Raw genomic sequence first — 511,170 nt, forward strand, 5'->3', positions numbered from 1 at the left:
TAGCAGGAGGAAGAATAGCCAATGTCTTTAACAACAGAGACTGAAAGAGAGTCTCCGAAGAGATGTCTAACAAACCGGTGAGGACACCTGACTGTACGCTGCATGGAAGGCCCAAGGAGAAGATTGTAGCAGTCTCTCCATTGATGAGTCTGCACGGTTATAAAGAAATCACAGCTGCTGTGACCATTTCTCTAGCTGAACCGCTGAATTCTCTGCAAGCTGACCTTGTTGGAGCATGTGAGTTCAAGTAACTGTGAGTAGCTACCTCTGGGATTCCAAATATGTCTGTCCCTGTAGCATTAAAGTGAAAGAGAAATTCTGGTATTTAACGATCAGAAGATATGTTTGTTTTGGGTGCCGGAGAAGTATATAAAGGAGTAAGTCTAAAGGAGTTAATCAATCTAATCTAATCAATGTTTTCATTGTCTTTTTTCTTGTATTAAAACAATGAAGGGGGATCTCACAAACCATGCAGATAAATTGGGGGGGAATTTGCAGAGGCATGAACTGGAGGCACAACGTAATGTCAGGATCCCAGCCTGCTGTTGAGAGGCAGGAACTAGATATTTCTTTGTAGGAGGAAGTTTACGGGGAGAGGGACCTGCAGCAGTGCTGCTCTGGGGATGGGGGCAGGAGAGTAGATGAGATCAGTATAGTGTGTAGAGGGACCAGACAATGCACAGGCTGTGCTAAGTTTCAAGCCAGATCTGACACACCTCTGCTGAGTTTGGGCACTTCCTCCAGTTCTAGCTGATTTAGGTCCCTGCTGAGACTTCATATATCTAGGGAGCTGCTGACTCACCTGGATGTGCCGGTAAATGCCAGATTCTGCGTTTACTCAAATAGTAAGGGGGTGCAAGCCCAGAGAGCTATAAACTTATGCAAATTTTTGCTTCTTCTCATTCAGACTTTGTCGTTTGATAGAGCACAACAGGAAAAACATCAAAGGGATTAGCAGAAAGAAGAAGAAGAAAAGAAAAAAAACCAAGTACAGCAATGCTTAGGAGAGGGAGATAAACAAATGTTCATTCTTACTAGACCCTCTGAACTGCATGTGCTAAACCAGGAATCCCTGTGCTAAGGAGAAAATGGTGACAGGCAGTGTGCTTCCCAGCACCCTGGGAAAAGGGAAGAACAGAGGATCCTAACAGCACATTTGTGAACATTATTGCCTCCAGAGTAGGGAATGAGAAGGAGAGCTCAAACTGTCTTAACTTTGCCACGTTGTTCATCCGTGGAGCACACGGCTGCTCATAATATCTCAATACTGAGGCAAAAGAGCTCAGCAGAGTTCAGAAATTGCTTATTTTCAGGACTGTTTCAGACAAGCGATGGAGTTTGCATGCAGGGCGCTCTTCAAGAGGCAGGTGGTTCTGGCTATGTTTCACCTCTCAGGTAAGAGTGAACGTGAGCAGGCTGAATTTCGCAAGGTGCTTTTCCCCAGGTTGCTCAAAAGTCTGTTCTGCGTTGGGGAGAGCTTCCGCTGCATCCCTTCTGGGATATGGCATGGTACCAAGAAAGGAAGCAACAGTGAATAAAAAATGCCTGATATTTTAGTTCTATGGCCTTATGTTCTGCACCCCAACCAGGAGCTGCTGCTGGTCCTTTCATCTGACCGCCAACACCCAGGCATTAGGCTGGTGCCTAACGGCACACCAGCTTCTTTCTCGGACACTCTGTGGTGTTAAATCTTTCAGAGAAATCCACCTTCTTCTGAAGTACTTAATAAAAGCTGCTATTGGAGGTAAGACCCTGAACTTCATGGATTTCTGGTAGTCATTCCTAAAATCTCCTAAAAAGAAAGAAAAAGGTATTGGTTGTTAGTGTAAGGGACTTCAAACCTGGAAACCTGGGGGGGGGAGGGGGGCTCTTTGGCATCAATGCATGTTATGACTTTGAAGAAGCTTTTTGACCTTGTCTGTGCTATTTCTGTCCTGCAAATGTGGCACGTTCGGTGGAGAGGTGGAGAAGGCTAACAGTGCAGCACACCAGCTGGGGCCGTTATGCATCCTAGGCTGCTTTTCAATGGATGTGTTAGGACCAAAACTCTAATCTTGGTTTCCTGACCATTCAAATTGTTGCTGTAGCTTCTCATGTCACAAAGCTATCTAATGCACAAAGAAAAGGTTAGTGATTGCGGTGTGAGCTGGAGAGAGAAAAAGATTCTGCCTTCAACAACTGAAGTTTCATTGTTGTCTGCTTCCCAGATCCCAGTCTCCTGCACGGGTGAGAGATGTGGGCCCCTGACAGCCTGTTGTTGTTGTGGTGGTGGTGGCTGACGCTTGCTTTTCCCTGCCACAGGCTCTGTAGATGGATATTCCAGACGGCACGTGTCAGTGATTCCCCTGAGGAGCAAGTTTTATCCCTGGCCAGTTTAGAATTACTTAAATTTGGGCTAGACTCAAGTTGAAAGAAAATGTCCCAATTGAAGTACTGTATCTTAGTGGATTTGGAAACCACAACTTAAGAGAAAGAAACTGCACCTGCTTTGTAATTGCAGAGTAGCATTTAATGCTTTCCAGTTGGTTGATAACAATTCAGTTACATATAAACCAAGAAGGACTAATATTTTTGTTTGGTTCTATCATGTGCATCGGACAAGCCCCAGAATAGTATACTCGGATAGTGAATGCTTAAAGCGCATCCAGTTTCACTGCTGAGACAGGCCACTTCCCCCTCTGCAGAAACCCTTACGCAGGGGTCACTGAATTGAACGCAGAGTTATGACAAAGTTTTCTTATATAGAGTACATTTTGACCTCAGTTGTAAAGACAACATATTCTTTATGGCGGTTCATTCAGCTCCTTAAATAACTGCAACAGTGCTGCAGAGTGCGTTTCCTTGGCAGAAGGTCAGAGAGGTCCCAGGGAAATTCTGCCAGGCCTTTGCTTCTCCTGCTCGCCTTCACCTGGCTCGCTCTCCCTTTCTTCCCTCCTTGAAAGTCCTCTCCTGCTCCCACACCATTGACTGGGCTTTATCTTCCTAAAGACTCCAGGGTTAGGCAGAGCAGGGTGGCCGAGCAGGCAAGCTAAAGAGAAGGCTTTTTCCCAGGAAATCTCTGGGCAGTGACTGAGGCTAAGAAGAGGCAATGAAGGGAAGGAGCTGAACAGAGTGGGGAGGCCTGTGGCAATGTGCAGGGAGGAGACCACCTGTGGTGAGCCAGCTGGCACGAACCCTGCAACTCACGTGCCAGACAGGCGAGCATGGCTCCTGTCTGCTGAACTGACCAAAGCCCAGGGATTTGCATATGAAAGGCAAGGACATTTTCATACACAACCCACTGGGTCCTCAGCTTCCAGCTGTGGCCGAGGCAGGTGATGGCACAGCTACCACACGCCACGTGCTGGCCCTCCTCCTGCCTGCTGGTGCTCCACCAAACTCAAGGTGTCCCACTGGGAACGCATCTCCTTCTTCTTCCCAGGAGCAGGTGTTCCTGAGCAGAGAAGGTGACCTGAATGTCTGAAACCAGGGCTGGGCTGGCCTGAGCTGTGCAGCACTGGGACAGCAGCTCCAGGCAAGCAGAGGTCTCCAGTGAAGGTAAGGATGCTTCTTCCAGTTCATCATCCCGAGTCCTCCTCAAGATCTGAGGTGTAGCATTGCTTGGGGCAGCAACACAGAAACGCTGATTCTCTGCTTGTCACTGTATTTATAGCTCCCTTATTTCCCAGAGCCATGTTAGTTTGTGCCCATTTCTACCTGGGTTCATATCTGTGTATTTAATATTTGCACTTTTCCTAACCCAGGGTGGTCATTGACAATCTGGATTTGGGAAGAGTATTTTTCAGCAAATATTTCTCCCTGGGGAAGGGGTAGGGAGTCTGGCAGAAGCTATGCTTTCTTGTAGCCATCCTTCCGTGCTCAAGACAAAAGATCATAGGCTGCTTTGGCTCAGCTGAATTAGCCAAATGAAACATCGGGCCCAGCAACCACGTTGGACCCCCGGCAAGAGGATAGCTGACTTGCCTGCCCGTGTGATGTGCTCCTCATCATCACAGCTCGGTGCTCAGGTAGCAGCCTGGCAACTTTGAGGCCTTCCAGTCAATGTTTGGTGCGGCGTATTTTTCCCTAGAAAAGATGAGGCGTTGGAGCCGTCCCTGACCCTGTTCCAAAAACATGGAGCACTCTCATAATATCAAAGGCTTTCCAAGAGGAGTGCATGGCTCTTTTTGCTGTTTGAGTTGTCCCTGTCAGCTCCTCTCATAAGTAAATGTAGCAGACCTATTGCTTTGAGTAAGGTAGCAACCCTTAGTTTTAAGCCATTCTATTAATGCCAAGTATTTGCGCAGTAGCTGTAATAGCTAACACACTCCTTCATCTGCTAGTGCTCCCAGATGATCCCTGTCTCAGGTGCTTTAGTCATTCTCCCGTTGAAAGCCCCAAAGCTGAGCATGATGGCAGTTTAGGACTGTTGCCCAAAAAAACCCGACCAACCAACCAAAACTATTCATTTTATCATCATTATCCTGGATGTTTCATATTCAAAATGCAGTCAGGCCTGTGCTACATCTAAGATGTAGTTAATAAAAATTTATTTGTATTATTTTTTTAATTTTACATGTATTATATTATGAACTATAATATATATTTTATAATATATAATATATATTTATATAATTAATGTAACTATTTTATAATTTATGAAGTTAACAAAAAAGGCTGCAGTTCATAACAATTCTGGGAGAAGAGGTGTGTTTGTGTAGCAGTGAACCTCTAGTAAACCTGGCTGCAGTTAGCATGGCCTCTAACCATGGTAGACATTAAGACTACGGGAGCCAGGCAGCCAAGATTTGATTTACTTCTTTGACAGAAACAAAGAGTTATTTACTTTGTTAAATTTGAACCAAATCCCCTGAAGCCTTTCCCTACTGATGATAGACTTTGTGAATCAGCTCTGCATGGCACAGTTAGAATGGTCTCAGCCCAAAGACAGATGGGGCATCCCGGTCCTTGGCAGCAGAACAACTCTCTTGGAAATTTCCTTGCAAAGAAGTAGTCTTCTCTCAGGAGAACTGAAAAATGTTGTCCTGATTGTGAGCATCTGGCTACACTTTGCAGCTCCCTGGTAGGTTGGAGCATGCGCTGTAAGATTTTACAAGTTTTCTTTAATTAAAATAAAAATGAGAGGTAGTTGTCACCGTGACAACAACAACATTTAAAACTTGGCAAATGACAAAACTGCACAAAGCGTTGGAGGTGTTAGAGACTCTGAAGTGGGTTGTTCTTTTCCTAGAAAACCCAAGGAACGTGCTGCAAGCACCTGCTCGCTGAGATGAGAAGCCAGTTCTCAATGTGAATTGCTTGCCTGCAAAACCCCTTCACACTTGATGGGTTAAAAAAAGCAGAAATTTGCACTGCTGCAGCGTCAGGTTTCCTTGCTCTTGTAATCTTTCATCCTTCTAATCTTCTACTAAGGCCTTTCAAAGAGTGCTATATTAACATCTTTCTAACCAGTTTTCAAAACATGTTTGTTCTGACAGGTTTGCTAAAAGTAGGCCATAAACCACAGCTATTTCTGTCTCCTCGGCTAGGAGATTCCCAGTTCTTCCTTTCTACCTCGTACTATCGGTTAGCTGATCTGTGAATGAAAGGGAAGCTTTGTTTTATAGCTGTGCTAGATTTAACAAGCAAAAGATGCCCCATGAAAAATTAAGAGAAATAATATGTTGTGCATCAAATAACCTCCTCTTCGATGGCAGACCCTATGCACACACCATCTCTGCCTTCCGGCTCCAGAACTCCCTGCCCAAAGGGTTTTATTGCTGGAGATGATGAGCAAGGAGCCCAGCCAGCCTGCATAATCCCCAAGTGCGTGTGCAAAGCTGGCAGCGAAGCTAATGGGGAGGAAAAGCAGTCAGCTCCTCCTTCATCAGTGGCTGATCTTAGGCACTTGGGTCCTGCAATTAGGCACCGCATGTCACTCTCCAGAAATTCCAGAGTTAGCTGTTTTGCACAAAACATTGCAGTGCTTTGCATGGGCTATTTTCTCTGATCAGTGCTACCATGATCTTGAAACCATCCTGAAAAGACAAGTGAAGGTTACCTGCTACTTCAGATATGGACATGTTTCACAGGGAATATGTGATGTGATCATTGAGTTCTTCAGTCAGTCCGGAGCTAAAAGCGGGTGCTGCATCTTACTGGAGAACTAGTTACTTGTGTATTCAGATGTTTTAAGCATCTCCTTCCATAGCCTCCTGAGTAAGAGGGATCTGACTTTATCCCTTAAATTGACAGGAGCAATGTTTACTCCTTCCCTAATGTTAGGGAGAAATGCCATAGGAATGAGAGCTGTCAGCCCAAGGTTCCTCCAGTCCCCGTGACCTTGGAGCTTCGTGGAGATGTCCACTGTCAGCAGAGCGTGAAAGGGCAGCGAGTGCAGCAGAGGCTGCTTAACGGCTCCAGCAGTCACTGTCCTCCTCCAGAGCAGGTGAGTACATTTCCAAAACAGAAATGTTTCAGGTGAGGAAAAAGGTTTGTATAGAAGCACTTCTGTGTTCTCTTTGAACCCCTTTTTACCTGACACTGCCAAAAAGTCCTTCCTAACTGTTAGGTTGGCCCTGCTAGCTGTCTTGCTGCCAGCAGTGACCTGGTGGGCCTCCACCTGTCATCTCTCTCCTTGGGAAGGGAGCATCTTTCTGTTCTGCAGGCTGTTGCATCGTGCATGGTCCAGCTCTGGGACAGAGCTGCCAGGCTGCACCACGGCACAAGTAGTGAGTAATAGGAGAGCACTTGTTAGTAAAACATGGGCTGACATTGCTAAATCTTCTGTGTGACTCAGGGGCAGAGGGCTAGTTTTCCTGGGGAAGGTTTCTCCCAGTAGTGTGGAGTCCAGATGTGCTTCTTGGAAGCCTTAAGTGAATGCTAGTGGTGTTACTTGGAGCTCAACTACTTTCTGGCGGTGTCTGAGCTTGTTAGATTTCTCCCTCTCCTTGAAGTACTGTTCTCCACACCACACGCTGGGTCCAGGTAGTCACAGAGACTCTTCTCTCCCAGGGCAACAGTCTCTGCCAAACCGGTGCTTTTGATTCACAAAGACACGGATGGGTCACATGTCCTGACTGTACCTGCGATGTGGTCCATAACACTGGGGCTGTCGTGGTCACACGTGGCAGTGTGGTCACACACGTGTGTAAGCACGTGCGAGGGGCTGTGGGTGTCCCCTGTGCTCTTCTAGTACCTTCTGTGTTGCACTGGGAAAGCCTCCAGTGGGCCCAGGAAGCCTGTGGCACATCTCCTTTTCCTGAGTGCAACCTCTGCTTAGCTGTTTGCCTTTGGTGCTTTGGTGCTTTTGGCTAAAGCCAAGGGGAGGATGGGGGAGTCAGTGCTACTGCTGTCCCTTTGGGAACTGCCTTTCTCCCAGCATCCCAATGCCACTCAGAGCATGTAGTCACTGCGGGCTGGCATCTAGACATTGTGCTGGAAAACAACATGAATGCATGGGGCGAGGAGGGGAAGAGGCCTCTGCAGCCAAAAGCATGTCAGCAAAATCCCTGGGCAGCTCTTGGAGGTCAGACCAAAGGGTCAGCAGCGGCCAAGACAAAGAGGGGGCAGTCCAGGGTGCCAACAGTGGCTCCATCCCGTCCCCTCACCTTGGGCAGAGGGAGCACAGCCAACTTTCCTTCAGTCAGCACTGTGCCACCAGGATGCCCGCACTCCAGGAGGTGGATGCTGAGACTACTTAGCTGTCCTTGCTGGCTAGGAATAACGCTGAGGTTGCACAGGCCAAAGCCCCAGGGGTGGCTCTTGGGGGCCCCCAAGGTGGCGCTGGGCGCCGAAGCCCTGGGGGTGGCTCTCAGGGCCCCCGAGGTGGCACCAGGCACCTCAGATCCAGAGGTTCCCTCTCGCTTGTAGTTGCTGTGGTATCAGCCTCTCTCAGGCTCTCTACTCCCTCGCTCCCTGGCAGGCAGTGTGGAGCAGGGCAGGGGTGGTGGCGAATGGTCCACAGATGCAATGAAAGGAACGGAAAAGTTGGGCAAGTCCTCCCAGCACACATCTCAGCTTGTCCTGGCCCGTCCTGCGGCATGATTTGTTTGCCGCCAGCGCCCTCTGTTGTGGTGTGTGCTGGAGCCAGGCAGACAGCTGCCGAACAGGATGGCCAGACAGGACCATGCTGAGCCCCTCCACCATCACAGCATCCATGGCCAGGATGTCACACACCAGCCTGGCAGAGCAGGGAAGCGGCCCAGTCCAGCCCAGTGTGGCCAGCCCCCACCACGAGATGGTGGGTGCACAGGTTGGGAGGTCTAGGGAAAGGGAAAGGTTTGTGCCAAGCTGGGGCCTTGTAGCACTGCTACAAGTGAAGGGAGGAGGGAGGGATCTTGCTCCATGCCTCTGGATCTGTGTCCATCGCTTGAGATGAAGGCCCCAGGGATGGACCCTGCCCCACAGTGAGGTAAGAATAGCCTCTGGGAATGGAACTAGGGAGGGGAGGAAGGCCTCCGTCACTGTGTCTCAAATCCTCATACACCCTTCCCCTAAGGGATTTGGGGTACTGTGATGTTTGGCAGCATCGTGAGACTTTTTTGCTCTCAGTGGCATGACCTGCTAGGGTGCAGATGAGCATAATTCTGCATCCCCACCTCTTCCCCAAGTGCCTTTGTGGGTCAGTCTTGTGGGTCCTACAGGATCGTGCCTCTTTGTAGTGATTTGCTTCTCTTAGCCCTGCTACCTCTTCTTTGCCTGCAGTAACCCTAACCTGTTGGCCCAGCCTCCCCTCTCTCCTCCATGGCTCTTGCCAGCCTTGGCCCCTCTCGAGGAAGTGCCTTCGGCCCCGTTGGCTGCGCTGGCCCCACTCCTGTGCTCTGTGATAACCTCTTCCTGCAGAGGGTGAGGGTGAAAACTGACCCAGCAGGAGGGGGACAGGAAGAAGGCCAGGGTGGGATGCGAGAGAGCTGGATTCTTCTCCAGATGTTGGACAGCTTCCAGTACGTATGCAATACTTGCGTGTCATCATTCCTGTGCTATAGGGCAGGAGCTGCCTGCACTGGGCTCCCATCCATTTGCGTTGAGGTCTCGGGGACTAAGGGTCTTTGTGCACCCTGCCAAGCAGCCTGTGGAGCACACGTGAGCTCCAAGAGCACTCCCAGCCTCACAGCAGTCGGTTCAGTTACTCCTGCTGTGTGCAAGGTGGCTGGTTTGCTCTGCCTAGGCCCCTTCGTTTTGCCTCCCAAGAGTCAGTAGTAGGGGACAAGCACCAGTGCAACCCCTCCCCCCGCAAATGGGAATAGAGGAGGCCTCCCACAGCGAGCCTAGCCTTATTGGGGCTGCACTAGATTTTTAGCTTCCGAGTCATATTTCTGCTCAGGGAATATACCCCACCATCCATCAGCACAAGCCACCACCACCCCCCAGATAAGGGACCCAGAGGTCCTTCTGGCTGCTTGACGAGACCCACTGTAATGCCAGGCTGCCCCACTCACGTTTCACACTGGAGTTGGGGTGTGTGTTCCCAGCTTGCTGAGTACCACCCGGCTAGCATCCTCCTACTGCCGGGGGGTGTACCTCAGGGGTACCTCAGCTTTCACCAACCTTTAAATATGTTCCTAACTGTGTATGGAAATAGGAAGTAATCCGCTATTATTTGCTGGAACAAAATACAACTATGGATCTGTCTAGTCTGCCAGTCCAGACCAGGCACCACCCCTGCTTGCCTGTGCTCCACAGCCGTTAACACAGGCTGGCCGCTTTGATGGGTTCGGCTCTTTTATTAGCCCAAAACAACCAGGACAGATCTTGGAAACACATAAATCTGTGTGGTCAGTGGGCCTTGTCCAAGCTAGCAAATTCTAATTCAAAACTCCTGTCTGTCATCATGACTCCACCAGCAGCAGCTGCAGGAACAGAGGCCATGGGGAGGTGCAAAACACTGGTGAGTGGTAGCTTATTTAAACACCGATCTTTACTGATGAGGTGAGCAGCTGGCTATGAGTTCTTTTTGTACTTAGGGCTGATGCCACAGGACCTGACCTAGTGTTCCTGAAGGTAACGCATGCAAATGTGCCACTGTTTCTGTGCAAGAGGCTTTATTGGGCAGGGTGTCCAGCTCTTCAGGAGCTATTTCTCAGAAAGTGTCCTTTGTATTGCTTACAGCTGAGGGTCCCTTCTTTCCCCCCTCCCTCATTTTCTCTGAGCTAGGCCTACATGAGGAACCTGGAGAGATCTTCTTTGATCTCAGCCTCGTCCCATGGTCCGTGAATATTGTCCTTGAACAGCTGAAGCCGAATGAGGCAGTAGGGGCAGAGGCAGGAGATAGAGAGCAGCAGCAAGGCGAAGAGAACGGCACCCACACTGGAAATGGTCATCAGCCCTGCCAGTGCTGCCAGCGCGAAGAGCGTGGTGACCACCACGTAGCATCGAGGTGTCTGGGCTTTCAGCTTCTTCTGCAGCATGGGCCAGAGGGCAAAGATCTGCATGGCAAAGGTGACCATAACAAAGGCATGGAGGGAGCGAGGCAGGCGGGATGCCAGGCACACAGAGGCAAAGATGGCCATGTTGAGTGACAGCGTGCTGGATACAATGGCAGCGTTAGCGCCATAGTCGAAGAAAATGAGGTGGCCGAGGAGCATGAACGCTGACATGGCGTAGATGGTGTCTGTGCTGATCGACTCTGTCAGCGTCTTCAGCACTGGTGAAAAGCCATAGGTGAAGGCAATGAACACCAGAGTGCTCTTCAGGTCTGCCCACCACGTCCGCCCGCTCTCCTGCCGCCCGACCCCAGCATCAATGACGTTGAACAAGATGTAGCCGAGTAGGGAAGAAACCAGGCCTGCCCCAAAAAGCCGCTGTGGGCTCAGCATCCCGGCATCCATGTACCACCAGGTAATGACGAAGACACAGACGCTGCACAACTGCTGCGCCACTGCCCCTGACTCGAAGACCACGGCCCAGTACTGGTACTGGCGGGCATGGATGTTCTTCCGTAGCTCCTCCAGGAACCGCTGATCCACATAGTTATCCGGGAAAGGTTGGCGTTCATACAGCACCTTCTGCCAGCGCCGCCTGGGGCTTGTCTCCACCTGGGCACAGACCATTCTGCCGTCAGCGCTTGGTCTGACTGCCTCCACGTGGGCCTGGGAGTGCTGCAAGTGTGAGATGGGGCTCCAAGGAGCACCTGAGGCGGTAGCTTCGTGAGGTCCTGCTCCTCCTCTGGCTGGGGCATCCTCTAGTAAGTAACCTGCAGTGCTGGACTCCTAGGAAGAGCAAGGTAGTGGGTTACCCCATGCTGGGAGGTGCAGGGAAGGGCCCTGCTGCAATCTCTGCAGCTCCCCAATCCTGTCCCGGCTCTGTCTGTGATTTCAAGGGAGCAGAGGAGAGGCCTGGGCTGTGGGACAGGTATTGCACAGCCTCCACGTCTCCTCCCAGCCTGCCCGAGTCGTGCAGGGCCAAATGGGGCCTGGGAGGCGGCTGGCGTGGGGCAGCAACCCAAGCAGCCTTGAGCCAGCCTGGGAGCAGCGCCGTCTGCTGCTGACACAGGGAGGGGGCGACTCTCGGGCCCGGTCTCATCCCCGGGGCAGCCTGTTGGCACCGCGGGCAGCGAAATCCCCACGGGAGGAGGGCAAGGCCGGGCCTCCCCCCCCCGCCGTCCCTGCGTCATGTCAGAGGCGCGCGGCGCTCTGCGGGCGGCTGCGGCACGGACCGCCCCGGAGAGGGGAAGCGAGAGGAAGTGGGATCCTCTCCTCCTCCTCCCTTTTTCATCGGTTTTTAGTTAACCCCTCTGCGTTTCACTAGCCACCGAGGACGGGGTGGATATCTGGATACTAAAGACAGAGAGCGAGGTCGGGCTCCTGCCATCAGAGCCGTGCGGAAACGCGGCTCGTTTCAGCGGCCTCCTCGCCGCTGGCCGGGGCCAAGGCTGGCGGTGGGGCCCCACCGCCCTCCCCGCGTCGGCCCCCAGCCCCGCCGCGCGAACCAGGCCCACCCGCCTGCCCGTCCCCCGCCCCGCGCCTCGACCCCCCACGCACCCAGGGCCCCGCGCCCGGCCGGGCCGCTCGCCCGCCGTCCCCGCAGCCTCCGGCGCTGGGCCCCGCCGGCATGGCGCAAGGGATGCCGGGGCCTCTCCGAGCTGCCATCTGCTGGCTCGGCCGGCGCAGGGCTGGGGCCGGGGCCGGCACGGCCGCCCTGCGGCCAGCACCCATGCGGGACCCTACCCACCGGCCCCGTGCCCCCACCCCGCTGGCCGGCTGCCCGCCCGCATGCACCTCCGGCCCAGCAGGGCTGCCGGCCCCGGTGCTTCTCTCCCTCCGAAAGGCAGCGTCGGTGCGCTCAGGCACAGCGCGGGGAGATGTGTCCTTGTCAGCTGCTTCCTAAAGGCTGGGCTGAGGTGCTGGATCTGGATAAATGCAGCCAAAACCACCTTTTCCTTTCTTTGTTTCCCAACACCCCCCCCCCCCCAAATTGGGGGAACCTGTTTGCGTTGTGCTGCGAGTTCTGCCGTAAATGTTATTGTTTACCCTGCAGTGACCTGTTTACGAAAGTTGTTTTGCGAGAGCTGCTTAAGCATGGGAAGCTTTGCTTTGGGACACGGTGATGACATGTCCCGGGGCTGGTGGCTTCTGCCCTGCTTGGTGCCGACCGGGACCCAGGACCCGTCCAGGAGCCAGCGTGGTCCTCCGCAGAGGTGAACCTGCCCAGCCGGGTGCCCAGAGACCCTGGGGACCAGCAGGGAGAGGCAGTGCCTGTGCTGGGGGATGCTGCTGTGCTCTCCCAAGTCCTTCTTTTCCTCCTTACTCCTTCCTTTCTCTCCCCTCAAACCAGCCCTGGTCTCCTCTTCCCTATTGGGAGCTTGGAGGGCAGCAGGAAGGAGGCAGCCCCAGACTTGCTGGGGCTGTGGGAGCAGGAGGAGAAACTGGGCCAGTCCCAGCGCTGAACACCCTCGTGCTGGTTTGGTCCCCTCCTCCTGCAGAGGACTGTCCAGTCAGAAGTAGAAATGCAGCTCCCTGAGCCACCTGCCTGGCCTCACGAGAGGCCTCCCTAGGCCTGCTGGGCACCCGGTGCGAAGCCAGCTCTCTGCCAGTGTCGCCCCTCGAGATGAACCAGAAGGTAAAAGGACAGTTCAGCTGCATCCATGGTCCCAGGAGGGGGAGAGGGGTGGGAGGTATCAGGGCTGTTCAAAGCCAAGGAGGATCTGGTGTGTTCAGGCTGGTGGAAATGCGTGGATACACTTGCCTGATGTGCTGGACTGTGCACTGGAGGGACCTTCTGGGGCAGACTGGAGATAGGGCTTCTGTGTTGGGCACAGTCATGGCCTGTGATGTCTCTACCATCTCTGGTGCCCACAGGTGTGCTGTTCTTCCTTAGTCTGTTCCTCTGGCGAGGGGGTGATCAGGCTCCCCCCTCCCAGGACCTGCCCTCTGTGCTGGCTCCATACCTCCAGAGGAGCCCCTGGCTGGTTCCTGGAGGGGAGCCAATGCCACAGACAAAGCCCAAGCACGCAAGGGGCTCCTGCAGGCTGCAAGTTGGCACAGGCAGTGCCAATTGTCTGCTGCTCATGGTCTGGGTGTCACATCCGTGGTGTGCTGGGAGGATTCAGCAGTCCCCACTCTGACTCTGAGGAGCAAGTGGGGAGGGCTGGCTGCCTTTTGGCCCTCTGACTGTCTGGGACACAGTGCGGTGGCCCTGCTGGCACCTGCTGCAGGATGGATGAGGGAGGAGAGCAGCGCTGTCCTAGCACCGTGGCTGTTGGAGACTCCTGCATTGCCCTGGGTCCCTAGGGTGTGCTGTGCCCTCTGGCAGGTTGGATCACGGAGCGCATGCCCTGCAGTGAGCCCTGTGCTGGTCCTTGCCCTGCTCCACCCACACTCTGCTGGGACCCCCTTCGAGCTGAGCATGGGGCTGTGCCAGCCTGGGCTGGGCCGTGCAGTCGTTAACGGCTGCGAGGGGAGGAAGGCTCACAGGGATACTGAAGCCTTGGGGTAGCTAGGCTGTGGCGCAGGGCTTCAGGAGATGGAGGGGTCAGGCAGGATAAAAATAATGCAACGCCTGTGGGAAGCATTGCATGTGAATGTCACAGGCTCAGCTCTGAGGAGAGCTCTGCTCCTGCTGAATGAGCCTTGGGTCCAGGCAAATGGTGCTGTGGAGCCTCAGCTCCCCACTCCGTACCTGCTCAGCCTTGGCTGTGCTGGGACTGCAATTTGTGACCTAGGACCTGCGGGTGGGACAGCCTGTGGCAGCAGAGACTCACTTGCAGTGCGTGAAAGTGGCCGCTAGGTCTCAGCCTCCTTCCATCCTAAATCCTGCAGCCCTTGAGCTGAGGACCAGGCTGCCATTGCCCCCTGAGGGGGCTGGGCAGAGCTAGGCAGACCACAGGGCATCAGCAGGACGGAGCCCTGGCAGAGGCTGCACTCACCCACTGGGGTGAAGGGCTGTCCCGGAGGACCCTCCTGCAGCCCCTGCTGAGCCACCCTGGAGTGGGCACTGAAAAGGACACGGCTGGTCAGTGAGACATCAGTTCTGGTCCACCGCTGTGCTTGGAGGGCAGGATCCCTTGGGCCCCAGCCCAGGGTGTTGGCTCACTTGCACCTGCAGGCACTGTGTAGTGTGGAGACCTTTTCCTATGCCCTGCGTGACAGGGGCCTGTTCCTCCCCAGGTAGCCTGGGCTCACCTAGCAGTGCCACTGCACTGACTCCTCCTTCCTAATTCCTCGGCCCAGACCTGGGACCCCAATACCCATTTGTGGCTGGTTTCGCTGCTCGGTGAGTGCCCCCAGCCTCCTGTGTCATAAGCCCCATTCCCTATCCTAACCTGGCGAGCTACCTGCTTTTCTGGCCAAACCAGATTGCTTAGCGCCCACGTCCTGTGAATACACGTCTCGGTGGGTGTGATGCTGCAAGGCTCAAGCCGCCTTTCACCAGCAGGTTGTGGCTGATTGCAGCTTGTTTGGTCCTTCCCAGCCCTCTGTGTCTGCAGACCCAGAGTGCCCTCTGGGTCTATGTGTTGGTGGGGAGAGAAGCAGGCACCAGGGGTATTCTTGCACGATACCTAGATGTGGATTTAGTCTCTGCTAATATTTAGATGATTTACAAACAGCAAGCGGGGTCACCAGAAGCAGCACCGGTCACATGCTCCATGCATGTGTGCTGAGTCTCCTTCCTAGCTCACAGTGAGGTGCTTGTTGCAGAGGAACTGCTTACTTTGGCCTCTGGTAAGGCCATGATCTAGTACCTGAGAGGCCTCAAACCGGGGTAGAGCAGCCCTGAACACTGCCCTGTTTGTACTTCAGGAAAGGTGCATTCATGGCTGTCCTGTTGTGGCTGCTGTGCGAGGAGCAGATGAAAGAGCTGATGGTTGGTTTTTTTTTCCACACCTCGTGCAGTTCATTACCCATGGGTACAAGCCACAGTCAGCCTGTTCCTACCATGGAGGACTCTCTAAACAGGGCAAACGTCAGCGACTATGCTATACCCCCACCTTTCATCCAGAGAAGCGCAGAGCAGCAGGTAACCCATCTACTGCAAATGTGCCTTCCCCGGGGGAGCCTTGGGGTGGGTCACCCCATGATCACATCTAAAAAGTGCCACCTTCTGGCACCAGGCCCAGCCGTGTGTCTTTGCCCTTGCTCTGCAGAGCAGGCTTGAAAGCAGTGTCAAGGCCAGCTCTGCATCCGCCCCAGCAAACCTGACAGAGACCTTCCCCTTGCGCATGGGCGTGCAGTGGTATGCTGCTGACCCCAGCAGGTTGTCCTAGCCTATGGTCTTCCTGCTGAGTCGCATTCCCAGCTTCCTTGGCCGAGGACACAGTGCTGTGCCACGCTGCAGAGAGGCAGCCGCCTGCACGGTGACATGGGGCTATTGCTGAGCTTGGACTGCCCAAATCAGACAACGCAGTTGTGGTTCCTGCTCACCCCAGTACTGCCCCTTCTCCTCTCCCCTGGCTCTTCAAGGGCAGGAGCTGTCACTTGCCCAGTGCTCCAGCAGAACAAAGCTGAACTAATTTTTAACTATGCTGGTAAAAAGCCCCCCAGTTCTCTTGCTTTGTACATGGCCATGCGTGTGTATGCCTCCATACACACAAGCTTGTGCCCCCAGGGAAGGGAAGTGCTACCAGCTGTTGCAATCATTGGCATCACCTTGGAGCCCAGTTCCCAGAGCCCAGGGATTACAGAGGGGGAATTTGATTTTGAAAGAAACTTCTTTCTCCCAGAGTTGCAGAGAAAAGCTGGAGTGTGCGAGAGAGAAGCTCGGAGCCTGGAAGGAGAGGCAGCTCATCCCTCCTCCTTGCAAAACAAACTGCTTTGGTTTTGATCTCAGCTGGCCCATGTTTGTACTGTTTGGAGAAGGCATTACCAAAATCTTACCAGTTGCCTATAATAGGCAGTTTCACTTCCCTGTAAAAAGCAATGTAAAAGTATAAGAAGCACCCAGGCCAGGTCCCAGCCATGTGTAGCTGGAGGGGGGTCATAAGGTCCTCCTCACATGCCAGCTCCCAGCCAGGCCCCCAAGTCTAGCCCAGTCCCACCGTCCTGACACCACTTTCTCCTTGCGTTTCAGGCTTTCGTTTCTCCACCCCAGCATACCTGGGGCCCCTGCCGTTGTCCGCAATGACTGCATTATAGCAGGTTTGGTTTGACTTATTTCTGGGCTCTTATACCTAACCAGGATATTCTGGGGCCTGGGAATAGTGGGGTGGGGCTGGGGAAATTTATGCTGTCGAGACGTGGTCCAATCTGTCTGGAAACCTTGTCCAGTGGAGGGGGTAGAACAGAGGCTAGAGGTGCTTCTTGTGCTCTTTGAAATCCCCTGTGTCTGCTGTTGTGTATTAAAGTCCCACTCAGAGGTAAGGAGATGTGGGAGACAGCTGCTGTTTTGCAGTACACAAGATCCTCAAGCAAGGCTGGGCAATGTGAGCCATGGTGACCGCGTGGCAAAGCTTTTCTGGAAGGTACCTGTGCTGCACGTATAGGTCCCCTGCCTGCATGCACAGCCCCAGCACGGCTGCACAAGGGGATTATCCAGCCCAAGCAGGTCCTGGCTTTGCACACTTGAGGCAGCATGGACCCAATGCTGAGACTTGCTGGGCTTGGCGCCTGCTCAGCACTTTTGGAGAAAACCGAACAGAGAGACTCTGGAGTGGAGCAGCTGCATCTGCAGCTGGGGGATGCTAGTCCAGCTGCTGGCTGAGAGCTGGCTGTGACTCACGTCCCTCTCTGGGGCTGTGTCCATGTAGGACGGGACTGTGTGCGCTCTCCAGTGTGGTGCACACGTACCACCCAAAGTCTAAAGGGCAGCTCAGCCCTTCCCAGGTGGCCCAGACTTTGCCTGCAGGGGAGTGATTCACCTGTCTGCCTGACAGCCCTGTCCCTATCGGGACCAGCCAGGTCACCATCCTTCCCTGCTGCTCAGAGGGAAACATGTGCTGTGGAGTCACCCCTGGACCCTCGTGGTGCCACGTGGGCTGTAGAGCTCTCTTGGCAGGAATGGCAGAGCAGCTGAGAGATTCCCATCGTGCCCCGCTTAGGCCCCTGAGCAGTAGGCTAAGGTCAAGGATGCAAAACCCCCTTGTGAGTGTCTTGAGTCCCGCTCAGTTCCATGCAACAAGGTCTCCCCCACCAGCTGCAGATAAATCAGATGGCAGTAGGGGTGTTTGGACAGCAGACTGGATCAGCCCTCCATGATACAGGAAAATACTTGCCTATTCTGCTGAGGTCTGGGGACTTTCCATAAGTCTTCTGCCCCCACAGGCAGTAGCACCAGCTCCTCTGCATGATAAGGCTGTCAAGAGCAGGCAGGCAGAAAGCAAGCTTGGAGGGTGCTGGCCTGGGTGGTGTCGGAGGTGCCTGTGTGTATGGGATATCTAAAGGGCGGAAATCAGGACCACATGCATGAAGGGGCAAATGCACGCAGAATGCTATGCAGACTCGGTGGGAATGTCTGGGGTGCCTGTCCAAGCTCAGAAAGAGGAGGAGCAAAGACATGTGTGTCCTGGGCCCTTTTCTCCCCCATGCTGACCCTCTCCCCCTGCTCTGGTGCCCGAAGCAGCGGATAATTTGTGCTTCCCTTTCCCAGAGGGTTTTTGCATCAGGCAGCCAGCGCTTCCCAGCACCACTGGTTGTTCCCACACCTTGAACCTGGTGAGAGTCCTCCACCTTACTCTACACCCTGGAGAATGATGGGGGCCAGGAGGCCCTGCCACAGGAAAAGTGTACCAGAAAACACCATTTCCAGGGCCACATGCTGTACCCAACCTGGGACACTCGGCCTGCAGGCACCTTCTGCACCACTCCCCACTGTGCGGGTGATGTTTCCTTATTATAGCACCAAGTGGGCTGAGCTGCTGTCTGACCTTAACCCCAGACTCCCGTTTCTCTACAGTGTCTGGATTCTCCCCCCACAGTCCTATGGGGCCTGTGGCTCCCTCTTTTTGCCCTCTTGCTGCCTTGATAACCTTCATGCCCAGGCTAGGGGCCCTCTCCTTTTGCTGCCAGGACCCTGGGTAGATGGTTATTAGCACCATGTGGAGCAATCATAGTGTTGCCTAAACCCACAGCTCGGAGTGAGGAACCCAGGGCCAGACCACTTCCCCGCTCAGCCCACCAGCCTGTGGTTCAACTCCCTTTTGAGCTAGTCGGCTGTCTTGGGAACTCACTGCGGGGTTGCACTAGAGAGCTGCGGCTGAGCTGTTTGCCCCACGGGAGCCAGGAACCCCAGCAAGGAAGTGCTGTTCCCCCTTTGCTGGGCCTCAAGCCTGGAGTCCCTCTTCTAGCCGTGGACATGCTGGTGATTTGGGGCATGTCACTGTCCCAGGCCTCATTTTCTCTTTCCAGAAAAGGAGAGTCCCTGTTCCCACCTTCCCGTGAAGCTGCAGGGATCTGCAGGTACAGCACTTTGTATGGGGCAGTGCTGGTCCAGGTAGAGTGGCTGAGGCCTTACTGCATGTGGACTCTCCCACACTGGGGTGTCAGGGTCTCTCCTGTTTACTGGAGCTTCCTGGGAAGAAAGGAGGAATCTCAGGATTCCTCCCAGCCAGCAATCGTACGGTCACTGAGCACGGCAGCTGTGCCGTATGACTGGGAATTTGTTGACCAAAGAGGGCATTGTCTCAGCAGGTTTTTCTTACCTCCGCCACGGTTGCTGCAGGCAGCTGGCTGGAGCATTTGCTGGAGGATGTCCTGTCCCAAGTGTCTGCTCGAACCGTCAGGCTTCGGCTGTTTTGGCTGGGACCCATTCAGGATATCCTGTTTGAACAGCTCCGCTTTGCACCCGCGTTCAGCCGTTCCCTGGGCCAGTCTTTGCATCAGGGAACGGCTGGGATGGCAGAGTGGGGCCTTGAAGGAGGGACTTTGCCACGAATTGGCAGCCATGTCCTGCATGAACGTGCTGCCTCGGCCAAATGCCTGTGGGCATCTCTGGTTTCCCTTTTATGCTTCTGTTTATAAAATGGGGGTTTTGAGGCTGACCTACCTCACAGAGTGCTTTGCGATTCACTGCTGAAATGCAGATCCTGGGAGCTATTGCACACCCTGTATGCTTTGATGACCTCTTGTTTGCTTGGTGGACCCCTGTCTTTTGCAAAAGACTCCACTGTGGATCTGTTTAATTTTTGTGGGTCTGTAAAGTTTAATATGCTGCTAAACCTGTTTGGAAGTAACACGGGAAGTGGTGACAGGCTGAGATTTAAATAGCTGTGACTGATCTAGGCCTCAGTTGGAGAAATTTGAATTTCAAAGTATTCAGGGCACTGCACCCCCCCTTCTGCCAGTGCACGCAAACCACGGTCTCGTGGGTCGCTTCAAAGTATATCTGCTTGTTCTCTCACTGGGACGATTGGGTATGAACTGACATTTGTGCCACAAAGAACTAGGCTTCAAGATCACTAAAGAATCCACCCTGCTTAGGGTATTTGCGCTGCCCGTTCTCCGAAGGACATCCAAATTGGTCCCACCGTGCAAGGTGCTGCACAAGGGAAAAGGACAGTGGCTGCCCTGAAGAATAATGACGCAGAACTTGTAAAATGATACAGTTCACATCTGTTTCGACCCAAAACGCTGCTGTGAAGCCTCCTGAGTGGCTCTCAGCAGAAAGGGAATTCCCTCAGTCTGGGCGCGTAACGGGCGCTGGTGTGCACCACCGTAACGGACAGCAGGAAACTGCGTGGTCCTGGGAAGCCATCAGGCCCTGTGTGCACGCCACGCTGGCTTGTGGTTTGTGCAAGAGTGGTTGTGTAATGTAGCGTTGCTGGCTGGCACAAACCGCCCACGAGAAACTGGGGCCTTGCTAGAACCTGGGGGGATCATTAGGGCCTGGAGATTCGTGCCATTGCTCTGATGCACCTCCGCGTTTCTCCTGTATCCCACCTGTGTCAGCCTGCAGGGGAGCAGGCTGCCCTGGGCAGGAGGGGATGCACAGAGGCCGTCCCTGGTGCGTGCTGGGCCTGGGGCACCGACCCATAAGCAACTTGTCCGCAGCATGCCTTTGAGGGAGGGAGTACAACCTCCCTCCAGCTTGATGGTAGCTTGAATGGTGAAGGTGATGAAGGTGACAGGGAGGAGAACTGGGAGCCTTGGAGAGTGTGGGGTCAGCTGAGCCCTTGGCAGGGTCCTTGGCTGGGGCACCGTGATGGAGGGAGGACCGAGTCCTGGCACACAGCCCCTGGTTTTGCCCTCTCCTCCCTCCCACGCACGATCACATTGTCCTTAGCACCTCCCTGGCACCTGGCCTGCACCCCAGCGCACACCACCCCTGCCCTTACTGGGGTGTCTTCAGCTAACGCAGCAAGCCAAGGGGCTCACAGCGTCCTCTGCTTCTCTTCCAGCCGCCCCGTGTGGCAGCCCCGGCCTTACCCTCATCTGCTCCCGCACCCTGCGCCCGGATCCTGCTCCCGCTGCTGAGGAGCAGGGAGCACCCGGCAGCTCCGTGCCCCCAAAACCAGACCTGAAGTTCATGGACCCAAGCGATCCCCAGCGCAAGTGACACCCAGGGCTGTAGGCTCAGCCCCAAAAGGATTAAGGAAGTAAATCTTGCCTGTGCTGTGCGTGTTCCCAGCGGTGCCCCTCTCCAGCACTAGTCACCTCCATCGCCAGGGTGCCACGTCCCCAGTCTCTCTTATCAGGCACGCTGAGTGTTACCTTTAGTGCTGTACTAGGGTGTCTGAGCCGCAGTGGCCTTAGCAGCACCGCTTGGCCTCATCGAACCCTGCTACCTTTAGGGGCCAGACCGCCCCCCAGGTCTAGACAAAAATGCAAGTCTGAAATGCTGAGAGGAGCTTTGCGGTTGTCCTGTGGTGCAGGCTCGTTCCTTCCCACTGTTGATTTGCAACGAGAGGCAGGTGTGCTTGTGCAGGTGAGGGTCACTCCCGCATTTCTGGGTTGCCCTGAGCTCTGTCTCGGAGCTGGGTCAGTCCACGGGCAGGTTTTGCTGGCTGTGGGGGCCGGGGACAGTGGGAGTGACAGGGCTGCCTGTGAGCGCTTGGGCTTCGTTTCTGTGACAACTGATCCCTGAGCTTTTCCCTTTGACCCTGAAGCTGCAACCTCCCTTTGCAGGAATGTTTTTGGGGAGGGGAAGAGGTTGGCGGGGCTCCAGCTGCCAAATTTTTCCATAAGCAGAGAGTGTCTCCTGCCTTAAATGGCCCCATAACATTTGCTGCTTCTGCTCTCCTACAGCCTGAGCAGCCCAGCCCTTTAACACCTTCAGGTGAGCTCCTAATTTCCTCCACGCTTGCCCTCCTGAATTTGCTTCTCGTCGAACGAACAGACAGACCTGATCAGCACTGGTCCAGCTGTCCTATTAGCTCCCTTCCCCATGCTGGCGGGCTGAGTTTCCTGGATCCATCTCCACATCCCAGTCCCAGCATTACCTGGGCCACTGCGAGCATGTGAAGCCTGTGGTGGCATCCCCTGTGCAGAGGTGTCCTCACCATGGCAAGCCCGTGCCAAGGAGGGGTGCACACTCCTGGGCTCACTCATGTACATGTATTGTGTAGGTGAGCCAGCCTCAATGGCTAGACCCAGCTGAAGTCACCCCAACCTCCGTGCCCTCCTGCCCCTCCGCAGCATTTTCTACCACCTGGAAAAACTCTCTGGATGCTTAGCTGAGGGATTCTCTGTCTCAATATTGGATCAGTGGTGGCCCTGCTGGCCCCAGACACGTGCTGCAGTGCTGGTTTGCACTGGGGGTGCACCCACGGCAGGCAGCATGCTGTGATCCTCGTGGATCTCCACCCTGAGGCCTGAATGTGGGAGTGCTGGGTGGCAAGGATGTCACCTGTTTCAGCGCCTGAGCTTGCTACCGAAGGAGGTTGTCTCCAGAGGATGAGAGAGCCCACAGGGAGGTCGTTGCCTACTGCCATAACTCTGAGTGGGGGCTGTGCCAGTTTTGGACCCTCACTGCACACAGTGTCACCTGATCCACCATACGGAGAGGAGCCTGCCCAAGGATGCGAGTTGGGACCTTGCTGGGGTCTTCTTGGAGGCATTCCTGGGTGAACAGCCCCTGCCCAGGGCAAGACCTGACTGCTGGTGAGTCAAAATTTTCCATCAGAGCAATATCCTAGAGGTACTTCATGACATGGGAGACAGACTGGGCAAGACATGGGGGCTTGCAGGAGGAGAAGCGGAGTGGATAGGGAAGCAGGGGCAGAGCAACCGGGTCAAGGGGAAAACTGGTATCCACCAGGCAAGAAGACTGAGCCAAGATGCTACTGAGGTTGTGGGGAAACCCAGCAATGCCGCTCAGGGCTGGTGCTGAGAGGCACTGGACTGGGCAGCTGGAAATTTAGGACCTGCTGAGCCTGTTGCAGGGGGGAGAAGGATGGAAAACAGGACTGCTATAGAGAGGGGTTGAGGAGCTGGGGTAGGAGAGACATGACATGGAAAGGCACACGCTTGCAGGGGGATGACCTCTGGAAGACGCTGCCTCCATGGCTTGGCTGGGAAACTGAGCTCCCTCAGTCCTGGCATTCCCCGGAGGTCAGCTCGTATCTGTGAAACCGGTAGCAAAATGCCCTCCCCATTGCCTGCGCTAGTCTCCAGGGAGAGGGACGACCCGCCCCTGCTGGGGTCCCCTGTCAGGTCGAGGGCAGTGGGTCAGTAGCATCCCTTTTGGTAGGGGAGCTCTCTGAAGGTGAAGCTGTCACCCAGGGAAGGTGCTTTTGTTTTAATCTGCTCAAAAAAGGAAATGGCCGCCAAAAGCATGATATCAAAGATGCGTTCTGCCAGCCACAGGACAAGCGCTCCAAGGTAGGAAGAGTCCAAATTTCAGCTGCGCAGGTAACCTTAGCGCAAACCGCATGTCCTTAATGCACAGTCACAGGGAGCAAACCAGGCCGAGGGAGTAAAAAGCTAAAAACTGTCTGCAGGACCCAAGCATTTGTTGTTACTGAAGTTGGAAGGTGAAAAATACCTGAGACTTGGGACTGAGGAGGGTCTTATGCTTCATATGGCTGCCGGTGGCCCGAGACCCAGAGCATGTCCCAGGCAGTGCCTGTGTTGGTGCTGGGCTGGCCAGGTGCTTTGCTGGACCCGGGGCAGATTTGTTGGATGAAGAAGGGGTCTCCACTCAGCTCTCCCACGACTGCCAGCTGTGGTGGCGCACATTTGCCTCTCTCGGCAGACCAAGGCTGGGTCTCTCCTGCATGAAGCTTTTGTCGCGCTCTTAATGATTGTACGTTCCTCTGTCTAGCCTGGAATTTGAGACGTGGGGATCAGATATGAAGTGCTGACCCAGTTCTGCTGCAGTTGGTGAAAATGCATAAAGAGCTGCAGACTGCAAAACACTGAAGAAGTCAAGTCCTTGGAGGCCAAAAGCAGGCGCGTGCTATTTTGGAGTGCCTGTAAACGAGGGGTGGTGTCTGTGGGGTGCTCCCCAGCCCAGAGGCATGGCTGGAGACACGCTCCAGCTCTCCAGCACTATCTCATCACCCCTGGGCTTGTCCAAGATCCGCTTCCCTTCTTTCAGAGGGATCCAGAGTGAAACTCATGAAGGGACACAGTGTTTCCTAACTAGGTTTTTATCATCTGCCTAGGGGATATTTTTGTTCTTTAGCTGCTTAAGGGCAGAAGTAGACAGGGGGACATTTGAGGAAGCGGAGTATGCAGACGGCATGGCTTTTATAGGAAGCGTGAATGGAGCTGTTTCAGAAATGTGAGTTTTAAGTGATCGTCCCAGGAGAGAAGGAAGAAAGCTGCTCTTCCTAGCAGGGTGTGCGTGTCGTGTGTGCTCTGCAAAGCTGGCTGCAAAGTGCAGTGAGCTTGTCACTACGGCATCGTCACGCACATCTCCCCTGGTTCCCAGCAGGTTTCCACGGACTCTGCAAATCCCTCATGCTATAGGGATATTAAAGCCTGCAGCGAGTCCAGTGAAACTCAGATCAGCTGGTGGACAAGGGGGGAGAGGCGGCTCCCTTAGCTGAGCCAGAGCACTCATTTCTGTAACACGTGCTCGCATCTCTTTTTTCTCCGTTGTTATTCCCTGTAACCGCAGTAGGGTGAAAAGAGGCACGTCGAGGTGAACCGGATCTGTAACATTTCTCCTCGACTGCACCAGCATGGATTTTGTGCCTGCTCTCTTAGATCCATCGGCTTCAGCCTGCACGTGGGGACCCCTCAGGCTTTGTGGACTATTTTACAGTGATGTCCAAAAGGTAAAAGTGGGAACAGGACCCTCACAAGCTTGAATTCCCTATAGAGAGATCTGGAAAAAATCTGGAATGCACAAGCTGAAAGAGGGTCGTAAATCACTGCTTTAGCCTGATGCGCTTCCTCCTCTCCTCCCACCTTCCCATTTTACCAGTAAGGAAGCATGTGTTAAAACACACCGTGGCCTCCCAATCTGGAAACGCAGCAGCGTCAGAGGAGATATTAGCCCCAGGAATCCTTCCTTCCATCTTCCCCCTTCCTACCAACATTTACCTCTAAAGAGGAGCCTGCAAGCTTGGGAAGAGTGGTGCAACGCCACTTAGACATGCCAGCTGAGACAGCGCTTTTCCCTGCATGTCCTACCCCTGGAGCCGTGCGGGTCCCCTTGGCGTGGGCAGAGCTGGGGCCATGCTGGACGTGCCTGTTCCCTCGTGAGCACGTGCATGGCGAGGAGCGCGGCTCCCTCGGGATCGGCCACGGGGCACTCAGTCATCTGGCTCCCTATTTTTAAATATCTTCTGGAGCGGGGAGGGGATGGAGTCAGGTGGGAATTTGGTTAATTTTAGTGCTTGTAAAAACAGGAAAGGAAGCAGCTGATCCCGAGGTGTTGTCCCGTGTGTGACCTGCTGCGCTTGCCCCAGCTCTGCCATGTCCCCGTGTCGTGCCCGCAGCGCCCTCTGCAACCGGCCCCTGGGGGCTCCACGAGGCCATCAGAAATGCAGCGACTGGCCAACTGATGGAGCAGCAACTCCTCTGCTCCGGATACTCAGCATCTAGCCTATCTCTGGTAAGACCCAGCTGGGAGGCACCCGCAGCCTCTGCTCCCCTCCATCCCTTCTGGGCACAGTGCGGTACACGGCAGCCTGCGTTCTTGCGGGCGCCGTGCGCTCAGCACTCGCTGCAACGGCTGGTTTCAGCTGGCCCTGGCCAGAGGCCCTTAAAGGTCAGCTCCTTGCAGCTCCCTTCTCCGGCCGAAACGAATGCCAGGTAAAACTCAGTACGAGGCATATGGGCACACACCTCTGCGCTCCTGGTCCCTGATGGCTTCCCCCTAGTCCCTGGGGTGCCTGCGCTGCTGGGCACGTCTCCCTAAGCACGTTTGCCTGGGCCCGTTCGACCTGCTGTGGCTGTCACTGGGACAACGCGGGCGATTTCGTGGCCCTTGCCACCTCTCCCTCCAGCCACCAAGCCTTGCTGGAGCGAGCAGGGCCAACTCTGCTGTCCCCGGACCGCCTTCACCGGCTGGGCCCCGGGGGGCTCGGACAGCCGCCCGAGCCCTGGGGCATTTGGGGTTTCGGTTTTCTGTTGACGGAGCGACAGCAGATGTCAAGTCATGCCAGATCATGTGCCTGCAACTTTGCCCAGCTTTGGCCTCTATTTGCATAGTGCCGCGGGAAGAAAATCACCGGCGTGTTGTTTAGGGTGCTTTCCGGGCCCCTCTGCTTTCCCTTGGGGGGGCTATGGGCGGCTTCAGCCCACGCTGCCCTCCTAGAAATAAAGGCAAAAAAAGGTTGACACCTGTGGGCTAAGGCCAACGTGCCCTTTTCTGTCTGCGTGCCCCGACGCTTTGTGCCCTTGACACACAAGGCACGCAGCTCCCGCTGTGGGTGGGCGCCAGACGCTCCCGGGAGACGCGGCGCGCCGCCGAGTTAGGCGCTTTGACGTGGTTCCCAGGGCAGCCGCCTCCATCGTTAACTTTTACCGTTTCTCAGTTTCTGTAGTGAGATTCGCGTTCTTTTTTTCCGCAGGATGTCTCAGCCCATGGGCTGCCGGGAAGCACCGACAGAGTTAGCACGTGCCTGCCACGGATGCAGCACAGATCCACAGCCTGACACGGGCTGCGAGGCACCTCTGGAGGTCCTTGGCCAACACCAAATTGCCTGCTCACAGAGCGCAGCTGCAGTGAGCTCATGCCTGCAATGAGCTGGCACAAACAGCGGCCTCTGCCCCAGGGTCGCCTCAGCTGACAGCGGCCAGGGCAGTGGCCTCTGGCTGCGTCGCAGCTGGGAGATGGCCAGCCAGGGCTGCCACAGGCAATGGCAGCAGTCCAGGCGCTCTCACGCTTGCCGCTCGACTCTTGTGTTGATGCAGTGTCCTGAGATGCGGGAATGTGCCCAGGGACCATCCTTTGGCGGGAGCGTGGCTCAGGGGCTGTCCAAGCAGGCACCGAGATTTCTTCCCCCGGGGTAGGTCTAACCGGTTCAGTTATTTCTCTTCGCTTCTCCAGGTGGTTGCACTCTCCTCTTCTGCAGATCAGGCTCTGCTCCCCAGGGCTGCCCTCCCGTGTAGCACCCAAAACACGCGGCCCAGGAAGGAGGCGAATGGATGCAGCCAGGTTTATCTGGGCTCTCCTGGAAGGCAAGTGCTGTTGGTGGTAGGAGACCCCGGCTGAGCTAGCACGGACTCGAGCGTGCCCCCTTTCACCCACAGCCGAACCCCTTCGTTAGAAACAAGCAACCCAGGTCCCTCCCAGCTGCTTTCCCCTGCTGGAGTTTGACAGGCTGCTTGCCACAGCGCCGAGGTCAGCTGCCACCGCCGCAGTCCTCCAGACTCGGTGACTTGCCAACGTGAGTGCCAAAGTCCCTCGGTGCAGCACGTGGGAAGGCACCTGACTGCACCGGCAGGGCTGGGTCGGCCCCACCGAGCACGCTGCTCCCAGCCAGCGATTAACAGAGCTGCAAATTACTGGTGGTGCTTCAACTAGGCTCACCCCTTGCCGGCTGCTGCTTTACCCACTCATTTGCCTTTTGACTGGTGGTGATAAGCAAGAGGCTTTGAAAAGCCACTTGCCTCTTCAGTTCCCGGACCCTGTGGCTAAATTCATCTTCCGGGGTGGCTTTGCACATTTGGCCTTGCCGGGCTTTCCCACGGCGCAGGCTGGTGCAAACAGCAAGTCGTGCGGCTCCTGAGCCGGGGGTGGTTTTGCTGAGCTGGGAAACCTGGTGCTGTTGGGCGGTGACCCCTCTCCCCGGGCACAGAGGCTCACCTCCTGCTAGCCAGGACACGGAGGTTCGTCTCTTGGGGCTCTGGGCTCGGCTGCTCGAGGTTGTTTGGGTTTGCAGAAAGCAGCGCTTGAACCAAGCTGCACCTGGCGGGTGCGTGTGTACCGGGGAGGCAGCTTCGCCCTGGCAGCGTCGGTGTGGGAATCGCTTTGATCCCGCTCCTTCCTTCCCTTTGGGATAAGTTTTGATCATTAGGGAGCGGAGGTGCGCAGCCGGCGGACGCAGAGCTGGGACACGTGCCTTGGTCCAGCCCCTCGGCATTCGGCCCTTTCCCGTGCTAGGGCAGCGAGTCCGTGTACAATTGGGATCATGCTCAGTGTCTCGGGAGCGTTTCGCAAGCAGAAGGCAGGGCAGGATTTAGCTAAAACGATGCTGAAAGATTTGTCAAGGCCTTATCCCTGCTGACCGGTCTAAAAGAAGCTGGTAGGTGCCATCTCCTTGAAGAGAAACCACCCGTTTCTAAGCACCGTCTGGATGAATCAATGGTCTCTGTGGTGGAGGCTCCCTGGTCCTGGGATGGGGTTAGGAAACGGCCCAGCTTTCCACAGCGCTTCATCTGGGGGCTCCCTTTGGGGAAATCGCTTCATTTTCTATTTCTAGTCAGAGTTAAAATTCAGATGAATCACATTAAATGATCAAAACAAATTCAAATTTGCTCATAATTTATTTTACTGTGTGACAGAAAATCCCCTTGCTGGTCAGCTTTCTGGACCCTCAGTGCCACAAAAAGATGGGCAGCCAGAGTTTTTGAGCCAGGACTCAGAGCTGCCCAAGCAGGGAGTTAGCATTTGGCCATGCTCGCGGAGGCAGAGCTCAGGAAGAGGGGGATCACATCCGAGCGGAGCGCGTATTTCCCCTCATACGCCTGTGCTCCCCGAGAGGCTCTCGAAGCAACACCTGGAGCGTCTCAGCCTGCTGCACCTCTGCCTGGAGGCCCCGGACGCGCGGTTGTCGGTGTTTCTGGGAGCCGTGGGCCCCTGCCACCCTTTCCCTGTGCCAGATACCAAGGCCCTGTCAGCCCAGATTGGGGTCAGCTGGCTGGAAACGAAAGCAGTGTCTCCGACGTCAGGTCACGTAGCCCCAGCCAAATGTCGCTGTTTGCCGTAATCGTCCACCTGCCAAGCGGGAGGGCTGCTGCTCTGTCGCTGTTTGGCGTTTCGTTGCCCTGAGACCTTCGTGCCAGCTGAGTTTAAGGTACAGCCCGACCACTGGGGTGGCTTTGGCCCAAGCCCGTGGCCAGGGTAGGGTGCAGGTGAAGCACTGGGCTGCGAGTGCCGGGCTGGTCCCAGAGGGGCTGGGGCACTGGGAGGTCGCAGCCTTGCTGGGAGCCCTGCAAGGAGGGGGAGCAGCAGGAGCAGCCTGTCCGTCCGCTGCCACCCTGGTGTTTGGAGCAAGGGAATGGCTCTTTGCCTGTTGTTTCAGCTGCGCGGGGGAAAGGGCTCCGTGAACTCCCTTTAGGATCAAACAAGACCGCCTCAAGAAATGACTGGCCTCAAGTCACTGATGGAAACAGCTGGCAGGACTGGGAGCACTGAGCCACAACCTGCAGATCCCGGATGGCGCCGGGACTGGGGCCGTTATTACGCTTGGCAGGTCCCTGTCTGCCCTGGCTCCAGGGAGGGGAGGCCAAAGAGACCAGAGCAGTGCAAGGGCTTTCAGAAAAACTGGATGCAAAAGTTCTAGTTATAACTGTGGAAAGCAACGGACTGGTTGGGCAGGGTCCCCAGGAGAAGGGCACGAGCACGCTCATCGGACAGGAGGGCTGGGAAACTGTCAAAACCGATTTACAGTGATGTTCCTTCTCTGTAGCTCAGTGCAGTCTCACGTTAAGCAAACATAAGGAGGCTCTATGCAGAGGAAGCATTTCGGTGACCTGAACCAGCTCTATTTGCAGTTTAACCAGCTGGTCACTGTGACTGTTGTCTCCAATCCAGAAGGCTGACATCCCAGCGATGCTACTTGGCATGCTACAGGTTTTCCGTAAATGCACAAGATGGACACATGAGAGGAAATCAGCACACGTGCACGAGGAATTTCAAGGACACGCATCTGCCCAGAAACACAGGCATCTCTCCAAGGGACAGCGAGGGGCAGCCCACGTTTGGCAGGGATGTGACACAGGCAGAATCGCTGGTACAAACTCAACCGATAGCCTCCCTGCTGCTTGCTTAACCACCGGGGGGAAATCTTTCAGAAACCCTCAGAAAATAACCCCATACTTGAGAAAGAGATTATTTAGCAGTGAAAGAGCAATTGTCAAATATGCTGTAGGCGGAAGTTCTCCTGTTTGGTTTTGCAAGTAGAACGATTCCAACCCCATTTTCTGCACAGCTCATTCCCCCTCAGTGTGAACCACAGAAGAGTTTCTGGCTATCTGGAAATCTCAGGATGTTTTTGAAGTTTTACACTCTTTTGCTGGGTTTTCTCCTGCAAATGGTTAATGGTTCATCTAAAGAAAGAGGAAGTTATCTGGACCAAACTTGCAATTTATAGCTTTTCCTGTACCAACTAAGAAATGGTCAGGAAATTGGACAGGAAATTGTAGCTGGAAAGAAAACTCAATCAAAAGCTGCGTTGTCAGAACATGCTTAGGAAAGAATTATTTTATTTTAAGCAATAAGGAGCCAAGATCAGTAGTTAGAAAAGGACTGAGTTTGTGTGAGTTAAATCACACATGAGAAAAAAAAACACTTCAAAAAAAAGAAGCCTCTGAAAATATCTTTATCAGTAGATCAGAGATAAGGCTTAACGTTTTCAGCAAACAAATACTTGAAAGTGCTGAAACGCAAAGGCCCCAGCTGAGAGTTTTATTTCAGCCCATATCCTCTTAGTTCTTGCCACTGCCGCACACAGCGACCGAAAGGTGACAGCCCAGCCCTGCCTTTCACATTTCGATAATCTTCTCTCTATATGCGAAGCAGAAGCTAACGTGCACCCGGCAAGATGCAGCAGCAGTGGTGTTTCCAGGCCGCACTCCTCTAGCAAATCCATCAGGGCGCTCCTTGCTGTGGGTCTCTGATTTTCTGCAGAGCGGGCCAACCGAGAGAGCGCGAAGGCACGACGAGTCCTAGCCAGCCAAATCCCAGCTAGAAATGAGACACGCTTCTTTGTTATTGCTAGACGATAATTCAGTCTATGACTTGGGCTGCGGTAACGTCTCTGGGTTTAACTCAGGAGCGGCTGTCTCTCTGGAAGAAGTCAGACCCTGGTCTTTGGCCTCAGTGCAGAAATCACTGGGTGATATTCAATGGCCGGAAAAATACTCCCAGTGCGTTTCAGTGTTAAAATGAAAAGGACAAGGTTTAGCCCATCACTGCGCCTGGTTTGCAGGTTCTCTAGTAAACCAGCGACACCTTTTCTTACCTCCCTCTCAGAAACACAACCCAGAGCGGCACCTCAGCCATCTCCCGTTCTCCCTGCTCAGCATACTCAACACCGTGCGCTTTCTATTATTGCAGGTCACCAGACCGACACTCATACTGCCGCCAACCATATTCCTCGTGCTTTGCATATCCACGTTGTTCTGCAACTGCATTATAAAGCCTGTGATCAGCTTGTCTGATGGTTCATGCACTCCCAGTGATTGCCTTTGAAAATACAGTTTCCAAACCTGCTGCTGAGTGTCAGGTTCAGAAAGACATGACTCTTCCTCACCTATCAGAGCTCCCTTCTGGGTTAACTTAACACAGCAAGCCTGACTCAGATGATCTGGTATCCTCTCTCAAAACATGGAACATTTTTTGCTTATGCAGTTGCTGATACAAATCTATCTTGCAACATTTTCTTAGCAAATTGTCCTGGTAAGGGAACGCTGGACTGGCTCTTCCAGAAGAAACAAGATAGCTGAACCCTGTATCTATAGGAAAGGAGATTCCTCTCCCCCCAGATAATATACATGCACAATTGTGTAATGTGGTGGTTAAAGTTCAGCCGTGAGGCAGGACTCACCCTCCCTGAGAATTGCACTGACTTACTTCATCTCTAAATTTGGCCACGAGAAATTTGTTCTTGATCTCCAACTGCCGATCAAATTATTCTATTGATGAACAGGACTTTTGAGGAGAAAACACAGCTGCAGGCGCTGATCTTCCTTCTACAATGTGTAATGCTTTTAAGAATCTCATTCAAATATGTGCTTCCTAGGTAACCTCTGGTACATTGTTCTGTGGGTTAATTATAGGCTGTAGTTGGGAGATTGGGTAACCTCTAATATTTTTACCATTATATATCTCGTCAGAGTTTGAGAAACAAGCATAGCAAGTACTAAGCCACTCTGATATGCTACAGATGATCAACCACAGCCTCTGTCTGTCGGATGGCACGGTGCCTCTTCAGGTGTATGTCGGCCTGCCGTCCCAGGCAGGTGCATGGGACGCTGATCCCCTGCCACGCTGAGGTGGTGCCAAGATGGCACGGAGCTCTCCTGGTGGGCTACCCAGCTCCGTGGCTTCATTCAGCTTGCACGTGGTGGGCATCAGCGTTGTTTTAGGGGATCTCACCCAACACAAGGACCGGAAACCTCCTGACAGTCCCAGCGGTGAGGATGAGCTCTACAGACTTACACCCGATGGGGACAGACAGAGAGGCTGGGCAGGAGGTGAATTTGGCTGGGGGCACACAGAAGGTTTTTTCTCCAGGGTCCTGCCTGCTGATTGTAATGGTTTCCCTGAAATGATCTCTCATCTCTGCCAGCTCTTTGATTATGCACGGTGTGAGTTGTATGTGATTAATCCCTGGATGACAACAGGACTATAGTGTGTGGGAGCTGTGCTCTTCTAGAGCAGTCACGTGGGCTGAGCAAACGCAGCTTCAAAGTCTTTTCTCCCCTCCTCAGAAGAAGGGTCGCTGGCATGAAATCCCCGCTCAGTTCGCTAGCAGAGACTGATGCTGGCTGTGGGTCCCTTGGTCCTGCTCTTCTACCCTCTCACCCAGGCTCTTGGTGAGGAGACTGGAGGAATAACTATCCTGGGAGCAAGAGAGAGAGGCTCGCGGTGGAGATGATCCCACCTGTAGCTGTGGCATAGCCCTGAGCAAAGCATGCCCTGCCAGTGCCGAGGGAAGGGCTCTGGCTGGAAATACTTAGCAATGGGTTAATAAATATTTAACAGCTCTTCTAGCAGACAGCTCAGCAATTGTTTAAATTTCCACTGCCTGGTGGGTGAATTTCTCTATTGCTCTGGTCCTGGCCAGCCACAACACACAGTTTGTGCCCGTAACAGGCTTGTAACCTCAGCTAGGAAGGCTCTGCTGGTGGGGCCTGACTACAGCATGTGCCCCGGCTATATTGCTTGTTAGCACCAGTACAACGAAGCCATTCAGCCACCAAAGCCTGCCTGCTGCCCTTACACGAAGGAAGCTGCTCTCCCTTCCGTGCGGGATCGGTGGCGGGAGCTCAGCGGGGCACTTCCCGTAAAACCTTCGCTGGCGACGAAGGGCTGGCTCACGGGAAGGGGCGCCCAATCATCATACGTGCTGCTGTGCACACCACCGCTGGCACTTGTGTGAGCAGATAAGGCTGGCCTGCTCTAAGGTGGCCCTCGGGGACATGATCCAGTCTCGTGTGGCACATGCATGGCTATGGCAAGGACCAGGCCGGGACTCATGTCCAGGAACCAGCATATTGCGTCGGACGCAGCCAACCTTCCTCCGCATGTTCAGCAAGAGCCTGAACATTGCGCTGTGCTCCAGAGCTGCCCACCTCCTCCCGGCCTTTTGCTTTTCAGCAATGAAACCAACCAGTGAGTCGGTTTTCTGTGAGCATCAAGCCCTGGGAGCAGAACAGGTCCTGGGAAATGGGCTAGAGGTGGCCTGCGGTGGATCTTCCTGCTAAGAGCCAGGTAAGACCGAGGACGCCGCATACGTGTGCGAATGCCTTGCCTGGCATTTCCCTGTGCGGACATGCAGCTCTGACTCAAAAGGGAAGGTGCCATAACTGACGCCAAAGCGTTTCCTGCATGAAGGAGACAAACCTTACGGGCCGTGGGGAGGAGGGGGAGATGGCCAGGAGGAGATGTCCGTGCCTCCCACGGTGTGGCAGGAGGCGAAGACAACTGCAGCCAAAGCTCATGTTGCACTGCATCTTGCAGCACCGTCTTCTCTCTGGGAGAAGATTTTGGGCACCCCCTGACATGGTTAAAATAGCTGCGGGCGTAATGTGTGCTTTTGCCCCACCAGCTCTCTGACGGCACTGAGGAAGTTTAGGGGAACTTCCCGCTGCTGAGGCAGCTGTCCTGGGGCGGACGGGGAAGTGCGCTGCCCGGCACAGAGGCTTTCAGCACCGGCTCTGCTCCAAGCTGGGTGATGCTGTGGTGGGTCCCCTGGGGCCTGAGTGTGTCCTCTGGGCCACATCTCCGCTCAGGAGATACTCAGGGAGGGCTAGACGCCCACACAACAGCAGCTCCACGTGGCCGCAGTGCTGCATCTTAGCACTGGTCCTCCCTAAAAGGGCACCGAAACCCTCAAAATATGTCAGTGTGACAAAGGTGGCGGCTCACACCCAGCAGGTGCCTTGAAGCAGTTTCTCTGCGGCACACATAGGACTTCACCGTGCTGCTGTAACCTGTTGGGCCAGTCCTTGTGTCCTCCCCATTCCTGGGGTGACAGGACCTGCCTGGGGATTTGTTAGCGGCTCTCGGAGCCGTGTGTCCCGGGCACCCAGGGCTACCACAGACCTGCTGGGAGAGCTGCCCACGGGCTTTGCAGAGGGCACGGGCACAGGGACGTAAAGCAAACCCACTCGCTGTTAGAGCCACTGCGAGGCAGGTCCCAGCTGGCAGCAAGCTTTGAGCTTCTCATCCAAAAGGTCCTGCAGCCACTGGAGACCTGTTCAGTCAAATAAAGGAATAACTTGGAGCCCTCTACTTATTTCCAGAGGGGCTTTTTAATTACCTCCTTTATCCTCCTGAAAAATGCTCCACTGCCGGTGCCTCTGCCCTTTGTAGGCTTAGGTTGCGTGGTTTGGCTGCAGTTCACTCCACAATGAGTCCATCACCACTTTATCTTTTGTCCCTGCAGGAAGTTATTAGAGCAGTGTTAGAAAAAGGCAGAAATTAGCACAGCAACAAACCAGGCACGTGTGGAGATGCTTTCAGACACTCTGTGCCCTTGGCTCGCTGGGCCACGCGGGACGCGGCAGGCTTGTGAGCTGGAGCAGGGATCCGTTGCCCCAGGATGGAAGGAACGTGGTCACCGAGCAGCTCTCCCCACTGTGGGTGACGTGGCTTAGAGGTGGATTCAGACACAGCTGTGTACTCAGCTCCAGCACAGTGCCCTTTAGGGCAGCTGTGCACACACAGAGGAGCTAGTAGTAGAAGTCCAGGTCCAAAAAGACTTTCTTTGTTTGGGGTATGACATTTTTGACAAGAAAAAAGCAACCTGTGTGTGATTGTCCTGGAAACGCATTTTGGTGGAACATTTTTTTTTTTTAGGAAGAAAATCGTTTCTCAGAGTACTAAGGCAATGTCTTTGATGGGAAGCAGAACTGTTTGATGGGAAGCAGATCCATAGGGCCTGGATATCTCTGTACAGAAAGCTGGCCACAAAGGACAAGAACATGGCTATTTCCTGGCCGCTTTCGCATCATTATAATCTGTTCTTTAGTTTAAGAAGTCCATTTTTTTCTGCTGAAAGTTTGCATTAAAGCCTGTGGGGTTCTTCCAAAACCTATCAGTGACTTTCAAAGAAACCTCTCCATTTTCAACCTGAGCCACAGCCTCGTTCAGCAGCTCTAAGCCAGGCTCCTAGCTAAGCTGCAACGTGCTGGCGCAGCGTGAGCACTCTCGCACCCCAGCTTTCTGCCCTCTGTGCTGTTATCCCCTGTCTCCTGCAGAGACCCAGCAGGGATTCACCTGGCCCTGTGTAGCTGTATTTACTGCTATCGGAGCCCTCCGTACCGGAGAAGGGAAATAGCTGTGCTAATCGCAGAGCTCACCAGCCTAGCAGCGCAGCCTTTCAACCTCAGGGTTCGCTCTTCTCGCACTAAGGCTCAGGTGAAACGGAATTTGGAGGGTATTGTGGAAATTTGGCAGGGGATTGGGCCAAGTGACTGTGTGATGAGAGAATGATTTCGGGGTGTGCCATGGGAGAGGTCTTCCCTTGCTTGTACCAAGAGGAGGTGGGGAGGGCGCTTGATGTCAATGGGAAACCTAACTCATGTGATACCCGTGGAGAAAGACATTTCTATGGGAAGCAGACGGTGCAGGGAGTGTCCAGGCTCCTGCCTCTCCGTGGGATACTCCCACGACAGTGTGGAGCACCACACTGCAGGGCTGACATGCTGCCAGTAACAGACTTAGCCGCAAGGCGCTCGAGCCCAGTGCTCGGCTAGCATTGCTCATGCTGTTGCTGAGCTGTGGTCCGAGAGCTAAAACATCTGGTGGCTGCAGGTCCCTCGGGAACAGAGAGAGCGCAAGGCAGGACAAGGGTGTGAGGCCTGGGTGCTCTCTGATCTCCAAAGGCCATCTGCCTGCAGCAAGCCCGGGATGCTCCAGAGCTGCATGGAGAAGAGTAAAGACGCAAAAGCAGTCTCCCTCCCACAAACACTGCCTCATGCTGGCCAGATCTCCCCTCCTCTGGCATAGCAGAACATGCTTTTTCTGTCATGGGGGCAGCCCTTGCTTTGCTGCCCAGGAGAGTTTAAACTGCACGCCATGTGCAGATATGGCACAAATCTGGATTGTCTCCGTTTTCCCCTCTCCTCGATGTGTTTCCAGGTAGGCTCTAAGGTTCCCTTCTACTGCCTGTGGCACACAGAGCTGTCAGAAGGGCTGGCGATGTCAAATGTTAATGAAAACATGAAATTACAGGGTGAAAAGGTGGAAAAGGAACAGACAAAAAGATTCTGCTGAGGTTTTCGCTGCCGGCTGGGAGCATTTACCCGCATGGTCACACGAGCCTGCACCCCAAGTCTCAGGAGGAGCTCCGCACGCGACTGCAGTGATTCATACCCATTCTGCATCCCCCTCGAGGCAAAGCTGTCCTTCCTTATTCAGAGCCCTGACATGTGTACATGTTTCCATTGCAGAGCACTCATGACTAATTCACCTGTGAGTTTCAGGCCTTTTGTAACATCCTGCAGGCTGGGAGAGCGTGGGGGGTTGCTGCCTACTGTGGCTCTGATTACACTGCAGCAGGAGCCCCTGTCCTGAGCTGAGCCATCTGCGACGTCTCTCAGGGAGACGTCTGTTTTGGCCCTCTTTTCTGCATGGCTGTGTTTAAACCCAGAATGAGTTTTGTGATCGTGTTGATCACACGTACCTGAACTTAGTCCGCCTAGCAGCTCAAAGGCTGTTCATTAAAACAGCAGCCCTCCCCCCAACCGCGACGTCCTGTTCCAAATCAGATATATTTTGTTAAGAAGAAGCTGCTCTGACGGTTTCCTTGGCTACTGTAGATAGCAGCTAATCATGTCATCAGACCGTTTTACAATGCCATGCTTCAGATGGTGCAAATTTAAGCCTGGCTATCAGCAAAATCACTAACATGCTGATAACAACGAGCGCACTTTTACACCAGTCTGCCCAAATATACCAGTGCCAGGGAAAGCAAGTCCCTTCTCTCCTGCATCAGGGCCAGATGCACACAGCTGCTGAGATCTATGCTTACCACTGCGTGACCTGTATTACCTTGGGAAAGACAAAAAACAAAAAATCTCCCCCAGGTACCTTCCGGAGCGAAGGCAGAGCTGGGAGGGGGGTGGCGGGGTGTGCGGCGAAGCTCTGCGCACACCAGCTGCAGGGATGGGGAGAGGCGCTGACCCAGCAGCGCCCGGCCGGGACGTCAGGTCCCAGGGCCTGGCTGCAAGGAGAGCTGTCCCTGCGCGAGTGCCCCGAGGCGCCGGCGTGCCCCCGGGCTGTCAGCAGGCTGCCAGCGGAAGAGGCCTCGGCAGTCGCGAAGGAGGCGGCTGCCAGGACTCGCTTGGTGTCTCTGCAACTCAGGTTTCAGCCGGGCCCGGCCGTCAGCGCCTGCTATCGCACGCACGAAGGGTGCTTCCCTCAGCAAATATTTAATGGCGCAGCGATGCGTGGCAGAGGGCACGGGCACGCTACGGTACGAACAAGCGGGACCTCGGCGGCCGCTGTCGTTGGCGGTGCTCAGGGAGCCCCGACTCTGCCCTCCCCCCACTCCTCCCCTAACACGCCGCAAGCCCCTAAAGGCACCGACTGCAGGGCCCAGGGGTGGCGGGCTCGGGGCGGGGGTGGGGGGCGGGCAGCACCGCTCGCACGGCGGCCACCGACCGCAGCCTCCATCGCCTCGCGGAGGCCGGTGCAAAATGGCGGCGGGCAGGTGGCCCCGGTAGGTGGACCCTTCCCCCCCCCCACCAGGGCTCCCGGAACTACAACTCCCAGCAGCCTCCGCGCGGCCGCACCGCGCAGCCTGCTGGGAGATGGAGTTCCCCTGCACCCGGATCCGTTTTTCCGCTTGAGGGCCTCCGCCGCCACCAATCGGCGCTCGCCTGCCTGGGGCAGGCCGAGCAGAAGCCTGACCAAAAAACATCTGTCATGTCGGAGCGCCGCTCTTGAAAATGTCCCCCTCGCGGAGGTGATGGCGCCCTCTCGTTCCTGGCGTGCGCCGCGGCCACCACGGTTTGCCGTTAGCCCTTATTTATTGTTATGGCGATTTTGCCTTTAACGGATCGTTTCATGCGGGCGCCCGACAGAGGTCCTTGGGGGGGCGGGGAAAGGGGGGACCGCTCTCTGATTCGCGGCGGCGGCGGCGGAGAGGAGCCAATGGGCGCCAGCAACAGCCGAGAGGGGGCGAGGCCACCCCCAATGCGCAAGCCTATTGGCCCCGATGGGGCGAGGAGGTGGGGTTTGTGGGGGGGGGGAGGGTGACGCGTATCCTTCCAGCTCAGCGCGTGAAGGGATAAGGGGCGGGGGGGAGGGAGGGGGCTCGGCTCGCTGGGCAGTAACGGCCGCGCTCGCGCCGCGCCAACGGCTGTGCCGCCGCCGCCGCCTTCCCTCGGCCAGGGAGGATGCGCCGCCTTTTCGCGGCCGCGGGAGGTAGACGGAGGAGACGATGAAGGAGCCGCCCCGCCGGCTCCTGGCCCTGGGCTCCTGCCTCTTCCTCTGCGCCGTGCTGTGGTGAGTGCCGGCCGCGCCGGGGGGCCCCGCACCTGGCGGGCCCCTGTCCGTCGTGGGTGGGGGGGCGGGGGGTCCTGCTGCTCGGGGCTGTCGGGGGAGCGGTGCGGTCGCCGTGCCGGGTTTCGCCCTGAGCGGTGCCCGCTGGAGCCGTGCCGCGGGCCGGGAGCCTGTCGCTGCCCTGGCCCCGTCGCGGCGAGTGCCGTGGTGGGGATCCTGAGAGCTGGTGCTGGGGAGCACGCGGAGCGGGAGGTGGAAGTGGGAAGAAGTGCCGTTCGGGGAAGGGAGATGCTGGCTTTGGGGAAGAGAAGGTGTCAGTGTGCTGGCAGCATGCCGTGCCGTGTTACGGGAAAGGGGGTAGCAGCTATTGGGAGGGTAATGTGTCTTAAAAAGAAAATCTCATTGTGTGGCTAGCAGTAGATCTAAGTCATTTGTTGCGCTCGTGAAAGTAAGGGGTGTTGCGTTTAGGGTTGCTTTTGAAGTATCGGGTTCAAAGTTGCACTATGTATTTCTTTCTATGTTGTGTTGTCAGTCTGAGCTTTTGGTAGGAAGGTGCTTTCTTGACTGAGCTTTGGTTGTGTTCTCTGAAAGATCATTGTGCCTGAAACTGTGTGTGTGGTTTTTTTCCCCCCCCTCCTATGAATGGCTTGCATCTTGGTAGGGTAAAGCAAACAGGCCTTTTCACTTTTGCCTAGATAACATCTTTTATGTGTTCGAAGTGTTCTCTGTAGTGATTCTCTTGATTGTGCTCTGTCCCTACATCATCTTCTTACTTTGTTTTCAAGCTTCCTTAAAGTGTGACTTTTATCAGAACCCAAATGTTAGAATATATTTCTGCATGATAATTTTTTAAGTTTCTTCTAAAACTTTGACCTACTTTGAACTTTGTGACTCACTATTTGAGAAATCCTAGCAAACTACAGACACTAAACCCTGAACAGTAGCAGTAGTTATAGCTGTGTATCCAAAGTGTTATTTTAATACATTTCCTGAAAAACGTTTAAAGAGCCTAGTTTAGAAGTATTTAAAGAGATCTAAGTTATGGGTTTTTTCTTGCAGTTGATTCTGATTGGATGAACAAGGGGAAGCCCCTTTAAAACTGTTCTGTTAGGCTGTAGAGATCTGTCTATACAGAATCAATTGCATAACTGACACTGAAACCTGTTTAAATAGGTTCAGGCAGTCCTGGATCTGATTTGGTTCACTTCATCACCGTTTGTTTTTTGGGAGAGAGCGCAGCGAGTCTGAGAAGTACTTCAAAGCTCAGTTGCAATGTTTATGCTTTAGGAAGACTTAGAAAATCTGTTTCTAGCTATATGTATTTGATTAACTGAGCTGTGAACCTGATGTAGCTCTCTCCAGACAGTGTATGTGGGGTGTGTAATTTTTTTAAAACAATTAAGCTTCTTCCTTAAGATTCTTATTAGGAAAGCAATTTTTGTTTTCTTACTTGCTGTGCATTGAAGGCTGATGGTCCGTTTCTGCCTTGGAGTACTTTGTAAGTGGAAGTATTCTTAGTTTAATGATATAGACATGGTCACAGTAATTTGTTGTGGTTGTGTTCTTAATCTATTGTTTTAATAGGTAACTTTATTCTAATAAAAAAAAGGCATCTACTCCACATTGTTCAGGTAGCATCATGTTCAACCACCTTGTCTGAATGTTACAAGGAAAGCATATCTTTTCAACAGCTTTTGCTTTCATCTCGTATGTTTGGAGGAAAAATTGATCTGAGTCTCTTCTTGCTTTTAAGAAGAGGTTGTTCTTTCAACAGTGTCTTGTCTGATCTCAGAGCTTGCACTAGACTGTCTCTGAACTTTTTGCTCCCGAGAGATTGCTTGGGCTGTATACTCATGCTGCTCTCTGACTGCTTTTGGCTAAAGAACCAGTAGGTTAATTTAGATGGAGGGAGGGATACAACTCTAATTCTTTAGTTCGTTGTGCAAATACTAATTCACATTAGAGTTTTAAAAGCCTCTGTTTACAGGATGGCATTGAGGCCCTATTTAATTTCAGTAGCCATGTCAGATTTGTAATTGAGAAGTGTCTGAGTCTATTAATCCTTGTCTTGTTGCTGAGCTATGTAACACGATAAGTTGTGATGTATCTCTCTTTTATTTCCTAAGAGAATCACCAACTTTTTTAATTGCCATTAAAAAGCTTTAAATAGTAAGTGGAAGACTTTGACTTGCTTCTTAAAACTGTGTTACAAATGTTGGCATTTCCCCATAACTGAGTCTGCCAAGTTTTTTAAATTTAGTTATCTTGAAATGTATTCTTCAAAGGATTCAGTGCTAGTAAGAGAAGCTCCTCTAGTAAGAGAAGCTCTTCTCTTGCAGACAAAAGTAATGATTGATTACAACAGAGGATCAAAATACAAACGAAAAACAGGAGAATAACTAAGAGAAAGGCACAATAGAACTGCTGAAAGAATATATTAAGCTACTTGGACTCTGTGTGTGGTGTTTTTTTTTTTTTCCTTTAACTTGGACTTTTTTAATTCCTGGATAGGTGGTTACATCCTTTGTTTTGGTGAAATTAAAGTGGTGATGGTGGTGGTGGGGTTGTCTCCCAAGCATATATTACAAAACTTCCTAAATAAGTTGGTGCAATAGAAAAATATCTAGTGGTAAAAATTGACTTTAAAACATTTGATAGTTTTCTTACCAGAAACTGTTTTTAAAAAATCTCATCCTGTAACTTAATGTGACTGTTGGGCATTAGGAAAGCTACAGAAGAACACAAGTTTACTTTTTGTATCAGGGTGATTGGTGATCATCACCATCAGTGATTGGTGATTTATTAGCTGGTACATTTTCAGAAAAGCAAAATGATGCTCTTTGGGAGTGTAAAAATCACATAGTTGATGTGCAATGTTGTTTCAAGCAATGTTGTTCCAAGTAGTGTTAAAAAAAAAAAATGGAGTGGCTACCTGGTTTTAGAGAAATAAGTACCTTTGACTTAGGAATATACTGCTCTAAAAATAATACACGCCTGTGCAGATTGGAGCTCTGACTGTTCATAAGTGACTCCTGTTTTGAACCCGTACAAAGGTTTTTTAGGCTTTTTGTTAATCCCTTTTGTGTGGATGATCATTATAAAAAAAAACACTCTTCAGACTTGTAGTGCTTCATAGTTTGACAATATACAGTGCTAAATAAGTGGAGTACATTTAGAAGCTTATAGGGGTTCTAGTACTGTCTGAATTGAGACCAGCTGTGACAGTAGTTTAACCAGTAACCTGGATAAATTCTTCTGACATCACCTTTTTGCCTACCAAAAGCTGCACTTTCAAAGTGGTAGATACAAGTTTAATACAGAAATCGTGTATGCCCTGATTTGTGCTTCTGTGATTCATTCTGTCCCGGAATCTCAAAGGGCTTTGTGCATCCTGATTTACTTAGCTTTATGAGCTATTTTGTCATTCTCAGTTTTACAATTGTAGATAAAAGGAAGAGGTGGATTAAGTGCGTGCGCGCATTAGGATCCTTTAGTTGTAGCTGGGTTGTGAATATGCTGCATCAGTAAAGTAAGACTTGTATCAAAGTGACTCAGTAGTAAGATGCGCTACTTCTGATGGAAAACCCCTCCTGTAGTAGCTCTACTGACTCAGAAATCCAAACTGGGAATGTACCCTGAAAATTTTAAAGGTCAAAATGGGTCAGTGGCATAGCCAGGACTAACATCTAAATACAAGTACATTGGAGAGGGTAGATTTTGATTTATACTTTGTATTCTTCCCTATAACAGCTTAAACAATAGGACTTACATATATTTTAATGAGATAGAAAAACTAGGAATATTTTATCTTTGGTTTACATTACAGCCTCTTACATAGTTGAAGGTGTGCTTGTTGAAAGGTTCTGCAATGCAAGAGCTGCTTTTAAAAAACAAGGCTATATTGATGGCGTGATAATGTCACTGGTGGACATGAGTTGATTTTGCTATTTTGTTTTATGCAGGCAAAAACTATGCTAGCTGGTTTAGAAGTCACAGGAGTAGATGTTTAGGTAACTGAGCCAACAAACTGTGTTTGTTGGCTGACTTTCGGCTTAAGATTTGAGCTTGCCATCGTTAGTAACGGGAAGATGATGAATGGCAGAGCTGGGGAGTGAGATGGATTGGAGGCAGTACCATGAGCTTGGGTTCTGCAGTGTAACAGACTGCTTATCACAGAAATTCTCTTTGCAGCAGAGTAATGTTTACAGGAGGCTGCCCTAATGTTCTGGGTAGAGGTGTTAGTGTAACTTGTACTGGGGTTCACACTTTTGTCTGCTGATTCCCCTCTTGTGCTTTTACTTTAATGTGTTTAAAAGACTTGATACTAAAATAAGCACTGTGTGTGTATTTTATGGCAGGAAGAAGTGAAGTGACTCGAGCGCTGTTTGTATAACCAAAACTTGTTTCAGGTATCTGATTTCAAAATGAAAAGTATGTTCCTAGTTAAAGTACCATGTCTGAAAAGTGTCTTTACCCTGTAGTTAAGGCTGGGACAAAAACTGTGTTGTAACTCTTAGACTCCTTAAATCAAATTTGAATGTGCCTAGCTTGCAATGCCTTTAACTTGAGCAGGTTATGGGCAAGCAGAGCCTCTGCTATCTTTTCTTAAATACAAGTCCTTGGCTCAATCAGTTCTTGAATATTTAACTTTTAAAATTGTCTTTGAAAATCAATGAAGTGCTTTCATGTCATATCTTCTAAAAGGTTTGTCCTAGAAACTTCAAATTTGTTTTTGTTATGCAAGTGGTATACTAAAATGACATTCACCTCTTCATGAGGTTGCTGTATTCCTTTAAGACCCTGGCTTGTTGCTAGTCAGGCACATCTCTCTGCACTTTATTTCATCTTTTTCTGAAATGCCTTTCTCTAAGCTGTTATTTCTGCTTCACTTTAATATTTTTCTTCACTAAGTAGTTTTACAGAATAATCTTTTTGTTTTTAATTTTTGTTGTCTTTTGTTTCTGTTACTAATCTAACTTTTAGCAGAATCCATGCCTCTTTCAAGAGCGGGATGCGTAGCTTCCTTTAAAACCTTAATATTAGACTTGCTAGCAGGCCCTCTGCTTGCGGGATGTAACTTTTAAGTACGAAAGCCAGAATACCTTATATGTGAAAAGAGGGTAACATAGAACTGCAAGTCACTTAAAAAAAAAATTTCTCTTTGTTCTTGGTGAAAATATTGAGCCGCATGGTGGCATACCAGGCAGACTGATCCCAAAACTAGTGTAGAGAACTTTTCTGAGGTGACTGGAAAAAATTGGTGTAAATAACTTGTTTTGATCAGAATATCAGTAAAAGATTCCAGCTACTCAAAATAAGCAAGCATAGATGCTCAAAGGAACCCTATTGATCTGAAATATTTTTTGGAATTGTAATCAGTCTATTGTTGAAGTCATTTGAAGATAAGAAATCTGTTATGAATACATCATACAATGTCTGGGAGTTAGGTGATAGCAGCTTTGCAATATTCTAGGGCAAAATTCATATTAGTATTGCTGAAATTCCTCAACTTGGTACTGTTAAGCTGTATTGCATTTGTAATGAATTCTAAGCATGGGGAGTTGGTGCAGAGCAGCTGATGAGGACTTTCAGCCTGCTTTTGCAGTATTATGCTTGTGCAGGCAAGCTTATGAGTTTAAGCAGTGAGGGAAATCTTCAAAGATATATAAAAACAGACGTTACTACAGACCCTAAAAGCCTTAAAGTTTAAGCACGGGTAATTAGTTTAAGCATTTAGTTCATGCCTGTTTCACTGTTTTCCTGTTGTCTTTATGGTTGGTATTTATAGTTTTTTTCTAGAATGTATTGTTTTCCAAAAACTCTAGCATGAAAGAGTAACCAGAGCGCTCCACAATGCAGAAAGACTCCTAAGTTATAGCCTTCAGCGCAGTGTTAGTGTTCTGTATTATCAAGAACGACTAGGAGCTGCATGTCCCTTTAAGAACTTCCAGGCATACGTATTTTGTGGGCTGGGGTTTGTAACTTTTGGAAATCTGTCCTGCTTTGGGTGACTTAAATGCATACCCAGATACTCCTTCCAAGAATGAAGAGGTGTTTTTTTTAATGCTCCTTTACAGTATGCATCTAACATAGTGCCCATAATAATCCAAATCCTAGCTCAAAACAATAAACAAATATAGGGCTGTAAAGTGGACTTACATAAACCTTCTGTAGATAAGGAGGAGACTAATATTGCTAGTGCTGTAAGAAAGGAAGGAAAAGGTTTTCCACTGTTAGTCCTCAGCTTTGCTTTTTATTATTGAACTTACTGCACCTGTGGATTGTCACTAACAAATTTTATATTTTGCTCTGCCTTCTCACATATTTACTATGTGAGTATACAGTAGCTAAAAGCTAACTTTCTCCCTCAGAATTAATTGGCATGTGCCCACACAACCACTAGATTGGATCAGAGGAAGCAGGAGAAATGTGCGGCTAAAGGTGGCAAGACTGCCCTTCCAGGCCGTGAATCACAGTTAAACGTGATGAAGTATATGATGCAAGTGTAGCCTTGTTTTATGGTCTTTGTGTGCATTTTGAAGTGATGAAAGCCATATTAAACTGAAGGTTGAAATTTCACTGTCTTAAGGTATTAAATTTGGCTTTCAGAAGCATCTTTGTACTGTTCTCTTCTGAATGAATGGAATAACTGTATTTTTTGTATAGCTCCAATTAGGAGATAGACTAGAGAGCACATTCTTTGCAAAGAGTGGGTAAGGCTTTTTTCTTTTTCTGTGTGTGCATGAATATGGAATGTAGGAACATTAAGGCAAAGTAGTTAAAAAAAAAAAAAAAAAGAAGTGATACCACTTCAGGTGATAACAGTCCCTTTCCGGCAGCACCCTTGCTTAGTCTGGATCTATAGATCTAGACTTCAGGGTTTTTTCACCCTCAAAGAACCGTGATTTTTTTTAAATTATCTTGATAATTCATGCTGCTCTTCTGTGGTAATAAGTGGCTTCTAAATTCTCTTTTCTCCAAAACACTGAGAAAGGTTAACTGTTCTCCGTTAAATTTATCAACATTTATTTCCACATCAAATGGTGAAATGAGTATTGTATCCAGGGACGATTGCAAGTCACTGACTACTTTAGGAATAGCTTTCTTCTGAGTGGTTGAAATAATGTAGCCATCCTAAAAGCAGAGTCTCCTCTCTGAGAGACTTAGTACTTTCTGGAGACCCTTTTGCTGAACTAGTCTGATAGCAATATTGACTCCAGTAAGTTAGTGGAGAGGGGTTGAAGATTTCCCACTTTTCACTGTTTTATTTTTTTGTGTGACCAGCGGCTGAAAGACAGACTGCTGCTGAGTTAAGAGCCTGGTTTGGGATCTGTTTAGCTCCTCATTCTTACAGACATCTTCTTTCTTTGACAGAGATGCTAGTGATAGTAGTAAGAGACTGTAATATTTGTTCAATGCAGAACACTTTTCCCCCTCTTTCCTCACCCTTTTACAACTTTTCTGGCTTTTAAACTAATTTAATCCAAAATAAGCTATTCTGTATAATCAAGAAGGTAAACTTTAAAACCAAAAAGCATGCACCTCTCCTTTTCATAGGCTTTCCCTCCCACCCCCAGCCTTCCTCTTTTGCTTTATCTAGCACTGCCTGTTCTGAATTGATGCTGTGAAAGTTTCTAGCAGAGGAATGTCACGTGGCAGACGGTGACATCTTCATTCTCCCTTTTGGCTATCTGACTGAGTTTGGTGCATTTGCACCTGTTGGTAATACAATCCTCTTTGAGAGATGTAGCAAATATCAGTGATCATCCTAGAGAGAGTCTGTTTCCTTTGCATGCAGTACACTTCTGATGACTTTATTTTCCCTTTGCTTAAAATTATCCTGTCTCAAAGGTGATAACTTTAAACTGTGTTGAACTGCTTTACTCTCTGCTCTCTGAAAGTAAGTCTTATTTGGGGAGAATTTAAGAAAACTATTGAATTATGTAGTGGACAGATGTTTGAACAGAATATCATATGAATGTCAGTGATTGAAAAGAAAAACTTGGACTGTTTTCCTCTAGGAATACCAAATTGAGCACAAACTGCTGCTTACAGTCAGATTTTGCCAATTCAGATTTTTATTTTATTCTGGTCATCTGTAGCTTGTATGATGCCTTTTTTTTTTTTTTTTTACTGGCAGTTTACTTTTTGCTTGATTTTTTGTGCTTATCAAAGCACTTATTTATAGCTGTGCTATCTCTGATTGTCTTCTGCAGCCTATTTAACGTTTGCTTCAAGAGTTTGAACCCAGTTAAAAGCTGGGGCAGTCTTTCAGATTAAACCTATACTGCAATTTCAAAACAACCTGCGCTTTGAGTTTTAATTAGGTCAGTTTAGAAGCCCTAACAGCCATCAGTAGACCATAGATACTTCCTATAGCAGTCAACAAATGCACTATACCATTCAGACAGGATGAGCAGACTTGGCTTCCCCTAGAGAAGCTCAGTGTATGCCTGCCATGTGAAGAGTGAACATCTTGGGGGGGGGGGGGGGGAAGTTATTTTTATTTTTTTTAATTTTGGGCTTGCAGCTTTTGCATTTGTACGAAGCTGAAAATTTCATGGAGTACTTGAGAAAATAGCTTTTAAAATACACTAATGATGATACTAAAAGGTTTTTGCTTAAATTTTTGTTCTATATGACATGAAATAGCATCTGCTCAGAGTCTTACAAAAATGGCACTATTGGAAACGTCTGCATCCACAGAAGTCACTAAATGTTAGTTACATTTTTGGAACAGTCTCTGAAATATTTCTGCACTGTCCCATTGGTTGAAAATGTACCTTGTACCCAAGACAATATATCTAGTGATTAATATCTGAAACTATTTGGCCACTAAATCTGCTTACTTACTAGTCAGCAGCAGGCTATTCCTCTTTCCTTTTGAGGAACAGAAGGCTGTATGAATACATACAGATGTAGGAAGCTGCTCTGCTTTCATTGGAGAAATTGAATGGCTTAACTAAACTCAGGGAGAATACCGTACTCAGTAAATAAACACTTTGCTTTTCATGTTTGTATGCCTTTCTGGATGTACTAGAAGACTTGACAGAGGTGCTTTGCCATTTGGCAAGGTTTTTATTAAAGGCTGTGTCACTTATTAATCTGTTACTAGTATAAGAAGCCTGTTGAATGTGCAGAACGCTGAAATACAGAGGAAAAACGCAGAAAGAGTAATGGTAGTCATGATAAGGTGATTGATTGGACTTTTCACAGAATGGCTGGTTTTGTGTGGCCTTGCTTTCTGTGAATTTGCATCCCTGATGCTCTGTCAGAGCTTAATGGCAGCAACCAAGTGATATATCCTTTCCTCTGTATCTTCCGTTCCAGTACGGGGCCGCTTTCTGCGTGGGTGAGTGCATGCATGCGTGTACAAAAATTCTCATCCCCTCCCATGCTTAGAGGGCTTTAAGCGTACTTGAGGCATCATGTTTGATTCAGGTCATTAGACTGAGGAGAATTTCTGAAAATAAGTAAATCGGGTATGGGATACAGCTTATGTCAGACTAGCTTAAATCTGTTAGCTGTCAAACTGCATTTTCCCAAAATCTCCAGTTATCCTAATGAATTATGTCTTGTTGCATTAAAAGCATCAATACATAAGAAGCATGTGCCATGCTTTCATGCCAAGCACGTCTCATAACTACAGGTGCTAGAGTAGTTATTAATGCTATTGTGAAAGTATACCTCGCATTTTAAAAGGCTGATTAACAGCCAACGACTAATTATATCTTCCCTTTCCTACATTAAGGGACTTAGTGGCATTCTGCATAGCTCAGTGAAGATCTCGGCTTAGAGTAAGCAAAATAGAAAATAGCGTCTATGTGTATGTATCAAAAAGGGGTGAAGTGAGCAACAGTATGTTCTGTGTAATGTTTGATCTCGTATTTTTACGAAGAAATAGGGATTCATTATAGCTGGAAGGGGAGTTCAGAGAGCTGCTGAAATTAAGAGCATGAGAACTTCTTTATGAAGTGACTAAAATCACTTTTCAGAAAAATAAGGGAACTGAAGTTTCAGGATAACTAGTTTTTCCAGATGTGAGCTAAGAGTTGAATAGACCTTAAAGGTCTGGTAACATTCAATGCTGTCCTTTAAGTGTGTATTGATGCTTAGGATAAGGCAGAGGTTCAATGGAAACCTTAATATGAAGAAGTAACTACATAATGAGATGCGTATTTAAGATATATGGGAGTCCACACCTCTTATTTTCAACTTCATTGAGATGTGAAACTGTGTAGCTGCCTTATACCCTTAATGTTCAGTGCATAGTTTTCACTCATTGCAGCTGCTCGTGTTTGTCTTAAGGCTTTCCGTTTTGTTTGGAGGAAAGCTGTTACCTCAAAGGAAGAATTGCTGAGGCCCAGTGGTGGGTGGGACAGAAGTGGGCCACAGTATTTGCCTCACCACATCTCCAGAATAGCATGTCAGATCCCACAAGCAGATTCCTAGCTTGCTGTCTTCTGCTCTTCTAGTGGTAAGAGATCTGGCTTTAGAGTGGCTAGTACCTTGCTAGTGCTTTTCCTCCTGATGCAGGTGGAAGAAGAGCAGCAAGTTTATATCCTAACAGCAAATGCCCGGTTTTGTGGTTGCTTTCAGCCTGGAGAAGTTGTGCTCTCCTTCCTTCCCTGTATATAAACACACACACACATATATATGTTTGTGTATATACATGTGTCTATATATATGTGAAAATAAATAGTTGGTTTGAAATAATGGCTGTGCTAGTGCTTCACATCAAGTGCCTCTTACACCCCAAATAAGTGCTGCTGGCTGTTATGAATGGTAGAGGAATTTGCATGAGAGCTACGGTTCTTCCTGTCTCTGCCCAAGAGTCATGTGGCATCCATTGAAAAGCACTGAATGTAAAACAAAGGCATGACGTGGAAAAATGATACAATTTAAATGTTTAACTCCAGCATATTCTAATGAATGTGTTCTGCCAGGTTGTGGGATGCTCCTGCTAGGGTATGAGATCCTAGCACGCAGGCTTAGCTCTGTGTGCTCTGCTTTCCATGTGCTTGCTGTTGAGACATTGTTCAGTTCTGAATACATCTTGATGTGTTGGCAGCTAGTGGCTGCAAAACTGACTGAGCTATATTGTAGGCTGGATTTGGTATGGGGGTTTCTGTATGATGGAAGTTAAACTTCCATTTACACCTACTGGAAACTGATGAAACAGTGGTTTTTAAAATATAATATGTGACTATGGTCTGTTGCAGCCTATGAGGCTGCAATGGACTGAGGAGGTCTGCTCCTCCTCAGTGGAGGAAGCTATGCTGCAATATGCTTTTCAGTTAAGGTGATCTTCAAGTTTTTAAGACAGGTGGTAATTCAAGTCTAATTGCAAAACTGTTCCCAACTGTGTAAGTGAAACTTAACCTATTAATATTGTCATGAATGACTGTTAAGGCTGTGCTTTTGTTTGTCAGACCTTTTAGCATCAAAAAGTTGCTGGATCCAGCAATTCTACTTGGGGAAAACTGCTCGAGGATGAAAATGCGAAACAAATCTCTATGGAAGATATAGCGAAAAGCAGCATGTGGTTTGCCACTTTTCCCCAGGTTTTATTAGTTTCTCCGTGGGCCTCCTGTCTAATATACTTACTTTTGCTAGTTCTCGTAAATGTGTTTGATACTTCTGACAATACAGAATTTTCTCAGTTATTCTGCGCATGGTGGTGGGGGGTGGAAAGGGACTTTCATCTGTTGCTTTAGTTTTTCCCTGGTAATAAACGTTACTAAAAATATCTTCTTCCTGTGTGGCAAAGCATAAAGTCAACTGAAGTTCATTCTAACTTACAGTAAATAACTAATTTGTTAGCTTTTGCTTTGTGTGAGATGATATTGCCCAGCAACTATTTGGTTGATGCTTTCTTTCGGAAGTAATAAATATGTAGTGTGTTCCCTGTTTCTAATATCTTTAAATTTAAACTTAAATCCTCTAATAGTTTTGATAAGGAGTGTCTGTGAACTATACATGGGTGTCTTTATTTTTAGGCATCTCATGCAAATAACTGAAAAAAGGCTGTAGGAGACAATATCGAGGAAGCTGAGAATATTTTATTTATTTATTTTTATTTTATTATATTCATTTTAGATTAAGGCTTTGATTTTTATTATTATTATTTTTTTGTATTCCTGTTTTTTAACAGGCTTCCCATTTGGCATGTCTTTTGTAAGGAGAGTCTTTCATCTGCAGTGCAGTATGCTCCAGGTGATGTTTCTGCTCTGGCAAATGATGATGAAAATGTCCAGGAAAAGGTATGTTAAATGATATTAAATAGATACTTAATCTGACCTGATATTAAAAAATTAAAAAATACATATATCAATTCATTTAGTATTCTTTGTTAGTTTAATGCAGTCAGTAGTTCTGTGAACTCTTCTTGTTTTCTACTTCAAGGTTGTTGCTATTATGAGACAGTACCTCTGGACAATTTTTACAAAAAAAGCTAGTAATGATAACCCGATTTTTTCTCATGTGGGTGCCAGATGTTACAAGAAATGGATGTTAGGGATAGTATGTGGATCTGCTGAGGCCATGATAGAGGTGATGGCCTGCATGTATCTCAAGCCACAGTATACCATTTGCATCTGTGTTGTTAGCAACCTAGTGCATTAATGACTGCTATCCTAAATAGGAGATTTAAGATGGGTTGTTTAAGTCCATTGTTATCTATCTCTTCCTTTTGCTTAAAACTTAACAAAAATGTTAAGACATGGGAAATATCAGTAATTAAGATCTGATCCCTTTCTTATGTATGTTATTCATCACTTTAGGCTAAAATCAGTGTAATGGTTCCACCCTGAGTAACTCCTTATGAGTTTCTGCGTATTTCAATTTCATAGTGAGCTCCCAAGGGGTTGAATCATATTATAATGTCATAGTAGTTTCCATTAATTGATTTACATAGGTAAGGAATTGATCCTATGATAAGCTTGGAGAATATTGCTTTTATTAGGCTTCCCATTTCCTCTTTCATCAGCTGTAGTGCTAATGTGTGTTGAAAAGTCTAGATGACTCAAGTGCAGAGCTGCCCAGCTAGAAAAAAATTAAATTTAACAATTTACACATTGTCTATTCTTACACTTTTCAACATCTTGGGTGGCTGTAGGTGTTTTGCCAGCAAAAAAGTCCTGTGCTAGTTTGCTAGTTTAATAGCTGATGCAACAAATTTTGAAAGGTCAAATGAACTTGTATACGTGGCTTCCAAGCCTCAGTGTTCCTTTCCTTTTTGCACCATTCTTCCCCTCGCTCCATTAGTAAGACTGTATTATGAAGCAGATTTCACATCTTTAGGTTTAAGTTGAGAAACCTCATACATTACACTACATTCTTACCAGTTAGAGAAAAATCTCTTGGGTCTCTGAGAAGTCATGTGCCTATTACTCTTGGCTAGGCTTATGGAGATGTCCTGCTCACTCTTGCAGCCCTTGATCAGTTTTTCTTAGATCAATTGTTTCTTGAAGGCATTGATGTGGTTTAGTCTTTAGGATGTGAGCTAATAATATTTGGGGAAAAATATTACTTACCTGTTGTCTTTAAGATTTGCCTGCACAGAATCATACCTACTTCCTGCTCTTCAGTGTGTGCCTTAACCCTCTCAAATTAAGGTTACGCACGGTTATGAACATATAATCTTGTATAGTGTAGCTGCCCATAGTGGATTTGAACGCTAGCACTACCAGTCTTTGATAACAGGGTTTTAGATTGCCCTAAAACAAGGGGCATATAAACTTCTGTTAGGTTTATTGCTAACGTTTTTAAAATATCGCAGCAGGAAGAACGTTTTAAAAAGTAAGTTGTAGAATGTTGTAGTCGCTCTTGGAATTTCAGAGAGGCAAGTGCAACTGTTGTTAATTCTACAGTCTGGTATTTTTAAAACATTACTTCCTCAAGTGTGTGCTCATTTTTAGTCTCTGAATTCATTGCACTTGATTGTAAAACTTTAAAGCAAGTTTGCAACTCTAACAAGTAAAAGGTTGCAACAGACTTGTGAAATTATTCCAGTTTTCCTGATAAGATTGCTGTAACTGAAATGTGCCAAAGTGTTGTTTTGCATTTCTCTTTTAAATGGTTCTGTTTAAAATCATCTAAGGGTCAATTTTTTTTCCTATTTTGGGCAGCACGAGGACAGAGAGGGTTTGCCCACATGGGAACCTGTGGGAAGGTAGCACAGAGTGATTAACTTCTCTGAGCGCATAAACGGAAGGACTTAAGACGATGTTAAGACAGTCTTGAATTTGCCTGTGAAGACTTACCTGAATTGTTGTAACTTTAGGCTTTGTGCAGATGAGGATTATATATACATGGACTGTGGCTCTGAAGGTTCATGTGGCTTAATTTTCTATTGAAGTTTTAGTGCTTGTAAAGGTATTAATATTGAGATTAGTCTCTACCAAAGTCAAGTCCTTGTCAGAATAGAAGGCTTATGTTACTGCATTTTTACTATTGTTTTACCTTTTAATATATCAGGGGGAAGTGGCTAGTCCTACTGGAATGCAGCCTTCAGAACATGCAGACCCAAGTAAACGGAGCTACTCCACTGAAGAGATACTTGATGACTGTGCAAAATCTGACCAGGCAAGCCTTTATTTCATTACTCTCGCCATACAGTCTTCAAATGCCTCTTGGATTTCAGAGCCTTTCATTTTGGTTGTCTGAAGCTCTTGGTAACTATCTATTGCGTTTCACTTGCATATAGTGTTGCTGTGAGACTCTCATCTTTCCAGTGAAAGAAAACACCCATGAGCTAACAGACCTTGCAATTTCGATGTGCGCAAGTAATAGAATAATATAGTATTCAAAGGTACTTACTAAATAAATCTTTCCAAGCTTAATTAAAATTGGATGTTGTAGGTAGGGATGTCTTCATTTTAAAAAAAGTGTGTGCTTGCACACACCCACACCCCTCTACCCCTTTACTGATGTACAAAGATGTCATACTGGTCCTTTACCTAAAGATCTTCTACATAGGTTAAACAAGATGATTATGGGATTCCTTTTTGGCCTTGATCCGTAATGGATTTTGTCACTGCAATTTCCTTTGTATGTTAAAATGGAAGCACTTTCTAAAGAGCTGTGTTTCAGTAAAATATGCTGCTGGTAATACTAAGTCATTGCTCTGAGTGAAGTGTTACAAAGCTTATTGTTATAGATATCAATATTTATCAAATGTTTATCAATATAGTTAACTGATAAATATTTTTGTATTCTGCAGATTACAAGCCAACGTATATAATCCAGTTATTGACAAGTGGTTCTTGTTTAATTCTTGAAGGAGTATAAAATTAATATTAATCTGGTCTCTGGTCTGTTTCAGTGGTTTTGCACTTTTCCAGGTTCAGGAAGATTTATTTTGATTATGTTGTGTGACAGCTTGAAAACTGAAGATCTAAAATAAGTATAACTCAAGACTACTCGACTCTCAAAAGTGACAAACTATTTCTTTGCTTCAGTTACTACATGGAGCAGAGTTCTAAATCATTTGATGCCTCCCTAGTGTGATAAAATCAAAAGCCTTCACAAAAAATAAGTTGAGGATGTAAGCACTAAATATAAGTGGTATTGTAAGAGAACATGCAAGTATAACCATTTATGTCACTTGCTGAACTATTCAGGCCTGTTTTCTCTTGGCTGCCACTTTATAGAGATGCATGGTTGAAGTTGTTGCATATGCTTTTTCCAGTTAATGTTTTATGCTATTATTGGAGGCTACAAAGGCATGTTACAGCTGCCCCAAGGTAGCACTAAATACCAGCTAGTTTTATGAAGAAAGAAAATTTCTTTCTCAACTGTCCGATTTCTTGCGGTCTGGTGTCCAGGTTCATTGATATTGGAAGTCTGAGTTACTGAACTATTAGAACTCTGTTCTAGGAATTATTCTATGAATACCTGTCCTATTGAAACTTTGAAAAATTTACATTCCTCTCCAATGTTTTCAGACTGCAGAAATGGATGAAGCAAGCCAGCCTGAAACTGAGACTTCACCTTTAGTAGATTTAAATGAAGCTTCATCTAGCATAGCTGCAAGCACTGAAAACATTTCCAGTTCAGCTACCTCAGAGATATCTCCAGTCTCGCAGCCTGAGTAAGCTTTTTATTTTTATTGTTTTGGTCTTTGAGAGTGTACCATTTATTCTGATGTTGTCAGAAGGCTTACTTATTCAGGTTCATTAGGGATAAGGAACTGTTCTTTTGCAGACTATTGCACTCCACTCTTTTGCTATGCTTTGGTTGATGGTGTCAGAGCTAGTGGAACATGCCGTCGTTCTACTCAGTGCCTGGATTGAAAGTTGTAGACTTGCCTGAAGTGTCATGCTGTTGCCATTATTGGTTCTAAGTGACTGCTTTGAAAGGGGGAAAAAAATCCAGTATCTTTATATGCTGGATAATTGGCACTATGAAAGCCCTCAGGTCTGCAATGTTAGGATTTCTGCCCTTGCAAATGTGCTTTCATATCAATGATAAGTGACAGATGCATCAAGGCTGTTTCAGTGATGACTTGTGCTTTTCAGTTAAGGATGAGCTCTGTAGGATTTTACTGTTGCAACAGAGCAGTCTTAAATAAGTTCTGATATCAAGAGACTTTTTTGATAGAACTATAAATTTTTACTATAAATGCGACCAAAGCAGTTTGTGCTTCTGGTATTTTGTAGTGTATTGCACAGCTATCTGCTGCACACAGCCTTAGAGTGCTTTGCTCCTTCAAGGTATGGTGTGCTTAACTCTGTTTCCCTTCTTTTGTGGTGTTATGGACTATGGTGCAATCAAATGTGAACAGTAGTATAGAAATTCATGTGCATATACTGTTAGGCACTTTCACAATATTCTCCTGGGTGTGTTAGCTTGTGCTAAGTTAAGATATTCTTCTGCTCATTTGCTGATACTCTAAACGCATTAAATTTTTATCTGCCAAAATATTAAAGAAGTAGACTTCTTTTGTTGCTCAAGACTACTAGATTTTCAAAAGTCTGCCTACTACTTTGTCTCAGTTACTACATGGAATAGAGTTTTAAATCATTTCAGGCCTCCCCGGGTGTGTGTGTTAAGAGTTCAGTGTTGCTGGTTTAACAAATGTAGTCCCATTACAATAGAAATGGTCTGAAAATGATGTCTGCTGACTAATCTTTGCTGGTCTGTCAGGGCTATGACCTAAGCACCTTTTGGTGCTGAAATGTATGTCTTTAATTGAAAGTCTTGGAAGATCAAGTTCCCAAAATATGATTTTTTTTTTTTGGAAAGCAAAACTGCTTTTTATAGCTTTTCTGGTTACTGTACTGATCTGTTTGTGTGCTCTGATGCAGTTCCTACTGTTGTCAGCTCTTGAAAGGAATTTCATTATCTTGCATTCTTTTAAATATTCAGCTTGGTATCTTGTAATTGTTGAAAATAGTCTTGCTATCATAATTGAGGAAAGCTAGAATGATGAAATCTGAAGATTCAAGCTAGGAAGCAAATGGAAATTTTTGTTTGAAAACTTGTTTGCGGGACCTAATTGATTAGTTAATGCTTGGCAATAGTATTCTGACACTAGTACCACTTACAGGAAGAAAAGGCAGGATGAACATACGGGTATGCACATTTTTATATTCTTTCAAAATTCAGTTTGGTTTTAAATAGTAATGGTGGCCTTTTTCTATACAAGTTTAGCATCCAGAGTCTTATATTTTGTAGCTGAATGCCAGTTCTAATTTAACATTTTTAAAGTTTTGAACGCCTGCATTTCACTAGACTGCGTTCTTTCTGTTTTGGAAGGTAATTCCTATCAGTGTAACAAATTTCAGCTCTGTTAAGTGTCATGGGCCTGATGCTCCAGAAGGACCTCTTAGTCACAATACTTGGGAAGGAATTTTATTTTGAGCTATTTTTATTTGATAATGCATCTCTTCTAGGACAGCACTGATTGTAGCTTAGCTGTGCAGACCCTAGTTCTGGGAAACCTTTTTGAAAAAATAATTCAAGCTCCTCTTCTGGCAGTAAGTGAAGACAGCTGCTGTGCCTAGTGAGCTCAGTAACGGCTTTTAAAAATGAAGACGAAGCTACTAACAACTGAAAGTACTCAGAGGAGAGAGGGAGCTACAGCTTTTAGACTTGTGCTAATCATCACCTGCCAGAGTGAGTTCCTTGGAGCCAGTCAGGTGTACCCTATCTGCTAAGATAAAGAATGTGGGGCCCTTTAAATATATGTCAACCCCTGGTCATTAAAGGGTTGAGTGCAGAGCTAAAATGTGCATCTCAGATGTGTGCTGCGCAGGGTTTTGCAGAAACTATTCCCTGTTCATTGCTAATAAATTCTTTACTGGCATTTGTAGGGCTTGTTAGATGTTGTTACGTAGCAGAAAGGTAATACCTGTGAGTGGTTTTTCTGCCCCCCGCCCCCAACCATGATATGAAAGGTACTAAAACTGGCTCTTGATGTTTGTTACTGCTGCTTCTGTTGATCATAGCAGTCAGAACATCAAGACTGACTTTTAAGTTGCTGACATGCTGTTGGGCTTGTGAGGAGAGGAAAGCATTTTGCAACACTGTCAGGGTATTGGATTAACCTGGACTGAATGCTTCTGTTGAAATTCAGAAGGCAGAGTAAGGGCTTTTATTTAGGTCTGGTTTATGACTTTCACACTGATCTAGAAGGTTATCTGCAGTGCACTGGAGAAGGCAGGAAGCTAATCAAGTCAAAATCATTATTTGTCCAGCTTCCCTTACCCCCCACCCACTCCACTTGCTAAAGAATATCTAGGCAGACTTTCTTTTCATTTTTATCTTAGCAAGTTTCATTCCTGGAGGTGAAGTAATTAAAGTGGTGGGCATGTTATCCTGTTCAGGCCTTTTATATAGCTCAGATAATGATCTACTGGATTACCCCGTTGTTATTGCAGCAGCAGAAAAATGTAGTGGAAAGGAGGTCAGGCTGACTCACCTGCACATTGTTACTTTCCTGGGATAGGTTTAGCCAAGTTCTGTCCTGTCTGCTGTCCACTGACTTGAGAACATTAGGAATTTTGGGCGAAAGGGGAATGAATGTTCCTTGCGGTCATGTAGCTGTGAAGCTGTTCTTAGTTGGTGGTGACAATGAAAAAAGTTATCTATTGCAATGTTTGTAAGATGTTGGATGAGAGATCTGGGAGATGAGAAGCCGGCTTTGAATTCCTTTGCGGAGACTAATAAGCTGACAAGGGGAATACACTTTTTGCATTGGTACAGCTCAGTATGCAGTTCCACAAGCCTAGCGTAGTGCATTCCTCTTCTGTTCACAGAATCACAGAATGGGAAGGGTGGGGGTAGGAGGGACCTCTGGAGGTCATCTGGTCCAACCTTCTTGCTCAAGCAGGGTCTGCTAGAGCGGGTTGCCTAGGACCATATGCAGTCAGAGTTTGAATATCTCCAAGGATGGAGACTCCACAGCCTCCCTGGGCAAACTGTTCCAGTGTTCAACCACCCTCACAGTAAAGTGTTTTCTTGTGTTCAGATGGAATTTCTTGTTTTGCTTTCTGCCTATTGCCTCTCATCCTGTCACTGGGCACCACTGAGAAGAGTCTGGCTCAGTCATCTTTATGCTTTCCCTTCGCATATTTATGCGCACTGAGGTCCCCCCCAAGCCATCTCTTCCCCATGCTTAACAGTGCCAGCTCTCTCAGCCTCCCCTCATATGGGAGAAGTTTCAGTCCCTTAATCTTGTTTGTGGTCCTTTACCGGACTTGCTCCGGTAGTTCCATGTCTCTCTTGTGCTGGGGAGCCCAGCGCTCCAGACGTGGCCTCGCTAATGCTTAGTAGAGACGGAGGAACACCTCACTCGACCTGCTGGCAATATTCTTCATAATGCAGCCCGGGATACCATTGGCCGCCTTTGCCACAAGGGCGCGTTGCTGGCTCATGGTCAATGTGTTGTCCGTCAGGACCTCCGTGTCCTTGTCTGTGAAGCTGTTCTCCTGCCAGTTGGCCCCAAGCATGTAGCAGTGCATGGGGTTATTCCTCCCTACGTGCAGGACTTTGCACTTCCCTTTACTGAACTTCACGGGGTTCTTCTCTGCCTGTTTCTCCAGCTTGTCAAGGACCCTTTGAATGGCAGCACAACTGTCTCGTGTGCTGGTTGCTCCGCTCAGTTTTGTATCTGTTTGTGTTCTGTTGGCTTAATTATTTCTGTGGGACTGTTAGATATTTGAAAGTCAAAAAAAAAAAATTAATTTCTGTAGTTGATTGCAGGGCTACTTGTATTATGAGAAGGGTAAAAAGCATATTATTTCTTTCCCTTCAGTGCAATAGAAAATTCCCGTGCTGATATCCCTGTAGTCAGCTCTAGTGAAGCTGAGCAGTCAGAACCTGACTGTGATATTGGTGGGACACTTGAGGCTGACCCTCAGAGTGAGCCTTCCTCTTTTGTCAGTCCAGCAGAGAGGTGAGTATTGAAGTAGGTTGTAAGACTGAATAATTTAAAGGTAACTGTTCTTTTCTGTCCTAGCCTTGCAATTAAAATTTGCATGTGCTTGCTTATCTTCCTTTGTGTGTTTCACATTACATATGACCGAAAAATACGTGATCATTTCATAGGCCCTAATACTTGTAAATTTTCAGCCTTGCAACAGGTCAACATATAGAGAACATATCATCCTCGCATGGCAAGGGAAAGAAGACACAATCTGAGTTTGAGTCAAAAGCCTCACCAGCGGAAGAGGGGGCAAATGAACAAAAATCTGCCTTGAATGCTTCAGAGAACTTAAAAAGAGAGGTAAGCGGTCACTGGCATTGTCCTCTGAGTACGCATGGGAGCATGATGACCTGTTAGGTGGTCACCAGTGTTAAAAATGAGTCATCTCCATTGCTTTTCTGTTGCCACTGTATAAATTCAAAGTTCTCACGTCATGAGCACTAAGCATGATTCTGGTGCTGTCTTCTTGAGGAGAGTTTAATCAAACTGGAAGGGCAGCTGGGTTGATCTGTTGATCTGTCATGTACATGTTTTGCTTAACTATGGGTTTTTTGGGGGCTCCTTTTTTGAGGGTTTTAAATTACAGAATATATGAAATAACTCTTCTAAGTACAGAAGAAATGTCAGCCTACAAAATAGTTATTCTGGCCATTGCCTGTAAAATGTTGTCTACAAAGTAAGAAATCTACTACACTAGAAACGTGTAGCAAAAGCTGATTGCACCTTTCACTGTTCTGGTGATGTGCCAAGGCCTGGAAATGTGTTTGCACAAAGCAAAAGTGGAGGCTTGAAATGGCATAGCCTATGGTTAACTTGAAAAGGTTGCTGTTTTGTTTGGCAAGTCCAAAACACGAGCTCTTTGATCATTAAAAAGTGAATAAAACGTTAGAGAATATCTCATTCTGCCGTTGAGCTTTTATGAAGTGTTCAGGAATTCTGGAGGACCTATAGAATTGCCATGCCCAGCACTTATATTAAGATTTCTGCAGTGTGGAACCTTTTTCCTCCTTGTGAGGAGTAAAAGCAAAACACTTGTAGAAAAAGCAGATGGTTTATGAACTTGCATTGTACTTGAAACGTTTTAATTTAGTTAAAGTTACCTGCACCTCAGTGAAAGAATCTGTAATTCTTGGAGTAAATCATCATGTCTCTTGCTTGTGAACTAACTTATTCTGGAGCAGTTTTCAACATGGATTTAAATGGATTAACATTGACTTAATGTGAATTTGAGCATGCATATTTTTAAGAGCATCGAAGTTCATCTTTGTTTTCAGTGTTGGTATTGAGAAATATTCCCAAGGGGTGGCTCTTTATTTTGCAGAAAGACTATAAAAAAACGGGAGAAATAGACCCTACATCTGTGATAACCCCGAAGGACCCAGGAGACATTCCAACGTTTGATGAATGGAAGAAGAAGGTTATGGAAGTAGAGAAAGAAAAGAGTAAGTTCAGGATTCATTCCTTTGGTCTAAATATGAACCGTTTCCCTATTAACCTTGTCTAGAATGTAAATAGTAAAATTATCTGAATTCAGAATGCAGCCCAGCAGTTCATTTCTCTACTAAAACCACATATTTGATAGTATGTATTGTACAAAAGCACTGAGTACCAGTTCTGTGGAAGTGAAAAGACTGTTTATAGTAGGTTATGTTATAGTAACAAGATTTTCTTGTTTCATAGGTCAGTCAATGCATCCGTCTGCTAATGGTGGACAGCATTCCACAAAAAAGGTCCAGAAAAATAGAAATAACTATGCCTCTGTAGAATGTGGTGCCAAAATTTTGGCAGCTAATCCAGAGGCAAAGGTACGTGTTCACTATTAGCGTGCACTATTCTACTCTTGGACAAGAACAATACAAAGTATTCTTAGAGCAGTATTTCTGAAGTAATCCTTTATTTTTATATTTGGTTTTATTATTATTTTGGATTTATGTATATATACAAAAACATTTAGAAGGGGAGGTAGAATCTACTCAGTGCAGAAGTTGAACCAAGTTGTATTAAATGGCTAGCCATAGTAAATAAGCTGTGATTGTCTGAAAATGGTATATGATATACTGTCTCCTGTATATTCTCATTTAGAGTCTTACATGAACTAATACCAAGTTTCATAATTAATATCAAACTTATTTTTAAAGGGAGGGGAACTGTTGATGCTGCATTATCTGCCAAACAATTTAAAATAGTAATCCTGTTTTTGTTTGTTCAGAGCACTTCAGCTATTTTGATGGAAAACATGGACCTTTATATGCTAAATCCATGCAGTACTAAAATCTGGTATGTTACAGTGGTTTGCTTGCGTGGTGGGAGTCAATCTAGTTTTCCATCCTGATGGGAGTCTGTATATCCTGTGGGACTGACTTGACCTTGGTGTGTCTCTGCCTGAAATGTGTACATATGAAACTGAAGGATTTACCAGAAGACACTTTAATGTGTCCCCCATAGAACTGTTTCTCTGATCTTGAGAAGTAAGATTAAGGGGATAACTTTATTCACTTAAGTTGTATTGTTGCATGTTTTTACATAGGAAAACGCTCATTTAATTCTGACCGAAGTACGTGAAATGAGGAATAGCCTTATGTATCGGAGCAGCGTGGGCATGTTAGAGCACTTCCTGAATTGAGTAGAATAAATTCTCTTGAAGCAGAGTGAATACCATGCAGTGGTTCTGGATCTCAGGCTGACCACCTTAGTTTGCTGCTAGCCTGGAGATAGACTGCAATAGCTGCTTTTTGTCACTCCTCTGCTATGTCACTTCTGATTAATCTGACTGCTATGATAAAACTGTCGTAACTGTCTTGTATTTGATATAAAACCTTGAAGTAAAGTAGAAGAAACTTACCTTGGAATCTGTGTGGCCAGTATAGATCTGATCTAGAGGTTCCTAGTTGCAAGCTAGGAATTCTCAGTATTCTCTGATTCTTGGTTTGGAGAAAGCTGCTGCTTTATTCTATCAAAGAATGAAGGTAGACTTCTAGTTCAGAAGGGGGTGTGTGTGTGTGTGTTTGTGTGCAAGTATGTGTGAGTTTTTTTGGTTTTATTGTTTTTTTTTGTAATGGCAACATGTGCAAGACAGCTTCTTCTAACTAAGCATCTGAATATTTTCACCTTTGGTAGGTTGGCTAGTTGAGTCAAGTTAGAGTTTGAACTTCAGTTGTTTCTGTTTTATATAATGTATCTTCTAGGCTGTCTCGACCACAGGAGGAACTCTGTTAAATCCTCAAGGTCTTAGTTTGTTATTGCTGAGCAAGACGTAAAGAGGAATATAGCAGCTGTATGTAGGGCTGGAAAGGCAACAAGATACACTAGTTGTTCTTGCAGATAAATGCAAGTCTGTCACTTCTGTTTCTTTTCCCATGACTTGCTGACTTTCCTCTAAAGCAGAAGGCAAACCTGCCTGCCTAGTGGCCATATCTGGATTTGTATTTGTGCATTTGTACCATTTTGTACAGCTGTTAAGTAAATGAGCAGTCAGCATTCTGAAATGCGATGTGGACAGACAAGCATATTGCCCACCTTGCTCAGCTGAGCTGTTACATTTAGTTTGCAGCCTATCGTGTTTGTGTTTACTTCATTGAATTGTTCAGAATTTATGGCATATTGTTAAGCAGTAACTGACAACATGTCCTTGGCTGAATTGATAAATGATTGAATTGGAGTAATTTGGCTGCTGCCCAAGGAGGCTGTAATAGACGGTGTCTAGGCTAGTTAATCCAGGGTTAGACAGAGTTCTCTCTCTCCTTTTTTAGGAGCGTGCTGTTTGTCCTACTGACTTCATTGTCAGTGTCTTGAGCTGTTTTGGAGGCAGAAGCTAGTTTTTTCCCCCCCCCCCTCCCCCAGCCACCCCTTAGTGGTAACAGTAGTGAATAATATTGTGTTGCAGGGGGAAAGGGGTTGTAGCATTTAGGAACAGGTTACATAAACTTATATCAGGAATGATGCAAGTAGTTGATTTTGCTGTGGGACACAGGGCTCACTAGACTAGTCTGGTGGATCATAAGCAGCCTGTATGATATCTAATGTTGTTTATTAATGTATAGCAAGAAGTCCTACCCTCTTCAAATGCATTGTGTAGTCAGTCTGCTCCTTGTTAGCAAGGGGTATATCTACCAGCAGGCATTGTCAGCATCATATCACATCATAATTGTATTTTAACTATCATTTCAGTATATTGTTCATTATAACCTTGCAGAAGAAAGTGCTGAGTGTTCAAGTAAAAATTTGTTCCTCTCCCAGGTGTCAAATAGCTGTAGGGCATGTCACTGGAATTTACCATATGCCAACTGGTCTTTCAGGTGTTCAAATGCTTGCTACTCCTAACTTCCAGTTCTGTGACATGTTACATTTGAGGGTAGGATGAAGCTCTTGTAGCTGTAGGTGCTATCTAGAGTTATTACGCAAGATACGCTGGTAATATTGGTAATGATTTTTGAAGGGAAAAACAAGTGATGTCTCCTTATCGTGCTGGATTTTTGTAGTATGCTTTATACCCAGTAAAGGGTACAGTAAGGCACTGAGGAATGTATAGGGTAAAGTGCTTTTTTTAATGTCTTTGTTTCATCTTCAAGGTTTGTTATTGAGCTCTGTGAACCAATCCAAGTAAAGCAGCTTGACATTGCGAATCATGAATTATTCTCCTCCACTCCTAAAGACTTTCTGGTGTCCATCAGTGACAGGTATGTTGTCATAACTTTTATTTGTTGTTATCCTGACCTTCTGAATGAAAATTAGATGAGAATAATTACCAAATGGATGACTTCACAAAACATGAGCTGTGTACGCTTGTAATTTTGCAAAATGTAATGCATTATGGAATGACATGGATTTTCTTTGTGTGTATGTTATCAGCTGCTAGCCATTTCTTTCCCAGAAAAGGCAACACTGAAGTCCTGGAATACATGGTTTGAGCTCTTTTCATACTTTATGTATTTTCTTCTTTGTCGTCTTAAAAATGAAAAGGAAAAACGTATTGGAAAGTAGCAGTAAAGCTATGGAAATGAAACACGAGCTAGCTAGTGGATGCCAGATTATTAAATGGCCGTTCACTAATAGGATGAACCCACTAAGGTTGTGGGCTGTCTCCTGCTCTTTTACTGTTCAGACTCTTTTCATGTGGCTTAAGCTGTTTTCAGTGTTAGACTCTGTCAAAATAAGCACACCAAGAGAATACTTCTGGTCAGCTGAATCACTGGTTGAAGGCTTTGTTTTGGGCAGTGTGTATGCCCAATACTTTCTGAAATGAGAAGGTAATTCAGGCATGTGAAAGAGGAGACACTCGCACAGTGCATCAAAAACCTCACTCTTTCTTCGGTACTCAAAGCTTGTGGATCCAGATTTACATGCACGGTCCACTAACTAATTCTAGCTCTACCTCTCCCTTACTTAACGTATTTAAAACTTAGTTATATTGACAGTTTCATATCCTGAAGTGTTTGTGGTGTCTTTTTTCTGTTCCAAAAACTTTACAGTGGGCAGGCTGGCTAAATTTCAGTAACTAAATAAAATGTAGGATTTCATCCTTTAAAGACTTCAGAGCTGAACTACATATGTGAAAGGGTACTGTTAAAGCTTTGTGTGGGACTAGCCTTATCTGGCATTGCTTTTTACCATTAAAAAAGACATTGCAGCTATCATGCCACTGAAAAAAATATGGGTGAAGTAATTCTTCCAAAATATTTCTCTGAAAGACTCAGCAGATGTCTGTGAGCAGTGCAGTCTATGGAGTCTTGAATTTTGTTAGCTGACTCTATTGTATGTTTTCCAGGTATCCAACAAACAAATGGGTTAAATTGGGTACTTTCCATGCCAGAGATGAGAGGAATGTCCAAAGCTTTCCTCTAGATGAACAGATGTATGCAAAATATGTTAAGGTAACTTTTTACTGCAAAAGCATCCATGGTTTTTGGGAAGGGAGGTGTGTGTTGGGCTGTACCCCACAGAGCATCCAGAGAATTGTATATCAGAATATGCTTTACCATGACTTGCACTAGTGTATGTGTGTGTGTTTTTTTGTTTTGTTTTTTTTTAAGATGGCTTTAACGTGATTGCACTAAACCCCTGTGCCACAGTCACAAATTTATTAACTTCCTCTCACAGTAGCTGACAGGATGCTGGAAAGCGTGCATTTACCCTGTGTCCAAGTACTTAGATACTATCTGAATTAAGAAAAATCTAGATAATGACAATATCAAATACAATAAGCTGTATTTGAATTAATCATCTAGTCAGGGACAGTTGGTTAAAACTATTAACCTATTTTGTCTCTTGGCTATACCTGCCTATATACATTCACACACATGTATCTATTTTTATAGAAGTAAAAATAAAATCTGAGGACTCTGTATCTATTTTGATGCATAAGTTTCATGAATGTACCTGTTCTGATTTATTGAATGCACAATATATGACTCTTCAAATCACTGTTAATCTATTTGAACTCTTACTCCCTGGAGCGTAGATTACAGTATGTCTGTTTCTTGGTACTTCTGTGCTGTATTCTGCTGTATATAAGTGTGTCTGAAAGGGTAGGCATTTGAATTCTAGTCCTCATTGATAGACTCAAAGTGCAGTTCTTCAAACAGCTGCTACTCATGAAAATAAATTAGGCTTACTGCTACTGGAACTAGACATCTCAAATTACAATTTCAGAGTTTTTCTCTTTCCGTTCTTTCAAGTCAGATTTTGGGAATTTCAGTGTGAGTGTTAATTTAAGGGGGGGAGAGGGAAGCACCTAACTTCATATGCAAATCTGGAGGTAAAATTGCCCCCCCAAATACTGCTCTGCTTCCTAAAGCAACCCTGTTGTATGGGGAAAGCCATAACACCTTTTCTGGAGTATTCAGTTATTTGTTAAAATAAGTATCAGTGCAGCATACAACTCAATCTCAAATTTGAGATTGCAGTCCAGTAAAGTAGTATGATTTGGTCCCTTTCTGCATTTTTAGGGCAGTTAGAACTGAAACGGGAAGCAACCCTGCTTCAGTGTGGTAGTCACTGAACTGAGGTTTGCCTGACTGGAAAGATTACTGTCTTGTACTTGCTGTGACCTCTTCCCCTTTGAAATAGCTTGCAGCAAACTAGCTTGACTCACAGAGAATACAACTCCATAAATAACGTGGTACTTGGACTGGGTTAAAGCTTTTGTGAAAATATCGGGATACAGTAGAGCTTTAAATTCAAATAAAATACAGACTTTTAAAGCCCTCTCCAGTAAGATGTTATCTTGCAGTTGTGGTGCTGTAAAAATGTGGCTTCTACTACTAAATTAAAGTTTGTGCTTTCTTCAAGAGATGGCTGTGGATAACAGTTATGTTTAACTTCTGTACCCAGAAATCCTGCATGATGCTGCAAATCACAAGATAAATATTTCATGTATTTACTTTCAATTCTGCTTTCTGGCTGAATTAATGCTTCAAGGTAGCTAGAATCTTGACTGTCACTGAAGCTTCAGAAGTATGCTAGATACTTCAGCACTTAATTCCTTTGAGGATGTAATGTTCTGCCTTCAATACAGCATGGTAAAAAATTTTGGAGGATTGTTATCGTAGTGCTTTGGCTTTATAGCATGAAAGTAAGCAAGCTGTAATTGTACCTAGTCTATAGAAGAACAGTCCAAAATAATTTCCCCGAAAGTTTGAGTTTGAAGTGGCTTAATGAAATTCTATTAAAAATAGACTTTTTTGTATGGGTATTTTATGGAAGTTAGTTTAATCTTGCTTGCAAATTAGTGCAGTCCTTCATTTTGAGTGTCCACATAGCAGTTTAATAAATGCATTCTATACTTGCATATTTAATTTGGGTTAAATGTGTAGACAGGTTCTCACTAGAAATATACTGATGAATGGAACTTCCACATGTATTTTAGGATGCTCTGTACAACTTCTTCCAGAAGTGCTTCTGTAACCTGGAGCATGCTTAATTGAGCTTGAAGCAGTAGCAGTCCACAGAATGCATTCTATGAAGTTCTGGGTTTTTTTCCTCAGGAGTCACTCTAGCCTGGGTGCTCTTTTTGGAGGTGGGGAGGGAACTGCTCTTGGTGAATTTAACACACTGCAATACTCTGTCTTGCATCAGGCTGCCTAGAAAGATTGAATAACTTGACAGAGTTCATAAATAAAATATTTGCGTTGCGTTTACCTTCTATCTGCAAGATATGAGGGCTAAATGAAATCTTGGTTATCTAAGGCAGATGAAGTAGTGTTGCAACTTTATCCTTCATAACATGTCATCTTAGGCATTTATAGTACTGAGATAAAAACAACAAAACTCTTGTAGTTGCCTGTGGCATGTGTTCAGCCTTTGTACTGACATCTTTTTTTCTTTTCCTTTCTCTCGCTTCAGATGTTCATCAAGTACATAAAGGTTAGAAACCTCTTCTTTTGGAATGCTGAATGCTTAGGGCTTGGGGTGTTCTCTGCTGCGGCTCAGCACGTTAATGCATGGCAAGAATAAAGCTTTCAGATGTTTTCTGTTACGGGCATTCTATAAATCCCTTAAGTAAACACAACTTGCAAATTCACGATTGGATGCACATGTTAAATGGACGCTTAATTCTGGGTCTTTGATCTTTTATTTTAAGTACCTTTTATTCTTTAGGTGGAGTTGATATCACATTTTGGATCGGAACATTTTTGTCCTTTAAGTCTTATAAGGTAATAACTTAAGCGTTTTGCTTTGTATTTCTACCTCCTTGTAGTGAGGATTAGTATATTCTGGTAATAGTTGGAAAACAAACTCTAATTTTTGGTATCTCTAAGTTAGTTGAAAATACTGTGGAAAAAGTGGTGAGTCTTGATTTGATTTTTCCAATGTTTAAGGGATAGTTTGTATTTGCTGAGCAGGGGCGGTGGCGGGGGGGGGAGGGGGAGTGGAGTGGAGTTGCAGGAACATGAGCAGCCTCACAGGAGAACAAAAGCATCTCAAGGCTGACCAAGCAAAAGAAGGAACATGTGATGCACTAAAAGGAACAGGCGTGGTGAGTGCTCTTGGCAAACTACCATGTTGCATGACACCCCAGGTACACATTGTCAGTAACATTTGGAGTATTTAAATCAGAACAACAACATTCGCAGAATAATTGGCCTCTCTACTGTTCCAAAAAAAAAAAAAAAAACAAAAAAACAAAAAACCCCAAAATTTTCAATTCTGTTATCAAAGCTCTGGTGGGATTTGAACATGAGTAGTCTAGCATTATAAACCAAACCATATTTTTGGTTGGCAAGACCGCTTTGAATTTGAGCGATTCGATTGCGAGAGAGCAGGTGAAAGAGAAAATAGTATGCGCAGTCAGGTAATCGTGAGGATTTTTTTAAATGTTTTGTCTAAAGCAGAGCTGAGGTGGAGCTGTAAGAACTCGCAGGGGGCTTGAGAAATGGAGATCCAGACATGAGTTCAGGTTAAAAAGGAAGAAAAGTCTGTTTGGGAGTATTAGAATTTAAAAATGGGGTCTTGTTTTAGAGCAGCACTTGACAATGTGCAACAGACTTTCTGGAAGTTAGAGAAAAGGATCTATCAGAACATATGAATAAAATATGAGCTGCTTGGTCTAGGTTAACAGAAGGCAAATATTGTCCATGTAATTATCTGTTGCTCATCTTGTTAGTTATGTCAGAAATTGGATGACTAATAGATGAGTGTTCAGTTTTTTTATTTTAAAACCTTTTTTGTAGGGTATTTGGTACTAGCATGGTGGAAGAGTATGAAGAAATAGCTGATTCTCAATATCAGTCAGAACGACAAGAACTCTTTGATGAAGATTATGGTAAGCAGATTTCTGGTTTTTAACACTGCAGACATACTTTTTGCAAGTCTGACTGATTCTTTCCTGCATACGCTGAATGATTTGACTGCCAAGCTTACTTTTAGCCTTGTTGACAGTATTTCAGGGCTTATTCACAGATTCTTAAGTTTTAAACTAATGTTATCTGTGTTACAACTATTTGGAGAAATATTTTTTTAAATGCTAGTATTAGGTCTGAACTTCAGTTGGCTGGCTAGGCAAAAACATCTTCCTGCGCTTATGGTAACAAATAATCCCAGTAGCTTGTGCCTTTTGTTTGTAGTGGGGGGGGGGGGGGGGAATCCTATACTAACCCTTGTGAGCTGTTTACTGCACCTTTGTCTGGAATCTGGAGGAAACAGAAGCTTGGACCTGAATCTCTTCTGATTTCTCATTGCCTAAAGCTTGATATGTCACCTCTGACCTATAACTATTTCTGTAGTCTTACTTTTACACTGTCAACCTGACATAGTTGGATAAGAAGTTAAATCTTGAGGTTTATTTTCTTTGTTTGTGATGCGTCTAATTCTGATAGTCATAAGTGTTTTTCTTTGAATAGATTATCTATTGGATTACAATACAGGGGAAGAAAAATCTTCAAAAAATCTCCTTGGTTCTGCTACAAGTGAGTATGATTTATTAGAAATCTTGATGCTGTGCTGAAATAAAATGAGCAGTGGAATGACATCTTGCCATGCAGCAGTTACAACTTTCAGATTTTCTGCTGAAACAGTTTATTGTGATTTCTATTTAATTGCACAGAAATAAATACTAACAGCTTGAAGTTAGGGTATCATTCTTAAAATGACTCAAAAGTAGAACTTTCTAGGTCTAAGGATCTCACTTTATTTTTGGAAACGTTGATCTTTTTGTACTTAATACAATAGAATCTCAAGCACTTAATTCATTTTTTCATAGGGCTGTAAGTAATGAGTAGTAATGTAGTGCAGTAGAACCTTAATTATTCTGAACTTGGAAATCCATGCATTTGTTTTTAATTAAGCTACCTTATTTATAGGAGTCAATATAAAGATGTACTTACTACAGCTTAGAGGGAAGGGATGGAGAAGTGCTTTGCTTCTGAGAAGGCTTTTTGTAAATATTGTGGCTTCTCTATTCCTCCTAAGAACTGTATTTTTGGCAGAGCTAGTGGTTCTTCAGACTACCTCTTGGCACTTTTCCCATTGGAAGGCTACCAGGTGTGGGTTTTGTTTAGCTAAGGAGGCTTGAGGAGAATATTTAGTTTTAATGGTATTAACTTCTGGATTATTTAGAGTAATATCAGCTGCCACAGAACTTATTCTAAAGAATGCTTCTGTTACCACTCTTCCTTCTCTCTCGGCGAAATTCGCCGTACGTTTGCATGCAGATGATTGTTGTTCAGACTAAAACTACAAGTTTAAGTGCTCAGGCTTTCCTTTCATCCCATCATGTAGCAAAGCTGCAGGATTTTTTTTGCTACCAGTGCATAGTTTTCACTTAAGAACAACAAATCTGTGGCTCAGGATAGTGCACAATTTAATACAGTTTTCGAAGGGGCAGTAGAGTGGCAGAAGACAGTTTTATTTCTAAATGTTAGCCTTTCGCAGATGAGAGAAAGCACTGCATCAGCTTTTATCTGGGGCTTTCAAAGTTTCTGTCTTCGAGTTGTTCTGAAGTGTATTCACATGTTCTATCCACAGATGCAGTATGGCAAGTTTGTTTGCTGTCTGAAAAAATGCAATGGCTTTTCTTGGGAGCATACAGTTTGCTACGGACTACTGAAAATGGGATGAAAAGACTTACCACCTGTTATCATCAGTAACTGCACTTTTAAAGCACTGATGATAACAGGTGTTATTATCAGTAATTCATCACTTAATTCTGGCTAGTGGATCTTGTTATTGGATTTTTCTTGTTAGTGAATCTTTCATCTCTAGCAGAGTAATCTATGGGTTTTGTGCTTGGACAAGTGGGAGGCTTCCATTTTGAGACTTCTGCCTTAGATAGTGACTGATGTGCAGTGAGGGAGATGGACCTCTGAAGAGAGGATAGTGGACTTCTCGGACAATTTTATTCCCTAAGATATATTTTGCAGTCTTCTGTTATGGTGGCCTGTGTTTCCTCCTCCCAGTTCTTAAGACTGGCAAGCTGCTTTACCAGCTCTTCATCCCTCCTCCTTTTCCTGCTTGCCCATCAATTATAGCAAGCCAATTAATGCTTCAAACTTAACATCTTCTGCTTGTCCTTACTTCTCAAAGGGATGGTTAAGTCAAAGAATAAAGAGCTTACATAAGTAACGCAATTCAGGAATGTGGTTTTTGAGGCATTTTTGGAGGAAAGACAGCACTCGGTTTCTTAACTGAGCTTCCTAGAGTTAAGAACTTTGTCGATACTGTTAAAATGTGTCTTCCTGTAACTTTATGAACTTATCCCCTGATGTATGGTGAGTGTGTGTGTTGACAGGTGGCAGAAGAATGGGCAAAGTTGGGTCATTAATGCATGTTTACAGTAAGGTGCTCTTTCCCTGTTCCTCGTCTTATTTCTGAATAAGCCTGATGTTGATGTTTGATTGTTTTCAGTATCATCAAGGCCAAAGTTAGCTGTGTCTATTATATATATGCACGCCTACATAGGCAGGTCCCCTCTGCCTTTACCTGTGAAATTTTTAAAGCAAAATAATTGTTATACTTTACAGGTCCTTTAAAAAGTCTAATCCAGATATGTGGATGTTCATTATGGTTTTCTTGCAGTTGCCTTGATTGATCTAGGCTGCCTTCATGGAACTGATTATAAAGTCTAGATTTTCTAAATGTTTTAAGAGTTGAATTGTAATGTTGCAGCAATGTCAGAATAGAAAGTAAGGTTCAGGATTAAGGAGGTATGAAACAATGGCAAAGAGCCGGTTCGTCTTAATTCTGTTGAAACTTTATATTCCTGTGTCTCTCCTGCTGTATGCATCCTGTGGTCAGGGACAGAATGCTGTCTCATTTAGCAAATTCCTCACTCATTTCTTGGGAGCTATTATGACAAATGATCCAAGGTGTCTTTGTCAGAGCTCCTCAAGTTCAAGCTGGAAGTTTGTCTTGGGACCCTGCCTTGGTGGGTTCACTCTGCTAGACGGCTCAGTGCCTACATATTCTTCTTTTTTACTTATTCCTTGGTTTCTGTGGTCTAAGGATCAGTGAGTACTTCCCACCGCTTCCTGTCTTGGTGTTGGAAAGTGTAGTTGGATGATACAGGCTTACCCTAATGTTGATACACTATGGAAATTGTTGCAGACTTTTCCTGTGAGGGAGTTTTGAATGGGAAGGGCAGACGTCTCCTTTGTACAGCGATTGCCAAAGCTAATGTAGGCAAGCTACAGAACGTCTCGGGCAGTGTTTTAGAGATGGATACTGAGGTGTGCGTATGCAGCTGTTTGAAGTTACTGGGGAAACTTTGGTTAGCAGCTACAGCCAGCTTTAGTTGAGTACTGCCATAAAGAGGGATATTAAGTATTAAATTTTTTTCAACACTTACATTTGAAACAGGATGCGTAAACTTTATTTTAGCTGTCTGGAAACCAGCTAAAGGCTTCAACAGATTGTGACTGGTAAAAATTAGATAGGAGTCTTCAAACACAGGTTTCTAGGCTATCCAGAAGCAGAAAATCAGTAATCCTTTAAGAGACAGATGCGTTCAGTGTAATAGAATGATTGGATTCTTTTTGTCCTTATTCTTTGATTTGTTTAAAGGAAATGTTGCATATTAGCAGGTGGCTGGTGGTGCTAATCCCTGAGATCTGACTAGATCCTCTTTGATTAGTTGTTTTCTATTTCAGATGCTATTTTAAATATGGTGAATATTGCTGCTAATATCCTTGGAGCCAAAACTGAACAGACTTCTGAAGCTGAAGGTATTTTTTTCTTACTTGAAAAGCTTTCTAGAAAGTCTTATTTCTTTTTATTATGTTGTTTACATGCTTTAATTTTCTGTGAAGAGTTGGATGATGTAAGTTTAAGTGTTTTTTACTTCACTCTTTCATGGCATGAATGTCTGTGATTAGTGCCATAGAATTTTTACCCTATTAGCCGCAAAACATAAAGCAAAGATGTTGAATTCAATGAGAAGGGGAACAAATGTAAAAAAAAAAAAAAGTTTTTCCAGCTATATTCTGATGAGATCTTTACACTCTATCTAAAACATCTCATACATAAACCACCCCAGCAGATAATTGGAACTTTAATGAGACCTGCAGTTGTTACTTTGGTAGTACAATTAATCTTTTTTAAAAAGGGGGGAGGGGGCGGTGAGAATGCCACAAATGTGGGAGGAAACTTGAATTTTACCTAAGTGTTCTGGTCAGTGCTTTCTGAATGTTTATGTCCAAATTTTTCTGTTTTACATTTTACAGCAGGGAACAAAAGTATGTCTGAAAATGTCACTGTCAACCCTGCAACTTCAACATCTGCCCCAAGACTGCCTGAACCAACTCCTGTCCCTTCACTAGAGTAAGTGATTGTGTTTTTTAAATGTAATCCTAGCAGAGGCTAATAAACACCAGTCTGGAATTTTTGCTAGTGGAATGCTTTTATAGTACTTCTCATTATGGTATGTTTTCACACTTGGTTAAATAGCAAAACACAACACTAACATTTTCAGATGCTTGTATTTTGTTTAGAAGATGTAGTGGGAGTATTTGGCTCTTGTTCACTACTTCAGATATTTTTGGGGTGGAGGTTGAGTTACTGTTCTTCCAGGTTTTGCAGGTTGTCCCCTCCAAGGGAAAATAACCAGGAATATAAGCTGTATTGCTGAAACTTCAATTTCACTATACTGACAAAAAAATCTGATTTAGCTTGTATTTTTTTTAAGTTGATGAAAGTGCATATGCAAAGATATGGAGTTAGGTGAAAGGTGGAGTCGTATCTAGACAATCTTTGCTTTTTTTCAGTTGGTTACATTTTTTTTTAAGATTAGACTTGGTTATTTAGGGTCAAGGCTATAGTTGTTAGATGTCAAGATTTGACTTGTGTTGTACCTAGCGGTTTTCATGGCTTCTTAGCTCCGACTGTGGAAAGACTGAGGAAAGTCAGTTGGAAGATTGTAGTTCTTGTGATTGGATTTGAAGATTAAAGTGGAAGAATGAAAAGGTTGCCTCTTATGTAAGAGCTTAGTGATATTTGAACTGGCAACTCTTTTTTTCCTGGGGGGTAGGAGAAGGAAGATTATCTGATTCAAAAGGCTTGCTGTTTCAGAAGCCATGGCTAGAGTAACTGGATGGCAAATCAGGATTGAAATATACTAGCAAAAATAATAACTTAAAGAATTTCCAATATGTCTGAACTGGCATTTGGTCACTGGTATAAGCTTTGCTAACTGTAAATTATCCTATTTTTGCATACTTCCAGAGCAGGCATGTAAAACTGTCCGAGTAACGACCTGTCTTGAACTCTTTCCCTATAGACGTGTTCCTACAGATATTCCACAAATAGATAAAGAGCAGTTAACTGTCGATTTGACAAAAAGTCCTATTGTTCAGCTAGTGCAAGAGTACGAAGAAGATGCAAGCCAGTCAACGGTGACCCTGCTGCCCAGCGATGATCAAGACGAAGAAGCGTCAGCATGGTTTGAACTTGAGACGCAAATATATTGCTACGATATGGCAACAATATGTTGTATTTCTACCTTTTCAGAGTATGTATATAAATGGTGTTCAGTTATAATAGCCCTCCATCGGCAACGTAGCAAAACTGAAGGTAAACAGGAGCAAGGTGACTCTGCTGCTGTTCATCAGCCGAAGGCTGTTCTGACCGAGTCTGTAAATACTCTAGCAGATGAGTCTCTACCTGAGGAATTGGACAGCAAAGTTACTGAGAGACCCTCTGGATCTACTGTTGCAAGTGACTTTAGCAGTGTGGTCTATGAGGAGATGAGTAATGAGACCACAGATGCTATTGAACTGGAGCCAAGCCATCCTCAAACTGTCTCTCAGTCTCTCCTCTTAGAAGTTACTTCTGAAGTTAAGCCATTGCCAACAACAGAAATATCATTGGAACCTGCAGAAGAAGCAGGAGGCCAGGTGGCACCAAGTGCGACCCCTCGGGTGGATGTAACTGAGATTAGTGCAGAAACAGAAAAAGCAGTGAGCTCTATCATTGCAGAAAAACCTTTAGCTTCTGAGACCAGCGTTGTCAGTGAAGTAAAGGAGATGAGCACAAGAGAGACTGTTGCTATTCCAGTGATTTCGAAGCCTACAGAGACTGTTCTGCAGCCTGAATATACAACGGGCACGTTAGCCAGTGATGCTGGGGAAGGAAAGGAAAGCACTCTGGAAGTGCAGAAACCTGTCTCGTCTGCTGCTGAGTCTCCTGTATCTGCTGATATAAAGGAGGATGATCAGGCAACTGAAGAAGCTTTCATGGCGATTCCGGTTTCTGGGGGACAACAGAGAACAGCTACAGACTTCTATGCTGAACTGCAAAATTCAACAGATCTAGGTTATGCCAATGGAAATCTTGTGCATGGGTCTAATCAAAAGGAGTCTGTCTTTATGCGACTTAATAATCGCATTAAAGCCCTGGAAGTAAATATGTCTCTCAGCAGCCGTTATTTAGAAGAACTTAGTCAGAGGTAAGTCTGAGAAAGACTAGGAAAAGTCTACTATATGTAGAAAACTGAGAGAAGTATATATTCCTAAGAACCTGCCAGAGGCCAAGATGCCTGCAGGTGACAAGAGTTTTCTTCCTGTGTTCCCAGCTACCATCAAATTTATTTTTCCCTTGAGGAACACTGCTGTGGGTTTTTGTGTGTGGTGGGGTTCTTGTTTTTGTGTATGTGGTTTTTAAATTGTGTTGCCAGGATGCAAGCACTAATTCTGCCCATAATTCTTCCAACAAAAGGTCACATCCTGTTGCTGTTAAGTTGAATGACAGTTCTATAATGCCTTCTCTACAGAACTGTCCAAATTCCTTGTATCTGCTTAAAACTATTTTGTCATCTGTAATACTGCTCTTGGGAGCATGGAGAGGGAAACCAGAACTTTGTGAGGAATGTATGTTTGTTAATATTTGCCTGTTATGCTCACTCTCCGCAGGAGAACTGAGAAATTGTACCAGTTTCAGAACTGGTTCCAAGGAAAGGCATAAATTATAACATAAGTTATACTAACTTATGTCTTGTCTTTCTTGACAGTGAAATGGTTTGCGGTGAATTCTCTCCACAGTGAATTCCAGTATATTAGAGCTCAGCTCTTAGTATTGAAATAGAGGTTTACTTTGACCTTGGGGCAGGGGAACACAAAGAAGTTGGGCATGGACTTGTCCCCGTTTTATATAAGAAACTTGAAAAGAAATACTACTTGAAGTTTAAATAAGGCTGCTTTGTGCAAAGAGATTTTTCTCTATGTAGTGGTATTTTTTGAAGACAAGTCTAGTGCAGAGGAGTTTTATGATGAGTCTAGCATTTCTGACCTTTATGTGCTGCTTGTTTTAGGTATCGAAAGCAAATGGAAGAAATGCAGAAGGCTTTCAATAAAACTATAATAAAACTTCAGAACACCTCAAGAATAGCAGAAGAGCAGGTATGACTTGTTGGAGTACTTAAAGTAATTTTTCCTGAGTAGCAAAACACTTAAGATTAGAAGGACGTACAAAAATTCCCTTTCAGTTAGTTTTTATTAGCTGTATGTAGAAGCATTTTAAAGCACTTCCATTCCATATTTTCCCAACTTGTTTGTTCATAACAGAATTTTGCAGACGTGTTCCTAGTCAATTTTAGAGACATTCAGCTATGTCTCAAGTTTACATTAGGAGAAAAATTCAGTTGTCAGCTGGTGGTGGCTAAAACTCTTAAACATCTTTGTCAATGGGAAAACTTTCAAAGTCATTTCTAACCTTTCTCTCTTGATTGTAACTGCATTCAGAACCATTTTTACACTTCATTTGTTTTGCAGCTCTGCTTTAAAGTACAGCCAGATGAGTACTTAACCTGGTATAACTGAAGAGACCTAATATCTAGCAAGAGAGCAGTACAGTAATGGCTTATGCCAGATTTGCGGTTGGAAGTGTAGTTCATGTAATGAAAGTTTTTGTCCTGTGTTTTTAAAATATGATTTAAGGATGTGGGAGCTGTAGGAGAGTGGTGTGTGTTCTACCCTACCCCACCCCGCTCGCCTAACAGGACCTTGCTCCTCAGAGCAGCTGCCAAATAGCTGCAGTGTTGAATAATCATTAAAGCAAGTGTGCATGTGGCATACTCTCTGGAAGCTTCTGAAGTACAGTCCATCGTGTAGTTTATTTCCTCAAAGTAAAGAAGATGGGAACTTTCCTGAGATCACATGCATTCTATTGTCTGCTTGTTTTGAACACCACTAAACTGTGGTCAGTCTGAGGTGCTCCTCTTAGTTCACCTCCTAGATAGTATCTTTACTCTCCTCAGTTTCTCATAGGATGTTACGGATCCGGGGACAGATCCTAGAACATTCGTTGCCCATTGCATAAGTTATGGTTTTTCATCTGCTAGCGTTGATATAACTGCACTGGCTCTCTCCAGGAAATGATTGCTAGAGAAGACTCATTCCTAGCTGGTCTGGGCTCCTGTTAATAAGTGATTGCCCTCTGACCCCAGAACAAAAGCTGTGCTTCAGCCTTTAACTCTGCCAGACCATCTGTACAAGTACTTTGTAACAAGAGTGTACTCAAAACTTCCTGATAATAGTTGCGTAGAGTTGGCTACTTATTCTACCTCTAGAGAAGATAGTAGAAGTTACTGTGATGAAATACACTTGGCATAATGTTACAAAGATTGTTCAGTGAAGTAGAACTGTTGAGGCTTTTAATGGTATAGTTTAATCTTTATGCACAACACAGATTAAACAGTTTCAAATGCTGTTGTATGAAATTGTGTTGAAGACTATGCTGAATTGTGATACTGCTTGTGCATCTAATTGAACTGTAAATAGGTCATGTGGCTACATCCTATCTGACTGTGTCAGACAATGCTAACTTCATATGTGTAGGAGTAGATAATAGTGGAATCATGACAACTAAACAGCATGGTCATGACTGTTTTAATACAGGATCAGCGACAAACAGACGCAATCCAGCTGTTACAAACTCAGCTGACCAACATGACGCAGCTAGTTTCCAATCTGTCAACAACGGTGGCGGAATTAAAACGTGAGGTAATTACAATTCTGCAATATGGCATGAGAACTCAAGCAGAAGAAATGGATGCGTAAATATGTCTTAATTCAAAGAGACCAGGCATTTTGAAATAAAACTTAACGTTTAGGAAGATGTCAATGATGTTGCTTTCAGCCTCTTTTGGTAGCTGGCCGAGGGAGGGAGAAAAGGCAAAGTGACTTGAGCTGTCTTGTTCTCAGCAAGATTGCTAATAACTTATACGGTCCTGCTAGCCCAATTATTGAGTCTTTTGTAGTATAAAAGATCATAACTTAATCAGAGTAACGTAATATTTCAGCCTTTCCTTACTGCACTGAAGTTGATGGTATTGTTCTGTGAAATAATTCTTAATTAAACACAGGCAAGAAGAAATTAAAGACTAACCACTGACTTTAAAATGGCAGTAATGGAATTTGTTTATAAATACAAAGTGTTTAAAATGTGAGGGGCAGGGGGAAATGGTAAATGTCTTGCTTCAAGAATTTTTCTGGCATTTGATATGTTATATCAAATTATCTGGAGTGGTTTTATCTGTTATACGGCTTAGACACTGTAAAGCAGTCCTATTCTAACACTCGTACTGTCCACCCAGACTCTTGCTGTAGGGAGTTTAGTGTGTGAGAGTGTGCTCAGCTCTGTAACTGGGCTGTAATAACAGGTGAGAGTGGTGGATTACATTCTTGTCATGACTGAGTGACAGGCTGATGCGGCTAAGACACCTTTCTATTTTCCCTCTAGTTATTTTGATCTTTAGAGATTAAAGCAGTCTTGGCAACAACGTTAGGAACATGTTCTCAAATGTTTACATTCTCCCTCCTGGATTTCAAGTAGTACCCTAAACACTACTCTTCTTGTGCATGCTGCCAAAGACATCTCTTAAGCGTTTTTCTAACACCTTATGGGGACTCCCTCATTGATGCCTGGCTGGCTAACCTCCTGTTGTAATGCCTGTTGTAATTTTAACTAGGATTTGACAGTAGTGAATACATCAGAGCATGTTAGATAATATCTCTGATGTGGGTACATTGCTTTCCCTGAACTCAGCTCTGGTAATCTGATTCTATTAATCTGCCCATTACAAAAGGGAAAGTAGTGTTCCTTGGATGTGTGTGTTGTGGTGGTGGGGCTTTCTGTCCCTGTATATGGCTCCTAAGATCTCAGTGTGTCTAAAATAGTTTTTCTTAAGAAACTGATTGTGAAATTCATTTTTGAAACAGTTTGCAAATATTTTTGGATTTCAGCATGAGTGGAATTCTAGTAAACTTCATAAGTTAGTCTTCAGAAATGAACATGCTTCTAGACAGAAGTCCTTCTGCTAGGTTGTAGAATGGGAAGGTGGTCAGAACAATGAAACTCATTGAATCAAAAGAAGATAGTGCTTTATGGAATAATCACATTAACATAAACTGATGAAAAGCATTATATAAAAGAGTTGGTATTACATGCATGTCAACTGTAAAGCAGAGAAGTTACTTTCTCGGTATGTTTTCTTACGAAAACTATATTAATTCTGGATGAGCTTGTATGGTCTTCACAATGTGAGGCATCCCTTCAAATCAGGGTAGTATCTCAGTCAGCGGAATTTTGTCCTGTGTTACCAGCTGGTGGTTTTCAGACTTTAGTCCTTGAATGCTATATAACCAATGTATTAAATCAAACCTCTGGAAAAAGAGTTCAAAGATCAGTGAAAAAAGAGTTCAAAGATCAGTATTAAGTAAGATTCAAGGAAGTTGGCCTGAAAACATCTGTTACGTTCTTCTAAAAAATTTAACTTTAAAATGAGTACTAGTACCATTAAATTATTTTTTTAGTCTTTAATAACTGTGTGAAATTCTTTCAGGTTTCTGATAGACAAACCTACCTTGTGATTTCTCTGGTTCTCTGTGTCATCCTGGGCCTGGTACTGTGCGTGCAACGCTGCAGAAACACATCTCAATTCTGTGAAGATTACCTCTCGAAAATTCCCAAAAGTAATCATTATCCTAGCCCAAAAAGGTAATGTATTTGTATTTGAAACTTAATAGTTCTTGCAGCTTTTATTGATGATTCCTAAATCCCCTGGGACTGGCATACCTGCTTTAGTTCTAAGAGTCGTCTTTCTGCAAGCTCAAACACTGGGACCTATAGCCAAAACCAGCTACTGCTCTGTTGTAATGCTCACCTTTCACAAAGTGATGGTAGCATTTTGGGAGTACTAAACGTAACGTGCCTTTATAGCTTTTTGCAAAGATTGTATTATCTGTTTTCCAGGCTTTCTTGGGTACCTTAGTGAATGACTGATTCTGTTAGCTGTCCTTGTGCCAAAGATGCTTCTTAATGGAAAAATGTATATGACAAAGCTTTAACACATTTTTTCTTAGGACTTTATGGGTTTTGTTCCATAGATGTTTTTCCTCCTATGATGATATGAATTTGAAAAGAAGGACTTCTCTTCCATTGGTCAGATCGCAGTCCTTTCAGCTATCTGGTAAAGAAGGTATTATTCCATATATCTAGTCTCTAGCGTTACTCCGTTAGCTCTATACGTGGCGTATGTTATTGTGGGTATATGGATCACAGGTTAATGTCAAAGAACCCTGGAGCGTTACTCCGTTTCACTTTTGCATTGGGTAAGCCAAAGTGGTTTAAGGCCAAGTTATCAGACACTCCCAGAACTGTACCAGTGTCCATGCAGGTGTTTGGTCTCCAGTAAACACAAGCTATACATGCAATAGTTTAAACATGGCAATTTTCTAGCTATGTTGTGCTAAAACTTTGTTAAATCCAATATTAGTGCCCATAGAGTATAACATGCAGCGTTCTTGGGGTTAGTAGCAGTGCATGTAGGCATTCAGGTTTACAAAGCCATAAAGTTTGCAAAAAGTGGCCTTTTTTGGATGTCAAGCTTGAGAAGTCAATGTCCTACTACTTCTGAAGTCTTGATCATCTGTCTTAAAGCTCAGCGGATATTAAGAGATCCCAGGTTTACTAGCTGTAGCAAGGAAGTTTAGACCAGTTGGTTTGCTTTGGGTGTAGGGAGTGATTTAATCTTTTCAATGTTCATATTATACACAGGACAACTGAGTTTTTTGATTTCTTAAGCCTTCACCACCCAAAAGAAAATTTGGTGCTGATTCTAGTTATTACCAAGTATGCAGCTAACGTTGGATTTCTAGATGCAGCAAGCTTACTTCACAGTTTTTGTACTACGAATGAAAATTGTTGTGTTGCAGCATAGACTAGCTAAAGCTTAGGTTGTTTTGTGCAGAACATGCCTTTTCAGAATTCTCTGCTGCTTAGGCTGGTAAGAATGATTTACAAAGCACTGACACGGGAAAGCCAGATTGGTCTCGCGTCAGTCTGAAAGCCTCAGTGTCCTTGATTGGTACACGTGTTTCTAATCTGTCCTGTTGTGGACAGGGTGCTTTTAAGCACCATTATATTGGTAATATTTCTCTAAGAAAAATAAGTTAATTTTTGCAGAACACTCTTTCTTTCCAGAAAGGATGTTCTCTGCACCTGTCTATGGCCTAACCTATCAGGAGATCAGTTGTTTTCCAGTATGTATCATTGACAGCTGCTATGACTGCACAAGGAAGTTCCTCAGTGTTGAGTTCGTTTTCAGTGTGCATATGTTATACCCCGTGCTTTTATAACAGGAGCTCAAATGTGTGCGACAAGCACTTTGTCATGATTTTGCTTATTTAGAATTGCATTTTTCTAGAGCCAAGAAGTGGCAGTTAAGACTGTTAAATTTGTCACCTCTCTTACAGTGGATCCAGAGGACCTGTACATTGTGGAACCCCTGAAGTTTTCCCCAGAGAAGAAGGTAAAGTAGTGAGAAAGGCAAGCTGAGCCTGAGCATGTTTCTGCCAGCAGGTGGTGCATGTTTCAGCCTCCTACCAGCTGTGCCAGTTTCTTAGTTTGGTTTTTACCCTTTGCTTGTCTTCCAGAAGCTAACAGTTTTTCTTTTGACTTGTGCTTTCAGAAAAAGCGTTGTAAATACAAAAGTGAAAAGATAGAGACTATCAAGCCAACAGCAGAGCCTCTGCATCCAATAGCCAATGGGGAAATTAAAGGAAGGAAGCCGTTTACAAACCAGAGGGACTTCTCTAACATCGGGGAAGTTTATCACTCTTCATATAAGGGTCCTCCATCTGAAGGAAGCTCAGAAACTTCGTCACAGTCTGAGGAGTCCTATTTTTGTGGCATTTCAGCTTGTACGAGTCTGTGCAATGGACAGACCCAAAAGACAAAAACTGAAAAGAGGGCTATAAAGCGAAGACGGTCTAAAGTTTCAGACCAAGGGAAGCTCATAAAAACTCTAATACAGACTAAGTCGGGGTCAATGCCAAGCCTGCATGACATAATCAAAGGAAACAAAGATATAACAGTGGGAGCACTTGGTGTCACGGCTGTTTCTGGACACATCTAAAACTAGCTGAACTTCTCAAACAGGAGAGTTTGTTCATTTGAGAACAGTCTGTGGTATTCTGTGGGAGGCTAGTGGGAGACAAAGAGCTCAAGTAATTGGAAAGTATTCAGAAATTTGGTTTCTGCTTTTTTAATTAGATGGGATTGTGTCAATCTTGGCTCTCAGCTGCAGCTTTACAAGGCTGATAATTTCCTATGAGAACAGCTTGGGGGGAGGGAGGGCAGGGTTCATTTTATAAAGGTTTTTTTCACAGTTCCTGGGGCAGAGATTTTTTTGAAACCCAGTTTGTTGGGTGGAATAGGGATAAAAGCCTAATCCTCTTCCTTTAGCTTTGTTCCTATTTCTTGCACCTTCCCATATTTATGTGCCTTTTGTCTATTTATAATGCCACTGGAAGAGGGGAGATACAATTGTTTGTCATTTGATTTATTTTGTAATTTCTCTAGCTTTTTTTGAAGATGCAACACTACAGTGCTGTAAAGGGACATGTGTTGGCCTTCAGCTGGACTCAGTAATGTGGGCTGGATACTGTAAAAATACTAATAGATGGACTTGCCTGACTAGATTCAGGTTTTGCAAACTCAGTTGAGGAAGAAAACTCGTTTGGAGTTGTAATTATATTTATTTCCACCTTCAGTTACAAATCAGGGCTCTAGTCTGTACTAAATGAATTACAGTTGCTCTTCAGGATTTCTTTTATATGATAGGATCTGATGCTTATGAATGTGCATTTGTTACCTGGACTGACTGCTGTAGCTCTCAAAAAGAGATGAATTGGGATTGCTCACTCTTTCTGTGCTAAGAGCTCAGATAAAGGCTCAGCCTAAGAATGTGAGGGTGTGCAGCTGGGTAGTTTTCCAAGCCAGCTCTGGATGTGTAGAGTTTGCAAAGCTTTGAAGTCTAACCAGTCAGGTCTGTTTAAAGTGGGTATTCTCATAATGTTTGCTTTTGTATTGGCTAACAAATGTGCAGTGTTTGTATGGCTGGTATTTTCCTATCTGAGTTTTTTATTTTGATTGTGACTGTATATTTGGATACTATAGAGTGAGTGGTTAAAATGGTGAATGTGTATCAGAGTGAGTGGAACAAAAGGTTATTTCTTTTGAGAGATTTTACAGGTTCACGTTGTAAAAATAAGTTAACTTATTGAGCACTTTTAGTGGTACCCTTTTTAACAGATCTAATGCCTTTCCTGGGTATTGTATGTAATGTGACTTATTTAAAGCCTTTATTTTTTTTGCTGCTTTCTTGTTAGTTTATGAATACTTTAAGGTGATGTACTTTTCGAGTTGATCCTGCACAATTAGCCAGTCAGAGCACACGAACCAGATTTGTCGAACTTGAAATCGAAAGGGCTTCAAACCCGAATGAGGAAAAGATATACCACCCGAGTGCAGCATACCATGTTGTGGAACAAGAGTGTGTAACTACAGAGCTGTAGTGCCATTAGAAACTGTGAATTTCCAAATAAATCTGAACACTCTGTCTTTAATTTAGTGGCTTTTTTCCTTTGAAAATCAAACTTGTGGCTTAAATTCATCTCTGAGAAGAGCTAGCTTTCAAATTCTAATATAAAACCATGACTGGGGGTCATTTGGTGGTTCACAAAGCTTAATTTATCACCCTAGATGTGTATGACTGTGGAAAATGCTCAAGGTTGAGTGGTACTTTGTCTGAAAGTTTAGCAATCCTTGCCATGTAAAACTGCTAGAAAAGTTTCAAGCAGCTATTGCTTAAGGCCCCATCAGGTCAAGAAGTTAGAAGTGGTAGCTTTGTAAAGAGATGTCTGCATGAAGTTATCTGTCAGTACTCAAAGCTAAGGTTTGTGGAGGATATAAAAGGCATTTTCTTCTAATAAGAAAATGCTTAGGTGCAATCACACATCTCAAACTAGTGTTTTCGGTTGGCAGTTTGCCCCTTACCAATCCCTTCTTCCTTCTAACTTATTTCTAGCAAGTGTAGCAATACTGTGCAGTCAGATGCCAAACTCACTGGCTGCCCAAAAATCTACTTCTGCTCTCAAATGAGACCCCCGCAGCACTTATCTCTCACTGGAGTCTCTCCAGCTTCTCTGGCTCATCAAAGGGAATTTTATGATGGGGAGGAAAAAATCTTTCTCTTACTCATTCAGAACTAACAAAGTTGAATGTGATGTTTGGCTTCCCCTCTCTTGGTGCATCACTTGTAGGAAGTTTGATTTCCTTTACTGCCTGGCAGTTTTGAACTGTTCTTCTCGTTAATCGATAAGAATCAGCTGAAGCAGGACACAACTGGAAACAGCCTATTTCTGCTATCTTGGTATAAACCAATGACTGACAGATGTTGGGAATGCTTCATATGTATAGAGCGAGGCCAACTCAGTTGACTGCAATATGCAGGAGACAAGTGTCCTTAATAGGAGTTTCTAACCTTCCTTGGTTGTAGGTGGCCTGTAAGTATTCGATGAAAGTGAACTTGATAATAGAGCTGAGTTGAAGTTGAATCAAAAAAAGATAATGCTCATTTATTTATCAACTATACAGAGCAACATAGAGGTCTGGGGAAATGAGGACTGCCTTTCCTGGAACCAGTTACCTGAAGGCTTTGTGAATCCCTTGCTTCTCTTGGTGTTGCATAGAAGGCCAGAAGCAACTTCTTCCTCATCCTTATTTCTTTTACTGAGAGGGACAACTTTTTACTTTGTCCCACTTTTTGTCTTTTGTAGGCTGGATTTTCCCACAGCACTCACGAGTTATCCTTGAAGTATATCTCTTGGAAATGACAGCTGAGCATGCAGCAGCACTTTTCTGTGCTTCCTCATCTGAGAAGGGTGTATTGCTTGCCAAAAAGCTTTTCTGTATACGTCTCCACTGTCTCTTGAGGAAGTAAGCAAGGTGATATTTAGCCTTGGGTTGAAATCTGTTTTTTGTCTGACCCTCTTCTGATAAGATTTTTACATACGTTATTTGTTAGTGAATCTGAGTAGGTTGTATAAGTTTAAATTCCAAGTTAATAATTTCAGGTGGTGAAAATAAATGGCTTCTAAAATAGTCACTGATTCCCTGATATACATATTATAATTGGAAAGAATTTAGAGGAGTTGCTGCATATATGGAAAAATATCTGCCATAAAGGTGGTTGTGTAATGAACGCATAGGGAACATACTGTGGGAATGATGCACATCCATAATAGCAGGAGCAGAGCTCTAAGTTTGGATTATGTCTTGAGGCTATATGACTTGCAGTCCGCATTGGAGATGTGTGGAGGTGTGGAAGATACTAGAAGTGATAGATAATATAGGGCCAGAAACACTTCTCACCCAGCCTCATATACTTAAACCCTGAAAAGTCCTGATAGCGTTCACACTTCTGAAAGTGTCCACCAAAATGAGTGTAAAGAACAAATGTCCTGAGCTGGGTAGATTCACTTTTCTGTAAGCTGCTTCCTGTTGCTAAAAAATGCTGCTCTAAGCAAGTCTATCGGAGCTTATGTGAATTCAGCTGGTGTGATGGGGGGAGCAAAGCCATTGCCTGTACTACAGGCATTTTTCCAGTATGTTAAGGTATGACCACAAGTCTGGCTAACAGACCTGGGTCATTATGGTGAAGAATATCAGCCAAGTCTTTGTGCTGGGTCAGCAGAGAGAGCTATTAGCAACAATAACTCCTGTGAACATAGTGTGTCTATCATAGATAGGGGTCACTGCTAGTGCATGTCAGTCATGGAGTGACTTTACATATTGTTGTAAATATGCTACCTAAACCTTTTAACTGTGTCCAGGTCTAAACTCTTTAGTCAATGCATAGGTTATACCTTAATCACTGGAAAAAAACAGTGTTTGAAGGAACCTACTGAGCTGCTTATGCTAATACAGGCTTATGTGTTTGTTCTAGCAGTAGACTGGAGACTGAACCACAGCTTCCTCATGCTGTACTTGTTGCCTTTAATTATTTGTAACCACTTTTTTCCCTTAAAGTCAAGTTCTTATTGCTTAGTGTTACCCTTTCATGTGGGCTTTTGAATCACTTTTCACTTCCTATTTCAGTTTTATTAATGTCATGCTGACTCTAGCTTTCAAAACTTGATTCTTTACTCTGGTAAAATCAAGTCTCTCCTGAACTGATCATAATCTTCTTATACAGACAAGTTTTTCAGGTGGACAGTTTATAAAGCTTGACTAACTTTGACTGTGTGGATATTTTAAAAGGAGGGTGTAGTTCATCTTGTGATACTTCATAAGCAAGGTCAGGCAGTCCTTGGAGTAAAATATCAAGGAACATGCACATGAAGTAAAGGACTACATCCTTTTTCTGTCTTTGCCAATTCTTTTCTCCAGTTGTTTCTTCAAATACCTGGTTTGCAGGCTGGGAACTGCCTTATTTTGTAGATGCCCCACACTAGTGGATATATCTGGCCGTTTTCCTGAGAGCAACAATGGCTAAAGCTCGGGTAGCAGGCAGAAGGTCAGAAGTACTGTGGTTTTTCATAGCTTTGTACTAGGTAACAGCTTGTTCAAGGCCTGACTCGCTCAGCACTTTTTAGAAGCATGGTGGGGTGGGAAGGGTGTTATGTTCTCTTGGGATCTCCCAGGGGAGCGAGGGCCCTGGTCCAGGAGCTTTCCAAGCCTTCTGGGCTGCTGTGCTTGGTCCCTGGCAAGGGAGACTGCTTGCTGCTGTCAGGGTTTCAGGCCAGCAGAGTGGAAACAAGAGCCCGGCAACTGGAGATTCCGTGTCTAAGACTTTTTTAACTTTTTTAAATGTTCTAAAATTAGGTGCCCTGCTTTTTAAAAAAAAAAAAAAAAAAAAAAAAAAAAACGAAAAAAAAAACCCCAACTGCTTACTCATTAGAATTGACCTCCTGGTCTTTGTGGATTTCTGAGTGCTTTGAGTTAGATTGTGCCAAGTTTTTTCAGTGTAATGCTTGACCTCAAAAAGCCACACTGGAATAGCTATGACAAATTTCTTTTGCATTAGCGCACATATCACTCAAAATAACTATTAATCTGTAGGTGTTGGCTTTGCTGCTACCTTTTTTGGAAGCAGCCTGTATGGTATGATGTTGTGCTATTGAGGGCCTTAGAAATCAAACTCAGTGGATATGAAAAAAGTAGTACTATCAACTCATTAATTTCTTTGCTCTGTAGAAGGGCTCAGTCACTTAATTGTTTAACATAATCGTTGCCTCTCTCCATTTCAGGATATGTCTCTATGTTCACCCATTTTTTCAAAAAATCTTGAATTTGGGAGTCCCAAAGCCTCTCTGTAAAGGAAGTAGCTAAACACGCAAATTGCACTGTTTACGTGGGTAATTCTTCAGTTCCAGGAAATGAATAGACTAAGGGAGGGAATGGTCAGAACTGACAAAATGGCGCTGAAAACTGATGGATCCTGTCAGCCTTTGGCATAAGGGAACAATAGCACAGCTGACTACTTTCAATGTGCTGGAATTCAATTTCATTTCACACTGCATATAGGAAATACCCAGAAATGATGACTGAAGGTGTTCATAAGCACCTTTGGGGACTAGACTAGAGAGGGATGAGTGTTAGTGTGAATATCAGCATTTCCTATTCAAGTGGAAATAGGGATGCAGAGTCTTGTCTTTCAGGGTATTGTCCTGTTAAACTCCTAAGGCACAGATGTACTGCATTAAAGGTGGTGGTGATGGCATCTTTAAATCAGGAGTCCATTTCTGCCAGTGGGAGGTTATAAGAAGCTGTTGCTTCCACCTGAGCCTTGCTACAGCCTCTGCTAACATTTCCTATACAAACTGATTAGGGGATCACTTACAGCCAGCCTGTGACAGCTGAGACAGGGAGCTGTTTCCTGTTGTGAAAGTTGCTGCACACAAGTGCTTCAAGCACTTTGATCTCTTCATGCTTGCCTGTGGTCAGAAAGTATTTAGGCAACACAAATGTTTGTATTGGAGGATGGAATGTACCAATGTATCACTAGCTGTGTTTGGTTAAAATATAATATTTAGTGTCTATCTTAAGCACCAGAGTGCTTATTTTAAAAACGCTGGATTTCTAAACTCCACTAGCTATGTGGTGTTGCTAGGAACAAAGCTAAAATATAAAGTGCCTTTGGGTGGCTTTTGCTTTTGCCATCTTGCAGTGAAAGATGAGACAAGATGGAACAGCTTAACATGCTTCACTTAATTTGGTACAAACATGTTCCACTTCATCTGGAACAATTAAAGTGTTGAGCTCTGACCACAAAGTGGTGTGGGCAGGCCATCAGGCAGTGTGTCTCATCTGGAAACCCTGAGTGTCAAACTGTATCAGGTATTGGTGAAGAAATTACTGGGGTTTGTTACCAGCTTGAGAAAAATCAATGTTCCCAGAGCTTGTCTAGATAAAATGTGCTAGCCATGACTTACCTTAGCAGAGGATAGTGAAAATCATGAATTCTTCATTTAATTAAAAAAAGCTACGAAAGACTTTTTCTGATGAATGCCTTGGTCACAGCTACGTAATTAAGGGTTTTGAAGCTTTCTGCCTTCTTAATGCTGTCTCACATACTGGACATGCGGCCTAGGAGCTGCAACTGGTCTTGCCCATGCTGCTTTTGATTAGAGCCACTAATGAAGTCACTGATTAGAGTTATAGTTTTTGACAGAGAAAGGAGGTGAAGTTAACTCTGCATTTCACCTGGTGGGTCTAGTAATGCAAAATAAATGCTTCCTAGTTGAGGCTCTTTTCCTTTGTTACATGTGGTGACTGGAGCCAACATCGAGCTGCTGGGCCCTTTGAATTCACAGCAACCAAGAATTCTGTGATCTTTCAAAAACTGCCTTGAAGCAGCAAATCAGTATCCTCATTAATAATAACTTGGCATGGTTTGGAACTTCAAGGCTGTGTGCATTGCCCATGAAAACACCTGTTGCTAAAAGCTAAATCCCAGGAACAGCAGCTGCCAAACCCCTCAGCATTTTGGGCAGTCAGCTGATCCAGGGCACTATGTGCTTGTGTAGTGAATCGAGTGTTTGTGGGCTCACTATATGCAGCACTAATCGTGGAGGGCCTCAACCTGTTGAGGAGTGATCCTAGTGACATTTTTTTTCTTAAATGGGCTGGGAATGGCTGCTCCCACTATAGAGTGTAAAATTGTCAAATACTGCCTAGGAGTTGACCTATCCTGTAGGCCAGCAGTACCAGCTGGCATTTTTTCAGGCAAGACTGGCTTTGCGCTAGCAGCCTGTGGTAGGGTGTACATTTCTACCAAAGAGCTTGTGACTGCAGTTCCTGGCTGTCAAAGGAGAAGATAGCAAATCAACCTCTGCACCTTCATTGTGGTCTTCCATGCAGCCTTTGCGCAGCCCTAACAGCTTGTTCCATTTTCTTCCACAACTAAGCTGTTCTATGTTATTAAATGACCTGCTTTTCTCCTTCTCATACATTCAAGTACTGTTTATAAAAACTGATTGCCTCATTACTTCATTGTCCCTCTATCTCATTTCCATGTTTCTATTACAAATACAAGCAAAATAAAATCTCCTACTGCTGTTTTCTTCTCAGCTGCCTTGGTTCCTTCCCCTGCTCAATTCTCTCCTGCCTCAAGTTCCACACTAAAGGGCCCTGCAGGGCTGCTGCTTGCTTGGTGAGGAACACGGCACAGTTTACATATGCTAAATAATGGAGAGTACAAAGTGTCTTGCTCACTGGAAGGGGGCATGTTAAGCACTGTCTTGCCAGACCTGGGCCTTTAGAAATGGATTTAAGTCTGCTCTAGAGTATGAATACAGGAATGACTCCCTCATGAGCTGCTGATGCAGAACTGTGTCTCTATATGTGCCTCAAATGTTTCAAGGAGTGGTAGTTGAGGAAATGAAAAGCATCACCCTTGCCTGGGCAAACTGAAGTGTTACAAAACATAATAAAGAAACAACACTAGGATGTCAGTGCTCACCGCAACATTGCGTAGAGCTGTGGGGGTGCTGCATGTCGCTGGGCCACAAACAGCATTGGGCCTCTAAGCTTTGAGTTTCTACTACTGCTTTCCCCAGGGGCTCCCCCCGAGCAGGAGCTGGGCAGAGAGAAGAGCAGAGAGCATGATGAGTGTCTTCCTATCCAAATTCTATGGGGGAGCTGGTGGGTAGCCCTGTAGGGCTGTTGCAGGACCCTTGAGCCTAACACAGCTTGTTTATGTCCCACGTGTGCTGTAAAATCCAACGGATGTTTTTCCCTGGAGTTCAGGCAGCACAGGACTGATGGGCCCTTTGGTCAGGGTTCCCGTGCTGTGTGGCGCAGTGAGCTCCTGGCAGTGCTGGGTGAGTTCTGGTGTAGCTTGAAGCCTTTCACCCTCCTTGAAGGCCTCAATCAGTGGAGCTATAGTTGGAGGCAGTTTTTTCCCCAAGAGTCTGTTTAAGCATTCAGTCAAACATCCTTGTCTTGCTTTTAGCATAAACTTCAGCTTTACCTTCCAGTTAGCAGTTTTCTGGGAAGGCTTTATTCGTGAGATTGAAGAGCCATCTGCTGTTGGAAATCTTGTCCCTTTTTATGTGTTTTCACATGTTGTCCATCCCTCTTAAACTTCTCTTGAGTTAACCAGACTGAGTGCCTTTGCTCTGAGGCAGTTTTTTAGCTTCTTCCTGAGCCCCTCTGAAGTTGAATAGGATCTCGCAATGTGGGTTCTGCAACTGTCTGCGTCTTCCTGTTTGTCAGGCTCGTGCTTTGCGAGCTTACGCTCTGGGGATCCCGCACCCTTTCCCCGTGGGAAGCCAACGTGCGATTGGGCAGCCTCTGTATCAATTTCAGAACGATTTTTCCTGCGTTGTTGTTTTCTCCTACAGGGTTTGATCTGCAGTGTTCTAGACTGTTTGTTTTTGACCAAAGTCTCTGTCCTCACGATTACCAGCTATTTTAATCTGCAAATATTACTTGTGTAGCATTTTGTTTTCTTTCACTTTTTCCCAGGTCAGTGCTAAAGATGTTCAAATGGTGTCGTGTGGAGGACAATCCCCAGGGGAAATTCGGAAGCTTTGCCCTATATGGTGCTCTCAGTTATTTTTTCCAATGTAACCATTAGTGAGTGTTAATAGGTTGCATCTGTTCTGCAGCTTTAGCTGATATTTACTGTTTGCCAAAACCCATTGCCTCTTTTGACTCTGCTTGCAGGTTTTAGCCTGGGACAAGAAAAGGTTGATCAGGCTGTAATTTCTTGAGTTAATGCCGTGAAATGAACACAGCGTTGCCTTTTAAGCCTGTCTTTTTGACAGAAAATGCTTCTTCATTCGTTCTAGGGTGTAATTTATGCAGCACTATAGACTTTCAGTAGTTGTTTTCTAGCGTTTCTGCTAGTCACTATTGTAATGGGATATTTGTTGACACGTTTTTCTTCGTCCAGAACCCGATGAGAGTCTCCCTCTTACACTTAGCTTTTTAAATTACTATTTTCTATTTATTTTTTGGTAATTATTAGATCCAGATCATTGTTTAAGTTCCATTTTCCTTGCTACGCATCAGGAATAATTCCATCCTGTTGTCCTTAAACCTGCTGGATACAAACTTTTAGCTGTATTTCTTAGACACTGGCTGGTTCTCATCGCTGTCAGAATCTAGGTTTTGCTAATACTGAGTACTATTAATAAGAGCTCTCATCTTTCCTGGGGGTGGGGGGGTGGTCTTTTGAGCAAATCCTCCTTTTGTGTCTGCGTAGCTGTGGCTTACCTTCCGTTGTTTGTTTGTTTGTGGGCAAAGGAGATTCTCTGGTAAAGAGCACATGAAGTGTTTCCATTTGAAAATGCTTCCTCCTGTTCAAATGAGGGAGTATGGCTGCAGAAGACAGGGTGGGCCTCCTACAAACTGTGCAAAGAGAAAGATAGGGAGGCAGAAAGCCGTATCTGACTCCCATCTTGTCCCTTTGTGTCCGTCCTTTTTTCCTGCTCTTGGCCTTTTAGTGAAAGAGACTCATGTGACTCAGGTGTCTATGTTCAGCAAATTGTCCTGCTATTATTTCAAAAGCCCTGTTTATTAATACCATGTGGCATGTGAGCAACAGGAAGCCAGCAGAGCGCAGAGCCTGTAGGCATCATGACATCCTGCCCAGAAGCAGCCCTCCTTACTGCTCTTTTCCAGGATGTATCATCTCGGTGGTCTCTGAAGGTGGTCGTAAAGGAATCGGAGAGTGTGACAACAGAATCAGCATGGCAGGGTGTGCTGGGAAAGCAGAGGTCTCTGAAAACATGCTGGGCACCAAAAATCACCCTTTGATGGTAAAATAAGCCAAGCTTTGGTTTGCCGCAACATGCGGTATTAGCAGGCTCTTGATCTGAACATCCGAAGATGCAGCATGGCTGAAATGCTTTTCATTGACTTTGTTGTCTCTGCCCTGTCATCCGCTCATAGAAAAGCGTCTCAGTGAAAAAAGGAAGCAGTGGGTGACAAATAAGTACATTTGTGACATTTAAGAGAGGCTCCTAATGTGCCCGCAATCCCACCAAGATGAGCTGTCTGCATTGAATATAGACAGCATCAGAAAAATCCTGAGAGTGGATCCTCTCTGGGCCAGGCTGCGTGCTTGGTGGCTTTTGGCCATCCCTCCAGCTCTATATAATTGTGTGGGGCCATCCAGCCCCATCCTTCAGGGCAGGACAGGTGTGTAATTTTGAGAGCTGTTGATGAGATATGTGCCATATAGCAAGGGTGAAATCTGCTTGTCTGGACAGCCAAAGTGAGGTACCTATGCAGAGCTGACTGTCCCAGGGCCCACGTGTAGGATCTAGAGCTGGGAAGAGCTCTGTAAGGTCGTAGTCCTTAGCTCCTGCCTCTTGCACCCAGTTCCTGTATAAACGCTCCGTTGGTCTCTGTCACAGCTCTGACTCCTAGTCACGGTACTGATCATAAAATTGAAAACTAAATGTGTGGATGGCTGTACAAAGTCCAGGCAGCAGCACTGGCATGGCTTACTTTGAGTTTTTGAGGGTCAGTCAGTCCCTGAACCAGCACCCCAAAAGTACAGGGGAGCTCCCTTGCTCTGTTCTGTGCTCTTCAGACAGTCTCCTTCCCTCCTTAGTAATTGGATGTTGCCTGTGTTGCCGGAGGAGGCTCTTTCCAACAGCCGAGCGCTCTGATGTCCTCTGTTATGCCGTAGATGTCAAGCCTTTTCTTTAAAAAGCGGTGAGAGGAAGTAAGTTTTGGAGCTGATGTGCTTGTTCCCTCTTCTCTGAGCTAGTCAAAGCTGGAAGCCCACCTTGTAGGGGGACCTGGCTTCTGGGCCCACCTCAGGCAGGGGTCTCACCCTGATGGGGAAGAACCCCAAATACATGGCTGGAGGAGAGGCAGGGGTAACCCTATCTGAAGAGAGGGTTTGGGGCCCAAGGAAGTCCCAGGCTTTGGTTCCTGCTCCCCAGCCCATCCGTGTATTTTACAGCAGCTGAAGGGGATACAGAGGGCTGTAGAAGAAATGGGGACTCCCTGCCCTGCTCAGCGTCCATGTTGCAAAGAGCCACAGGTGTGCTGCACTCACTGCTCTGAGTGAGGCAGTGCTGGTGCTGACCGCTGGGACTGTGTTGAGCAAAAAGCCTGAGTGGGTGGTGCATCCCCTGCGTGTGGCTCAGGTGCTGCATAGGCAGTGTGGGGAGCATGTTGATGGGAGACACTTGCCCAAGCAGCCTGCTGTTTCTCTCAGCTCCTGGCTAGAGGTTGTGCTCGCTCGCTCTCTCCAGCACTGGCTAACAGGGTGGACCAAACTCCACATCGGGTGCAGGAGGTGAGGAGCTGAGCCCAGCCCTTTGTGTGACCCAAAGGGTAATCCCACTTTTGTAATGATCCCACTAGCAGGTGACTTTGCCTGGCTAGTAGGCACCATTTCAGATGCAGAGAGGAGAATTGCATGTTGAGGGGAGGTGTGACCAGGCTTGAACTGCTGGAGCTGGATTCATGTTGCTTTTGTGTCTTTTATGTCAGAAACCTAGAGGTATAAGGAGGAAGGAGGACCCGCATAAGTTTCTGAAATCTCTCACGCTGCAGATCACTGCTTCAGCAAGCAGCTGTGGTGAATAGCTTCAAAACACAGTGGGGTGGCTGGTGGTGCAGGCAAGGCTTTGAGGACACATCAGAGTGTTATCGGTGTGGTTGGAGGTAGAGCTGAGCCCTTGCTCTGGAGAAGCTTGCATGCAGCTTTTGGTAAAGCATGCTGTCCTGAGATTCCAGTTTTTGATGTTCAAGATAAAAACCCGTGTGTTGGGGCTGCTTTGCTTGGCCACGTAGGAGACAAAACTCCAGTTTCCTCTTGCGTTAGGCAATTGCTTTTTTAAACATTGCCCCTATGCAAACACATACGCTGCCGTGCAGGCCTGTGAAATGGAAGAACAGATTGCTGCGGACAGTGTTTTTTGTGTGCCTGTAAATTGGTGGGACGATCTCATTGCCATCACTTAGAAATCTGTGGCCACTGAAGCCTTACATTGAAGGATGGAAACATTCCTGTCCCTGTCCTTCCTCATTATGATTTTGTAATGAGCCTTCATCTGAGTGCTGGTCCTTGAAGCATAGCTTAAACTCTGGATCCTTTCTAGGAAGGCAGAGAAATTCTACTGAGAGATGAGTAGCGCAGTGTCTATTCTAGGCTTTAATCATGAGATATACAGACTGGTTAGGTCCTGCTGCAGTTCTCAGCATTGTCCTAAAAAGAAAAAAAAAAACCAACCTTCCCAGCTCCAATGCTTGTTCAGTTCAGAACAGGACTGTGTGTTTAGTGATACTGTTTGCAGAAGTAAACAGGGAAGCAGAAGCTGCCAGAAGAAGCCTGATTTTGCTCTGACACGATGTGTGTTTCCTGCGTTACAGCCCACTGCTTGTTCAGCTTGGTCAGTGCCATGCAGTGATTTGGTGTGGGTGCAGACAGCCCACTGAGCCGGCTGTGCTTGGGCTGTCAATCCTGGGGCAGCTCTGCTGAGGCTGCAGCACTGACGTTGCCTTCCTCTTTTTCGTTACGTTGGTTTATTATACCACAGCATCTGTGACCAGGGCTCTGCTGTGTCAGGGATTATACAAAACTGTACACACAATCCCTGCCCTAGGGAGCAGGCAAAGGAAAGGTGGGATGTGCAACAGACTGCCCTAAGTAATTTGTCCTGCGCAAAATGAACTAATTCCCCAGTGCCCACAGTGACACTTGGGATCAGATCTTTATCCTTCCAAGGAGAAGCGTCCTCAGCTCTGCCTCCTCCCTCTTAGGCAGGCGGCCAGAAGCAGGACAGGCTTTGTTGTTCCCCTCTGCTCTTGGTCCTGGGCACCACAGGGCGAGTGGGCTGCGGAGAGCGGGCTGCTGGAAAGGGTCGTTGGCTGGCGTGCGTGCTGGGCTGATTGCTTAGCCCCTGGCTGGCAGCGCAGCACTCTCATGCCCTGCCAGTGCTTTACTACTCAGTGCACCCGTTCCTGAGCCTAGCCTTTGGGCACAGTTTTGTAGGAGAGCAGCCTGCCACTGGGTTTGTCCTGGTGTGTGTGCGTGCTGCCTCAGTGTGGGAGGAGCAGGCAGGCAACCCTGAACTTGCAGCTGAGGGCGGAAGCTCTTTGAGGTTTGCTGCTGATGCTTGAGGCTTTCATAGAGGCACAGCATCTGAGCTGGGTGTTCACTGCTGGAGCGATGAAGGCGTATAAAGGCAGAGGTGGGTCTTCCCCCAGGACTCAGTCTGGGTCAGCCCTGGCAGCTTTTGGCTGCCACATGGAAGATCACGCACAGCACGTCCAGCCCATCCCTCTCCCAGCCATGCAGCAGAACCTGAACTACCTGTACCCTCAGATCTTCTGGGTGGATGGCTGTACCAATCCCAGCACTTCCTGTCCTCCAACACCCCCCGTTGCCCCCTTCCCACCACCAGTACCTGATCGGAGGACAAAGCCAAGGGGCAATAGGGAAGGGAAGAACGTCGGCTTCCTGGTGGTCTCCTTGCTGATCCTGCTGTCTCTCACTGGAGTTGGACTGAGCATGTTTCAGATTTTTCGCCTGGAGAAGGAACTGGCTGAACTCAGAGAGGTAAAGTCTGTTTGGCTTGTCATAGAGGCTCTGGGGGGAAAAAAAAGAAAGGACAAAAACCGAAAAATGCATCTGAGGTGCTCAGGGGGTGCAGAACTCTCCATGGGGCAGACATTTGAATGTCTGCTCTCCTAGTGTGAGTAGGGTTGTTTTACATGGTAGAGGACTGCTCTGTTGGTGGCTATGATATGCCTGGATGTCTCTGTGTTTCTAAGTGCCGCAGGGTCTCTGTCCCTGTACATAGTGTTTCTTACCACTCCGCAGTTCTCCTTGAGTGTCCAGAACTAGTCACTGTCAAAGAGAGTCCTTGGCTGTTCCAGGTAATGCCGTTATGCTCTTCCCATGCTAAGAGACTTTGTCATCTTTTCTTTTGACAGTCTGCCAGCACTGAACGCATCCCTCCAGCTCTGGAAAAGCTCATAGGTGAGTTGATGTAGGTAGAGGAGCTCCCTCTTTGTAGCTTCTCTGAAATCTCCCATTTCACTCTTCCCTCCCCATGTCGGCGGGGGGGGGCAAAGGCAGGATTGCAGCTCTGATGTTCTGAAAGTGCTGATTTCACTCCTTTGGTTGGAATGAGAAATGTATCTCCAGAATGCGGGTAGGGCTCCCATACCCTGCCTGTTGGGAGGAAAACTGCCCTGGTATCACCCGTGGGTATGGGGACAATCTGCCCCCAGGCTGGACCTCCCAGTCCCCAATGGGGCGATGGTACTAGAGGGGCTCTAGAGTAAGTGAGTTTCTAGCTGCCCTAATATACAGCAACAATATGGATAGAAGAAGGAGAACAGAGATCCCAGACAGGCATCATTCGTGTTACTTCTTTGTTTCCTTACTTGTCAAGATTTTGGGAGGATGCGGAGGGTTTCATTTTCTTTGGGGGTGGACCATTCACTTCCTCCCTTGAGAGGACAACTTATATTTTCCTAAATTCTTTTGGTACAAAGTCTCACTGCAGCCAAAGCTAATTGAGAAAAGCCTGATGATATATATATATATATTTTTTTTTTTTTCTTTTAGAAATGTCTTTTCAGTGAAATTGAAACTTTCCACAAGAACCTGCCAATTTTTCTGAAATTTCATTTAGGAAAAAAAAGTAGAGTTTCTATTAGAATGGAACAATATTAAAATTATACTTGAAACTTTCAGACTTTTTTTTTTACTTTTACATAGCACGATAATGTTATCAGTGATAATATCCCTTTGCAAAGAAGGTTAAAGCAGAAAGAATTGTTCAGTTTTTTTGATAGATCTGAAAATATATTTTTTTCTTGAGGATTTGTTTAGTAGGAGAGTTCATTTCTTTTCAACTCTGTTCTGATACAGAATGAAAGTGAAGTTGGAAACAGCATAACTCCCTGGAAAGGGCAGCTCCTGTTTCAATTAACTTTGTAATCTGTTGCTTAGCTCTCCTTCCTCTGTCATTTTAACCAGCTCCTCAGTGCTCTGATCACAGGCTATTTTAGCAGCACCTGAATGTGAGGCATAAATACTAACCCCAAAATTCTTGAAGGTAGTAAATAAATAAAGCCAGGGAAATAGTGTAACAGAGAAGGCAGAGAGGAAAATGGAATTTGCCTGGCATGAGAAAAGAAGAGGCTTCTTTTAAAATCTGGGAACCTAGTGCTTGGAAGTGGGTGCTGAATGGAGGGGAAGGACAGGGTGGCATGGGCTCCAAGCACCCACCTGTTTTCACTGTCACTGGCCTCTCTCTCCAAGGGGACACAAGCCCTCTGCAGGAGGCCAGGATTTCCTAGCTATGTTCTGCCTCTCACAGGGTAAGGTCTGCACGGCCAGCAGGATGGTTTGCAGGCAGTCTCAAGTATTTTTTCTGGTCTAGTTGTAAGGAGGGTTGGCACTAAGCAGCTACCTGTCTGCTGTCACAGGGACGTGTGCCCCTGGCAGTGCTGGACTGGAAGAGGGCAGTAAAGCAGGCTCATCTTTGGCAGGACATGAGCAGTCACCTTGGCATGGGCCAGAGATGCCAGTTAATGGGGCAGGACAGCCCTCTCCTGCACCTTGAGGGAGACACCTCTGCTTGAGCTTATTGACTGAGCCATTTTCAATGAAAGCTGTCCTTGCTCTTTTGTTCTTCCCCTTGCTTTTGATTAATCTGGATCCTTTGCTGCAGTGCTTCCTTGCTGTGAAGCCTTTGCTTGAGCACCAATCTGCCTTGCTGCACCAGGCCGTGTTGCCCATGCACCTTGTGCTGCCCTGAAGCTGCCCCATTTCAGCATCACAGAGGGCTCCCTTCTGGTCTCTGGGCTGGCTTCTCCATGGAGCATGTGGTTAAAGTCTTCTCCGTTTTCATGTAGGGGAGAAGAGCGCGTCAGCGAAAAAGGAAGAGAGGAAGGCAGCACACTTAACAGGTATGTGCTGAGGGGTCAGCGAGAAGGGAGAGCGGGACAGGGCAGATGTGGCTGGGGCAGAAGGGCAGCCTGGTTAGAGCTGCGAGGATCCTGCTTCATGTAGGCCTTCTCAGTTTCCTTTGGTAACATGCATGCCCTGAGAGTTCAATGTCACTCCCGCAGCTAAAATCTTCTCCTTCATTTAGGCTTTTCAGTGAGGGCTCTGGTTTTTGGTTTGGTTTTTGTTTTGCCTTGGGGGTTTGCGGGACCAAAAACTTTGAGAAGTGACTGGTGTTGAACAAGCAGCCGGCGAGAGCTCCTACATCTGTGAGGCCTGGGGCAGATGTCCCATGCTGAAAAGAGCATGTGGGGAAGAGGTGACTTGTCTTGACGCTGGCTGTGACTTGAGAAAACCAGAAAATGCCTGTCCTTCTCACACTGCCACTCTGGTTTTGGCTTCCAGGGAACCCGACGCAGCAGGACCTCCCTTTGGAGTGGGAACCGATCTCTGGGCATGCCTTCACCGCCGGCATTCAGTACCGCAATCGGGGCTTGGTGATCAATGAAACTGGCCTCTACTTCGTATACTCCAACGTGCTCTTCCGAGGAAGCACCTGCAACAGCCAGGTGTTAACCCACATTGTCTACAAGAAAAACCCAACCTCCCCGGGCAGCCAGGTGTTGATGGAGGACAAAAAGATCAATTACTGCGCAAATCAGAAGATGTGGGCCCGGAAAAGCTACCTGGGGGCTCTGTTCAAGCTCAGAGAAATGGACAGTCTGCACGTCAATGTTTCCAAAATCACTCTGGTTAATTTTGAGGAATCCAAGACATTTTTTGGCTTATTTAAGCTCTAAACAGTGCTGTCGGAGTCCGGCTGGCAGCCCCGCACACACTAGGACGCGCGAGGGTGGGCTGAGCAGCAGCCGCCAACCTCCTCGAGTGGGCAAGCTGGAGTCCTGCACCCAGGAAGCCCACCAAGAAACCATGTGTTGGCCTTTGGCGTGAGAGGGCGTGAGAGAACAAGTAAGGCTCTCCGGGGTTGGACACCTGGGCTCTGGGAAGCACCTGGTTTGTCCTGGGGCAACCTGAATAAACAGCATGTTTCCCCTCACCCCGAAAAACCCAGGATGTGCCAAAGACCTCCTTGACATTCACTACTTGCTGCAGAAGAGATTTTGCTATGTGAGAAGATGACGGTGCTGGTGTGGCACCTGGAGGGAGACTCTGGGCCAGCGGGTACGCGTGGGGGCCGGCCGGAGGCAGAGAAGGGCCTCTAGGGTGAGCGCGCGGGGGCCGCAGTGCCGAGGAGTCTCCTCCGGCTTGGCGCCTGGAGATGGCTGCCCCGCCTGTGCTGCCCGGGCCTGCCGCACTTTCGCTCTGCCGTCCTGCAGGCGCCCCCCCGCTACTAGCTGGCTCGTGAAGCGTGGTAGGTTCATTTTGTGTTAAGTTATCGACCATTCTCAACCCAGAAAACGTGTTCCCCCCCTTCCCCCTCTCCCCCACCCCTTATTTAACTCGCCCCCACGGCTTCGTGCTGAGGAACGTTCCGGAAGCAGCGCGTGCCTGGCTCCTCTCCACACGGCGGTGACGGCCCAGCGGGGCAGGGGCTGGCGGGGAGGCCGTGCGCCCCGGGCTCGGCCGCGCTGGCGCAGCCGCCCTCCGCTGACAGGGCCCGAGCGGCGGGGGGCAGCGGGACAACCCACGGCTCCGCTGCCCACCCCGTCTCAGCCCCCCGTGGAAAACCTGCCCTGCTGCCCCTTTCGAAGGGGCTCCACAGCGCCCGGCACCCTCCGGGGCAGCGCGGCACGGGAGTGCGCCGGCCGCCATCCGTAGCGAGGCCTCGAGCGGGCCCCCCCCCTCCCCCCCTTGTAACGAGCCCTCAGCCAAAACCAGATGGTGAATAAAAGTATATTTTTCTAGTAAGCGGCACTGTTCTCGCCTCATTCGGGGGAGCTGGCTTCTGCGACAGCCACAGCCCTGAAGGCGCCTGCCGCCGCTGTGGCGTTCAAGCTGAGGGACCAGGTCCGACCCCTCCGTGGGTCGGGGGCTGCTCTGGCAGCGCGGTGGAAATCGGGGAGCCAAGCCCAGCCTGGCTCCTGCGGACAGAGAGGGATCCTGCGGGGGGGGGGTAGGGGTGGGGGGCTGCGGCACCGAAACGTTGGGGATTTGGGGACCGAGGAGGCGCAAGGCGGCCGTGGGCGCAGTCTGTGGCGAGGGCAGCGTGGGGTTTGCGAGGAGGCCCACGCAGGCGTTTGGTGTTGGCACCGCCTGGGGCAGGGAGGCGAAGGCCCCTCACGAATCACCCCCCCCCAGCAGCGCTGCTCTTTCACGGTGCGAAGGGGACACGTTTGGCAGCTCGCACTGGGCAGCCTGAGCGCTGCTCGGCTCTCGGGAAGGAGACTCGTCTCGAAACGCAGGCTTGAGCTTGGGTGGAGAGAAACGTGGGTGGGCGGCTTTGGAAAGACCCCCCCCCTTCCCTTCCCTTCCCCATCCTTGCTCTGGACCTGGTTTTTGAGCCCTAGTTTGGAAATGAGCGGGGCAGAGGTGGCAGAGCAGTTGAGAGCGCTTCCCTGCAAGCTGCAAGGAGACAGCGTGCTCCCGTGCTTAGTGCCTGGACGCATGCCTTCCCCCTCTCCCCCGCTCAGCTTTCCTCCCGGTGTCTGGTTGGCCTGGACATGCTTTGGGAGCAGGGTGCTTCTTGCTCGGCGTAAGCGCAGCCGTCCCCAAAGCGGCCGTGCCACCCGGTTTGCTCGCTGCCCCCTCGCTGGCCTGGCCTGCTGGGAGTTTCCCACACGGCAATCTGAAGGTCAAGGAGAGGAAGTGGCACTCGCTGTTAAATAAAGTTCACTCGCTCCGGCGGCCAGCCCACGAAGCGCTTCCCTTGCATTGCTTTGCTCGGGAGCCGTCCGCCGTGCTGCCGCGGGGCGGTACGCAGCGGCTGTGGCTGCGACGCGTCGTTTTGCTGTGGTCCTGGCTTCCAGCAGCTCTGGTGTTGGCCACAGCTAGCAGTAACCCTTCAGCAGCATGCAGCGTTTATTTCCTTTTCCGTGATCTGCTCTTGGCTCAGTGGTGTGTGACCTGTGGTTCCCTGGTGCTTGCTTCAGAGAAACGTATTTCTCTGAAACCTAAAAGTGGACTGGCTATTGGTGTGGCCAGAGTAAGCTGAACACTCTCTGCTCACGCAGCTGCTGCCGCAAAACTCGGAGCTCTCCACTGTTTCTCAGGAAGGAAGGTGCCTCGAAAGGTCAAAGTTTCAGAAGCTTTTTGCTAGCTTGCTGCTCTCTCACTGCCCTCACCTCCCTCCTCGTTTCAAGGGGCAAACCACACAGCACAGGACCGGGGGTAGATCCAGACCCAGCCAGGAAGGGCTGGAAGTTGTTGGGGTGGATCCAGACCCAGGCAGGAAGGGCTGGAAGTTGTTGTCACCTTCTCATTGCTGTTTGCCTTGTGCTGCTTTCCTAGTGAACAGACGTCCGGCTGAGGAGTGTGCGTTTGTATGCGTACATCTGTAAGCTTGCAGCTATTTCTCAGCAAAGCTAGCAGCATATGCTGAGGCATGTCTCCTTTCTTTAGGGGAGAGCAGCTTGGACAGACATGGAGTGTTCAGCAGAGCAGACGTTCTTAGGTTATAACTAGCGCTGGGATCTCTTCAGCTGGACAGAGCTGGCGTTTCCTTGCAGGACAAAGCCAAGTGCTGCTAGGCTTGCTGCTGAATCAGAGCGCAGGCTGCTACCGTGTTGAGTCAGTGGCACTGCTGCCAGCACCACGTGCAGTGCTGCTTTGTGATCCCTTTCTCAAATATTGCTCTAACCTGCCCAGAGCTTCGCTTGCGGACGCACACTGAAGATTCGTAGTAAAGCCATAGCAGGTTCACGTAATTTCCAACGACACAGGGTCAATTTGTATGCTGCTTGTGCCACAGCAGCTTTTTTGAAGTTGACTATTTAATTGTCTAGCTAATGATCTATTCATTTAATGAAATACCTGCTTGATCTTAACATTAAAAACTTGATGGATATTTAACACTGCCGTTAATAGCTCTGTAAAATTACTTATTTAATTAAAATACTAAAATTATTCCAATTTATTTTAAAATTATCAAGTATTTTGTGCCCTTTCTGGGGGGAAGGATATCTGCACCAGAAAGGATATCCTGGCTCCTTCTGCAGGGCTAGCCATTGCGATTTTTTTTTACCTCCTGTGGTGAGGAAAAGAAAAATCCCTCCTGCCATGTCTGTGCATTTGTCAGCTAATCTTGTCCCAGTGGCTTTTGGTGGTTGGCAGGGCCTCTGGAAAGGCCACCCCCAGGAGTGCCGTGGTTGCGTATGGGGCAGGCTGGCCTGCTGCTGGTGCAAATGGGCCAACGCTTCTTCTTCAAGAAGATATTTCCATCCTCCTGCTCTTCAGAGGACAGAGCAGGAGTCTGTGGATGTGGTGGCCATCTGAGGTGCTTCCTGGGAAGTAGGTCCCCCAATCCAGCAAGCACCTCTGCCTGAGGTGCTTCCAGCCTGCCCCACCATGAGACAGTTGCGGGACAGCGGACCCTGCCCACCTCTGCCGGCACTGAGCACCCTCACCCAGTGACGCACAGGGGACGGTCCCTGCGGGAACGCAAGCGCTGGGGCTGCCGTGGCTGGGGCTGGGCGCTGGCTGCGTAGCCTCCTGTGGGCACCTACCCCACTGAGCGCCCAGAGCCGGCGGCAGTGTTTCCAGATTGCACTAGGCCTGAGCTGAGCTCCTCTGTCCTGCTTGGATGGGGCTGTCCAGGCCCTGCGCTGAGGTACACCAGGATTTGGTTTAACGCTTAGTGGGGCTCCAGAGAGGCTCTCTCCCTGCAGATGATGGGGCCAACGAGAAGTGACAAGCTCAGATCATTTGGCAACAGGTTTCTGGCCTGCTCCTGGTGTGGAGGCTCGCATACTTTCTTCCTAGGCTGGATCAGTCTTTCCTACTGAGGAACCCAGTACGAGCCACACCAGCGGGTCGGCTGCGGGCACACAGACGCTCGCTCTCAGCTGAACCCTTCCCAGGTAACGTCTACGTGTTTGGGGTGTGCAGGCAGCCAACTCAGGGCTCTGCGTGACCTACAAACAGTGGTGTTGCTGTGCGACCAAGCACAGTGAGCTGCTTTACAGCACTATGGGCTCTTCTGTGATTGATGTCTGAGATGCTGCATCCTATTTACCTATCTCCCTTGAGGAACAGGGAGGGCAGTGTACCAGTGTTTTAGAAACCTTGGACGGGCTCTGTATATGCACAGTACCTGAAGTGGCAGGAAGGGCTGCTTTATAGAAAGGACTGTAGAGATAGGGTCATTGCTTCTTCTACGGCAAAAGCGCAGTGGAAGCGAAGAAAGGAAAGAGGATGAGCAGAGAGGGGAGAGCCAAGCAATGAACAGGGCTGGGGGGTATCTGTCACCGAGAAACACCCACTGGGCCGCCAAGGTGACGGGAAGGGTTGCCGTGCTTTGGGGGCCGCTCCTTGGACATGGTGGTGGCTGCCTGTTGCCACCAGGGGAGCAGTGTGCTGGGGAGCAGCCCTGCCGGCTCCTGCGGCCGCTCTGCTTTCCCCAACAGAGAATCCCCCTTCAGAGAGGCAGGAATATCCCCTGGGCAGCTGCGACCGGCTGCGCTCAGCCACACCAAGGGAGGCTTTTCACTCCCCATCAGCCATGCGTGCTGCAATCCTTGGTCCCAACCTGCTGTTGCTTATTGTGTCCCTGGGGCCTGATGTTTCGCCAGCCCGTGACCACTCGCGATGGGCGCTGGTGCACGGCGAAGGCCTGAAGGGCACCCGTGATGCAAAAGCAGAGGGGGCAGTTGGTTGCTTGTTTCCAGCTTGTCTCCTGGCATGTGCCGAGGTAGCAGAGCTGCGGAGACAAGAAATGGAGCCACAATGTGGACTGGCTCTTGGCAGGCTAACTCAGATACACAGCTTGGCTCAAAAAACTCACAGTGTATTTTTTGAAGTTTGCTGGAACTGGCATTGTTGAGGTGTGTTATACCAGCGACTGTTTCTGTAGCCTTCCGAGGGAGAGAGCGGGCATGAGTAAGAATGGAAGAACTGGTATTTCTGAGGCCACTCGTGTCCTGTGAGTTTAGGCAGCCACCTTCTACTTGATCTGACAAGTTTCATTGTTGCTTTGGTTTTATGCTTATTCACTTACCTGAAGCCAGCCCTAGACTTTCTAAGTTTCTATTATGAAGTCTCCTGGGGTTACTTCTTCCAGCCTGTACGGCTGTAAAGAATCTATGCAAGCCAGATTTTTTACCAGGTTGTGAAGGAGTATTGTCTAGTGGTCACAGCAGGGAGAAAAAAGGGAGGGAGGAAAACTTAAATATTAAGATTATTTTTCTAGTATTCAGAAGTGTGGGCATGTTACATCACGGTTTCAAAAGTCTAATTTTAGGCATGACTAAGTGGCTGAGGTTTAACGCAAGAGAGAGGATGAGGTGAGTAAGGAGAAGGGGTTTGGATGAGACAAATTGCACATTAATTTCTTGTTGATTTAAAAAAAAAAAAGGGAAAAAAAGCTTGACAAGCTCTTGCTGATTCACTTCTTGGGGTAACACGGAGAGTCAGATGTTCCTTTCCTTGCACATTACCAAAGCAGTGACATGGGAGAAGTGGGACTGCGTGGTCTGCTGCTGGATAGTGGGGTGCTTGCTGTTCACTAGCTGGCAGTGTGTGTGACCATATCTTCTGACAGACTGAGATGTGAAGAGATGTAGAGTTCCCTGGTTCATGCCTGGATGCTGACCAGCAAAACTGCTTTTGGATCCCACCAGCAGGTTACCCCTGTAGGGACACTGACAGTCACGCAAACAAGTACATAGGCTGTCTATTGTGAAGTCTCATGAGTTTTGGAAAATAAGCTGCTGTTTAGTTTGGGAAGCAAAGAGACAAAAAGCTCTCTGCAAAATAGTGAGCACCCACATGCATTCCTCTGCCTTGCTTGCCCCACCGTTCTTCAGCACTCTCTGTCTGGTTCAGCTCTCTCTAAGGAGATTTAGCTTCTCTCCCCCGCTTGAAAATAATTTCCCTTCCAAATCATAGAGAATATTCATCCCTCTCTCTCTTTTACCCTTTCTCCTCAGCTAGTTTTATTCAACAATTGTTGAAAAAGCCCCCAGTTCCTCCCAATTTAAACTATCTACAAGCTACCTAATCATGCTGGAGGTAGTCAGCTGGATTCCCTTGGAAGTCAGTGGAGAGAGCTGGCAGTTCTGAGATTTTTCCCATCCTAACAGATGTGTTGACGCATGGAGTGACAGAGGGACTACCAACCTCTCCCCTCCTGTTTGTTAGGTCAAACAGGACCAACATGGTGTATGTTCCTCAGGCTGTTCCCCTGAGGCTTTGATGCATGCATGTTAAGCAGTTATGACTTGAAAGTATAAATGAAAACCTGTCACTTTTTCATGCTATTTCAAATATTGCTCAAGAAATTCAAGTTGTCTTTAGCACTTGATTTTTGTAACTGCCATGAACGGACAGTTCCTACATCTGATACCTCGTCAGCACTTAAGGCGGATCAACACAACCGTATCCACTTGGGAAATGCTGACATTCCCAAGTCATGCAAATTCACTGAAATCAGCTGTCCTTGTAATCTCAGAAGGGAAGTGGGACTGTTCTTGCAGGGCTGAATCTAGCTTGCTGCAGATCTGTTAGGAAAGCCTCCTTTCTGCTGCTGCCAGCCCCTGAGATACCAAGTGCTGATATTTTTCACACTGCATCAGCTAATCCTGCTGATCTTCAGTTGTGCACGGGCTGAAAGATGGACGTGAAATTCCCTGGTGCAATCTGTTTATGGCTGACACAGTTCTTGGCTACCAGGGGGTCAAACAAAACAATGGTATGAGCTGCCCCATCTCAGCACAGGCTCTGAAGGCTATGCAGACAGAGGGACACACTACTATTCTGTTTATCTGTGCTCCCTGCTAAGCCACCCTCATGGAGAGCAAGTATCCAAGATTTGGCCTTCCTTACAGCCCTGACAGAGGAATCCAAACTACAGATCAGAAATGCTCTGGCAGCAAAAGAGGACATACTTTGTTGTAATTCTCTGCTTGGTTTCAAAAGGACCATTTTCCTGTTCCTTCAGAAGAATTCCAGCATATTCAGGAGATAAATCCCACTGCTGCCTTTGATTTGAGTGAGAGTAGGTTGGCTGGCTTGTTTTTAAATAAGCAGAAGTGTGTGGAGGCAGCCTTTGTAATAGTGTTCCTTGCTCCTGTGCTCTGAAATCAGTATTTGCATGTCCTTGCCTCTGAGCAGTGCTGCCAGGCTGTGCTCAGCTTTGAGTGTGTACACCTCTTTGCTACTCCTGTCGAGAGCTGATTTAGGGCTCAGCCATGGCAGGGAGTTATTGTGTCTGAGAAAGTCACTGTTTGTTAGCAGAGGTGGGGCCATTGCAAACATGAAAGAGTTGAAAAAGTCCTTGAGGTTTTGGGGGAGGGGGGGGCATTTCTGCCTCCTGCTTGCAGCTGCTGCTTACTTGTTTGACTAAGCCACCAAAGACTTGGGTGAGGAACTTTGCTGGGGCTCTTGTGCGTCTCTGCTTTGTAAGTTTGCAGCGAGGGTAGGGAATGAGTTTCATAGGTTTGCTCAAAGCTCCTTCCTTGCATCCTGTGGAGACCCTGCTTGCTGGGCTGGAGGACGTGAGCCAGCTGAGGCTGTTGTAGGAGAGAAGGGGATGGTACTTGTTTGAACATCCGGAACCACCCTTAGGTATAGCCAGGTCTGCATGTGGAGCTTGTGTTTCCCTTTCCTTTCTCCCTGCCTTTGAAGTGTTTGTTTTGTTTTCAAGTACAATCTCTTCTGCACAGTGGGGAGTTCAGTGGCAAAACAAATCCATCCATCCATCCACCCATCCGTGTAGTGGCTATATCTAGTGTGTTTTCAGTCCTAGAATAAAGGTGCCTCAGAGCTGACAAGATCATCCAGATAACTGCTGAAACAGAAGTACGAGAGCTGTGTGCTGGGCACTGAGATGCACAACTTGCATTCTGATGCTAACACAACCTCCTGGTCTGAGTGGTCCTCACTCTCAGAGTGCATATGGAGTGGAAAAGATACAGAAATGGTCTTCCAGCCTGGAACAAAGAGCCTGGGGAAATCTATCCTCAGTGTCCCACCGTGTGTATCAGTGCAATGAGGGCTATGGCCAGTGGCATTGTGCTTGCTTAGGAGGCCCTGGGAAATCATGCCACACAACTCCCCCCTTCCTCTTGTGCTGAGCTATGTCATTAGAAAGATTTCTAGGTACAGGCTATAGCAGAGGGCATCCTGTGGGTCTTTTTTAGGTTTTGTAATTTCCACTTTGTTAGCTTATCAGCCAGGCTGGAAGGAGAGAAACAGAAAGCATAGCAGAACTTGCGAGTGGGCTTGGGACCGCTTGCTGAGGGGCAGGAGCATGCCTCTCCTGCCAGGAAATGGGGCACCAGCAGCACCCACCCCTGCTGGCACTGGGCTCTCTGCTGAGGCTGGCAGCGAGCCACAGGCTGCATTGGGTGCTGCAAGCTGCTGCCTCCATGAGCAGCAGCATCCCTCCTGCGGGACACTGCTCTGAAAGGTCTAACAGACATTTCAATCAAAATTATCCCCCACCCTTTGGCTTCATGGAGAGCTAAGTGAATAGAAATCCAGCCTGACCAGTCAGTAGGAGCTGGAAGATCTGTTGGGAGGGCAAATTAAGAGAACGTGGAGGGCACGAGGCAAAGCTGGGTCCCAGAGGGGTGCCATACTCAAGGCTGTTGTTTAAGACTATTGGAGCTAACTGCAGAGCATACAAAGAGCTATAAACCACTGAATTCTCTGAGAAATCCTAAAATTGGCACTTGCCATCATTGCTTTCGTTTCTCTGTGTTTCAGCTCATTGCCTGTAAACCATGCTTATCGCCTAGCTTTATGGGACACTCTGAAAAAAAAAAACTTGCTAAGTTTTCCGCAGTGCTCGTATTGGGGTTATGACCAGCGTCAAAAGTGCATAAGGAAATGGTAACAGTGGTGAGTCTCCCCGCCACCAATCCACAACAGGCCAAATCTGCACACCCAGGTCTCCGGAGATAGAAAATGAGGTTGTGTGAATGAGGGACGTGGCTTAGAATAGAGACTAACATTTGTTGCCTTAAATCATTGACTCTCCAGGAACCTCACCTAGACAGCAAACGTTCTTGTCAGTATGACCTTCTGGGAAGTTGTACGCATCTTACTTGTGACCAAATTATTCTGCCTTGCTCTTTGAGCGGTTTTCTAATGGTTTGTACCCACTGCAAGTCTAGTACCATTGCTGAACACGCTTACTTTTGCTCCTAGGGTGTGAAAACCTCTTGCAGAACCGTTTAATTGACTGTTAGCAGTGTGCTTTGCATAACTAGTTTGGATATGTGGTCTTTTTTAAACCCCTTTGACTCCACTCATTCTTTACCTCTTATTTCCTCTGTGCAAAAAAAAAAAAAAAAAAAAAGTCATCCTGCCCACCGTAGCCCTACTTTCTGAAGGTGCTATTTCCTGTGGTCTTGAAGTGCACGTTGAATACAGAGACGGGAATCTAAAGTACCTTCCCGTTCTCTTGCTGAGTGTAAAATGGAGCAGGTAGGCGGTGGAGACCCGTGCTGACTTCCAGTAACGCTCAGGCTCACGCAGAACAGCTGAGTCGGCAATGCAGCATGTCTGTCCAGAATCCCCCCTGCTCCACGCCACTGAATGGGTGGTGTAGTCTCCCACGGCCCTGTCATCGCTGCGAACTGGAGAAGAAGAAGAAAAGTCTGCTTTTCATTTCAGTGGCCCTGTCTCCCAAATGGGGACTGTTGCTTACCTGTGTAGTGGGAAAGCAGGACGAGCCATGTTTAAAGTACTGAGATTCTCAGCTGGAGTATGCTATAGAAATGAAACTTATTCTAATCCTACTAGATGTTTACTCCACACATCTCTGAATACTTAAGCATTTTGTACTTTAAATAACATTCAAAAAGTTTGAGAAGCAGTGATATGGCTCTGGAAACTTGTTGAACACCAAGAATGATGCATCAGTGTAACATGCTTGAGCTCTGGGAACTTATCTGGGGTTGTGACTTCTCATTTGATGAAATGATACTCTCTCTCTATATATATATATGTATATATGCATGTATGTATATCAGTTTGGGGAGCATGTATAGCAAAGAGAAGGATCTTGAAATGACTGTAATGGGAAGAAATGTGATCTCACAGGTACAGCTGAAGATTTATGAAAATGTTCCTTTAATATTCTAGGATATTAAAAAATCACTAGTTAAAAACGCTGTAGGAAGGATGGAGTCCCAAGAAGTGGGGAGGTCTGTGAAAATCATGTGAGGTCTCTGAAAACGTTGCAATTACAGGCTCTGGAGTACTTGGACATCTGCTTTCAAGCTGAAAGCACCTGCATACACTGCAGACTGTCAAATCTTATTCCACCGAAAGAGAGGACTCCATAAACCATGACCTGTTACACACAGAAAGAAAACTGTGTTCGGGGGGGATTTGAGCTGTGGGACTATCAGTAAAAACATGTCTGGCATTTCTAAAAACTGTAATTCCTAATTATTAGTAGTGCACTACATTGCCTTATACAAGGCGATGCCCAATTAGACCTTACCTATATACATTGCTGATTTAGGATTATAATGAATTTAAAACTATTTTGTCTGAGAGGAAACGCTGAAAGCTTCCGTGAAGAAATAAGGATAAAATGTAACAAAAAACAAAAAAAGGACTGAGCCTATGGTATCACATCAAAAGTTAAGAGATTCGAGCTTTTGATAATGGAAGTTAGAGTTATTAGTTAATCAGTGCTACATATGATTTCAGACAGATTTTTTTTCTTTAATGTAGAAAACCAAAAGTATTACTATCTGCAGTTAGCTATGGAGTAGATGAAACTGTCAATGGTTAAGGCAGGACACTTCAGACATGTTTTGGAATTATATTTAGAAAGAAATGGAATATAATCATAACATAACCGTGATGTAATACTTTTATTTCCAATGGTAATTAATCTGCTGAAACTGAAATTCTTAACATCAGAAGGCCTGGATGAACTGTCCTGAGAACTTCTATTAGTCTTGTGTTTCTAACTGGAGCTGTTTGAGCTATTGATGTTGGTTTTAACCAAATCTTAGAGAGCACAGTGAGAACAGGCCAGTAGTCTGATGTCTGTTGAAAATGAAATTGCTAGTGTGGTCCCAGAGCTATTGCCTGGAAAGGAAAGCCTGAATAGAAACTAAGAAACACCTCTTTTTAGTAAGAGACAACTCAGCCCTGCCCTGGGCTGCTCAGCCCACACAGCTGGGGCCTTGCTTCCCGCCACCGACTCACACTACCTCAGTGAAGTCTCCATCCACCCTGGGTCGATGGACCCAACTTCTCCTTGGGACTCCTTTCCCTGCTCTCTCCCCGAAGTCTTGGGGACCCCTTTTCCCCAGACAGGATCAGTACCTCCCTGAGGTACGTCCCTGAGGACGGGGCAGATTCCCTCCTGACTGGATACACAAACCCAAGTGCAGCCAGCTAGCCATTGCCTTGGTGTGGGTACCCAGCTTTGGTTTCACTGCTTGGCTGACAATTGTGAAATCATCACTGCACAGAGGTACGGGGGAAAAGTTTTGCAGGGAAAGCTGCTATGTTTTCATTTGGCCACCTGGAGAGAAGCATGGTTGCCTGAAAATTGGCTTGTCGACCCAGCGCTTACTCTAATAAAAGAACAAACTTTGTTTCAGTGTGGATGTCTGTAGGGAATGCCACTCCTGTAGTGACCCTCTTTAACAGAAAATGAGCAGAATTAGAAATTCTATTACTTATTGTAGAAATTGCATATTACTCTATTTATTATGCACTATAGAAGACAAAGTCATTTACATTGAGCTCTGTAGAGTATTTGAGGTCTGGTCTATAGAAGTCTAGTCTAACAGCTGTAGTCTAGTCTAACAGAGTAGCCAGTGAGTGGTTGGTGAGGTCCATCTCTCCAAAGGACAGGGAGGGGCCTTTGGATGTGCTTCCTCCCTGACAAGAGCGAGGCAGAGCTATCAGTGGCGCAGGGAGCAAGCGACTCTCAGGGGTGTCTTCTTCTCATGTGCCTGGCTGGTGTCACGCACCTGCAGCACTGCAGCGCAGAGCTATGCCCCTGCCTGCTGAGCAGCCCCATGGACACTTGTTCAGTGTGACACCTGACGGTTGCAGCAGCCACGCGAGCTTGCAGGGTGGGAAGACGGCTGTGATGCAGCGCTGTAGCCAGGTGGGCTGCTGCCTCATGGAGCCCTGCTAGAAAGTGCATGTCCCTCTCACTGCATAGGGTCTTGAAGTCCATTTTTGTGGGTTGATGTTCCAGGAATGCTTTGTCACACCTCTGAAGACCAAGCTCTTTCACGCCAAGGACATACAGAGTCTTGAGAGCTTGACTGCAGGTGGGAAAGCATGAGAGGACTGTTCCCTTGTGCTTTACCTGGGCTTTGCTTGCTGGGCCTTCTTCATCACAGCCAGTTTCCTATTTGAAATTAGAAAGCTTTGGTGTCTGGGGTGGTTGCTCCTGTTTCACCCGGAGTGACTTGATGTTTGATCTCCAGGCAGCTTTTTCCCACGCAGCCTTTGCTAGTGGCTGAAATCTGTAGCCGTGATGTGCGCTCTGCGTTGTATTGGTCTTTGGTCTTTCTTTCTGCTTGCATTTTTTGATGCGTTTCCAGATGACGTATGATTCTTATTGTTATCCTGTTTGATGATTTATATGCTGCTTGTCAGCATTTAGTGTGCTTTGATGTACAGTGGCATTATGGGGTGTGTGTGTGTGTGTGTTCATCTCCAAGTGTCACTGAGGTCCTCTTAGCAGTCTGTAATGACTTGCATTTTTCATTGTATTTTTTTTCGTTTTTTTCCTTCACCTTTGTTAACGTTTGTATGAGTTCAAGTCCACGTGTGCTCTGTTTTAAAGTCCCCTCCAAGCACAGACTCACTTCATGGTAAGACGCTGGAATGAGTAGCTGGCAATGCTAAGGATGAGGGGAGCGAGAACTTGACTGGAGATGCAACGCCTGTGGTATGTGAAAAATAGCTTAAATTTTGAACACTAGCAGGTAGCAGATAATTGTACGTGTATGTGTGTGAGTGGATGCCTGAAAAATCAACTATTTTCTGCTTACACAGTGTCTAAACCTCTAAAGGCAGCTTCTCTCCTCGTAGCTTGTGCCTGGGCTCTGTGCCCAGGCAGAAGAAGGTACCTGCCTAGTGGTGGAGGGGGGAGGAAGATGTTGCGGTTAGGAGCAGTTGCTTTCTCAGGAAAGGCTGGGGCAGCAGCTGGGGAAGCTGAAGGGCTGAGGCAGGACAGAAGGCTGCAGGCTGTGGTGGAGAGCAGCTTCTTGTGTTTGGGACAGTCTCCTGTTAATGCACCCCAGTCCTCCTTCTGCTGCAGCAGGGAAGCATGTGTAAATAGTTGCAAATGCCCCAAAAGAAGCACTGCTGATGAAGAGAGGGTGAGGCAGAGCAGCTAACAGTGTACAGGCTGTTTTCCCCTCCGAGAGGTGGCTACGCTCCAGGGCTGGGGAAGGGAAGAGATGGCTTGAAAAATACTTCAGATGCCTCATAAGCAAGGTTATAGAGTCTTTCTCCTTTGCCACACAGCTTTGCTTTGCCAGCTTAAGGTGGGACCTGGAAGCTGAGACATGTGATCACCATTAACAGCTGGGTCTGTGAAATTTCCAGACCTGGTGGAGGAATGACTTGGGTAAGCAACCATGAGACCTGTTTGGGAGGTTAGGCCACACAGAGCATGTGGCAAGTGCTGGGGAGACAGAATTGCCTGAACTTTGCTAAGCACAGTTCAGCTGAACAGGCACTCTGGGGAGTCACCTTTCCTGGAGGGGTGAGCTGGGCGAGGGAGGCTACAGCGGCTGACCGCGCAGGAGGCAGGAACTATATGGAGGTGCCTCAAGCTCAGCTTGGATGGGCAGGGAGCTCATGAGAATGCTGTGACTCTCGGGTGGGGGCACACATGCAGTTGTGTGAGATGCACCACAGGCTGCAAACGGATATGTTTGCCTTTCACTTCATAAAGATATTAGATTCACAGATAAAATCATCTTTGTCTCAGAGCCTGATGTCTGGAGGACACTGGTCTTTAGTTGATTCTCATCTCAGTGTGCAGTTCATGGCTGAGATCATGGTTACAGGGACATTTTCAGCTGAAGGGGAGGAAGGATGGTTAACAGTGTGGCCACATAGGCATTAATTTTGCAGTAAGAGAGGTAATGGAAACAAGGGGCTGGGGCCAAGGGATTTGGAGGGACATTGGGTGGGGTCTCCCATGCTGAATGATGCCACAGGTCTTCCAGCCATAGGAGAAAAATTCTTTGGTAGACTCCTGAATTCCTGAGGATCTATCTATACACCTGGAAAGGTGGCATGAAGAATGGTATGGCCATATGGTATGGCAGCTCCAGGCTCTAGCATGTGGCAGATGCACCCTAACCTTTAACCCAGGCTGTCAGTGTCTCTGGGTCCTGCCTGTACTCCTTGGCCCTGCCACACAGTGCTGCCTGGAGGACTTGAGGTCTGAGATGTTAGCACTCTTGTCCACAAGGGCATCATGGCACTGTGCGATGAGTGATGTGATACTTCCAAAACAGTCCTGGAGACAGCAAGGCCCACCAGTGATTCATAAATATTTGCATTCTGCAAATGACTCTTCTGCTGGGACGGGTGAATCACATCTGGTGGTGGCAAGAGGTTGGGGGGAGATAAGGCCATTCTTTCCATGAAGGGTAGCGGAGTTGTCCCTGGCCAGGGGGCCCTGGCAGCATGGCACATACTGAGCCTGAGCAGCTTTCGGAAACACTTTCCTCCACACTGTTTAGCAAAGTGCCTGCCTGATCCGGCAGGTTAAGATCAGAGCACTGCTGAAGGAGTGCAGTGGTGCCACCCACAGCCTGGGCCTCACTCATCCCTGCTGCAGGCTAGTCATGGAGAGAGCCTGCATCTCCTGCAGGGCTGCTGTGACTGCCCATGCCACCTTCACTGCAGGGGAAGGGGGGCAACTGTGACACATTTCCATGATGCGCAGTGGCATCCGGGGGCAGGAAGCGCTGATTATTTAAACTGTACCAAAACCTTTTTCCTTGGACCTGTTGTTTCTAGTCTTGGGTGAGGCTGCGGGTCCTGGGGGACCTGAGCAGGGTGAGCATTGCTGTTTGGCTGTCTCGCAGCTTTGCCTTGGGTTTATCTTAATCCCAGAAGTTAGGCTTGCCCTGTGGTAGAGGCTGGGAGACAGAGGTGGTGGCCTGTGGCTACAGGGTGAGTTTGTGCCCTCCGCAAAACTTGCAGCCTCCATTGGAGAGCCCTGGGTGTGGCAGAACCTCCCTTAGGAAGTGATGCTGGCTCCAAGCAGTCCAGGTTCTCAGGGATTGTGAACTACACGGTGGGCTGACTCATACCAGCACTATGCCCTAGCTCTGGTGTCAGCCCTGCATGGAGCAGGAGGCTGGACAGGAGCCCTCGAGAGAGAGCCCTTCTCACTTCTCCTGTGATTCGATGCCAGGTCCTGGCTCTGCCCCATGCTAGAATTGCCCTTCATCCATGTGGTGTCTCAATGCTAGCCAATGCTAGGGGTGATAGTCTGACTCAGGGAAACTCTCCTCCGGCAGCCAGAGAGGAGGAGGATGTGCAGGAGGGGCTGAACAGCTCCTCCCAGTTCTAGACACCTTTGGGTGACAGGCTTGTTCCACCCATAGGTGCTCGCAGTGGGCCATCTCCCCATGACGGCTCTGCACTGCCTGGGAAGGAACGTAACAATAGCAGTCATGATAAACAGCTTGGGGCTCATTTAAACAGCAGATACAAACAGAAAATGTTTCCTCTTTATTTCATGTAAACACAACTACAGGAAATTGAGCTGCCATGGGCAGGAAACAGAGGTTACCGAGGACAGGGACAGGACAGGCAGAGGGTTTTACACACTTCTGGCAGAGCTCTCGATCCACCGCTGCTCTGAAGATTTGTCAACATCTTAATTTTGTGAGGGCATCTCAGAAGCCTCAAAGAGCTTTGGTGGGGGAGGGGGTGCAGGGAAGTCAGGCCTCTAGACTGAGGAGGTAGTCCACTTTGCTGTGCATGTGCATCCTGCACATCCCGGCCATAGCTGGATGAGAGCTCCTAGGAAATGCTCTGCAAGGAAGGAGCTGGAGCCAGCACGGCTCACTAAGCAGAGGTGGATTTATACTCTCTGGGAGCTGGCACTAATCTCTTTTCACAAGGCCTTCATTGGGAAAGTGGCTGCTCCAGAGGAGGGCTGGTCTCCTTTGGACAGTGTGTGAGCCCCAGCAATAATTTTTACTGCCAGCCCTGGGGTGGAAGGCGCAGGGGCCGAGGGAGGAAGAGGAGGGCAAAGGGGCTGTGTGAGCTTTTTAAAAACATTTGTACTCTGGGGAGGACATATTCAAGACAAGTGCCTCTTGCAACTGGGTAATGGGAGCCTACAAGCAGGGATCACCCCTGTGCCAGGTCTGCCACTGTTCTTGGAGGCAGGATTCCTTACAGCTGGGAAACAAGTTTGTTGCAGCATGGACTAAAGCATTTTCCTCCTGTCAATGTGTGCTCCAGAGCAGATGGTGACACCCTCTTATTTGCTGTTCTCCGTCAATGAAACAATAGCAGTGACTGACTGCACCAAAAACTGTTGCAAATGAGCGTGCATCAACAGTGCCGTGCCTGAGATTACCTTAGATACCAGCTCTTGCTCTGCACTCTGTGGTTATGATCAGTGGGGGTCCGAACTTAACAGAGCTCGACGTGGTTCTCTGAGCTGGAAGCTGTTCAGCCTAGGCACAGCTCCGTCCTCTGTTGAGGACTCCCTGCTCTCAAGTCAAACACAGCCCCAGGCTTTTTGTCTGTAGGTCAAGATACATTTTGCAGCAAAAGCTTACCCTTTTTTTGCTGCTTCCTTCCTCTAAGCAGGTTTGATTGCATTCTTGAATAACAGTTTTCTCCTTGAGCTTCTTGCTAACCGTAACACTGCAAATTATCAACTGCTGTAATGAAATATGTGGAGGCCTTTGGTGACTGAGGAAGAAGACTTAAAGGGCATGATTTAAATGAAAGCCCTGCTTTTCACATGCAAATCTGCTCTTATTGATGTGTGACTTCTGAATACAGATACCAAATGTGATCGTGTCAAAATGGGTTTTGGCAAAACCATACCTAGATTGCTTTGTGCATGTTAAATGGGAAGCTGAGTTCAGAGAAATCTTAAAAATAAAATCCTCAGGAGACTCAAAAGTTGATTAAGATCCAAATAAGCACCTAAATCTCTGAGTCCAAAGATGTTAAGAGATGTCTATTGCCAGGATTGCATTATCGAGACTATTCAGCAGCTAGCCACAATAATGTTTCCAACTATATTCTTACAGAGCTTCAGGCAAACGTGGCAGTTTTAAACCTCTTCGGGACTGAAACTTTCCAAGTTCTTCTGAAGATTTGTCCCTTAGGCCTCTTGGCTAGGCAGCGTGGGCTGACTGGGCTGTGAACTATATCAAATTGCAAGGTTTATGTTGGCTCATCAATGAAATGCTTGGTACTGATGTGAGAACAAGGTCCTGAGTGCACAGGAAAGGTATCTTATGATGCTACAGTGTAGTTCACAGCCTTCCACAACTCTTCATCAGCTCTTGGTAACCTAACTGAGATGTCCAACCAACAGATGGGTCACTGTTGTCTTACTTGCTAAAATGCCCTGATCAAAGTCAAGCATTTGTAACAAGACTGTCATAGGTTTGGGAAAGGCTAAATCACATGGGTAAGCAGGATCTGCTCTGAGAAGTGGAAAGAGGTGAAAGGAACATTCAGCTCTCTTAGTAACAATAAGTTGTTAAATGATTTATGAATGATTTATGACCTGGCTTAGGTAACTCATATCTAAGAGTCTGAAAGAGGTGCCTAAGGAAACTTGTGCTAACTTTGAATCCTTGGAAAAGCAGAGAAATTCCAGAGACTGGAAACGTACCAGTGACATGTGATGGTAGGTGTAACAGTGGGCGAAGGTGCTAACGTCTCGCCTGAGCAAAGAATGGGACACTCGACAGGGTTAAAACCTAACCAAGTTGAAGAGGAAGACTAGAGCTGAAGCTGTCTCCATGACTTGAATGCCACAGGCGTTCTCTGAAACTGCTTTGTTCTCTGCTGTCTGGGCTATCAGGTGCAGGTGCTTTTAGTTTTCAACCTGGTCTGCAGTCCTTAAGGGGTCTTGACTACTTTTAGATGGACAACAAAAGATACCTGAAAGAAGTTCACATTCCTTAGAGGGCCTCCAGGTCATTGATGTGACTGATCAAATCCTCATTGAGAAAAGGAGGGACTGGGCAGTGACAACAGAATAGAGACCCAGGGGGACCCGGAAGGTGGCCTACACCTTGGTGTGCAAGCACTACTGAGTCATTTGCTAGTGCAAATGCCAGCTCATGGCTTACACATGTATGATATAAAAGCACTTTCTAGGATGGAGTGACTCTGGAGAGCAGTTAGGATTGTCCTGGGTGAGCACAGCTCATCTGTGGGAGGCAGCAAAAAAAAGTGTTTGAGGTGGAACAAGCAAAGAAAGGAGCAGAGACCAAAGATGACAGCAGGTGACTCCTCCACTTCTGCAGCAACCACCTTATAGTGAGACTACAGCTCAAACCATAGTGTCTAAGGTCTCTGAGAAGCAGTTCGGTTTTGGGTCATAGCTAACTTCTTGGGAAAAATATAAAAGGCTCTTTCTCTTACTGGAGAAAGACCTGAGATCCACTGGTGAAAAGCAGCCTAATTTGGGTGATAAATGAAGCACCTGGTTTGCACAGGGAGGGATGATTAACTCAAGGAACAGACTATGAAGGAGAACAGGGAACTCTGATTTGAGGTGTCCTTACACCTGTGTGGAGGACAAGGTTCAGCCAAAGGTTAATTGCCCTAATTGTGCTAATTATATAAAGATCAGGTAAAGCTGAGTAGGAGCTAGCTCAGTCATCCTGGAGGGCTTGTCCTGGGCAGGTGATGAGGCTGTATGATCTTGTCCTAGCTTCATGTTTTAAATTCTACTGCTGAATAGTCCTGTCTTGGCTTGGGGCATTATCCCTGGCTTGAGTTTTGCTGTGTGTATTTGAAAACAGCCTGGCTGTGTGCTGACTAATCTCTGGAAGCTGGGAAAGTGTCCCAAATGAAGGAGCCTAGTTCCTATCTGTTAGAGGGCAGTGCTCAGAGATCAGACTGTGGGGCCCTTTGGTCTGACCCAGACAGCTGGTACAGCGTTATGGGGTCATTGCATCCTCGCTGCAACTTCTCAGAACCACGTCTCTGGATTTTGGGACGGCTGGTGGTAGAGAGGCCAGACAAATCCCAAAGGCAGCTGAGTCCTATCCCCACAAGAGTGGTTCTACCTTCCTTCTTGGCAACTGATACGTGGACTGCAGAGAGATTTGTGCATCTTGGCTCTTGTAGTCTGAAGTCTTGTCTACACTGCCTAGCTACAAATGTGGTGAAAGCTGTGACCTTGGCTAAAATGTGGCTCCACATCATCCTGTCTGCAGGTGTCCTCACCTTTCCCGTAGAAGTGGGCATTTTTGAAGCCTTTGGGATGGCAGTTGTGGAGATGTTCTAAGGTCATAAAGCAAAATCTGAACCTTAAATCCTGCCTGCGTTTGTCACACAGGAAAAAGCCGTCAAAGGAGAGAGTGAAACTCAGCTAACCGGCGGTCGCCTAAGGATCAAAAAGTGTTTACAAGAAAGGAAACCATCTGTGAAATCAGCCTTGGTGATTTTACCTGACCGGATCTGTGCTCCCTTTCTGCTTATCTGAGTGCTGGTTCTCCCTCACGTTGCTGTTTGCAAGATCTGCTTGGTGTGCAAGGGCCTGAGTGACTAAACGGGAGTGCGTGGGGCTGCCTCCCGCCATGGGCAGCTCAACCTGACTGTTCCCAGCATTCCTGGCATAAACCTGCCAGTGCAGACTGGGATGTGCTGGACTGGAGTGGAGCAAGGACAAGCGTTGGACAGGGCTGGCAGCGGGGCCTGCAGTGCAAGGTAAGGGGGAGAGAGGGAGTTTGCAGCCTTAGGGTGTGGAGGGGGGCCCTGCTCCGGGGATGGGTCTCATTTGTTGCCTGGCATGGGTTTGGGTCTGGGAGCAATGCTGCGGGACACCTAGGCAGTTTCTCTCAGATTCTCTAAGGCACTGTTTGATCAGAAGCAACTCACTGCAAACCCCCCTTAAAACTGATTTGATGAGATAAGGTGTTCTCAGTCCCAGTGTCAGTAGATATTTCCATTAGACATAAAAAAACCCAACAAAAAATGTTTTCCTCCACCACCACACTGGTTCCGTGCCCTGGTGGAGAGAGAGCAGCTCTACCCACTCTGCCCCGCCTCTGGAGGCTGATGTCTGGCAGCAAGGCGGCATTTGGCTGTCCCATGCTCAAGTGGCCTGCACAGATTGTGGAGCAGCAGTGGACTTGTGAAGAAATGGATGTATATTAGTGCTCCAGTGCTAGTTCACAGCAGCACCTGAATATAGGGATCTTGTAACTTCAGTCCCCATCTTTTCTTCCTGCCCTGTTGCGTATCAACTGAGTGTGCTTCCAGCTTTCTCCTCTCTGTCACGGGGCTGGAAAATGGCAAAGAAACAGTATTTTGGATTAGCTTGTGTGGGGAGTTGAAATGAAAACCCTTCCATCTTTATTTCAATTTTGTTTGCAGCCAGCATGTTCTCCCCTTTCCCTTGGTTTGTTTGAATGTCAAATGTTGAGCATCTCCCTGCCAGGGACCTCAAAGCTTTGCCTAGGGTGAGGCTCTCTTGCTGTAGTGCCTGTGTAAAAAGCAGTTGTCCAGGTTGTTGGGTGAGGTAGAGAGGCTGGGAGGATGGGATCCCTCCTTCCGGGAGCCCCCGTGCAGGTATTTGAATGCTTTGGCGTGAGGTAGGCTTCACCTCTCCTTCCTTGCGGCATTCTCTCCATCCTGTAATGCCTCAAGTTCTCATCCATGCTTAAGTGATTTATGCCACTTCTGAGATGTGGCTGTAGCAACCGGACTGTTTTGTCTCAGAGGTGGTATTGTCATTTATGGGTTGAGCTTCTTTTAAGGAAGTGGGAGTAATACTATCTCTTAGTGGCACTGTGGCTCATGCCTCTAGCTCCTACCTGTTCCATCATGATGAGGCCTTTTGGTCTTGCTGACAGTAATGGTGTAAGACAATGTCTGGTTCTGGATTAGCCTCAAGCCTTGGGTCTTCCAGAGAAAGCAGTAGTGCAGTGAGCATGGAGAACCACATTCCCAGAAGAACTGAGCTGATTCCCCTTTCCAAAGCCATATTGTCCTGCTTTAAACCCCCAGCAAAGACAATGGACTACAACTGCATGTGCTTACTCGTTTGGCTTTTTGCATATTCTGGGCATGCATATTTGTCACCAGACTTGGTATAACATGATGTTCCCTATTTTCCTGCTAACACAGGACTTATTTCCCTTAAATATCTGTTTGAACACAAAGTTGGTGGCTTGCTTTTCCATGCTGGCTAACAAGGGGCACTGGCGTTTACAAACGCTTTCCAAAATCATCCCCAAAGATACAAGATCTTTGTCCCAGCTGGAACTCTGTTGTTCGGACAAGAATATTCCCGTGATGCTCTTTCCTCTCAGTTTTTATACTGTATTTGTGATTTTTAGCATGTTTGTTAGTAGAATAGTGAATGTCACTCTTGGTTCTGCCCCTCAGCCTGGGTACGTATGCAGTGGGTGTGCAAAGGAGTGGTGTAGGTAGCTGGTGCAATGGAGCACAACCCTCATTAGCTCTCATGTGCCTTGAGCTTTATTACTGTGCCAATCATTTTCTTCTGGGTGGGGTGAGAGGTGCATAGGTGCCTTGGGTAGCGTTGAGGGTTGTGCTTAGCCTGGGCCGTGCTGGGAAGGATCTTCTGCCCTTCCTACCCTCTCCCCCTCCAGCAGCCACAGAGAGCGGGGAAGGCCTGATAACAGAGGTCCTTGTCTGTGGCTGTGTGGAGAAACAAGTCAGAAAGCTATGGCGAGAAGGATATGTGGTTCTTTTCTCTCCCCATCTGGTGACCTTATCTCAGGTGTGTGGGCAGGCCCAGCAGGATCCCTGCAGTGAGCAGGACAGTGCCCTGAGGGGGGCAAGGACATGGAGAAGGGTTGTGTTAACAGAGATGCATTGGCTCCTGCGGCTGTATCTCACCCTGCTCTCTGAAGGGGCTGGAGTGCGTATGTAGGGTGGAGATGGTCCCTCTGCTGTGCATCCTAAGGACTGGCACTGAGAATGTGATCCTGTCCCAGCAAGCAGGCGGCTCGCCTGGATGGCATCGTGTACCCCTCCAGAGCTTGCTTTGTCCTTGCTGCCCAAGGTTGGCACCTGGCATAGGAAACCTCCCTGACTCATCCCACTCTGGGCTGTAGACTGCAAAGAGGGAAGCGCTAGTGTAAGATGAAGTCCCCAGAGGAACATCTACAGAGGGTTGTACTGGGTGGTAGGCAGAGAGAAAGGGCAATGAAACCATGTGGAGGCAGAGCAGAAATGCTGGTGGTAGGACATTGGCATGGGGGAATGAAGGGCTGCTGAATACCCTGCGGTGAGGGCACCATGCTTGTTTATCAGCTCTGGCGCTGGGCAGGGGAGAGGTGCAAACAGCTCTGCATGCTGAATGTGATGGATGTTGCATGTATCTGAACAAGTAGGAAAAATACTATTCCTCTAGTGATTCTGCCTGCCCCCATAATCGCTTGCATCTGCATTGTTTTTACCCTGCCCACGCATTTTGGCTGCTCCAATAAGCACGCGAGGAAACCACCCTCCCACTGCTGAGTGACTCAGAATGTCACCCCTCCAGGAAACCAAGAGATAATCTTGTTAGGCTGATAACAGCGGCTCCTCCTTAGCTTCACAGGTGGTGGGATACCTCACAAATGGCTTCTTGCAACGGGCATCCCCACCTCCTCAAATTCAAATGAGCGCTAGAGATCAAAGACCCTAGCTCCTCGGCTGCAGCCTGGGACTGGGTCACCTTTGCATGGTGCAGGCGGGGACTCCTCCTGGGGACTCCACCTCCTCCTGGAGGTGGCTTTTCTCTTTCCTGCTCTGCGCTCGACTGCCCTTTCAAGCTGCTTTTCTGCCTGCTCTGTCTTTTACTCCAGCCCATCACTCCCCCGGCAGCTGCATGTAGCACGCTGTTGCACGTAGGACGGGGTAACAGTGCTCCTGCACAGAACAAGGCAAGGAGGCCCTGGCATGACCCTGGTGAGAGAGAGTACCAGAGCAGTGTGGGAGGAGCGGTGACCACAGGAGCAATGAGAAGGTCATTTCTGATGCCTGTAGGACTCCTGCACTGCCTTAGTTGCATTTCACCCCACCAAGGCCCAGCACGTGTCTTCAGTGTTGGGTTAAGCTTGTGGGAGTTTCCCATGAGCGTTTTCCCGTGACGATAATCTTAAGATTTTAGGACACCAGTGGCTTTCGTGCTCAAGCATGAAGGACAAGAAGCCCTAGGGAAGAGGGAACGGAAGGGTGCCCTGTGACTTGACTGTTCTCCAGAGCCTGCAGTTGGGCTCAGGAAGGCCGAATCCTGCTGGCAGAGGGCGAGTTGTCCCCCGTTCCATGCAGGGTCTGCTTTCTCAACCACTTGGATGCTGGAGCCTGCGGGGTGGACAGCAGTGGCTGAGTGGGGCCCTGCACTTAGCCGCACCCTGGACCCAAGATGAACCTATCTCTCTCTCTCCTGTTGGGGATTATATTTGCTTTAAATTACAGCTTCAGAAAAACAAAATGATGAACTGAGGGAGTAGCGTGCAGCACTGCCAAGAGAGTCCTGATGTGTTATGACTGTCTCTGCTTTTTCCCATAGAACTTCTGTTTTGTTCAGCAAAGAGGCTTTTTTTTAATTTTTTTTTTATTTTTTAGGATTTCTCTTGTCATTCCTGGATGTCTGGATGGTGACCCAGGACTATCTGATTGCAAACTGTCCAAACCTTGAAGGGTGTGAACCCTCAGTCACTCCTATCTACTACCCTCACCATCCTAAGTGGCTTTGAAATATGGTTGAGTTTATTATTGTTATGGTGTCCTGGGGGTGATTAGATTATCCTCCTTTCATGGAGGAGTGACAGACAGACAAATACGTTAAGACTGAAATTGCCTGCTTTGGGTACTCCAAAGCATCTGACAGGGTGATGTGCGTATTACGTTTAAACAAGATCTGTCATTATGCCGCACTCAAAAGACATCTATTCAAAAGACATCCAGCACCATGCAAATTCGGTGCTGCCTCTCTGGCATTACAGGATTGCTGCCAAAAGGCCCAGGGGTGGCACGCGGTGCGGTCGCAGAGTCTGCACGCGCTCATGGTGCTGGGAGCTTGGCTGAGGCCAGCGGGCTGTGCTGGCTGAAAGTCCGCTTTGTAGTTCCAGCAGTGGGTTTCCTGTCTCCCCCAGGGCTTTTTCTTATGGGTTTGAAGGCTTGCATTGGCAAGACACTGCTTTGCAGCACCTGCCTCTGTTATCTTTTCTGGTGTGAAGAGATTCACAGATATTTTACCAGACTCTCATGATACAGGTAGATGTGTATGTGGTCTCTTCTCTTACCGTAGGGTCTGACCTCTAATAAATTTTTAGGGCACTGGACTGGTCCTCACAGGTATTTGATTCATGGCATGAAGCCCTTAAAATACCTTCTTTAATGACAGCTCTTTGGGCCATACTTATGTGTTATGGGTGTGCTCAGGGTCTTGGTTTTGGGTCAGATGCCTTGGTTTTGCTTTGACAGTACAAAGAAACGATGGGGCTGGCATGCCTGCATCGTGCGGCCAGTGGAGTTTGAGCAGAGACCGCTAGGTGTCTATATAAACCATAGTTTGATGTGCAGCGGTCCCAGCTCCTGTTTGTGGGCTTAATGGCTTAAAAATAGCAGAGAGAGACAGGGCACAGGTTTATAAGCTGCAATCGTGTACAGAGAGCACGGAAGAGGGGCAGCAAGGGAGGTGGGTCAGAGGAAGGATCCCCACTCTCAGTGCGGGAATGGTGCACAAGCAGGAGGTGGTTTACGGGAGCCTGAGACCAGGTTTTTGCTGCCAGCTTCTGGTGCTCCAGAGGGACATACGTCCCTCCAGAGCTGCAGTTGCAGCCAGGGCTCCCAGCAGAAAGCTCCCGTTTCCCCACTGAAATCGGTCTCCTTGCAAAGACGGTTTATTTTGTTTAACGGCAGAAGAGCGGGTTTTACTCGTTGCCTGCAGGAGGGAGATGAGAGGTTTACTCCTCCTGTGAATCTTTCCAGCTGTAGGCTTGATGCTGCCTCTGTGGCATGGTTCATACTTTGCAGCATGAGAGGCCAGTGCAGCTGCATTTCTACTGGGAAGAAAATGCCTTCTCAGCTCACAATTTCCCTATGAGATGGGCATTAAGCTGGATAGCAGGGTCCTTTCAAGTATGCTGTGCCACAAAGGGAAATACAAGCTGTTCAGAAGCTGCTCTTCTCAGAAAGTCTGCAAAGATTGTGCTGGACTTGTATCCAAGATGCGAGATGTGATCTCTCTCCGCTACGATCGTGGCAGGCCCATGTCCCTGTGCGCAGCGGCCACTTCAAACACGGCAACCCAGCCCTCTGCAGAAGGAGAGGGCAGTCTGGCGTTGGAGGAGCCCTGCTCCCTCTTTGCTTGCTGCAGGCAGAGCAGCCTGCGTCTCCACTCCCCGCATCCCCAGGTGCTTGTTGAACCCACGACCCACCCCAGAGAGCTGCGTCTGAGCTGCTGCAGGAACAGCTCGTTTTGCTCTCCTGCTCCAAGAAAGGGTGCTGCCAATGCTAGCGAGAGGTTGCCCACCTGCCTGCTGGTGGGATTGGGGAGTGTGAGGAAGAGGAGGAGGCAGCTCTGCCAGTGCCTGCCCTCGCGCACAAGTCTCCTAAAGCCACTAGAGGGCAGGGAAGGTCTATGAAAGGGCTGGGTGGCCTCAAAGCCTTCTGGAAAGAGCTGAGCAGCCGTTGGGGTGAGATCCTGCCCCTGAGGAAGGGGAAGGAGAAGGATCCTGCTTGCTGCCTCCTGGAGAAAGGGTCCTGGGGCAGGCCAGGCTCGCTGCAGCTGGCCTGATGCAGGAGTGGGCCCTTGTTCCCCAGCTGTCCACCCTTCCTACTCTGCTCTCCTGCAGCCTCTCTGTGTCTTTGAGACCCTTCCCACTCCGCTCCCCTTCTCCTACCCTTGTCCCAGCTCCCCCAGTTCAGGCTGGGGCATCGCCTTAGCCTGCCAGCGATGCGCAGCCCTGCTGTTGGGGTCTGGGAGACCTCTGCTCCAAGGGGTTGGCAGTCTCCCTGCGTGGCAGGTCTGGTTTTTGACCTCTGACGTGTAAGGAAGCCGAGGGCTTGGTGGCTGGGCTTGAGGTGAGCCCAAGCCCCTGGACTGCAAAACGTATGAGCGTTACGCAAGTTAGAAATGGCCTCAGGGTGGGCCTGGAGGGAGCAGCATGTGTCCACATCGCGCTGGCTATGCGTAGGTGTGATGGGAAGTGTCAACCTGCAAAGGGACTGTAGCCCCTTACAGCGGCTCATGGGTTAGTCCAATGCAGGGGACACCCTTAACAGAGGGGAGACTGGCCTATAAACTTCCCATGGCTGTGCTTGAGCCTGCCAGGGGAGCAGTGGAGCTCCGGGAGCGCAACAGAGCTGAAGGCGAGGCACAGCAATCGAAAAATAGCTATTGCGTAGTGTGTTCCTTGTGTCTATCACCTCAGGCCTATCTATGCTGCTTTATCAGGATGAGGTTGGAGGCTCTATCTGGCAAGGAGTGTGACCTACCAGGGCTCTGCGTGTCGTTGCAATTCCCAGGAATAGGGTTGCACCCTCTCAAGATGCACATCAGACCTGTGCTCTGTCCCCCATGGAGATCAGCTCCACCTGGGACTAGCTATGCCCAAGCTAGAGGAGGTGGAAGGAGAGGGGGAGAGCAGAGGAGGGTCAGGCATCAGTGCTGGCAGGATTTCTGTGCTGCAAAGCCAGCTGTTTGGTGCAAGTAAGTAGCAGCTAAGCTACTTGATGCCACAGGGCCAGTGGCTACAGGTTTGCCTGGAAAGTAGAAAGCAGATAAGCAGAGGGAGGTTGAGATGCTTAGTGAAGAGGAACAGACCTCCAAACACGTGTGATCTGGGTTGATCAGCCGTGGCCCCAGAACACCCAGAAGAGAGAGGGAAAGCTTGTCAGTCCATGAGTTCCCTTTAGGGCTCTGTGGTCTTTCCCCTCTGGAAGTGGTGCAGCCTCTGATTTACCTGCTAACTGGTTCTGGTGTGGGCAGAAGGACTGCAGATGCTGTTTTGGTGGGGCTCAGTTTTTTCCCAGTCTCAGGAGGTTATCAGTTGTGTTGTGCCACTGATTTAACTGGGGCGGGGGGGAGTATTTACTTCCTCCTGCAGGCTCTGTGTTGAGGGAAAGAAAGGGGCTGCTTTTCGGCTGGGTGACAGAGTGGGTAAAGCACAGGTATTAATGGTACAAGTAATTACTTGCTGATTCTTTCTGCCTCCTGCCATGGCTGATGGAAATAGTTTCCTGACCATGTGTCACAGGAAAGAGCTGTTTGATGGCCATCTGAGCACCTGCGGGTGGGCAGCATGGGGTGCTTCTAGGGATAGAAAGGCAGGTGGGCATGAGCAGCTGAAGAGTGCCTGCCTCAAACAGCTGCTGTGCACTGCATGTCATGGGGGAAGTCTGGCCACGAGCTGGGGAGGCTGTGGCACAGCTGTGACATGTTACAGCCTATGGGACATCCTTTTCTCTGCGACTGCCTCACTCCGAGGGCAGGTGGTTGGGATGGGACCTTGTCTGGGGTAGGTGCAGTGTGACGTGAACTGGGGGAGGCTGGAGGCACTGCGGAGCAGTGGCTGCTCCCTGGCTCTGTGCAGCTGCACAGCTTCTCTCCTCCCTACAGCTGGTGGCTGGCAGTTGAGGAGCCGCTGGGAAGCCAGGTTGCTGCCCAGGGCTTCAGAGCCACAGCACAGGGAGTAAATGAGGAAAGGGGGTAACAGGGTAAAGCTGCCCCTATCCCCTGCCCTTCCTTTGAGGAGAGGACACAGAGTGCCTCTCATTGCTGGGTTATGGTTTGCTAGAGCCGATGCACAGGGCCCTGTTTATGTCTCTGCTGCAATTGCAACAAGGAGATGGGACCTTTTCCCTGGGAACCTGCCATGTGAGAACAGGCGCAGGCTATACCAACTCCTTCATTATTTCTCTATCCCTCAGAGCACAGGGAACTTAATGTGCCGTAAGACACTTCTGCCTGTGAGCCAAATCACAAAAACATAGTGATGCTAAGGAGCTTGGCCAGCAGTGAAAGACAGCCTGGCTAAATCGTGCTTAGCTCAGCAGCACTGGGGCCCAGGAGTACGTCCAGGAGGTGTTTGCTTTGGAGCACGTGCCATGCTGCAAGTTGCTGTGCTGTGGTTGCTCATGTGCAATGGGAAGAAGGACTCTTATTCCCAGGCCCAACAGTAGCAAAGTTTTGGCTTGAGTAACCAGCTGTGTTGAGGGAAGGAGCTGCACTATGAAAACATAGGTTTTTACTGTGGAGACAAACTCTCTGAAAGGAGCTGTGCAGATTTCCTGTTCTTGAGGGCAGCCTGCTCTGTGCAGGGCTTCGGGGGCAGGTTGGTCCATGTAAACTGGATCTCTGCACAGGGTCCATCCCCCAGCAGCAGAGAGAGGCTGTGCAGTTTCCCCTGCCTGAGTTAGTCTGGGTATCTCCAAGCTACATTGCTCAGTGCCTGTGAGCTGGGACCAGGCTGCAGTGCCTGATGGTAGCAATCGTGTGGCACTCAGCATTCAGCACCCTGTCTGTCTGTAGAACCAGTGAACCCATAGTCCTTTTTAGTGTTCTTATTTATGTACTGGAACGAAGGACTGAGGGAGATCAAGGTTTTACAAATAGAAGTGTCTCATTTTGCCATAAGGGATTTTTTTGTTGTTTTTGTTTCTTTGTTTGGTGGGGTTTTTTTTGTTTGTTTGTTTGTTTTTTTTTTTTTTAGAACTAGAAGAGCAGGACCATTGTATGCCTTTTGAGTACTGAGAAAGTTTTGGAACTCAGCTGGACGTGGTTTACTGCTAAAAGAGCATTTGTCTCTAGCTTTTCTAGAAGGAAGTTGGGGCTTTCAGGGAGATCTTGCCTGTGGCTCTCTGTGTCCAATTAGGATATTGCTCAATGTTTATTCCAGGGCTTGCATTTGTGAAGTCTTGAACAGACCATTGAAACATTTCTTGTTTCTTGAAGAAATTATTTGGGACAGTTCCTCTCCAAATTAACTGTTGAAGTCATGGTATTGGACGGGCTCTAATGTTCCCTTTGAGAAACTCAAGTACCTGCATTTTGGGGAAGGCATCGCTGTTTGTTCTTACATACTCTTCATTATCACACATTGAATCTAGCTTGTGTGGGGGAAAGGAAGGGAGAAGGAATGAATTTCTTTCCTGGGAAAGAAAATGTGAACACTTGCATTTCTGGCACAGCCAGGAGCAGAACTTGAGGCCCTGCTAGGGCAGAGTTAAGCCTCAGCTGGCTGCTTTGCGGCTGGGCTGTGTCAAACCGGGATCTTGTATGTTACCACTGCGGTGTGGATCCATTTATCCTCTGGCAGCTTGGTTGCGTAAAGTTTTTCTGACTTTGCTTCAAAGCTCTGTGTATTCAGTGGTGACTAGCAGTAAGTCAAACTTTTAAATCTAGCAGCCCTGTGTTTATTTCCAAGCCAAACTGATGTATTGTTAACAGTGTCTGAGCTGTCTGGAAGCACGAGTCCACCTTCTGTGTCCAGAGTGAACAGCAAGAAACATGGCACCTTCCACTGTAGCTCCTAACTACTTCCTGTCTGGTTAGAGGAAGGAATAGGACACAGCCAGATGCAGAGCAAGTGTGTGAGATTGAAAGCTGGGAATGGGAGAAGTTGCTTCTCTGAGGAGTTGCAGCCTCGAACCAGCCTTTGGGAAGGTGTGACCTGAGATCTACTCAGCTCTGAATCTCTAAGCAGAGGGACTGACAGCAGAACATCATAAAAGCACTGATAGTCTGCTATACGACTTTCCTCTCTGGGAGCAGCCAGTCTGAGGCCTCCTCAGAGCAGCAAGGATAAAAAATTGCTTCCGTCTTGCTTCTGGGACAGGACACCCTCTTCCAGCATGGAAATCAATAGAAATCTGTGTTTCGGAGTCAGCTGGGCAGCTGGAAAGCTGGGATTTGTTTCTTATTGCTGTTCCAGGAGGTGCTGTGAGCTGCTTGCCAGTGTAGTCCTCCAGCTCCTGCAGAGCAGGAACCTTGACATAATGACATTCCCTAGTTTGTTTAGTTTTTTGTGTGTGGTCAGCCAGATGAGTCCTGAAGCATTCAGCCCTTCTGGTGAATGCTGCCTTCTTTTTCAGATTTGCACCCTTCCTTCCTTTTGAACTTCCTTCTGTGTTGAAACATCTGTGTCCAAGGCAACATTAGCCTCTGTTCCCATGTGACTCAGCTGGATGCACTTGCAGCTTGCAAAGGAGGTAAAGCCGGTGAGGAAGAGAGAACATGGAGAGGAAAGAGGGGGTAGCTTAGAGCACAGTAAAGAGCCAAGAAAGGGAAATAAGTATGCAGTGCTCTGCCAGATATATTTTGCTGCTTCCAGGGGAGGAATTTTTGCAGTAACTTCTGAATGAGCAATGTATGGCCACGGTAATCACAAGCACATTCGACAGCAACAGTATCTGCAGTCCCAATAGCTGATTGGCACCTATGGTTATTGCTCCCAGCCCTGGCTCTTGGCTTCTGATTCATGATGATTTCCTGTCTTTGGCTCAGAATCCTCTCTCAGTACACTCTGCTTCGTGATGTTGCTCCAACTTTTGGGCTGCAGCATCCGTGGCCAAGTTCTCTGAGGTTGGCTTTGGCCAGTTTCTCACCAACAAGCACATTCTTGGAGGATAGCATACCTGTAGCAGCCAGGTGAAACCGGTTTCTGTGGCAGAGCATCACTGCCACGGTGAGAGTCTCTGTGGAGACGTTGGGAGAAGAGACTCCAGGAGATCACTCAGACTCACGTAGACTTGCTGTAAGCCCTGTCCTGTTCTGCCATATGCGAGCGAGGCGGCCACCATCTGGAGGTGAAGGTGACAAGGGAAAATACTCCTTGGAGGGTTAAGATGAGATAAAGAGCTGGAGATGGGAGAACTTGCACATACCACCTGACCCTATGAAGCCTTCCCAACCATGTTAATAGAGACAGGGCAACTCCAGCTCCCAACCTCAGGGCAGCACCCAGCTGTGAAGAGGCCTTGTTCTGCATCACTGAAATTAGAGGGTTGGAGCCAGCCATGGGTGTGAAAATCTTACTGGTCTTACTTGAGTAAGATGAGTCAAAGCTTCCAGTGCCCAGCACTGGGTGGCATTGATGTTTCTGAAACATGCCGCTGAGCGAGTCTGGATGTTCTCTATCCAAAAACAGCTCCTATTCAGGTGACAGCTCTGTGATGGTTCTTCTATTGATGAGCATGGAAATTTATTCTTCATCCCAGGAAAGTCTTGCTCTAAGTGAGAGCCAGCTGAAATTCCCTGTTAGCCAAAGCATATAGTTGTTTCTTAGCCAGTTTGATGGATTCACTCCTTTTTGCTGTCCAAACAGTTCTTACAGTGCCTAATACACCTGATATGGGTGTAGGAATTTCTCTGCACATCCTTTTCAAGCCAGCTCAGAGCTGTAGCCTTCTCCCACCATATGAGCTGGTTGACTGGCTCTGATGTGGTTTGTGGTTACATGTAACACTGCTCATGTGGCCCTCATATACTTTTGATTTTCTGAATCACCAGTGAGTGCATTTTCAAGTATAAGTGTGAGCCTTGCTCAGGAGAAGTGTGTAAATACAAAGGAGAGGCACTAAGAGAGACTGTGGAGCCCAGCATACCTATGCAGCTGCAGGAGGCACTTCACCAGGTGCAGTGCTTGTACTGAGCCGCTGGAGGACTCCAGCTACTTGCCAGTATGGGACAAATAAGATCCCCAGGCAGTAGGAAGTTAGGGGGCCCTTCCCTGCTCCCTAGATTATAACCTCTGCATTGACAGCTCGATACAATATTTGGGGTGTTAGTGTCTTAAAAGATTCAAATAGTCCTGTGCTCTACCACTGTGTGTGGGCTTTAAAGACATTTACTCTGCTGGTGCCCACACGGGCACCATTTGCCACGCTTAGGCAAATAAAGAGCGGAGACTGGTGTCCCAGGCTGTCGAGCCAGCGGCAACATGCAGATGTCAAAGAGGGCGGGCATGCTGCTGTGGTTGGAACACGGTGTTGAGTCAATGCGTTTCCTGCTAAAAGGTGGCAAAGCAAAGAGCAGCAAGTAATCTTTGCAGAAGCCCTGCTCTCTCTAACTTTCAAATCAGACGTGGGTCTGCATAAGAGCCTGGTTCCAAGCGGATGCTGGTGTCGTTTGGAGCCATCACACTGTTGCTGGACTGGACCCTGTGATGTCTAAGGCAGATGCAGAACGTGCTGTTATGTTGGGCTGTGCTGAAGGGAAAGTAATCCAGAGACAGAAGGGTCTGTTAGCAGCAAGACTAGCTTGGTTTCTGCAAAGTCCTTATTAACTACAGCTCAAGTTGCAGATTTATCTTGACTCCTTGAAGGAGAGAGGAAGCAGGTAGATGGAATTTTTTGGACTGTGTTCCTGCCTTTCTGGACTTTGGGGGGATTTGGTAGCAGGCAAAGGTGGAGCAGCTGTTTAGACCTGTGCAAACTGGGTGGAGCAATGAAAAGGGCAGAGAGAGCATGGCATTCCCTTGAGTGAAGGGTTGCCAGCCCTTGTGCTCTGCAAAAAAGCCATCACAGTATGTCCTACAGGGCAATGCTCCTCTACCTCTGCTGGCTAGGAACTACAGGAAGCTCAGTTCAGCACATGAACCATGCGGGCCCAGGAATGGCACCTCTTTTGACTTAGGAGGATGACAACAAAAAATTTGGCACAGCTGATGAACTGAGGGTGCTGTTTCAGGGAATAAAATACTTAAGAATAGAAACAGCAGGGACCTGTTAGCACATTTACAGTAACTTGCAGGTTATCTGAATCTTTCTGGTATATACATGCCCTTGTAAATGCATCTCCACCTCTCTGCTTAAACACTGGTGGGCTTGGTGCAATAACTTAGCAAGCTAGCTAAACCACAAAGAAAAATCTTATGAAGCCTGACCCCATTAATCAGCAAAGCAAAGACTCCCCGCTTCCTCTGCTGAGCCATTTTGTAGCCAGGGAGGGCGCCTGGTGTTGGTAATGCTAATATTAGTGTAGGATGCTTGTGCGGTAGTGGGAGGGTTATAGGAAAGAGGGTGCCCTAGATGAGAAGGTGACTGGAACTGTGCTCCAAAACGGCACCCGAGGAAACAAAGCTGCCCGGAGAGAGGCGCAAGCAGAAGGAATTGTGCAACTGAAGATAAGAAATAGAAACTGGTGGTTGAAGTCACCCAGAATGGAGACTCAGTCTGAGAACAACTCTATTATGAAAACAGGAATGCAATTAAAACTCTCATTAAAAAGGTGAATTTTCTACTCTGTGAAGAGCCTGAGAGATTTCCCATAAAACCTCCTGCTTTGTTGTTTTTTCTTTTCTCTCCCCTCTTTCTCTTTCCCCCCTCTCCCTCTCTCCAAGCTACTTCCCCTTCCTCCCCTCTCCCCCAGGTTTCAGCCTTTCTCTCCTCTGAGTTATGGTGTTCGAAAATGTCAGCCTTGAATGATGTGAGGCAATACCCTCTCTTGGAGAGGAGGTAGGACTAGCAGGGAAACCCAGTTTCTGATCCTGCCTTCATAGCTGCAAAACAAAGCAGAGGGTACTGGAGCCTTGCATTGTTATGAGAGTCTTAGATTGACAGCCCTTCTGCGAAGGAGGTGACATCTTTCCATGCTCTTTTTCCTCCTGCCATTGAGTTCATCGTTCTTAGCTGTCTCCTTTAAAGAGAAAGAGAGAGAGAGAGAAAAGCCACGCTAAGCAAATTAGCCAAATCTTTTGTGGCAGATGAACAGTCTCCTGATAGATGCGACTTAGCTCGCTGAGATTTTTCTGCAGTGTTTTCTTGTCGTTCACTTTGGGTATGTCATGCACGTGCGAGGCCCTTAGAAACTGAAATTTTGGTATTGTATTTACTTATACTTTTTGCCACACGGGTGCCTTACACTCCGACTGGCAGACTTAATTTGGAAGTGCGGACACTCAGCTTGCCTCCTGATCGCATTTTGGGTCTGACCAAGTTTTCTGAGGCACAGGCCTGAGCGCCATTTAGATCCACCTCTCAGACAGGACCCGGCCCATTTCCTTTCATTGTGTTGTGCAGTGATGCGTTTAACTTCCAATATCAAAGGCTGGCAGCTGTCTGAGAAAGGTCACCGAAAACCAGAAGAGTTTCACAAAAAACAGAGATGAAAAGTTGACTCAGATTCGCTGAAGAGAACAAAACCCTTCTCTTTTTCTTTTAGAATTATCTGTTTTTTGTGAAACTCGCTGGTTTTGCTGTGACCTTTATCTTTTACCCAGATGCAAGAGGCATTGTTTTTGCATGCACGTGGGGAAGCACTTTAATACAGACAATGTTCACATCCTGTGCATGATGCTGCAGGATGCATTGAGACTCACTGTGGCAATGCTTTCACCAGCGACTCCCCATTGCGAGGCTCAGCCTCTGCCAGGGTTGGTGCCACTGAGCGGCAGGGTTACAACTGCTAGTGAAGGGTGATGCCTTGACTCGCCACGTGACTGGCAACCTGCAGTATTAGCGTCTGCCTGGATTGTCTCGGGCCACGCTAAACTGTGACTGGGCCCCTGGCAGGCAGGGAACTGTCCTGTGATTTGATGGTGTCACACCAATGTCTTTCTCGCCCACAGCTGGCAAATAAAGGTTGTGTGAGTGACAGTGTCCAAGGCTGTTTATCTGCCACAGGCTGAATTTAGAGGAGGATTTTGCTGGCATCCCTGACTTCCAGCTACAGTGCCAGCGGGATGTGCTCCACTAGTGTGGCTCCTGCTTCCTTTTCTTTTAGCCTAGTTTATTCTTTCTGCATGTGTAATCAAGTAGGTAAAATAGATGTGCAATATCTGAATTTCCAAGCCTTCAGCTAAATCATTCAATGTTCACAAAGGTGCCTGGGTAGAGCACAGAGCAAAATGAGGTCCTACATATCTGCAAGGGGTGATATTTGAGGTAAGAGGTCACAGTGTCAGGTGACTTTAGGTTGCTATGAGTAGCCTGTCAAGCATAATGTCTTGCTTTGAAACCAGCAGCTATTAACTGACAGTTGATGGCCCTGATGTGGGCTGGTGATTCCCGCAGACACCACTGAAACCAGTGCTCTTGTCTTGCCACTGCCAGCTCAAGAGAGAGGCTGCGGAGCAGCATGGATCCCCAATGTCGCTGCACTGCAGTTCAGAGGGAATGAGCTGTTTTAGCTGGTTTCTCTGGATTCTTTTCCTAATACATCTGCTTTCCCTTAGAGAAATCACAAATGTAAATGTGAATCACATATGACTAGGTTCATAACAAAGGAAGAATTTTTCTCAGGTTGGGATTCCCTGGCCCCAGTGAGTAATGACCAAGTGCCAGTCACTGACTACCTGGCGGTCCTTGGTTCTGCCTAACCAGTGTGGTTGGTAAAGAGAAGTGGATTTAAGTGCTGACTGCAGAACAGGCTATCCACAGCCTTGCCTCTCGCTGCAAAGTGATCAGGAGGTGCCTGTCTTTTTAGTAGTGTCCTGGGTGTTTCACGGGCTGGTGGTGGCTGCAAATGAGGGAGTTCCCCAGCAGCAGCTCTCCTAGCCCAAGAGGCTTGTGTCCATGGGGCTTGCTTGCTTTTTGCCTCTGCAGTGTGGCTGTCTAGCACTCCAAGCTGCCAAGCCTCTTGTGTGTTATAACCGTTTCCATCTTTCCAAGGTGACAGGCTAGCCTCGCCAAACACCTCTCCTTTGTCCCCTCCAGTGGGGAGTGGGGGAGACTCCCTGCCTCACTGTAGACAAGCTTCCTTCCTTTTACCTGGCTAAGGCATGTGGTCACTTCACCATCAGCAGAGAGAAATATCTCACTAGCCTGAGCACAACCTAATCAATCCATGTGGCATGATGAGGCAGATCAAGTCTAAATGCATGAGAACATGCAACTTTTATTCCTGTGACTTAGAAACCAGAGGGGGAGCTAGGAAGATCTTGGTAAAAATGTGGGTTTGGGAGCCTCTTGTAACATTTTCAGAAAACTATAGGAAGTAGGGCCTAAATTCCTAAACAAATCCAACACCTTGAAACATTTTAAATTGCTTTCTGTCTCATTTGCAATTACAGGAACTGCAGCTGGGCTCCTGAATCATATTCCTGAGTATCTAGAATGCTTATTCAGAGATTTTTCTAGTCCCATACTGCCTGTGTCTTATCTTTCCCATCTGTAAAAGTGGAGAAATAATTCTCTGGGCACATTCTTATTGTAATAATACCCTTGGCACTGTTTGGTCAGTTCATTAGCTGATGCAGATAAGCTGATGCAAACTCTGATTTAATGAAAGTTGTGATTAGAAACGTTGTCTGTCAAACTGGGGCAGATCCTGTGGAGGAAGTCTCAGAACTTGGGTAGGTGATTGGGTTAAGGCATCTTTAGGTAAAGTTGCCACTCACCAGCTAAGCAGCAGACAAGAGAGTGTGTGTGAATGTACGTATTAGCCCTCCTTGACTGTGGGTCAGCTGTGTCTGAATTCAGGCAAGTCGCACAGTCTTTGCATAAACATACGCCTGTGACAATTTACAAATCTTTCCAGAGGCTTGGCTGGTAGGCAGTAGCTCATGAAGCCTGTTGGCTTCATCTGATTAGGAGTCAGTTGGAGCAGCTCCTTAAACAAGTGTCTGCATGAGTGTTTGCACCTATCCTGCTTAAGTGGTTTAAGTTCACAATTTAAATCTAACCAGCCCAACTTTCTCTGCTCCTTCATCTAGCTAGACATTGTTTAATATATAAGCACTCCACAGGAAATTATTAGCTGTTAGAAAAGATGAGGATTGCTAAAAGAATCGTAAGGTACATTAGGAGCTGGTCCATAGGAGACAACCAGCAATGCCAAGATTAGAGATATTGGGATGGCTGGAGGAGAGGAGCATTTCTCAGGGCTCAGCCTTATCTAGTATTTTCATTATTTCCCCTGGATCAAAAGGTTGGGACTGGTTAACAAAATGTGCTCTGGACAAAAATTAGGGGGCAACTTCAGCATTGGGAATGATCAGAATATCATACTAGGAACGCTGAGACCAAAGTAATGGAAATGGGCTGAAACTTAACAGTACAGCGTGCAAAGGTGCTCAGTGACTAATAGCAAAAATCTGTTCTGTAAGCTGGGGACTCATCAGTTGGAAAATACTGAGAAGGAGAAAGATGGTGGTGTACTGGCTTATCGCAGGATGACTATAAGCCATTAATGTGATATTCTCATGAAAAAGGCAAATTTAGTGTGAGGATGCACCAGGTGAGCCGTGATGAGCAGATGCCTGGTCCCCTGTGTGGCCCAGAGATTGGAGCAGATGTGAAGACTGACCAAATAGGTGTTCAAGCATGCTCGGTGTTTGTTACGCAAGAGCACCACAAAAGGAAGCCCAGCAAAAAGCCTACAGGAAAGCTAAACAAAATGACATGGGTTGAATACTTGGAAGGGAAAAGAACCTAAACTGAAGGACAGTGTTGTTGGAAGAAGAAAAATATAAGAAGTGGTGATGAAGATATCTGGGCTGCAAATTAGGGCGTTTCTAACCAGGGTCTAGAATATCTTCCTCCTAGAAAGAGAAGGGTCAAGAAATCTAGCTTTTCCCCTAAAATGATGTGCCACAAGGAACTATGATAGCACAAGGTTGGCTCTGATGGTCTGTAAACCTGCCTCCAATTCAATTCTCCCAGACAAGGTGCTGGTTAAACTGCTGCAAGTTTTGTAGACAATTTGCAAGCAAAAAGTTAATCAATAGAAGCCAGTTTGCTGAAAATGTGTGCAAGCAGACATTTGTCACTGGTTTAACTACAGAATTTTGCAGATACTTAAAGCTGTTGCAAGCAGTGCCCCAAATTTGCTGAGACAAGTTAAGCCAACATAGATCAAGGGAACACTGATTTCAGGAAGGTGCTCATGCATATGTTCACACTGATCAATTAGCCAGTTAGTAGATGACAGAGCTGTGATTTCTCTGTGTTGGTAAGGCCTATGATGGAAGGCGCTAGGGATGTTCATAGAACTCTTGCCCAGGTGTGGTAATGAACAGCAATTAGAGAGAGGTTTGGAAAACGAATGTGGTGCTGGATCATTTGTGTTGGCTTGGAGCGGTTTGTGGTTGTTGACTTGATGCCCCTGTAGGCATGCTCCGAGACAAACCCTATGACCTTTCCCTGAGATATGAAGTAATTGCTCTTATACACAGTAGATGTCCACTGATTTTAATTTATCAGTACAGATTTAAGGTACTTTTTGCTTGTAACGTGTTGCTAGCCCCCATTCAGCAGGCACTGGTTTCATTTCTGTATTTGAGCAGTGGTATAATTTAATAGGAAGAGTCATATCTGCTGGAGGAAAAAACCTATTCGCCTTATAGTCAAAAGGGGCTTGGGTGGTTTTGTTTGGCTCAGCTTTGCAGGATCAAAAAGAGCAGGCAGCCCTAGATAAGCGAATTTTAGTAATGCTTCTTTGCAAGGTCTGTTCTGCCATGGTACTGTGTGGGGCTTGGAGACACTGCTTCCTCCCAGTGCCGTGCTCCAGCAGGCAGCAGGCTGAGCCGTGCAGGATACCCTGCACCATGGGAGGCAGGGAGCACGCAGCTCATCTACCTGCAGCCAGAGGACAGCACCCTCTTGCACCTGCCCCGGTTCCCATCCATGCAGGATTGCACCCAATCTAGAGATTTGTTCCTTCTCTCCTAAAATCCTAGGCATCTCCATGGTCTATTCTGCTAAACTGTGAGCAGAAGGAGGGCCGTATTGGGTTAGAGGGTGGCCAGAAGCAGTTGACTGGTAGAGCGTAAGGACGGAGTGAGCATGTGGTAGATGTCCCCCAGCCTGCAGTTCCCCTCTGTGATCTATTCCATTAAGTCATCTTCTACTTTCTCTGCTACTTTGTGGCTTTTACTTTGGGCTTTGAATGTTAGTTATGTCCATGCTGGTCCAGCCTGGACCAAACTAAATGTATTCCTATTAAGGACATATCTCTTCTTACCCTTTCGGTACCTGCCATAGTACTGATCTGAGGGGTCTCCGGTTAATGGCTTTTTCAGGAGTTGGACTAGGAGTTTGCTCCATTTGTGCAGCTCCTAAAACTGCTCCTGATGGTTTTTGGGCTTCAGAACCAGAGACCTTGGTGCTTTTCCACCAAACAGTTCCAAGCAGTGCAGTACCCAGATCACTAATGCTTCCTTCAGCAACAACAGGACCCCTCATGGAGATAAACATCTAGTTCCTGCTGCTCCTCTCAGCATCGTACCATCTAAATTCTGCCACAAGCCCGTCTACTGCGCTTGATCCTAGAAATGGATACTAGAAGCTTAAATTATCTTCTCTAAGGCTCCTGATATCACTGACCGTGTTGCAGCTCAGATGGAATTAGAAATGGTGGGAATTTTCTATTAAAAATGTCTAGTAACATGAATTGAGAAAGACAGATTGTTCACCCCTGCTCTTGAACTTAAGTTTGCAACCCAAAGTACTTATCTCCTGGTATTAGTTGATGTCTAGCAGGCTGTTCCTTAGCAAGCCCTGCATTTCTTTTGAACATCACCTTTCCCTGCATTTCCTGCTTCTTCTGAGAAGAGAATGCTCTGGATTCCCTGGTAGTTGCTTGTTCTCATATTGCAGCTTTCTTCTGAGTTTATTTTCCATGGAAGGCTATTCTGCCCCATGTGGTCCCATCATGGTGCTCTCTAGAAACTGTACAGTTTAGATCAAAAAGCTGGGGAGTCTTGATGAGGCAAGACTGTTGTCCCCACCTTCCTGTTTGCCAGGAGTGCTTTGGGCTGCAGATGGTGGCCGGAGAAGCCAAGGTGCTCTGGCAGTTCCCCGGGGCTGGAATTCCCTTGGTTCAGTTCCTCCTGCACTTGTGTAGAGCCAGATGAAACAAGAGTGAAGCCACTGGAGCAGGCTGGGAGCAGCTTATCCCTGTCCTTACTTTTAATTGAATTGCAAATCAGTTGGTATCTAGACCTGGCTTCACTTGTGGTAAGTGGTACAGTTGTCTGAAGAGGCCGGATACTACTATACTGGAAGGAAATGAGCTGTTCTCACGTGTTTTAGCATCAGGGGATATTTCTTGCCTGGAGTGCTATGTCAAGGCGTATGTCAGGGTCTCAGTGGTGGATAAGTCACCCTGAGATGTCTTTATGCAGAAATCCCCACTTGGAGAAGTTAAACTTCATGGACTGATTCTTCTCTAATTTGCACCCTCCTTTCTACAATGTAACTTTGCTTAGTTCAGTGGAGTTATTCTAATGCTCCTTGATGTGAGTAAGATCAGGAGGAACTCTTGTATTTTTAAATGCAGCTCTGCTCATGTAGCAACTGTCAGATATCAAGCTTACACCTAAAGCCACTGGTTTTAAAAGAACCACTGGAAAGTTTAGGATTTCACTTTGACTCATGCTAATTTTCTTTTTATGGGAACATCGCTAAGACTCGCCTTTCTTGATACAGTTTTGACCCAACAGGACCTGGGATAGCCCCTTTGGTGGGGCAGTGCGTTTGTGCTTCATAGGAACTTAAAAGAGATGCCAAGATGAGATAGTTAACTCGATAGCACTTGTTTGTTTGTTTTTTGCCTCAGGAGAACGTTTATGAAGCCAAAGTAAACATTAGACCTCAGGTTTTCCCCATCCAGGTACTCAAATGATCCAGACACCTGGCTTATAATATAAAGAGTGAAATTCTGGGTGAGAAATCATATGTTGTTAAAGTTCATCTGAAATTTGCTTGGGCAAGTCTTTGGGTCATGCTTAGAAAAGGCTGATTTTTCTACAGTAAAGTCTAAACAGGTCAGATTTCCTTTAGTGAAAGAGTATGCATGCTCAGGATTTCACTCATTCAGTAAAGCAAAGGATATTTTTGTCACTGCCAGTCAAACAGCAACAACTTACAGATAAATTGGCAGTGCAACAGGATAAACTCATCATAGTATGAAACCAAGGCTCTGCTCAAACAGCAGTGCTAATAGATTCCTTGTGACTTGATTCTAATGATGTGGTCTAGCTATTAGAGTTAAAGAAATTAGAGTAGGTACAACTTTAATATTAAACCAAGAAACATATTGAAACTTAGACTTTATCAGAAGATAATTAAACAGTCATCTTTTTTTACGGTAAGGCTACTGCATTTTCTCTCCTGGCAAGGAGGAAGCCCGCTCGGAGTACTAGTGCTTGTTTGTATAAGCGGAGGGTAGATGGGTATCTTATCTGGAAATTAAAACTGCCAACTTCATTTTGGTACTTCTGATAAAGGAAGTAGTTTGGGCTGGTAATACCAAGGCCTTTGACAGATGAGTCTGACTAGCTGCAGCACTTTCAGGGGTTGCCACCCCAAGCTCTCAGAGCTTTATTAGCTTGAACAAGCACTACAGAAGTCCTTTTGAGCCATGCCCTGTGTTGAGAAGTGCCTTCCTGAGGCCCAGGTGCCTCCTCGTACCTGCCTCTCCTGTGCAGGAAGGGGTTCCTTCAGCTGCCCCAGCATCTTGCTCAGCACATGAGAGCTGGAACTAGTTACCTGCACTCAGGTGAGCTCTGCAGGGTGGCTCATCTTCAGCCTTGTACTAAGAGGCTGCAGTGCTTGTAGGAGAGAAAGCTGACTGGGAGGTCAGCAAGTCCAACGTAAATTTAACACCACCTCCATGCCTCAGTTTCCTAAGAGACAGGGACAGTAAAGCTAACCCTCCTATTTGCAGTTACACGAGGGTGAATATGGAAACAAATAATGAGAAATATTTGCCAGTTCTGCAAGTTACGCTTCATGCAAATACATGCACTGCTTATTTGCAGTGGGTTTCATATAACTCCCAGCTTGGAAACTTGCTGGCTGAACTGACAGCCCTGGTAGATGAAGTCAGCTTTTTTGCCCTAAGGAAACTGCAGGATGAATTTCCATCATCCTCCTCTTTGCCAGCATGCAAACCTGACTGAGGGGGAGCTTGCAGTGGTAGTTAGCAAGGCTGGCTCCTAGCACAGGCTAAGTAAGGACATACGTCAGGTGATAGACCAGTGGGGTTAGTACAGTCATGACGCGGCAAAGTTGCTCTCTCAACCAGCGCCATCCTCAAGTGTCCTGGTGTGAGGACCAAGCACACCACCCTGCCCCAGGGACACAGCTGTTACTGTGCCAGCAAGAAAGGCTGTGCAAGGAGGGCAAGGAGAGCCAGGTGCTTGCCATGCTCCCTGCCTCCTCCTCCTCTGCACTTCCCCCAGGCTGACTGTGCTGTGCTGGCTTTCAAGGTAGGGAGCTGGTGCTCGGGTATGGCAGAGTAGGGTGATGCAGATGCAAGGTGATTGTGGCTGTCCGCGGACACAGGGAGCTCGTTGGGTCTTGGCCTCTGTGATGGCCTGGCCTGCACAGAAGGTGCAAAAACCATTTGGCCTTTATATGCGGTGCAGGTTCTTGGTGCAGCTGCAGCCAGCAGTCAAAGGCACCCCAATGAATGTGTCATGTGGGAGGACGGGAGGCCTGTCCTCAAGTGTCCTGCCTGGTATGGGGATACTGAGTTGCGGAGCAGCTTGTAGCATGCAGGAGTCAGACTTGAGCTCCACACAAAGGTACTGAAAAGGTCATCAAGCTGCCAGTGGCTGAGAAGCGCTATCCCTGAGAAAAGTGGCTTGTGGCTGAGGAAAGACGTGTGTACTGCCAAGGCCTGCCCTGGGCAGAGCTGATTTGGGATAGCTCTCACTGGCCTTGGCACAGAGGTAAATTCTTCTTCGCTCATTCCCAGTCCTTCAAAACTAGTCTTGCAATCGTGATGCCCCCGTCCTTACAGGGCAGCTCCCACTAAGCCAAAAGACGTACTTGAGAAATCCAAACAAAAATGATAAGCCTTAGCACACAGCCTCGACTGATGTCCAAACCCAATGTTCAGTTTACAAATGTTTGTGGTAGATTAGTCATTCCAGGGCATGTGCTGGTGTTTGCTTTCTTCCCCTAAGGACCACGGATGGTTTTTGCAGATTTCATCTGTCTCTTAGGCTTCTTTTCTAGGAATCGCTGTTGGCAGAGCCAGCTTACCTAGCTGCTTGTGGCCTGGTTCACAGCATTACTGGCACCTCTGCTTTTAGCGTGTTGCACAGCTCCTCAAGGGGTGGTACTGGAGCATCGGTGCTGGGATCCCCTGCTTTCTTTTGTGGCTCTGAGAACAGAGCACTGGAGGATGGTGGCAAAGCTGGTGCCAACCAAGAAACCACTTTGTGAGAACGTTCCCAGGCTGCAGTCAATCTGGGCTTGCAGTGGGTGAGGTGCAGAGACTGATGTTCAGAGGATAGTGGCAAAGCAGCAAACAGAAAAAGGGACATGGTGGTTGTGCCAGGGAAAAGGTGTCTAGTCCCTCTCCTGATGGATGCAAAGGACTTTCTTTGACTCCTTGCCCAGGAAAATACATGACTGGCAATTTCTGTGGTTTATCCACTACTGCTTAATAAGGATGTGAAGTGCTTACTGCATAGTGGGAAAGCTTGGCTCAGGTTTCCCAGGCTGTGGGATATTTTGTGGGGAAGACTTGCTTTCTCCAAGTTGCTCCTGGTGGGTGCACTACCTACCGTTCCACCCTGTAAAGGACACGAGACCTGGCAGCTCTGCCTCCAGCTGGGTAGCTTGGAGAGAGTCCAGCAGCCATTTCAGTTTTAACTAGAGTTTTGTCATTTAAATTTACCCATATCTGCACAGATGTATCTACATTTACCTATATGTATTAATTTAACTGTAAATGAGAGGGAGGCTGCTCATGTTCTGTTAGATACAGACCCATTGCCCCCTCCAGGCCTCTGGCAGAAGGACAGACTGTTGCTGCTGCAGTTCCACTGGGAGCTGAGCAGCTGATTTATGCCGCCTCGTCCTCTCCAGCCGGCCAGAGCCACAGCCTGGGCACACTCCCAGTGACCCGCTGGAGGAGCTTGGGGGCAGACGCTGCCACTCTACACAGAAGAACTGTGGGTGCCTCCCACCACAGCCCTGCTTCTGGCTCCTCCTGCAAACCGCCAAGCGGAGAAGGGTGCTAATGTGCAGAGACACTTCTGACACGGCTCGCAGGGTTTCTGGGGCAGCTCAGAGTTTTATGGGTGTTTGATTTGTGCGTGAACTTGTCCATGGTTTATTCCTCCCTCCATGCCTCTCTTGCAGAGAGGGACGTGGCATCTAGCCTTTTTAATTTTCTATTTGTTGTTTTAGGGACTCCCAAGGGCTGTGGGAAATGTAAGAACAGAACCCGGATTTTCTGGATTTGAGGCTGTCCTTGATTTAGATGTCTGTAGGTACATTCTACCTTTACCAAATAGCTTTCATTAAGGATGGCCTGTGAAGATTGTTTTATCTAACTCTATTGGCTATTGCAGGGTGCTCGGAGGCTATGATTAGAGTAAATTTCCAGGGGGAGCCCCAGTGAGAACTCCTCTGCAGAGTATGACTCTGAGATTTTCACATCCCTGGTGTTTGGTCTGTGTAGATGAGCTCTTCCCCTCTTGGTACGTCGCTGGTGAAGTCGCACAGTGTACATGGTGTTGCAGCTCAGGACCTGCTGGCCTTTGCTCTCTAGACAGTCAGAGCTCTTCTCCTCTGTATCCAGAGCAGCCATTTGATGCGTTGATCTCCTCTGTCCTAACCAGCAGAGAGGCTGGGGCTCTTCGTGTGATTGTTTTTGATGACAGTCTCATTCCTGGAGGAGATGGAGGGTGGCATGCGAGTCGGGCAGAGCTTAGCTGAAACCAGTACCTTGAAAATCATAGTAACCACAAGCAAAACACTGTGATGTCTTTGCCAAAAAAGCACACAAGTCACTTCTAAAGCTAAATTAGCTGCTGAGTTTAATCTCTGGCAAGGTGTAAATAAGCCAAATGACTTTCAGTGTTTACAGCTGCCTTCTGGCTTCTTCTGGTTTATTGCATTTGGTAAGACATTTATGACTTAGCTGCTTGGTAGAACCCATCTTGCATCCTCTCGGCAATTACAATCCAGAAATAACTGTGGTAATTTTATTGCTATTCTACTGCAATTTCCTGACTGATTCCCAAAACAGTACAGATGGGGGTGTAACACCATCTTGGACTGTATTATATGGAACAGAGAATATTATTTATGAATAAAATCTAAAGTATTGCCATCTTCTTTCGATATTTTCAGGAAAGGGAGTGCTTTTTATTTATTTTTTTATTTTTTTAATAGGACTTAAACTCTTGCATTCACTTCCCGTGTACCTATTCCCTAGGCAAGCCAGGTTGTTGTGTGGTGATTGTGTTTTTAATTTTTCAGTGCCCTTCAAATATGCTCTACTGCTAAAGTGCCATGCTGTATATTAGGGTGCTGGACTTGCTGGCTGTTCTGCAGCCTAAGCTTACAAGAGGACTAGTAAAGTCAGTAAAGTGTGCTTGCTGGAAGTGGGGAGGTAAAGCAGGGGTACACATACACTTCTTAAATATTCATCCTGATGAAGAATCCACATCTACTTTTTGCCACTATCAGAAATAGGGTATTGAGCTAGATGGAATAGCTGTCCTGGATGAAGAACACTGCAAGTGTGTTTATGTAAAAGTTGAATACTGTGTTGGACAGTGACATTGTGTAGACAGCTTTGAAGGAAAGTCCTGGTTTCTTGGGAGCAGACATTTGACCACCGTGTCCTGCTACCTCCTTTCCTCTGCAGGAGCTTTGTACTGCAACCGAGGAAATACTAGGGAGGTTGTATAAGCCTTACTTGTAAAAGTTGGTGAAAAATCAGGACAACTGTCTTCCGCATGCATTAACAGGTAGAGGCCTCCAGGGAACTTTGAAAAAGCAAACATCTCCACACCCCCCGTTCTCCTTCATGTCTTGAAGGATGGAGGAGATGGCATGAGCACTGAGATCCAGAGGTAGAAGTTCTCGGAGGAACTGAGTAGAGATGAGCGTGTGTTCAGACTAAAGCATGAGATCTTTATTAACAAGGTAATGACAGCTGCTAATGTTAGTAGGAATTATTGACTCAGCCTGAAACTTTCTTCATATCTCAGGTTTTGCAGAGACTACTCTCAACATTAATCTAAGAGGATCCCTAGCAATGCTCAGATATTTTTCCATGTCTTGGCATCGTGCTTGGATTGCACAAGATATATGTGGGCAGAGTGAGAGGAGGAGGAAGGAAGGAAAAGGAAGCCTCATGAAGTTTTTGTGGTTTCACCCACAACAGAAGCCAGATTTCTCCTATTTGCCTGCCATCCCCCTCTCCGGGATAGTATCTGCTCTTCCCAGGAAGAGATGGTGGGTAATCCCTGGACCTGTGAGCCTTCCTCTCTAGGCTGAGCTGTGGATTTGTCATCAGGTCTTGGAAGGTAAGTTCAGTGTGTCCATTAACTCTTCATCTGTTTATGGCTTGTGTCGTGGGAGCTTCCTGAGAAAAGGTTGAAGGTCTGTCAAGAATGCATGATTAAACTGAGGATCTCGTTGCTCCAGCATGTCAAAGACCATAAATACATCAAGGAAAGGATCTGACACATTTACGGAGCTTCAGAAGTTCTTAACCTAATGATACTAATTTAACTTCCAGTTAGGATCACCCTTAAACCACAGTTGGTTACTTGAACTTCGAAGATAAGCGAAAGGATGACACATACAAGCACCCAGATTCTGGTATTCCTTCTAAAACACTCAGTACTTCCCGCTGGTGGAGGCACCTCAATTGCCCGTTACTGTCTGATCTTTGCAGCTGTTCTTACACGCGTATATACTGCAATCGACAGTGTATAGTAGTTTGCAAATGCACTTAATTCTCTCCCCTTCCTTTTCGGAGACTGTTACGCAGAAAGATGAATGCTGTAGCTAGTGGGATGGTTAAGACAACAGTGTAGTTCTTTGCAATAGCACCTGTGCAAAGGAGGAACACACCTGCACGTGCCATTCCCAACTACAGCCTTGAAATACCAGTGTGAGGTGCTTCACGCAGTTCTGCACTTCTCAGAGATATATTTGATGTTTGATTCCACTACCCTGTTTGAAGGTAGCTTCTGGGAGTTCCTGACCCTCAAAGTGGATTCATGTTACTTGGACTACATGGACCAAAGTGAAATGGGGATGCTGGCATGCTCTTCCAGCCAGCTAGCCACACAGAAATTATAGGGTCTAGCTGTCTCGGGGAGCTGGATGGAGCAGTATAGGCAGTTAAGAAGGCTACATGGGAGATGAAAAGTTATATTCCAGGCTGAAGTCTCTAAATTGGCAAGTGGCTTCTGCTGCAAAGGTTGGGGAGGAAAGCTGTTTAGATTTCAGCCAAATGATCTGTGTTTGCTACCTCTGCAGGGGGTGGAGGGTGGCACGTAGTTTTATGTGCTCTAGAGCATCGTGTGGTTGGTTAGCAGAGAGTCTGTTGCCTTCCAGATGTTTGCAAGAGCTTCAGACATGGCTAATGATGTTGCTTGCATAGACCTGTTTGCTACATGCGTGATTTCTGCTATAATCTTGAAGAGTACAGGAGCAAGCCCTGGCTCGTTCATCTCACCTGGTTTTGAAGTCAGGATAGCTGACCTGCTGTTTCTGTCCTTTCCCATTTGCCCATACATTGTGATTGCACAGACTACAGGCCTAGAAGGTGGTATTGAATATGAAATCCAAAGTTGGTTTCAATGTTGACATCTTTGCTGTTCAGCTTATTGCCTAGCCTTTCCGCCTGACCAAGTAGGCCTACAGTTGTCAAGTTAAAGCTGAAACAAGGTATCTAGGCAACCAGTTGGTGACAATGAAGTTGCTGTTGAACTACACAAAGCTGTGCTGATTCGCATCACAGAGAATCTGACCTTTTATTTGTGGATTTCTGATGATATGACCCTGTACTTCTTTGCTAAGTCTTCCCCCACTTTTGCGGTGCAGAAAATAGGTCTGACTCAAATTCTTCTGTGATGAGTGTCTGTTTCTGACCCCCTCCATGTAGAAATGCTGTGGTTTTGACTTTGCAGTGGTGAACTGGAGAATCAGGAGCTGTGAAATCTTTGTTCTATCCACCACTGAACTGAAGGATTTGGGACACATCACTTAGTTACAGCTCTCTGAGAGCATCACAACTGTCTGCTTTATATGCGTGCAAGTGCTTACTTCTGCAAACAGCTAGATGCTGCCACCAGCTCAAACTTTTGCAGCATCAGTGATTTCCTTGTTTGACATTTCTCTCTCAAATATAAGTATTTAATTTCCTCTGGAATTGCATGATGACTGGAATTTTCGTTAGCCTGGGAAGTTTTGCTTTAAGAGAGTACTGTCGCTGCTGTGTTGTGACCATTGTGTAACTGTCATTCAAAGTGTCCTTTATAAGTAGTGCATGTAAATGTCACTGATCTAAAGCAGAAAGCACAAGTTGATGCACTTCACATCAGGAACAAGCAGATGGTATTAGAATAGGAAAAAAGAAGGGGTGGGGAAAAGTAAGAAAGCATGAGAGAAGTTGAGTGGACCTAATTCTTTGTCCTTTTGCTCTGGTACAAATCAGGAACGTCCAGTGAAGTCAGCGAAGCAACATCAAAGTAATGTTATTGCTATGAGAGAATTAACTGCAGTATATAAGCAGGTAGGGTCAGATTTATCTTGAAGCTGTTCTGCAATAAATGTACTTGTTAACATCTGGCTGGCATGTGATCCATGTGTTCCCTCCACCCCAATAACAGCTCACTAGTGCACAGCATTACCTCTGAGGTTGGCTCCTGTGATTTTTTTATAGAGGGTTATTGTGGCCGGGAAAGTGTTGTCCCAAGAGATTCTCATTTTAGAGCTGCCAGCCAAAACTTTTTCCCTACTGCCTGTTGTCACTTTGTAGCCTGGTTGTCCTCCTTTATTTTTACAACTTTGTAGTTTTATTTTCCATTTCAGGAATACTGCTCCTTATTTACTGGAGGAAGGAATTCACAGTTACTTCTCTATCTCGCTTGTTCTTTTCATCAGTGTTGCCAGTACAAATATTTTCAAAGATCTGTGCTCATGCACATGCAGTAGCTGTCATAAGATCCTGATGCTTCTTTCAGAACCATCCAAATCTTTCACTGTTCGTCTCTTTTCTGCTTTCTGATGCTAACAAGCAATCATGTGTTGATTTTGAGCTGGATTTAACCTCTTGGCTTACTGTTCAGACCTTTGTTGTTCCTGAGTTTTGAAACACTGGGTTGTCCTGTTGCACCTAACCAAGAACTGCTTGCTTCCAGACACGTGGACCAACTGTTCTGTAATGCTGCTTTTTGTCGTTGTGTTCCTTTGGTCCTTCCTTAGAGCTATGCTGCTGTTTATATTTCAGGGAAATGAAGGGTAACTGCGTAACAGCTGTGACAGCTTCTAAAAAGGTCTTTGGTGGAACTCAAAATCTAATGCTAGCAAAAGGCATTGACACACATGATTCCTTGCAAAGAGATGTGTTAAAGCATCACTCTATGGCCATATAAGATGTCGAACAGAAAACGGGAAAAACACAGCAGCCTTGTAACGCAGAACTGTCATATTGCTGTAGGTATTTTTGTTACTGTGACGGCGTTTGCTTTCTGCTGTGTCTTTCACCTCTTTATTTCAGCATTTCCTTTCTCCTTTGTATGTTCCTACCCAACAGTCTATTATTTATAGCGTTTGAAAGGAAGCAGTTTTCTGCTTTTCTGGTGTAATATCCTTCCACTGCTGAGGTGTAATGTCTATTGGCGTTTGCAGTGCATTCCTTTGCTACCTGAATTTCCAGTAGCTGTCTGATGAAGTATTTCAGAGCAGTCCATATAAGCAGGACTTGAATAGTAGATATGGTTTTATTTTCTCTGTTTGGCACCTTCAAATTTCAAAGAAGTTTTCATGACAAAAAGGTGCAGTCCTTTTGTAAGACGGGTGAGATGGCACAAAGCACATAGGGAAGACACCGTAAGGTCTCTTAGGCACAGAATACCTTAGCTGTTTTCCTTAATCTGAGATAAGTCAATGCTCTCTATTGAAAAGCATATTTACTAGGAGGCCTTTGGATTACTAACTATATGCTCCCAGAGACTGGCCCTGCTGGTCTCTTTGCTTGCTGGAGACTGCAGTCTTTCACTAGGCAGGGATATGTCTCACGCCATAAAAACAGGATGCTCTGGAGAGACCATAAAAATCTACTCTTGTCCCATGGGACAAAAGTGAATGTTTAAAGATTTTGGTTTTATCCTGGACTGAGAACAACGCAAAAACTCAAAGAGTTTGTGGAAAAGAGAGTTCAACAGAGTTGCTTGAAAATTTAGCTTGCCTTGTCCTCAGTGGGAATGTCAGCATATTTTGACCTGCCAGCTTGTTCCTTCTCTTTTAACTTGGTTTGACATACTCAAAGAGACACGGAGTACAGGAATCCGGGTTTGGGATCCTCACAATTCCCATGATGTCTTATGCTAGTGCTGCTGAAGAGGAAGCTGTGATGAATGCTGGAGCTATTGATCTGATACAAAACCATGCTCATAAAGGAGAACAGGGGAGTAAGGCACTTGGAAGACAGCTCTAATGTTTCACCAAGGCAATTCAAGTTAATGCAGCTGAATGGCAAATTGACCTAGAATAAGAATGCTTCAAGAAAGTGTCATATTTCTGTCACAGAGAACCTAACCTAAAATGTGCCATTTTGGTGTTCTATGAGGAAAAATCATGAAGCCAAAAATTCTGCAAAAGCAACAGTTTTCTCTGTGTTTTACGTTTCTCCTGGGGAAAAATGATCTCTATGTAATTTTCTAACATATTTTACTTGAGGTTGTAGAAGGGCTGAGCCTGCTTAGTCAGACGGAGAAGCAAGAGAAAGAGCCTGAACAGCAGATGTTCACATGGAATAATATTGCCTATTCCCATGGAATCTGAAAAAAAAAAAAAAAAAGAAAAGAAAAAAAAAAACCTGGGTGGTTCAGAGCCCCTGCGTGAATCATCCCTACCTCCTCTGGGTGGTCCACACTGGCTCTGATTAACAGGTGGCAGGGAAACATGAAACCTTTGCTTGCCTTGTGTGGGAGGAGCAATTTCCTGCTCCGGAAAACTCGGAGCTTTAGCAGAAGGATTGCAGTGACACAGCAGCTCATGACTCAAAACAGGCTAAATTTTGGAAGGTAGCCTTATGATCGTTAGAGCCATTTAGGATGGCAGGCTATCTGAGGGGGAGACAGCATACCTACTGGCCTCAGGGAGCTATTGATATGTTGAAATAACTTGCTGTTTTTCCAGGGACTTATAATTTAGATCCTGCCACAAGCAGGGAGGCCAGGGAGCAAGAAGTTCAGCTGGTGGCAAATTCCTTTCCCCACTGCACAAACACTGGAAAACTGCATACGTTTTCTAGTTCTATCTCTGCTAGTCCAATTTCTTGTACTGATGCAATTAAGAGAGAAATTTCCAATTAAGAGAGAAATCAGCCACAGTAGAAATTGGTATCATGTTTTAGCTTCCGTCCTTTCTGGACGGTAAGAGACACGTCCCAGTTGCAGTTTTTCATTCAGCTCATCAAACTCTCACAAGAAAGTGCAGCAGAGCATGCTCCAACGTACTCGCACCAGGTACTCTTGACCCTGCTCGGGTGCCCTTGCACCCGCGTGAATGGGCTCACAACCGCGACCGTTAATTGCAAACAGGCAAGAAGTTGTCTTGAAAAGGCGGCAAATATTTGTTACACTGCTGGCTCTCTTCTCTTCAAAGCACTCTAGGATTCATCAGCTAAGGCAGCTGCCATATGAGCTCGGTTTTGTATTAGCTTGTCCAGATCGTAGTCAGGGTGAGCGAGGGTGTGAAGGGAAGCATTCAGCGTTTATGCCTTGTTGAATCCCCTCCTGAATAGGGAGTCCATGTCTTCTAAAAACAAAATCCTGCGGTAACGAGAAAGAAATGATGCTTAAGAGGTAACTGTGTATCCTCTTCAGAGCGCTGACATCCTTGGGCCGTGTCAGAGACCCTGTACCACCACTCGCACACACAACATGACAGTTTGTCAGGCTGAAGGAATAAGAGAGGCAGAGATGGGGATGGAGGGAAATCCCCTCTCCCTGCAGCATGACCCAGCATTATCTGTATGGTTGTGTGAACTGTGCCTGAGATCAATGTCAGCCCCTGCTGAGTAATATACAGAGTGTCATTCAGGTTTCTAGAGCTAGTAGTCAAGGACCAGAGTGGGGACCACACTACACATATTCATCTAAACTTGTCATGGGACGTGGAGACTGGAATTTCCCCTCGTGCACTTTGCTCAGAGGGTGAGGGAGACGTGGCAGGGCTAAAGCGAGAGCGCTGACCCACTTCGTTCTAGCACATGTACTTCCTGCAAAGCCAGCCCCGGTGCAGTGTGTCTGCAGAATACAGCAGGGCTATGAAGTGGTGACAGTGAAGTCAGAATCCTATGGGGGCATTTGCATGAGCTCTCTGCAGCGAGGCTGCAGGCATATTCGGCTACACAGAGTGCCCTTCCTGTCAGTGCCCTCATTTCAAAAGACCCATATGTGGAGAACAAATACGTGTAATGACGTTGTTGGATCATGGCGCCGTGACCACTTTACAATCCATTTTCCACGTGGGCTGTTACAATATAGCCATTTGAAAACTAAGCTTTCCCCTGCTCCTTATGTTTGAATACCTCAGCAGCAAGGTGTAGAGACACTACATGTCCTGAAAAGAAATGGAAAAACTGCATAGCATTCTCCCAGCTCAGCACTGACATCCTTCCTTCCCAAGCTGACCTATCTGTCGGCACTTACTCTGACAGCTTCCTGGGAAATAACAAGAGTGAGCAGGAGTTCAGGGCACAGGGAGAGCAGAGCAGAGTTTTTTCTTTAAGGTTTATGGTTATGAGAGTGCTAATAGGAAAAGAGTCTTCCGGTCTAATAAATGGAAATCAAGTCAGGAAATCAGAGAGCTTTATTTCTAGACAAGTATGATGGTCAGCAGGGTTGCCACCAGTGTTTTGTAATTTTTTGCTCCTGCTCATTGAGCAGATTTTGACCAAAACTTTTCTTCATTTCTCAACCTATTGGTCTAATTCATCCTGCTAATGTCATTAAAGGAGTCCTCTCTGGAAGTGAACCTTGATTTGCCATGAAAAGATGGCTTCATTGCACACAAACTATGAGAGCTTTGGGTCAGACTTATTTTTGCTAACAATGCATTTGCTTTAATAGTTTTGAATTGGGGTAAATGTGGTTTAACTTCTTTGTTGTCAGTGATATACGTTTTCTGCCTTTGGTGTGACTAAAATCACAGACCAGTCTGTAAGCTATGAAAACTACTGTAGGTGACGTTTACCCTCAGTGAAAAGGTAGCTAACTCAACCCTCAAGCGTATCAGTGATCAATCCCAGGGAAAGTTGGTGCTCTTGGCCCGTGGAAGGTGAGAAGTCAGTAGCAGTAGCTTTATAGCTACCCTCTGCTCACTCAGAAATAGACTTCTGATGCAATGAGTTGTTGTTCCTATTTGGTTTTCTTAGCTGGAGTGAGCAGAACTATTTGATTTCTTTTTTGTATGTGGTGCCGATGCCTGCAGATCAGTCCGAAAGCAAAGGAGGCTGTAAGACTTGATCAGGACTTTGGAATGTGTTTTTAAGTTGGAAGCAATGGGGAATAAACAATATGATTGACATCTCCCACCTTCCATGCTGGGTTGATCTTGAGTAGTTGACTATCTCACTGCTTCTGGGAAGATAAAGTTGCTACAAGTTAAAGAGAACAAGAAAAATTGCCTTTTCTCTGTGGGAGCCCGTTACTTCATCTGACAAATGCCCAGCCAATTCTCTGAATCAAACCTTAAGGTAGGACCAAACTGGTGCACCTTTGCCAGGTATTTTGAAGGCAACATGAAGGAGAGAGTGATATACCATGCAGCAGAACTGCTTCAAGTTTGAAGGGTATCCACCATTGCTTGTTGAGAGTCCGTTCTTCATAAAAATAGGAACAAATGTTCTTTCACTATTGTTTTGACTTCCTGGAACATGGTGGAGGTTACTATTAATACCAGCTGAGGCTTTAGCTGAGAAACCCTATCTTCAGCTTTTTAAAATTTGGCCCACCTTAACCATGTGAGCTGAAGTTTAGCAGCTTAAGTTGTCCTTCAGCCGAACTTTCCCAGGAAATTGAGACCCAACAACCAAGTGCTGCCTGGCGATGAAGCGAGGAGAACAACGTCCATTTTCAGTCTTGTATTCTGGTGGCTCTTCCACGTTCTGTTCAGGTTGCAAGGGTTTGAAATGCCACGCTACATACATGCTCAGAGGAGATAGACTGTAGTCCAGCAGGAGGGCCCAAAGAGTCTGTCTGTACTGAGCATGTGTGAACTTTCAGAGCCCTTGGCCTGGGCCTGAGATGCACCTTGTAGACTTGGCCTTGGCTGGGCTGACCATACGCTAGAAATAAGATGAGAGATCCTGTGCTCAGGTCACCTCATGGCTGCCCTGTTGCTGCCTGGGTAGTGTGGAAAGGCAAGCTGCCTGTCTGAAAGGTAGTAAGGGCAAGAGCAGATGGGGCCAAAGATTTTCTGAGCCTGGGGTGAGTTGTGCAAGGGAGGCTGGGACAGTGCAGGTGGGTAGCTGGCAGAGGCAGGACATGGGAGGCGGATAGGGCAAAGAAGCTTGTAGGTTGAAGAGGTGAAGAGCGGGAGAGGGGAAGAGGACAGACTGGGACTCTCAAAGGTGAAAAGGCAGATGGCAAGAGGTTCTCCACTGTCAACGTGTGCTTCATCGTTCATTTGTGATGATGCTCACGTAGAGGATGGCTTCACTTGGGGGAAAGCTCATGGGGTGCAGGGAACTTATAGGACCTCTTCCCCATTTGTTGCAGGAATTAGAGCAGTAGACCTGTGCTGCATGTACAAGCAGGCTTACATACAACTAGGTTTAACTTGTTGGTAGAGATAAGCTGGGAGGCCAAGGCTCAACTGAATTTTGGGAATAGCAAATACCAAAGCAGAGGGGTCCGAAGGCTAAAAGGAAAGTTATGGGACGGGATTGCAAGCAGAGGGGCTCCTGAACTCTTGCATTATAACTGAGGGATTGTGTGGCCTTGAGACCAGCTCAGTCTGTTCGGTGTAGCCCATTCGTTCTGTCAGATCAGCACTGTTCCCAGAAACATATTTTCTGAATGTTTTGGGCACCCCACCTGTGTTGACAGCCTGCCACCCAGCCTGTCCACCTCCAAACTGTCCTGTTCCTCCCCCCACATTATCTCTGCATGCACTTCACAGGGTCATGATGCTTGTGAAGTTCTCTGCCCTTGTATAGTTATATACAGTTATATAACAGCATAATAAATAATTTATATCAAGTATAACAATATAATTTATAACAATATAACATATACAGGTATAGGTATAGGCATCCTGTAGAGAGAATAGTATTTATCTCTCTTTAGTGCAAGATTTAGTGTGTGGTAGTAAGACCTGGGTCATATACTAAACAATGGGAAAGAAAACATGCCAATTGATGCTCATTTAATGATCATTTGGCTGTCCTGTTTAGGGAGCGAAACAATGATGTTTAGGAGAAAACAGCAGTTTTATCAGGTAATTGAGAGTTATATCATGAGTGCACAAAAGGAAGCCAAACTAAAGTTGCAGAGGCAAACTCTTCAGGCATTTCCTGACTCTGGCACCATCAATAACAATCTTTCCATGTGGTTTTATTTTTGTTGTGCATTTCATAAATGGAACCAACAATTTTTTCATAGCCTTTTATATAAGGTGAGAAAACTGTTCTGGTTGTGGGAACAGTTCCTGTACTTCAGGCTACTTTATCTGATTCACTGGAAAAAAATTGATATTCTAAATATGCATCATGATTCTGGAATGGGGCCTTTTCTAGTCTGCATCTAAGTGGAAGAAAAAGCTTTTAGGAGCTGGCTTACTCAGACGTATTGTCCAACAGTCTTCCTCCTGCTGCTCCCAGAAGTTCATGTGACCTCTGTGCTTAGCTCTGTCCAGCAGAGAAGGAATTCTCTGACTGAGGTATCCGGAGCTTTTCCTCTTGGACTGGTGCTGCCTGAATCCCTGAGGGGCGGTGCTGCCAGACTGGAATAGCAGTGGCAATAATAGGAGTGTTTTTTTGTGGAAAGTCCCTTTTTCCAATTTAGCAGCGTAAAGAAATCTCATTTCCCTTCTGAGGTTGGAGAATTCTTGGACTGCACTTTCTCCAGCTTTCCTGCGATGTCTGCCGTTAGGTTAGCTCAGATCTTTGGTACAATGGGCCAGAACATCACAACTGATGAAGGAAGGTTTCTATTGAAACCTTCAGCAAGACGTGGTAGGAGAGGGGAGGGTTCAGATGCTTTTGCTAACTTTGTCTGCAAGTTCTGAGGCTGTTCACATCTGAACGCACATCAGAAAGTCAACTGCTGCTGTGAAAGGCTTTTGTGTTTTGACTGTCTTGTCAACCAGAGGCAAATCCTCCATACACAAGGGCAATGTACAAAATAAGCTTGAGGAGGAGAAGAATCTGCTCTGGCATTTAGGCACATTTAACAACCCCCAGCCCCACAAGTCACAGCCCTCTTCTACTTGAGGAGGGCATCCACCCCTCTCCTGAGGCTGTATAGTCAAGGCAAGTGGATTGGAATGTCCAGTTGGCTCCGTGAATGAATCCTCTCTCATTCTGCATGATTAGAGTAAAGCATTTCAAAATTACTTTACAGATTAGCCTAGATCATTGCAAGGAGCAGAGGGACTGCCTTAGGATCGAGATCAGCCCACATGCACCCTCCAGAGACAAAGTTCAGAAGCCTGGACACCCACAATGGCCACGTAATTTCCTCTGGTCCACTGCTTCTGACCACTTTTTGATTCACAAATAGTGATTGTTATGGTCACTAATCATTATTTTCAACTGTGAATAGTGTTACTTATGATAATGGCCCAACCAAAGTTATTTTAGCTATTATGTGTGTGGGAGTTGTTGCAGATCTGTGTTGCAATTGTTTTAGTCTCTGGCAATGTTCATCTTCTAAATATAAGAAAAAACAGACCATATGGCAATGGTTTTTTTTAGAATAAGGTTACAGGGAAGTTTAAGGGAGCAAAGATGGATTAAATACTTTGAATAAAATAAGAAAGCTTGGAAACAAGCCTTTTTGTCTAACTGGAAAAGTTTGCATAAATACACTTTTTAAAAAATTTTTGGCTTCATGTTGCTCTTCGATTAGTTTGAATGGGAGCAGTTACAGCAGGAAGTAAACTTATGTGATGTGTTAGCAGCAGAGATGAATCAGTTCTGGACTTCATTACTTACGTGAGCACTGGGAACACCTGAGCTTTGAGTGGTGTTTGCAGTGGGCTGGCTAAGTGTGGTCTGCAGTACCACGAAGGGCCGGGTGACCGTGCTTTCCAGCCCCGCTTCCCCTGCTCTCACAGCATGCGTGAACAGATCTGCAGTTATGGGCACTGTTAAATTTATACTGTGACCTAAACTGGCTGGGAACTGTCTTCCTACCCCATAGGTCTGTTCACTTCTGTCATTCCATCTTGCACTGGTTTTTGCCTTTTCACATGGGCTGAGAGAGATGTGAATCTCCTTGTAGGCTCTGCCATCTGGAGCAATCTCCCTTTATTTCTGTACTTTTCTGTTCTCTAAATTACTTCTAATCACAGCTGCTAACTCAGCTGTGCTTCTTTGGAAGCTATGGTACTTTTGCTTTCCTTTAGCTACTCATTATGTGCCTCTAAAATCATATTATTGGGATTAATAAATAAACCAGTGAAAGAAATTCCATCTTGGATGGATTCCCCTGTTCAGAGTACAAGCAGAATGAGAGAAGCAAACACCTTCTTGTTATTTTCAGGGTGTGGAAAAGGTTTCCTGTAAAAACTTTGCTGTCCTCCTCCAACTCCTTTGACTCATGTGAGCCCTTACAGCCAGTAGGAATCAGGTCCACAGGGACTACTGTATACAGCATTTACAGAAGAAGCAGCAGTGGGGTGGAGGAGGTGGGAAAGAGACTCACTAATCCTTTCTGGCCTGCCCATCAAAAATGTTGCAAAAATTAAGAGCTAATCCCATCAAATGTTGGCTCAGGTTATGCCATGCCTGTTTTGGGAATTTAATACATCCTCCCATGGAATTTCTATACTACTTTTAGCCATTTTTCATCTGGTAGCCCATTGATAAATAGCACGATGCAGAATTCTGACACTTTTTTTTCTTTTTTTCATATTATGGTACTTTTTTTTTTTTTACTCAGCTGCTTTTGATGTAGCTTCTTCTGTGATTCATTTGTGGAAATATGTTTCCCACACATTTTGTTTGGAGCACTGACTCTTGGTATGCACTTGATGTACTAGTGCTAAGAAGGACAATTCATACTGTAATGAGCTCAGCAAGGCCCCGATTGCGTGCTGATTGGAGTGAAAGTCTGATGGGAAGTGACTGTGTGCCACAGATATTGGGAGGCCTCGGCTATTATTCTCCTTTACAACTATCTGCTGTTTTGAGGCCTGCATTGGAGAGAGAATTACAGGTGGTGGAAAAAATTTTTTGAAAATTCTTGGAGTGCATTTGTTTAGCAAAACTCTGAAGGATATGGTCTTGGTGCGTGGGGCTTTTTCTAATTCTCCCAAACTCTTCCAAATGCAAGTTTTTAACATTTCAAATATTCACTTCCTCACCTCTACCGTTTTCTACCTTTGGCCATTGAATATGAGAAAGAGAATATGGTCCTGGTTTACTCCTCCAGAGCCTCGTTGCACAGGTTCAAATGGGGAAGTGCATGGAAAAGGAATTCCCTGAGGGTCACTAAGTCCCTAGAAATTATTTCTGGTTCAGGAAGACCTTGAGCCTGAAACGGCTGGTGGTTGCGGCAGTAGCCAGAAAAAAACGTGATACGCATTTGTGTTGTTCCCATACGCCTCTGCTTTTTGGCTGCAGAATGCTAGCCAGAGGATGCACCTGTGGTCTGGCCCAGTACCGGTCCTCTGGGATTTTGTCAAGCAAAATAAATAGTCTTCCAAGTATTTTGCTCGTTTTCTACAGTACTTGAAGCTGTCTCCTTTTTTTTTTTTTTTTCCCCCCCCCCCTTCTCCACTTTTCAGGGTAAATACTGGCATAGAGATTATAGAGATTTTTAACCGCAATTTACAGCCAAAAGTTAAGGGATGGTAATTGTATTTGTCTGAGGTCTGAAAGAAACAGTCTGACTAGAAAGGCCTAAAACTCTGGCCATGTCCTCAATTTATCCGAAAGAAAACAAAGAAGTTAGTCAATCACAATTTCTAAGCAGTCACATGGGGAAAAAACAATTTACTAGCTTCAAGTTCAAAAGATAAAAATAAATTTTGTTTGGAGAAAAAAATAGGCACAAAATCAGTTCCTGCTGGAGTTAAGAGACGTTATATTTTATTGGAGAGCAGCTGCTCATTGAGGTAAATAGCATGGAAATGAGCTGCTTCTATTATTACTTTAAGACTTTAAACTAAAGCAGAATGTCTTTCTAGAAGAAAACTTTTGATTAACCCACAAAACCATAGCTTAATGAAGGAACCAGCTGCCCTGTGCGAGTGAGTCAAAATAAATGGAGATAATGTCCCTTCTGCTCTTAGAATCTAGTCATCTGACTGTAAATTAAAACAAGAAAACCCTGTTCTTCTAATAATAACACGCTAATGCACCCAATATTTCCCAGTCATAATGGTTTGGTAGCGTTATGTATAGTAACCTGTGAATTCCCGTTGCCTGAGTGTGTTTTGGCCTCTCATCCTTTTGTGCGCCTTTCAGGCACTACTCGTTTAGCCCGGTACCGGGGCTGATGCTACTCGCTTGCGTTCCTCGCGAGAGTGCCTTTGAGCCCTGTGGTTTAGCATTTGGCAAGGGCCACGCTGGCAGGCCGTGGTGTAACTGCGAGCTACAGTCATTCTGAGAATTGTGTACTTTCTCCTCCCCGAGGCAAGGAGATATTTCTTCTCATCTTGTGTGAGGCTTGATGGGGAGGAATTCTCCTGTCACTGCCCGTGAGCGGGCTATACATTGACTTCTGCTCTGGTGAGCTGTCTTATGGGTGGCTTTCAAGGCGAAGCCACAGAAAGCAGGGCGTCCAGTATCTAGCTGGCTTCCTTAGCAATCGGTGTTTAGGAGATAGGACGGTTTGAGCAATTCAGACTCATACCAGCCTTGTCACAGCTCAGGCACCGCAGTGCGTGGGTAGCCCGCTGAGCCCAGCATAGCCAGCTCAATCTGGTGGAGGGTTGATCTGGCTGAGTGCTCAGCATTTGCATTTCCGAATCACCTGCCTTTGCCACAATATGTGCTGTTCCTTAGATCAGCGTAGGGACTTCCTAGGAAATACAACCAAAACTGTTATACCATGCACTGTTTAAAAAAAAAAAAGCGGTTGTACAGTTTTCATTCGTGACTACAGCATTTGTCTTGCATGCAGCCACATGAGTGAGATCATTTAAAACTGCACGCCTGAGAATAAGGGTAGATGTAGGATAACGTTTCCATCATTATAATCTTTTTTTTTTTTTTTTAATACTTCAGAAGGATCCCAGGACATTCATATCATTCTGGGACTCATTTTCAGTTTTACATTAGCAAGATCTAATTATCTCCTCAAACCTGAAGCACTACCCTCTTTAATTTTTGCATATTACTTTAACATCCACATTTACGTACATCCCTGCTTATGCCTTTTCCTAGTGCTGCTTTTGGTTTTAGCAGCAGTAAATCTGGCGCAGAATCTTTCACTGCCATCTACCAACGCAGAAGGCAGCAAATACATTTTTAATCTGTTACCTAGACTCGTTTTGTTGGCTGGGGCGCTGCATGGGGGAGGAGAGGAAGGAAGTGGGGTGGGAGGGAGATGGGACAGGGGGAGTGGGGAAAAATCTGTAAAGTAGTAATATTTGACCTTTGTCATGGTAATTTTCCTTTTAATTGAGTAGCTCATTTACCGAACTTCCTTTCTTCTTTGTGGCTGTGCAAAATCCCCGTGCTGTGCCCCCAGTGGCAACACTCATCCTTCAGCTGCATCTATGATATCGAGAGGCACGTACGCTGCTTGAACTGGAGGGATTCTTCCTAGCCATGATATGAGATGCTGTGATTCATCAGGGAGGCTGGTGCAGTTAAATTGACTCTGCATGTGGCAAGTCTGGGAATGTAAAGAGTATCTTGGTTTTATCAGCCCTGTGGGGAAACGGCATCACCTGGCTGTGTCAGCAGCACTGAAGCTGGCAGCAAGCCTTCAGCAGTGCCTGAGCTGGGGAGCTATTTTACTTTGCCCCTTCGTAATTTGTTGTAATATAAGGAGGTGCAAGTCCCACCATCACCCAGGGTGATAGACTTATTCACAGGCAGGCTTGGCCCAAGCTGTGCAATGCACTATGTGGGGCAGCCTCCCATGCCTGCTCGTTGAACTCGTGACTGCTTTGCTTCGAAGCCGTAGCCTCCATCACCCAGGGCAAACAGCTTTTCCGCTGCGGGAGTGGGCTTGGTACCGGGTAGGGATCACACCGACTGAGGGGTACGTGTGCAGGGGCAGATGTCCAGCGCCAGGCAACGAGGACGTGGCGCGTACGTTCTTGCCTCTGATCTGCAGGGACCTGCGTGGCCTGTGTGTTGTGTGAGAGTATCAAGTCAAACTCGGCGATTGTGGATGAGGCCATGTGTGCTACCTGCTATTCTGAAGATCTTAGGCTGCTGGACTAGGGACAGATGAAGTTACATTTGCAACTCGCTTCTCTGCATTTTTGCTATGGGGTCTGGTCCAAGTCTCTTTCTTTCTTTCTTTCTATTTCAGTTTCTGGGGTGTTGCAGTCTATTCAGTTCTCTGCAGGGAGGTTGTGGAGGTTTAGTTAAAGCTCGTAATGAGTTTTCAGATCCTTAGCTGGAAGGTGTGAGGGCAACACAAAGTCTTTTGGCTATTGTTTCACTGTGAAAGTAGAAGAGAATCCCTGGAAAAGGGCTGGGTGAACGACCTCTGTGTGTATCCTAGTATATGTGTCTCTGGACCAAATCTCACACCTGCTCCATCTACGCCAGGATGTTGTCTTCGTCATTGGCCTGTGCAAATTGCCTCAGGGAAAAGTGAAAGACACCCTAGGAAAAATGTGGAGTTGTTTTGAGGAGATTCCTTTTCTTCTTAGTTAGGCATGCGGGGCCTAGCTAGCAAGTGGAAATCTTATCTGCTTGGATTTCCACCCTCCTCTTTTTGTATAGCCCGCAAACCTGCTTTTCTGACACCTCCTGTCTGGTATAGCCACCTACATCCACGCAAAAGGGATTGTGCTTAATGCGTTGGGGTGCTGTCTGTTTTAGGTCCCTGTGAATCCATACCAGAATCATCTGGCCGTTTGGTGATGCGTTCTTACATAATTTTTCCTATGGTCTGCTGATGGGTAAAAGTGCAAAACAGTTATCAGTCCCTCTTCTCAGGCTCTTTCAAGTTAGAATAAAATTTCCAGGAACTCAAGAATTGCCTAGGAGTGCTGTGGAGTGAGTACAGACCAAGGCTGAGAAGGCCTCCTCCTTTCTGTTCCTCACTCTGCCACGAGCTTCTCTAGGTCCTCTGACCTCAGTTTTCACCCTGGTAAGGCAGAAGAAATGGCCTTGGAACGGGGAGCTGTTGTTTGACATTTGTCAGGTGGGTTGAGAAGGGAGACCTGGGGTGCTGAAGTGGCAAGTACGTAAGGTTTGTGTTTGCAAGATAATAGTTTCAACTAACCCACTCAACAATTTGCTGTGGACTGCATGCTGACATCGCCTTTGCAGTCACAGGGAAATTCCCGGGGACTTGCCATAGGCATGTGGTGGTACAGTCCTCTCTGCTGTGGAGGTCTTCTGCTGTGTGTAATAGGAAACTTCCCCAGTTTGCGCTGATAATGCAGTGGCAGCTTTTAAGCAGTTCTTCTTCAAGCATCACAAAGTGAGTAAGAAAAACACCCAAAAAGAAAGTGATAGCTGCTGCAGCACTGGATCTTGGGGACAACCTTCTGTTGACATTTTGCAGAACATGAATCAGGAAATCTACCCTTCCTCCCCTGCCCCCACTGCACCCTCTCTCATGGCACACACCTCTGTGTGATCTCTGCCCCAGACAGGCCTGCAGCACATTGATGTTTGACCCTTGTTATGCCTTTCCTGCAAGCTGGACTTACCGTGAGCCACTGATACACTGATTTGCCACTGATACAGATGCATGAAGCATCGTGCATTTTAGTGGTGCCTGTTTGACATAAAGCAGCTAGGGATCTGGCCAGCAGCTCCCGCTGCGTTTGGTTTTGTGTGGAAGTGCTGCAGGTTATCTGTCACCTTGGAACATGGCTTGGTGCTTCTTAACCTGGGGAGAGCTAGTCTTACCGAGGAGGAGGAACAAAAGAAGCACTAAGAACATTTCTCCTGGTGTCTGTGTCCTCCTTGGCCCCACAGAGGCTCTCTCCTTTCTGATGGCCATGAGAAGAGGGTGGAAGGTTGTGGGCCATGACTTTCCCATCTTCTCCTGTTCAGCAGAGCCGGAAGATGTGCCATACCAGCTCTAATGCCATGGGCAGGATGGGCAAGGGCCCAGGGCTGTGATTAGGGGAAAAGAGAAGGGTCTTGTGTAGGGAGCCTGCTAAGCAGAGAGGTGGTGAGGGAAAGATCAGGGGACCCTGCTAAATGCTGGGGGTTTAGTATAGAAAGAGGCAGGAGCAGCTTAGCTGGATCATGATATATAAGAATTTTTTTGTTTGTATTTTTGGGGGAGACAGGCAAGCCTGTTACACCTAGGAAGGACTGGGAGCCTGGAGATAAGGATATGGTGGTTGAGATAGGCCAGAGAGGGAGAATGAATACAGATATTCCTGTTACTTGAGATGGGAGACAAGGAGCAATAAGCAGGGCCAGCACTGCTACAGAGAGGAAAAAACGGAATCCAATGCAAACCAGAAAACTGCTGTTCAAAACTGCTCTACTGTGGCAATGTATCAGGCTATGTATCTCACCTCATTCAGGGAGCTGCCAGATTTATGCTGCCCAGATGTCAGAATTTGGCCATGATTTGGAAATAAGAAGGAGCAAGAGAGAAGAAAGGGAAAGGGGACAGCAATGGGTAAGAAGGAAATATGGTAGGAGAAAAGGCAGGGAGAGAGCAGTACAATCCTGGTGCCTTTCCCGACAGCTGGTTTGCTCTCCATCTAGTGCATATATCTGCTCAGTTCCCCATCACCTCTAGCTACCTACAGGTAGCAAACAGCTCGGGGCAGGAGGATCGGGCCAGTAAGGTGATGCAAGTGTTTTGCCGCAGGCTTAACCTTTAAAATGTAGTCACTGATAGTACCAAACCTCTTCCCAGAAGGGGAAGTCTTTTTGGTGGTGATGACTCTGGGGCAGGAAGATGTTACTCTCGGGTTGGATCGGGACGCCGGCAGTTGGGGGCCTGTGGATTCTTCTGATATTTGCAAGGAGCCTGGCAAGCACATTACACTGCAACTTTGCTTTGGATGATGCTGCAGTTTCCTGTTGTCTTGAGAAAGGGCCCAAGGAGTCCTTAGTAGACAAGTAAGCTAGCAAATAGCAGAAGGAAGTGCTTCCTTTTTCAAGCTGCTCATGCCAAGGGGCAACAAGAATCATCCAGGAGTTTTGTATTCCAGCCTCAGTCAGTTAACCTTATTTTTATCACACTTTTGTCAGACTCCCTGTGATTATTCCCTATAATTTCTTTTGAAGTATCTCCTCAGAGGTAATTGCAGGGCCCCGTATTGATATCTGTGTGCTTATTTCCACCAGAAGCTAAGCAGTATATGGACGCTGTCTTTACCAAAGTCCTTGTAGTCATTCCTTGCTTTCTTCCCCTTATAACACAGACCTCCTTCAGCATTAACTGTGGCAAAAGCCCCAGTTGTTTAAAACAGGACTGGACATGGCATGAATCTAGAAACTGTAGAGAATGGGGCTAAATTTAGACTACCAAGCCAGGGTCCAGATTTTGAATATTCATTAAATTGAATGCCCTCAGATCTTATCTTGACAGTGGAGCGCTCTATTAGTTTTTCTTTGCTTGATTTCTAGACTCTTTGAATTCTGGACATTTCAGTTGAGGAGAGATTGATGGAGGAGATCAAACAGCTGGCCCATATCTCAAAGTAGGGCAAACTGCATAACCCCACTGCCTTTGCTGGACCTTAGGCAGCCAGGGTTGTCAGAGGCTCTGGCACTGCTGTCTTCTCTTTCAATTCACAAGTTCTCACTGCTCCAGAAGGTCCTCACCAATCTCTCATTTTCTCTTACCCTGAAAGCTTGCCTTGTGCTGTCTTACCTTTTTTTCTAAAAGGTTCTTTCGTAAAAGTTTCTCTTTATTAATAGCAATGACTGTCATTTCCGCAGGCTGCAAGATAGATGGAAAAGGTGCCAGCGTGACGGCACGCAGCTGGAATGGTGAAGGGACTTTCCTCCCAGCAGCAGCAAAAGAGAACACAGGCGGGTTGAACTCTGGATGTCCTAAGCCAGGCACAGTCAGCACACACAGGGCTAAGGCACAGCCCATATGGCTACCTGTGTGCCGGGGCAGAAATCCTCCCTGTTGGGGTGGTGCTGGGGCCACGTGCATCAGGCACCCTCAAGCTCACCGTGGCTTGGGGAGGGGGGCGCACGTCTCTGCAAGAGGTGTCGTGCTGCTTTTCTGCCTACTCTGTCCCTGCCTGTCCGTGCAGGGGACGCTGAGCCACCGCTCTTCCGCTGTCAGGTTAGGAAAGGGGGTAGTTTCAGCCCCAGCAGGCTGCAGATGCTGCAAGAGTATATGTGTGCGTGTGTGTGTGCACGCGTCTGTGTCTGACACACTGAACTGTGGAAAGTGGAGAGCAGGTTTCTAATTCCTTTCTGTGACACTGCACCTGCCTGCTCTTCTGGTTGCAGCCTAGATACCGTCCTACTGAGATCAGCAAGAACTTTAGCATACATGGCAAGGCTTCACTGCAGTATTTTCACTGCTAGCAGCAACAGAATTTCATTTCTTCTCTGTGCTTTTGATCCTGTAGAAGGATGAAGTGAGCATAGAGGTTTTCTCCTCTTAAGGCAGGTATCGTTTTGTGGCATTCACGTTCCGGTGGGACGAATCACTAGCGAACAGGAGGGATGATTCCTGTGGAGAAGCTGTAATGCAGGGAACACCTGGTGCAACTCACTGGCTGTGTTATGTAGGACACAGCACTAACATATTAGAATGATTCTTTTTGGATGTAATCCCTATTGCATTGGGCTGTAAGGCACCAGGCAAGGAAAACGGTAACTCTAGATGTGCATAAGTTCCCTTTGAATTTAGAGACTTTGTAGTGTTGTCCTTCTTGTGGCTGTTTTCCCTGGGTCTGTGCTATTACCTAATCTTTAGCGTAGTGATAGAAGGATGGCTTTTTAGAAACGTTTCATGATGGGCACCCATGTGAGGATACTTGAAACGAGGCTCATTTCCAGTGAATGCCGAGTGGGGAACCTTTACAAATTCAGGTTCGCTGTGATGTCTCCAGCAGGGACAAGTGAAATTTGAGGTATTTATAAATGCTATTTACTTCTTTAAATGGTGCTGAAAGCTTTTGGGGAGATGTGGTAGTGAAGGGTAATTCCAAGGGGAATCCTAAGGAAACAGGTAAATCCCTTCCAGAGGGATGAGGGACATGCTGGTACTTGCCCCCTGTTAGCCAGTTCATTTTGCAGACAGATAATTGGAATATTGGCTGACGTAAAATCCAATTTGGTACAAGCTGTGTTATAGCCAGTCCCTCCCTCCTGAATAACAACATTAATTTTTATTCGTTTTTATCTCTGACGAACCTGGCAGCTCTCACATGGCTACATGGCTCCAAAGCAGAATATCATCATGGCTTCAAGTTTCAGGGCAAGGTTTCATGGTTACCAGTGCTACCAAACTTCCCCATCTGGGCTATTTTTACCTTTGGTAAAGGGAAGATGAGGAAGATGGCCGTTCTGCTGTGTGGCAGGAGCAGACAGGGATGCATCGTCCTTCCTCCCCTTCCTGTGGCAGATGATAAATGAGTGGCCTCCATTCCTCTTCCTTGAAAGCGAGGGAATGCTCTGAGCAGAAGTCCAGGTTACTTTAAGGGACAACCCTCCCTCTCTAATGATGAGATATTAATTGCATGCTATCACATGTGGTTAGTATGGTTTAGGAGAGGGAGTCCTCTCATCCTCACCACATCTCCTCCTCCTCCTCCTCCTCACATGGATTCTCAGAAAAAAAAAAAAAAACAAACCCTAACCTTGGAAACTCCCTTTACTGAACCTCTTTTCTCCCTCTCAGGACCTGTCCCAATTCTGCGAACTAACAAAACTATCCACCTGAGAGTTGCATGTCCCTTAGTCAGACTGCGAAACCGCCTGTGGTTTGCAGTATTACTCTAAATGAGCAAATCCTTATTCTTGAAATCAACCTCCATTTTGTTGCCCCGTCAGGTTTCCTGCAGAGGAGAACTGAATGTTCTTAATGTGGAGAACAGATTGATATCATCTCTCTGCTTTCTTTTTTCCTGTAGTTTCACAGTTCATATGCCCTCTTTGAAACCTCACTTCTGCTCAGGTGGGCACAAATTACTGCAGTCTAGCTCTGCTCTTAGTTAAGTGCTCAGCTCAACTTCTGGTTTTTTGCTACACGTTACTTCTACTCATCCCGCTCTGCTTGCTTGGCCAGGGAATGCATTTGCTGTTATTTGCACTGCAGTGTCTTCGGGTCAAGCACGGGTATTTTCTGCTTGCAGTTTCTGTGCTGGCACCTCATTGCATTTGTTCTGCCACTGTTGCTTCCTGTCTGTTGACATTTGTGACATGGAATTGATGACCAGTCTGTGCCTCATTGCTGGTGGCAGAACTTCTTGTTGCTTCTGCCCTTTTGCTAAAGGGAAAGACAAAAGAGATGCCCTCCTCCGTCATGCTTCTCTGCCATGGGGGCAGAGAGGCAGGGAGGGGAGCTGTTTGGTTTGGCAGGGAAGTGCAAGGGTGCCAACAGGCAGAAGCGGCAATGGAAGGTTAGCTTGCAGCGCATCAGGTTCTGAAGAGTAGTGTGCTAATAACTACCTTTTGTTGTCATTTAAAGTCCTTCTCTCTCCCCAGCCACCACAGTGTGATTAAAAACCCAGGGAAGACTAAGCCCTTCCTTCTAAGGTGGACTCCTTCCCACCACTTCATTTTCAGTACATGCTCTGTCTCCTTCCTGGAACATGCTCTTGGTGGGGCTTTTCAGTCCCCCAGCAGCCCCATTTCCAGTCTTCCCTGCTTTCCTTTCAGGTACAGCTTCCAGAGAGCTGTCTATGCTTTCTTTCGCATGTCTGAATCTCATTGTTACTAGCCGTTCTCCACAAGTGATCTTACCCATTGTGGTATTTATGCTCTGCTACACATAGATGTTGTGGGAGAGAGGGCTGAGAGATAAAACTTGAGATGCAGGGATGATCTCCAAGCCCGTGAACACTAATATGTAAAGAATATAATGGCTTGCTCAAAACAGGGTAGGCCAGGCTACTCTGCCAGCCCTGAGGAGTTTCCACTGTGGTAGAGTACTGTTTAAAAATGACTGAGAGCTGAGTTGGCACCAGAGTCACAATGAAGTCTGTGTTTTCTATTTCCTTAAAGCCTGCTACTCTTTTGATTTCATCCCCTTGGCGTTCACATTGTCAGTCCCTGCGCAAATGCTACCCTTGAGGAGGTGGGAAAAGCAGCTGCCGTTGCTGGGTCGAGAAGGGTTTTGGTGAATCTAATCATGAGAAATCCCTGGGGGTACCTAGTGCTTGCTCTTCCCTGCTGTGCTGACTCACTGCAGTGGGATAGCATGGTTGGTCGGGCAGATGGGAGCTCCCCAGGGTGATCTATCCAGGGCACCTGTAAGTGAGGAACTGCTGGCAACACTTCATCTCTTCAAGTCGATTCAGCAAACTGGGCTTTGTCCAGCTTGTCTAGTAACTAAAGATGCGTTTGACTTGAGCTGTGTTGTTGGATTTGAGCGTGTTTGGCCTTACTAGTGCATTTTTGAGATCAGAGCCTAGTGTGGTGTTAAAAAGACTTGCCCAGAGTAAGGAAAGTCACTTCAGAGATCATTGCACAGATGGATCCTCTCATCAGGGCCCAGCAAGAAAAAGGAAATCTTTGGCTTTCCCGCAGCAATCAAAGGAAAACAGAGCCAGTGCTTCTAAACTCACATTTCCCTGAGAAACTGCAGGCGTAGCAAAAATAATTGACAGAACTTAATAAACTGATCCAAAATGATCTGCTTGTGTTTGCCTCTGATCAGACAGTAGGAAAACTGTCTATTCAAGGGAAACGTTATTAAATATAACCTAACATATATATTTGTAACCTAACAAATACCTGATTTTTTTCCAGTTAATTGGATTAAATGCTTTTAGGTCAGGGTTTGGGACAAAAGAAAAATTATTTTCAAAGAAAAATTTCATAATAAGAAATAATACATCCGAGCAGTCTGTCATCACTGTTTGAAAAAGGTGACCCTCTTATTATTCCAAATTGCTTATTATTTTCCAAAGCATGCAACTTGTCTGTGGATCAAGGAAATAATTCTGCAATTCAGCTCTAAATGTACATAACAGTAAAATGAAATATCTTAAACTGAGCCTAAATTTGAAACCAGGAATGCAGAGATTGGGTCTGTAAAGTCTTGGATAAAGTTTTAACTTCAGCTCTTTTTTCTTGGTTGTCAATGTAGTTTCAAAGTTGGTAGCAGAGGTCTGATGTTTGAGCTGAAGGATAAGTGGGGACTTCACTTTGCTTATATTCCTTTATGCAAGCCCTTTTCATTTACAGAGCTTCTGTGTGCTGTCTTTGGGTGCAAGTCTTAGCCTTAAATATTGGAGAGCAGAAGTGGCTCTTGCAAGCACAAGCCAAGCAAAGAGGCACCTGGATAGACCTTAGGGCTCTCCTCTGGTGTCCCTGAAAAACAGTTGTTTTATCACCATCAGAAAAATAAGTGCTCAGATAAGAAAGGGGAGTTGATCTTACAGCACTACCATATGAAAATGGCCGTTTCTACAGCTGTGGCCACTGAGGTAAAAAGCTTTGGGGCTGGAAGGCTTGAATTGCCACAGGCAGTTTGGCCATATCAGGCTTTGATCTAACATGGAGGTCACTCCTAGATTGCTCCCAAGCAGAAGTCACATCAGCAGGATCAAAGGAAACCACAGGATGTGTTACAGAATGATGTCATCTTGGAAAAGTAAACCTAGTAGTCTGAAAGTAGGTTTGAAACTGATTCTAGTTTGTAAATATCTATTTACATGGCAGCATATTTAAGTGATTGCGTTAAAGGTCTGGAGTCAAATACCACAGGTTTGCCCAAGTCAGAGCATTAAGCATTTTCTGTTCTGGGATTAATGCTAACAGCCCATCTCCCCACCATCTTCTGTGTGAATAATGAACTATTGGCACAACCTGCAGATAGATTTCTAAAAGTAGAAGAGAGCAAAAATGCACAAATTTTAAAAAATGGAAAGCCTTGAATTAGCCTGCAGCATTGCTGCAGAATATTGAATACATCTGTGGGGTTCAGTCAATAGGAAACTAGTTCTTCTGTAGACACTTTCATTCAGAGGCTATCTCAGCTCAAGGTGGGAGATCATCTTTGCAAGCATTTTAGCACAACTGTGTGTGCTGGTCCCAGGCTCTTGGAGGAAGAGAGGAATGCTATTTGCAGGCTGATAGATGAATGGCTTTCTTACGGGAAAGAGAATCATGGTAGCTGTTTACCTACCTGGCCTAATGCTGCATAAGCAAACCATGATTAGGAGATGTTGCTGTTCAGGACTCAGCTTCTGACTTTCTTTGATGGCCATATGGGGTGTCAGGGCTCTGCTTCTGCAGACTCAATGCTCCCAGAGGGCCAGGGCCCTAGAAACCTTTGCAAGCAGAATGCGCTCCATTTTTATGTCCTGTTTTATGCAGTTTGAGAGCAGGTTGAAAAGGTTGTGTCAGGAGACCTGTGAGTCTGTGTGATGGTTTTGGCCAGAGTTCTCAGATCCTATAAGGTAGAAACAATAAGCAGAGTCCAAGCTGGGATCATTGTCTTGGGGGGGGGGGGATGGATGGGCAGGACTGGAAAGCACTGCCCTAATGGTGGCCTGAGGCCAGGGAGAGAGCTCACCTGTGAGGATACCTGAAGGAGCAGGGAGTATGGGGCCCGAGGCACGTGAGCTCTGCATCTCACTTTGCTTTATAGGTAGATGAGACTGGGCGGGGAGCTGGCATGACGTTGTAGGAGTTACGTTTAAGTCTGAGACTGGAGTTTAAAGATATTGGATATAAATATAGATGGTTTCCCCTCTTCCTCCCATCTTTGGCAAAAGGAAGCAAAATCACGCATACTTGGCAAACATTCAGCAGCTCTGCGCTGCGGGAGGAACTGCTGGAGCCTCAGGGCAGCAGGAATATTACTGGGCTGACTCATGTTGCCAGGATATTGCTCTAACCGCTGTATGCATCCCTGGGGAAGGCAGGAGGAAATGATGCCATAACCACACGTTATCCTAGTTTTAGACCCAGCACCTTTTTCATCCCTCTCTTATTTCTCTACTGGTTGGCTGTTGATTGGCTCAGCCATGTGGTATTGGACAACAGGTTGCTGAAGAGATGCGAGTGGCCTGTAAAGCATGTTTGACAGACCCTGTTGAGAGTCCCCCACCTCCCTTGCCTGGGCCCTTGCCGCTTGCTAGGGGGTCCTAGCATGGTTGTGCTGCCTGCGTGCATGTGGGCGTTTTACTGATTGCGAGGTGGGGTGGTGAAAATCTGGCCAAGAGGGCACAGTATAGCCAAACTTCCTACCACCTGTAAATACTCAGGAATCGAGCTGTTCTCCTCGGGGACAGGCAGCGCTTCTGGAAAGCCATCTATTGCCTCTCTAAATCCGTGGCAAGAGAGAGTGAAACCATAGCCTTGAATTCAGCAAATGAGAATGGAAAGGGCAGAAGTGAGAATATCACTGCTTTCCTTATTTCAGTAAAGTAGAAAGATACAAAGATCCTGACCGCACTGAATAATTAGTGTTAAAACTAACTAGCTTTGGTAGGAGACAGACAACAAGCCCTGCAAGAAGGAGATGGCATGCCTGTTGAAAACAAGGGCTGCAGTACCGTGGCAGCTCTAGCAGCTTTGTCTGTGGTTGTAGAAAAGGCAGGGGGAACTGTTGGGGAGGGACCGGTTGATCCCTGGAGTCACTTGGCTGAAGGCGCAGCTGAGAAGGTCACAGCAGGGAGGGCACTGGAGCTGATAATCAAGCTCCCAAAGGAGAAAACCATGGCAAATGCCTTTAGTGTAAGGTTTTGTTAACAAAGGCCAGATATAAACTGAGGCTGCGGCACATCCCCTTGCTGCACTAGAGAGGACTGCCGTGTTTTCCTCAGATATGCCCAAGGCAGAAATGAGAGGAGGACTCGGAAGTGAGGGGACTGCTTTGTGTGCCTTCAGGAGGTGCAGAGAAGTTGATGGTTCTAGATGACACTTCTGGGCAGAGAAAGAGGTGGTGTCCTTGGAAACACAGGTGCATGGTCACCCTGAAACTAAACATTTCTGCTTTGAAAGTTGAAGATGGATAAGGTGCATTTGGAAGCAGGGGGCTGATATAATAACCAGTGCACAATCAGTCCTTGTGCTGTAATTTTTCTATTCCTTTTTTCAGTCAACTCTGCAGTAAGTTTTCCTTGCCAAAACTTGCAGGTATCTGGACTCTACTCTCTTCTAACAAGGAGTCTTATTTTCTCCTTTGTTTTGACCTCTTTATGCCTAGCTGTACTCCCCTCACTGCATCATTCCTCTTGCAGCAGAAGTGCTGCTCTGTGCCCTGCCAGTGCTTGACTTTTCTGATCCCACCTCACAGCTCTGTCCCTTATCCAAACTCCACCCTGTTGTGCTGCAAAGAGGGGTAATGCCATGAATGTCTTTAAGCTGCTGTACTGTTCAGTGCATGTGGCAGAAGAAGACAGGAGCTTTCGGTGGTGGGTGCAGTGAGGTGGCATCCTCTGTGGAGGGGGACACAGAGAGACCTTCCAGTCTCCAGGACTTCAGCTGCAGCTATTGATGTGTATTCAGGCTTGGTGCTGGTCCAAGTGCTAGGAGTCATGAGAACGCAAAGTATTCAAATCACACTAAGTTTCCTGTCAGTTGATATTTATCCAGCCTTTTTCAGTTAATTCCCTGTAAGACTACTCTCCCTGCCTAACCGGGAACATCAGCTGGCAAAGGATTTCTTCTGCAGCCCCTAGTGAATGTTAGAATATGAAGGGCCTGGCTGAAAAAGCCAAACCAGAGTTTGCTGTAGTCACGTTTGTGCAGCCATGCTGGGAACCAGCAGACAGCCCCAGCTGGAGCCCTGAACCAAGCTGGCCGCAGCAGCCCTGGCTGAACAGGTCTAGAAGGATGCGACACCCATCTGATCCAGCTCCTGAGGTTCGCAGATGTGTTGTGGACCCTGGCATCCTCTGCACTTTGGAAATGGGTGTGATTGGCCCACTAGAGGGCAGTTTTACCATACATGTGTGGGTTGCTTACCTGACTCAACATTGTTCTCCTTTAAGGCTAACAAAAAATCAAGCAAATATTAAGCGATTTTTTGATTGTGGATGTGGCTTTGGGAACAAACCTGCAGCAGAAGTGTCAGAGCTGCAAGGAAATAAGGGAGCGCAAGTGGGATGCACGTTCTGTACTGAGATCAGGCATGCAGCTCCTGCCGGCGGCAGGATTGCTTTTGCTGGTAAGAGATATAGCAGTTTTATATCATGGAAGTTGAATATAGGATCAAATTTGGGGCATATTTTGAAGCTTTACAAAAAAAGAACAAAACCCCCAAAGCCCCTAGTTGTCAATGGAAAAAGACAAGTGCTCCTTACTAGGATATTAGGAGTCCTGGAAGTTTATTTTTTCAGAAGGATAATGATGTATCGTAAATATTAATATTTCAAAAAGCCAAGTGAGAAGGAACCATAATTTCAGATGCTCTTAATAATCCAGAGTTCAGAGGTGTAGCCTCCAGCAGTTTCTGTACTATGAGGCTTGGTTGTCTGGGAATATCACACCTGGTTCTGCCAATGAGATATACTCACCTGGCTCATAAGAAACACAATGGTCAGTCATGACCTTGTCCTGTAACTCAGTCAGTCACAGTTGGCTGTGCTGTACCCCACGGCACAAGTTGCTCCTAAGTGCTGAAGTTGGGCTTGTCTGGCTCTGCTCTCTCCAGCTGTCTGTGTATAGCACAGAAGGCATGTGCTCCTCTGCTTCTTCTAGGTGCCTGGAAACACCCAGAGGGTTTGCCTTCCTGTGATCTGAGCTAATGTCCAGAGGAATGACAGATGGTGAACTTGCTGGGAAGTTTAGCAGACAACACTTCTTGCCTATTTTTTCCTTGTCCAGTTATACTCAGCCAGGTCGTTTGTACCTGAGCCAGGCACAGCATCTGGAAAAAGCAGCTGAAGACAGGCCTCCTGTATCCTTGTCTCTAAAATAGGTGTTTCCATGACTTCCTGTTGGAAGTCTGCCAGCAAAGCTGAGCTCTGATTTAGCTGCTGTGATAATGATGGGCTTGTAAGTCAGTGCTGCCTTTTCACTCACCTCGTGGGAAGCAAGTTCTCCAGTAGACAAGATAAATGGTGGGCTCCATTCCCTTCAGTGCCTGGTCTAGACCTGCACCTCCACTCCTATTTTTTGGTGGTGCCTTTTGGGTCGCAGGTTTCTTCACAGCCCTCATGGAAGCTGCCTGTTCCCACCTGAAATGAAGCCAATACAGCCACTGTGCTGGGGATCTAGTGGTCACCACCACAGGGGAGCACTGCTAGGGCCCCAGCCCTAGGTGTGGGACAACTGCAGAGCCAGGAATAGTGTACAGAGCAGTTACAACCTGAGCAGGTAAAACTTGTTTTCCTTGTATATACCTAGTATATCAAACATAAACATCTATGTAAACTCACAGCAGAAGTTATGCTGGCTGGTCTCTGCAGACGCCCTGCCCAAGCTGTATGGCCCGCAAGGCCATGCTCTCTCTTATGTGCCTGAGTTTTGTCTGCTTGTATCGGGAATTCTGGCTGGGATGCTCCTTTCTCGTGCTGCTTGCTAGCATTTCCCTCTGCATGATTCAACTCTCTGGGACAGCACTAGCCAGCTTACGGTTATCTGAGGCAGAGGCAAAACGGTGTCATTAGGCAGGATGCGCTGGGCTTAACCCACACTTTGCTGAATGGAGCTGCTGTCCTCAGACTGTCTGACAAGGTTAGACTCCCCTTCTATCACATCTTCAGGGCTATCCTCTCCTGGCAGCGTGGGCACAATTCCTCCTTTAGTAACTCTGGAAGTCATGAAAAAAAAAAAAAAAAGAGAGAGAGAACAGATCTGTGTTAAAGATTGTCACAACTGGTCCAGGTGTGCAGCCCGTCTCTTTGGTGGGAGTCCCTCTCCTATTCAAGGGGGATTTCCAAAGAACCTATCCCCCTCCTCGAGCAGAAACAGCCTCCTCTCTCTGAAGGAACATAGTTCTGTCTTTATCCTTTTCACCCTCATGGATTTCATCTTGGATGGTCAACCAGGCTTCGGTGGTGGGCTTAGCTCTCATGTTGTTTTGAGATCTTGTGCAGCGTATTTGTTTTTCTCATTGTCTCATCTTCTAAGTGTTTCCAGACAAACTGTAGGCTGATTCCTGTTACTTGTCCACCCTCTGTCCACCCTCCTCTCATTTGCCTCTCCTCTTTCTCAAGTTTCCCATGAGAAATGATATTGCTGTTGGCAATCTTGTTCTTCTCTAATCTCTTTTCGTCAAAGAAGTTTTCTCTGTGCAAGCCTCTGGCTACGGTTCTCTCCTTCTCCAAAACAGTAATGCTGCACACTCTGCCCCAAACCATGCAAGAGAAATATGTTAACAGCTTTCTGCATTATTCAACAACTAGGAGCAAAATCTGCTTCTTTTTTGTTTTCTGTGGGGTGTGAATAGAAATGTATGGGCTAAATTATATTTAAATACCATTTTGTGGACCCCAATCCAGTGGGCTTTCTTTGAAAATTGTGTCTTTTTTTGTTTTTTAATGATGCGTTTGGGCTCTTTTGGTTTGGTGTCTGGTCTTTTAGAGTGCATTTCCTTCGTGTTTTCTATGTTCTTGCTGTATCATGATGGTATCTCCTGATTCTAGCACCTGGGACTTATATATTTCAAATATAGTGAAATCTGTGATCAGATCACTGGTGTTAGTAATAAAGATCCTTCTCTACCTATTCTGCAAAAAAACCCCACAGTTGTTGGAAATAAGCTTTCCATCTTGCACCACTTCCTGCCCCACTAAAAGTAGTACCTTGTTTGTGTTCAGTTCCAATTCTCTGCTTATTAGTGTATGTCTTTCCAGGTTTAACTTGTCCTCCTCTCAGCATTCACAACCTGTGTTCTCTCTCTCTGCAGTTTCCTGCTCAAGTGGTGCAGATGTTCCTAAGTAATGTTTTCTGTTTGCTCTGGTCGGCAGTGGGCTCTAATGCTAACCTCTCTTAGCTACTTGCTTTCTGGGCCCTAACACACTCTGCTTCTGCTAAAAACCAGTCTTAAATAATATAGATTGCTCAGTTATTCTGCTTGTCTGTACAGTGCATGCTGATGTTGTCCGTTTCTGCCGTGGTCCGCAGAGTAGAGCTCCTGATAACTGTAATTACTGCTGCTCATCTTGCTCTCCTGATGGAGAGAACAGTTAGGACTATATCCCTTCGATTCTGTGGGGCACTGCTGCACAGTAGGTATTTGAGGTGATTTTTGTAGGTAGGATGGTTTCTTCAGGAGTATCCTTAGTATGGCTGACTTACAGGTTACAGGCTGTCTCCAAAACAAGCTGCTGCTGCCCTGGATTAGTACTTTCTGCAGGACTGGCTATTCTTTCAGTTCAGGTTTTGGCCTTCATCACTGTGTGTTTTGGGAGCAGAGTGTGCTTGTCAGGGTCATTGGTGCCCCAGTTGGGAAACAAGGTCTGACTCCTTTTCCCCATAGCCGTAAAGGCCTGTCCTCCAGATCACCCCTAACATTCTGCGGCAATTTGGAGGATCTGTCTGTGCAGAGCATATTGCATCTCATTCCATGTGTCCATGTTGAACCTCAAACCTCATTTTGAGTGTGAGACTAGATCACCTTCTCTGCTATCTTTGGGGCTTTGCAGGGGGCAATCTTGGAACATGCCAGTCGGACTAGCATTGGCAGAAGGAGCTCCATAGGGTTGTACAACCTGCTCTTCAGTGCAATGCTCTTATTCTAGCATTTAGTTTTTATTATTTGATGCTTTTTATCCTGTTTCCTCAGAACCTGAACCTATTGTATTGTACTTTATCTCTACTCAGTACAGAATCATATTTGTCAATAGTTTTCTTTTTTTTTTTTAACATATGAGCAGGCAGAGACACAGTGAGTCATTCTGACTCACTGAGGTTTTTCAGAAGGTGTGAGGCAAAATGAGGGCTGAAACCTGTATCACCTTCGCATTGGTTTGTGTGGAGGATCAAAGGACCGTATTGCTGGGCCTTGCAAATTCAGTGTGAACCTCAGCATCCCAAAGCATTGAGGGTAGCCTCAAACTCCCTTCTGAGGCTCCCTTTATCTCCTACCGATCTGTTTCTCTGGAACGAGTAGGTACAGTGAGCCGTGTCCCCCTGCGCTCTCACATCAGAGGTGGGAGTTCCCTGTGGTGTGAGTTCAGGGTCTGTGTCCTAGCTGGCTGTTCTGCATTTGACCAAATAATCAACCACATGACTAGCATTCATTTCCTCCTCTTTCAATTCTAGTCACAGTATCCTCGTTCACTTCAACGGGGGAGTGAATTAACTTGAATGTGACAATCTGTCAGGCTTGTTGATTTTGGCATTCATTTGCCAGCAAATGCCAGGTATTGCTTTAGCCAGCTGTGTGTCCTAGCATGAACAAGCCAAGTTCTCAGCTTGGGCTAATTAGTGCGGTTGGAAGTCACAAGTGTGAGGTTAGACCCTGAACTCCTATGAACATATAAATGAATCTGCACTAATATTCAGGCTCGAGCGTGTTTAGAGATCAGATCTATCATTTTGTCAGCAAGTGACCTAGCCGCTAAGTTGATGTTCAGAAGAAGATGGGCATCACTGCTATTTGGGTCTCCCTTTAGTCTTACGCCATGCCTCTGGCTAGAGCAAAGCCACCCACAGATGAACCTTAATGACTGTTAATTTTTTGTGGGGAAAAATGAAAGAAGGAAAGTCAGAAGTCTTGGCAATCCTTAATGATGTAGCCCCGCAGTCTGTAGATTTTTATCTAAGTAAGACTGAAGGGCTAAGTGCCGACTGAAAACATGCCCTGTGACTTATTGGAAGAGGAGCAGGAAGTTGCGCAGTCAGGTGGACTATCAGCAAAGAAGGTTTTTGTCTGCTTGTGAGCCATCTGAGTAGCTACTCTTAAGCACAGTGCTCCTGTCTGGACCGGCAATCATTTCACTTCAACAGATTCTTGTGGTGACAGGAATAAATACATCCCGGAACTGTTTCTATTAAAGAACAAAATCTGTCAACTGGCTTGAATTAATTAGTACGCTAACCTCGTGACAGATTTCTTGTTCTTTTCCCAACAGAAAGGTCAGACAGGTTCAGATGGGCACAGACAGGCCATGTTCTGTTTCTATTTGATTTCCCCTGAGAAATGACTTGCGACATCACAGCATAAGCTGAATGAAATTCTGAATTCCTGCATCAAAACAAAGCGCTGGAATGTTCTTGTTGGATTGAAGTCTGACAGGGCGGCGGGGGGAGGAGTGCATTTGAAAATGTCGAGATATTTTGACATTTCACCAGATCGTAACAGTTTAGTTTAAAAAACTGAGTTAGACACGTGCCTGGCCTCCTAGCTCACTCCTAAATACAAGTTTACAAGAGATCATGAGACTTCCAACTTCTGAGCATGCTCCTGCCATTTTTATCTCTGAGACAGACTCTCTTGTGAGCCAGTAGCTCCCAACAGTGATTTTGGCTCCTGCTGCACACAACACAGCTTGATTCAATTAGAAATTTCTGTAATGTTACAAGAAATGCAGTTCTCCAAAGAGGCTAGTAAGAGCAACATTTTCCAGACTGCGAGGGGAGTGTAGTCTTGCATTTTGTGATACTGTCTGGAAATGAAACAGTTGTAGCTCAGTTCAGCAAAGTGATTAGAAGTGTATTCTGATTAGAAGTGAGTGACCTGACCAAAAATTGCTTTATAATTTTCTTGATAGAAAGTTGAAGTTTTTGCAAAAGAAAAAAAGGCGCTCGATTGTGTGGAAACTCTATTTCCCATTTGAAAATAATAGTGGCATTATGTTCTATCCAAACATAACAAGGAGCAAATCTTTTCTCCTTTAAAGAAAGCAAAGCAAAACTGGAAAAGAAAATCTTACAACGCTCAATACAGCCCTGATTCAGTACAACTAATGCTATACCTCCTGAACATCATCTGCCGCTTGCCTGCTTGTCTGTATCTTTCTCTGTCCGTCTAAGTGTTTGGATTGACATCCTGCTCCTGTTAATGTCAAAACTTCCATTGATTTCAGTAAGGGCTGGATTTTAACCTACCTATCTTTTCTACCTATCTTTAGGTAGAGTGACAGGTATACTTAAATATATCTTAACTGTCATAAAATTACAATACAGTGCTTTTAAGTTCCTGTATAACTCTAGGTTCAGTCTTCCTTTGTTTCATTGGTTCTGAGAGAGAAAGACTAGCTGTCTGTGGAGACCTGCAACTAAATTTGAGACTGTATTTCATACTGCAAATTCTGAATATTCCTGTTCAAGTTTTGTGAAGGAACTAGTCATCTCATGGGGAGCTGTTGTAGCAATAGACAAAAGAACTGAACACGAAAACGTACAGCAAACGATTTTTAACAAGTAGCACTTCTCTTTTCTGTTGCCGGTAGGTGTCCTGGAGATTTGGCATTTAGGAAATGGTGCAAGTTTATGCAAATATGATTTCAAGGTCATCTGTGAAAGGGCCCCTCTGCTCTCCCTCTTTGTCCATTGATCACCAGTGGGTGAATGTCAGGAAATAAGTTACCATGTGGGCAGTGGGGACTGGGAATTTGGAAACAGGCCCTGCTCCACTGGGGTGGTAGGAGGCACTATCTACGTCCACAGGCACAAAACCAGCAACTTGGATTCTTCCTGCTCCCACTGCTCCCTACAGTCTATCCTAAAGCCAGAGCCCAGGAGGTCCTACCTGCACAAACAAAGCTTAACCTGCTGTCGGCCAGGCAGTGGGAACACAGTGTCCCCTGTGGAGGGAAGAACTGGGCAAGATTTCTAATATTTGCACACACGCTTTACATGCTTATGGTTTTCTGACATCTTTCTCCCACAGCAAGAAACTCCTTGCTGTGTAATTTGACGTTATTTGGCCAAATCCTGTGTAGCTGGAAAATCCCATCTGCCTATGCGTCTCTCACAGCAGCCCCTGGGACATGGGCTGTGGGAACCGGGTACTCCCAGGCTGGACTGGTGCTGAGATTGATTAATTTTGTAAAACTCAAACCCTGAAAAGTACTTCAGCTTAATTCAGAGGGAATTAGCCATTCTCACAGCTGTTCAGCTGCTTGTGTCGAGATTAACCTCTTTGCAGACAGCTGCGTTTGCAGCATACTCAAATAGGTATGTTGAGCTTCCTAAGAGTTGCTAGATGTTTCTGTGACCTCCCCTTGTTTTTTCCTTTCAGCTCTGATGGCCTTTCTGAGTTACAGAAAACTGAATGCCCGTCAATGCACGCTCTTCTCCCAGGTAAGAGGCTGGGTCACGCTAACTCTCCAGTAGGAACTGTGAAAGTTCATGTTCAAATATCATCTGGAGCTTTCAAAATTCCCAAAGGTGTTTTCTAGTGAAAGTTGCTGTTTTCTGGAAAATAAGTATAGGGTGTGTGTCTGAATCTGTATAAGAGGAGAGACAAGCAAGTGCAAGACTGTTTCTCACCCTCCCATCTTCTCCGGGAGGTGAATGCTTTTTCTTGTGATATTGGAGTGATGAGGAAGTGAAAATTCAAGCTGGGTGAAGAATTGTGTTTAACAGGGGAAAAGCAAAAATATGTACCAAATATTTGCCAATTGCAGAAAAAATGAAAATGTACCACCTAAAGAAAGAGGGCTCTTCTGCGAGCCCACAGACTATCAGAGCAAACTCCACGTGGTCCCAGGCTCTGCCCCTGATAACAGCTAACAGGGAATACTTTAGGGAGAGAACAGCGTAAACACTGTTTATTTCCCGCAATCTCTGGTTCGGGGAGGTTGTATCACGTCTATGGACATAATCTTTGCAGATTTTGGGAGGCTATATTATGTTGTCCGACTCCTTTTTGAACCTGCTAGCATTTTTTACCTTTGCAGTTTCTCATGGGAATGAGTTTCTACAGTTTGTTTAGTTGTTTCCTGTAAGGTGAAGCATTTCTTTTGACTTCTTTTATATCTGCTGCCTGAAAGCATCACTGGCTGCTCCTAAATTTTGTGCACTGAGAAATAAAGAATAATCCTCCTCTACTGAACGTCCTCTTATCCCTTGTAGTTAGTTGTATGTCTGCCCACTGCATGCTCCTCCTCAGGGAACGTTTTCCAAACTGAGAAGTCTGTCTTTGCCTAATCTCTGCTCAGCTTCTAAGCCACCTTGCCCCTCTATCTTTCTAATTCTAGTGTATCTTCCCTAAGACAAGGTTAACAGATCTGCAAACAGTATACAGACTGTGGCTGCACTGTGACTAGCGTACTAATGTGGTGTATTTTTCTGAAAGGTCCTAATACTCTGCCTTCTTTCATGAGTATTGATCTTGTGTCTTCAGAGTCCTCCATGAGGACATTGAGGTCTCCTTCCCAAGAAATTTAGTAATTATTAGCATGTGTGTATATTGGCAGATTTTCTTCCCCAGGAGTATTATATGGCATTTATTGATATTGACTTTCATCTGCTAATTTTTTATCCACTTACTTCTGGACCATGAGAGCCCTCCGTGGCTCTTCAGAGCCACCTTCAAATCTGACTATTGTGACTTTATCAGCAAACTTTATCATCTCACCCTTCACCCTGAATTTCGTTTATCTGTAATGTGAGGAGCACCTGTCTCACCTGTCAAAGTTAGCACAAGCAAATATCTTGAAAATATTTGAAAGTATTTGAAAATATCTGGGGAAAGACAGCTATTTTTAAACTTCAGTCTCTGCTGTTTTATTTTGTGGCTGGAGTCTTTTAGGAAGTGTACACACTGAAATCCCAAACTAAGGTTTTGCTGTGGATAGGTCTATCTCAAACATTTGCAAATACTTCTGTTTATTTTTCAGTTATAAAGAGTCTTGAAAGCTTTTCTTCTTTCTCCTAACAGACACAAATTTCCAGTATTAGGAGGTGGTTAGTAATTGCTAGACTTTTTCACAGTCTTTCCTCTTTTGTGGGAAATGATGTAAAATGAGAATACTTTCCATTTAAATGTTGCCAAATTTAGTTACATGGATTTTTTCCACTTCCTATCAGAAGAAACTTTATTTACAGATTTTATTTGAAGCCGTAGCTACAACAGTTCAGTTCATTTCTTATTTGGAGATGGAGGGAGCACTCTTTGCCCATTGCATATCTCATTCGTCAGCTACTTTGCTGATCAGGGTTTTCTCTCTGCCTCTGGAGAGCACGTTTGAACTTGGCAGAGAAATTATGGAGGTTTCAGGAACACGTAGTTTTGCAATTAAAGCAAAAATGAACCCAAAGCCAGACAGATTATGAAGATCTAAAAAAATCTGTCTGTCTCCTTAGCAGAAACACTTATTCCCATATGGCAGCCAAGTACTGCAATTCTGTCTGTGTTTGAGGTGAGTCTGTCTCCATGTCTGAGCTGTGGATTTTCCGTGTAATTTCTCCTCTGCAGCCAAGCAATCTTAATTTTACTTAGAACTGAGAGGCAAGAGGTTGCCTTGGGCTCTCAACGCTCTTTTGGGGGCTGCTAGTTTCTAAGTAACACAAGAAAGTAGTACGGGGAGAAACAGGACAGACTGTGCAGCTGTGTTGGTGTAAAAAGAGGTGGAGGTGTCCATGGGTCTGGTGGTGGGAGGCAGCACTGGCAGGAGGTTGGAGGGGAGCAAAGGGCCAGGTGATGGGCAGGGGCCAGGATGAGGAGAGCATGGGGACCAGGCAGGAGCAAACCTGGAGAAAGGAAAACCAAGTGGGATGGGAGGCACAGCAGTGAAGTCCCACACAACCATTGGGATGTGCAGGTAATGCACTGTCAGTGTTTTCTGCTTTCTCATCTTCCTGGTCTTCCTCAGCCTACAGCTGCCTCCTGAACAGCTGTTTTCTTTACATTGTCCCAAACAGCCTATCTGCGATCTTCCTGAGTGGTGTAACCAGTTGAGATCCTGAAAAAATTTGCAAGAAACATAAATTAATTCCTTCTAGTGCTTCATTCAGTGTTTGTCAACAACACCTTTCCTTTGTCTAAACTTGCCTTGTGTAGATCCTGCAGAGAGGAACGAGAATGTGCAGTCCCACCTTTAGTTTGTCTTTGACATCAGATCAAATATGTTTAATTTTAAATTAAGGACTTCCTGGCTGCTAGTTTCATTCCAACGTCGGGAGGCTGAGCTCCTGTCACAGCTCGTGTCATCACTAGAAATAAAGACTGTGGCCAATAGTCAACAGCTCAAGGGTGTTGCCTCTAACATGGAGTAGGAACATGCTTGGTCTTCAAGGGGTCTTAAATACATGCTTTTATAGAGAGCTCAAATAAACTGAGGCTGGTTAGCATAAGAAGAGAAGAAGAAGGAAGATCGTAATAGTCTTCAAATAAGCGCAAGCAGGAAGGAAGATAAACTGTTCTCCACATCCCTGGTGGATACGGCAAAAAGTTATGAGCTGTCATCATAGAGGAAGGTTCAAGTTAGACCTTAGAAATCCCTTTTAGTGGGAAGGATGGCGAGGTGTCGGAAGCAGCCATCCATGGCAGCTGCCAAATCTCCATTACCAGAGCTCTCCAAGGCAAGGCGAGTGTCGTGGCTGTTGCGAGAGAGCTAGGCACAGCATCAGGGCTGGGGCAGGTTTCAGGGCTCCCCAAAATACCTAGCTGCCAAAGTACCTGCAGCTCAGATACACACAGGGTAAATATTCTCAGTAGCAAGGCCTTGTCCTTAAAAATGCACTCCTGGTCCCATCCCCTTCCCCTTCCTTCTGTCGAAGGAAGAGTGCTGTTTCGGCACTGATGCTTGCGGAAGTAGTGAGCTGCTAGGTTTTTCTCAAACAAGAACTTTTCCTATGTGATAAACTCCGCTGTATTCGCATCCTTGTATGTAAGCGTGTCTGTGTGAAAGCATGGTGCTGTAGGGATCTCCTCCAAGTTTTCTTGCTATTCCAGCATAGAAAACAGACACTGTGCCAACAGAATGTGTCCCCACCTACTGCCGCGTTGGGCAGATACATACACGCCCTCACAAACTAGTTCTGTGGACAATTTCCAAAGAAACTGAGCAGTGAAGAAGCGCAGAAGAGAGCAGTGAAAGATCTTTGTATGAATGAGACACGGTTGGAATAGCTAGCATGGTCTTTGGGCAGGTATCCTGCTTTCCTTATCTCTGTGTTGTAGTTAAATACTTCAAGGGGGAAAAGTGAGAGCGCAGGAAGGAAAGAGTTAATGACTCATGTTGTGCATAGAAAGCGGAACTGCCACAATGCAAGCTAGCAGTCACCTCAAAGTGAAATCTTCTGAGATACCAGAGGATAGGTGCTCAGCCCCTTAAAAAAATTTTTTTAGTAAGTTGTATTGCAATACACAGGCGGCTGTGAGCAGTGCTGTTTGTATGCAAAGGCTGCATGATGAAATGAGCAGAAAAGTCCCTTGTGTGTCTGTAAATTTAGAATTCATTCAGGCTTTGGCAGCAGCACCAAAAGACGGGTCTGGAAAGGTACATTTCCGACTTTCAGTCTAATCACCCAGCAGCTTCTGCAACCAAAACTGTGGCACAGACCACAAGAATGGCCATGAAGCACCATGACTCCTGAGCAGATTTCTTACTCTCTCAATATTGCTCTTCTTACCACTTCTACCATGGAAAATATCGTTCCAGTCTTCTGCTCATCAACAGCTTGACGTTTTCATGTCACAAGAATCAGATAATGCCCCAGCTGTTAAATGACAAAATTGGGAGTTTGCTCCTCAGTAACTTACCTGATTTCCAATGAGCTGGGTTACTGATGGTTTTTACGCTATTGGAACCAATAATTTATGTAACCTCAGTGCAACTGATGTGCCTCAACACTGGCGATAAAGCACCAGGTGATTACCCTGGCTTTAATAGTAAAGATAAGATTGTATTGACCCTACAATGATAAGATTTATAGTTTTGAATACAGATCCAGTTTTCCCAGGGATTCAAGCTCTGTCCTGACATTTTAAACAAGCTAGACTTGTGTGTAAATGACCTGTGATTGAGACATGTTTTGGAGCTCAGAAACATGCTGTGTAGACATAGCTGCTACCACAAGAAGTACAAAACTAAGTTATCTGTGAATACCTCTGAGGCAGAACTGTTCTTTACAGTGGTACGGTCAAAGCCTGGAGGGTAGTAGTTCAGGCATCAAAAGTGCCAATGAAAACTAGCTGTCAGTGTGCTTAGCTAAAGAAGCTGAGATTGTGTGTGATTTTCCAGTTTTTATTTATAGGAGGCTTTTATTAGCCAAATAATGGAATGCTCTGCTACTCTCAAAGGGTCTTCTGACATCTGTGAAATAGAGATCTTTTTCAGCTTCAAACGTACAATTTGAAAATGGATTGAAAATATGCGAGAGATTTCCCACCTGCTGCTGCTCTCACTGGCTGCAGTGCTCAACAAATAGGCAGCTAAGCTGTGTCTCCGGGCCAGCACTGAGTGTGGTTGAATGCTTTGGCATTTTTTGGCTTTTAAGTCTTCCTGCTCTTAAATAATATGTGAATATGAGGATGGGAAGAAATGCTGCAGTATGAGAGGAGGCAGGATGCAATTAAGGCTGTTGATGCAGCCTCATGGTCCTCTAAACTGTCTATTCAGGGGCTCCCAATCTTGAATCTTCTTTAGTTTGAAGATACGAGAGGGACCTGGAGAGGAGAAATAGATGCTAGAGAGGCAAGCTGTCCTGCAGGGGAAGAGTACTGATATCCCCAAAGGATCAGATCAGCCAGGAGAAAAGAAACATTAGTTGAGGAGCAGACAAAGAGCCCTCCAAGCACACCCCTGAAACCAAATTCTCCTCTTCCTCCTGACACCTCACCGACTCCTCCTAGCCCTTCTGCAACACCCTGACCCTCTTACCCTCATGCTCTATCCTCGCTCATTTTTCCCTGCCTCTGCTGAGTATGTGTATTTAGTAGACTGGAATTCGTGCTGTATAACTGTTACTGTTAAGGCTTCTTCTTATTCTTGATTGTTAAATAGTGTTTCGAACCTGGGTAAAGTCACGGCCTCAAAGATCCTCAAGTCCGGTAGCTCTGTACTCAGTTCTGCACTATGTGATGGAATATTTCCTTTTATTGGCTTTGCATATTAGTTATTCCTCCTCAGTTTCCTTCTGGTATGGCTTACAGTTGTCTGTGTATGAAGGAGCACTGTGTCTGCGGCTTCTCCTATTTTATACTGATGTAGAAATCATCTGTTTCAGTTTCTTCTGTGTCAGTAACAATAATTACATAATAGGTCTTCTTCAGATTTCTACATACTTAGTGTCTCAGTTTCTGCTTTCAGTTTGTTTCTGGGTTTGATATATCTCATCATTTTTCATATTGACTGCAGAGAGGCTGATGGCAAACGCAAAGCATCCGTGCTGGAATCTGTGGATAAGTCTTAAAAATGTTCTTGTTTTGTTTTTGCAATTAGTGTAACGCTGTCTGTTTTGTGGTACCTCAGTCTTTGGCTTTCAGCATTGCTTATATTTAAAAATCAGTTTGAATGCATCTTGGGGTTTTTAATATAATCAGCCATTTACTCCACAAATGCTTGAGCTGGGATTTCAAAACACCACGCGTGACAAAATATTCAGGGAATTACAAAAAGCAAGGTTCTGGAGTTAGGAGGGATCATTACAAACCTGTAGCTTATGCTTCAATTGACCAAGTATTTGTAAAGAGGATGAGTCTTGGATGAAGAAGCAGCTGATGCACAGTTCACCATGTTCCCCAATAAATTGTTCCAGGGTTAATTTACTCTCAAATCAGAAACTCGCTCAATTTTGTCAAAGGCAGGGAATGGAGAGGAAGTGGGTGGCTCGTGGTTGGTTGGTAGCTATTCCCAGACAGTGTACCAGGCAGTTCCTCTGCCCGCGTTAGAGACTAAGCATGCCAGTAGGACCTCTGTGAGGGTGCTAGCTCTGAAAGAGCTGTAATGCTGCTGACCTGCTAGTTGCTGCTGTCTTGCACCTACCCAAGGTCGGTGCTCCCAACTGTAGTTGCAAGCTGTTGAATGTTGCCTCTCTCCAGATTTTCTAGCTCTCAGCTTCATCTGAGCCCTAGCCTGGCACCTCTGTTCCAAATGTGTCTGCAGTTGCCTGCAGCATCTGTGCTGAGGGCTGCTGGCCTCCAAAACAAATGACTTTGCAGTGGTCACCAAAAGAGCCAGTGGTCAAGGTAGAAAATGAATGCAAATCTTCTCGTTCCATTCAGTGTAGGCCAGTGGTTTTCAAACTTTCTGACACTCATCCCACGAGTTTTCCTGTGGAACTAGGTTGCATTGTCATATGAAACTGACATGTTTGTAAAAGTAAAGTTTTAAAATCTGCAAAGACCAGCTGCAGATCTTCTTTGATAGACCTTCCTACAGCTATGCCACTGTCCTTGTCAAAATGGATATTAATTCTTAGCTGCAGCATTGATCAGTGACAGGTATGCTGGCAGAGACTCCTAGGAGGGCAATTCTTCACAGCTGCCTTCAGGCTTCTAGACACTGACTGCCTAGTCATCTAGGCTTCATCTGCAGTCCGTAAGGAAAGAAAGTCACTTCCAGAGGATTGTTTCTCTCACCCTAAACTAGGTGATGGATAGTCAGTTCTCTCTGGATACTTGGCTATCTCCATTGTTTAGCAAGAGCTTAGGTGACTAATTAAGCTGGACAGCTATTGGATGTCAAAAAGTGGGGGGAGACTAATTCCATTTGAAGCAGTCCGGTGCATCATGGAAGTCATCTCTTGAATAAGATGGTCATCTCTTGTGAAGGCAATGATTTGTGAGGGAGATATTTGTGAGGGTGGTGTGTGGTTTAACACATTGGATATGCTGCTCTCTTTAGTGGTTGCTGGTGGAACAAGTACCAGCAGCCTTGCTCCGGGGTTGCTGCTGTTGCCTAGAATTCAGTCCAGGTTACAGAGCAGGTCTGAACTTTATACCTGTCTCTCTATTAAATAACAGCCATTAGAGAATAAATGTGCCTAGCTGACTTTTGTCCCATCGTGTGCAGAGTGCAGTGAGAGAGGTAATGGTAGGAAGTTGCTGAAGCTGAGGTGAAGGTGAAGCTGAGTTAGGTGTGTTTTCTGTTTGATGGTAGAACTGTGTCTGAGTGTGTGTGTGTATGTGGTTCATCCCAGATCTGCAGGTTCTCCAGATGTCCACTTTCCAGACGAGGCATTGCTCATGCAATAAGAAAGGAAGTCTGGAAACTGCTTTCAGCAGTTTTCTTTTGTATTTGTGCCTTGGCTGTTCCTAAGCTGAGCTTTGGAGCAGCTCTGTGCTGCTGAGTGTTCAGAGGCCAGATCACGCTCTCTGGGTACAATTCTGGGCAGAAATGCTGGGGCATGGAGGATAATGCCTCAGAGGAGAGCAGTCCTGCCCCAACTCCCTAGCAGCCAAGCTCCTGCCGACAATCTCTAAAAAGAGGGGCTGAGATTTGTCCTGGGGACTTCTGAGTCCCAGCACATAACAGGTATGGGAATTGCAGAGATGCACTGCCCTGCCTACACCTTCTTTCCATCCATCAATCCTCTCTAAGTACAGAGAGAGTTTGCTGCCAGAAGTATTCAGCTGGTGGTTCATGGTTGCACGATGTGCTTCAAATCTGAGGGGAAACAGGAATGGTATCTGGAGCTATGGTCACAGACACCAAGCTCCTGCTGGCTCTGCCAAATATCAGGTGTGTGATGCTTGCCACTACGGTCTTATTACAGCTAGGGAGTATTTATGTTTCATGCTGCTTGTGCTTGGACTGTTCATTCCATTATCTATCTTTCACTGCCTCAAAAGGACCTGAAATCCTTTTGTTACTCAAGCTGAGGAGAGCAATATTTAACTTCCCCGCTGAATGGTACGTGCTTTTGGGAGTGTAGCTGTCTCTGGTTGTGCGCATTAGAATTACAGATGGTGGGAGCGAACTGTGAAGTGAATGGAAAGGAGTAAGAAGATGAGAGAAGTTAGCCTTAGTGTTTTCCTAGTTCTCTGTAAAGGGATTTCCCCAGCACGCTGCTAGGGCATCAAGCCTTGGGGTCATAAGTTGGTGATGTCATCCTGAGTCACTTCTCCAGACAAACCTGCTGACTCAGTCTCCATTTACCCTGAGAAGTTTCCCAGGACTGAAGGGAAGCACAAACCCTTGTCAGAGTCCAGTACTCTCTGACCAGGTTCTTTTAGATTGCACTCTCTGTATGCGTGGACTATGTTTAATATAAAAGTTTATTTGGGGCGGAAATTTGATGTTACATGGGATTTTTGATTTAGCAGAGTGATTCAGCAATATACTGAAATCACAAATGAAGTATATACACTTAACAAAATCTAGCTAGACAGTTCAATCACAATACCAATGTGATTGCCATTACTGGTCTCAAATATGCTCACCATCACGATGCTAGGCGTCCCCAATCGCCAGCAAGGAATACGTGGGTTGATGTCAGCTCAAGCCCGTTGCTTTCTTCAAAGTGTCTTTGTTAGCTGAGGTTTTATACTCTCTATTGGGCTGAGCCACATATACACTTCCCCCATGCTGGTCTGGCTAATCTCAGGGAGACATTCACATCCTTTTAGTCTGCTCAGGAAAAAAAACTTACGCCAGGTCCAGGTAACAGATATGGCTGCTTGTCTAAGACGAAGGCCACCCTTTGGTCCCCTTTGTCTTGAGATAACATCAGTTCTCTGTGCAACAGCTGCAGTTAGCGAGCTGCATCCTAGACTCTCCTTGAGATTTATGGGGCACCTTGCCCTCTGAGCCTTCTCCCATTGTAGGGGTTGTTGATCAGTCACAACCCTATAGTATCAGGCTGAGGTATAGACTTCCTAGGGAAAAAGGGTCTTTCACCTCCTCATCAACATAGCAAACATAGTTTGGGTCACAAAGCACAGCCCCATTGACGTTAGGGACATAGCCAGCCAGAGGAGGGCTCTTCCTCTCCAAAGGGACAGGGCCATTTCCAGCTGCTCCATGCTACCTGCTTATATGCAGTCATTTTTCTTCTGCGATCCTGGTTTCAGTGGCAACATTTATCAGCGGTTAGATCAAAGAAGACGGACATGTCACAGTTGCCCATTGTAAAGAGGGAGGCGAGAGCACAAGAATGAATTGATGTTTCCATAGTACTTTGGAAAAGATTATATAAAAGATAGGTGAGGAAGGGAGGGGACAGAAAGGGGGAGGACAAGTGAAATGAGAAGTGTGAATATCTAAAAGGAGTTGAGAGAACCAGGAGAGTAAGGCAGCAGTTGCAGTCCAAGGAAAAGATGTAGTGAAAGTCCCTGGCAGTACAGGGGAGGGAAAATCATTCCAGGTCAAGGTTCAGAGACGAATATACAGAACATTAGGGTAGGACCCCAGGCTCCATCAGCCCCGTGTGGAGCAGGGCAGCATAGACTTCAACCACGTTGCTTTGCCTCACTGTCTTGCCAGGGCTGCGACACAGGTATTTTGAAGGAAGAATTACCAGTATTATTCAAACTACAGTGGAGCCCACATTGGGTGGGCTGAGATTGGGACCTTGCACAAGATGCTTTACAGGCATGAAGTAAACAAAAGCCTTGCACAGATCCCAGTCCTGATGTGCACCCAGCTGGCATAGAGCAGGGGACTGTTAAAGATTGGTAGCTGAAATACAGACAGACTGAGGGAATCATCAGAGGGACCGTACATCCTCCCAAAGGGTGGACCTCAGGCCTAAAAGGAGGCTGCACAAAACCAGCAAGGTGATTGAAAGAAATAGGGCAGAGATCTCTCTCTTCATGAGGCAATGACACCTCGGAGCCTTGTGAAGCTGCATGCTCCCCAGGAAACTGCTGCTGCTGGGCGAAAGGTAGCGTAGGAAGGCCCAGAGCTGTTTTTGTCCACTTGGGACCCACAGAACGGCAGCGGCCTATTGCAGAGCCGCCTGGAACAACTGCCAGGAGGTGGGAGATCTCCATCTGATCCCCTTCCTGAGGGAGCCATCCTGAGGGGGACAGTTACGTTAATTTTCTTTCTTTGCCCTTGCGAATCGCCACAGCAGCATGAGATGGCTTCAAAGGTAACATTTCCTTGCATTTCTTCCTCATAAACTGCTGCCAAAATTTCTGTTCTTGTGTAGGCAAAGCTGGAATATCATAGACATGATGGAAGTCTTCCCATCCAGGAAGTTTTTCACATCCTCATTTCACTTCAGCCTTGAGGACAAGAGAAAATATCCAGGGTTTTCCCTCCCAGGGCAGGTTTACTTCCAGTACTCTGCATGCATGGTTTCACATTCTCCAGACTGTTTCTGTGAAACATTGTCAATGTTTGAACTCTAGGGAGTCACATCACTATATTGAAAACATGACTGCACATGCCACTGGCCTGTCGTTAAAGTACTGGTTATCCTTCTCTTACCAAGGATGCTGCTGTGAGCTGTGGCCTGCCATGCCCACAGAGGGGTGCGTGGAGGGCTGCATATTGCAGGCGCTCAGAGCCTGGGCTGGTCAGCCTAAGACCTTCCACGGCCTCTGCTGAGATCTGTGATGCAAATGATAAAAATGCAGCTAAACTCCCCCATTTTGCAAATAAAAAGCAGGTGATTCATTGGTTTATCAGGTGAGGCAATGAGAGCTGGGTAACCCATGCACTGACCACAGTCGTACCACTGAACATGGAGAGCTAATCTTGTTCAGGCTGTTCTGGAAGCAGGAGGCAGAAAACAATGCTGCACTGACTTGAGCAGTGTTGTAAAGGAGGGAAAAGAGTGCTTCATCTGTAGAGGGGACTTTTTTTTTTGTTTTATCATCTTGTCAGCTAGATACTAGGACTGCAAAATTATCTAGTTTCTTTATTATCTTACACTCTACCCCTTCTTTTAGAGTAATGTTAGGGAAGAATCTCTAACTCAAGAAAAGCACAAACAAGAGAGTTAAGGATGAGTCCTGATTTAAGAGAGATGTTAGTTTCATGAAACGTTAATTCTAAACTATTTTTGGATCCAGATGTAGCTTCGGACTGTACAATGCAGACTGCATTATTTCTTGCAAATGTCTAGATCAGACATGCTAATTCAGAACTGATAGGCACCACTGTATTTGCTTGCAAGAAAGAGCTGTTTGTCTTAAGCAAAAGAGGTGGCTTGCCGGGAATAACTGTAGTGAGGCTGGTATTGCCTTTGTCTAACTATAACGAATTTAATCTAATCTAGATCTACTGCCCATGCAAACTCTGGAAAGACTCTGAACGCTGGCCAGGGAAAATTCTGGCACAGTAGCAGAGATCAAATTTACCGATGGCACAAATAGGAAGTTATGTCAGTACAAAAGCAGGTTGGGATGCCATGCAGAAAGATCTGGCTGACCTTGAAACTGAAGCGGTAGTGTCTGACAGTGGAAGGAGCTAGGATTTCAGCCAAAGCATGAAAGCTAGGCTTTCATTTCCAGGCAGTGGAAATTGCCATAAAGAATGGTAATAGATGCCTCCAGGTGAGTAAACACCCCAAGCAAGGGTGAATCCAGAAACTACGTCAAATAGGAAGAAAGCATGAATAGCCAGGAAGCCTGTTTCCTTGAGCATCATCATGCATAAAAAGCTGAAATGAAGCATGGAAGGAAAACAAGTAGAGAGGAAAAAGTTCTGCTGAAGCATGGAAGGAAAACAAGTAGAGAGGAAAAAGTTCTGCAGCCTCATAAACAGGAAAAGAGATAATGAGGAAGTGGAGATGCTTACACGAAGGAAGTAGTGTAGGTTAAGGTATGAACTGAATACTGAATTAATGCTTTGCCTCAGTTTTCACTAAGGAGGACAACACGTATAAGGTTAATGCTTGGATCTGTAATAAAAATAGTGATTACTAAATGCTAAAATAGTAATACTAAAGTGGCAAGGGAAATTCAACATCTGGAGCGGAAACAAAATTTAAACTACTCAGTATGAAAATAACATGGTGCTTGAGTAACCTTTTTCCTTGGTTACAGTTGAAAGAATTGGCACATGAAGTTGCAGATTTAGTTGTTAAGAGTTTTGATTAATCTGTTAATTTGGGGACAGAGGAGTAGCAAAAACCGTACGTGCCTTCAAAAACAAGAGGAAAAAAATCCAGAAATGTACGTACCTCCCAGTTTGCCACCAAAAATATGGAGTCTTAAAATGTGAGGGGAAGGGTAGCTAAGGATGGGAAGGCAGTGGAAAGGGGATAAAAAACAGCAGTTTTATCAAAGGCTACTCAGTGCAGGAGAAATTTAATATCTTTTCGTAGAAGGTAACTAGTTTCTAAGACAAGGGCAATGCCATGGACATAATCGAGAATCGAGTAAAACATCAGTCCATAACCTTATAAGAACCTTCTTCTTTAAGGTGGAAATGACAGTGGAAATTATAAGCTAGAGAAGGACTAAGCTGTAAAGAGGAGGTGCCAGGATTATTTTCAAATGGAAAATAGTATCATTCTTATGGCTAACCCTATTTAATGAATTCATTGGTTATATGGATATTTGGTCATGAAGTCTACAGATGGCATAAAGCTTGGATTGATACTGTTAGTGTGGAGGACTGGTTTCTCATATAGGAGAAAAAAATGGATGGTCCTTTGAAATGAGGGTTGAAAGCAGTAGCATGAAGTGCAAAGTAGCTTGTCAAGAGGAAAGGAGCAAGAACTTTTGCAATAGCCTGCAAAGTTGTTCATTAGAGAGGGCAGAGGAGGACAGAAAATGATGCGACTCAACTGTAAGAAAGCCTAATAAGGCTGTAGGCTGTATCAGCCTTTAAAGTGGGGGTCTTAATAATGGCTTCTACAATTGCACTAATGCTTCTTTGTCTCTACTAGGAATTTAGAGTATTGAGTAAGAATTTGATCCCCTATGTTTAAAACAAACAAAAAAATGGGAAAGGGGAAGAAGGTCTTTCAGGATGGCCAGGTTAGCCCTGGGAGATTCTTTTCTTTAAAAAGAGAGGAGAGTGTTGTTTAGCCTAGTAGAGGGGAAGTTTAGAGAAGATACCATATTTCTATATTAATACATGGACAGCTAAGTAAAGAAGAGGGAGATGACTTCAGTTTTAAGGATAATTGAGTCCAAGACTAATTAGTAATGAATAAATTAATCTGAAAATTACAGAAAGCTTTGTAACCATCTGAGCAATAGAGTTCTGAACAGCCTTCTGGATGGCTGGTGGGATTGTTTTTAGATAGAGTTTGAGGAGGAGATTATTTGAGGGTAATCTTAGACTTAGCGATGGGAATTTTAATGGTATGAGTCCTTGGATTACAATTAAGTCCAGGTAAGAAAGTGATGGAAGAGATTTAACAGTTGTTAATCTTTTGTCATATTTATACTCTTTCGCTGCTTTGGGATTCTGTTTCTCATCTACCAAGGTCAGGAATTTTTTTTTTTTCTCCATGGAGCAAGCTGAATTCTGCATTTTGGGTTTTTAATTTTCTCTGAAGCATCAGATATGGGTGACAAGTGGAGTTAGGAGAGCATGTGAGGTGTGCTGGCTCTTCGACTGAGATTGGATCCTCTGGTGCTCAGTGGTCTGCCTTACTCCCACGCTTCTGGCCAAGCAGATGGCCACATTTGGGAACAGGAAGGAAAATTTTCTCTGATGAGGCCGGCAGGGACTATAGCTGGTACCTTCTGCTGTGGTGTAGGGCATAGCCTCCTTCCCACCACCAGCAGGAGTTTCATCTAACGAATTTCCTTCTATTGCTGGGCAAATAGAAAACAATTTTTTTGTTTCTAAACATCTACTTACAAGATTGGGAACTGGACGTGGTGGCTTAGAATGAAGTTCAGTAACAAAAAGTACAAGGCCACTGTTTTGGAACCCCAAAACAGGAGTTGCTGCTGTTGCCTGGAAACTCATCAGCTGGAAATGGTGGAAGGGGGATAGGACTTGGACACACTTCATAATCTTCAGTCTGGTAAAGGTGCGATGCAACTGCACAGGAAGCACATTCGACTCCTGGCTCTGTCAGCTGCCATCTTTCCAGCTGAGATGGGAAAGCATTCTTGTAATTGGATAAAACATCGGTTCAACCTCATCAGCATATAATATACAAGGTTATATAGCCAAATGCAGGGTGGAAGGGAGCAACAGGGCTTACAGACACCCTCTGCAATGAAAATGAGGACTAAAGAGCTGAAAGAATTGACTGAGATAGAGGATGATGCTAGTAAAAGAAGAAATGAGTAGAAATTGAAAATGAGTATGTTCCGTTTGGAAGCATGGGTAAAGAAGTGTAGAATAGTGTAGTTCTGGAACTGCTACCCAACACGGGGGGCAAAGCAACATCTGTTTGGATGGAGCTTAGTTTTAATAACTTCTGCACACATCTTGAACTTTGGAGCTTATGTCCAGAGTGACAAGTTTACATCTAAATTGTCATCTGGATCCAAATTCTATGTTTTGATTTTTTTCTACTCTGCAACTAGGAGAGCTTTTATCAGTTGCTGTTTTTACCATTTTCCCTTTCCTAATCTCCATACCCCAAGAAAGAGATAATATCAGAGGCAGTGTTGTAATGTAATGTGCATTTCTATTTTGTCATTATTTGCAAACTCCTATGCAATTGACTTATTTTACATGGTAGAAATTAAATTAAATTATACTCTGAGGAACTGCATCTCTATCCTAGAGATTTTCAGTTGTCCTCAGCGCTTCCCCAAATGAAGCAAATTGCTAATCTGTTGGTCACAGACTTCAAAAGAAAAGAAACATTTCAGGAAGGGGGCTTCAGCCTCAGTGATCCTAAGCCAATGATTAAGGTTAGCCCTGAATTATTGTCCCTCTGTCTTTGTGTGCATACTTGTGAAGTCTATTTTTGTGTGCCTTCTATGACTAATTCCCTTATTGCCGTATGTGAAATTGTTGGCACAGAGATTAAAAATAGTCATAACAAATTGCGCAGGACTGTTGTGCAATGAGGCATGAACAGACACAGAATAGTCCGACCCCCTCTAGGCTTTTATCAAGATGCTGCTAAATGTTGTTGTTGTTTTTTTTTTTAAAATATTTCTCTTTTGTCCCATTCCCCTTGGATCTAATCTTTCCATACCCTGAAGTGAGAGAGAAGGCTCTCACAGACACAAAGAGAAAAACAAAAACAGAGAGGGCCTAATTTCTCTGTGACTTGAAACATCTCGTTGTTCAGATCAGGGAAAACTCTGCTATTTTGTTTAAGGATTTGTGCTCGTTTTGCTGATTAGGTAAGGTATGACACAACTGAGGATTCAGCCAGGAGAGGTGCAGAGAGATTGTGTCAAGCCCCAAACCACAGAGCAGCTGAAGCAAACCCAGGAATCAAACCAGGACCTGCTAACTCCTACCGTAATGTCTCCACTAAAAAGGATTTACTTTAGACTCTCTTATGCAATGAAAATGTCCGAACTTCAGTAGCTGTTACAGTTTTGATGTTGAGATCTTTGTTATATTATATGCTGCAACTGTAAAAGACTATTAGCCACTCTAAAAGACACGCACTGTGTTAACATTTATTTCTGAAGTCTGGTGTACTATCAACCACAGCATCCTGAGGAAGGCCCTCACCAACCCTGTTCCAGCTGCCTAAGATTTCCCTTCTCTGTTTTAAGAGAAAAAAAAAGCTTCTTCCCTGTTCCCATCCTGAAGAGATGCCCAAATCTACTGCCTATTCCCTCTTACAAGCTATTCCTGGCGCTCTCCTTCCAACATCTCTTCCTCCTGTCGTGAGGCATCCTAAATCACAGGCAGATATGCTTACTGATTTCTGGTCCAGCATCAGATGGTCTCAGCCAGCAAAGCCTGCTAGAAACGTGGGGACACTGCAGCAATAGGCAGGTGTGGGAGAGCTGGGTGAAAGAATGATGAGACTGAAAATGAAATGCATGTGGCTCCCAGATTAATTACTTAGCGCTGCTGGAGAGGTCGCTGAGGGCTTGTCTGTGTGAATGAACGCTGACGGTCCCCCATTTGCTTCATCCTGCAGGCCTGCAGCTGGTCAAACACCACCCTGTGCCATGTCTTGCAGCAGTGGAGACAGTGCTGGGCTGATGTAGACAGCTGCCTTGTTTACAAACTGGAGCTGATTCATGTGGTGGTGGACTGAGGAAAATAAGCAGACATGTAAACATCTGCAACCAGTTGCATAGACATAACCCGTAAGTCCCTCAGTGACCTTCAGCTGCAGGGGAGGACATTTTCCTGCATTCACATGACAGTTTTCTAAATCAACCAGATGTCACCTGGTATAAGTTACTACAGCTCTGCTGAGGCTCTTGTGCGAAGACCTGTTCCTATACATGAAAAGCTTCGATTTTTTTCATCCAAATCTTTCTTGAAGAGTGTCATTGCACTTATCAGCCGGAAATAGGACTTTTCGTATCATCTGGCTGACAGTCTCTAGTCAGGTGTCCTCTCTCTATCTGTGGCCAGCAGTACCACGAGGAAAGCTTTAAGGCACACACAGCACACAGATGCCATAAACTATTCCTGGGACAAGTTTCTTGCTGATTCCCAGAGGTCCAAGAGTAGGGATGAATAAAACCATTGATGTTATATTAGGATCTGCCGTATCTTCTCGAGGATACTTCTATTACTAGCCAAAATTACTTTTCAGGAAGTGGTTTGCTACTACTACTAATACTCTATGCCTAAAACAAAATCTCATCTAAGCTTTAACAGCTTTAAAACTTTATCTTTATCTTAGCTTTTGTAATTTGTATGGGTGGATATGAACCATAAAAGGCAGGGTGGAACTCTAAATTTGGTCATGTTTACTTGGTGTTGCTTCAGGGCCCCCAGCCTTTTTAAAACAATACTAAACCAAACAAATGCTCTGCAAAGATTCAAAGTACAAGGTAATTTCCAGTAGACCCTGTTCACAGGGTTTTTATTCCATCCTTTCTACGTGCTGTCCTGCAGTCATAGCCTTGGTCATTACATAGTGAGGCATGAAGTATCTGAGACATTTTCCAAGTTCATGCTGAGTAAACCTTGACCTGAGCTTTAAATGTAGAAACCTTTCTATTTTAACTAAAGTGCAGTATGTTTTTATCTCTCAGTCCTGTTCTCTTGTCTCACTGGCTCTTGTTACACTGTTTTGATCCTGTTATCTATTTTGGTCACAGATTTTTCATATACAAAAAGTCATTGTGAGATCATTTATGAGGTTTTGGCGGTCACTGATTCTGAAGTATAGTTTCAGAGAAGCCATGTGGTAGTGAAAGGAGGAACATAACAAATCCTTTCTCAACAGGATCTGAAAGGGGATCCACACAGGGCATCTTGCTGAAGTTGCTAATTTTTCTGTGTGCCTTAAACAGTAAAACTGTTCTCAGAACAAGAACTGTGAGATAAATGAAACAGCCAATTGAAAGGTGCTAATGTTCATGCGGACGAGAAGCTACAACATGCAGAAAGCCTTCCAGCAGGAGTAGCTCCTCCGTGCCCTGCACACACCCTTTCCACCAGCACTGGCAGGAATCTCCAAGATCAAAAATCCAGTCCCTGTTACCTTTGGCAGCCATGCTCAAAATGTTATCTCTTTTGGCACTGTAGTACCGTGTTTGTGATTCCTAGTCATCGAGTATTTGACGAGTACATCCACACTCACTCACTACAGTCCTGCTTTACTGCAGAAAATTAATATTAACCCTCAGCTTGTCCTATCGTAAAGAATGATCAGTGAATTATTTTTCAGATTTGTTCCTCTGTGGCAGCATGCTCTGAAATGTTCCTCATAAGCATGGTCCAGGGAAGGAGAGGGAGGTGAAATTTTGATAGCTGGCAGAGAAAATGGTCTAAGGAGGAAGGACCCTACCTGGTCAAAGTGCAGGGGTACTTCTGGACTAGAGGCAGCCTATGCAAAAAGAACAGACTGCATTTAAACCACAAGTGAAACAGGCTGCTGCCACTTCAAATCCAGAAAGAGGTCATCAGCAAGCCTTTCAAACTGAAGAGCAGGGGAAAATTCCCAGGTAGCAAAGCACATGAGTTTCAAGATGATGCAGCCGCTACTGACGAAGCCACAGAAATTCTCCGTTGGTGAGGAAAGGGCAGAGGATGGCAACAGTCAAACAGGAAAAGGTGAACAGGTACAACCAGCTGAGGTCTGTTTAACCAAGGCACTGAAAAGAACATTCAAATAGTTGTACAAACATTTCTATGCTTGCCACAGTCATACTAAGCGTAGTGGAAAGTTGGTAGGAGGAAGATGGTCAGTGGGACACCTTAATACCACAACAGAAAGTAGGGAGGAAAGGTAGGGCAGGATACGCTGCTGAGGAAGAAGTGAGATAGACATGTGTATTATATATCAAAGAATATATATATATATATATATATATATATGTCTTTAAAAAGTATACAAAGGAAAACTTTGAGTCAAGCTAGGTGAATGAGCTAGTGATTTCAGTAGTACCACAGAATCTCATGGATTAAAATTTCAGACCCAGATAGGAAGAGTATCGTTTAGGGTCTGCATTAATGAACATCTAACTAGGATGACAACACCAACTGTGATATACTGAGGGAGGTCAGGGAGGCTGCAAGGGCAGGAAATGCAGTAGTAATGGGAGACTTCCACCACCTCTTTCTGGTGCGCACACCTATCAAGACATGAAGTAGAGAAGAAATTTTGAAATGCAATTAATGATGGTCTCTTAGAGGGGCTGACCAGGGAGCCCACGAGAAGGGGGAGAGTCCCTCCCTTATCCTCAAACATCAGACGTGGTTCTCAAGGCTGTATCTGAAGAGCCGCTCTGAAACAGCAATCACTGCACACTTAAGAGTCAGCATCCTTGCAGGAGTAATGCAAGACAGAAGAAAACCTCATCCATACTTGCAAAAGCTGCCAGCTTCAAAATGGGAAGCTACATCAGAATGAGGAACCTTGTTGGAAAGCAGCTATAAAAGTGGCAGTAAGGGAGTTAACCTTTCCAGGAAGCACGGACATAAGGACCCCAGGACAGACACACTGAGCTGGCATGTGCTGGGCTGCAGCTGGGGAGGGGCAACAGGAAACCAGCCAGCTGAATGGCTAGGCAAGGGCTGTTATTGGCAGAAGCAGGGCAGCCTTTAAAAAGCTGAAGTCAAGTTCAAATGAGGAAAACAGATAGGTTCTTAAGTGTTGTTAAATACAACAAGATAGGTCAAAAAAACATTATGAGGAACAATCATGGGGTTGATTTTTTTAAAATACTTCTGGAGCAGGAAGCCTGCCAGGTCTGCAGGGCTGCTAGATACCAAAGAAGCACACGGATCGATAAGGTCACAGCAGAGAAGCTAAACAAATTGTGTGGCAAAGCTAAGGCAAAGAACAGAATTAGTGGGCAGCAACACAGATACTCTGGGGAAAGTAAACGTGGCTTTTGTAAAGGGAAATTCTGCTTCTCAGACCTACTGGAGCTCTCTGGAAAGAGAGCAATCCTGTGGGTAAAGGAGATGCTGATAATATACCATATATAGCTTTGAAAGAGTCCTTCACCAGCAAGATTTTACGAAACCCAGGCAGGCATGCTCGTCCTGCCGTTCCTCTCCCTTAAGTGGCTGCTTTTCGTCACTGGTGGGCTATATGGGGCTTTGCTCTGACCCAGAACTGCTCTGAGAGCCAGAAAAACATGTGACAGAGCTATTTTGTAACTCTTGAAAAATCATTTATGGCCTGCCAGTCTTCCTTCCTAAACTGCAGGTGATAGTTTCCTCTTGAAAGTCCCCTGTCACTTATGTGGCATTTCAATGCTGCAACAGTGGTGCTGTGCACCATCAGGAATGGTAGGAGATTAGAGATTAGTTCATCTGAAAATCAAAGAGGAGCTGGGGCAGGGGTTTGCTTGTCTTGTTTGTTTGTTTGCTTTTTTTTTTAATCGTTTTGACTTAAAATTTAACCTAGTTTTAGATGCCTGAAATTCACGACTTTAGCAGAAGGTAGGCTCTAAGAGTGGGTCTTTCCTTTGTGTATGATTTAATGTGTGTGTTTAGAGGGGAACAGCTAGGAAGAACACAAGTATGATTATTTTAGAAAGAAACCACCTTAAACACAACTAACAGTCTAGACCTGCAAATGGTCCAAGCATAGTAGCTGGAAGCCCTGGATATGACACAGGACTATACAGGAAACTAGGATTCTGGTGAAACGTCAATCCTTAGCAGACTTAGAGTAACTTACAGCTGATAACAGATGTTTGGCTCAAAGAGAAATATGCACAGAGAGAAATTCTTGGACACAGTAATTAAATTGTTACTCTACCCATCTCCTATAGAAAGTCTCCTTCCCACTCAATATAGGAACACACTATTGAAGAAGAATCAAGACTATTGATTCTTCTCTTATGTATAAATTCTGAGTTATCAGGTTGTCTTTGTCCAGGATACGAGTCTACTTGCAAAATATATGAAATGAATATTCACACCAGCTATTCTGTACTGCAAGAGAAATGAAAATTAAGAGTGTAGCAACAGCTCTATGGTAGTGATAGCCTCCATCCATACACCAAAAGCAAAGCAGAAATCGTTAAAGATTTCAGATTGCACCCACATTGTTAAATTAGTGTAAGGATTGATTAGCTGAGCATTCACAAGGCAGGGGACTCTGCCTTAGAGCTGCTTCTGTACTTTTAGTTTGATCCCCTTTGTCTATAAATCAGAGCAGGCTTTTATTCAGTGATCATATTCTCATTCCACAGCTGCATGCTCCAGGACCCTTATCTTCTTCACGGCAAGGATGGTGATGCTACGAAATATTTTTTAGAGTACTTAGCGTTATAAGCCGGGGACAGGTGCAAAATAACCTATGATTTAACCTACAGCTAGGAATCCTTGTAGTTCTACAGATGAGAGTCTAGTATCTCAAGTCGGACATTCAGAGAATGAGGAATACACAATTAGCAGTCACTTTTAAAAGGTTTGATTTGTGCTATTTGCCTAATATCACACAAATATCGTGTTGGCAGAAGAGGGGACAAATTTTAATTTTTCAAATCCTCTTTAAGTCATCTTATCAGGGAGGCTACTGTCTGTCAGCTTGCAGTCCTCTGTTCTGTGCCCAGTACGCATCCCAGTTTCTACAGCAAATACAACAGAGCTCCAACAGGCTAGATCTTTTTTTACAGAATAAATTCACCCCTAAAGGAAGTGTTCACTGTGCAGAAAATGAGACAGGATGCTGTGGGAGATATTTGGCTGTGCCGTGGTATATCTTTGTGTATACGCACACAAGTAGCTTGAATTATAGTTTATATTTGCAAAATGATTTAAATTCTGGTATTTCCTAACTTTTGAATACTTGAGCTGGTGGCAGGAAAGTGCTGTCTCTTAAAATGATTTTTTGTGCCTATCTGTTGGTGAAGGACAAGAGGCAAAACAGGGCTCAGAGCCTGAAGCGTTACTTACCAAGAAAGTGGGTGTCAGAATCCCAGAGTGGACCCCTGAAACGTTTCTTGCACTGCCATCTGCACTGCAGGCAGGGAGAGTTCGCCCATGCCAGTCTCCAATATCCAAAGTGGAGATGCCCCAAGCTCTGCTTGGGTTCATGCCCAGGGTGGCCTGGTCTGTTCAGCGCTCAGCACACTGCCGCAGAGCTCCCTGGCAGCTCTGGAGAAGAGAAATAGCTGGTTTCTGCATGCCGGGTTGTCAAAAGGACTTCATCCAGTAAATATTTGCAGGATCTTATAGGAAGAAAATTTTGGCCAAATGAAGAGATAGAAGCTAACTCTGCCTGCAGTAAAAGATAGCAGCAGCCCTGTCATGCTGTCACCTACTCCCTGGAAAGGGCACACTGTGACCATCATCGCCCATGGCAAAAGGTGAAGAGGAAGTCCCTATCAAGGCATGTCTCCAGTTCAGTGTGTTTTCCTGATCTGAGGGCATTTTCACTGCCGATGCAGAACAGCCACAGACATTCAGAAGAAATTATTTATCTGCTTTAAATAACTTTTCTAGGAAAAAGTGTGAGGTAGACTTATGTAAGTTCCTGTTTATGTGCTTTGTTCATACAGTTCACCCAACCAGAAATAGGCCCAAATACATCCTTAAGCAGGAGGAAAATCTGGGAAATTAGGACTTCTTTTTGCAAACACATGGCCCCAAGACCATACAGCAGCCAGAACAGCTTCCAAATTGTAACACAAGGATAAAAAAAGGAGATCCAAACACTGCTCCAGAGGGACAAGGGATCTGAGAGCTTTTGTTGCAAGAGATTCTAGTCTTCTCAAAGCAGCTTGAAATTCCTACTCTGCTGGTCTAGAGCGCCACAGCGGGCAGCAGGAATGTCATGCTCCATGGAGGATGTGGCCGATGTTGCTTAGTGCTCATCCAAAAGGCTGAGACTAGGCTAAACGTTCTGCAAGCTCCGCAGCATGATGCTGCAGGGATCACAGCTTCTGCGTATTCTTGGTCACTATTGGAAACTGGACATCCAAGTTCTTTCTCAGTCTCCAAACAAGCAACATAAATGATTGTTTTCTCCAGATCTTTGAGAGAAAGTTGGACAGAAGGTGAAAAACCATCACCGTATCATTTAAGTTCAGGTTCAGCAATCAGTACAGGGGTACCGTAATTCCAGATGTCTCCCAGTCTTGTCTGGCTTTACACCAATCACTTTGCATTTCAGTTCTCTACAAGCTGGAACTGTGAATTCTCCTTTTTCATATTTGAAGCAATTTGGGGCACAAGGTTCATATTTCTGCAGTTCCAGATACCATAGGCCTTTCACTCAAGTTGCGTTAATAAAAAAATTAATGGCAGAATACCCAAGTGGTTTCCTGCATGCTCGGCAGTCTACCAACAAAGCAGGCTCCACAACAACTGTGCACCGGAGGCTGGAAGTGTGACTTAAACTCCAAGTATGTAGCTGAACTCCAGAGAGGAAATAATACTTTTTTGAGAACTTTTTGAAAAAAACCTCTCCTAGGTCTCCATGCTGCTGACATTAAAAACATCTGTCCAAGTTCCTCTGAGCAGAACCCAGGTGGCTCTTTTGTCCTGTGTTTCAGGAGTCCTGCAGGGCTGCAGGACTCCAATGGGATCCTGGTAAATAACATGAAAGTAGTCTGAATTCTTCTTGCATTTCTTTGCTTATCTAATTCACAGTGATATACTAGTAAATGATTAGTCTAGCCCTTGCCCTTAGAGGCCTGTTTAAATCTCTGCTCAGCATAAAAATATTCAAATCAAGTTGTCAACATGGAGTTTAGCCCCCCCTTAGCCCCCACATATTAGCAAGCCAGATGATTAAACAGGACATGCTCTTATGCTGGATTGATGTCCTCAGTCTCCTGCACTGAAGGAAGAGTTATTATAAACAGCTAAACATAAACTGTTTATATGCTTTCCCCTCTAAATAATATCTGAGTGTAACTGGGTTTGTGTTTTGACTGCCGAAGCTCTTGTGCAACTGTCTGAATCTCAGCACGTAAATAATAATATTTAAAAAGCATGCATGATAAGCATGTTAATAGCCAGAAAAATATTTCCTTGATAATAGTCTGATATGTTTTTATCAACAGTGAAAGCAAGTTATCTGAGTTGTGCCAATGACAGGTGATTTTTACAGGCCAGCCTGCAGTAGCTTTCTCCTATCAGTGCATTTGTTACAAGAAGCTGAACGTGCAGGCAACCCTACATGGCTTATTTCAGATTTTTCACAATTCTCTGAAGTATCATGGATAGCAAAATATCCCAAGCTATAAACTTGGAACAACTGTGCAGGTTCAGAAGCGTCTGATTTTGTTGAATGATTGAGCAACATTTTAATGAATGAATAATCTTGATTGTTGTTACGGCAGATAAGATCAGTTTAGTTTCACTTAATCAGATTGCTTCAATCTGGAGGATGTTTTGAATGCATGCTTGTGGAGCAGAAAAAAAGGCTGTACAACAGCCAATATAAGCTATGAACTCCTGAGGGTAGAAAACTCGTTCTGTATTAGTTTAGCAGTTCATTGCTTTCTGGTCTGTGGCTGGGATTCCTGCAGTGCAAGTAATAGTCGTGATCTTCATCCACACATGTCATTTCTTCAGAGGGTGAATGTAAATAGTCTTGGCCTGGAACAATCACATGCGTCGCCCTTAATTTATTACTCCCCCGCTTTTTCCACTCAGGCTGTCTTTGGTGTGAGATCTGGAGTGTGCTTTGTAGTTCATGCCTGCTAACTTCCCTTCACATCCTTAAGTGCTTTCTTTTTGCTTTTTGAGACTTTAAATTAAGATTATTTTAAATAACAGCAGCAACAGTGTAACTAGCATCACATAGGGAAAAAATCTCCTAGTTCATGTAATGAAACATATAGTCTTGTGTTATTTTAGTTTTAAATCTTTTAAACACTTTCATTTTATTATTTATACATAATCGTCTCTTTCCTGCGTTAAAAATAAGTACATAGGGAAAATAATGCAAAATAGATAGGTGTGAATAAGTAGGGGCAGAAACAGATTTTAAAAGCTGGGAGATACTCAGCCTTGGAAAAAAGTGTAAGTAGAAATTTTTTAGTTCAACGTATATGACACTTAAGACTTCTTTACGTTACGAACTAGGAGAACATGTGCATTATCTTTTCCTAATTATTGTATATCGTCCTATTTCCTTGATATCTTCCCTTTCTTTCTCAGTAGCTCGACTGCAAGTTGGAGTTGAGGTCCGTATCTGGCTAGCTCTAGCCCAGCAAGGTTGGTCCTTCCTGTGGCCAGAGACTGAAAGCCTTGCAAGCCCATGGCATCTGGTAGCAGATGTGAATTCATAATGAACAAAAATAATAGACATTTGGATCAAACTCCACTGTAGTCCTGATCCCTGGATATTTCTTCCCAGTACTTTTTTCAAAATGATCTTCTGTTGCTTTTGTGGTCTCTGTTTGCAAGTGGAGCATGTCCTTCCTCAGCTGATCTTGTACAGGCATTGGCCCATCTTGGTGGTAGAAACTTCATTGAAGTGAGCGATAAGCGGGACTGTGGTCCCTTTTGGGTCTCATCAAATGGTTCGTACCTCTGTTGTCTGATGCGATGGCTTTATCTAAGTGTCATACTGAGCCAAAGAGAAAACCTTTGTAGAACGCCCCAAATGAGGGATGAGAACCGAAGCGTGGTTTCTCATCCCTGAACATTGGGTAGGTCCTTCAAGAGAGGACACAAGCCTTTTTACCATGGTCTCCTGGATAATTGCTACCACTGCTAGGCAATACCACAGCATCTTATGTATAGCATTGAAGTCCTGAGGGAGAAACAAGATCTGTTCTTGATCCAGTGGCAGCGAAGGGTCACCAATGGAGGGGTTTCAGTTCTATGTCCCGGTCCAATTTCCAGCCTGAATTCTGTTTTAGGCAATTATTCACAGTGAGAGGAAAGTGACAGTGGCCATTAGCTGGCCTCTCCAGATCCAGTATGTTCGTTGGGGAACAGAGCGGCCCTTCCAAGCCAGAATTGCACCCAGTGGCTCCATAACAAGCAGGGATGGCACACACCAGCTCCGTGGCGTGTGGGTGGGTGTTCACTAGGGTAGGCGGGACACCAACGAATAGACTGGGTTTGGGGAACGTAAGTGTGATGCGAGTGGCTGGGCTGGAGCAGCGTTGCCACAGCTTGCCTGAAGTCTGGCTGGCCTCATGCAGCTGCTGCAGCGGGCTGAGAGAGCAGCTCCTTGCAGGCTTTCTATCACAAACATGGCGCATCGAGGGGTTACTGCTGAAATTGGTGTGAACTTTGTTATTAACAGCTATCAGGCTTCAGATCATAATGCAGTCTTTATTGAGTGTAGTATTTAGCAATGCACAGATATTTTCCTACTCCTACCAGTATGTGACCCTGTGCATTATTCTTAAACATAGGAAAGATTTGATACCTTTCGTCAGTGGATGGAATTTTTCTGCTGTTGTCTTGAGAGATTATTCTGACATACAGTACAGAGATGATTACTTTCCCCTTGGTTTGCCATACACAGTTTTGCTTGAAAAGTAAAACAAAATCCCTCTACCAAAAAACAAAACAGAACAAAGAGAAGAGCCAATTGTAAAGCACGTGGCTGTATCATAGCTTGTAGTAAATATTGTTCTAGACCACCAGATGTTTGATCTTGTGATGTCTTACTTCATGATCAGCCTGAAGACTAAGCTGCTATAAATTGACATCTTTCCAGTATGAAGGGGAACATCAAATCAGGCATATATATGCTGAGAATAAGAAGATTATAAAGTCTCAAGATTCCAGGAAAGATTTCAACACCAGTTATGAGAAAAAGCTGCTGAGGTTAATTCATTATGTTTAGGAAAAACTTATGCAGTAATGCTGTTTCTCTGTATACCTCTTGTTTCTGTATCGTCTGCACTGACACAAACCCCTCCACCCATTTTGCACATCCAGTTTCAGCTAAATATGGAAAGATAATCATTGTCTTAAGTTGTTGCCATTTCCCGAAGGTAGGACAATTGGTAGAGGAGAGAGAACGAGGAATGGTTGTACTCAACCATTTATTGGACATCAGAGAATCAAACAGGGGTGTGCTCTTATGCAAGCTCCAAGTGCTGGAAAGGTTTTTATCAGAGCTGCATCTGTTTTCAGCACTAGATAATCCAAGTACAAAATACAAGTTTATGGAAGAAGCAAGCTTTGTTCATTCAACTGCTTTCTAAGCTACATGGCTATACCCAACCAGTAAGGGCTGAAAATACTGGGAATAAAGGGGAAGAAAGTTCTTTGTAACTATCCCTTCTCCTGAAGAGTAAATATTGAAAGAAAGGGGAGAACCAAGTTGCAGCTGACATAGTCCAAAGGTTCCAGCATATCCCAGATGGAAAGAATTTGGCCATCTCCTGTCCTTCAGGACGCAGTGTGAGATTTTCCAGGTTTTCTCAACAAGGGCCATGCCAAGCAGGATTTAGTGTTATGGATTCACCCCTGCTTCCCATTCCCACTAGAGTTTTTCCATAGTCCCTATGCAGAAAAGCATTCAAACACATGCCTAAATTTAAGTTCTGCTGAAGTCTCCTTGCTAGTTAAAGTTAGGCAGATATTTAAAGCACAGGACTAGCCCATCAGGCTGATATGAACTATGCTTCCACTTACATCCCTGATCCCCTGATCTGGCTAATGAAGGAGGAAAGAAAAAGGTGCAAAAAGGAGTTGAATTAGAGACCTGCAGAAAGGGAGAATTTAAGAGTCACAAGGGACCTCATTGCACCCACTCTCTTTCTAAAGTATTCCAAGAAAGCTGTCTAATTTTTAAAGAAGAGCTACAGGGCCCCATCAGGATTCACTGGTATAAGTTCACTTCCTTGTCCATTCAGATGCCTTTTCCTTTACTCGCAGCTCAGAGGCTGCTCAAGTTTTTGGTCTCCCTCTCCCTCATAATTTGATGTTTCCCTCTCATATCTGAGAGTAGCTTCACATACTCTACACCCATGACAAGTGAAGGGAACATCTAGGAAGGTCCCTACCTTTCCTTTCTTATGGGCATTAATTTCTTGAGAGAAATTTTGCCTTTTATGTTTGGACTAGCCCTCCAGGAGAAGCTGTGCTCAGCATAGTCACAGATACAATTAACTTGACCTGAAACCATTGTTAAAATTTGAATCCAAGGATCATCAAAGGCAGTGATATTAAATATCCTGCTTTTGAGCTGCAATTTTGGGAACCATATTAACATCTTGAGTTCAAAAGCTCTCCCCAGCGTTCAGATCCAGCCACACAGATTTGACTCAAGAATTTGAGAGAAATGCTGGTGATGAACAAGAAATGAGTCCTCTATGAATTCCCGTTTCATAACCCCATAAACGTTGAAAATTGTGACACTATTTTTCCACATTTCTCAAATGACTATATAAGCTTTCCTAAGTTAAGTCTCATAGCACCTTCTAAAGCGCATAATGCTATCTGTTGGATATCCTAAGCAAACTATGGCTAGTTGACAATCCCATAACATTTCCCATACAGTTGTTCCAGTTAGTATTTTTTTAGGATGTTTTGCTTTATCTCACATTATTACTATCTCACATATTCAAAATCATGACTGAGACCTGAAAAACTGTAGAACTGGCTCTAAAATCTGAAGATTAAAAGCAGTAAAATGTTAAGGGTCTGGGATTCTGGAGCTTTTTGGTACCGTTGTTTTCCTTTTTTTTCACCTTTCCTCCAAAGCGTAAATTCTTTAACTGAAATCTGCACTTCTGGTATCTGGCACTGTGGGAAAGCCACTGGCAAGACTCATAATGAAAGCTTCATCTTCAGTTGTGTTGCACTGTTTGAGGAGGGGTAGTAGTGAGCTTTCAGCACTGTGGGAGAGTAAAGAGGGAAGGGAGCACTAGGAGTAAAATCCTTGCATGTGGTAAAGACTGCCTCAGCTAGACCTTGTTTATGGTTGGAAATATTTGAAGGACTTGAGATGATCCAGAGCATTTCACTAGGAAGGGTGAGTACAAGGGGACCTACAAGAGTGGAGCTGGCAGAGCTGGTGCCTGCAATAGCAAGAAGTGGATTTGAGCTCACAGGGTGTAATGGCACCCAGCCCTTGCCTGTTATGCTGTCATATAACAAAATATGCTGTGATGCTATACCCAGAGTGAGTCATACCCCTGTGACTTCCCTTCAGTCGCTCTTCTGGGAATTTGCATAGGCGGGATATGTTGCCTCCAAATTGTTCCCACCACTTCAGCAGTTTACTGGAGGGGCAGGCAGAGTGCTGGACCATGTTCACAAATGTCTTCTGCAGCAGTCAAGCAATCCTGAGAGGTGACTCCCCCATCATGGCTCTATTTCTGAGCCCTTGTACTGTTTACCAAGGGGTCCAAAAGCAGGTGTGTTTTCTATGTTGCATGTAGAACCTATGCTGGCCGTACCCAGTGATAGCTCTGAGGCCATGGAAGCTGAGGTGCTAAGGGGTCTTTCTGCGTAGCTCTGGGATGAAATCAGAATTTCTCTCCCATAGAAAATGCTGTATTTCAAAGAAAAATAAATGCTATTGGGTTCTTTTTTTCTCAAATGAGATGAAAGGTGGGATAGGTCACATTTCTCCTAGGAGGGCCATTCAAATACTGCTTCCCAACTAACTAAAGGCCAGAGAGTCGCAATGCAGCTGATTGCCCAAGGAAACCAGAGGAAGTGGTGAGCGAGCAGTAGTCTGGCCAGCCTCCTGACACTGCCGTACTCTGCGACACAGCTACATTTCTTATTTCTGTTTGTCTGGACTTCTGATGACTTTAGGGAAATCATGTCATCTTGTTGTGCCTTTCTTCCCTATCTGTGAAGTGCTGATAATACATTTTTCCCCTCTAAGATGTATCTTGTTTATCAAGCTAAAATCTGTGTTGACACAGGCTGTATTTTCCTATACGTACAAGTGAGGTGCCCAGAGCAGTGGGCCCCTGATACTGGAATGTATCGGACTGCACCGAAACCTGGGGTGGGGGGAGGCCCCCAAAAGCATACACAAGTGCAGGCCAGGCCAATACCACCTTGCATGGTGGAGCAGCCTCACTCACCAGCATGGATGGTCACAATAGCTTGACTGCCTCTAGGTTTTCATGGTAGGGTGGAAGTCCATTGCATTGTAGCATGCTGGGAAAGTATTTTACATTCAAACAGTCTAGCAGAGGTACAGAAAGGCTTTATAATGATGACTATACAGCCACTGAACATTAATACTTAAGAATATGTAACATTTAAACATTAGTGGAATCCAGTAAAACTGTCCAGTATAACAAATAAAGCTCCATCTTGCTTTTTGGATACAGCTTTTGCAATTTTGAGCGCAGCCACAACTTAAGTCTCACCCACCAGCAACAAGGATTGAGTTGATGTAGATGTAGAGTGATCCCTGGCTGTATCCAACTCTCATATCTGCTCTAATACGCCAGCCATCCAAACAGAGTACCAAGGCTCAACAGTTCTTACTTTTATTAAATACAATGCTTTTCTAGTTCTTATTTTCACCAGTAAAAGACTATTAAATCTCTTCAATTAGTTGTTAGTCAGTATGTACAAGTGCATGCACACACACCTTTCTCCGTACAAGGTGTTTTGCCGTTGCCTGTGTAGCTGTTAATCCCATGATAGAGCCAGTTGCTCAGATGTTGGCCCTCACATAAGTTTTAGTGCAAACCACGTTGGCAAATCCCTGCAGGTTTATTACTCTGATTAAAACTACAAGCACAAAATTGTTTTTTTCTGTCACTTGCACTTTAAAGAAGAGGCAATGATGGCTATGTTCCTCTCAAGTTGGAAGTATGGTTCAGGTGTGGGCCAAGCATGGGGAGTTGTAACCACAAATTATGCAACTAATGGAAACTGCTTAACAGCTGTAACTAATTTTGTGAGCCGCATTTCCTGAGTTTCTCTTCTGTTCCTTTTTTCTGCCAGGCTTGTTCTGGGATGTGATGCTGGATGCAGATAACTAAGAGCAGATTCCCTCTTCTATAGCTGATAAAATTTTGAGATTACTTGAGGTATAAAACAGTTGTGGTCTTCAGCCTTGTAGTGCTCCACTTCATCCCTCCAGCCTCTTCTCTTTCTATCTTCTTGTTCCCTACATCGACCACTACACTGATAAATCATGGAAGATCCACAAACCACAGCCATGCTCTAGAAGACTTCAACAGCTGAACTCATTTTCTTTTGCTCAGCCACAGAACTTTCTCCTTTTCTGGAGGAAATTCTGTGTGTTTCCATGCAGACCAAAAGAGCAGTGCTCTGTTGGGATAGATGCTTCTGCTCTGCTGTGTGACACTTACTATCTCTTTGATCACAGAGACAGCATAGCCCTACTACTGAAGTTTATTCTGATTTGCAGGGTGGATGCCTGCTTTACCAAAGCAGATGGTCACAGAAGGAGTTACATGACCAGAGCTTTACAGCGTGTAGCGTTCTGTATTCCAGTAGGGACCGAGAGACTTCATGTTTTGAAAACATTTCCCAAAACTAGAAATGTAACTTGCAACATGCTGTAAAAAGAGGAAGTTTCCGAGTAAGTTGGGGAGTGGAGAAGTCCAGCTACACCTTAGTGGGGTGAACTGGAGTACAGCTTCTACCCTTTCATCAGTCACCCAGTTACTGCCATGGAAACAGGCTCATGGTAAGCCCTATGCTCCAGGCGCTTGGTGGGGGCTTGCCTCACCGCTCAGAAGTTTTCCTCTTTCAAATTGTGAGTGGAATGAATGAATGTGCTTTCTAGTTTGCTTTGTCATTAAGTCTCTAGAAAGGAGCAAGACTCAATTGTAGCAAGGCAAGCAGAACACATTCAGAGGTACTTGCTTGGGCTGAAAGCCCATAGATGCTTCCTAATGGCTCCTCTGTGCCCAAGCAGCAGAAGGTGGGATTTTCACAAGCAGTTGCATGACTTTAAAAATATGTCTCTGTGGGCTTGAGTGGGGCTTCCACAAGAAAACCACTCAGGGTAGAGATTTCAAAGCACTGAAATAATTTTTGGAACCAGAGTCCTATTTTCAAAAGTAACTCTGGCACTTCAGTACCTGAATCCTGCTGGCTTTTGGGAAGTTCTGGAACAAGTGTTCAAGTTGCACCGAAGGTGAGATTTGACCTTCTGTGTCACTAAGACCTTTCCTACCCAAGGGATTTGCAAGAACACGTGAGTTTTTTTTAGAGTAGCTGCTTTATCCTAACCGACCTGAAAGAGCTGCTCCCATTTGAGCAGCAGGCTCCCACCTCACTGTGAGCTGCTGGTTCCTTGAAGTGAGGTGTTCAGCTTTCTGAGTCATTGTTCCACACTTTCTTTTGCTGCTACTGGCTTTGTGTGTTGTGGGCTTCTTTCAGGGGCAAGGGAAAAATTTAGTAAGAACTGCCTGAAAGCAAGTCACACTCTGAAACTCCCCCAAATAGCACTCTCATCCATGGTGTTGACTGATGGTTTACTGGTTGACTGGAGTAAATGTCACATCCTGAAGGTGTGTGTGGACCTCCCTTGGTGCCTGCCACCGGAAGTGTTCAGCTGGAAGCTCTCAGTGGACGATATGCTTGCTAAACCAGTATGAGCAGATAGCATGTGGGAGCTGTTCTAGTGCAGATTTTGAGGAAATATTGGTGCATGTTATATCACTTGCCCATCCTCAGGGAGCCAGTGATGGCTCTGGATTTAGTGCGTTCTCAACGCATTGGCACGTTAGGCAAAAACTGCCGTGTTTTGAGGCAGTTCAGAAATAGAGCTACTTTGTTGTAAGATCTGCTGGCATACTCCATCTGACTGGCCAGGGTGGCTTTTAGAGCAGCCTGAGAAGCCCGTGTAATGATATTTTCCTAAATGAAGTGCATCCATATTAGAAGCGCCTCTGTGCCTGTCTGCTGGTTTTGATGTGCTGTGTGGTACATGTTGCCTGAAAGGCTACATTAAATTTTCAGATCACACTATAATGAAGAATGTGCAACTCCTATTGACCATAGAGAGAGAGAGAGTATATTGGTGTATGGTAGTAACAGGTGGCTCATGGCTGTTTATTGAACAGAAAAACTGCTGAATATATTATGATTATTTATGTTCAAGCATTTATTTGCAAAAATTTTCATTACCCCTTTTGTAGGAGCACCCAGTGGCTATTTCCTGAAGACAGAACTCTATATATGGCAAGGGCCCTTTCTGTCTTTGGTCTTACTGGGAGCTGTGCAACGCAGTAAGCTTCTGGGAAAGCAGAAATTTAGGGAGAGTCCAGTAATAACAATACATTTCAGAATACATTTTTTCTTCATGGGAGGGCTTGTGACTAACCATCAATCTCATGATACGTTTAATCTCTTTTAAATTGTATTTCCCATAGATTAGAAAGTGTGTATTATTAAAAGGCATTCTACACTATAGAGAAATAGATTACTGTTTCATGACCCAACATCCCGGTGAAAACACACTCTCCAAGTGACAAATGACAATTTTGAACTGTCAAGAAAGTTTTTTTACATGAATGACTTTTTGGCACTACATTGATTTGATAATTACGTGTCAGTGTAGCAGTTTTCTGAGAGGCGGGATTTCCAACCCAAAGAATTTTGGGATCCTTGTCCTTCTGGTCTGCTACGTAATCCCCAATGCTAGGGACAATCCAAGAAGACACTTAAATTTGCACTGAGTCTGAACCACCTGGTCACTGACAGATTGGGGAGGAGGGGCTGGAGCAGTTCTATTATTTCTTGACATTCGTGATGTAGGTCCCATTGAATATGAGTGACATGGTGCTAAGAGCTTTAAATGGCTGTCATGGACAAAGCTCGAGTCAAAGAGAAAAAACCAGAGAACAGGCAGATTTCCCCATCTATTCTCTAAACGAGGAGCAGAGACAGGAGGCCAAACAGCTTGCTTAAGAAGCCATAGAAAGCCTTAGCAGACACAGATAACACACAAGTGTGAAAGCAGTGTTTCAACCATCCTGCTTCTCAGCTCGGGTGGGCATACTGAAATACCCACAAGGCAAGATGCTGGCATTTCAGCATCTGCCTTCTGCTGTCATCTCTGCTTTGGTGGCTGGGTCTAGCCTGTCAGACTTTCAGGCCCAGGGCTTGTAGGGTCCTAGATTTTGCTGGTCTGACATGTGGAACCTGTCATCCCCAATGGACCCTTTTAGACTTGCTTTGTGTCTCAGAAAGTAACCTTGGCGTTGTCTTGACGTGATAGCTTCTGTCAAATGCTGAAGCCTTATTATCACTTGCTTCTCCTGCCTGTCTCTTGCCTGCCTGCCAGCTGAAGCTGGGCTGTGCATCCGACATGCAGTCGAACTGCTCTATCATTTGACTAAGAAGTTAAAAGTTGAATCTTGTGATCTTCCTCATGTATACAGCAGTGGGCTTTTCTCAGCTGTGCCGTTTACTGCAGAGTTTAAGCTACAGCATGCAGAAGGGTCCTGGAACGTAACACTTGCTGCGTCCATCCCTCAGGACTTTCCCACACAGTGAGCGGCCTTCAAAGCAGCGTGTAAGAGGCAGGTAGAAGCAGCGACAAGTCGTCATGATGGGGTTTGTCACTTTTCCTGCCTTGGCTAATTTATTGATCTCCTCTGCAATAAAAACACGTTTCCTGATTGCTGCTGAAGTTGGCAGAGGCTGAAAGATGACAACTATGTGTACTATGTTAGCATTAACTTTCCACAAACAAGCTCAGATGAGCATTAATACGCTTTGACTCTGTTTCTCCGTAGGTGTGTGGGCTCCCGTGGCTATAGACATCCTCCTCTCTCCCTAGCCCGGTAAGGTTAGGCCACATGCAGTTTCCCTGCACACTGGGAAGAGGACCATATTCGGAGTGCCCCCAGGACTATGCAGCTCAAGCTAATCTTACACCATACGAACACTGCCATCCTCTCAGAGCAGAAAATCTAACTTAGGCAGTTCAGTGAAAGCAGATGAACGGTAGAGAGAAGTATCTGTTAGTTATCTTCCCTGTGCATATCAAAGAAGTGAGATACATTTGCAGTTTGTAAAATTTTTATTTTAAACTAAAGGAAATTAACAAAGCAAAGTGAGAACAAGAGTAACATTTCTTTCATCAGTAATGCTTGCATGAAACAAAACACACGACTGCAGACATCTCTGCAAAAAGTTGGCTCTTAGTTCTTTAGAGTTGCAATGCATAGCGTATAAAATTGTAAGAGCCACCAGCACCCCCAGCTGCCCCGACCCACCTTAAATCACTTTATTTCTAGTCAGCTTCTCAGTTGCTTTGCTTTCCCATGCAAAACCACAAGGCTGAGAGACATGTTCTGAGGAATGGTAGAGCAGTTTTCACCCATGAAGGTCCAGGTGGTAGGAAAGCAAGCACATAGCCCCTGGGAGAGCCTGCCCAGTGAGGTGCAGACACCACGCCATGGGGCTTCTGGGTCATCGTGGAGCCACAGCAGACTGGTTTCCTGAGAGCGCTCTGCCTTTGCTGAGTCCTTGACACTTTCATGTGATGTGTAGGTGATTTGACACTCATCCCAGGGAGCACAGCACATGGCCAAGGCCTTGAACCTAGCAGAGTCTCAACACCCATCACTTCCTCCAAACAGGCAAAGGGTATGCTGTTCCACTCTTCGCTCATGCTCCCACCTGCCTGCTGCGATACCAGCACAGCTTGTGTTTTTTTCTGGACACTAAGGTTGTGCTTGCATGGGGCAGGTAGTAGGAGGGATGCTCAACCCTTCCCTGTTTCATGTCGGGACTGTGCCCGCTCTGCCCTGCCCTGCTTGTAACCCAGGCTACACAGAGAAGTATTAAAAAAATAGCCAGTAACAGTGCTCAAAACCTCCATGCTCTGCTCTCTGCTCCATTCCTGCTCTTCCCATACGTGTCTTTCTATCATTTTTTCTTCTCTGCAATATCTGCTTATATATTACACCTATTGCAACATCCATTGAGTTTCTGGGCTACTCAGCCAGCACTGATGCACCCTGTATGGCAACTGGATGCGAGCATCCATATTGACTGGAACGGCGAGGTCAGTGTGTTGTGTGCGTCTGGAACCAGTGAGTGAACCGACTTGAATTCATAGAGGCACATCGCTGCTTGAGCTTAAATGAAAAGGTCCTTGTGCTCTGAACTACCCAAGAAGATGGAGCTTTCCTGGGGCAACTCCAATGTGAAATTTCCCTTGCTGATGGCATAGAGGGCAAAGCTATAGATGGAGGGGAGAAGCTTTCTTTCTGTCACAAACCGTCTCTAAACTGTTTTGTCCCTCTGCATTAGACTCATTGCTTCATGGGCAGGCTGTGCAGGAATGATATAGAATACCTTAGCTTTACATAGCACCTTTCATTAGAAGGGACCCCAACGTACTGACACACACCCAGCTCTGAAATGCAACCAGCTACACAGCAGAGGACAGATTGAATATAACAACTCATTTTTCCAGGATCTTAGGGGCATCCCCTGTAAAGTTTTTAAGTTTTTTTCCTCCCAGAAGTATCTTTCTTTCATACCTCATGACAGTTAGTTGACATCCATTATTACCAAAGTTTTCTGTGCACTTTGTCTTCATCTTACTCTGTCACTGCAGGATATCAGCCTGACTATGATATTTATTCCATCACCTTGAATTTCACACAAAGAAAAATCGCAATGATAAGTGCCCTAAGGTTTCCTGGAGGGAGTAAGGGAGGAGTTAACTCAAAGCAGAATCCTGCTATATTTTATACAGACCCCAGTAAGTCTGATTCTCTGCCAGAATATAGTCATGCTTAAAATTCATCTTACAGCATAGCTTATCTCCCTTGTGCAGGGAGAACGGTCTCCCAAAACTTATTGTAGCCTTGTCAACCCCCACGTTTAGTCCCACAACCTTGTTGAGAAGGATATCTGGCTCTTTGTACAGTACCACTGTAAAAGACTCATTCATGTCTTTTTTGCGGTTGACCTGAGCGTAGATGAAGTAGTTGCCACTCTCCATGATTGTCAGGTGGTTAGGGTCCTTCTCCACAAATCCATCGCAGTGTGTTAAGTTCCACTCCCAGGTCCAGGTAACTTCAGAGGTAGGTGTAGAAGAGACTTTCACTGACGAAAACAGACAGAAAAGTTATGATGATTAACTATATTTAAGGGCAACCTTATTCTCTACATAAGCATGCTTTGTTACTGTTTCCCATTGGCACATCTCTCTCTCTACTACCTTCCTGACGGGTTTTTTTTTTTAGCTTTTTATTATTATTATTATTAGTTGGGATCTTTTTGAACTTCACAAGTGCTAGGAAGGGGTCTGAATCTTCAAGTGCCAGTAAAGGCCTTGGACACATAGGGCCATGGGCAGCTTGGAGGGGCTCGCTGCATGGGCAGGTTAGCTGCTGACAGCACCCAGGGAAAAGGGAGCCTTCAAAGCTGACGATTGGATCGGAGCTAGGCTTTAGTAGAAAACAGCAGAACTCATGAGCCAGATCTGAGGATGATGAAGGTGGCTACAGTAACCCTCTGCTCACTGGCTGCTGTGGCTGTAGCCCTTCATGAGAGCTGAGCCTGTAGGATCTCCCCAGGTTTTTCCCCTCCCTGCACAAGTGAACACATGCCATCAGTATTAAAACTAACAAGGTCGTTACAGCCCTCGCTGCGCGCACAAAGAACTGGGTAAGGATGCAACAACAATACACGGCAATGTTGGACTGCGCATACCTTGAGGGTGGGTGTTTCTGCAGGACCTAATGCAGGGGGGCCTTGCTGCAGGGTGGATTAAATACCATGTGAGGATACTAGGCTCACAGCACAGTGCTGGCTGGCACCTTGAGTTACTGAACACCACTGTGTCTGTCGGATGTGGAGGGGTCCCATCCTGTTAGGGTCTTGCACAGTCAACAGCCATTACCTGAAGTTTTACGCACGTGGAAGTGTTGCATTGATTTAATTAAACTCTGAGGAGCTAAGCTGGCACGTTGGATGTTACCTTAGGACTGCTTTACGCTGGGCTTAGAGAACTAACACTTGGGAGAAGGGATGCCTGTTTTCTGAAAGAATTTGATCCACAGTCACTGAGAGGCAATAAATCTGACCCCTCGCGATGCTGATTGTACTGAGCCTTTTCAGTGAGTTGCACTTGGCTGAGACGGACAGTCGCTGGCTAACAGCCCTAGGTCCAGAGCCGAGGAAATCTTTCTGTCCTAGCCACAGTGCTATATGGGCTATATATTTCTGTGTTCAGAATTTCTGCCTACCTATGGACAAGATGTAGCCAAGCATGAGGACAACACTGCTGCGCTAGTTATCTTTACCATAGTGTGAGTTCAACAAAATCATAAAAGCAGTTCTAGTTATCTCAGTACTTACAAGACGCATGGGCCCAGCACGTCCCTGGTGCCTGTGGGAAGAAGCAGAGCTAGGTCATTATTTTCTGCTGTGACTTCTCAGTCGATCAGGGAGCTCAGCAGAGGAGCTCTGTTATTACAGGCGCACCAAGAGCGTTCTCCCAGGAAGGGCAATAAAGCTTTTATCCCTAATCACAAACAATTGCTGCTTTCAAATATGAGCGATGATTTGTTATGAAAAAGCAATTGGGCTCCAGCAAAGTTTTAAATGTTTAAAATATATCAGCCTTTGTAAAATCTGCTGTGGTGGTATTTTTGCAAAATAAAAAAGACAACCATCAGCATCAGGCAGTGCCTCCACACCGGGAGCTTTAAAGCGTCGCGCTAACTCACCCACATTGAAACCATGAACCTTTCCTGCTGTGCATCATGGTTCAGTATCAGTTAGCCACCAGTTCAGCGTGAGCCAGAGCAGTCTGGGCCAGCACAGACAGCAGCGTTCAAACGTGCCGCTCCTCCGTGGCACTTCCGCGCAGAGAGCGGCTAATGTGTGCTGGCAACAGCCGCTGCTTCTTTGGGGTCGCTCTGGGCGTCTGCACCCACTACACAGAGAGGGAGAAGGATGGGCACGTGGAGGGCTCAAGGGCTTCTCCCACGGCTGCACCTGATATTGTCAGCAGAATTGGGATGACGGCTTCAGACTTTTTAGCCCGCTTCTCTTTAACCGCTAAACCATGCTTAGCACTTTGGGTGCCCAGGGTGACGGGCACAGTGCTTTCTGGTCCCCCTACTGAGCGCTGCTTTCTAGCACCCTTTCAGCCCAGGGAAGGAGGAGGCTTCATGCAAGTGCAGATGATAAATTGTCAGTGGCAACAGATTTTGGTATATTCCTGTGAGTCAAGGCTCAATCTTTGCTTATGGAGATAATGCGCTCCCAGCACAGCAAGCTTGGAGTTATGTTTACTGACTGGTCAGAGCCCCAGAAAATCGGATCTGAGATCAACTTACAGGTATAGGAACCCAATTGCTTCTCACATCCAGTGGGATGCAAGCTCTAGAACGTCTGAATCACTGTGACAAGGTGTCTTGTCTCCTTCTTAGGCAGCTGCTGCCCTGCGCGCTGGGGATGTTGGCAGTCCCCTTGAAGGGACTGGTTTCATTGCCTGGCCTGGCCTGATCTTTCCTAATATGAACCTAAAGGACTAAAGGCAGTTCTTTCACTTACTAAAAAACATGTTTTTCTGCAATATGGAAAAAAAATAAAGAGGAGGAGGAGTGGAATACGTGTGAAGTGCATCTGTGCACTCATTGCCATGTGATCTGCCATCAGAGGAATGCAGTTGTGGTCACAGGTGGCAGAGCTTCTACTTCACAGCTCCAGTATAGCTGGAGAAGGGTGTGGGAGGGGGGCTAAAAGTAGCACAGCAATTAAAAAAAAAAAGTTTTTTAGCTATTTACAATGATGTGATAGTGCTGCAAGGTGCAGAGCAGGCTCCCGTCTGGTGGAAATTTAGCAGTCTTCATATTTCATAAAAACAAACAGTGCCTTATAGGCTCAGTCCTCAGAGGGGTGCATAGTGTCATTATGCCACAAAGAGCTGCCAGCCCATGAGAGCAAGCCATCCTGTCTCTTAACGGAGAGGGACTTTCTCCATGTCCCCTTCTTCCCTTGAATAGGAATTGCAGGGAGCTACATCACAGTGGGATACGTAAACCAGCAACCCAAGCTAGCACTTGGATCCTCCAGGAGACTAATTCACAGTCTGGAAACCAGAAAGTAAAACCCTGGGCCTCAGTGAACCTCTTGGCTCACGGCTGTGTTTCTGGCAGTTAGCGCACATACTGATATAGAAAGGAAAAAAAGAAAACAAACATTGAAATCAGCTAATGAAATGCAGAAGACAACTTAACTCAGTGACCGCTATTTGGGCTACACTGTGCTAACACTTGGTAAAATCAAGAGCGAGAAGGCACTTCATGCCTGCTGACAGACTCCTAAGCCCTGCCTGTCCTTATAGAGCATCACCCGTTCATACTGCGTTGGGACAGCCAGCATCATTGGTACAGGAGAGGAAACAAAAGAGAATGAAATAAAAAACAATTTCTTATTTTATGGAAATGAAACCAAAATACTGAAGACATTTCCCCAAGGGACTGGTGGAAATGCCATCATCTGAAACCTTGGAAAGCAAAAGCATTGGCTGTCACCAAAAGAGAAAGAACGACTATGTTGCAGTTAGCTGACAGTATAAACATGGCAATATAATCATTAGGATTAATGTGTTCTGTATACTCTAGAGTTAGGGATTTTGTTTTGTCCTTACCTGCTTATGATGGAGCACACAGAAGACTATAGGAGCCAGGACAGAAATCAGAGTCAAGAGAAATGCTGATGCATAAAAAGCCACTTGACTGCAGGAGAATTTCCTTTTTTGTGGAATATTTCCATTCTCCAACAAGTTTGGTGCTTCCATGATGCTTATCTCTGGGACAGCTGGAGGTGAGGAAAGAAACAGCAAGAAGGTGAAAAAAGGGCACTGTCAGAATTCCTGAGCTCCTGATTATCAAGACGGAGCATGGAGACGATTATATGCTGGAGGTTTCCCCATGCTAATAAAGCCAAGAGGAGGAGTCACGGGTTGTTTCATCACTAGCTGGGGCAAAAAGGCAATGAAGTAGCATTTCCTCATGAAACCGAGGCAGAGAGCTTTCTTTTGGCTTCCAGCCCAAAATGACCAAAATGAAACTTGGGCAGGAAGCACACTGAAAGAGCTTAGAAAAGTACCCCAGACTTTTTCATGCAAGAAGCCAATTTTACAAGCTCCCCCCCAGTCACAAAGCAAAGGGACAGACAAGGTGCCAAGCATAGATGTTCCTGATTGCTACACGCGATCTGCTTATATCTCCAGAGGTACTTGTGCTCTTCATGGCCAAGGGATTGGCACCCGATTAAATCTATTTCTCATTTTGACACCAGAGATCTAAGCCTTGATGACGGAAGGGCATTTCTGCAGTTCCCTGAGGACATGATTCATGCAGTAAAAGTGAAACTACTTGAGATTCCAAATCACACACACACGAAAATATGACTGCAAGCTAATGCTGCTGTGGGAGCTGCAAACAAGGCTTTGGGGCAACTGGGAACGTGCACACGCAACTACCAGCCTCGACTTCCACGCTGCTACTATATTAGGGGAGAGAAAGGAGGAGGCAAAGTACAAAAATAGTTGGGATTTTGTAAAGGGCTTTCAATTTGCAAAGTTTGAATTGAGCCAGTTTGTTGTCAAAGTCTTCATAAAATAGTTTTGAGTTTTGCCCTTTCCATTTTTTTTTTACTTTTTAAATTCCTTATTATGAGAACAAAATTGTGAGTTAGTATTTGCATGGGGGAGGCAAAAAAAAAAAAAAAAGGTAAATAGGCATGAGGGCATGAGAAGGGGGAAAAAAAAAAAAAGGAAAACCAAACAAAGCCCAAAATGAAAATAGCTTTAATCGTTAACCTTCAAAGTAGTTTCTGTTCTTAGATTTTGCATGATCTTTTGAATCTTATTTCAATAGGAAACAGTAGTCTTGATTGGTGTTTATTTAAAAATGCTCTGATACACAAAGACCTCACCTGTAGATCTCTGCCAGCTCTGCTGCAGTCTCCTGCTAAGGCATGGGGTGCATGGAAAATGTCCTTTATACAGACTACAGATGTATATATAGTCTTTTACTTTTGCTCTTTCCCCTCTTCTTCGCAACTTGCAGAAAAAGCCTTAACTCTCCCACTGACATAAAACAAAACTTAGCTGAATATCTCTATGTTGCATGGAGCTGGAATGGAAATACAGATTTGCAAGGTGTGCAAGAACAAACCTAAAACCCCTCAAACTGTTGTGTTAATACTCTGTTTTGTCTCCTGCAGTCTCACTTAGCAGTATACCAGGTCCTTAACTTGCATTTCATTCAGGATGAGGATGAGGGAAACCTGATGGTGCTGCCTCTAGACAACTGGCTAGGGAGATCCTAGCCCTGATGCTGAATATAGTCACATGCAGCAGAGTGTGTGTATATCTATGTGTGTGGGTGTAAGTGTGTATATATTGAGGTTTTTTTTAATCATTTGAAATACTCTGGGTACAGAGTATAATCCCTGAGGACTATTCTGTTGTTCATCATTATTGCATCAGTAGGTTTGCTGTGTTTTCGTGGAGGAGTCGGAGAGCTCGGGACAGGTTTCAGCCCCCCGCAGGCTGGAGGTGCAGCCTAGGGAAGGGGCCGAGGCACTAAGCCAAGGCACCTCTCCCGACAAAAGGCATGAGGGAGTTGCTCAGGTGTGTCACTGAATCTATCGGTGTTACCTGGCTTTTTCTATATCAAGGAACTTTTGGGGGAAGTGAAGGCATGATTCCTATTGTGACCAGCTTAGCAGCGATGTATTTTTAGCTTGCAGAGTAAATAAAAGCATTCTTCCATTTATTTCCCTGCCCTAGAACCCTTCCTCGGCAAGATCTTCCTGGAGATAAAGTCGCTGTAAGCGGCAACTGATGACTGAGCTCTGAGTTGCAGATGTAAACGAGCAGGTTTTCCCCGCGGGGAGGCCAAGCTTGGAAGGGCGATAGCGTGGAGGTGGCAGGGAGCTGGGCGCGCAGGGCTGGCCCCGGGGCAGGGCCGTTGGCCCCTCCGGGCATGCTTCTGGACAGGCTCGGGGCAATCCCCCGCTTTCCTCCCAGTGACTTTGCTGTGCCCGCCGCAGCCACGCGGCTCCTCTGCATGCCCGAGCAGAGGCACCACATGGGTGATGTCAAGGAGGCAGGGTGGTTTCCGCAGTCCTTTCTAGAAAGAGCAGTTAAGGACTTGATTGACATGCTGGCTGCAGGCTGCAAGGAGAGAGCAGTTCACCTTTAGCTTCTGTAGCATGAGCCTCTTGCTGCTCCAGGGCCGGGCTGAGAGGAGGGGAGCAGGAAAGACCAGCCCTGCACCATACATTTCCTCTCTTAAACAAACAGCTCATGGGAGCCGTGCCCCGGGGAGCGGCGGTTGAGCAGTCCCTCTGAGCCTGACCAAATGCGCCACTCCTGCCAAAAGGTCAGACCAGCAGGGCGGCCAACACATGCCACCAGCTGCAAACAGGGGCCCGTAATCCAGGCGGTATTAGGGCAGAGAGCCTGCATCCTTCAGGCCAGTTTAGAAACTCTGCTTTGACCTGAAAACACTGTCAGCTTGCAGACCCTGCAACCCTGGACACTAAAGTAACCACTTGTTAAACTCCCGGCCTTGACCACCAAAAAAAAAAAAAAAAAAAAGACCTAAACAAGCTTCATTTTAAACCATGCAGATGAGACTTCCTGTGACATCCCTTGTAGTGCAGAGACAGCGAAGGGTCAGGGCTTCATGAGATCAGGAGTTGAGCAACCAGGGCAAACAGGAATCTGCTCTCCACGAGCCAATAGCAGCTTGTGTGCACCATGCATTTGCTTCCTGAATTACTCACGCTACTCACCTCATGCCAGGGTGAAAGATGGTCATGTGTAATAAAAATTAGCTCCAAGGATCTGAAAAGAAGTATATAAAGAAAAATAAAAAGAAGAAAATATCCCAACCAGAGAAGATTTACCAACTTTTTTTGTTTCTTGGAAATCAATTACATGGGGTTTGAGCAAACGAAAAAAAAACTAGTTCCACTGTATATGCAGCTCAAGGGCAGAAAACGTCAGTCCCTGTGCTCAAGATTTGCCAGTTACCCAGTAGAAAACAAGGTTAAAATGGGAAGGATCCTGCAGCTTCAGTAAAGAGGTGAGGGCTGCTCTACTCACTGGCTGCTCCACTGCTGCCTGCCCTGGAGCTGCTCCACTGCTGCCTGCCCTGGAGCTGTAGCTATCCGTACACCATATGTATGCAAACATTGCACTCAGTGGAGGTGGAGTCCAGGTAGCAGTAATATTGGAGTTGTTCTTATCATCCTTTTACTCTTACCGTGCAGAAAGCCAGGCGTGAACGCAGTAGCTTGCGTGTCCCACACGCACGTGGCAGCACTGAGGGGCTGCAGCCAGCGATTATGAATCTGTCTGGGTTACCCCTAAATACGGTGCCTGGTGCACGGCAGGGAGAGCGGTGGCGGTGCCACAGAGATGTGCCCGTATTGCAGGGCTGCCGCTCAGGGGGGTTTACTCCTGACTGAAAACCAAACCAAAACTAAGCCCAGCAGAAGAGAAGACACTGAGCGCCTCACGGTTTGGGCTCATTTTCTTCCTCATTTGTTGACGCTTCTCAAAAGCCGCTTCGGCACTCATAATTTTTGCAACGGGCCCGCTGGGCGGTGTGGCGCCCACTGTAAGCCAGCCTCATTCTTCCCACTCTTTCCTTTTTCTCACATCCTGTTAGGAAGGGATGGGAACAAATTCAGTGGAGAAATGGGCGTCTTCCGTAGAAAGGAGCGGGATGAGCCTCCTGCCTCCTTTCTTCTCTCTGTTCGCCCCCCCTTAATTTCTTTTGGCAACGCTGCAGCTCAAAAGGCACAAAGTTAATCTCCAGCGTTTGAATTTCCAGTGTTTTGGTGTGTGTGGGTGCGGAAGCTTGGCTCTTGGCCAATTTTTGAAAGCGCAATATCAGTTCGGGTGATTAAGGGCGAATGGGAAGTGCATGTGCTTGGCGGTTTCCCCTGCCAGAGCATGGCCCTGCGGCCGCGGCAATCTCCTGGGCCAGGCGCAGAGCGGGACTCGCAGACCTGCCGCCCCGTAGCTGCACGCTGAGCTGGGAGCTTTCCGTCACCCACTCGACGTCGGTCGCGAGCAAAAGAGGGAGCGCACTTTTACGCGTCGCTGCTGACACAGACGGCAGACCGTGCTCCGCAGCCCGGGCAGCCTCAGCAGTCGCAGGAGATGGTATGTTTTTCGTTGTCAAATATGTCACCAGCTAGAATAAGCATGAAGTTTGCTTAACTTAAGAAACACAGAAAAGCCCTAAGAGAAAGATTGGTACATCTGAGAGGTCCTGCATTTCAGATCTGCTCTGTTCCCCTTGCATCTGAGCGTTACTGCTGTCCTCATTTCCCTCAAACTGAGTGCTTTGAAGGGCAAATAAGCAAACTGGCAAAACTGGAAAAATTGGCTGCCAATGGAAAAATGGCAGCACGGAGCTGTGGCCAGATGCCTCACAGGGGCAGCCCGTGGACCCCGTGCCTCGGGGCTGCCTGCGCCGTGGGGCTCTGCAGCCAGCAGGGCGCAGGAGCTGAGACCGCGGTGGTGATTCACCCAGAGGGCATTGCTGGCATGAGGTGCAAAGGAAGCGATACGACCCCACTGGCACCATGCCCTGGCAGCCAGCCCAAACATCCGCCCATGCAGCTCCTGTAGAAGCTCACTGGAAAGCCTGAGTGGCGTGGTGTGCATGTCTTTCTGGTATCTATGATCGCCATATGTAGAAACTGCTCTTTTAAAATGTGAGCAATCTGCAGTGAAACCTCTACTGTTGAAGAGCCACTTCAAATGCCTAATGCCGCTCTTTGAAGCAGGCTTTGTTTGCTCAGTAGCCTAAACATTGGTATGAGTAGGTAATTTCACACTTGACAGGGAAAATGTCTGGTTTTGATTAGGCTACACAGAAGGTTCAGGCCAGTGTCCGTAGGAGTTCGGTGGGGTCCTTGCTACTCTGGACAGCATGTTTCAGACCTGGGCCATACAGAAGACGACCCAAATCTACCCAATCTGGCATTGTGCAGGGCTGCGAGACAGAAGAGCCAAGTGGGAAGTGGGAGCGATTGGTGCAAAAAGTGTTTCGTGTCAGTCTGTGTTGGACAAAGGTCCACACTGGGGTTAAGAGCACAAGAGTAGTTTTCAGAAGAGCCCTGAATGCTTGCGGCCGATGCTTTTCTCATTGCAGTGTTTTTCAAGAGCTGGTTCTTTACCCGAGTAAAACAGATAAATTCTCAGCTTAGCAAAATCTCCCTCCTTAAGCTCTCTTTGTGGTCTCCCTGGGACACAGCCTTCTCCCAGGCTTTGGTAGCTGCTCTGCTTTTGTCCAACACTGTTAGCAAACCAGCAGCACTTCCCAGATTTGCAGTTTGGCTGAACCCTGCGAGGATCGTTACGACAGTGCGGTGCAGCTCCCCGCAGGGCACGGGCAGCAACGTCTGCCTGGGGGATCCTGAAGGGAGCCCAGGCACATGCGCTCCTGCCAGAGCATTGGTCTTAGGAAAATGTCTGCACTTAATTTGAGGGCTGTGCCCGATTCATGACATTCCTGCCTAAGTTTTCCCACGCCAAAGCTCTCACAATGTTCAAGACTTGCATTTTATGCATTGTGTGCCTTCACTTTCCATTCACTGTGTTTCATTCAGCCTCTGGCTGCCAAGTTGGTGAGCAGTACGATATGAATGGTGACTTCTTCAGTGGTGGTTTCAGGGGTGGATAGGCTGAATAATAAATGGGACCCGAAGGGAAAGTTGCCTTGTGTGTAGTTGATGCTGATGACCAGTGACTGGAGCCAGCAAAACTAGCAAAACTTCCTTTAGGGAAGCTGGGTGCAATCCCTGTGCAATGTGGTGACTCGAGGGTACATCTTCCTCCAACCAGGCCTGCAGTGAGTGGGAGGAGTGGGAAGAGGGGACCAACCGATTCCCTCCCAGCATCCACAGCAGCTTCTTGTAACTCTGGGAAACCTACTTACACAAAGGTATGTTGTTTCATTGGAAATGTGTGAAAAAATATTCCATTGCACAAGAGACACTTCTGGTTTTAGTTTTCAAAAAGCCGTGAATCCTTATTTCCACTAAGAGCATTTAGTCTGAGGTCAAAAACCATCGTATCTGATGCATCATATTGTGAGCATAAAGGTTTCAGGGCCTTTAACACTGTAAGAGCTAGATCTGATGCTGGTGCTCCACTTCAGTTAGCCATCTATGCTATCCCTTGATGCAGCTGAGGACATCAGCTCTCCTGATGAGCTACCAGGACAAACTTTTGTGAGATACAGGTAATCCTTTAACATGGAGTTTCTCAGCAGGGCTTTCACCAAGTGGAAAGAAAGTCCATGTTCTGTATTACATCCGCAGCCAGATCAGCCTGCCTGCTCTGAGATGTCAGTGTTGTCTCAGGGCAAGCCTCCCTACCTGTCTTGCCACTTTGGCTCCAAGGTTTCCATCTGGGCCTAGCCAGGTGCCTAGCAGCCCACCAGAGATCTTCAAGGAGCATTAGGGATTTCTTCTGAACAACGTGCCATTTGCAGAGCTGCCCAGAGTCCTCAGCAACCGCGCTCTAGCTCCTTAGACTACGTAGCAGCTTCTCTTTCCCCGCAGAAGATAGCTGTGCCTCTGCTGCAAAGCTGCTTTGCTGGACAAGTAGCATTAAATGGAGCGATCGCAAGAGCTGGTGCATTGTCACAAAGAGGTGAAGTGCAGATAGCATGAGATCTCTTGGAAACCCAACCCCTACTTGAAATCTGGTGGGGGTATAATGGGCAAGTAAAGTGCAGGTTGATAAACCTCAGAAGAGTGCCTGTATATACACTTGATACAGGAAGCCGCAGTCTGGCTATGGTCTTGATTTGGGGATGATATGGCTAACAGGAAAGAAGTAACCTTGGAGATAAAATTTTCCTTCATGTTGTTTTCTGTCCCTGCTTGAAGAGGTGCAAACAGGATGAGGCTGTCTGGTCACCTCTGGGTGCGTTTGTGTGAGTGTGTGTCTGGCCTGTTTTATGAAGCCAGGTTTGCTGGTTGTCACCACTTGTTCTGGTGCAGTGAGGTTGTCTCCAATGCATGCAAAGGTTTTTTTTTTTTTGCTCTGGCAGATGTTTGTACCACCCCTCTGTGTCCACTCCTGCCGCTTCTCCCGAACTCTTACACAGCATGCATTTTGACAGGTCACACACTTTTCCTGGGCCACATGTCTAAGCCACTGTGATTGCTCTTCTAGGCAGAAGTGAACATGCAGCAAAACCCACAAGAGACCTCAGGTCTGCACAGCACAGGGCTGACTTGGGGATTTCTGCAGCAATATATTTAGGACAAACAGCAGGGCTGCAGGCTCGGCCTCCTCCATGCTGCTCTTCCCTGAAGAACAAGGAGAAGCCAGCTTTGCTTTGTCCCTCTGTCTAAGTCTGGTCCAGCACAGAGATTTAGTGGCATCACCCAAATCCGACTGCACAGAATAGCAGCCCTGCAGCTCCTCTCCATCCAGAGGTGGGTTGCTGCCACTGGTGCAATGATAGGGTGTGAGCCTCGGTCCAGGCCTTACGGGGAAGAGTCAGGGCAGGCCACCCCGCTCAGAGCTGCTGTGCCAGGCTCACCTCCCTTCATCGCTAAGGCTTCTTCGTGACCACAGACACGAGGATATCTTTTGCTTTCCCCCCAGTCTAGAGGCTGCAATGACAACGTAAAAGACAGATGCTTGCGAAGCTCCTGTCTCGTCTCTAGCATCCTCACCAGATTCCCTCCAGGCTTAAACCAAGCTCCCTTTGGAAGTGTCCTAGTAGGTCTCCAGGTTTCTTATTTGCTCCTTCTGTTTGCTCCCCTCAAAGCTGTAATAAAAATGGCCTAAATGCTGGTAGCTGACTCTCCTGATACACTGTTTGAGAAGAGATTTTTAAGAAGCGCTTCTGGGGTGATTCTTGTGATCTCTGCAGAGGCCATTCAGGAGCTGAAGCTGCAGAGTTAAATAACCCAGTGCCAGGGATGAGAAACATTCTCTTACTGTGTTTTGTGAAAATACCTTGTTTTCCAAAAAAACTCTCCCCAAAGCCTGTAGGCTGCTGTTGTGCAGCATGAATGTGTCTTTTGCTTAGCCCTTTCTGGGTAGCCTAGAGCTCTCCCTGGGGACTTGCATCCCAGGCTGGAGGCTGAAGAGTGAGGCAAGACCTATCTCCTCTTCCTCACGACCCTCAGCGATGAGCCTTCAGCACACAGCCCTCCTTACGCCCTCCCCGCACAGCGGCTCCATCCAGGAGCAGCGTTTTGCTGGGGAGAGGAGAAGAGCTGTAGCCATAGATGAGGGAGGGAGTGCAACTGCTACCAGCCCTTTTGCCATCCCCTTTGCAGAGCAGGGAGACAGTGCTACACTTGACTGTCCTGGAGTGGAAATATTTCAGGATTTGACTAAGCGTTTTGGAATACGGGGCTTTTTGCTGGAATTTAATACAGAAGTTTTTCCAAAAACTTCTGCAGTGCTGTAGCATTGCATGCAGTACTCCAGAATCACATTGTATGCAAGTACAGAGTCAGTTGGGTTTCTGTGTGAGAGGCATATTGGGCTTAATCGTGTGGTTGTTAACTATAGCGTGCATGTTTTTGAATATTGTGGTTAAAAATTACTGGCTGACAACTTAGAAACTCATCTCAGAATTAGGCCTGTTTTTGATGTCCTGGGTTGAAAAAAATCTAAAAAAGTAAAATAAGGGTAATCCAAGGAACACTGGAAAATCTTGGCTATGATGTGTCTTTCCTGGAATCTTTTTTCCCACAGAAGTTTAGAATCACATTTTTCCTGCTATGTGATGACATTATGCCTTGCATGTTGTGACAAAATGGACACCGTCCAGCTATGATGCTTTTACCGACAGCCTGTGGGCTGTCAAGCCTTTCTCCTAGAGTGACAGTGCTCGGCTATTTTCTCTCCTGCCCCTGTCAGCGCTGGTCTGATACTCCCTGCCCCAGTTGCCGCTTTCCGAGCACTGCAGCGAAGGCAGCTGTGGGGGAGCCAAAACAGGAGCTCACGGTCTATGCTTTAAGGGACAGTCTTGCAGGGCGAACTGGGCAAGTGATGGTTGACACATGTCAAAAAGGGCAGCTTGTACCAGGCCAAAACATCACAGGCTTCTGTGGAAATGGCTGAAGTCAAAAAGAGAGTCACACTGGATATGTATGAAGGGACTTTTTGCAACAGAGTGAGTACAGATGGGTCTGTCCTGGTCCTTGGGCTGAGCTCACCATCTTCCCTGCACTGCAGGAGCAGCTTTCTGGGGTCCTGCCTCCCTCTGCCCGGGCTTATATCCCCTTTCGGTCTTCTGCAGCCCTTGGCAAGTGGGCTGCTATCATGGAATTGGGCAGTAACCAGGAACGTACCCTGACAGCCAGATAAAATATGTATTTTAGGAAGTAGAGGAGAGAGTTCAACCTATAATCCTGACCAATTTCCGTTCAGTAGGAAGAAGAAAAGTGATTGCCTCGTTTTATGCGTTCTTCGTTCTCCTGTTTCTTTCCTGTGAAGGAGGATGTGTCAGACACGACTCAAATGATTGAGTTATATTTAGCCACTTTCTTTTCCACGTTCTCTAGTTAACTCTTCTGTTTCCTTCAGTGGCAATGCCTGTAAACACTAACTGTAAAAGAAGCCCATCTGCAAGCTATCAGAAACCATAACAGGAAGAAATCTCGCCAAAGGAAGCTGCACAAAGGCAGCGTCAGCACTATGTGGTTTGCATATAGCCATATTGAGACAAGGCTTGACAGTCTTCATCAAACAGCCTAATGAAAAGCCGTAAAACACAAAGAAACCATAAAGCAATATCGATAATCTTTGAATAAGTTCTCCACGTGGGCCCAGCGGTTAGAAATGGCTTAGGGCTGTCTTTGCGTCAGGGATCTGGGTCCAACCTTTTGTGACACTCGTTGCTTCAGGCCCTCGGAGGGGCTCGCGCAGAGCCAGGGTGGTTGAGGCTGTTTAAGCTGTCAGCGCTCGTGGAGGAGGGCTGCAAGGGTAACAGTCTGGGACTAACTTGAGGACTGGAGAGCTGTGGTGCAAGAGCGCGAGTGTTAGCAGAAACAAGAGCGAAAGGGACACGGCGGAAAAGTTCTTGTTACGGCACAAGCTCTTTTAAAGAGGCCAAACGGAAGTCGCCGGTCTGGTGTTGTGCTCTCTCCTCCCTCACCAAGCACCGGTGGCCTCAGGTTAGCCAGAACATCACAGTGCTCCTGCACGGGCCTTGGGAAGTCTATTTGACTCGGTCCTTTTGCGGGAAGGTGGGTGACTGAGTTTCCAAAGCTGCATCTGTTTCAGTGAAGCTGTGCCAGAAAGCTGGTGCTTGTTCTCTCCCTCTGCTTCTTCCAGCTTGCGTCCCTGATGCCTATGAGCGTACCACCCCCCAGAGAGATCCTCTGCTTCCTCTCCTCATCCCAAGACAGGGTCACTGGAACATGCGTAGTACCTAAAAGGGGTTTGTCTAAACTGCTCTTAAAGGCCCTCTATTCCAAGCCTCCACTGTCCTTAAAAACATGGAGTTTCTCCTTGGTCTCCTGTGGGCTCCCAGCCTGAGCTTGTGACCTCTTTCATATCCACGATGGGCACAGAGAACAAGTTATTCCCTTTCTTTTTGCATCAGTCATTTACGGATTTGAAGTCTGTCCAGAGGACCATGAGACTCTTAAGAGGTGTTTTCTATGCCTCTGAATATCCCAATTTTCCTTTAGATTATGCATGACTGATTCATGCCCTTTCCTGAGGGGCAACATGTGGGAGTGGATGTAGCCCTCTGACTGCAGCCTCCGCAGAGCAGAGCAGGACAGGCAGGTAACTCTAGGTTCCGTTTTTATGTACAATGTGAGGTTTGCCTTTTCCTCCAAGTTTCATCTTCAGCATGGTCCTAGCATACTGTAGTCCCCAGGTGCTTTTCTACCAAATCCTTACCAAACCATTGGTTTCTTAATGTATTTTTATTAGATTATTCCTGCTCAGGAAGAGTATAAATTTGCATTTTCTCCTTTCTGAATTGCTTCTCATTTTTTCAGATCCTTTCTCTAGGTTCCCAGACTGAACTCTAGCCTTGCCCTTCAGTAACACTCCTGGTTTGGTGTCCAGTCTTGAGAGCCTGCATATGGTCTTTTATATCTAGCTCTTCACCATAGCAGAGTAACCTGAATCATGGAGTCTCATGGTAGCAAAGCGTTCACCTTGGCTCCAGTGGGGCTTCAGCTAAGTCTCATCAACGTGGCCCACAGCTGCTAGTGGAGCTGCAGAGATTTTGGCTAGCAAAGAGATCAGCTTATTGGTTTAAGTGAGTTTACTTCAGTTGCAGATGTGCCCCATGCTTTTGGTTTCTTCTCTTTTTACTTGCTGTTTGCATAACAGCACAACTTGGCTCCTCCTTGTAAAACCCAGACATTCCTCGTGTGGGAAGAGCATGGAGCAATGTCCCTCCTAATGGTGTGGGGGTTTGTTTAGAGAAAGGTTTTTCATGTGAAATCATGGGGCCCTCAGGCATGCCACGGAGTATGCGGAGTCATCCTTGGGCATACCACGGTGCGCCAACGCAGGGCATGCCCTGTACCTGGGGCATGTGGCAGCAAAGAGCCAAGAGAGGGAAAAAGAGCAGTTGCCGTGTTATCTCATTCAGCTGTTTCACTTTCCTTCCTAATTGCTTTAAGAAAGTGAAGCGCTGTTTGTTTACTCATCCATCCTACTCCTCATCTGGCAGAGATCCCAGCTCGCTGCAATGTGAAAGAAGAAATCCTCCCAAAAGCTGCGAAGCGTTGGTGCAGTTCTTCTGCAGCCCGGAGCTGACACGCTTGCATCACCCGCTCTCGGCCACTGAAATCCTTCTTCTTCTAATCCTTCCGAAAGCATCACAAATCAGCATCTTCCATTGCATCAGCGTCTGGCAGCCTGCCTCCCTCCGCCTCTGTCCTTGCCGGCAAAATGAAACCAAGGCCCCGCTGTTATGCACAGCCCTGGTCAGAGCCACGTGCGCGTTCCTGGCCAGCCTGTCAGGAACGAAATCCTCAGCAGCGCTGCGCTTCCAGTCATTTTAGCAGTGGAAGCATAGCGCAAGCCGCACTGGGTGGGTGGCCCAGCAGCAGATGACGTCTCAGGCTGGCGGTGGTCTCTCCCTGCTCCCTGTGCAGCTTTGCTCTGGGGTGGCTGGGCAAATCACATTCCCGTAGCCTCATCTGCAGACATTTGATCATTTCTTCCCATCTGGCTCCCTTTGCGCTGGATGGTCAGGCGCTGATTTTATTTCCTTTGTGCATTTGAACAACCACCGCCCTTATCAGCAAAGTCAGCGTTTGGAAACGCTAGGGCCAGAGTTGTATGAGCGTCCTGAGTGCATTTCCTCACCCCAGCTTGTGCAACCCCGCACCTTGATGACATGTGCTTTGTAAGAGGGGATTTCCTCCTCTCTCAAGGCACCGGCTGGCCAGAACTCACTGGGAGGAAAGCTAAACCCTCCCAGTTAGGCTTTGTGCAGCTCCGCACTGCACAGCGCCCACCCCATGGCCCCACACTGCCAGGCTCACCCCCAGTAGCGCTCCATCGGGCACTCCCATGCTGCGGCTTGTGCCCTGGCATGCTGCAGGGATGCTGCCCAAGCAGCCCCCCCAGAGCAGCATTGCCCGGCAGGGATGTGGAGGCAAAAGGAGTCAGCCTTAGCTGCTAATCTTGTGACTTTGGGCACCCAGCCTTGGGGACCTGGGACCTGACTTTTTTCCCAAGTATTTACCTTTCTGTTGAACTTTGTATAACAGTGGACAAGCCAAGTGGGCTCAAATTTGACCCAAATCCAGTATGTTTGCTCCAATTAAGAACAGTCACAAGCCTTTACCTAAAATCTAATCTGAGAGTGGATGTTTCAAAGGGATCGTGCTTGAGGGAGACCTTCTAGAGCCATCGCTTCCTGTATGCTCAAACCTGTACTGCAGTTCATGTCCAGAGGCCTTGCAGCCCATCATACCAACCGGCTCCCTGGCGCTAAGCACATCCCCTCATCCCTCTGCCAAGACCCAGGCCTCACTCCCTGTGACTTACGTGCACTCTGTTGATCTATCACTGTATTTATACTTATTTTCCCCTCTCAAAACCTCTCCTTGTTACTCAGTTCTCTGGCTTTGGTATTGCAGTGCATTGCTGATGCCTGCAGGACTCCAGAGGGGATTTAAATGTTTGAACTAATTGTTTCCTGGGTGTGCTCGGAGCAGCTGTGCAACACGTGGCCATCAGAAGACCAGTATTTTACCTCTGTTAGCATTGCCGAGCTGCAACACGTGCATGAGGTAGCAGGGGTAGCAGCATTCTCCTGAAGTTCACCACTGGGAAATGAACAGCCTCTTTCCCAGAAGCTTTGATTTGATAGGTATCAGGTTTTGGCCTTCTCATGTTTTGTTGGTGGGAGAGAATGGTGCAGAGGTTATGTGTTGGGTATATTGAATGGAAAAGGAGTTGAACTTAATCATCCCTTTCCCCCTATGACAGTAGAGCGGTCCATGTTTGGCTTCTGCTTACCCTTACCATGATACGTGCCAAGAGTGAGCTCATTTGTAGATTGAGAGCTGGGAAGGCAAGGCGATTCGCTCAAGCTCAGCCCCGAGAGTGAATATAGCAAGCGGTCAAAGCGCAGTTTACCAGATATTGCACACCCTGGCAGTGTGTGGAGGGCTGGAAGTGAAAGATAGCCCTCTCTATTGACTTATCTGCCCTCTCTATTTACCTTTAGAAAGAAACGTTGAAGAAGACTCAGCAAAAAGAAAAGAAACTTCAGTGAGTTTTGTAACCTTAATGAAGTTTTCGGCCCAGCCCGGAAACTGATCATCTGGCATTGCCAGTTGGCATCTGTTGCTCCCCTGTTTAATTATTAAACCCTGGGAAAGCCTCTCCCTTCAGCCTCCCACCTGGCAAAAGCAAAGCAACCTCTTTTACTGCTGTTCTTGGCTAAGTGAGGTGAAATTGCCGAACTTGTCGAAGCTGACAGGTTGCTGACAGATTCCTCTGCCCGCCAGACACATAGCTGGATGATCTCGTGTAGCGTGGTGTGCTTCCCGGGGTGAGGGGGAGGAGAAGAGGAGGAGGTAGGCAAGGTGCAACAGGAAAGGGATGTATTTTGTTTGCAAGCACTTTGACTTCAGGGCATCCCAGGAAAATAATGCAAGAAGGTTCTTGTGATGGCAGGGCAGCCTTGCTGGGCCACAGCCAGCCCCCTCACACCCGCTGTGACGCAATCCTTTGGGAGCTTCCACCTCCGCAACACTGGGATCCACCTACAGCTTCCTTGCTTACAGAGAGCCAGGTGTTTCACCCACACACTCTAGCTGGCATTCACCTTGTTTATGCCGCCTCCCAGCATGCTGAGTGGCATTCAGGCCTCATAGATCTAGGGACATCCTCCGCAGCCTCTCCAGGCATATTCTTCTCAAGGCTGTCTGAGCTCATTGGGATCTATGGTAATTAGGAGCCTCTCTGTTCAGCCTGAAGCTCTCTGGGCAACTAATTTTGCCATCTTGACATGACCCAATGTGCCTGTTCTCAGAAAATGCCTGTTTCTTCTCTTCCTGCTCAAGTTCTGTTGCAATCCAGGCGGATGCAGGAAATCACCTAAAGCCCCATCCCCGGGGAAACTTGAAAAATCAGATGAAGACCAGAATTCAGCTAGGGACAGTTGTGGCCTGCTTTTGCATGGTGATTTATGCCCAACATGGGAGATGAGCAGCAGGCTTCATTCAGCCTGAGAGAAGACTTGCACCCAGAACGAGGCCTCTCATTTCATCTCCAACCTTTCTCTTGAGTTTGAGCCACCATGCAAAAGTGATGGGACAGGGCTAAGCCGGAGGGAACCCAAGTCCAGCCAAAAGGGTGGGATATCCTTTGCAAACTCTATATTAGGCCCTTTTTTGGATAAAAACCAAAACCAGGGCTAGGAACAGAAAGTAGATCTCCAGCCCTAGCCTTTCTTCACTCATGGCTCTTGGCTTAGGGCCACACTAACATGCTAAGTTACAACAGAAAGTCTTCAACATGGTTTTGCCCCCAGTATCCCATGGCCTGGTGGCTGCAGACAACTGTCCTCCAACTTAGCAGGACCCAAATGCTGGTCTTTGGCAGGGCTGGCATGCAAAGGGCAGGTACTGGGAGTCCCATGTGGCCAGTGGTGACCTCAGAGGCTGCCTGTGGAGGGGAAGACTAGCCCATGGCTTCCTCCTGGCCTGCTCCAGCCTCCTAGATGAGAAGGAGGCATGGAGGTGAGGCGGCCTGGATTGCCCTCTGCAGGGCTTTGTAGGCACCTACCTTTCTGTCACTTGTGGAGGGTGAGCAAGATTGCCCTCTTGGGGCCAGGGGCCTTGCGCTTGGGGCAGCTTTTGGGACATGGAGAAGAGCCTGGGCTCCACAGTTGCCTGCTCCGTTGGGAGTGCACAAGTTTGGCGGTAATCCAACGCATCCTGCCGCAGCTGCAGCAGGTGTTTACGTTAATAACCACCAACTTCCTAGTTTAGAGGAGACATATCCAATTTAGCATATGCAGCACAGCAGTTTGTTGTGAGGAAGTCACATTTTCCGGGGAGAATCACACCTTGAAGAGCAATCTGCTGTCACAAGGCGCCATGGCAGGCGAGGTTTCCAACCCCGGTGCATGTTGCTTTAGCTACAGCCCAGCTAGGGCTGGCTGGTGGTAGGCCTGGTGGGGAGGGGGCAAAAGCTGGCCCAAAACATGACACATGTCCTACCAGCCCCCATGGCTCCCCCAACACATTACCTGGGAGTGCTGGTGCTAATATGGGCTTTTAAAAGCTCTATTTGTCTGTCTCAGTTAGTGCTTGAGTTGATGGAGGGCTGCTTTAACAGCTTCCCTGAGGGTGACTTTCTATCTTATCTCTTGCTGCATTAACCTTTTGGCTGGCTGCAACCTGAGCAAAAGAGAATGAAACTCCTCATTTTTTGAGCAGTGTCAGAGCATGTCCTGCAAGACCCCAGGCCTGTTCTGGCATTTCAGGCTGTGAAAGGCATTCAGGTCCCTTTCAAACAAAACTGGGCCTTCATCTTCCTGCGTCTTAGGTTCATTTTCCCACCATATTCCTGAATTCGTATGCCTTGCCCTTAGCAGAAGTGAGTATTACAGGAAGTGTGGGCAGTAGTGAAGGATGGAGCAGGAAATGCAAGCATTGCAAAACAGACTTAGAAATAGCCAAGCTGAGGTGAATGCTCCCAAGTATCTAAAGTGCTCAGACACTAGTGGCACAATATCTGTAACCACAGTCTCCACTTAACCTTAATTAGTTGTTGCAATTTCCTGGATATGGTAGAAATGGCTGTTTTGCAGGAGTGATACTGAATGTATGTGCATTTGAAGCACTCCAAAATGCTCAATAATTTTTCTGTTGATGACGCTGGGCAGGAGAAGGAGAAAGACAAAGCTTTGCGCCCTGAGGTCTGACCCACTATGCTCAGTCTGGGACCGGAGGTTGAGAAATAGGGCAAAGAACAAAAACACATTGCTTTCGTATCCCCACTGCTTTTCAGAGCTCCGGTGACCATATGGTCTCAGCCTCTCTAGGAGAGAGCTGAAATGGGCAAAGCTACTCATTCAGAGTTACACTACAGAATCACAAGGCCAGAAGATCATCGCCTCAGAGTGGGATTATAATACAGCTTTAGGCCCAAGAAAAAGGCACACAATAAGCGAAGCATTTGATAGGCATCAGTGCTGAGCAAAGCAGGTTAATCAATGTGCTTATGCCTATGCCCCTCAACAGATTACTATCTGAGCATCTCTTATTACTTAAGAGATAACTGTATTCTTTCACTATGACTGAGCTATATCCTCTGAGTAATCTAACCTTTTACATTGTTTTTAAACCAAACTAATTCTTATTTAAAACCATGTGATTTTACAGCCTGATAGGATTTGTAGTAATTTGTAGCACAGTTATGCCTGGCACTGTATGAATTAGCAGTTTTTCACTTGGCCTTGGGGTGCCAATAAGCCCCGATACTCTGGCAGCCTGCAGGACCCTGAGCACCGTCAGGGTATCTGTCCCCCGCACCTTCCTGGGCGGAGACCCTACGATACAGGTGGCAGCTGGCACTGCCGAGTGCTTCCTTCCACCCTCTTCCCAGTTTCAATCGTAGAGCATAAAAGCTGGAGAGCCTCTCTCTGCCACCTGTTCACCATATGAACAACCAGTATCTGTAATAGCAATTTTTCTTGTGCCTGGGAAGGTAAGACCTTCTGAATTCATTCCTAACAGAGGTCACAGACTTGTCATCATGCTCTTTGATATACCCTGTCATAGCACTAACCTGTCAAAAGCAGTACTCACTGGTCTTATTATATGGTTTGTGTTTGTGGCCTCCCTGGGTTTCGAAATGCTGTCCTAGATAGTTTGTGTGCAGCAAGAGGTGCCATCCAGGGGTGAGCAGGCCTTGTGCTGGCAAGTAGGCTGCTCCCAGCCACGGAGGGAGCTCCTATCGCAGGTGGAGGTTTTCACCCCCCGCTCCTTGGGTGGGGGTGCTGGCTCTGCGAAGCCATCTGCTTGAAAGATCCTTCCAGCCTTTTCCCACTAGGCTCCCTTTATCCATTTAAATGCTGGCTCAATACCTTCTGTGAGATAAAATTTGTGAATGGTCTTCAGCAGCTGGCAGCTCTCATGCCTTCTGTCTCTCTACGTATGGTTTGTCTACCTCTGCACCTGACTGCGGCTTCAGAGCTGGTGTTTGGTGGTTTTGTCTATCTCCGCTTTTATGATTGGCTGTGTTTACAATATGAAGCATGGCAAGGGTGGAGTAGTTATTAATTACCCAGAAGAGGTCGTTTCCACTAAGCTCAGGTTTCAGGTAGTGATTCAGCTTCTTCTCTCGTTCTGACACAGCTTTTCTTACGCCTCAGCATCACACAGCATTGAAATCTCGGAGGATCCATAGCTTGCTGCTCGGGACTGTGTTCACTAGGGACTCTGGTGTTCAACTCAGCCCATTCCCTCCTGCAGCATTGCCCTTGCTGATGGTCACGGTTTGGCCCCAGCTGCATGGGAAAGTCTGAAGGGTCATTGGGAGTGAGCTCTCTCCATCTGCTCTTCCTGTTATTGCTGTTGTTCTCAGTAACCCAGGCAAGAGGCAAGGTTGCGTGTGACTATACATGCAGTAGCAAGGAAGAGTGTCCCAGTTCCTGCCTGGTTCAAGGCAGCTGAGGTCCCTGGCTGTGTCTACGAAAATACAGTCAGCATAACTGTCAGGGCCAGTGTGTGGGCCGTGCAGCTCTGGAGCAGGAGCACTGAGCCTGCCCTGCTTCTGGAGAGGACACTTCTCAGAAAGGGAGTTGAGCCTAACTTCAGGTGTAGCCGGGAGGTGACTTCAGTTATTGCAGCTAACTAGAAGACAGTGGGATCTTGCTTGTGCAAGCTAGAGCAAATCTTTTCTTGTAAAAGGTGGATACTGCTGGAGACAATGTACAATCTGGGCTGGAGGCTTTTCAGAGCTGATGAGCAGCCACCAAAATTAGCCCTTCATGTTGTCAAAAAATATGTTCTTTGTACCAGTAAAAGAAGTTTCTTCTTGGCTGGTGTGTTAACATACTCTGGCTGTTATGGGAAGTGATGGATGGAGAAGCAGATCAACGAATAGTTTAAATTGCTGCACGTAATCCCAAGTGATGTCTGAAACCAAATCTCATCTCTTTGTTCCAATTGGATGTATGTGCCCTGCTAATGCTTCTGTGCTGGTGATGGTAAACCCAGTATCAGACATTAACAGTAATAGAAACCTGAAATTAACCCATCAGACAAAGGACAGTGAGGCCCTTGACCTCCATGAGATAATACCCACGATATCTTGTCTCAGGGCTCTACTTGATGGTGAAATTATAAGGTTGCTGTGTATATTATGAACCAGATCCTAGGCTAGGGTAAATGTTTGCTCATCCTCTGAGGTGCATTCAATGCCAGTTTCTTCTTCCGAGGTAAAGCAAACAGGTCTCTGGATTGCCAGTAAACTGGTATGAATTTTGACTTAAAGCCAATAATGAGGGTAGTTATCAGGAAAGCACAGTTCAGCCCACATCAAGTTTTGACTTGCCCCAAAGCTTGTCCTATTTATTCTCTGAAGGAACATTGACGGAGCATCCAGCTGCCTTGGCTGGAGGCCTGGCTCCACACTCCAGTGCCACTGAGGAGCAGTATGGGCCACCAACCTCGGCAAACTGCAGAGACAAGAGAAAGTGTGAGGGCATGACCGTGAACGCATGTTTATGCATGTGAGCAGCTCTAGCTTGTAAAGATACAGATGCTCTTCCCTTTGGGACAACCTTTCTTCATTAAGAGAAAAGAAGTATTACAGAGCACCGGCTCTCGTACTTAACAGGTAATTGTGCAAGGCCCTTGCATTAGGAGGAGGAAGCAGGTGCTTGAGGAGGCAGCAGTTGTGTTTAGCCGTTTGCTGAGACACGGTTCACCGAGCATGGGCTCATGGGAGAAAAACCCCTCTAGACGTGTCTCCTACCCCGTGGTCCTGAAAAGTCCCAAACACAATCACAGCCCTGTTCCTGGCATCATGTGTCTCCAGAGCTCTCCTTCCTCACGCTCGCCCTGTCTCTCTGCCCAGCATCCTCCTCTCCCAGGGCGGGTCAGCCAGCCAAGCAGCTTCCTCCTCCCTTGACTTGTAGGGTTTTCCAGCCCTCAGGCTCCTGCTTCCTGATGTCATGAGCTCTGGGAGTCTCTGCATGCATGCCATACAGGGTGGTGCCGGAATATGTTTTGCTCCAGGATGCCAGATGGCTGCTAGCCTGTGAGCTCGCTGCTTAGCACCTTCACGTGGAGATGTACCTTCAGTCTCTGTTCTGCTTTCCCAGCTTTTTAGCCCTTCCTAGCCTTCCTCATCAGCTTGGAGAACTGTAATCCTGTGATCCTCCCCGGCTTTTGGGCTCACAAGCAAACAATAAATCCTTCTGCAGTTCTCTTGCCACTCTCCCTTTCTGGCCTGACCCCACTTCCCTTCTGCCATCCCCAGTGAGCATTTAGCTACCGTTAAGTCATTTTGCTTTTAGCAGATGCCTGCACCTGTGGAAGTGAGCATCCCTGGTCCAGATCCCTTTGAAAACAGTAACCACCAACTAGGGGCTGCCTGTCAGCGCAGCTCTACTGACTGGCCTTTTGGATACTGCTGAGAAAAGTCTAGTAAGTCTTTTTTCCCAACCAGTTACTGCAGGAAACGGTCGGATTTCATATGACTTTTATCCATATTGATACTTGGATGTAGAAACTAGATTCCTCTGTTTTCTGCTGTCTCTATTGGACAGTGCTAGCTTTACAGCAGTTGGATCGATTGCACTTTGCCAAAGACATTCCAGCTTTCTCGTTCTCTCTTGCTAATGAGGTGGACAGGCAATAACTATGACTCATGCCTAGTGATGAAATGTAAGTGGTGCCTAAAAACCACAAGCTCATTATCCAGCATTATTGGTAAAAGTTTGTGGTAGTAAAGGAGATGACTTGTAAAGGGACGTGAAAGGAGGTTAAATGTTTCTATTCATTGACTCTTGTACCAACTTAAAGACAAACAGCCCCCAGCCCATTGTGCCCGGTGCTGTTGTCTATAGTTTCTTCTGAAGTGACCGCTGCTGCTGCAGCTGCATCCAGCCCTCGCGGCGGGACACGCAAACCTGGCAAACGCCTCTCCTGCGACCCCAAGGTCTGCGTTCTGGGACTGGCCTCAGAACAGCAGATTTACTCAGACTGATTCATGAAACAGTGAGAAAAGATCAAAAATAGCTTGAGCTACGACCAGCTTTCCTCTTCTGGGGTCTAAACCTCAGTCACTGAAGCACCTATGAATGACTACTTTTCTATGGCCCTCACGTCTGAGATACTGGTAGGGAAGGTTGTTTGCTCTCAGTAACCTGCTCCCATCTCTGTGCACGACCAGGGAGCAGGAGCCCTGTTGGTCTGATGGGTGCAAAAGCAGCCAGCTCCTTCCCAAAGGGTGATCGTGGCTCTTACATCAGCTTTGTCATGCTCTCCTTCGATTTACACATGTGAGGAGGTGGGAAAGAGGAGAGAGAGGGGAACCTCTGTAGTTTATACAGCATTACGTGTGTTGAATATAAGACACAGTGTAAGTGGAGACTGCTTTAAAATAGGGGATGACTCAGTAATCACTGTTTGATAACCATGTTCTGTGAAATGGTCTCATGAAAAGACCTGTGAAGGACAGACCATGAGGTCCCCATGCGTCGGGGAGGCCTATTTCAATTTATGACTGTTATGAGCAGAGACATGGTAAGCGGAAACAGGCAGAACACACTGTCCGTCCAGGGAGCGTTAGGGACTATGGCTGGAGAGTGACCAGTCCAGGCCCTGCACTTCAAAACCCCAAGCTCTAATGATCTGTGAGGGCTGACCTAAAAGCTCAGTGCACTGACCTGGCCAAGCAGAGCTGTAAGATGTGACTTCAGCACCATCCACAAGCTCCTGCAAGACCTTAACAACCCCAATAACAAAATTAACCTGTCTCACAACAAAGACACCAACTTTGTGGAAGAAGGTGTTACAAGATACAAACAGACACTGGCAGTATGGAAACTTAGTGGTGAGGATAGTTAGCCCCTCAAGCAATTAATGTCTGGAAATGAATTATTTCAATTTTTATTTCAAGACAAGGATGTCTATATATACATCTATATGTACATATACATCTCCTACTTCAGCCTCAAAGTATAGACGAATCACTGGGTGAAATGCCCTCTCCTACTCTAAACAAGGAGAAAGGTTGGTCCTTTCTGCAGTACAAATCCAATAGCCCTTTAGGCTTAAGCTTTCTTGCAGCCTGTGCACCTCTTCATATTGGTAACATGAGCTGGCCTATGTTGGCCAAAGTTGTGAACAAGCTTGTTTGTTAGGAAGGACCTGACTTGCGTACCCTTTGGGGAGAACTGAAACTGCAGCTGATCTGTCAAAGCAAAAGTACATGAAAATGTCATATACTTTTCATACTGGTGAAGGTATCTGCTCAAATGCAGTCAAATGCATAATTAATCAGGGTCCCCCCCCCCAACAAAGGGACACTGCAAGCCCAAACTTTACAAAAGAAAGTTTTATTAACTTTTAGGAAAGGAAACATTCTCATTTCAGCCAAGGAGCATGACAATACATAGCTTTGGGTCAGGTTGGCAGCTGCTTTTGGTCTCAGTGGTGGGCAGAGAAGCAGTTGGATAGCCCGTGGTAAAAGCCCAAAAAGCCCCTTGCAGCTGGGCAGCAGCACCCTGTAGGTACAGGTCAGCCCAGGCCTTTTCAGTCCCAAGATAAGAAAAAGCTGCTTCCCAGCACCGAACGAATAACTGCTTCAGCATGGAGGCTTCCCGTGGGCCTCTCGGGCGGGAGGTACATCAAACCTGTCAACAACAGTGGAAAGCACACGGAAAAGCGCCTCAAAGCCTGGAAGGTTTCCTAAGCTCCCTTTGGCACCTGAGCCCTGTGGCATGCTTGGCAAGGAGCTGGGGAGCCAAGGTGGGTGGCAGCACGGTGCCTGCCACCCACCGCTGCGTGACAGGAAAGTCCCAGGGATTTGAGAGCATCTGCAAAGAGCTTAGCACTGACAATCTAAAGTCTGAAGCCTTCCCAGTGTTTCTAAGAAACGTCAAATACTGTTTTTATGCCTAGAGTATAAATACATAAATACTTTTAACAACCACTTTGGAGTGTACAGTCAGCAGGGAGATGCTGAAAGGCTGCTGGAGTTCATTGGGATTGCTCCCAGTCATCAACCTGCCCTTGAAATGTGACCCTCTTCAACTGAAGATGTAACAGTTGTTGGCTGTACATGCCACCACACAAGCTGTCCTGCTGGAGATAGCAAACCCCTCTGAACCAGGGCAGTGTGAACTGCAGCTCCTGGCCCCATCCAGGACCTAAGCCCCATCAGCAGCTCTGCTTCTCAGAGCAAGCCCACAATAAGGAGGGTTTGTATCCATGGTGGGTTCTTGTGTGCTCAGATCGCGTGCTACTGTCAGCCTGGGAAGGGCAGTCCTTGTCCTCAGCAGCTGCAAGCTGTAATGAGAAGAGGGGTGTGCAGCCATAAGGCATTGAGAGCCATCTGTCTCTTGACTTCGACGGGAGCGAGGGCAGGTTGCATACGGGTGCACAGGCACATTGTGGAGGTCAGGCCTGTGAAGCTCTCCGGGATGTGTGTGTTTGGCTAGGTCTGCTAGGAGGCTCACAGGACCTGTCTGAACCATCCCAGCAGAAAAGAGGTGCAGACCTGCAGGTCTCACTAAGTCCATTACAGAGAACCCACCAAAACCAGAGTCTTTGTGTTTTTCCAAACTTTACATGCCTGGATCTTATTTTTGGGTCAAGCCAATTCTGAGTCTGGGTATACATGCTTGAGGGGGATTCCTCTTCAGCTTAATGCATCTGAGAGCTGATGTCAAGACATAAACACCCCAATAGATGTCTCCTTGGCTCAGGCTTCAGCAGTCTGCAGCCAGCTAGAACAGCCAGTTCTTATCATCTCTTTTAAAAGCTGCTCCTAAAAACCCCATAGTCACTGCAGGGCCAGTATTTCTGCTGTTCAGTGCAATCTTGTTAGCTCCTTTCCAAATACTGTCTGTCTTTCATTGCCTTTACCTGTCAGACAGCATTTATCAGAATCAGTCCAAAAGAAGTTTCTTGCCGCTCCCTCACTTTCTCCTGCCTTGCCAGGCAAAGGGCTGTTTAGCGGAACTGTTCTTTCCATTCTCCAAATGGCTTCAAGACACCTGAGGTATCTTCCTGATTTAACAGACTTTTATTTTAGCAAATGTACAGCACATTTTTATTATATACAGATACTGTCAAATAAATAGAGAAACCCAGGGTTTCTCTGAATCTGAGCAAAGCTGAGTGACTTTGGCTTTCGTTTTTGTTCTCCTCAAGGGCTCCTTGCATCCAGTGTTTTCTCCAGTGTTAGAAAGATCCATCCTAGAGAGCAAAATAGGTGCATAGAGCTCCAAAGAGATGAATATGACATGCACGACATAAAGCCCGTTTGCACTGGGACTTATCTCACTCCAGCTGAGACTTTCCATAGCCCCAAGGCAGAAGGTTAGAGCAGTCTTCCAGTACAAGTACAGCCTGTGAGAACAAGCCTCCCACAAATGGATGTATTGGTAGCTGGCTCTAGTTCGGGGTTGGTAGGAAAGGCTGTACTTTACATGTTACATTTGATGTGTCATCTTCTACTGGAGGCAATAGAAGATGGGACTTAGTAACACAAGGCTAAACGACAAACCCTTGACAGTGGCGTTCCTGTTGGTCCACAGGGCGATGTCATCTTGAGCAAACAAGTACAGCATCGTGATGAGATCAACTGTCTTGCCATCATCCTGGAGAGTTCGCTCCCAGAGGGTCTCGCTGGTTTTGTTATCTTTCTTCCCCAGTATCAGCTTCAATGAGTTGTTTTTCTCCAGCTCAGAGAAACTGATAACACCCTTCAGGGACACTAGGTAGAGGCCATCGCACGTGATCATGATGGAACCATTTCTGATACGAATAGAGCCTGTCTCAGCACTGAGATTCATGGCAGTTCCTTCGACGCTTTTACCTGGAATGGAAGAAAGCAAAGAGAGTGCTATGAAGGCGAATGACTTCTTGGGAGAGGGTGGTTTTATACAGACTGACTGTGGAAAGGGTAGAAAAATATAGGAAAGGAAGAGTGTGAAATAGAGAACAGGATGCATCCTGTTCCTGAGCAAGCTGTGCCTTTTGGACTACAGCTCCAGTTTGTATGAATCACCCCCCTGAGCTTCTGTTTAATCCACTATTTCCTATATTTCATTCTTAAAATGCAGATATGTAAGTACAGCATCCCTCTGAGTTTAGGAAGCACAGGTTCCTAAAAGGAACAGAAATAAAAACAGTAAACAAGAAGACAGAAAAGTGGCCAGAACTGAAAGGAAGGGAAAAAGAGCTTTCTCTAGATATGCTGATAACACAAGTCTATGTCTTTGGGTTTGGGGTTTTTTTTTTTTTTAGATAAGACAGGATAAAAGAGCAGCCTAGAGAGTGAAGAGGAAGAAACATATTAAGACAGAGCAGAGCCAGGAGAAATTAAAACAAGACTGTAGTGTGAGTGGTTTTCTCTTGGAATGAGCAGTGACAGTTCTCAGAAATATGCTGGAAATGTTTCCCAGATGTGCTCCTGCGTTTCCAGTGCACTGACTGCGATCCCAGGGATGCTGATGCAAAGACTTTGTCACGGTCTCCTGCCGGACAACACAGCTCCTCCCAGCTGAGGCCAATTCTCCCAAGCTTTCTCTCCAGGAAAATGACTTTCTCTGTATAATACTCGGTTACACTCACTGCTACTATAAAATCTTCACTGAAAGTGTAACTACCAACAATGTTTTAAGTGTGATTGACATATTTTAATACTCTCTCCTATTATTGAGGTATGTCAGCAGGCAAAATGTGCAATGTAGCTTGGTGTGCAGAGCACTGCTCTTTCTGCTATACGTTCGCTATTCCCCAGGAAATCATTTAAATTTTTCATAAATCAGGAAATCATTCACGTGTTTCAAAAATACCCTCAAGAGCGTATTGTATGTACGCAGTAAATTCTCGAAAATACATTTCTTATTCTTTCAGAGTAAAGGCTTGTTTAATATGTAACTATTGCAGAGATCCAACCAAAATTGCGTTTTCCCCCCGCCTTTTTTGCTTTTTTGGTTTAGCCAACTTGCTGGGGCAGGTTTCGCATCTCTTCCAACCAGACAGCTCTCCTGGCTTCTTCCTCCATCAGTAGAAATACCCGTTATCGTGACCCGAAGTGTTTAACAACCTCTGGCGTTTTAGGGACCACCGGCTGCCACGGCGGTGCTGCCGGAGAGCGGGACCCGGGGCCGCGGGGCAGAGCGGGCTGCCGGGAGCCGTCCGGGGCAGCGCGCCGGAGCGACCGGCAGCCGTCCAGGAACGGGCAGGAGCGCTCCGGCGTGCCGGCAGCCGTGCCGGGGTGCTGGGGGAGCGCTCCGCGGTGCCGGGAGCCCTCCTGGGCTGTCGGGGACTGCGCGCCGGAGGTACCGGGAGCCGTCTGGGAACCGAGGGGGAGCACTGCGGGGTGCTGGGAGCCGTGCCGGGGTGCTAGGGGAGCGCTCCGGGGTGCCGGCAGTCCTCCTGGGGTGCCGGGGGAGCGCTCCGCGGTGCCGGGAGCCGTCCGGGAACCGAGGGGGAGCACTGCGGGGTGCCGGGGGAGCGCTCCGGGGTGCTAGGAGAGCGCTCCGGGGTGCCGGCAGTCCTCCTGGGGTGCCGGGGGCAGCGCGCCGGAGGTACCGGGAGCCGTCCGGGAAGCGAGGGGGAGCACCGCGGGGTGCCGGAGCCGTGCCGGGGGAGCGCTCCCCGGGAGCCGTCGCGGGGTGCAGATACGCGGCGGGGGGAACCGGGCCGCCCGCCCCCCTGCCCGGCCGCCCACCAACCTGTGTACTGGATGTAGGTCCACGGGACTTTGTCGCTCCGAGGCTGAAAAACAGAAGGGAAATCCGCGTTAACGACCCGGCGGAGCGGGGCCGCGCACCGGGGCGGGCCCGTCGCCGCTTTCGCTTTCGCTTTCGCTTTCGCTTCCCGCCAGTCCCGGCCCCGGCCCCGGCCCCGGCCCCGGTCCCGGGGGAGCGGCCGGGACCTCCCCGCCGGCCCCTCCGGGCGCGGGATGCCGCGGGGCCAGCGCGGTCATGCACGCTTGCTGCTAAGCGGCCACGCTCTTCACTTGCTTGTATTATCATTATTAAATACAATTTTACGGTAGTTCCTTGCCAGTCCAGCTGTCAGCGAGGTGCTACGCCGTCCTGAGCGTACCAAGTAGTTTTGGTCCCGCTTAGAAAATCAACCCAGCGAATGTAATGGAGCCGTTGAGTGAGGAAGGCCCGGCCCTCCAGTGCAGCACTCCCCTGCATGACGCCCCCGAGGCTGTCTGCGGAGCCGGGACCCAGATGTGCTGCTTTGCTGTCTCGTCCCCGCTGAGAGGTGTGCCTGGCTTTACGGGTGCAGACTAAGCTGTCTCAATTACTTACCTGCATGTTGGATCAGGCTCTCTCAGGATGCGTGTCTCTTGGTGGCTCAGTGAAAAGGGCTTTAAGATGCCCTTAGAGTTGACTTGCATTTTATGAGTATAACAGAAACAGTGAATGCGAATACAGAAACGTGGATCTTACTGATCAGATATGCAAAACACCAGGCTTCTATATTAGATTTTTAAATCTGAACTTCGCATCTCAAACCCATGTCTCATCTTAACCACAGGAGGCCCAAATCTGCAGTTGCTTCACAACCACAAGTCCTCAGTGTTTTGCCTGATTAAAGAGTGAAAGGTTAGGCTTGCTGCTCCATTTTCTTTTATTTATGCCTTAGGTTTCCTAAGGGAAAAATGAGCTAGTCAGATGCACATTGGGCTGATTTTTACATATTTAGCCTCATTTGATACAGCAGCCTCTTCACTCTGGGCACAGGAGGAGCGTTGGAAGCAGCAGATTGCAGAATGAGTACCGACACGCAGCTTGCAGGCTCGGGCCCAGCAGTGGCTCAGTGCCAGCTGTGAGGTGGGTGCTGAGCGCGGGCGGTGGGAAAGGCCTCCTCTGGCACCCTCTAGTGCTGCTAGAGCTGATGCTTTGCCGCTTTTTCCACAGGCAAGGCTGGCTCGAATGCCAAATACAAATTTTTATTGCATGATCACCCATCAACTCCAGGGAGACTATCTGCCCATCAGTTACTGACCTTGTCCAGCAGCTCAAGCCTTACACTTACTCTCTTTCTTTGAGCCTAAACGCACAAGCGTTTGACTCCTTGGCTCAGGCAGCTGGGATTTCCAGGTAGTTTCCCAACAAGACAATAGTTAAGCACAGGACCACTGAGCTTCAGAGGTCAAACGACATCCCTTGCAGCCTGTCCTGCCTGGCCACCAGTAGACAGGCTGTATTAAACATGGACTGGTTAGGGACAAACCTGTAACTGTAAGAACATCAGTCCCGTTGTTGCTGATGCACGTTACCTGTTTTGCATCTCTATTCCAGTTACCGCAAGATCACAAGGCACTTTATAACTATCTACTAATAGATTTTGCAGAGGGAAGAACTCATCTGTAGCAGTGGGAGGGAGTTGGTGAGCTAGTAACAAAGTTCTTCATCCCTGTTCAACTGTTCTGCCTTCATGTGGTGTGCAGTTCAGAGAGGGACTCCTTAGCAAGTGCTTCAGATTTTCCTGTGTCATTTACACAGTTACCACACCATTTTTGCCTGATCAGGATCCCCAAACATGAAATTTGGTGAAGTGGTTCCCAAAGACCTCCTATTTATTATTATCCTGGAATTTCTAGAGCAGTGTCAGGAGGCAGAAGTTTTGGGAATAGGTTTATATCGCAGAAGGTGTAAATCTCAGGGGACCACAACAAGATGCATTAACTGAGAGGGCCATTGCAATCATGTGCTTGACTCCTTGTTTCATACAGATTACAGACTACTGTGCAGTGCAAGTGGATCATACCTTCTCCGCACCAGGAGATTCTAGGATTATGGTCAATTCTTCCTTATCTATGTTAAACCTCTGCAAAATTACTCCTCTTGAACCTTTTCCTCTTCTTCTCAGGCAAAACCATGATCATTAGAAGTCTTTAAATTCCCAAACCTGCTTGAGGCTTTTACCTCACATTCATTTGTCATGAGGGAGTTTCATGCCCTCTGACTTCATCGAGTGGCCTGTTCTTGGCCTTATCCCAACTGGTGCAGCAAGAGGAGGTCATCCCAGCAAACACAGGAAGTCACAAGCATTGCAGATGTAAAAGCTAACTATCACTAGCATTTTTTTCACTGCTGCTCATTTGGAAATTTCAGCCGAGGCTTGTTCTCCAAGCCGCATCATGACAGAAAGCCAGATCACTGCCCATTTTTATTAAGCACAGATGCAGGTACTGTCATTCGTCTCTCAAGCGTGTGCCATCATGTTATTTATGCTATATTTTCACTGAACGCTCCAGGGTTTTTAAGAGCTGTGAGGACAACAGAAAGTGATCAAACACAGTCTTGCTATTGAAGTTACTCCTGCAGTCTCCAGCCCTGGAGAGCAGAAGGAAACTCTTCCTGAGAGCAGGGACAGTGCCCTGCCAGGCAGCGTTCCAGGTATTCACACAGACCAGCTCTTCAAGCCCACCACTCTCATGATGATGATGTTGTGCCCACGGTTCTGAAAACTCCATAGAGCCCTGTCTCCCTAAACTACCCTGCGAGCCAAGGCAGATTAGCACTGTTGCCTCTTTAGACTTTTATATGGTCGATCCGCGGCTATATTACAGAGCCCTGTAAATGCAGTCCAATGAAATCCCCCTGTGTACAGCCCGTGAGACTTCTTCTGCCCAGCATGGTGCAGTCAAAACAGGAGACTATGGTCATCTACTTAAAATAATAGAAACCAGTTCTAAGCCTGCACCTAGCAAATGTTTAAAACTGAAAGGGTCCTCTGGTGACTCCCAGAGCCTGGACTTTTCGTCTGCTGCAGTAACTACTCCTTGAGCATCCTGTTTCCGTCATTTTTTTTGAGGAAGGGAAACTCCAGGCATGTACTGTGTCTCCTCCTGAACTTCTGCCATCTTGGGTTTGTAAGGTTCACATGCAGCAATGCCAGCCAGCACCACCTTCCTCTAGAGGAAGAGGATTTGAGTTGACATTTTTACGGAACTGAGAGATATTAAGAAACCAGGAGTCACAGCTAGAGTGGGTCACAAGAGAGGTTACTGTGTCCTGAGCAGAGCAAGAAAGTTTGCTCTTCTCCATTGGATTGCAAGTAGTAGAAGAAGAAGAAAGAGGACTGAACTGAATGAAAAGACTTATCTTTTGTCAGGGATATCATTCAAAAGTTTAATAACTGCTGTGAGACTCCGTTCAGTGAAACTTGCACAAAGTGTCAGGTTTCACAAAGAATCACAGAATGGTTGAGGTTGGAAGGGACCTCTAGAGATCATCTAGTCCAACCCCCCTGCTCAACTAGGGTTCTCTAGAGCATATTTCCCAGGATCACATCCAGGCGGGTTTTGAATATCTCCGGGGATGGAGACTCCACAACTTCTCTGGGTTTCCATTAAAAAGCAGAGGACCCAGAGCACTAGGCCATCAAACCCTTGCATGGTTATAAGCCTGCGTTGTTTCTCTGCCGGGACTTAAGTGGGAGGAAAGAATGAACTCTCTTAAGATGAAGCATAACAATTTTAAGAGTGTTACAAAGCGCCTGGAGAAGATGTGGGAGGAGAAGTAGCTAGCGCATAAGCGGCGCTGAAATAGCAGTGAAAGGTTGTTGACAATCCACCCGTCTGCAAACATGTGAAAGAGGAAAATATATTTGCTGCAAGTTTTGCTAAAGTATTCTGAGTCTCAAGCATCTGTTATTTATACTGAGTTTGGGACGATGTTATATGTGAAGGAAACTCTCTGTGATATAATCAGTGTCTGTCCTGTTGGCATTCACAGAGACACTTACTTTCCTCTACAGATCTAGCTGACTACTTCCAAAGCCCAGTATATATGCACGTGGGGAACACTGAAATGTGCCAGGGGTCTTGCTAGGGTTGTCACATGTTAGTTTTCTTTCTGACGTATCTGCCTGCACATATGGCATATTAAAAAAAGTTCAGGAGATGTTTACAAGCAACCTGGGTTCTCATTCTTCACCAAGCACTTGTTGAAAGTAAACTCTCACCCAGCTGATCCCATTAATTAAGTGAAACTATGCATCAGTGACTACCAAAGGCTGCAGACTTGGGGTAGTGGACAGATCCCTAGGGAGGCAGACCTCCCTCTCTGGGAAGCTGCTCCACCTCCAGCGCTGCTGTGCGAAGAACATTCTTGAAACGATCCCCCTTGGCAATAACCTGTCCTCTAAACCCTGCGCTTGATGACACTAGATGTTATTTGGAGGACAGGAGATGTTAAAAAAAGAGTGATAATTATTAAGGAAATGGTTAAAAACTAGTGTTTTGGTTAGGGATGAGCCTAAATGCTTTTTCTTTAAAAAGCCCATGCAAAGTTTTACAGGCCAGCAGACAATGGTTTGAACATGAGCTCTTACCGTCGAGAGTTGCAGAGAACCTATGCCAAGGTAGATCAAGCAGGCGAGCAGTAATATCCACTGAGCAGCAGCGGACACGAGGTACAGCGTGTTCCTCCTCAGCTGGCCTCTCTGCCAGCTCTTCCACTCATCCTCTGCAGGTTCCCTTTTGAGATCTTCTTGCCCTTTCGGCTCCAAGTCTGGCTGTCGGTCCATCTCCGCTGCTCTGCACTGACTGCTGGGGGAAGTGGCCTGGAGCCCAGCAGAGTCCCAGGTGCCTGCAGCAGCGATGAGATGGACAAGAGCTGGGTGCCCCGTCCCAGGAGCAGAGGTGAAATGAATACTGTGCCTTCAGGAGAGTGCTTTATGCACACAGAGAAGCAGGCGGGGGAACTTCTTTGTGACTAATCTGAATTTCCCCTTCCTTCCTTTCTTTCTTTCTTTCTTTCTTTCTTTCTTTTTTTTTTTTTTTATTTGGTGAATGTGGGGGCTGATTTAGTGCATCCCAGTTCAGTTTTGAGTAAGAGCCTTTGAAAGTAGATGTGTTTATGTCTTTCATAGCTACAGCTGTGGACCGCTTGATAAATGATGTTTCAAACAACAGCTAACAGTTAGGTGGACACTGCTCGCTCTCTTCAATAAATCTCCTGTCAGTAAAAGCTGTCAGCTTTCTATCAGCCGCAGGTGGGAAGTTTACAGGATTGGCTCCCTCCTTTGTTAGTAGCATAGGATGCTGCTGAAATCTCCTTTCTGTAAAGCAGCAGTGAACAGAAGGGGATGCAAGGCAGGTGGACAGCGTAAAGGATGGGAGAGAAAGTGCGCGTTTCTCTTCACCTTTCTCTTGAAGCCTTAAAGCGGTGGCATGTTGCAGGAAACTTCAGGGGGAGAAAACTGAGACTTGCTCAGGGGACATCCCTTCTTGCAGAGCCTGCAACCCGCGGTCCAGGGAGTGCCCTGGGAGAGGACACCCCCGAGGCCGCGCTCCGTGCGCCCTTCAGGCTGCCCTCCTCGAGGAGGATTGCCTGGCTCTAGGGACAGCGGGGACATAGGAAATGCAAACGTAATTCTTGCTATGTCTGTATATCTGAAGGCCTGTATTAAATGCTTCTCCACTGACTCTTTCCTCCTGACACCTCCCCTTCGCTCTGTCTCCTCGTGACATTTGCTTATGACCTGATAAATGTCAGTGGTCCACAGCAGGGACTGTCTCCTGTACTCATTTTGGGCAATATGCTGTGCACTCTCTTTTGAGGCAGTCCAGCACTGCTTTTTCAGCCAGGATTTTTGTGTTGTAAATTAGCATATCATGACCGAAGTCAGGCGCCGCTTCCTCCCAGTGAGGATCGGGCCCGTTGGGAGTGTTATCGTGTGTCTGCCTTTCAGGGATGAGTTGTCAGAAAGTTTCCCTTCCCCAAAATGTTCTCTCTCAACCTGTCACAAGGCACAGGTCCTGACAAACATGTACTCTGCATGCAGGGGAAGCAGAAGTAACGTTCTTTCATGTGTTTTTCCATTTAGGCAAGGATATTTCCTATAAACATAAATCAAAGGAAGGGGGGAGTCCAGCCATCAGGTAAACAAATTGCCGGGAGGCTCCCCATCCTTGACACATTTAGGTGTTGTTCTTGAAAAGTAACCTCAGAGTTGCCAATAACTGCGAGGTCCGGTCGGGGATACGCTCTGGTCAACGCGTCCTTTTAAGAGCAAAACGAAAAGCATGGAAACTTACTGGAAAATGGTCAGCTTTCAAAATTTCTGTTGGTTCTTGAGCATGTGGAAAGTCTCATCCAGCTTTCGCTAGCAGCTGCTCTGCCAGGCGCGCTGGCCTCGAGCTGAGCCCTCGGAGGGGCTTCTCCCCAGCCCGCCCGGGAAGCGGAGGCAGCGGGAAGGACCCGCTTTCCTCCGCTACGCGTCTGACGGCAGCCACAGCGCGCGGCGTCTGTGCTGCCTCTGAGCACTTCCCTGTGATTTCGAGCATCGGTTTTGAGGCAGGACCTTGACACCTAGCGGTCAGACTGCGCCTGGGAGCCAAGACAGGCCCCCGGCTAACGGCATCGGCGCCGGCATCGGCACCGCGCAGCGGCCGACGGCTGGGCTTGGGCTTGGGCGAGGGCACCCGGATCCCCCCGTCCTGCAGGCAAGGCAAGGCATGCCCAGGGGCTGTCCTGGCCCGCAGGGCACCCGGATCCCCCCGTCCTGCAGGCAAGGCAAGGCATGCCCGGGGGCTGTCCTGGCCCGCAGGGCACCCGGATCCCCCCGTCCTGCAGGCAAGGCAAGGCATGCCCGGGGGCTGTCCTGGCCACACGCAGTTTGAGCAGGTGCCTCCTCATGCCTGGAGGTGCCTGCCGCTGGGGCAGCACGGGGATGTCTCCCCAGACCCCCATCATTTGCGGTCCCCACGGATGCGCGGCATCTCTCGGGCAGGCTGTGGGAAGGGCTCCCTTTCCAGAGCATCAGCCTGGGGTTAGCACGGGCACCCAGACCTGCTGGCAGCCATCCAAGGAGGAGGTTTGGGCAACACCGGCCCTCAAACAAGCACCTGCCGGCCGCCAGCTTGACCAGCAGCATCCTACAAGTGGGCAGGCATGGAAGGAGCACTCGGGGACCGGGCATGCTCCCGTCTTTGCATTCGTACCTGCCGCGTGAGCCACCAGCGAGCGACTGCAGAGGCAGACAGCTGCCGATCTTGCACAGCCTACCCGCAAGCTTGTGAGCATTTCGGTGGGGAATCACAGCAATCACCACGCCACATCTGCTTTCCTGGAAGAGCAGGCATCGCTCTGCATCAGAGCAGCTCTGCCGAGCACGGGCAGCCTGGGCTGTTCTGCCCCACGCTCTCCCTCCCTGCTCCCTCCAGGAAAGGAAACTTGGTTTCGCCATTGCTGGTTGGTTTCTGCAAAAATGCTGGGGATGCCGAGCTAAGAAGTCCCAAACCAGTTTGATCCCATAATTTTCACGTTTCCGGTATGTGCCTCTGAACCAGACACAATCTCTCACCCACCTCTGTCCCCACCCTCCCCAACTTTGGATTTTGCACTGGTTTTGTTTCTAAAAACAAAAAAAAAAGCCCTCAAAATGTGGGTGGAAGCTGTGCATATGTATTTCTGAAATTGCCTCATCATTTCTGTACTCCCCCAGTGCAAGTGTCGCTCAGCCTGGGTTAACAACACTGCTAGCACTGGGGATCGAAAGCTACATTTCAAGTAATGTATCTGGCATTGTGTCCGAAACAGGAAAGAGGACAGCTAATTCAGTAGCATCATGAACACCTATGCACAGACCATCTTTCGCAGTTTTAATCTTGTCCGTCTGCCTCGCATATGAAAGCCCAAGTGCATGCAGATTTGGTGGCTTCAAATATGTGCTATCAGAGCCCTTGCTCTCCATCCCATGGGAAGCCTTCCACTTCCCGGCTTTTATCACCCCACTGGGTCTCTACTTTGCTGCACACACCCAACGGTTGCCTCCGTTTGCCGCACTGATCCGAACTGTGCTGGTGGGGACAAGCTCTCTTCCACGGTGACCCCTGAAGCTGGAGCCTCTTGGGGGCAGAAAGAGGCTTTTCTCAACCCTTTCCAGCCAACATTTCATTCCAGTTACAGGGTGAGCAGGGCAGGTTTATGTGGCTTTAGGGCTGCGCGAGCCTGTTGGTTTTCTGCAGCAGACACCAGTTGCTCGGTCATCATGGTAGTTTGCCCGAGAAACGCCTCCGGGCCATGCTAGCAGCAGCTTTATTCCTGAGGCCTGAAGGGCGCTGGAGTTAGTGGCAGGGACGGCTTGCTGGGTGGGGTTTTTTTTTTTTTTTCCACAACAGTCCTATATCTCTCACATTTAATAGTTGTTTCTTGTCATTTCTGGGCTTTCCCACAGTGGGGAGATGAGTGTTTTAAAACCTTAGCTAAAGCATGGTGGTAATAGTTGCTCGTAGTCAGGCTAACTGCTGCAGTGTCAGCTTCGTACTGAGGCTAGGGTGCAGAGCCCCAGCCCACCAGAGCCCCGCGCCGTGAGGCTGCTGCGCTCCGACCCGCACAGCAGCAGAAAGAGCGTTTTTGCCCGGGCCCGCATGGCCCTGGGGACCTCGCTGAGCCCCGCACAGGCTGGCGCAAGCACTGGGCTGGAGTCACACGACATTGGTGCTTGTTCAGGGACTGCAAGACCCTCAGGGCACCGTCTCGCTTTGGTTCCTGTTTCCTAGGAAAGCACTGTAACCACCAGGTAGCTAACCACCCAAATGAGGAATCGGGGAGTTATAGGACAGCTTGACTTCACTTTTCAGAAAAACAATGGAACAACTAATTGAACTATTTGTAAACTTGTGGCAGGAACAGGGAATGGGCAGCCAATAGTAACCAGCGTGGGTTTGCCAAGGGCAAAATGTAATATTGTCTTGTGATGGGTAAGAAGCCTCTTGGGCAGAGGAGTTGCTCCGAGTGTTACATCTTGTCTTTAGTAAGAATTTTGACACTCTTTTTCATACCATTCATGAAGCCCGGTTTGTAGGCAGAAGCAGAGCTGGTTGCGTGATTACCGATGGTTGGTCTGCAGGACGGAAGGGCTTATCTTGTCCTCCTGGGGCCTGCTCTGGACTCAGCACTACTGCGAATGTCCCCTAGTGGGGACATTTGGATAGCAGAGAGCCAGCATATGAAATCTGCAGTTGACACTGTGCTGTGTGGGGCTGCAGCTATTTTGGAGGACAGGTTCTTACCCCGGGGTCCCTTGGCAGCAGCCTGGATGCCAGCCTCTTCCAGCAGATGCTGGGGAGCACTGGCTGGGAGGTATAAGGCTGGGACGTGCCCGCTCACTCCTTTCATCCTAGGGCCAGGACGCCGGGCTGGCAAAGCCAGCAGCGGTCCCCCAGGAGTGCAGGGAAGCAGTGCTGGGTTACACTAGCATAGTGTAACCCAGGTCACAACTGGGCTTCCTATCCCTTTGGAAAGTGTGGCGAGAGTGTAAAGTCTCATTTCCCAAAGATAGGTGGGACTCAGCTTTCCTGAGCAATTCCCACATGTTGGCTAAGTGGCGCCACGCTCCCAGGTGAGGTCTGGCCTCTCTTGGCTCTTCCAGGAAGGCTTTGCTTGTAGTTTAGAAATTTAGCTTCCACTTGGAACAAATCTCTGGGAGAGAAAATTGCTGCTGCTCTCATGGCTGCAGACAAGTAATAGGGTTTCTGGCTAGTGTTGTGCTGTCTTCTTGTGTGGGACTGCACATTTTCCACCGATGCTGTCTCTCACTGGAGAATAACTGGTGGTACCATTTGATTTAGTAGGAAACAGCAAAGGACGCCTTGCAGTTATGTAGGAGAAAAACACAAAATGTGACAAAGACAGGCTTTTCGTCACCAGGGTTGTGCCAAGTCTCAGGAAAGACTTAGTCGAATTTTTAATCATCCTGAAATTAGCAACAAAGCTGGAGCATGAGAGTCCCATCTGCGGAGAGTACTGTGTAAGCAGGGAGCAGCTGATTCGAATTTCCTGTGCACTGTCAAGAGCTTCCCAATAGAAAGACGAAAATGAACTGCACTGTCTATCACGCTTTCCTGTCCTTCCTGTGCCGGAGAACGAATGGCTTCGTTTTGTGCGGGAGGTTCAGCCTGTGTCCTTCCATAGCCGGTGGCCGTGATAGTCCAGTTCTCTTGCTTTCTCATTATGTGACTGGTACGCTGGTCTCTCGTGTGCCTCAGCTACCACCGCCTAGTTTTTTGATCCTCTCCAGAAATAATTTACAGTACTTTCTAATTGAGGCAGAGCTGTTTTCTTAGACAGACTTCCTTGACTTTGCTTTAAAAAAAAGCATGTGGACTCCCGCTGTTGTGTTTCTCAACCGTGCCAACTATTTTTTAATTCTCTGATTTCACTTCTGCGTGTCCCGTTTTTGTTCCTGGCTTATGGCCGCTCCTTGCCTCATGTATGCTCCAAGGGCTTCTGCCAGCAGAGGCGCTGAGCCAGCAGGAAGATTGTATTAGCCAAGATCCTTCTGGCAGCATAAAGCAGATGAGGACATTGTGAAAATGCAGTGAAATCACAAATAAAAATAACTGTTATTTGTGCGGAGCCAGGATTTTGTGGAGGGATCCCAAAGACATACCCTACCTTGCAGTGGGACTTTTTTTTTTTTTTTACCTTCATGTGGCTTAGGGTTCATCTCAGGGCAGAGAGAAGGATCCTCACCAAAGTAAACCCTGTGCCCTAGGAGCTGTTGTGTGTACAGGAGGAGCAGGGCACGTGGTGGACGGCTTCCCTGTGGCACAGCAGGAGCAGCTGCTGGCTTCACAACCCTGTGCAAGGACTTATTTTCCTTGGGCCTGTGGCTGGGGGTTCATGGCAGTCCCTGGGCCAGGAGAAGACTTCTTCCCATGGGACAGCCCAATTGTCTGGCACATCAAAGCCAGACAAGATTCGGAGCTGCCCGGACAGCGCCAGAGGCTTTTTCCGGTGCTGCGGGACTGCAGCATGCCCAGCGCCCCGGGACAGGCAGAGCGGTGTCTGGAAGCAGGGCCGGCGCGTGGGCAAGAGCTGTGTGGTTAATGGCCCTCGTCAGCGGAGCCGATGAGCAGTGGCACAGCCCTGCGCCAGTCTATGAGCAAGGGGAAGTCAGCGCGCCCTTGCTATGTGCCAGTGACGGGATTGTCAAAGATTTGACAATTGTCAAAGTCTTCATGTTTCTAAAGGCCGTTTGCAGCCCCTTTTTGGCTCTGCAGGAGATTTTCTGTTGCTGACTGATCTTTGCACTGAGCGTTATCTCTTTCCAGTGAGCCCCTGTGGATTTAGCAGCACCCTTGTTCCTCTGGGAGGACTTCATTTACCGTGTGTCAGTTGAGTGGGAGGGGGCTGAGTGTTCACTGTGGCACCTTTAAAAGGTCAAGGTGAACTTAGTCACACCAGGCTCCCTTCCTTTTCCTCAGTAGCTACTTCGGTCAGAAATTGCACCATAGTATATCGTCATGACAGAAGATACCAGGAGATAAAATCAAGTGCCTCTTTTGACATTTTTCTGCTGGGAAAAAAACCCAAGAGTCTATCGGAAAAGAAATAATTAAATGACTTGCATTTAAAAACGCAGGCAGAGCACCCTGGCTCACCCCGCTGGCTTTGCTCCCAGGTGTTCCCAGGGGATTAGAAACCCCTGGGAGGGATGTGCAAGCAGGTCAGACCCCAAGCCCAGCTCTGCCCCGGGGAGGCGCAGGAGGGTTAAGGAAATGCTTCCTCTTGCCTATCTGCACCATCATCACCGGCCTATCTGTTTCCCCTCATCACCCTTATAGGAGTTTTTTGGTCAACAGAGATGATCTGAGAGTCAACCCTCCTGAAAAAGATGTTTTATTTCAGTTTTTGTCCCATTCTGTGGTTCTATAGCCTCCTTGCTTGGATTTTGCAGTCTCTTTTAAACGCAACGATAGGAATTGAGTGCAGGATTTCAGGGGAGGTTTGCAGACAGAGAACTATCTTTTATTAGCCCAAATTAAATAGCTGGAACGAAGCATGAGCAGATGGGAGATCGGCAAGCAGCGACGTCAGCGAGGAGAGAGATGCTAAGAGCTAGCAACCTTTCCAGGACGAGGTGGGCTGGAGATTGCTGTCTGCGGAAACAGCAGGGGGCTGGTGGGAGCTGAGCTGGTGAGGGCATCCTCGTTTCACAAAACCAACATTGCTACCAAGCCGGTGGTTTTTAGTTTTTGATGGAATAAGGCATTTTGCTTTGCTGCTTTGTGCTTCGGAAGAGTCAGCTGCCTTTCCCCTCCCTCTGCACTCTCCCATCCTCAGGGCAGACTCCTCTTTATCCTCCACCATCATCTCTGGTGTCATCCAGCCAGCCAGCCCTCTGCCTGCAAGGCCCAGCCTCTGCTCTCCTTCCCTCTATCCTGATGTCACTTGCGCTTCTTGTCAGTGGTGATGGTCTTATATTTACTTCCAGAGGAGGTATTAAAGAGGTGGAGAAGGTTAAACTTCTCTCTTGTCCCAGCCAAGCCCAAGGAGAAGGACCTCCATGTGGTACCATTTCCTACTGTAGGAAATTGGTCAATTCGTCCTTTCCCAAGTATTCTGTTGGGTTTGCATGGTCATCCTTTTCTAGCCAGGATCTGCACAACGTCACTTTACACGTCTCTCAAGATGAGCTCTGCCAGCAAATTTATCCATTCAGCATGCAACTCCAGAGAATGAACCAAGACCTGGTGCCAACAAGTGTGTGTTGACTGGCATGAGGGGTCTCTGCAGCCCTGTAGTCTTTCTTGATCAAATCCTGGTTCAGCCCTGCTTCTTTCGATCATGTCTGCCTGCCCCTTCTGAATTGTGATCCTTTTCTGCCTGGATCCATTCTGAGGATTTCTTTTTTCTAATTGTATTTAAATTCACCTTCTTAGGTGAATTGGCTTCTCTTCTTAGATGCTTTGCTTCTCATGGCAATTCTCTGCACTTCATAGCCTGTCCCTCATGGACGCGTTGAGCTCTTTCCCCTCCCTGTTTTCTGAATATTGCCTTCCTTGTGTTTAACAGCTGGCAGGTTAGACTTCTGGCAAAATTAAACTTCTTAAAGTTATTTAGCTATGGACAGTCATTTAGTTATTGTTGTTTCCACTTGGTCAGTTTTGCTCATAATTTCCCCCAATAATTTCCCCCAATTTATATTAGCGCTTTTCAAACATCTACTACCTATATTACTGGCTGGGGCTGTCCTGCATTTGCCCATTTTGAGTATAATCAGATCGTGGTCACCGCTCCCTGTGCAATTGCCACTTCTTCAGCAATTTAACCATCTTTAGTAACCATGAAAAGCACCAATGTAGCATCCTCTTGCATCAAGCTGAACCGTTCATATTGGGAAATAGCCGCCCGTAACCTTCAGAAACTGTCCCGCTATTCAGCCCGGCTGCGCGAGAGCCTCCGAGGGAGGTTTCCCGCGGCGGCGCCGCTCCCTTCTCCAGCCCGGCCGGGCGCACGCGCAGGGGCTCGCTCTTCAAACATACCTGACGTAGGCGGCACAGGCTTCCTGACGCGAGTCTGTAGCAGGGCGAGAGCAGGAGCCGTTTCCCGGCTGCTCGATAATTCCTCCAGAATTACAGACTAACTGGCCGGGCCCCGCTCGCCCCGCGCCGCCCCGGGAGGAGGCTGCTGGCGCTTGCTGCAACAGCCCGCGGCTGCCGGACAGGAGCCTGCAGTGGAGTTTGGTGTCAGCAGGGCTCTGCACGCGAGGGCTCGAGCCCGCTCGTGTCAGCGGCGCGGAGGGCAGCGAGGCAGCACCGAGAGCCGTAAATGACTAACCCCCGGCCTGAGGTTTTTTCTCCATATTACGCACCAGACAACTCACACTCAGGCAGGGCTTTAAACCAGGGGACGGGCTGAACGCTCCCCATCTTCAGCCACGGCCACAGATCCCTGGGAGGCGATTCCTGCCTTTCCCAGGCAGCCCTTCACGCTGCCGGCCTCGAGGGAGGGTGGCGGAAAGGGGCCTGGCAGAGCGAAACCCTTGGTGTCACAGGCGGCCAGCCCTTTGTCATGGATATTTGCGGTTGCCCTGTTTTTTGCTTTCTCCTTCACCTGCAGCTCTCACTGTTGCTGAAACGCAAAGCAAACAGCCCTGCCTGGTTTCTTCCATAGGGGCACGAACAAATGCAGGGCTCATGGCATGCTCTGGGCTCCCTGTGCCCTGGCTAGCATCCAGCAGCCCCTCCACAGGCCCCCGGGGTGGGGAGCACTTCTCATGCATGTGGGGCAATTTTGCTTTCACACCGATGTCCTTCTGGGAGTAGGGGAAACCCGCACTGAGGTTGGTTTTTATCCTACTTGCCAGTTAGTCTGACTTGATATTTGCTAGCGGTTGCACACCCACACCTTGCGCATCCACGCTGGTTTCTCCAGCGGCTGGTACCCTGGCACACAGGTCTCCGTGACCCATGGTCCCACACCAGTGACTGGCACCTCGACCTCCATACACACCCATGCATAGAGAACAGAGAGCCCCTCACCCAGGAAAACAGCTAGAAATTGAGTTTAAGAAGAAGGCAGGACACGCTGCAGTGACCCGTGCAGGGCATGGCCCTGAGCAGCACCTTTCATCCCTCTTTCCCTGTTTTCCCACTCTGGTTCCTCCCCAAATCACCTTGCTCCCTCCCTTTCCCCACCTTTGGTTTTTTTTCCCCAAACATCCCATAATCCATCTCACACAGTCCCAAAATGCTCTTCCCAGCATCTGATAATAAGTCCCATATGCCCTGCTGCAATCGCCCCCTTTGCTCGCCAGGCAGAGCTTCCCCTTCCGCAAGTAGGCGGATGCACTACTTGCTCTCCTGGGGGAGCGGGAGCCCTCACCCGCCCCCACCCCCAGCAAGGTTCCTCCCTTGGCTTCCCCGAAGCTCAGATGTTAAACAGATTACCTGGAGAGCTTACCGCATTTTGGCTTTTTTCTTTCCAATAGCTGCAATCCTCGGGACAGGCTCCCGCACAGATATTGCATAGAACAGTTGCTAAGTATTTTTGCTGCAAGATTGCAAGAAGAGTGATGACTCAGGGACTTAGTGACATCTTTTTCTTTTAAATCATCTCTTCATCATCTAGGGCTTAGGGTCTCTTTGGGTTTTTTTACAATATGCACTTTTTCAGCATCTTACAAAGCTCTTTTTGTCTCCCTCTTCAATACAAATGCACCACATCATTACTCAGAGCTGAGCGGGGAAGTGACTTGTTCCCGGGAGACTGTGTTTTTCCCTGCCAAAACGCTCATCCTCCTTCAAGACCGGGCTGGGGCGAAGGGCCCAAATCACCTTGTTCTTCTGCAGCGGTTCTCTCCCTTCCCGCTGGCCGCGGCAGAGCAGCCGCCCCGGGCAGGGAGGGAGCCGCAAGCCGCCGGACCCAGCACCGCGCACGGCCGCGGCGGGACACAGCCGCAAGAGCCTGACCCAGCGCGGAGGAAAACCCGCCTCACGGCAGCCCGGGAGGTGAAGTCGAGCTCTGCTGCCCCAGCGCCGCTCTCAGCGAAGCGCCCCGGCAGCCCAGCCCCGGCCCCGCTCCCTTCGCAGCTGGCGCCGATGCCGATGCCGGCGCCGCAGCGAGCCGAGCCTGGCCCGGCCGCTGCAGCCGCCGCTGCGTCCCAGCCCGCCACGCGCTGAACCCCCCGCGTCCAGCTCTCCCACCACTTCGGGTTTTTTTTTTTTTTTAGTCCTCTTCCTTGGAAAAAAAGTTTTGCTCACAACAGTAGGCTTTTTTTCTGAAAGCCTCTTTTTGCCTGTCTGTCCCATTTCCTAACAATTTTTAACACAAAGACTAATAACAGAGCTGTATTTTTCCCTAGGGAAGGCTGTCTGCGCTGCAGCCCGTCTGGCAATGCAGGAGGGGCAGCCGCCGGCGGAGGGGGGGAAGCGCTACCCCCCCCCCCCCGCCGCCGCTGTGCATCCGCCGGGAGGAGGCCCGAGCGGGTGCTGCCCCACGACCAGCTGGCCCAGAGGGACACAGGTCAGCTCGGACGTTTCTCGAGATGGCTCGAGACCGGCACGTCTTTGAAACGCCAGCACGATAAGCACCTGCAAGCGATTTAGCACATGTCTAAACATGCTCAACATGTCTAAAGCAGAGCTTAGGGTCCAGCCAGGCGTCGGCAGGCGTTTGCCCAGAGCCCGGCTGCCTTCCCCTGCCCTACGGCGCCCACCTCTTGCGAGGGGGCAGGGAGGGACCCCCCCCCCTCCCCACCGCGCAGGGGGTTTCTCCCCGGTGAGCGAGGGCCACCGCAGTTTGCCACTGCCCCGCTGCCAGAAGCACGCTTTTTTTCCACGCCGGTGCCAGCCGCCGCGCAGGATGTCTCTCGCTCGCGCGCCGTCTGCCCCGTGACTCAACTAGGTCAACCGAAGGCAGCCGTGGTGGAAGCGGTGGTTTCTTTTGTGTTACATGTGATGAGATGTTCCAGTCGATTTGGGACGTTTTTCCAGCCCTGCTCTGAAGATGGGAGTGGTTGGAGATCTGTATGCACCTGAGGCTACCCCTGCGCGCGCTTGCGGGGCTGCACTGCCCGGCGCCCGCGCTGGCCGGGCTGCCGTCGGGAGCGAGCCGGCGGCTCTCCACGCTGGGCTGCTTAGCGGGGGGCTAGGGCAGAGCCTCCCTTTCCAGTGGGGAATCGGGCTGCCACCTCCAAGCTGCTGGAAGTGGAGGTTCCCCTAAGAGCCCCAGCCTGGTAGTCTATCGAAGCCACTGTCGAATTGCAAATGATTCACGCACAGCACTTTGCTCTTCAGGCCCGATTTCCCATCTCGAGGGCCAAGCGTCTCTCCCGATCGTTTTTCACTGATTTCTCTGTGGTTATATTCCTCCTGGCAGGCTGAGCACCATAATAATTGTGATTGATTATGAGTGAATAATATTTATGCTTGTGAATTACCATTGGCACCATTACTGACTACCAAATCAGTGTGGATCTGGTTAGAGATATTGGTCAACACTGGAAAATAAAGTGCCTGTGGTTTTCCCAGGTCCCACGCTCATCTCTGTTGCGCCGCACTGTCCCTGCCCACAGGCCTGACTCTCACGGTGGCGCAGGAGCCAAGGGGGCTTTCTAAAGCCACTATCCCAGAGGTGTTTTGTCAGGCCAGCTGGAGCATTTGAAGAGCTCCCTTTTGATCCACTCACTCTTTGCTTTCCAGCGTTGTTTGATATTTGTTTGCCGCAGTTTAACTGTGGAGAAATCAGCAGACTGGCTGGAAAAAACTTCTGATATTTAGTGATTGAACAAAAAAAAAAAAAATTCCCAGAAAAGTGCAGCTGATAACATGGTGGAGTCATCTGCGTAGTGCTGGGAGCGGGTGCAGTCATGTCTCTCCATGCCGTGATACCATCAATACTGCTATGACTTGTGCAGAATACAGGCTGGAAAGAACAAAAGTGCTAGAGTCGGCTGGAAAATTTTGATTGGACCGTGTGTCTGTGGGAGCCCAGCTCAGAGTGGCTGGCATCCACAAGGCATGGTGTGAAAAGCCAAATGGCCAACCAACACTTGAATCCCCAGATCTTTGTAACCCTCCTTCAGAAACCTCCTGGCTGTCAGAGGCTCACACGCTCCCGGGAGACCCCCGAGGTCTACGAAAGGAGCCCAAGGGGCGGAGGAGGCCCAGGCTGAGATGCCTTGAAGAGTCAGCTCAGCAGGGAGCACCACAGTCACGGCTCTCTGGCAATCGGTCCGGCTGTGGGCTGCCGTCAGCTTGTGGCTCCCAAATTGCAAATTGCATGGGCAAATCTTCTGCTCAGGCCACCTTTGCAGAGAGTGCCAACCCCTCTGTCGCCCTGCTGGGTCTGCTGAGCCCCAGGGAAGAAACCAACCTGTTTTCCTGGGAGAGGGGTCTGGCCACGATGAGAGCAAGCAAGGAGAAATTTCATTCAGCTTCTGAGCCCTAATCCAGAGATGCCCCGAAAGCATATATTTTTATACTTTTATACTTCTTTTCAGGCTGGTGCCTTCTTTTCTCAAGAGTCTCTTGGTAATTCCCTGGCCACTGTTTAAGTCAAACTTCATCATTGGTACTTGCCCCAGCAGCGTTACCAGTCTTTGGGCAGCCTTGACAAAGGGAGAGTAGAGGGGCTTGTTGGGCTGCCTGCCTGCATCTTTCCCCGTCTCGAAATCAGCCCCAGCATGGGCTGCTAAATACTGGGATCCCAGGCTCTGCTTAACTCTGGTCCTTCTGGTGGATGCCTTGTTGTTGAGACAGGATTTCCTCCAGTGCAACAGGAGACTCAGTGGGAGGAGTGTGGGAGAAAAGCTCCTGGGAGCTGGACTGCAGACTACCGGGGGCAGAGGAGCTGCTATATGGAGATTACTGTTTGGGAAGCTAGCTCATTTAGCTTAGATAAACAATGAATGATTTAAGCGTCTACGAGACCTGAAGTAGCCTGCATGCTGGGTCATACATACGCCGTCGCTCAGCAGTAGGCCACATGTGCCATTTGGCACCAGCTCCGGAGAGAAACACGTTTGTAGGACTCTGGTTTCCTGTGGGTTCCTGCAACGGTAATTCCTTTCAGTTACTGGATCTTGAGCGTCTCTGAGACTCATGCTCTCATTTACTGTGTGTAATTTGTCCAAAGGAGGAAAACCCACAGGAAATGAGCATGTGGAGAGGAGGCAGTGTGATAACAACTGCTCTGTCAGGCAGCCATGTGGTCGGTGGTATTTCACGCTGGACCATCTTCAGAGAAGGTGATGGAGATGCGCCGAGTGCAGCTCGGGAAATCTGCACCTTGCCATGCGCTGCCCATGTTCCTGAAAGCGGGATCGTGTTCCCGTACTGGCGGTGATTACTTGCATGTATGGCAGGGCCCTAACCAGCAGTGTGGGACTGGAGACTGCTCCGTAGCGTTGTGTTGAAATATTGCCTGATGTCAGGCTTTTGTTTGGGTTTCTTTTCTTTTTGCCTTTTGCCAAGAGCCCCTCCTTGCCAAACAGTACATCTTGTCTTTGCAGCTGGCTTTGAGATGCAAGAAAACAAGCCTTTATGTGTAAAAAAAAAAAAAAAGAACAAGGAAATCATCTGCAAACAACAAGGCAGCTGTGGTGCCCAGCCCGGACCTCGGGCAGACGGTGGTCTCGGGACACGGGATGAGCAGGCTGGGAGGATCCCCCCCTTGATCTTGACATTTGTCTCAAGGCTTAGTCAGGCCGAGGAGGAGCGCTTCCACTGCGGGAGGGCACCGGGCTGCCGCGGGGCCGTGGGACCTGTCCGGCAGCCCCCGGGGCTGGCTCCAGCCCAGAAGGGCGAAGGCGCCGATGAGCTGAACGTGCCCTCGGCCAGGATTCGCGGTGGCGAGAGATTTCTCCTGCGGTTCCCTGCCGGCCTGAGATGAGCCCGAGCCCAGAAAGGTTCTCCAAAAAACTACGGGAAGAAGCAAGCGCAAGATCGAGACCTCGTTCCCCAGACGTCCCCAGTTGTCCTCTCGGGTGTTTCACGGCCACGCAGCCCGCGAGGACGGGGAAAGCAGCGGCCCTCGCGCGGCGCGAGACCCGACCCTCGGCGAGGGGGCCGGGGCCGGGGGGCGAGCGGGGCCCCGCGGGGCCGAGCAGGCGCTGGGCGAGCGGTGGGCTGCCGGCTGGCGATGCCAGCGGGGAACTCGACTCGAAGCGGGGAGTTGGGGCCAGGGGTGCCTTAAACCAAAAGCTCGCTTCTGAAATGAGCAGAAACCACAGATAAGGGCAGCGCAAAGATGTGGCTCAACTGCCGAGGAATTTCCCCCCCTCCCCCGGCGTCCCGGCCCGGCCGTCCCGCCGGAGCACGTGGGCGCCGCGGCCTCGGCTCTCCCCGCGGCCCGGCTCTGGCAGGCAGAGCGCGGACGGCGCCGGCCTCGCGCGGCCGACGGGCAGCGCTGGGTCGCCCACGCGTTCGGGGGGGGGGTTTCTGAAAGCGCGCCGGCGTTTATCCCGCCTCGCCCGGCTGGCGTCGCGAAGGCGCCCCGGGCAGGGCGGTGAGGACGGGCACGGAGGGAGGAACAAATATATATAAAAAGCAGACGGGGAAGGTGCAGGAGGGGGGCGGTATTTTGGAGGGTCGGGGCTGGCTGCGGCGGTCCCCCTGCCGGGGTGCGTGGGGGGGCACCCTGCCCCCCCCCCCAAACCCCTTCCTGCAGGGCCAGAGACCAGGCAAAAGCACTGGGGCCGCGCGCCCTGCCGCTCGCCCCCTCCGTCCCGTCCCGGCCAAGCTGTAACGCCGAATTTCTCCCAACTTCCCCTGAACCGGGGCCCGGCGTGAGCCTGCCCCGCTTTCCCAGGCGGCACCCGGCGGGCAGGTCGCAGCGCTACCGGCGCCCCGGGGAGCAAATGTGCCCGGACTTGCCTGGCCCCGGGCGCCGCTCTGCCGCTGGCAGCGCTCCCGAGCGCCACTCTTCCCCCTCCGCAACCCCAACCCCAACCCGGTTTCAGTTTGAAAAGTCGCTGCAGCTCCTCTCGCCTCTGACATGGGCCAGGAAACCCGGGGCCGCAAGGAGCCCGGGGCGGCGGGCGCGCTTCGGCAGGCACCGGCGAGCTCGGGCTGCTGAGGGCCGTGGCCCCCCCCAACCCCGGCGGCTGCCTGCGCCGCCCGGGACCCCTTTCTTGTCTCGCGTATGCCGGGGGGGGGGGACAACAGTGCAGCGGAAACTGGAAAGAGCATCAACAGCCAAAAAAAAAGAGAAGCCTGCGGAGCTGCTGGCGACTCCTCCGAGTTTAGTCCCGGGGTCATAAATGTCCGCAGGCGCTCGGAAAGGCGCTGCTTTTATGGTCATATAATTCCCCCTTGTTAGTCATTAATTGCCAAATGCTGAGCCTGGTGGCGGGAGAGGGGGGGGGACGCGGCCGTGCCTGCAGCCGCGTTGGGAGCCCCAGGCCCGAGCGAGCCCCGGGAGAAAGCGAGGTCGCCTCCGGCTTCGTGCTAGAGGCGTCAGAAAGGGGAAACTTCAGCTTATTCCCACAGCACGCGCGGTAGCGGCGCTGTGGTTAGGCACCAGCTCTGAGGTATTGCTCATTTGCATCGCGCGCTACCTCAGCCGCTTTGATGTCACCCGTGAGGTTATGGTGCCCGGGGTGCCTGCAGCTCCCGTTTGCCCCGGGGATGACTGGTGCACCGGTGCTTCCCTCTTGTCCCCGCTGCGGGGCCGGGGGCAGGTCCTGCTGCCCCACGTCCTCGGCCGGCCGAGCCTGCGGTGCCCACGCGACCCAGCCCCGCTCGCCTCCTCGCTGCCCTCCTGGGAGCCGGCGAAGGCTTCGGGGCCGCGAGGGCACCCGCGCCCCGCCAGGGCGGCCCCCCCCCCCTTGCCCGCGATGGGCAGGGTGCCGCTTCCTTCGCTCACGCCTCCGTTCCCACCCCTACGTGATGGGCAGCCACCGGGTGCCCGGCAGCCCCCCGCGGCATCGGAAAGGGCAAGCCCAGAGCTGGCAGCAGCTTGGGGGGGGGGGGGGGGCGAAGATGCAGCCGGCCGAGCGGCTCCTCGGGTGACCCTGAGTCTGCAGCGCTTCCCGCGGGGTGCGAGAGACACGGCTGACCCCCCGACGGGCGCCAAACAGCCCATGGCTCCTGGGTTTGGCCTTGGCGGGGCTACTTCTGTTGTCACCCATCGCCATTAGGCGCGAGCTGGTCCCACCAGCTGCCGGCACTGTATTCGCCAGGCTCCAGCTGACAAATTTGATGTGGCCCTCCCTGTATTAACAGTGCTCATCGGTCTTTGCTTCTTTCAGCTGCTGACGCAGAGGTTTAGCTTTGCCGGGGGCCGGCGTCTCCCCTCGTGTAGCTCAGCGCCCCAGGAGCGCTCCCACGCCCCGGGACACGAACTTCTCTGCGCCTCTACAGTGCCAACGCTTAAAATACACCGACCACAGCATCCCCTGAGGCCTGGAGCGCTGGAAATACCAGCCAGAGGTGACTCATACCGCTCAGCAGGCCGCAGCCAGGTCGAGCAGCCCAGCCTGCAGGCCGCAGCGCCTTCGCAGAGCAGCTTCTTCTGGCAACCCACCTCGGCACGGCCCCCCCACCCCCAACCACCACCACCACCACCATCACCACCACCGCCATGGAGGCGGCTCTGCCTGGCCCGGGCACCCTGCAGCTCAGCCCGGGGCAGCCGGTACGGGGTGCTCACCTGGGTGAAGCCCGGCTTTGGGATACCAGCACCCCCCCCCCCCCCGTGCACGTCCCTCCTTCCCCAGCGGTGCAGGGGCTGCTCGGCGGGCAGGGGACAGGGGGAGCGGGCGCGGGGCGGCGCGGGCAGCCGGGGATGTGGGCTGGTGGCCCCATGGCTCCGGGCGGCTCTGATGCAGCGCGGTTCAGCGCGGTTTCCAGCTCGGGCTCAGAGGGCATTAGTCATCGTCGAGCCAGCACCCGGCGGAAAGGAGAGCACGGTGCTGCGTGCGCGCGCGTGTTTGTGTCTGTGCGTGCGTCTCTGGGTGGGTTTGTTTTTTTTTTTTTTTCCTGCCCTCCTCCCTTCTTTTTTTCCACCCGTGGGCGTCCTGAAGACTCAAACACTACCAAGGTCGGCACCGCCACCGTTGCTGTCCGCGCGGGGCAAGGGGCGGCGGCGGGCGCACGGCTCGCACCAGCCGGCGGCGTTTGTGCCCGCTGCCACCACCAGCGATGCCTGCACGAGGCGCGTGCCACGGTTTCTACCGCAACCCCCCCTCCCACCCCGTCCCAGCCAGCCCGGATGAAACGTTTCCCCGGCTGGCACCCGCCTCACACTGATTTATTCCTGACCGTTCTGCTCAAAAACCCTGCAGCAAGCCCCACGTTTTGTGTGTTCCCTGGGTGTCTGCAGGAAAGGGCCGGCGGGGGTCCCGCGGGGGACAGAGGGACGCCGGGGTGGCAGTGACAGGCTTCCTGGCTGTTGCCCTCCCTTGGCTGCGTTTGCAGCACCAGGAACTGCCCGGAGGCTGCGCGGCTGCACTGCGGGGCGTCCTGCTGCCCCAGCGCTGCCCCAAATCCTTGCGGCTTGGGGGGCCGGCTTGCCCCAGTCCCTCCTAGCTGCTCCCGACATTGTCTCGCTTTGATCGGCTTTTAAAAAAAAAAAAAAGAGAGAGCAAACGCCCACCCTCCCATTTGCTCCCCTTCCGCCCCGGCTCTCGCGCCGTCCCGCTTGGGAACAGGGATGTCGAAGGCAGCGGGGTTGCGCCGGCTGTTTTGGAAACAGGATGCCTGTTCTCGGGTACCGCGTGAGCGCTGTTCGAGTGCGTCACCGCCTCTGGCTTTCACAGTCGGCAGGAGCGAAACTGAGAAAGCCGAAGTGGAGGAATAACGTAGCCGAGGCACGAACGGCCCCCAGGACGCAGCGCTGCGCCGCGCGTGGGGGCGTGGGGACAAGCGGGGGCACCCGCTCACGCTCCAAATGCGGGATGGCGCAAGGAGAGGGGCCCCCGCGGGCTTCCTGCAGCCCTCTCCAGCGCAGGGGCCGGCTCCTCTGCCAGATCTCGCCGTGCCTCACGCCGCCCGCAACGCTGGCGGGAGACTGCCGCCACGGGGAGGGACACAGCTGCTTGAATGGCTGCTGCTAACGTCGTTAATTAGCCCCCCCCCCAATCAGATGGGTGCAAACTAGTTTGGGACAGATGATTTTTTGCCCCAAGGGGTTATTTTCCCCCCCCCCTCCTCTTTTTCAGAGCTGCACCTGCCAAAAGTCCTCTGAACTGTGGCTGCTGAGGTCCTGGAGGGTTCGCAGGATGCACAGCGCTCCTGGCAGCTCCGGGTGCCCGCTGCAGACAGAGGGGACGCCAAGCCAAGCCCTGCTCAGTGTCCTGGGCACAGAGCAGGGTGCACATCTGGCCTCCCTCCTTGTCCCGCGGCCAGACCTGGCAGGACAAGGGCCATCAGGCTTCGCAGTTTGCTGCCTGCGACGGCCAAGCACAGCAGCCCTGCTGCCTTTACTCTCGCCCTCGCTCCCACGCAGCCCTTGCTCACGGGCTCCAGGGACGCCGATGCACGGGGGGTCCAGCTGAGATGTTTTGCAGAGCGTAAGGGATTTAGCGACGGGGCAAGCTGTATCTCCAAGACGCAAGAAAGGAGAAAACCTGCTAAAGAGGGCAAAAGTACATCTAACACCGAAGCCTCCATGCTGAGTGCTGGGAGGCCAAACTGCTGGCTTCAGACCCAAAGGTGCTCCCCCTCTGCCCCTCCCAGAGCACAGGCACCCACAGAGGAGACAGCCCAGAGCCAGCTCCCCGGGGCAGGCAGCAGCGTCCCCGACCTCCGGGGCACGGCCCCTGGTGCAAGCTGTCGGCCACCGACAAAATGACAGGGCTGCGCCTCCACCAAGCAGATCCAGGCTGAAGGACAAGCTAAGCCCTTGCTTCCCCTTTTTCGGTCTTAAGGGAGCAAGGTTTGGGGGGGGGGGGAGGTGGAGGGGAAGCTGGTGGGTAAGCATTACTTTGCAATAAGCTGCAAGAAGGTAAGCGTATCAAAACCTGTGGTAGAATTAAAAACCAGATCTGACAACTTGGAACAGGAGGTTTGGGGCCAGAGATGAAAATAAAACAGGCTGAGTTGCCTTGTGATCTCTTTCTGGTGAGAAAACAGCATTTCAGTGAGAAATGAAAGTCTCGGTGGAAAACATCTGAAATTTTGCTTTTCCCTAGAGCAGCAGAGTATCTGCTACCATCAGCATTTTAAATAGTCTAATAACAGAATATAAATATCGTGTCTGCGATTCACAGAAAGGATCTGGCTGACCTCCTACAGCTCACAGCCAGCCACCTCGCTGAGGCTCCACGCCGAACCCTGCCTGCAGCATCCGTGAGAGACCAACCTCTGGTGCCGAGACAAAGACAAAACTAGGTGGAAGACTATTCCCCAAAGTGTCTTTACTGCTACTGTGCAGCCTGAGCTGAAACTGAAAGACGTAAACAGGATTTTCTATAATTTTCTGTGATTTGATGACAACATCTGGAATTGCTCGGGAAAACTGCTCAGCCAGGGTCATAGCACCTGCTGGGATGCTATAGCAAACTATCTCCAGACGTGCATTAAGAGAGAGAAGGGAAGAGGGCCTTTGCCTACCTATACCACTGCTGGCACTTGTACAAGAGCATTGCTTCTGCATGCCAAAATAAGGTCTAAAAACCTGCATAGGCTTTAAAGAGGTTATGGGCTGCTCCGTGGTGAGGACAGCAGCCATTCTGGGGAGATGAAAGGAGCCTCAGCTCCTTCTCTCTTATCAAAGAGACGTTTCATTGCAGAGAAAAAGATATCTGATTCTGGGAGCTTTTAAACTGAACAAAGATATAATAAAACCCAGAAACGGGAAACTGAAGCTTCAAAAATTCAAATGGAAACAATACTTTTTAATGATAATCAACCATTACAACACATACCTAGACAGGCAATAATTAAGCTGATGTCTGCAATCTTTCTGATGAGACCTCTTTTTAGAGAGGATTCCTCCAGTGGTTACCCTGGTGTTACCAAACCGGGAGGGAGGAGAGCAAGCTGTCAGGTGCCCTGCCAGCCAGATATCCAGCGCTGCTCCTGGCAGCAGCTCCCCAGCAGCCGATCCCTCAGGGTGGCGGTAACGGCTAGACTTGGGACGAAGGGCCCTGCTCACAGGCTGAGCAATGGGGACAGCTCCAGGACGTGCACGCACCTGAGCTGGAAAGAGGGCCATGAACCAGCACTTGCTCCAGCAGCAGTGGTCTAAAATTCTTTCGCAGGCTGCAGCCGCACTATTGCCGGAGGCTGAGCCTCCCCCGCCAAGCAGAGCCCCAGGAGCAGCTCCTATTGCTCAAATGCATAGCCATTTGCCCTAATTTAAATTGTCCTCAGACAGAACAAAAGCCCAAGTCTGGATCGCCTGTGCTCCACGTGAGCATCCTCAGACTCAGGATAGTCTGTAGCCACATAACCCGCATCGGCCAGACGTTATCTGGACATACAAACTCATTTCCTGGCGAGAAATGAGCTGAAAAGACCACAAAAAGCTTCCCTTATATGAAAGGCTTTTCAATGAAGAGTTTCTTTTACACAAGTCGCCTGTCCAAGCCCAGTTATAACCTGATCCTGCCTTGGCCTTTTGTGATCGAGGAAGAAAAAAGAAAAACTCACCATTTGATTAGTACCTTTGACCACAATCAAACTCAATCCCAGGGCCAAAGGCAGGTAACAGAGGCAGCTTAGCAGTGGCCTGCAGCCTGCATTTGACCCACAAGAAATCCGCATCTCATTCGTGTTGGCGCTACACACCCTCACCCAAGCGGTGTCTCCAGGAGGACGCCCAGGACAATTAACAGGAATTCTCAGACAACGTGAAGTCTTAAAAGAAGCTGAAGTGCCCTGGCCTCAACTTGCCATGTGAACCAAGGTCTCTTTAAAGCTGAGGCAAACAGGTATCTAAGGGCTGAAGACACTAATGTCCACGGCCTGACTTCACGCTCTTCGTTAACTCGTGGCTGCTGTGCAAACAAACCTCAGCAGTGTCCCGCAGGGGACATTTTCTGTAAGCCTGTGGTTTCTGCAGTGCACAGGTCTGTGCTTGCTCAGGGAGTGGAGAATACTGACTCGCTCAGGGACATGAAGGGTGCATTTACCTGATACTGCCTGGCTTTCTGGCCTCAGAGGGGCCTGATGTTCAGCAGCAGCTTCATTACGCTCCTGGGAAGCGCACGGCACAGCTCACAGTGGCACAGCTTACCCACATCTTGCCAGGGCACGACGGAACAGCGTAACAGTAAATGTTTCTACCTACTTCTTCCTGCCAGGAGGAAGAGGGAGAGAGATCGCTCTTGGTCTGCAGTTGCACATTAAAACTTCTGCTGCGATAAATTGCGAGGCAGGCTTGTGAACTCTTCCTCTCCTCCTGCCAACCAGACCATGCCAGTAACCACACTGGTACAGAAGGGTAACACCACAAACAAACCTCTCAGAAGTGATTTCCTTCTTGGAGCTTCCTCCTAGGAGAAATTATGCTGCCAAAGCACCTCCTGCAGCAGCACGAGCCATGCCTTTTGCTGGGAGGGGAGCTTGCCAGCATCATGCTGTTGCTACAGCACTGCCTGCAAACCCTTCTGCACGTCATTTCAGGCTAGCAAGGCATATCCATCACTGCCTACAAGTTCCTGAAGGGGAACAGCCACCACAAGCCTCTCTCTGCAGCTGCCTTCTCAGAACTGGGAAGACAGTCCCTGTTTTGTGGAGACTTTTTTTGACAACGCCTGACTACGGCAATATGACACACGCTTCCTTCCACCCCGGGAGCCCAAGAGAAAGTCTCCTTTCTTGGTTTAGTCTGGCCCCGCTGGACAGCAGAGCATTTCTGCAGTCCCAACTTCAGGTTCTTTGGTATTCACAGTTAAGTGACACACAAATGCAGAGTCTGTGGTTTCTTAGTAAATGCAAGCATTCTCATTTCCTCATTTTCCTCTCTCTGCCAGACGTTTCCTAGAGGTCAAGGTCATCCCAGTATGAAGAAACCAGTCGCACTAGTTAAATTTCCCTACTGGGAAATCTGCTTTCTACAGCAACAAGATGTTCTGTTAGGGAAGACAAAATTGGGGGTAACAACTGAAATCCCAGCTCCGCTGCAGGAGAATATTGAAGGCTGGGAGGAGACATGGGAGCAGCTAAGCTAAGAAAAAGGCAGTGGACTGCAGGGCACGTTTGATAACAAGTGCCAGGCTCCAGATTTCTGCTCTGAAGCAGCAACAACAGACGTTTTCCCTATGTCAGCGCACAGCACAGGTTTGGAGAAAGAGGGATGCAGGTCACCAGTCTCAGGAGCATCAGAGTTTGGCCATTTGGGGTGTTATAGAGGGATGTGTTCATGCCTCTAGGACCCTCCTCAGCACCCAGCTGGAAAGGCTTGGTCAGACTGAAGGTCAGGTCTGGCAGCTGGAACTGTCTGAAAAAAATATATATACAGGATTTTCTTTCTGCTTTCCACTCTCCCAGAGGCACTGGCCACCTCCTGAAAGCAGACAGCTGTCTTCACCTGGCAAAGCTCTGGCCATGAAGGGGACCAGGTGGAGCTCTCAAGCACTTTTTTCCCCCCTCTTCCTCGGGGGGCTAGTAGTTTCCCATTGCCAATCTTAAGTCTGCAAGAAGCTGCAGAGTGGTGACTTACAGCACATCGCAAGGTTCCTACTGGATTAAGCGTGTAGGATGCAATTCTTGCTATTGAAGATGTGGCAGATGATGTGCCATTTCTTGCCTTCCATCCTTCTGTACAATGCTCTGTGGTGAACAGGACAAGAAGTTCTAGGATGCGAAGAAAAGCTGAGGACTGTGGGAAAAGCATTCAGTGGTAAAGACAGCTGAACAGCAGGGCAGACTGTCTAAGATTTTGTCATTTTCCAGGACTAACTACTGCAGCAAACACAGAAGTATGCCACATCAGTGAAAGCCATCAGCCCAACACCTCACAAGAACCACCTCATCCTTCCTCTCATAGCCGAGTCGATTTTTCAGACTGAAGAAACTACACAATCCCCTCTCACCTGCCCTACTCCCCAGGGCAGCCAAAAAGCCTCCAAGTACAGACAAGGCAGTTGACCCTGCAAAGTCCCTCGAGGACACTAGCTCACACCCTTCCCCCACTACAGCAGAAGCCCTTGACCCAAGGCAGATCCCCCAGAGCCTTCCCCTCCCTGCTCTCCCAGAGTGGGGGGAAGGAGGGAGGGGGGAAGCCCCACGCAAGGGGTACAGCTATACATCAGTACCACCAGGTCTCCAAGAGCACTGCTCAGGGGCTCCGAGCCCAGGTCGCTGGCAGTTGCTAGCAGCGCTCAATACTGGGGCCAGTGCTCGGGGGTCAGTACTGGATTGATACTGTTTTAACATTTTTATTAATGATCTGGCTGATCAGATGGAGCATATGGGCAGCAAGTCTGCAGCTGACACCAAACTGGAAGGAGTGATTCACACATTGAAGACCAGGGTTGCTACTCAGAGGGTTGCTCCAGACTGTCTGGAGCACTGGGTCCAGTTTGGGCTCCCCAGCACAAGCATGTGTATCGGAGGAAGCATGTATTGGAGCAAGTACCATGGAGGCCACCAAGGTGGTCGGGGCGGAAGCACACAACACATGAGGAGAGGCAGAGAGAGACAAGTTTGTTCAGCCTGAAGAGAAGGCAAAAGGGAGACCTTATTGTTGTCTGCAGCTCAAATGGGAGGTTGAAAAGAAGAGGTGCACAGGAAAACATTGAAAGGCAACAGGCACAGGTGCAACATGAACAATTCTGACTAGTTGCAAGGAAAAACTTGACAAGGGCAGTCAAACGCTGGAACAGGGACCAGAGAAACGGTGGCACATCCATCTTCAGAGACGAATAACATACTCTAACTTTGAAGTTAGCCCTTCTTTGAGAATGGGAGTGGACATAACCTCCAGATGCTCCTTCCAAATAACTTACTCGAAAAGTAGCACCGCTTCTCACAAGATCTCACACTTTGTGGGAAAGTGCATTGAGAACATGTGCCACTCAGTTTTCCCATCTGTGAAACAGGGCTGAGGATTTCCTTACTCAAGCCTTGGTTGTGTAGCAGGTGTCCTGGTTAACCCACTTTCTTCACTGTGGAACTGATGACTCAGCTCTCCAGAGCAGAAGGCTCTGTCCGCAGAGCCTTTCTCCTAGCAACACGCAAACAGAAGAGAAAGGCACTTCTTGTGCCTCTCTTGTGCCATACTTAGTATTCTGTTTCAGAACTCACTTCTGATACTGTCGGAGGCTGCCTGCTTCCTTCAGATCTCAGAGCCACCCCAAAGTTTCTAGCAAACAAACTTGTTGCTTTCATTTTACACCAGAAACATAACAATTACCTGGGAAATCCCCCTCCCACGCCCCAGAGTCCGTACTTTGGGTGACTTGCTGATCTCATCACATACAGTTACCTGGGTTCAATGCTGCTTTTAAAAACTGTCACGTAACAGCCACTGGGGTCAAATTCTGAGCTAATGGCTCACTCTGGACAGTTACGTATGCTTAAATAAATACAAAATGGCAGCTAGGAGAAGGGGACCAAAACATCTTCAATCACCTCTCTTGCACTCCACTCTTGCTTAACCACGCGCTGCCGTATTTCAGGAGACGTGACCTACCAGTGCAAGACTGCTCCCATCCTGCCAGGCCTGCGGTAGTTCTCTGCTGCTGCTTTTCCCAGCTTCTTCATAATCCTAAATTGGTCTTCTCACACAGCCACCCACTGATATCTGCATGGGCACTGCCTCCTGCTGTACTTCACTCCAGAGTACACGCCTCAAGGAGGGTAAAGGAAAAACCAAAAGACACAGTGACAGCTGCACAGCCCCTCGATGCAACTCTGGCCCAACAAGCTACAGTCATGTGGTTCATCAAAGGAAGTTATAAAAACGCGCAGACAGCTAGAGGGGACCTGCCCCCTCTTCACTTAATGGGGGGCAGCAGATGTAGGGAAGGAAGCTGTGTGGGAAGGGGGTAAAAAAAAATTACAGCTCTCCCATCCAAACACTTCCCCAACAGAGGAAAAGCAAGATGGAGGGGAGCCATATGCTTCACCTTTCATATTCCCACAGAGGAAGCTGTCTTGACGCCACCCCATGGCACAATGGGAACAAAAAGCCAACTCATCCTTTGGGAGGTACCTGTGTTTTTGTGGTTAAAAATCAGGTAATACAGAAATTAATTTGTGAGAATTCTATAAAACTTCTTAAGAAGCCTATTCCCTTCAGCATCTGCGGAGGATGTAGGCAGTAAAGCACCTGCAATACAGATGGAGCAGGTGGAGTTCCCCCTTTTATGCACAGTTCTGCATGGCTCCCATGTACAGGTGTGGCTGTATTTTTTTTTTTTGATTAAGTAATATAAGATATCTTCAACATGTTGCTCTTTCACCCAAAGATTCTGTAACACTAGGATATTGAACTGGCAGCTCTGCTGAACGTATCTAGGAGTTGCTATCCCACCTTGGGGATGGTCAAGCCGCTTGCTGGGATGGCCGAATTGCTAGCAGTGCTAACAGGCAGACAGACTGCATCTTGACACAGGTCTAGACAATTCCTGCAACATTTGATCACGACTACTGCATGACAGGGATGAGAGAGAGAGAGACTAGGCTGATAGGAAAACAGTACTCACAACTCCGGGTTTTTTGCGCATTTTGGTAATTGGCAAGGGATTCCTATGACAGCCAGCATACATCTTTGTGCTTTATAATGCCAAGCAGTTCAAAAGACAAGGCAAAAAAGGAAAGGTCCTTTTCCAGCTTGTTTTCTCAGATTTTCTAATCAGAAGTTCCCCTAGTATAAGGGGAACAATATCAGCTTACAGAATTACTTATCTTCACTTCCCAAGGGTCCATCTTGTTTCCAAGGAACTGAAGGGAAACAATCCCACCAACTGCAACAGAAGTTGGACAAAGCCCCTGGAGACTGTGCTCAGAAGGGAAACAGCCTGAGAGGGAAGATGAGGAGACAGATTCCCCACACCCACAGGTGAAAATACAAATACACCTTCTTTAAAAGCAACTCTTTCCACCCTCACATTTATTTTTCCTAAAAAACAGTCTTTACAAACAAATCTTGTTTCCTCTTTCCAATTCAGTGGGATTGCTATAAGCACTCCACAGCACACCACTCTGATTAAGCAGACAAAGTGTACTACAACTCAGTCATATTTCCATAGGAAAAGGTGACTCATAATTTACATCTTCCTCGAAATGCTGACACAGCTTTGTAAGAAGCATCCCAGCATCAAGTCCAAGGAACAGCAGTGCAGCAATCTGAGGCCAGACATGCCTCCTGACTCTAGCAGAGCAGGAGGCCCTCTTTTGCTGCCAGGCGCTGGCGATGAATTTTATCTTGCTGTAGCTCCTCATGGTTTGGATGCCAGAGTTTCATGACAATTCTCTCAATGTTTAGAGCGTAGACAGTGTGTGCAGGAATAACTTCTTTGTGCACCTGGAGATACATGTCAGAAAAGTTTCATGCCTTCATACCTATTTCCCCATATTGCCCAAGGCAGAACCTGCCTCTGCTACAAGATGAGCAGAGAACCAGCCCTGCAGAGCAAGAACGCAGGCTGTCACACACAAAGAGAGCTGTGACTTGCCAGCACCGCCGCACTGACCCACACAGACCAAGTGGTTGTTACAGTGTTTTGTGAGGGAGTGCGATGGCAAGAAAGTCATTCTGCTCCAAAATCCTGAGGTCAGACTCCATCTGACTAAAAACATGCCATGAAATCTTAGGTCACAGCTCTTAAAATGAGCACTCTGCCACCACAGCCTCGAGACAAAGTCCAAAGGCCTGTTCACAACAGCATAGATGAAGGGAGGATTTCTCATAGCTAGCCTTAGACATTTAAATTAGTCTGCACATCCCTAGGGCTGAAGGAGAGGGAAGGAGGGACAGGAAGCCATCTCTACAGGAAGAGTCATCCAGCCTACCTGAGGCATCTCCCCGAGTTTGGGGTGATCATAGGTAACCCACTGCAGCAGTCTGCATGCCAGGACCAATTACTCCTCTAAGCACCCAGGTGGAACATAAAGAGAAAAGCAACATGCCAGGCAAATCAATTTCTGTCAAAATCTCAGTCTAGCTCAGTTCCGCCATGATCACTGCAGTCCTGCTACAGAGTTTACCTGTCCTATGGCAGCCATAAGGAAAGAACGGGATTTCTTCAACAACCCTCTGACAGAGGGGAGCAGAACAGGCATTAGAGCTTGGGCTGACTGTGTTACCTAATGGTGTGAGCAAGCCAAAGCCACTGGCTGCAAGGAGAACTGCTCATTTGAGAGGGAAAGAAGGAAATAAGACTGTAGGAAGAAGAGACCTCCAGGCATTTAAACAAGATCTGAGAGACTGGCAGCTGGTACTCAGGACAGCACTGCCCTGAGACACAACACAGATTAATGTGAATAGTTACCTGCAACGCCTCAAAAAGGTCATACATGTTCACTGGAGGAAGAGAAGCTGGTAAGGTGTCTCCAGAGCATGCTAATAGTAGAGCTGCTTGCTGCTCAGCATCATCAGGTGGGGGCTGGGGAGCTAGACTCTGACCAGCAGAAGGTGCCACACAGGTAGGAGGGCTGCAGAGAGAGCAGGTAATAAACCTTTTCAGTTGAGAAAAAAGCACTAGCTTTGCAAGTAACACAGCAGGAGCTTGGCCCCTGAGCTTCACTTTCTATAGTACTTGATTTAGGCCTTGTCTACATAAAATTATACCAGCCGTAACTAGGATCTTTAAAATTCTAGTTTAACAAAACCAGTACAAATTGATTCCTGACATCAAACCTGCTTTAGAGCTGATGCTGATTTGGTTACTTTTGTTTAGAGCCAACAATTTCCACCCAGCATAAGAAGTGAGGCACCCACAACATAAAATGAAAAGACATTAGCTGTTAGGAAGAGTTGTTTGGAGTGCATTGCATCTGTAGTGTTTGTAATACTATAACCAAATTCTAACACACCTACAATCTCCTGCCAACTGAGAGCAGGTCTGTCATAGACAAATACAAATACACACACGCTGCCAGATACACAGCGTAAGCTGTTTGACGTTGACACTTTGGAAAACAAGACGACCTCACAGCTCTGCTAACCGGAAAGAGCTGCCAAGGAACTGTAATACGTTTGGATGAAGCAAATGACAGAATGGCAAGGTCCTCCAAGGACCTCACTGACACCTCATTCCTATTGCCCAACAGAGGTGTCCCACCAAATGCATGCTCCTCTGCCCCGGGGATCGCTTCCCTGAGGCCAGCGGAATTTCTGTGGCACTCACTACAGCTTCTAAACAAGTAATGATTAACGAAATATTCAGAGTGCCAGGCTCAGCTTCATAAACTGATGGACAAGTGCAGGCAAAGAACAAAGACTTAACATTGTCTTAAATTTTGCTGCTGAGAAATCCCCACGTCGTTCTTCCCAGTCAGCAGTACAGTCCTCTGTACTGCTACTTTCTTAGTGTGTAAAAATTAAAAAGGATTACTAACGGATTCTGCTAGGCAGAAAGAGAAACTGAACAGCGGAATAGCTTCAGGGTGAGCAAATTACATTTGAAGTTAAGTTTGCTGAGCTTCCTTACCATTCAATTAAATTATTATAGGCAACAACACTGTTTTTCAGATATGGCTGAGGGTTAACATTGCTTCCAAAGGCATATTTGAAATGGCCATCTCTCAGACGATAGGCTTTTCTCCTGGATATTACAGATGTCAGAATGTCCTTAAGATGGTTCTGCAATGAAAAACCTTGTTACACATGCTGACTTGCTCATCCTACCAAGCTACTGCTGTGACAAGTGCATCATCAATTGAGGAGACAGAAGTAGTGCTACCATAGCCACAAGGACCTAAAGATGTAAGGGGGAACCAAGAGCTCAACAGCATACAGCACGTTCTCTCTAACTACCTGATACAGTTGGATAAAGACGACATGACATCTCAAAATTCCTTCACTATACTTAGCATTTCTTTGTAGAATAATTATAAAAGAGGCAGAGAACTGCATTATTTATCTGTACAGATAGACAACTTCATAGATTCTCCTCCTTCATCTGGAGGCGGGGGGGGGGAAAAAAAAAAAAAAAAAAAAAAGAAAAAGATGATGCCGACCTCCCAAACCAGCAATATAGTCAGATAAAAGTTGAACTAGCTGCAGCTTACTACAAACTATTTGAAATGAGTTACAAAGATGACAGTCAAACTCTTCCCAGCAGCAGCAGGCAATGTAACAAGGGACAACGGCCACAAGTTGCATCTGTAAAAGTTCACGTTGGACATTAGAACAAAATCCTTCCCCAGGAAGGTGGCACAGCCCTGGGGCAGGTGGAGGATTCTCCATCCTTGGAGGTTTCCAGGACGTGTCTAGACAAAGCCACAGCCAGCCTGATTTAGTGCAGGGGATAGTCAGTCCTAAAGGGGAGATGGGACCAAACACCTCCAGTGCTCCTTCTCCTTCCAGTCAGTAATTCCGGGCTTGAACTTTCTACCCATCTTATGAACATCACCCGTCTAACACTGGAAATTTTCAATTATTTCTTATTAGTGTATATTTTTGCTGGTTTACAAGAATAAAGCAGAAGAAAATATCAAGTCAGCAGTTCATTATACTACTTTACATAGAAACAGTATCCTATTTATAAGGAGGAAAGACAAAGAGGGCACTGCGTATTAGCCTGTGATGCATAGTTTAACATGTGATGTGCTGCTTCCTATGTCAAAGAGGTTTCTTAAATGCCAGGAAATCCCCAGCTGCAGATCTCTTCGGGAGAGTTAAAGGATTTAACTAGATGTTACACTCACACTGAAATACTTGCTCTAAAGCTACAGCAAAAAGCCACTTATTCCTCTTTCTCAGACTGTGTAGGTACCTTGAAACTACGGAAGCAGCACTCCGAGGAAACAAGCAGGCAACTGCTTCCTAACCTAGCCTCACTCCTGGATGAGGAATTCAGGTCAGCCTCTGAATCGTGACTCCCACAAGTCAAAAGACTCGGCTTGTGGGAAACCACCCACAAGCCAAAGCTTCAAGTAATGGCAGAATCACGTGGCCCTGAGTGAGACATGTCAGGTAGCATACTACTGATGGCCAAAAACAGCAGCAGCAGGAGGCCCTTCACCTGCAGGTGTTACCCAATTCTGCTACTTTGCTTCCATGACAGCTACTTTTGCCCACAATGGATTATTTTTAATAAGACTCTTTAAACTGGAGCTGCCATTCTGATAATGCTTTTAAATGACACAAACAGCATTTTCCAAATCAGCCACTCAGGTGTGCCTAGAGTTCTTCATACACTATTTCAAAATTAATACTTGCAGGCACAAATCAAAGACTATGATGCCACAGATCTAGAATCTCTTTGATTCTGCTCTTATTCCTCCTGCGGCAACCAGGCAATCAGAAAAACAGGTTTCTTCTCCCCACTGAGGGACGCTACCTCCATATTGCACGCAAAGGGTTTTGTTGCTGGCCTAATGGGAACACCACTGCTGCCCAGCCCAGTCTCACCTCCACAGCGTAAACAACAGCTGTCACCGCTTCCTCCGTGACGTTGTCTAGCCCATGCTCATACGCGGTTACAATCATCCTTCCTTCTAACTGGCCACGTGTAGGAAGCATCATGGTATGGGAACACAGCTTCAAATCATCATCCTCCTGAGGATCCTTTGCCACAAACTGCTGGGCTCCAGACAATGGATTCTGAGGCTGGAACCGGTGCTGTTATCAACATAATAATAGAACATAAGAGATACACTAGGTCAAAGCCTTTGGCTCATCTAGCCAAACATCCCTTCTCCCCTGGAGAGCAAGTGCCTAGGGAAATACACAACAGCAGGACAAACAGAGCAATATTCACCTCCAAGACACTCTCTCAAACCCCAACAATTCATGGGCAAAGAACTCCCCGAGCCACTGCTGGTGTCCTTTTATTTAACGGCCTGTGAACTTGCCCAGTAGCACCTTGAACCATCTAAATCTCTGGTATCCACAACATCCTGCAGCAAGATTTTCCACAGTGTAACATGACCTCCATGAAGAGCCACCTCCTCTGGTTTGCTCTGTACTTCCCACCTGCTAACTTCCACTGACGCTCCTGTAAGTCTCAAATGTGATCACTGTTCCTTTTATCTCTGCTCATGCTATCTAGGCCAGTCATGGTTTTATGGACTTTCACAGCTCTCAGCCACTCCTTCTGTACCAAAGAGTTCTCCTTTATTTAGTCATTTCTTGTACCGAAGCCTTTTGCTATTGGACAATAAGAAGGGTATGTATTTAATTACTAACTGTACAGTTTCTTATCAAGATATAAAACCATGGTCATAAGCTTGTGTAATTCTTAAAGGTCCTAAGTCATTTCTCATAAAAGCATAAAGCTTTAAATGCAGCAGGTTAGCCAAATTCCAGTTCCAGATTTTGTACTCTCGCCTCCACATGCACTTTCACATCTTTCTCTAAGCAGCACTGTGTTACAGAACAGCCACTATTTCCGAGATGGAAAATGGCGATTACTCAGGACTAACTCAATTATTTGTAAGAAAAGCAAAAAAACCCCACCACACTCAACTTGAATTCATACCACAAGGTGGCAACCCACAGCTCCCAGGTCATGCACATTCCAATACAACACCCTTGCTGTGCTTGCGTTACAGCTGACAAAGTGCTTGTGGGAACTTCTGGGAAGCCTGTCTCCAGGTGGAGGGAAAAAAGCCAACAAGGACTGCTGATGCTTGGTCCCAGATGCCTGCTCAGCTCACCCTTGACCCACAAGGGAACAAGAGGGCCCTTGCTCATGAAGTACTCCCAGAACTCCTGTTCCTCAGCTCTGCAAGGCACAAGTCTCATTATTCTGCAACAGAAATTCCCACGAGGTTCTTACAGGGCATCATGATAAACTCATACTTGAAATATAAACAACAAATACACAGCTAAGTGGATTTCTGATGTCTCAGTTTCAGGAGAGAAAGGAGAAGTGCTTTATTCAAAGGACAGTGTGGCATTTAAGTCAGAGTGAAAACCAATCCACCCACTAATAACGCAAAAGATTTTCATCCCACTAATTCTGAAGATTTATGCTTTCATTACAGGAAAGTTACATTCCTGTATGCCTGGAGGGAAAAAATAAACAAAAAAAATTTCAACAACTCCAAAAGGAACAAGCTTTGGGAAAGCAGAAGCCAAATGGAATAAACCTGTGGTCATTCAAACAGCTGCTATTCTGACCAGTGAGGGAACCATCAAGAAATACTAAGGCACTTCTAAGTTCACAGTACTGAGGAATTCCACTAATAGCAGACACTTCACATAATACTTACCACCAATCGTTCCAGGAACACGTGTATAAACATACACTAAAAACGTGATATAATGTAGGAGTGTTCATGTAAATCAAATTCCAAGACTTCCACCGTGCACAACTTAGCTTATCGAACTCTCCCTCTCTCTCATTGTAACTTTTCAGTAGTAAGCAAGAAATTTTAAAACAAAAACAACACAGACGGCTGTCACAATTCAGGTCATAACTGCGAACAGCACAAAGCATTTCTGCAGTTTCTCAATACAAGGAGCCTTCAGCTGGACTCGTGATCCTTTCCAATAGCTGCTCCACAAAGCGCACATATACTGTCCAATTATAGTGCCTCAAAGCGTGGTTGACTGTGGCCGAGCCAAGTTAACTTCTCACAGCTGTAGAAGGGGGAGGTTTCACATGCCCACCTTTCTTCCCTACCCCTGGCCATGTGGCTGTCCCTCCTTCCTTTGCACTGGCTTTGGCATGCATCCAACCACAAGGAACACTAGATCCAGCTGAATAAACCCGCAAGAAAAACACCTCTCCCCCAACCCAGTTAGTTTTCTGCCTTGTCAGTGAACTAAACTCAATCACTGTGTGGTCAGACACTTGACAATACTGGCTCAGTAAGAGACAGGAGGGGAACAGAAACTCCGTTTCAGCAAACTGTTGCTGAATTGGACTCAGGCTGTCTCATGAAATCCTACCTGTGTCCCATCCTGATTCTCCTTCATGCCAGGCCCCCTCCACACTCATCTGGCAGGACAGAAACAACTTTAGAACTGGCTTGCCACAGTATCTGATCAACGTAAAGAGCCTTTGCTGCAAAATAAGAACTGGATTTTGTGCGTTTCTCTCCCATCCACTAGGGGACAGCAACTTTGCAGAGGACAGTTTTTCCAAGGTATTTTCAGTTCCGAAACAACTAAGCCCTCTAAAAAGTTCCACCTAAGGAACATCGTACTTCTAACTATTCAGACTGTACAAAGTCCTTTGGAGAGCATCACGCATCAAGGAATTCCACCTGACTGAGAATAAACTGGAAATCACTGTTGCTTTGAGAACTTAGCAGCACTGTGAAGCAAATGAGATTACAGAGAATGTGAAAGATGAACTGGCCTATGAAAAGTCTGTCCAAGTGTTACTGGAGTGGCCACAGAGCAAGAGTTACTCCTTCTTGGTTCCTGAAATAAAAGCTTTTGCAACTCTGACATTCAGATGTTCTTCCGTGTATTTTCTGGTGTCTTAAAGTCAGGACACACTACAGCCTTCCGCTGAGAAGCTTCCACACAAGAGAGTAGCAGCTACTAGCTCCCAGCTCCTGCCCCAATTCACAACAAATCTGATATATGCCATTTCACATTAAAGGCTTTCACCACCCCTGGCAGTAATGAAAACTGTATACCATGCAGACCTCTTCAGCCCCAAGACAATATCAGAGAGCTAAGACTACTTGACCATGGAAACTTACATCAAACTTCTGTCGAACTGAAGAAATCTTTTTCTTTCCTTTGGGCTTTCCAGGTTTAGTTGCAGAGCCACCTGGCCATGGCAGAGATCCAGCACCTTCTACGAATTAAAAAAAAAAAAAAAAAAAGTTGACAGGTGTTACTTTTGATTTAGGGCCAGGATGATCCTGTCAACACAAAAACTAACCCTAGGTCCCCAGCTAGGCTCAAGACCAACAGCCATGAGCCAGAGCAAGAACTTCTTAGAGCAGAACTATCAGCAGCACCCTACTTCAGTAGAAATTTCTGTCTGTACATCACATAAAAACTAATGGCACAAGGAGAGAGATGAGCACAACCTCCAAGGAAAGCCGTAAGGAACAAACCATGTTTTGTCAAAAAAAAAAAAAAAAAAAAACAGCAGATGCTTGCCCAGAGGGGTGAGCTTGGATCAGGGCAGATGCTAGCCAGGGCAATAGAGGCCTGACTCATTACATCTGTCCTTACAGTTTCCCCATCAGCTTTACAGAATCACAGAATGGTTGAGGTTGGAAGGGACCTCTGGAGATCATCTAGTCCAACCTCCCTGCTCAAGCAGGGTCACCTAGAGCATATTGCCCAGGATCACATCCAGGCGGGTTTTGAATATCTCCGGCAAAGGAGACTCCACTACCTCTCTGGGCAACCTGTTCCAGCGCTCTGTCACCCTCACTGTAAAGAAGTTTTTCCTCAGGTTTAGGTGGAACTTCCTGTGCTTCAGTTTCTGCCCGTTGCTGGGCACCACGGAGAAGAGACTGGCCTCATCCTCTCGACACCCCCCCCCCCTTCAGATACTTATACACGTTGATGAGATTGCCTCTCAGTCTTCTCTTCTCCAGACTGAACGGGCCCAGCTCTCGCAGCCTTTCTTCAGAGGAGAGGTGCTCCAGTCCCCTCGCCACCTTTGTAGCCCTCCGCTGGACTCTCTCCAGGAGCGCCATGTCTCTCTTGTACTGGCGAGCCCAGAACTGGACCCAGTACTCCAGGTGAGGCCTCACCTGGGCTGAGGAGAGGGGCAGGATCACCTCCCTCGACCTGCTGGCAACACTCTGCCTAATGCACCCCAGGATGCCATTGGCCTTCTTGGCCGCAAGGGCACATTCCTGGCTCATGGTTAACTTGTCCACCAGGACTCCCAGGTCCTTCTCTGCAGAGCTCCTTTCCAGCAGGTCAACCCCCAGCCTGCACTGCTGCATGGGGTTCTTCCTCCCTAGGTGCAGGACCCTGCACTTGCCTTTGTTGAATTTCATGCGGTTCCTCTCCGCCCACCTCTCCAGCCTGTCCAGCTCCCTCTGAACGGCAGCACAGTCCTCTGGTGTGTCAGCCACTCCCCCCAGTTTAGTATCATCAGCAAACTTGCTGAGGGTGCACTCTGTCCCTTCCTCCAGGTCACTGATGAATACACGGAACAAGACTGGACCCAGGACTGACCCCTGGGGGACACCGCTAGCTACATGCCTCGAACTAGACTCTGTGCCACTGACCACAACCTTCTGAACTCTGCCATCCAGCCAGTTCTCAATCCACCTCACCGTCCACTCACGTAACCCACATCTCCTGAGTTTACCTACGAGGATGTGATGGGAGACAGTGTCCAAAGCCTTGCTGAAGTCCAGGGAGACAACATCCACTGCTCTGCCCTCATCTACCCAGCCAGTCATTCCATCATAGAAGGCTATCAGATGGGTCAAGCATGATTTCCCTTTGGTGAATCCATGCTGACTACTCCTGATCACCTTCTTGTCCTCCACATGCTTAGTGATGACCTCCAGGATGAGCTGTTCCATCACCTTTCCAGGGTTTAGCACACTTTGTCTTGGACTCTCCTTGAGCACCAAGGATAATCATTCTTGTTGCACTGAAGTGGAAAGGTCAGGGTGGGAGAAATGCAAAGGCTGTAGAGTCCAGGAGCAGGATGACACCAATATGAACAGTGAGCTTGAGCCACATCACCTTGAGGAGACTACTCAAAAACCCACTCTATGCAGTTTGATAGCTAGCTCTACCTACAGCAGACCAAAGCATTTCTTGATAATCATACAGCTCTTGGCAAGGACAGCCTAGCAGATTTGCTACCAACAGGTTTACAAAATTTGTGCACAGCTCTCATTCAGACATATCTGGGCTTAAGAGGAGATTGCATCCTGTGCCTTTATGCTTGCTGACAGTGAAGAAAAAGTAGTGTTTCCTGCAACCCAAGACTGGACAGCCCTCTTGTGGCTACAGAGACAACTTCTGCTTCGTTTCACCAGTACTTGCCTCCTTTGGCTTTGCACAGGAAATCAGTATCCTTCTTCCTCTGGAGCTCTGAGCAGAGTATGCCCAGTGCTGGGGTCACCACCCAACTCCAGGGAGCTGAGACAACATGACCTGGAAGGCACTCTAGTGGTGTCTGGATAGGAGGCTGGGCTTCTGCTGCCCTGGCAACGCTGAGAGCAGCACTGTGAAGTCTCAGACGTTTCCTAGTCAGACCTGAACCAAAGATGGCATCTGCCGTTCCCTCAAAATTTGGACAGCGCATCACAGCAGCCATCCTATGGCTCACCACTCACAAATTGGCCTATCTCAAGCATTGCGTGCTGAGCACTGACAAACCCTCAGCCAGTTCTGCTATTCTCTCCTGTTACCACAGCCTGCCAAGGCGCGAGACCAACTTCACACCAGTCTGCTTGCCACAGGCTCCTACAACTATGTTTGATTTGTTGTAATTAGGAATTCATAAATACAATTATACTGCAGCCCTCTTTCTAGAGATGAAGCTGGCTGGAAGTCCTTGGCTACGTGTAGCCTCACACACTCACAGATGCATCAAGACCATAGTGTCCTCTGCCATGGGTGAGGGGAACTTCTAATAGATGAATCTTTTGGATCAGGTTAAAACAGAGGATGCAGATGAAGTTTATGAATGATCAGCTGTGAAGAAGTTAGAAACAGCTTGCACATTTAGGCCCCCACCCCCAAAAAGCAGTTTACTATAAAGTTTAGCTACACCCTATTAGTGATGAGAAACTCACACAGTTTATTGTCAAAGTCCAACAGTTGATTCCAAGGAATTAAAAGATAATAATTAGACCTTCTCCCAGAATCATAAAGTAATGTCACTATTCATCAAGACAATACTGAAACAGAGGTCCTAACAACGGGGCATGGGAAGGAATCGCAGGCAGTCATCAAGGACCACTGCTGCCCCCCACTGAAATCTCAAGATTTACATTTTAGGATTTATCAAAAGATTGCTGCTTTTCTCCCAAGACGTGTTACTCTTTACAGATAAATCCTTTCTTTCCTCCTCCTTTCCTCCGTGCTAGGTCAGGTCCCATCTAGGAAGAAGGGGTTTGGTGTGTTAAGGACAAACAGAGGAATTGCCTGGCCCATTTCAAAGCTTCTAGTAATAACGTCTCTCTTGCCAGCTTGTAACGTTACCCACTGCAGGCCTTCCTCCTTGTCAGAAGGCTCACACAGCTCTTGTGTAACCTCACTTACGAAAGTATCCTTAGCCAGCTGTGTGCCTCGATGAAAGTAGAGTGGCTGGAGACAGAAACGGCACACACAACGCCCTCCATGTTATCTGACATAATATATAACAGGTTAAAGTAGAGTCACGTAAAATATAACAGGTTAAAGTAGAGTCAGCTTTAAAAATGACTTATTTAAAAATAACTGTAACTTTTAAACTAAATGGCATTTTAGTTTTTGATAATAGGTCAGAAAGATGCAACTCTACTGAATCTGAGCTTGCACATTTAACAAAAACACAGCCAGATTTAGAACAGGGAACGGTCAAACTACAGTTTCCTATTTCCCATTACAAAGAGCCCAGGGCAGATTTTTTTGACTCCTTTCAAGGTTTTCATATTAATAAGCCTGGCTGACATTAGATCAAGAAAGCAAAGTTTCCCTCCGCTATTCTAAGAAAACCAATATCTACTTTCCTGACTACAAACGAGAAGGCTGAGTTGGCTTAGGCGTGAAACTTAAGAGAGGCTAGCATTTATTTATTTATTCTTGCCAGCAAGACAGTTAGACGTTAACAGACCATCAGTAACGACTGCTGAACTGCCCTCAAAGATGAGCAATAGATAAGAATGTTTTTCTAAAAGCTGCCATTTCTCTGCGGTGATGACAGCAGACAGTCCAGGCAGAATATGTCAGATTTTCCTAACGTGCTGCAACAGCAAAGCACAGGAGGAAAGGACTAAGATACATAGAGAACAACAGCCAGGCATAGAAAATATGCTTTCCTTCCCCCTTCCCACCTCATGCATTTGACTTTCAGTATTTTATCTTCTTGCAGGGACGGAGATTTAGTCAAACATTTTCTGATGACTCTTAGGGCAAGAATTCATACTCCCGTTTTCCTCTTTTACTCCCTTCTCCACTCTCTGGAAAGAAGAGGAACACAGGCAACCTGAGCCTCTCTCTCATAGCTGGCACTTTTTTATAGTTTGCCCTTAAAGCAAGGCCTGAGGGCAACCCTGAAACAATAAAATGCTCCTGCTATCCTGGCAAGAGTTTTAACTCTCTGAACCAATTCTTGGTTGGCCCAAGATTATTAGTAAATAAACTAAATCCTTTCATCACTAACTCAAGTGCTTGCGGTTGTTTAAGTTTTATTCAATTAACTTTTAACGAAGGAGGAAGGCAACAGTTCAAAAGTGAGATGTATTAACTCAAGAAATCTTGCTAACTTGATTGTTTGCAATTTTACACAAACAAAACAGGCTTAGTGAGCAAATCCATGAAGGTTAAGAAAGGTTTTAAACTGGATTTGTTCTTGACAAAATTTCTCTCAAAGAGAAAATCCAGCCATAAACTCAGACAAGCACTTCTTAAAATATTGTTAAAGAGAGAATACCAAAGAAAACAGTTTTCTTGTTATGGAAAATCTGCCACACCACTCAAGCTAATATCGCCAACCTGAAACCAGCACTAAGACAGTTCCTAGTATTTTAGATAGCATGTTTCTGGGAAGTTCCTCTCACTTTAGGTACTTCCACGACTTCCCAGTTATGCTGCACCTGGGTGCCACTCAAGTATTTTTGATGCCTTTACACCAGGATGGAGAAACAACATCCCTTGTTTTCTTTAAAAAAAGGACAGAGAAGTCAGATTTAGTATCTTCCAAACAGTACTTCCTCAGAATCCTGCTTTGTCCTCACTGGGAGCTGAGCAGATATTAAAAGAAAACTGGTCATTCTTCACATCAGAAAAGATACGAGCCTTCTCTGCTCTCCGTTATCAAGTCCTAAGCACCCTGTGTCACACAGGATGTTGATTTGGGACTTGAAGTTTGCATGATCAATAGCCTAAGCAGGTAAGAGATGAAGTAGAGAGGCTTCTTTCTTACCAAAGGGTCGCACTCACCCCATGTTCGCTTATAAGCCCAGGAAGAACCACCACTATGAGAGGTAGCAAACTCTGGATTAGATGGGCTTGTTTGTATGGTTCATTAGGTATTGTAATCCCTCCTTAAAAATGCCTTCTCCAAGGCTTCCTACTCCAAATGCTATAATATCAAGTATGCTGGTAACAATTACCCTACCCCCCCCCTTTTATTTTTTTAAATAGGAAATGGCTTTTTAAAGACAGGTTTTTCTCCTTGTCTCTCTCTCATGAGGGTGGAAACTACACGCAACAGCAATACTTGTGATGACATACCAAGCGCATCCAGTGTGCTTCTTTAAAATTACTTGTTGCCATGAATCATGAAGTGAACACCTTTTATCTAATAGACAGTGGTAGAAACAAGACCCTGTTAGCTTCCATTTTTACACAGAAACTACAGATGTCCGATGGGCATCAAGGAAAAAAGTCTCTAGACATATCATCCAGTATTCCATTTGTATTGCAGTTCCCTGGACTTGCATACATAATTGACTAACCCGTGTACAGGATACTGTCTAGTAAAATGCATGTGTAACAGATCTGCTAGTGAGCCAGTCAGCATCCCAGACTGAGGTGTCTCAGCACAGATCAGCTCCAAAATCCTTAGAATCCTCAAAGATCTGGCAATTGAGACAGAAAGAAAGACTCTAGAAGGGACTATCAGCACATACTGCTAACTGCTGAGCACCAAATCATGTCTTAAAAACACACGCATGATCAAATTGAATTTTTTAAGAAGATGTCTGCAGATCTGCAGACATCAAGCCAATAAAAGCCTGCCTGGAAGCACCGGTGGTTGTCAGCTTGTCAGCACTTGGTAAGGTAGCTGGTCAGCTAGCACTAGCACTTTATTACATTCTGTTGCAAATTTATTGAGGCATTACAAAACAGGGTTCTTCAAGGGCTCTTATAGAAAGTACGCTTGAATAGGACAAGAGGCAAAGTCCTCACAAGGACTTGAGATTTAAAAAGGTCAAGAGGTAATAAAGAATGAGTAGCTTTCAAGCATATGGAAGGCGCCTGTGGAGTGCAACGCTGCTTTTTGCTGGGGCTCATAGTTTTAACTCATTCCTAGACAGGCTTGAAAATATGGTAATGGGGAACTGAAAGTTGGCCAGCAGTCTGAGCTATTCAAGTCAGTAAAGATTAAGCCTGTCCAAACAGCTGCAGAACAGTTGCATGAAACTAAATGACTAGGTGATAAATTCACAGGTGAAATTCAATAGAGGTAAGCATGGAGTAGTTCACAGAGAAATAAACAACGTCAACTTCAGCTACACAGTGACGAGCTCTAACTACCACCACTCAGAAGCAAGACCTTTAGGTTGTGAGCACGGCAACAGAGGTCACATCAACTCTGTGCTCAGCAGTTATTAGAAAAAACCAAAATCAGATGCTAGCAAGAGAGAACATTGCTTTGTCCCTACATAAAGCCAAAGCATGCCTGCATCCTGAATACCAAAAAAAAAAAAAAATCTGAACAATAACAGAAGACCAGGAAGCTCAAAGGTATGGAAAGGGCTCCATGCATGAACAAAGTAGATTAGGATTTGTCACCTTGGAAAAGAAAAGGCAGGGCAGGAGAAAAAGTCAGTAAAGTTAGGAGTGCCCTAACTTTATCCATACATACGATGGATAGGGAATGACTGTTTGCCAAGTGAGGTGAACGTTGCTGTGAAATACTGAATAAGCTCTTACTACCACAGGTTCAGAAAACAATTAGAAAGTGCATGGGGGGGGGGGGGGAAGTAATGAAACACCCCAGTAGTGATGCCAACTCAGGGTGTGTATGAACCACAAATTTCTGAAGACTGGCAACACGTATCAGGGGAGTTTCGCTGTAAGAACATAGCAATAGGGCACTAGAAGTGTCCACTGATGTCTACTATCTACCACTGGGAGGACAGATCTAAGCCAAAGAACAGAAGACGGCCGCAGACCTGCTGGGTGTATTTTTTCATTAGTGTTGGGAACCCTGGGACAGAAGGCCAACTCCTACAACACAGGCAGGTATTCGTAAGAGGTCCCAAGGAATGAAACAGGGGATGGGACACCAGCTTTCAGGGGCACAAGCCTTCAGGAACTTAGCTTTAAGTCATAAAACCCAAAGTAGAGAATATTTTTATGCAACTCCATCAACAACTTAAAATTAAAACAAGCATATAGAAACAAACAACATGACAGAAGTCCTACTTTACCACCCATAAATCCTTTCTGTTTCACATTGTGCTAAGAGTACCGCAGGAAACCAACCATGCCAAGAGGAGGTGAATGACTCCAGCCTCTTTCCACTACACACAGTGTGCTTCATTTGCTGGCAACACATTCCTTAACATCAAGCACCAGTTTGGAGTCAATCCCTACAACACGAATTCATGGCACTGACAGCTCAAAAACAATGCCACAGAGTTTGGACACTCCGCAAACACCTGCATCACTTGCATTCAGAACCATCTGAGGCTCACGAAGTGCAGCCACATCTATTCTTGCTAACTCAACAGCAGTCTGTGCACTAGCACTGGATTAAGCAAACAAGGATAGGGGAGCTACTGACTGGTACTGGTCAAGAGACTGGCAATGAAGGGGAGGATGTGCAGGAACATTTCAAAGAAGATTTGGAAGATGAGATGAATCGTGTTCCACACATATACAGTATTTTACAGGACTCAGACATCAATACACTTTCATCAAGGAAAAACGGCAGGGTCTTTTTAAGTTGTTTAATTTATATTTAAGTTAGGAACTAAAATCTAACTAGTAAAGACTGAAAGCTCAAAGCACTATTTTTTGTATCATATTAAGTATTTCATGGGATATCGTTAGGATATAGTCACTCTGTGAAGATTATTATTAGTGATATTTATTTTGGCTAAAGATCTACAGATCTGGAGATCTTCTGAAAGCACTGCTAGACTCTGCTGTTTCAGGTAAAACTCACAGGGGAATTGTTGCTCTTGACCTTTGTTTTATAATCCAGCTGTTAGCACTGTAAGGCAAAAGCAAGGAGCAGCAGAATTTAAACATAAATCTTCTGAATTATACGAGAGCAGACAGCTAAAGAGCACCAGAACGGGACTCAAAAAAAGGTGCCTGTAGAGCTCAGGAGCAGACAAAGCAAGTTTTGAGAAGGGAGGTAATATTTTATTATCCCAGCTGGTATAGCTGAAGAACAGTCATGACACAAGAGCTCTGGGTAGCCATAAATTTTTCCTTCCTCCAGCTACATCAGGCGCTCTCTCATCTCTAAAACCTCATTTCTCAGATTTCAGCCTATCAAAGCTATAACATTTTCCCCCTAACTGCACAACATTTTCATGTTCTAAAATGCAGCTCAGTTATTGCTCACATCAAATCTCTAGATGGAGATGTTTTGTTCAGTCTTCAAAAGAGCTGTCTTGTCACTGTGACAACAATCTTTCTAAATACTTAGAGAATTAAACAGGTTAATTATCATAGCTACAGAGGACTGAAGTAACTGGCCATGGCTCAATTAAGACTTTACCATAAGCATCCACAGTAAGCATTTTTCTATCAGACACGTACTTGATTCCAAGATCAACCAGGAAAATCCAGCTCTCCCAAGATGTTATCCTCATCAGAGAGGAGAACAAAGAGTATGACCAAGTTCAAAAGAAATCGAAAGCAATAAGCAAAGCAGATCAAAGACAGCAAAGCACCACCTCCCTTCACACTTCAGCTCTCAGCACTCGTGGCCCAACAAATACCTAATCTAGAAATCAAAACAGCACACTGCAAACCACAAATGAGAGCATTAGCCTCTGATCAGGTATACACAGTTTATTTATAAAAGTGTTACTACTGAAATTATCTGGATAACTACTACCTAACACAGCATCTACTATGTGGCAAAAAGAATATGAATACTGAGGCCCAGAAAGTTAGCGTGCTTTATATATAAATACATATATACACACACACAGACATATATATAAAGCTGCCAAACACATGTGCAAAAGCTCTGCTATCCATTTATTTTTAATGAATCTTCTTGGGACTTACCTGGTGCAGAAACCAAGATTTGGCATCGGGTAAGGATAGCCAGGAGGAAATCATTGTGAGAGTGGACTGTGTAAAGACAGACAGTTCGTTAGCTACATGTCAGAGTCTAGCAATCTTACAGTAGTTTCCTACACCTTCTACAGTTATGTTTTTCCCACATGTTTAGCTGGCTGCTCACACTTTCAATTTACATTTGGAGAGGTTTTTTTCCATTAGACCCAGAACCTACGTAGAAGTTTTTCATCCTAACAAAAGGAATATTACATGACACACACACACCCCCCACACACCCACATACCAAATAAAAAAAAAAAAATCACTTCTGGTCACTTTGCCATATGAGTTATAGAAATCCAGCCTTAAAGCACATAACATGAGAAGCTCAGTTCATTCAACCAGTGAAATAGAAGATCAGTTTTCCCCCTTCCTATGCAGATTTCTGGCAGCAGGGCTTTTGGCTTTGCTTAAAGAGTTGGCATCAGGAAGGTAAAGTTAAATCAATCAGTTTCCTGATAAGATGCAATTTCCTAGCAGGGCAAGTGAAACACAGAATGAGTAATTATGCACTAAAAAGCGTAATGATAAACTTTATAGACCAAAGTCAGAGGATTATAGCATCTTCTTCGGCCTTTGAAACACAGAACTGACACGATCCCTGCCCTTCCCCTCAGGGATCACAAAGGAGGGGATTATGAGCTCCCGCACCACTCTCCGCAGTACCAGCCAACACTTGCAGACTTCCACTAAGGCAATTACAAAGGTACCTCACCCCGGAGAGCTCCACCCAGCCACCTGCAGAGAGGAAGGAGGAGCTCTGCCTGCTGCACAATTGCTTAAGTGAGTTCTGCATTTCCCTGTCTCACTTCAGCCAAAGCATCAGTCTAGTCCCAGCCAAAGAGAGAGCACCAGACAGAAACGACTGGGTCTCTACAGCGGTACAAACGACTGTCGTTTCAGTTGCCTACACAGCACAGTTTACCAACACAGCACAAGACCAAACTGCCCGTCAATGCTGGGGCCAGGAAGGCATTTCCCCTCGCAGGCCAGGGCAGCTCCCACCTTTCCCCGGCGGCTCCCGCCGGAGCCTCGGCCGCTGCTGCTTCTCCCTCGCCGAGCAGCCAGCGCACAGGGGGCGGCCGCAGCGGGACCCGCCCGGGGCCCGGCACCCCGCGGGGCAGCAGGGCCGCGCCGCCGACGGCGGCCGCTCACCGTTGTCCTGCGTGAGCAGCCTGCGCGCCTCCAGGTCAAACTCCTCCTTGCTGATCTTCTGCTTGAACCACAGCTTCAAGTTCGCCCAGTACCTGCGGGCGAGAGGAACCGCTGCACCGCGCTGCACCGCACCGCACCGCACCCCTCAGCCCCGCACTGCAGCGCACCGCACCGCACCCCCCGGCCCCGCACCGCGGACAGGCCCGGCCCGGCCCGGCCCGGCCCTGCGACGGCCCCGCCGCACTCACTGCTTCACGTTCTCGCCCAGCGCCTCGCTCAGGCTCTTCTTGGCCGCCTCCAGCTCGCTCACGTACGTCGCCATCGCCGCCACCGAGCGGGCAGACAGACAACACCGGCACCGACGCCGCCGCCTCCCTCCTTCCTTCCCTCCGTCCGCCCGCCGCGTCGCAAAGCGCGCCGACAGCCGCAAAGCGCGCCGCCGCCGCCATCACGTGACCGCCCGCCGGGCCGCCAGCGGGGGGCGTGGCACGGCGCAGGCGCGGTCGCCGGGCCCCGCCCCCCGGCCCCACCGCCTCCGCCCCGCCCCCGCCGGTACGGTAGGGGCCGTGCAGTGCTCCGCCGCGCCGTGCAGTGCTCCGCCGCGCCGTCAGCCATGCCGGGCCTGCTGCTGGGCGACGAGGCGCCCAACTTCGAGGCGGACACCACGCAGGGCCGCATCCGCTTCCACGACTTCCTGGGCGACTCGTGAGCACCGGGCCCGGGGCGGCAGCGCGGGGGGCGGGGGGACCCCCCGGGACGGCACCCCCGGCGGGAGCGGGCACCCCACGCCGCTCCGCCGTACCCGCGAGGACCGGGCTGGCGGCCTGCCACGGGACCCCCTGTGCCCGCCGTCACCGGCAGCCCCGAGCCCCCCGGGATCCCAGGGAGTCCCTAGGATCGGGATCCCCCGGGATCGGGATCCCCCGGGGTCCCAGGGAGTCCCTAGGATCGGGATCCCCCGGGATCGGGATCCCCCGGGGTCCCAAGGAGTCCCTAGGATCGGGATCCCCCGGGATCGGGATCCCCCGGGGTCCCAGGGAGTCCCTAGGATCGGGATCCCCCGGGATCGGGATCCCCCAGAGCCCCCCGGGGTCCCAGGGAGTCCCTGGGATCGGGTTCCCCCGGGATCGGGATCCCCCGGGGTCCCAGGGAGTCCCTAGGATCGGGATCCCCCGGGATCGGGATCCCCCGGGGTCCCAGGGAGTCCCTAGGATCGGGATCCCCCGGGATCGGGATCCCCCAGAGCCCCCCGGGGTCCCAGGGAGTCCCTAGGATCGGGATCCCCCGGGATCGGGATCCCCCGGGGTCCCAGGGAGTCCCTAGGATCGGGTTCCCCCGGGATCGGGATCCCCCGGGGTCCCAAGGAGTCCCTGGGATTGGGATCCCCCACGATCGGGATCCCCCGGGGTCCCAAGGAGTCCCCGGGATCAGGATCCCCTGGAGCTCTCCAGGATTGGGTGCCCTGAGACTCCAGAAGTTCCCTGGGATCAGGATTCCCTGGCGCCCTCCAAGAGTGGGTGCCCCAGGATCCCCCAGAGCCCCCCAGGATTGGGATCCCCAGGAGTCCCCTAGGATCAAGTGCCCCAGGATGCCCCGGAGCCCCCTGGGATCAGGATCCCCTGGAGGGCTCTCGCCCCCCCAGGGCTGTGCCAGCCACAGGGGAGGGTGGCACAGTGGGAGCAGGGACCACCAGGACCCTCTCAGCCAGGTTAGAGCAAAGCTCACAAAGGTGAAAAAAATCAAAAACGGGAGCAGAAGATCCCATCTGTAAAAGCAGCCCAGGCGGAGGGAGCGCCCAGCTCTGTGCTCCTGCAGCCCCTCCGGCAGAATTTGACATCGGGATGGAGGAGGGAGCTGGTGCGTCTCCCCCCACTCACAGAGCCACAGGCAGCAGGAGATGAAGCACCGTCCCGCAGGGCTGCTACGTCACAGCTGGTCCCCCAAACTGGAGCTCGCTCTCCTGCAGACCCTCATCATCCCCCCCACTGGCCAGGGTGATGCCAGCCCACCCATTTCTCTTCTGCGTACAGAAGGGAAAGATCAGATTTCGAACAAAAAAAGTCTGTTTCCCCAGATCACATGGTGAAACACTCCCAAGGAGCCTGCCAGAGGGTTTCAAAATCTTCTTTTCATGTCTATCCTGGATAAGTAATAGGTTCCCATAATCTGATTTACATAATACAAGCCCTTTGGTGTCTCCTTTTTGTTAACTTTTATTAACTTTCCTGATCTCCCCTTCAGCTCTCTGAACTCAGAAAGAGCAAATCTGGCTTGGGTGAAGGTAGATCTTAAATCAGAAGACTGACTGTGGCCAGCCATAAAGTTGTCTGCGAAACTATAAACCCACTGCTGGAAGTGTTGTGGCTAATTCCACCTGCCCAGCGGGCTAGGACAACCTGTGCTCCCTGAACAAGAAATATCTTCTCTGGGAGGATACCTGTCAAACCTGTGGACCTGCACTGTGCGAGTCGTGGTGAAGCTAGATGATCGTCCTGTGCACTGTTTTCGCCACAGTTGCACTGTGGGTGCCCGTGCCAGAGCAGAGGGAGAGAACCGCTCTCCTTTTTCACTCTTGTGCCATTCTTCTAGCTTCCAAGTGCTGCAGCTGAATGCTGAAATGCCAAACGGGCTTTTTAATTTCTAGAGGTGTAACAAGGAAGTTCTGTAAGACTTCTTCCTCCAAGGGTTTGGCTCATAGTCTGAGTTCAGGGAGCGTCCCCATAATAACATCACTCTTTTCCGAGGCTTTCATGGCCTGCAATCAGAGTGAGTGAAGTCCTTCCGTGGTGAAACACAGCTGGACTCTAAACTGTCCCTCAAGAACAGGGAGAGCTCAGTGTGGACAGAGTGGATGTTTTAGGGGAGAGGGAGTGACCTTAACACGGAAAGAAAAGGCTGTTTACCCTTCAGTCTGAATAGCAATGTAGGACACACGCTCCCAAGGAGCTGTTTTTATTCTGCAGTTGGAAAGCTGGGCCTCGCAGGTTTGGCTTGTTGTCAGGGCAAGGAGTCAGCACGCCTCTGAACTGAGCTCTTTTAGCCTGTGTGGAAGCAAAGGATTTCCTACAGGTTTTGAAACCGCTGATTTGATCATAGTGTCAGTCTTTGTTCTTTAAGGCAGATAAACAAGAGAATGGATTCTGGCAGTCTATCAGCTGTGCTCAGTCCTGGACTAGAGGCGTAAATGTGCGTGGCCTTGTACACTGTGTGCAGATCAGCCCCAGCCCATGGGCTGCGTGACCGGAATAAGGAGGCACACCTGTGCCAGTCTGTGCCACGGTCTTTCTGGACGATGTTTGTGGCAGCCCTCTCAATGCATGCACTTTGGGAGGCCACCACACTTATATGCTGGGTGGTTGACACTGGGATTTTCCAGGGAAAGCCAGTGGGGAAGCGGGTACAGCCTCCTCTGAGTGGCAGGCAGGACAGGCAGAGGTTTGCAGAGAGGATGCCTCTGCCCTCCCGTGGGCTCCACTACGGGTGGGCTGAGCCCTGGAAGAGAGGGAGGAGGTACTCTGAAAACCTAGATGTCCCCTCCAGTAAAACGGCTGTCTGGTGAGCCTGAGCATGGAGCAAAGCCAGACCTGCTGGAGCAGCACATGAGTCTAGGCCAATCCCAGGGATCAGCTCAGGTATCACATACGTCCTTTGTGAGTGAGCCCTGGCATGTGAAGACGTGTAATCGAGCCAAGGCAAAGGGCTCCGGTCCTGTTTGAACCCGACATGCAAAGCCACATACCTTTGGGCACGATGTCCTGCAAAGCCTGTTGCTCCGTTTCTGACACAAACAGGAGAAGTCTAGCACAGCACTGCTGGGCTACACTTCCTGCAGGGCTTGGCACACTTGATGCAGTGTTTTAAGTCCACTCCTTTCGGCCTTGCAGAGTTGGGCAAATGAGATAAAAGGAAACCTATTAGTTTAAATGAGAAAATAGGGTGTTGCTTGCAGGATTTTTTAAAACTGACTGTTCCAGCCTAATCATACACATAGCAGACCTCTTGGCCAGCATCTACTCAGCAGTTTGCTGCCTTTTTATTCAAATAGCATAATATTGTGTAAGACACACTGTAACAGGAGTGACTGGGTAGCTGCCCCATAACTTCATTAAGAGCTATGGTAATTGCACAGCTCTGTCACAGCTGCAGGGGACCTTGCTTCATCCCTCCAGCTCTGTTCACAAAACTCTAAGGCAGGACTTGCTTCAACTGCTTTGACATACGGCTGTGTTTACTGACAAGCTGTGCAGTAAGACCTGTAAATATTGAGCTAGATTTTACATAGAAATGGTGTGATTCCTGGGCAGAAATTTTTAAGTGCTGGGGCTTGGCTTTGGATTAGCCTCTGGAAACTCTTGGGCGTTATGAGCTGATCTGCCATAAAACCCATGGATTAGAGCTAATTGCAGCATGATGTTGTGATCAGAGACCTGCTAGACACAGGTCCTGTTTCTGTCTAGTTGCTGGCCTGCTGGGCCATATTGCTGCCTTTCTTTGTGCCTCAGTTTCCTTATCTGTAAAATGGGATGAATAGTATTCGCCTGCTTTGTAAAGCCTAAGAAATCCCCTGATGGCAAGTGCTGGGCAATAGCAAGGTGGCAGTATTGTTAAAACTGCAGCCATAATGAAATGTTGACTTCTGGCATCCCCTCTTCATTGACTAATTCTTGATTTTTTTTTAATGAAGTACATTTAGAAGTTCACAGTTAAGGTTTGGTCCTATCCTGTTCTTTTAAGCTACATGATATAAACAGGTATTTCTCTTCACGGTGATTTACGAGGTGTACAGGATAGTAAATGTGAGCTTTGTAGACCAGCAATGATCTTTGCAATAACACGGCCTGCAGGTTGGCACCTGTGCGGTCTCTGGGGTACGCAGCGTACGCACGGCTCCCGCAAACTTTGCTCGCGTGGCATCGTGTCCATCTCCGCTTTAGGAAACGTGGGCTATTCCAGCATCTCTTGGGCAGGAGGGAGGAGAGGGTTGCGAAGCTCAAGTTGTTCCTCACACCATGATGAATGGGGCTTTTCTGGTGAAGGCTTCCAGCACTAGGGAAGGAGGAGTTTCCAGGACAGGATTTCCTTCTCCACTTAGCGGGGAGACAAGCTGTTCCCTTAGCTGCTCGCTCGGCCTCTGTCCAATGCAGTCTGTGCAGCAATTGTCTGCACTGCTAATTGGAACAACAGCTCACCCTAATGCCGTCTCCTGCCCTCTTCTTTCAGATGGGGCATCCTCTTCTCCCACCCTCGGGACTTCACTCCCGTCTGCACCACGGAGCTTGGCCAGGCTGCGAAGCTAGCGCAGGAGTTCAGCAAGCGCAATGTGAAGATGATCGCCCTCTCCATTGACAGCGTCAAAGACCACCTCTCCTGGAGCAAGGTACGGGGCACGGGGAGGCAAGAGGAGCGTGTGCTGCTGCCTTGTGGCAGAGGAGCATTTTTGTGAAAGGCCAGAGGAAAGGCCCACATGGAGATGAGCACAGGCTTGGAATTACACATCTTCTGAGGATAACTTTTTAAGATATTTGAATCCCAAAGCACGTAGGATGGGGGATGCTAAAATTCAGAACAGGAACCTTAGAGAGCAGTCTGCACAGATATCCCATTTTCGTGGCACACTCCAAAAGATGGCCCAAGAAAGTGCATTTCTTTCTGTGCAGCTAACAGGTCTAGAAAACAAGACATACAAAGTAATGCTCCTGGTTGTAAAAGAGGATCCTCCTGTGACAGGCATTCTGGAAACTCCATGGAGTACAAACATCAAGGTACCCCTGTTAGGGCTGGTTTAAAGTTCAGTTAAGTGGGTCAAGGGTGTCAGTGAGTACTGCAGACCCCCTGCGCACTGACGCTTTGAAACAAGAAGAAAGTGCTGTTGCGGCTCTCCTATCGAACACCAAAAAGGGTAAAAGGCATGCCAGGTGTGTCAGGCAGTATCAAAAGCTCAGAGGAAGGCAGTCTACCCACAGACCCTAAATAAGCTCTGCAGTAAAACAGGAAGGTAAAGGAGGCGTGAGAACTGAATAGCTTCAAAGGGTGTAGTTCGTGTCCAGGCAGGAAAGAGAGAAAAAAGAACAAATAGAGGCATGTTAAACATAAAACTGCAAGTAGGAGCATGTTAAATATAAAACCACAGTAAGGGGGGAAAAAAAGAGGTGACGACAAAATAACTTGCTGAAGAAACAAAAAAGAAACTAATAAAAAACTTAAACTAGAGCCTCAGCAATGGTGTGCTGCCAGGGAGTCTGACTCCAGGGCTGGCAGATGATAAGGGTGTAAGATGAGCATTTCAGAAAGATAAAGTCAGAGTAGAAAAAAAAAAACCCTAAAACTAAGTGAACTATCAGCCTCTTTGTTAACTCTTGAACTTGGGAACATTCTCGTGTGATCTGCAGGGGGCTGTTGAGGCTTGTGTGTAATGAGAGAGGTGGTAAAGGTGAGCAACTTCCCTACTCAAACATTAGTCATGTTTGACTTGCTGTAGAAATTGCCCAGTTACTCCCTATTGCTTAAATTGGCCTTCGTACCTGAATGGAGCATGGCAGATGTGATGCCAGGTTTCAAAAGGGCCTGGGGAAAACATATAAAATCCACACCTATAAATCAGATTTCTGCATTGGTCAAACTGGTGAAAACCACCAGTTGATTTAGCAGATATGTCCCATTAAACGCAACAGAAAGTTTTGGTTTGGCCTTTGTAAGGGAATCTCATCTCCCGGTTTGTTCGAGACCTTTGAAGGACTATAGTGATATTGCTGAATATAAAATTCTTGAATTTCCAAGAATCTTGAATGAAATCAGCTGTGAGCCAGCAGTGTGCCCTTGCGGCCAAGAAGGCCAATGGGATCCTGGGGTACATTAGGCAGAGTGTTGCCAACAGGTCGAGGGAGGTGATCCTGCCCCTCTCCTCAGCCCAGGTGAGGCCTCACCTGGAGTACTGGGTCCAATTCTGGGCTCGCCAGTACAAGAGAGACATGGCGCTCCTGGAGAGAGTCCAGCGGAGGGCTACAAAGGTGACGAGGGGACTGGAGCATCTCTCCTCTGAAGAAAGGTTGCGAGAGCTGGGCCCGTTCAGTCTGGAGAAGAGAAGACTGAGAGGCAATCTCATCAACGTGTATAAGTATCTGAAGGGGGGGGGGGGGGGGATGTCGAGAGGATGAGGCCAGTCTCTTCTCTGTGGTGCCCAGCAACAGGACAAGAGGCGACGGGCAGAAACTGAAGCACAGGAAGTTCCACCTAAACCTGAGGAAAAACTTCTTTACAGTGAGGGTGACAGAGCGCTGGAACAGGTTGCCCAGAGAGGTAGTGGAGTCTCCTTTGCCGGAGATATTCAAAACCCGCCTGGATGTGATCCTGGGCAATATGCTCTAGAGGACCCTGCTTGAGCAGGGGGGTTGGACTAGATGATCTCCAGAGGTCCCTTCCAACCTCAACCATTCTGTGATTCTCTGTGAAAAGGAAGGCTTTCTTATCTATTCTTGTTGGGAGATAGGAGGAAGCGATAATTGTGTCAAGGGAGGAAAGGTAGCAAGTGAGCTCCTGAGGGTCTCCAGGGACATGTATGGTTCAGCATATTCAGATGATCCGGAAAAGAGGTGAACAACAAGCTGAGTTTGCTGACACTACAGGATTATTCAGCATGGCCTCAGGTAAAACCAGGAGTTGTAGAAGAGCTTCACAATGCTGACTGATGGGAGACAAAACAGCAGGTTTGGAAAACCTTCCAGGACAACTGCAGAGGAAGGCAGAGGGCAACAGCCTAAGCTGTGCATCACAGTGGTGAACTTGCTGTCAGGGTAGGGAGAGGCCTTGGAGATGGTGGTTTGGAAATGTCAGCTTAGCATCTGTCAAAAGGAGTACTGTTAAACAGAGCCAGAGCAAAAGTTCAAACTGGTGTGGATAAATGCATAGCAGATTTGACTCTCTTATGCAGCCTGTGTTTCAAATCATCCATCTCTCAGACTACAGGGGAACAAGAAAAGGTTTGGATGCAGCATGCATGCAGCAGAGAGGGGGAAAGGCTGCTCAAAGGTTTGCAGTAGCTTCAGTGCAAAGAGATGAGGGGCACTTCCCACTTGGGAATGGGGACGTGTGCCAGGCCACATCATCATGAGTGGCATGGGAAGGATGGAGGAGCAATGAACTCAGCATGTATGCATCATAGAGGGCTAAGGATGCAGTTGTTCTGCTCTTTAGACTTGAGCCATATACACGATCCTTTCCCTGGTGACAGCTTTGCCATCTGGTTAGCAGGAGCGGAGGACAAAGGCTTCCCCAGCGCTGCTTTCGAGATTAGCTGGGCAGTACAACTTCCTCTCAGGGCTGCATGGAGAAAGGTGAAGGGAGGACCTCTAAATTGTCAAACAGTTACACTATGTGCAGAAAACCCTAGGATGACTCCAATCCCATTGATTCACTTTGTTGCATACATTTAAAATGCTAGGAGAGGTCCTTGACAAAGCAGAGAAGAACTTGAAATAGTGCAGGGAGCCAAAGAGAAGAACTAGGAAGGCAGCCCTTAAGGCCTTCTGCAAGTCTGAGACCACAGACAATGTCCCAGAGGTTCTTCTGCCCAGCCACAGAGAAAAAAGAGCTTGAACGGAGATATCAAGACCTAGCAGCAGATGCCTGTCTGGACAAAAGCAGTGTACATTCAATGTTAGACTGAGATGTAAAAAATTGCAGCTTCCTTCACTAGATCTCAACCTAGAGAGAAGTTCTTGGATCAAGCAAAGCTTCTGGCAAACAGTTAGACCTCTCTGTGCAACGTTCCTCTGTACACCCACACTTTCTCTTTGGATGAAGCTACTAACAGTACTGAGAGGAAGAAGCCGTTTTCATCTAGAGCACAGCCTGCGAGGAAGCAAATGGGCAGCAAGGAATGGATGCCTAAAATTCTTCATGAAACAACAGAGAAACCTCTGCTTTCCTTACTGCCAAATTTCAGTGAGCATATAGGAAAGGAGATAAACTACGCAGGGACAGCTCAGCTAACAGCAGTGAGCAGGCTTGTAGACTACAGCATGACCAATAGCTGTCACATCACTGCCAATGCGTGCTTTCCCAGCCAAGGATATCACTGCTGTTAGCCATCCCTAGCCAAGGCTCAGGGGCCTGCTCCAGGTTTCTCAGCAAGCTTGTAGCTCAACAAGGGACCGATCCTGCTCTCCAGCCTCCCCAGTCCTTGCACTGCTTCTCCAAGACTTGGCTGAGCACGCAAGCTCCTTGGGCCGGATTAACCAGGGCATCTGCACCAGAGGCAGGGGCACCTGGTCTGTGGCACGTAGAGAGCTCGTATTCTCCTCTGAGCCCAACGGTCGCTGCAGGCGTGACGGGCATATGCTGCTTATGCCAGAGGTTTCGATGTTCTCTTTGGTCACCAGTGCCTTAGCCTCGATGAGTCAGGGGTGAATAAATCTCTCCAGCAGTGTCTGGTTTCAGCTTGGACTCTGGAAAGAAAAACAGTTTGTAGGGAAGTGAATGACTCGTGGGTGTCCTGTTGCACAAGAGCGTGGGGGTTATGACACTGTTTTGTATAGAGATCCCCCATGTGATGAAGTTATGTGCGTTTTGGAACGAGCTATAATCAGTAGGATTTGATTATTGCTTTTCGAAAGTGCTCTCCATCATAGAGCCGAGTTTTGTGCAAAGGACTTCTTTCCACTTTCTCACCTCTCAGTGTACCATCCAGAGTGCTGCAGCGATAAAGGTTATTGCTGGACAAACCGAGCTGCTCCAAGTAGAAGGGATTTTTTCAGATAGACCCCGTGACTTGTGATATAGAAACCCTTGAAGATGAATTGTCACTTGGAGGGCGGAGGAGGATATGGTGCTGAACAGCCATGGAGAAAACCTTTATTACTTTAAATCCATGACTGATGATTTTCTTTGCGTGTTATTGTGTGAGTAAGCTGTCCAGCTCCGGGAAAGAGTAAGGCTTCTGCTCTGGGCCGGACATGTGTCATACTAGAGTCCTTTCCCGTTTCTCTTACGCAGCTGAAGGGCAGCAGACGCTGTTGCAAACAGTTGTCTCAGCCAGCTGAACTCAGATTGCCAAACTATTTTTTTAAGTAGTGACTGGACTCAAACTGTGCAAGTTTAGGTAGAAGTTCACAGCAGCTCTTCTTTATTCGTTAAACCACTCTCATGCCTGGTGCCTGTAAGAACGGCTCTGTAGTAAGTATCAGGACTTTGACTGTTGCAATTTAACAGCAAAGTGCCATACTGCGTATTTCCAAAGAGTAGTGTCCTGTCCTGGTACAGGATTTCTTCTTGCAACTCTTCAGGGAGGTGAGTTAGGACAAACGAAGTCAGAAAATCTGAGAGCACGTCCCAGCAGCATCCTGATCCCAGGGTTCAAGCCAATAGGCATGATACAGCAAGCACACGCTGGTCAACGCTTGCAGCGAAGAGGGAGCAAAAGTGAAGGAAGTCAGTCTTCTTTGAAGAAGAAACTAGTTGAGCTTGACGTAGAGAGAGACTTCTGCTCCTGCAAGATTTGGTCTGTTCACTGAGCTTTTGCAGAGCCTCCCATGCGTGTTCCAGTGGCTGATTCTTGCTCATTCAAGAGGCCTGTATAGAGAGGCCTGTATGTCCCATGTCCCACGTCACGGGCTTGCAGGCGTCACTTGTTTCTGCCTCTGCTTTCCGCTTTGCTGAACACCAGACAGGCTGGGCCCTCGCTAAAATTCACAAGTATAAGTTGCAAAAAGGGTCTGTCCACAAACTGTATGCTCCAGAGGAGTTCGGAGACCTTCTGGGGATGTGGAAAGAGTAAGAGAGCGAACACATTACAGCATCAGCCAAGGAGCTGCTCCTAAGATATTTTTCAGCGTTCAAGGCTGGAAGGGGATGCCCTGCTCCTGTCCTCAGTGCCCAGCTGGCTGTGCCTGTGGCTACAAGGAGAGGGCTGCTAGTTGAGGCAAGCAGAAACATGCTCCTGGCCTCAGCTGACTCTGTAAGGATGGCTGCACGTACTGCCATCACACAGGACCTGACTGGGAAATGCACACAGCCACACCGAGATGAACAGCCCCTCTTGGCAGCGCAGCGCTGACTCGCGAAGGTGCTGGGGAGAAAGCAAGTGAAGAAAAAAGTTGCAAAGGAAACATCCTGCCATGTGTGCACCCCTGGCCTGCTTGCAGCATCCTGAGCAGCCGGTGCTCACCAGGGCAGGGTTACGGTCCCCCATGTCACCGCCGGTAGCCTGGGAGGGCTGAGGACCGGTGCTAGGCCTGCCTGCTCTTGCTGCCTCTGGCACGATCGGAGAGCAGCTGGCAGTGCCAAGGGGCAGCATTTCCAACCCTTCCCTCCCTGCGTTCCCCCTGAGCAAGGCCCAGCCTGTTCCCCTACCTTCAGGGCCTAGGGGAGGCAGAGACTCGGATGCGCCCGTTGCCAGCTCGGCTGATAACATACCGCAGTGCTGCGGGGGGAGGCTTATGCCAGCGCTGGAGTTGGTTTTGTTCCATGTAGCAAAATGAGACTGGAAAGCGAAGATAGCATTAAAGCACGTGTGAATCCAAGGTCACTGCCCCAGAACATAGCTGCCAGCTGCTCTGCTTGTGCTGCCTTGAGGAGGCTGCTCCCAGCCCTGCTCAGCACAATCCATATGGGAGTTGCCCCACGTTACAAGGGAAAAAGTGAATGTTTTGGCCAAATCCAGGCCAGTATCAGGGAGGCTAAAAGTAAAGATTCCCTGCAATATAGGCCAAGTTTGGACTAACACAGGGAGCAACCTCATAGACCAAGGTCATGAGGGAGAGCATAGGCAGCTACTGAAGGTGAGGGCAGTTTTCGCTCCTGTTCCCAGACACTGTTCAAAAAAGCATGCTGCAACCCAGCATACGCACTCAGACTTTCACTGCATTTTCAAGAGCCTTTAATTAAGATAGAGGTGACTTGCTGAACGGGGCTGGCCTCCTTGCACAAAAGCTATGAAGTGTTTGACATGTGAGCTTTGTTAGCTCTAGAGTCACTGGTTTGCTCTGCCTAAAAAGAAACTTCTAAGAACAAGGCAGAGTCCCGCCTGGCACACAGGTGTCTGGTCTGTTGCCTGGTTTCTGGAAGCCTAGAAACTTCCTGGAAGGCCATGGGTACCTGGCTGTGCCTGCGCGGCCCCGCCGCAGGAGCCACAGGGCAGGGGCACAGCGTGAGGAGGTGTCAGTCTTGGCATCAGCGTGCAGAGGAAAGGGGTGCTGCGCTCTCACAGGAGCAGGCCTGGCACACATCAGAGCACGGCTGGGTAAGAGAGCAGGCAAGGCATCCATCCGTACCAAAATAGCGGTTACAGACTGCGTGACACCACCAGGGCCTGCCCCATGCACATTCAGCCTGCGTGGAGGTCTGCCTGCCTGGCCTCTGTCCCCAGCACGGTGGCATCCAAGATGGGGAGCATGAGGGTGACGATGGCTTCTTTCTGCAGGACATCAATGCTTACAATGGGGACCAGCCCGAGGAGAAACTCCCCTTCCCCATCATTGCTGATGCGAATCGAGAGCTCGCTGTCAAGCTGGGCATGCTGGACCCAGACGAGCGAGACAAGGATGGCATACCCCTGACTGCCCGTGTGGTGAGTACCCTGGTCGTGCTCTGGCCTTGGAGCACGGCAGCAGTAGGCATGAGCTGCCATCCTGCCCTGCGTCTGGCGTGGAGACAGGGGCAGCCTACCTGCATGGACGTGACCATCCTCAGGAGCTGGGTTGACTTCCGTGGGCTAGATCCATGGGCTGTGCTGCAAGAAGAGGCTGGGCACAGCCGTTGCTTGCTGGCGACTGCTCTGTCTCGCTGTTGCTACCAGCTCATCCTCGTTTTTCCGGTCTAGGCAGAGAGGGGACATGCCATGGGTCCTTGATATGCTGGACTTTCCCTCTCCCCTGCAGTGCTTGCGTTAGAAGGGACACAGGTTGGGGTGGGGAGGAAATGGTTCAAATAGTGAAATAAGCTGATGTTGGAAACCAGCTCTCAGAACAAACACTGTGTTCCCTGTGCCCTGGTGGGGGGCACTTGTTGTTCTAGGAGATACCCACGACAGTGTCTTCACTGTCCCAAGGACCTGCGATCAAACAGGGTCTTGGCAGGACACCTCTTGGGAGAGGGAGGAGCGAGAGGGCTGGGCAGATCCAGCAGAGCAGTAGGACATGCATGCACTGCTCAGCCCCGAGGGTGCCCAGGAACCTGACCCTGTCTCCCTGTGCTCAGGTGTTCGTTTTTGGCCCGGATAAGAAGCTGAAACTCTCCATCCTCTACCCAGCCACCACTGGGAGAAACTTTGATGAGATCCTGAGAGTGGTGGACTCCCTGCAGCTGACTGCTTACAAGAAGGTCGCTACCCCTGTGAACTGGAAGGTGAGGACGGGAGCAGAGCCTGCAGCCTGGCACTGCAGCGGGCGGGTGGGCGATGTCGAGGCGCACTGAAACATCACCTTGCCCCCTTGGAGGGGCCTGCAGTGTGGGGGGAGCTACTGAGATCCTGGGATTGGAGCTGGATCCCAGCATAGGCCCCAGGGCCGATGCAGCCTGGAGTTAGCCAGTCCTCCCTTCCCTCTCCTTGGTCCCAGGTGCTGGCAGTACTGATTGGCTATCAGTACTTGAGCTCTAGGGCAAGGCAGGTCCTGCCTTTGTTGTCCACGATAAGGAAGAGTGTCAGCTGCCAGGCCAAACTTCACTTAAAGTCATGGTCACAAGCCAGCAAAACAGTAAGCGCAGAGCCGCCAGTTAGTGGGCTGGCACACAGCTCTGCTCCCTTTGAGCCAGGAAAGGCCAATACCGGCACAGCCCGCCTCACTTTGTCCAGCAGGTACACACCCAAGTACAATTCTCCTTGTGGAAAATAACTAACTGAAGTTGCTTAGCTGCCATTTCACTTCAGAAGCATTATTTAAAACTCCCCAAAGTAGTTTGGGCAGCCAAAAAAAAGCAAGAACAAGCGGTGCGCTCTGGCTGCTTTAGCTAGCCAGCATTTCCCTGGCCTGGCAGAGCTGCTCAGCTCTTGGACCTGTCCCGCTGCTGGCTTTGATAGCTCTTAGCAGAGAAGCCTGCGTGTCTGGAGCCAGAGGACACACTCCTGCTGCTACAGGGTCCCCAGAAGCGTGTAGTACTTCTTTTATAAGGCAGGACCGAGCTCTCAGAGAGAAGCGATGGCCCAAACGCCCACTCTCTCTGATCAGGAGGTCCCCACAGGCAGTTCGTCTTGCAGCGCAGCCTAAGCTGTCAGCAGCTTTGGGCCAGCTCACCCACCAGCCCTCCTCCCAGGGAAGCCCTGGGGCTCAGCCTGGCCAAGCGCTGCCTTTCCAGGGGCGCCTGAGCAACAGGAACGGACGAGCAGACGCAGGCCTTGCTGCGTGCCCTGCTCAGCAAGGAGTAAGATGAGCTGTGGGGACCCTGTGCGGAGCTCCCTGTTCCTTGGCAGTACTGTGGTGGGGGCTGCTGCACCATGGGGTCCTGCTGGCAAGGCTGGCGGATGGAGCAGCTCTTCCTTTCTGCCTCACTCACACCTCCTGGTGCATCTCCCTCTCAGTCCTCGCTACCGGCTATGGGCAGAGCTGCAGGGGACATGCCTGGAGGACTGGGGCTGAGCGTTTGCAGGGAAGCTGACACATCACCTGCCGGCAGGGACGTGCCACCTGTATCCAAGCCTGCCAGTTCCTCTGCTGCTCTCACGGTTCCCATTTGCTCCCCAGCCTGGTGACAGCGTCATGGTCGTGCCTACCTTACCTGATGACGAAGCTAAGAAGCTGTTTCCCAAAGGAGTCTTCACCAAGGACCTCCCATCGGGCAAGAAGTACCTGCGTTACACGCCACAGCCAGAGTGAGCGGGTCCGCCCGGCCACCACGCAGGTCGTTCGGCGCTGGGACCCTTCCCTGGGTGTGACACCTGGAGCCAGCCATGCCCAGCAGGCAGGAGCCTCCCTGACGCCATACGATCAGCAGCCTCGTAGTTTCACACTGGTGTTAAATCCCAATACTAAACCAATCCTCCACATCCCCTTTGTCCCCCACGTCTTCTCAAATTAAAACCCTGGGTGTTTTCTTGCCTTGACTCAGCCCAGCAAGGAAGAGGTCAGCAGGCTCGCGGGAGCTCCTGGGCCCACGCTGTGGAGTCGCTTCTGTTCGGCACTGGCCGTGCTTGTCCCAGAGGCATGGCATGAAGTGTGGTGTCAGCAGCCAGGCCTCGGAGGGGTTGCCTGCTGGGCTCCCGTGTCTCCGATCAGGTAGCTTAGAGGACTCCAAACTGCTGCATGCCTTTAGGAGCAGCCATCACTCACTCATTAACACCTTAATTTGTTCCCATGCATTGGGGAGGAGCTGCAGAGCCAAATTTTCTCACTTCTTACTGCTTTCTCATCTCTTGCTGAAAGTTGACTGATGTTTTCAGCTTTTCTGGAAGAGGCAATAGCGCAAATAAAGCACTCTTCAGTACTATGTGCAGCATCCCTCATCTGTGCTGGTGTTCACAGACACAGCATCGGTGCTTTGTCCCTGGCACCCTGAAGGCTTTCTTTGCTCACCGTGGCTGTGCAGCTGGGGTGTGTGTGCCCATGCTCCTCTGTGGGTGGCAGTGCCCCCAACTGCCCTTGTCATTGCTCTGTAAATAAGGCGCTTGGGAAACACAGGTTGCCCTGGAGCACATTGTCCCAGATGAGGCAGCAGGCCCGGGGACAGCCACACTACCCTTCTTCACAGAGGGGGAAAAGGAGGGAGATGTGCACCAAGGGAGGAGGCTGGGAATGCCTCTCCCCTTCCCAGGGCCGGACTATTTCCCAAGGCCTCAGCCCCACGCTTGCTTGGGAGCCAGTCCCCAAGCCCAGTGCCAGCCTGCCTCGTGCCCCTCGGTGAACTGGAGCCATCCTGCTCCCAGCACGGTCCCTGCAGCCCCTCAGCCAGGATGCGACCCTCGCCAGTGGGAGCTGCCCCACAGGGCCATGCCATCCTCCAGTACCTCCAGCCCAGGCTGTGCCACCTACAGGCCAATATTTGTTGGGACAAGGGGGCCTGGTGCTAAGCCCTGTTTGTCCCAAAGCGCATTTGGACCCCTGATCTCAGCAGCTGCAGCTCTTACTTGGGAACAAGCCCCTCTCCACAGGAGCAAAGCCACGAGCCAGGCTTTGCAAACTCCCCAAACCCTCTAATGGCACCAGGCGCCCCTGCAAAGAGGCTGCAGCAGCCTCAGCCGCACTGGTGTTTCTGGGCCGCGCCATGCACCCGCTGCTGCGCTCCCCCGTGCCCGGGGGGACCAACGTTTGCTGCAGTGCCAAACTTGTTAAGTAGATAAGTGATGGTTTAATAAAAGCCTAGGAAAGAAACCCACTCATTAAATAATGCATCAGCTGTCCGCCAGCATCTCTTGGTGCCCAGCATGATCAGCAATGCTTAAAACAAGCAGCTGTTAAAGAAACCAGCCTGCTCAGGGCACAAACATACTGCACAGCAGGAGGGGACTGACAGGGATGCTCACTTGCAGTGAGCATCAACGCTGCCTCCTCCCCTGTGCAATTCAAGGGGACGCACCTCCAGCATCCTGTACGGGTCTACTCTTGGGGCGCACCCACATCCAGCTTCCCCTCTGGCTGGGACACAGCCCAGCAGTCCTCGGGCAAGATCCAGCCACCAGCTCCTTGCCTGTGCCCATCGGCCCTCTTCCACCATCCCCATGTGCAGGCAGGGCTCAGGCTGAGAAGACAATTCCTTCTTTCATTACCAAATAACAATAATAATAATAAATATTTAATGGCTTCCAGAAAATATATTGCAAACATTTGTATTTTTCCCAAATGTTTCAACTACTCTTGTTTTCCCTCAGTTGTGGATTTTTTTTTTTAGATGAACCTTCATTATGAAATTCTATATTATCCCCGTTTATTATTTTTACTAGAAGACTGCAGAAAAAAAACCACCTCGTCTCCGGGTTGACTCTTGTTCCCCCTTTTTCCATTAAGCAAGTAGTGGGAGAAAATCTGCAATCGCAAAGGGGAAATTGTCTTTGTATTTTTTTCAGCCTAAGTCCCTTCCCCCAAAAAAACTTGAGGCCAGCAGCCCAGCCCACCACACCTCAGCCCTTCACCTTCCTGCGCTCGGCAGCAGTGAGAGCTCCCGGGTTTCTTGCCTGCACCTCGGCGCGCAGCCCTTGCCTCGGCCAGGTTTCCTGAGGGAAAAAGGGTCGTCTGCACATCCACCGCCTCTGCACGAGTTTTCCAACTGACTGCCCGATTTCAGGTCCCTCTGGAAGGGGAGAGGCAGCCCAAGGCCACGGACCCACTACAAGATTTGTGAATACGCTCTGAGCGTCCCCCGGGAAGGGATGCTGCAGGGCGAGCACAACCTCTAGGGACACCAGAGAACCCCCCCGGGAGTCACTACGAAGAGCTCACCTTGCAGCGAAAGGAGTCAGCACCTTGCCAGACCCCAGAGGCACAAAGGGGAACAGGTCTGAGCTCGAGTCACAGATTCACAGAATGGTCGAGGTTGGAAGGGACCTCTGGAGATCATCTAGTCCAACCCCCTTGGCTCAAGCAGGGTCCTCTAGGGCATATTTCCCAGGAGGTAGTAGCTTCTGCCACCCCGAAACCCTAGGAGCACACGGGGACGTGGGCACCACCAGGTGGCTCAGCACCCCGGCTTTCGGGAGCTTTCCTCCTTCCCTCTGCAGCCCCGCACGTTCCCAGCGTGGCCCACCTCTCTGGGGCAAGCTTGGGCTCTTAAGAAAATTGCACCTATTCAAGGAAACACAGAGTTTGGTTCCAGTACAGATTGAATATTTGTCTTTTAATCCCAGAGAAGTGAAATGCAACGTTTGAGTTTGTAATAACATCCAAAGACAGAAGAGTCCAAGCCCCCTAACTCGGTAAAGTCATTTGTGTTTAAGGCACTCTGCAAAACCAGCTTTCGTCTTCTCTTCCTTCTGATTTTCCCCGCACGGCAGCAGAATACCTGATTTGGTCTTTTCTCCTTAGCGACACCCACACGTTCTTGCTCTTATCACCATCTCCGGAAATTGGCAACATCAAAACCAGCACAAGCCAAACAGGAAAACGCGGGGAGGCCGGGCCAATAAATAGAGACGGGCGCGGGAGGGAGCACAGCGCCCGGGAAGGGGGACAAGGGGGCTTCCAGCTCTTGCGCGAAGAGGACGGGCCCAGATATTCCTCCCTGTGGGCACTTACGCAGATCCCGTTCCTCCTGCCCGGTTCTCCCTCCCCGACACAGGGGATCCCGAGCCGCGGGTCGAGGCGCGGGCCCAGCCGCACGCGCCCTCCCGCAGGACTCAACCCCGACTTCCAGCCGTCAATAAATACAAATAAATAACTTAAATAAACCAGCAATAAATACAAATAAATAAATAAATAGACAAACTTTAAGCGCGCGCGCGCCGAGGACGGGGGCGGCCGCCCCAGCTCGGCGGCAGTAAGACCCGCGTGGGGTCGGCTGCCCCGTGCTTCGGCCTTGCGGGTGCTCCCGTCCCGGGCGCGGGCTCCCGGGGGGACGTGGCCATGTCCCGGCAGACGTGCAGCACCGAGCAGCCCCCGTACCGACCCGGCGCTTTTTCACTTGGCAATGCTTTAGGAACAGACAGACGGACGCTTCCCGCCGAGCTTCGCCCGGGGCCGGCAGGGCCTGCCCAGGCGCGGGGACGGAGGGGAGGCGAGGGGACCCCCAGGCCCAGCCGCGGGGCGGGGGGAAAGGCGCGGGGGCGCTTCCGCCACCCGTCCCTCCCTGAGACAACAAGGCGCTGGCTCCCAAGAAGGGGAGCTGGCAAGGAAACGAAGCGCTGGGAGGAGGAGGCGCCCCGCCGCGCGGCTGTGCGGCGCCCCCCGGCCCTGGCTTCGGGGCCCCGGGGCCGCGCCGGAGGCGGGTTCCCCGCCTCGGCCCCAGCGATGCGGCTCAGGGCCGCGGAGGCGGAGCGGCACCGGCCCGCCGCCGAGGACCGGCCCGTGCTGACCCCGCTCCCGGCGTCTCACTGGCCTTCTGCTCTCTCCCACCCATAAAACCCGGCCGAGGCGCTCGCGCGACTCCCGCTTTCTCCGTCCACCAGGAAGACCACGAGCTTGTGGTGCCAAGCCAGGCCCCCGCCGCTCGCTGCCAGCTCTCGGACCCTGCAGCGATGGCCGACGCGCGAGGACACGAGCGAGCGAGAGCTGGCCGCCGCTGCCGAGGGCGGCCCCGGCTCGGCGCCGGCCAAACCCGCCCGGCCATCCGGGCCCGGCAGGCAGAGCTGCCCGCAGGCTCCCGGCAGCCCGCCAGGCGCCTGGCTCCCTCCCGCGCGCCGACAACCCGCCAGGACGAACCCTGGCAGGACGATGCCCCGCTGCGGCCACGGGGGACGCTGGCGCCCGCCCCCCAACGCCTGCCGGATTCCCGCACGGGAACCCAATGCTCTGCCAACGCACGCCTTGACGCCCAGGAGACACACCGGCTTCTCCGCTTCCTCGGTTTCGTCCTCCCTCTTTTCTTTAGCTTGCCGAAACAGCTTCGCGTGGCCCCGGTGAGACAGGCAGGCGCGCAGGGAACCCCTTCAAGGGGCTCAGCCGCCCTCGGGCCGGGCCCGGGCTCGCCCGCTCGAACCCGCTCCCGGCCGCCGCGGACCTGGACCTTCCTACGCAGCACGCTGCAGCTGGAGGGGCAGAGCCAGGCAGCCGCACAGCGGCACCCTGTTTTTATAGCGCTTTCTCACCCTCCCCTCCACCACCAGTTTTGCCCAACTCTCCTTCCCCTGCAAAGCACACAGGGCCCTTCCAACGCGCTCAGCTCAGCCTCCCGCAGGCTGGGTCCAGTTTGCATTTGGACACGAGCAGAGCAGAGCTGGGCTTCCCCTAGAGCGCGCAGCAGCGGTTTGCCTGCTGCGGGACACACGCAGAAAGCCCAGCACGGGGACTGCAGGCCCGGGAGGGCCAACGCTCCAGTCAACGCGACTGAACTCAGAGATGCTCAGCCGCTGTTTCCATCCAGGCGTCCCGCAGCACGGGAACCAGTGAAGACGCACCGTTTGCGAACGCCAAGGGGTCACGTCCACAAAGACAACCCACAGATCAAACCTGGTTCTGTGCATCAAATCCAGACAGCAGAGAAGGAGCAGGCACGGGAGCCAGGCAGAAGAGATGGACGGGGAAAACACAGCATCTCTGCTGGCAGCACCCTCTCAAACGAGGCCATGCAGCTCCAGGCAGGCTGGCAAGCAGCCGTGGCCGGTCCAAAGTGACGTGGTCCCTCCTTGCTCCTTGCAAGGGACAGACTTCCCCAGGCCACTCGAGGTGCTACACAGCAGGTCTGCGCCTTGTTCCTGGGGCTGCTCCCGGTTCTGCTGTACCTGGCACGGTCCTTAGTCCACAAGCACAGAGGAAAACTGCTCTGAAGGACAACGACATGGATGAGAACAAGGTGTCCCAGAAGAGTCCTCGGGAGTGAACCCCCACCAGAGGCAGGTAGTCCCACAGGACCGGACCAAAGCACAGGGCTACGCTGAGCACTGAGCTAGACACCAGAAGCAAGGTCAGCCAGCAACTGGCCAGTGCACAACCCTCGAGCTTCAAGGCCCTCAGTACCCGGGACGCGATCCAGATTTCACCACCACTCAGTACAGAGCACCCCAAGGGGAACGCAGCAGAAACAGCGGCTGCCGTCGCCTAGGTCTTGGGGAGACACGGCAGATGATCTGCTCAGGCTCCAGCCAGCCAACACATCCCAAAAGATGGCAACAAAATCAACAGCATCTCTCCACCAGCTCCCTCCCTCCCTCTCCTACCCCAACCGGCTGGCGTCAGCACAGGGCCGCAGCTGCTCCCGGGGCTGCGTGGCCAGCATGCAGCCTCCCTGAGCAGTCCCCGGACCATTTCCGCTGGGTTTCGGAGTACTGACAGATGGCCACGAATCTCAGCTGGGCCCCTCAGCAGCCTCACGGGATGCAGCAACGCTCAGGGCAGCTTCACCTCCCAGCTCGCACCCGGCCGAAACGTGGGAAGGGCGGATGCCAGCTCTCGGCCTCCCGTCACGCACCGCCCAGCGGTCCTCTCCCAGCTTTGAGCTCACCTCAGGGCAACAAATTTGTCAGGGAACCCCTTCCCCAGGTTCAGATACTGCCTGAGACAAGAGACTCCTTCGAATGCACCGCAGAGGCTCAGCATCCCAAAGCCAACGCACGCGGTCTGCCCCGCTTCGGCCCCCTGCACCCCACTGACCCGAGCCGGCCACTTATCTTCACAACGGATCAAAACTATCCCGTAAAAGCAGGTGGAGAAATCTCTGCACTTCAGAGATGGGACCTGGCTAGCACCCTGGGAAAGGACTTCACAGGATGCTTCAGGATTGCTTCTGTCCCACTAGGTCAAAAATATATTTGTCTGTCTTATTACAAACTGAAAGGTACCCCTCCTCCCTCAAGTTTTACTGAAAACTGTATTTTAAAATTTCTGCATCCCAAAACACCCCTCCGCACACACTTCTGATAAACAAAACATCAATGACGGCAAAAATGCCTTTCATCACATATCAGTATAAAAACACTGGCAGAATCTCACAAAAATGGGATATTTTCCCGTGCTGACAATTTCCCTGTAGAAGTTCTGCTCAACAAATCAAAGCTCTTTGCCCGCTCCTCCTCCAAACCCTCCTCACTGCAAGGCTTCACGCAGCCCTCAGCTAAATCTGAACGTAGGCACCAAAATCAGCAGGCTGGTTCCCAGACTACCAGACCCCTCTGCTCACGCAAGGGTGAACGGGAGGAGCAGGACCGGCTCCATCAGCCACAACATTTGAAAGCGTTCGTCGAGGCTTCGACGTTCCCAAAGGGAAAAAAAAATTGAATCAGTAGCAAACACTGCTGAGAATAATAAATAGCACAGGGAGATCACAGGGATTTTTGGTCTAAAAGGCCTGGGGTGTCCCTTCACTCTTGGGGACCGGCTCCCAGATGCCCGGGGTGCACATCCCACCCTGGAAAAGCACAAGCAGCAGCTGAAGCTTTGCAGGAAACGGTGCGTGCTCTGAGGAGCGATGCCCCGCGGAAGGCGCTGCCCTGCCGCCTGGGAAGCTCGAGCTGGTCCCCGCCACCGCAGGGGCTCAGGGTACTGACGTACAAGGCAGCAGCAACGCAGGAATCCTCATCAGAGGGCTACGGCCTGGAGAAGCACCGCAGTGCATGTTAACCGGGGAGGATCCCTGCTCAGCCGAGCTCACGCTGCTCCAGGGCAGCTCTGCTCCCGCAGCGGCCAGAGGCCTGGTGTGTGCACACTGGGGATAAACGCTCCTCCACAAAGGGGGGAAAAGCAGGCTCAGCATCCTGGGGGAGCAAAGCAGCTCGGCATTGCGCTGTCCGATGGCCAAGCTCAGGGAAGCACCGCTAATACCGCAAGTGGGGCTTTGCACAGAAGTGCTGAACAAGGCAGCCCTTCCCCGGCCCTCCTGGCAGCAGAAGGCGCAGTGGGCAGCTCGCTAACAGAAGGCAGGCGGCACGGGGACCTCCGAGCTGGGGATTTACGGGGAGGAATTACCTAAATCCCCAAAACAGCAGAAGCTCCCTGTCACCACAGCGCTGGCTCCCAAGGGCAGAGACCCAAGCTCGAGGAGCTGCCGGGCAGCTCACGGTTCCTGCAACAGCAGCGTCCTGCTGGCGGTATTCAGCAGCAGGCCCCCAAGCACCCCCCCGCAGCAGGGCCTCCAAATAGCAACGGAAAAAACAAGCAGGGTCTCATTTCCAAGAAGAAACCGAGCTGGGCTAAAGCACAAGCCTTGCCAGAAGGTATTCGACGCTTCCCACCCTACTCCTTCCCTTCCTTGCCCCTAGTGCTACCCCTCTGCCATGCAGAGGGCCGCCAGGTGCCGGGACTGCCCGACGGAGGGGGAGGCAGGAGCCTGCCGGGAGAAAGCAGCTAAAGCCGTAACCATCTGTCTCACATCCTCGCGGAGCTATGGGGTGCCTGGAACCGCTTCTGCGGTGGTAGCAGCAGCAGCACGAACATGTTTTTTGCCTCTGGTGCATCCTGAGGGAGCAGCTAAAGTGCCACCCCTCCTCCCTGGTGGGACAAGGACAGGAAAGAGGAGAAATCTTGCTCCCAGGGCTAAAACAAACAGCAAATTGCACATCGCACCCCACCAAGTCAGTGCCTCCCCACGCTCCAGGACGATGCCAGCGACCCAGGCAGTGAAGAAAGGGCGAGGAAGGGGAAGGAAGGCAAAAAAAAAAAAAAATCTGTTATCTGCCAAACACCTGCAAGAGCACGAGGTAGCGCCCAGGGAGCACACTCCCCTCCGACTCCCCACACAAACCCCGCCGCATGCCGAGGCCTGCACAGAGCAGCATCTACTCACGTCTGGGCCTCTGACCCACGAAGAGGAAACCCCTCACGGTGTTTTCATACGCCCCCAACCCTCGCAGAGCTTGGGGAGGTACAGCAATGCACACGGTGCCCATCCTTGCGAGCCCAGGCCTTGGTACAGGTGCCGGTGCCCATGAGCACTGTGGGCAAGCACATAGGCAAACTTCTAGCTGTGCTGCTCTGTGGGCGGCTAGGAATGAGGCTCCCCACACGAACAGGCATTTGTGTGGAAAGTGAGCAAGCACCCAACTTCTTGCAACCAACTTACGTCTGCCGTGGAAGCGCCTGAATCCTGGAGTACCTCCAAGCTTTTCTGGATACCACGCAAACACAATCAGTAACGGCCTGCTCTCCCTTGGCTGGGTAAACAGGCATTGCTCGCAATTTCTCCTTCAGCCGAGAACAATTTTTGCTTCTGTAAAAGAAGGGCTGGCAGGGGTGGGGATGGGGGGGGATTGAGGAACTGCAAAGGTTTAGTGCACCTTAAAACTAAAGGACATCTAACCTGCCCTTAGATTTCACCCCAAGACTGAAAAGAACTATGGCATCTCCTACATTCACAACTACTCCAAACACACTGAGACGCATGCAAAATGTCCCGCTTCGAGTCGGCTGCGGAAAACTCCTCTCGGGCAGTGGCGGCCGCTGGGCTCCAGCTCAGCGCCTCGGATGGCACCAGCTCCCCCGCCGCCCCGGGCTTTTCCGCCTCCCGGCAAACATCCGCCGAGTCCCAACGAGCATGGCGATGGGTTGATTATCAATCCAAAATGCATAGGTATAGACACTGTGGTGACACCCGCTCCCTGTCAGGGCAGACGGGAAGGTTCGCTGCACAAGCCCTCCACGTCTGGTAGGCATGGTCTCCGCTTCTACGTCTAATTGGGTGGAAAGCAGCATTTGCCACAGGCACGGTTTCATCATATTCTTGCTCCTTGCATTTCCCTGCAAGGAAATATGAGTTGTTCAGGTAAGACAGCCTCTTTTCCAGCCACAATCTTCTAGAAGTACTCTATTCTGCTTTCTGGGCAATCCACCAGCTCAGCAATCCCTCTTCCGTGACCCAGTGCTGGCCAGGCCAGACTCACACTTTCTTTCCAACTAAGGAAAAGCTGTATTTCCAATCACAGCTACAGAGGCAGGTGAACCCAAGAGGTCTGCTTTGGCTCAGAAACCCCATTCATTTGCACCATGCTGACAGCACCAAAGTCCTCACGTGCACATACTGGCGCACACCCTGGTGCTGCTCTACTTCGGAGGTATAACGACTATAGGCTGGCCTCGCTTGGGTCTCCACATGAGGACTTGGGCATCGTTGGCGTTGGGTTTCACTAGTGCATTTGGTGGGATGGGCTCCATCCTGCTCAGGATCCGGGGCTGCTCCTGCTGAGTCCTTCCCACCAGCCGTGCCCGCTGCCCCAGGAGCTGCATGGGATCAACCTCAATGTCCACTCGCATCCTCCACTTTATAGTCTGCAAGATGATCTTTTCCTTGGTGGTGGTGTTCATGGCCACCAGCCACGTGGTAAAGCTCTGGTCCCTTTTAATCCTGGTCAGCAGCGGCACATTACTGTTGCTCACAGGGACAGCCCACGTCACGCTGGGGTAGAAATTGTCATTCATGCTCACCGAGAACCTGGAGATCTTGTTAGTGGGCCCGACCAGAGTCACAGTTTCTGTGGTGTTTCCGTACCAGGGGTAGCTGACTCCATCAGAATCGCTGATGGCTTTTACTCTTCCTTCTCGCAAGTCAGGCAGCTCCCAGCTTGATCTAGCAAACGGAAACAGAAAGGCTAGGTTATCAGGGAAACGGCAACAACAGCGCTCAGCTAGTGCCTGCAAGGGAAGGACCAAGAGGCAAACAGCTGCGGGTGAGCACTCGCACAGTAAAATGATTGCTTTAGAGCAAGGGAAGAGAGCACAGACAAAAGGATAACAATTCAGTCTTTGAAATCCTGCTGAAAAACTCATTGCTCCATCACCAGATTTTCCTAAGAGCGCTCACATAATGGAGGACAAGCTGCTGGGATCGCTGCTTGTGCCAGCCCAGCATCTCTGTTACAGAGCACTGCCTAGACTTTGCCACCACGTGCAACTTCCCAGCGAGGCAGGAGCTCTTGGAGCTCTTGCTTCCCGTAGAAGATACGGGCATGAAACAGGGCAGGGAGAGCCATGCAAAGCTGTCAGGGTTCAGCAAGGCATTAACAGGCTTTTCAGTGCCTAGAGCCACCGGGCAGCTTTGCAAAACCCAACATGAGTGACTTCAACAAGGCTACACGCCCAATCAAAGCTGTTGCCCAGTGTCCATCTCTCGGGTTAACCACCAGGTCTCCCTGCTTGCAGCATGAACTCTAGAGCAGAGGGCAGCACTTCAAGCTTGGGAACCACTTTCCTACCTGCAGGAAGCTATCAAGGACCCACTCAAGAACAAATTCAGCTTTAGTTGCTTCGCTGATTTAGTCACAGCCAGCTGAAGCCTTTGCTCTGCCAGCGCAACAGTATGTTAATTAACCTGCAATCTAATCAATTGGGCCAAAACTCATTTCTGAGTCTCTCTCAGGTCACCCTCTCCTTAATCAGCTCTTGTGCTGGAGAAAAACAGCCTTTCCTATATGTCAGCTGCGGCACAGCTCTAACTGCACACGCCAACCCCAGAAGCAGCTTCCCCCAGCCTGCAGCTCAGTGTGCAATTTTTACACCGGTAAATACATGCGCTCGCATAGACGCGTATACGGTAAGTAAATATCACAATTACGTCTGCTGTCGGCGGGATGAAACCCCTGCAACGTTGCTGGGGTTGTGGGTGGGGAGGAAATTCCAGCCAAGATCTTGGCTGGCGACCGCATTAGCAGCACCATGTGAACACAGCAAGGGGAGCACGCAGTAGTTCCCAGCTGGGACCAGGGACAGCTCCCAGCCTCTGCGACTGCCGGGAACAAGCCCCAGCCCAGCTCCCAGGCACCTTTCCTGAAATCCCGAACACTGGAAGAGCAGACACTCTTTGAACACCCAATACAGTTTCATTTTAAAGGCCACTACCCCACACTTGTGGAAAGAGGTAGAAAGCATCACCTCTGCGTCATTTTGCTAGATCTCAATCCCAAGGCAGGGCAGGTTCCCAGAGTGCAAGCACCTTCACTCAAAAACAAGAAAGTTGGTAGCGTCACTGCTGGACACCAAAGAAGGGAGACAAGGACAGGAAAACCTCAAAAACACGCAGCCGCTTTGCTTTGGTTGAAATCTGCTGCCGAGCCAGAGCTCTGGCTTCAAGCAGATCTGGGCTCTGAAGCTACCTACAAACGGCAGGGGACATCTGGCTCCCATCCTGCCCGAGAAGTGACACTCTCCATTCGCTCTGTCTTTCCCAAGTGCTCCAAAGCGGCACGTGAAGGCACCTGCCCTGCTACGAAAGCACGAGGATGCAGATCAAGCGCTCACGCCACACGACAGCAGCACGCAGGCGGCATTTCACCGGCCTGCGGAGCTGCTGCTCCCCGCTCCCCCGCGCCGGTGCGTTTCCCAGCGGACCCCAACGGCACACAGTCCCACACACCACCCCCCCGCCGGCCCCCACTCCAGAGCCGGGAGAGCAAACCGCACGGGAACAGCCGGCAAGGCAGAAGTCTCATCTTGCTCCTGGCACCTTTAGCAAAAACACCCTAAAAAAAGTCAGGGGTTTGGTTTTTTAGGGACTAGGTCCCCCAGGTGGGGAAAGGGGAAAGAGCAGTCCCCAGGGAACGGGGACCCAGAGGTAGCCGTCCTCCTCACCGAGCACCCCATCATTGCTCCTTCCCGGCCCCCAGCAAGGGAAGCAGCAGGTGGGGATTCAAACCGGCCTCGCCACCCCAGCACCCACTAACAGCGGTGACAAAGTGCAGCGGCGTCACCGCGTGTCTCCCCCACGATGCTGCTGCTCGCAAAGCCGGACGGACCCACAGGACGAGTTTTCTCCCCGAGATTATCTCATAGCTCCTCAAAACAAACCAGCTTCCAAAGCCACGCTCCTGCCGAGACGCGGCGTGCTGGGCTACGGCAGCTCTCCGCTACAACTCCTGCTGCCCGCAGAGCGCAGGGCACCAGCGACCGACCGTCCCCGTCGCACCGCAGCAACGCGGAAAGCAGCTCCCCGACCCTCTGCCCTTGAGGAAGGGCAGGGAGCCCGGGGAAACCGATCCCAGCACGTTCCCGCAGCGCCTGGCGCCCACGAGAAACCCCGAGCAGGGTCTGGCTTGCAGGAAGGGCTGCCAGGACAGGGCGAGCTCAGCAGTTTCCCTGCCACAGAGCAGGGGGCTCGAGGCAAACCGGGGCCTGGCCCTGGCTGTTCCCGCTCCCGCCGCGGGCGATGAGGGCTGGGGGAGCTGTGACACCCCCGGATGCAGCAAGGGCAGGGCAGAGAGGGCAGGCTGACAGCAGGGACAGCCTCGCTGCGACAGGCAAAGACACGCCAGCACCGCCTTTGCCATCGCTCCCCACTGGAAAGCCAGAGCAGCCTGGAGCCGTACGAAGGTGTCGTGCGCCTCCAAGTCAGGGACGGCCAGGGCAGCCTCCATCTGCTCCCTCCTCTACAGACAGCAGCAAGCCGTCTCCGATAACGGATGCATCACAGCTTCCAGGCTGTGCAGAGAAGGTGCTTTTCCAGTGCGGGAAAGTGAGAAGTGGGGAACACAAGAAAGAGAGTCACACTCCTACGTGGTGCGGAGGACGTTGCTCAGACCAGGGGTTCCCCGGGGACCACCCTCAACAGCGGCGGCAGCAGCTCCCCGCGCGCACCGGAGGTGCTGCCCAGGCACGCAGACAGGGCGTACGCACCCCTGCGGGACCACGCAGGCTGGAAACCCCCATTTCCAAACAGAGCCGCTCCTTGCCACTCACCCACAACCCCAATTTCTGTGAACGCAGGCAGAGAGGACTCGACTACCTGGTCAGTCCTCCGCCGGCATCACTTCTCCAGCTGCCTCGGAGCAGCAAGGACTGGACCCGCTGCAGTCAGGGACCCAGTGGGGGGGAAGGCAGCACTCAGCACAGCCAGGCTCCACAGCAAAGTGCCCAAAGACTGTAACAAGCCAGGCCTGGACCTTACAGTGAACAGCAAAGATGAAAAAGAAATATTCAGTAGCTGCCTCTCTTCCTAAGTGCCTCCTCAACTGAGCGGGGGCACCTGGGGAAACAGCATGCCATCCTGTAATTAGATACCAGATCACAGCACAGGGGACATGGGGGGACAGGACTGAAGTCACACAAGCAGACTCCACTCTGCCATTTGCTAACTTGAGAGCAGCGACTTTACAACTTTAAAACAAGGGCATTTAACACAGAGCCGTCAGGGCTTTTCTTTGAGCGGCGCTGTACAGGGAGCGCAGTGCTGGCAGGCAGCGGGAACACCTGGGCGCTGCCACCCCAGCTGCATTCACACCCACCCGCGACAGCGGGACCGGCGCCAACGGCTCCACTGCCACGCGACTAGCTCCGGCGCGCACGTCCCTCCAGGCATCGCGGGCAGAACAGACACCGGCAGGGACACAAGGCTGCCAGGGGCCCCCATCCCTCCCGCGGCATGGTGCTACGCGGAGCCACCCCCTCCTCTGCCTGCCCTGAGAAAAATCAGGGCTCTGCTATTCCCAAGCAGGTATCAGGGGAAAGCGGCAGGTTAATCAGACGAGTGCAGCTGAGGACAAGCCTAGCCACGAGCACGGCATTGATCAGCAGCCTCTCATGCCTGCGCAACATCTAATCAGAGACAGATCCCATGATGAGCCCTGGTCACAGGGCCAGCGCCTCCTCCTCGGGGCAACCATCTGTCCTGCTCTGAATGAGCATCTGAGCGAGGCTCCAGCGGGAGACCCGGGGCCCCCGGCACTCGTAGCGGTATCTGCAAGGCTCCTTGGGCTCCACGCCGGCCACAGCTGCTGGGGCAACGCCCCACGGGAGGGCAGGCTGCCCTCCTCTCTGATCGCTGACGGCCCCTGCTCTTTGCCTCCCCTCAGGACCAGGCTGAGGACTTCAGCCACTTATCGAATTAGCAGGATACAGCCTACGGTGGTGCAGGCTGCCACACGCACCTTCAGCTCCAGCCGACACGGGTTAGCAGGGTGAGCACGGCCAGCACGCTCTCCTGGCAGAGACGAGCGTATCCAGAGCGGCATAAGCCCAGGAGGACGCAGCCCTGACCCACACGATGCAGCACCAGGACCACAGCTTTTGTTTCACAGTACCATGAGGTTTCTAAGGCCTCTGCATCCTCCCTTTACAAGACCTTAACATTAGTGAGAGAGGCAAGGTCTTCCTCTAGACCCATAGGTATAGTCTGAAAGAAGAGAAGGGTTTTGGGGCTCACAAAGGTTGCCTGGCCTCCATCAGCCAGGTACCAGGACGGTCTCGGCAGGGACGGTGCCCGGAGCAGAGCCATGGGTGCTGGCGCCAGGCGGGCCTCCTCAGCAATGCAGTTAGGACGTCTCCAAGCTATCCCCTCCTCTGCAACGCACGTCACACCAGCCAGCCCCAGCACAGCCAACCACCCCTCACCATCGGCATCACCAAAGAGGGACTCACCACCAGGCCAAGGAAGCCACATCCCCAACCCATCGCAGACCTGCAGCAAGCCCATTGCGGCCACTCTGGCTGCTAAAATTGGGGGTCCTCTACAGTCTGATGCAGAGACTCCCTATACAGAAACTCCCCTTAAAGACAGCTTCCTCCTCTCCTAGTTTGTGCAAAATAAATAAAGAAAAAAAAACAACTGCCCAGTACTTTTTTCATTACAAAAAAGGAGCAACAATTTGGTTTTGCCCAGGCTTTTCAAGCTGGGCTGCTGCCCAAGACAACTGTTTTCTGAAACCTCCCTGCTCTGCCCAGCTCTTCCGAGCTTCAGCTGCCACTCTGCGCAAGCAGCAGCCCTCAAAATGTCCCCCATCTGTCTTTGGGCTCTGATCACCCCAGACTAGATCACAGATCACCCCCCACCTCCAAAAGGCAAAGCCAAAGAGCCTGAGCCAGTGATAATGCTGCCAGGTCCCAAAATGGCTTTGCCTCCTTACTGCTGGACTGCGCCTCGGCCTGGGTGCAACCCAACCCAGCAAGATGCTGCGGCGGCCCCCCCTTTGCAGGTTGGTGCTACCCCCATGACACAGCCAAGGAGAGAGAGGCCGAAAGGCTGCAGCAACCACAAAACACACAGGGAGCGCTCCCGGGGTCCGGCTACGGCAGCCGGCCAACACATCGAGCAGCGCCCACACGTGCACTGAAACAACGTGCCACAAGCTGCAGGCACACAGGCAGCCCCGCGTGCTGACGCACCCAGCGCGCAGCAGCCGGGACACAAAGCCGTCACTCGCTGCTGCCACCGAGGGCCAGCAGGCACAGGGTGCAGTAAGGTGGTGCCATGCCCTGCTCACTGTGGGCACCGGGCAGCACCACGGGCCCGTCTCAGCCCCCATCCCCCTGCAAGCGAGCGGGAAGGGGCAGCAGCCCCGCATGGCTGCAGCGCCGTGCCAGAGCGGCAGCATCCTGAAGATGCAGGAACATGACGCTGCAAAGCACGCAGAGCCCACGTCAGCACGGACCAGCGCAGCCCTGCAACGCCTTTGCGCTGGGTCCTCGACATCCCCCCGCAACCCCCTGCACGACCCCCAGTGCCAAATCCCCAACTTCAGCTGCTTTCAAACTGGACTCAGCCACTCTTGCTGCAGGACACCCTTTGGCAAGCAAACTCCTGGAGATGCCGGGGATGCCGAGATGGCAGGAACATGCCGGGCAGCTCCTGCGCAGACCCTCACGGAGGAAGCCCTGCGACAGCCCGCAGGGCGCGTGCAGCCTGATCCTCTGCTGCACAGCAACTCATGCCTTTACCTCCCCAGACAGCAGGAGCGCACAACCCTCCCCACTTTTTACTAGGGAAGATGCCACAGCTTGGAGAAGGCAGCGTAACAAAAGGGCACATAGCACTGCAGGCTCCAGGCCTCTCCGCTCAGTGGCAACACAACCCACGCTCACTTAATGGCTTTCTGGGCAATTATAAACCACTGGCAATTTTCACATGCGATACACCCAGGCACCGGCACCAGGAGGCTGCTACTGAGCTGTAAAACAGACCCATCTAGCCATTTGCAGCCACATTTTCAGCTTTTCTCATATCACCCATTTCAAATGGCAGAAAACACAGCTACAGAGCCAGCAGCTTTGTTCCTCTGCACCCTCCCAAGTCATCAGCACGCTCTTAACCTTGGAAAAAGTTCGTTTCCTGCAGCCTTTATATGAATACCATGAACACAGCAAAGCTCTTCCCTTTTAACATAGCAAGCAGAGGAACTCCTCTAGAGTTGCCTGCACTCATAACCTGGCTGCCAGAAGAATCGCTACTCAACAGGGGCCAGCTGGAGCAAAGCCTTTGAACAACAAAAATCCAGAGGCTGACAAGACTCCCAACATTAAATCCACCTCCAGCAGTAGAAAGTTCTTGGACGTCAGAGCCCAGGTACTGCCTGCAATTAAACTTTCCGAAGCCTTAGGCTTTTGCGTACTGAAAGGCTCAAGCCCGGTTCGCTTTGGGAATCAGTGAGAGAAATCCCGCAGGAGGCCAGACGGGAGGGTTAGCATGACTGCTTTCAGCGTGACAAGCCGTCGCCTGCCTCCCACGCAGCAAGGCGCTCAGGGCGCACAGGGACTGCCCTCTGTCAGCTGGAGCTGGCAGGAGCACTTTGCAGACTGGGGTTTTTTATGCATTTACCAGCTGATGCAGAAATCTGCTCTAGGACGAGATGAGAGGAGGCAGCTTGGAGCAGGGCCATCACCGCTGCCACACGGCTGCCAGGTGGAGTCACAACCAAGGCCCAGAGGCAGCGACTTGCTGGTGAAGGAGGAAAGCACCATGTAGCAGCGACCGCTCCGCACCTACATGTGCTTGTCAGAGCAAAACGCTAAAGACGAAGAGGAGTTATTGCCACCACAGCCCCGTGCTTTGCTCTTTGCAAAAAAAAAAAAAATGCCCCCAGTCTTCTCTCTACAGCTCTCCAAGCAAAGGTTTCTGTTATCTGCACATTTCAACACTGCCACACTACTGCTGCTCCCGGCAATTCCTGTGAATTCGCTGCCGGGTGCCAGCGCAGCTAATAGCCGAGCGTTCGCAGAGCTTGCCAGCTCCCAGCCGCACCAGACTTCCTGACAACTCTGCAAGGCACAGAGGGACCAGGGGCTCTTTAGCCAGCTTGCTCTTCCCACAGCGGTGCTCCGCAGGGCTGCCGTCAGCAACACATACTGCGCACCGACCAGAAGGGAGACACTGCTGCCACGTTCCCAGGGATACAACGGGAAGGCCCAGCCTGCCTGGAAATCCTCTCTGGACCATCCCGTTACGTACCCGGGCAGGCGCAGAAATGCCCTGGGGCATTCCAGGCAGCCTTTCAGGGAAGTAATTTTGCTCACCTCTTTTCTAGCTGCGCTGAACCGCAACAAGCACACACCGACATGCAGCTAGAGAGGACCCCAAGGTCCGCACGAGGCCCCCGAATCACCTTCCCTCTCTTTACGAGCCTTAAACCCAACACTATCCCAACCCTCTTAATTGCCGGGGACCCCCAGCCCGGTCTTGTCCAAGGTGGGTCAGGGAAGAGAAGGACACAGTTTTCCCCAGGGCAAAGTTGATTTTTCTGGTGCAGAAGCAGGCAGCCTTCGATCCAGGCCAGGGGCGGGGGGAATTGGTGCCCTTCAGCCCTGGCACACATTCAGCTGGGGGTGGCAAAGGAGCACGTGCTCTGGTGCCAGGGGGAAGTCAGTGAGTGCACAGCTATGGGGAGACAGGACAGTGGAGGGTAATCCCGGGGTGCCAGCAGCAGCCCCACAGCTAAGGCGCTGCACGGGCAGGGACAGCTGCGGAGGGCAGGCCCCAGCACAAGGACAGAGCTGGCGGGGGGTCCCGGGTGCAAGCAGGGGAGCTATCTTGCAGCAGGAGGGCAACTGGGACAGGGTGAAGAGCAAAGGAGGCAGGACAGAAAGGGGACAGCAGGACCCAGAACAGCGGGACACGTCCAAGCGCAGGGAAAAGGATGAAAGGGGGGCCTGGCACCGGGGACAGACGGCTTCACGCAGAGGAGAGCGGCGCAGGCAGGAATCTGGCACGAGGGACAGACAGATCATGCACGGGGACGTCGCTGGCAGACGCAGGCAGAGCGGCAGGGACGCAGGGAAGGCCGAGCTGCGCCAAAACAGCAGGCGGGGACAGGCAGCGGGGGACCGCTCGGGGCAGGAGACACCGCATGCACGAGGCGAAGGAGCCGGGCTGCTGCCCGGGGGTCAGCGCCGGACGGAGAGGAAACGAGGCAGAGACCGAGCCGGGAGCCAGAGGAAGGGCGGAGGCGTCGGGATGCGGGCGGCAGGGCGACGGCAGGGCAGGGAAGCCGTGCCCGAGGCCGGGGAGGCCAGGCCTCGGGGGGGGGGGGGGAAGGGGAGGGGGGTGCGGGCCGGGAGGGCCGAGCGGCGAGCGTGGCGGAGGGGCGCGGCGCCCAGCTCGACGCCCGGGCGGCGGCACCGCGCCGTAGGCCTCTCGCTCCCCGCGCCGCGCCGCGCTGCTCACACGCCGAGGTCGCTGTAGGTGTTGTAGAACTCCATGTGGTTGCAGGCCTGGATCCAGCCCACCACCCAGGTGTGCCGCCGGGCGATGGGCGGCATGAGGACGCGCGCCGAGGCGCGGAAGTAGGGCGTGCGGTAGCGCAGCACCACCGGCGAGCTCTCCTCGATGGCCGTGGCCGCCGGCTCGATGGTGGCCGACACGTCCGACACCACGATGTGCTCCCGCCGCACCCGCGCCTTGCAGGCCACGCTCTGCAGGCACCCCATGGCCGCCGCCGCCGCCCCGCCGCGGTCACCCGCCGCCGCTGCTGCTGCTGCTGCTGCTGCCGCCGCCGCGGCGCGGGCGGGGGGCGGCCTGTCCCCCCGCCGAGCGCCCGCCGCGCCCGCGCATCGCCGCCGCCGCCGCCCGCGCACCGGCGCCCGCACCGGCGCCGGCAGGGCGAACGCGCCGCCGCGCCTCTTGCGGCCCTCGCCGGCTGCCGTCCGCCGGCCGGCCGGCCTGCCAGGGCGGGGCGGGCGGAGAAGAGAGGGAGGGGGCGGGGGCAAGTCACGTGGCGCGGCGGGGGGGCGGGGCGGAGCGCGCGCGCGCGCGCCCCCGCGTGGGAGGCAGCGGCGGGAGCGCGCGTGGCCGCGCCGGCGGCAGCCCCCCCCCCCCGGCCCTCACCGCAGAGCTCGGCCGCGTTTCAGCCGCACGCAGGGGCCCGGCGGCTCCCCGCCACGCCGTCATGAACCGCCTTCTCCGGTGGCCCGGCGGGCTGCCTCCCCCGGGCGCGGGGTGCCTGCCCCACGGCCGCGCGTGGGAAGGGGCGGGGCACTCTACACCCATCCGCCGCCCCCCCGGGCTGGCAGGCTGCGGCTCGGCTCGGGGAGGGGAGGGGCAGGACGCGTCTCCACGGCAACCGGCGGCGTCACGTGGGCGGCGGAAGCGGAAGCGGGGACGCGGCGTCGCCAGGCAGCGGAGGGGGGACCCGCCGCCGCCATGCCGAGCCCGCGGAGCAGCCGGGAGCGGCGCGGCGGCGGCGGCCGCCCGGAGTTCCTGTCGCTGGTGAGCCCGCGGGCCGCCGCCGAGAGCCCGTCGCGCCGCCGGGAGCCGGGCGGCCCCCCCCCGCCGCCGCCGCCGCCGCCCGAGGAGGACTGCATGAAGCTGAACCCGTCCTTCGTGGGCATCGCCCTGCGCTCCCTGCTCGCCATCGACCTCTGGGCCTCCAAGCGGCTGGGCGTGTGCGCGGCCGAGGGCTCGGCCTGGGGCAGCGCCCGGCCCCTCATGAAGGTGGTCGAGGTGTCCGGGCACGGCCTGCCCTGGCTGCTGGGCACCTTCTGCGGGCTCTGCCGGAGCCACAGCTCAGCCACGCGGGAGGTGCTGCTCAACCTGCTCTTCGGTGAGCCGGGGCGGGCCTGGCGCGCAGGTGGGACCCACGGGTGCGGGGGGCGGGGAGGGGGGAGCTGGTCACCCCGGGGCTCCTGCAGCGCCGAGCCCCGGGGCAGCCAGGAGTAACCTCCCAGCCGGGGAGCCTGGTGGCGTCGGGGTGGCTCGCCCGTCGCCGTTCCAGCGGCCCGCTCAAGTTTCTGACAGCTAAACGCTTTTCCCCCGGTTGTACAAAACCCCGGGGGAGCAGAACTCTTGTTTTAGTCCTTCAGCTTACCAGGAAAGCACGTCCCAGATGCCTCTGCCTAGTGCCGTGACGCCGGCCGTTTTCCTGCATAGCTGCTGCTGCTCTGCTCCGGAGTACAAACGCCTGCGCCCTTGGGCTCGCCGCAGACTGTACCTGCGTGGATTAAACTGTGTCAGCCAGTGGGGAAGCTTGGTTTAAAGCATACATTTTAATCTTGTGTGCTGCAACGTTCCCACCTCCCCCCGAAGCCTGTCCTGTTTGCCACACCCCAATTCATTTTTGCTCGTTTAGAAACTATATTCGCCCCAGAGCAACACACCTTTTCAGATTCCCAATTCTTACGTTTGTATTAGTTGCAAAATAATGAATGACTCTCCTATTTATTATGCAAGTCTAAACTGGTTTGGTTGGAAACTGATGGCTTTGTGCCTCTTTTTGCATTTAACAATGCATGGTTAAATTACAGTATCACGTCAGAGCCAGGGGGGAGGGACCTGGAGGCCTCCAGCCCAACCTCTGCTTGCAGCAGGTCTGTCCTGGCACCAGATCCAGGCACCACGGCCATGTCCAGGCCTGAACCCCACTAGGCTGGAGTTCCCCCGCCTCCCTGGTGCCCTGTCCCAAGGCCGCAGCACCCACCTAGAGGAAGGAGTTTTCCCTAACGTCCGAGCTGTATGCAAGAAAGAAAAAGTGATTAAAAGAAAACCCATTTAGGTTGAAATGGAAAAACTGTTTTGCTCTCGGATGATTATCGAAAGAGGATGAATTAACTGAAGTGACTGAAAGATTTGGTGCCCAGAAACTCGCCTTAGAACAAGGGGAAGTTGTGACAGTGCACAGTCTCTTGTGCTAGGCTTCTCTGGAAGAAACAGCCCCAGCTGTTAAGCACTGCCAGCTAAGCTAGCTGTGTTACAGGGATGGAGAAAGCACACTCTGCCCTGCACAAGAAGTTGGTCTTGCCAGATGCTAGCTGAACCCTTCTCCCACACAGGTGCTTTGCTGCTGACTTCTACTGCAATAGCTGTTAGTGCTCTTCAAGCAAGCTGGCATTGTTTGAATCATCTTTATTCAGCTCTTGAAAACCCAAAGTGTGATTGACTTTTAGGCATTAATTCCCCCCAGCAGCAGGGAGAAGCCAGACTGTAGGGAGCTCTGTGGACCCTCAGGCCTACTGGGGGGGGGAAGGGGGAAGCTGTGTGACTTGCAGCTCCTTGTACAAAGGTGTAGCTGAGCAGTTAAAGTGGATTGATCATTCACCAACGTCAAGGTAACCCCAGCTGCAAGGGTATGCAAAGCAGTGCTGAGTCAGTGTGGCTGATAGGGCTCTTTCAGGAGAGGAGTCCTGGGGAAATTAACCCCTTTATTGCCTTCAAATTAAGGGGCCAGTTTGAGCCCCAAGCCATGGAGAGTTCAGATTTTATAGAGAAAGAAAAGCACTGGCGTGCGAGTCAGGCCGAGTGGTGATGCTGACTGTGGCAGGCAGAGGGTCTGGCCCCGAGTGAGGGCTGCATGTGGCAGAGAGCACATCTTCAGTCTCCATCAGCACATAAGAGCAGAGGCCAGTCCCTGGACGAGGGCCACGGTCTCCCTACCCAGGCATTGCTGCCACGGGAAGAACTGCCTTGTCCTGGCAGGTTTCAGTAGCCACATGTTTTCCTCTTAGTAAATGGCTTTGCTTTAATTCTTGCCTTGTTTTTCATGGGGACAAAACCTTCCTTTCTCACTTGCTGTTGCTGTCTCCTAGCGTTGCTGCTGGATTTAGTGCTGGTGGCAGTGGTGAAAGGGCTCGTGAAGCGGCGGCGGCCCACCCACAACAAGATGGACATGTTCGTCACCATCTCGGTGGACAAATACTCCTTCCCGTCAGGCCACGCCACAAGAGCCGCCTTGGTCTGCCGTTTCGTTCTGCACCACCTGGTGCTCGCCGTCCCACTGCGGGTCCTCGTTGTGCTCTGGGCTCTCATCGTTGGCATCTCGAGGGTCATGCTGGGCAGGCACAACGTGACGGACGTGCTCTTCGGCCTGCTCTTGGGCTATGCGCTGTACAGCGTGGTGGAGTACTGCTGGCTGTCACCGCTCAGTGCACCTGCTCTGTTTGCACTCTGGAGTCACTGATGGCTGGGCCCCCCAAGGAGGAAGGGCAAACCCTGTTCTTTATGCCACGCACAGAGAGTGGATACTGGGGCTCGTTGAACCAACATCCTAGATCTTACCTAACCAGCCAAAACTACAACACTAGTAGTGCTCCCGGGGCTGCACTTGGACATGTGGTGCTGTCTTGCTCTCCCGATGGGCTGTCAGGCAGAGTGCACCAGCCACATGGCTGCACTGACTGTTCTCCAGGGAACAAACAGCCATTGCAGAGCCCAGGGAGGAGCTGACACGTTCGTCTGGCAGCTCGCTGCTGATACTGTGCATCGGTGCGCCCTTGCAGTGTAAGTGGTAGTTGTGGCTTTTCAGGGATTTCTCCGTGATTGCTCACGTGTCTGTGCGCTGTAAATATGCCGAGCTGTGCCGTGGTGAGCATGCCCTGTGCAGCCTGTTCCATACTGTCTGATTGGAGGGGACTCACTGGGCTCCGTCCTCTTGGATTTGTAAAAAAATCTCTGCCTTCCCAAGCAACTCATGCGTCTTTCCTGTTGCTCTTCAGTTAAGCACTTCACCAAGGCCAAATCTCAACCTAGAAGGATGCAGGCATCTGGCTCCCAGTGCCTTGGGGAAATGATGAGGAGACCAAGGGTTTGGTCCGGCCATTTCTGAGACATTGGGTGACTGGGGAAGCAGCTCTCAGCAGCAGCCTGCTCATAAAGCTATTCTGTTGAGCTTTCCAGCTCCTGTTTTCTCCATGGGCTCTTCCATTTCCCAGGGGGTGGTAAAAAAGAGGGTTCACAGCAATTTGCATTTACTAGCATGTGTTGTGAGCACCGCTGACAGTGGCGTGTAGCATGAGCCATTTCCCCGTAGCCCTTGCAGCAGAGGCTGTCGGTACACCCTTGCCCAGGCCGCTGGTCAGCCTCCAGGAGTTGGGCCTTACCTGCACCTACCGCCAAGAGGCGTCCCTGGCTGCGCCAACAGCAGCCACGGCTCCCTGTGCTCCACAGAGGTTCACTCCACATTTTTACTGTGACTGTTTGTCCTGGCAGCTTTTTTTTTTTTTTTTAATTAAATAAAGCAGGGGCTGGGTCTCGGTCATATTTCACTCACTCCTGGGGCCTAAGAGCAGCTGCCTTCTATCTTAAAACCTTTGCTTTTGCCTTGGGGAACTGGGAGGGAGGCAGGACACAGTGACCCTCACCTTGCCTGGAGCAGCCCTGCCATTCAGAGTCCTGCCTGCACTGGGCAGGACCACACCTGAGGGAGATGTTGCTCCTCACTGCAGCTGAGCTCTCCCTTTAGGAGAAAGCCTTTGCCTCTCATTTGCTGCTGCTGGGTGGGGGAACACATGTCTCCAAATTCCTGGGAACATCCTCAGGCAAGCTGGGACTGTGCTGGCCCAGCAATGTGGGGTGCATCAGCCCTTCCCCACCCTCCATCTCCTCCAGATACCTGCTCAGCTCCAGCTGATGGGAAACAGAGCTTTAGCAAACTCTCGTGCTTTCCTGGAAGAAGACATTGCCTGGGAGCAGCCAGGGCCCAAACCCACAGTACTCAAGCAAGGCGAGCAGGGCAAGGGATTGCAGCCAGGTCTATCCAAGAGGCCAGCCCATCAGCCAAGTTTGTGGTGACGAGACAGGTCCGAGATGAAGCTAGGAAGGCAATCCGCAGGTCAGGGTCAGGATCAAGTCCAGTTCCAGTGACTGCCAAGGAGATCCATGGTGACAAGGCAGGACTGAGGTCAAGCTGGGAAGCTGATCCACAGGTTGGGGCACAGATCAGCAGAGCAAGGGCATGGCTGTGGTGGAGCTGGAGACCAGCACTGTAACAGCATTGCTAGGAACTGAAGGCCCCAGGGGGAACTGAAATAAGCTGCTGGGCCCATGAGCAGAGGGGGTGGGTAGAGGCCCCAGGTGATGCTCTTCAGGGCCATTAAGGCCTCTTAGTGCGCTCAGTGCCCTAACAAACGGGAGGTGATGAAGCTCTCGGCCACATGTTTGCATTGCAATTTGGGACTTACACAATAGCAAACAAATTCCCCGGGCTGCACCATGCACCAGACGTGGTCAGGCCTGCATGAGACAGCCCCCTGCTGCCCCCGAGCAGCCTTCCTCTCCCAGGGAGAGGCGAGCAATGGCTGTGGGTTCACAGGGCATTTGCATGCTGTGCAGGCAGCGCTCTCGGATGTTATCAGGGTTTGAGGCAATCAGGGCTTGTGGAGGCATGCCAAAATGTGTTGTTCACTGTTCCTTTCCCTAAACAAGAGGCGCTCTTTGTCCAAGCGGTTCTTACAGCTGTTGGGCTCTTCTTTTCCTGTCCCTGCTCCGCTGGGTCACGCACTGACTGCGTCGCCCTTCACCTCGGCACCGCTCCTCCGCACGTCCCCCAGCGAGACCTTTGCATCTCCTGGTGTGCGGGAAAAGGGGAAGGTGTGTTTGTGTATACGTTCCAGTGTATATCAGCAAGGTGTTCTGGAGGCCCAGGACTTGATCAAAATAGGGGACCTTTCCAACTTGCTTTTACTCATGTTTGCTTGAGTTTTACTAGCCACTTGCTGCTCCCCTGAGCCTGCAGGAGCCATGGACCGCCAGTGCTTTGCCTGCCTCTGCAGCAAAAATGCTGTGCCCTGGCACGCTCCCTCTGGTCTCTCCCACACAGCACGGAGGTGGCTGGGGCCCAGGGGAACCCATGGCTCCGGATGCTGCAAGAAGACTCCCACGTTATTGTAAAAACGAGCTGGCTGTCCCCCTCTCCCTGCTGCCGCAGTGGTCATCTCTAGGAGAGCAGGGGCTCCCACAGCCAGGCTGGCGGGCACAAGAGACGGCACCTGGGACCCTTAGCTGGCCCCAGGGCCAAAATCCAAGTTGGTGCCTCGTATTGCTCAGGCAGAGCCCGTGTCTGACTGAGGCTTTCCCACGAGGAGGGGAAGAGCCCAGTCCCACACCATGGGACAGAGCCAGGCCAGGTAGCTCTCGACTGCCCTGTGTCCCCACCTGTGGTCCTTATCTCTGAGCCCCTTCCCTCACCAGCAGGGCTGCAGGCTGGTGCGTGCCCAGCTCATGAAGAGGACATCCCTCAAGCCAGGCTGCCCGGCGAGCACGACGGCGAGCGCTTGGCTCCCCGTTTGCCCCCTTCCCAGGTGCGAGGGGGCAGCACCATGCTGGCTGAAGTGCCTGTGTTGGGCCCTACCTGGTGCCCGGCCAAGGGTCGGTGCTGCGTTGGCTCCTTGCCTGCCGCCGGGGCGAAGGCAGCTCCCTCCCCGCACAGCTCCCCGTGCCCGTTTGTGCCGTTCGATCAAGCTGCAAGCCCCGGGGGAGCGGGGTGCCAGGCAGCCCGCCCTGCGCAGGGCAGCGGTCACGTTTCCGGAGCGTGGAGGGGGCAAAGTCCAGGGCTGCGGGGCCCGCTGCGGCCTCCAAGGAAGAACGGCAGCTTCAAGGGCAACCTGCGCAAACGTTACGGAGCCCAGCGGAGGGTTGAGAGCTGGAAAAAGGCCCCAGACCAAAAGTACGTGTTCTCCTACTGCAATGCCTGCAGAGTTTGCCAAAGAAACCAGCTGAGAGCAAGGTAGAAAGGAAAATAGGCCCAGCACTGCCTCCCTGGTGACCCTGTGCCGATCTCTGTGCGCGGCGTGACATGCTCTCCCCGGTGTACGGGCGGAGGTGCGGAGCGTGGGTTGGCAGCGCGGCGTCTCTGCTGGAGGCAGAGTTCAGCCTTTGCCACCAGTGAGGGGTTGTGCTGCAATGGTGTGATCGGCTCAGCCCCACAAACAGGCAGCCCAGGAACCGCCGGGACGCCTGAACAGCCCAGCGGGCTTTGGGGGCCAGGGCTTCTCCCCAAATGGTACCTTTGCCTTGCCAAGACGGCAGCCACCTTTATGTCCGCAGCTGCCGGAGGAGTGAAAATCTGTCTTTTCATGGGCAGAAAGAGCTTTACTCTGTTTATTGCTAACCTCCTATGAATTTTAGAAGCTTAAAATCCATTTCTGCTGCAAACCTTGGCCTCTGCAATCCGACACCTTGCTCAGCTCTGGGATGAAGCGCCCTGGAGTGACGGCAACATCAAGTGCTCCAGAGCCAGCAAACGCGAGAGCAAATTTCCACCGCAGCCTTCAGTCGCTCTGCGGCTGCGAGTGCTTCGGGAGCCAGCAGCGTGCTCCTGAGCCTGCTGGTCTCTGCCTCGCACAGCCCCAGGAGAGCTGTGCAGGGCTCTAGTGCCTTTTCCTACCCATGGCCCCTGCCAGCGACACCTCGCTGCGCGGCTCCCAGCTGCGTGGTCCTCCTTGCACCGGGATCTCCTGGCCCCTGGGATGCGAACCAGCAGGGAGCACAGCAGGGGCTACAGGGACACCGCGTGCTGACATGCCCGGCCCTGGTCCTCCCGTGGGCAGTGGGGAATGTGGGCGATCCAGAGCAGGGTGCCTTCGGGGCAGCCGGAGCCATGTGTGCCCCCCGGCTACCAGCAGGGCTCAGCATAAGCGGGGTTGTGCTGATCCCAGTAATCCGGAGGTTAAAGTTCAAAGGAGCGTTTGGCTTTCCAGCCGCGCTTTTCCAATCTGCGTGCACGGCGACAGGCTGTATCTTTGCCTCTCTCGCGCCCCCCCCCTTGCAGACCGGTGTCCCCACGGCGCAGCGGCGCAGGGGTTCCCCTGCATCCCGGGAAAGGCAGCTCATTAAACGGCAATTCAAGGTTGCTGTGAAAGCTCGTGGCAGGAAACCAGAGCGCTGGGCTGGGAGCGAGCCGCCGGGGCTGGCTTCCTCCCCCGTGGCAAGCGTGGGAGGAGTGACGGAGGGGACGCCCCGCTCAGGCTGCGCTTCATAAAACCAGGCCAGAGTCCGGTGTCGCAGCTCAGAGCTCGGGCCAAGGGGCAGAGACCCGGCGCGGCGGCTGGGGACGGCTCCCCGCTGGGGTCACCAGGGCTGCCTCTCCTTGCAGCTGCAGGTCGGTCGAGGGCCTCGGCGCGCCGTCACGCAGTGCGTGCCCGCCGCGCGCGGTGCGTGCCTGCACGGCTGAGTGCTTCCCGCTTCCCTGGGTGCGGTCGGCGCCGCGCGGCCCCGGGCAGCTCTGGGAGAGGGGCTGCCTGGCTCCTCTCCGACTCCAGCATTCGCCTCGCTTCGGGGCCCGTCGTGGGGTGGGTGCCGGTTGGAGTCAGCAGTGACGGAGGGCAGCATAGCGGACGCAGCAAGGAGCTGTTTCAGACGGCCCCTCTTGCTCTGGGGAGGGGGGAGCAAACAGCACGCAGAGGGCCCGTGCCCCCAGGCAGGGCCAGAGCGATCGAGCCCTGCGTACAGGCGTCAAGGCAAAGTGCAGCAGGGCCAGGGACAAGGTGCACTTGGCTCACGGCTCGGCTCTCGGTTGCTCCAGGCAGCTATCGCTCTCCAGGCAGGGAGATGTGGGGGGTTTCAGTGCTCAGGACCCTGCTCCTCTAGGCCCTGGAGCATTTCTCCCCGAGTTTTCCAGGAGCAGCACCATGGAGGTGCAAAACCCCAGCACTTGTAGGGTCCCCGTGGGGCTGGATATTCAGTGCTTTATAGTCCCTTTGGCAGTTCCCAGCAGCTGTCTGTCAGCCTGGGGCTCCTTCAGTCTAGAGAGCCAAAATCTTGTCTGCTGTGGGGGGGTTCACCCCACCTCACCCCTTGCTCCCAAAGCCCTGGTCTCCAGCACAGAGGGCTGAGTTGCTCCCAGCGAAATTTTGGCTTTGGGAGCCCAGCAAGAGATGTGTGGAGGATGCGTGGTAAGGGCCATCACTCGCTCTCCCCGCAGGAAGCGAAGGGCAGCATGGCGAAGAGGGTCGCGATCATCGGAGGGGGGAGCAGCGGGCTGTGCGCCATCAAAGCCTGCCTGCAAGAGGGGCTGGTGCCCGTCTGCTTCGAGAGGTCTGGGGACATCGGAGGCCTGTGGAGGTTTGAGGTAATTTGCGCTGGTCACAAGGCACGAGCACTGTTGCCGCTGGCTGTACGGTAGCCAGGGAACGAACCGGTGGCCAGCACGGCTGCGCAAACCCAGTCACGCGTGGTCCCCAAGGTGGATGCTGCAGGCAGGGGCTCCATGCAAAGGGCCTTCACATCAGCCCTGCGTCCTGATGCCTCTCTGGGGCCAGGCATCCCGGAGACCTTCCCTTGCAGCAGCCGTGATCCCTTCTTGGGAGCATCCCGAGACCCTGTGACTCCTCCATTTGATGGGACCCCTGACTGCCATCCCCGCCCCTGTCCCCCTCATCAGCACACCCACCCATCCCGCAGGAGCACCCCGATGAGGGCCGCGCCAGCATCTACAAGTCCGTCATCATCAACACCTCCAAGGAGATGATGTGCTTCAGCGACTTCCCCATCCCCGACGACTTCCCCAACTACATGCACAACTCCAAGATCATGGAGTACTTCCGCATGTACGCCCAGCACTTCGACCTGCTCCGATACATCCGCTTCAGGGTGAGCGCCGCGGGGCCGGGGGGTGCAGGGTGCCCTGGGCAGGCTGGGCGCAACCTGACGCCCGCTCCTTGCCCCCTGCGCCCAGACCAGCGTGTGCCGCGTGGCAAAGCGCCCCGACTTTGCCGTCACCGGCCAGTGGGACGTGGTCACCGAGAGCGGTGGGGAGCAGGAGTCGGCCGTCTTCGACGCTGTGCTGGTGTGCACCGGGCACCACACCAACGCGCACCTCCCGCTGCACACCTTCCCAGGTACGCTGCGCTGGCTCCCCTGGGCCCAGCTGTTTCCAGCTGTGAGAAGAGACCCCCTGAAAGCTCTGCTGCTGCAGTCTCTAATGTCGCTGCTGCTCCTTTGCTCTCATGGCTCCATGCATTTCTCTGCTCACACGCTCCCTGGGACCCACCCAGCCAGGCCAGAAGGGCTCCACCAGTCAGTGCCGCAGGGACAGCACCAACCAGGGGCTGTGAGCCCCACTGTGCCGCAGCCCCGAGGTCACAGCATTTGTCCTGCCTCATTTTTTCGAGAGGTGACCTTCTAGTCCAGTGCCAGAAAGCAAAGCACCCCTCCTCCCTCCCCACAGGAATCGAGAAGTTCAAGGGCCGCTACCTCCACAGCCGAGACTATAAGGACCCCCAGGCTTTCAAGGACAAGAGGGTCATCGTCATCGGGATTGGGAATTCGGGGTCGGACCTGGCTGTGGAGATCAGCCAAACGGCCAAGCAGGTGAGGACCAGAGGGGGATCCCCACAGGCAGTTAGCTCCCCATGCCCAGCAGACTGTCTCCGCATGGGACACTCACAGGCTTGGACAAGGCCTCTCCTGGAAATGTCTGGGATGGGGCACTCTAGCCTTTGGGTCTCCGAGACTGTTGAGGCTGTGGAAAGAGGAGCAATTGTATGGAGAAGCTGTATCCCCTCTGAGGGAGCCCTTGGGTGCCCCCTTGACTGTCACAGTATAAAGACATGACTTTTTCTCACTCACCCAGGTCTTCCTCAGCACCCGCCGGGGTGCATGGATCCTCAACCGTGTTGGAGACCAGGGGTACCCCATTGACATCATCCTCACCACCCGCATGAAGACCTTCCTCTCGAAGCTGCTGACCCCGTCCATGGTGAGCGACTGGGCAGAGAAGCGGCTGAACGAGAGATTTGACCACTCGCATTACGGCCTGAAGCCAAAGCACAGGTGCCTGCAAACACTCCCCTTTGCCCAGGAGAAGAGACCCCCTGGCTCCCCCTTCATCCAGACCAGTTCAGGTGGAGGGATGATGTCCTAGGCATTTCCATGCTCCCTATATCCATCCTGGGGTCAAGTACTGACCCAGGAAACCCAGCTAATATTTCTGTTATGCCCTGCCAGTGATCAAGGGACCTGCTTCTGCCTCTCCCCACGGTGCTACCAGAGCAGTGGCAGCTGATGAGCATCCTTGGGACCAAGCAACCTTGACAGCCAGCACCAGGCACTGGGCACCTGAGCGGGGAGTAGTGGACAGAGGCAGGACACTGTGCAGACCCTCCATCACCCTGATGGCTCCTTGTGCTCTTCCAGGATCCTCCACCAGCACCCGACCATCAACGATGACCTGCCCAACCGCATCATTTCGGGCAGGGTGAAGGTCAAGCCAAACGTCCGCGAGTTCACAGCAACTGCCGCCATCTTCGAGGACGGCACCAAGGAAGACGACATCGATGCCGTGGTCTTCGCCACAGGATACAGCTTCTCCTTCCCCTTCCTCGAGGACTGCGTGACGGTGGTGGAGAACCAGATCTCCCTGTACAAATTCATGTTCCCCATCGACCTGCAGAAGCCAACGCTGGCTTTCATCGGCCTCATCCAGCCCCTCGGCGCCATCATGCCCATCTCCGAGCTCCAGTGCCGCTGGGCCACCCGCGTCTTCAAGGGTAAGCGAGCCAAAACAGCGGCCCCCCCCCCCCCCCCGCGCAGCTATAGCCTGCGGCCCGCAGGCCTGAAACCTGAACCCGCTCGGGCTCTTCCCCTCTAGGGCTGAACAAACTGCCTCCGAGGTGCGACATGGAGGCTGACATCAACCACAAGAAAGAAGAGATGGCCAAGCGGTAAGACCCCGCCGGGAAACGGGGCCAGGCTTGCACGGCCGCCGGCGGTGAGGCAGCCTGCGGGGTCCTGTCCCCTCCCGGCCCTCCCTGCATCCCGCGGTCCCTCCCGCCTTCCCGCACCCGCTGAGAGGGATGTGCTGCCCCGTCCCCCTTCTCCTCCATCCCTGCTCACTTTGCGCCACCCTCAGCCCCAGCAACCCTGCCACCAGCCCTGAAGCTCCCCACTCGGCACGCCCCCAAAATTGCAGCCCTAGCGCCCGTCCACCTCCTCCCGCAGGTACGTGCGGAGCCAGCGGCACACCATCCAGGTGGATTACATCCCCTACATGGACGAGCTCGCCTGCCAGCTGGGTGTCAAGCCCAACCTGCTCACCCTCTTCCTCACCGACCCCCGGCTGGCGACGGAGGTGCTGCTGGGCCCCTGCACCCCGTACCAGTACCGCCTGCAGGGGCCGGGGAGGTGGGCCGGCGCCCGGCAGGCCATCCTGACCCAGCGGGAGCGCGTCATCAAGCCCCTGAGGACGAGGCAGGTGGATGAAGGCACCTTGTCCTCCTCAGTGCCACTCTTGGCCAAGCTGGTCGGGGCTGTGGCTGTCTTTGCCATCCTTTTCACTTACCTGTAGACTCTCGCTCCCTGCTGTGTTGCCAGAGGGAAAGAGAGGCTTTGAAGCATGAAGGGGGGGAGCCCAGCCAGTGCACCTACATGTCAGAGACCTCCTCCTGCCTGGCACTGCCGCATGGCCTTGAGGCAGCAGCACAGGGCGAGGAGCCCCCAAATCTCCCCTGCTGCTGGGAAGAGCCAGGGCTCTGCAAAGACCCAGGGTGAAGGGCAGCCCCAAACATGTCTCCTGTGGGTGCACCTGCTCTCGGGTTCTGCATCTGCAGATATGCAAGAAAATCTGCTTACGCTCAGAGTGAAATCAGTCCCTCCTAGCCAATGCTTTAGCCTAAAGGGGAATTGCCAGGCTTTTCTATCACCTAACGTAATCACAACACCATAAACAAGACTAACACAGTAATGAAAGGGCAAAGGCACTGGAAACTTTCTAACCGGATTAAAGAGCGTTAAAACGAGCCAGACCGCTGTGCATGAAATAGGTGAGGTAGGAGCCAGTATGGTGGTACTCGGGCTGCCAACGTGCTGCGGTGCAGCGCGGTGCCGTGCAATGGCTCCAGCATGCATCCCATCGTGGAAGCCACCAGGGCCTCTGCGCACGAGGGCAGCCTCGCTGCAGCTGCCTGGCTGTGCACAGTGCCAGCTGCATGCGTGTGCGCACACATGTGGGCTTGCACACACACGCACACGTGCAGCCACAGCAAAACAGCCTTGTCTGCAGCAGGGACAGCCAGTGTTGCTGCCGTGGAGCCAGCTTGTGGCCAGCGTGCTCAGAGTGAGCGAGCTGTGGTGGCTCGCAGCCTGCGCCGTGCCTCCTGTGTCCCTGCAATGGCTCAGTCCCTCCTGGCCACGCTTGCCTCCTGTGCGGCCCCTCTGGAGGACCAGCTGGTGGCCAGTGCTGGTTGGGCACCCGGAGGTGGGGCAGCAGGTCCTGGGCTACCCTGCGCTGAGGCTGGCACGGCTGCTGCCTACCAGTATCAGTGCTTCCCGCCCCCATTGCTTTCCACACCGCGGCCTGCCAAAATCTGGAGCCAGGCCACATCTCAGCCCCCGCACTCAAGAAATCCCTGGGGCTGGCTTCAGCATCATTAAATGCTTATATGAAATAATGACTCCTTTGAGGAGGGAGGGAGGGAGGGAGAGCACATGGGCAGGAGGTGTGGCACGGCTGTGTCGGGAACCTGTAAATCATGTCTGTGAGAAACACTTCTTGTAACGCCCAGGCTGGCCTCGGCTGTCTGCGCCGTGCTGGGAAGCACAGGGAGGTGCCAGCCCCGCTCCTGGCACCTCGCTCGCCCAGCGCCGACCGCGCGCGCAACCGGACACGCCGCTCCATCCCTCTTCGCAGCACGACCTGCTGGGCTGCGTGCCCCATCCTGAGCGAGCGCCGCCCTTGGCCGAGGCTTCCTCGCCATCCCTGCCGTGGGACATGGCTGCCCGCAGAGTAGCGATCATCGGGGCCGGCGCCTCTGGCCTGTGTGCCGTGAAAAGCTGCCTGGACGAGGGGCTGGCACCCACCTGCTTCGAGAGGAGCGGGGATATCGGTGGGCTCTGGCGATTCGAGGTAAGCCTGGCACCACGCTGCGGGGAGCCTTGAGGGGGGCCCCGCTCTGCCCACGTTCGGCATCCCGGCACGGCAGGTTTCCCCACGCACCGCTGCAAGTGGGAGGCTGTGGGGCTGGGCTGCGGTAGCCGCTCCAGCACAGAGAGGATCCTCAGTTAACAGCTAACGAAGCGCCATGCCCCCACTGTGCATTCATGTGGCAGGGCAGTTTCCAAGGCACACCGTGGAAAAGAACTGCTCCAGCAGCAGGATGTTCCCTCAGTGCAAGTCCATGTGCCAACCACGTGGGAACGGGCTCCTTTCCACCAGCAGCAGGATGGGACCTTCTTCATGGACCCACTCCTCGGGCCAGTCCTTACACCAGCACTCGCTGCCCTGTCTCAGTCTTCCCATCCATCTCTTCCTGAGCTGTCCTAGTACCGGTCCTGCTCCCGTCCATCCCTTCCTTGGCTGTCCCAGTCCTGGTCCCGTCCATCTCTTCCCAGGTCGTCCTGTTCCTGGTCCCCTCCATCCCTTCTCAGGCTGCTCTCCTCTGCTTCTGCGCTCCTCTCCCACGCAGACCCAGAGCGTATCCCTGCCTTTCCTCTGCCAGCCTCCGGGGAAGCCACAGAGCTCATTCCTACACCCACCTTGTGATGCTGCTGTGTTTTACCCCCAGGGAACCACCTCCCACAGCCCTCAAAAGACAGGTCCTGCTGATGTGCCCAGATACCTTGGGCGGGATGTTGCACCATGCCAGTAAAGGGATTTGGCGTTGTTTGGCTGAAATTACACTGATTTTGTCCCTAGTGGCTTTGAAACAGCAACGGTGGAGCGCAGGGGAGCAAGAAGCTGAGCTGGCAGGTAGGTCAGGCAGAAATCATCCTGAGAGCAGGAATGGCAGCTGAGCCGGAAACACCAGAGTTGGTTCAGCAGCCTGAAAACCCTGCTGGGGCAAGGGCGATGGTATGGCGGACGCCCAAGGAGCATGCCACCTCATCAAGGTCCGAGCACCCCCACCGCTCCAGGACACCACCAAGCCCCATAGCAAAGCCTGAAGGAAACACGGAAGCAGGGCACCGGTGGGAGCGGGGAAGTCGAGGCACGGAACTGCCCACCATGCTGCAGAGCACACCTTGCTTGCCATTGCTGCATTTCCTCATACCAGTTCAGAGCTTCCTCTCCCATTTTGCGGGGTGGCTGGTCCCACCTGCTGCTTCCAAGGCACACCATGGAAAAGAAGAACTGCTCTGGCAGCAGGATGTTCCCTCAGTACAACCTCATGTGCTGACCACATGGGAATGGTCTCCTTTACAGCAGCAGCGGGATAGGACCTTCCTCACAGACTCACTGCTTGGGCCAGCCCTTAGGCCAACGTTCACTGTCCTGGCTCGGCCTTCCCATCCGCCCCTTCCCAGGCTGTTCCAGTTCCAGTTCCAGTCCCCACTCCAGACCCAGGCTGTCCTAGTCCCAGTCCCCTCCATCTCTTCCTGGGCTGTCTTGGTTCAACTGCTGTCACAGCTCCCAACAGCTGCAGCTTATTCCAGCTCCCAGGTAGGGCCTGATAGACCCCGCAGGCACGGCGAGGTACAGGCAGAGATACGCTGAGCCAGATAAGCGCCTGCAGGGAGCACCCCGCAGCCCCGTCCCTTGCCCCTGGGAGTCCCAGCAGGTGCTGAGCGTGCCCACCCATCCCGCAGGAGCACCCCGATGAGGGCCGCGCCAGCATCTACAAGTCCGTCATCATCAACACCTCCAAGGAGATGATGTGCTTCAGCGACTTCCCCATCCCCGACGACTTCCCCAACTACATGCACAACTCCAAGATCATGGAGTACTTCCGCATGTACGCCCAGCACTTCGACCTGCTCCGATACATCCGCTTCAGGGTGAGCGCCGCGGGGCCGGGGGGTGCAGGGTGCCCTGGGCAGGCTGGGCGCAACCTGACGCCCGCTCCTTGCCCCCTGCGCCCAGACCAGCGTGTGCCGCGTGGCAAAGCGCCCCGACTTTGCCGTCACCGGCCAGTGGGACGTGGTCACCGAGAGCGGTGGGGAGCAGGAGTCGGCCGTCTTCGACGCTGTGCTGGTGTGCACCGGGCACCACACCAACGCGCACCTCCCGCTGCACACCTTCCCAGGTACGCTGCGCTGGCTCCCCTGGGCCCACCGCGGGTCTCACGGCCCCGTGGGCCCTTTACCTGCTTCCCAAGGCCTCTCAAAGCACTCGTCTCTTTAGGCTTAGCCCTGACCCCACTGTGCTTGCTGCCAAAAACGCCCCTCGTGGGTTCCTGCATCAATCCCCACTGCAACAAGCTGCAATCCCACCCATTTCAGTGGTCTATCTGCCACGAGGCTCTCACAGTGCCTTCAACATCTGATCAAACTGCTCTGCTCTGCAGGCAGATACTGCTGAATTGTGAAAAGATTTAGGGAATGGGTCTCCGGTCCCAGCCCTGCTCCACAAACTGGGCCATGTCCCACTGACCATCTCCCAGGGTGGAGATGCCACCAGCTCTCTGGGCGCTGTCCCAGGGCTGCATCACTCCTGCTGGTCACAGTGGGCTTGGCTCATTCCCAAAACACATTACCAGCCCGAGCCGGAGGACAGCCACCCCCTCGCCCCGTGGTCCCTCCCTGGCACAGCTCTGCTCTGCTCTCCCTCCCAGGGCTAGAAAAGTTCAAGGGCTGGTACCTGCACAGCCGGGAGTACAAGACCCCGCAGGCCTTCTCAGAGAAGTGCGTCATCGTGGTCGGCACCGGGAATTCAGGCATCGACATTGCTGTGGAGCTGGGCCACACAGCAAAGCAGGTGTGCCCACAGCATGGCTGGCTGCAAACGCACGGGGATGCTGTCCATCTCCTAGGAGAGACTCATTTAAAACCAGGCTGGGCTTTCACCCTGTGCCTGTGCTGCCAAAGCCGACCAGTGGCCAGGCACGCTCCTTCTCCCTCATCTCGCTCCCAGACTATATTTATTCCTGGCCCATGCAGGCCTGTCTGATTTCAGGCCAATGCTGCACTTCAGCTTAAAAGGCTATTCTCCCTCGCTGCTGTGTTTATTTATAGAGAGCAACCTAATCCCAAAGGGTATTGGGGCAAGCCTCCTCCATCGCCTGCAGGCTCCCCTCCCTGCTGTGCCATATCCCTCTGAGAGCATCTCCCACCCCCTTTGCAGAGGGTGGTCGTTGTCACCCTAGCAGCTGTGTCAACAACCCCAACGTCCAAGGGGCACAGCAAGAACACAGCCCTGTCCTCTGGCTGCTGCACAGAGCCTGGAGCCAGCGCATAATTTAGGGGACCACCCATTGACTGGGACCATAGCGGCACCCTGACCCCCTCCCAGCTGATCCCAGCTGCACGGGTGCTGCGCAGGGGATTCGCATGCCTCCACGGGGGTGCACAAAGGAAACGGCTCTCAGGACACAGCTCTTGTCCCTCATGCCACACTTGGCACCTCCACCTCCCCTCTCCTCCCTCCCAGGTCTTCCTCAGCACCAGGCGCGGGGCCTGGGTGCTGCACCGCCTCGCCGAAAGCGGCTACCCCTTCGACTTCTCCTACCTCACCCGCTTCATCCAGCTCCTCCAGAGCCTCGTTCCCCTCTCTGTTGGGAGCTTCATCCTGGAGAGGAAGATAAATGCCCGGTTCGACCACGCGCTCTACGGCCTGCAGCCCCAGCACCGGTAAGCGCAGGGATGACACACGGGTCCTGCACCAGGCACTGGGACGCACCACCCGATGGCCCAGAGAAGCTGCCGCATGCCTGCCCCATGCCCTTTGCAAGGTTTCTCTGTGCTCTTCCAGGATCCTCCACCAGCACCCGACCATCAACGATGACCTGCCCAACCGCATCATTTCGGGCAGGGTGAAGGTCAAGCCAAACGTCCGCGAGTTCACAGCAACTGCCGCCATCTTCGAGGACGGCACCAAGGAAGACGACATCGATGCCGTGGTCTTCGCCACAGGATACAGCTTCTCCTTCCCCTTCCTCGAGGACTGCGTGACGGTGGTGGAGAACCAGATCTCCCTGTACAAATTCATGTTCCCCATCGACCTGCAGAAGCCAACGCTGGCTTTCATCGGCCTCATCCAGCCCCTCGGCGCCATCATGCCCATCTCCGAGCTCCAGTGCCGCTGGGCCACCCGCGTCTTCAAGGGTAAGCGAGCCAAAACAGCGCCCCCCCCCCCCCCCCCCCCCGCGCAGCTATAGCCTGTGGCCCGCAGGCCTGAAACCTGAACCCGCTCGGGCTCTTCCCCTCTAGGGCTGAACAAACTGCCTCCGAGGTGCGACATGGAGGCTGACATCAACCACAAGAAAGAAGAGATGGCCAAGCGGTAAGACCCCGCCGGGAAACGGGGCCAGGCTTGCACGGCCGCCGGCGGTGAGGCAGCCTGCGGGGTCCTGTCCCCTCCCGGCCCTCCCTGCATCCCGCGGTCCCTCCCGCCTTCCCGCACCCGCTGAGAGGGATGTGCTGCCCCGTCCCCCTTCTCCTCCATCCCTGCTCACTTTGCGCCACCCTCAGCCCCAGCAACCCTGCCACCAGCCCTGAAGCTCCCCACTCGGCACGCCCCCAAAATTGCAGCCCTAGCGCCCGTCCACCTCCTCCCGCAGGTACGTGCGGAGCCAGCGGCACACCATCCAGGTGGATTACATCCCCTACATGGACGAGCTCGCCTGCCAGCTGGGTGTCAAGCCCAACCTGCTCACCCTCTTCCTCACCGACCCCCGGCTGGCGACGGAGGTGCTGCTGGGCCCCTGCACCCCGTACCAGTACCGCCTGCAGGGGCCGGGGAGGTGGGCCGGCGCCCGGCAGGCCATCCTGACCCAGCGGGAGCGCGTCGTCAAGGCCCTGCGAGCCCGAGACGGCACCGCTCCTCCCCGCACCACCTTGGTGCCCCACGCCTTCAAGGTCCTCCTCAGCATCGGCCTGATCGTGGCCACGCTCGTCTACGTCTCGCTCTCTCCTTGACCCGCCGACCCAAGGAGACGGGGTCCTGCCCGCGCTCGTCCTCCCTCCCTCCGGGCTTCGGCCGGCACGGAGGAAATCGCCTCCCAGAGAGAAGCTGTCTCGCCTCCCGCCGCCATCGTGGCCCCTCGGGAAGAGGGCAATAAAGCTCGCCCGCGGGCCGAGGGCATCGCTGAGCACACTGTGTGACCTCCTGGGCCGCCCCCGCCCGGTCTCCAGCCCCGTGCCCGGGCCAGTCCCCTGCAGGCCCCGCCACCCCTGGGCCTCGCACCCGGGCCGGCCCTGCCCTCAACCGACATGGCCGCTCCGAGCGCCGCTGAAGCCCACTCGCCCTCAGCCAAGATGGCCGCGCACCAGGCCGGCCGCCCCTAACAAAAATGGCTGCCGCCCGCCCGCTGCCGCACCGACATCTGCTTGAAGCCAGGCCGCCCTCCAAAAAGATGGAGGCTGCCCGGCGGCAAAGAAGCGGGGCTGGGGAAGCCCGTTCCTGCCAGCCCCGCTGGGCCACTCCCGCCGCCGGGCCTGCTCTCGGGGCGGCCGCCCTCTTATCGCTGGGGGCCCGGGCAGGCGCGGAGAGCGGGCGGGCGGGGCGCGGCCATAGAGAGCAGCGCGTGGGCGGGCCAGAACGTCTCGCGGAGGCTGGCGGTGGCGGCCGGCGGGGGGAGGGGGGAGAGGAGGCGGGAGCGGGAGGGGGGTGTCGCCATTTTGGACGGAGGCGGAGAGCGGGGAGGAGGCGGCGGCAGCGGCGGCGGCGGGCAGGTGGGGCCGGGGCGAGGCCGTCGCTGTCCGTGCTGGGGCCGGGGGCGGCTGGTTGCCCGTGGCGCGGGCTTGGCTGGCGGGTGGCCGGGCCTCCCCGAGGGGACGGTTGGGCGGGCGTTACCGCGCCGCGGGGGCCCGCGGGTGACGGTGGCGGGGCCGCTGCGGGCCGGGCCGCGGGGTGCCCTGCTCTGCCCCGCGCCGCCTGGGCCGGGCCCGAGGCCTCGGCCCCGCTGGGTGCGCTCCGCGGATCCCCGATGAGACGCTCTCTTCTCCCTGATTTCCCGGCTTGTCAGCATCATCATCATCAGGCCAACTGAGCTCTTGTTGCGTTTGCTAAGAGAAGGGGGGGCAGGAGAATCCAGTGAAATGAAACTTTCTTGGCTTACTTCAGTGCCAAGAGGCGTCGACGGAGCAGGCTGTGGGCAACTGTCGCCGAACAGCAAGGTGGTCTCCGCTGAACGAATCCCTTCGGATGGCTCGGGCGTGTTTTTTGTGACAGGGTAGCTGGCCCAAAGGAAGAGGGAGAAGCAGTAGGTGTGGTGGGTATAGGAGGGCTTTGTGCACCTCGCCTGTCATTTCCACGAGGAAGCGGGGGGAAGCAGGGGCCAGACGAAGCTAGTGTTGTCATTAGTGACTTGCATGATGCGTTAGAAGATACCTGTGCCAAACTCTCAGAGGATGCTGTGCTACAAGGGGTGGCTGAGCTTTGGAGGATTCAGTTGGTAAAAGTTAGTTCAGTAAAGCGAAGTACAGCAGGCTGTGCTCGCAGAGCACTGAAATGGACTGGCCACAGGAATTTACAAGCCGCAAGCGAGTTGCTGCAGAAGGATGTTGCTGTTCCAGTGCAGCAGCGTGGCTGTGTGCAGGAGGCAGGAGATGCTTCTTGTCTGCACTGAGCTTTGGATGTCACATTTTGGAAAGGAGTAACCACCTGGGAGAAATCTTGGGGAACATATAGAGAATGTGGCCACCGAGGGAGACTCAGAGGGATTGGATTGCTTCTAGAAAAGAGAAGGGGGAGCTTTCAAATCTGAAACAGTCTGCATGTTATCTCTCAGATCTGTTTTGTTCAGCCCTTCTTACCTTGCTGCTAGTAGATGAGAAGTTAAGAGAGTCTTGGCCGAGATAGCGGGCAAGAAATTTCATAATACCACATATAGTTGAGCAGGGGCAGGTTCTATGAGGAGCTGGTTCAGTCTCCTCTAGGCGAAAGGGGGAAGATGTCAGAGCAAGTGGAGCACCTCTCCTGTCCTGGGCTGTTCAGGTACACTTGATCTTAGCTCAGAGGGGGGGCTGTGGTATGTGCTAGCTGTCCTCTCGAGCTATCTTTTAGCCCTAAGGATTTAAGAAATACTTTAGTAATTGCTCTGCAAGTAATGTTCTGAAGCCTGGCTTTGGCTGGCAGCCTCGCCTGGCACCCTACGTATAACCTGACCTTCTAAACAAATCTCAAATGTCACAACTAAGTGTATGAAGTAAGGCTGGCCGTCCTATTGCCTTGCCCACAGAGCTGGCAATCAGCGTAGTATGACTGAAAGCATGTGAGCTACAGAATAAACCTGGGAAAGGGGCAAGGCCCACAGTCCTCCGCTGCTGCAAGTTGGGTAAGGCCTGGAGCAGGCCTGAAGAGACCTATGTAACTTGTGATGGCTTTGTTTGCCCTGAGAGGTGTGTAGTTGTTAGTGGCTTGTTGCCATAGGGCAAGTTCCTCCTGCTTTGCATTCCCTGAACTGGATGAAATTGGGGATGATGCCCGATCTCCACCTGCAGAGCAGTGCTGAGGCAAGCAGGCTTACCTTTCACTCATGATGTGCCTCTGGATGGCCAGCCAGATGTCTGACCGCTCGTGGTAGTGCCGCTGGCGAGGGCTGTAGCAAGCAGACGCCCCTTGTTGTGCTGTGCCGGAGCTGACGTGGCCACTTGCCTGGTGAATGATAAGTGAATGCCATCAAGAGCTGAGCTTTCTGCAGACACCAGGGCATTAGCCTTATGCCTTGGCCAAGCTCCAGCTTGGGCAATTCCACTCAGACTGTTTAAACGCTCCCTGTTGCTTTTGCCAGGCACAAGGCTCTGCTCGTCTGCCCGCGAGCCCTTAGAGAGTTGCTGAGGGCTGTTAAACAGCTGCTACTCTCACTCCTTGGCTGTTTTCTTGCTGGAAATAGAGATTTTGTCTGCAGAGTCTGTTGGGACTATGAAAGAGGCTCTGTTTATGTCAAGCAATTGATTTGCCAATAAAGGTTGGCTTTATTTTTCCCATCAGCCCCTCTGCTATGCTGGCTGGTGAGGGTTGTGTAGGATGCAGTGCAATTTGTGTCTGTTTTAGAGTATAACAATTACCGGGTTGACTAGAGCAACGGCTCATAAGGATATGGCTATAATTAGCTCAAGCTGTCTTGTTTGTTAAATTCCCCTTCAGGTCTCAAACTTGGCAGTGGGAATGAACTTTGAGCCTTTTTTAGGATTGCTGTCAGTCTCCCCGGGCAAAGGATGTTGGGAAACACTGCCTTCACTGCCTCACTGCAGGAGCCCGTGGGCATAGGAACATCGTCATCTTCTCTCTCCCGCAGAGCTGCTGCTGAGCTGCCATGGGAAACACCACCAGCGAGCGACTGTCTGGGGAGCGCCATGGCTCCAAGTCCCACCGCTCGGATGGCTCTGGTGCTCCCCACTCTAGCAAAGAACATCCACACAAGATCATGGTGGGCAGCACCGACGACCCCAGTGTTTTCAGCTCTCATGACTCCAAGGTATGGGCTAGCCGCTGCCTTCCCGGTCCTTCCGCTTGAGGTCCTGGCTGGTGCTTCAGCTCGCCCCTGGGGTAGCTCTGCTGGGGTGGTTCTAGCTGAGCTGAGACAATTTGTGCGGAGTCAGTTTTGTCTGAGGGGGTAGTAACAGCTGACGTGAGAGCTGCTTTGTGTTTGATACTAAATTCAGGTGCTGTGTAGGTAAACTCAACTAGGGTCTCCGGGGTCCTGGGAGACCGCTTGCCTTGAGGGAACTGCTGGCAGAGCTGAGGAAATCAGCATCTCCTGGATTTCCACATAGCAGGAACATCTCCTGGAACACAGGAGCGGAGCTGCTTGCCTGGCCTGGTGGTTGCTGGCTGTATGAGGACAGTGTTCCCTCTGCAGAGACTTCATGACTGTGGAGACTGCATGGACAAAGGAGGGGGAGATGTGATGGGAGAAGGCAAGAGCTCCCAGCTATGTGAGGGGCTTGTGGAGAGCTGGGAGGCTGGAGGAGCTCTGCAGCGCTCTTATCTACGATGCGCGGATGGGCTGGTAGAGTAAAGAGAGAAGTGAACGTGGTCCCCGTTGTCTCTGTGTCAGGCTTGGTTTTCTTTGCTCAGATTCCTGGGGATAAGGAGTTCATGTCATGGCAGCCGGATCTGGAGGAGGCAGTGAAACCATCCCAGCAGGCTCGTCCCACTGTCATCCGCTGGGCTGATGGGGGCAAAGAGGTCTTCATCTCTGGGTCTTTCAACAACTGGAGCACCAAGATCCCACTCATCAAGAGGTAGTCAGCCCCTCAGGTCGCCCTCTGATCCCTGTCTTGCAGGCCACGCAGCCATGCTATGCCGTGAACTGTCCCCTGCTCCATCACTGGGGCTTTTCCCTTCCCTGTGCTGGTTGCTGTTTCCTTTGCTTACCCAGCTTTTCTCCATTCACAGCACCCAAGGTAGAGCACAGACATGTAGTCAGCTTCTTCTGTGGGTGGTGCGACTATGGTGGTGGGAGGTTGTGAAACAGAGGGACAGGACAGGATGAGGCACTTTGTTTTCCCAGATGGATGTTGTGCAGCATCCAGTCGTGGCAGCAGAGCCCTGCCCAGGTATGCAGCTGTTCCCTGGAAGCTGTTAGCTCATCCCTTGGCTGTGACCTTACCCCTTGCCTGGTTGTATTGTTGCCAGCAGCGGTTGTTTAGTTGTCCCTCACGTGTCCTCCTGCCGTAATGATGTCGTTCTCGCTATTCTGTGATAGAGTAGTGATTTCTGGGGAGAAACTGTGTAGGACTCTGGGCATAATCCCAGCAAATCATATGTACTAGGCTTATCCCGGTTGCAGACTGCACAAACAGAGCTGCTATACTTTCCTGCTGCCGTCCTGCAACGCCAGTCAAGGTTTAGATTTGTTGCCCGCACATCCTGTGCGGTGTGTCTTCCATGGAGTGTCTGCCACACCTACTTTCCCTGGTTATGCAGGACAGGTTTGCAAGCTGAAATGCCTCCTGCGCTCTTCATCGCTGGCCTCCCAGGGGTTCAAGCAATGCTTGTGCCCTTAATGCCGGTGCCTATTGTGTCTGTACTTCAGATCACCGATGACGACCGAGCTGAATCCTGGGTTTCAGGGGGGCGAGGGGACTGGACAGCGTGGGAAAACGTGCTGTGTTCTGGGACCCCATGAAAGAGCAGCGTCGGGGTAATGCTGTTGCACATCTGTTCTCTCCTTTAGCCACAATGACTTTGTCGCTATCCTGGACCTTCCTGAAGGAGAGCACCAGTACAAATTTTTTGTGGATGGCCAGTGGGTCCATGACCCTTCTGAGGTAACCCTCAAAGCTTTGTGCCTGTGGCTTTTGCCTTCTTTTGAGTTACCAGATATGACGTAACTGCAGCAGAGGGGGAGCAGGAAGAGCAGGGAATATCTGCCAAAACAAAAGGAGCACCTTCATCCCCTGAATCTTTCCAGAGGCTGGTACCTCTGGACTTAGATGTGCTGTATGGGAGAGCGTCAGGGAGGTAGAAGGGGCAGTGAGACACCAGAAGGCCTTTAAACTCCCTTTGAATTGGTTGTAGAGGAAGGCAGGCCATGGGCCAGTGTTCACTTGCAGGTTCTCCTCCGAACTGAACCATGCAGGAGCAGCATGGGAAGGAGAGAGGACACGGGAGGTGTTGTAGGGGTAGGAGCCTGGAAGTAAAGGAAAATCCTCCTGGGGTAAACAACACAGATCTGCTGGCGTAGAGCAGAGCTAGACACTAGCCACTTGTGCTCTGAGGTGATGGCATGGCAAGGAGAGCCTGGGCTGTGAGGAGCTGGGAAAACTCTGAGAATGCTTCAGCTTGAGGTGAACGTAGGAAGACTCTTACCTCAATTCTTTTCTTCAGCCTGTAGTCACCAGCCAGATGGGGACAATTAACAACCTGATTCACGTCAAGAAGTCTGACTTTGAGGTGTTTGATGCTTTGAAGGTGGATTCTCTGGAGAGCTCAGAAACCTCAGGTCGGGGTGAGTTTTTTTTGTTGCGCTGCAGCTTTGCACATGCCATTTTCCACTTCCTCCGCTGAGACTCGCTTCTCTGGTGGTAACAGCCCCCCCTGAGCAGAGGTGCGGGCCCACGTCCTGGGTAGAGTAGTGCTCGGTAGTGTGTCCTGCCCTCATCCTAAGCAGCCCCCAGCCAAGGCCTTGTCCCTGTAGAGGGGCTGTGCTGGTGTAACTCATTCTGTGGTAGCACTGGCCCACAGTGGGGTCAGTGCCCATGTGGGGCTGGGGCAGCCATCTCAGACTGGTGAACGCCCGAGCCTAGCCTGCTGGGAACGTTACCTCTGTTTCTCAAATGTGAGTAAGTTATCTGATCTGGGGTATAAGTTAGGTGAGAGCAGGATCCAGGTTATTTTCAGCAGCCATTCTTGGCTTTCGTGCCAAGGCAATTTGTCCTAGTGCTAACCCATCGGAAACCTCCCTCTCCACTTGTGTTACAGCAGCAGGTGAGGTTACCGCTCAGACGCTGGCAGTGCTGGCTCGGTGTGTACTGCTGGCAGGTAGTTCAGTCATGTTTCGGTCCAGGGCACTCTGAACGTGGCCTGCTGTCCGTGGTATGAGCCCCGTCTCAGATATAGCCTCAGCTCTGTGTCCTTGCCCAGCGTGAGCAGGAGGTACTTCACTGGAAGGAAGCCAGCAAGCAGCAACTCCAGTGAGGTGGAGCCCTTCAGCGTGCTGGCTGTTCCAAAACGATCAGGTCAGATGTGGCTGGGAGATGCTGCTAATCCAGCTTCCAGTGACTACGAGCTCCTGTGGTCCCCTTATCCAGGCTGAACGGCTGCTAAGTCTGAACTTTGCATTTGCCCTTTGCGGACCTCCTCGTCAGGCAGTCCCGCGACACTGGAGAGCGTGCAGGCGTGCTACTTGCTGTGCTCCTGTGCCTGCTGCAAAGGGCGCAGCTCCTGGGCTGGCAAGCCAGCTGCTTGCAACAGGGAGAGGATGTGCTCTGTGCATCAGAGCACACTGAGAGCCGTGTGCTGGGGTTTTGGGTTGGATGCCACAGGCTGCTTGCGTTGTGTCAGTGCACAAACCAGCTTACAGCCATGCTTGGCAGTGCCCAGCACTTGCTTGGCTACTTATTCTGCTGTGAGAAGGCTGAGCTGTTTAGGGTACATGGCCAAGGGGCAACTAAGGCTTGAAGACCCCTTTGAAACAAAACAAGCCACCTTCTGTCCCCCAGAGGCTGTGGGGAGCACTGATGTTACAGCATGACATGCAGGTGGCTTCCTGGAAGCACTGAGGAGGCTTGCGTGCGGGTGTGCTATGAGTGGGACCCTCAGTCTCCCCACTTTCTGTACTCCTGCGCCATTGCCAGATCCCTGGGCTCTGAGGCCCTGCCGGGGAACAGGCGTTGGGCTTCCAGCCACAAAGTGTGTGACAAGGCTGCGCTGCTGCCCTGCTGCATGTTAACCCCAGTCTGCCCAGTAACAAGTGCAAGCTGGGCTCATGGAAATCATTAGTGCTGGAAAGACCCTGCTGGGTCCTTCTCGGTGTCTTGGGAGCTGCTCTGGGCTTGCCAGTTCTGCTTTAGCCATCTCATGTCTCCTCCTGTCTGTTCCCTTCAGATCTGTCAAGCTCACCGCCTGGGCCTTATGGCCAAGAAATGTATGTCTACCGGCCTGAGGAGCGCTTCAAATCCCCACCCATCCTCCCACCTCATCTCCTCCAGGTCATCCTCAACAAAGACACCAACATCTCGGTGGGTACCAGCCACTACCCGCGTGCTGTGGGCTCCTGCTCCTGATGTGGAGAGCAGGGCTGAGGTTGGAAGGGGAGTCCTGTCTGCAAAGAGCCTGGTGTCCCCTTGGCTGGCGCCTGGCCCTTGCCACGTACTGGGAAAAGGGTCAGTTTTCCCATTAACCTCTTCCATTTTGGCCTCTTGGTCTGCCTGGTGCTTAGCTGGGCTCTGTTCGTGTTCAGAAGAGCCAGAGGCACCAGCAGCTCATATCACCTGAGACACCAACTCCCTGCTCCCTGTGATGGCTGGGGCTGGGTTTGGGGGATCAGGCTCTGCTGTTCCCCTGTGACACTACCTCTCTTTCCAGTGTGATCCAGCTCTGCTGCCCGAACCCAACCACGTCATGCTCAACCACCTCTATGCACTTTCTATCAAGGTAAGCGCAGACCCCAGGTGGCCAGTGGGTGAGAGAAGGAGAGGTGCAGTGGTTCCCAAGAGCCCGGACAGCTGGGTGTGGAGATGGTGGTGCAGGAATAGACAGACTCACGTGAAGACTGGCTGCTCAGTGAAACGTGGGATGTGGGCTGTGGGTCTCCTTACAGCCCCCCCCCGTTCCCTGTGGCTGCTTCCCCTCAGCGTGGTGGACCTGGGCAGCGCTGGGTTCTCCTGCTGCATGCCAGGCCCTTTCCTTGCTCTGCCCAGCTCTGGTCATGGATGTTGCACGTGGCTCGCAGACAGTGAGGCTTGGGACAGCAGAGACCGGTTAGGGCTACTCCCCAAGCCCAGAGAACCGCAGGGAACTCCTTCCCCACGGCCGCCTTGGGGGCGCACCGCTCCCAGGTCAGCGTGGCTAGGTTGCGACGCCGCGGTGAACTCTCCCGCCTGACCCAGCTGATGCTGTGTCTCTTGCAGGACGGCGTGATGGTGCTCAGTGCCACGCACCGCTACAAGAAGAAATATGTCACCACACTGCTGTACAAGCCCATCTGAGCTGGGGCCTCACCTGCCCCCCCCCCCAACGCAGGACACAAAATGCCACTTGTTTCTGCATACACTGGGCCACAGGACTGTGTGAGAACTGGCCACTGACTGCAGCCTTTGAACCTGGCAGGGACACAAGCCCCAGCACCGAAGCCAGGCCTGCTGGGGCCTGTGACACTGTCCCATCCTACTGGTGTGGTTTGATTTAACCCTTTTGTTTCTACCCACCTCCAGCTCTCCTGGCTTCTGCAAGTCCCTGGGGGGCCACTTTACTGCTCACCAAAATTGCCTCCCCTAGCTCCCCATGCAGGAAGGGCTTCACCCTCCCCATCTTTTGCGGCCTGCAGGGGCCCTGAGGCTGTCCTTGCACTGCCCTGCTGCCCCCCGCCCGGGCCTGCAGGAAGCGCAGCCTCCCTGCTGAAGGTTTTGTTGCCCTGGTGATGTCTCTCCAAGGCCACCACCTTGGTCCCTAGGGACTCTGCCACGCGTCCCTCGTGTCCCTCAGCCCTGGCCTTGGGGCTGCCCCCCTCCTGGCGCTCCCCAGCTTCAGGGAGGGCTCTCACCTCTGGCTGCATGTCTGCCTGCTAGCTGCAGCACCAGCCCCCTCAGGTTCAGCATTGAGCCAGCAGGAGGGAGGGTGCTGCTGGACGCAGCCACGCGTTACCTGCCGCCAGGACAGCACTGATGAGGCCTGAACAGCCGCCCTGTCCTTGCTTTGGCGCACTTCTGTGGGGCAGGGCTTGCTTTGTCACAGCTGGGGGAGGGCCTAGGGAGAGCAGAGCAGGGCAGATACCCCAGGACCCTGGCCCTGGCTGCACCATCTGCTGCTGGGGCAGTGCCATGTGACAGGCTTTTGTCTATTTATTACAGTATTTATTGTTCTCAGTGCTGCTGGCCTGGTGTTGGGGGGGGGGGGCACTCTGGAGCAGTGAGGAAACCACCTGCATGGCCCTGCTGTGACAGTCACATGAGCTGCAGTGGCTCGGTTTGCTGCGCAGGCTGTGGAGCACCTGCCAGGGAGGGAAGGGAGGGCCCCAGGGCTGCCTCAGGGTGCTGGTGTGGGGCTCAGCGCTACCTCCTAGGGGCCAGCTGGTACCTACGGCGGGGGGGTGAGGTGGAGGTCTCCTGCACCCTTGGGGTACCCTGGCGGAGGGGGGCACAGCTGTACAGACCAGCGTGCTACAAACACCATAACCCAAAGGAAACCTTTATTGGGGACTCTCAGCTGCTGAACAGAACGCATCATTTCTTACATCTTCCTCTCGCACTGGGGCCCTGATGTGCCCAGGGAGCCCCCAAAAATGCAGCTCTGATATCTATATCTACATATATATAATATATATATAAATACGTACATCCACAAGCAGGGACAGGTGTGTGGCCAGGTTACAAACAGGACAAGGTCCCAGGGTGAGAAGGGCTCAGCAGAGAGCGCTGTTCCCCTTGGAGGGTGGGAGGAAGGGGTGGGCACTGAAGTTGGGGGGGCAGGCAGAGCACAAGCCAGCAGCTGCTGCTGCAACACCAAGCAAAGCTGGACGGAGGGCACGCAAGCGCCACAGTGCGGGAGCCCAAACTCGCTACTTGTCCAGCGCCTGCAGCAGGCCCGGCCCTAGGACAGTGCCGCAGGCCCCCTCGGCCCTGCCTCCCCCAGCCCCTCGGCAGTAGTACAGACTGGGTCCGGTCCAGCCCTCCGGTGCAGGGTGCGGAGGCCAGAAGGCTGACGTACAGGGCTCACGCGACGGGCAGGGCCTGCTGGGCCTTTACCTGGTGAGAGAGCATGCGTGGTGGTGAGGGCTCAGCCAGCGGTGGCAGCAGGCCCTGTCCCACACTGGCTGCCAGGCCAAACTCACCTCCAGGTTTGTCCTGGCCTTGCGCAGCACGTTGTGAGTCCTGGTCACTGTCAGAGAGGGACAGAGTCAGTGAGAGCCCCATGCTGAGGAGCAACCCCAGGCACATGGGGACCAGGCCTGCCGGTGTGCCCAGCCCACCGCACCGCAGGGTGCTCTCCCAGCCTGCCCACCCACCCGTCCTGGCCACCTACGCTGGCTCACGATGAACTGCTCCATGCTGTCCTTGAGGCGGGCGGTGCTGCGCAGGCGCTCCGCCGTGCTCTGCAGGGCATCCTCCCTCTCCGAGAGCTGGGCCCGCAGTGCCGCGATCTCGCCCTGCAGCGCCTGCTCCTAGGATGACGCGAGTGCGATGAGCTGTGAGCACCTGGCTCTGCTGCCTCCCCCTGAACTTATCCAGGTATTTGGCACTGCTCCCCAGCCCAGTCCTTACCTTGCCCTGGTGCTGGGCAGGGCCAGCGGGCAGCGTGGCACTCCAGAAAGCGGCGAGAAGAGACGCGCACTCCTCCAGCACGCGGTGCAGGGTGTTGGCACTGCCCCACAGGCGCCTTGCACCAGCGCACCCCGGGACCTGCGGGAGAAGGGTGCAGGAACAAGTGCTGCAGGGACACCCACGTCCCACTGTGGCCAAGGGCTTGCTGTACCCAGCCAGCAACAGCCCACAGGTGGGACACGACCAGCCACGTACCAACCCTGCAAGCTCAGGGCTGGGTATTGGGCTCCCGCATGGGGAATAGCTAAGACAAAAACCAAGCTGAGCAGCAAGGTTAGGGGCCTGCCACAGCCTAGGTGGCTCACGTCCTCGGCACGCACAGGGTCCAAGGGCTGAGGACCACCTGGAGGTGCAAACAGGTCCAGGAGGGCATGCACCGACAGCAGGGCTCAGCCCAGCACAGCGTGGCCCGCATTGGGCTACAGCCTCAGCTGGATGTGTGCTGCACCGAGCGCGCACGTGTGCCTGCTGCGGGGAACCCCCGCGGCAAAGATCCAGCATAGCTGGGAGTGCATGTGTGCGTGTGCGTGCACATATGCATTTAAATCACCCAAATTGCCATCTGGCCCCACTGGTACCAGCCTGACTCATCAGTGGTTGAGGAGGAGATGGGGGTCTCCTGACACATGGCCTTGCCTGCCCCAGGCCACGGAGCAGGGTCCGTCCCTGGGCTGGCTCCAGCCCCGTCCTGCCCGCGCTTTACCTGCTTGCCCGGGAGTGGGTGGTTGGGCAGCCCGAGTGCCGGGCGTGTGAGACACATCAGCTCGCGGGCCAGCGCCTTCCCCTCCACGACACGCTGCTCCAAGGCCCGGTAGGTGTCCAGGCGGCCAATAACGTGAGCCCCTGTCAGCCCCTCGCTCTTCCTTGCTGGTGGGTCAGCTCCACATAGCTCTGCAGGCAAAGTAGGGCTGGGTGAAGGCCACTGCCTGCTCACCCTCCAGTCTCACTGTCCCAGGGGCCTGGCACTACCCTGGGCTCTCCATCCTTCCCCAGTGAGGGCAATGCCACAGGTTTGTCAGGCAACCACATGGCCAGACTCCAGGACCTACCGTCCATCTGCCAGGGCACCGACATGTCTGAGGGCAGCGGGGAGAAGAGAGGGGCTCCCGAGCTCGTGCCAACATCCCGCACTGGTGGAGATGGGAAGCAGCCTGGAACAAGAAGCAACAGAGCCCCTGCAGACAGCTGTGGCTCCATGCCCAGGACTGCTGGGGGCCTTCCATCCCTCCCCTCCCTCCCTGCCCGCAGGCCATGCGAGGCCACCGTGCTGCCACGACAAGGAGAGGCATTTGGGACCCCAAGGACTGCGGAGGGGATGGGACCTCCAAGGCTGGGGTGCCCAGGCCAGCGGCAGGGTGAGGGCAAGCGGGTGGCTGGGCGCAGGGCCCGTACCTGCATGTGTCTCTGCAGAGGGGCCGGGCAGGCTCTCGTAGACGTTCAGCTCCGCGCGCAGGGCCTGCAAGAGCAGGCGGTGCTCCTCGCACTGCTGCTGCAGGAGCGTCACCGTGTGCTGCAGCCTGCGGAGGAGTGACGTGTGGGTTGGGGCGGGGGGCAACACATGGGTCAGCGCCAGCCATACCGCCCAGCCCTGCCGGCCCTGGAGCCGCAAAGCCCCAACTCTACCTGTTGTTGTCCTCCTGCAGAGAGAGCCGCTCCTCCCGGAGCTGCCGAATGCTCTCCTGGCACTCGGCGAGCTCGTCCGCCAGCCTCCGCTGCTCCCCGCGCCTCCGGCCCGCCTCGGCCTCGGCCTCCCGCGCCCGGGAGCAGGCAGCCAGGAGCGCCTCCTGCACCCGTGCCAGCTCTAGGGACAGAGAGCGTGGAGACGTCACCTCCACCCCGCTCGCCGAGTGTCCGGGACGTGGGAGCCAGGCAGCCTGGCCCTACCTCGGGAAAGATGGTCCTGCTGGAGCCGCAGGCTGTGGTTGTCCTCGCGCAGGGTCCGGTTCTCGCTGCTCAGCCGGGACCCCAGCTCCTGCCCCTGGAGGTAGACGTCGGTGGAAAAACCTGCAAGGCCAGAGGGTTGGGGGGATTGGTGCTGAGCCCCTCTTCCTAACGCCCCGCTGTCCATGGGGCAAGCACCTTCCCCATGCATTGGGGTGTGCAAAGCCTGCCCCTCATCGAGCCCCAGGACCCCCGCCGGCCCCAGTCCCGGCGCCGCTCCGTACCGCTCGCCTTGCCGGCGGAGGCCAGGCGCTGTTCGAGCTGCTCCCGGAGCCGGTCGTTGGTGCAGATGGACTCCTCGAGGCGCTGGCGCAGGCTGCGGATCTCCAGCAAGTGCTCCTCCAGCAGGTCTGCCCCTGCCGCGGCCAGGGGGACAGCTCAGGGCAGGGGGCAGCTGAGTCCCCTAGCCCGTGCTGTCCCCACTGTCCTGCCCCGCACCAGAGCCGTGTCCCGCAGCCCTCCTGGGCTGGGTCTCCTCCCCGTCTCCCCATGCCCAGCCGGGATGCCCCCACACCCTCTCTCAGGACTTTACCTGTTAGCTTCTGGCTGGATGGGTACCCCGATGACAAGGTCCCGGGAAACGGCCCGTTCGGCGGCTGGCCGGGAGGAGGCACGTCCCAGCGGGCGCAGGTCTCGGCAGCCCCGGGCGGCTCGGCCAGGCTCTGCGGGGCACCGTGCCGGCAGAGGGATGCCGGGGGTTTGCTGCCCTCTCCAAAGGGGCCCAGTGGGGCTGCGGGCTTTGCTTGCAGCGTCACACCTGCACGCACAGGGCAAGGTGGTGAGGAAGAGGAGGGCAACGAGCAGGGAGGAAGAATGGCAGGAACAAACCCTCTTGCTACGTGCTTCTTGCCCCCAGCAGTGTGGGGCAGCGTCCCCCATAGTGGCCCCATCCCCAGTCCCACTCTCTGCCCCCCGCCCAACCCGTTCACCCCTGGGAGCAGAGGCTCTCCCAAGGCACTCCGGTTATGTGACATGAGTTGGAGGGTCTCAGCCCCACTCTTACACAACAGCTAACCAAACCAGCCCTTTCCAAAGGGCCCCTGGAGTGTACAAGGGCCCACCCAAAGGCCAGGATGGCCTTAGGGCTGCATCCATCCCACCCTCCCCATCCTCTGCGCGCGAGAGCTGCCTGTCCCCATCATCCCGCAGGCAAGCAGAGCGGTGCGACCCGGCCTCGAGGTCCCGGGGAGCAGGAGGAGGAACCAGGCAGGGCTGACAGGTCGGAGGGGCCGGGGGCCGTGCAGCGCGGCATGCCAGGCAGGCAGGACCAACCCCGCGCCCGAGCCACGCGCTCACTTTCTCCCAGCTGCCTCCGGAGCACCTGCAGCTCTTGCTGCGCCTCGGCCAGGGAGCAGGCGGGGGGCCCGCAGCAGCCCAGGAGCACGGGGGCCACAGGAGGGGGGGGCCCGGCAGGCAGAAAGGGGGGCAACCCGGGGAGCAGTGCAGGCAGGGAGGCGCTAACAGGTTTGGACAAGGAGTCAAAGCGAAGGCCTAGAGACAGGAGAGAGACGGGGAGAGACGTTAACGTGGCTCTGGCTCAGGCTGCAGGGAGCCTCTCCTCCCCGCAGGTCCTGGCACGCTCCCAACAGCCAAGTCTCCGGGTCCACAGCCGCTGCAGGCTGGGATGCCCCTGGGGCTGGGATGCCCCGCACAAGGCCTTGCAGCTCTGCAGGGACCGCGGCGGGGCCCCCCGGCATCGCGTGCTCGGCCGAGGTGTGGAGCCGGGCCGACGTTGGGGGTGCGGAGCCAGGCGGCAGGGCTGTGCCGGGTGGCCTCCACCAGGACCTCGCGGGCGAAGCGACTGGGGAGGTGATGGAGCAAGAGCAGGCCGGGCACCCGCTGCTGCAGGGACCCGAGAGGGGCTGCGTGCCAAGCCCCGCGCGGTCCCCGTCCCCAGCCCGCGGCTGCGCTCCCCGGCCCCCCGCGGTACCTGCGCGTCGGGCGGGCTCTTCCCGGCACTGGCTGCACTCGCTGGCCGTGTCCCCGTCGGAGCAGGGCTCGAGCCCGTCGGAGGCGAAGGAGGTGTTGGTGACGGAGCGGGACGACTCCGAGGGCGGGCGGCTGCTGCCCGGCGACTCGCAGCGCTCCTGCAGCTTCGCCTCCAGGCTCTCGATCACCTTCTCCTTCTCCTGGAGCTCCCGGCTGAGCCTGCGGAGACGGCTGATGGCCGGGATGCGCAGCAGGGGCAGGGCAACCCCCAGCCCACGGCCCTTCCCGCCCCGGCCAGACACCCCGGGGCCCTCCCAAGCTGCGAGGCTGCCCTGGGCCACAGGGTGCCCGGGGCAAGCCTGGGACGCCCCATCCCAAGAGCGGAGGCAGCCCCCGGGTGTCCACCCGGAGCAGAGATCCCGGAGCAGCCCCTGCGGGTAGCTGACACCCCATCCCGAAAGCAGCGACAGCCCTGGGGTGCCCATCCAGAGCAGGGACCCCCAGGCCCTCCCCGGGAGCGGGTACCTCAGCGCCAGCAGCTCGTGGCTGGTTTTATCCTCCCCGTCTTGTCGATCTCCTGAAAAAAACAAGCCGGAGAGGGGCACTCAGCGTCCCCGCGCCCCGAGGCCGCCCTGCCGCGCGCTCGTCCCCGAGCGGAGCCGTAGCGAGACGGCCCCGCTCAGAGCGGACGCGGGGGCGTCCGACGGCCCTTCGCAGCACCCATCGCGGCGTCCCTTGCCCTCCTGCCGCGTCCCGCGACGCCGGCCCCAGCGCCGCCCCACCGGCGCTTACCGGTGCCCAGCTTGTCGCCGAGTCTCTCGGCCAGTTGCCTGCCCTGGGCTAGCTGCTCCCGGAAGCCCTGGCCCAGGTAGTAGTCGATGTCGGTGCCGCGGAGGAGCTCCTCGAAGGAGCGCACGGCGTCGCGCAGGTGCTGGGCCAGGCGGCGGCTCGCCCCGTGGCCCTCGCGCAGCGTCTGGCGCAGGTGGGACAGCTCCCGGGCCTGCGCTTGGATCAGCGAGTCGTACTTCCTAGGCGGGGGGGAAGCGGCGAGCGGGGTGTCCCCGGGGCTGCAGCGGGGCCGGGGCGCCGGGCGGCTGCCCCCGCGCAGCCCAGCCCCAGAGCCTGGCTGCGGGTAAAGCCATGCAAGCAAGAGGCGACCGCGGAAAAGCCCCGCGGCCGCCCCCCCCCCCCCCCCCCCAGCCCGGTCCAACCGCGCCGCCCACCCGCCCGCAGTCCTACCCTGGCCAGGCGGCGGATTGCAGCTCCCTGGGCAAGACGCCGGCGGGCTTGGCGGCGGGCAGCTGCGCCTCGAGCAGGGCCACGCGGTGCACCAGGCGCTCCAGGTCGCGGTGCGCCCGGAGGGCGGGCGGGCAGAGGGCGCCGCGGCCGTCTGACTGCCAGCCCTCGTCCTCATCGGTGAGGCTGTGGGCAGGCGAGGCCAGGGCCGCGGGGCCCGGCGGCGGCCGCTCCGTGCCCGAGGTGTAGCCGCTGGTGACGGAGACGGAGCGGGCCCGGCGCTGCAGGCTCTGGATCACCTTATTGGCGTTGAGCAGCTGCCCCTTGAGGTCTTGGACGTGCTGGCGCAGGGTCGCCACGTCCGGCGGGGGCACGGCCTTGAGGACAGCCTTGCCGACCCCGGGCCGGCGCGGAGACCCCAGCTCCTCGCCCAGGCTGGGCTCGCTGAATACATCCGGCTCCTCGCACTCTGCAGAGCGGACGGGGCACGGCGTCACCTCTCCGTGCCGTGTGCTGAGGCACCGGGATCCCCGCAGCCCCCGGTCCCGCTTACCGGGGCTGGTGGTCTCATCGCGGTCCGCCTCGGTCTCGCTTCGCCCGCACGTCTCGTAGCCCAGGTCTTGGAAGTCCACTTGCACTTGCTTGCTGAGCTGCTGGGCGTGGGGTTCACCTGCCAGGCAGCCCCGTCAGCTCGGGGTCCCCCCTCGGCGGAGGAACCGCTGCCTCTGCCCCGCGCACAGCGCCTGGCGCAGGGCGGCCTGGGGCAGGTCCCATGAGCAGGCACTGTCCTGCCCCATCCCCTCCCGTCCCGCGACTCACGGAGCAGGACGTGGTACTTCTCCAGCTGCTCCGCCTGCGCCCGCACCGTGGCCTCCGACGCGGCCAGCTTGTCCTGCAGCTCCTGGCACTGCCTCCGGCCCCGCGCCACCTGCGAGCGCAGCTCCGTGCCCAGCCCCGGCCAGCCCCCGCCGGCGGCCGTGCCCTCCTCCTGCCGGAGGGCAGAGGAGCCGTGAGCGGCCGCCCGCGCTGCCATCCGCATCCCTGCCCCGGCCCCCTGCGCCCGTGGCACCTACGCGGCTCGCCTCCTCTCCGTCCGGGGCGCTGGGGCAGGGTCTCTTGGGCGCCTCGTCCTGGGACCGCGTCTCCAGCGCGGGGCGCTTGGCGGGCACGGCTCCCCTCTCCGCGGGGAGCCCCTGGCCGTCGCCGGTGCTGCCGGCCGGGCGGTCCCCCAGGGCGCCGCCGCGGCCCTTCCGCTGCAGCCTGCGGGGCTCGGGGGCCGGCGGGCCGCCCGCCCCGGCCTCCTCCTGCTCCCCGCTCTCCAGCAGCGACGTGGCTTCGCCCATCCGCTCCTTCAGCTCCGCGTTCTCCAGGCACAGGCTCAGCATGGCCTTCCTGGGGGGGGGGCACGGCACCGTGAAGGGCAGGCGGCAGCGGGGACACGGGCTGGGGGGTCCCCCGCACCGAGCACCCGCCGGCTCCCGCGTCCGGGGACTCTTGCCTGATGTGGGAGACGGAGGAGAAGCCTGCTTCCTCCAGCTGGGCCTTCAGCTCCCGCAGCTCCTCTTCCGCCTGCGCCTCCCGCTGCGGCAGGGCGGCTGCCGCGCTCCCCGGCGGGGCACCCTCAGCGCCCCCGCTCTCCTTGGGCACCCGGGGGCCGTTCTAGAAAGACAGAGGCAGCGGGTGACGGGGACACCTCCCAAGGGGCCGGAGCCCGGCGGGACACGGTGCCCGGCTCCGCGACCCCTGTTCCCGGTGCCGCGCTGCCCCCAACTCACCTGCTGCTTGGCTGCACCGCCGGCCACCTCCTCCTCGACGCCGCCGGTGAGGTCGGCGCCGTTGCCGTTCGCCCCTGCGGCCGGACCTAGGAGACAGCGCAGCGAGGCTCAGGCGCGCTGCCTGCGCCCCGGCGGGGCCCGCGGCCGGGCTGAGCCGCGGGCGCCCACCGCGGGCAGCACTGTGCCCAGGAGCACGGCCGCCCCGGCAACGCCGCTCGCCGCAGTCACCGCTGTCGCCGCTCTGCGTTCGCACCGCCTCGTGCTGGCCGCCCCGCGGCCCTGCGCCGCCCGCCTGTCTCACCCGTGCCGCAGCTGCCAGAGGGGCTGCTGCACCTGGCGGCGCAGGGCAGCGATGCACCGGCGACTCGCGCCGGGGGCCGTGAGCCGGGACCCGCTTTCCTTGCGCCCAGCTCTGCTCCTGGCCCTGCTCTGCGCAGCGGGGAGCGAGGGCTCGCGCGCCTCGGCCGGCCGGCTCAGCCCTCCTGCCTTCCTCCCGCACCGCCCGGCCTGCTCGGCTTCGCCTCGGGGCTGCATGCTCAGGAGACCCGCTCCTAACCAGCGACTACCACAAGGCTGCAGCCGTCGGGGCCGACGCGCAGCCCGGCCTGGACGGACGTCACACCCCGTACGCCAGAGCCTGGTCAGCGAGCACGGGGAGCGAGGCCACCCGGCGCGCTCGAGACCTGGGAGAGGCGCTCCTCAACAAGCAAAACGCGTAAAAGCAACGAGCGGCAGCCGCAGCGCTAGGACCCAAGTGAAGAAGCAGCAGCTCCCGTGCGGGGGGTTAGCGCAGGCGAAGCGCAGCCCCGTGCTCCCCCAGGTGACATGAGCTCCTCTGCGACACAAGCTGCTGGGTGGCAAAGCACCCAAGGGGCTACAGCCCAGGAGGGAGAGGGGTCACAGCCCCTCCACACGCACCCACGGCCAAGGGCCTAAGAGCCACACGCACGCAGCTCCTGAGCCGAGGCAGTCAGGCCAGGGTGGCTTGCGGCCAGCACAGCCGCTTTGGGGACGGGGGAGAAGCACCTCTCCACCAGTCTCTAACTGTACCAGCCCCCTGCTCTCCGCCAGCACCCGTGGCCCCACGCAGCTCCCAGCACTCCAGGGTCAAGGCAGGAAAAGGGAGGGGAAAAAAAAAAAAAAACATTGGAGAGGAAGAGGAAGCTGGTAGGGGGCAGCAGGGGAGCTCACACATGGGGGCACGGGGCAGACCGGCCCCAGGCTGCTGTTTGCTGAGCCTTTGAACCCTTCACAGCAGCAGGAGCCCCCCAGGGTGCAAATCACAGGGGGCAGGAACTACCAGGCAGCCTTGCTCGGCTCTGTGTACTACAGCAGAAGAGATGCAAACCCGAGCATTTGTCACAGACCACCGCGCCTCTCACGCGGCGCTTGAGGAGAAGTGGTTGCATGGCTTGAAAACCGCACAGGGGCCACAGGCCTGGAAGGACTCCCAGGTGCACTGGCTGCACTGGAAACCTTCACACCAACAGCAGAAGGGAAACAAGGTCCTCAGGGAAATCAAGAGGGAAAGGAGAGCTCTCCAGAGAGCTGCGAGACAGCACAGAGCACAGCACAGTTCAGAGGGTGCTCTCCACCTGGGATGCTCAGCCTGGTCCTTCTGCAGAGCTAAGGAGCACACAGCAAGGGACAGCAGGGATGAAACAGGGCCCTGAAGAACAGAGCAGAGAACGCGAGAGACAGCCTCAATCAACACTCCCCCACGGGGTGTCTAACAGTAGTGATACCAGGAGAGAGAGGTCAGAGACAGATCTGCAGCAAAATACAAGCCCAAGTGATAGGAGCTGCCAGGGAACCAGCCAAGGCTTCCCCTGTGCTATGCCAAGGAGCCTGCACTCTGTCCTGCGCTCCACATGTCCCGAGGAACGGGGGAGCGAGCCAGATAGAGCCAAGGATGGAGTGGGAAGGTTGAAGACAAGGATAGGGACACAAAGGTTCCTACAAAGCGAGAGGCAGAAGGCAAGAGAGAAGATGGTGCTACACAGAGAAGTGAGAGGAGGCATGAGAAGTGGAACACGAGAAAAGGAAAAAGCCAGCCAGCCATAAAGCAGAGCTGCTTCAGCACTGCTGAACTCTGCACACAGCTAGGCACAGAGCCAGAGGTGCAACACTGACCTGCTGCGTGAAGAGAAGTCTCTGCTGACTCCTATCCCTGGCTCTGAGCCAGGGAAGGGAGGATTTGAGCAAGGGTGCAAAGCATGGGATACAGGCCAACATGTGAGGCAGTCACAAGGAGGCACGTAGCAGAGCGGTCGCAGGTCCAGACAGCACAGGCCAGCAAGACGGAACTCTTCTGCTTCACACCCTCCAGGTTTGACTTCTGGCCAGCACAAATGGAGGTGACCAGAGGTACAAAATCTAGTCCCACCACCTTGGGAAGCGATCGAGTATGATATGGCTGATCCTTACCCCTCTGCGCGCAGGAAGCACAGATCACCGGAAAGCTGTTACCATCACTTTCCAGCTCTTACACTAACCCCAGCACTCCCAGAGGAAAGGAAAGATGCCCTGGAGAAGGCAGACAGTAGTGCCAAGCGGGGCTGTCGCTGGCAAAGGAGAATAGGGCCCACCCATTTTCCAAGGGGGATGGGGAACCCGTGACTGAGATACGCACATACTAAGGTGGCAGAGCCAGCACTGGCCAGCCCAGACCCTGGGAGCAGGAACAGGTCTCATTCACCTCAAACCATCTGTGCTCTCCCCTCAAGGCACAAAAGTTAGGCTGAGGCACAACTTGCAACCAAAAATATAAATAAAATAAAAATAAGCAAAAAAACCCAAGAGAATTCAGGAAAGTCTTCACTACTGACATAGCATTTGGTTTGAGCATAAAATGGATCATTGGCTCTATGCTCAAAACGCTAGTGTAAGATCACGAGGCAAGCAGTACCCAGTCCCTGCTTTATCGGTCTTGGTACCCTTCCCAAACTCCCTGGTTCTGGACCCCACTTGTCCACATACACCTTGTCCTTCTGCACCTGCAGCCATCAACCCAACAGGGGGATGTTACTGGGTAGAAAAGGGGGAGGGAATGTAAAAATTCACACTCATGCACTTGGGAGAGGATAGAGAACATTTGGCGTTTCCTTTAGTGAAAGGGAATCTTTATTTGGCCCATGGGGGAGGGAGAAGGGAAATGAAGGGAAATCAACTAAAATGGAATGATTTGAGTGTGCAAATACATCAGTGACCACGGGGTGGGTCAGACAGGAACGTACACGAGACACAGGTGGATTGCACTGATTGCAGTTTCCAAGCAGCTCCAAAAATAAAACAAGAAACCCCGCGCGCCAGCTCTATCGTACCATTACTAAGTACCAAAGCGACCCTCTCGGAGTCGGTGAGACAGGCTTGCTCGGTTAGTGAACCGTTTCCGTGGCAGGTGGGCAAGCGCCAGGGCTCAGAAGGCATGCTGGGGTAGGACTCTCACACGCCCCTGTTCCCCACCTCCTAAGGCGCCCTGCGTCTCCAGCCTGCTCAAACGCTCCAAGCTTCTTCCAAGAGCTTCTTCCAGCTGTCCCCGGAGCTCCTGGACCCCCTCCAGCTCCACCTGCAGAGTGTGGTCTCTTGCAGCACTAAGCGGACACGCCGCACAAAAGGGAAGAGGGTTAGACAAGCTGCAGCAACCCTTAGAGCAGCAAGCACACACCAGACTGGGTCTCTCCATCCAGGACTGCCACTTACTCCAAGCACAGGCCTTCCATACTTCATAGGCAACTTGGACACCTCCTGCTTCACCCCTAAACCTCCCCAGAGCACACCCATCCCAAAAAAGGCTTCAGTCCAGGGCAGGGGGCTCTTAGTCAGTTGTTCTTCAGTACTTACCCAAGCACTCCACATATGTGCTCTCTTGGTGGGAGGTAGCTCAAATATCCCAGAGGCTGCAGCCCCATGAAGGGCAAGGGATTAGTGTGGAGGACAGAAGGCAGGCCATACTCTGCTGCAGGACAACAGCCTAGACAAGCACCTAGACGGACCCTTCTCAACCCTATAGCTGAAGGGTTGGGAATTTGACATGGGGAACAGCAGCCTCAAAAGTGGCTCAGTGTGAGCGGAAAGCCCAGCAGAGAAGGAAGAAGCTAGGGAACAGGGATGGAAATCCCAGGGCCTGAACAAAGGGTAGCAATGGAGGCAGTTTATGTACCATTTGAAGCCGGCCACTGCAGTCTTTTCGGGGAAGGTAGGATGCCCAAAACGTGGACACCAAAAGCTGAGCTCGTCCAATTCCTCACCCAGGCCCTCTTTTTCTCACTGAAAGCTCAGACTTGCAGAACGCTCACTGCTTCAGGGGTCACTTCCCTGGACCACCCACCCACGCCCCAGCAGCAAGGCAGTGCAGAGCCAGGGCAGCCTTGCTTACCTGTCCGGGTGCGTGTGAAACTTCACCAGGCTGCTGTAGAGCTGCCTCTCTGCTTGGAGAGCCTCATTTAGCCGATTCCTTTCGGCCACCAGCCCTTCCAGCATCAATAACAACTGGCCAGAGAGAACAAACAATAGGCAACACTTAAAGGCAGAAATCAAAGGAGGCATCTGGCCACCCTGAGAAACAGAGGCTTCCCTTTCCGGATTTACCAATCACCTCTCTTGCTTTGTCTAAGTGACCAAAGCTGAGCAGAGGGTCACCCTGGGCTCCCCAAAAGACTGCCCTTGAGGCCAGTGCTAAAAGAAACCAATCCTCCACTCCTTTGTGTTCCCCCTTCAATATATGGCCAGCCTCCAAGGACGAGAGCGCCTCAGCATATCCAGAGGCTGAAAAGAAAGTCTCATTACTGTGAGCACCAGCAGAAAAATAACACGTCCATGCTTGCTCCATAGGGCACGCTACCTGCTGCCTTCTGTTTCCAGTAGCCTCTTGTACTCGTGATTCTGCTATGGCCACTTTCTCCCGAAGCGCCAACACTTCTTGTGTCAGCCTTTCCACGGCTGGAATTTCTTCGGGATCCACCAGCTGCATCTGCAGATCCTGAAAACCAAGCACAGGAGGGCTCAGGGGAGAAGGGCTCAGTAACAAGGACAGCTGAACTGTTGTAACCCTGCCTGGAATGCAACTGCCAAAAGTTTCCAGTGCTAGGGAAGACCAGAGTTTCCAAAGACAGAAACGCCAACCGGGGTGCGATAAGCACAGATGACAGCCTGAAGCAAGATTTGAGGAGGGACACAAGACACCGTTTAGAGGACTCCCGAGGAAGCGCACTTGTACACGAGGAGCAGAAAGCCAAATAACGGCACTCTGGGCAAAAGCCTGGGTTTGGGGTCCTTGCATTCTGGACAAAGTAACAGAAGGCTGTAGGCAAGCCAGCAGCAGTACCATCCACAGCCAGCCAGCCACGGTAATCTGAAGAGGCCCCTCACTCCTTAGCAAAGGTATCCAGTCACTGCTATCACAGAAACCAACAGCTTGGTTTCTGACATCTTGTCATTCAGTAGGAACAAGTGAGTGACAAACAGGACATGGGGAGGAAAGAGGCTCCTCTGCAGCCTTCCCGGGCAGAACTGACCCAGCACATTTCCTCACCTTGATGAGGTCTTCTTTGATCTGGATGCTCCTGGTCAGGGACTCTATATCTGAGGCCTGCACCTGCAGCTCTTCCTCCTGCGTGGCCACGACAGACTGGAGAGCAGTGAGCTCTCGCTATGAAGGGAAGAGTCCATGAAAACATCAGAAAGCCCAAACCCTACTGCCAGCTGCTGCCCCATGTCTCTCACTCCAGTCCCCCCACCATGACAGGGGGGTACAAAACTTCCCGCAAAGGGCAGGCTGACAGTTTCCTGTAGACAAGGCAGAGACAAGCACAGACTTCATCACAAGCTCACCCTGCTTTCCCTTTCCTTCTTTGCCATTAGCTCCAGCTCCTCTTTGGCATTAACAAGCTCCTTCTCCAGTTCTGCTGCTGACACCGTAACTGCAAAGAGAGCTAGGTTATTACAGGGTTACCATGTGTCACATGATCTCTCTGACCCTGGGATTAGACAGAATCCATCTCTTTGGTAAGAGACAGGTCCATAATGCCTGCTCCCCAACACACTGCACTTTCCTAAAGACTGCTGCTCCCTTCCTGATCCTTGAACAGCCCTAGAGAACAGCAATGTCCCAAGCCAGCTGTCCCACTCCTGGTAAAGTTCAAGCGTCCTGGCCGCAAGGCTATCCCCAAGCTAGTCCCACGTTCTCACCCCCAGCCTGAACCATCAGGTCAGAAATCCCGCACTGGAGAGTATTATCTGTTGAGCAGAAGCATCTCACCCCAAATTCAAGGTCAACTTTTCCCTTTCCCACGCACCCTCCGAACCATCACCCACAGGGAGGCATAGCTTTATTTCAAAATGAGCAAGAATAGATCAAGCTCTTTGTCCTCGCACAGTTTTGTAAAGCTATGTTTCCCCCATAGCCAAAGCTCCGAGAGGTCATTTTTGGGGACCTTGAGAGAAGCTGTCACAGCACTCACCGTCCTCTGTCCTGCAGCTGCTGTCCCCCTGTGTTGGTCTGGCAGTAGCTGCAGCTCCACAAGCTCTTTGCAGCATTTCCTGAAAACACAGAACTCTCCTAGTTTGCACCTTTATGGCGAAGCTCTCAGCTTCCCTGGAGCCCAGGCTCCAGAACTGCAGCAAACAGCCGGCTGCTTTGCTGATGCCTCTGAAACACGGCAGCAGGGCAGGTGAACGGCACCCAACCTGGAAGCTTCATGCATGGGAACAGGGCTCTGGCCTTGCTTTATTTGGGATTAGGAGGTTGTTGGTAGTGAGCTCCTTGATAATAGGGATTAAACACGTTTCACTCAATCACAGCAAGCCCACCTTTCAACTGAGACTTCACCTAGACCTCGGTCTTCCTCCAGGGATTTGGACTACCAGAGGGACCACGCAGGAAGGAAAGCACAGAGCTTGGCCCACATATACATCTCTGGAAGTCTCTGGAGCTCTCTTTGATCCCAGGAATAGAAACAAGCCACCTGTTTACAGCTGTTTCAAGACCCTCAACATATCAGCTCACCAATAAACCATTAACAGCTGCTCAAGTAGGAGTGTGGCATATGTAGCCTCTGAGTTGCGCTCAGCCTCAAAGGGGTTTTTAGCAAAGCTGCTTTAAAAATACCAGTTCCAATTGTGGAAGAGATGGCAAAAGGCCAGCAGGCTCTGCCAAGAATGAGTGGGGCCTAAAATTAGCTCCGTTGTCCCTTCCAGAATGTGACAGTGTCAGGGAGGGGATTACAATGCAGTGGCCCAGCCCGGCCCAAGGAAGGACTGGGTCAATGCTGGAAGGTCAGAGGGTGGATTTCTCACATATTCGCATGTGCCCTGGGGACTCAAATACTGCCTTATCAAAAGGAAAGGAGACACCGAGTGACAAAGGCTTGTGGGATCAAGATCAGAACATCCAGGCAACATTTCTGCTCCTCGGTTTCATCCATTCCTCCTATAGGAAGTCTCTTCCCTAACCTACTCTCTTTACTACCATCCTGTGTGGTGCTTCCCTCTCTCATTTCCTCCTGCAGTGATCGTTTCTCTCTGCAGTCCTGAGGCTGCAGGCAGAGAAAGGGCGAACAATTCTTACTTGTATGGGCTGTTGTTCGTCCTGCTTCGACAGCCCGGCACCAGCTGACTGGGTCCCAACAGGCTCCTTCCCCGACACGTGCTGGCGCAGGACCTGTAACTCACAGCTCCTTTCAGCCAAAGCACGCGCCATCTTCTCAGCAGCAGTCTGAATGAGCAGGAAGAAAAGGGGAAGGCAAGGCTGTGACCAAGGGTTGGATCCCTCTCCCTCACCTTCCTTAGGGGCTAAGGGAAAACATATCCATATCTATCTGTCACTTGGGGAGAAGAGAAATGCTCTACACACCAGTCTGGGAGCTACTGCTCCTGGTCCCTCACAGTGGCCCTCTCCTCTCTGCTTGCCAGACAGCTTGCAGCAGGGCTCAGCCTCTGCTTACAATGGAGCAAGCCCCTCAGTTTCCCGCACCCCAACCCAGAAGGGGACGGAGACACAGGAGAGGCAAAGAGGACAAAGAGGAACAGACAAAGCTGGGTCTTTTAGCTGCCTTTTTATGAAAGGAAATTCAGTCCAAAGTATCTCAGGCAACGCTGAGGTGCGTCCAGGGCGCAAGAGGAGGCAGAAGAGAAACTGAGACTCTTCGTGCAGCAGCTACGCTCCCAGGATTATGCGCTGGTTTGACTAAAGTGTAAATTAACAGGCCATGAGCAGAGTTTCCTCATACTTCTAAGCTACACAGCCGACAGCTTGGAGATTTCCCTTCTGGTCTGCTAACACCCCTATGAAGCAATGACCTTCCCCAAAGCCCCACCACTGCCCCACATCCCTCCTTCCCCACCACACGCACTTGCAAACCCTGAGAATACGCAAGTCAGCCCAGCTCACTTAGCGGCAAGAACCCGACCCCTGAACACAGCTAAGAGAACTGCCGATCCATAATTGCTCCCACATGGTGGGTTGAGACCCACCTACAAGGGACCTCATGCAATCTCATGTAATTCTCCAACACCCAGTAGCTCCAACCAGGCGGCACTGAGAGTAGCCAGACAGCAGTTTCCGTTTGCTTAACGCAAGGCAGAAGCATCTGCCCCAGCCTCTCTGCTGCTGCACCAGCACACAACTCACTCGGCTCCACTGCTCCCTGGCGCTCACAGCCTGCAGCAGCTCCCGGATTTCAGCATCGTGCTCCATGGCCTGACGGTTCCTGTCACTGAGGAGATCCTGTAGCATTTTCTCCTTGCGCTGGAGACGCAGGCACAGCTCCTCTGCTACCTCACTCTGCCCTGGGCCCAGCTTGCACAGCAGGGTTGCTGTGAGCTCCTGAAGAAGGGGAAGGATGGGAGAGATGGATAGATGTTGCTACCACCCTCAGCAAGCTGCAAGTTGTTTAGGGCAAAAACAGCTCTTCGGCCCGAGTACAGCTGCAGGAGCAACGTCCAAGGAGCACAGGTATGTACAGGTGCCAAGAGTTAGCCAGTTTCCCAGGCACTGACATTGCTTTAAGTACGCTCCTCAGAGGCGGACAGGGAGGCAGGAAGCTCTTGGCACTGCTCTCTGCAGACGCACTGACTGAAGGCCTGGGAGGCCAAACCACAGCCTTACCTCCACTTCCTTGTTCCTGTCATGCAGGCAGGTCTGCAACTGCTGGATGATCCCCTCCTGCTCCTTCTGCCTGCTGCAGGATTTGGCCTCGGTCTCCTCCTTGAGCCAGCGGAGGTTTTGGCAGGTTGCTGATACCTGCTCTAGTTCCAGGGTTTTGGCTTTCAAGAGGCTCTCCAGGCTCTGGGGACCACAATAGAAGCAGATCAACCAGGGACAGAACCTTTACCCTGAATTAAGCAGAATTGGTACCACCAGTCTCTTCCACCAGCAGTGAGTCATGCAGATTCACCCACCTCCTCTCCAGACACTATATTCACCTCCACACCCAGCCCAGAACCACCACTGACTGACCCAGGAACCTGCCCAGCGCACAGGGCCAGAGGAAGACCCGCTCTCCCTAGGGAAAATCGCAGCACTTACAGGAGGGTTTGTCTAGCACACCACCACACTGCAGCGAGGCTGCTCTCTGCAAAGGCAGGTACAAACACTCACGTGAATAGTGGCCTCGTTGCTGGACAGAACGCTGCGCAGCCTCTCCAGGTCACCTCCACGCTCTCTTACTGAGAGATGGAGCTGTTGCAGCTCTTGTTCCTTCTTCTCCAGGGCACAGAACTTTTCATCTACTGCTCGCTAGGGTGGGAGAGGGTGCTCACTCAAAATCGGATAGAATACCTTTAAAATACACTACTCGCCACGTTGGGCGCCTCAGCTCTCCCTTCCAGAGCGCTCCTTTGGCGAGCGGGGCCACAAAGAGCATGCAGAAGACATGGTCACCCTGGGGTCAGCCTTGGGGAATAGCGTGGGGCTGTACCACTGCGGGTAACCCAAAGGCTGAGCTGCAGGGAAAACAGGGGGGCTTCACTGACAGACTGTGCTTACCTCCAGAGCAGCATCCCTGTCGTTGACTCGCTGCTGCAGTTTCTCCAGCATGGCATCCATGGCTGCAGGCCTCCTGTCCAAGCCTTGTTGGCGTTGCAGAAGTTCCTTCGATTCCTAAAGAGATCATGCATGCATACATGTCCACACAGCAGTACAGAAGAGCCTGGGCCAACTACTGACACCTGCCAGCTCCACCCCCCACCATTAAAGGGCAGTGGGGCCCCAGCACACCTGGAGGCTGGTTGGCTAAGCACCTGCAAGGGCTCACCAGGCACCACCTTGGGCTGAGGCACTCCGATAGCTGTGCCTCCTTCCTCATTTTGGAGTCCAGAAGCATCTCTGACCATCCCTTCTTTGAGGGGCATGTTTGAGAACTACAGACTGACATTTGCACCTCCAAATACCAAAGGAGGAGCAGGATCCCGGCTGCTTACGCTCTGCTTGAATCTTTCTGCAACTCACCTGCAGAAGTTGTTCCTTGCGAGCCAGGTGCTGACTCAAACACTGAACCCTCTGCTCCTGGGCCTGCAGCTCACGGCATTTCTCCCACTCCGCAACCTGGAGCTGCTGAGCCTTGTCCTGCAGTTCTGCCTGCAGCTGCTGCACCACAGCACGCAGCTCCTGCAAGGGAAAGCACTCACCTGCTTTACAGTCCTCAATGGACCTGTAAACAACAGGCCAACCTGAAGGAGGTGAGAGCAACAAGGGCTGTGGAGCCATCAAGAATGCTCTGTGTTACTAGACACAGCTTTCACATCTCAAAATACAACTCCTTGCTAATGAAGTTTGAATTTATTTCCCTTCCCAGGGCATCTATTCATTTTTAAATCCCTCGTTGTGGCCACAGGTTGAGCTTTACATCTGCCACAGCTAGCCTGCTGCAGCAGCGGACGTAGATTTGTAACATTACAAAAAGAGGTGGGACGTCTGCAGCAGCTAAAAGCATACAAACGACAATATGCGTACTATCATGTGTCTTTGCCGATTCTAAGTCCTACGGTAGGAAGCTTTCGAGGCTGGAGAATTCTCCCTGCCATGTGAGAGAGGGGGTTAGCCAAGTGTAACCAAGCGTGCTCAGAATGGTGTAGGCAGAGATGAATGACGGCAAAGTACAGACTACATCAGTGCTTCTTAACCCTTGTAACCCCATGGACTGCCAGGCTAAGTGCCTGTCACACCTGGTTGTGTTTCCAGGTCGCCTCTTTTTGCTGCTCTTCTTCATGCACTGTGGTTTCTAGGAGCTGTGTCACTCTCCTGGCTTCAGCCAACTGATGCTCTTTCTGGCGCTGAGCCCTTTTCAGCTTCTGCACCTCCAGCTGGGTGTAAAAAAGCGTGTTCTGAAGATCCAGCAGGGCCACGTGTTGCTGCTGGGATGAGGGTGGACTCTCTGACATCTAATGAGAGGGAAGCAAAAAAAACCTCAAGATCCATTTCACACAAGGGGTCTGAAGCTCAGGAGCTCTGCAGAACCACAACTGATGTGCTCAAGGCTTTCCAGGGACATACCTGCAACTGTCCAAGCTGGCTTCTGTGTAACATGTCTCGCAGCTTGGCCATTGTCTCATTTTGCCCTTCAATGACATGGTACAGCTCTTCCGTCTACGAGGCAAAGGATGGGAAGCCCAGTCATAGGCCAGCCAAGCACAAACCCTTTCCATCCCCAGCCTCCAGCATGGATTATGACGCGTCTTGCAAGAAAGTAAGAGCTTCTCCAGGAACAACTTAATGACATCCAGGATGCCACGCAATGGCTTTTCAGTCACTGTCTATGAGGGCTACCACAGATGTCAGTGAACACCACCCTGCCTGCCCAATGCTATTACCTCACTCTCCTTGCTCTTCAGGGCCTCATTCAGACTCTGGATTGTACGGTCTTGTCTCTGCGATGTTTCTTGGAAAGATTTTAACTCAAAGTCCAATTTATTCAGTTTTTCCTGTAGCAACTGAACACAGAGAAACATGAGGTTTTGCTTATCCTGCCTAACGCTCTAAACACACTTAGGACTCCCTCCAGCCCTTACTCAGTCCACGCAGCCCAGACATTCACCAGATCAAGACCCGTGCAGTTTGGCCCAGAGTCTGCATGTGCTGTTTCTGAGCTGTGCTGAGACCGCTATGTGGAAACACAAAGCCTTCCCTTCTTCCACAAGACTTTGCCAGTGCTCCTAGTTCCTCCAATACAGCCCCCAGGTGCGCGGCACGGTTTCCAAGCTCGGGTTTCATATATCGCACTACCTCCCACACACTCCAGGAGAGTCCTGTTCAGATCCCCCTGCACCCTTCCCCATTTCTAACATTTGTTTCTGTTCCCTTAAGAAGGACAGACTGCTTCAGCCTAAAAAACTCCCAAGAGATCTGAACAAAAATATCACCATGGAGAAGCTACACATCCTAAAAACCCTTTGTTTTTGAGGCCTCCTAGTGCATTGCAGCTACATGTCTACAATCTTCCAGCCCCTTCTCTTACTACCTCCTCACATCACCCAGGCATTCTTGCAGAAACTGCTGGTTTAGGCAGTTCCACGTTTGATCTGATCAGTGGTTCATCTAGCCTCGAGTTCTGGCTTCAGCACATAGGAGTCTACTTTGTGCCAGCTTTCCAACAGCACAGCTGCAGAGCAAAGTGAAACTTCTTGCTACACTCGTGGTTGATTTTAAGTGTCAAAAAGCAGAATGTTTTAAAATGCCAACAAGCACTTGTTTTTAGGCACTGTCATGTACATCTTAGTGAAAGAAGGTAACTCCCAAAACTGTTTGAGCTATGTCACTCTCTTTAGGGTGAAAATGTCTAAAGCAATTGTTCTTCAGGTTTTAAATCAACCACACCTTAAGATATACATCTTTCTTGGAACCGACTCCAGTCTCAGTTTCCCAAAGAGCTGGTACTGCCATATGATCTCTTGTGCTGTTTATTGGCTTACACATCTGTCATGTTATCTCTTCTCCAAGAAGCACTTTGCCCCCCCCCCCGCCCCCAACACACACATTGTTTAAACTCTCCCAGTTGTATTCACTGGGCCTTCATCCTCTTCTATTTCCCTGTAAACCTTTGTGGATCAGGCAGCTCTAACAGCTTACACCTGTCCTTGGATTTAAAGAACCTATCCAGCGATGCTTTTCCTTTTATCCCCTCTGTTTTCTCAGTTGGATACAGTTACCTTAGAGCTCAAGAGTTTAGCTAAGAACATCTATCCCTTGCAACATGTGTTAAATTTGATCTGCCTCAAGACTACGTGGCTTTCTTAGGAAAGAAACTTGCAGCCTTTAAATCTAAGTGAAAGCAGGACTGCCTCCAAGCTAATCTCCCTTACTGCTTGCAAAAAAGAAGTCAGTGGTCTCAAAGGCAGCTGCCCTTCTCTCCTGCACCAGGCTCAAACCAAGCAAATACACAACGGGGCAAATAAAGTTCTGTGCACCTCTCCATCATTAACTCCCAGCAGGCTTTCAAGGCAATCAGGAAGTTCCTCCAAAACACAATTTGCAAAAATAACATATGGAAAGTTTACACAGCATGGCTTTAGGAAAAAAGCAAGTGCTTTTAACTCAAGATGACAGCTAACAGCACCAAGAAGGCAGCGTCAGTGCACGCCCCCTTGCTGAAACAGAGGTGTAGATGTCTGTCTCCAGCCAGGCTGGGCAGCGGGCTCCTCCTTACTAACTGCGTAATACTCATTAGGCACTAAATTCGCTGTTCATGAAGAAATACCTTATTGGCGACATCCAGTTGCTCGACTTTGCCCTGTAACTCTGTAGCACGCAAATCAGACACGTGCTCCCCTGCTGCAGGGTCACCTGGAGTTGGCTGCTGATGTTCATCTTGCAGATTCTGGAAAGAAGGAGAGAAACGGTTCAAACCTTGCACTGGTCTCTATTCAGTTGCCAACCCTCTCGCAGACCTTACGCTACAGGCTTAAAGAAGCACCGCTAGGTTTTTCTAACTGCCTCCTAAACATCATGCTGCCTATGCCCCCCTCCACCTGGGTGGCAGGTCAGTACCTGGCTGCTCTCTGCCAGAAGCTCTCCTGCTGCCCTGAGGCTCTGCTTTGGCTGCCTGTCTCTCCACGCTCTCCTGGGGTCTCCAGGCTGACGACGGATCTGCTCCTCACACCCAAGCCACGTCCTTGAAACCTCCCTCCTACATGCCCTGCTGGCAGCTTCGGCTGAACTGGACTCTTTTTCTTCCCATATTCTGGGGAACTCTTTATCAAGCCCATAACCTTCAATCCCTCAGTCCTGCAACTGTCAGCCTGAGTGACCCAGAGAGTGTTACCCCCTGCTCTAATTTCCTTCACTTGTGGCTCTCTGGGCTCTCCTTCACAGCTTTCCATGCTCCAGCACCCTCGCTTTGTACAATTCCCGTCAGCTCCACAAATCAAATTCAATGTCACAGCTGAGATTTTATTCATGGGAGGCATCCATCTACTGAGAATGGAAATAGCCGACTGTCTCCCGATGCGTGGCCTGCCAGACTCTGCTGTCTAAACAAACACTAAGTGCTTGTCATCCCTTCTTGCTATTTTGCCACCTCCTGACCAGCAATCTGTACACTCCCTGGAGCAGCAATCACATCCAGCCACCCACCCCAGCCCTCACAGGATACATTAAGCATTCCTGAGTACCTTCAGCCATACAAGATTGATCATATTGGTGTCTGTTGTAAGCAGGATGGAAACGAAGGCCCTGATAAACAGCGGGGCGTAACACAGGGGATATGAGAACAAGTCAGAGCCTTTTCAGAAACCGCGCAGGAGCATCAGCTCCAGACAACACAGCACCCAGGAGAACAACAGCTGACTCCGATTAGCCCTGTCATGTTGAATCCTCGTCTTGCATGCCCACAGAAACAGAGTCTCTGGGAAGGCAAATGGCGCAAAGGAACCCTCCCAGGCCTAAGAACTGCCTCTCATGGTCTGAAAAGAAATACTATGGCATTTGAGTTCCACATCCTCCTGCCCTACCCTCTGCACTCTTCTTTCCTCTACTTCCCCTTCCCCATCCTTTTTTCCTCCTCCTTTTATTCACGCAGATTTCCACTGTCTCATCCTCCAGTCCATCACTGGAACCGCACCCTTATGCCACAGCACATTAAACAGAACCCCCGTCTGTTCCTACAGCACCAAGCTGCCTGCATAGTCTTTCCCATACTGCAAAACTCCTAATTACGATACTTTCCTGTTAATCACTGTTTCCCTGTATACTGATATCTTTAAAGATTTTAGTGAAAGCCTAACCAGCCACTGCAAGTAGTTTCAGCTTTGCCCAGCCAGAAGGCTTCAGATCAGACAGGGAGAGCTGCTAGAATCTCTCACACGATAACCATTTTGCGAGTAAGGCTGATGAAAAGAAAACATAAAGGGAAAAGAAAACCCTCTCCTTGCAATCTGCACATTCCAAAGCAAAATAAACAAAATTCCTGTCAACAGCAAAGAGACGGGAGGAAAAAAGCACACCGGCTCCAGAGTCCAAAGTCCCTAAGCCCAAGCTGCCTCCTCCTCTGTGCCTCACTGCAGTCACGTCACATGAAGAGGAGTATGGCTCCCCAGAGTCCCAGAGTTTTTACCTACATCAATATTTTGCTGGAAAAAACTCTCCTCACCGCCCTCTCTTCAACACAGCTCCAACAACGTCAATTCACATTAGCCTAGACTGAGTTCTACTTCAAAGAAAGAATAATAATAATCAATGCATTGCCTACACTTGCCAAGCTCACATCTGCCCAAAACAGGAGGTAAAACACAGGCTGGCTGTCAGCACAGCAGTGCTTCCCTCACTGCCGGCATGGCTCAAGGCAGCTGTAAGAGTGTGCTCGACTAAGGCTTGGTTTGGTGGTGTTTTCTGGGGGGTACTGGTGGTGAAGAGGAAAAGTTGTTGCTGCAAGAAAACGCACAAGACGACAATACCTAAGAGATCACATGCCCCAGACGTTAGATTGCTTGCAGTCGTTACAACTCATGGCAGTGAATTTAAAGGAGACCTGCGCTTTCCCTAAAGCGATAAGAAAACTGTGGTCCCATATATTCCTTTCATGTTTCCAGACAGGCATTCAAGCATACAAATCACTGGAGAGCAGCACCTGGCTTCTAGAAAGAGTAATGTTTATACAGAAACAGAAAAGAAAAAAAAAAAAAAATCATTTACACAAGAACCATTTAGCTGACTAGCAGCATCTGACTTTCCACTAAAACCATCCGAACACTCAAGCGCTTTCCCCTTCTGCCAAACCCAGCGCTGAGGTCACCAGTTGCTGATGGGTAGTTGCGATGGCAAGAAATGGGAAGTAAAGAATTCAGCAGGATGAATTCCCTGCCAGGACTGCTGTACTGCAGAGGCCAGAGTTCAAAGAAACTCCTCTAAGCAATTGCACGATACAAGGATGGCAAGGCATGACACAAAGCCAAGCTACTCATGTGTCACACTGATCACTGTCTGCTCTGTTAAGAGAGACTCTATTTTCATGCTGAAAATACGTCCCTAGGAGCAAAAATGAGCAGCAATTGACAGAATACAGCAGCAGCATCTATGTCCTGCTTCACATCTTCAATCGCAGGCTACAAACGCAAGGCCTTAGTGCACCGCGTGAAAATTAATGTTGCTGTTTTCCATTCCTCCGTAATGTCATTTCTCGAGCAGACTATTATGAAAGGAGCGCACAGCTCTGGAAAACACCCGAGCAGATGGGAGAGTAAGCAGCACTCACCGAATAGGCAGTGAGGCTCGGTACAGCTACAGCTGCCATAGTAATAAACAAGCATTTTTTCTACTCCCTGAGGCTACCTAGAGTATTAGGCAGCACTAAGGCTGCTAATGTGAATGCAATTAGGCTGACATGGATATTCCTGAATTAAAGCTGACTGAGACCTTCATTAAGGGAAGTGACAGAGGAGTTAACAAGTTCAGCTTTTTGACTGCATACTAATGAAGATTTTATTAAAGCCAGCAGAGCAGAGACAATCCAGCACTACAAAAATCTAAGCAGGACTAAAATCTAAGCAGATAACAGTACCAAGGCATCTTGTGAAAGCAAGAGAGCTCACCGCCTCTCAGCAATAACTGCCATTAATTGACGAATCTTTTTAAAGGATCAAAAAAATAAAACCAATTATCTAGAATACCAGCCCTAAAGTAATCCACTAGCACAAATCCACCTGCAAAGAGAACACCTTCTCCTTAGGGCAGACACCACAGATCACTGCACAGACCTGCCTGTTGGGCTGGTTTGAGGCAAGGCTCTGAAGACAGACATGCCTGACACTGTGCCATTACCAAGGCACAAAGAAAAAACGTTTGCGGGAAAACACATGCCCAGCAGCTTAAAACGCTCCCTTTAGTTGTGGGTAAAATCCAAATCAACTGTTTAAAGAGACAGCTGAAGTGAAACTGGCATTTTCTCAGCAGAAAATGAGAAAGCATGCAAAGACCTCAGACCCAGCCAGAACCCTGCATTCACAGGGAGATATGACTGACGGAAAGATTAATTTCCCAGAAAACAACAAGGAACCATATCACAGGAGAGCGACAGGGAGAGGGACCGCACCTAAAAAGGACTGAGCTGCCTATTCTTAGCCCGTGGTTCAGTGACACGTGGCTATCCGTATTATCTCAACGCGGAGGAATTCCTAATGGACTCAGAGTCGAGCTGCAGGGACGCTGCTCAATTGAAAGGCTACACAATGACCTCTACCTGTACCCGAAGCGGCATATAATCCTCACAGAGATCGTCCCACAGCTCTTGCAGGTCAGAGATCTCCAAGGAAAGACCCAAATGGGCTCTGGAAAGAGATTTCCTGTCTGCATTCAGGAAACCAGAACCAGCATACACTAAGCCAGCAGGAGCACTTCCATCTGCCAAGTCACGGCTGGGTTTGGGAGGTGGCAAGCTGGATTTCACAGGAATAGGTAGTCTGCTGCCTCTGGGACTATGAATGGGTTTGTAGTCTAAAGCCTTGATCAAGCTGAGGGCCAACTCCAGCCTATTCCCACTCAGCGAAGAGTTCGGGGTCATGCGGTCCTCTGCAAAATCGTCACATTTCCCGCTCCCTTTCACCCCCTTATCTGCATCTTCGTCTTTCTGCTGCGGAGGGCTAGCCTCCACAGTTGTGTCCAGCGACTCAATGGAGGACGCAGGCGTGCCTTCCTCCATGCTCTCCCCATCCACTGGCCCTCTGGCACCAGATGACTCTGCAGTGTCACACACAGATGATTCTTCATTGCCCATGCTTGCTGACCACCGGCTGGACGGCCCGCAGGAGATACTTCTGGCCACCTTCCGCGGCACTTTGCAAATCGCTTCATAGTCAGCATCGGCCACTCGCAGCGTGGCACAGCCACGGCAGCGCCGCGGGCGGTTACTCGCTCCCTCTGAAGCGTGGCAGCTGTGTGGTTCCAGGCTGTGCTCTTCATGATCCGTCCAGCATTCGTACCCAGAATAAGCAAAGTCCTCCTGAAGGAGGGCAGCATACCGAACATCGGGCAGGTTAGAAAGGTCCACGGTCCCATCCCCAGTTCTGTCATCTGGGCCAGAGTCATCATTGTTCCTCCGGTACATGCTTGCAATGCAGAACTTGAGGCGGTCCTTCTCCAGCAGCAGCTTCTGCAGGCGCTCGATGGAGAGGGCTTCGATGCGGGCGATGACCGTGTCGAACCTGTAGATGCGGTCCAGCATGAAGGCACACTTGCTGCAAGCGAACTCGGCTTTGCCATCCCGGCACAGCTCCCTGCCCAGGACGTGGGAGAGCAGCACCTGCAGGTTGAGCTTGGCCGTGGTGTGGAAGATCCATCGCCGCTGGTTGCCGCACAGCTCCCGGGCGCAAATCCGGCAGGTTTCCTTCATCTTCCCTCCTGACCAGCACCCCCAACTACTCCTGGGGGTTCTCAGGAGACCTTCCCCAGGCCTCCACCGCTCCCTCAGCGCATCGCCCAGGCCACGAGCCCCTAACACACCTCACCCCAGCTCCCCCCGCCTGGGGTCACACCCTGGGACTCCCAGGGACTCCTCGCACTGCAGGAACTTGCCCTTCTACAACACCCCCAGCCCAGCCCAGCCCCTCTCCGGGGATGCCCCCTCTCCTTCCTCACGGCCCCCCTCAGCCCAGGGCTCCCCCTGCTCCTCACGGGCCCCCTCGCCTCGGCCAGGCCCCTCACCCCGGATTTTGCCCCGCTCCTCGCGGGCCCCCCTTACCGCGACCTGCCCCCTCGCCCCGGGGCTCCCCCCCCGTCTCCTCGCAGCCCCCCTCGTCCCGGCCCTACGGCCCCCGCCACTCCCGCTCCCGCCTCCGCCTCGCCGACGATGCTCCTGCCACGGCGGCGGCGCCCGGCTTGTGGCTCAGATTTCAAGATGGCGGCGGGCGGCAGCTCCGCGCGTGCGCGGCGGCCGCGGCGCCTGCCGGGATTTGTAGTCGCCCCGGCCAGGCGGGCCCGCATGCGCAGTAGCCTTCCTCCCCCCCGCCCCCCCGCCCCAGCACCCGTCGGGTGGGCCCAGCGCCGGGGTTGCCCCACGTCGCGGCCCCACGGCCGGCGCCAGCCCCGAGGCCGGGGCCCTGCCCCGCACCCCCGGCCGGGTCGTGCCGTCCCGGAGCTCCCGCGGCCGGCGGGGATGGCCGTGACCCCTGGGGGCCCTGGCTCCCCCCCCCGCCCCGGGCGCGCTGCTGCCGTCGGGTGTGTTCACACCCGGGTTTTACCCTGCGGGCGGGCTGCCCTGCCCCGGGCGCGCTCGAGGGCCGGGCTGCTGCCGCCTCGTGGCCGCGGGGAGGCCGGGGCAGGCGGCGAAGCAGCCCCCGAAGGGGACGGGGGCAGTAAGGGGGAGCCCGCCGCCCTGCCGGCCCACCCACCTGCGCCTGGGCGGCCGCCGGCCCCTCCGGCCGCCGCCGCGGGTCGCGCCGCTCGGCCGACAGCAGCTCCACGAGCTGGTTGCTGGCCGCCAGCTCCCGGCTCAGCTCCTCGATCCTCCTGCGAGGGAAGGCAACGGCGGGGCAGGCTCAGGCGCGAGGCCGGCCCCGCGCAGCGCCGGGGTGCCGGGGGGCACGGGCTGGCCACGCAGGGTGGGGGGGCCTGGGCCACCTACCTGTCCTTGTGGGCCAGAGCGCTGCTGTCAGCCGCTTGCCCGCTTTCCTCCTTCCTCCTCGCCGCCTCCTTCAGCTTCGCGGCCAGCTCCTGGCACCGCTCCGTCTCGGCTTTGGCCAGCGCCGTGGCCTTCTCCGCCTCGCTCCTGGCCAGCCTAGCTTCCTGCAGGGTAGCGGGAAGTGAGGCCGGAGGGACCGCGGCTCCCCTGCCCCGCCGCTGGGACGTCCCCGGTCCCCTCCCAGCCCTCGTCGTCCTCCGACGAGGGGGTGCCGGCGGCCAGCCGCGCGCCCGGCCGTCCGGCGCTCACCTCCTGCAGGAGCTGGATCTTGTTCTCCAGGAGCTCGTAGACGTGCTCCGACTCCCGCTGCCTCTCCTCGTACTGCTGCCGGAGCGCTGCCTCGCTGCGGTTCGTCTGGTTCTCCGCGGCCACCCTGCAAGGCACGGCATGGCACGGCATGGCCCCCGCTGTGCCAGGGGCTCCCCAGCCCCGCACCGTCCCTTCTCTGGGAGAGGGACGGGAGACCTCGGGAAGGGACCTGCACCGCGGGGACCGGTCAAGCGGGACCCAGCATGGGGTTCATGCAAAGCCCTGGGCCCTGCATGCCCGTCCCCACCAGCCAGGGCTCTGCTCTTCCCGCGGGGCACACCAGGCTTGCAAAAGCCCCAACCCCAAACCGCCTGGGATGGGAGAGCCGAGCCGCCCCAGCTGCTCCAGCATCTCCAGCCTGCCCACCCCTACCCCAGCCCGCCAGTGGGCACCGGCTGCTTTTCTTGCAAGAGCACCCAGGCATGGTGTATTTTAAACCCGGAAAGCTACAGTCCTGGGACACTGACTCATCTGGCGTCGTTAGGTCCCGCTTGGAGCTTAGGCAGCACGTGGCATGTTTTGCAACACCAAAGCTGTCTCTGCACCTCTCCAAAAGGAGGGAAATGCCCCCAGCCGCCCGGTGCCCAGCAGAGCCCTGCTGTGCGGACAGCGAGGTACCTGCGCCGCGGCCCCCGGAGCGCAGCGCTCGCCCTCCCTCAGCAAACAGGTGCTGCCCTTTATTTTTGGCTCGCCAACAGCCGTGCCGGGTTACGCTGCAGCGGGCATGTAAGAGGAGCCCCGCGGGCCGCCCTGCCCTCCCAGCAGGACACATGGCCCCTTTGCCAATCCCCACCGCTGCCCGCAGCCCTGGCTCGCTCTGGGGACTGACCGCCCAGCGCCACGACACCTGGTGTCCCTAGTGCCCATCTGCAAGCGCCACCGGCGCTGCGGACCCCGCACGTCCCCGCGCGAGCCTCGGCCAGCCCCACCTACCATGTCTTATCCAGGGCCTGCTGCTTCTCCTGGAGCTCCCGTTTCAGGCTCTCCACCTCCACCTTCAGCTCGATGTTCTGCAGGGGAGGCCGGGGGCGGTGAGCATGGCACCGGGGTGCTCTGCAGGGCAGCCCCACGCCGCGCCGGGGACCCAGGAGCCGCTGCCCTGGCCCGCAGCGCCGCGGGGAGGGTGGGAGCCGCCGCGGCTGCTCCGGCTTTTCGGGCTGTTGCTCCAGCTGGCTCTGGCTGCTGGCGCCGCGCCGCCGAGCCCGGCGGCGCGGGTGCTATTTTAGCCTGCCCCGCGCAGCTTTGGCAGGCGCCGGGACGGGATGTACCCGCTCCAGCTGTCTGCCCGTACCCGGCGCCCAGCCCCGGCGCCCGCCTGCCCCGCGCCCCTCCGCAGCCCTGCGGCTACGGAGAGGGCAACTGTGCCCTCGGCCACACGCCCCCCCCCCGCCACTGCCGGACGGCTCTCCTAGCACCTGGGGTTATTTATCAGCTCGGCTCCCTGCTGCCCGCGGCACAGGCCGGCAGCCCCATTTCGGCGCCGCCGCGCTTCTCCTCCCCGAGCCAGGGAGCGTTCGAGAAGCCCAGGCGGCCAGAGGGCCCGGGAGGCCCGTGCTCGGCGCCGGCACGGGGCAACCGGCCCAGCCCCAACGTCAGTGCCTTCCCCACGGGAGCTACAGCAGGAGCCGACAGGGCGTTTCGCTGCCGGCGGGTCCGCGTCTGGCTTTCCCATCGCTCTTCCCTCTCCGGTCAAAGAAAGCAAGGGGGCTGTGGAAGTCCCACGAGACGGCTCACAGCACCCCAAAGCAGGACGTGAGACGCCCACCGCCGGCATGCTCGCTCCCCGCTTCCCGTCCACACCCCGGCTCTGCCGCTGCACCCCGACGCCCTCCCCGGCGCCCCGACCCGCTCCGGCACCCCGTGCCCCTCCCGGCACAGGGACAACCCGCCGTGCCCGCCGGCCCGCTCACCCGCCGGTACACCTCGTCCCGGCTGCCCTCGCCCTTCTGCTGCACGCGCTCCTCCAGGAAATAGATGCGCAGCTTGAGGCTGAAATTCTCCTTTTTCAGGTCGTTGAGGTGCTGCGAGAGCGTGCGGTAGCCGTTAGCCATGGCGGGCGCTCCATGGGGGGGGGCATCCCCGCCCGCCCCCCTCGCCCGGCGCCCCCGGCCCGGCCCGGCGGGACGAGGCTCTGGGGACGCGGCCGCCCGGCGCCCGCCCTGCCTGCTCCCAGCTCCCAGCTCCCGCCGGGTGGCCGCAGCCGCCCCGCCGCTTCCCTTTTTTTTTTTCCCCCCCTCTCTCTCCGGGAGCTATTTGAGGAATCCCTGGCGGAGAGGGGACAGGCGAGCGGTGAAACCCGAGCCCCCCGGGGCGGCCCCCCCCCCCCAACCCGGGCGCGCGGCAGCCGGCGGCGGGAGGGAGCGCGGCCGTCCCCTCCCCGGCCCCCCCGGGGGTCCCCGGCCACCCCGCGGCGAGGAAGGGAGCGGGAGGGGAGCCGCCCTCGCCTCCTGGGCGGCGGGGACGAGCCGGGCGGCACGCGGCTGACCTGCTCGAAGTCCCGCAGCGAAGTCTGCGTCTGCGCGGGGGGGCCCGTCGCCAGGTCGCGGAGGAGAGAGCTGTGCGCCGAGGGGCCGCGCGGCGGGCCGGGGCCGAGCGGGGGGCCAGCGGCCGGCGGCGGCTCGGCGGCCTCGTCGCGCTCGCCCGCGGCCCCCGGCGGGGCATCGCCCGGGGACGCTGGCGGGGAGCGAGGCGGGCGGCCGTCAGAGGAGCCGCTGCACGCGCCGCCCCCCCCCCGCCGCCCTGCTCCGGGGTGTGCGCCGGCGGGGACGCGGGCTTTTGGGGCGCCCGCCCCTCGCTCGCCCTCCGCGGGGCAGGGCGACGGCGGGCGCGGGGACGGGGGGGGAGGCTGGCGGGGCGCCCCTTACCCGCCATGCGGCTGGCTCCGGGCGGCGCGGCCGGCCGCTCGCCGCTGCAGGGGTCCCTGCGGAGAGAGAGAGGAGCGCAGGGCCCGCGGTCGGGCAGGGGGCGCGCGGCCGGGCACCCGTGGGTGCCACCGGGGCTGCGCGAGCCGGTGGTGGGCGCAGGGCCGCGCGTGCGTGCCTGCAGCCCCCGGAGGCGTGCGCTCTCAGCGCGGCGCCACGAGGCCCTCGGGGCCGCGCAGACGGCGGAGCCCCCCCCCTCGGAAGCACTTTAGCCCCATTAGCAGCCCTGACCCCCCCGCCCCCTGCAGCGGGGCCACCTGAGCTCCGGCAATGAAATCCCCCCCTGGGGCGGGGGGTCACGGCGGGGCACGGGGGGCTTTCCGCGCCCCAGCCCTGCGCCTAGACACCCGGCTCATTTTCCCTTCCCCGCTCCGTCTTCCACCAGCGCGTCCCGAGCAGGTTTCCAGCTTTGAGTCACGGAGGTGCAGAGACCGAGGACACTCATCACACTGTTCTGCCCCTTCCCCCAGGGCAGCCACGGCCCTCGGCCCAGCAAGCGCCGGCCAGCGCTCGGCCCCCCGCCTGCCCGCCCGGCAGCAGGCTCCTCTCCCAAAACCTCCTTTGCCAGCAAGCACAAAACGCCTAAAGCGCCGCTCATCCGCGCTGCTCTCCTCGCCGCTATCACGGCTCGCCAGCGTCTAACTGCAACCGCAGTCAGGTTTATTTTCAGAAACAAGAGAAGTGAGTCATTTCAAGATTAAAGAAAAAAATAAATCAGATTTTTTTTTCCCCCCCCCCGTCTAATCCCGAAGCGGCAGCTTTTCGGTCAGGCAGCGGGCGCAGCCAGGCCTCCGCTCCCGGCGCCCAGGGGCAGCGCCAGCCGGCTCCCGGCGCCGCAGACCCACGCCGGATGCCAGGGGCCGGCGTCCCCCGCCGTGCCGGGGCCTCGCGGTGCAGGGGATGACGGTGCCGCAGGCCTGGGAGGGGCAGGGGCAGGCCCCCCGGCCCCCCGGCCCCCGCCGCACCAGCCTGCCACGCAGGGAAACCAAAGCCCCACGGCATTAAAGAGAGCAGCACCGCGCCAGCCAGGGCCTGCTGGCCGAGCGGGCACGACCCCGGGGCGCGCACCCGGAGGCTCGATATCCGAGGACGTGCAATACACGGAGGCATGATCGCCAAAGGCAGGGTGTCTACGGTGGCACGACATCCACAGGTGCAATACTCGGGGAGGTGCGATACCCAGAGGCGTGATACCCAAGGAGGCACAATACCCACAGGCACGATACCCGCAGAGACACGATACCCGCGGAGGCGTGATACCCAGAAGCACAATATCCAGAAGCACGATATCCAGAAACACGATACCCGGAAGCACGATATCCAGAAGCGCGATACCCAAGGAGGCACGATATCCACAGGCGTGATATCCACACGCACAATGCCCGAGGACGCGTGATACCCACATGCACAACACCCGGAGGCACGACACCCAAAGGCACGATACCGGAATAGGTGCAACACCCAGAGGCGCCATAGCCGAACAGGAAGGTGGCCACGCCGTGCCGGGCCACGGAGGCGGCTGGGCCGGCAGGAGCCCCGGGCGCTGCAGCGGGCACGGAGAGCGGGGACAGCGCTCCGCTGCACGGGGCTGGCTGCGTGCTGCCGCGGCGCAGCGGGGGCCAGAGGGGCTCCGCCATTCAGCCTCCCCAGCGCCCGGTCTGTGCGCGCCGGGTGCTGGGGACAGCGGGGGACAACACTGGGAATTTGTTTTCCGCACGGGGAAGGACGCCGCGATGCTGCCGGCGCTGCAGGAGGACAAGAGCCCTTTCATGCCTGGCCGCGCAGCCCTGGGGCGCGGAGCGGCGCCGCCGGCGCAGTGCAAAGCCGCCGGCGCAGGAGGTGCGGGGAGGGAGCGCGGCCCCATACGGCCCCGGGACCTCTCCGGGGCAGCGTTTCCCACCTCTCACGTGCCTTAAAACCCGGCGGCAGCCTGGCACGAGGGGTGCCGCGCAGCCCTGACTCAGAGCGCCCGCTGAGTCACAGCCTCCGTGCAGCGCCGAGGGATCCTGCCCAGGGCCGCCGCGGCCGCCCGCGGGCCCCCCGCGGCTGGGCGAGGGGAGAGGGCAGGGGAGCGGGGACCACGGCACGCAGGGCGGCGCGAGAGGCACGGGGCACGCGGGGACGGCCGCTGCCCCGCGGGAGAGCATCCCCAACGCAGCCGGCTCAGCACAACGCACCGAGGGGAGAAAAGAGATGGGAACTCACCTCCTCCTCCTCCCGGCTCACCTCTCCCGGGCAGATGGACGGACGGATGGGCAGCCCCCCCCGCCAGCCCCTTGCTGCAAGCGCGGCCTCTCCGGGCGCGGGCGGTGGTGTGCAGGCTGCGAGAGGGGCCGTGGCGGGTGCCGGGGCCGGGCTAGGGCGAGCGCCGCGGCTCCGCGCCGGGGACAGGAGGCCGAGCGCGGCGGGGCCGAGCTCCCCGCTGACTTGTCGGCACAAATGTTTCAGCAGGGTCTGAGTGTCGCCACGAGGGAGGTGGAGCCCGGGGCAGCAGGCCGCGAGCGCAGCCGCCGTGCCTGCCTGCACAGCCCGCAGCACGGCCGCCCCGAGGACCACCCGCGGGCCGGGCACGGCAACAAGGTCTCCATTGAGCCGCGGCAGGACGGGGGGAGCCGGGAGCGGGGCGTCATACGAGCTCCTGGAGAGGCAGGCACCCCCGGCCGCGCCGCATGCGTGGCAGCCAGCCCGGCTCCCCAGGGCCCAGGCTGGCCCGGGCCAGGTGTGGGCACAACTGGGGACAGATGGGGAGGCTGTGGCCCAGCTGGCAGCTTAGACCAGAATCGGGGATGGGCGCCAGCTGGGAGAAGACGAGGGAGGGTGCAAAGACGGAGCAAGCCAAGGCCAAGCACGTGGCTGCAGCGTGCCCGCACTGGCATCCCCAAATTATACCCCTGTTCCTCTAGCACTGAACAAGTTGCTCCCGTCCCGGCTTCCCCGAAAGGCCTGCCTCGATGCCCGGCAGCGCTCCCAGGCTTGCGCGGCGCAGGCCCGGGAACGGGGCAGCCGGGGCACCGGCAGGCTCCCGCCGGGCACCGGTGCGCGACGCACGCAGCCCCCGACACGCCGCAGCCCCGCCGGGGGCAAACCTGCAGCCTGGCCCCGCTGACACGCCGACCCGCCTCCATCCGCCACGGCCCAGGACGGGCACCCGCAGCCCACGCGTGTGTCCCGGGCACCCCCGAGCGGCATCACCCTCCGCCACGCGCGGTGCACATGCACTCGGGCGCGCACCCGCACCGCGGCCGCCCGGCCCGGCCCGGCCCGGCCCGCTCCTCACCTCCGCTGCGGTGCTCGCATCCTGCCCCGCCGCGCCGCGCCGCGCCGGCCGCCCCACGCCCGCGCGTGTCCGCGGGCGCTGCCGGGCCGCCCCACGCCCGCGCGTGTCCGTGGGCGCTGCCGGGCCGCCCCGGCGTGCGCCGGCGAGGCGGCTCTGCGGCACCGGTCGGCTCCGCCCGCCGCGGCGGCGTCCCCTCCTCCTCCTCCTCCTCCAGCCTTCATCCATCCCTCCCTCGCTCCATCCCTCCACCCTTCCATCCCTCCCTCCATCCCTCCTTCCCCTCCCTTCCCTCCACCTCTCCCGTCCCCCGCGGTCCCCCCTGCCACGACCTGATACAGCCACCCCCATCACCCCAGGCTCGACCCCCCCCTCCCCCCCCAGTCCCCATTCCCAGTCCCTCCCCAACGCCTTGAACGCCCAGCTCCAAGCCCTGATCCCTCCTCCGATGCCCCAATCCTTCCTCCGGCCCCCTCCGCGTCACCCTATGGCGCGTCCAGTTAGCCCAGATCCCTCATGGCACCCCCCACCCTCCCTCCTGGCACCCTAGGTGCCCCCCCGTCCTCCTTGTCATCCCCTACTACTCTGGTCCCCCTTTGACGCCCCCGTTCCAGCATGACACCCCCAGCCCCCCCCCCGGCCCTCCCAGCACCCCACAACATCCTCAGTTGCCCTCTGATCTTCCCTGACACCCCGGTTCTCCACCAGGACACCCCTGTCACCCTCAGTCCCCCTTGTCCCTCTGTCAGCCCAATCCTCCTTTGACACCCGCATTCCCAACCTGACACCCTGAGCACCTTCACCCTTGCTTCTCCTTTCGTCACCCTCCATCCTGACCTGATAACCCCAATCCCCTTTGGCACCCCCAATTCCTTCCCCTGCCTCAATACCCCAAATCCCCCTACCCCTATCCCTGCTGCTGCCCCTGCCCTCTCCCTCTGTGCCCTTGTCCCATCCCCCCCCCCATGTAAGGACCACCCCCCCCAGCCTTCCCTGCTCTCTTCATCCTGCACCCGTGTCCCCATGTCCCCTCGGCCAGCCATCCCACGCCCTCCTCACGCCTGCCACCGAGCGCAGCCCTCCCGGGTCCCGGCGTTGCTGGGGCGGCACTCGAGCACCATGTCCCCATCACCCCATTCACGGCTCCCCCTGCAGCAGCTCAGAGAGCCCAGGTGACACTGGGAGCAGGGAGCTGGCTGTCACGGGGACAACGGCACGCCAGCCCCATCCACCGCCTCATCTGCCCAGCGCCCATCGCCTGGCCCTGCCTGCTTTGGTGCCCTCCAGCCTGAGGAGACGCACACGGGACCCAGTTCGGGTTGCCGCAGGCTGCTCCCGCCTGCCCTGCGTGCCCTGCGTGCCCGCTGGCATTGTCACCCCAGCCTGCACCCCGCGAGAGCCCGGGGTGCCGGGGCGCCCGCATGCCGGGGCTGCGCCTCCAGCGCCGCTCCCCAGGAGAGGGCACCAGCCAGCCGGGAAAAGTGAGCAAATCTGAGACCGCGGCAGCGCTGTCTTGGCCACGCGCGGCTGCTCGCGAGCAGCGGCGCCCGGCCTGGGAGAGCCCGCGACCACGGGTCACCGCGCGGGGCCGTGCACACCGAGGGAGGCATGCAGGGCGACGTGAGCCCACCAGCCCCGCAGCGCCCCACCTTCTCCCCCAGCTCCGCTCAGAAAGAGGGGGAGCCCTCGGCCGAGCGGAGAGGTACGGATGTGCCACGCGAGCGTTCGGCGCTGCCGCGCGCCGAAACCCGGGCGGCGTGACGGCAGCGCTTGCCCCGTCGCTCGCGGCCACCCCAGGGCCAAGCCGCAGCGGGGCAGAGCCACGGCAGCCCGCCACAGCCCTTGACCCCGTTTCTCGCCCCGCGCCAGCCGCCCTGGACTTTCTCCCCTCTGGCGTCACAGCTGTTCCCTGGCCGCGGCGGCAGGCGTTAACGCCGGGGCTGTCGCCCCGCGGCACAGCAGCGTGGCGTTCGGGCCCACCCGGCCCCGGGGGGCTGTGCCCCGCTGCCCGCCCCACGGCACGGGGAAGGGGGCGCGCGAAAAGGGCTGGATCCCGGCCGCCCGTCAGCAGGGCCCAGGGGGTCCAGCAGCGCAGAGCGGTTCTGTCCACCCAAGAAAGGCCTCCGTCCCTCTTCATCCTCCCTGCTGGGCTCTGCCTGGCCCGGTGGGCGCCCCAGGCTCTGTCCCCTCTCGAAAGGCCGATACTTTCCTCCGCGAGGTCACCAAACGCGCCCGCGGAGGGCGTTTGCTGGGCGGCTCCAGCGCGCCTGGCATAATTGGGAGCTGGTGGCCAGGGCTGGCGCCGTGCCCCCGGCCCCTTATCGGGCCTTGCTCAACGGCAGGCGGGCACGATGATGCACTTCAGCTGCACCCCGCCGCTGGGCCCGGGGACTCCCCGCTTGCCCGGGGTCACGGGGGCGGCAGGGCCGGGTGCCAGGCTGCCTCCTGCCAGCAGCGGCGGAGCTTTGGGGTGAAGCAGTGGGGCAGCACAGCCCAACGCAGGGTGGCGGGGGCTGCACCGCGGCGGCTGCTGTCACCGGTACCCTCCCGTCTCGCCCGTGGGCACGGCAGCCCGGGGGGAGCTGTGCCAGCCGTGCCTCCCAAGCAGGAAAACTGAGGCACAGCAGTGGTGCAAAGGGGTACATGGGCCACATGGGAGCACTTTGCACTCTCCGCCAGGGTGCTGGCACGCTGCACCATCTTTGTGGGGGGACATGGTCCCCTCTGGCCCCCCAAAGGGGGGGCCTGGGGGGTCCGGGGGGACCCTGCTTCCTGCTCGGGGAGCCCGGGGCACCGCGGCCCCCACTCTGCTCCCCGTCCTCCCTCGCTGGGGGCCCCGGGCGGGCTGGTACCCCCCCCCCCCCCCCGCGGCCTCCCCGGGCTCCGGGGCATCCGGCTGCGATGGGGAGAGGAGGGGAAAGAGGTGGGATTATGGAAACGGGATCCAATGAGACGAAAGCGCAGCCCGAAAAACATGCCCCGCCGGCCGCGCATTTAGCGCGGGGGGCAGCGTCAAGCAGCCTCTTCGGTGGGAGCGGCGCGGACAGCGGGACGCAGCCCCGGACAGCCGGACACAGCCCCGGACAGCCGGACACAGCCCCGGACAGCCCGACACAGCCTCGGACAGCGGGACCCGGACAGCGGGACTACAGCCCCAGACAGCCGGACACAGCCCCGGACAGCCGGACACAGCCCCCCGACAGCGGGACCCGGACAGCGGGACCCAGCCGCGGACAGCGGGACCCGGACAGCCGGCTGAGCCCCCCGCCGGCCCCCGGCCATGGCCTTTGCAAAGCTGCAGAAGGTGCTGATCAGCGACAGCCTGGACCCCTGCTGCAGGGAGATCCTGGAAGCCGGCGGCATCCGCGTGCTGGAGAAGCCCGGCCTGAGCCAGGAGGAGCTGCTGCGGGAGATCAGGGTGAGCGGGGGGCGGCGGGGGCGGCGGGGGGGGGGGGCGGCGGGCGGAGAGCCCCGCGGCGCCGCTCGCCCGCCGGGGCGGCCCCCGCCTCCCGTCTGATGCAAGAGCCCGGCGCGTTCCCGCGCTGCGCGGGGAGCCCCGCGCCCGGGCGCGCCCCGTCCGGCCGCCCCGTCCTGCCCGCGCCCCCGGCCCCGGCCCCGGCCCCGGCCCCGGCCCAGCCGCCCTCTCTGCCCCCGCCAGGACTGCGACGGGCTCATCGTCCGCTCGGCCACCAAAGTCACCGCCGACGTCCTCAGCGCGGCCGAGAGGCTGCAGGTGGTGGGCAGGGCCGGCACCGGCGTGGACAACGTGGACGTGGAGGCGGCCACGAGGAAGGGCGTCCTGGTGATGAAGTAAGAGCGGCGGGAGCCCGTGGCGGGAGAGCGTGCGCAGCCCTGGGGTGCGGGTGGGCGCCTCTGCCTGTGTCAAGCCGAGGGGACAGCAGAGATTTTGGACGGGGCGCCTTCTCCCTCCGTGCCGCCGCCCTGGGGATCCCCTTCCTCGGGGCAGCACAGCCCGTGCGGTGGGTTTTGGGGCTGCCGGCCAGCCCGGGGCACGATGGGGGGTCCCCGGGCCAAGGCCACCAGCTCGCCAACCCCAGCGACACCGCTCTCTGCTCCTAGCACGCCTGCTGGGAACAGCCTCAGCGCCGCCGAGCTCACCTGCGGGATGATCCTGTGTCTGGCCAGGTGAGTGCACAGGCAGGGCAGGGTGGGCGTCTGCCTGTCCGTCCGTCCATCCCGCGCCCCGTCCTGACCGTGGCCTCCCCTTTCAGGCAGATCCCCCAGGCAGCCGCCTCCATGAAGGAAGGCAAATGGGACCGTAAGAAGGTAGGAGGCAGGCGCAGCACCTCGGGCTGGCTGGGGTGGCGGGGTCCCCGTGCGGGGAGCCCTGGGTCACCGTCTGCCTTGCGCCCTAGTACATGGGGATGGAGCTGAACGGGAAAACGCTGGGCGTGCTGGGCCTGGGCCGCATCGGCAGAGAGGTGGCCACTCGCATGCAGGCTTTCGGCATGAAGGTAAGGAGCTGGGGTGGGGGGAGCAACAGGGGACGAGACTCTTCCTTGGCCTGGCTGCACCCAGTACCGGCCGCGGTGCCTTAGCGGCGGCCACCGCACCAGGCTGCAGGAGCGAGCGCCTGCTCTGCGTCAGACCATAGGCTACGACCCCATCATCACCCCCGAGGACTCGGCCGCCTTCGGCGTGGAGCAGCTGCCCCTGGAGCAGATCTGGCCTCAGTGCGACTTCATCACGGTGCACACACCTCTGCTGCCCTCCACCACGGGTACGGGGCACGCCAGGGGGCCGGGGAGGGCCTGGGCGGCCCCCTCCCAGCTCACCGCGCTCCCTCCGCAGGGCTCCTCAACGACAGCACCTTTGCGAAGTGCCGCCGCGGCGTGCAGGTGGTGAACTGCGCCCGGGGCGGCATCGTGGACGAGGGCGCGCTGCTGCGGGCGCTGCGCTCGGGGCAGTGCGGGGGAGCCGCGCTGGACGTCTTCACACAGGTGAGCGGGGCTGCGAGGCCTATGGGGATCCTCTTGCGTTGGCATCACCTTAACTCTGCCCTTTCTGGGCCAAGGCGGCCTGTCAGAGCCCTGCCCCAGCTCTTTACCCCAGCGAGGAGAGGGGTAAATGCACCCATAGGCTCCTGGATGCTCCCCGCTCCCAGCCCTGGGGGAGGCTGGGCCCCAGGGACTGACAGCCAGGACGGGCCTCTGTCGGCAGGAGCCCCCGAAGGACCGCGACCTGGTGAACCACCCCAACGTCATCTGCTGCCCGCACCTGGGTGCCAGCACACGGGAGGCGCAGAGTCGCTGCGGCAAGGAGATCGCCATGCAGATAGTAGACATGGCCACGGGGAAGGGGCTGGCTGGCGTGGTGAGTCCCCCCAGCAGCGTTGCATGGGCGTGCCCCCAGGAGGGCCAGGGAGGAGGACACCTGAGAACGGGGACAAGGCTGCAGCTAAAACTGTACGCCAGAGGCCAAGGTCTCCATGCCTCAGTTTCCCCATCTGTAAAACATAGGGGTATTGGGGGCCATCCCGTGTGCTTGCTGGAGGGGTTCCCATCACTCGCCCCACTCTTTCTCGCAGGTCAACGGGCAGGCTTTCAGCAAGGCCTTCGCACCCCAAACCAAGCCCTGGATCACCCTGGCCAAGGCCCTGGGCACAGTGCTGCAGACCACAGCCAAGCACGCACACGGCAACGTGCAGGTCTGCACCCTAGGTGAGCCGGGCAGAACAGGCCCCGCACCCAAGCACAGGGACCCCAAGGCATGCAGGGACCCCAAGATGTGGGACTGGGGGTGCGTGAGTGGATAGGAGGATGGATGGGTGGGTGGAGGGATGGGAGGATGGATGGGAAGGAGGATGGGTGTGGATGGGTAGATGGACAGGAGGATGGATGGATGGTGCGGTACAAGGATGGGAGAACGGGTGACTGGGGGGTGAATGGATGGATGGGAGGATGGATAGGAGGATGGTGGTATGGACGGATGCATGCACGTATGCATGCATGGGCAGGTCGATGGATGGGTGGGCCCTGGGTTGGTGGCTCCACTACAGGGCTGACCTCTCCATCTGCTGCTGGTCCACCCATCTCCTGCCTCCTCTCTGCACCCCAGGAACACCCCTGCAGGAGGCTGGCAGCTACCTGGCACCTGCAGTGGTCTCGGGCATGCTGGCCGGAGGGACGCAGAAGGAGGTGAACCTGGTGAACGCCCTGCTGCTTGCTCAAGAGGCTGGGCTGAAGGTGTGTGGGCACCCCGTGTCGGCCTGGCACAGCCAGACGCCTTCCTCCCCTGCCAAGCAGCACAAGCCCAGCTTGGTGGGCAGAGCCCTGCGAGTAGGATCACCCCCATGGACGGCTCTCTGGCTGGGGGTCCACCAGGCATGGCCCAAAAGGACGTTCCCTGTGGTCCCCTGTGGCCATACCAGGGAGGGAAGGGTGCCCCCATGTGCAGAGCTTGGGCACTGAGCCGCTGTATCTCTCCGGCAGGTCACGGCCACCCACAGCGACGTGGCTCCCGAGCCCGACGGCAGCACCGGCTTGCTGCAGGTGACCCTGCAGGGCACCCCGCACCGGGCCGTGGGGACGGTGCAGGGCAGCACCCCGGTGCTGCGGGAGCTCAACGGAGCCACCTTCAAGCAGCCGGCCCCGCTGGCCGGCCCCGTGCTCATCTACAGAGTCAAAGCCTCCGAGCCCAGCACGCTGCCCGTGCTCACCGGTGAGCACCTCGCGGCGCCCCGCTGCGCTGGGTGGCAGCTGGGGGGAGGCCGCGGCGAGGGTGCAGATGCTGGCGGGGGGGACGGTGCATGGAAATACAGGGCTGGGGTGGCTGCAGCATAGGGTTAGGGGACTCCGGAGCAAAGGACGTAAGGTGGGGGGAGAAACCAGCCTCACGGACCCCTTCAGGCTGGGCAGAGCCCTGCTGCCCTCGGCCCCATGCCGCCGTAGGGTCCCGGGGCAGCGGGACGGGCTGCAGCCCCTCACCTCTCGCCTCTCACCAGGGCTGCTGGGGAAAGCAGGGCTCCAGCTCCAGTCCTACCACGGCTCCAGCACGGTGGCGGGCGAGCAGTGGAGCGTCGCGGGGCTCTCGGCCCCCCTGCCCGACCTCGGCGCCCTCAAGCCGCTCGTGACCGAGGTCTTCCAGCTCCAGCTGTAGCCCCCGAGCGCCGGCACCTCTCCGCGCGCCCGCACGTGCCCCGTGCCGTCCGAGGGAGCATCGCGCCCGGCCGCCCCCGGTCCCCGCGCTGGGTCCCGGCCGGCCCCGCGCTCAATAAAGAGTCTGGGAGGAGAGAGCGCGCGAGGGCTCGTCTGTGCCGCTCGGCCCCGCTCCCAAACCGCCTTCCCTTGCCCGCCGCCCCCGTCCCTCCTGCCCCCCTCGCGCCTCTGCCCCCCAGCCCTCCCCCTGCCCCCTGGCCCGGCTGGCGCACGCGGGGCTGCTGACGCCGCGGGGCCACGTTACTGTTTGCTCAAGGGGTGCAAAGGTCTCGGCGGCTGCCGCTGCCCAGGCGAAGTCCCGGCCGGCCGGCCAGGCAGCCACGGCCCCCGCGGGTGCCACCTCCTCCGGCTCAGCCCTGCTGTCCCCGAGGCGGGTATGGACACGCTGACCCCCCCCCCCATAAGACGGATGCAGCGGGGAGGCCAGGAAACACCTCGAGGAGGGCCGAGCCCTCCCGCGAGCCCCCGCGTCGCCCCGCGCCCTCCCGGCCGCCGGGAGTTGGTCCCCCGGGTTATCCCGCGGGGATGCCTCACTTTGGGGGAATCTCAGGGGAAGGGGCGTTTCGCCACCCCCCCCCCTCCAAACTAGGGATCGACTCGGCCCGGGGGGTGCAGTCCGGCCCCGGGCGCGTGTCCTGCCGGCCGGGCGGCCGCATCGGGCGGCCCCGCGGCAAACCCCGGCACGGGCTGCGGCCCGGTGCCGCCGCGGTGGGCGAAGGAGCTGGGGGCCGGAGGCGCGTGGGGCCGGCGGCGGCCGCCTGCCCCTGCAAGCCGCAGGCTGCGACGCATCCCCATCTCATCCGGCTTCTTTATTCCCCCGCGCTCCCGGCGTCCTGGCGGAAAACCCCGCTGCCGCCGGCTCTGGGGGCCCGAATCGCCGCTCGCCGCCTCCGGTCCCTGCAAGGGGCAGTTTGCCGCTGAGGCCAACGCCAGATTTCGGGGGAGCAGGGGGGCGGCGGGGGGAGGACAGCCGCCGTGCCCGGGGGCTCACCGGGGCGCCCCGCTAGAGCGGCTTCCTGGCGTACTGCCGGCGGTGCTTGTCGTCCACCCGCGTCAGGTACCAGGTGCCGGGGAAGAGGTCGGCGGGGGAGCCGTGGGGAGTGTGGTCGGCTGCGGGGAGAGCGCGGCCGGGCTCAGCGCGCCGGCGGGCGCGGGGCGCCGGCGGGCAGGTCCCCACCGCCGCCCGGCCCCCGCTCACCCAAGTGATGGGTCTCTTCCCGCCGCTTCATGATCTCGGCGAAGTCCTGCGGGGCGACGCGCTTGCGGGCGTCCAGGCGAGCGGGCAGGTCCGCCAGGCTGGAGACCAGCCGGTCGAGGGGCGAGCCTGCCGGCGAGGCGGCGGGCGCCGGGTGAGCCGGGGCCGAGCCCCACGCGCTCCCCGGCCTCGGCCTCCCGCCGGCGAGGAAGGCAGCGGCAGGCCGGGGGCGAGCCGTGCCCCGGGGCCGGCGGCGCGGCGCTCACCCGGGGCGGCGTCCGGCGAGACGCGGAAGGAGAACATGCTGGCGGCCAGGCCCGAGCCGTAGGAGAAGGCCCCGATCCTGGAGCCGGCCAGGTCCCGCGCCGAGCACCTGCGGCGGCGGGGAGCGTGGGGGGCACGTCAGGGGCTGGGGAGGGGGTTGATGCTCTTACGCAGCGGCCGGGGGCCACGGCCGGGCACGGGAGAGCTCTGCTCTGCCTCCGCGTCGCCCGGCCCCCCCCGGCCCCGGGCAGGGTTTGGGGCTGGGGAGCACGCGAGCGGCAAGACGGGGCCCCCGTGGCCGCCTCGTGCCTGGCCGTTCCCACGGCTCTTCCTGCGCCGGCAGCGGGAACGGCCGTTCTCCCGGCCTTGAAAAGGGGTTTGTTACCCGGGCAGCGCTGACAGAAGGGCTTTGTGCGATGGCGCAGCTCCAGCCAGCGGGCACCCAGACACCAGCTCGAGGCGGGAGGAGAGCCGGGGCCCGGGTCCACGTGGGAGATGGGGGTTGCGTGCAATGAAAGCTTTGGGTCTCTGCTGCAGTGGGGCAGGGAGCACCGGCACCTGCTCCCCCAGCCAGCCAGGACGGGGACCCGTGGGGCTGCCCTCCCCCAAATGACCCCCGAACGCAACCCAACCTCCTCCGCGTTTGGGGGGACTCACTGTGCCAGCAGGGAGGCCAGGCAGCCGTACATGGACGGCGTGTACATGTTGCCGTTGCGGGAGGACAGGAGCAGCGAGGGCTTGGTCTTCTGGTCGAAGATCTCCTGGCTGGCTGCCTGGAAAGCCTTCTCCACCTCCTTGCTGGTGTAGGTGTCCTCCAGCTTCACGCCGCTGCCCGGGGAGAGGCCGGCTCAAACGCCGCAAGGGCCGGACAGGCGGCGAGCTGCGCCGTCCTCAGCCCCGCGGCTTCCCGGGCTGCTTCCCCGCCCGGGACCGAGGCCGGCGCAGGAGCCGGCGCGGGAGCCCCACGCACCCACCGGAAAGGCTGGAGCCCCTTGTAGCGGCCGCCGGCCGTGTCGGGGTCGGGGTTGGCGAGGAAGTCGTTCAGCAGCAGCCGCCCCACCGACTTCTGCACCAGCTTGCAGAACGGCGTGTGGAAGATGACGAACTGGAAGTCGTCGAGGGTGACGGGCCGGTGGGCGCCGGCTGGAAGGCAAGGCGGGGGCCGTGAGCGGGCCGGCCGGCCGCGGGGCGAGCGGGGCGCGCCGCCGGCGCCGCCTTACCCTGCTGCCGCCGGCTCTCGGCCTTGCGGCGGTACACGGCGTAGCACCGGTCCAGCGCCCGCAGGTAGCACTGGATGGAGAGGGGCCCGTCCACCACCGGGTACTCGGAGGCCAGGTCCGGCTTGTAGAAGTCGTAGGCGTGCTCCATGTGGGTTCCCCGCAGGCCTGGGGGCGCAGGCGGCAGCCGTGGGTCGGGGCGTGCCGCGGCCTCCCCCGGGGGCCGGCGGGACCCCGGGGCACCCGGTCGCTCCCAGCCCCAGGGGGGCTCACGGGGTCGCGGCACCCACCTCTCTCCAGCGCGAGGGGGGCGTTGGGTCCCACCAGCATGGCGATGGCGCCGGCACCCCCCGTGGGGCGGGCGTTCCCCGTGGCGTAGACGGCGATGTCCCCGCACACCACCACGGCGTAGCGGCCTAGGAGAGGGCACGGGGGCTGTCAGCGGCACGGCACAGCAGCGCCGAGGTGGGTCCCATGCCACCAATGGGGCAGGGCAGTAGGAGGGTAGGGCTACAACCCAGGGCACCATCATCACCCTCATCTTCGGGGTGCCATGGCCACCAGGGGCAAGAAAGGGGGACCACTGGGTGTGATGGAGAGCCTGGAGGAGCATTGGGGTTTGCAGGAGCATCTCGGGGTTTGAGGCAACCTCCTGCTCCCTTCACCATCCCAGGGTGCGTGCACACGTGCCGAGCTGACCCCGGGAGCCCAAGGCAGCCCCGGCGGGGTCCCAGCCTGCCGGGGGCCGACCCACCGTCCCAGGCGCTGGACTCGACCCAGTCGGCCGCGTTGAAGAGCGAGGCCGTGCCGCCGTAGCAGGCGTTGGTGGTGTCGATGCCCTCCACGTCGCTGTTGCCCGAGTCGCGGAAGAGCTGCATGAGGACGGTCTTGACGGCCTTGGACTTGTCGATGACGGTCTCGGTGCCCACCTCGAGGCGGCCGATGGCGTCCCAGGGGAGGCGCGCGCGCTCCACCAGCCGCTGCACCACCGTCAGGCACAGGGAGTTGATGTCCTCGTGGGCGGCGCAGAAGCCCATCTGCTGCTGGCCCAGGCCCCGCGTGTACTTGCCGGCCTCCACGCCGTCGAAGCGCTCCAGCTCCGCCTGCTCCACGTACTGCGCGGGGAAGTACACCTCCAGCGCCAGGACGCCCACGTCCTTGGGCCAGGCGCCCGAGCCGGCCGCCCCGGAGAGGCTGCGGGGCAGAGGGAGCGGGGACCGTCCTGGCGCCGGCCACGGGGACATCCTCGCTCGGGGACGTGGCGGGGCCCCGTCCGCGCGTGCCCGCACCCCGTCCTCTCCGCCACCGCCATTTGCAGCCTGGATCCCCGCTGTCCCCCCCTGCCACCGCCACTCCCGGGAGGAGGGAGAGCGTCTCGGCTCCCTCCGGCGCCCCGAAACCTGGCTGCCCCGGGGGGGGCCCTTCCCGCCCGGCCCCCGCGGCCGCTCACCGTGCCCGCTGGGTGGCCGCGGCGCGTGGGGCCGCTCGCTCCGGCCCCCGCCGAGCCCCCCAGCAGCGTGCCGCGCGGCCCACCAACCGCAGCATCTTCACCCCGGCCACCGGACGGACGGACGGACGGGCCCCGCGCGGCGCTTTTATAACCAGCCGGTCCCCCCCGGGCGAGGGGCAGCACAGCCCTCCCGGCCCTTATCAGCGCGTCGGGCCCCGCGCCCAGCCCCGGCGCTCAAAGGTCGCCCAGCGCCGGCCAACGCGACGGGGCCGGCAGAGGGACCGCTGCTTTTGCGGGGGGCTCGGTGACGCCTCCCGCCCGCGCCCCAGCGCCGCCAGCCCCCACGGCGGCGGCTCCAGCACCGCTCTGGGACGCCGGACGCCCCCGTCACGTGCCGCAGCTCCTGAGGGGGGGGGGGAAGAACAGGTCCGGGATGGGCTGGGGGCAGAGTCGTCCTCAAAACAGCAGAGCAAACAGCCACGTGGTGCCTGGGCCAACACCGCCGCCGTGACACAAGACGGGACCTTTGCTCCCGCCGCCGCTGTCAACAGGGCCGCGGGGCAGCGCCGCAGCCCCCCGCCCCGGGCGCCTGGGCCCCCCCCCACGGCTCTGCCGCCGGCAGCCTTCGCGCCCGCCGCCCGGGGAGAGCCCGGCGCCCCCCAGCCTGCGCCCCGCGGCGCCCCCATCCCCGCAGGCACCCCCGGCGGCTCCTTCAGCCGGACGCCCGCGGGTGCCGCCACCACCACCGGGCTCGGGGCGTCGCAGCAGCATAAAACTCAAGCAAGGGTCTTTTTTTGTTGTTGTTGTTTTTTTTAACTAGCTGTATTTTCCGGAGTCGGCGAGCGGGCGGGCGGGCGGCGCTCCTCAGGGCGAGGGAGTGAACTTGCAGAGGAAGGGGTGCTGCCGGGCGCAGTCGGCGCTGGACCAGCGGGTGAAGCCTGCGGGGGAGGAAAGGAGCGGCGGTCAGCGGGGCCGGGCCGGCGGGGGACCCCCGAGCCGGGGCAGGGGGGGGTCCCCGGAGCGGGGCGAGGGGAGGCGCTCACCGGCGACGTGAGAGAGGGCGGCGCAGGCCCCGCCGCCGGCGTCGCTGCCGGCGAGCCCGTCAGCCTGAGTGTGCTCGACGCCGGTGGCCCACTGCCAAGCTCGGCTCTGCGCGGGGAAGAGCCGGGGTCAGCGCGGCGAAGACCCCCCCCCCGCCCCCAGCCCTCCACCACCACCGCCGGGGCCCCCCCGCCTACCTGCTGCGCCCGGCGGAGGCCGATCCAGACGGGCTGGCGGCGCTGGTAGTACGAGACCGCCTTGCTCAGGGTGGCCGCCTCGCGGGGCTCCTGCACCCAGGCCAGGTGGGCGTCCGCCTGGCTGGCCTGGCACTGCGCCTGCCGGGAGCGGGGCCGTCAGCGCCCGCCGGCCCGGCCCGGCGCCCTGACCCCGGCCCCCGGCCCTTACCTCGGCCTCATCCCAGCTCCGCAGCTGTCGGAAATACCTGAAGCAGCTGAGCTTGTAGTAGGACCAGCCCGGGGGGCAGTGGAGCAGGTAGCGGGTGCCTGCGGGGAGCGGCCGGGTTCAGCCGGCGGGGAGAGAAGCGGAGGGCGGCGCAAGGCCGGGGGGGGGGGGGCCTGCGCCCTGCCCGCCGCCATGTCCCCCCTGCCCCCCGGCAGGACCCCGTCCCGAGGAAGGGGGCGGCCGGCCCGGCCCGCGGCGCTCACCGGACCCTTGCGACGGGCCCACGCAGCCCAGCAGCAGGAAGGCGAGCCCGGCCGCTGCCGCCGTCCTCATCTCCAGCGCGTCCCCTGCGTGGAGGCCGGGGGGATGAGGCTCGCCGGCGTCCTTTCGGGGCCGGCAGCCGCTGCTTTCCCCGCCCGGGGTGGGGGGGACGCGAACGACACCTGCCGCGGGCTCCTCGCCCGAGCAGGGTGCGCCCCCGGGGCGGTGCGGGGGGGACGTGCCGCCTCTGCCCTCCCTGCGCCCCATCCCGCTGGGGTCCCCGGCACCCAGGCCGAGCCTGCCCCCCTGCCCCAGCGCCCCGGGACAGGGCCGGCGGCTTCGGCCGCGGCCGCTCGGGCTGCGTTTCCACCCGCCGGCCTGGCAGCCCTCCCGCGCCCCGGCCAGGGCGGCAAAGCGGCCGCGTCAGCCCCGCTCCCCTTTATCCGGGCTAATCCCCGGGCCCCAGGGCTGATTTGCCAGCTCAGCTCATCTCCCCCTCGAAGAGGCAGCAGCAGCAGCAGCAAAAGTCAACGCGGGGCCAAAAACTGCCTCGTCGCAGCCTCCCCGGGCAGCGCCCGCCTGCCCCGGGAGCTGCCAAGGGGCCGAGCCGCCCCGGCGGCTGCCCCCTCCCCGACGAGGGGCGCCCGGGCGGAGGGTGCCGGCTGGCCCCGCCGAGGGGCTGGGGCAGCGCGGGGCGGCCTCTCTCACCTGCCCGGCGGAGGAATAACGGCTTCGCCTGGCTCTCCGGGACCAGAGGGCAGCTCCCCTATATAACCCCGCGCTCGTCAGAACCACTGTTTGCCCAAGCTCAGGTGATTCCCATCATAAAAATCTTATTGCTAACTCTGCCCTCTATCCCAGTCTTGCCTAGAAAGCAACCCAGGTATCGGCTCTGTTTGCACTTGGCATTTCTCTAACAAGGACAGGAAGAACCTCTCCTAGATGGTCAATAAACCCCCTGCAATTACATCAATGCTAAAGCACACACCGGCATGGCTTTCCACCAAGAGCAGCCGCCCAGCCGCTCACCCGCCAGCGGCGGCCCGGGCCCTGGAGCGGAGCCGCGCAGGATGGCAGGAGTGGCCAGCGAGCGACGAGCTCTTTCGAGAGGCCGACCCGGGCTGTAGCATCCCTCCGGCACGCGGATGAGCCGTGGGTACCGGGGGGGCACCCGGCAGCCCCACGCCCTGCGCAGCGCGTCACCCCCGCGCCACCTTTGTTTGAACTGCCTCGGGGCTGCTGCCAGCAGGATGCAGGGCTCAGCGGCGTGGAAACAGCTGGGCGCCGGGACCCCGCTGGTGCTCTCAAGATAGCAGCAGGATGCCGAGCCCCACGCGCCCGGCCGTGACGTGGGACCAGGGGGAGAGGCAGATCCTCTGGCAGCAGCCTCTCGCCCTCCTCGTGGCTCCAGCACGGCGGCGGGCAGCTCTCCCACCCCGCAGCCGTTCCCAGCGCAGCGAGCGGCTGCAGCTCGCCTGCCCTGTTGCTTCCTCCGCGTTGCTCTGAAGCATCGCTTTGTCAGCTCCCTTCTCCCAAAGAGACCGAGGCAGCTTTGCAGCCCCTTCCCACCACTCGGCCGTGGCGGCTTGCTGCCCCGTCGCCAGCTCCTGCCCGCTGCTCCCACTTTGGCCCAGCGCCCCGCAGCCCTGCCAGCTCAGAGCCGCCAACATCCAGCTTCCCTTCCGCCAGTTACGGGCATCTGCGCCGAGCGGGGCCCTGCCAGCCCCCTGAGCCGCTTCCGCGGCTCCCCTGCCCGCCTCCCCGCGACGCTGCGGGCTCTGCTCTCCCAGGCAGCAGCTGTCCGGCCCTTCTGCCTACCCGGCGCGGCACGGACTTGCTCACGCCAGGGCCATGGAGGCACGGCGCCAGCACAGATGTTGCGTTGGTACCAGGAGGAGACGAGCGTTGCACGCACCGCTCGCGGCACTGCAAGGAAAACAAGCGGGGAGCCTCGCTGCTACCCACAAAGCTGCTTCGTCGCAGAGCTCCAGCCCGCGCGGAGCCCCTCATCCCTGCGAGGACGGGCAGCACCAGCAGCCAGAGAGGGAAGGCTTGTCACTGCCCAAAGCTGTCACTGCTCGCTACCAGGCTGGACCCAAGTCCTCTGCCCTCCTGGGATCTCACACAGCTCCTTTTTGGCAGCGCGTTTTCCAAAAACGCGCATCGAGCGCTGCTACACCCACAGGCAACGGCTGCGCCGCGGCGTGCGCAGGCAGGTCCGGCTTTCATCCTGGGAAAGAAGCAGAAGCAGGCTGGGCTCCTTCGCCTACGCCGCTGCGCTACGGCCACTGCTGCGTCCCCAAGACGGCTCCGAACTCGGAGAGCTTGCTAGGCACGCTCGGGGGAGAAAAGAGGGTAAAGTCCCATTTCCAAGCAAGGCACCTGCCTGGCATCATTTCTGAAAGAAACAACCTTACACAACAAACCAGTTGCTCTACAGAGCACCCCCCACCCACCCCTGGCCCCGCAGACAAGCCTTCACCCCCGTTTTATCAAAAAGCATGGAAACGTCCCCCAAAGGAGCCTGAGGCGACCCCATTACTCCTCCATTAAATAAGGAGTGACTCAGTTCCCTGCCTGGCTGACTCAGTTATGCCTGCTTGGATGCAATATACTAAGTTTTCACAAACTACTGATCATCTCCAACAGGGGAAGACACACGTGTGCCATCCCTGCGGTTTCAAGTTTCAGCCTGAGCACTGGTAAACTCGGTGCAGCCGGGCCAGCAAGGCAGCGCTGCTCTGAACAGCGGAGCTCTCTCAACTTTGGCACGGATATGCAACCCGTGGGAGAACATGCACGAAAGCCTCCTGCAGGTATTTACTTGCTGAGCTGGCTCTACTAGAAGATAAAGGAGCTGCTGTGTTTGAATATTAAACCCCCTAAAACGCCTCCAGCAGCTTCCACAGCAAGAACAGAAAACCTGCCAGGTGAGCGTTTGCTGGGCCCGAGGCTGCAGTGACAGTTCCCTGCTCATAATACAGGAATGAAGCCTTTGTCAATTTGTTCCCGGATTTTTCAAGCCCGAATGCCCAACATGGATGAGGCACGCTTCTCTGCTTCACACCTGTACGCGTTGACTCTCAAGCCAAACACAGGGAGCCTCACAGCTCCAGGGATGAGCTTCTTTCTGCCTTCCTGGCTGGAGAAACGGTGAAGTGCCCAGGGAAGCAAGCAAGGTCTGAAAGGGAGAGCGCAGGAAGTCTCCACTAGCTACTGCCTGACCTACCCTTGCCCCCAGCCTTTCTAAAAGCTGCACACAAGCCCCAGCCCTGTGCCAGCTCTCAGACTCCCAGGCAAGCAAAAGCTCTTGGTCAAAGTACCTCAAACAGGTCACGTCCCAGTTCCTCCCCACCCTTTCCAGTATGCACAGCTGCTTGGCAGCTGGTTTCTGACCCCCTCCGCAGCTCTTCAAGAGACCCAGGATCCTTCTCCTATGCTTGAGCTCGGATGCTTTCAGCTCCCAGGCACAATTCCCATGGGTTTAGCAAAACGGTGGGGGTTGTGTGCCGTTGAGCCATGGCAAAGAGCTCTCTTGATCCCCCAAAGGTTTCTTCTCACCTGGACTGCAGCACTACTAACAGGTCCTCCCTCGGCAGGGGTCTGAGGGCTATCAAACACCAGTGAGCTCTTTCTAATCCTTTGCCTGTGCCACAAGAGCCAGGAACACAAATAACAACAGCAGCACAAAGACACTGGGCACATACTCTTTATTCGGGGGATAAAAATTGCTTATACATTTTGCAGCAACTATTTTCATAAAAGACTTTTATAAAAAATGTAAAAATAAGCAAATATTTTCCATTATTAATATAGGAAAATGCTGCTGTGTGAATGGTTACTCTACGACTTACGAGATAAAATACCACCTTAAGGAGATATTATCTTTAGAAGTAGTTAAAAAAAAAAAAAAAAAAGGCAGAGGGCCATCATATTAACACACCAGGCACGAAACTGGCTTCATGCCACAGAGAGCACGCATCTTGTAAAAGGCAGCCACACATATAAAAAGGCACTTGATTATTTGGGGCTAACAAGGAAAAGCCCCGTTTCTTTAGCACGGATTTAGCAACACTTGATTATTTGCAGTGAAACATGTACCTGGACAGACCTCCCGGAGCGTCAGGGCTCCTGCCCGGAAATCTGAGTCAGTTGTGTCTAAACTTCACAGTACACACTGCAGCCAGTGTGACGGGGAATGCTGTGTGCGTCATAAAAAGCAGTAACTTCAGAATAAAAACTTCAGCCCAAAAACATGGCCCCTGGAACCAGCTTCTCCTGAGGCCCTGCCTTCATGTACCATTGAGTCAAATCAAGGAAGAAAAAAAAAAAAAAAGAAAAAAAAAGCTTTACTCTTGACTTGAATAAGATGAAAAGAAACATTGGAAGAAATACTGTACATGGTAGGATGCTAAATAACCACTGCTCAGATGGGAGCAGCCTCCTCTGTCTTTTGGCAACAGCTGACAGCTCTCAGATCTCTTTGGAAAGCTTGTTTGCAGGGTTCCCCCAAGGAGGTAGAAGTAAACCATCCCTAGAAACGTACACTTCTACGTTTGACTTGTCCAGAGCCCTTCAGGGAAGCGTTACTCTTGCAACACAGAGATGCAGACAAAGGAGAAGCAATGGCATTCCACCGAATGTCAGCAACAGCTGGTTTCCGTAGCTCCAAAAACATCAAGGGAGCTGCAGCATCAATGCCACCACTGTCCCACAGCACGTGTAAGGAACGGCACCACCGTCGGGAAGTCTCGATATAGGCCGAGATCAGAGCACAGCCCCAAACCTGTTAACCAAGCTGCTTTAGATAACGGTTTCTGAATTGTTTGGTCTGCAACTTAACCCAGCTCCTGGTTTCAGATGTGCTGCCACTGCCTGAAGCCTTTCAGGAGTCAGTGCTGCAGCTTCCCTTTTGGAAGGGGTGGACAAGGCAGCGCTGTCCCAGGACTGGAGTGAAACAGCCACTTTCAAGGGGCTCGTCACCCTTTCACGAGACTGCAGGTTTCATGACACAGAACGACACACACTGCAAACACGTAACAACATCCTTAGCGCTTTTGGATAATACCATAGAGGCAGCATATGATACCTGTAAGGTAAGACACACAGCAACTCTCGGAGGAGAGGGCAGTTCTGTGCGATGATGCTAGGAATTTATTTCACTAGGTTTTGAAACACTCATTCTGATCCCAAAAGCTTCCCAACAACAGTCCCGTTTTACTTCCAAGGCATCTCTTCCAATGTAGGAGCAGGCGAAGGCTGTCATAGGCACACCTGGCATTACTGGGGCACAGGAAGAGTAGTGTGTCAAAACAGTCAGGTATGTCTCATGGAAGACAAAGACAGGAGAGATGCGCCTGCAGGCCACTGCAGGGGGAAGACCAACTCAGACCAGTATTTTTTTTTTTTTTGGGGGGGGGGGGGAGAGGGGGGAGAAACGAAAACAGAGGCAAGAGAAGACTGTATGGATATACATAATCTCAGGATACTTGAGGTATGGGCAGTTAGCGTGGTCAGGGATATTAGTGGGTATGTAAAAGAAAAAGGCTCTTGAAGAGGAAAGGCTGAGGCTGCATGACAGAAGGTGACAGCTCCAGTCACTTGACCTGCAGGTGTTTCAGGAAGTCTGGCTTGCTTGCTGAGCAAGAGAAGAGCTGGGAAAGAGGGGTCTAGGAATGTGGGTGCAGCTCTGAGCTGAGTCAAGACAAGGCAACTTGAGCTCAAGGAGAACTAGTAGAAGGTGCTTCAGAGAGAGGTTAGGTAAGTAACAAACATACAAAGCTGGTTTTGGCTAAATTTCTGGAGAAACGACCGTGAGATGCATTAAGCTGAAGAGCTGTCTCCTCAAAGAAGACGGTGGAACATACTTAAAAGCAGACTGGAGAATCCAGTGGAGGCAGCAATCGCACCCTAGGTGCGAGGGACTTGGTTAGAAGTGACCCAACTGGTCTTCTCCATCACCAGCTTCTACAGTTCTCTGTTTAGGAAAGTATAAAAGCCTATGGCAACCACAGTCCCTCCAGCGAAAATCAGCCTGGGCTCATTAAGACTCTTGGATATGAAAATGGTTCTTCATTTCCATCTGGAAGACCTTCATCAGTTCTGGAGTCCGCTTTATAGGCTTCACCTTGGCCAGTTTTCAGGCATACACCTGCATGTTGTTCCGCTGCTGCTCGGACATGTGAGCGGCTGCAGGCCCGCGCTGGTTGTTACTGGGACTGGTTGCCACATCAGACCAGTCGGAGGCAGAGTGTGGGGAAGAGCTTGACCACTGGTCTGGAGATTCAGGTGATGGAGTCAGGTATGGGTGCTCCCCTTGTAAGTGCCGGTTGTGGCTAGGAGTCCGTTCTGTGGCCGAGGAGTAGCAGCTGTGCTGTGACGGAGGCGTGGGGTACTTTCCCATTGAGCTCTGGAACTGGTGGTAGGCTGGGAGGATTGTCTGAGCCACCTGCCCATCCTGCTGAGGGATGGCAGCCATGGAGAATGAGGCACTGGGCAGCTGAGCTAAATCTGGGATCTGGTACATGGAGCTAAGAGGACCAGCCATGTTCTGAGCACAGTTTGGCTGGGCCTGCTGTGGCAGCGCTTGCTGGTTTATGCCACCCTTGGGAACCAGCTGGAAAGTCATGATAGGGGGCAGAGACTCCCTGGACACTCCCATGTGCTTTGCATCCGCTTGAACCAAGCCGCTCTGCTGAGAAACACCGGGGTGTGAATGCATCACCTGGGGCACCATGCCAAACATCTCGTTGTACTGGGATTCGTTCATTTCCATACGATTCATCCACTCGGTGGAAACAGTGGCTGGCCGGAGCCTGCTGAGCCCGCTGTTTGGAGGGGTGGTTCTGTGCTGCGAAAGCAGCTGGCTGACAGACGGGAGCACGGTGCCAGATCCACGTCCTAACGGCTGCATCTCATGGAGGTTAGAGAAGGACATCGCGTGCGCGGCCTGCACCGAAGGGGCAGTCAGCAGTGAGCTGGGGGACGAGTGTAGCACCCCCGGTGACGGCATCACAGGAGAGGATGTTGGTTCAGATACAAAAGCATGGGGCGATTCTAGGGAATCGACTGGCGACAGGGTCACTGAGCTCTCTGAAAACTGCCCTTTGCTCTCACTGAGGGACTTCTTCCTTCTCCTCTTCGCATCTTTGGTGAGGTTCGTGGGCATGATGCCTTTAGCATTCGGTTTTCGTGACTTCTTGCTTAATGAAGCGTGCTTCAGATTGAGGAAGGATCTGTTTGGGCCACAAATGACTGGGGAGAGAGCAGAGTTCAGCATGGCACCTGGGTGCCCAGCAGGGCTGTGCGCTACATTGTACTCATTTAGAAGCTGCACTATGTCATGGTGCATCCGGTCCTGGGCCACATCCCGGGGCAGACGATCCATGTGGTCTGTGATGTCTCGATTGGCAAAATGGTCCAGCAAGATCTTTGCTGCTTCGAAACTGCCTTCCCGAGCAGCAAGGAAGAGTGGTGTCTCCTCCTGAAATCACACAGAGGAGATATTTCACGGCTTAGCTGGTATACCAGACTTAGAGGGAAACATATCGCTACGGGGGGCCTGACTTCTAGCTAATGCTCCCTTAAGGGTGCAGTATCACACGGAAGCATAGTCCTAATGTGGCGTATTGCTAACTGCCTCTAAGAACACCTTGCTCCGGGAGATGCTCTTCGAACGAGGCAGACTACAGGAGCAGTCTGGTGATTTCATACACGAGAGTGGAACACACAGGCGACGCTATCCCACCAGGAAGCGCACTGTTCTGTCATGGGTCCTTTGAGGAACTGTAACAGCACCTGGCGCCCTTCTCCCATCATCTCCCAGGAGGGGAAGGCACAAAGACTAAAATAGTCTAGCAAAGAACTAGAGCTTGCAGGTAGTTCTGAAGTCTACTGAGCAACATGCCAAAAAACGAAACTCGAAACAGAAGAAGGAAATCAAGCATTAACACACAGCAAAAAACCTAAGAGCAATGAAACAACAGGAGGCTTGCACAGTGCAGTCTGCCTCTCAAACAGAGGGGCTGCAGTGGAGCCCCTGATAACGCGACAGGAGGTGACTGCTGCTATGTCACCAGATCTGGCTCTCTGATAAACGGAAGAATTCAGCTGCTTGGCACGAGCAGCATTTCAGCCTGGTGCTCTCACACCACTGACTGCTGACTGCATTCCTTTCTGCAACAAAAGCAGGGCAACACTGATCTCCCAAATCAAAAATCATTCAACATTTTGGGAGAGTTCCAGTCATGGCCTGGGTTTGAAAGACCTGGACTGAGCAGGCAGTTTAGAAAGTCCAGGCTTAGCTCGCTTCCAACAGCAACGAGATGCTTTGAGTGAGAAACAACAGCCATGCTGAGCACACCCATACTATACCTTGTTATCCTGCATGTCTCTGTTGGCTCCGTTCTTCAGCAGCACCAGTGTTGCTTCCACATTGTTGACAGCAGCAGCCCAGTGAAGAGCAGATTTACCTAAAGGGAAACCCAACAACTTCAGTAACAAGCTGAGGAGCTCTTTTTTTAAAGCACCAAGATGGACAACAGAGTACACTTGGAGAAGAAAAAAAACTAAGGTCCTACATCACAACTCGCAGGAGGGTATGTCCTCAAGGACACGCTTACACAGTGGGAGACATACACATATTGTGACGTACTCCTACATTTCCATGATGTGATGGGATTCTCAGCACAGGCTTTGAGATTTCCTTAAATAACCGACCCCACGGTGTCATGTCTACAACACAGAAGACCCTAGCATAACCAGCCCTATATTTCTCCTGCTTCCCTTCCAGGACCGTCTTAACTAAACCACCTTGCAGTCACCTGCAGTCAATTACTGCTGGACAGGAGCTTCCACAGGAGACACTGCATGCTGTATTTGGCTACAGAACTCATGAGCAGCCTGCGCCCTGCAAGAGCGGAAGCCCACCCCTCCTCGCTCACACCATGATAAATGCCTGCCCACCCCAGTACCTCATGCCCACATTACCATGGTCATCCACTGCATTCACATCTGCCTGGCAATTAATTAGCTCAGCCACCATTCCTTCCACAGCCAACCGCGCAGCCAGAATTAACGGGGTTGTTCCATCATTCATCCGGGCATCCAAGTCTGTCACTCTGTTACGGATCAAGATCTAGACAAGAGGGGAAGAAAGATTTTTTCAATACCGCTAAGGAGTGAGACTGAGGATTTATGACAAACTCAAGAGAAATTTATAATGAAATGGCAGTGTGACGGCTGAAACGCAAGGACACAGATAATGAGTAAGAGTGACGTAGAAGCAAACAGACCTAACATAAATACATGAAAGATTATTTGTGCTTACTGAGTTCTTCAAACTATGAATATCCGAGGAAACCGGATACGTAATAGTTTCAACTAGCCATCGTGCTGTGCAAGGCACAAGAGCAGGGCTGCGATTGAACAGAGCACAGCCTGGGCAGGCTCAGAAGTTACAGAGTACAACTGCTCTAAAGGGAGTTCTTTAAATGCTGTACCTGGAAGACACCCTGCGCATCAGCAGCTACAGCTGCATGCAGGGGAGTCCGTCCCATGTTGTCCCGTGCATTAGCATCTGCACCAGCATCCAGCAAACGTTTTGCAGCATCTGCTCTTGAGTAACGGGCTGCTAAGTGCAGTGCCATCTCCCCAGTACGGTCTGTTTGGGCTTGTAGGTTGGCACCTTGGTAGATCAGATCTGTTATTATATTTGCCGAGGAATCTTCTGCATCCTCATCATCTTCGCTAATATCAGAGCTGCCCACACGCAGAGATGCCAACATAAGCGGGGTACATCCATCTGCAACAGAAGAGATGTTATCACGGCAACCTGCTGGTGAGAGCAAAGGAAAGGAAGCCCTCACACATCGCATCCACTGCCCTTAAGCACTGTCAGCTAGCGACAATCCCTCCAGTCCCTTCAACTCAGAGCTGTTCTTTTTATGTTAAATCCCAATAGAATTAGTGGACTGTTTTCCTTCCAAGCAGGATGTTACCAGCTACTGCTGCCACAACAGAACAATTCATGTGGATGTTCTGATAACGTACCTAGGGAAAAGCAGCAATTTGTAGAGAAAAATTACTGGTGGCAACTATTTAGCAGACAGTAACCTGAAGAGAAACGTAGACAGAAGCCTTCGTGTCCGTTACATCCCTGTATCTCCATTAAAAAGGCACTGAAGCTGTGAAAACCAAACTCTCAGAAGTTGAAAAATACCCTAGTACCACTGCCTGAACCAATCTCATCTTGCTTTCAAGGACATCCATCTTCACAGTACTAAACAAACTAACTAAACACATGCTGTACTTTCAGAAAACCTGCACAGGAAGAGACCGTGGAACAAGATCTAAATTCATTTTATTCACGAGTGTACTAGCAGCATCCTACACGTACACAGTGCCTTGTTCCCCATGCACTGCTCCGTCACAGCCCTGACTGCCCACAGCTACAAATCCCTGAAAGTCTCCCCACAGTTTGAGTGTTTTGGAAGATACCAGGCTCATCTCTCTCCACAGGTCTCCATGATGGGCTCACACTGATGAGATATTCACAAAGGCTAACTCCAGGGTAGGACGGCTCATCCGCCCCCCCCCCCAGGATCCAGCCATCGTCACTGAAAGACGAAAGATTCCAGGCGACTTCTAATTTAACTCAGCTCCCCTGGAGGAGCCTCCCTCTCTCTTCGTTGATCACAGAGGGTGGCCTAGGAAAACCAGCTCAGTCTGCTTAAATTTCCCCCTTGTTAATATCGTCCTTGACTCAGTGCAATCAAGGCTTAAAACATCTCCACTGATTTTCAGCAACCAATCAGATGCCATGGGCTTGAATTGCAGCACACTCTGAACTTTATAGCATTATTAGCTCCTAAAACCACAGACTCCAACTGTAACCTAATGTTTGCTTACTGATTTTACTGCTTCACCCCACACACACCATCCTAGACACCCAGAAAGTAAGTGGGACCCAGAGGGGAGCAGGAGTAGAATGCTTTGCCCTAAGAGATTTGCTGTGCGCCCCACGGGAGCTCTGCAGAAGCGAACACAAATTCTGCTTCTCCAGAGTGGCTTGCTAGCAGCAACCCAAGATGATCTTTCAGCAACTGCCTGCTTTATTCCATGTACGAGCAGGACCCTTGCTGGACCCTGCAGACAACAGCTTCCCTGCATACACAACTCTCAATCTACAGTGCGCTGTCTGTACTGGACAAACCCTGCAGAAAGCAGAACGATGTGATCACAGAGTTAGGATTCTGTGCATATAAAAAGGTGGTATTCACCTAATGAATGTAATACAGAGAACAAACACCCTTCCCTCTACCCTGATTTCCCTCCCCTCCCCCCCCCCCTTTTTTTGTTATTCTCCGGACTTTTCCAACTTTCTTTTTTAGTACAGCTCCAAAACTTTTACAAAAATTCTAAACATCTGCAGTTCTAGCCCCGGGGAACCCGCAGAGATCATGGCTGCAGCTTTTAGACCTGCAGCGCAGAGCCAGCCAGCAGCAGCAGAATGCATGCTCCTCCTAGCGGCTCAACAGCAAAGGACAAACACCCTTTCACCAAACAACTTTCTCCAGATTTGCTGGACAGCAGAGAAGTGTTGGCGCACAGGCCTGGGTTCAGTTCCAAGATCCAGTCATTGTCTACAGACCCTCTTGCCTGCTGTCCAAGGCTACACCTCTTTTTGTGCTTTTTCCCCCTCCCACTGCTGGCTCTACTTTTTTGTCCCAAATGAATACTTCTCAGTATTCAAGTCAGGCTGTGGTCTCCTCCGTACTGCCCCAATACAAAGAGCAGAGATGGAGCAGAGGAGTCTTCCTTCTCTTTAGTGGCACTATCCTGGGAAAAGCACTTGCAGGAGAGGTCTTGATCAATCACTGCAGTTGACCTGGATATACTGTGGGGCTGCTCTATGGGGATACATGGCTATAGTATGCATTAAGGCCTTGGAAAAATTAACTGCCGCCCTCCAACAAGTCTCTCGGGTATGAGCTTTTCAGAGCCTCGTAAGCTGGCCACATACGGAGAGTTTCATGAGGGTAGCAAAAAAGCACATCCAGCTAGAGTGTCTCAGTTAAACAGGTCTTGGAGTATTACAGAAAAGCCATGGACACAATGTCTTTTTTCCCCCTCTGTAAAGCTCGTTCCCTGAAATAGCTGGAAAAGAATTCAAAAAGATCCAGCTGGAGGCAGACACATAGCATGGAAAATTCCAGTCTGAACCACTAAACTGTAAGCAACTAAAAAAAGAGGGCCATATAATAGGGACAGTTAATCAGTTTTAATTATAGGTGGTGTTACCAGCTATGCCTATAATTGCATTACCTTGGCTACACACTCACAATAACTCCTCTGAAAAGAACGTCCTCACCACTCTGGGGGTCACAGAGAAAGAACAGCTTGGTGAGCCAGAGGTGAAAGCAGCATTGTATAATAACTGTTCTGTTTGCCATCTTCCAAGGAAAGGCCCCTTGAGTAGATGTAAAACTGGCAGCAAGATGGTAAAGCCTAAAAGTTCACCTGACAGGTACAACTGAAGGATTATACACAGAAAAAAGGAATAAAGTCCTCCCCACTCCCCCCCAAAATAACCAACCTCAAAGCTGTGACGAGGAAAACCCACTGGCAATGTCTCTGGGCAATACTTCAGTAGGAGACCGGCCCTCTTGGATCCTCCCAAACATGGGGAGAGTGCAGAAGGCGCTGGATTAAAACTGGGAAACGTCCCTGGTATAGGAAGGCACTTTGGCTTACCTCTCCTCTCTCCAGAAGGAGTTCTCTATTCTTCTACCCACCACCTGGACACGTGGCTGGGATCCAATTCACCTAACTTTCGATAACTATAACCCAGACACCTGCATTTGAGACAGTCAGCCCGGACTCTCTTTGTAATCAGGGGCAGTGAGGCAGTGCTAGAGCATGAGTTAACCATAGGAGCGTTTCTGCTTAAGACAGTGATGAACTACATCTCAGAATTGCCTCTTTCTTCCCTCTGCCTGTGAAGAAAGAAGATGGCCAGCCCAGATGAATGTCTATATTTAATCTGATGAATCCTGCCCGTCCTTATTAACTCACTACTCCAACACTTCTCCGACTTTTAAAATAATTTCTTCCCTTGAAAATAACTCAGCAGCTTGCTTCTGATGCTGCGGAGAGGGATAGCTTACAGCAGCTTGCTGCAAGTCTCACAGCTGCATCTGAATAGCAGGAAACCAAGTGACAGATCAATCTCATTCATTGCTATTGCAGGACAAGCTTCGAGAAGATGCAAAAACAGACAGACAATCTGAAGACTTAAAAGCATTATTGCCTGCACTTGGAAAGCTTTTACCCTAGCCACACAACTAGAAGCTTCAACAGGGGGAAAAAAAAAAAAAAAAAAGAAAAGCCTAGATTTGGCAGAAACCGATGGCTTAGGTTCTCAATACTTATTATACTGAAACTCCTCCTTCCCTATGCATTTAGGAATGCTAATAGGCCAAAGAGCAAAAAAGACAAAGGAAGAGAACTGGAAGAGGGATCCAGTCATCATTAGGCTGCATGGAAGGATTCCCACAAAATCCAGTATAAAGCAGCTGCAGCAAGATCATCAGAACCAACTCTCAGCGTATGAGAGAGAGCCTCTTCTGACCAGGATCAAATTCATAGTCAAATCTCTTCCCTCAGGAACACAGGAATCAGTTAACTACCAAATGGCCTATGCAGTCCCTTACAGATTACCCAGCCTTAGAGCTATGCTTACTTACTAATGCAGCAAAATACCTTTGCTGCATCTAGTCAACTGAGATTGAGAGAAAGCACGTGTGTGTGTGTGTGTGTGTGTGTGTGTGTGTGTGTGTGGGGGTGGGTGGGTGGGTGTGGGTGAGTGTTAAGGAAAAATTTCTTCCCAAGTCCGGGGTTATGGTAGGGTGACTAACGACTTACTGAATCCGTAAGTTGAGGATATAAATCCGTAAATAAAAGAACATTAAGAAGTTTGCTGCATTGCTACTCTGTTCCAGCACAGACATCTCACACAGTGCTACTCATACTGTCTGCCAGAATTCTCCCTATTCAGGAAAAGGCCATCCTTGCTCCCACTGCAGAAAAGACACCTCAAGTATAAAGCCTGTTAAGCTGGCCCTCAGCAAAGTTTGGCATAAATCTCAACAGTGAATGAGCTGGACAAGTTGGGGGTTATTTCCAGCACAAGTGTGCATTCCAAATTTCTGCTACAATGGCATTCTGACCACATCTTTAGCCATGCATTGTCCTGCAGGAGATCACAGACAACTTCAGTTAGTTCCTACTGCTGTCTCACGAGTCAATTCTCTTCCTCCTGCTTACATGATATTCCCTGTGCTGCAGACCATTGTCCAGTCTCCCCAGCTCTCTTTTCTGGGCTGTACGTGAACTTTCCTCAAATACCATAAAACTTCTGCTGGTGTCCCTGCATTTCCTGTATTACTTTTAAACATTAGCAGTCTCAGCTGTTGGAGACATGGGAGGCCTGTGCCTGGCTGGCAGAACACATGGACACAGAGTACTGACCTGGCCCTCTGACATTGACATCCAGAACGTCCACTTCTTGATCTGCTTGAGGTGGTGTAAGGGCTAGTGATGTGCTCCCACAGATGTCTGCTGCCTCCAAGTGCTGCTGTGTCCACTGGCGCTGATCTACTTGCTCATCGCCTTCCGGGAGCAAGGCCTGATCCTCAGCCTGAGGACAGAAAATAAGAAGTTGCTTCAAAGTTCTCATCAAACGGCCAAAGACACTGCAAGTTCTCACATTTTCATTCCTTTTTAAGGTAATGAAGGCCTCCGTCTACCTCAGCTTGGCGTTCTTAACTTTTACATTCCTACCACGCGTGATCAGGCTTGAGCTGCAAGACATGACACTACTGTTAACTTTCTCTTCCCTTCGGTGCAGTGGGGCCTGGCTATGGAGGGGACACTGGAACAAGTTATCTGCTTTCTCTCCTGGCCTGGAGTGGCTCTGCTAACCTGTGGATTTGCCCACCAGACATATTTAGTTATATTTTTACAAACACCCAAGCAATGGGAGGTTTGGGGTAAGGGGCACACTCTGCAAGTTAATGCTTTCCTCGCTAGCCTAAAGCGGTCTCAGTGGTAAGCAGGCAACATTCAAGACAGAACTTCTTACCTTTGCTCTCTTTGGCTGAGGTCCACCATCACCTGCCCAGTGTTCAGTTGGTCCAGAATCTGCCAGGTTACCTTCTGGTACCTGCACTGACAGATTTCTAACAAAGAAGGAGAGCACATCATTTTGCAGGCTCACCAGGTGCTACTATTACTATTCATACTGGTCTGCAGAGACCAGGGATAGGCTGCAGTTAGTGCGGTAGTTTGCAAACAGAGGGACCAAGAAGTTAGAAAGGAGCAACTAAAATCTCAACTGAAACAAATGTCACACAGTTGCTGCATGACAACAGGCATAACACGGGATAGTGATGCCCATTCAATCAACTACAGCATTGAGCTTCCGCAGTTTCTCATCGCAAAGATCAACCATGGCATCAGAAGACTGGGTCCTGACACCTACAAGAGGCTTCTAGAAGACAGATAAGCTCGGCAAGCAAATCGCCAGTATCGCACTGGCACGCTGATTGGAGAGACTGCCTTTCCAGGTAACACAGGAAGTGCAAATCAGATTGCACGCATCTCACTACCAGAGCTCCATATGGTCTATAAAATGAACCAAGTGTGCGTTTGGGTGCCTGGTTTTATTTCTAATGATGTGTTATTGGGATGTCTGCAAAGTGTAAACCCAGGCTTTTTGTCTCCGAAAGCATGTACTGCATTAGCAGCAGAAAAAACATTGAATATTAGTACAATGCTCAAGTTAGTAACAACTTAACTCTTCTGAACAGGACTTAAGAGAGAAAAATATTTTCCAGGTTAAATAACATCTCATTAAAGTATCCATCCCCTGGTCCACATGTATCTGATTCCTTGCAGACTCAGGAAAACTAGATAGAAACCATTCCCTGCATTAATTTCAGTCAGCCAACAGTGGCATAAATACATTTAGAACTGTACACTTGGTTAATTCAGAGGAAGGTCAAAACTCTATGAATGGGATTCTTCTTTTGAAATTTTCCATTATTTCTGAGTCATGTATCCAATGCTTTGAGTTGGAAATATTAAAAGTTCAGTCACCTGCGAACTCAGAAACGCCGCACCTAATCCTAAGGGAAATTATGCAACAAAGAGTACCCAACTGCTGAACTAAACAGAGCCTCAAATAACCAACAGGTAATCCGAAGATTAGATTCCTTACTGGTATTTTATAGATTACAGTCATTTAAGGTTCCTCTGCCCAATAAAGAAGTATTAAATTTGGAGAGAAAGACTAAACAGTATTAGCTTAAAAGGCAGCTTTCCTATGGAGTTAAGTGTCTTTCATGAAAGATTTGTAAACCATGTTCTTAAAATCCTACAACATGTTAGAAAACAGGTGGCCAGTGGCCCAAACGCAGACTTACTTGAGTCCGACTGCATCTTCCCCAACTGGCTCTCTACGCTTATGATTACTAGGATCTCTGCGCAGAATAAAGCCCTCTGGGAGCCACAGTGAACCATGCTTGCGTTTACGCTTTGCCATCATCACGCCCAAAAGAAGGATTAAGAGGATGATCAAAGCTGCCACAGCAAGTAGGTAAAGCAACTGGGTCTTCGGTGGTAACAAGGGTTCACCTAAAAATCCAAATTAAAAACGCAGTGAGATTAACAAAGTTGAGACAACGATCTCCAATCTACCTGTGCTCTTTTCTCACTTAGGGTTTTCCCCACAGAGACAGCAAATTGTTTCTAAATAGTGATGCCTTTACAGTAAAGGCTTGAGGAAGCTTAGGTTGTGCTGCAGCTATCCTAAGAATACAGTCTGTCTTTTCAGCTTCCACTGATACTGTTTCTCCCACAGTATTTTTTTTTTTTTTTTAAAAGAGTATATGGCTGTTGAACTGAAGACATTGTTTCTTCTTCAAGAATCTGGCTGGCTAAAGACAGCCACCCTGAATCAGTGAGGAAATATTTGATCTACATAAAAGATCTGATCAAGACCCAACTAGGAATCTAGCGATGCTACCAATTCAGTAGGAAGTGGCAGCTGAGCCTCAGGCTGAGGCAGCGGGGGGCAGAAATCAAAAGGAATACAGAGCACCAGAGGAAGAAACATCTGGAAGACTGAGGCGCCTTCTCCTCGTTTCTTCTCTCTAATGGCATCCTTTTTATTCATGACTTAGAATACGTGAATTGTTTCTAAGACAGACGAGACGACTGCAGTGTGTGATACGCTGCAGCAGCATGTGAGAGATCATGGTTTCTACATGTATTAAAATGACTAGGCTCCAAACTTATATGGTCTGCCTTATCAATAAAGCAGGAAAAATCCCCCCACAAAAAGAGGAGCGCGCATGCATACTTCTATTACTGGGATGAATAAATTATCTCCCAGAAACCATACTGAACGGTGAGACATATGAAGAAGATGATCAATTAATCTCAGCGTGCATTTTGTAAGCCCCAGTTTACTGACCGCCTCCTTGTACAAGCCATTTTCCCCTCTGAGATCACTTACTTTGGACAGACACAAAGGGATAGGGCAACATGCCCTTGATGGCCTGAGCAGCTAAGAGAGCTGCAGCAGCTTCTGTGTTCTGAAAGCACTGCTCTGAATCCTCCGCGCACTGACGGTTGTCAATCTCCAGGAACACCCTGGTGCTGCAACAACACAGTAACAGGGCACAAAGTCAGCAGCAGAAAGAGAAGTTTTTGCCAAAACATTGCTAAGCTAAATTGCGGCCTTTTAGGTTAACATTTCCACCACAGTACTGAATTTGGCAGTCTCAATAGCTTTATGTTTCCCCACAGCCAAACAGACAGGCTACCGTCCCAGATGGTCCAGAGCACCCACAACGCTACAAGCAACAGCTATCAGCATAAAAAGGACCAAGAAGCACAAAGGCATCCGCTCACCCAATGACCTCTTGCTCCAGTTCTCTATGCTTGCGAATGATCACGAGGGACCGCCGACTCCGCGCTGCCGATTTCTCCCCATAGTACGGGAAGACCATGGGGTTTCCCTGGGAGTCCAGTTTGATTCTTAGGTTGGTGTGGAGGAGAGTTCCCAAAGTGCGCAAGAAGCTGCGGACATCACCCAGCAGCTCGTCAGGGGGCATCAAGACCACAATGATTAGGGTCCCTTCTGCTAGCTTCTCAGCTTTGTCGCCAGCACAGTCCAGGCCATCCCAGCCACACTCCTCACTGTTACAGCCCTGGTCACAGCGTCCATCTGCATAGTGATCCGCACAATACTTGTCATACCTAGAACAGTCAAAGGGTTACAGTCAGCCTACAGCACATGCACGTTCTGCATAGCATATCTGCAGTCTAGGGGCCAGCCGGTTAAAAAGAGATGTAAGGCCTCGTATGCTAATCATTCTCCTTTACGGTCGAGGTCTAAAAACATTTGCGCTCAGGATATAAGGAAAAAAGATACAACCTCAGGATAACAGCTTGTGAACTGGCAGGAGAGAAGTAGGAAGCGCGGAACACCCAGTTCAGTTCTGGTAACAGTGGAAGAGAACTGTTTATTCTATTTACTGAGATAAAGCTGTATCACCTCCTGCCTCATCAAGAGGCCACCATCACAGCAAAGCTGTAGCATTTCTTGTGAATGACTGAAGAGAAAGAAGCATCACGACAAAAAGGAAGGAACACACATTCTGAGGCAGCAATTATATCTGGGACAAAGACACAGGTACTGCAGCTACAGAGGGAATCCAGGATGGGAGGCAGCACTCTTGAAATCTAGCACAAGGTGAAATGCCTTCTATTTACATTCCCACAGAAAGCAAGCTAGATCCATCAAGAAGGTCAACACGTTACCGTTTCTCAGGCTATCAACTTAGCTCATAACGTACAAATTCCAGAACTTCTTCCCAAAAACAGAGGAGAAGTACACAAAAAGGAAAGGAAACTCCTTGATGCTCAACTTTTAGCAAGAGCATGGAGCAGCAACAGAAAACAAAGAAAGGGAGAAGAACAACAGGCACGAAGCACACCAGCTACTGAAAGCGTTAGCAGGAGACGTATTAGTGACACAAAGAAACAGTTCTCAGGATCTGGTCTTACTTGCATGTCTTGCTATTTTGCTGACATTCAAAGTTGTCAAACAGGCACTCGGGTGTGTTGCAGAAGTCGTCACACTGTCCATTGAAAAGCATCCAGCAGCGCAGCGAAGAGGAGCAGTTGGCCCAAGGATCTTCCATTGTCAAGGAACAGTCACCCCCATCCCACTGGCAGGCATGAGTGTTACAGTCTTCATCGCAATAGCCATCCTTCGCCTTTTCCGCGCACTGGGAATCCAAACATCCTAGAGGCTCTTGGCTGGGATGTATGAGCTGTTCACATTGGCTGCCTTGGGCGTGATCAGGGCACTGACAGTAATAGTAAGGAGGCTGAGAACGAGGGTGGCAGCTGCCACCATTCTGGCAGGGGGCACTGGCACAACCGCTGTTTGTCCGGCATTCCTCTCCCGCAGACAGCTTGGGGCAGTAGCACCGGGGACCAGACGATGTCTGGATGCACTGCTCCCCCTTTTTGCATTTCACTTGCCCACAAGTACTGTGGCTGCTGAACTCACATTTTGACCCAGAATAACCCTGGGGGGGGGGTGTTTAAAAAAAAAAAAAAAAAAGAGAGAGAGAGAAAAAAGAGAAAAACAGTCAGGCTCACAAACTTATTCTTCAATGCTCTTGAGGGCCAGAGGCGAGATGTCATGTGCAAGCCCCTTCTCCACAGTAATTCTTCTAGCCTCACTGCAGGAGCATGTCATGCTTTTCTGGGTCTAGCGTAAGGGATAAACTAAGCCCTTACATGGCTCTGTTACCTTTTGGAAGAGACTTTGGAGAGCCTTAAACAAGGGGAATCTTGAAGTAAGAACAGAGAACACAAGAGAGCAAAAAGCCTGTTGAATATTTAATACTAGCTTTATGACAAAAATCAGCTATGCTGCCTCAAAAGCAAAATTGTTTGGGGTAGCTGGGTTTCCCAGCTAAGTAGATAACCTAAAGGATGTGGGTACAAGAGTGCCCAAGGACACGGCTTTGCAGGCAGTACAGCAGTGCTGCCTCTTCACCTGCAGTGGACCAGGGAAACTGATGTCACTGCTGCCAGAGAACGCTACAGCTAGGGTAAGCAAACCAAATTTCAGGATACAGCACTTACCGGAGGACACTGGCAGATGAACCCATCCGGCATATTGCTGGCAACAGCACAGGTACCTCCGTTCTGACAAGGCCTCCGGGGACACACATCTATTACACTCTCACAGTGACGACCTGAGATGCAGACACATGAGGAGAAAAGAGCAGAAAAATGTCTGCGTGTACCAAAAAGCCATCACAAAGCAAAACACTCTGAGTAGAAGCCCATGAGCCAAACGCCCCAGAGAGGCTTCCCCTCAGAAGAGGCAGGGCACACTTCTTCAGATAACATACGGTGTCTAAGTAGCAACCTCTTCCTGGATACGAGGAGGGCCCAACACCCAGTACTCATGAGGGGTCTCTGTGGACACTCCACCTCATCTGCCTCTTCAAGAAAGTGTGTGACCCAGCACTAGGACAAAATTTGTTGCTGTCACCAAGGCATCAAGGGACAGTGGCTAAAGGTGCTGTACCACATCAATTTTGGGTTTGCTAAGACTTCTTTACCTTTTGGGAGATTCTCAATGAATCCAAAGGCTCCCTATAAGCACGAGGGCACCACCCTCAGTCTCTGGCAAGGAGATACTGAGGCTCTGTCAGTTATACAGAGAGGTCTTATTGCCCTGACTAGCGTTTGCAGCAGCCCACGGAGGCAGCCCTCCCTGGCACTGGAGTTCAAAAAGATGAGGATGGCCTAAGCATGACTCGGACCCCCTAGGAACAAATTAACAGAAGCCTCCACACACACGTGGCCAAGGCTGACTGCTCACAAACAGGAGAAGACAGGGCAGGATGGCCCAAGGAGTCTTCGCACCCTATCAGTCACAAACCATACCAAAGTCACTCCTCCTCCTCCCAGGCAGAGGGTCAACATGGAACGTGCAGAAGAGCAGCTAGAAGAAGTAGCACGCTCCCCCTCTCTGTCTAACATTTCCAGGTGGATTTCATGCCGGAGACGCAGCAGCTCCCCCTGCTCAAGCAGGTCTGCACTCCCCATGCTGCAAGTTCTAGCAACCCTTCTGTGAGAGCCAGGAGCAATATGAGGCATAATTCATAAAAGCGAGCTTAACAGACAGGCTTAAATAGAAACCTATCTAACGTTCAGCACCAGCGTCCCACTAGCTATCCTGGCTCCAATTCCCCCCATACATTGCTTCTTTTAGAAACTTCTTGTGTCAGTTAATCTAGGTAATGTTCAAAAACTACCACATGTAGTCTTCAGATATACTACCTTCTTTTAATTTTTTTTGCATCTGACAACCACAAATTTAGTGGATAATCTCAGCATCTTTCCATTCTAAGGAAAAAAAAGAGTAAAAAGTACTGGTGAAGTAGGCAAAAAAGGACACTGGTAAGCAGGGAAAGCGTGAGGTTTTAATGGAAGAAAACTGAATGCAAAAGTTAAACTGACATGCAAACTTAAAAGCTGAAAGTTAATACACATCTGGAGACTATTAGCCCGAACTTATACCCAGTGGGAGGGAGAAAGCAGAACAGCAGTAATAGTGACAAAGAAGAAATCTAGAGAGAGCGAGGCCTAAGTCTGTGCAGCATGAATTTTTTGCAAACTTGTGATTTAAAGTTGGATTGTGGAAGGATCACATCACTGAGCTAGGAATGTGAAGTCTGCCTACGCAGAGAGTATTCCATTCTGACCACATCACCATTATGAGGCAGAAAGGGAGCGAGGGGTAGAAAAGCAGGCCAAAAGCTAATTGTGGATACTGGGAGACTGATTTATAGAGAAAATTCATATGCTGCTTTGCAAAAGGAAAAGCCATGGAGAAGCTGACACATGAACAGTTACCCTTCCAATATTAGAAATGAGAAATTATGAAGAAGAAGAAAATACCAGGAAAAATAATTTGGGCAGCCAAGCGTCCCTGGACACTCCTTTGTCTGAGATAACTCTGGAAGACCCCTCTCTCAGAAACTCTAAAGAAAAAGACTGGTTTAAACACTAAGACATGGTGCAGGGAAACAATCAGGTATTGTAAAGGAAAGGGACCAGATAATATGACTCCCAGAAAGGGAAAGAAAGACCATTTTTCATGATGACACTGTGAAGTTGGAAGCGTGTTTATGAATACTCACCAGTGAAAGCACTACGACAGACGCACGTGTAATCATTTATCAGCTGAACACAGTCCAGACTGCCACGAGGGCTACAAGGGTTAGAGAGACATTCGTTGATATCCCCCTCGCATCGCTCGCCTGCATAGCCTGGGAGACAAACGCAGCTATAGCCCCCGATCTGGTCAATGCACTGTCCTCCATTAAAGCAACGGGGTGCTCCCGAATCTGAAATACAGTCATCGACGTTCTCCTCACAGAAGCGGCCTGTCAAAACAGTACAATGAGCAATTTGAGGATACAGTGTCATTGCCTCACTTCCTATAGCGTTCAGCAAGTTTTAAGACTGCTTCACACACAGTCCTAGATATAAACAGGTAAAGATCCCAGCTTAATTCAATCCATATCCAGCGCGCTCACTCAACCTCAAACTGGACCTAGGGAGCACATGTTTCAAATCCAATCTGTTCTCAGTGATGCATTATACTGGTATTTAACAGCTTTCGTTCTTGACTTAATTTAAGAGCGTAATTAAAAACACACAAAAAAAAAACAAAAACAAAAAATACGCTCAATTTACTCCTGTGACTGAACCCAGCCAGACAGCCCTGCGCTGTCTCTTGCAAGACTGTAAACTTCCCATCGTTCATTTAATTTGGCGGTAATGCTGAAACTCAGCAAAGGGCATTTTGTATCAACATCATTAAAATGAGCAACAACAGACCAACAGAAAAACAACTGTGATAAAACACAGATTTCTAGCCAGCATACCATTTCAACGATTTGGCTTACGGGGACCTACAGTAAACTCTCAACGCTGCTAGGGATGGCAGCTTCCCCTTCTCCCTACAGGGTGCCCGTTCAAGAGAAAAAACGTCTCTTACTGGTTCTGCTTTAGTCACACAGCATAATAGATAAAGGGGTACAGAGAGGGCAAGCTGAGCAAGGAGCTTTGCCTGGTAATACAGTTGACCTATCCCGAGCAGATAAAACCATCCACTTAAACATGAAGGATGTCTATACTGTCACTGGTAAAGTATTTGTTTCAAACTCAGCCAGGGACAAAAGTCAACTCTTGATATCATAAGTAATGAAATCAATCCCTTCTAACCCCTCTCATGAATTTTTTTTTTTAACATACAAGAAGTATGTAAAAGAAGTACTCATCCCAACAATTACAGGCAGAAGAATTAAAAGAAGTACTTTCAGAACTTTAAAGGTTCTTCCAAGGAAGCAAGAATGCTTGAGCACATTACAGATATCCTGGCAAAGTAGAAATTGGTACATAAATACATACTTTGATGTAGAGACTCTAGAAGCAAATACTTTTTAAATTGGAACATCAAATTAAAAACACTACGTGAAGAACTGCTATCACAATGATTTACAATGAAATAAACACTTATCCAGACTAGGAAGATGTGCTGGCAGCCACACTAAAGTAAATGAACTGATAATAACGCATGTGCAGGAGGCAAACATTTTAGATAAAATTATAATCTTTCTCAGGATACGAACCAAGAATTTACTTCTACCTGACATGCATTTGGCCTCAGCTGAAGGGTGGGGTTTTTTTTGTTTTTTTTTAAGATTGAGATGTCATACTTTAGAAAGAAAAACTAAGTTCTGAGGTACGTAAAAATCCTCAACTGATTTGAGAAATAAATCTGAGTTAAAAAAGTAGTCAAGTGAGAAACCACTAGGTGAGGGGTTAAAATATCTGATCTATGCTCTCTGTGCAATCATCAGTATTTGCAAACGTAGAAGTTAGGGCACCAGGTCAGATATAGCAGGGAAATGGCATGTTAGGCTTCAAGAAAAGCAATGCTGAACAGGCTGTGGAATCATACTTACCGAAAACCACCATTATGTAACTGTGGACTTTTTAATAAAGAGCTCAAATTTGCTGAAATAGAATAAGCTAGCCTAGAGGCACAGAACTCTTCCACAAAAGACCCCGGGATCGAGGACAAATGGAGGCCCAAAATTTAAATGAGTAAAGGACACAGGAAGTTATACAAAACCGAAGCAAATTTTCTCTATAGCTAACATCATCCTAGCTAAAAGGGAACCTTTAATTTACTGTCACAAAACAGAGGGGGTTAGGAGAGACCTTAATGGATCATCTAGTCCATCCCCGTTATAAAAGACGGATCATCCCTTCCCAACAGACATTGTCCTGATCTATTCCTTAAACAAAACAAAAAACAAAACAGAAGGGGGGGAGGGGAAGCTTTGCAAGACAGAGATCCCATAGTCTAACAAATGTACGTATTTATTTTTATAGAGAAAATATTTGTCTCGAGGGACTCTGTGCACTTTGGGAACATTCTTCACAGGAAATAACGTATCCCCTGTAGAATTTGTGGCATGAAACCAGTCATCAGAAAGGAAAATCACTCTTGTAACATTCACTTAATTGCTGAGTTTCATACCCCGAGTTCCTGGTGGACAGGAGCACTTGAAATGATTGACGAGGTCTATACACGTTCCTCCATTCTGGCAGGGCTGAAACTGGCACTCGTCCACTTCATATTCACAGTTGACACCCTGGTATCCAGGCACACACTACCAGTATAAAAGTAAGTGTGAATAATCTTCGTGTAACATATGTATTAGCAGCCAACTGAGAAAGGCTAACACAAAGGAAAAGAACCCTCCATGGGAAAAATTTCACCTTCCTTTGTAGCCGTACAACCGTAAGTGATTTCAAGGGCTGCACAGACAGACAGCTTAAGCATACAAATTAACCATGTGACTACTCAACTGCACAGTGAGTGTCTGAAGTTGAGTGACTTTATTCCTATAAAATATGAACAACCAAACCCTGGAACTCTCTAGCATTGAGCTCACTGCAGAAGTTTTGACCTAAGGTTTACATAAAATTCGTCCTTTCCTTCTGGGCACGGACTCCCAAGGTATTCTACCATTCTCAAAAGCCTAGACAGGTCTGGATGCCATAATCTCTTGGTCTGCACCAAGAGCTGTAGGAATCAGACAGCAACAGAAGGCATCTTCTATCCTGAGCGGCAAGGGATACTTCACCCACCCAAGTAAGGGGAATACAACATTCCTTTATATTAAAACATATGTATAATGCAATAAAACATACCTCAGCTAAGAAACCTCTTCAGTTAAGAGCTCTCCAAGGAGGCATGGAGTTCAAATAACTACCAGCCTTACCTCCTTACAAACACACCTCTAATTCTGTCTTAAAGGTCTCTCAGAAACACTGCTTCTGCCACAGCCAAATTATAATTTATTTCCAGGTGCAGATTGCTTTTTTCTCTGTTTGAATCTATTCTAACACTTGCATGTGTTTCTAATTTCTTTCGATTCCTCTGCAGTATAATCCTCTTAAGTATCTAGAGCTCTTCCTACTAAAGCACTGTGCATTACCTCACACTGGTAACCAGCCAGGTGATCCCGGCAGGTAGCCCCATTCTGACATGGGCTGGAGTCACATTCATCCAGCTGCTCCTCACAGTAACTGCCGGTGTAACCCACCCGGCACTGACACCGGTGTGTGTTTCCAACATTGAGGCAATGGCCAGAGTGTTGACACAACTGGTCTACCGCGACTCCTAAAAAAAAAAAAAAAAAAAAAAAAAAAGTTCAGTAAAGTGAGCAAACGGGTGAAACACGCTTGCCATCAGCATTGGTATTTCAGCCAGAAATAAGTATGGCCAGACCCAACGAGCAGAAACCTTTTGTTTGAAGAGCCACTCTTTAAATTACAAAATAAATAGAACTACTGCTGGCTTCTGAATGGAGTTGCTGCGCCATCTTATTTGGACCATTAACACCAATATTGGCATGAATTATTTGCACTGCTGTATTATTTCACCATTGACTGGTGAATCTCCATCTCTGAGGTGTTACTGTTACAGTATAGAGATTTAATGTCAGTATCTAGAACGTCTGCAAGACTACTGCAAATCCTATTCCTTTGACGGTGAATCTGCTTGTTTAGATTTCCTGAACTCAATGGCATGACACTGTCCATCAGCCTGGGCTCCAAGAAGCCTTCTAGGAAGATAAAAAGAATTGGTTTTAAAGTGATTTTTTTTTTTTTTTTTTTAAATATGTGCAACATTTGAAGTAGGAAATTACTACTTTTGGGGTTGACAGTAGCAGCAATAGCCAGATAGAGGATTTGGTAGCCAATATTCACTGACAAAATGCTTAAAAAGATAAGTTACCACATAACTTTCATGTACAAGGACAGCATGTCTTAAACATGGTCTGCCTGGAATTTATCATAAAAACATAACAATGGCTGATGTATTTCACAAAAAGGCAGTTCCTGTAAAACAGTATTACTTTGAGACTTCAGAAAATATTCAATTTTAATTTTCTAGTATTTTTTATGGTAAGAATTAGCTTCTTAGGTCAGGAAGAATCAAGAGAGCCTTGACTCCCAAAACAATCTTGGAAAGATTTTTCTAGCTTAGAAGTGATTGTGAATGACTTCCAAGAGGCCAGGCTCTCTGGGATTTCCAATGCATGCTGTGCGCACAGGGGTATGAGGAAAGGAGGAATGGATTAATAATGCACTGGGAAATGCTTTAGTTAAAGCACAAAAGAGCCGTATTTACCCCTTTGTGAAGCTGCCACCTGGCAGGAGACATTGGGCACGTCACAGTAAGCACCAGTCCAGCCGGATGGACAGAGGCATCGAGTCTGGGCTGCAATCTGGTCACATGTGCCTTTATTCTTACAGGGAGACTTGCTGCACAGATCCATAAGCGTCTGGAGAGAAGAAAACCCCAAAACATTTCACATAGCAAGAACACAGAGAACACTATTCAGCACACAAGTTCAAGAAACACAGAAAGGAAACTAGGCTCTGCAGAACTGGCTCCACGTGGCATTGGAAAGAAAGGGGACAGTACTTCCCTAGCGTAAGCTAAGTGCTTCACTGACAGACTCAAGAGCTCATGTCTAGGAAAGAGCAAATGTAAAGAGAAGTAAGCCTCTGATGGCAGCATCATTTCAGGAGTAAGACTGTCTCCATGCTTTGCTATGCAAAGGGATCCTTTAGCTGGCTGGGTTCGAGAAATATCGGTTTTATATCAGACTAGGTTTTTATCTTCACAATTAGCAGGAAGCTTCCAGATATCAACAGGTGACCCTTCTCCCAAACTCCCTCCACTTTCACTGCTTTTTGAGGATGACAGATGTGTTGCACATTTCCATCTTTATTTTTCCCTTTTGTCATTAGCTCACCATACCTGCTTTTGGCTCCGTTCGCTCTAGCACGTTTTCTCTGAGTTCTTCTACCTTCTGAAATTCAACTAAAATCCTACAGCCGTTTTATAAACTGAAGATGGGCCAGAGTATACTGCATTCCTTGATTCTTCACATAAAAATGAACGTTATCCAGACAAAGACTAAAATTCTCTTAGTAAATCATCATACAGATGAAGTGAGGATTCAGAATAACTCTGTATTACCTAATATAAAATCAGCTACTAACCACCGTTTCCTTTTTGACCACTTAGTCCCCAAAGTAATGCAGCTATTTGCTTGATTTCAAGCCGATCTGAGGGAAGGATGAAGTTTTTAAAGAGAACAGAACTGAATTTTGGCTGTAAATGCAGTTTCAGTTGCAGGAAGTTCTGCTTTTCAGATGCAAACCGTCTCCTCACAAAGATTAAAGAGGAAAAATCTGTGCTTTCACACACAACCACGAAACTTGGAATTAAGTTTTATCACATGCATTTGACTGTGAAGAAGGAAAACACTGAGCCTCTTGCTTCCGCATCTGTAATGAGTAGCTGACCGTTTTACATGCAAATTCCATAACTTATGAAGCACTGCCCAATTCTGTTCTGCTTATTTAGGTTTGCTAATTAGGTCAAGCCAGTTTTCCACTAAGACAAGAACTACAGTGTAGCTGTAATCTATAAATCACTCCCATACGGTTTTCAAGAGTATTTGTAAGCTTAGAAAGTTCAGATTCCCTGTATAAAGTGAGTAACACACTACGATCAAGCTTCTCTCTGAATATAACGCAGGCAGACTCTCTCACAATCCACAACATTTAGCTTGGGGAACACTGATCTTTTTCTCAAGTAATAACAAAGCAAATGCAAACAGAGGAGGAACTACTGAACTTCACAGTACTTTATGATCACTCTCAATGCTAGTTCTCCCAAGGAGATTGAAGTAGTGTGCCCAGAATACATAATTAGGGTAGCAGAGGGGCTGCTTCTTTACACTTCCTCGTTACTTTGCATTCACTTCCTCCATTAGCAATACCTAGAAGTAGACCTGACAACTGCAACGTCTAGCAGTAAACTTCTAGAAAAGCATCCCAGCCCCCAAGTAAAACATTTACTCTAACACTCACTGTGTTACACAGACACATCAGGGTGAAGAACAGTTGCAGAAACCTTATGAAGCCGTAGTACTTTCCAGCAGCTTAAGACATTCACAGATTTCTTTGTAAAATATGGCAGCAGTGAGACTGCTTACGAAGGAAGCCAATGTCAGTACTTACTGTTCCAAAGTTAGATATAGTCTCAAATCATTCTTGCTGTTTTGATAACCACAGAATAATAATAATAAAAAAATCTGATTTGTAAAATGAAATCAGCATTCTGCTTCCACTGTGATATGCCAAGTTTCACAGTTCAAATTCAGCTATTTCTATACTTAGAACTGAGTACCAAGGGTGAAATCAGATGTATGAATTCTAAAAAGGAAACTGGAACATTGACAATACAACATTTTCCCATTTATCCCATAACTCATCTCTTACAATTTCCTTGTATTTTTGGCAAACAACCAAATTCACATGAATCTTTAATAAGCCCTAGTCAATCAATCATAACATGGGTTTGCAGCTCCTATGCTTACTGAGGGCAACCATAAGCACCTGAACTGAAACCTGTGAGTAAGGTAGAGTATTTTATTGAAGTTGTGAATAGGACGATCCCTTCAGTTATTGCCCCCACATTTTGTCTACGGATCCAGATATGGTTATCCTAATTACTACGACTGGCTTTTTACGGTGGGGGGGGACACCACAGTCAGCCTGGAAGAACAGAGCCACACCTGCCAGTACAGAAGAGAGCAGTTACATCAAGGTTCTACTAATTAGATCAATTTTCTTCCATTCCAGTGGTGCCTATTTTTTTTAGGCACAAGACAGAACCAGGACAATTTTACGCTTCAAGGGAAGTGCAGCCTTTTTCAGAGCTAACACCTATTTTTGGTTTTAGAAAGCTCCAATAACACCTTCATTTGACGATAACCATGCTTCTTTTGTTCCTCTTCATTGTACCTAGTAGATACTGTTCGATTTCTAGAGTATCAAAGAGGGGTACTGGTTTTGTTGGGGAGTGGCACTGAACTAATTTTTCCCTGGGCTAATAGGCCAAAAGTGAAGGAATAAGAGCTCTGCCATATTTAGAGATCTGCTCTACCTCACATCTATTCTGGTAGCTTCCGTTGTAGTACAGTTCAAACAAAAATTCCCTGTGAAAAACAGGCATGACAAAATATCACCCACCTGACAGTTCTTCCCAGTGTAACCCAGAGGACATATACAACGGTATGTCCCTAGGCTGTCCACACAAGAGCCTTTGTTCAAGCAAGGATGTGAATCACACTCATTGATTTCCATGAGGCAGAAGGATCCTGTAAACCCCACAGGACACTGGCAAGTAAAGGAATTGATCCCATCCACACAGGTACCGCCGTTGAAACAGGAACTGCAAAATAGCGAGAACAAAACTAAGCTGAAACAAACTGCAGTTAGCTCACAGTCGACGACAGCATGTAAACATTCCTGAACTGAGACAGAAAACCAGATTACAGGATAATCTATCCATTGCTTAGCTCCTGCTGAAGAAGCGTAAACCAGACGACAGCAAAGCAGTGGGAGTAACAGTTTACTATCTTTTACCTTTACAGGCAAAGAAAGTAAACCAGCGTTTCAGTGAGTCATTTGTTACGGAGTTAATTTCTCACTTCATAAAATCTTCCCAGCTTCAATGTCACCACAAACCGTACTATGTCATTTATGCACGTGGCTTGCTCAAACTGATAAATTTTGTAAAAAGTCTCTTCAATTTTATTACAAATTCCTGAGACTAAAGCTATAAAACAATGTGGCTTTATTTTTAAATACTTCCAAGGAGTCCAAGGTGTGTATTCTCAAGGAAGAAGTTCACAGAACACGCAAACACAAGCATGTTCTTTGTTGAAACTAAGCGAACACGTTGCTATTACTAATTCTCTTCCTTCTCTTCTCACCAGACCCTTAGTAAAGCCCTTGATTTGTAAAAACAACCCATATATGCCATGGCAGATTCAAACTGAAGGAGCGATCCCCCAACCTTCTGATCAGAAGAAAGTCTATTACAGTAGATGCCCTATGGAAATGATTAGGAAAAATAGGAGAAGTGAAACCTGATGCAAAATTGACTTGTTACAGTTCTTTCCTCCAAAGAAACGTGCGCCAGGAAACTCCTGCTCCTCTGAAAATAACCCCAGATTAGACTCTCAAGATAATCACTTTGACAAAGCACACAAATTCGTGTTTGTCACCTGTCTTGTCCACTGTCAAAGGGTACTTCCGTAAGACAAGGCACTGACTCATCTCTCTGAACTTGAGGTACAAGTTTTAAATATCTGAACTTTGACGGTGAATATGGTAGAGATATTAACATTAATCTATTTGTCAGAGCTGTTCTTCTGCCTTGCGGGCTGAATTCTGTTTTACATGGAGCAAAAATTGCCTTTAACATTCGTGACAGAACAAGGGAAAAAAAAAAAGAAAAAGGAACCGTCAATCACTTGGAACATTTCACTGAAATCAGGCGCTCGCTCCAAGAGAAGATGGCACTCCCTCATAGGAGGGGTCTCCCGTGGGAGAAGGAAGAATCATTTGAACTACATTCAAATTAGTTAATCATCATGGCGCTCTTAAGTGCGGCTCAGTAAATTTTGGTCGAGAAGGCGTGACTGGTTTAGCTTGGCAGAGCTTTGAAAATTGCTACATCCTTCATTCATACCTGCAAGACTGGTTTCTGCCCTGACAATGAAAACAAAAACCGGATGAACATCAAGGAAGAACCAGGCGGTTCTGCTAAAACACCCAAGGTACTTCACTTGATTAAAACAACTGTTGTGCAAATCAAGTACACCCTCATCAGTGACACAATTCAGTTCTTAAACAAAGGACATTAAATATCCCCCCCCCACAACTGCAATTTTATAAGAGATAAGAAAGAAATCTTTTCTTTTTGTGTAGAAAATGCATGAGAGGAGCAAGAGCTTTACGTTTAGGTACCTCACCTGTAGCTTCTCACTGGAACAGATCACACAATTTGTTCTAATTTACCTATATATATATATGTGTGTGTGTGCGTGCGCACGCGTGTGTGTGCGCGTGCGCGTGTACACACATATATATAAAAAGCTATAGTAGAAATTATTTCTATTTGAGAATCTAAATCTACTTTTATCAACCCTATAAATTCTTAAAATAAATGTGCAGGGAGATGAGGAGTCCTCAAAGAGAGTTTTTAAAAGATACTAAGTGAACCAATCATATTTGGGGACAGGCTTGATCTCAGTTCCGCATCTCCTTAAAAAGGAGTTTGTTTATTTTTCCTCAGCACTGCTAACCCGCATCCAATTCGTTAGCATTAAAAGAGCTCTCTGCTGATTAAACCTTTCTAGTACAGAATTTGTGGAGTTTGCGCTCCTTCTGGCTGCCTCTTCGCATCTTTCAAATTCTTCCTCTTTTCCTACTTTTTGGCTTCCATTATTTGCAGTGAATAACTCAACTCTTGGCTAATTTATTTTTCCTGTGGTTCCGAGAGTTGGCCATCGCTTCCCATTTCGCAGTTTGTGTATTTCTCAACATAGTAACTGTTCAAAACCAATCCATTCTTCTCCCTCCTCTGTATGATAATGCTCCTATCAAAACACAAATTATTTTATTTAAGCTAGCATCTGTAACTGTCTTAATGTTTGTTAAACACTGTCATCTTCCTCTTATGACGGAACTAAGCTTCTAACTGGTCTTGCAGACGGAACACCAACTCTGACAGGCAGCTCTCCTTCAGCTGGTATCCTGCACAAGGTACGCAAGTCTCCTTTGCCTGAAGCTCATGTCTCAGTGACAGGAGGCAGGAAAACAGATCCTCATCCTTAAATACCGCTTCTGAGTCACGAGTATGCTTGAAGCATACTCGCTTCAAGCCACCAGCGCACATTGTGTGGCTCCTTCCTCAGTGCACCAACACAGTGAATTTATCTCACCTCTCAGTGCATTCATCGATGTTGTTCTCACAGTTGGTTCCCTCAAACCCAGGCGGACACTTGCACGTGTAGCTGTTGACATAGTGGGTGCACGTGCCTCCATTCCTGCACGGTTCACTCAGACATTCGTTGGTATCTGTTTGACATTTATCTCCATGAAATCCGGGTAGGCAGATGCACGAGAAAGAGTTTATCCCATCCACACATGAAGCTCCATTTTGGCAGGGATCTAAGACAGAGGCACTACTGTAAGTTTCAAAACGGGTAGCAGTGAAGGGCTGGGTCTAGAGCAGTAGCCTTCAGGAAAAAAAGGATTACACAGCCTAGAGGGCGACAGTCTACTGACAAGCCTTTCTAAATCATATCTGGAAGAGATAATCCCAAAGCACTACCAATGACAAGTAACTATGGCATTCGTCCTACTTCCACAACTACCCATCAACCCTAAAGATCACAGTCATTCAGTAGTTTCTTCTTATTTTGCTCCTTCCACTTCCTGGACTTAAGACCCACACTCCTCTGTCAGATGCTGCCTCTGAAGCCGGCTTCCTTTTCTACTCGGCCTTCCCTGGTCAGGAAGCATGCCTATGTGCAGGCGGGGAAGGAAATGGGGAGGAGGGAGAAAAAGGAGAGACAGGAAAGGGGGCGGCAGGGGGAAAGAGGTTACTTAGCAGTTTCTTGATCTATGACCATCTTTAAATACTAATAAAAAGCATACTTCAAAAAATGCAAATAAGCTCAAACAAAAATGTTGCAGTTCAACATAAGTGCAAGATCATTCTGTTCACTGATACATGAAGATAAACAGTTGTGAGAGGTAATTAAAACTCATTTACTGACTGAGAAATGTTCACATGATAAAAATTTGTGTTATTAAGAGAGACACCTGCATTCATTTAAAGGTCATCTGACTACTGCAGAGAAAAAGCACATTCAAAGGGAGAGCCCTGGCAGCTACAACACATTGCGCCTACGGCAGCCAGCCACTTATGACTGAAGCCAAAAACTGTGCATTAATTTTCTGTGCTGCACATTTTTCTGCTGCACAGCAAAAGCAGACTACAGTATCAACTCTTTAACAAGTTCATGCTCTTGGAGGGTTTCTTTGCTTCATAGAGTAAAGTCACTTGGTCCAAGCCATGAAAGGTTTCTGTTAGGCTAAATGAAATCAGCTGTAGCAGTAATTTTAAGTTGTTCTTCACCCTCACGTGTGCGCTACACAACAGACGACCCTGGATGAATCTCACAAGTCTCACATTTAGGAATCGAGTGAGATTTTCTAGTTGTTAAAAAGAGAGTGATAAACATTTAAAAATGTATATGTGTTCAGATACTCCTATAAAACCTAACAGGACTGGTAATAATTTTGTTAACTTCAGTAAACAAAGCTTTGGATCGATGAACCAAATTAAAGGGACATTTTCTGTACTGTACCAACATGTTTGCTCAGAAAGAGGCAATCAAAAGCCAGACCCCTTAAACTTCTTTCAACAGTGCTGCTTTGGGGACCCCCCATGAAAATTTTTACCGACTGACATACTTGTTCAGATCTTTCTATACAGCAGTCACAAATTTATTTTTTTCAGCACAAAATACAGCTCTCTAAATGCATACCTAAAGTCTTCAAGACTCTGGTTTATTTTTAACCTTTTCCAATAAAAACTGTAACTCTCTCTTTTCTTCCCCCCCCCCCTTAAAGAACCAGCCAATTACAAAAATAATGACACTGTGAGCAACTCCAAGGTTTCAGAGTACTTTTCAAATAGTAACAGATGAACTGTTAAACATACGACACGACACGACACTTTCCAGGAGACTATGATTTTATCTGATGATGATACCCAGAATATGCCCAGCAAGAAAAAGAACTTATGTTTTTGTTTCCTGTGTACACAGCACTGTCAAGAACATGATGTAAAATATAGAAAACGAACATTTACTTTCTCGTAATTTAGATAACTTCAAGGCACATCTGTATCTGGACTATCCTCATGCAACTGATTCTTACTCTGGAATAAGAGTGCCTTCCCTGCTGCTTAATTTGCTTTTCAAATACAGATTAAGCAGAATAGCAACCAGACACTCTCCTTCCAGAATACTTGCTTCAGATAGAGACATTTCAGGAAAGGCTGCTACACCTCATATTCCCACCACACCTCAATCAAGCTTAACCTTGAAATATCAGCAAGCCCTGCAATGTTACTTTAACTTTGTATATTAAAATTTCAGGCAAATTTTTTTAATTCTTCATTTACCAGTGTTCCTTATTAAAGTAGGTAAACTATAAGGACTGTTTAGACTTAAGAATCTGAGACTAACTCCTACTATCAGTTAGAATACTTAAGTCCAATTATAGGAGCTAAACATGACAGACACTGTCCGTCTCAAATGTGCAAGTCTTAAAAAGCTGAGGTCTTTTTTTTTTTTTTTGGTAAGGTATTATAAAGAAATTGTTTCAAGTCAAGTAGTAGTTACCACTGGTACAGCAAGGTTATTTTTAGGGAAAAGGGAAAAACACGGAACAACCCACTGATACTCACTCGAAAGGCAGTCGTCAATGTCACTGTCACAGTCTCCTCCAGTGAAACCTGGACGACATTCACACAGGTAGCTGCCTTGAATATTATGGCACAGAGCATGATTTTTGCAGGGCTTTGAGAGACACTCATCAATGTCCACTGTACATCTCTCCCCTGAAACATGGAAGTCCAGAAGTAAGACCTCCCCATTATGTCAATGGTCAAAAGGCTCTGTTCCAGGACAGCTCAGAGTTGAAAGTAAAATATGCCACCCATCCATATTACCTTCCCAGCCAGGGGCACAGAGGCAGGTATAGCCTTCAGAGTCAGGAGATTCTTGGCAAATTCCTGAGTTCTCACATGGATCGGGGGAACAAGGAGCCACCACTACCTGGCAGTTCACACCTGGAGAGCAGAAGGGGAGAAACAGAGAGAGCATACTGCTAAGAGCCTGGTGTCTCTCGGAAGAATGAACACAGCGATTTTAACTTGCATGATTATCCTACAAGGTAGTGGATGGCATTTCCATTTTTGGAAAAATCTCAGCAGGAGAAAGAAGAGATTCAGAGCACTCCTCAGGGGCTCACAGGGTACAAGCAGGAGGCAGCCCCGGTAGTTCCAAGTAACACAAGTTATCGGGAGGGGAGTGACAGGAAGATAAACTCACTGCAATGAGCTGTCGAGAGGGACAAAGAAGCAGGAGGCTGTAAAACTACAGACCAAGAGAGAGAAAGGCTAAAAGCCTGCTCGCAGAGGAGGCAGGTAGTGAGTGGGAAAGGCACAAAGATGCAGCTAGTACCGCTTAAACAAAGCTTTAGCCTTCTTCTACATCTTTGCCCACTGTTGTTCTGGCCACATCTGTCTTTTCATTTGCTCCTCTTCTGGTTTTACATTGCCCCTATAACCCAATTCTAATCTTATGTTCTTTCAATTTTGCCTTTGGCTAGTTTTTGTAAAATAAACGCTAGAAGAATTCACGGTTAGTGATTTATTCATCCACTGGGCAAAAACATCACCAGCGTTTCTAGAAAGTGACACAATCAAGCACAGCTTTTTCACCCAAAGATTCGCCTATCAAATTGCAATCCGCTGTACGCTAAACAAATTGTTGCCTGAAAAACATTTCTTGTAGAGTAAGACAAACTCACTGTCTCAATGCCTAGCTGCTTTCATACAGCAAGTTACAGTACTTTTAAAGTATCTTATGTGAACTTTGTTATCTGAAAAAAGAAAACGTTATCTTTCTGGAGTAGCCTCATTAAGGGGTTTCCACACTTTGGAAAATTAATATGAACTAAACCGCATTAAACTTCCTGTAAATAAACGCCCCTTCAATTCTCAATGCATTTGTATAGCTCAGTTAAAACTTTCTTACAAAGGAAATTATGCTGAACTGCAACCAGGACATTTCTTAATAAGAATATCCAAACAAGAATAAAATATGGTTTTACTAAGCATTCTACTTCCACATCATGTCTACAAGGAACCAACTGTAATTTAACTTCATGCAACCATGCCATTTTCCCTCTTGCTTCCTATTTCCAGGAAGTTTAACAAAAAGATTAAAAAGGCAACAAGGGTGTAATGAAGTAGGAAGAAAAGGAGAACAGAAGCTTCTGTCTGAATTTTCACCTTTGAATCCTTTCCTACAGGTGCATCTATATCCATTCAACAGATCCTCACAAGTTCCTCCATTCTGGCAGGGGTTTGATTTACATTCATTCCCTTCTGTTGCACAGTAATCTCCTGTCCAGCCTGGGTCACAGATACATTTGTACCTTTAAAAACAAAAAAAACCCCAACAGTTTTAGAGCATTCTAAAATAACTTTTCTATCATCCGCTTTCTCCTGCGGATAGTCTTTGAGAGAAAACCAGATGATCTGTCTTTAGAAGAGTCCTAAGTTACATTTATATTGCTTATTTCAGCTGTGTATTTTCCAAAATATTGAAAATAAACCTACCATTAAAATCACATCCCACTTTGTTATATTTTTCACAAAGTACTCAGTTAACCCGCAACGTGTTTCTTTTTTGATAAGACCATCTCAATACATTTAAGGAGAGGAAGAACAAATAAAAAAGATTTTAAAATCGGCGGGGAAGGGGGGAAGAAGGGGGAAGAACAACAGCTTCCAAAGACAATAGACCGATTTAATACAAACTAGCGGTTCGAACTGAAACAGCTGGCTGGGAGCAGCAGCACCGCACTCCACCATTCTTCAAAAATTGAAGTAGGGCAGCACTCCACCCCTATGATGTAAAACCAAGGACCTAGGGAATCACCCTGGACTCAGGCCACACAGCATACACGCTGGGTCTCCCTCCTCATCTTGCAAACAAGTCTTACTTTTATCTGGCACCCAGCATAAGGTGTAAATGGGCATAAATCTGAATGCAGGTGACAGAAGACAGACAAGATGAACCAAAGGTTTCCCAAGCTTACAGGGAGGCTCTATCAGAAATAAAGAGAGTCTTCCTGTTAGCTCCAGGGAAAGCGCTGAATCCTGCCCTAGACAGCGACCTGCAGCGGTAAATCACTTCCTTGCCCAAGTGCTGACAACCGTTTTCTGGACACAGCCCAGGTCTGGGAGCCACCACCATCCACTGTGGAGCCCCCGTACAGTTGGGGAGTTTTACAAATACGAGCCTTCTCTCCCTATACCTGCCAACTCGACGGGCCCTACGTTCCCAGAGCCCTGGTCATTCATTTGCCACAGACTCATCATTAGCAAAAAGGAGCCTTGATTCAAGGCTCCTGACCTCAGCATTTGGTCTTCCTGAACGGGAAGATTCACAAGCAACTACTGCCATCAAAACGGCCAGGAAAAACAAAACAAAAACAAAACAAAAAAAAAATCTTTCCTTTCTTCTTTCAGGCACGCAGTGTGACTAAAACTGATGGAATCAGCCTTGGATAAACTGTACTAGGCAAGCACTGCTCAGCAATAAATCTCCTGATCTTGAGAAAGTTGCTAGAGGAAACAGTCAGAGGCCAATTGCATGTCATCAATCCACTGACTCAAACAAAACGTCTTGCTTAAAAAGGAATGCTTTCTCCAGGAATGTAATGACTGATTTTAGTTTGGGCAAAATGTTTAAATAAATTTACAGAAGGAATAGGAGGAAGATAGAGAGCACGAGCTATTAATTTCTACCTTCCCCTTGACCTTCCATGCTGAGCTCCTTTTCTAACCCTTGAAGATGTACCTTTATCCAATCCCCTCTAACTGGTTGCTAATTGTAACTTTCCCCAGATGACCTTCTGATGCTGCTCTCCATCTCCCAGTGAACTGTCAAAAAAGCTATCTGCCTGTTCCTTAATACAGAGTATTTGGGTAGCAAAGAGGCAGTAGCCACAGAAACAAGACAATATCTATGCTCCACATTTTAAAATTTGATGGAGTAGGCTGCTGCTGCTCACAAAAAAATAAAAAAATAAAAAAAAACAAAACACCACAGTGTGGAACTGTTTCTTTATTTTACTTTTCTGCTTACTTGAATGACACAGAACCCTCCTTTAGATGGTGGCAGACCACCCTGTGCTAGACGCCCACGCGAAGACAGCAAAGAATACAATGCAGAGACAGAAAAACCAACTTTGAAATAGCACAGACTGCAGCTGGTGACCAAAGCTCTACAGCTAAATAGAGATCAAGTCATGGGCAGTGGATGAGTTTGGATCCTAAGCTAACTGAGAAATTGGAGAAAAATCAGAAGCCTCAAGTCACCATGAACTCTAGGCAAAACAAAAAAAATTTACAAGGCAGCAGACAAGTTTGAGTTTGCCAGAGAGGGACACCCTCAGAAAGCCATGCTGCTAGGAAGAATTTACAAGCTGCAAACGGTGCCTTCAGCACGGCACCAGGAACGCACAGAAGAAATCCCATTAAAAATCAGTTTTCAAACAAGTTTAACAGCGTCCTCCTTGTGATCAGGTGGCTGTTTTTAAAATGACACATATGGTTTGGATTTGCTTTTGCACCCACACTCGAAAGACTATGCTGGGAGCATAACCATAGCCTCATGAATATTCAGACTTATGTACTAGTTTTAAAATAAGGATTCCAATGCATTAAATGTGACTGTAAGAACTTACCCACTAATAACATGTGTGCAGTTGCCATGTACACAGGGATTACTAAGACAGCCATCTGCCTGCGACTGACAGTGAGGATGATGATAACCTTCAGGACACACACATCGAAAGCCATTGATCTCATTTATACATGTTCCACCATTACGACAGGGGTTGGATGTGCATTCATCAATATCCACATTACATCGTGGGCCTATAAAAATATTATTTATTAAACAGTATTTCTTATAAGAACATTTACTTCACATGTTTGCAAGAGCATAGGTTGAGAGACAGTTCAGTAAAATCAATGTGAAGGGACAGATCCTGCATGCTAGTGTGACTTTAACTTCAGCCGAAATCAACAGAAGCATTTTTGAAAGACAGTACTTTTCTGTGCCTGGAAAACAGCATTTATACTCAACACGTACTTACAGACCATTCAAGAACCTCATCAGAATTTCATTAATAATAACTAGTTAATGATAGGAAGACAAAAATCACTGAATTGTATCATGCTTGGAACAAACCTCTTGAGGTCCACTTGTCAAAGCCCTGCTGTTCTGCACTGCAGTAGCTACCCTTCAAACAACCAATACCGCCATACTGTCTGCAGTAAATATAGTTCTTGTGGTTTATTGTGTAAAAGGAAACGTAAATAAGACTGTTTCCTGTTTTGCCTAGCCTCTGTTTACTGCGTGTGCCTTAAAGCAGTGACCATAAGATCTTGTGAGGCCAGAAAACTACAGACAGAACGAGTACTGCAGTAAGTTGAAAAGCGTTTTGAGCCTAAGGAAAGAACAAAGTAATGAGATCCCAGGCATGCCTGCTCTTTGAAGACTGAAAAATGCCAATTCATCAAACTACCAAAGTATTTTAAGAGCCTAACAGTAAGCAGCCCAGTAACAGAACAAATAATGCTGGCCGACAAACAGGAAGACTGGTCCGCGCAAGGAACCAGTGGAGGGAACTCCAGAAGTTGAGACGCGTACAACACGTTAAACATCTTAGTGCTGCTTCTAAGGCATTTCGGATCAATTCTAATTAGAATCATTCAGTGACAAACAGTAAGAAACGTGATGAGAAAACAGTTATACACAGCACCGACTGCCTTAAGACAATTATTTCATGAGCCTATCACCCAAGATGGCTCAAAACATATCTCAACATTATTTATAACGGACCTAAAATGCTTTAGTCATCAGAACTAGTCCTAGTGTAGATCTGCAGATCTGACCACCAATCTGAAAGGGCATAAAAGCTTATTTTCTTCAGTTTTGTTTGTACAGCGTTACGTAAGTCCTTAGGATTTAAAGGGAAAACAAAAAAGAGATCACATTATGAAACAGAATTACTGGAAAAAACAGGTTATTTCGTTGGAAACTTCAGAGTGGAAAGAACTCACTAACGCGTTCACTAGAACGCTGAATTAACGTTTTTCAATCTCAGAAAGAGAAACACTATTCATGGTCAAAGCCCAAGATACTCCTCCAACACACTCCTGTCTATACTGTTTAATATCCCCTGTCCCTGGAAAGGAGCTGCAAACAATAACCCAAAGTCACGCAGGTTGATTTGTTATAAAACTGAGAACCATGAATCGGACTTAATTACCTAACAAGAATGGCACTTCACAGCACAGATTAGGACATTTCTCTGCATGGCAGAACTTGGCTTTAGTGTAAGATGCTGAGATTCAAAGATTAGAAGGATTTACTGAGATACCAACTGAACGCCCTTGTAGTCATTATGCAAAGAACAGCTTCCTTAGCTACCAGACAGGATAACTATCTTCAAAACAACTCAGAGCCATCAGGTAGCTGACTTTACCTGTAAATCCAGGTTTGCAAGCACAGTTGTAGCGATTAATGCCATCAATACAGTCCCCGTGAATGCAGGGGTTACTTGCACAGTCATCAAAGTTATTTTCACAGTTCACTCCTGAAAAAAAGTTAAAGGAATGAGGAGGCAAGATGGACAAAACTATTTCCTGGGGAAACAGCCAAATTAAGAATCCCGCCTGCTTCAAAGCTACATAGGGATTGGTGCAACTTATACAGGTGACGACGCAGAAGCGATGCGACACCGAGGAACGTCACCTGAATCAACGGGTGCTAACTGAATGTGACACTGAACTTGTACTAAACGTTCAAACAAGGGAATAAACCATCTTAAACGTCATACCTATTTTTTTCAGCAGATACATCTGTAGGCTTGAATTCTGGGGGTAAAGAGGAGGTAAATTCTTCCAAGACTGGTTGCAATTCCAGTGAGTTTGTTTGTGATCCACACAAACACAGGAAAGTGCAGCAAGCAAAATTAATGTGAAGAAAATACAACCCTCCTTAACCTTCTACCATAAGCTTCCCTCTGTATGCAAATTCAGCACACATCAGAACAGACATAAGAACTAATTACATGCTTGAATTCTGTTAGAATTCAGTCCTTCCATCCCGTGCATTACATACCTGAAGTGCCCAGCAAACAGTTGCATTGGTAGCCATTCACCAAATCAATGCAGCGTCCTTGATGGAGGCAGGGATTGCTGTGGCATTCATCTATCTGCTCGCTGCATATGGCACCCATGTAGCCAGGATTGCATATACACGTGTACGAATCAATTCCATCTTGACATTCGCCATGGTGGCAAGGATCAGGATCACAGTTGTTGATATTCTCCTCACACAAAAGGCCAGTAAAACCTAAGGAAAAATCAAAAGGAGTAATTAGTAATTAAGATAAACTGGTATGATGCTGCAGTGAATAGAACGCAGATATAGAAAGTACCATATTAAAAATCAGCAAAGTGGCATACAGAGCATAAAAGGTATCTGGGCACGTCAGCTGTTGTCCATTTCCCAGCCCTGGAAAACAACAGACTCTTCCACCGCTCACAGCATTTTACAGAACATCTTGCATGGAGAATCCTGGCATCAGAAGTGGTTACCTTCACTACATTCAAAACACAGCAGCAACGAGAGGAAGCATATAAATCACCATCAGAAATATTGACTTGCATCAGTATCAACTATCTGAAGGCACTCTTGTCTTATTTCCTCTCTACAACAATCCAAGGGATCTGACTTTTTCCTTACATGAAATTACTGCAAAGATGCTGCCAGAAACCTTCCCAAGCGAGCTCCTTGGGCTCACGTCACAGCTTCTGCAGCTCCACTTACGGAAAAGAAAAAAAGTCTCTCGCTCCTCTCCCCGGAAAACGTTTCAATAACTCCAATCATGCACCAACTGCAGATTTATGAAAGACTGAAAGCAACCTCTTTGCTTACGAGCAATGAAACAAGCAGCAATTTGGCCTGTTTCATTTTCCTTCAGCTGGGAAACATCCTGAGCAGAGGAGGACATAATCTATTCAACGGGAGGGCTTTAAAAAGAAAGAAAAAAAAAAATTCTAAAATGATTAAAACAGCAGACAACTCCCTCAAGAGCCCTGTTTTCCGCAATGGAGCAGTGCTCTATGAAACAGGGACAATTTAAGAGAAACGGTTTTGAGAGATGAGGTTTTGGAGCAATGGCTCATTCTGCCTTCCAGCAGCTGGAAAAAAGGAAGGTAGAACTTCATATTTCAAACATTAGCTGGAGACTGATATAAACTAGGCTGCAGGGAATTTCGACAGCTGAAGAGTGATTCTCACCTGAGTATTATAACTGGATAACAGGCTCCCCATTTTTCATACAGGTTTGTGGCTAGTTCTCTGGTCAAACATACCAGGTGACGGCTAACTTTTCCAAGCTCTGCGAACGTATGCATGGATGAAAGGGTGTGGAAACAGGTGGAGAGAGGGAAGGGGAGCTAGTTAGAGAAATGGATATAAAAAGATATTAGGGAAGGGAGAAAAACAAACCGAGAAGAGGACGAACAGTGGCAAAAAACAAAGGGTAGAGGGAGAGAAAAGAGGAACGACCTAAGACAACTGAAGAAAAGGAAAGCCATGATCTACCACTGGGAAGGAGAAGTGGAATAATGCCAGAAGAGAAAGAAAAGACAAAAAGCAAGCAGTAAATAGAGCTATCTGTACAGCATTCGGCCAAACATTCTGCAGTTTTCAATCAGCTCTGCAGCTGGTGATTATCATGCAGGGAACATATAAATCACTCATATTTATGAGATTAATAGAATAAAAACATATTCAAATATTATTTTCCCATAACTGAGCTGCCCCATGATGAATTCCACATTTCAGTCTTATAGAAAGCTAACCGCCATATTAAATATAATACCTAGTATACATTCGTTCAATAAATGATTTCCTTGCTTCCTATTGTAGCTCATCTGAACCACTTTAGTCCTAAAATCATAATTATTACTTTTTTTTTTTTTAAAAGATTTCTAAACTGCACATATCTTAGTAAGATATGAATTCACTCTTAGCAGATCGAGCTGGACTAGGAAAAAACTCTTGGGGAACATAGAACAAAAGAATTCCTTAGAGTGCACGGAAAGAAGTCCCAGTACACAATCCTCTTCAGTCTTGAGCCAACATACCTCACCAGGGATATTACTAAGAGCTGTTACACCAGTAACCGATACATTTGGTTGCTTTCAGCCTGTTCCTTGAAAATGCTCCATATGCCATGTGCCTTCATGGGGAAAGGACTCCCTCCTCCTTTTCTGGGGAGCCCAGAATTGCCATACCGAGATGGTTTGCAAATAGCTCAAATTCAGAACATGGTTTTCAAGGTGCAGCTCTCCAGCTTATGAGGAATATGATACAGTGCTGTCTTTTCCTGCCAGTCATTTTAGCAGAACGCTCTCTCCTGCGTCTTTAGAAGCAAAAATCATCATCCGCTATACGACCCAGAACTCTCCTAGGCCCATAAGGCTCTGCAAAGCGTTAATAAAGCAGCTCTGTACTCTCAGTGAATGAAAGCAACCAGACCACACACTAGCTTGAGAAAGACTTTCTAAGATAGCTTCCAAGTTCAGAGCAGACTTAAGCTTTTTTTTTTTTTTTTTTTTTTGCAAGTGTCAGTTTATTCTGTCACACACAGTAATCAAAAGGAGAATCTTAATAAGAATAAGTACTACTCTCCTGATTAAAACTATTTTTCTTTCCTCTATTTGCAACACGTTCATTGCTTTTTTCAGGCATGTTATTGGGGGTGAGGGGTGTAAAAAGAGGAAGAATTTTTAGAGTAACCTCTGTTATATTCTGTACAGGGCAGAATAAGTTACTGACGCCAAACTAATTTGCTTTAACAATTTGATTTTGGAATGACTCAAAATGAGAGAAAATGCTCATGAATCTAACCAGCCTAACACTACGTTTCTGGGACAGCGGCAGCCCCACGAACTATTCAGCCTCTTCCCTAACGGAAGAGCTAAGGCCAGCGCGTTCCACACCTGGTCAGACTGAATCTGTGTCATGAGCCACCATTAACTGAAAGCAACCAAAAGCCATCCATCCTTACTGAGAATTAAAGAAGCGTTAACAGCTCTGAACTGCCCACTCCCTCTTATCTGACCAGATAGAAAAGTTACAGCTGAAATACACCTACATTGCTCTTAGAGGTTCTAAGATAAGAAGGTCCTGTAATTAAACTTGACCCTTCCTAATGTACAATTAAACAAGAAACGAACGAATTAAGCACATTCAGAAAACCTAAATTCCATCCACAGCTCTGTCAAAATTTCTGTATGACGCTCTACAAATCATTTAAACTACGTTGTCAGGTGGCAACTGTGCGATACTTTTTCCAGTGCACTACATTTTTACTGCACTTAAATCTTCCACTTTCGATAATAAAACACTCTGAAGCAACAGAAATAAGAACACACAATAGCATTGCGCTGTCCGTCTCTTGTTCTCCAACTGAATAATATATACTGACCCAGAAGAAAGAAGGGCAAACCACAGAAAAAAGGCTTCACATGGAAGTTTTTCGATTCAGGGATTCCATAGTCAATACAGAAGCAGCTGTCACTTTCTGGGAAGCAAGAGATGGGACTGAAAGAGGTAGGCCAGAACTCCCATCAGCTGTGAACTCATTGCTGTCACAAGTCAAAGGGTTTCTGTACTGAAGTGCTATTCTCTGCCGCAAAGGAGCAGACAAAGATTTATGACAAACGAGAAGTTTTTCAGAGAAAGAGAGTATGCTGACACTTCTTTGACCGCCCCTACGTTGAGGTTGCATGCAATCCCCCAGTCCAGGGGCTTGGAACGTGAGACTAACCTGTGGCGCACTGGCACTCGTAGCCATTGGGATGGTCAATACATTTGGCTCCATTGAGACATGGCGTGCTGGAGCAGTCATCTATATCAATCTGACACACAGCACCACTGAACCCTGAAAGGCAGAAAAGATGAAAATCCAGGAGTAATTTGAAGTGTTAACCCAACAGCTGCACTGTCAGGAATTACTTATTAGCAAATTCTTAAAACCACCCAAACATAAGATCAGTAAATCTGAGCCATCAGATTGCATCATTAAGCATGCACACCACACCCTTGGTAGATCGGTTCCTCATCGAAACCACCAGACAAGAGAGTTTCTCTCTTCCAGGTCAAAGCAGCAGGAGCAGCTTGAAAACAGAGCTGGCCAAGGCAAACAGAAACAAAGCAAACAGAGCACAAGCGGTGTCTACCACTGACCAATAAGCCTGCCTAAGAAACTGAGAGGCCATCAATAAAATAAAGGGAAAAATTTTCCAGCAATCAAGGCAAGTAACTGTAAATGAACAATAACGCATTCATTACTAAAGCCTCCAGACTAGATTTACTACAGCAGCGTGGGACATGTAGTACAATGCAGCTCTGTATCTTTCAATACTTATCTTGAAATAGCCAATAAACTATCAGTAGGTTATGTCACTTATGATGCAGATCCCTAGGCACTTCAAGCAAAAAATCCAAAACTTCAGGAATGTTTCTTGAGGGAAACAACCAAAGGAAAAGTGGGATAAAAGCCAGAACATCATTACTCAATAAGAAGGGATGCAGAGCATGCTTTTGTCAAGTATATTCTCAAATATACTTTTGAGATCTCAAAACTTTTTGTGCGCCACCAGGAACACAAGCGATGTTCACTCTGTAGCTGACATTAATCCCTCAGCTCAGCATTTACACCTCTTTCGTAAAGCGGGGACCTAATCCACCTCCCTCCTCGTGCAAGTAACATAAGCTATACTGATGGAAAACGGCTTCCACCTATAAACCTCAAATAGAGGAGAAAAAGTACACAGAGGCTCTGATTTTTAATGCACATTTTTAAGTATTAGTCTAAATCTCACTATGATATGCACAGTGACAGAAGTTCTTGCTGCTAACCACTCTTTAATATGAGATGTCCAAATGTATATTCCTCAACGCTCATCCAGTTACAAGCACAATCTTACTGCAACCAGGTAGATGTTTATTCTTATTTACCAGTGATTGCAACTAACTTGTTTAAACAGATGCAGCACTAGGACCACAAACACTGGCAGGAAACCTACTGTCCACAGTCTTTCACTGGTGATCTACTGATTCTTGGTAAGCCTAAGCAGGAAAAACTTCCAGAAACAAGCACTCACCAGGAGGACAGACACAGAGGAAGCGGTTGACTTTGTCGAGACACTCTCCATTGTTCACACAGGGATTACTTAGACACTCATCAATATCTTCTTCACAATGAATACCTTTAAATCCTGTAAAAAATAATAAGAGGTGACTGAAGGCTTTAGAACGTGCCCCTGAGACTCCGACAGCCTCTATTATATCAGTGCTGAAAGTCTAAGCCTAGCTTGACCGCAGCAGAGTTCGTAGTTTGACAGAACCTCTGAGGTTAGAACGCACATCAGAGACTGAAAATGGATGCTGAACGCGTATTTTCCAGTTGTTGCAATAAGTGTCTTGAATGTGCCCATTTGATCAACGGTAATAGATGAACAAGTGTGTACCAAATTCAAGCCTAATACTTTCATCCATATGATGACAGGCGGCTATGTTTTAGTGCTCTGGAAGAGATCATCAATAGATTGAGGTATGAACCAATATAAAGCAATAGGCAAAGTAACAAACACAGCAGATATTTCAATAAAACCTTTGAGCTAAAATTCATGACAGGATAGAAACACAATTTTAGGAGGGAAAATTTCCCTTTCCCAAGTGAAAAACTTGGGACTAGAGTTCCACCTCTCTTCAGAGATTAGATAGTAATATAAACTCATTTTAATTTTCATGGGATCAGCTGATCACCTGCAGGGGTCACAATTCTTTCATTATACTTTACATGACTGTGCAACTGGCAACCCACACCCTTTTTTTTTTACCACTTTTTATCAGAAGGCAAAATAGCAGACTATACAGATCATCGGCATGCTGGACATGGTAAATTTTATAAGCAAGATTTCAATCAGGTAACATTTTTATGGTTAGTTCTCCAGGCCAATGGAAGCTGGCATCATTTGGGGTATTTTAAGCAATAAAAACTCGCCCAAAACCCACACTCTTATCTACAGCCATAACACATACACCTCAGAACACAGTCATTCTTTTAAAGTTTGCACCTGCTTTGCTTACACTAAATTTCCATTCGCATGGCTTTAACAGGAATAGTAACACGCATGTTCACATGTATTCCAGCTTAGCAGACAAACTTCATTCACTGAAATATGAGATTGGTTTCTCTTTCCGTCCTCTAGTTGCCTTCCCCTTCCGCACGCAAACTGCCAAGTCCTCTTGGCTGGTGTCACCACAGCAAGCCCTCTCTCACCATTTCATTTAGCGTCACCCCACCACAGGTTTGCTTTCCACCTCGGCAGAGCTGGCAGCCCTTCCTGTGCTCCACCTTCCAATTTTTTTCAACTTTGCTGGAAGCCCCATCTTTGTCAGAAACTTGCCTCACCTGGCATACAGAGACACGTGAATCCTCCGATTTTATCCAGACAGGTGGCATCGTTCTGACACGGATTAGAGTGGCATTCGTTGATGTCCATTTCACACCGAGGTCCTGTATAACCCTTCAAACATTCACAGTGGAAAGAGCCTTCCGTGTTTACACATTTCCCAGCATGTTCACAAGGATTGCTGTTTGCTGCAAGAAAAAATACGTATCCGTGATAAAACCCCTCCTCTGAGCAGGAAGGCCACGGCATCCTCTATTAGTCACGGTCTTTCTAACACTGTTCCTTTCTGGCAAGTAATACAGGTAAAAGAACAGCTCATCCTACTGGGAAAAGGCTACCACCACCACCCATGGTCCAAAGGAGCAATTCTGGTCCGTATTCCTAACAACAGCTCTTAAAGAGGAAAGTGTCAGGCGACATGGATTAGACAATTAATGCTGCTTTGAAGGCCTCATCTCTAGGTTATAATTTCCATTTACTTCACTCCTGATGGTAACAAGATGCTGCCAAGGCCACCAAACCACCAAACTAGTCCTTCAAGTGTTTTCAGACAGGAACTGCACTCTTGTCCAAAGCAGACTGACGAACAAAATTCACAGGAATGCTTTTCCCCCTCAAAAACTTCTATGAGTCCTGGTTAGCTATTACCTTCATACAGCACGCTCTACAAACTAACACACACAAAACGTTAAGGAAACGTGCCAGAGTCCAGTTAATCGCCAACACAACAGAATAGGAAGATATCGGAGAACTAGAGCTTTTAAGGCCCAGGTGTTCACCACTGTGTAAAGGCAGTCAAAAGACTCAGTCACATTCTGGTTGTTACATATCCTTTATACGTCTCTGTCAAGAGAGGAGCTGCAATAGCTCCTACATGAACTGAGGACTGCAGCGTACAACAGAAATAACCAAGTGTCAGTTCAATTACTGCAGCTGTTTGTGTGCGCTCCTAGCATAGGGCTACACTCTATCACACAGAGAAGAACAGTTAAGTTTTATCTCATCGCTTTTCATATTTTGCAGCCTAACAGTTCACACATGGACAGCTCCTCCAACTCAGTCCTTTATCGCATATCTCATTGCAAGATTCAAAACTCATCTAAAGACACTGAAATGGAAGGTAGAGAACAGGGAAGGAGTCTCACTTATGTTGAGGGGCTATGACAAAATTTGTATTCCTACCCTCTATTAGTTTGTAAAGCGAACAATCTCAAACAGTAAACGGAAACTCACCCATTGCGCATTCGTCCACGTCCTCAGTGCAGTCTGCTCCCTTATGGCCTTGAGGGCAAGTACAGATATAATGACCGTTCACAGGATTAGTATCACACAGAGCACCCTTCTGACACGGATTGCTAACACACGCATCATCCAAGTGGCACAGAAGACCTAGAGAAGCATACAAGAGTTCATTCAAAAAAAGTGAGATAGAGCAGTCAGACTGCATATTACAAAATCAAATTCTCCATCCTGATATTTCAAATAGCGACCCCCACAGCTAGAAGCGTGGGCGGTTTACTGCAGGCTTCAACTCACAGACTGCCCAAGGGATTTCACCATGCACTTATAAAACATTATTAAATACAGATTCTATGACTTCAAAGGTGTCTCCAGCACTTCTGGAACTCTACAATGGCTTACTGTTACCAAAACCTCCCTGCGGGGGTAAACTAGCTCTTCTCTCCAACTAGCATGATGATTCCTCTGACAGTTGAAAAATATAGTCCGCATGAAGCGCTCTTTCTTAATTCAGATATACTCATCTCTTATGTTTCCAGCAGCAGTTAGGAGACCGCAACCTTTTTACCTACCCTACAGTAGGAACTTTTCCATTATGCCAGTAAGGGCATCCTCACTTGTGCAAAAATATCTGAGTTTACCCTCTCCACTTTTGAGTAGAGTTATTGTAAATGGCATACAACAGCTCATCTCCACCCATAACGTCTCGAAAACAGACCCTGCTAAGCACTGGAAAAAAATCAGCTTTGCCAGTAATAAAAAATGTTATAAGTTTTTCCACTACCTCAATACAAACCCTTTTGGTTCTTAGTTAGAGGTTTAAAAAGTCTTTGCTCACAGACAGCGTGCATTTCCTTTTGTCCCTCCTGGTTTTAATCACAAAACATTTAAAATAAACATATCACTTTAAGCAATGCATCAACCAGAGTTGTGATGTTTTATCTTCTCAGAAGTGACAGAGCTACACAATTTTTCCATCCTTACCTGCCTTTCCTTCTGGACAGATGCACGAAAAAGAAGCCACTCGATCAATGCAAGTAGATCCATTAGCACAGGAGGCAGTGAAACAATCATCAATGTTCTTACTGCAGTCGTCCCCACTCCAGCCATTGACACAGACACAGGCATACCCTCCGTTGTGGTTGGTGCAGGTACCTCCGTTCTGACAAGCATTGGGCTGGAGCTGACACTCATCAACATCTTCAGTGCAAAACTGGCCTGATACACAAAGCGGAAAAAGTGTCCAGACACTCAGATTCAAGAAGATTCTTACAAAGATGTCATAAGCAAGAGAAACACCAAAGTCCACTTCCTAGTTCCAGGACATACACAGCCAAGCAAAAGCCTGAAAATCTCCAAGAACACTGTTGTAAATTTAGACAAAAGAGAACCAGCATCCACACATGACCTTTAAGATCCAGCTGAACTGCAAATAACTTCGAAAAGGCACAGTGTGAGAGCCAGAAGAAGGCCTGTGGAGCGCAAAGAGACATCTGGCATGACTTCAGAACTAGAACGAAGGAAGCCTTGCTTGCAGAGCAGCCAGAATGACTAAGAATACAGAGCACAGCCTCACAAGAGAAACATGGCCAAGGCAGTATCAGCAGGCCAGCAAGGAAATAAGTCTTGTCAACAGAACTTAATTCTTTTCTATACAATTATGCAATGCATATTACTTGCTGAAATATTACTTGATGAGCCAGAATAAAATTCCCAAGGCTCCTCTTCCTAAAATGCTCATTTTCTTTTCCCCAGGTACTTCTACAAACTATCGCAAAAAAAAGTTAAGTCAGTCCCCAAAATCATCTGAGAATGAGTAACTGCTCTCTAAGAAGATGTTTTAACGACTGGAGATACTGGAGGGAGGGAACCTAAAGTACACCGTTTCTGAGAGGTTTAAGGGAAAGGGCCGCTAGACCGCTGAGTATGACCGACTCAAGTCAGGTTCACGGCACAGTGCGTTTCAGTCACATCTACAGGAAGCTCTGCAGTTTGTGTTCCCAACATATTTATTCATCCAAATAAGCATCTCTTCTTGATTTGACATCAAGATCCGGAAAATCTACCACTTGCATCGATAGTTTGTTTCAGCAGTTATTCATCTTCCCTATTCAGACTGCATGGTTTACTATTTTAAGTTGAAATTGTTTGCCTTAAGTTTGAAGTCATTCACGCTTAGAGCTGAGTTTCTTCAACAGGCTAAAAATAATGGCTTTGCACCAACTAGTTTCTTCCCAGACTGGTATACGGGCATACGTGTGCAAATGTAAAGTATTGCTCACAGTCTACAATCTTCCTTTCAATGAAATGTTTCTTCCCCCTCCTGTTATATTAAAAACACTCTAACCCTGAAATCTCTCTTTTTTTTTTTAAACTTCCTTATAACGTCTTGCTTTTCAACACCCTTCCTAAAACGTTGATATGACGTACATAGTACCAAAGGAAGTCCCTTTATCAGAGAATAAGATTAGATTTGATTTGACACCCCCCCCGCCCTGTTTTTTGAAAAGTTGACACCATCCCCTCCTTCACTAGCCTCAGCAACTTTCCGTTATTTTGGCCAAGACTGTTTTACATAACTATACTGCTATTACCAAGTTCCTCCCATTCATCGTCTTCAGCTACTGTATCAGCTGCACGTCTATATTTGTCTGGAATTTCCTTAGTATTCCAGGAATAAGAAATCTTAGAGTAGACCACAGATTTTCCCTGCCAATTCTCCTGGGCTACAGCGTATCCAGGTTTACCAATTTAAAAATGCCTACTAGACGTTGCTTAGTAGTCACCTCATTTATGAATGGCCTGGAAATTATGATGCTAGTACACACACATATGCTTTATTTTGATACATAGAACTACAATACTTATTGCTGGTAGGAATGTAAAAACATTAAGCCTTAACCATCTCTGTCTACTATAGCCAAGCCATGATTCCTCCTGTTCCCAAAGCACTTAAATAATTCTTAGCCTTTGGTTCTATCAGCCCTGGATTTTTCTCCTCAGTGGCAAAAGATGACCCCAAAAAAAAAAAAAAAAAATCAAGTTACACAGCTGTACTTAGTTTTGTGCAAGTGTTGTGTAATCTTCCTCCAGAAATACTACTCCAAAAATCAGTATTTTATCACTTGGGGGGGGGGGGGAAGTTCTAATAATAATAGTAACAATAATGATAGAGTTTTCAGAATTAAATCCCATGCCCAGTTACTCGGAAAACAATTGGGGGCAAAATACAATACCAAAGGAACATCACACTTATCTGCAAAACATAAGTCTCTATAATAAAAACCCAAACCACGCACATGTCATAACAGAAGTCATTAGCTTTCATTATTAGCCACCCCCATTAGCTTATCAGTAACCAAACTGCAGTGAGTCAGTTTATCTTAGACTGGTGCCTAACAGTTGTGCGTATCACAGAACTCATCAACACAACTGACTTCCTTTCAGGAAAATAATCAGGACGTTATTTGCTTATTACAAAAGTTATTTTCCTCCCATTCTTGGAGGGGGTCCAACCCAGATCAAAGCATGTACGCTCTGACCAACGCTCGCTCAGAGCAGAACTGTTTTGCAGAAACATTCTTGCAGCATCTGCATCCTCCTTTTGACTGTAGCCAATTTTAACTCGATACCACGAAAGCGTGAAGAGCCCCGAAGCTGCCGTACTGCTCCGGACTGCTGTGCCTTTCTCAAGATCACTCGCCTTGCGACCGGCTGAGCACAACGCCTGAAACGCAAACTGTAGTTAGCAAAGATGGGCACGCTACTCCCTCACTCAAGCTTTCCGGATTTGTTTTTAACTTTCCATTGCAAGTGTCGCCCGCAACATTTTGGGATTTTATAGCCTATCGCTCAAATACCACTTCTATAAAGGACAGTGGAGTGACATGCTTGCAATATCCCTAGGTTTTAACTGTACAGCTACTGCTTATTTCCCTCTCTCCACAGTCAGAGACTAAAACAAGCTTTTAAAGGTATATCAGTGTTTCCACAAGAGGGAAAAAAATGCAAAGTCTGAAGTTCTATGAGCAGTTCAACTGCATTTCAAGAACATAACAATTTGAGCCCCTTAGATTTGATTTTTCATTCAGCTTCTCAAATTTATAATGCTCCTTCTGTATTTACTAGATTACAATGGTATCTGTGTTGAATTATAAATATGAATCAAACAGCCCCATCTTAATGTAGTTTGTTTTAGGAGCAAAGAAAAGTTCAATTCATAACAAGCGGTATAAATGAGCAATTTACTATTCCATTTTACTATTTAATATTTTAATGAAGAAAGCTTGTTTTTTATTGAAGTTATAACTGAAATCCAGACTCAAACGTTCTGGGCAAAAACATATCGATCAAAAACAGCATAAGGCCAGCAGAGCATATCAATCTAACTGCGTTTGCAAATACTCAGTCTCATGACAACTAGGCAAAATATGTAACAGCTTTTGAAAGAATTTGGAATTACGTTTTAAAAATACTACAAATGCCAGCCCAAAGTCCAAGGCACTGGCATTTCTTAAGCAGAGCTGCTGAACTGACGAACATACAAAACAAGCTCAAGTTTGTTGAAAATGCTGAGCCCGCCCTTACTGCTGAAGCGAGTGCCCTGGAAATGTATTCCGTAGCCCAAAAGCTTAAAAAGGGAGAAAAATTAAAGTACATTCTCATAAACCCTGTGGTTGTTTATACAGTGTTTTTTAATCCTTAGGTGTTAACAGCATGGGATTAATGGTCAATCTGTAATTCTTCTTCAACGCTTTTTTTTTTTTTTTTTCTTTCAAAACGTAGCACGTACCTATAAATCGTTTCCAAGACTGCCCTCCCTCAAAGCAGCGTTGCCACTTAATTCTCTTAGCGGGATTAAGAGATGGCCACAACCTCTCCTTCAGCCCTCGGAAAGGACTTCACCTCCTTGCGCAAATGAGAGGGAGATGAGTATTTTGGACAGGTGCTACAAAGAAGAGACTCGACGCTTTTCTGTTTAGCAACCTAGGTCTTTAACATGGTGTCTTGTCCTGTGAGCTTCCTGAATGACTTTTCCCACAGCAGAGACAAAAGGCCCTTTTCAGTGTATTGCATTAAAAAAAAAAAGAGGGATTTAATTCTAAACTTCTCTACGAATATTCTGCACAAGCTTTCTCTCTGTCTGTTTATCTAGATTTAAATCAAGTGAGACAAAAAGATCTCCGAAACAGTTTACTTAAGGGGTGCAGCCTGATTCAATTGTAACTGAACCCGGTACGTTTATTTGCAGATATGTACTTGGTAAGCTTGTTTTCTGCTTGCTAAGAGTTTTAGGAAGAATCAAGTCTTTCATTTATCAGACTGAGATTCAACTTCCAAGTGCAAACTCCACTATGAATTGTACAGTCTAATACTCTTCATAATCCTAGCGTTTCTGAAAGCCACAAACAGCCATTTCGTCTGAATGTTAATTCATGCAGCTGACAGTTTCTGTAGGTAGGCCTTTACTTGTGCTCCTGCTACTTTCACAACATTTTTTACAAATGTAATCAAGTACAGCGTGCACTAGTGCAGGTATGTCCTTGCACAATGCTTTGAGTGCAAGTACGCTCATTATACAACATGTTAATGGAAATGTAGAAACACATACATAAAGCGTGACAAGAAAGCAAGCACATATTACTCCAAGAAGCTAATATAAGCCTAACTCGACCTTGATATTTGCAGAGCCTGGGAAATCAGCAAAATGCAGACTCAGGTTCTAAGTGACCTTGTACAGAGTAAACAGCTAGTCCGTGCGGTATTTCAAAACTGAAAACCAGAAGTAGAAAAAGGGAACAACCTTCAACTCTTAGTGCTTTTTGCCTACTATGAAACTAACTGATTTCCTGTACATTTCGCCTCGGAGAAGCCATAAGGAATATAAGGCCCATTTGCTGCTTTGACTGCTGCCACTGCCAGAGCCAGCAGGAGCTCGACAGGAACTCACGGAGATTCCCTTCACGTGGACACACGATGCAGCGGTTCACGGCCCCTCAGCTAGTTCTCCCAGCTAGCTTGCATTGATGAGAAATAGCCTCTCTCTTCTCCTAGAGCTTTTTATGTTAAAAAGAACAGAACAAAAAACCCACACAAGCAAAACAAAAAATTAAAACAGAAAACCCCACGCCACTGATTCACAAAGGTAACGAAGTCTGTGCATAAAATAAGTGCAACCCTACTCTGAAAGGGCACAGCGTTAGCTTAGGGCAAGTAAGAAACTCAAACAGTCACACTGGGAAACAGCAAGAGATGCCTCCCAAAAGCTGATCCAACCGAACCTACAGTCTTTGTATAAATCCCAACTCCAAGAAAGGAAACTCCACTCCTACAGCTGAATGTAGGAGCTTTAATTCGTCTCGCAGAGATCATCTTCAGCGGGACAGACTTTCTATAATGGAGAAAGCTTTCTCGGTCTCTTAACAGCTCTCCAGCAGAAAGGCTCCTGATGTTCACCTGCACAGCTGGAGTACCAGTGGCCAAAGTCTCTGTCAGAGCAGATCTCCCATACAATTTAAGCACTGAAAACATTTAGTAGGACAAAGGATGTAAATACCTTGTTGCGCCTAAAAAAATCGGTTCCTTGAAAACTAAGCTGTGAGAAGATGCCAGCGCCCATTTCTCTCAAAAATCAAGAGCACCACAGCACTGGACTTGGACCGAACCGGAAGCCAGAATATCTTAAAAGCGTAGTGGTACTGGAAGGGAAGGATAACGCAGTGAGAATCGGGCACTGATCCTCACGGTCCATAGAGACCAAGTGGCAGAGGAGCACCAGGCTGCACAACCACCTTTTCAGCACCATCCTCCCCGCGTCTCAAGAGCGGCTGGGCATTTCTCTCGCACCAGCATTCCCACACGCAAAACAAATCTCACTGGCCCTCTTTGAAAGGGCAATCTGGGACACCCTAACCCAGTAGATCTACACAGAAACTCTCTGAAGGAGTAATTTAACTTTAAACAAAGTATTCCAAAGATCACTATAAGGATTCTAAATCAGTTCAGTGTAGCTAAAGAAAGGCTGCACCTCATTAGAGCTGTTCACGCTTTTTTCCTCAAGTTTCAAAGACTATGTATGTATGTTCAAAGACTATGTATGTAAGGGGTGAAAGGCCCCTTATCGAGATTAAGAACTAGCAAAGAGATAAGAAATAGCATTTCTATAAATATCCAATTTTAGTTATGCCAGAAGGTTAATAGCGCCACACCTCAAGGGACCATATCAATTCCCCGCTAACCACCCTTGTGCGTGTCCAGGATACCGGCTGGCAGACTGCATCTGTCCGAGGAAAGATGTTTCTCTGTCCCGTCCTTTCTCATAACCCACGGGAAATGTCTGTGTTGCCCAAGTAACCCAAAGCATGTTGGCCAGTCGGGTCAAAGATCAAGCTGCTGTGCAAGCCTCCTCAGTAAATGGAGAAGCGCCAGGGGGGCGGGATATGGAACCAACAGGCCTTCTAGTAAAATGCTTATGAAAAATACTTTAATTTCCATGTTTTTGAACTATTCGTTTAAAAAAAAAAAAAAACACACACCCCACAAACATTCATTTATCTTTAACCAACGGAATTATTCCTACTCCCTGAAAAAAACTAAGTTACAATTAAAGAATACATACAAGCAGTGGAGTATTTAATTCATGGTCTGGAAGTAGATGAACAGTAGGCAGTGATATCTTTAACACAGAACTATTTACGTTAACCAAGAGGAAGCTAGGGAATTTCAAGCAGACTCAACTAAGTGAGGTTACCGGGCAGCGCAACAGCAGATGAGGTTTGACGTGATAAATGCCAAGTAATCCCAAGGATAAACAGACTCCTTGTACAAATTTTAGGTTAGACACTCCTCAAAGAACAACTTTAGCTTGCCTGGAACAATTCTATGGGGATCCCTGCTCAATTTACAGCTTTAATCAACAAAACAAACATAACTGACAAGACATTTGACTGCAAGGAGGAGCAAGTAACGCAAACTTCGTTGTATAATAGCAATGGCATAGCCTCAACGTAGAATATACCTTGCAGCCGCTCTAGCCACTGCCTTAATAAAAAACATTGAAATGGGGGTACAGGAAGAGTTCAGAGTCCAGCAGACTGATAAAGAAGAGAATTCATAAGAGACTAATATGGTAAACATTACCCACAAAAGGAAAAAGATACTATGGAATAAGTACAATACAAAAGGTATTGCAGGGAAGATACAGCATATAGTGGAGTGAAAATATTTTTATCATTTATATAATTAGCTTCTCTGACCCAAGGTATCACCAAAAGCAAAGAACTTCCAACTTCCCTAAAAGGGGTGACATCTTTATGCAACGAGAATGCCCAGAGCAATCAACAAGCAACGCTCAGAAAAAGCACAGAGATTAAAAAAGCATTCAGATTTTCATACAATCTTTATTTAAAATATTTTGAGATCTCGAGGGTGCTGTCAATACCACATCAACGTATGACGAGAGTTCCCAAACCTCTTCAAGAGGAAAAGCTCACACTGCTCGCTCATCTAAGGAGAGAGACGATCGCTCAGCAGACCACAGATCTCCACAGCTTGCTAACGCTCATATTGTATCCGATGGAGAATTTACCCATTTTCTTTGGGAATTCAAGTCTAGAGAGTGATCTCGTAAGTACGACATATAGATCACGTTCAAACTGCAGACCCTTGAAGTCATCCTGACAATTCCCTGCGGGAAATCTGATGAATGGGACTGCTACCGCCGACCTCAGGGATGGCAGCAGACACATATAGGAATCTAATAGACTACACAGTTTACACTTGCAAAAGCTCTCCCCAGTTGCATGTATGTTTAGTAAAGGCCTTCCCTGATTAAGTACTACAATAGTTTCTCCTGAAAAATGGACTGGGGCCAAATATTTTCTCCTTTGTAGGAGCTTTCTGAAAAAAATGAAGGGCATCACAGCCCTCAAGAAGGTGTTCCTTTTCCCAAGGTACCCACAATATCTTTTTTCCATGTGAAATACAGAACTATGGAGCAGCGCAGCTCAAGCAACCCTTCCCAAAGTTCATTCTTTTGGGTTTTTTTTGTTTTAATAGATCTGCTGTCTTGGGCAATGTCAAAGGACAGCCAAGTTATCATAATATTTAAGAATATATTATGGAATGTGAACAATAGAAGAAGAATCTGTACAATTGCAGCAAGCATGGCAAAAAAAAAAAAATTCTGACCCAATAAAACACTAACTACAGGTGTAATTTTTAAGGCCTGTGAAATGAACCTGCTCCACACATTACTAGAATAAAGTATCACAGGAGAAACAAAGAGCATCCAGGACAAAACCGGGTTAAATCAGATGCTTCAAATCATCTGCATACTTAAACTTAGAGCTGTCAGCTCTGGAGCCTGCCACGTGCTCCCTTCTCCCTTTGTATCTACCAATTCACACATGAAGGAAGAAAATGAATCATAATCCCTCTTTGCAAGAGCTACGTCTCTTGGAGATACTACTGTAGAGATAGCAAACCACTGACCAGCTTGCTGAGTTTGGCTCAGACAGAGCTGAACTAGTACCAAGAAAAACAAAAACAAAACCCACCACACACAAACAAACAAACTACAATGCTTTTTAATACAAATTTGGACAGGCACCAGAGAGAGTCTACCATCATAACAGGGAAAGATGACTGCGCTTCTTGCGGGAACGTGACCCAGCCTCCATATATTGACCCACAGGCAAGGACTGCTCTTTGCACTTGATGCAAGCGCGTGCCAGCCAGAATCAGAAAAGAGCGCAACCCCAGCAGCACTCCCTGGCAGACGATAATCAATAATTTTTTAAAAAGTAGCAAGGAAATATATTCTGTCATTTAGGAGACTGGCCTGTTAAATACTTTGAGATTTAAGATCAATGTTGTTTATTGTCAGATTTAGTTCCACTAGATTTCAAGTCTCTAAGTATTCTAAGCAAGGTAATATATTTTTTTTATCATTAAATTAGCATAACTTGTTACTGTATGTTTTCTGATACAGAAGCTGAAGAAAGTGGTATTTGGCAAAGAAAGCAAAAAGAAAAAAGAGAGAGAGAGAGAGAGAGAGAGAGAGAGAGAGAGAGAGAAACAAAATACCAGAGCATACGATCTTACATAAAAATGTTAAACATTAGCTTTTTGATGTTTATCCTCCCTTCTAAGCAATGAAAATTCACGACTGCTAGAGTTTAAGGCCAGGATTTCCAAAAGAAACCAAGATACGCAGCAAATCTTACTCTAATTAAATAGGAATTGAACCCTTAACTCCCTCCTTTGAAAATTCCTGCCTGAAGCTCTGCAGAAAAAGTAACCTCTGTACTAGTGTTCAAGAGCATATGACCAAGCTCACAGCCGTTTTAATTAAAAAGCACTGCCCTCCTGGCTGAAAAGGTTTTTTTTTTTTTTTTTTTTTTTTTGCTGAAGACAAACATTTGCTTCTCAAGCTAGCTTCCAATACTGGAGTTATTTGGTGGAGTCAGCTGTAAGCACAGCGTGCTTCCCTCGAGACAAAAGCCTCCTAGATTTTAGCAATATACAGATATACAGATCGCCAGAGCCCCCTTCTCAGGCCAAAGCAAAGCCTAAGTAAATACATCTGCCATGGGAGCCTCCCTTTCTCAACCACAGGGGTAGAAATGAAAGGAAGCAAGCAGGCCAGGCCTACAACTGAGGCAATATAACGTAGTTCTTCCAAAATATCGTCTGAGCACAGACATAGCGTGTGCTCCCAACCCAAAGACTGCTCCTGAAGTGCTGCATCAGCATGAAACCGTGCAAAACTCAATGGAGGATACAAAGTACAGCAGGTTCCCTTGCGCTCCTGAAAAATTATTCCGGTCAAATGCAGATTCATGATGATCCTCTGAACTATCACAAACTTTGCACAGCTAAGTAGGAGTCCTTCTCAGCTAGGTAAAACAAATGCATTTACAGTATTTTACAGCATTAATCTCTTCAGCTCCCAAACTCTAAAGTTACCTTCACAAAATGCTCTCTAGGTTAGATTAACAGAGCAAACAGGTGCATTTTAGAGAGACTGCTTTCTTTACATGAATTGTAGTCTGGGATGATTGAGCAACCTTTAAACCCTCAGGTGGTTTCACTGCCTCTTGTGGAAGGACACCCTAACAGCTCACACTGCTTAACTTCACCGCTCCGGACTCCTACTGCTTTCTCAGTATTCAGCTCATTCACGAGGCCTCGCTGTGAGGCTCATTTTAATCTCTGATCCCAGGAAAAGAAAATGAAAACAAACAAACAGCTGAACAGGTTTTTTTTGCTAGATTAGCGCATTCACGTGGCTCACTCCAAAAAACAGCAGAGCCAGCTCAGAGGAAGGGGAAGGGTGGCTGGGAGCAGGGAGAGAAGGGAAAGACGCATTCCTCCTTCAGACAGCAGCGAGCCATGAGGTTGGTTTAACCCCCTGGAGAACTGCAGCGTGAGACAGAGCTTTCATATCATGCAGACGTTAGCCAAGATTTTTGGCTAATTTTAATCAAGTCACGCTTAAAGGCACAAAATTCTCTGGCTTATCAGGCACAGAAGAATAAAGATGGACTTCAGTCTTTCACAAAAGCATCCTTAACTACTTCAAAGAAAAAAAAGTGAGTTTCAATACACACGTGCAGCATAGACAGTGCACTGACGCAATGAACGCTGGTCGGGGGGGGGGGGGGGGGAATCAGCTAACATTTAGCACCTGGGAATATCTGGGGAACAGTTTCCTCCCCAAATATGCCCAAAAGACTGCCTTGCCAATTACAAACTCAGGAGGTTGACCATCATTAGAACTGCATGAAACATGAGACCTTGGGAGGTTACAAAAACATATTAGTGACAACAGGAATTTCTGGTCATTGTCTCTGAAAGGCAAGATTTTTATCTTTCTGAATAAAAGCAGCAAAGGAGAAAGAGAAGGAACAGCTTCAACAAAAAGGGAGCAGTCAGCTCTGTTAAAGGAGCAGGAAAAGAGGCTGAACGCAAGCAGTCTCAAAAGCTGGGTTTTAGCACTAGGCAGAAAAAAATGCACGCTTACGTGCTCCAGTCTACCACCTGTCTGGGAATCACAACAGGCAGCTGGTTTCCAAAAGGAATTGCGACAGACTCTGTTTCAGTAAAGGATGCTTTGATATTGCTTTACACAAAACTGCTTCACTGGATGGAGTGCAGCTTCTTGATTCCTTAGCAAGGAATGGGACTGGTTTCTGTATGCTATGAAGTGCAAATTATATTAACAAACATGCTAAAATGTCATCCACAGCACAAAGACTAAATCTTAACTAAGACTGCAAATAGTCCAATTTAAACTTTTCCAGGACTACTTGAAAAATAAGCATTAGAAAGACGACTGCGGAAGAATTGTTACAAAGACTGCATGTCTACGTGGTGAAAGTATTTTGAGAGATTTAACAACTTTTTGCTTTTAAACACATGGGAAGGGGCCCTACTCTCTCTCTCTCTCTCCCTCCCTCCCTCTTTTTTTATTTAATTAAAGTAACACCCAGTGTCCTCTAAAGTCAAGGTCTCAGCTGAGGCTTTTGGTTTTCTGAAGTGTTGACTCTCTCACAGTTCCACACTGCTGCGTTATAAGCAGCCACCAGGACAGATTCCAGAAAAGTTGTTTGTTCACTCCTATCTTCATCACTTACCTTAGAGATGATTTACGGTGTTATAAGCCATGTTTTTACAAAGGATGGACCTGTACTTACACAACATTTCCTTATTGCCGAGTAACTCTTTTACTGAAGTTTCTTTGCTCCTCTCGGAATCAGGAGTTTAATCTTGAAAAACCATATCTCTTCAAACTATTTTAACCTACTTTCCCACTTTTGTGCCCTGCTTCAGTTAGGCACAAATAACACTCTCTTACTCAGACATCTCTGACCACATGCTGCCTCCTTGTTCAAACACTATCAACAGCCCCGTCCTGCTTGCTCTTGCACACTTCAGGTGTCAGTGTAACTAGCAAGCACATCTCGCATTACTCTGTGTCACACCTCTTTCCCTAGATGGAGATGGACTACCATCCTGCCTCTTCCTGGTCTCTTATGGAAGGCATAGGAAAGAGTTTGAAGCCCATTCAGAGAAACAAATTTCTTTTAAGGAAAGGCTACTGAGATGACCGAGCAGGTCACAACTGGGATGACCCGCAGGACTACATTAAAAACAAGAGACATTTAGATGACGAGACCTGTCCACTTGCACTACATGGCTGCGTTCAGTGTGAAGCTGGACAGGATGCTGGAGCACCACGGGTTAGCATCAGTTGCCCAAACGTTTATTAGGCAAATTACTGCAGACCAGCTGGCCAAAAGCTTTTCAGCACACAGACTTTCAAGTAAAACTGCACAGAGACGGTCTCAAATACAGTCCTCCACTGCCATTACTAGCCCTCAGCCTCCAAAAACACTCAGATCAGCAGCAGAGGAATGGTTATTGCTAAGACACCCTGTGGACAAGGGCACAGGGCTACAGTCCTGCATATGGCAGATGCAATGAAGGATATGCAAAGATGACATGAAAAACCTTAGCTGCTTCCCGACTAAGATACTCATGTTTTAGTTCGAACACCAAAACTGAAACTGCTCACTTCAGACAAGGTAATTCAACTCCCTCAAAGCTCCGATGGTTCATAGTTCAAGCAGCTAAGTGGCTATTTCTGAAACAGAGAGATCAATTTTAGTTCCAAAAGTTTAGTTCCGCTTCTTGAAGTTTAGAAAATCAACAACTCTGAGAAGCCATTAACTGAAACCAGTGCTGTGCTCATAATATTAGCTTCACTATAAAGGAAGGGAAATCTCAGAAAACCCATTCCTTTATATTGTTCTGGAAAGCTATGGGGACCTAAGCCTTGGGGAGCGCCTCTCTCTTTTCAGGATTTCACAAGAGAAGCACCCTTCACGCACGCAAGATTTGCTAGGCAGCCCACGTACAAAAAAAGAAGGATGGCACAACACTAGGCCACAACAGGGATATAACGATTCTTCCCAGGGCTGGTCAGTCAGGGGCCATAAGAGTTTCAGAAGTGAGAACCACCAACCACACCGCAATGAACTTCAGCAGTTAATTGGAGAGTCAATCTACCACAAGACCAAACAGAATCGCAGCCTATCACCACTGAGCCCTCTGCCAGGTGAGTTGCAAAAGTCGTGTCCCTTGTCGACAGCAATCACCTACCCAAATCCTGTAAATCGAGTAAAGCTGATGATGCCTTTACAAAAGCAAAGCAACCCTTTTTATGCTTTAAACTCATGCTGCAAAACACTCTGATCCATCATATCCTCTACGCTTCAGGGAGAATCCAGAGATTAATTTACAACAGATAGAAGCTAGAAGCCCTAACAAGGTTTACAACTTCTGCAGCGCGGAGCAAGATTTTCGGGGTCAATGAAGGGTTATCTGCTCCTTGTCCATGCTCTTTTGCTTTGTTTTCCTTTGCAGATTTCACTTTCTGCAAGCTTTAAGCTCATGCAGACAGCGAAACAGCAGAGAAGAAAGGGTGCTTGCTCATCAAGGGCAGGACTGATTTTCTCCTATTTACACCAACTTTCAAGGAGCTAGACAAGCAGTGGTGCGTTGCATTCTTTCACGTGGTTTTTAATTCATTTAAGAATATATAGATTTTTAAAGCTAATGATTTTTTTTTAACCGACAGGCCTCCTTTGCAGTTAAGGACAACTGTTTTATAATAGGAACGATGCTCTGGTCTACAGAAGTCAGACTCCTCACATTAGTGATTGGTAGCTCAGACAAATTTAGAGATGTTCAGGTTTAAAACACAATATTATCTAGATACAGGGCAAAATGTGTTCAAGGAAACCTGAGGAGCTAGTTCAGGGTCAGCTCCCCCCAAATACCCCAATTTACTAAATAAGAGGAAAAAAATGCAGTTAAGTCTATACCTCTGTTAGATAAAGACACAGCCTTAAAACTTTCAATGATTTCGAAAGAAGGGCAATATTATACTTAACTGAAACAGTGTGCCAGCCAAGAATGACTAGTATGACTCAAAAAAAAAAAAAAAACCCCAAACCGGAGGTATTTGTTTATTTTTGAGGTATGGAGACATTTTGTGACTGAAGATGACACTGAATTTCCTGTAAACTGCTTCTTTGCATCAGGCATAATGCTTTCTTGAAATTCACTTCTTCCCCCCACATAGACTCAATGCAAAGCAGACTCATTTATGAAGCAAAAGTAACTTTGCCAGTCACAAAACTCCAGTTAAAAAGCCAGCCACTGCAGAAAAACAAGCTTCCCGTACACGCTCTTTCTTTCTCTTCCCTCCCATTCTCCTCACTATGCTATTCTAGATTTGCCTGGTTCTGCAGCGGTGTTACCATCATCTACATGAGGATTATCATCTCAGGTTAAAAATACCCCAAAATGCGTCAGCAAAGCACCTCTAATACATGCACCTGTAACATCAAAAACACTTATCCCATACAAAGCAACCTATACAAGCAGAAGTGCAATTCCGATAGTCACACTGCCTTGCCGTTCAGGAATCACAGTACCTGTCTGTCTGTCATAACCATGCCCACGTAAGCCCGTAATACTGACTAGCGCAAGGGGAAACCGCCCTGCATTGTAGTGGCTTTGATGCGTAAGGGCGTGACATCTACCCACAGACTGTACACCACAGCACGGGTGTGAGCTACATTCAGCCGCTTGCAGCTCGTGCCGTATATAGGATGAAGGCCAGAAGTCCCGCAGTTCATTCCCAATAAAGCTAGTTCAGCTCATACAGGAGCATTTTCCATAGTACATACCTGTCCACTGTGGTGGGCAGCGGCAATTGTACGTGTTCACACCATCCACACATATACCTCCATTTTGACAATTATGGTTGGGGCAGTCATCGACGTTCCGTTCACAGATGCTTCCCTCAAAACCTAGAAAAAGTAGAAAATCAGGAAGCTGAATCAGGCTTTCAGGTCTCTTTCACAGAGAATTAATTCTCTATACAGCTTTTTCTTTTCCATTTTCTTTTTTAATTGCCATGCCAACCTAATCCTGATGAACTTCAGCGTAGCAAGCTGACCAGTGACTTGGGAGAATGCCTTTGCATTATCAAATGTGCAGGTCAGATTACACGATTAAAACCTGACTGCTTTGGGTAGAAGATGATTAACCATGTTTTCACCAAAACGAAGACAAGGGGTTTCTTGGTTTTTAAACTTAAGTGAATAACGAGCGTTGTCTTTGAAAGCAAACAAAGTGCAGACGAAGAGATTTAGTGTTTTAGGAGGTAAACTTTTCACTGCCCAACCAGCAGTGGTAAGAGCACCATCCAAGACTAGTTTTCCCTACCGTAAAAAAAGGGAAAGGGCCTGGTCTTCACTTTACGAACATCTCAGGATTGTTCAAATGCTTGCTTTGGCTATGTCAAAGCAAAGCCTTTTATGCTTTGAAAATGAGCATTCAGATTCCTGATTCGGCCCTCTTTGGTGTTTGACAAGTCAGCCAATCAACAAATCGGACACCACCCGCGTTATGTGGTTAATGTTTATAAAGTAAGCCCTGAACGAGAAGGGAGACACTCTCTCCAAAGAAAATCAAGGGTCCTGATGTAGTCACGCTGGCAAAACGCCTTTTCTCTCCTCCACTAGATTTCCTTTTCTCTTTAAACTGGTGGGAAAAACAGGGACATTATGGAAGAGTCTCATCAATGCTCCATCTTCCCCTAGATTTCCCCTGCTGGTTTACCTCATGCTTCATTGAATAACCCTGCCATTTCTGTTAGACGAGATAGCTATTTATCAAAGTACAAGTGGATGCATGTTAATACGGATGAAGTAAATAATTCCAGAATGCAGAGATTAATTTGAAACATCAGCTTTGCCTCTTCACTACTTTGGAATGCAACATTAACATGACGCAGGCCTTTCATCCCAAACCCCCTCTTGAACCACTCTCTACTTTTAATGCTGCATTCCAGACGGGTCTGTTACATTTGTGTAAAGTCACACGGACCCTCTAAGCAACATCTGGTCCCACAGAGATCCTGTTATGTGACAGATGAGACTGAGCCTGCAAAGCTCTGAAGCAACTTCTCCAGACTATGGCTAAAGAGACTGGAAAAGATCCATACCAATTCCCATCTCCAACTTCTCCAATACCAGAGGTTAAGAGTCAGAAGGGAAGAGGAGCACTGTTGCTTAGCTGCATCAAGTGCTATATGACCCACAAGCAAGGGAAGAACGGCTTCAACGTTACTTCTGTCAAAAAGACCTGTAACATTACCCTCTTCCTTCAAAGCCCTTCCCACCTTCATTCAAGAGTCTGTAGATTTCACAGCAGTAGGGAAGGCTAAAACCAGGAAGAAATGTGACAAGCTGGTATGAAGCCAATTCATTGCAGTAGCACCTTCCTGGCAAAGAACTGCCCAGGAGCGACAACCAAGGAACACAGTTAGTATCAGATCACTATATTTAAAACGGTATAAAGCTAACAAGCATGACCAAAGGCTCGGCCATATAACACAAAACATGAGTGTCCTACCAACTTGCTTTTGGGCTTAAGGAGAGTCATCCCATTGATCCCACATTCCACTCGTGCTAGCAATGTGATAGGCATGGAAAAGTACCCAGAATCATGAGCTCAAATGGTTGGAGTTCCTGTCATCTGAGCTCAAGCAACATGAAGACCGATCCCACTTTCTAGTAAGTACTTGCTACAGGCATTTATTTAAAACCATCTCATCGCACTGCATGCAAATTTAGAGTGTCCCAATGATTCTGAGCAATACTATAGTATGGAAGTCATTGCAGTAGTAGAACCTCATCAAGCCGTTGCACTTTTTTTTACATTTTCATCAGCTATACTAAAGTCTAACAGCTGGCCCTCAAACACCTCATACAACTACATGAAGCACTTAATCCCACCCCAGAAGCAAGATAATACCACAGAAGAGGAGAAAAAAAAAAAAAACAGTTCTCAAAAAAAAAAAGTGACATAGTAAAAGATTCAAGGGCAGTAACAAATAGCCAAGTGTACTTGGTCAAAAAGATATCTCCAAGGGAAAGGAATTAGGAAGGACTGGCATGTTGACAATGACACTATTTGAGTGTACTGCTTGTACTGCGGAAGAAAATGCAAGTTTCCTTTTTGGTAACTTCCCAACTCCCTAATTCCCTTCAATTTTTTCCTCACTCTGAAGGAACAACTTTGGCTTTGTTTCAGAATATCTAAAAGCTTTAAAAAGCATGTTAAAACATGCTTTTAGTGTTTGTTTCAAGCCTGATACACGCTGCAATATTGTGGTCTGCTTAGTTTCTAAACAAAATTGTCCTAAGGAAGTTTAGCTTTCATTTTCAAAATCAGTCCTTTTAAGTCACGGCTCTTTGAGCTAATGCATCTTCGACTGAGCATTACAAGCACAAAGTTGCTTTAAGACACGTGAGCAGTATCCCACATTTTTCTTAAACCGGGTCCCTGGATCTGATTCTGTAGTTACACAATCTGATTCTTTTCCAGAAGGCCAAAGAGTTCACGGCTTTGATGTGTTTGGACACCTGACACAGTTTCCTGTTTCCCCCATGCTGGGACTGACATGTTGTCCTTTGCTTTCCCGTTCTCTCTCCGAGATAACGGTTTGCAGTACATATTCTGACTTTTGCTCTACATCTCCAAGCACAGAAAACTGAGGAATAAGAACCTCAAGGGGGAAAGCGTTCCCATAGCTAACGGCATGCTGCTCCTTCTCTAGTACACCAAGAGGGACGAGAGTAGAAAGATTCACTCTTATGTCAGCTGAAGAACTCCATCCCGTCCCATAGCACCATATCCAAATTCCTCCAAATTTTAGAAGAATTTCCTTAGACTTTCTGCAGGACCAATAAGGTATGGGGGCAGAAAGTTGCACCTGAACAAGAATTCCAAGTTATTGCCAGATTCAGGGATCGCTCACTAGAAATTAAGCACCTCAATGCAGAACACTAATGCTGACCACATCAATGCATAAATAAGTTTCTGCATACCAGGTGCCCAATGGTAGTTGTCTGCATGCAACTCGGACAGTTGAGCTTCTGGAAATAGATGCGAGATAGGCTGCTCAACGTAAAAGAGTTAAGCCATCTCATGCCGAGCAGAAAAGCACGTGCAGAGACTGGCACCACAACACTGCTGTTGCCACGCAGTACCTCATACCCCGCCATAAGCAGCTCATGTTTCAAAATCCCTGGGTCATCCCTACACTGCAGACATCACCCATGACGTAACACCTCTAACTCAACACGCCCTTCAGGCCACATTTCAGGCCACAACGCGCACTCCACAGCGAGGGGCAGTTTGACACTGTGCTATGAAACGCCACGAGGTTACTTCCTCTTTCCAGGAAGCGCTGCAGTTCCCATAAACAGTCTATTCTAGTTTGACAGATAGTTTCCTGAACAAGCTCTTGGAATTCCCTAGGGTTCTTATCTTAGTTAATGGGTAATTATTTTGATGGATAACAATGAATAATCACTTTCCCAGCTAAGAACTTCCTCTATTGACTTGTTTAACATTCCATTAAGGGTTAGTTGCCAAAAGAACTCCTTTTTTGTCAAATATTTATAACTACGAGCTCATTTTTATATTTAAAGGAGTTGTTAATGCTTCAGGTTACATCTCTTTCACGGAAGTATTTATTACTACAGCTATCTATTATGATTCACCCAACATGCTTCTTACTTATCTACAATCTTGTTTCATTTAAATCCATAAAGCCCAAAGGAAAAATATGATTATGGTAGATGGATATAGATCAAGTTACCTTTCATACAGACAGAATACGGAGAGCACAAATAATTCTTCAGCTACACTTGTCACTAAATGCTGACATCTTCCAATACCCATGTCTTTTAAAGTTATCTAATGCAAGATTTGGTTCGTGTAAACTCAAAACTGATTTGGGAACTTGAGAATTGAAAAAAAATATCAGCTTGACTCTACCGTACATAAACGGTAGTTGCACTACTGTAGAAAAAGCTGTTGTTACATGTGTAACTCCATGGATTCCCCCTCTTCCCACCCCCATGTTTTCAAGCTCTCATTCTCATGTGCCTACATTTACCCCAAAAAAAAAAAAACGAATTTCACGTAAAAGGGGTTTTGTTCTGGTTTAAGTGTGAGCATAACCACTTCAGCAGTTTCCATTACTGGTGAAAATTATACACGTACGGAGATAATAACAACATACGGAGTATATTTATCTACTACTAATAAAAGAAAATCAAGTTTTAGTATTTCCAGTGGAAGACCAGCCATTGACCAAATCAGAAGAGATCAGAACAGCTACAAGAAATAAGAAGCCATTTCAGGGCCAGTCCAGGAGTAATTTTATTATGCTCAAGTTGCTGATTGGACATAAGCAGTTTCTTCAAAGCAGCATCACAGGTCACAAGATGCAAGGTCTTATCAAAAAATCATTCAAGCAGTTCAAGACATCACTACCTTTTGCCTCTACCACCACAATGCTGAGCTATGGTAACATCTTAATCCAGTCCAGAAAGAAGGGCTAGAGCAATTCCATTTATAGTCACAGTATCATCGGCATTACTCCCATGCAGAGAGGGAAAATAAAGAGGAATTCCTAGCCCATGATCTTGGCACTCTCTTCCAGATGAGCAGGACTTGTTCACATCTTCCCAGTGCGTGACAGGCCACCACTTCTCCTCTCTCTATTGACCTTTCCTTCCCAGACAAAACCCTTTCCAACACTTCAGAAATTTAGTGGTACACACTTCACTGTAAGAGGGAAGAAATGGCTGGATGCCTTGCCCTTATCAAATAGGTTAGCGTAAGCATTTTGGCCTCTCCAAACTCTCCCTTTTTTGCTGTTTTTCATACGACTACTTTTAAAAATAAAGTTAGCAAAACATGGCCAACTTAAATACAGGAAATACAGAAATGAAGGCTCTCAAACCAGCATTAACTCACCCACATTATTCATGTTGTGTAACAAGTCCAAAAAAGCAGCTAATAATCCAAAAACGTGTGAGAGCAGTGTGGGTGTGTGTAACTGTTACTATAGCAATCTCCTTTTCATTTCCTGACCATAGTTTAGCCAGCCCACACGCTTGTCTAAGGGAAATGTGCTCCTACCCAGTCTTGCATCCCTGTAAGAGTCACTAATGCAAACTGTACTACCCCTCTTACAGGATCAAGTCCTTTACACTTCATCTTCCTCTCCTCTTCTTCCCACCATGCTGCTTCTGCAGGATATCTTAAATACTTTATACTAGCAAAACAGATTTGAATTTAAGACAATTTTATTTCAGCGATGGAACTAGTCAAGCCTTTTAATCCAGAAATACCCAGTTTACAGTTTCCTTTTAAAAACATGCAAAATGGAAAAGCAGTAAGTTCCCTGAAAGCAACAATCAGTTAGGATACGAAGTTTTCAAAGACTCAGTCTCTTCGAGCGTTGTTTCTTCGAGCATAGTTAGAAAAGGTTGCTTTCACACAAAGATAAAGATGAGACAACTTTCTATTTTAAGATCAACTTTCCTAAATTCTTCAAAGTCACATGTCTGCTCAGACTACCCTGAAACATGTTGTGCAGACACCAGCTAAGGTTGGCAACTTACATTAAAGGTCACTTGAGCCAGTACTTCAATACAAAGGTCTCTGAGAAGAGAGCATTTCTCACAAGTCAAGCTCTAAATACTCTTTCTGCACATACCTAGGACTGCCGATAACCCCCAAGAGAATCCACTCTCTCAACATTCATCCTAAACAGTATATGGCAGCTACATCTTTCATACAAATAATAACAAAAACAAATGCTTAAGGGAAGAGAGTTTAGTTTTCCAGATTGCCACACACTAAACGTTCATGTGCCAGACTGCAATACACTCAAGTAGGAAGTCTAGTCAAAAGAATTTCCAAACAATCATTTTCCCATGGGTTGAGTCACTCTCAGTAAAAAATTTCATCCTCTGAAAACCCTGATATACAAAGAAGAATAGTACTGTCCTGTGGTCAGTATGACAACTCGATGCGGCGGAGCAAGGTAGGAGGAGCTCATTAGGGTCCCAGCCAGGTGAGAGCTAGTCATTTGTAGAGACAGGTGCCCTTGGCAAGTGGAGCCCAGCTCGACACACAAAACCAATACAGCACGTCACGCGATCCTGAGTAAGGACACCATCCCTGATGTGGATGAATTCAGGGTAGATAAAGCCACCAGAGAACAAGCAGCCATAACTTCCCTGAAGGCATCACAGGACAGAAAGGATACGGTGAGTTGGAAATAACATCCTATAACATTCGGAGGAATGGGAGGGGAAGAAGAAGGGAATAAGGACTAGCATGTTTTAGAGATAAAGACAGAGAAGGAGGAAAAACAAAACGTTTGTCTTCATTCAAACACTGAAGTAGTTAATTATGGCCTCTATTGACACAAACCACGTATTTATACGGCTTCAGAGTTTTTATGTACCACGGAATTTAGCGTTCTAGGTGGGCACGAGGAGATAACCTAGCCTCCTCATATCTACATGATAGCTTCTACCGATTTGATTATTTGAGTCTTCGCCCCTAACTGAGGTCCAAAAGTCTCCCGTTTTCTATCGATGATCTAACCAGTCCCATCATCTTCAATCTTTCTTTCTTTCTTCTGCTCCCCTTTCACATTATGAAATACTGGCACCCAGAAAGTAAGATCCTATCTGAGCTCCCTGCCTTGCTGAGACTTCTCCCTTCAGCTCTTACATTACACCAGTATCACATAGAAATTCCAAGAGAGAAGCTTTCAGAAGACTGCAGCCAGGAATCCAACAACAAGACTACAAAATCAAGCACTTTGAAGAAGGAGCGTTTACCTGGCAGACAGTTGCACTCAAAGGTAAAGTCATTGGTTTGATGGCAAGTCCCTCCATTCATACAAGGCGAAGGTGAACAAGGCACGTATGTGCTCTCACAGCGATGCCCTGTAAAGCCTGGCTTGCACTGGCATCGGTACGAACCGGGCAAATTGACACAGGTCCCACCATGTTGACAAAGGGCTAAGGTGGCACATTCGTTTACATCTATCTCACACTTCTGGCCAGTGTAGCCAGATGGACAGATGCAGGAGAACTTATTTCCAGATACAGTACATGTACTTCCATTGGCACAAGGCTGAGACGTACAGGCATCAATCCACTGGCAGTCCTTCCCTGTAAAATTAAGACAGAGCGTTACATTAAGAAACTAATCGTATGGAAAATGTTTCTTTCATGCTCCCTCACAAGGATTTAGGTGAAGATTTGGTACACGCATAAAAGTATTGCAGGAAAATTAATTTATGTCTGCATTTTACAGTACTGTCTTTGAAACAAAATCAACTTGCTGGTTACAGTAAGAAGTTGTTTTACATTTATAGGTTAGCAGTAAGATATAAAATATCATGATTTATAAGAAATAACCCATGACCTGAAACCATACTACATGCCAACAGTCACTCTCTTCGACATTCCGTTCAAGAATGAAAGGACTGAGTTTCCTACTTCCCCTCAGGCAAGAAATTAAAACTTTTCCATAGAGACATTCTGCTGGCCAAGTTTACTTCATTTTTTTCTAGAAGGTAGACTATGCATTTGAAGTGCAACAGCCATTTGAGAATAGCTTCTACAGTCAGTTTTCCCTTGGAGGCAACCCCACAAGATCTAAATGCCTTCCTGTTTTAAGAGTAAAGGGTAGCAAGTTTGATTTGCCCACCTCCTACTCCCCCTTTTTTGGTCATCAAGTCATATGCACTTCCTCTCATTTCCTGTGCTGGAGCTTTGAGAGTACATTACAAATGCCCCAGAATATTCTAGGATTAAGTAGTTCATAAAACAGGCGGTCTGAAGGTACAAATGCAGAATCCCACCTGTGTAACCTGGAGGACAGACGCACTCATACGTTTCCTGGTTGTGGGGGTGGCAAGTTCCTCCATGCAGGCAGGGCTGGGACACAAAGCAGATGTGTGATTCAGAGTATCGACAATCCTCTCCTGTGAACCCTGGAGCACATTTGCAAGTAGCCTTTCCTATCAGGGATGTAGTTTCACAAGTTCCCCCATTCTTACAAGTATTGTTTTCACAGGGGTTTCTGTACTGACAGTAGTCTCCAAGAAAGCCTTCTCGACACCTGCAACAGAGAAGAAATTACTTGCAGCACATTCACCTCAAGCATTGCTGTCCTTGGAAAATACCATCCCATTACCACCTAATGTCTCAGAATTTGCCATAGCTGAACAGTAACACCAACATCCTAAATGCTAAGGTCACAGATATAACAGAATAGGCCACCCTCTGCAATTGTCCCAACGTAGCCTCCTGGAAATTTAAGACTCAAGTTTTTTTACAAAAAAAACTTACGTTCAATTTGTGAAATCTTTATTAAAAAATATATATATATATACACATATAAAAATATAAACACACACACACTGCATACAATTAGAGTTATATTAAATGCAAGAGCTTCTTGCACTTCCCTTCAAAACGTAAGTAAAAGCCTGAGCATTAAGGGAACTGCCGACTAACAATTAATTCCTTGCATCTACCCGTCCGCTAATAAGCATCCTTTTTCAGAAGGAAACCAAACAGTTTTAGTAATAGGTATTAGCACCAGGTATCATTCGTCTTCCAAAGTATTTATAAAGCTTGCACAAATGCAGCATCTGAAGGCCTCAAGATCTTTAGCAGATCTTTCTCCACAGCACTCTGGTGAGACAGGGATATACTGTTATCCTCATGCTGATAAGCAAATCTGGGGTCGTGACATGCTGAAGTCTGCACTCAACTAGCAACACAGGCACTGAGCGTAGGTCTCCCACGCCCCAGGCTAGCACCCTAACGACAAGGTCATTGTTCCTCCGTCTCCCACAGAGAAATGAACACACATACACTATCTATAACTAGGGTAATATTTTATACAAAGACCTGTGACTGCAGAATAATTGCAGTTATTTGTCTCTAACCTAAACTTATGTCAATAGAGTTTGACTACACTTGTCAGCTGTAATCCATCTTTTATTTGGCCTTTGTACTATAAATTTTCCATTTAATTTCCAGTGATACAGGACACAGGCAAGCCTGCAGGCAAACACCACCTCTGCCTCATTCACTCTTCCACGTGTTTCTTTCAGGGAGCAGATAGTTGCAAGATTATACAAAGTAGGAAAATAAAACCTAGCACACACAAAATGGGACTGTCAACCTGCATTTTTTTTCCTGCAGTCCACAGCTGCATGCTTTAACTGATAAGGAATCTAAGATACATACAGCTTGTTTAAGAGAACATTGCACTGTAAAGACTTTAGAGGTGAACACTAGATGTACTTTCTCCCAGGGCAGAATAGGTGCAATTATTAAATCAATGAATTGCTCAAATCCAAAGGGAGGAGATTCCGACTCCAAGAAATACATCAAGTCTCTAGCTAGCCTCAAAACAAGAATGCAACAATGAAGAGATTATAACAAACCATCTCCTTAGGTATTTAAAATGTATGGTGGATTAAAAAGCTAATTGGACGAGACTTAAAATTCAGTTTAACATCAAAAGAATGCTCATAAATCTGTGTTTTCAGCAAAATCTTATAGGAGTCTGCTCTTGTTCCTATGCTATTTAACACTTTTATCAATGAATAATAACTGAAAACATCAGTGCCGGTCAAACATGCAGGCAAGACAGAAGACAAGTTCTTGACAGAGAACAGCACACACTGCTGAGTAAGCCAGTCAGCCTGCAACTTGCATTTTACTTCTACAAAGTCACGCATCTAGAAACAAAATATGTAAAACACCTTCCCCAAAACAGGGCACTAATCCAGCAAAGAAAGACTTGGTCTCGGGCTTCCTAACAGTGAGCTGAATGTGAATTCCCAAAGTGCCAGTTTGGCCAGAAAAACTTTAGATGTACAAAGAGCAAATATCAAGTGGGAGTAAATGACATTATGTTACATCTGATCCTTTCATGGCACAACCGTTAACTGGACCACTCTATAGTGCTGGTGTCTGCTCTTTAAGAGCTCAAATACATTCAAAGAAGCAAAAAGTAATGATATATATATATAAAATTCTTAGCAACCTGAGCCTTTCATGGCATCAAGTCTATTTATCAAAGGGAAAAGGGAACAAGACAGTTAATCAAAGGCTGTAAGTACACACAAAGAAGCTAAGATTTAACAATAATTCCCAGTCTAGAAAGTACAGGAATAACAGGACTCAGCAGCTAGTTCAAGTTAAATACATTCAAATTAGAAATAGGGTAGAATCTCTGTCTTCGTACACATACGTGTATACAGTCTCTCAACAGTGAGAGCAAGCCATTGGAACAATGTATTTAAGGCTGCAGTGGAATTTCTCCGTCATTCATGCTTGTTCAAAAAAAAAAAAAAAAAGTTAGATGTTTAGAAACAGCACACACGCTAGTGCAAACATAGCTATTCAGAGAAGCATTATCTGAGTTATGCAAGAGGTCATTACTAGATGACCACAACTGTTTTTTCTCATGTTTAAATCTATTAACTAGCTTTAGCCATAAGTTTAAAGCAACTAAATCATATAATAGCTGTGTGTAATCATAATTTACTGTTCCCCACACCCAAATTAGACTCCTTTCACCATGCCTTAATACTTTCAACTTTGTACTCAAGAACTGACATGGAAGCGGAGATTTAGAGGGCAAGGCAGGATTAATGAAGTTACACAAAGCAAACTTGGACAGAATACCATTTAGAGAACATCCTCCAACTCTTGCACCATCCTTGGTGCAACAGCTTCAGGCTCTCAGTCAGCACGAGCTGTTGTCCCACCACACAAAAGGCAGTCTTCATATATTCTGGGCCTAAACTATGGGCAGTTCTACAGATTTCCTTTAACATCCCAAATCACTCCTGGATATGGGCTAGAAATCAGTACCTGGCACCAAACCAAAACCTGGCACCAGCCAACTTTCCTGTACCAGAAGCTGCAGGTCTGCTAGACTCCCATGGCATTCAAGCCTGCATGCAGTGCACTCGATAGATAGCTCTGCTCAGAGCCAACCTAGATAACTATAATTAAATGATGTTTCTGGACGTCTATAAACAGCTGAGGAATGCATAAGGTCAAACCGAATTTCAGCCCAAGGCCTACAAGCTTCCGTTATAGGGGTTTCTTCTGGTTTTCACCATCCCCATTGAGCTAGGACGTGGGGTCTGGGCAGCTCAGTCTCGGTCACCATCAGCAAAGCACCAGGCTCCTCACATTAACTACAGCAGAGACAGGGTACACCAAATGAAGTCCTCTCTAACACAAAAAGAGCAGCAACAAACGAGAACTCCACAGAACCCCACCTAGGGCATCTCAGCGGGCAAACGAGAGGCCCTCCAACAGTACCCACCCCTCCAACAAACACAAAGTTAACCAAAACACACCTAAAAGCTAAATCTTGAAACGCTTTCACTGACCAGGTCAGCAGTTAGGCCACACTCTGCTGCTTTCACTGCAGCCTTCTCTCCCACCCCCCAGCATGCAGCAACAGGCTGACATGCATTTAACTTACCCCTAGATAACAGCGAGGAGAGAGTCTAAACACCAAGTAAGAGCATTGGGGGTATGTTTTAAAAGGAAAGGGCGGACCTATGCCCCAAGATGACACTTACAACCCTCACCCACAAATATCCCCACGTTTAGTACGTTATTGTTCTGGTACAAAGTGGAAGAATGCTCCAAGACCAGACTTGTTCCAGTATCTTCTAAGGCTGATCAGCAAAACATGAGAAACACTCCAGCGGGAAAGGCAAAAGCTCTTTTTACTCAAGCTCATCCTATTTGGATAGGAAGAAGTACTACAGAATATGCCAGAGGGAAAATGTCTGCCTGTGGCAAGATGGTAGGTCAGGCATACACAGCCTGTACACCCACCTTTTTCTTCTCTTTGTGTGGTTAAGTGCTTGATCACAGAGTTATCCAATTTTCTCTGCCAGCAATTCAGTGCACTCCTTTGAGTGTCAAAGGACAAAAACACTACAGTCCAGATTTTCAGCCACATCTGTCAACAATATTTGCAGGCACAAGTACCAGTAATTTAGTTCTAAATGCTGGTATAGACAAAACTGCAAATATTTGCCCTCTATTCATTCCAGACACCAAATTGTTTCTATAAAAATAGAGGCAAACACTAAAAAATCTGGGTCTAAGTCCAGTCTTTTTTAAAAGATATGATTATATACTCTATTCAGAACCTCAGCAGCAACTCCAGCTTCCCCCACTACCCTGACTCGGTTCTCATTCCAAGTCACTCTTCCAAGTTTTCAAAAAAAGAAAAAAAAAAAAGCCACTTGTCTACCAGAGCAGCTTAAAATTGTAGCAGCTTGTGTCAGCTCCAAAAGACATGCTCAGAACAGGAAACCAAATCTTTTCCCAAATAAAAGCCACTGTTTCTCCTCAGTTTTCCATCTGATACTCAGAAACAGAAACAGGAAGATGAAGTTTGTTCTGGCACTTTCTGGAAATACATGAGCTCTCTTAACCTACTTCAGCAGGAATTTAATTGTTTCAGAACAAATTTCACATACTACTTAATTCAAATCATGATTTCTGAAAGCTAGAGAATTTGAAATGGGAAAATGGCCTGTGGGCTGCATCAGCTATGCAGCTGCTTCTAATTAAAGCTTCTCCTTTACTCTCTCTGGGCTACTTTCCAGCACAAATACTTTAGTCAGAACTCACCCCCCCCCCTTTTTTTTTTTCCTCCTTTTCAGCTCCAGCCTGCATTTGCCTTAACACAGGCTCTCATGGAGCTGAACAAGAGATGTAAAAACAAAATGAAGGTATCTATCCAAACCTGAAGCATCCACAAAGCTACAGTCACTCTAACAAGCTAATGCTACAAAGAGAACACGCAAGCCGCACTCAAGTTGTGGGGTTTTTGGCTCTTCTGCCACAAAACTACATTAAAGTTACCTCCCAAAACCGAATTCTCTCTTCCTTTCAAAAGTCTTCTGGAAAATGCGTCTGCTCTACTTGGAAAGACCTCCTCACCTGCCATACCACATTTGCTCGAGCGCATTCATCAGGATAGCCTATCTAAACGCAACTTAATACCCTGTTTTAACCAGTCTTCTAAATGTTTGATTTTCATGGGAGTTTCCCATTCTGGCCCAATGATATCATCTAGAGATGCACAGAAGGAAGCAGATGGTTTTAATTTAAAACGCAAAGGGAAGAATTTCCTAGTGGTCTTGCTTCTCCCCCCCCAACCCAATACTCCCTTCACTTTGATTGGAAGATGCTTCAGCAGAGAAAAAAACGCAGCCTGATGACTAACATGAGAAGGGTCTCAGCTATTTTGCTACAGATTTTAACCAGACTTCCTTCTGGCTCCCACACCTACACCTCCTCTCAGGAGGGAGAACAGGATTCTCTGGTTAGCTTTTTAAGTGTTCCTTCCCATGTCTCAAGGCTCCCACTCATGCGTCATACTTTGAATGCAAACTATGGGATGGGACAGCCTCTCTGTTCTGTTTTTAAAGCAGTACACAACTATTGTTTCTAATCCACAGCAGGAGCTGCTAAGACTCCACAGTATGCAAACCAGTGACAGCAAGTGAAGTTTGAATGGGCAAGATTTCTGATTTTAAGCATTTTCTGACCACCTGAGCTCTGAACAGCTTTTGGTCTGCACAGATCAACCACAATAGAAAATTCTGAGCAAGTATCTCAAGTTGCTATTCTCTACTCCTAGATTTGAAAAGCTCCCTTTTCTCTTCCGCCCCGGTCTCGAGTCTCCTTCAAACTTCTGAAAGGAAAGAGAAGGAGACAGAAAAGGGCAGCTCATTCTCAGAATGGGACAAGTTTTCAACTTTCACATTTATCCGCTTCTGGAACTCTCTCAGACCTCATCCTGCTACAAGGCCTCCTATGGATGTCCCCCATTGACTGATCTAGGACCCATTAGTTTCTCAAGACAGATCCTGAGAAGCTACCCACTGCAGTTCCTGAAGCAGTTGTGCTGGCTAGGCTCTTACCTTCAGACCCATAAGTCCTCAAAACTGAATTCTAACCAAGAACTAAGAAGATCCAACTGGAGACAAAGGTAGGTCAAAATCCTGGGAAAAAGAGGACTCAAGTTATATAACGGGGTTAGAAGTCCCTTACTGCCATACTGTTGCTCCTTTTAGTATAGCATGCTTTGAAGCCCTCCTGTTGCTAATCTGCAGTTAGGAGATAAAAACTACCTCACGCAAATTAAAAATGTGCAAAAACTTCAGTACGTGGTCAGAAAAACACCTTCCTGCTGAAACGGCGCAGAATTACACAAAGCTGCACAGAGCCTGACAGCTTCAGGCATAAAAGATGCATTGAAGGAGACAGTCCCTTTGGCATCAGCCTGCTGCAGCAGTCTCCCTGTTTGATATTCTCTGCTCCTGGACCTTGCCCCACTCCCAGCACAAAAGGGCAGCCCCGTTCTGCAATCAGTTACTACCATCCACAGGCAACACAACAGATTCTAGTGCGCAGAAAACAGCAGGACGCATAGGCAAAATCTCTACACTATTTGTCCTTGAAATACCTCCCCGCCCCCCCCCCCTTTTCATACTACCTGCACTTGTAGAAATACTGCAAGTTAGCATACTACCACCAGACTCTTCCCACTACTACTACTGTCCCAGCCATCTAGCAGCAGGGAGAGGAGAGAGGGTTTTCCTGTGACGTCCACAATTAGTACTAAGCAGCAAGAAAAAGTTATCCTGCTTCTATGCTGGGTACAAAAGAAGGCTGCTTCATGCTTAACATCCTGATGTACAAAAGACCGTCTACAGATGCTGGGCAGGGGGAACAAAACAAACAAACAAAAAAAAATCACTGCAGTGCAGTACCAAGCCAAACTACAAACTGAAATTTACGTTCCTCAAAGCGGAGTCCAGCAAGCTTGAAAAGACACATCCCCTTCGTACTGCTCTACCACTCGCACGGTTACTCCTGCTGCAGAGACTCCATACTCCCGGGAATCAGGTCTGCATCCTCACCGTGCTAGTCACAGAATGAATGTAGAAAGATCTCTCAAAGAAAAATTCTGACCTTGGAAGAAGCAAACATGGGAACATGCGATTTTCTAAATATAAAAACAAGGTCAAAGAAGGTCAGTATTTCTATCAAACAAGTGCCACAACATGACAGCCAAGGGTCAGTAGTATCAGCAGGGGAACTGAACTACCTAAAGGGCACTCACGAGAGCAATCTGATAAAAATCCAATTCCAATTTCATTACGAGAGTCACAATCTCTGTTCCCATAACAGAAGCCAGATGCACTAGAATATAGGTTTTCTAGCAGAAAACTAGCTTTCTCTTTTAATGGAGTAGATAGTACAGGACACACTGACAAAGCAAGCTGTTTCAGCACTAAGCTCTCACTTGCTGCTTTGCCAAATACTTAGACTGGATGTTTTGCTTATCAACGATCGTGTTAATCATATATGATGAATAAGACGTGAGTATCTCTGATGTAGCTTCTCTTTCAGATATTCCCTTGCTTCTTACAGGTGGTAAGATTAACTAGACGGACTGACCACACACTGGTACAAACAACTTTGCCAAGAGGCAGTACAGAAAGAGGAAGAGAGCCTATTATAACAGCTTATTGCCAAGCAGAGGAAGTACTGCAGAAAACTTGAAAAAGTGGAAGGGGTGGAGATTTAGCTAATCAGTCAGTGATCCTGTAGAGCTAGAAGGCAAGCCACTTTGCCTTAGTGATAAGTTCAGTTTTCTGAATAAAATATTTCTATTCTCACAGCCATCAAAATTCAGAAAGTCATTTAGCCTACTATACCAGAAAGAAAGTTTCCCTATTCAGAGTTCCCCATAGTGCAGGAAAGGAAAAAAAAAAAAAAAAAAAGCAAAACACACACACACACGCAACCTTAAAACCAAAACAGGATGCTAAGAATCAGCCTGCTAAAGGTAGAATCTCCACAACCAAGTTTTATGCCATTTTTCCTTTCCTTTTGCAAAAAATATTTTTCAGTCAGAACTAGAAAATGGGTACATGCTCATCTCTGAAAACAGGCTTGCATTAGCCTTTCCAATCGCTTTGTCATCTGCAAAAGGATTGAGCTTTCATTCAAAGCAGAGGTTGGCTTAAGACCTACAAGAAGACTATGCACAAAAAGGAGGAAGGCGACATTAGAATTATAAATAGCTCTCCGTTCTAAAAAAAATTTTAAAAAGCAGTCAAAGCTGTGATAGAAGAAACTTGGCAAAGCCTGGCCTGCACAACAAACATTGAAATTTTAAACAAAGTTAAACCATCAGGTGAACTGACTAAACAATTTTATACAGTCTAAGACACAGTTAACAGGAACAAGCAAGTTGGAGAAAATATCTGCAGCAAGGTACAAGAGGCACCGACATCAATACCAGTCTTGTTTAATCTTTACTGTGACCCACATGTTTCTGCTTCAGACTAAGAGACTTAGACAGGTACTCATCAGCAAGACCTGCTAACGTTACACAAATAGGTTCTTTTTCAGTCTTAAAACGGAGGGGGGAAAGTAGGAAAAATTTCAGGTTTCTTTTCAGAACGGCAGTTCATTTCTGCTTTCAGCGATCTAAAAGCAACGGAAAGAAAAAGCCTAGGGAGCAGTAACGGTGAGAAATTAAAAATACAGTTGGGAATAACACGTCATATATTTATTTTTCTGTGGCCCTTCTCTGAATCAAGTACTGATTTGAAACTGAGAACCACCTCAAATTAGGTTATGATTTCCCCTTTATGTGCCACAGGTGCAAATTAAGTGTATCAAGTTTTGTGCACTGTATTAACAGAAAGAACTAACAATTGCAGACAAGGAAGACGGATGTGCAGAAAAGGGGTGGGGGGGTGGGGGGGAAGTAGAGTCATGTGTTAGCCAAGCTAAATCAATGAGACAGAATCCACTAACATCTAAAGAATGTAAGCACTAAGGAGAGAGGGATTTAGCATGCTACAAAATGGCACAACTTGCACTGAAGTAAACAAGGCTTAGAAAATCCATTTACCCCAGATACATGGTAATCTAACCCCAGCAAACAGGGGGAATTTATTTCTTTGCAGAATATAACTTAATTTAAAAAAAATCCAAACTTTGCAGCTGAAGTTGAAAAGATGAACTACACTTAAACAGATGTGATACCGTTCTCCAGACACTACATATTCCTCCAAGGCTCCTGCTGATCAGTTTTCCATGCAGCAGCAAAGTGAAGGCACCATTACAGAAAGGTATCAACCTTTCCCCCTGCACACAATCTGTGCTACAACATTTACCTTGAATGTACCTGACAACAGAAAACCTTACAAATTCACATTTCTTTCAATCAGAGCCCTAAATAGAAAGGAAGATTGGCAACTAAAAACATTAAAAATAAATTTGACTTACTTGCAATATCCTGTACCATTCTGATACGGAATGCACCTTCCTTCATTAATACAAGGCTTGGAATCATCCATACACTGTAAAGCTGAAAGAAAAGTAAACGATGGTCACATCACTAGTCATACATGTAAAGTCAAAGCCTCACTAATATATTTTGGGGAACGGAAGTGTTATGCATAGCAGATTCTGATATAACAAATAAATTTTATATGATGAGAACCAAACCTAAGACACTATCACACAGTTTATATTAATTTCTGGCAGCATCTAAAGAGCCAGACTGAAAAAAGAATCAAATTCAGATTTGTTCATCGGGCAACTGAATACTTCCAGAGTTTCTTTTAGATAGCTTTCAAAGCAAGGCATGCATAATTTCAGCAAGCTCCAAAGATGTTTACATTAGCACTTGCACATTTTGGCTTTAGTGTCACACAGTTGCTACTTTCTGACCAAAATTCTGCACTCAGATTCTCCTCAGTAAGCGGCAGCTACTCCTAAGCTTTGTTTCATGATCTCATCTCAAACTTTTTCCTTCCTTTCTATCATCTCCAGGGTCACATGGCACTGAAGTGGGGGTATCTATCCCTCATCCCTACGCTTCCAGCAATCCAGAATTTGTTGCAATATCATTCCTGTTACGACTACTCTAATTTCAGCGATGGTTAGGTTTGAGAACAAATAAAAATGTATGAGATCAGAAAGACTCACAGTAAAGAATTTGGTATTTATGAGAAAGAGATACTCTTGTAGCTCAAGCTTGACGTTTTCAGTACAATATTTTAAATGAGGCGTTAATTATGATATACTTCAAGATTAGTCAATTTTTACTCAGGTCTACTGGAAATTCTAGTGAGGCCTGTTTTGGAAGGAAGCAATGCATTAGCTCCAGTTCTTGCAGGTCCTAGTCTCTACAGCGGGATCTGAAGCGCAGACTGTAGCTATTTCTCAAGCAATCAGGAAGGTCAGAAACACAGAAAACCTGCTGGAGTAGACAGCATTCTGGAACCACAGAAATTTACCCAACCCATTTGGTCCAGAAACAGCCATTTGAATAGCTCTGAGCTGGCGGATAAAGCTCTAGGAATCAGAAGTTTGGGTTCTATCCTAAACTTTACCCATATAACCAAAAGTCACTTGATCTTCCAAGCCTCCGTTTCTGTTTCCGTCCTTCCACACACACTTCCATGCCTTTATGTATCTATTTCAACTAGCATACTGCATTTGGAAAAACATTTAACAAATCTTGGCTAAGACACCTAGAAGCATCAATAATATCCAACCACTTAATCTGCCACTTGTGTTCCCGCTGCCGTAGGGCAGATGACTTCTTTCCTATGGTTTCGCTTTCCTCAAATAATATTAAATTTTCAACACAAATTCAGTTTCTCTGGATTATCACAATTTAAAAATGAAGCCAACATCCATTTCAGAAATAACCTTACAAGTCCTGAAACTATACCAGGGAGGACTGGTCCAAGTAACCACTAAAGCATTACAGAACGGGCTCAGAAACAAAAGAGACAAAGACATCAGTCACATCAAGCTTTCTCTGCAACCAGCCCCAATTCAATTCAACAGTCAGACAACTTGGAACAGACTCCAGTTACTATCCAGGGCTTGAAATGCTATTTCTCAATAATCCTGGAACATGTGAACAGGTCACATGCGCTATTAGGTACACAGGAACATTTTACACTTGCAATCTCAAGGGAAGAGGGTAAAATGAAATGCAGTTGCCCCGAGACATTAACTTTATTTCTCACAATATAAGTACGGCTGTTTCCTGCTCATTTGATTTCTGAAAACGGGGCACCAGATAACGCTGCTTCTGCAGAGCACTCAGGAAACGAACAGAATTCCACTCCGAGACCCTTGCAGATAACCTCTGGGGTCAACGTTACTCAGCAACAGAAGTATTAACGCAGATTTTGCATGGCTCCCCCGCCCCGCATCGGTCAAAAACATTCTGATTTGCACCTGTCTATTAAGTTTTACCCCATTTACCTGCAACACCTGCAGATCTTTGATTTCAAACTTAATCTGCATCTCTAACATTACAGGGGCAGCAGCTCGTTTTCAAAGCACGCGTTAGCTTGAGTTAGCACCATTTAGTTATACAGCGTTCAACAGACTCCCAAAAGGACGCGTGTATTCAGACTTCTCTCACTACTTAAGCTACTCCAAAGAAATGGAGGAACGCAAAGTGAACCTTAGCACATTTTGGAGGACTGGGACAGGAAACAGACTTGGCTTTCTCATCTCACTACCTTAAGATTCCTTGAATTTTCATTCTTTCACATCAATAAAGCCAATGAAGCAAATACTCAGAGGATTATTTCTTTTGTGCCTGTGCTTTCAAACAGAATTTTGTAATCCCTTTGAGTACCTGCATCCCCAGTGAGAACTGACCAGCTATTTGTTTTTGCAACCCATACCATATCCATAACTAGCATTTGGTGAAAAACATCCTCGAGCACAACTGCACAGAATGAAACAAGAGGGTGACCGCTTTCAGCTTTTCAGGAAGGATATCCTGAATCAGCGAAGCAGAACGGAGCACCTCTTGCCTCCCTTCTCTCCCAGAATTACAGTCTTCGAAAAACTGCAAGCAACTAACTTCTAGTCCAGCTTGCTAGGCCAAATATAGATACAGGGGAGAGACTTTGGCAAAGTAATGATTAATTTTCTCCTGTTTCTTGACAAGTTATTTTTGCCTTTAACTCCTGTTTAGCAGGTCATTAAACTACTTCTGGCCCTTGTAATTCTTTTTAACAGAGACATAAATTGAATTGGGGAACACAGGGGGATGTTTTTATATATATATATATATATATATATATACACACAAATATATTGCATACAATATTTTAGAAGTGAAAAAACAAAAGCAAACTGACCACTGGACCTTTTTTAGCCTGAGACTAAAAGAGACTAAACATACATTCAAATGTAAATAAGATTAAGTTAACATAATTATGACAACATTCTATATTAAAATGAGTACTAAAAAGTGCCATTACCCTTTCTTTTTAAAAAAAGAAATCACAAGGAAAATTGAAGACTACAGTTCTGACAATGAAGTTAGCATTTCTGTGCACAGAGCATTGTCTTCCTGTATTTCTTGATAACTTTAATAATTTCCCAACGCATGCAAAGAATCAGACCTTTCCACGTGATTTACTTCAAAAGCTACTTTGCTGCTACCCCACCAAGTTGTGCTCAAGCGTCAACAGTATCAGAAGCTTTATCTTCTACCTCAGCCAGCAGAAGGTACAAAGTAAAACATACTTTTTAGGTTAACTGGAAGTATTTTCTTGTGTACAGCGTGAGAGAGGACAGTCTTGTCTTTGGGGGGGGGGGGGGGAACAACCCTGGTCAGCCCTTTTTCTAGAAGTCATGGATGAAAACAGCAGATCCATCAAGGCTTTGAGTATAACAGGCTGCTTCTGACAATTTTCTTCTCCATTAAAAAACAGTGGGGAATTGTTTGTTGGTTTTCTGGGCGTGCCCTAGCTTGCAAATGCAACTGAGATGACTGGTACCTGAGTTAGCCTAGACCAAAAGCAAGCAGCAACGTTTCAAGTCCTCACACTCTCAGGTGGCGGAGTGCTAACTCGGGTATGCCAGTAGGACCTCATGGGGATATCCCAGGGCTCCTTACTGTACTGAATCACCTTATGATTTTTATCAGTCCTTTTGGGCATATTAAGGTAACACTGGGAAAACAACCAATGATTACCAAAAGTTGGGCTCGAGCCCTTACTAGGCAGTAACAGGCCACCACTGAGTGAAAGAAATATCCAGTTTCTAGCCTGCATTCTAACCAAGTTTAAAAAACACAGCAGATAAGACTTTAAGCATATATGAGATGAACGTTATTAGCTAAACTAGCAAGCTTAAGAGTCCATATAAACCATTGCAGAACACCTGCATTTAGGCACAAATTCTAATCTGATATTTTAACTAGTCTACCAGGACTATTTCCCAAAGCTAGAGAGAAAAACCGGTAGCCACTGTTGTAAAATGAACACAGGCAGAAAGCGACACTTAAAAAAAACACTATAGGAAGTGCTGTGACTCTAAACATCTGAATCAGTCAAAGGTCACATCTCTTTGGAGTACTATTTAGACCAGGTTTAATTTTTCTGGCTAAAGAGACAGTTAAAGAAAATCTAAGAGGAAAAGAAAACGTTATGTTTCTGCCTTATCGTTCTTTAGGATGCCAAGATGATCTGGAAGTTGTGATTTGGTTTCTACTCTTCATCTGCACACTATAAATTCAGACTCTTTTTAGGCTAGAACATTAAAAGAAATGGTGAAGGATTAACATCAGAAGCTGTAAGTGTCAGTGTTCAGCTTTCCTCTTAAAAAGACTGCTATGGGGGGCAGGGGGGAAGAGACCTAACTGCAGAAAATCCAAAACAGCTTTGTAACAGATACTAGAAGGGGAGTAAAGCTAATAAACTGCTCACCTATGAGCTGAGAAAAAGTCAAGTAGAAACAAAAATGCAAAATACTAAAACAATTAATGCTGTGAGGAAGAGACGTTACAAAGCTGGTTTCCTGTAGCACAGTGAACTGTGGTTGATTATCCCGCATCTAAGAACGTGCAGGCTCTGACCAAAGCTTTTTCTGCAAGTAAAGGGAGAGTGATATTCTGACACAGACTGCTGGATAACTAAACAGAGCTGACTTCACGATACAGCCTTCTCCATGGGAAATAATACACTAATGGGCATTTTCCTCTTTCTGCCCACAAATTTTCCATTAAGTTGATAGAAACTTACTACCTTCTAAACACGTAGCCCTCTCTCATATACAGTTGAGACCAGTCAATAGGTTCTCAAAAGCTCTCTTGGGGGAGGAGGTGGACAACAACCTACCTAAAATAAAGAAGAAAAGTCAGACGAAAATTGTATCAGCTCTCAAGAGAGGGGCCATCAGCAAGGTCAGAAGCACAACTCCACCACAAATCAAGGTGTCTCATATTGCCAGGGCGTAACAGCCTCTGATTCCCTTCTGGGAAAACACTACGTGAAAAGAGGAACTAAGAAAACTAGGCTGAAGGGTGAGGTGAAGTACTTGGAAAAAGCCTCGTAGCTCCTTCCTGCGAGGAAACCAACAGAACGCTTCAACGGTGACAACGTGCATGACCTGAGGAAGCTCAACAATCAAAAAAATGGTAAGGACTAAGAAAATGCATAAATACAGAGAATAACCTAAGATAACCAAATTTTGGAGGAAAACCACAAAGGAGAGATAACCAATTAGGCTACTGACTAATCTCAACAGATTACAGTTCAAATAAGGTTATTTATCATGGAAAGGAACCACTAATAAATAAGTACTAGTTGACAACAGCTTATTTTTTGGAAGTGAACAGATCACCCCACAGCAGCAACACTGGAGGGAGGAAAAAAAACTAGGAGAAATCCTTACTGTGAAAAAGCGATAAAGCCCTTATATTCAGCTCAAATAGATTTAGAAAATGTTTAACATTTTAGAAACTTAAGCAAGCTGCGCAGTTTGTCCGTCACAGATAGAAGGTAGTAATTAACGATGAAGCTTGTCTGTACCGCACGGAAATCAATAAAGCAAATATAATCAGATTGATTAAAGTATTTTAAGAGATCCATATGCATCCAGTTGCTATAAAAGCTTTACTTATTCAAAAGATTCATAGTTCAGCACTTTCAAACAAGATACGCTCAGCTCAAGACTTCTTCCTCTTTATGTTTATTAAGATAATAGGTGATTAATATTTGACGTTCCCGATGCCTCTAAAGTAAAAAAAAAAAAAAAAAATATTACATGCAAGTACTCAATAACAGCTCTAAAGCAAATTTAAGGATTAAAAAAAAAAATCACTACACAGATAAATCCTCCCTTCGTGTTTCTCATTTCTGATTCTGAAGCCTGCAAGACTTTAACACCTGCAGATTTCTTCAAAACTCATCTTGCTAAGACCAAAAGAAAACCAGAAATCATTTGGGAGAAGCACTCCAAGCTCCGTCGCGGCAGTAAGTCAAAGGATCCAAAACAGTGATCCATGAAGTAGCTCTGATGCCTTGCTAGACTCCTCATTTCTCAAAGACACCAACTGCACTGTAATTTCTACCATCTGCTAAAAAACACACATAACAGCAAGGTGTTTTATAGGCGGATGGTCCACATGCAGATACCACACAAACCTCCACATTCAGAAGATGTACTCACCAGAAGAATAATTTCTCACAGGCAAACAGCTTGGGAAAATACGTAATAAAACTGCAAAGCCGCCCAGCCATTCTAACTGTAGGGTGGAGTCTGAGTGCATGCATATGGTACTGACCGGGAAAAGAGATGCCCCCCCAGATTCCAGTACATCCCAGGAACAAGTAAAGCCAAAAGAAAACTGCCAACAGAGCACATTCAGTGCCCTTCAAATGCCCTCCACTGTTCGTACAAATAAAAGTCTGAAATAAACTGGATAGCTCAACACTCCTCAACTGAGAAGCTGATCAGAGCTCAGAGGAGTGGGAAGAGACACAGCCAATCCCCTATACCTTTTGAGAGAGAAAACCTCAAGCATCTGTCTAAACTGGTTTTCTGCACTAGCTTCTCTAGACTCCATACGGAAAGCATAAAAACAGTTGCCAAAATCAAATATTTAAGTGGATTTTAGAAGTAACAAGCCTATAAGAAGAAGAAATTTTGCTTTAGAAGTCCATCAGTTTGTTAAATTCAAGAGTGCAAACAGCAAACCCAACTACATTATATAAAGCTAGAGGTGGTCCCACAAGCTCTCAGACTCGCAGAACCACATGCCCTAAAATCATCTGTTTCAAATCTCTTCTCCAGTCAAAGAGACTGAACATCTAGGCACAGGTAGAAAGTATTAGTTTGTTCTCTTAAGAGCAGAGCTGGGGAACTGTTGTCCAAGTTCATAGACAGAAATGGAGTCTTTCTGACCTCAAAGTCTCAGACCTAGGAACCTGTAGGAAGACTACTGCTTCTATCAGATGCGGCCACAGTTCACGTGACACTATTCCTGTTCAAGAACTACTGATAAAAGCTCGAGTCATAATATATATTGAATTTCGGATGAACTTGTAATACACTTTAAAAGTTTGTCAATCATATTCTCTATTTACTTTCACAGCTGTTGTTTCCTGCCTTCCCATGTTTTCAGAGTTTTCCCACACAAAGTCAAAACATCTACAATCCAGAACTGCAACACAAAGCACTTACTTAAAAAAAGTTTTCAACAAAAAACATAGTTAAGGCAATTAAAGAGCTGAAGAGGTATTGGTGTTTCCATGGAAATGTGGCAGACAGAAACTATGCTTGCCGCATTCTCCAAAGTCTTCCGTCACCCTCCATTACTAAATCTGCATTAATCTGAACATTAAGAATGTTTGCCTCTGCAGAAATGGTAGCCCACTACTTGTCATTATCATCGCTTCCACAGCGATAAACGGTGATGTCAGAGAAACAAGATTAAGGCTTGCTGCATGGAACAAACAGCGGGCACTAATGCCATTTGCAGATACAAAGCTCTTTTTTCATCCTTATGCAGGCTAAAAAAAGGACATGCGCCCTAGGAACAGACTATTTTCTAAATAGAATGAATGATTATTTCTGTAGCACTCAGATGATCATGTATTTAGAATGATATAGGCACTATTTCTTCTGGATGGGCATTGACCAGACACAGCCCTTGACTTCTGTTGGCAAGATGATCTTAGAAAGAATTCATAGAAACTAAGAACGTAACTACAAAAGGGCATTTTAACACAGATGTTTAGGAAAATTCTTTTTCCAACACGGATGACATTTCCTTACTATGTCCCAAAGGAGGAGTCGGAATTAATAATCACTATACCATTCCTTGGCTTCACAGTCATTAGTCAAGAGTACAAACTGAAAGGAAATGAAGTTATGTCAACTGAAAGTTGTGAACGTTTGGTTTTGTCTTTAAATAAGCTCCCTAACTCCAGAAGAAGCAGGCCGTCAAGAGTTCTGCTGCTCTTCTTGCATTTAGTCCTAGTTTTACAGAGCGTACACATCCAAATCCCATCTGCCCTAAACCATTAGGATAACGACGGCTACATTCAGCCCAAACGTTCAAACCCTAGCCGTGGTTTCCCCTCCAGAACACAAATACTGTTTTTAAAAATCAGGAGAAGCTGAATGGGACTAGATCAATAATACTAAAGAAAAATACCAACTTACTGCAGCAGCAACAAGACAAGAAATAAGAGGAAAAATAAATACTGGGGAAGCTGACAAAAGCCCAGTCTACCCACTGTAAGAAATTCAAATGCCAAATACTACCAGAGCCATAACTCCTCTGCTCCCAGAGATTCAAGCCTTGAGAACATTTAGGAGAGTATCTTCACATATTTTGAATTGACTAAGTGATGCCCTGCAGGAAGTGATGTAAGCTAGCCAGATGGTAATTACACTCAGTTTTGAAAGTCTAAATCAGCATCTTTGATAAGAACAAATTTGACAGACAGTAACACCTTCAAATCATCAAGTAAAACTTGCTCTTCAGCAAATCCACCTCAAGCAAACAGACCAGCACTGTCAGCGTCATCTAAAGTCTTCAAAAGTCTTGTGTTTTAAGAGTAAAGATCCCAAGCTGTGGCTCCCCAAGGTAATACCCTTACGGTGCTCTAGACGTACTGGAATCTGTTAGAAATCAAGGGCTGATAGTCAACTGCAATCTGGTGAATTTGGGCTTAGAGAAGCTCAGAGTTCACTTTTGCATTAACAAGGCTAATAATAATAATGGTGGATAATTACAGGGAGCTTAACTAAGGAGGATTCCCATTTGACCCACTGCTGTCTGGTCAGAAAAGGAACAAATGCGGTCAACATTAACAGCAATTATCAGGAGCGTTCTCACCAACAGTACAGGTGTTCCTGCCCCACCCCAGCTTACTGCAACTTCAACTCCAGTCTTTCAGAAAACAAAGGCTCAACTGGAAAAGCAAGTTGCTACACCATTGGACTTGCATGATGAGGCAGAGTTGAGGAGTCCAAACCATAGCGCTGAGCACATCCAGGAGCCTCCTATGCATTGACCAAGAGGGCTGACATCAGACGCCTGCCGTCTCTTGCACAAGAGCATCATGACAGGTGAATACATGTGTATTTGAAAACACCCTTTCGGTGATTTCATTTTTCCTTCTCTATTTGTTCCAGCCACAGCTTCTACTCCCAACAACCATATGCAGGTCAACACCTTATTAAAACAGCAGTCGTTTCATTCTAGATTTGTCATCTCTGACAGCCAGTCTTTATTTAGCAGTGGAACGAGTTTTGATCCACAATGAAAACTCAACTTCTGCAGCTTAGGAGGACTTAAATCAGCCTCCCAGATATAGAAAGCGAAGATGCCTTGCCTGTCAGAAAAGCAACTTCTTAGGGCTAGCAACAAACTGATAAGTTCCTAGCATTAAGCTACAGTTTAAATAAACGGGCATGACATTTAGTCTTTGCAAAAATAGTATTTTGCCATCTTACCGGATTGCATAAATCATTTTCTGAAATAATAGCCCCAACATGTACCACGCATCTACCCTACCAAACTGCTCAATTTTTAAGACGCCTACCCTTGAAAGAGCCTTCTTTTTCCCACCCTTTCTGAGCAAACCTGGCCAAAACATATTCAGGAAGCAGCTTTTCTTAGTCCAACCATTTTCTTCTAACTTAGTAATAACACTAAGCAAGTCAAATTTCAGATTCACAAAAAAGCATTCCTCCCAAAAGACAAATAATGATCATTTCAAAGGCAAAACACATAGACAGATTAACCACGCTATTCAGTATCCAAGATAGCAGCAGTGGTCAAAACTCTGCAGGTATCAGCTTCTACTCCTGACCATAATGAAGATTCAGACCGCTGATATTATCAGCGGCTCACTTGGTCAAGCACTAAACAACTTCCACTACCGCTCTCTCCCATCACTTCAGTTTTCAGATGACCTGTGAAGAGTGATCTCCTGAAGAGTCTTCTGACAAGTAGTCAAGGACTACTGCTGGTCCTTGATAGCTTTCAAGTGTTGCAAGGCTGCACATGATTTATCCCTTGAACAGGGAGGCTTCTCAGCGAGGCATGAAATCCATCAGGACCAATCGGTTAAGGCTACGGACTACATCCTCCAGCCTGGCAGGAAAACTTATGGCCAATGCCAACACAGAACAGGGAGCACCAATGAAAAAGTGCAGTTTCTTCAGATACACAAGCATGCACACATAGATTCATCTAGCCTGAACTGCTTGTTAATTGACAATTAAAGAAGTAAGAAGCAATTTTATAAAGTCCTCCCATCTTTCTGAATATATAGGTATTTCCTCAATAAAGTTGAAATCCCTGTGCATCACGTTTACGTTTTAAGTGATGGAAAGAAGTAAGCCTTTTTCCTCTTGCATTTCCAAATCAAAAACTCAAAACACTCAATTCATCCTTTTGCAACAGTATATAATACTATTACTACACTGTCAGTAAAGGAAAACTTCTATATAAGCTTCCCACTACATTTAAGCCCACACCAGAGTGTGATTCTTAGTCTTCCTACCACAGGATATGTTATGGCCCTCTCACTGTTTTAAAGCCAGCTGCGCTCTTGAAAGCCTGGACTCCAGGTTTACAACACCCTGGATCCGCAAAGGTCTCCGGGAGGCCAGTGATCCCAAAACCCCAAGGAGCACACCGAAGGCGGGTCAGGGGTGGCTCGCGGTCACTCTGGCTTTTCATACAAGGACCGTGCTTTGGCCAAGGAGACAAAAATCCCCATTGAGTAATTCCTGCGTTACTGACACCACCACACATTAACATTACGCCACACTCCAAGACACAAGTGACATCTCGCCCTTTAGCCTCTGCTGTCGATTCCCACCCAAAGGAAATGCTGGGGTCATTTTCATCCAAGCTACCGGCCGAACACCCACCCCGAGCCCTGGCGCAGCAGAGTCCTGCTTGCCTGGTACACACCCCCACGCCAGGCGGGCCCTATCGATTTTGAGGCAAAAACCCAGAGAGAAGCATTTCCTCCTCCGCCCCATGGGGCCTCTCAGACAGGCTGGGATGACTTGGGGTGGGGGGGCACATCACCGGGCAGACCCCCTTTGCAGACCCCTGGGGGACCAGGGTCCCCTCCCCACCCCACAGAAACAGCCCAAAGCCCCCACGCCACCCTGGCCCACACCCCACAGACATGGTCCCGAGCCCCCCACGCCACCCTGAGCCCACGGACACGGCCCAGAGCCCCCCACGCCACCCTCACCCGCACCCCACGGACACGGCCCAGGGTCCCCCACGCCACCCTCACCCGCACCCCACGGACACGGCCCAGAGCCCCCCACGCCACCCTCACCCGCACCCCACGGACACGGCCCAGAGTCCCCCACGCCACCCTCACCCGCACCCCACGGACACGGCCCAGAGTCCCCCACGCCACCCTCACCCGCACCCCACGGACACGGCCCAGAGTCCCCCACGCCACCCTCACCCGCACCCCACGGACACGGCCCAGAGTCCCCCACGCCACCCTGACCCACACCCCACGGACATGGTCCTGACCCCCCACGCCACCCTGACCCACACCCCCGACACCACCTCGCCCCACGGACACGGCCCCGAACACCCCCCTCTGCCCGAGCCCCCCGCCCCCCAACACCGCCCGCCCCAAAGGCGACCTCAGCCCAGGCAACTCCCGCCCCACACCCCCCCTCCCCACGGCGCGGCCCCACGCCCCACAAGCCCGCGCCCCCAGCAAGACCCCACACCCCGCCTCGCCCCACACAGCACTCACCCGCCGCGGGCTCGGCGCGGCTCAGCACGGCCAGCACCAGGCCGAGCAGGGCGGCGAGCGCCGGCCCCGCTCCGCGGGCCATGGCCACGGCCGCTCGCTCCCGCCCGCCCCTCCAGCCCGGCCCGGCCCGGCCCGGCGCGGAGCGGCGAAGCGCTGCGCGGAGGGATCTGCACCACCACCGCCGCCGATGGCGCCTGCCGCCCGCCGCGGAGGGACACGGCCGCGCGGCCCGCCCCCGCTTCCTCCACTGCGCCGCGCCCGCCCGCCCGCCCTCCCGCCGCCAGGGGGCGCCCGCGGGGAGGCCGGGGCCGGGGGGCCTGCGCGGACGGGGAGGCCGGCCCCGACCCGCCGGCCCCCGCCAGCCCCCGCCAGCCCCGGGCCGTCGCTTGAAGCGTGGAAAACCCTCGCGCCGGCCGCTCGCAGCGGGGCCGAGGGCGAGCGGGCGGAGCTGCCCGTCCTGCCCCCTGCGTCCCCTCGGCCCCGGGGTGTCGCCCCTCGGACGGAGCCCGGGGGGGGGTCCGGGTTTGTCAGACCTCGAAGGCTTCGGGCGGCTCGCAGGCCCGCCGCAGCCAGGGCACGGCCTGCAGCCCCCTCTGGCCGCGGGGGCCTCCGGGCTGGCGCGAAAGGACTTTCCGCGCGTGGGATGACGGGCAGCAGCGACTAACGCTGAAGGGGAAGCGAGCGCTGAGGCAGAGCTGGGGAGAGAGGAGAGAAAGGCAGCCAGGCCGCGTTCTCCCTCGTGTAGGCTAATTCAGGAGGAATTGTGGCGTTTCGCTGCAAGCTGCAATTTCCAGCTCCCCCCAGCGCTGAACTCTACTTATCATCCCCGGCCTTGACACAGCGAGCGCTCCGTCACGTGCGTTTTGCTTGGCCGGACGGCGAGCTGCTGCCCCTCCGAGCTGGGGGGGAACCTGCAGCCGCCCCCACGCTGCGCCCAGAAGAGGAGGCAGGGCCACGCGGGCAACCGGCTCCACCTGAAGAGCGAGGCCCGCCGGAGGCCGGCTGTGGGTCTGCGGCGTTAAGCAACAAGCTGTTTGGTCAGAGAAGCTAAAAAAAGGTGCTTCAGCTTTGCTGCCTCTTGCACACCTCGTTAGAGTCTCATTAACAACCCCGCATGCAAATAAACAGAGACGCATCAGACAGGGAGCCCGCTACAAGAAGGAAGTGGCGTCACGTCTGCCGGCTGCAGACGGAGCAGCTTCGCGGGCAGGGCGTTTTATGCCCACCCCGCTCCCGTTGGCCCTCCGGAGATCGCCGGTAGCCAGCGCTGGACCTGCGGGGCTCGGGCTCTGGCAGCGCTTCGTGTAGCTCTCCGCGGGTTTCCGCCGTGGCTTGCCCAGCTTTCATTGCCCCGCATCGCCGGGGCGCGGGAGTTGCACCTCGGCCGCCCGGGGCGCCCGGAGGAGGAGGGCAGGATCGCCGGGCCGGCAGTGCAAGCGGTGCCAGCCGAGGGATTACCGGAGCTGAACAGACCGCGTATCCACAGTATCACTATTTAAACGTGGCAATTAGGGAAATCCTGGCACTTTGGCTGACAAAGGCAGGGAGATCAAGCCGTCAGCTCGCCCCAGCGGCCCCTTTGCAGCCCAGTCTGTTAGGAGCGATGATTTTTGTTGCCAGTGCTGTAAACCAGCGATGCACCCGTTTCGATATCAGCGTTTGCAAACTGCTTGTCGGCTTGATCGCTCCGGAGACTTCCTGTCCCCTGGCTGGGAGGGAGCCGCGCGTCCCTGCTGCGGAGGAGCGGGGTCTCGCTGGTGCAGCCCCCTGCAAGGGGCCATGCGAGAGGTGCCAGCAGGCCGGCAGGCAGCCGTCCGCCTGCTGCGCGCCTCCTCCTCCTCCTCCTCTCCGCTGACGCCGTTTGGCTCCCGACTTTAAAACTGGGGGGATGGTCACGCAGAAATGCGTCCAGGGATTGTGCACAGAAAGCAAAGTGTATTGAGCGCTTGGAGGTGCTTTCCTGGGTGTCCGTACATGCTGAATCAGAGGTGCTTGGCTTTTCCTCTGCTTTTCCTCTGCTCCTTACCTTGTAGCGAGCACTGGTTTCACCACCTTTGCAAGAGCTCGCTGTCTCTTTCCAAATAAAATGTATTTTCTTGCTATAACCTTTCTGTGACACTGTTGTCAGTCTCTAGGATTCAAACCCCAGCTCAGCCCACACCCAAACGCCTGCCTTAAATAGTAGCGTTTTACACACACGTAAAAACGTTGCCTTATTTTTATCTGCCCGTTTTGGGGGTCTTTAGGACACACCAGGGTCATATAGCAAAGCTTTCTCTTTTGCAAACTTAAGAACTGGAACCCTATTAAAATGGAAGCTGAGGTTCTTACATAATTACAAGACTTGGGGAGTCGAGAGGTTTAAGAAAAACACTAGCGAGACTTCCAATAAAACCCTGAGGGTTGGCTCCCTCGCAGCTACACCACAAATAACTTGTCCTGTGGCTCATCTGTTAGCTGTTAAAATTCACATGACTTGGCTTTAGCGCTGATTATCTTACCTGCTAGCTAGTCTCTTCTTAAAGGAAAAAAAAAAAAAAAAAAAGCCGCGAAAAGGCATTCCTGCATAAATCGGCAGCCCTGGGAGCTGCGCGGGGCGGCCGGCGGCCCCGCAGGAATGCGCTGCGCGCCCCGAGCTGTTGGTGCTGCCGCGCTTAATCGCGTGGGGAATTTCTACCTTCTGACTTCTCTGCAACTGCGGCCGCTTTCGGGAGCCCCTGGAGTATTTATAACCAGGGCGCTCGCAGGCTCCCGTCCAGGCGGAGCAGCGCAGGCTTCACTCGCCCTGTTTTTTACCAAAGTTGGTCTGATGGAAGCATCCAGTTAGTCCTAGGGGATGGCGGTTAAACTCCTGAGGCGTTCCTGGCTCTGGGCACATGCCGGGAAAAACATCCCTATTTTGCAGTAGCCCTTAAAATGGCAGGTGGTGCTGCAATTGCAGCGGCAGAGCACCTAGCGCCCCGGCCTGCCCGGCGGCCCCTTCCCGAATAGCCCCAGCGGCAAGACGCCGGAGAAGCGAAGGGCACAGGAGCAGGAAGGCCAGCCCCTGCTGCGCAGCCCAGCGGGCCCCGGCCGCCCTGCGGCCGCCCGCTGCTGGCGAGGCGGGAGCGACCCAAGAAAGGGGCCGACCTGTCCTTCGGGTTCAGCTTTCGCTTTTGCACCCGACCGGCCGTGTCGACGCCAGCCTGCGGCTCTTCCCCTCGGCCGGCAGCCGCCGGGGAGCGGCGCAGGCGCTCGGGCCGGGCGCACATGCCGCCCGAGGCCGCCGGGCCGGCTCGGTCTCGCAGGCGTCGGTGCCGGGGGACAGAGCCGGTGCTGGCAGCCCCGGGAGCTGGCCTCGGCTCTCCGCAGCCGGCGAAGGCGTCAGCCGGGACGGACTGGGGCTGGCAGCGGGACTGGCCGGCGGTGGGAGCCCGCAGCGTGGCCCGAGCCGCGGACGGGGCAGAGCCCTCGGGGTTGCTGTTACTCCAGGGAGCACGTTTAGTTTTGGGGCTCTATGCAAATCCTGCGTCTGCTTGCGTTTTGGGGGCGAGGCGAGGGCAGGCTGCAGCTGGTGGGGGGGTGTATTTTCACCTGCGGCGGGGCTGGGGAATCCTATTTCCAGAGCAAGCAGGCAGCGCCAGGGCGGCTGGGGCGCGCACGGGCCGCGCTGCCCCGCTGGAGCGTTTCTGGGCCGAGGGTGCGCTGGCAGAGAGGAAATAAAAAAGAAACAGCACAGGAAACAGGTTTATCATCTCTCTGCAGAGCGCCGAGGCTTGGCCGCAGGGGGGTTTGTGAACCATGATTCAAAATCACGCTGGGCTTCTTGCTCACGTCATGCCAGCGAAACCCCATCGGCACGGGTCTGCCAGCCGCCCCGGGGCGCGCGGGGACCCCCCTGGGACCCGAGGCGGGAGGGACGGGAGAGCCAGCCCGGGGACGGAGGTGTCCCGGCTGCCCGGGTACGGAGGTGTCCCGGCTGCCCGGGTGGAGACAGAGCCGGAGACGCGTGGGCGGCTGAGTCACAGGCTGTCGGGGAAGCGCAGGCAGAGCAGCGGCTGGGGGACAGGCACAGCTCTGCTCTCCCAGGTGCCGGCTGGGAGGCTCGGGGGCGGCCCGGGGCCCCCCACGGGCTCAGGTCCCGGTCTCAGCCCAGCTTTGTCTCCCTGGATGGGACGCGACAGGACAGGAGAGGACGGGATGGGACAGGAGGCGATGGGACCGGAGGGGATGTGGTGGGACGGGAGGGGATGCAATGGCATGGGAGGGGACAGGAGGGGATGCAACGGGACGGGGAGGAATGGGACAGGTGGGCATGGGGTGGGGGGTGGGATGGGATGGGAGGGGGCATCCTGGGATGCGATGGGATGTGGTTGGATGGGAGGGGACGCGGTGGGACAGGAGGGGATGTGGTGGGACGGGAGGGGAGGCGATGGGACAGGCCGCGGTGCTGACTCAGGCCCCGGGCTGCAGTGCCGCTTCTCTGCAGTCAGCTGCCCTTGGCCAGCGGCCAAGCCCCGCCGCAGCAGCCCAGCACCCTGCCATTTGAAGAGCCTTCATTTTTGAGCAGCAGAAAATAGACATCCTCGTTTTCTAAAGGTCACTTTGGCACTAGCGCAAGGGAGGAAACAGCAGGGAGAGGAGGGGTGGAGGCAGCTTGCGGCGTGGGCCAGCCCCACCGCGGCACGCGGGGTCTCGAGCAGAGGCTCCGTCTGCAGCCACCCGCAGGGGCAGGGGCAAAGCGGGCGTCCCCCTGCATCAGCTGCGGGGCGGGCGGGTGCCCCGCTGACGGGAGCAGCTGGGGGCTCAGCGCCGGGGAGAGCTGGTGACAAACTGCCCCGAGAGCAACATCCCGCAGCCCCGCGTCGACTCCCGGGGGAGGGAGGGCAGGGCCTGAGGGTGCTGCAAAGGCTGAACCGCAGCCCTGCCACCCCGGCCTTGCCTTGCCTTTCCGGGCAGTTATTTGGTGACCAGCGCCACAGAGCAGGCGTTTGGTCTGACGCCGGGATGCTGCGTGCGGCCCTGGGCACCGCCGGGACGATCGTTTATGGAAAAGCAGCTGCCAGAAATCATCCCGGGTCAAACACCCCTGTGCCCGCCCCGGGAGGGAAGATGCTGAATGTGGGTTTTTCTCAAAACCTGGGGATGTGTGAGTGTGAGGAGCCGTTTCAGCGTGAGGAAGCAGCTGGTGCCCAGGCAGGCACAGAAAGCAGCACCCCGCTGCTGCGTGCAAGCAGGGAGGGTGCAGAGAGCGTCACCCCCGGCTGCCCCAGATGGAAACCGCTTTATGTTTGACACGGACGCGAGCCCCCGAGGAGGCCGGGCGCAGGGCGCACAGGCTGGTGAGCGGGGCCGACGGGCCTTCCCGGGTGCGTTTCCTGCTGACAGGCAGACGGAGGGCTCCCTGGCTGGCTGGCCGGGGAGGGGGGGGATTGCGATCGAGGGAAAAAGATCAGGAGAAACACGCAGGCCTGAGCAGCTGGCTGGCCCCGCACACCGTCTCCCATGGCCTCCAACCCGGCCCTGAAACCCCCCTGCAACGTCTCCTTCGGAGGCTGCGGAGCGACGAACTTGTGCCTCACGGGAAGTTGGGAGAACGTTTTCCCAGCTGCCGAGCGAGCCCTGATTTCAGGCTGGAAACTCCGAGGCGGGCTGGGCCGCGCAGGCGGGGGATTTTCCTCCCCAGCACCGGCGCTCTCGGGCGCCCACCTGCCCCGGCGGGCCCCGCGCCAGCGCCACGGGGGCAGCCGCCCGCCTCGCTTGCCCACGCGTCTCTTCAGAGCGCTGCGGGGCAGCGCTGGGGCTGCCGGCAGAAGGGGAGCGCGGCGGCAGAAGCCGAGCCGGGAGGCAGGGGCGAGCTGGGGAGGGCAGAGAGCAGCCTTTCCGCGCCGCCCTGCCCTCCCCGAGAGCTACGGCCCCAGCAGGGCCGACCCGAGAGGCGGGGAGGGCAGCTCCAGCTGCGGCCGCCCTGGCTGGAGCCCGCTGCCAGCCTTCGCCGCCGGCCTGCCGCGCTCTTCCTCCCACGGCACCCCACCCACAGCAGGTTCGGCAGCGTCCGGGAACCAGCTCTGCCTGTCTGCTCTCGCTGCTTGAGTTACCGACAGTCGAGAAAAAATAAGGTCCTTGCCACGGGCTGCTGGCGTGCACGGTGGCATAACCCCCCCCCGCCCCCCCTGCAGCAGGCTGGGTCACGCACGGCCACGCACGGTCCCTCTGGCACAGGCCGCCCAGCGGTAGCACCCACGGTCCCTTTGGACACAGCGACACCCGAGGAGCCCAGACCAGAGCTGAGCAGCAGTAGCACCACATGCACCCAACAGCCAGCAGCTTTTCTAACAAATCACTCCTGGGACAAGGCCGCTTTACCTCCGTGCTCGCGAGAGGGGCAGAGCAGCTCCTAGGGCACCCCACACCAGCCCGCTTTCTGTTGCCCCCTGCCGCTCCTCACTTGTCCCGGTGCCGTGGGTTTCGCAGCGCAGCCCCCCGCGGGGAGAAGAAGCCGGGGAAGGCAACGCAGGGCCAACGCTCGGCGGCAGAGCAGAGCTGATGCCCGCGGGCGCTGGCACAGGGCATGCCTCGGGGCCGGGGAGAGGTGCGGGTCTTGCCCTGTTCGGCATCTCCAGGTATTCACGGGGAAGAGTGAATGCAGCGAGGAGGGTCAGGAGGGGTGGGGAAGAGCAGCCGGGGGGAGCCCAGCACAGGGCGAGGGGCAGGAGCAGGCTGGCACCGGCAGCACCCGTGCTCCAGCAGGAAGGCAGCCCGAGAGGGTGGCCGAGGCCGTGCTGGAGAAGGCTTCGCCGCGGAGCAGTCTCGTACCATCCACCTGGGGGCAATCTGGTAGGGGACGTACCCCTCAGGCAACACTCCTGCCCAGGAACGGCCACAGCAGCTAGCCGGTGCATCCCCAGAAAGAACGGCTAGTGGAGAAGCGCTGCTGGGGAGGATGGACAAGGGCTGCTCAGCCGGCGCCGCGGGCGGCAGCGGTCTCGAAGGGAAGCGCCCAGCTGGTTAAGCCTGGAGGAGACGGCCGGGGCAGCAGTCGGGGCAGGCAACTGATACAGGCTGATGGGGACTATTTGGCACACCAGGCATTGAGCACAGTGGGTGCCTGGACACAGAAAGGCATTCCCAGGTGCGTGGCATGGAGAGCACAGGGCTGTGTCCTGGCACAGCAGAGATCCTGGTGGGATTCGGGAGCCTGGGGGTGACCGGGAACCCCAGGCACTGGCCCTGTAGCCCCAAGGGCAGGCCCTACCCTCAGGGTGTTCAAGGTCCCCACGGGGCAGATACCCCAGCACGTCCGACACGGGAAGCCTGCCTCCAGCCTTGACCCTGGGAGCGATGGCCAGCCTGGGAAACCCAGCAAAGGCAGGACCAGAGCTCACAGGATGCAGAGGGGCAACTCAGAAACAGGAACAAGGGGATTGTGGGGAGCAGGAGTAACAAGGAGGGGACGGGAGAACTCCCTGCCACAAAACAGCCCCGTGGGGCTCGGCCACATGACAGGACATGGCTTGGCAGCGCAGCCCCTCATGGCACAGCCCGGGAGCCCTCGCGGGCACAGCAACACACAGAGCGCTCAGCCATGCATCCCCACAGGCTCAGTGGGGTGCACCCGAGGCCCCATCCGTGGCAGGATTGCAGTGCGGGGGGGGCCAGAGCGTGCAACAGGGCCGAGGTGCCCTCAGGAAGAGCGCTTTGCTTCCTCAGCCCTGGGCATGGCTCTACACCAGGCGCCAGCTCCGTGCCAGCACTGCCATCTGCAGGCAGCGCCTCTGGTCTTTGTCCAGCACTGCGCACGCAGTGCCGCAACCGCTGAGCGAGAGGCAATGCAGCTCTCGCCTAGCAGGGCCTGGCACGCTGCGCGGCCCCTGCTGCACACAAGGGCAAGGAGCCACGTCACTGACCCCAAGGGCTCCCGCAGCTGTGGGTTAGTTCATAAAGAAACCAGCACTGACTTCTCCCCACGGCCTTGACCACGGGAACAACTAATACAGCTGTCTACCATCCGCTCCTGCAATCACCCCAGCTGACTTCAACTCTAGGGGTCTCTTCCAAAAGGCCTTCACCCTCTTGTACCCCTGGAAGGAAAGAGAACATCCTTTGAGAGCATGCAAATATGAGAGGAAACCACACAGCAGAGGGGATTTTTTTTGGAAGCGTTTATTTCACTGCTGACACTGGGGCTGCAGCAGGCAGCTGCTCACCAGGCTGCTGTTCACTGCGGAAGCATCACTCCCCCCAAGTCATGGCAATCC

The 511,170-nt window shown here is 49.8% G+C and overlaps 17 protein-coding genes across 47 annotated transcripts; 9 read left to right on the top strand and 8 right to left on the bottom strand.

The window, feature by feature from the left end:
• Window positions 1-10,005: 10,005 nt before the first annotated feature.
• Window positions 10,006-12,328, bottom strand: PIGC (phosphatidylinositol glycan anchor biosynthesis class C). Of its 2 annotated transcripts, none has more exons than XM_068952380.1 (2): window positions 12,198-12,328; window positions 10,006-11,189 (listed from the first exon to the last, which is right to left on the bottom strand). In XM_068952380.1, the coding sequence occupies exon 2, from the start codon at window positions 11,028-11,030 to the stop codon at window positions 10,137-10,139; it is 894 nt and encodes a 297-aa protein (XP_068808481.1). In that variant the 5' UTR covers window positions 11,031-11,189; window positions 12,198-12,328; the 3' UTR covers window positions 10,006-10,136. The 2 variants fall into 2 exon arrangements, with proteins under 2 accessions (XP_068808481.1, XP_068808480.1); XM_068952379.1 differs by lacking the exon at window positions 12,198-12,328 and adding an exon at window positions 11,961-12,083.
• Window positions 12,329-38,387: 26,059 nt separating this feature from the next.
• SUCO (SUN domain containing ossification factor) lies at window positions 38,388-83,907 on the top strand. Of its 7 annotated transcripts, none has more exons than XM_068951945.1 (24): window positions 38,388-38,649; window positions 50,801-50,909; window positions 53,125-53,232; window positions 54,594-54,739; window positions 58,907-59,047; window positions 59,224-59,377; window positions 60,399-60,519; window positions 60,758-60,882; window positions 61,287-61,354; window positions 63,646-63,753; window positions 64,842-64,947; window positions 67,418-67,438; window positions 67,673-67,728; window positions 68,746-68,837; window positions 69,415-69,480; window positions 72,658-72,732; window positions 73,231-73,327; window positions 74,283-75,449; window positions 76,311-76,398; window positions 77,896-78,000; window positions 79,842-79,996; window positions 80,362-80,477; window positions 81,754-81,809; window positions 81,969-83,907. In XM_068951945.1, exons 1-24 carry the CDS (start codon window positions 38,585-38,587, stop codon window positions 82,413-82,415), a joined length of 3,792 nt encoding a protein of 1,263 aa, XP_068808046.1. In that variant the 5' UTR covers window positions 38,388-38,584; the 3' UTR covers window positions 82,416-83,907. The 7 variants fall into 7 exon arrangements, with proteins under 7 accessions (XP_068808046.1, XP_068808047.1, XP_068808049.1 ...); XM_068951946.1 differs by having other exon boundaries at window positions 80,362-80,468; XM_068951948.1 differs by having other exon boundaries at window positions 80,386-80,477.
• Window positions 83,908-95,929: 12,022 nt separating this feature from the next.
• On the top strand, window positions 95,930-99,697 carry FASLG (Fas ligand). The gene is made up of 4 exons (XM_009672817.2): window positions 95,930-96,374; window positions 96,752-96,797; window positions 98,687-98,740; window positions 99,183-99,697. Exons 1-4 carry the CDS (start codon window positions 95,985-95,987, stop codon window positions 99,575-99,577), a joined length of 885 nt encoding a protein of 294 aa, XP_009671112.2. The 5' UTR covers window positions 95,930-95,984; the 3' UTR covers window positions 99,578-99,697.
• A 19,768-nt stretch (window positions 99,698-119,465) lies between these two features.
• LOC138067970 (uncharacterized) lies at window positions 119,466-283,966 on the top strand. 3 transcript variants are annotated; one of them, XR_011142438.1, is made up of 5 exons: window positions 119,466-119,780; window positions 145,940-146,257; window positions 180,536-180,597; window positions 272,712-279,454; window positions 283,322-283,966. XR_011142438.1 is itself a non-coding variant. In XM_068951961.1 (4 exons), exons 3-4 carry the CDS (start codon window positions 180,541-180,543, stop codon window positions 270,714-270,716), a joined length of 1,023 nt encoding a protein of 340 aa, XP_068808062.1. In that variant the 5' UTR covers window positions 119,466-119,780; window positions 145,940-146,257; window positions 180,536-180,540; the 3' UTR covers window positions 270,717-272,067. The 3 variants fall into 3 exon arrangements, 2 of the variants coding, with proteins under 2 accessions (XP_068808062.1, XP_068808063.1); XM_068951961.1 differs by lacking the exons at window positions 272,712-279,454; window positions 283,322-283,966 and adding an exon at window positions 269,751-272,067; XM_068951962.1 differs by lacking the exons at window positions 145,940-146,257; window positions 272,712-279,454; window positions 283,322-283,966 and adding an exon at window positions 269,751-272,067.
• Window positions 243,598-254,659, bottom strand: TNFSF4 (TNF superfamily member 4). Its single transcript, XM_068951966.1, has 3 exons — window positions 252,597-254,659; window positions 247,970-248,012; window positions 243,598-246,102 (listed from the first exon to the last, which is right to left on the bottom strand). Exons 1-3 carry the CDS (start codon window positions 252,789-252,791, stop codon window positions 245,738-245,740), a joined length of 603 nt encoding a protein of 200 aa, XP_068808067.1. The 5' UTR covers window positions 252,792-254,659; the 3' UTR covers window positions 243,598-245,737.
• On the bottom strand, window positions 261,491-298,329 carry TADA1 (transcriptional adaptor 1). 10 transcript variants are annotated; one of them, XR_011142437.1, is made up of 10 exons: window positions 298,102-298,329; window positions 297,854-297,945; window positions 296,645-296,710; window positions 287,224-287,321; window positions 283,973-284,182; window positions 282,048-282,199; window positions 280,887-281,049; window positions 276,110-279,919; window positions 274,578-274,741; window positions 273,310-273,642 (listed from the first exon to the last, which is right to left on the bottom strand). XR_011142437.1 is itself a non-coding variant. In XM_068951959.1 (9 exons), exons 1-9 carry the CDS (start codon window positions 298,173-298,175, stop codon window positions 262,121-262,123), a joined length of 954 nt encoding a protein of 317 aa, XP_068808060.1. In that variant the 5' UTR covers window positions 298,176-298,326; the 3' UTR covers window positions 261,491-262,120. The 10 variants fall into 10 exon arrangements, 3 of the variants coding, with proteins under 3 accessions (XP_068808060.1, XP_068808059.1, XP_068808058.1); XM_068951959.1 differs by lacking the exons at window positions 273,310-273,642; window positions 274,578-274,741; window positions 276,110-279,919 and adding exons at window positions 261,491-262,129; window positions 262,961-263,050 and having other exon boundaries at window positions 298,102-298,326; XR_011142435.1 differs by having other exon boundaries at window positions 273,310-276,219; window positions 278,084-279,919.
• A 7-nt stretch (window positions 298,330-298,336) lies between these two features.
• PRDX6 (peroxiredoxin 6) lies at window positions 298,337-313,267 on the top strand. The gene is made up of 5 exons (XM_068951965.1): window positions 298,337-298,558; window positions 303,074-303,230; window positions 310,269-310,415; window positions 311,045-311,191; window positions 312,526-313,267. Exons 1-5 carry the CDS (start codon window positions 298,467-298,469, stop codon window positions 312,655-312,657), a joined length of 675 nt encoding a protein of 224 aa, XP_068808066.1. The 5' UTR covers window positions 298,337-298,466; the 3' UTR covers window positions 312,658-313,267.
• Window positions 313,268-314,547: 1,280 nt separating this feature from the next.
• Window positions 314,548-332,000, bottom strand: FAM78B (family with sequence similarity 78 member B). Of its 2 annotated transcripts, XM_068951964.1 has the most exons (3): window positions 331,712-332,000; window positions 322,777-322,918; window positions 314,548-322,092 (listed from the first exon to the last, which is right to left on the bottom strand). In XM_068951964.1, exons 1-3 carry the CDS (start codon window positions 331,972-331,974, stop codon window positions 321,808-321,810), a joined length of 690 nt encoding a protein of 229 aa, XP_068808065.1. In that variant the 5' UTR covers window positions 331,975-332,000; the 3' UTR covers window positions 314,548-321,807. The 2 variants fall into 2 exon arrangements, with proteins under 2 accessions (XP_068808065.1, XP_068808064.1); XM_068951963.1 differs by having other exon boundaries at window positions 321,956-322,918.
• Window positions 332,001-332,686: 686 nt separating this feature from the next.
• On the top strand, window positions 332,687-337,935 carry PLPP6 (phospholipid phosphatase 6). The gene is made up of 2 exons (XM_068951967.1): window positions 332,687-333,086; window positions 335,065-337,935. The coding sequence occupies exons 1-2, from the start codon at window positions 332,687-332,689 to the stop codon at window positions 335,433-335,435; spliced, it is 771 nt and encodes a 256-aa protein (XP_068808068.1). The 3' UTR covers window positions 335,436-337,935.
• An 871-nt stretch (window positions 337,936-338,806) lies between these two features.
• Window positions 338,807-344,988, top strand: LOC104153598 (flavin-containing monooxygenase 5-like). Of its 2 annotated transcripts, none has more exons than XM_068951956.1 (9): window positions 338,807-338,918; window positions 341,175-341,321; window positions 341,654-341,842; window positions 341,928-342,090; window positions 342,420-342,562; window positions 342,825-343,024; window positions 343,388-343,740; window positions 343,842-343,914; window positions 344,192-344,988. In XM_068951956.1, exons 2-9 carry the CDS (start codon window positions 341,190-341,192, stop codon window positions 344,535-344,537), a joined length of 1,599 nt encoding a protein of 532 aa, XP_068808057.1. In that variant the 5' UTR covers window positions 338,807-338,918; window positions 341,175-341,189; the 3' UTR covers window positions 344,538-344,988. The 2 variants fall into 2 exon arrangements, with proteins under 2 accessions (XP_068808057.1, XP_068808056.1); XM_068951955.1 differs by lacking the exon at window positions 338,807-338,918 and adding an exon at window positions 340,024-340,352.
• An 882-nt stretch (window positions 344,989-345,870) lies between these two features.
• Window positions 345,871-351,213, top strand: LOC104142702 (flavin-containing monooxygenase 5). 2 transcript variants are annotated; one of them, XM_068951953.1, is made up of 9 exons: window positions 345,879-346,094; window positions 346,884-346,937; window positions 347,774-347,962; window positions 348,048-348,210; window positions 348,739-348,881; window positions 349,554-349,753; window positions 349,875-350,227; window positions 350,333-350,405; window positions 350,683-351,213. In XM_068951953.1, exons 3-9 carry the CDS (start codon window positions 347,837-347,839, stop codon window positions 351,038-351,040), a joined length of 1,416 nt encoding a protein of 471 aa, XP_068808054.1. In that variant the 5' UTR covers window positions 345,879-346,094; window positions 346,884-346,937; window positions 347,774-347,836; the 3' UTR covers window positions 351,041-351,213. The 2 variants fall into 2 exon arrangements, with proteins under 2 accessions (XP_068808053.1, XP_068808054.1); XM_068951952.1 differs by lacking the exon at window positions 346,884-346,937 and having other exon boundaries at window positions 345,871-346,094.
• A 491-nt stretch (window positions 351,214-351,704) lies between these two features.
• PRKAB2 (protein kinase AMP-activated non-catalytic subunit beta 2) lies at window positions 351,705-360,598 on the top strand. 5 transcript variants are annotated; one of them, XM_068951975.1, is made up of 8 exons: window positions 351,705-351,796; window positions 354,364-354,543; window positions 355,146-355,312; window positions 356,248-356,341; window positions 356,901-357,021; window positions 358,620-358,753; window positions 359,100-359,168; window positions 359,645-360,598. In XM_068951975.1, exons 2-8 carry the CDS (start codon window positions 354,382-354,384, stop codon window positions 359,720-359,722), a joined length of 825 nt encoding a protein of 274 aa, XP_068808076.1. In that variant the 5' UTR covers window positions 351,705-351,796; window positions 354,364-354,381; the 3' UTR covers window positions 359,723-360,598. The 5 variants fall into 5 exon arrangements, with proteins under 5 accessions (XP_068808076.1, XP_068808078.1, XP_068808077.1 ...); XM_068951977.1 differs by having other exon boundaries at window positions 351,706-351,796; window positions 356,901-357,015; XM_068951976.1 differs by having other exon boundaries at window positions 351,734-351,796; window positions 354,213-354,543.
• Window positions 360,599-360,904: 306 nt separating this feature from the next.
• Window positions 360,905-392,231, bottom strand: PDE4DIP (phosphodiesterase 4D interacting protein). Of its 5 annotated transcripts, XM_068951971.1 has the most exons (44): window positions 392,210-392,231; window positions 391,831-392,018; window positions 391,256-391,366; window positions 390,279-390,355; window positions 389,286-389,409; window positions 388,980-389,140; window positions 388,747-388,864; window positions 382,626-382,745; window positions 380,743-380,862; window positions 380,426-380,518; window positions 380,098-380,313; window positions 379,382-379,540; window positions 378,920-379,033; window positions 378,533-378,670; window positions 378,041-378,220; window positions 377,564-377,758; window positions 376,502-376,648; window positions 375,396-375,474; window positions 374,767-374,855; window positions 374,468-374,584; window positions 373,778-373,915; window positions 373,313-373,425; window positions 372,400-372,527; window positions 368,935-369,020; window positions 368,658-368,818; window positions 368,233-368,551; window positions 367,979-368,147; window positions 367,713-367,829; window positions 367,163-367,628; window positions 366,716-366,951; window positions 366,449-366,500; window positions 365,925-366,142; window positions 365,291-365,485; window positions 364,527-364,751; window positions 364,219-364,350; window positions 363,938-364,057; window positions 363,677-363,854; window positions 363,446-363,570; window positions 363,103-363,204; window positions 362,757-362,944; window positions 361,994-362,131; window positions 361,755-361,893; window positions 361,564-361,610; window positions 360,905-361,477 (listed from the first exon to the last, which is right to left on the bottom strand). In XM_068951971.1, the coding sequence occupies exons 1-44, from the start codon at window positions 392,214-392,216 to the stop codon at window positions 361,445-361,447; spliced, it is 6,378 nt and encodes a 2,125-aa protein (XP_068808072.1). In that variant the 5' UTR covers window positions 392,217-392,231; the 3' UTR covers window positions 360,905-361,444. The 5 variants fall into 5 exon arrangements, with proteins under 5 accessions (XP_068808072.1, XP_068808071.1, XP_068808069.1 ...); XM_068951970.1 differs by lacking the exons at window positions 388,747-388,864; window positions 388,980-389,140; window positions 389,286-389,409; ... (2 more) ...; window positions 391,831-392,018; window positions 392,210-392,231 and adding exons at window positions 386,601-387,561; window positions 387,660-387,974; XM_068951968.1 differs by lacking the exons at window positions 388,747-388,864; window positions 388,980-389,140; window positions 389,286-389,409; ... (2 more) ...; window positions 391,831-392,018; window positions 392,210-392,231 and adding an exon at window positions 386,601-387,974.
• Window positions 392,232-398,473: 6,242 nt separating this feature from the next.
• Window positions 398,474-402,793, top strand: PHGDH (phosphoglycerate dehydrogenase). Its single transcript, XM_068951978.1, has 12 exons — window positions 398,474-398,958; window positions 399,199-399,350; window positions 399,621-399,686; window positions 399,773-399,827; window positions 399,917-400,015; window positions 400,149-400,281; window positions 400,353-400,501; window positions 400,722-400,874; window positions 401,089-401,221; window positions 401,619-401,746; window positions 401,993-402,221; window positions 402,505-402,793. Exons 1-12 carry the CDS (start codon window positions 398,821-398,823, stop codon window positions 402,657-402,659), a joined length of 1,590 nt encoding a protein of 529 aa, XP_068808079.1. The 5' UTR covers window positions 398,474-398,820; the 3' UTR covers window positions 402,660-402,793.
• A 719-nt stretch (window positions 402,794-403,512) lies between these two features.
• On the bottom strand, window positions 403,513-407,237 carry HMGCS2 (3-hydroxy-3-methylglutaryl-CoA synthase 2). Of its 2 annotated transcripts, none has more exons than XM_068951979.1 (10): window positions 406,845-407,237; window positions 406,149-406,588; window positions 405,685-405,810; window positions 405,398-405,562; window positions 405,152-405,320; window positions 404,835-405,005; window positions 404,180-404,286; window positions 403,917-404,042; window positions 403,710-403,828; window positions 403,513-403,615 (listed from the first exon to the last, which is right to left on the bottom strand). In XM_068951979.1, exons 1-9 carry the CDS (start codon window positions 406,937-406,939, stop codon window positions 403,722-403,724), a joined length of 1,506 nt encoding a protein of 501 aa, XP_068808080.1. In that variant the 5' UTR covers window positions 406,940-407,237; the 3' UTR covers window positions 403,513-403,615; window positions 403,710-403,721. The 2 variants fall into 2 exon arrangements, with proteins under 2 accessions (XP_068808080.1, XP_068808081.1); XM_068951980.1 differs by having other exon boundaries at window positions 403,513-403,635.
• Window positions 407,238-407,611: 374 nt separating this feature from the next.
• REG4 (regenerating family member 4) lies at window positions 407,612-409,442 on the bottom strand. The gene is made up of 6 exons (XM_068951984.1): window positions 409,257-409,442; window positions 408,551-408,634; window positions 408,291-408,388; window positions 408,083-408,220; window positions 407,888-407,993; window positions 407,612-407,782 (listed from the first exon to the last, which is right to left on the bottom strand). The coding sequence occupies exons 2-6, from the start codon at window positions 408,618-408,620 to the stop codon at window positions 407,709-407,711; spliced, it is 486 nt and encodes a 161-aa protein (XP_068808085.1). The 5' UTR covers window positions 408,621-408,634; window positions 409,257-409,442; the 3' UTR covers window positions 407,612-407,708.
• A 2,799-nt stretch (window positions 409,443-412,241) lies between these two features.
• On the bottom strand, window positions 412,242-503,075 carry NOTCH2 (notch receptor 2). The gene is made up of 33 exons (XM_068951985.1): window positions 502,934-503,075; window positions 491,133-491,214; window positions 481,616-481,875; window positions 480,585-480,920; window positions 473,550-473,672; window positions 458,773-459,006; window positions 457,783-457,938; window positions 456,549-456,737; window positions 455,236-455,349; window positions 453,897-454,010; window positions 450,173-450,406; window positions 449,535-449,645; window positions 447,726-447,918; window positions 445,261-445,406; window positions 443,914-444,033; window positions 443,650-443,802; window positions 441,110-441,338; window positions 438,348-438,549; window positions 435,427-435,580; window positions 434,228-434,412; window positions 433,264-433,396; window positions 430,850-431,095; window positions 428,778-428,890; window positions 427,683-428,212; window positions 426,525-426,872; window positions 426,127-426,269; window positions 425,033-425,243; window positions 423,691-423,787; window positions 423,078-423,246; window positions 418,049-418,350; window positions 417,537-417,684; window positions 416,922-417,019; window positions 412,242-416,031 (listed from the first exon to the last, which is right to left on the bottom strand). Exons 1-33 carry the CDS (start codon window positions 503,013-503,015, stop codon window positions 414,688-414,690), a joined length of 7,299 nt encoding a protein of 2,432 aa, XP_068808086.1. The 5' UTR covers window positions 503,016-503,075; the 3' UTR covers window positions 412,242-414,687.
• Between the last annotated feature and the right edge of the window lie 8,095 nt (window positions 503,076-511,170).

This window comes from Struthio camelus, chromosome 8, assembly GCF_040807025.1.
Source record: "Struthio camelus isolate bStrCam1 chromosome 8, bStrCam1.hap1, whole genome shotgun sequence".
NCBI lineage: Eukaryota > Metazoa > Chordata > Aves > Struthioniformes > Struthionidae > Struthio > Struthio camelus.

Coding starts and splice junctions, on each gene's coding strand:
- FAM78B (XM_068951963.1), bottom strand. CDS start 331,974: ATGGGGTGCCTGCAGAGCGTGGCCTGCAAGGCGCGGGTGCGGCGGGAG. Junction 322,919..331,711: donor ACCTACAGCGACCTCGGCGT/GTGAGCAGCGCG, acceptor TCCGTTTGCTAG/ATCAAGCTGGGAGCTGCCTG.
- PLPP6 (XM_068951967.1), top strand. CDS start 332,687: ATGCCGAGCCCGCGGAGCAGCCGGGAGCGGCGCGGCGGCGGCGGCCGC. Junction 333,087..335,064: donor GCTGCTCAACCTGCTCTTCG/GTGAGCCGGGGC, acceptor GCTGTCTCCTAG/CGTTGCTGCTGGATTTAGTG.
- SUCO (XM_068951945.1), top strand. CDS start 38,585: ATGAAGGAGCCGCCCCGCCGGCTCCTGGCCCTGGGCTCCTGCCTCTTC. Junction 61,355..63,645: donor CCATGCAGTACTAAAATCTG/GTATGTTACAGT, acceptor TTCATCTTCAAG/GTTTGTTATTGAGCTCTGTG. Junction 73,328..74,282: donor ACTCCTGTCCCTTCACTAGA/GTAAGTGATTGT, acceptor CTTTCCCTATAG/ACGTGTTCCTACAGATATTC.
- NOTCH2 (XM_068951985.1), bottom strand. CDS start 503,015: ATGGCCCGCGGAGCGGGGCCGGCGCTCGCCGCCCTGCTCGGCCTGGTG. Junction 418,351..423,077: donor TGTCAATGTCAGAGGGCCAG/GTCAGTACTCTG, acceptor CTTCTGTTGCAG/ATGGATGTACCCCGCTTATG. Junction 417,020..417,536: donor GAATGCAGTGGATGACCATG/GTAATGTGGGCA, acceptor GTTTCCCTTTAG/GTAAATCTGCTCTTCACTGG.
- TNFSF4 (XM_068951966.1), bottom strand. CDS start 252,791: ATGGACCGACAGCCAGACTTGGAGCCGAAAGGGCAAGAAGATCTCAAA. Junction 248,013..252,596: donor GTTCTCTGCAACTCTCGACG/GTAAGAGCTCAT, acceptor TCTGTTTTTCAG/CCTCGGAGCGACAAAGTCCC. Junction 246,103..247,969: donor GACCTACATCCAGTACACAG/GTTGGTGGGCGG, acceptor CTTCCATTCCAG/GTAAAAGCGTCGAAGGAACT.
- PHGDH (XM_068951978.1), top strand. CDS start 398,821: ATGGCCTTTGCAAAGCTGCAGAAGGTGCTGATCAGCGACAGCCTGGAC. Junction 398,959..399,198: donor AGCTGCTGCGGGAGATCAGG/GTGAGCGGGGGG, acceptor TGCCCCCGCCAG/GACTGCGACGGGCTCATCGT. Junction 399,828..399,916: donor GCAAATGGGACCGTAAGAAG/GTAGGAGGCAGG, acceptor CTTGCGCCCTAG/TACATGGGGATGGAGCTGAA.
- LOC104153598 (XM_068951956.1), top strand. CDS start 341,190: ATGGCGAAGAGGGTCGCGATCATCGGAGGGGGGAGCAGCGGGCTGTGC. Junction 342,091..342,419: donor CCCGCTGCACACCTTCCCAG/GTACGCTGCGCT, acceptor CCCTCCCCACAG/GAATCGAGAAGTTCAAGGGC. Junction 343,025..343,387: donor GGCCTGAAGCCAAAGCACAG/GTGCCTGCAAAC, acceptor GTGCTCTTCCAG/GATCCTCCACCAGCACCCGA.
- TADA1 (XM_068951957.1), bottom strand. CDS start 298,175: ATGGCGACGTACGTGAGCGAGCTGGAGGCGGCCAAGAAGAGCCTGAGC. Junction 297,946..298,101: donor CTGGGCGAGAACGTGAAGCA/GTGAGTGCGGCG, acceptor TCTCGCCCGCAG/GTACTGGGCGAACTTGAAGC. Junction 287,322..296,644: donor AATCTTGGTTTCTGCACCAG/GTAAGTCCCAAG, acceptor TTTAATTCGTAG/AAGGTGCTGGATCTCTGCCA.
- FASLG (XM_009672817.2), top strand. CDS start 95,985: ATGAAGGCGTATAAAGGCAGAGGTGGGTCTTCCCCCAGGACTCAGTCT. Junction 96,798..98,686: donor AGCTCTGGAAAAGCTCATAG/GTGAGTTGATGT, acceptor GTTTTCATGTAG/GGGAGAAGAGCGCGTCAGCG. Junction 98,741..99,182: donor GAAGGCAGCACACTTAACAG/GTATGTGCTGAG, acceptor TTTGGCTTCCAG/GGAACCCGACGCAGCAGGAC.
- HMGCS2 (XM_068951979.1), bottom strand. CDS start 406,939: ATGCTGCGGTTGGTGGGCCGCGCGGCACGCTGCTGGGGGGCTCGGCGG. Junction 405,563..405,684: donor CCCCCTCGCGCTGGAGAGAG/GTGGGTGCCGCG, acceptor CTGCGCCCCCAG/GCCTGCGGGGAACCCACATG. Junction 403,829..403,916: donor GGAAGAGACCCATCACTTGG/GTGAGCGGGGGC, acceptor CTCTCCCCGCAG/CCGACCACACTCCCCACGGC.
- PDE4DIP (XM_068951968.1), bottom strand. CDS start 387,749: ATGAAGGAAACCTGCCGGATTTGCGCCCGGGAGCTGTGCGGCAACCAG. Junction 373,426..373,777: donor CTGGAAACAGAAGGCAGCAG/GTAGCGTGCCCT, acceptor CTCTCTGGCCAG/TTGTTATTGATGCTGGAAGG. Junction 361,478..361,563: donor AGGCCAGGACAAACCTGGAG/GTGAGTTTGGCC, acceptor CTCTCTCACCAG/GTAAAGGCCCAGCAGGCCCT.
- PRDX6 (XM_068951965.1), top strand. CDS start 298,467: ATGCCGGGCCTGCTGCTGGGCGACGAGGCGCCCAACTTCGAGGCGGAC. Junction 310,416..311,044: donor TACCCCTGACTGCCCGTGTG/GTGAGTACCCTG, acceptor CCCTGTGCTCAG/GTGTTCGTTTTTGGCCCGGA. Junction 311,192..312,525: donor CTACCCCTGTGAACTGGAAG/GTGAGGACGGGA, acceptor TTTGCTCCCCAG/CCTGGTGACAGCGTCATGGT.
- PRKAB2 (XM_068951975.1), top strand. CDS start 354,382: ATGGGAAACACCACCAGCGAGCGACTGTCTGGGGAGCGCCATGGCTCC. Junction 355,313..356,247: donor AAGATCCCACTCATCAAGAG/GTAGTCAGCCCC, acceptor TCTCTCCTTTAG/CCACAATGACTTTGTCGCTA. Junction 356,342..356,900: donor GGGTCCATGACCCTTCTGAG/GTAACCCTCAAA, acceptor TCTTTTCTTCAG/CCTGTAGTCACCAGCCAGAT.
- REG4 (XM_068951984.1), bottom strand. CDS start 408,620: ATGAGGACGGCGGCAGCGGCCGGGCTCGCCTTCCTGCTGCTGGGCTGC. Junction 408,389..408,550: donor GGGCCCGTCGCAAGGGTCCG/GTGAGCGCCGCG, acceptor CGCTCCCCGCAG/GCACCCGCTACCTGCTCCAC. Junction 408,221..408,290: donor GGAGCTGGGATGAGGCCGAG/GTAAGGGCCGGG, acceptor CGCTCCCGGCAG/GCGCAGTGCCAGGCCAGCCA.
- PIGC (XM_068952379.1), bottom strand. CDS start 12,068: ATGGCAGCTCGGAGAGGCCCCGGCATCCCTTGCGCCATGCCGGCGGGG. Junction 11,190..11,960: donor GGCCGGGCGCGGGGCCCTGG/GTGCGTGGGGGG, acceptor TGCTCTTCCTAG/GAGTCCAGCACTGCAGGTTA.
- LOC104142702 (XM_068951952.1), top strand. CDS start 345,960: ATGGCTGCCCGCAGAGTAGCGATCATCGGGGCCGGCGCCTCTGGCCTG. Junction 348,211..348,738: donor CCCGCTGCACACCTTCCCAG/GTACGCTGCGCT, acceptor TCTCCCTCCCAG/GGCTAGAAAAGTTCAAGGGC. Junction 349,754..349,874: donor GGCCTGCAGCCCCAGCACCG/GTAAGCGCAGGG, acceptor GTGCTCTTCCAG/GATCCTCCACCAGCACCCGA.
- LOC138067970 (XM_068951961.1), top strand. CDS start 180,541: ATGGCCTTTCTGAGTTACAGAAAACTGAATGCCCGTCAATGCACGCTC. Junction 180,598..269,750: donor AATGCACGCTCTTCTCCCAG/GTAAGAGGCTGG, acceptor TGCTTCTTTCAG/CTGCTGACGCAGAGGTTTAG.